This window comes from Ursus arctos, unplaced genomic scaffold (genome assembly GCF_023065955.2).
Source record: "Ursus arctos isolate Adak ecotype North America unplaced genomic scaffold, UrsArc2.0 scaffold_11, whole genome shotgun sequence".
Classification (NCBI taxonomy): Eukaryota; Metazoa; Chordata; class Mammalia; order Carnivora; family Ursidae; genus Ursus; species Ursus arctos.
This window is the reverse complement of record NW_026622775.1, coordinates 55,797,851-56,374,566: the sequence shown is the minus strand read 5'-3', so window position 1 is coordinate 56,374,566 and position 576,716 is coordinate 55,797,851. Positions and strand designations below refer to the sequence as shown.

General features: G+C 38.9%; 4 protein-coding genes, 3 long non-coding RNA genes and 1 pseudogene across 14 annotated transcripts; 5 read left to right on the top strand and 3 right to left on the bottom strand.

The window, feature by feature from the left end:
• Positions 1–71,879: 71,879 nt before the first annotated feature.
• LOC130543353 (uncharacterized) lies at positions 71,880–80,164 on the top strand. Its single transcript, XR_008958668.1, has 2 exons — positions 71,880–71,999; positions 76,371–80,164. It is a non-coding gene; the product is annotated as an uncharacterized LOC130543353 (long non-coding RNA).
• A 72,961-nt stretch (positions 80,165–153,125) lies between these two features.
• On the top strand, positions 153,126–173,981 carry AADAT (aminoadipate aminotransferase). The gene is made up of 13 exons (XM_026485608.4): positions 153,126–153,225; positions 153,928–154,096; positions 155,260–155,392; positions 158,644–158,718; positions 163,014–163,223; positions 165,046–165,111; positions 166,428–166,510; positions 166,963–167,059; positions 167,883–167,944; positions 168,210–168,274; positions 169,770–169,876; positions 172,356–172,457; positions 173,421–173,981. The coding sequence occupies exons 1-13, from the start codon at positions 153,159–153,161 to the stop codon at positions 173,460–173,462; spliced, it is 1,278 nt and encodes a 425-aa protein (XP_026341393.2). The 5' UTR covers positions 153,126–153,158; the 3' UTR covers positions 173,463–173,981.
• LOC113245527 (uncharacterized) lies at positions 153,161–200,948 on the bottom strand. Of its 3 annotated transcripts, XR_007187968.2 has the most exons (9): positions 199,846–200,908; positions 187,804–188,024; positions 187,535–187,696; positions 174,277–174,559; positions 171,384–171,525; positions 165,642–166,542; positions 165,337–165,527; positions 154,608–154,839; positions 153,161–153,366 (listed from the first exon to the last, which is right to left on the bottom strand). It is a non-coding gene; the product is annotated as an uncharacterized LOC113245527 (long non-coding RNA). The 3 variants fall into 3 exon arrangements; XR_008958666.1 differs by lacking the exons at positions 153,161–153,366; positions 174,277–174,559 and having other exon boundaries at positions 154,090–154,839; positions 171,411–171,525; positions 199,846–200,948; XR_008958667.1 differs by lacking the exons at positions 153,161–153,366; positions 174,277–174,559; positions 199,846–200,908 and having other exon boundaries at positions 154,090–154,839.
• A 101-nt stretch (positions 200,949–201,049) lies between these two features.
• Positions 201,050–240,001, top strand: MFAP3L (microfibril associated protein 3 like). Its single transcript, XM_026485617.4, has 3 exons — positions 201,050–201,302; positions 221,796–222,218; positions 234,145–240,001. The coding sequence occupies exons 2-3, from the start codon at positions 221,927–221,929 to the stop codon at positions 235,074–235,076; spliced, it is 1,224 nt and encodes a 407-aa protein (XP_026341402.1). The 5' UTR covers positions 201,050–201,302; positions 221,796–221,926; the 3' UTR covers positions 235,077–240,001.
• A 33,719-nt stretch (positions 240,002–273,720) lies between these two features.
• Positions 273,721–444,198, bottom strand: LOC130543352 (uncharacterized). Its single transcript, XR_008958665.1, has 3 exons — positions 444,045–444,198; positions 442,543–442,607; positions 273,721–274,808 (listed from the first exon to the last, which is right to left on the bottom strand). It is a non-coding gene; the product is annotated as an uncharacterized LOC130543352 (long non-coding RNA).
• Positions 444,199–444,292: 94 nt separating this feature from the next.
• Positions 444,293–473,066, top strand: LOC113245524 (histone PARylation factor 1). The gene is made up of 8 exons (XM_026485647.4): positions 444,293–444,429; positions 447,854–448,013; positions 450,047–450,236; positions 451,379–451,477; positions 462,079–462,229; positions 466,294–466,381; positions 470,231–470,403; positions 472,815–473,066. Exons 1-8 carry the CDS (start codon positions 444,379–444,381, stop codon positions 472,944–472,946), a joined length of 1,044 nt encoding a protein of 347 aa, XP_026341432.1. The 5' UTR covers positions 444,293–444,378; the 3' UTR covers positions 472,947–473,066.
• A 5,707-nt stretch (positions 473,067–478,773) lies between these two features.
• On the bottom strand, positions 478,774–571,811 carry CLCN3 (chloride voltage-gated channel 3). Of its 6 annotated transcripts, none has more exons than XM_026485625.4 (14): positions 571,199–571,756; positions 559,350–559,525; positions 515,751–515,908; positions 509,197–509,296; positions 507,595–507,782; positions 506,505–506,627; positions 505,162–505,368; positions 501,193–501,273; positions 499,751–500,296; positions 497,123–497,309; positions 494,066–494,464; positions 488,481–488,697; positions 483,450–483,525; positions 478,774–481,739 (listed from the first exon to the last, which is right to left on the bottom strand). In XM_026485625.4, the coding sequence occupies exons 2-14, from the start codon at positions 559,507–559,509 to the stop codon at positions 481,581–481,583; spliced, it is 2,601 nt and encodes an 866-aa protein (XP_026341410.1). In that variant the 5' UTR covers positions 559,510–559,525; positions 571,199–571,756; the 3' UTR covers positions 478,774–481,580. The 6 variants fall into 6 exon arrangements, with proteins under 6 accessions (XP_026341410.1, XP_057166161.1, XP_026341414.1 ...); XM_057310178.1 differs by having other exon boundaries at positions 571,350–571,754; XM_026485629.4 differs by lacking the exon at positions 483,450–483,525 and having other exon boundaries at positions 571,199–571,811.
• Positions 519,800–520,713, top strand: LOC123000321 (39S ribosomal protein L30, mitochondrial-like; annotated as a pseudogene).
• Positions 571,812–576,716: the final 4,905 nt, after the last annotated feature.

The following is a 576,716-nucleotide window of genomic DNA, read 5'->3' as shown; positions in this document are numbered from 1 at the left end:
AAAACAGGCGAAACTAACGGACGGGGTCGGAAGACAGGTGAGGTAGACAAGAGTAATGGGCAAAGGGACATTTCTGGGGTACAGATAATAATCTACTTCATAATCTGCGTGCTGGCTACACCGTTGTTTTTATTTTATTAAAATTCATCTAACTGTATTTTAATGACTTATGCACATTGCTATAAGTATGCCACATTTGAAAAAAAAAAAAAAAAAGGTTTGCTTTTTTTAAAGACTGAGAACACCGAACATGACAAAGCTTTGAAGCAACTGAAACTCTCATGTACTCCTGATGGCAATGGGAACGGGTACAATTACTTTGGAAAATCATCCAGCAGTAACTACTAACACTGAACATACAACACTCCAGCTCCGCAATTCCACTGTTAGCTATAGGACCAAAAGAAATATATTTGTAAACAAAAATAGATGTATAAGAATGTACGTAGTAACATTAAAAAAGAACCAACAGATACATGCAAAGGTGTTTCATCACTAACCAGCAGGGAATACAAATCAAAACCATGAGATATCACCTCACGCCGGTTAAAACGGTTATTATCGAAAAGACAAGAGATACAAGTATTGGTGAGGATGTGGCAAAAGGGGAACGCTTATTTACTGTTGGTGGGATTGTATATTTCTGCAGCCACTATAGAAAACAGTATGAAAGTCCCTTAAAAACTAAAAAATGGAACTACCATATGATCCAGCAATTCCACTTTGGAGTATTCTTCTGCAGGAAAGACCACTGATTCAAAAAGATTTATGCCCCATCATGTTCACAACCGCATTATTTACAAAAGCCAAGGCATGAAAATAACTTCAGTGTCCATCAAAAGATAAATGGGTAAAGACGTGGTATGTATATATGATGGAATATTATTTAGCCATAAAAAGAAGGAAATATTGCCATTTGTGACAAGATGGACAGACCTCGAAAGCATTATGTTAAGTGAAATAAGTCAGATAAAGAAAGACAAATCGTGTGTGATCTCACTTATATGTAGCATCTAAAAAACCCACAACTTACAGAAAACAGGTTGGTGGTTATCAGATGTGGGGTGTGGACGTTGCACAAAAAGAGTGAAGGTGGGCAAGAGGTACAGACTTCCAGTACAAAATAAGTAAATCGTGGCGGGTGTAACACACGGCATGGTAAATACAGTTAATAATACTGAATTGTACATTTGAAAGTTGCTAAGACAGCAGATCTTAAAAGTTCTCATAACAAGAAAAAATATTTTGTACCTTTGTGTGGTGATGGATGTTAACTAAACTTATTGTGGTGATTATTTCTCAATATATACCTTTATCAAGTCAATATGCTGTTTACCTAAAACTAATACGATGTTGTATGTCAATTACATCTCAATTTAAAAAAAAAGAAAAGGAAATAAAAAATTAAAAAAAAATAAGAAAGCAAAAAAAATAATAATAAAATAAATAAATAAAAGAAAAGGAGGAAATACATATAACGGATTCTAAGAGATGGAACAAAAAGGTGGGAATAACTAATTTTAGATTGGGCTATATTGGTCAATATGAGTGTACCTGTCAGGGTGTCTGGATTAATGTTTGAGAAATGACACAGGTATTGTTTGCCTGGGTGGCTGACTGAAACCTAGACGTAGCTGTGGCTGCTGTGAATGCCCACCAAGTGCTCCTCTGATGAATCCCTGCGGTGGGGAGATAAGATGATCCATCCCGAGGCTGTCAGACAACCTATTTCCTCTGCCAGCCCAGCGCTTACTCAATGGGCTTGTGAAAAACATAACTCAGTCAGATTCTGTCACTTGAAACTGACAAATCTCATATAACATGTATCTTTAATTTTAAAAATTAAACACCAAGTTTATTAGTCAGGGTTTTCCAGAAAAACAGAACAACTAGGATTATATCTATCTATCTATATAGAGAGAGATTTATTGTTTAAATTTGGCTTCTGTGATTATAAAGGCTAGCAAGTCCAAAATCTGCAGGGTGTGCCAAGAGGCCAGAGACCAAGGAAGAAGAGCAGCAGTCTAGCTGAAGGGGGAAAAAAGTCCACCAGAAAACCCAACCATTCAGTGGAATATGCTACAGCAAAGAAAATAAATGTACACTGTTACATTTGTGAAATTCTATACATTGTTCAGAACTGAAAATGAATGCATTACTGTTATATGCGACAAATCTCACAAACATAATTTTGAGCAAAGGAAGCCAGACACAAAGTAACTAAAAACAATACGATTCTATTAATATAGAGTTCAGAAACAAGCAAACTAATTTATGCTTTTAGAAGACAAGATGGTGGTTCAATCTGGAGACCGTGGCGTTGGGAGCATTTACAGGAGAGGTTTCTGAGACAGTGACAATGTTGTATTTCTTGACTCTGATGGTGTTTACTTAAGTATGGTAATTCAAGGTGTTTTTATATGAATCAAGAAACAGACTCTTAATCACACAGAACAATCTGATGGTTATCGGAGGGCAGGTGGGTGGGGGGATGGCGGGAGGTGATGGGATTAAGGAGTGCACCTGTGATGAGCACTGGGCGTTGTACGGAAGTTCTGAGTCACTATACTGTGCACCCGAGCTAATACAGCAATGTATGTGAGCTGGAATTTTAAAAACTTTTTAAAGAGGTGTTTACATCTGGTTTGTCTGTTTTTCTGTATGTATACTGCACTCTTATTTAAAGAATTTATTCAAATAAAACATACAAAGTTTTCTTAAATCTTTCTACCTAGCACTAAGTATCCATTTCCTTATTAGACAAAAATATGTTTCCCCCTTCCCCAAAAGGAAGCAACACAAGGCCACAATTACTGCCTCCAGATCTAAATCCAGCATCTCTGGGTTCATCTTCTCCTTCCGTACTTATTTCACAATCTTTCCTCTATATATTCTCTAACTTATACCAGTCTAACTGATAACGACTATGTCATGTAAAGTCATGCAGGAAAGAAGACAAAGGAAAACAAATTATATTTAAATTGTTTATAATAACTTATAAGCATATATATATATATGCTGAATATCAAAGAAAATAAGGCTAGATGCCACAGTTCTTATTTCAGCAACTGGTCATGACGCCATAGCGGGTGCTTATGACATTCTTCCGGCACCATCCATTCCACATCCCCTCTGCTTGCAGCTAGCACCCAACTTGTCAGGATTCTTACTCCAGTTGATTGACCCAAACCTTCCTTTCTGAGATATCTGAGCCCAGGGATGTTAGGTGTGTAAAGTCTTCTATTAAATTTTATCTCTGGACACAGCATTTTTAGAAGGCATTCCAGTGTATATCCTTAATTCCATCCCTATTCTGCCAGCCCCCATCGTGTGAAAGAAATCCACTTCTCTTTGGCAGTCAGAATTCATTATTCAACTCTACACCATACATCTTTTTATATCTGTTCGCTCACTGACATGAGAAGCCCCAAAAGACCAGATGTTCTTATGAGCTTCTAACTAAAGGGTTCTTTCTTACATCTCCTGATGGAAACATGTCTCCCTAGAGTACTAAGAGCTCTAAACCAGAAGAATTCAAAATCATGGAAGTAGGAAGCAAAATTTTTGTAACTGGGCTGTTTATTGTAATAGTGAGCAGTGTCATTTATATTTAACCCCCTTTGTCCCTGTATCCATATATCTCAATGAAGGGAGGAAACGCACCATTATTGGTCCTTGTTTGAGATCGCTAAACAAACCCTGTAGGGAAGAGGCCAATTCCTCATGGCTTTATCTCCTAACCTGGGCTTTACTAGGCTTTACCAATGCCTTCGAATACCTATTTCTTCTGAGGTGAAGTAAGTTCCGTGGCAGAGAAATGTTGTTTGAAATAACTTAATGAAAAATCCACGTCAGTTATGCCTTCAACTGCAATTAGCAGAGACTCAGCAAAAACATAGCATAAACAGAAAGACATTTAGCAATATTTAGTGGTAAGTTTGTTTCAAAATCAGTTAATTCAACAGCTCATGAATCTCTTAAGGTTCTTTCTCATTTTATTTTTCAGTTCTCCTCATAGCAAAAAGCAACATTCATATTCAGAAAAGAAAAATCTCATAGGATGAAATAAATTAGACCCTGTTAAGTACTTGGATTGGTACCAGGCATATAATAAGCACAGACCAAATGTTTGCCAATATTTTTATCATCACCATCATCATCATCATCATATTTTTCCTATTATTCCTAAACCACCCAAGGAAAATGGGATCATCATGATTGTTGTAGAGCCCTAAGACCAGGAAGAGGTCTAGACTTTTCCTAAGAACATGGCTGCCTGATACCCACATGAACCGTGGTGCCAACAGTAAGGGACAAACTCGTATCTGGCACGGTCCTTTTACTATTATTTGCACGGCCACTACGCTACTCCTATTATTTGGTTATATAATGTAGGTAAGTTAATTTTTCTCCAGTGTTAGAAGAGGAAGGTTAATGTTCACAATTTTAGGACAAAATGCCTGAAAAAACAAGCACTAAGCATACAACATAGTACCACACACTCAAGGGATGTGACATAAATAACCATAATATTGACTGGGCAAGAAACTCAGACCTCATTTCCTCCCCAAAGAAATCACTGACAGCTGTTTTTGGAGTTGTATAATATTTTGGAGTAGCACTAATTTCAAGTCTGTGTAAGATACTTTTCTAAAACACTATGAACCTATGCATCTCTCACTTAAAAATTTCTTTCCAGTTCTGACCATCAGTTAAAGAAGTATACTACACATTGCCTCGCAGTGGTTTCAGGACAGACAATTATTGACAGAACAAGTATTTATACTGCCTGAGGTCATGTATATGCAGTAAATAACAACAGGCTGATAAATGATCTGATGTTTTGGACCATTTTAAAGATCCACTTGGATCTTTGGGAAAAGTGATATTAATGATTGTGCAGATTTCACAAAAAGCAACAATCAAAAATTCAATTTACTGATCACACCCAGGGAAAGCACCTAAGTCAACATGAGAATGCTTCTGTGTTCTATTCCCTGCTTCTTTATGGACAATGTGCTTTATCCCCTGATTGCTTAGCTGCAGTATTATGTCAATAAATACGGTATAAAATAACAGTGTATGTCAAGAGCAATGCCCTAACATTAAAGTCTTGATATATGTCATTCCCTGTTTTAATAACCTGGTCAACAAACCATAAAGCAGATACTGTCAGCCCATTTTATAGATACATCAGAGCAAAATTCAGTGCCTTGCTCAAAATCACTCAGTATATTAGGGTTTAGAACCCAGGCAGAGCCTCCTTTTTTGACCATGTCTCCGAAATGAAGACGACTAGAGTCACATAAATTGATTTTGCTTACCGTACTTACAATCCTAACCCCAAGCTTAAGACTTATGGTTTTGAGGCCTTAATATTAGTAATATGACAATGGTCCACAAATTCTGAAACTAAAAGCTGTCATATTATTAATGAAAGAATCATTTTCAAACAATGATCAGTTTCCTATAGCTTATACATAATAAACGCAAACTGTACCATTCGTATAACAGCTCCTTGAAATCCCTTGTTAAAAATTACTTTATCCATATGTTTTATTAGGTTGATACATTTTCTGCATAGCGTTTTCAAATTCAAAAAGAACATGGTATTCCTGAAAATCTAACTTGAAATCACCTTTTATTTCACACTTCTGACAATGACCTCAAATCTCATGCTTTAAAACGTTTTTCTACTATTCATTTCAAAACATGGCAATGATTATTAAATGTTTACTAATTAGGTGCCAACAAATATCTGTTGAGTTCTTATTTTATGCTAAACACCGTACGGAGCACTGGGGAAAGAATAAGTAGAAAAGTCCTTACCCTCACGGAGCCTACACTTTAATAGAAAATGCAGACGCATAAAAGAAGCAAAAAAAATTTAATTAATTAATTAAATATGGTTAGTGCCAGAAAATTGGTTGGAGGAGAGCAGGGAACATAGGTTACATGGCCCGAGAAGACCATTCTGACTAAAATCACATTAAAGGATGAAGAGACACTGCTATGTGAAGAGGAAGGAAAAGAGAGTTCTAGGTAGAGAAAGAGTGTGCTCCAAGATCCCAAGGCAGGGAGAGATGCTTATTTTTAAAGGCAACCAGTATGCTCGGAATGTATAAGCATAACTGAGTTAACAACAGCAACAGATCCAATTATCCTAACTAGTCTTTTCTTCATTCTTTTCATTACTGTTTATCTGTGGTCTGCAGTCCTGAGCTGTTGATATGAGTCAGTCACTATACTCCAATGTCCTGAATGGAGGATAAGTTAGGAATATTATTGCTTATCCAAAATATCTTATAAATTGACCATAAACAAGACAATGTGTTCGCCACTCAGGATGCAAAGAAGAGTTTGATTTTGCACCAGCCCTTGTGAAGGTCAAATGGCATCTACACTAAAAAGCCAATAAACACAGGCTCGAGTGACGAGTGCTCTGGGCATACGTGATTGCTCAGAGTAAGGCCAGAAAATAACGGAATGCTGATGGGAGGCTCATCTTCCTTTCCAAGCACGGCATCAAGATTTTCAGTGTTTTTCTTTCTGACTCACTATAACCTAACTTAGGAGCACTGGATGGCTCTGCCTGCAGGTCCAACCCATTTCTCAAAGTGGAATCTGCAACACACGCGCCGCCTGTTTTTAGTGTGATCTCTGATCGCGTTGAAAATCTTCGAAACAAGTCTTGGCATCTCTTGCTCTCATCATTTCAGCAAGTTAATTACTCTTCCATAAGATGTGATTTCCTGGGATTCAGTGAGCTGACATTGCTTCGTGTTAATTTATTCAAGGCTGAACAGTTACATTGATTAGACAACTCCACAGCACCAGGTTTCAATGCTTCTGGAATTGCTCTCTTGGAATTTCAATGTAGTTAATGACAGAGGAGTGAGGCTGGTATGTCTTCTGTTATCACCTCTGTGGAAAGTTCAATAGACTTTTTTAGGGCTCGTGTTAGGAATAGGTATTGTCTTTGTGTGGAGGACTCTCTTAATAAGTTCCAGCAGTACCAAAGGTTAGGTGAAACAAGCTTGCTGGGTGATGCAGCTTATGACCTTTCAGGATAAGGGTTCTGAGTATAATGAAGAGTATCCCATTAAAAATGGCATTTTGAGGAGTGATAGTCGTGTGGTACGCACCCAGCTACTGACACGGGAAAAGTGCTAAGGTGAATTACTGACATTTCTACATGAGCTGCAAACACAGTGATATAATATACGGAGGCAAACTATAGAACAGAACAGGACACAGTAGAGATGGCGTTAAGGTTGTTGGCTGGTAAGCAGCCCACCTGCCACATTGCATAAGTGCTTTAGCAGAGTGACTACATTTTTAACTCTCCGCTTCTTTCATCTCAGATCATTCCCGAAAACAGTTTTGATCACTTTTAAATGTAACTTTAGAAAGTACAGAAAGCTTCAAAACCCCATTTCAGAAAAAATGCGCAGGATTTTTGACTCAGAGGGCTCTTGGTAGAACAGATAAGGTGCTTTAAAGATACTGAAAGAAACAATGACTTTTTAGGGTTCTCATATCTTATGTTCATTTCCAGTAATTGCTTGCAGTAATTTTTGATGTTATTCCCCTCCATTGCCTCAAACCTTCTTTAAAAATCTGCTACTCTCATCAACCTTGGTTAGTGATGCATTTGATGGTTAGAGGAAGTAGGAAATTGGTGTCCAGTGCACAAAAAAGAGAGAGCAGTTAGCAGATGGAAAAAAAGAAGAATTCGGTGGAAGAAATCCAGGCAAACTGTCCAGAAAATGTAATTCTCAAGAATACTCAGAGACATTAGCATGGCTAAATTTTCTATAATACAAGGGATGGAGCTTAGAGCCATTTTATCAGGATATTAAAAGGAAAGGGGACTCAGGAAAGTTGGAAGGCCTGCAGTCACTCAGATTAGAGACATCTGGTTTACATAAGCACACAGCGTACACATTTCAGTCCATCTATTAGAGTGTGCAATTGTTTTCTCATATAACTGAACTAAGTTTCTGTTGTCAGCTTCTGCTCTGTGGTGGACAGTGAATCATAACCACTTGTCAGGAGTTGTGTAGGAATTTCAGGTGAATATACGATACCCGTGAGAGAGAGGGAAACCACCTGGTCTTTTTCATCCTCTTTTCAAGCTGGCTGCAAATGAGGAAGCCCTTATTCTCTCCTGGCCTCTTCCACGGAGGGAACTCAATCCTGTTACAGTAGCGCTTCTGTCTGGTCCATCTGCCTTGGGAATTTAGTGCCCTCTGCAAATGTACAACTGCTCTCGTCCCTGCAGGTGGAATGTGCAGGACCTCTGTGAGGCCAGACGTATAACACAGTTACACGCATTCTGTGATTCTGTGACATTATGGAGTACATGGTCCTTCCTTTCCCCAACCCTGGATGGGGAGAAAAGAATGTGGACAGGAAGACTTACTCTTATATCATCCACTTTTTCTTTGGGCCCTAGGTTTTTGCCAATAAAAGCCAATACTTTAGAAACCCAAAAGCCTCTCTCTGCTTTTCTGCTGCGTCATGACTCCTCTGAGACAAGGGTTGATAACTGACTGAAAAAGGCAGAAGGACAGATGGGAAGAAACACAAGAAAAGAAGACATTTGACATTTTTTAAAAGATAGTATCCCTTGAGTAATGCCATCAGGATGGCAACATGGGTCATTCCCAATTTTGCCCCCCTTTACAAAAAGAACAACTAACAACCATTCATGGACAAGACACCACTAAGAAAATCCTAGAACATGGGGGAGAGGCTGAAGCACCCCTCTGCATCACAGACACAAGGGTATTAGAAGGGGAAGAGGAGTGGCTATGCACTGACCACAGGCTGGCACCAGGCTGGCACCCCCCTGAACCTACTGTTCCCAGTGGGACAGGAGCCCAGGGTGGACATCTAGCTCCCCCAGCACTGTGAGTTGCTTCTTAGAAGTCCCCACTCTGGCCTCATTTCATGAGGGATGTGGGAGAGTCCCTGGGGCTTGACCACCAGAAATCTCATGGTGACAAACAAGAGGGCGGAGCTTGCTACAAGTGCTCAAGTCTGGGCAGCAAGTTCCCACCTGCAGTGCCCACGTGGCAGCTCCAAGTGGCCGCTTCGCTCACCTGCAGAGCCAAGGCGATGGTGCAGTTGAAGAGCAACTAGGCAGAGCACAGTTCGGCCAGATTCAGGTCCTCAAATGAAGAGCCTTGCCAGTGCCAGACCCCGTCTGACCACCTCACCTCCCACCCCCAGGCAGGGGAGCTAAGTCATGGCGCAGCCCATTGCTGAGTGCCGCTCCTGGCTCTGCCCGAGCAGAAAGGCTGAACGAACACCGGCAGCCGCTTAGCTCGGCAACACTCAAGCAAAGCGTGCGGCAGGCAGAGTTAATCGTCCGCAGAGCAAAGCCGGCGGCGCCAGCTGGCCGGGGAATTCGGGGTGCGGGTTGGCTTGAGTCAAGACCACAGAGAGTCTTACCGGACGTGGAGCTATTACCCCGCTCCACGCAGGCAGGAGAGCTAATGCACAGCCCCCTCCCCTGCTGAGTGGAGCTCCCGGCCCATCTAACCAGAAAGCCTAACTGGAAATACCCTGAAGGCTGCTCGGAGCTGGCTTTCCGGCTTCGCCTCGTCGGAAGAGCTGCTTACTAGCCCTGCCTCTGTGAAGCGTGCCTCCCGCCGCACCTGAGCAGAAAGCCTGACCAGCGACACCTGAAGCTGACTGGAGCTAGCTTTCCTGCGCGGCCCAGTCAAGGGAGCTCATGACGAGCCCTGCGTCGGCCGAGCCCAGCACCTAGCCACACCCGAGCAGAAAGCCTGGCCGGAGCACCGAGGAGCCTACATGGCCTAGCAACGGCTGCGCATAGCGTCTACATCGGAGCTGGTCACCCACAGAGCAAAGTCAGCGGCACCGTTTGGTCAGGCAACTGAGGGGACAAATCAGCTTGAGTCAAGACCACAAGGAGCCTTGCCATTCTTGGAGTCCATTCTCCTGCTCTGCCCAAGCAGAAAAACTAATTCACAGCTTCACCCATTGCTGAACACAGCCTTCAGCCCCCCACCAGGGAACCTGATGAGAGCACACAGCAAGCTGCATGGCTTTTCCAACAGCCCTGCTTACAATGGCCTTAAACCCAGCACAAGCCAGACTTGCCCAGTCTCCAGAGCAAAACCAGCGGCCCTATCTGGCCAGGGAACTCAGTGCACAGTCTTCCTGATTCGGGTCCCCAAACAGTGAGCCACACAGGTCTTGGGGCCTGGTCTGCTACCCAACTAGGGCGGACAAGCTCATTCATAGCACCACGCACCTGTAAGTACACTACCCAGTCCTGACCGTCTAGGAAGCCTGATCGGAGAACCCGGGCAACCATGAAGTCCATTCTATAGCATCTCTTGGGCAGGGAACCAGGCCAGTAGTCCTAGTCAACTGTTCTTAGCCAGGGACGCCTGGGTGGCTCAGTGGCTTAAGCATCCGCCTTCAGCTTGGGTCACGATCCCGGGTTCCTGGGATCAAGTCCCTCATCCGGCTCCTTGCTCAGCAGGGAGCCTGCTTCTCCCTCCGCCTACTGCTCCCCCTGCTTGTGCGCTCTCTCTCTGACAAATGACGCCTGGGTGGCTCAGTCGGTTAAGCATCTGCCTTCAGCTCAGGTCGTGATCTCAGGGTTCTGGGATCGAGTCCTGCATCAGGCTCCTTGCTCAGTGGGGAGCCTGCTTCTTCCTCTGCCTGCCGCTCCCCCTGCTTGTGCTCTCTCTCTCTCTCTCTCTCTCTCTGACAAATAAATAAATAAAATCTTTAAAGAAGAAAAAAAAAAGAAACAATAGCTTTGAACATTATGACCAAGCAGACCTAACAGACATATACAGAATATTTTACCCCACGACAGCAGAACACACATTCTCCTCAAGCACACACGGAACATTTTCTCGGATAGAACAAGCCTTACCAAATTCAAGAAGACTGAAATCATACCAAGTATCTTCTCTAACCGTAAAGGAATGAAACTAGAGGCTAGTAACAGGAGGAAAACTGGAAAACTCATGGATACATGGAAATTAAACAATACTCTCCTGAACAACCAAAGGATTAAAGAAATTAAAGGAGGAATGTTAAAAAGTATCTTCAGACAAACACAAACAGAAACCAAAACTTATCGGACACAGCTAACCAGTTCTAAGAGAAATGCTTGTAACAGCAAATGCCTACGTTGAGAAATAAGAAAGACCACAAATAAACAACCTAACTCTGTACCTCAAGGAACTAGAAAGAAAAGAACAAACTCAGCCCAAAGTTAGCAGAAGGAAGAAAATGATAAAGATTAGAGCAAAAATATAGGAAATAAAGAACAGGAAAACAACACAAAAGATTAACAAAACCAAGAGTTTATTTGCTGAGAAGATAAACAAAATTGACAAACTTTAAGGTAATGAACCAAGAAAAAAAAGAGAGTGGGGAAACTTTAAAAAACAAAATTATAAATGAAAAAGAAGACATTAAAATTGATGCCACAGAAATACAAGGGATCACAAGAAGCTACTAAGAACAACTATACACCAGCAAACTATACAACCTAGAAAAAATGAAAAAACTCTTAGAAGCCTACATCCTACCAGCACTGAATTAGAAAGAAACAAAATCTGAACGAACCAATTACTAGTAATGAGATTGAACCAGTAATCAAAAATCTCCCAGTAAAGAAAATCCCAGGACCAGATAGTTTCACTGGTGAATTTTACCAAATGTTTAAAGAAAAATTAACATCAATCCTAATCAAAGTCTTCTAAAAAAACTGAAGAGGGAACACTTCAGAAGTTTGAAACTCCTTTTACAAGGTCAGCATTTCCCTGATATGGTGCCAGAGAAGGACGCTACCAGAAAAGAAAACTACAGGCCAATATCCCAAATGAATATCATTTCAAGGATCGTTCAACATGCACATGTGATATATCACATTAACAGAATGAAAGAAAATCATATGATGATCCTAAGAGATGCAGAAAACACAGTTGACAAAAATCAACATCCATTCATGATAAAAACTCTTAACAAATTAGGTCTAGAAGGAAAATACTTCAACACAGTAAAGGTGATGTATTATAAGCCCATGGCTAACATCACACTCAATGGTGCAGGACTGAAAGTTTTCCTCTAAGATCAGGAATAAGACAAGGGTACCCACTCTCACCACTCCAATTCAACACAGTACTAGAAGTTCTAGCTACAGAAATCAAGCAAGAAAAAGAAATAAAAGGTACTAGAATTGGAAAAAGAAGTAAAATTGGCTGTACTTATAAAAGATGATTTTACATAGAGAAAACCCTAAAGACTCACCAAGTATCTATTAGATGTCTTCAACAAATTCATTAAAGCTACAGGATACAACATTAGCATACAAAAATCAGTAGTGTGTCTATACACTAACTGTAAATTATCTGAAAAAGAAATAAAGAAAGTGATCCCAACTACAACAGCACCAAAACAATAAAATACTTAGGATAAATTTAACCAAGGAGGTAAAATATCTCTACATGGAAAACTACAAGACACTGATGAAAGAAATCAAAGACGACACAAAGAAATGAAAAGATATCCTGTGTTCATGGATTGGAAGAATTAACACGGTTGAAATGTTTATACCACCCAGAGCCATTTATGATTCATTGCAAACCCTGTCAATTTTATAATGGCACTTCTTACAGAACTAGAAAAAAACAATTCTAAAACTTATATGAAACCACAAAAACCCTGGAGAGCCAAAACAAACCTGAGCAAGGACAAGCAGAAGTCATCACATTTCCTGATTTCAAACTATACTATAAGCTATAGTAATTAAAACAGTGCGGCACCGGCATAAAAACAGACACATAGACAATGGAACAGAACTGAAAACCCAGAAATGAACCCATGCACATACAGTCAAGTAATATTTGACTGTAGTGCCAAGAGCACTCAATGGAGAAAAGACCGTCTCTTAAATAAATAGTGCTGGGAAAATTGATTTTTACATGGTAAGAGATTCTTATACCATTTTAAAAATTAAGTCACAATGGAAAACTAAATGTAAGACTATAAACCATAAAACTCTTAGACAAAAACAAAGGGAAAAAAAACAAACTCCTTGACCTGGGTCCTGGTAATGATGTTTTGAATCTGACATCTAATGCCCAGCAACAACATCAAAAACAAGTGGAATTACATGAAACAAAAAAGCTTTGCACAGCCAAAGAAACGACAAAACAGAAAGACAACCTACAGAATGGGAAAAATATTTGCAAACCACATATCTGATATCTAATATCCAAAATGTATTTAGAGCTCATACAACTCAATGTCCAAATCATCATCATCCTCATCATCTTCCAATTTTTAAAATGGTAAACGACCTGAATAGATGTTTTTCTAAAGATGATATACAAATGGCCAACAGGTACATGAAAATATGCTCAACATCACTAATTATTAGGGAAATGCAAATTAAAACTCCAATATGAACTCATACCTGTTGAAACGGCCATCATCAAAAAGGCAAAAGATAATAAATGCTAACAAGGATGTGGGGAAAAAAGAACCCTCATGCACTGTTGATGGCAGTGCAAGCTGGTGCAGCCACTATGGAAAATGCTGTGGAAGTTTCTCAAAAAGTCGAAAATAGATCTACCATATGATCTTCAATTCTACTCCCGGGAATATATCCAGAGGAAATGAAAACACTATGTTGAAGAAATATGCTCACCCCCATGTTTGTAGCAGCGTTATTTACGACAGCAGAGACATGGAAACAACCTAAGTGTCCCTCGATGGACAAATGGGTAAAGATGTCATGGTAGATATATAAATGGCATATTATTCAACCAATAAATAAAGAAGGAAATCCTGCCGTTTGTGACAACATGCGTGAACTTTGAGGGTGTTATGTTCATTCATAAGTGAAATAAGTCAGACAGAGAAAGACAAATGCTGTGTAATCTCACTTATATGTGCAATATTAAAAGAAAAAAAAACCAATGTCATAAAAAAAAAACCAGATTTGTAGTTACCAGAGGCAGGGGGTGAGGAGTGGGAAATTCGGATAAAAGTGGCCTGGAATTACACACTTCCGGGTACAAGACAAATAAGTACTGGGTATGTAACGTACACATGTGGACTAGTTCACACTGCTTTGGTATATATTTGAAAATAAGGAGAGTAGATGCTTAAAGTTCTCATCACAAGGAAAAGAAACATTTTTTTCTTTCTTTTCTTTTTTTTTTTTTTTTGTTTCTGTATGAGATGATGGCTGTTCACCAAACTTCCTGTGGTAATCCTTCCACAAAATTTGTGAGTCGGGTCATTATGCTTTACATCAACTTACACAGAATACATGTCAATTATAACTTAACAAAACTGGAAAAAACTTTTTAAATTCTAAAAGGAAAATGGTTTTTTGTCATTCATTGAATGGTTAGATTGCCTTGCAGTACAGGAAGTATTCTATCACCTCACTGAAGTCTCCCTGCATCTGTGAAATGTACCTTCCTGGATCATTGTTTTCCAAGTATTTAACAAGGTGCTTTACATATTATAATTCCTGAAGAAGCATTTGTTAAAAATGAAATTATTTTGCTAGTTTTGATACTCATTCAAGTGATTATTGAGCCCCTACTCTGTGCAATGCCTGAAGTGCGGAGGAAACAGTAGTGAACATAAGGAAGCTCTTGTCCATACAGGGCGTACATTACCGTGAAAGGAACAGGCAATATACAAATGAACAAGTAAACACGGAAGGCAATCAGATGGTGACACCTGCTATACAGAAAAGCAGAGACGGGGGCGCCTGGGTGGCACAGTCGTTAAGTGTCTGCCTTCGGCTCAGAGCGTGATCCCGGCGTTCTGGGATCGAGCCCCACATCAGGCTTCTCCACTGGGAGCCTGCTTCTTCCTCTCCCACTCCCCCTGCTTGTGTTCCCTCTCTCGCTGGCTGTCTCTCTCTGTCAAATAATCAATAAAATCTTAAAAAAAAAAAAAGAAAGAAAGAAAAGAAAAGCAGAGATGGTAAAGAGTCCAGGAGGGTGGAGGGAGAAGAGGGTTGCTCTTTTGTTTCAGGGGATCAGGAAAGGCCTCACTGAGAAGAGAACATGTGAACACAGGGAGATTGATCCAGCAAGAGATACAAGCAAGAGCTGAGCAGAGAAGCCAATGTGCCTGGAGCGGAGTGCACTAACGGGGAGCAAGAGGAAAAGAGGTCAAGGAGCCACCGAGGGCCGTGTGGGTCATTGTGCGACTGGCTGTTGTTTTCTGAGTGTATGGGAACCACTACCGGGTTTCGAGCAGAGAAGTGACATCATTTGACTTTGTACTAACAGGATTTCTCTGTTGTGTGGAGACTAGGTAGGGGGGCCACAGTAGGAGTGGGGAGACCGGTCAAGGGGCTCTGAGATCATCAAAGCGGCCAGATGGTGGTGTCTTGTTCCAGGGTGACAACAAGGGCAGTGGTGAGACCAGGCGGATTCTGATATGTTCTGAAGGTAGCACCCACAGGATCGGCTGTCCATACAAACAGGTGGGCATCATGGTCTCCCGGACATGTAATTGCACCGTCTCTTCATCCGGTAACTTCCCTACCCAAACACAGCGACGCTCTTAATCCACTAGGGGAATTTTCAATTAGCGTTAATTAGAGTCTGCTACATTTTAAGCAAGCTGACTTTAACTAACGAGAACAACCTTCCAGAATGTTCCTGACAGCAACTTGCCAAATATTTCCTCACCTCCTTTCCCATCTTCACCTTCTCCATTCTAATTGCTTCTCACTTTACATAGAAGCTTTGGGATGGTGTTTTGGGGATTAACTCACAGAATCCTCCAAAAGAGAACATCTTTTCCAGAAATTATATGGCTAGCTGTCTTTCTAAGAAAGGCAGGACCTGCAACTGACTCCTGATTCTTTTTCGTAATAAAATTCCTGATCTATGCAATGCATTTTTCCCATTCCTCAGAACTACATGTTAACAAAAGGTCACAAGTCGGCTCCAGTTCCCTGTGTACTTTGCAAGGTAATATAGTTCTGAAAAGAAAAGCTTAACTTAAAGGTCAAGATACAAAAATCTATTTTTTCTGACTATAAAATATTGAACATTTCCTTAGATTCACGCACCATGCTTTAAGTAGCCTGGATGGTATCAACATTCTTTTAAAGTAATGAGAATTTTTAAGTATCAAAAGATCGGAGGGAAACAGAAACCTAGCAAAATACACAGAGGGCACTAAAGCCCTTATCAACACAAGTCTTCAAAGCTTACTTACATTCCACTTTATAGAGACAGCCACACATGGAACGGAACACATTTTCATGGCTTTGCTCAATCACAGTAACAATTCTAACAAAGATTACTTTAAATTTGAATACCAAGTTCTAGTATCAAAATGAATTCCATTTTAAAATTTGGAAATGTTCCCTTTAAGGAGAAAAAAAAAAAGTCCCTGGGAAGGCTGGGGTGAAAGTTTTCAACAGGAGTGAAATAAGGTGATACTCCTTTGTCTTGAGAGCCCTGGACACCACAGCCAGCACTCCGGTGCCCCCTTCTGCCCTGCAGGCTTCACAACGCTTGAAGAATTCCGCCCACTGTCCCTCAGCCACAGACCTACAACTAAAAACTTTACTACTGCCTGGAAATTCCCTGACTCACCTTCCCAGCTTCTAGGATGTTCTTCCCTCTTTCTCTTTCATCGGGCTATTTCAACTGCTCCTGCCACCAGCTGCAGCAACGCATTTCTTCAATACTTCACTACTATTAAGCACTCAGCTAATACTTTCCTTTGAAAATTCTCTAAGTTAAAAATTAAGGATATTTCATTTGCTTCAAGTCTTAATTAATCATGAAAAGACATGGCCATAAGCAGCCTAAGGGATGGAACGTTTCATCTTCTTTCCTCACCTTTACCATTTGGGGCAGGAATCATGACAAAGGCACAGGAGTAGTATGAACTATGGAAACATGAAATAAAGACAATAAAACTGCTTAGATGTACCTGACATTTTCTCTCTAGGGAAGCAGAGCCCTCTCGTGTAGAAATACCTCACTTACAAATATACAGTTGATCCTCGAACGACATGGGTTTAATCTGCGTGGGTCCACTTATATGTGGATTTTTTTCAATAAATACAGTACAGTACTGTATTTTCTCTTATGATTTTCTTAATAACATCTTCCTTTCCTTAGTTTACTTTATTGTAAGGATAGAGCATATAATTACAGAACATACAACATATGTGGTTGACTGTTTATGTTATTGGTCAGGCTTCTGGTCAATAGCAGGCTATTATTACTTTAGGTTTTGGGGGGAGTCAAAAGTTATAGGCAGATTTACCACTGTGTGGGGTGGTTGGTGCCTGGATCCCCACATTGTCCAAGGGTCAACTGTAATTTCACAGGTTAAATGGTGGTTGTTGTTGTTGTGTCCTGTCTTGTTTTGTTTTGACAAATATTTGGAATGCTGTAAGCCTCCCTACTCCTCAGTTCTCACCACCTTTAAAAAATGCAAGAAAGAAGACTGTTGCTTGTTTTCTCAATTTTTCATCATTGTTATGACTCTTGGTTGTATTTGGTAATAGCCTAAATACTGTATGAGTCTAGTGGTGGGACCCTAAATATGGTCGATATTGTAACAAATATTACCTCTTTCTACTGGTTGATATGTAGGGTTATTAAGTTCTAAGAACTCGAAATATCCATGAAGGAGCAATAGACAGAAGCCGTTTTAACTTAAGTATAAATTTAAGAATTTACTAGTAAATCAGTCTAGGTGCTTCTGTGAGGCAGATATTAAACCCATATGGTTTTAAATTTTCCTTACTAATGAAATTTATCTTTCTTACAGGTAAATTTTTCCAGAAAGTATATATTTCATCAACAGATTTGAAAAACAGCAATTATTACTTTTATAAAAGACAAGTTTGGGGCTCCTGGATGGCCCAGTTGGTTAAGCGTCCAACTCTTGGCTTCAGCTCAGGTCATGATCTCATGGGTCATGAGATGGAACCTGGCGTCAGCTCTGTGCTCAGCGGAGACTCTGCTTGAGATTCTCTCCCTCCCCCACTGCCCCTCCTGTCCCCCATGCTCACTCGCTCTCTCCCTCTCTCTCATTCTCTAAAATAAATGAAGACAACTTTCTTTAAAAAGACAAGCTTAACCATGGAAGTATTCACTCTAACATTTCAGAAACGTAGTTACTTAAATTACTTATCCAGGAAATAGTAGCCTTAGAACTATTTCAGCAATAACCTAATGATGGCTAAATGTGTTCTACTATACAATTTAGATAGCTGTTTCCTATGCCCGTTGAAATTCTTTTAAGAGAAAGGTGGAGTACTGTAGAATAAAAGAACTTGAAGACCAAAGCAAGTATTGCTTTCAAAAAGCTGACAAAAATGCAATTGATTATGAAAAGAAGAAAACAATTTTATACCAGAAAAAAGAATGACTAGATATTGTTTCTTGCTTCTTTGAAATAGATAAAAGCAGTATAAATCAATGAGTTGGGGGATATGTTTTGCAAAATCAGTAAATAAATCAATCACTATTTTTGCTGTGAAGATGTATATACTTATTGTATAATGAAGGCTTGACTTTTAATAAACAACTATACATAATAACAAAATTGGATAAATAAATAAATAAATAAATATGCCCTTTGGGCAAAGGTGCATATGTGCCATATGGAGAGTAATGAATTGAAGATATATTCAACCATTTTGTTCAGGTGGGGAGGTCAAGATCTAAGTGCTTTAGATATGTTATCTCTTATGGTCAACACATTAGCAGCATAAAACAGGTAATGTTGTTTCCATGTTAAAATAAGGATATTTTTTCAAATAATGAATCATGCAACATTGCATCAAAAACTGGGGATGTACTGTATGGTGACTAATATAACAAAATAAAAATTATTTTTTAAAAAGGATATTTTTTGATGTTATACTTTTAAAATAACTTGGTAATTAAAGCATTCCTAAAAGGTAGTTTACTAAGACCAGGAAAAAAGGCAAATCACAGAGGGTTATTTATTTGTTAACTTCTACCCCTTCTCAAAAGTAATTTGAAACAACACACAAAATGCAGGTTAAGAAGGTTGGTAAGTTGCAGTCGTATTTCAGAACCATGAGAATAAAATGTAACCAGATAAATCACAGTAAGTTCCTGTATCAGAAAGAAAGGTATTTAGCAATGAGCTCCTCAGGGGAGATGTTTTTTTTCTCCCTTAGAACCAAATTCTAAAAGAATGTCTCATATGAGGATTTATATAGGGCACATTAAATAATGTAATAGACGGTGTCAGAGTAAATGAAAGAGCAAATTTCCTAGGCCTCTCTCCTGTTGCGACCTCCATAAAAACGGAGAACACCCCATTACACTGCAGCACGGGGAGCACGTGTGGAAAGGGCAAAGCTGATGGCCAAGTACATTGCCTTTCAGCCACTGAACCCGACTCAAGGACACAACTTAAAGCGTGTTGAGGAGCCGATGTCAATTATTTCCCTGAGATGGTCTTTCCTAATAGATGCTTCCTTCAAATGGGCATTTTTAAAAGGCTAGAATAGGGCAATTTGGGGTTATATTCTTGGACGAAAGCCTAGGAAGCTCCTCTGTCTGGACTTAAGGGTAGACCTGCATACTGTAGATACCACAAGAAGCTTTACCAATATTTTAACCCTGAAATAACCCTCCTCACGAGGGACACTGAGCACAGGTGAACCAGCTTTCCAGGATTGTTGTCACATGGTCGCTCTGGATTCACTCCTGGAGAGATTATATTTCGTGCCCGAATAGAAACCAATGCTTATAAGCACTAGCAATACAATTTTAGTTCAACAAAATGCTTCATTCTCAGAATTTCTTTGCATTCAAAAATATAAAGGTTAACTAAAACGTTTATAGTAACAAGAATCAGTCCTTTCTTAGAGATTATTGGGAGGATTATGGTTAGGGTTAGAAAAAGAATTAGGATCACTTCCAAGGGTAGTGTAGAAATTAAGGTTATCTTAAAGTCCTATTCCACTTCATTTCTATTCCTATTTTTATGTCTAAGATTGTATAGCCTATTTTGAATAAGCCATATCATTTTCAACCCTATATTGAAGAGTTTGCTAGCATATGGAAGTTTATAAATTCAAGCAAAAGGAGATTGGGATTTAAATAATTTAGAATGATGACATTACCCGGTGACCTCATTTTCTACCTTCTTGAGTAGAAAACAGACATTTCAACTCAACTGAAAGAATTTCTCAGGCTGAGAAAGATGCGGACAGCAAAACAATAGGCTCTTCGAAATCCCCAAAGCTGTAAAAGACTCCCCGCCAGAGGCTTAGCGGCTGCCCTAGCCGAGCCTCAAACAGGCAAAGTCCCTTTCGGAGAAGTAGGAAGAGGCGCGGCAGCAGCCCCAGCGCCACTGAACAAGTTTGTCTTCTGCCGCAAGACGCAATTTTGTAACATCTGATTCTTCTAAAACTACACACAGCCGTATCCGCTTCCTTCAGCGAAATCTTCCAAACACTCAGAAAGTCCTTTCTTCCACTTGTCTTTAAAGTAAATAAAGTCAAGATACGCTGGTGTGCCTACTATGTGTTGCTTGAATTTTTCTTTTTAACCAAGGCAGGTAACTGCTAAGCTGAACAATCAAGACCCTTACGACTCAATCAGAAAATAACCTTATTCTTTGCCCTAGTGCCATGTAAGCTCACTCTCTGAGCCTAGTTCTTTTCCTGCCCCTGTATGAAATCTCAAAGTCCACAACGTCTTCAATCACTATTAGAGAATAAGAGGACTTCCATTCACTTTCAAGCATAAGAATAGTCATAAATGTACCCAGCTAAGTGCAATTTTCTAAAAGTCTAAATTTAAAGTGAAAGCATCCCGCCCCTCCTGGGTCCGACAAGCTCAGAGGCTATAATGGGGCTATATTCAACTGCTTTTCTATTTCCCTCCCTCACTGCCTCTTCTCCCAGCTGCTTTTCTGACTCTGATTTGGGTCCCTCTAGGTTTGGAACAGAGAAAAGAAGAAAGGTAAAAGGCAGAACAAGTGTAACCTGGGGCTGGTTTCTAGAAGCCGGTGTCTACAGTTACTCCTGGCTGGGATGGAAGAACAAAGCGGATTCCTTTCCTTGGCTGACACGTGTGGTACTTCAGTCTAGCTTGAGAACAACTGTCTACACTTACAGAGACAGCAGCAATAAACTTTCCTCCGTCGGGCATGTTTGGTCCCTCTGTCCCTGTAAATTCAGGAATGCACCCCCTGTCGCAGAGTCCTCTTGAACAGGATTTAAAGCGGCCCCAGAACAGCTCTCTCCCCGGGGGGCTCACATCTGGCCCACCGCCCCCGCCCCTGGCACCCAATTCATCTGGTCGGCTCTTTCGCCTGTCCTGCCACAGACGGATCACAGCCGGCCTCTTGCCTGGGGAGTCCGCAGACGGGGCTGCCCCAGGTCCCCCCCCCCCCACCCCCCCACCCCCCCACCCAGGACTTCGGGAAGACCGAGTCATATTCTTTAGCTGATCCTCTAGCGCCCTCTCCTGGACCTTCACTTCCTTAACATCTCTGCTGTTGTGGAAGATACCTGAATCCAGAACTCTTGTAGAGGCTCTGCTTTTCTGGAATGATTGAACCCTCACTGGTTTCGGTGTTGCTGAACAGAGGCAAGGATGTATCTGTTATCAGGGACAAATTAATTTGTCCCTGAAGTTAGATGCAAAGGAAGTGAGATTCCTTATCCCGTGCCCCTTACCCACCCAAAAGTAGAGATGGATGGACCTCTAAGCTTTCTGCAATGACATCAAATTAAAGGAAGGTTCCAGTGGCATCTCTCCGAGTGTACTGGAAGTATGTAACTGGAATACTGCTTACTAGCTCCATCATCTCTTCTGTTGAAGGGGAAATATCCTCAGTTTCTTTGTTAGAGTTCAGTAAACCGATCAGGTGAGCAGTCTCCTTGGGGAGCACTCCAGGTACCTCTACAAAGACCAGGTGAACCACTTCCCAAAGCGGTTGGTTCCCACTGAAAGATCTCCTTCAGGGTGTATGACAACATAGCGCTATCCACCAACCCAAAGCATAAACCGGTGCATGACGGGGGACATTATTCATCACTACAAATGTATTTCCTAGATTCCATCTACTGAGTTCCAGTGATTTCCAGCAACTCCAGGCCATATGACCGTGTATGGTCTCTAGATTAGCTGGCTATTCCATTAGATTTAGAATGCACATGGATCACATTTGGAATGACATCTGCTGCTACCATGGGCCAAAAGACATTCATCACCAAGGGAAAGAAAATTGATATTTTGTACAGTATGCTCTGAGGGTAACCTGCTTCAAAATTGCCTGCAGTGTTTGGTAAATATGAAGATTTCCATACCCGCTCCAAAGATACTGAACCAGAATTTCTAGGGTTTGAACGCTAGAAACTACATATTGAAGAAATACTCTGGCTGATTCTTATACGCACACAGCGAAGTTTGAGAGCCCTGAGATAAATGATCAAAGAAGTAAAAGCCAGAGAAAATATACTAAAACGTCTAAAAAATCATATTTTCTTTAAACCTTTGTTCCTGACTTTTTTGCCTGATGACCTCCTCCTCTGCCCTTTTATATATGAGGTTGACTTCAACAACTAAGAAGTAGAAGAGGGAAAGAAGATACAAAAATAAGGTTAACAAAGGTAAAATTCCCATTTATAAGGCAGAGTATTGAAAGATGCCATCTATGGGTGATGAAACAATAAAGAAAAGCATAGGCATATTATTTTAAGTGATAAAGGTCATCTCAAAGATCTAAAAGAAAAAAAAAGTGTACATTGGCAGGACCGGCAACAGTATTAAGCTAAATCCACAGTGTGATTTTTTTAACACAGATACATATTATTTTATTTTAGTCTTTAAATATACTTTTCAAAATAAATTTTATTAAACATACTGATATACAATAAATTCTAACTTTTAGTGTGGCTCATGTGGACTCTTCCTCCCTCGGGGTCTGAGGGATTGCTTCAGGCGGGTCTTCTGAACATTCCAGGACTTTCTTTTCCTTTTAGGTCTGGAATGCTTTGAAATGTCTGCCTTTGTGCTCTTCTTAGCTATTTCATTGGTGAAATCAGCATCGTTCTGCTGTCAAAAAAGGAAGAGAAGAAAATTAAACTTTTTTTTAAGAAAGTGGATGAGAAGGAACTCCCTGTTTCCACAGAGCAACGACACTGCCCATGTAACACTATGAAACATCCCCTGTTAACAGTCGCACAGAACGTAACAGTTAAATCATTTCATGCCCAAGGTAGCAGCAGCTGGATGTCCCTAGAGCACTGGTAGGATGAAGGCAAGACCTGACCATTGATCATAAGCTTTTATTTCCACTGGATACTTTCCAGTGTTGCCAATGATACATACCCTAGGGGAGCTCTGTCCCGGAGAGGGCCGTGGTGAAGGTGGACAATTGCCTTAATATTAATGTAAAATGGGAAGAATGTAAGAAAAGAAACATGCGTTCAGTTCTGACAGTATGCTCAATATTTTAAATTACTTTATTTCACTTCATTTTTAGCCTGTGAAGTAGATTATTAATTTCACTAATTTATTAGATTGGGGAGACTGGTATTCAGGGAGGTTAAGTAGTTTGACCAAGATCCATTTAGAAAGCAGTGAAGTAAGATTCAACCCTCAGTCTGTCTAAAAATCTGTTCAGAGCCTCTGGCTACTGGTAGATATGCTGTGGGAACTCCATCCCAATACGGGATTCTTTCAAGGATTAAGTATCGTATAAGGAATAATAAAGGCTTCTAATCAAAATACAGCAAATGTTAGTTCCCTTCTCCTTCAAAAACAAGGCCTCCAGCTAGAGTCTCTGAGGGTTAAGTGAGATGAAATCATCTGTGTACAACCCCAGCTTGAATTCAGACTCCTTGCAGGCAGGAAATTTTCTGTCCATCGTGGTATACGTAATGCTGAGAATGGAGCACACGACAGATGTTCACTATTTATCTCCTGAATATTGAATGATTAAACAATGAGGTGAAAAAGACGGTATTAAAGATTCGATTCCTCATCCGAAAGACCAAAGAACTGACTGAAAAGTCTAGAAGACAGAAAAAGGGACAAAGATCGACATTTTGACATAATCACCTGAGGCATTCATGTTGACACTGTCTAGTCAAGACTCATGTCAAAATGAAAATCACTGATTTGTTTTGTTTTGTTTTAACCAAATAATGTATGACACACAAATCGCCAGCTTCCCTCTTCTCTTTTTCCTGGGGCTTGATCACAGATACGTTACTTCCCAACCCCTGCTTCCCTGTTCATGAATCTGGCATCATGTCTACAACCTACAGGGCTCCTTCCTGTGCGGGTGTGCAATACCCAGGCCACTCGTACACAACTGGTGAATTCCCAAGAGTCCTTGTAACTATTGGAGTCGCTATGATCAAGGTCATAAATAGTGTTTATGAATTTCAAGAGACGTTTGGGCTTTGAGTTGTGCATGTTTCAACTAGGATTCTGCATGAGGTATATAAGTAGCTCTGTGCTTAGCTCCATGGAGTCCCCCAAGAACTTGAGTAGATAACAGTAAAAACCCTCCAGACTGGTCAACATGTCCATTATACACCTCATAGCCCTGGTTAACTTGAAATTCACTTTCACAAATCCACATTTTCACTACACACACCACAACACACATATACAAATGCACGTACACAACTACAAATGAGTGTGGCTGGTCGGTGACAGAGAAAAGAAATATCAAAATATATTAAATCTAAGATTGCATGCAAAAAATCAGTTGTTTGAAATGGAACATTCACACTACGGTGAATATCACTTCTGTCCTTCAGTCTTTAATCAAATAAGACATTCTTCACCTCAGTTTTTAAAGGTATCAGTCAGCTATTTCTGATGCATCTTTAAAACTGAAAATTAATCCAAAGTCTGTGCTTTGACTAACAACTTCCATTATAAACGGCAGCATCTACCTATTGATTTATTATCTACTCCCACTTGCCATAATACACCTTGGGTCCTTTTTAAAAACCTTGTGAGATTCACCTCGGTCCCACATGGCTAAGTAATAGAATCAAATCCACTGTGGTCACAGCAGAATCCAGGTGCAATTTTACTTGTCATCTTGAAAAAAGCTCAGACCTTGCTTCCCGATTCAACTTTCTCTTGAACTTGGTGTCTGTTTTGCCTGGTTTGCTCTTCAGCAAGTTATCATTTCTCTTACTTTAATGCAAACCCTGCAAAATGCCAACATAGCTGGACTTTTTACTGACTACATTTGAACAGAGGTCTGTTTTACTACCCTTTCGACTAGCTCAATTTGTCTTCATGACAGCAAGTTAAATAAGAGCACTAATTTTATACAGAGAGGAGGGTTTTCCTAATGAAAAAGGAGCAATGTTAAATCTACAAAGGATTGTGGGAAACGAGTCCATTTTGTTTCTCTGAATTTCCAACACTGGGAACTTCACGCTTAAAATCAGTGGAGACCCATTTGAGTGTTTGGGGACCACTCACTGTACCCTCTAAAGTACATTAAACTATTAAAATTGTAGAAGATCTCCTGAACCATATAATCCACTCCCCGATAGGACAGATATCTTGAAGTAACAGATGTTGGACTGGTTTATGGTATCAGGATATTCATGCTAAAATAGATTCTATAACTTCCCTTGAGGAAATGATGATATAGACACCTTAATATCATTTTCCTTTAATTTCCATATGATATATTAATAAATATCATTGCACAAGAGATCTGATCTAAATGTCTGCCTAACCTCCATTCTTCACCTCCCATGTAATTTCTTTCTTATGACATAGAATGTGAATTTCTTGTTATCAAAGCATAAACAAAAATTACCTGCCTCCACAAGAGAAGAAATGCTTTGACTAAGGAAGAAAAAGAAGGCAAAGAGGAAGAGAACTCTGACTCCTTAACCATATCCACTCCAAGCTCCTCCCTCAAGAGCAGGCAGGACATTGTAAGACAGACCTGGCATGAGCCCCATATGTTTTGTGTATGAAAATGTGATCTATATTCATAAAAAAGACAATCCTTCCACTCCAAATTAGAGTGAAAAGGAAGAAAATGAATAGCTCCATCCTACATAACCACTCATTGCTCTACTACCATTCTAATGTGTCTTAACCCGGGACCTACAGATAGAAATGAGAGAGTCCATGAACTCGGACTGGGGAAAAAATACAGCTTTTATTATCTTAAGTGCCTTTAAGTGAAATTTAGCATTGCATTCAATTATAAATGTAGGAAAGAAGTATTAGTGATATCTGTCATTTTGTCGCAAATAGCAGAGATATTTTCGTATCACACTATGGTTGTCCCAGGTATCTCGAAATATTATTTATGCTCATGCCTAATTTGCAATCATGGCAGTTATTAAATCCACTTCCAGATTGCGACCAACGTGCCTGTTTAAAGATACTCGTGCACTGGCTGTGACAAGCACCAAGTGTTTTATGTAAATGTTGAATGACTACATCGTACACCTGAAACTAATACTACACTGTATGTTAACTAACTGGAATTTACATTAAAAACTTAAATAAGTAAATAAATAAATATGCTTGTGCAACAGAGCTGGCCAACTACTGAATAATTCCTCATCTCGGAGTTATTCAGTTACTAGTGAAATCAAGTTTTCGCATATCGATACCCAGACAACGACTTCGTTTTCCAACGTTCCACATCTACACTCATTTGTGGACCAAATGTAGAAGAAGATGAAAACCTGTATGTTAACGTTTTTCAAATCGAAATGGATCCAATTTCAATTCCTAATCCTCCATAGGACAGCGCAGTTTGTGAAACATGGATAGGTCACAGTCCACAAGTAGTTAGCCTTCACACTGATAAATATTTAAAAGATAACATTGAACTTTAACTTGTCTATGTTTTAAAATTGTTTCTTGTCGATTAATATATGAGACAGAAGCACATATATTACTACATCATAAACTTGTTTAATCCTATGGTAAAAGCATTTCAATACAATTGATTTCCTTTGTAATCCCATAGACTTTATTGTATGCATTTTAAAATATTATCCTGGGGAGGGATTCATTGGCTTCACCAGACAGCCCTAAGGTGTCTGTATTAGTTCCCTATCTGCTGTTTCAAATTACCACAAATTTAGAGGCTTAAAACAGCACAGATTTGTTATTTTACAGATTTAGAGGGCCGAAGTCCAAAATGGGGATCATGAAACTAAAATCAAGGTGTCAGCAGAGCTGTGCCCTTTCTGGAGGCTGCCAGGGGAACCTGTTTGCTCACCTGTTCCAGCTCCAGAGAGGCACACGTCTTGGCTGGTGGCTCTCAGCCAGCAAGTACAGCTTTCCAGTCTTCGCTTGCCTCCTGGTAGCTCCTCTCACAATCCAGCCTCCCTCTTTCACTTACAAGGAAACTTGTCATTACATTGGACCCACCCAGATTATCCAAGATGATCTTAATCACATCTGCAAAGTCCCCTTTGCCATGTAAGGTCACATAGTCACAGGTTCCAGGAATTAGGACATGGATATCTTTGAGAGACTACTGTTCTGCCCACTATAGTGTCCATAACACACACACACACACACACACACACACACACACACACACACACACGTTAAGAACCCCTCTTGTATTTCCTACCACCCTTTCTGATATTACAAAGATATCAGGGACACCTTCCACAACTCAAAATAATATACCATGGTCTTTAATTTTCTTCAACATCTTATTTAGCTAATAACTACCCTTGAGATTCAGGCCATGTTCTGGAGAATAGGGTAACATTGTAATCACAAAGTCTGTAACATAACTCCCAAAACTCAATGACAAAGGTTATATACACAGATATAACAAGCTGAAGTCTAGAATGTATACAAAATTGGTACAATGTATTGAATAAAGCAAAAGGATTTCAAGGAGAGCATTTATCTGTCCTGTATCCCTCTGATTTATCAAAAGCTTCAGTGAACAAATTCAGAAGTCTGTTTTTTTTCCCAACAAGAGAACACCTAGACAATCTGTTCTTAAATCGAGGTCAAAGTTGATTGATAATAGCAGCGTTACAAAAAGTAGTTAGAAGAGTTACGTTTTATTCCATTTTAATTTTATTAAATGTCTCTCAATTTGCCATGCAATGCTGGAAAAACTTAATGCAGACTGATTCTCTCCACACACGCATTCTCCCTCTCTCTTCTTTGCCAAATAAGTATTGATACATTTAGTTGGTATTCTTAGAGGTTTAAAAACCTAACACAGAATGTATAAGCCCGGTATCAAGTGTTGTAACTACTGAACAACTTAAGCTCTCCCATCTACCCTCCCCTTCCTACTTAACAAAAAAGGACATCCGTGATGTTCCAAGAGCCTGGTTTGACGACATGAAATCACCCTTCCTATTTCTTCACCGTTGAGCTGATGTGTCTGTTGTTTTCTTTTGTAAAGATCGGGTTCTGCAGTTGTTTAAAATTATAAGGTACTTTGCGTCTTCTTAGAGCTTACTGCTGACTACCTTCAACTACTAAGCATTACCATGAATTATTTTAACCATGTAATTTGTTTATATGATTCTGGAGCTCCAAAATATCTTTGTGAAGCAGATCATAATTTTGCTATTTTATAAGAATAATAAAAGGTTTTCTTTTTATTGCTACACGTGCAGGTAGAGACACACACACATCACATATGTAGACATCATGCCCAAAAGTCAGATTAAAAAAAAGAAGGAATTGCCAGAAATGTCTCTACCCCCTGACGTAGACGGTCATAATGCTCTGTACAGCTCAGGCAGGCAAAGTTTTCAGACACTTTTCACCTTCTTGCTTTTTTATTACAAAGCTGCTGCAGAACTCATTTTACTCTAGAATAAAAATCCACATTATTATTCTCAAAATAAAGTAATTTAATAGAAAAAAAATCTCCAGATATTCTTAAACACTTTTGTAAAGTCATGGTTTCTTAATCAAACTTGAAGCTTTCTAGAATCCAAAGGACTTTAATAGTCAATTTTTGCCCTTTCCCTCATTTACATACAAATTCTTTTCTCCTACTTAAATGCCATCAAGTTATCTTAAATTAGTGATGAGGTGGGAAAATAGGAAGAGCGGAATATTCTAGGAGGTAAAATAATTATTGTTTTTGCAGTCCAGCACAGCTAATTGTCTTTGGTGCTGTGCTATTTAACAAAGGGAGCTCAGGAGGGGCGCTCCGTCTACCCGTCTGTAGGCACAGGAGTGCTGTTGCCATCTCAAGTAATTCACCTGTAATTCTCTCCTGAGTAACTTTCTGCACTCAGCACCACCGCACGATTGTTACTTTGAACAATGTGTCTCCAGCAGATTAAAATGTGTGACATTTAGAGTTTGCTTATTTGTTTATTTGCTTTTATTATTCTTCACAAGAAAAAAAAAAGTTCTAAGAAACGTGGGGAGCTAGCGTGGTATAATGGGGGTCGGGAAACGTGCGTCCTGATGGTAAGTGAACAGCTACCATCATCCCCCAGGGGCCGGACCTTGAGCGAATCATTACCTCTCCAGGCCCCACCCTCACCTACCCTCCACCCCACACCCTGCTCCACGATTCTCTGCAAACTTAACATAGAGATATCAGTTTTTTACTCTCGTTATCAGCTATATTGTTTCTCAAATATTTTAATAAATCCTAAAGCAAAAAGTAAAGTAAAGCAGCTGATACACCATCAATGAGACGATGCTTTTTGTTTAAGGTCATTTTAAAAAAATGGACAGGAAGATGGGAAACGCAATTCTACGAACAGTTGGAAAGGTTTCCTCGTTGCAGGCCCTGAGAATGCTGGTGAGACTCCAAGAGAATGTGTTAGGTGAAACTGAGCTTTGTGAGATAGGGAGAGAAATTGGCCAGATACTCCAGACAGGGAGACGGTCAGGTGGAAAAGGGAAAATAAAGCACGAGGCGTGGATCCAAGAAAAAAGTAAAGGAGCGCGCCTCCAATGTAAATTCTCCCCAAATCATAATCATAATAATTCACTAAAGTTATTAAAACCTGGGTGGGAGTGAATTTCCTGTGGGAAAACTGAGAGACTGGTCTTTGCGTCTACACCAGAGATCAGCAAACTGTCAAGGGCAAGTAGTTCAGGCTTCGCGGGTCACATGGTCTGTGTTACAGCAACTCAATTCTGCCCTTACATCTTGCCATAAACAATACGTGAATGAAGGGGTGTGGCTCATATCCATCCTAGTAAAACTTTATTTTTGGATGCTGACATTTGAATCTCATAAAATTTGCATGTTTCACAACATACTGTACTTCTCATTTTTTCAATCATATAAAAACGTAATACCCACTCTTCCTTCAAGGGGGTTACAGAAATAGTAGGCCAAAGTTGACCTGCAGGTCATGGCCGTAGTTTGCCAATCCTTGCTCTAGATCAGAGTGAGAGGCAGAAGAGCCAAAACAGCATTTATCTGGGGAATGAGGAAGTGACCCCAGACATTCAGCAATTGTAGGGAAAGGTCTGGACTATCACTGGCTGGGGAAGTGGGTTTGACTGAATTGAATCAGATCCCTAAGAAGTAGGTTGGGCCCCAAATGACATTTAGATTACAGATTGAACAGATTGGGAGTGTTGGCCAGGCGTATTAATGGGAACTCTGCAAATAACTCAAAATAATTTTGACCAGTATAAGAAAAAAAAGTAGGAATGTAGAATTAGCATAAGGACTCAAGTGTGTCTCACTGAACATATGAGACATACGATTTACTTCATATGAAGTAAATCTCTAAATTTCCAAAAGAGACAAAAGTCTCTTGGACAGGTGACAAAAGCCATGAAAGAGATGAGTCAAATATGAAAATCTAAAAAGGATTCAAGGAAAGAGCTGCAGTTTGAGTGATGGCCCAGAGGCAAGAGTAAATCAGATGTGCTGTGAATTCCTGCAGAGAAACTAGGCGATGGGAAAGGAAATCCAGTGATGGCCCACCCATCCCATCTCCCGCCCATGGAAGACCAGTGCTCTGAACCCCCTCTCCTGCTTCAAGGCAGGACCACATCTGAGACCAGGATAGAGGAGCAGAAGGCAGGCATGCCCGGGAGCACTCAGCCACTCTCAGGGAATGCTGACACACAGAACCCACCCAGGAACCAAGAGCCTAGGGAAAGGCCTAAGGTTTGATCAGCTGAGGTCATGAAACTCCAAAAGGAGGAGGGGCCAGGCCTATGTCAAAGGCTGGTGTGTGCACCAAAATAGGGAAACGCTGAATTGTTTGAATTATATTGACTGGAATGACCGACTTCCAGGAATGGGTCAACGCTTTTCTTTCTCTCGACCCACCCACCTCATCCACCTCCAAGGAGAAAGAGAAGTTCTAACAGTAGTCAAGGTAGAAAGGGCCCCCAGGCCACAACGAGGGCCCTGCAAATGGGAGGGGGATGTTTTAGAATGCAGAGAAAAAAAAAGGAAGTTCTGAGGCTAAAAATCATTCCGCCTCTGGGCCCTCCGTACCCTTGTAGGTGGCTTCTCCCCCTGGGAGTGGTCTCAGAGTGGCAGAAGCAGGGAGACCAGCCCTGAGCTGCTCTTCGCAGGGGAGGAGCCCCCAGCTGGGAAGGCCTAACAGAACTTTTCACGGGTTTACCTTTCCATGCCCTTCTTCACCTTCACAGTGGTAGGACGGCACAGCGTCAGGATCAGAGGCCCAGAAGCTGAGGCTTGGGAGAGAGGCCGGAGGAACCCAGCCAGTCCTCGTGAGGTCTGCTCACCAGGACGACAGAGGTATGTAGCCAAAGTCCTGCTTCGTGGTAAAGAGGCCTCCCTTCCTGGAGTATCCTCAGATCATTTTGTCTCCTTCAGGGACCCACGGGGAGTGCCAGAGCTTTGGTTGGGTAACTGATGGAAAATTCAGGAATTCAGCATCTGAATCAAATCCCTTTCCATCAGAAACTAATTTGTTTCCATGCTGGGGGTCAGGTTGACTTTCTGTGCCTGAGCCAGGAAGAGGGTGTGGGCAGGGGGCCGGGCGCACAGCATGGCAGCAGGCTCAGGGGCAGGGCAGCAAAGGAGGGCTTTGTGTTCACCTGAGGGGAGGAAACACGATGGGGAAATGGAGCTCACTCTGTTCAAAAGAGGTTCTTTCCCTTTTAAAAGACTCAATAGGTAATCTTGGTGCTGTATCCGAAGGCCTGGGGAGGAAAGAAAAACTTCCCAGATTGGTCCTCAGGAAACAGTCCAAGTCTGTTTCTATCATGTGCCTTAGGGAGAGACCTCTCTGGACACCTACCAGGATGAACACAGCATCTGTGCTGGCACCAATAAGGAGAAAATAACCAGGACTATCAACCCTCCTCCCTTAGATCATAAACTGATCATTAGTTGGAGAGAGGGAGCAGTTTTTGCCCACCTGGGATTATGCAATTAGAAACAGTCTGGAAGGTTTTATGTTTTTCTCCGAGGCAGCCACAGGGATGAAGAGCCGAGAAATGAGAAAGACCGACAAGGGACGGCACTCTGCTAAATCTCACATCTTCGTGTCTGAAACATTTAGAGTGCAAGATGCTGCTGGGCCTTGTGGAATAGAACTCCCACAAGCGTGGTGCTTTCCTCGCTTATGTGGCAATGTATCTATCCTGAGGTGGTCAGAGCCCCCAGGGAATGTGACTAGTAGTCCTGGGGGGGCGGAGAATGCTGGTGCAGCTTATGCTCAAAGAGAGAGACTAGCAATGCTCAGATTTCCCTATTGTGTAACATTTGGCTCAGGATAGAAAAGAAAATGAAAAAGGAAAAGGCATCGCAAGTCTTCTGCCTCTTAGATTCACTCACTAGAGGCAACAAAGAACAGAGTTAATAAGTGTCTTCTAACTTTGGTCTGCCGATTTGGATATCCGTGTTATTCTCCGACTGAAATGATAGGAAACAAGCCATACCAGTGGCATCCTCCTGAACAACTTTGAAAGTCGTTGGTTTAAGAGCTATATTAAGAAATCATGATGCTTTCCGAAACCAATGCAATGTAGCATTTGTCTCTGAAAATAGGCTGCATACAATCACTATTCAACAACCACTCATTTTCTCACCTACTCTCAGCGTGTGTCTATTACGGATGTATTACATGAATATCCTCTGCTCGACATAAACCCTGTAACACACACACACATCAATACACACATACAAAGACTCAGCTCCTTTCTTCAAGTTCACAAGTGGTTGGGAATTCATATTATAATTGTTCAGTATCACATGATACCAGATGCCATTTCCAAAGTTGTTTTTGTGTTTTGTTTTGTTTTTTCAATCAAAGCTCTTAAAAGCTGATTTGGGAGATAAAAATTTTATTTCAGGAAAAAAAATATATCATTGGGAATTTCTAAAAAACACAGAGAGATAATATGCAAATAACAGAATCAAGAAGCAATGAAAGTTCTTAGACCTTCACTGCACCCCTTCTCATCACGGCTACAAAATTTCCAATGAGTAAATTTGGGCTATAGAACAATTAGGCTAAAACCCATGAGGAAGCCAAACTTTTCCACTATGTCATTTTAGTTATAAAAGAAAAATCCTAATTTCAAAGATGTTTCTTTACTAACAAAGACCTTGTTTTATATGTAACCTATCTTACTATCTTAAGCATTCTCTATTTTAGAAGGGCTACATGTTTTGTTGAAAACCAATCTTTTTCTAATATTATATAACTTAATATTTCTGGGTTTTTTCTTTTTCCTTTTTTTTTTTTTTTAAGATTTTATTTATTCATTTGAGAGAGAGAGGGAGAGCACAAGCAGGGGGAATGGCAGGCAGAAGGAGAAGCAGGCTCCCCTCTGAGCAAAGAGCCTGATGTGGGACTCCATCCCAGGGCCCTGCGATCATGACCTGAGCTGAAGGCAGATGCTTAACCGACTGAGCCACCCAGGAGCCCCTGCTTTTTTTTCAATGTGTTGCTATGGCATTTGACCAAACAATAAAATTAATTTTAGTTGAGGGACCTGTGATAAACTCTGAGATTTGAAGAAGTGATTAATCATAATATGAGGAAAAACAGAGCTAGCTTTAGACAGACTAAAAATCAGAGATCTGGAATACGCTCAACCATCACGTTGGAAATATCCAATCTCTTCTTCCTCCGGTATGCAAATGTATCTTCCAACTTAGGGAGAGGAAAATAATAGTGAAATATTTAAGGGTAGTACTTACTTTCTTTGGAGTAATTGGTAGAGAACTGGAAAAAAAGAAGTAAGAGGGGAGAATGGTAAAAATGACACATTTCACTCAACATTTATTCAGGGTAACGCTCCTGCCAATCACTGTGCCAGCGGCTGGGAACACAGAAGTGAACAAAGCTCCGGCCTGCCTTCCAAAGAGAGATCTGTTTGCTCACACTGGAGAACACATTTCCTAGTAAGATGACTGCCTCCTCTACGTCTTTCACCCCTGGCTACATCCCTAAATTCTCCCTGCTAGCCAAACGTTAATTAACAGAAAAATGACTCAATCGTCCTTCAAACTCAGTACATCCAAACCTCAGACATTTTCTGTAGCGCCTCACTTTATTATCGTTCCTGGCCCCACAAGCTAGAAGACTCTGGGCCAGCTTCAGCCCTTCACATTTTCTCTCTTACCTCTGTTGTGTTGTCAAGCCAGCCTATTCGACCACAGAGATTGTTCTTCAGCTCATCTTCTCATCCATCCTATGCCCTTTCCCTAATTTAAGAACTCCTGACCTTGGCGGGGAACTGATGAAAACATTCAGTGCCTCTTCCAAGCTCTTCCCTCCCCCTTAAGTCCTTTGCACTAACACAAAAGCTGTCTTCCTAGAACACACGAAGATCTGATCATGTCTCACTGTCCTACTTGAAAAGCTCAGCTGAGAAATATTTCCAAGCTCTTTCGAGGGGCATTTAAGCCCCCGGCAATATGGCACCGTCCACTGTGCTGGACGCATCCACACACCTCACGCCATGCTGAACTATATCCTGTTCTTCCAAAAACAATCCCGACGTCAATCCTTGCAAACCTTTCCCCCACTGGTCTACCTACGTGCAGAGAGTGCTTTCTTGCTCACCACCACATCCCCAGACCACGCGGGTCTGCAATCTCTGGTTGGAAGCCAGAAAAACAGAGTAGAGGCTTGTGGAAAACTAGTCCTTGAAGCCAACGCAGGCAGGTGGACATGATCTGGTCAGATACTGGCAAGGTTTAAGACTGAAATGACAAATCTGAATGTATAGGGACCTTCAAATCTGAGGGGGGCAAATCCAAGTGCAAAGCTGACAAAAATTAATAAGGAAAAAAGCATGCTTTCTCTACGAGGCATTTGGTGTATCAATAAAATGGTCATGGACAGTGACTGTTGGCCTGCAGCTTCCGTCGAGGACCCAGGACTCCACTCCTGCACTCTCGTGGGTGTTCTCATAAGCACAGACCTCTACAAGGCTGGAGCCTGACAGAATGTAACATCAAGCCGATTCCTAGCAGCCAAGCGTTAGGCAATGTTGCTTCGAGAATAAGGAACTATTTCTCTTAGGTTGACTAACAGGTGGCTTTCAAGTGTTTTTGGTAGCGTCTGCTTCATAATGTGCTCTCTTTGGCATACTTTCTAAGATTTTTTTTAATGAAAAAATTACTGCCTTGCAAAAGAAAGCTAAAAACAGCATATGCAATTTTATACAGCCAAGCTTATCCTAGCATGTCAGGTCACCTTGATCCCTCAGTGAATAGGCACTAGTTGAACTACTGAGATATTTCCATCCATTAAAGTCTCATTTCTTGAATGTCCAAGGCATCTGTAACCAAGAGCCAATTACCATTGTAGTTCATTAATCATCGGCTTTGCTTAATGCCAAGAATTGGAGTGAAGCTGCCTACATTGTTTTACTTAAGTTTCTCTACGAGATGCACATAAATGAATAGTCGGTCCTCTAAGAGGAGGCCGGTCCTGTGTAGGCTCCGGAGAAACTGCACACTAAGCCTCACAAAAAGTTTCTCCCAATAAAATATAGTATTTCGTGCAGTGTATGTGTAACTTTTCAAAGGTTTAGCAATAAACTTCATAAATTCAGGGGCACCTGGGTAGCGCAGTCGTTAAGCGTCTGCCTTCGGCTCAGGGCGTGATCCTGGCGTTCCGGGATCGAGTCCCACATCAGGCTCCTCGGCTGGGAGCCTGCTTCTTCCTCTCCCTCTCCCCCTGCTTGTGTTGCCTCTCTCGCTGGCTGTCTCTGTCTGTCACATAAATAAATAAAAAATCTTTAAAAAAATAAATAAACTTCATAAATTCAAATATCATGTATAATATTTTTGTATTCTGTAAAATGTATGTTGGACTATTCAAAACATATCCAAAGTTTTTGTTGTATCTAGAGATAAGTTACAGCAGTATTTTTAAAACTCGATGTTACCGAAAACTGCAGCCTGTGATGTGCCAATGAGCTTAAATTTGAAGCCTGATCCATCTAACGTATATTTTTTTTCCAAAACGAATACAACTTCCCATATGGAAGAATGCTTTTATTTTTAAGAAAATTATGTTTAGGTAAACACATACAGAATTTTAATACCCCCACAGAGCCCTAGAAGACAGAGAAGCAATGCAAAAGGGAGTGTTATTTGTTCTAAATGGACCCCACAGATTAGGAAAACTAATTTTATCCATAAGTGGTTAAAAATTCTATGAGATGGATTTTGGCTCAATAATGAAAGCATGTCCTGGGGCACCTGGGTGGCTTAGTCGGTTAAACATCTGCCTTCACTCAGGTTGTGATCTCAGGGTCCCAGGATGGAACCCCACATGGGGCTCCTTGCGCAGCAGGGAGTCTGCTTCTCCCTCTCCCTCTGCCTCTGCCTGCCATTCTGCCTACTTATGCACTCCCTCTGTGTGTGTGTGTGTGTGTGTGTGTGTGTGTGTGTGTGTGTGTCAAATAAATAAATAAAATATTAAATAAATAATAAATAAATAAATAAATATTAAATAAATTCAATTAAAAAAATAACGAAAGCATGTCCAGATAGTCGGATGGCCTAAAACAGAATGCAGTACCTCGGCATGGCCCCCAGGGGGCTCAGTCAGTTGAGTGTCTGACTCTTGATTTAGGTCCAGGTCATGATCCCAGGATCCTGGGATTGAGCCCAGCATCAGGCTCCAAGCCTGCTGAAGATTCTCTCCCTCTCTCTCTGTCCCTCCCGACCCCTGCTCTCTCTCTCTCTCTTCTTTGTCTCTTTCTCTCTCTCTTTAAAAAAAGAAAAGAAAAGAATGTAGTACCTTGGCAAAGAGAAAAAAGTAGGACCAAGGAAATGTAGGGAGGCTGAAGCTTGAGAACATGAAACCATCATAAATAACTTCCCAGTGCAGAAAATAATGACTTTTAAGAAAACAGATACTTAAAACTTAAATGTATGTGTTGTCCTGTAATTTAATTTTAGGTATTGTCATCTCCTCCACTATTCTGAATCTCTAACAAAGGTGCCTATACATGGAACTTCAGGGAGTGAAGGATCTGAACTAGACCCAACAGGCCAATAGGACGTAGAAAAAGGGAAAGCAGAATGCAGAATGGAAATGGGGCATTCAGAGGAATAGCAATTCAAAGCCAGTAGAAACTTAAAAGAAATGTAAGTCTCCCAGGACTCACAAGAGATATTAGGAGCTAAACACAAAATGGAAGATTTAAACCAATTTTGCTTTGGATTCCAGAAGACAATATGAGCCCAGAATATATCTGGGTTATTACCATTGATTTATCCAAATTGATTCAGCACCTACTATGTGCCAGCCTCTGATCTAGGCTTTGGAGACAAGGTGCAGCAAGTGGAGCAGAGAGAGTGGAGGAAAGTCGTGGGAGCTGAGGCTGGAGAGACAATAGGTGCAGACTATAGGGCCCGGTAGGCCTTGAGAAGGGCTTCTACAGTGAGTGGGAGTCTCTGAGCCAGATGGGAAGCCCACTGGAGAGTTCTGAATGGAGGAGTAATTCAAACTGCTTTATGTTCTGTCCAGGGTGTTTGAAATAGTCTACAACCGTGGAGCAAGAGAGGAAACAGAAGACCAGCCTGAAGGCCAGTAGTGTGAAGGTCCTCCAGGTGAGAGATGGTGGCAGGATGGATGGATGTTCTCAGAGGAGGTGGTGAGAAATGGAGAGCATGGATATATTTTGAAGGTAAAGAGGACAGGATTTGCTGACAAATTGGATGTGGGATGCAAGAGAAAGAAAATTCAAGTAAGAGTCTAAGGTTTTCAGGCTGAGCAGCTGCAAAAATGAAACTCAATTCAGATTTCCAAATCAGGGACTTTTTACCCTGCCTTTAAAGTCTAGGGAGAGACAGCCCTGGAAATGCTCAAGTGGCAATATTAGAAGACACACGGATTTTTCAGCTGCGTTAAGTTGGTTTCCTTCCTCGGTCTCATTCTGAAACGTAAAAAAAGCAAGGTTTCTCCATTTTGAACCCACTAAGAGTTTCAACAGTTTTTAATAGTATATTGCAAATGAGAACACTTCGTGACTGTTTTCATTAAGTATAACTAACATCTTATTTTTATTTTAAGTAACTTTCAAGCAGATTTTCATTACTTGCAATTTCCTCATTTGGAGGAAAACTGCCTTTACTCATGAGCAGTCTGTATAACTTTAGAGGTTCGGATGAATACTAAGGTGGCTCTGAAAACATGACCGTAAGTCTGACCCTGCATTAATTCTGGAGGGGTGTGGAAAAAAGGGCACGGAGCAAGTTGGAAACCAACTATTAGAGCTAGTTTGGACTATGTAAGGCTACCCAGGACACACTAATCTCTGGGCCTGGTTGCAATTTGCAAATGTAAAGTAAAAAATGTATCACAGGACTGACATAAGGCAATGTCTTATTTTTCAAATAAAAGCATTTAATGAAGTATGTTGATATTACCAATGTTTGGGGTACATTTTTACTAAGCAATAAAAGTAAAAGTTCTTCAGAAAAAAAAAAAATCATGACAGCTGTCCTGCTTCAATCTGACAAACACTAGGACTTGCTTCTTTTGGGGGAAACATGGCCATTTTTAGGCAGAACTAAATCCAACAGCTCTCAGAGTGTTGTTCCCAGAATCCCGTGGTGCTGTGCCCACGCTCCTTCATGAGGACAGGTGAGAGCTCCCACAAAAGCAGACTCAGCCAGGCTGTCCTTCCAGCTCCAGCCTCACCCCCTTGCACTGGGGAAGGATAGGACCGAGCAGCACTAAACCCAAACTATTATAGTTCTTGTTGCTCCTATTATTTTAATTACTGTATTCCTTTTGCCACTGTTTCACAAACTGCTTCATTTCCTTTCAGCAACTCGTAAACCTTCGCGGCTTACAGATCTGGCAGGCAGTCTGGGGAAGCCTATGGGCCCTTCTCAAAATCATGTTTTTAAATTCATTAACATAAAATACACGAGACTACAAAAGAAACCAGTTACACTAGCAGGCAGTTCTATCCTCTCTGCCCTTGGCAGTCCACGGACAAAGTAATGGTTCACAATGATTTCTCTTTAGTCATCTTGGAAACCCATTTCAAAATTACTCACATTTTAGCCCTCAGTCTTTGTGTCAAACAAATGTTGCCCAAAGTAAGATTGTTCATCCGAAGCTTTAAATAAATTGAGAATTAACACAGACTTTGACAATTTTGGCCATTAAAAGGAAGCAGTTAAATTGTTTGAGGCCCCCCTAACCACCCAAATCACACAGAGTGCTTGTCTATAACCCTCATGCCTGCATTTCGTAATCCACATGTCTCACACACTTACCACGGGGGTAGTGTGAGACACACTCATGCCTGCACAAAGGCCATCATTCTGGACTGCTTTTTCACACATCAATGCATGCATAATATAATCTGGAACAACAAAAGTATAGCCAGGGGAATGGTGGGATCTTCTGGACCATCTGCATTATTCACCAGGACCTAACACCTCCAAGGCCTTTACAGGTTGGAATGTAGAACAGCCTGAAACATAGGAGTTGTGCAATAATTCTTTTTTTGAATGATGAATGATGACAGCAGAGCCTTTACTTCATAAAAGGGATTCATATATTTTAGATTCATGTATTTTACTTTAATATACAGGTGCTCTCTATCAAACAAACTCAAATAATCAACTGTTAGAGTTTCTGGTACTTAGAATACTTATATATGTATTACATATATTATTACATATATTACATGTTATTATATGAGATTATATATGATTTATCATATATAAATATATATATATATATTAATTGCCTAAGCCGTGTTCCATTTCTCACTAATTTTTTTAAAGAACATGACAGAAAGCTTCTGTAGCTTTCAAGACAATGACAAAAGAATGTACACATTCCTGGTTGATACCACAGGGTCTAATAAAATCCAAAAAGGTTTCAGATTTCTAGGATTGGTATGCCCAGAAATTTTATATTTCTCTCAGCTTTGTGGTCTGTCAGATATAAGCAGAACAAAAGAAAGATCTCCAGATCAGGAATGAAAAGACAGCAGGAATACAGTGCGTGTTGCCTGTGTGAATAAAAGTGGAACTAAGAACGACCTTCTTTCGCGTAAATCACGAAAATAAAAGGTCAGTTATCATCCATGGTTGATCGAGGGTGAACCTATCCTCCTCCATCCATAGTTATTCACCCCACCACATAATGCGGTACATGAATCGAACCGACAGTTCGCTAGAAATTTCACTATTTTGTAGTTTTTTCAAAGATTCTAAAACCCCAGTTCTATTTCTTGAGATGGTTCTGATGTGCCCTCTAATTAGGGGAAAAGATGACCTAAACTTTAGACTCTAAAATACTTACTGAGTTCCCTTCCAGTGTATGATTATATACTTTCTGCTCTGTTTCTAAATGAAACGGATAACCATCAGCTAAATTTGATTATTAGACCTCCCCTGAAAGAAAAAATACATATACTTAAAATGTTTTAATCTCTCAATTTAAATTTCTCAGAAAAAAAAAAGGGCATTCTAGAATTACAGCTGGGATTAAGTTTGGGGATTATTTTCTATTAATTCCGTGAAAATCGTTTCTTCAATATCAATTTGCCTTTTGGAAATATACTGATTAATACATATCAGTAACAGTCTACTTCTTGAGTTGGATACTTTGGGCTACGAATAGAAAATCTGACTCAGAGTGGTTGAAACAGAGGCAATTTCTTGTTTATTAACAGAAGGCTGGGCAAAGCAGTCCCACACTTGGTCCCTGATGACACGATTGAGCTTGCTTCCTCAGTCTTGGTTTTTCGCACCCAGTTTCGTCACAGCCAGTTAGATGCTGCCAGACATAAGGAATTCCAACACCAGAGAGAACATTTCCTCCCACCCCTCTGCCCTTTCAGGGTGGACAGTCTCCCCTAGAAGCCCCAGAAGTCTTCCTCTTGCATGTCATCAGCTGGAATGGGATTCCACGCCCGCAAGCCAATCATGGCGCTGGAAACTGAGATTGCCATGACGGTGTCAGACAGTCAGGACTAATGCCCTGGCCCTGGGGAACACTGTTGCTCCAACAGCCTCAGGATCCTTTGGGCAAGGAAAGAGTAGGGAAACCCAACAATGTCTGCAACACACAATGTGTACATACTATACACCCAGTTTTTAAATCTTTATTTTTTTTCAATGTAGAGCATTTATTATTTTTTTTTATTATGTTATGTTAGTCACCATACGATACTTCATTAGTTTTTGATGTAAAGTTCCATGATTCATTGTTTGGTATAACACCCAGTGCTCCATGCCACATGTGCCCTCCTTAATACCCATCACTGGGCTAGCCCATCCCCCCACCCCCTTCCCTCTGAAACCCTCAGTTTTATTTTTTTTTAAGATTTTATGTATTTATTTGACAGAGAGAGAGACAGACAGTGAGAGAGGGAACACAAGCAGGGGGAGTGGGAGAGGAAGAAGAAGGCTCATAGCAGGGGAGCCTGATGCGGGGCTTGATCCCAGAACTCTGGGATCATGCCCTGAGCCAAAGACAGACGCTTAGCAACTGAGCCACCCAGGCGCCCCAATGAAACCCTCAGTTTTAAATCTTTAAAAGAACACTGTAGTGCATATACTTCTAATTCATAAATGGAGAAACTAAGGCATCAATAAATCTGATGATTTGACAAAGTCACACTGCTCGTAAGCAGGCAAGTCTGAACTGAGGACCGACTGCTCCAAAGCCTCCATCCAAACCCTGCAGTCGCTATGACAACCAAACCACAAAGAAAACAATGGGCCAAGTTACCGTGGCCTGAAAGCCAGCGACATGCCTCTGTGTGCCAAAATACGACTAGAACTTCAGACCGTTACGTGGAAAAAGATGTTCACGTGTATCTTCAAGATATCCTCCAAACACTACTATGTTTGGATTCTTCCAAAGAAAAACTCTCTCAGAGGTTGAGATGACGGGGACCATCCATTCAGGAGAAGAGAAAATACGACCCCTTCTATACTCTCCATAAACTGGTGCCGTGCGCCTTGAGACCAGGACAGGTCATATGTCATAGGTGGCATCTTTTTGATGATTTGAGAGCCTCATAATTGTTTATTGACTCAAGTCCAGCTTCACTTCACTTCTGCTTTGGGAGAAACTATTTTTCTAAAATTTAGTGGTAAATGATTTTTGAATAATGAGAACTTGAGGGAGGAAAGAGGAAGTTATATGAAGCGAGGCAAATAATTGAAGATGTTCATAATGCAAGTCATTTTTCTCCAGAAATAGCACCTGCTGAATTCCCTGTCTTTTTTTCCTGGGTGAGGAAAAAATAACAAAAAACAGGCTCTGTGTGTGTGTGTGTGTGTGTGTGTGTGTGTGTGTGTGTGTGTGTTAAGATATTGATGCTTGGCTATCACGTGGCAGAGCAGCTGCTATTCATAAAATTAGGCAGTAGCAAAATTGAATGTTCTCAACAAGATGCTAATTATTTATTCTTACTTGATAGATTCTTCCTAAAATTTCCTATTATTTGCCTCATGTTCTGTCTGTAATCTGCCATCAAGGAAAAGCATATCACCATCTTTCTGTGTTGTTAACATAATGTTTTAGGGTAAATGTTTACTTCAGAAATACTTCAATCCCAAATGCTAATGAAAATATAATTATATTGATAAGTGAGGAGAAGTGAAAACAAAATGACACCCTGGGTCCATATTCCCAGCATTGCTTCGAACTTGTTAATTGTCATTCAGTGGTAGTTCTTCATGTCACATTCTCTTTTCCTTAAAATGCAACTTGTAAAAACTGTTTTAAGAAAACAGTACTGGTGACACAAGAGGTCACCAAAGGAAATGTGTTACATATATTTTACTTAAAACAGCCACATCACTGATCTGTCCCAGATGTCTTCACGTCTACTTCTGCTGACAAAACTATACAAACAGTTCTAAGAGACAGAGATAGGAATATGATAGACTTCAGTTGTTTGTGGGAAATAAGAGAACAAAGCAATCTGCAATCTGAGATTATGCAAAATATAAATTCCATTTTTCCATAATTTCTGTGTTCCATGATTTTTCTAAGATATACCAAGAAAATCATTTTCATGTTTAATGTAATATCTAAGGAAATTTGTCAATTCTCCCCAGTATTTTTATTTGTGCCTGTTAACTTAGAAATTTCTAAGTGCTTTACATAGCACTGGTCATCAACCATAGGTATATATGGAAACAAAAATAAATACCAGTGCTCTCAGCATTTTAAACATCTCTTTGAACCTTTACAGTGAGCACACAGCTTTATTTGGCCTATATAAATGCTTTACCTTTTAGAGCCTGACAGTTTACAAAGCACCGCGTGCTACGTACTATCTCATTTGTTCTCACATAACCACCCAACCCTTGAAGTGGAGATAGGTGGGTAATAATTCCTATTCTACACATGAAGGTGGGTTCCAAGATAAAGAGTGATGTCCCACAGGTTGTGGCAGAGTCTGGAATAAAACACGGGTCTTGGCATTACTGCCATCATACATGGCATAAGGTTAGAAAAAAATGGCTGGCAAATGCTTCAATAGAAATGCAAATGAAAAATCTATTGGATTCATTCTGGTTTGTTTACTCATGGCCCTACAAACACTGCTCCAGACAAATGCTTTCATCAGTATGTGCACAATACTGATGCCAGAGTCTTCTTGAAGTTGGTGTTCAGAGAACCTTAGCATTAAAGCAAATCCTTCCTATTAACGGTACTCTTCTCTCTCGCTGATTTTTGTTTCAATTCTTTTTAAGTATCCTAACATCCTTATCAAAAACCTGTTGTCATTTCGTATGTCTAGAGATGAAAAACGGAAGAGTTCTGCAGTGACATTAACTTGGCCATATTTGTAGACCTGTAGATCAAAAGCCTATTATACGTGAGCTGGTTTAGATGTAACCCAAGCAAATTATTTGTGATGTGAAAACCATGATTTTTGTTTTATATAGGCATTTGTAGCTCTGAGAAAGTGCCTTTTCATAATTTTAACTGTGTACTAACATATACAGATGTGTGCAGATGTAGTCATAGATTTTTAAGTGGTCAAAAGTTGCCCTGGTTCACAGTGGTTGTTAACATAATATTTTGACTTTATTTGAAAAACAAACTAGTAGAAAACAGTTTGGCCTCAAAATATTAAGCCTAGAGTTACTATACAACCCAACAATTCCACTCCTAGCTATGCACCCATGAGAAATAAAAATAGAGATGCACACAAAGGCTTTGCTCTCAATGTTCACACAGCATTACTCATAATAGCCAACAAGTGCAAACAACCTAAATGACGCATGGCTACACAAACGTGGCGTGGCCCCCAGTGGAATAGTATGCAGCAATAAAAGGTGTAAAGTTCTGTTCCATGGAACAACATAGATGAACCCTGAACCTTATTCCAAGTGAAAGAAGCCAGGGACAAAAGACTGCACATTGTATTGATCGCACATGGAGAACAGGTAAATCCACAGGGACAGAGAGCAGACCAGTGGCTGTCTAGAGCTGGGAGGTGGGGGCAGTTGCAAGTGAACAGAGAACAAGTACTAATGCAGACAGGTTTTCTTTCTGGAGAACAGACATAGCTCAGAGCTACTGTGGGTTTGGTTCCAGACCGCCATAATAAAGCAAATATCACAAGATCAGGATTCAAATGAATTTTTTGGTTTCCCAGTGCATATTAAAGTTATGTTTACATTATATTGTGTTCCATTAAGTGCGCAAGAGCATTATGTCTAAAAAACAATGTGAATACCTTCATTAAAAAATACTTTATTGCTAAAAAATGCTGACCATCATCTGAGCTTTCATCAAGTCATAATCTTTTCGCTGGTGGGGGGTCTCGGCTCAATGTGAATGGCTGCTGAGTAGTCAGGGTGGTGGTTGCTGAAGGTCCATGTGGCCACAGCAGTAATTTCTTAAAAGACAATGAAGTCTGCCGCACCAAATGACTTCACCTTTCACTTCAACACTTAGAGGCCGTTGTAAGGTTGTTAATTGGCCTAATTTCAATATTGTTGGCCTCTGGGAATAAGAAGGCCCAAGGAGAAGGCAAGAGATAGGGGAATGCTGGTCAGCGGAGCAGTCAAAACCCATGAAACAGTTAAGTTCGTGGTCTTAGATGGGTGTGGTTCGTGGTGTCCCCAAAATAACCATAATAGTCACATCAGAGATCCCTGATCAAAGATCACCGTAACAAATATAATAATAATGAAAAAGTTTGAAATATTGCTATGAATTACTAATAGGTGACACAGAGACAGGAAGTGAACAAATGTGGTTGGAAAAATGGTACCAATAGACTTAATCAATGCAGGGATGCCACAAACCTTCCATCTGTTAAAAAAAACAAAAAACAAAACAAAACAAAAAAACAAAAAAACAAAAACCACACACACAAAAAGACATGGTATCTGCAAAGCTCAATAAAGCTAAGCACAATAAAAGGAGGTATGCCTGTATTGAAATGTTCTAAAATGTGGTGATGATTGCACAACTCTAAATACATTAAATTGATAAGAACAAAAATATTTATAAATGCAATACTGTACACTTTATTTAAATCAGTGCATTTTGTGGTATATGAAATATATCTCCATAACACTGTAAAAACAAAACAAAAACCAGTGTCTTCATTCAGGCTGCTGTGACAAACTACCACAGGCTGCGTGGCTTACACAACAGACCTTTATTGCTCACGGTCCTGGAGGCTGAAAACCCAAGGTCAAAGTCCTGGCAGATCCAGCATCAGGTGAGAATCCACTTTCTTTTCTGGCTGTGGTTGTGTACTCACGTGGCAGAAGGGGGCTAGCAAGCTCTCTGGGGTCTCTTTTATGAGGGCACTAATCCCTTCGTGAGGGTTCTACCCTCATGACCAAATCAACCCCCAGAGCTCCCACCTCCAAATACCTTGACATTGGGGGTTATGTTTAAGTGTATGGATTGGGGGGAACACACACTTTCAGTCTCTAGCACCTGGGACAGTCAAGTCGAGGTTTCTGATTTGATATTCAAGAGTAACTGAGTCAAAAGACCTGGGTTCAGATCCTGGCTTTGTTTAAGCCATGTGTGTGACCTGGACAATCACTTAATCTCTGCTGTTGCGGCCTCCTTTCATGGAAAGTAAGGTTTCATGAGGGACTGAAGATCGACTAACTCTACAAACTAGGAGTATGTCGATCTTCGTTTTCATAAAGGCAGACTAAGAAAAATGTTTTGTGATAGAGACAGACCAGGATGGCACACCTTGTGCCACTCCAGCTGCCTCTCACTGGGAGCCTCCGCCATGGTGAGAAAGGGTGCGCTGTCGCTGGGGCAGCTTGCCAGCGAAGGGAAGTTTGAGCCACGTAAGTCATGGCTGTGATGGAGCCAAGATGTATGTGCACCAACTGGCTTGCAAGACATTTAAAACTTCACTTTTTAAAAATCCACTCTATTACATGTCTGACACTTTTTACTATAATGTCATCAGACTTTCTAGAATCTGCAGACTTACGGAATTTGAATTGGAAATATTTTGTCCCATTTTACCTTTACGTGTTCCCTAGACTATGGAATCTGTCGTGTTTTTTGATATTTGCAAGAGTATAAAACTCATTGCTGGGGCACCTGGATGGCTCAGTCGGTTAAGCGGCTGACTCTTGATTTCAGCTCAGGTGATGAACTCAGGGTGTTGAGATCAAGTCTCATATTAGGCTCCATGCTCAGGGGGGAGTCTGCTGGAGATTCTTTCTCTCTGCCCCTCCCCTCATTCTCTCTTTCTCTCTCTTCCTAAAAAATAAGTAAATCTTTTTTAAAAAGTTTTTAAAAAGAATATAAAACTCATTTTTAGGTAGGTCAACTAATATTTCATTTTAGATGCCAGCTGCCTATTCTGACTATTTAAAAAGTAAAGGGAATGGGGCGCCTGGTGGCTCAGTGGGTTAAGCGTCTATCTTCGGCTCAAGTCATGATCCCAGGGGCCTGGAATCAAGCCCCACAACAGGCTCCCTGCTCAGTGGGGAGTCTGCTTCTCCCTCTCCCTGTGCCCTTCCCCCCACCTCCCTCATGCTGGCTCTCTCTCTCTCTCAAATAAATAAATAAAAGTAAAGGGAAAACACATCCCCTGGCTGTGCAACAATGAAGCTTTAGCTTGTTATAAATTTAGCAGTTCTGGGGCACCTGGGTGGCTCAGTTGGTTAAGCATCTGCCTTTGGCTCAGATCACGATCCCAGGGTCCTGGGACTGAGTCTTGCATCAGGCTCCTTGCTCAGTGGGGAGCCTGCTTCTCCCCCCACCTGCCACTCCCCCTGCTTGTGCTTGCTCTCTCTCTCTCTGACAAATAAATAAAATCTTTAAAAAAAGAATTAACAGTTCTTTTAGTTTCCTTCCACCCACTCCATCCCTACTTCTCTCCCCTCCCCCAAGGAAAAAAGTCTAAAAACCAAACACACAGAAAGGATTTGTTATGTGATCAACTCCCTAACCACCACCCCACCACAACACACACACACACACACACACACACACAATTAAGATGAGAAATAGTACCTGTGTAGCAATCCGGAAGACATACAGGTGTATTAATGACACTAATACTTGTTTTTGTTGGTGGTGGTGGTTTTAGAGAAGGAGAGAGAGAGTGGGGAGGGGCAGAGAGAGAGAGGGGGAGAGAATCTTAAGCAGGCTCCATGTCCAGTGCAAAGCCTGAAGAGGGGCTCAACCTCACGACCCTGGGATCATGACCTGAGCTGAAATCAAGAGTCAGATGCTTAATGGCCCAAGCCACTCAGGTGCCCCAATGACACTAATATTTGAAAATGTTCATAACAGGCATTTATCTTAATATGTAGGCGGCCCCACTCCACAGGTGGAAGAGTTAGAAAAGATACTGATATGCATACTTTCTCTAACCCTCTCAAAAGAATCAACTCACTTACTCTTGAGAGAGGATGACGGGACTGACTGGAAAAGAACCTGCCTTTCAATGGTCTGAAATCACAACACATGTCTCTCCTTCAATTCTTCACTCTCCAGGCGCCTGTAACGCGAAGCACAAAGCATACACAGGGAGCGCTTGAGATACTGTCCTGTAGGGCACACCTTACCTGAGAGGAAAAAAGGGCTATTAAGGTGAGTCCCAAGGATGCATCCATTTTGATATATAAAAGAAAAAAGAAAAAGAACCAGAGAACATAGCAGTTCCAAGAGCATGGTTTGATTTTCATCCCCTCTACTAAGCACGCTCTAACTCCTTGCTACAAGAGGTCATATCTTCAAGTGGCAAAGTGATGACTGAGGGTTTTCTATATTTAAAACTTCGTTGCCGGGACGATGCGCAGGTGTGCCCGCTGTAAATCACGGAACAAGACTGCAAACGAACACGGCACACCCTTTCTGCCGCACACAGTCAAGATTCCTTTCCTCAAGCTGCAGGAATCATTGTTGGCAAAGCATTTCAAGGCAAGCCAGGGAAGCATGTTTGGAAAACAAAGAACTTTTTAATTGCTGCTGACATGAATGAACTCCCCGAAACAACAGCTGTGTCTTGAGATTACATTACAAGGCATGTGAGCGGGATGCAAAACACCCTCGTAAAAAGACAAAGCCTGAGAAGCCTTTCGTTGTTTCTAAAAAAATTCCCAAGCCTGGGATGCTTCGTTTCAATTCCCACGGGATGCAGCAATCATATGTTTACAGAACAAAATTGAGAAACAACCTTTATATTTACCGTGGCTGGTAAAAAACAAAATCCTGGTAGACAGTTTGGGCAGGAGAAGGAAATCAGTTGTCAGTGAAAATATTGTCCCAGGAGATTATTTCCTTTCTGTCTTTCTTGTCACAGAATGTCTGCTGCTGGGTATAAATTATGGACAAAAGAACTCATTTGGAGAAATATTGACCCAGTCATACTTCATAGGTTTATTACTACCCTGAGAGAAATGAACCTTGTGAAATTAGAACTGCTGAAGTACAACCGAGAGTCGTTCAGAGACAAACCTCAAGGGGAATGGAAGAGAAGGTTAAGGGTGGGAGCAAGGGAAATCAAGAGCCTTTAAAGAGGGAAAAAAGGGCCACGGAGACAGGGATTTAATGAGCAGACCAATGGATCTGACATCGAGCCAATGATTATAATGCTATTTCTATAATTCCACTCATCAAGCGGCTTTATTTTAGACATTCAAGTCTTCAGGGTAAGTGTTTCAATCAAAACTCCATATACAATGTGGTGAGTACATTCCCATAACCTTTATTAGATTCTCAGAAGGCTCCAGAAACTAAAAAAATTAAGACCACTGTATTAAGGATGAAAGAAAGCTGCAAATGCTTTGATCCTCCTTCCATGGAGAAGTGGATTCTATTGCCACTCCTCCTGAATCTGAACTGGACTCTGGCAGCTTTCACCAATAGGGAGCATCAGGGGTGATATGACTCTGGTTCCAGACTCAGCCTATAGGAGAACAACCAGCTTCTGCAAGAGTGTTCTGGAGCCCCAAGCTGCTATCCTGAGATCACTGTAAGTGAGAAAGCCAAGCCCCTTGCAAAAGGTCCTGGAGGATGAGATGCTATGTGGAGAGAAAGAGGTCAAGGAGCATCAAGGGAGAGAGAGAATCTCAAGCAGACTCCCTGCTGAGCACAGAGCCCGAAGCAGAGCCCCATCTCAGGACCCTGAGATCTACCCTGAGATCATGACCTGAGCAGAAATCAAGAATCAGAGGTTAACTGACTGAAGCACCCAGGCACCCCCACAGGTTATCTGGTAATATTTTATCATTTGTAGTAGGTGGTTCCAAACATGTCTTTGGTATTTTCAAATCTCTCAGTTTAGTGCATCATTTCAATGATACAAAGGTATAATGAAAGACATCTGTCAATCTCATCTTTCCTTACCACCAGCTCTCTAAAGAAAGTTTAGGGGAAAAAAAAATCCTCTTTCACTCCTTGAAAGCACCAAGGAGGACAGATATCAAAAACTGTGCTCTATCTTTCTAATTCAAGCTTTGATTTTTAAACTGTAGAAATAAAAGTAAAAGCTATGTTCATTAACTACACCCCAGAACCAAAAAATACTCATTCTATTCTAATGCCCATGGAACATTCTCAAGAATAGACCATGTTCTGGGACACAAAACAGGTCTCAACCAATACCAAAAGATTGAAATTATCCCCTGCATATTCTCAGACCACATGCTCTGAAATTGGAACTCAACCACAAGGAAAAATTTGGAAGAAACTCAAACACTAGGAGACGAAGAACCATCCTGCTCAGGAATGACTCGATAAACCAGGAAATCAAAAATCAATTTAAACAATTAATGGAGACCAACGAGAATGAAAACACAACAGTCCAAAACCTATGGGATACTGCAAAGGCAGTCCTAAGGGGGAAATACGTAGCCATCCAAGCCTCACTCAAAAGAATAGAAAAATCTAAATTGCAGTTTTTATATTCTCACCTCAAGAAGCTGGAACAGCAACAGAGGGACAGGCCTAATCCACTCACGAGGAAGCAGTTGACCAAGACTAGAGCAGAAATCAATGAATTAGAAACCAGAAGTACAGTAGAGCAGATCAACAGGAGTAGAAGCTGGTTCTTTGATAGAATCAATAAAATTGACAGACCACTGGCAAGACTTATCCAAACGAAAAGAGAAAGGACCCAAATCAATAAAATTATGAATGAAAAAGGAGAGGTCACGACCAACACCAAGGAAATTGGAAGGATTATTAGAAACTTTTATCAACAGCCATATGCCAAAAAATTAAGCAATCTGGAAGAGATGGAGGCCTTCCTGGAAACCTATAAACTACCAAGACTGAAACAGGAAGAAATTGATTTCTTAAACAGGCCAATTAATTATGAAGAGATTGAGTCAGTGATAAACAACCTTCCAAATAACAAACTCCAGGCCCGGACGGTTTTCCTGGGGAATTCTACCAAACATTCAAAGAAGAAATAATACCTATTCTTCTAAAGCTATTTCAAAAAATAGAAACAGAAGGAAAGCTACCAAACTCATTCTATGAGGCCAATATTACCTTGATCCCCAAACCAGGCAAAGACCCCATCAAAAAGGAGAATTACAGACCAATTTCCCTAATGAATTTGAATGCCAAAATCCTCAACAAGATCCTGGCTAATAGAATCCAATAGTACATTAAAAAGATTATCCATCATGACCAAGTTGGATTCATACCTGGGATGCAAGCGTGGTTCAACATTTGCAAAACAATCAGCGTGATACATCATATCAACAAGAAAAGTCTCAGGAACCATATGATCTTCTCAATTGATGCACAAAAAGCATTTGACAAAATTCAGCATCCTTTCCTGATTAAAACCCTTCAGAGTGTAGGAATAGAGGGTACATTTCTCAATCTCATAAAAGCCATCTATGAAAAGCCTACAGCAAATATTATTCTCAATGGGGAAAAGCTAGAAGCCTTTCCCTTAAGATCAGGAACACGACAAGGATGCCCACTCTCGCCACTGTTATTCAACATAGTACTAGAAGTCCTTGCAACAGCAATCAGACAACAAAAAGGGATAAAAGGTATCCAAATCGGCAAGGAAGAAGTCAAAATGTCTCTCTTTGCAGATGACATGATACTCTATACGGAAAAACCAAAAGAATCCACTCCCAAACTATTAGAAGTTATAGAGCAGTTCAGTAACGTGGCGGGATACAAAATCAATGCTCAGAAATCAGTTGCATTTCTATACACGAATAATGAGACTGAAGAAAGAGAAATTAGGGAATCCATCCCATTTACAATAGCACCAAAAACCATACGTTACCTTGGAATTAACTTAACCAGAGACGTAAAGGACCTATATTCTAGAAACTATAAATCACTCTTGAAAGACATTGAGGAAGACATAAAAAGATGGAAAGATATTCCATGCTCATGGATCGGAAGAATTAACATAGTTAAAATGTCCATGCTACCCAGAGCAATCTACACTTTCAATGCTATCCCGATCAAAATACCGAGGACATTTTTCAAAAAACTGGAATAAATAGTCCTTAAATTTGTGTGGAACCAGAAAAGGTCCCGAATCGCCAAGGAACTGTTGAAAAGGAAAAACAAAGCTGGGGGCATCACAATGCCGGATTTCGAGCTGTACTACGAAGCTGTGATCACAAAGACAATATGCTACTGCCACAAAAACAGACACATAGACCAATGGAACAGAATAGAGAACCCAGAAATGGACCCTCAGCTCTTTGGGCAACTAATCTTTGATAAAGCAGGAAAAAACATACAGTGGAAAAAAGACAGTCTCTTCAATAAATGGTGCTGGGAAAATTGGGCAGCTACATGCAAAAGAATGAAACTTGACCACTCTCTCACACCATACACAAAGATAAACTCCAAATGGATGAAAGACCTCGATGTGAGACAGGAATCCATCAAAATTCTAGAGGAGAACATAGGCAGCAACCTCTACGACATCAGCCAAAGCAACATTTTTCATGACACATCTCCAAAGGCAAGAGAAGCAAAAGATAAAATGAACTTGTGGGACTTCAATCAAGATAAAAAGCTTCTGCACAGCCAAGGAAAACATCAAAAAAACTAAGAGGCAGCCCATGGAATGGGAGAATATATTTGCAAATGACACTACAGATAAAAGACTGGTATCCAAGATCTACAAAGAACTTCTCAAACTCAATACGCGAGAAACAAATAAACAAATCAAAAAATGGGCAGAAGATATGAACAGACACTTTTCCAATGAAGACACATAAATGGCTAACAGACACACGAAAAAATGTTCAAAATCATTAGCCATCAAGGAAATTCAAATCAAAACCACACTGAGATACCACCTTACGCCACTTAGAATGGCAAAAATTGACAAAGCAAGAAACAACAATTGTTGGAGAGGATGTGGAGAAAGGGGATCCCTCCTACATTGTTGGTGGGAATGGAACTTGGTACAGCCACTTTGGAAAACAGTGTGGAGGTCCCTTAAAAAGTTAAAAATTGAGCTACCCTGTGACCCAGCCATTGCACTACTGGGTGTTTACCCCAAAGATACAGACGTGGTGAAGACAAGGGCCATATGCACCCCAATGTTCATAGCACATTGTCCACAATAGCTAAATCGTGGAAGGAGCCAAGATGCCCTTCAACAGATGACTGGATTAAGAAGTTGTGGTCCTGGGGCGCCTGGGTGGCACAGCGGTTAAGCGTCTGCCTTCGGCTCAGGGTGTGATCCCGGTGTTATGGGATCGAGCCCCACATCAGGCTTTTCCGCTATGAGCCTGCTTCTTCCTCTCCCACTCCCCCTGCTTGTGTTCCCTCTCTCGCTGGCTGTCTCTATCTCTGTCAAATAAATAAATAAAATCTTTAAAAAAAAAAAAAAAAGAAGTTGTGGTCCATATATACAATGGAATATTACTCAGCTATCAGAAAGAACGAATTCTCAACATTGCTTCAACATGGACGGCACTGGAGGAGATAATGCTAAGTGAAATAAGTCAAGCAGAGAAAGACAACTATCATATGATTTCCTTCATCTATGGTACATAAGAAATAGGATGACCAGTAGGGGAAGAAAGGGATAAAGAAAGGGGGGGTAATCAGAAGGGGGAATGAAACATGAGAGACTATAGACTATGAGAAACAAACAGGGCCTCAGAGGGGAGGGGGGCGGGGAAATGGGATAGACCGTGACGGGTAGTAAGGAGGCACGTATTGCATGGTGCACTGGGTGTTATACGCAACTAATGAATCATTGAACTTTACATCAGAAACCGGGGATGTACTGTATGGTGACTAACATAATATAATAAAAAATCATTAAAAAAATAAAAAGAAAGAAAAAAAAAAGCTATGTTCATTAGCATTCATTTGGTGTTTCTCTTATTTGTATCAAAGATGGCAATTTATTTTCATCACCTGGAACATGACACCTGTATTAGCAGTTTGGAGTTTCTTGTTTGCCTTTTTTATTTTTCACAGAACTGCTAACCAACCCTATAACATTCCCCAAGGGAAAGTACTCACTGTTATTCAATTTCTTCTTCAAACTTTGTACTACTCTTCTTCATAAAGAAACTTGTAACTGGAATTTAAATAAAAACTCAGAAAAAAAGAAAAAATATATAAGAAACTTCCTCAATGTGAAATGACTATCTTTGTCAAAATGTTTAGAATTTGAGGCTTTTCATACCTCATCCCTTAATCTAAGTTGATACTTTCACAATACTACCTTAATTTGAAAATATAGTGATGAAAGAAAATATTATTTTGATGAAGGAAAATATTATTCCTTGTATATTCAAGTCAAAGGTACTGATCTTCGAGAGGGGGAAAAGATGGTGGAGGAGTAGGGGACCCCTTTTTCAGCTGGTCCCCTGAATCGAGCTGGATATCTACCCGACCATCCTGAACACCCATGAAATCAGCCCGAGACGCAGGAAGATACATCTGGATCTCTACAAACGAACATCTCCAGCGCTGAGTATTGAGGTACAAGGTGGGGAGCCGTGAATCTGTGCACAGATATCGGAAGATAAACGGAAGGGGGAGGGAGCCGACGCGTTTGGGAGCCGGGAAGCAGTAGCCACCTGCACTGGGGAGCGGGCGGACTCGCAGACCGGCACCTGCGAGAGAGCGGACTGAGACCGTGAGCCTGGGAACGCGCGCCACCAGACTGAAAACCGGAGCTCCAGAGCACTCCCGAACCAGACTGAAACAGGGAGCTCAGGAGCACGTGCAGGAACCAGGGGCGGCTGCCGGTGTTAGAAGCACAAAGGACGGAGATGCACCGGCCCTGGAAGCAAGGGCTGGGAGAGCGGCTGTGGGGCGCACAACCTGGGATGCTGCAGGGTTTTTAGCAGCACCCACAGAAACAGAGTTAAAATGGCCATGAGAGCTCAGTGGAGAACAGACTGCGATCTCTCTGTTCTCAGACAGAGGCTAGGATACGGCCACTGAGGCTCTGCCTCTAAGAAGAGTCACAGAAAACCGCCAGGGAAAGCCTCCAGAGAACAAAAGCCCAGAAATACTGGCTCACATTGTGCCCATCCCCACCCCCTTCGCACGGGACGGGGCAACTCTACCCAAACAGGGTTGCCTGAGTATCAGGTCGGCAGGTCCCTCCCCCAGAAGGCAGGCTGAAAAATCAAGAAGCCCACATCCCTAAGGTCCCTATAAAACAAGTGCACATTGCCTGGGTCCTGGTCAATAATTTGGGCTCCGGGCATCCCTGCAACCTCTCCTCATCAGAATGACGAGGAGGAGGAACCCTCAGCAAAGAAAGGACAAAGAGACGGTGGCCTCTGCCACAGAACTGATGGATATCAATATAACCAAATTGTCAGAAATGGAGTTCAAAGTAACAATGGTGAAGATGATGTGTAGACTTGAAAAAAATATTAACGAAAATATTAACGAGAATATAGAATCTCTAACGGTGGAAATAAGAGCGAATCTGGAAGAAATTAAAAATGCTTTGAATCAAATGCAGTCTAAACTAGATGCTCTGATGGCTGGGGTAAATGAGGCAGAAGAATGAATTAGTGAATTGGAAGATGGGAAGGTAGAAGAGAAAGTAAAAATGGAAACTTGGCTCAAAAAAATCCTATCTCAAGAATGTAAATTACGGGAGATTACTGACTCAATGAAACGTTCCAATGTCAGAATCATTGGCATCTGCAAGAGGGTGGAGAAAGAGAGAGGTCTAGAAGAGATATTTGAACAAATTGTAGCTGAGAACTTCCTCATTTGGCAAAGGAAACAAGCATTCATGTCCGAGAGGCAGAGAGGACCCCTCCCAAGATCAATGAGAACAGACCTACACTACATCACATCATAGTGCAATTCGCAAATATTAGACCCAAGGATATAGTCTTGAAAGCTGCCAGGGGGAAGAAAATCCTTACGTACAGAAGGAAGAATATCAGAATAATGTCAGACCTGTCTACAGACACCTGGCAAGCCAGGAAGGGTTGGCAAGGTATTTTCAAAGCTCTAACTGAGAAGAACATGCAGCCAAGGATCCTTTATCCAGCAAGGCTGTCATTCAGAATTGATGGAGAGATAAGGACCTTCCAAGACTGGCAGAAAATGAACGAATTTGTGACCACCAAGCCAGCCCTACAGGAGACATTAAGGGTCGTTCTATAAAAGTAAAAAGACCCCAAGAGTGATACAGAACAGAAATTTACAATCTATAGGAAAAAAGACTTTACAGGCAACATGACATCATTAAAATCATACCTCTCAATAACCACTCTCAATGTGAATGGCCTAAATGCTTCCATAATGACACAGGGTTGCTGATTGGATAAAAAGACATGACCCATCCATTTGCTGTCTACAAGAGACTCATTTTGAACCTAAAGATACATCCAGACTGAAAGTGAAGGGATGGAAAACCATTTTTCATGCCAGTGGACCTCAAAAGAAAGCTGGGTAGCAATTCTCATATCAGACAGATTAGATTTTAAACTAAAGACTGTAGTTAGAGATACAGAAGGACACTATATTATTCTTAAAGGATGTGTCCAACAAGGGGATATGACAATTATAAATATCTATGCCCCCAACAAGGGGAGCAGCTAGATACACAAGCCAACTCTTAACCAGAATAAAGAGACATATAGATAATAATATGTTAAGTGGGGACCTCAACACTCTGCTCTTAGCAATAGATAGATCACCTCAGCAGAAAATCAACAAAGAAACAAAAGCTTTGAATGACATACTGGACCAGATGGACCTCATAGATATATACAGAACACTACACCCGAGAACAACAGAATACTCATTCTTTTTGAATACACATGGAACTTTCTCCAGAATAGACCATATACTGGGTCACAAAACAGGTCTCAACTGATACCAAAAGACTGAAATTATTCCCTGCATATTCTCAGACCACAATGCTTTGAAACTGGAACTCAATCACAAGGAAAAATTTGGAAAAAACTCAGATACTTGGAAACTAAGAACCATCCCACTCAAGAATGATTGGGTAAACCAGGTAATTAAGAAGGAGATTAAACAATTTTTGGAGACCAATAAGAATGAAAACACAACGGTCCAAAAACTATGGGACACTGCAAAGGCAGTCCTAAGGGGAAAATACATAGCCATCCAAGCCTTACTCAAAAGAACAGAAAAATCTAAAATGCAGTTGTTATATTCTCACCTCAAGAAGCTGGAGCTGGAACAGAAGAACAGGCCTAACCCACGCACGAGAAGGCAGGTGATCAAGATTAGAGCAGAGATCAATGAATTAGAAACCAGGAGCACAGTAGAGCAGATCAACAGAACTAGAAGCTGGTTCTTTGAAAGAATAAATAAGATCGATAAGCCACTGCCCAGACTTATTCAAAAGAATAGAGAAAGGACCCAAATTAATAAAATTATCAATGAAAGGGGAGAGATCACGACTAACACCAATGAAATAGGAAGGATCATTAGAAACTTTTATCAACAGCTTTATGCTAATAAATTAACCTGGAAAAAATGGATGCCTTCCTGGAAACCTATAAACTACCAAGACTGAAACAGGAAGAAATTGATTATTTAAACAGACTGATTAATTATGAAGAGATTGAAGCAGTGATCAAAATCCTTCCCAAAAACAAGAGTCCAGGGCCTGACGGATTCCCCAGGGAATTCTACCAAACATTCAAAGAAGAAATAATACCTATTATACTGAAGCTGTTTCAAAAAATAGAAACAGAAGGAAAACTACCAAACTCATTCTATGAGGCCAGTATTTCCTTGATCCCCAAACCAGGTAAAGACCCCATCAAAACGGACAATTACAGACTGATATCCCTGATGAATATGGACGCAAAATCTCAACAAGATCCTAGCTAATAGGAACCAACAGTACATTAAAAGGATTATCCATCATGACCAAGTGGGATTCAAACCTGGGATGCAAGCGTGGTTCAACATTCTTAAATCGATCAGTGTGATAGATCATATCAACAAGAAAAGAGTCCAGAACCATATGATCCACTCAATACATGCAGAAAAAGCATTTGACAAAATACAGCATCCTTTCCTGATTAAAACCCTTCAGAGTGTAGGGATAGAGGGTACATTCTGCAATTTCATAAAAACCATCTATGAAAAGCCTACAGTGAATATCATTCTCAATGGGGAAAAGCTGAAAGCCTTTCCCTTAAGATCGGGAACACGACAAGGATGCCCACTCTCACCATTATTATTCAACATAGTACTAGAAGTCCTTGCAACAGCAATCAGACAACAAAAAGGGATAAAAGGTATCCAAATCGGCAAAGAAGAGGTCAAACTGTCTCTCTTCACAGATGACAGGATACTCTATATGGAAAACCCAAAAGAATCCACCCCAAAACTACTAGAATTTGTAGAGCAGTTCAGTAATGTGGCGGGATACAAAATCAATGCTCAGAAATCAGTTGCATTTCTATGCACGAACAATGAGACTGAAGAAAGAGAAATTAGGGAATCCATCCCATTTCCAATAGCACCAAAACTCATACATTATCCCAGAGTTAACCACAGACGTAAAGGACCTATATTCTAGAAACTACAAATCACTCTTGAAAGACATGGAAGAAGACACAAAAAGATGGAAAAATATTCCATGCTCATGGATCAGAAGAATAAACATAGTTAAAATGTCCATGCTACCCAGAGCAATCTACACTTTCAATGCCATCCCAATCAAAATACCAATGACATTTTTCAAAGAACTGGAACAAACAGCCCTTAAATTTGTGTGGAACCAGAAAAGTCCCCAAATCACCAAGGAAATGCTGAAAAGGAAAAACAAAGCTGGGGGCATCATGTTGCTGGATTTCAAACTATACTACAAAGCTGTGATCACAAAGACAGCATGCTACTGCCACAAAAACAGACACATAGACCAATGGAACAGAATAGAGAACCCAGAAATGGACCCTCGGCTCTTTGGGCAACTAATCTTTGACAAAGCAGGAAAAAACATCCAGTGAAAAAAAGACAGTCTCTTCAATAAATGGTGCTGGGAAAATTGGACAGCTACATGCAAAAGAAGGAAACTTGACCACTCTCTCACACCATACACAAAGATAAACTCCAAATGGATGAAAGACCTCGATGTGAGACAGGAATCCATCAAAATCCTAGAGGAGAACATAGGCAGCATTCTTTGACATCAGCCACAGCAACTTTTTTCATGACACATCTCCAAAGGCAAGGGAAACAAAAGAAAAAATGAACTTGTGGGACTTCATCAAGATAAAAAGCTTCTGCACAGCCAAGGAAAACATCAAAAAAACTAAGAGGCAGCCCACGGAATGTGAGAAGAAAACTGCAAATGACACTACAGATAAAAGACTGGTATCCAACATCTACAAAGAACTTCTCAAACTCAATACATGAGAAACAAGTAATCAAATCAAAAATGGGCAGAAGATATGAACACTTTCCCAATGAAGACATACAAATGGCTAACAGACACATGAAAAAATGTTCAAAATGATTAGCCAACAGAGAAATTCAAATCAAAACCACATTGAGATACCACCTTACATCAGTTAGAATGGCAAAAATTGACAAGGCAAGAAACAACAAATGTTGGAGAGGATGTGGAGAAAGGGGATCCCTCCTACATTGTTGGTGGGAATGGAACTTGGTACAGCCACTTTGGAAAACAGTGTGGTGGTCCCTTATATAGTTAAAAATAGAGCTACCCTGTGACCCAGCCATTGCACTACTGGGTATTTACCCCAAAGACGCAGATGTAGTGAAGAGAAGGACCATATGCACCCCAATGTTCATAGCATTGTCCACAATGGCTAAATCGTGGAAGGAGCTGAGATGCCCCTCAACAGATGACTGATATAAGAAGATGTCGTCCATATATACAATGGAATATTATTCAGCCATCAGAAAGAATGATTACCCAACATTTGCAGCAACATGGATGGGTCTGGAGGAGATTGTGCTAAGTGAAATAAGTGAAGCAGAGAAAGACAATTATCATATGGTTTCACTCATTTATGGAACATAAGAAATAGCAGGAAGATCGGTAGGAGAAGGAAGGGAAGAATGAAGGGGGGTAAACAGAAGGGGAAAAGAACCATGAGAGACTATAGACTCTGGGAAACAAACTGAGGGCTTCAGAGGTGAGGACAGTTGGGGACTGGGATAGGCCGGTGATGGGTATTAAGGAGGGCACATACTGCATGGTGCACTGGGTGTTATATGCAAATGATGAATCATGGAACATTACATCAAAAACTAAGGATATCCTGTATGGTGACTAACATAACATAATAAAAAATTATTAAAAAAAAAAGGTACTGATCTTCAAAATCTTTCTTCCAAACTCAATCAACCAAAATCCTACTTATTTCTTTTCAGTATAACATGGCAATTGAAGTGTCCAAATATATTGAAGTAGTTTGGTAAAATACAATACCACAACATGATGGAATACACATTTAAATTCTTTGTAGAAATCTGGAAAATGTTGATGTTTTGTTAAATTAAAAAACAGGATACAAAATAGTATATGCATAATTATTGAAACAGTTTAAACATGGAAAAAAATTGAAGGTAATACACAAAAATAAAAAACAATTGTGTCAAATGATTTTTGACAAGGGTACCAAGACCATTCAACGGGGAAAGAATAATCTTTTCCACAAATTATACTCGGACAACTGAATATCCACATGTAAGTGTATGAAAATGAATTCCTACTTCTCATGATACACAAAAATTAACTCAAAATGGATAACAGGTATAAAAGTAAGGGGCAAATCTATAAAGCTCTTAAAAGAAAGCATAGGAGTGAGTCTTTGTGACCTTGACTTACACCATGGTTTCTTGATTTCTTAGGCAAAGCACAAGTGACAAGAGAAAAAAATAGGCAAACTGGACTTCATCAAAATTTAAAACTTTATAAACAACCTAACATTACACCTAAAGGATCTAGAAAAAGAAGCAAACAAAACCCAAAGCCAGAAGGAAGGAAATAATAAAGAGCAGAAATTGACAAAATAGAAATTTAAAAAAATAACAGATCAGTGAAACTAGGAGTTGGTCCTTTGAAAACATCAAGAAAATTGATAAACCCTTAGCTGATCTCAACGAAAAAAAAAAGAGGACTCAAATAAACAAAATAAGAAATGAAAGAGGAGAAATAACAACCGACACCACAGAAATACAAAGGATAATCAGAGAATATTATGAAAAATTATATGACAACATATTGGACAACCTAGAAGAAATGGATAAATTTCTAGAAGCAAAATTAAATCAGGAAGAAATTGAAAATTTGAATGGACCAATTATCAGCAATGAAATGGAATCAGTAATCAAAAAACTCCCAACAAACAAAAGTCCAGGACCAGACAGCTTCACAGGTGAATTTCACCAAATATTTAAAGAAGAGTTAATACCTATTCTTCTCAAACTATTCCAAAAAATAGAAGAGGAAGGAACACTTCCAAATTCATTCTATGAGGCCTACATTTACCCTGGTACCAAAACCAGATAAAAACACTACGGGGCGGGGGGGTCGCCTGGGTGGTTCAGTCGTTAGGCGTCTGCCTTCGGCTCGGGGCGTGATCCTGGCGTTCTGGGATCGAGCCCCACATCAGGCTTCTCCGCTATGAGCCTGCTTCTTCCTCTCTCACTCCCCCTGCTTGTGTTCCCTCTCTCACTGGCTGTCTCTCTGTCACATAAATAAATAAAATCTTTAAAAAAAAAAAAAACTACAAAAAAGAACTACAGGCAAATATCTCTGATGAACATAGATGCAAAACTCCCTAACAAAATATTAGCAAACCAAATCCAACAGTACATTTAAAAAAGTCATTCACTACGATCAAGTGGATTTATTCCTGGGATGCAAGAGTGGTTCAATATTCACAAATCAAACAATGTGACATATCAGATCAACAGGAGAAAGAATAAAAACTATATGATCACTTCAATAGATGCAGAAAAAGCATTTTACAAAGTACAACACCATTCATGAAAAAACCCTCAACAGCGTAGGTTTAGAGGGAATATACCTCAACATAATAAAGGCCATATATGAAAAACTCACAGTCAACATCATACTCAATGGTGACGAACTGAGAGCTTTTCCTCTAAGATAAAGAACAGGACAAGGATGTCCACTCTCACCACTGTTACTAAACATAGTACTGGAAATCCTAGCCACAGCAATCAGACAACAAAAAGGAATAAAAAGCATCCAAATAAGTAAGAAGTAAAATTTTCACTATTTACAGATGACATAATAATATAGAGAGAAAACCCTAAGACTCCACAAAAAAAAATACTAGAACTGATCAATGAATTCAGTAAGGTCACAGGATACAAAATCAACATACAGAAATCCATTACATTTCTATACATTAATAATGAAGCAATAAGAAAGAGAAATTAACAAAGCAATCCCATTTATACTTGCCCCCCAAATAATAAAATACCTGGAAATAAACTTAACCAAGGAGGTGAGAGAACTGTACTCTGAAAACTATAAATCATTGATGAAAAAAATTGAAGATGACACAAACAAATGGAAAGATAGTCCATGAGTATGGATTGGAAGATCAAATATTGTTAAAATGCCCATTCTACCCAAAGCAGTCTACAGATTCAAGGCAATCCCTATCAAAATACCACTAGCATTTTTCACCAGAGCTAGAAAAATTATCCTAAAATTTATATGAAACCATAAAAGACCCCAAAGAGCCCAATCTTGAAAAAGAACAAAACTGGAAGTATCATAATTCCAGATTTCAATTTATACTACAAAGTTGTAGTAATCAAAACAGTATGGCTCCAGCACAAAAATAGACACATAGATCAATAGAACATGATAGAAAGCTGAAACTAATATAATACTGTATATTAACTATACTGAAATTAAAATAAAAAACTTAAAAAAATAAAAAACAGAATTTTTTTTAAATTTAAGACTTTTGTGTTACAAACAATAAGAAGAAAGTGAAAAGACAAAATGAGAAAAAGCATTTGCAAAACATATGTCTTATAAGGGACTGATGTCCAGAAAATATAAAGAACACTTACAACTCAATAACAAAAAGACGAATAATCCAACTTAAAAATGGGTAAAGGAGCTGAATATAGTCTTGCAAATGGCCAACAGGCATATGAAAAAAATGCTCAACATCGCTGGTCATTAGGGAAATGCTAATGAAAGCGTTATATAGTCAAAAAGACAAACAATAACAAGTGTACATGAAGATTAGAGAAACTGGAGCCCTCATACTCTGCTGATGAATTGTAGATGGTGCAGCACTCTGGAAAACAATTTGACAGTTTCTCCACGTGTCAGACATGGAGCTTGTGGAGTGCCTGGGTGGCTCAGTCGCTTAAGCCGCTGACTCTTAATTTCAGCTCAGGTCATGATCTCAGGGTTGTAAGTTCAAGCCACAGGTCAGGCTCCATACTCAGCACAGAGTCTGCTTGAGATACTCTCTCTCTGCCCTTCCCCCTGCTCACTCGCTCTCTCTCTCCCTTTCTCTAAAAATAGATAAATAAATCTTAAAAAAAAAAAAAAAAAAGAACCATAGAGCTTCCATAAGAACCAGTGATTCCACTCCTACATATATACCCAGGAGAAATGAAAACATTCAGCCACACAAAAAAATTACACCCAAATGTCCACAACTGCATTGTTCCTAACAGCTAAAAAGTGAAAACAATCCAGATGCCCATCAACTCGTGATGGATAAGTAAAATACGATACATCCATACAATGAAATATTATTCAGCAGTAGGAAGGAATGAAATAACTAATATATGCTACATGATAAACCTTTATATCGTTCTGTTAAATGAAGGAAGCCAGTTAGAAAAGACTACGTATTGTATGTTCCAGTTACGTGTAATGTTCAGAATATGAAAATCTATAGAGACAGAACACAGATTAGCAGTTGGCAAGGGCTGGGGGCGCTGGGAGGAATTGGGAGCGACTGCTAATGACCAGAGGATTTCTTCCAGAATTAATAAAATGCTCTAAAAAATTAGACTGTGATGATAGTTGACTAATGTGAATATAGTATGATATATACTGTGAATACTAATATGCTATCCTGTGAAAATATTAGAAGTCTTTGAATTATACAATTTAAATGGGCAAATTTTATGGTATATGAACTGTATCTCAGTAAAATTTTTTCTTTTTTTAAAGATGGTGGCTAGTTGCTTTTTTGGAATGTTCTTTACAGTTTGTTTGTATATATTTTAAATACATAATTGTTTGTGGAAATAAAAGCACACTGGTCACTAACATACTAAAATTCTATTGATTTATTCATTGCATAAGAATAATGAGGAATTTTCTAACAATTTAAATTCATGAAAACAAAAATAAAAGAGAAGCTTAAGCCAGGTTTGAAAATAAATGTGCCAAATTAAAGGAAAATAGAAAACAATAAAAATATGGGCTCAGAAAATTGGTCACTATTAAAATTCTTCTTAGTAAGACAGTTTAATTCATGCAAAATTAGAATGGGCTCATGAAAAGCGGCAGAAGAAAAAAATGTAATGGTATTAAAGTGGCTGCATCAGAACATTCCATTCTTAGAGCTACATAGGACAAATCTGCTTTTGCCTTCGTGACCCCCACGATTGTGAGAATTGTTTTCTTGCTTCCCCTCCATCTAGCCTTCCTCAGTTTAAATATACTCCCATCATCATTCTTGAGAGGCAATAATTTTCTGACTATTCAATATTCTGATTTCCCATCTCTGTTTTACCAATGACACTAGAAGACACAGCATCCAAATGTGGTCTGACCAGCACAGAATCTAGTGAGACTATCACCTCTTTCGATCTAAATAAGCAAGTTGGCAAATGTGTGGCATGTGTGTCACCATTCTCCTGTCTCACATCTGTGTCTATAGTATTCCTTCCACAGGAAGCCTTCAAACCGGTTATTGCTGGCATATGGAAAAGCAACTAACTATTGACTGTTCGTTTGTATCTGAGTATCTTACTAACAGTCAGCTGGCCCGGGCACAGGGCTGGGTTCAACCCCCAGCATGAGACCCAGGGAAATACAGAAGCTCTGGGCACCAGAAACCTGGTCATAGACTGGGTCCTTCATTTGAGCGACAGTGTTGATGATTCTGTGACACCTCACGTTATTACTCTTGAGCTCACATGCATAACACAGCAATTACCTAGAGAGCAGGGAGAGAGCCCCTGACATCCCCTGTGAGTGACTTGTCATCAGTAGGAGGAGTGACTGTGACAACAGAAGTGGCTGGGTGGTCACTGTGGGCAGGTGGGTTGCATCCATCCACACAGGGAATATCAGATGTTGAGAAAAAAATGACAGCACTTCTAACGGAAATAATCTACATTGAATTAAAGCCACTGGAAATATCATATATGAACTTAATGAGCTCTGAGCATGCTACTTAGATGATTGATCCTAAACACAACTGTTTCAGTGTAATGAAATAAGCCACTGGAGAAGCATGGTCACACGGCAGTCTGCATTTAGTACCTACACAATAATTTCGCTTGATCCATTCAGCCAGAAGTCAGGTTGGAGTCTATCACTGTTAACCTCTTGGAGCTTTGGTCCTTTTCCTTGTTTTTCCTTTTAGTTCTATGGTATCTTGTTTATATATCCGACTTTCCTTCCTTACACCTTTTTCTTTGGTGCTTCCTGGCATGCTGCAGAGCCAGAAAGCTCCACATAGAAGTAAAATTAATCAGATCTCGGATCCCAAGGATTCCCAAAGCTTAACAACTGACTGAAGAAAGAGATCAGGGTCAGGGGTAGGAAGGGAATTTCATCATGTCAAGCCTGGTGAGCCATAGCCTGTCCTAATAGAAATATCCATTGGCCAGAGGCTCATGACCGGAGTCCGTGCTCCCATTATCAACTAATACAACAGGACATAGAGGTCAAATTTTCTTTTTTCTTTTTTTAGAAAAGATTTATTTACTTATTTTGAAAGAAATAGAGAAAGAAAGAGCATGAGGGGAAGGGTAGAGGCAGAGGGAAAGAGAGAATCTCAAGCAGGCTCCACACTGCACGGAGCCTGATGCGGGTTTCAATCTCACAACCCTGAGATCATGACCTGTGTCAAAGAGATCAATGATCTGGGCTGAAATCAAGAGTCAGACCCTTTTTTTTTTTAAGATTTTATTTATTTATTTGACAGAGAGAGACAGCCAGTGAGAGAGGGAACACAAGCAGGGGGAGTGGGAGAGGAAGAATCAGGCTCTCCGCGGAGGAGCCTGATGTGGGGCTCGATCCCAGAATGCCAGGATCACACCCTGAGCCGAAGGCAGACGCTAAATGACTGAGCCACCCAGGCGTCCCAAGAGTCAGACCCTTAACTGACTGAACAACCCAGGTGCCCCTAGAGGTCAAATTCTCTAATGTCTAGATTTTACAGATGAGAAACTAAAGTCCAGGGAGATGTAAATGCTAGTTACACAGCTAGTGACAGAGTTAGCACTAGAATCTGCTTTGGGCTTAATGCTTAGCTTTGGGTTAAACTGTCTTTCCCCAAAAAAAGACATGTTGAATTTCCAACCTGCTGGTACCTCAGAAGATTATCTTATTTAGAAATAGGGTGATGACAGATGTAATTAGTTGAGGTCATACTAGAAAAAGGTGGGCCCCTAACCAGTATAATTGGTGTCCTTATAAGAAGACAGCCATGTGAGGGGCACCTGGCGGCTCAGTCAGTAGGGCATGCAACACTTGATCTAAGGGTTCTAAGTTCAAGCCCCACATTGGGTGTACAGATTACTCAAAAATAGTAAAAAAAAATCTTTTAAAAATAAAAAAGGAAGGAAGGAAGGAAGGAAGGAAGGAAGGAAGGAAGGAAGGAAGGAAGGAAGGAAGGAAGGAAGGAAGCCATGTGAAGATGCAGGGACATTAAGGGAGAATGCCCCAGAAGGATGGAGGCAGAGACTGAAGGTACTCGGCTGCAAGTCAAGGAATACCAAAGAGTGCTGGCAAACACCAGGAAGTTTTTCCAGAAGCTAGAAAGAGGCAAGAAAAGACTCTTGTAGGCTTCAGAGAGAAGGTGCTCCTGCCAACACTTTGATCTCAGACTTCTAGCCTCTAGAACTGTGACACAATAAAGTTCTGTTGTTTTAAGCCACCCAAGTGCGATACTTTGTTACCACATCCCTGAGAAACTGATACACACACCGTCAGAAAAATGTCTGTTCCCACCACCTCACTCATACTGAGCCCCGGGGATGATGAAGACACTTACCAGGGGGCTGCTTCTGAGTAGAATGATCTTGTCTTTATGATCACAGAAATTGCAGAAATACTACTCCACAGCCCCAATTATTGTCTCCATAACTTCACACTCACTTTCAGACACCAAAGTTCACAAGCCTACAAGTGCAAAAGGTATTTTTTCTTTTCCTTTTAAGTCACATCAGGACCAGGGGAGTAGGAATCATGGTAGCACTTGATTTAAAAGATAAGGAAAATAATCTTGATGCCAAAACATCTCCCTTCCTATTCTGTGATATTGTGTCATCAGACAAAAGTCCTTTAAATTCAGCACTGAGCTTTCCAGAGTCTCCCCAAATACAAATCGACCTAGGAAAGGCCATACACATTACCCCTGTGTGTAAATGAGTCCCTCTGAACACACACAACAGGGAAGCTGCAAATAAGGGGCAGCATGGTGTGGTGGGAAGAGCATAAGCCTCAGAGGTATCGAAATTCCAACTGGAGTCACGGTTGTGCACGTACCCCTGGGAAAGTCATTTTACCTCTCTGACTTTCATCACCCATAAATAAAGATGTGAATACCCACCTTGCCGGCTTCATGTAATGAGTATAAAGTTAAAACATATAGCTTATTTGGATATACAATAAATTAATATGGTTTTGTTGATATTTTCATTCATCTTTTGTTAAATCCCAGTCCTGGACAAAGATCTTGGTGGAAAATCTATGTCATCTCAGTTCTTCTCCATCCTATACTGGAAGCACGAAACAAAAAATAGGGGTTCCCATTTGATTCTAGCTTTATCTGTCTTACTGTAGTGCACATTCATGAGGCCATCGGAAGAGGGACCAACGCCTAACTAAATCCTTGGCATTAAGCACAGTGCTCAGTACGCAGTAAGCAGTCAAAAAATTTTGTTGCATGTTGAACATATGTTACATGATCAACTTCCTCAGGATTCGCAGTCATTTAAAATGGGCAAGTTAGGGGCACCTGGGTGGCTCAGTCGGTTAAGCGAATGACTCTTGGTTTTGGCTCAGGTCATGATCTCAGGGTCACGGGAAGAGTCTGGTTCTCCAGGAGGCTGCTTCTCAGCCAGGAGTCTGCTTCCCCCTCTCCCTCTGCCCCTCCCCTCACTCACACACTCTCTCTCCCTCTCCTAAATAAAGAAATAAAGAAATAAAGAAATAAAGAAATAAATAAAATCTTTAAAATAAATTGGGCAAGTTAAAGATTCTTGTCCTAACACTGATCACTTTGCTACTGAGGACCACCAGTACAAACTGCATCCAACTTTACCTGGACTCAGTCCTAAAATAAGTTGTGTTGTACTAGCGCTTTCCCAAACCAATGTTGTATTAATGATACTTTGCTTTAGTCATATTTTAAAATAAGTCAAAGTCTTTTGGATACAGAGGACTAAGAACAGAATAGTCACACTTTCTGGATTTTGTCTTGCCCCAAATTTGCATCCATAGACTTCCAAATAGACATTCTCTTTCACGGAAGAGAGAGGTCTCAGTGTCTCAACTGACTTCGGTTTTTAAAACTGAAATCTTCAAAGAGGACGCAATGCACAAAAGCAATGCACAAAAACGTGATACCTGGCAACACAGAATGGGATCAGATTTTAATCCATGGGTTTTGTTTCTCTTGATTCTCTAGAGATTCATGATGCCCCTTTCCTTCTTGTCTCAATGTAGTCTTAAGATGTGCATGATTCTCTATATTCAACCTACTGTACCCGGGTCTGTCTGTTTCCTGAGTTAACGCTCCCAACACCATTTCTTGAGCCCTCTGACAAACAAAACACCTTGCTGCAGAGGCATTTGAGCGTTCTTCATGTGCCTTTCAACAAGAGCAGTTTTTTCAACCTTATGACTTGACTGCCATCTAGAGAAGACTAAAGATACTGAAATTCACCAAGCTAACCTAGTATCTTGATGGGTTCACTTTTCTCTAACCCTTTGGCGAAGTAACCATAAGGAAAAGCATTTTAAATAAGAAATAGAAAATATTTAAATGTTGTATTGTGGCTCGGGATGGTGCCATTAATCTGTTTTTTACAAAACAATATGCAGCAATTGTATTATTTCTAAGGAGAAATGATACTATTAGTGATAGCAATCTGCTTGCCTTTGAATTTATTTTATGGATTCCTTGTGAAAATATACAACAAGGTAATGTAATTATTATATCTGCATAATTGTAATGCTGTAATTAAAACTGGGTGGTTGCTCTCATTAAATTCTCCAGATTGCTTGTGGTTTATTTTCTGCTGGTATGAGTTTTCATCTTAGAACAGATTTCAGAGCCTCTCTATGCTGTTCTTATTACAGTAATACAGATATTACTAGATAAGAAATTTCCCCAGTTTTATAAAATGCTTTTTATTTTTTAGCAATTGTTTTGTGAAGTGGCTTCAATAAAACTGAAAGACATGGACAATTTAGAAATGATTTCTCTCAGAAAATCACCCCAAACTTCCCTCTGTCTCTATACAACAAATATACTGGTTTTTCTACAGGCTTCTACTACCGAGAAATCTAAAAGCATCAGGGGCGTTCATCGTCTTTTACATCACCGCGGGAATTATCTGTTTCTCAAATGCCACAAGGTCAAAACTTGAGCTTCCTGAAATTCTCAACCATTTTCAGTAGGATTTTTATTTGTCACAGTTTGCAAATAATGGTGATGAGAGTGTTAAATTCGGGAAATTGGAAAAATTGAAATATAGCAGGATGAATTACAGTGAATGATGCACTTAAGGCTGTACATTGAGATAAGGAAAGGGACATGAAGACTTCACAGAGTATTAATTTAAAAACCACAGACTAAATTTTGATCCTATCCTTTGTTGCCAGATATCACATTTTTTTGTGTATTACATCCTCTTTGAAGATTTCAGATTTCAATACGAAATTGAGCTTCTATAAGAGAAAATGCTTGTTTTTGAAAGTCTATGGATGCAAACTGGGGACAAGACAAAATCCAGGAAGTATGACTATTTCATTCCTAGTTTTTTATATCCAAACGACTTTGGCTTATTTTAAAATACGATTAAAGCAAAGTATCATTGATGCAACATTGGTTTTGAAAAGCTCTCACGCAATACGATTTGAGCATTGTGCTCAGGCAAATATAAATGAAGGCTGGGTGCTGCTCCCAACACGGGTCAGCAAACATCTTCTTGAAGGTTCGGGTAGCAAAATTTTTTGCTTTCCCAAATATATGGTCACTACTAATCAACTGCCATGGTAGAATGAGAGCAGCCACAGACAATATGTCAACAAATGGGTGTAGATGTGTTCCGGTAAAGCTCTACCTATAAAAATAGGCAGCTGTAGTTTGCCAACCACTGTGTTAGCATAAAAATCTTCAATTTGCCCAATGTAAATGACTGTCAGATTGTGCAGCCTAGGAATTATCAGTTACTCAAGTATACAAGGAGTCGAAACTTAATGTAGGGGACCAAGCATAGCTTATACCAGCTCCAACCTACAGGAAACTAGTCTGGGTTTTTGTTTTTGTTTTTGTTTTGTTTTTTCCATGCATCTGGCACTTCTTCTAACTGTATCGAACTTAACATACCCTCAGGGAAAATAACTTTTTCTTAGATGGTGAAGAATTACACACACACAAATACTCTTCTCAGATTAGTAATAGAAGCAGAAAGTGAAAGACAAGTAATTTCGGGGTAGACAAACATTCATGTATTAAATGTGTATCTCCAAGCCTATTTTAGATTACTATTATTATCCTATGACTAACTCTATAGAGCTATCAGACACGTTTTCATTTTAAAACTTAGCTTCTATCTCACAATTGGTATTCTCCCATAAGTCATCCCTCTGAAAAGGACCACGGGAAAGAATCTTTCCCATAAAACTCTAAATACTGAAGTAACCGTACTGCACTAGGAATTTCCATAAAACCACTTGTCCTTGCAGCTCAAGAGCTGTAGATATTAGGTGGAGCACATATGAAGAGTCAGGCTGTGGAGAGAATAGAAATCAAGCATAGTCTGAAAAGTTCTGCTTTAATCAAGTACAGACATTGTTCCAAGTTTTTTGGTCTGTTTTATCATTTCAAGGATAAGAGAAAGTTTGATCTCCAGATTGACAGATTATCAGTTTCACCTGATAGATTATCAGTTTCACTTCCTCCTCCATGAAGGCATACTACTGCGAGCTCCCATAATCATTACTCACATGATACTTCTTCCTTTCTGCCTATTAATGGCCAGCGTAGCGTAGAGACAGAGCTCACACTGTAAGGAGGACAGAGCTGAGTTGAAATCCCTGCTGCTATTTATACTGGCCTGTGACCATCGGGGGCTGCATCACTGCCCTGAGACTCGGTTTTCTCTCCACAAAATAAAGGTAATACTAATACTCCATACTGATAAAGGTAATGGGTATATTGCAATATTGTCATTAAGATTAAATAAGAACATTTGTGAGGGATCTTGCCCAATGCTCAGTAAATGTTAGTTCCTCTCCTCTCTCCGCCACCCCTTCTCTAGGACATAGACTGGTGAAGTCTGGAGCTATTTATACTACATATCCTGCCTCCCAACATGCCTGCTGATGAATTGGACATACAGCAGGTGCTTAAGAAATATTTCTTGACTAGCAGTGGGTTCTCATTTTTTGCTTTGTTATTGAAGATCTTACCATTTTAAACTGCTATAAAGATAAACCAAAAGGTACTCTATGAGCTGTGAAAACAGGTTTTGGAAATTCAGAAACAAAAGAACCCACTCGTAATACTGGTGTGCTATACCAGAAGTAGGCACTCAAATAGCTGCTGAAAAATGATGATACGTAAGTCCGTGGACTGCATTAAAGAGCTACAGTCATGAGATTTTGCTCTGCTCTTGAGGGAGATGATCTGACCCACAGTATTATCAAACCTGTGGAATAGCAAAGTGCTTTCTCATGAGGTTTTATTACCTACTGTTAACTCTGGAATTCTCATCATGACTCATTGGTCAAATTTATACACTGCTTAACTGCTCAGGGAAGACTCTTTATGTTTATCCTTCCTGTCAAAACTGGCCTCACACTTAAATATTTTTTTAACCATACGGAGTACCACCTGCTGAAAAGTTTATGAAAATGTCATTCAAGGAATCACCAAGATGACATGTGACAAATTTGGAGTCATCCAGGCAAAGGAATTCTGAACAGAAGAGAAAATTAAAGTAAAGAATCATCTGTGGGGGATGAAAGTGGAAAGAGAATAGAACCCAGCAGTTATTTAAGGACAAGAGGAAAAGAAATAGAGCCAGAGTTATTGAGAATGTTTTTTTTAAAAAAATCACTAGCTGTGGGGCACATGAACAGAGGAGCTAAGTTGTCAATAAAAATAAAATGGGATTTGCGAAATACCAAAAGGGTATATAAAAAGAAACCAATTAAATAGAATATTCTTTGTTTTTCTGTATCTATTCAGGCTCTAAGGGATAAGAGCTACAAATTTGTTTCCTTCTCTTTGTTTTCTTAGCTCTATAAGACACAGAAGAAGTAGTTATGTTGACTCAGAATTAAATTTTTATTAGTAACTTTTAAAACTTGAATCTTTCCCATGAAACATACCTGCTGCCTACTCTGGCTATCATAGCATATATGATTTTCTAGAATATCAGTATGACAGTAAAGCAAATTGTCACACAAGTGTTCTGATTGTATTAATAGACTTACGGAATTTTTACAGTCCATGCTGTACAACATCCCTGATAAGTTATCCATCTGGCCATAAAAGTCAGAAGCTTTTTTTTTGCAAGAGTGATTTTACTTATCAATAACCAAATATCATTCAATCAGCTTTCAAGGATCAGTATGCTCTTAGGGATATTTACATATACAGAAACAAAAAGCATAATCTCCATTATAGCCTGGTAAAAATTCTAACTATTCACACCTCTCCCTACCTAACTATAAGTCACTGAACAGGTTATATCTGAACAGCTGTGAAATCCTGTCCTCTCCATCATTTTAAAACTGACTATACATTGTTTCTTTAATGAGTTCCCTCTGGCTTGGACAATAACTAGATATCTAAAAGGAAGAGAGGGCCTAGGAAAGAGGAAATTATAGCTTTATCCTCCAACAACTTTGCCTAGATACAGTGGTTTTTCAAGAGCAGTAAAATTTCATATATGCCAAAGACAGACATTCAATATTTGCTAATGGGACTAGATTCTTCAGGACAACTCTGATGTGTTCTCCCCAGTTTTCATCTAAAATGATAACAGCTGACCCTTATGGAGTGTGTACTGTGTGTCAGGCACTGCTGTAATACTTTTTATGTCATGGGGCAGCTGGGTGGCTCACTCAGTTAAGCATCAGACTCTTGCTTTTGGCTCAGGTCATGGTCTCAGCATCGTGAGATGGAGCCCCTGTTGTGTTGGGCTCCAGGCTCAGTGGGGAGTCTACTTGAGATTCTCTCTCTCTCTCTCTCTCCCTTTCCCCCCTCCCTCTCTCTCTCTCTCTAAAATAAATAAATAAAATTTTGTAAAAATACTTTGCATGTCATTAAGTTATCCAATCCTGTCAACAACCTCATTCCATAGGTTAGTCCTAGCCCCATTCTGCAGATACAGTAAGTGAGACAGAATGGTTATGTAGCTTACCCAACAGCACACAACTGAGAACAGAGCTAGATTCTCATCCAGGCAGTCAGACTCCAAAGTTCACACTTGTAACACCATGCTCCCAGGCAGACTACTGGGAATATCCAATACCACAGATTCTTAGAACCGAGTTTAGTATAAGCTACTCATTACTCTTTAAAACAAAACAAAACAAAAAAGAAGCACCTCTTAAAGAACAGCAAGTTAGCTAGATGGAACATCTTTCTAAGACGGTCCCATAAAGAAAGAACTGTGAGGGGATGGGAAGGGCAAGGCCTTTACCATTCACTCCCCAATAACACAGACACAAATCTTTTCCAAAGCCTGTGAGTATTTAAACCTAGAGAAACATAACCAAACTTCTGTGTTTCTTTAAGTCAATCCATGATTCAGCATAATAATGTACCACAACTCAGTGTCTTGAAAACATACAAAATAAATTATAAGCACAAAAAGTGGAAAATCCCACCTACAGCATAAGCAATACAAGAAACAATTCAGTTGAGCAGGTTAGAGTTAACCAAAGTCAGTTTAGAGTTAACTCAAATTGGTTAATCAACACCTGGAAATGTTCTTTAAATAAAGAATTATTTATATAAAGAGTAAGTAATGGAGAATGATCTATCTGCTCTTTTCAGCCAGGCATTTAACCAGCGTTACATAAATTTTCATCAACAACTTCACCAAGGGTTTAAAGAAAGAACTCAGGCAGGATAATAGAATTTATTTCCAAATCTAGTCATTTTTGAAGAATTACATCTTACCTATAGGTTTTTTTTCATTGATGCCCTCTTCTTGTAACAGGTAATATCTTTTTATAAAATAATTGCAAGCAATTTTCTGACAATAATGATCTTGAATGATCTTGAAACTCTAAATTATGGTTTTAGTCTTATTCACAGCCATATTTGGAGTGAATAATTCTGCATTATTATACAAGAAGGAAAAACAATTGCCCCACAGAAACCAAATAACTCCATGCTGGCCCTGATTTGGGCTTGCTGTCAGATTAAACTCAATAGTGGTATAAAGAAATCAATTTTTTGAGCAAAAAACTCTACTGGACTCCCTCTGCCTCCAGAATGAAGTCAAACTACTTACACCAGTCTTCATAGAATATGATGATTCCTCTTTCACATTTAATTCCCATCAGTCTCTTGTTCCCTTCATGCCAATCTAAGCAAACTATAATTTTCCACACTCACCCTGCTTTTTCTCATTTCCCTCCTTTTTTTCATGTTGTGCCTTCCATTTCAAATATTTTCCCTCAACTCTCTCTTCAAAGCTCAACTCAAATAAAATTTCTTACACACACACACACACACACACACACAGGTTTCTCTTAGCTATTTGTATGTGTGGTGGTTACTTTTATATGTCAACTTGGCTAAGCCATGGTACCCAATTTGAGATAACACACCAGTCTAAATGTTACTGTGAAGGTATTTTTTAGTTGAGATTAACATCTAAATCAGTAGACTTTGAGTAAAGCAGATTACCTACCATAACATAGGTGGGCCTTGTCCATCAGTTGAGGCGTTAAAAGAAAAGGCTGGGGTCTTCCAACTCAAGAGTACAACATCAGGTGCTCCCAGGTCTCCAGCCTGCTGACCTGCCCTGCAGATTTCAGACCTGCCAGTCCCCATAATTACATGAGTCAATTCCATAAATCACCCTCTATTGATAAATAGATATGTGTATACATCAAAAGAAATAGACCAGAAACACAAATATATATACACATACACAAATAGAACAGAAATACAAATATGTGTATGCATGTGTATACACATGTACGTACACACACACACACACACACACACACACATATATATATATATATATATATATATATATATATATATATACTATTGGTTCTCTTTCTATAGAGAACCCTAATTAATACAGTATGATGTCTGATTGCCCTACTGGAATGTAAGCCCCTCAAAAACTATCATCTTTCCATTACTCGAAGACCAATGCTTTAAAAATAGACTGTGTTTAAAAAATACAAATTGAATGATTAAGTGTTTAGTCAATAAATGAATAAATATTTGGTCAATTCCACCTGTGAAATAACTCAATTTAATTTTGTATTCTCTCTTTCCTTTGGCAGGACTGTAGTTCATACTCCTTCATCTACACTATTTGAGATTCTTCATGGATGTCTCTGCTTCCAGACTCTTTCAGTCCCTGCCCAAATGTATCCTTCATGTTGCCACCTAGCTTTCTCTCCAAATCATAGACACACACACACACACACACACACACACACACACACACTTCAGAGTCTTGCAATAAAATATGTAATGGCTTTCCATTGTCTAGAACCCCTTTACAGCTCTCATGAATACCACTTAGCCTTCATGGCAAGTATGATCTTCCGAATCTCTCATAAGAATGCTCTTAATAGGTTGCTTGGTTAAAAACAAGTTTTCTGTGTATATTATTTATCTTATAACTGTCAAAGATAACTGAAGAAAAAGTGATTTAAAAGTTTTAAGCTATATCCACTTCACAGGGAGTGACCTTTATTATATGGCCCCAAGAGGCCTGGGCATTTGGGCTGCATGCTCTACCATCTTGGGACCTCTGCCTGCCTGCCTGTCAATGACTTACTTATCTTTAGAGGTTACCTCTTCTGTGAAAGGTTCCTTTCCTTCCTCAATCAGGTAGTTGCTCTTCCATCTCCCATATATATTTTCCGTGTATTTGGGGGGATGTTTGTCTACCTCAAGCAGACAAACCTGAGTTCCTCCTAGACTTTATTCTTATCTCATCTACCTTATATACTCAGCCATGTAGCTCACTGCCTAGATAATCCCCTACCCTCACCCTAAAGTGCATTTGATATTTTCATAGGCATGCAGGAATGTGTGGAAGTCAGTAGCAATGCAGAAAGTTTCTTCCTGAAAAAATTCTGAGTGTTGCCTGTTTTGCATCTCCAAAGACTAGCTGCTATTAGTCCTATACAAAGTTCAAAGTGTTGTTTGCGGTGTCACCCAGCCAGTAGCCATGAGTTTGCTAGGTTCGATGGTAAATATCACCATTTGTTAAAAGTGCTACTATTCAATTCTGTTGTAACTTTTAAGATGGCTGACCACAAACAAAGCCAAGAACAAAGTTGAAATTTTTTGATAAATGTCGAGTTGCCATTATAAATGCTGTTCATAGACTTCAAGGTACAGTCGATATCATCGTTCTCACCAAAGAAGCAATTGCTTCCTCTCAATATCTTGACAGATCTGCATGAGTCCATAGATTATCACGGCCCTCAGAACCCTTTATCATGTTTTAAATCTGTGGAAGTATGAAAAAATGAAGTGTGCTTCACGAAACAGGATCATAAAAATGAACTTGGTCAGAGCAGTCTTTGATGGAAGATTCTGAATCATGCCCTAGACAAATCAAAAAGAAGATTGGGAAGTCGGCTGAGACAGCCGTGCAAAAATGCTAAATACAGCAGCAGGGCATTAAGTGCAAGAAGACGTGCTGCTCAGTTAAGGGCAGACAAAGCCCTGACACAACACAAAGCCAAACTCTTGAGAAAATTGTTGTCCAGTAACGTCTGTGTAACTTAATCCACATTTGGACACGTATACAGATTCTATGGATAATATACACATTAAAGGTAAATAAATGCTTTTAAAATTTCACTTACAAAGAGCCCTCTTAACTACCTTCTACTTTACCTACTTACTGAAATACCTGAAGCTTTATTTTCTTTTGTAAAATATACTGACTTCCCATGACACATCAATGCTTCCCACCTGCCTTCTCTACTTTTCTTTTCATCCACAACTGCTTACCAGTTCTGTCTATTCACAAAATTGTATGTGTCACTAGACTTTGTTATAACTAACATTTTATTAAACATTACGTAAGGGGTTGCTCTCTCAGTTTTTCTTAGAGCCAAGAAAAATCAATGAATCACTAAAAAAAAAAAATGCTACTATTTGATGTCTGGTTGAGACCACTGTAGCAGTAAAAAATAAAATAAAATTCAGCGGTTACATTGATTCCGAAAAAAAAAAAAAAAGGCAAAACAAAACATGTAGTGCTGCCAAGCTGCAGAGAGGGTGGGGATATGCCTCGGTAACTTCCTTTGTGCGTCCCAGTCCAGGTGCTGTAATGCTAGAGTATTAAATCTGCTGCAGTGCCTTATCTTTTCTGTCATATTCCAGGCTTGTTGAGCTGTTTGTGACTAATACTAATGAGAGACATGCCCTTTCAATTGTTACCTCAAAAATATGCAAAAACTGCTCTGATGTGCTCTCTAGCCTGGCCTAATTTCCCATCAAAGAAATAGAACTCCAGCTACTTGACTGACTTTTCATATTGACTCTTGAGAAATCAGAGATGCTTCATGCCTCTGCAACACTCAAGGAAATAAAATAGCTCACACTTGGTCTTATTTGATGTCTGGATTCACGCCTTTTCATTTTTAACATAATTCATTACTTTGCTTTCTATTTTATTTCCTCTGGTCTTCATTCAGAGACCAGAATTTCTATCTTTTTAACCTCAAAAATGGCCCAACTATGAAAATTCCAAATATATCAAAGTGTATAATTAATGATAACTTCATTTATTGGGGGGGTGTGTGTGTGTTATGTTTTGGTTTGGTTCAACTTGAATTTTGGTGGGTGCCATTTTGACAACTTTGGAATTGGTTTGTGGGGTTTTTCAATGAAATGATTTCTGTGTAATTACACTTATGAAAAAATTTTAAAAAACAGCTCAGATTAATAATCACAGATTCTGTTATTTCTGAAATAGGAGAAACTTGCTATTCTTTTTTTTATGTTTTTTTTTATTATATTATGTTAGTCCCATACAGTACATCCCTGGTTTTTGATGTAAAGTTCGATGATTCATTAGTCGCATATAACACCCAGCGTACCATGCAATACGTGCCCTCCTTACTACCCATCACCAGCCTATCCCATTCCCCCACGCCCCCTCCTTCTTATACTTAGGAAAAAGTGACCAAGTGGAACTTTGGTGAGTATACATGACAAAAGTGAACTTGGCCTTCCCTCCATCCCCTCGGGTTCACATAATAATAGATAGTAAAAAAGGAATACGGAGTAAGACTAAAAATGCTAATAACCTGTCACTGCCAAGCCAGCTGAGCAGCTAGGGGAAGAACTGTGCTAAATAGTTTAAAAGGCCCAACTTCCTGTGTTGCCTGTCATATAAAGAACAAGAAAACAGCCAGCAGCATGGAAATGGGAATAAGAAAGCCAAAAGGAGCTGAAGTTCAACCAAGAAAATGGGCACTGACAAAACCATGATGAAAAAACCATTGAGGGCATGTTTAAGATTGAGACCACTTATTTATTCTTTTAAACCACATTTAGGGATTACCCTGTTACTGTGTAGAAACTACAAGTAAGGCAAACTCTCTGCCTTCAAAGAGTTCATGGTCTATGAGGGAAGGAGAGGCACAAACCTGATCCCAGGAGCAGAAGGCTACAATATAACAGACACATTCAGGCATGGGCATGAGAGAAAGTTCAGTTGATCCCCCCACCCCAGTGTGGGATGTTTTTTCACATGTTCTTTTTGGAGGTGAGTGCCATGGACTGAATTGTGCCTCCTTAAAATTCCTATGTTAAAGCTCTAACACCCAATGTGATGATATTTGGAAACAGGGCCTTTGGAAGGTAATTAGGGTTGGATGAGGTCATGAGGGTGGGGCCCTTATAATGAGATTAGTGCCCCTATGAGAAGAGATACCAGAGTTCGCTCTTTCTTTCTCTTTCCCTACCTTATGGGGACAAGCAAGAAGGCAACCATCTATAAGCCAGGAAGAAAGCTCTCACCAGAAACCAGCCATGCTGGCACCTGAATCTTGGACTTGCAGCCACCAGAACCATGAGAAAATAAATGTCAATTGTTTAAACCACCCAGTCATGGTATTTTGTTATGGCAGTGAGAGCCGTCCAAAACAGTGAGCATTCTTTAAAAATTAGAAACAAAAACACTGGAAGGAGCTATAAAAGAATATTCTGAAGAGTGAGTAGAAATCATGATCAACTTAGTATGCAAGTGAAGAAATACTGTATAGTCAAGAAAGGGGAAACTCTGTATTATGAGGAAGAACTTCAGACTCCATAAGAGAAACCATCTAATGTCCATAGACACTAAGATGGTTCAGGAGAGAGAGAAGGACTTCATGTTTGTTGGCCACTCCCCACCAATAAGCATGAGCCTGCCTCAACTAGAATACTGGAGAAATGCAAAACAGTGCTGCTACTCAGAAAACAGTACAGAGTTTCCTCACAAAGTTAAAAACAGAGCTACCCTATAACCCAGCAATTGTGCTATTAGGTATTTAACCAAAGGATACATAGTGATTTGAAGGGACACCTGCAGTCCAATGATTATAGCAGCAATGTCCACAACAGCCAAAAGATAGAAAGAGCACAGATGTCCATAGACAGATGAATGGATAAAGAAGATGTGGTACACACAGACACACAGACACACAGACACACACACACACACACACACACACACACACACACAATGGAATATTATTCAGCCATCAAAAAGAATGAAACCTTGCCATTTGCAATGTGAACAGAACTAGAGGGTATTATGCTAAGCAAAATAAGTCAGTCAGAGAAAGACAAATACCATATGATTTCACTTATATGTGGAAGTTAAGAAACAAAACAAATGAACATAGGGGAAGGAAAGGAAAAATAAAATAAGATGAAAATTGAGAGGGAGGCAAACCATAAGAGATACTGAACTCTAAGAAAAAGCAGGGTTGCTGGAGGGGAGGGTCGTGGAGGGGAGGAATAATTGGGTGATGGGCATTAAAGAGGGCACTTGACGTAATGAGCACTGAGTGTTATATGCAATGATGAATCCCTAAATTCTACCTCTGAAACTAACAAGAACAACAACAACAACAAATAGAATACTGGAGAAAAAGGTAGGCTATCTTCCAAGAGGGAGAATGTAAGAACCAGACCTGCCATAGCAAAAGCCACCATGCTGTGCACTCGAGGAAGACAGCCTCTAGACTCATGCAGGCACAACCTTCCCAAACCCTGGCCACATCATCATCAGACTCACTGGTCACTGCACATCCACACCTACTGATGTGGAGAAGAAAGTAGACACTTTGAAGCTCAGAGTAGAACAGAAGACTCCTAAGCACAAGTAGGGGTTTTATCATTTCTGTCACTTGATGCCCATAACGACAGGGAAAAAGAAACATGGCAGGAAGAGAACAACAGTCTACATGCGTGACATGAAAGGAAAAGAGTTTAGCTTTCTGGACTTTGGTCTTTAAAACAATAACATATCCTGGCTAAAAAACTACGTACATCGTACATCAATTGAGAGAGTATATTTGTCCACAGACCCTATGACCTAATCAAAGATTTTAATGTGAAGGAGGAGAAACAAAGACTGGGAAGCTATGCTAGAATAATATTGCGGTTATCAAGCATGCAATGTAAAGTATCAAAATGCAAGTATTATCTAGCATATTTCACATGAAAACTAATTAAGAAAATGTGTTGGCTCATATTTGCCCCACAGAGAACAACTACAATGCGAACAGTTCTATCCTAATGTTAGACTGTACAGCCACCCCCGGGAAGACAAATTCAGAACTCAAACTCCCCAGACGGGAGTTCTGAGAGGCAGGTCTGTAATCACAACTCTGTAGATGCCCCATGCCACCTAAATCATGTGGGTCGCCAATGAGTACAAATAGGGATAGTTAAAACACAGAATGATGAATTCAGTGCAATTAAATTCTAGTTTAGTTAAAGAACCTAAATGTTTTCTCCACGGAAATGGTAGCGGGGTACAGGAAAGACACTCTGCCAGAAACTCCAAATGTAGTAAAATCTCAAGTATCAGCATCTAGTGATAAACAGTGTCTCTTAAAGCTTACTATTTGTTAAGTATGCATTCAAATATGAGACAAAAATAATCCTAAGATGAAAAAAATTTGGTGTGGTTAAACATAATGATACCATATGTAGAGAATGCAGTTGAAATAGAATAATATAAACTATTTAATTATAACTTAAAATGGGTCATTATTGTTTTCAAAATTAATCACTTTATTTTTTTATTTTTATTTTTTTAATGTTTTTTTATTATACTGTTAGTCACCATACAGTACATCCCTGGTTTCTGATGTAAAGTTCGATGATTCATTAGTTGCATATAACACACAGTGCACCATGCAATACGTGCCCTCCTTACTACCCATCACCAGTCTATCGCATTCCCCCAGCCCCCTCCCCTCTGAAGCCCGCAGTTTGTTTCTCATAGTCCATAGTCTCTCATTAATCACTTTAAATCTAATGTAAAGGTTTTGTACACGAGGACAATTTTTGTAGTTAAATTTAGAGGCAGCTTATGGGGCGCCTGGCTGGCTCAGTCACTACAGTGTGTGACTCCTGACCTCAGGGTCATGAGTTTGAGTCCCACACTGGGCACAGAGATTACTTAAAAAAATAAATAGGAACATTTTAAATAACACCAAAAAGATGCTAAATTTAAGAAGTAAAATAGTAAGAAAGGAAAAACTAACTAAAGTGCGACATGATGACATGTTTATTCCAGGTAAGTGATGGGAAAAAAAATCTGAAAATGATGGTATCATTTTAAGTCTGCCAGATAAAAGCAGAAGACACCATTGTTTATTTGCAAAATGACCCAATCTCAAATACATCCATGCAAGCAGGTGGGAAGAATATCATGTAATTCATTTAATCTCAGTAACTGTATAATTTAGATATAATTATCATCAGCATTTTACAGCTGAGGAAACCAATGATTAGCAAGGGAAAATTTATGCCAAAAATAAAAAAAGGAAGGAAGGAAGGAAGGAAGGAAGGAAGGAAGGAAAAGAAGGAAAGAAAGAAAGAAAGAAAGAAAGAAAGAAAGAAAGAAAGAAAGAAAAAGAGAAAAAAAGGGAGGGAGGGAGGGAGGGAAGGAGGAAGAAGGGAAGGGAAGAAGGAATCCATGGAGCAAAGCAGTTAGGATTTGTACTCAGACAATTCAGCTCCAGCGTCTGTACTCCTAACTACTACACTAAGCCGGCAAGAAATACAGAGCTTAGTAAGTAACACAATGGGACCATAAGGATTATATCAGCGATCAAAGAAAAAAGGTGTCAAGAATAATACCAGGAATCCATATAGTTTTTCCTTTTCAGAGAAATTACTACAGCCTATACTGTAGCCATGCATGGTATACCACAGAGTACTTATCTGGGTGTAGAAACGTGACGTAGCAGAACCTGTGATTAATTGCCATAGCTTGAGAAGGATGTTCAACACCATAAATCCTGTTCCCCAAATCTGGAGGGTTTTCAAATAACCGTCCTCAAGAATGTCGGTGTGCTGCCTCAAGGTCGTACATACGTACTCTGACATCGACAGACACTACATGGCAAGGCAGGCTCCCAGTCCGAACCTGCGGCTGAGCAGCCACTCCGGGAGGCGTTACATTATTAAAAGGCTAAGGGTCGAACTGGAAAGGCTCAGGAGCCTAAGTCTTTGCTCTTCCAGATTCAAGGAGAAGAGTGAGCGTCCACGGCCTGAGTCGCAGTTGCACGCGTATGTATTTCATGGCCAGCCCACTTAGCTTCCTCTACTTGCCGGTGTCATCATCTATCGTAAACTCCCTGTGGTCTGCAACACCCTCCCCCTTTCATTGGGATCCTTACCTCTGGGAATTTGCTCCTGGCACTCCTCATCTAAACCTCTTCCTACTTATAGTTGTTTATCCAATTCCAACCCAGCCCTCAAATATAGTTCCAAATTCTATCCCATCTTGAAGTCTTCTACGATGATTCTGGAAATGATATCTCCTTCCTTTGGATTTAATCAAATGAGTAGTTGAGCACATGTGAATCTATAGTTCACATTTGACCTTTAATTATGTATTTCATAGAGTAGTTGTAAAAATTAAATCTGATAGTGAAAATGATTAATGTAAAGTGTTCAGCACAGTTTGTGGCAGATAGTAAGTATTCAGTGTTAGCTATTGTGATTATTTCTGGTTTTTATTACATTATTTATGCTATTCTTAAATTATGATTTTTCTTTAATTTTATTATATGTATCCTTTGTCTTTTCGATAAGGATAAAGGCAATTTATATCCAGTTTTCCCAAAATTTCCAAAACTCCTAACTGAATGCAGAATGTATTGCCAGGAAAATACTTAGATGGTTAAAAACAGGACACTAAAATTGTTAACAAATACTACCTTTTTATGCTCTGCAATTTCTGAACCATGTTCAGGTAGTAAAACAGGTGGGACCATTCTTATCAAAAGATTTACAGTACAAAATAGTTGTTAAAATCTCTGTCAAGGCAATAAACTGTCATTCCAACAAATAACTAGGTGGTCTTGACCCTAAGATCTCATGCGAGCTGTAAATTCTAGGGACAAGATGGTTTATAGCCAACCATCAATCTGCAGACACGTCTCCACATAAATTTCCGAAGGCTAGTGCTGGCTCACAAATTTCCTTTGTCCAAAGTAGTCCACAAGATTCTAAAACCCTACGTAGGCAGACACATCGACAATGTGCCTATTTGTGTTCTAGAAATATCATTTGGAAGCAGCTTAGAGAAAATGAATTGTTTGTGGAGAGGTGAAAATAAGGAAAGCTCTGAAGACTCTTAGAAGAGGCCAGAAGAGATACACTGAAGACCTGATCTTACGTAATTCAAGTGAGGACCCAGATGTCTGAAATGCACCCTCTCATGTGCCTTTCCAAATACGCCTTCTCTGCACTCGAGTCCCCCTACTTGATAAAGCATTTCAGAATCTGGACTCTGTGAGTGTAGTGAATTCTACCATGGCTGAGGTCACATGTCTGCTATCACAGATCTCATATTTTTTCTCACAGCTTACAAATTAATTTATCATCCTTAGGGTTCATTGATATTACTCAAAGTATAATCCAGTACTCTGAGGATTTCTACCGGATCTTTTCTCTCTACATTTTCAACCCAGATTTCTCTTTACTTTTCACTTATTCTTCCCAGAAGGTAAGATGAAATTAGTTAAAAAATAAACATACAAGGATAATATTCCACTCTGTTAGTAATCAAACTATTTAAGGTATCATTATTTAGCTGTTTGGAAAAAGTTGATTATTTTTCAATAACAACCAATACTTCCAAAGGTGAAGTAGAACTGGTCAACTCATATCTGCTGAAGACAGTGCAAACTGTTTAGAAAACAAGTCATAAAAAGCTATGAGGAACCCCATCCCTCTCCCCAAACAAGGGTCATGCCCTTTAACTTTGTAATCTCACCTGTAGAAAATTATCAAGAGATTGTCAAAATGGAGGAAAAAACTTTGCTCACAGGATGTGCTCATTGCAACACTGTTTAAAATAGGCAAAAATTGGGAGCAGTTTTAATGATTTCTTGATTACCTATTGTACAATAATATAACACCTTGTGATTTTCCTTTCTTAGCACCTAATTCATTTCTAACAACACCTAGTAACTTTTTCTAAGTAAATGGAATCAAGACAAAGGAAAAATAAAGCAAAAACAGAAGTGAAGTTGGCGTACAAAATGCATGTGAACCCAATTACCCAAGGGTAATTGCTATTGCTGAAAATGACACGGCAAAAAGATAGAATAATAGCAAAGTGATAGAACCCAGAGACCTGACCCAGATAGTCCGCTCCAGAGACTGAGTGTTTAACCACATCTTTCTACTGCCTCCCCATTGTTTGGCCTTCAAACTGTTCACAATTCAAAAATATGATAGCTCAGTGAGATTCTGAATGCCAAACAGAAATCCCCATAAAGTGCTGTAGAAGTACAAATTTTAAAACTCTTCTAGAAAGTAATATTTATCAAGAGACTTACTGTTCAAGAAGTGATCGTTCACTTCTAAAAATCTACTACCTAAAACAAGTATGACATATTGAGGAATTATGGTGAATTTTTTAGGTGTAATACGGATAGAGTTGCTATAATTTGAAGGCTTTTTCTCTTTGAGATGCACATATTGACATGGTACTGATGCCCGGAATTTGCTTCAAAACAACCTGGGGCATAGAGTGTGTAAATAAAACAGATTTGGCCGTGAGTCTTTAATTGTTGAAGCTAGATGATGAGTAGATGGAAATTTTACTAGTCTCCTCTCTTTTGTATCTGACATTTTGCATGATAAGATGTTGAAAAGTCATCAAAGATACACATGATCTGTATGCAAGGATGAGTGTTAGAGGACGTGTGAAATAGGCATTATAGGTAGTAAATGAAATATTCAACAGTGGGGAAATCATTATAGTATATCTATATGTTCAAGTATATGTAACCACCAAGAATTCTTGTTTTCAATTGTTAATGACTTAACAGAAATATTCATAATACAATATTAATTGAGAAAAGATCTATATAAATATGAAAACCACATGTAATACAGCTTTTTGGAAGAGGACCTTTTTCCAGAGAAAAAGGTTAGAAACATATTGAAATATCAGAAATGGTTATCTCTATGTAGTCATAGGTGATATTTATGTGCTCTTTCAAAACATTTTCTACATTTTCCAATATTTATACAATGACAGTGAACTATTTTTATATTCAGCAAAAAAAATTAATGTTATTAAGGAATTTAAAGAGCAAAAGAGGGGTGCCTGGGTGACTCAGTCAGTTCAGTGTCCAGCTCTTGGTTTCAAATCAGGTCATGATCTCAGGCTTGTGAAACAGAGTCTTCTGTTGGGCTCTGTGCTCAGCAGGGAGTCTGCTTCCTCTCTCCCTCTCCCACTGCTCCTCCCCCTACTTGTGCGCTCTCTCTCTCTCTCTCTCTGAAATTAATTAATTACTTTAAAAAACAAATAAAGAACAAAGGAAAGCTGACTGTGCAGAGCAGAAGAATCTCAGGACACACTGAATTTTGGTGTCCTTACCATTAGAGCCCTAATGTTGGAGAGACTGGGGCACAGTCCCATCATCTCCCTAACCGACTGGGCTGGTAACTATCACCTGCTTGCACCCTGGAAGCAGGGCTCTTAGACCTGAATGAGACCTGCTTCACCAAATGTCTTCAATCCACATGCTTTGCATATTGGAAAGATAAGGAGAGTGGAATAAATATAAAAAGAAAAATTATAAAAAGAAATCAATGACTGATAAAGTCACAAAAATAGAGGTATATTATACATTATATACAAATGTAAATAGTGCTATTTCTAGGTATCTTAATAAAAGAGAAAAATTATTTGAAGTGTACTAAAAAAAGGCAACCTGGGTAGAAGACTTAGTAAAGGTCAAAGGAAAATGTGAATTTTCTATTAGTTTAAAAATTCTTGAAACAAATGAAGATGAAAATGCAACATTCTGATACTTATACGATGCAGCAAAAGCAGTTCTAAGTGGAATGTTTATAATGATAAACACCTACATTAAGAAAAAAGAAATATCTCAAATAAACAACTGAATTTTACAATTCAAGGAACTAGAAAAAGAAGAAAAAAACTAAGCCAAAAGTTAGCATAGGGAAGGAAATAAATATGAGACCAGAAATAAATGAAATGAAGAAGAGAAAAACAAAAGATCAATGAAACTAAGAGCTGGTTTCTTTAAAAGATAAATAAAATTAGCAAACCTTTAGCTGGACTCAGCAAGAGAAAAAAGAGATAGGCTTCAAATAAATAAAATAAGAAATGAAAGGGAGACATTACAACTGATATCATGGAAATAGAAAAAAATCATAATAGACTACTATAAATAATTATGCATCAATAAATTGGACAACTTAAAAAAATGGGTAAATTCCTATAAACATACAAACTACCAAGAATCATAAAGAAATAGAAAATCTAAATAGACTAATAACACATAAGGAGATTGAATCAGTAATCCAAAACATCCCAACAAAGAAAAGCCCAGGACCAGATGGTTTCCCTGGTGAATTCTACCAAACAGCTAAAGAATAAACACGAATCATTCTCAAGCCCTTCCAAAAAACTGAGGACAGAATATAAGTGAATAATTTTATGAGATTATCATTATTTTGATGCAAAACCAGATAAGGACACTACAAAAAAATAAAACTACAGGCCAATATCACTGATGAATATAGATGCCAAAATCCTCAACAAAATAATAGCAAACTGAATTCAAGAACACATTAAAAGATTATACACCTTGATCAAGTGATATTTATCCCTGGGAAGCAAGGATAGTTCAACATCCACAAATGAATAAATGTCATACATTACATTAATATAAAGAAAAATAAAAAACATATTAGCATATGAGTAGATGCAAGAAGCATTTGACAAAATTCAACACCTTTTCATGATAAAAATCTTTCTTTTAATTTTTTAAATGTATTTATTTATTCTAAAAAGAGAGTATGAGGAGAAGCAGAGGGAGAGGGACAAGCAGACTCTGCACTGAGTGTGGAGCCTAACTCGGTCTCGATCTCACAACCCCAAGATCATGACCTGAGCCGAAACCAAGAGTCAAAGCCTTAACCAAGTGAGTCACCCAGGTGCCCCGTGATGAAAACTTTCAGGAAATTGATACAGAAGGAATGTATCTCAACATAATGTAGGCCATATAGGAAAGCCCACAGCTAACCTTATACTCAATGGTGAAAAGTTTAAAGCTTTTCTTCTAGATGAGGAACAAGACAAGTGAGCCCACTCTCACCACTCCTATTCAACATAGTACTGGAATTCCTAGCCAGAGCAATAAGGCAAGAGAAAGAAATAAAAGGCATCCAAATCGGAAACAAGTGAAATTGCCTTGTTTTCAGATGACATGTTCTTATACCCTGAAAACCCTGAAGACTTCCCTTCAAAACTCTTAGACCTAATAAATGAATTCAGGAAATTTGCATGATGCAAAATCTACATACATAAATCAATTGTGTGTCTATACACTACCAATGAAATATATGACAAAGAAATTTTTTAAAATCCTATTGGCAATAGCACCAAAACAATAAAATACTTAGGAATAAATTTAACCAAGGAGGTGAAAGATCTCTCACTGAAAATGGTTAAGATTTTCATGAAAGAAATTGAAGAAAGATATCTCGTGTTCATGGATTGAAGGAATTAATATTATTAAAATGTCCATACTGTCCAAAGCCATCTACAGATTCAATGTAATTCCTATCAAAACTCCAATGGCATTTTTCACAGAAATACAAAAAACAGTCCTAAACTTTGTATGGCACCACAAAAGACATCAAATAGCCAAAGCAGTCTTGAGAAAGGAGAACAAAGTTAGAAGCATCATACTTCCTGATTTCAAACTACACTACAGAGCTATAGGAATAAAAATAGTATGATATTAGTACAAAGACAGACACAGAGACCAATGGAGCAGAACTGAGAGCCCAGAAATAAACTCCCGCATATAGAGTCAACTAATATTTGACAAGGGAGTCAAGAATACTCAATGGGGAAAAAAATAATCTCTTCAATAAATGGTGCTGGGAAAACCAGATAATCACATGCACAAGAATAAAGCTAGACCCCCACCTTACACCATTTACAAAAATTAACTCAAAATGGACTAAAAATTTAATGTAAGATCTGAAACTAAAACTTCTAGAAGAAAACATAGGGTGACAGCATCTTGACATTGATCCTGACAATAATTTTTTGAATATGACAACAAAAGCACAAGCAACAAAAGCAAAAGTAAACAAGTGGGACTGCATCAAATAAAAAAATTATGCACAGCAAAAGAAACAATCAACAAAATGAAAATGCAACCTATAGAAGAGAATATTTACACATCATCTGATAAGGAGTTGACATCCAAAATGTATGTGGAACTCACAGAACTCAATTGTAAAAACAAATAAACCAAATAAGCTGATTGAAATGGGCAAAGGATCTCAAAGGACTTTTCAAAGAAGAAACACAAATAACCAACAAGTACACGAAAATATGCTCGACATCACGCATCATCAGGGAAATGTAAATCAAAATCACAATGAGGTATCATCTCACATCCGTTAGAATGGCTATTACCAAAAAGACAGGAGGTAACTATTGGTAAAGATGTGGGAAAAAAAGAAATCCTTGTGCACTGTTGGTGGGAATGTAAGTGGTACAGCCATTATGAAAAACAGTATGGAGGTTCCTCAAAAAATTAAGAATAGGACTACTATATGATCCAGCAATCCCATTTCTGGATATATATCTGAAGGAAATGAAATCACTATCTTGAAGACATATCTGCATGCCCATGTTCACTGCAGCATTACTCTCAATAGCCGAGCCATGGAAACAACCTAAGTGTCTTTAATGGATTGATGGATAAAGATGTGGTTTATACGCATTCAATGGAATTATTCAACTACAAAAACAAAAGAAGGAAGTTCTACCATTTGTGATAATGTGGGGAAACCTGAGTGTATATGCCAAGTGAAATACATCAGAGAAAGACAAATACTGTAGGATTTCACTTATATGTGGAATCTAAAAACATTGAACTCAAAGAAACAGAGATTAGATTGGTGGTTGCCAGGGGCGAGATTGGGAAAAATGGGTTAAAGTAGTCAAAAATACATATTTCTAGTTATAAAGTGAGTAAGTCCTTAGGCTCTAATGCATAGCATAGCGACAATAGTTAACAATACTGCACTGTGTGTTTGAAAGTTGCTAAGAGAATACATCTTTTAACTTCTCACCACAAAAAGACAAAGGGCAGCTAGGTAAGGTGGCTAAGGTGTTAACTTCCCCCAGTGGTGATCATTTCACAATATACACGTTTATCAAATCACAACATTGTATACGTTAAACTTACACAATGTTATATGTCAATTTTATCTCAAAAACTCTGGGAAATATATACATTATAAATAAATAGGTCCCTAATGCTGGGAGGTGGGGGGGAAACAGCTTAGGCTGAAGACTTAATAATGAACAAAAGAACAAAGTGAATGTTGTCCTAGTTTAAAAACTCCCAGTCCAAAAACTTTGACCTTCATCCTCATTTATATTCATAACAATGTCAAAGGGAAGCTCCCTGCCAAGTCCTGGTGACTGGGCACATCTGATTGTCATGTTACTGGAAAGGACATCACGTAAAAGTTGTTCACCCAGAACATCCAGCGTGCTTGCCTGGGCATTAACTTTCAGACAGTCAGAATATTTTCTAAATGCTGGATTCATCCTTGGATTTAAAGTGGATAAAAAAGCCCTTGTCTCAAATGATTCTCTAGCCTTTGAACATATGAACTTCGTCAAAATTAAAAAAAAAATTTAAGTCTAATCTCCAACGAGTATCTTCAGTAAGAGTGTGAACTTATAGTACCTCTCTTGCTAGGTGTTAAAAAACTTCACGCTCTGTCTCTACCAAATTGAAACTGCTTCTTCTTATATTACAGTTCCTCAGCTCATTGGAACTTATATCTGAAAACCATTTAGAATCATTAAAGAGGTATGTAAAAATCATTCTAATCTTTATTGATTCCTCAGCTTATAATCTTATTTCTTTGGCCTCAGAATCGGTCAAAAAAATCTATAATATCTATAGGAATTTTTGTCACTTCCTTTACAAAAATCCTTGTTAAATAAATTCTGATCTTCAAAGGAAATTTCCATTTCTCTTTATCCTCTTCAGAAACCACTGTCCACTAATGCATATTACAATTACATAGTACATATTACAATTCTGCACAATTCTGAAGAATGAAGCTTTAACTCACCTAACGGCTGTCATCCATCAAAACTTTTATGCATCCGTGTATCAAATATAGCACAAAAATATAGTCATTTTACCAAAAGGCCTCAGGTTGAATGACCTCATTTTGTGGGTGATGTTTTCAAATACTATCTCAAAGCCTTTCTACAGGAAGGAGAAAGGACAAAACAAAAAAGCAAAAACAAACAAACAAACCCAACCATTTAATTACGGTTAATCTTTAAAGTAAAAATGAGAATTCCAGAATTCTAAAATAAACATCATTCTTTGTCACATGGTGTGAGTTATGGGGAAAAAAAAGAAAGAAACAGATATCTGAATCAGTAAATGAGTCAGAGAAGCTCAGAAACATGCTTGGCTTCATAAAGCCCAGGACGTTCAAAAACCGTATTAGTGAACACCCGTGCCATGAAAGATTTATATATTAAAGTTCATGCTGCAACCAGAGGTTCCCTGCAATATCAATTTCAAATGACAACCTGAGGTTTTTTGCAATAGCAATTGTCAGAAGAAGTCATTTCATTTCTTATTATTCATTTCACTTATACTATAGCATATTAGCTGGATACTGTATTGATCCCTGCTCCATCGAATTTTGGCATTCCCAACACAGACAAAAATTTGGTTTGAAAGATAAGTCAGGATTATAATCTACTCCCTGAGAACAGAGATGACATTGATGAAATTATGGCTGGGTAGGTTATGGAACTGAGGTGAGTGGAAAGGAATTCCTGTTGCAGAATAAAAATGCCTTTTATCTATACTCACACCTCCTTAGGGCATGGGTTTGGAGGTGACTTAAACTGCTCCACAAACCAGGATAAAGATATAGCCACATTTGTATTTTTCTAATTATTTAATGGCTGGAGCACCACTTGCCATATTAGCAGGAAATTCAGCATTCATTTAGTTAACAAATATTTATTGAGTGACCACTCCGTGCCAGTCACTGGTCTATGCTTGGGACACGTCAATAAACAGAGCACGCAGGAATCCCTGCCTTCCGTTAACTGGCATTCTACTGCAGCTTCCTTTGGAGGCCCACCGTCCCTAAGTTGCCCAAAACCTAACTGCTTTCTCAGTCCATGTGTGAGAATGTCAGTCCAACTTCTACACCCAAGCAAAGAGAATCTTTATTCTTCTGACGTTTCTATCATTGCCATTCTTCTTGCTGGCACACTGCGGCTGATACTCCTGATCCCAGTTCAATAGGAGATGCTGACACTAAATCTGATTTTGATGCTACTCAGCTGGGCTGATATTCATTGGATTACCACACAAGCCCCAAGCGGATCTTATGGAGAAGATAACCCAACTCCCTCTAAATGAGAACAAACCAGAGCAAGGCTGTCCATTGCCTGACTTCCCATGGTTGCCAGTTCTCAGTCTGTCCCAAGGGGCCAAGCCCAGGAGCACTGTGCTTAGGCACCACCCCTCTGTAGCTCTTGAGACACCAACCCTCTTCCCTTCTAAGAAACACACATTCTCAGATTTCAGGCAGTGGCTCCCCTTCCATCTGGGAAACCCAAAGAATCTGATTATGCCTCTTTTCTTAGAAAATGAAAGCATCCTCTTCTACCTGTAGAAAGCATTACACTATTCGTTTCTTCATTTACTCATATTCACTTACCAATACTTGTTGGCCACCTGCTCTCTGTCAGGTACCGCTCTTCACCCCGGATGCCTCAGGGAAGACCCTTTGTGGACGGTGCTGCCTCTGGAACTACAGGCATGACAAGATGACCTTCTGACAGTTCTCTCCCTAGAATAAAAGGGAAAAAACAAACAAACATAAATGGGACCCACCACTGGGCATCTTATTATAAATAACAACCAAAAAGAAGTTGTCTAAAATTTTTAAACATCCAGGTGATAGTGAAAACAGTGACCATGGAAATAATTATCAATTCCTTTACAAAAAAAACATATTATTAAAATTATTTTAGGAAGGAAACATACCTGAATTCTGAAATTACCCAGCTTTGCAGCTGTCTGGTTGGTTTGTTGTTGTTCTTCTTTTTTTTTTTCCAAAAGTTCTTGTGAATTATTTCTACCAACATGAAAAAAGAAACAAACAACAAAAAAATTATTTAATCAAGTATTCATTTTTTTTTAAGGTTTTATTTATCTGAGAGAGAGAGAGCACAAGCAGCGGGGAGGGGCAGAGGGAGAGGGAGCAGCAGACTCCCAGCTGAGCAGCGAGCCCGAGGCAGGACTCGATCCAGGACCCCGAGATCATGACCTGAGGCAAAGGCATATGCTTAACTGACTGAGCCACCCAGGCGCCCCTTACATATTAATTTTTAAAGAAAACTTTCTGCTTAGGACAACTCATTGACTCGGAAGGTTAGAAGAGTCCAATCCAGTCTTAGCTCCTGAATGCCCTGGACCACAGTTCTTGTGGCCTATGCATAATGCCTCCTAGTTCAGGCCCCCTCCCCTGTGAGCCCCTCTCCCACTCCCCCGTGTTTTAATAGTGCTGCCAGTAGCAACATCATACCATCTGTCTCCCTGTGGCTTCAAACCATTGGTACTAAATATTATGTTTTTGAGTCATATAATTCCTCTTCTCTGTGTAACAGGCCCTGAAATATGTGAAGAAGTTTGAATCCCCATTTTTCCTCTTGCAACTATTTTCAAATTATTGTCCCACAACTGTTCTCAAATGGTATCCTTTCTAGTCCCTTCATAAAATAAAATAGTCACTGTCTTTTGAACATACTTCATTTGTCCATATGCCTTTTAAAGAATAATGCCAATACCCTTTTTATCTGGATTTTGCAGCTTGAAGAATGTTCCTTAAGGAAATAATCTGGAATCTGAGCAAATATTTATCTATCTTAATGTTCATCACAGCATTATTTACAGTATTTAAGAATAACAGTACAATAGTATTATTGTACAACAGTACAATACGGTATCAATAGTACCTATATAATAAAACTTAAAAGCATGTTAAAGAAGTAACTGAATAGTATTTAAATGTTCACTATATGTTGCCAGGGAGGAGAAAAAAGAGATAACAAAAGAATACATAATAAAATATTTTGGGTGTATGTATCCCTGTGTGCATAAACCTGGAAGAATATATAACAGACGTTAACAATGGTTCTCTCCAACTGGTGGGATTATAGATGACTTTCCAGACTTTCCGGATTTTCAATAGTAAAAGTACATTACTCTGCAATGAAAACAAATAATAAATGCTATTTTTTCAATTGTATTGCCAGAAGCTGAAAGCAAAAACTGAAGGTGCTGGCCTGATCAGCTCCAGGCGAGGGAGTACCACGCCTTTACCTAATGCACTTGCACTAATACTGCATTAACGTATTGCTGGGTTTGCAGCCATGTTACACAGTTGATTCATGTTGAGAATATTCTTCTTTATTGCCTCTAAAACATTTCACCACTACTACCATTAAATCTCTCATCTTGTCCTTGAACATTAGCTGTTTTTTTTGTTTTGTTTTGTCATTCATAAAATTTTCATTCTTAAAATAAATGACTCCCACGATGGCCGCCTTGTGCCCCCCATCAGCCCCACTGAGCCTCCACCACAGCCAGTGTGGCACATTCAGCAACGGCTCATCCCAAGACCTTCCCAGAAACTGGCGGAGAGGTGGGCCTAGGTCTGAGCAAAGTGACCACCAAGAAGTTCAGCCATCAAGGCATCAGAGTGGAGACTGCTGAAAATGTGTGAGATGAAGCTGTCTATATCATACAGAGTGACTGTGAAGAAATTAATGATAATTAAATGGAATCCCTCATCACGATCAACACTTGCAAAATTTGCATCATCCATCTGCCCAACAAGATTTTTTTTTTTAATGAGCCATCCTCCAATTTCTGCAAAACTTATAACCAATACAATTTCAGTAACAGGGCAGGTATGCACCTCTCAGTTACAGATATTTTTTAAAATATTCTCTTAGAGGGGCACCTGGGTGGTTCAGTCAGTTAAGCATCTGCCTTTGGCTCAGGTCATGATCCCAGGGTCCTGGGCCCGGCGTCCAGAGTTGGGCTCCCTGCTCAGCGTGGAGTCTGCTTCTCCCTCTGCCTCTGCCTCTCCCTCCGCTCCCGCTCTCTCTCTCAAACAAATAAATAAAATCTTTGAAAAAAAATATTCTTGTAGATAGTTTATATGCAGAACCTATAGTCTGCAGAGAAGTCAAGAAAATACCACAGAGTGGAGGAACTGTTATTGTTTTCCCTAATTGCGGATAGACGGACCCAATGCTGAGTTTCCTTTGATTCACAAAGAATGAAAGCCATTGGGGTGAATAGGGTGGTTTTGTTTGATGCTATCCTTGTGAATGACAAGACTGACACTTGTTGTCAATATGTCACATTGCGGACAGCTACTCTTGGCTGAAACCGTGAAAGTCTAAGATATTCTTACTCATGAAATCTTCTCTGACCAGCTATTTCCAGAGTAAATAAGGCTGACTGTAAGGCTGTCATTGTCAAAACTACAGTTCCCAAGGAGGACAAAATGAAACTGTCCTCCAAAATTCAGGCTGTTGCAATTTTAACGATCTTGGTGAGGCAATCTAGAATACATAAAGGTGAATCTGTTTACCTATTTATTCATATCCCACTGTAAAATACTGTGTTTTGAACTATGGTACTAATAACATAATTATATGTGTCCTAACAGTACAATTATACATGTTTATAAATGTATGTGTTCTGAACTATTATACTTTGGCACATTTTTGCTTGTTTTTGTTTTGTTATGCTTCTAATGTTAGGACTCCCCAGTACTAAAACAAAAAAAAAATTACATAGTGCTTGATATTTATTCCTATCAAACTTCTTTTACTGTGTGGTTCATCTCTCTACCCATGTTAAGACCTCATTCATCTGATTCTGTCATTTGGTTTCTTTATTAATCCTCTTAACTCTGCATCACTCAGAAATTTGACAATTGTGTCTTTCATCTCTTTATCCAAATTCCTGATGAATGTATCAAACAGAATTTGGGCCAGGATAAAGCCATGACACTTCCATCAGCACACTGTCATCAGATAAACACCTTCTGGGTGAAGGTGTTCAAATAGAAACTCATCAAGCCGGCAGTATTATGATTTAGCCCATAATTTTCCCCTCTGTGTATATCATATGATACCAACAAAAGACTTTGCAGAGGATATTTGACTTTTTCAAGAAATTAAAATGAACTCTTTGTTTCACACTTAAACCAAGGAGGTCAAAAATTTATTAAACCAGGGGTGAGCCCAACCTGAAGAGTAAAAAGACCTATTCAAACTTGGTTGCAATTACTGTCTCAAGTAGAAAAATGCATCACCCAAAGCATTCACTCCCTGACCTGACATTTCACCACAGACCCATGGTATTTCTTCTGCCCTATAAATAGGAATCAGAGAGACCAAGTTTTATTCATCTCCATTTATTCCACAATGCCTAGAACACAGCTTTATACATGATACTGTGGAGTCTACTCCCTGCCTTTCTCAGGTCAGTATGCTCCTGCCAAAATAGAAGTGCCTGTCACCACCCACTAGAAGTCCAGGGGTCACTTGAGCTTACTATTTCGCAAGGCACTGCAGAGAGAAGCATATAAATAGATCAACCAAAATATGTGTCATGTTCAAGCAGGGGGCATAACACCGATTCCCTACTCAACAGATGATGAGGTAATTGGCTAAAAATATCTCTAGGTGTAGGTAGGGAGATGTTGCTACTAATATGCAGCCAACATTTTACTTGTTGATATTAGCTGTAGATGACTTTGAATGTAGCACAGCAATGCCTCCATTTAATGACAATAATGATCCCTTACTTCTGACAGCTGGTCGAGCACGGTCATCCCAGAGCCACAAGGCTTGGACACGTGAATGGTATATCCATTCCACGTAATTGATCACTAGCTATCAGACCACGCTTGGGTATGGATCCAGGCACTGCCTCGCCTTTTGCTTATTTGCTTATTCAATGTTCTCTTCCTGCTTCACCTAAACTTTCATTATCCCTCCCGCACAAAAGTCCCCGATCTGCTTCTTGTTCTGACAATAGAACTCAGTGTATCCCCTCTCCCTGAAGCATTAGCAACACAGAACCTATTTATTCTTTTCTAAGGTAGAAAATGCAAATTTTTTAGAAAAGTGTCCAGCCTACACCCTCTGGTGAATAAGATTCTTTATTATGTCTTAGGGAATATATTTGGGATGTAGTGAGTTCAGAGAACTACGGAGGGAGGTGTAGTCTTGTAACACTGCAGGACACTTCTTAGAAAAGAAGAGCCAAGACATTAGGACCTAGAAAACAGCAAGTTGATGAGATTCAGGAGTTCTCTCCATCAACAGTCCAGGGAGTTGAGGCAGGTGAAGGAGACTGAAGCAGAGATCGTGGATTAGCAGGAGACTGACACAAACATCAGGGAAGAATGTTCAAGTGCAGGGAAAGAATTAGAATAGTTATAAATCACTTGCGAGGTCTAAGCAGAAAACCACTAGCTGAATCCTACCGCTCAAAACAAGTGCGGGAGAGCCCCCTAGTGTTCCCGCGCATAAATGCGGCTCCACATCCGGCTCCACGTCCAGCTCCCAGGGCTCCTCCCGCCCCGCAGGGCAAAGACTTCCTCGCTCTCCCAGGTGAAATGCCCCTCTCTAAGGGCACCAAAGCCGATACAGTTGATGTGGTATGGCATTCAGAGATGCTTTTCACCCGTCCCATTTCATAGCCCACGCACGCTTTTTAGATACAGAAAAACTAAATTCAAAAGAATAAACAACTTGCAAGACAGTAGTATGAAGAGAAATCTGAGAAAACCCGCAGGACCAGAACCCAGAACGCCCTCCCTCACTCGCCCTAAGCTTTTCCTCTTTACTGGGCTACCTCCAGTCCCTAAGTTGGCTTTTCAAACTGGTCTGCGATGAAAAGTAATAATAACAATAAAAGGCTCATCTACCACATTTATACAAAATAAATTTCACTTTCCTCTCTTGAGCTCACCTTCTGCAGACAAACGTGCTATAGGCTCCCTCCGCCCCCCCAAAAAAGGGTATCAATTGCTATTCCATTACTAAATATGTTTCTGGGGAAGTTATTGCTGTACTTTCACTTGTACCACCATAAACTGGGGCTAGTTAACACCCCCCCCCTTAATAGGAGTTGCAATTTAAAAGATTTGAAGTTCCTGACGATTAAAAGGCTGCAGTGCAGGCAGACTGCTTTCTCAACAACTCCTAATCACGATATCTACCAATTATTGAAGCTCTTGTATGTGATATCCACTCTAAGGAAGACGTGAGAAGTATTACCTCAAATCCTTGCTGCCCTGAAATTCAGACATTAATTCTACATGGAATACTAAAATTTAGAGAATGTGGGGAATTTATCCACACACGTTATCTAAAGGGCAAATTTAAACCCAAGGGCGTCTCCCAAAACTCAGATGCTTCCCATTAATGCCCTACTGCATCTCTGAACCTATTCGGTGTGGGAAAATTGATGTAAAAGAAACATTTCACCATGAACATTTCATTATCTCTTTCTTAGAGTTGCGTTTCCCTCTTACAGTAAATCTTATTTCTTAACCTCCAAATCAGTATATATCAAACATCATTTTAACAAGTGTTAGAATTTTATTAGCATTTATTTTCATACTTATTTTCAAATAAAATAGTTAATATTTCCTCTCAAATAAGGCTCCCTAGTTTTCCAAAGAGGAATTAATTCATTTACATCACCGAAACTCACAAAGCCCTTTTAGTGGCACAAGTAGGCCAAAAATACATTCTTTTTAAGAGTTTATTTATTCATTTGAGAGAGAGAGACAGGGAGCACAAGCAGGGGGAGAGGGAGAGGGAGAGGGAGAAGCAGACTCCCCACTGAGGAGAGAGGATCCAGAGATCATGACCTGAGCCAAAGGCAGACACATAACCATCTGAGCCACCCAGGCGCCCCCAAAATACACTGTACTTCTCTGCCCACTCCTTTCTATATGCCATGACTCCTATGTGACTTTTCTATCTAGTCTCTAATTTATTCCATGATGTGGTTCCACTTACCTATGTAACCCAATTGCCAAATATAGTGTAAAATAATTATGCATTCATTCCAGAAATAGTTGTATATTACCTCAGATGTTCCAGGCACTAAGCAGAGCACCCAGTTCTGGAAACAAAAGAAAAAGAACACGAAAGAGCGACTGCCCTCAAGGGGTTTACCAGTTATGGGAGAAGGGCAGACCTATGCACGATGCTATGGCTGTTTCCATAAATCTGCCAAGGATAATGGCAGGAAGTAGTGAAATAAATCCAGGAAGGACAGTCTTGATAAGTTTCAAAGAAGCAGGTGAACTTTGAGATAAATTATTCGTGTATCCTTTATAAGTCATCTTTCTGGGTCACCTCCCCATGCACACTTCTTTTCCACTTCCTAATGCAATCATCACCTCTCCCTTCCTCCTACTCACTCAGTTCCTACCCAGCCATGTGCAACAAATTGCCTCAGTTATACTCCAGAGTATTTAAGATATTCCCTAGCAATGCTGATCTCAATTTATAACACCATACGATTTAAAGTGGACAGCTCTGTACCCGCTGTGATACTGCATGGGTTTCTAAGTAAACAGACTACCAAATCAAATCAGGTGCAAGGTGAAAACCTCATCCATCTCAGTCCCAAACAGAGTCCCAATCAGGGTCCCAAACAGGGTCACCCTGCTGACCACAGGAACGCCATCCATTACTAGCACATCACAAGTAAGACCCAGCCTCTCTTAGAAAGGTTCCGTATGCTTCTCTGAAGAAAAACAGACACACACACGTTCTCTTCACAAGAACACGGCGGCATAGCAACCAGCATGGAGCAGCTAGGAAAAAAAAGAATACCCAAATGCCCTGCCAGCCAAGCCCACCAAGTCAAACCTGGAACTAATATAACGTGTTGACAAAGCTATTCCTGCCAGCACCCACACACCCAACAACAGCCAAAACAAAACCCTAGAACCTGTCAAGTGAGCATATTTTTCTATTGTTCAATAAATCCCACTGTCATCTAGATGCTAGCTGTTTACATGGACTAATGCCACACTCATATGGCCAGTTTTAATTTCAATTATTGCCTATTTACAAACTCACTGAGGAACTGAATAAAATACAAATAGATCATCCTTCATTTTAAAAATTTTATAATAATAGAATTCACAATATGCATTTTTGTCCTCCTTCTCCCAGATGTTGTTAAAGCAACTTTTTCTTTTTTTAAACATCTTGTTCCAGGTTTTAACATTCCCCCAGCCCCCCAGCCCCATTAGCTCAGCAAGGTGTTTCTCAGAGTCGAACATAAAACTCAATCACTGTGAACCCACATGACTAAGTTGGATATCTCGTAAAATAACAGCACCGTAAATTGTTAACTCAGATGTTGGCCAACACTCTTCCAATCACCATATAGCATTTTCTTCTGCTTAAAAAAAAAACCTGTGTGCCTTATCAATACCTTGTGCACACATAATTCTATTTTTTCCCAGCTCTACTGAGATAAAATTGTACAATGTAGTGGTTTGATATTCACACGTATTGCAAAATGATTACCACAATAAAGCTAATTAACATATCTACCACCTCACATAGTTACCATTCATTTTTAGTGGTGAGAACTTTAAAAATCTATTCTTTTAGTAACTTTCAAGTACATAACAGTATTATTAACTATAGTCACTATGCCATATATCCCCAGAACTTACTCAAACTAGAAGTTTATACATTTTGACCACTTTCAACATTCCCCCCAACCCCGCCCCTGGCAATCACCAATGTAATGTCTGTTTCTAGAAGTATGTTTTTTAGTTTCCACATATGAGTGAGATCATTCAGTATTTGTCTCTCTCTGACTTATTTTACTTAGCATATGCCCTCAGGTTTATCTATGTTGTCACAAACAGTAGGATTTCCTTCTTTTTGCGGCTAAATAATTCCATTGCGTGTGTATAAACCACACCTTTATCCATTCATCCACTGACAGACACTTACGTTGTTTCCATGTCTTAGCTGTTGTGAGTAATGCTGCAGTGAACGTGGGGCTGCAGACATCTCTTCAACACAGTGATTTCATTTCCTTCAGATACACACCCAGAGGTGAGATTGTAGTTCTATTGGGAATTTTTTGAGGAGCTTCCACACTGTTTTTCATAATGGCTGTACCAATTGACATTCCCACCAGTAGTGCCCAAGGGTTCTTTTTCCTCCACATCCTTGCCAACACTTAGCTCTTGTCTTTTTGATAATAACCACTCTAACAGGTGTGAGATGGTATCTCATTGTGGTTTTGATTCACATTTCCTTGATGATGCATGATGCTGAACATGTTTTCATGGACCTGTTGGCCATCTAAATATCTTCTTTGGAAAAATGTCTTTTCAGGTCCTTTGCAAATTTTTCAACAGACTTGTTTTTTGGGGGAGGGGTTGTTTTCATTTTTGTTTCATTTTGTTTTGTGTTTTGCTATTGAGTATGAATTCCTTATATATCCTTTTGGATATCAACCTCTTAGATATATGGTTTGTAAATATTCTCTCCCATTCCATAAGGGTGCCTTTTCATCTTTTGATGGTTCCCTTTCCTGTGCACAAGCTTTTCAGTTGTGTAGTCCCACTTGTTTATTTTTGCTTTTGTCGTTTGTGCTTGTGTTGTCGTATCCAAAAAAAAAAAAAATCATCATTGCCAAGAGCCATGTCAAGGAGTTTTCACCTAGTTTTCTTCTAGAATTTTTACAGTTTCAGGTCTTACATTTAAGTCTTTAATCCATTTTGAGTTAATTTTGGTGAATGGGGTAACACAAAGTTTTAGCTTCATTCTTCTGTATATGATTATCCGGTTTTCTCAACCATTTATTGAGGAAACCATTCCTTCTCCCATTGCATATTTTTAGCTCTTTTGTCAAATACTAGTTGACTCAATATGCATGGGCTTATTTCTAGGTTCTTGACTCTGTTGCATTGGTCTATGTGTCTATTTTCATGCTAATACTATATTGGTTTAATTATTATAGCTCTGTAGTATAGTTTGAAATCAGAAAGTATGATGCTTCAAGCTTTGTTCTTCTTTCCCAAGATTGCTTTGGCTATTCAGTCTATTGTGGTTCCATATGAATTTTAGAATTTTTTTTTCCTATAAAAACATCACTGGAATTTTGATGGGAATTACATTGAATTTATAGATGGCTTTGGGTAGTATGGACATTTTAACAATATTAATTCTTCGAATCCATGAACACAAGATATCTCTCCATTTATTTGTGACTTCTTCAATTTCTTTCATTTGTCTTATAGTTTTTAATGTATACATCTTTCACCTCCCTGATTAAATTTATTTCTAAGTATTTGTTTTTGGTGTTATTGTCAATAGGATTTTTTTAAAATATCTTATTTATTCATTTGACAGAGATAGAGACAGCCAGCGAGTGAGGGAACACAAGCAGGGGGAGTGGGAGAGGAAGAAGCAGGCTTCCAGCGGAGGAGCCTGATGTGGGGCTCGATCCCAGAACTCCAGGATCACGCCCTGAGCCGAAGGCAGATGCCCAACGACTGAGCCATCCAGGCGCCCCTGTCAATAGGATTTTTAAAATTTCTTTGTCAGATCCTTCATTGATAGGGTATAGAAATGCAATTAATTTATGTATGTTGATTTTTGTATCATGCAAATTTGCTGAATTTGTTTGATCTAAGAGTTTTTTGGGGCAGAGTCTTAAGGATTTTCTAAATGTAAGATCACATCATCTACAAAGATAATTTTCTTTCTTTCTCTCTGATTTGGATGCCTTGTATTTCTTTTCATTGCCTGATTTCTCTGGGTAGAACTGTCAGTATTATGTTTAATAAAAGTGGCAAGAGTGGGGTCACTTGTCTTATTCCTGATCTTAGTGGAAAAGCTTTCAACCCTTCACTGTTGAGTATGTTTTCTGTGGGCTTGTTATATACGGCCTTTATCATGTTGATCATGTGGTTTTTATTGTGTGTCACATTTGTTGATTTGCATATGTTGAACCATCTTTCTATATCGATAATGAATCCTACCTAACCATTGTGTATTATCCTTTAATGGGCTGTTGGATTTGGTTTGCTAGTATTTGAGAATTTTTGCATCTGTATTTATTAGGAATATTTGCCTGTAGTTCTCCTTTTGTAATGTCCTTATCTGGCTTTGTAGTACAGTAAGCCTGGCCTTGTGAAATGAGTTTCGTAGTACTCCCTCCTCTTCAGATATTTTGGAAGAGTTTGAGAAGTTTGGGTACTAAATCTTCTTTAAATATTTCATAGAATTCACCAGGGAACCATTCAGTTCTGGGCTTTTCTTTTCTTTTTTCAATCTCTTTAGTCGTTATTGATCAATTCAGATTTTCTGTTTCTTCATGATTCAGCCTTTGTAGGCTGTATGTTTTTAGGAATTTATCCATTTCTCTTGGTTGTCCAATTTGTTGGTGTATAATTATAGAAGTCTGTTATGACCCTTTGCATTTTGGTGATGTCAGGTATAGTGTCTCCTCTTTTATTTCTGGTTTTTTATGAGTCCTTGTTGTTTTTTCTTGGTTAGTCAAGTTAAAGGTTTGTCAGTTTTGTTCAGCTTTTCAAAGAGTTAACTCTTAGTTTTGTTGAAAGGTTCTATTGTTTTCTTATTCTCTATCTCATTTACCTCTGCTCTAATCTTTATTATTTTCTTCCTTCTGCTAACTTTGGGCTTAATTTGTTCTTCTTTTTCTAGTTCCTTAAAGTGTAATGTTAGGTTGCTTATTTGAGATCCTTTTTTTTCTTGAGATATGCATTTAGAACTATAAATGCTCTTCTTAGAACTGCTTTTGCTGCATCTTCTAAGTTTTGGTATATCCTGTTTCCAATTTCATTTGTCTCAAGATTTTTTTTATTTCCCTTTTAATTTCTTCTTTGATTCGTTGATTGCTCAATAGTGAACACATATTTGTGAATTCCATATATTTGTGAATTTTCCAGCTCTCCTCCTGTTATTGATTTCTAGTTTCATTACCATTATGGTCAGAAAAGATACTTGGTATAATTTTCATCTTCTTGAATTGTTGAGACTTGTTTTCTGACCTAACATAAGGTCTATTCTAGAAAATGTTTCATGCGCACTGGAGAAAAATGTGCATTCTGCTCGTATTGGATAAAATGTTCTGTATGTATCTGTTAGGTCCACTTGATCTGCAGTGTTTTTCAAATCTGCTGTTTCCTTATTGATTCTCTCTGGATGATATATCCATTGTTGAGAATGGGATATTAAAGTCCCTCACTCTTATTGTATTGCTGTTTATTTCTCCTTTGTTTTATTTAGTATTTGCCTTATATATTTTGATGCTTTAATGTTGGCTGCATAAATATTTGCATTTGTTATATCCTTAATGAATTGACCCCTTTTTTCATTATATAATGGAAATCATTGTCTCTTGGACCATTTTTAGCTTGAAGTCTATTTTGTCTGATGTAAGTATAGTTACCCGTGATTTCTTTTGTTTACCATTTGCTTAAAATATCTTTTTCCATTCCTTCACTCTCAGTCTATGTGTGTCCTTAAAAGTGAATATTTGAGGTCAGCATGTCATTGGCTTTTGTTTTTTAACCCATTCTATGTCTCTTTATTGGAGGAAAAAATCCATTTATATTTAAAGTAGTTATTGTAAATAAATAAGAACTTACTAATGCCATATAACTCATTGTTTTCCGACTGTTTGTAGACATTTTGTTTCTTGCTTCCTCTTTTCTGTCTTCCTTTGTGATTTGATGGCTTTTTGTGATGTTATAGTCTGAATCCTTTATCATAATCTTTTGTGCATCTACTACAGGTTTTTCCTTTATGGTTACCATGAGCCTTGCATAAATTATCTTTTAGTTATAAGGTACTATTTTAAGCTGCCAACATCTTAATTCAATAGCATGCAAAAAACTTTATGCCTTTCTTCTCTCCCATTCACATTTTAGGTTATTGATGTTACATTTCACATCTTTTTATATGATGTATCTGTAATAAATTATTGTCATCATGGTTATTTTTAATACATTTGTTTTTTAACTTTTAAATTGGAGTTGTAAGTGAATTATGTACCATTAAAATATTAGAAAATCTGACTTTGGTTATATTTTATTATTACCAGTGAGAAACAAATTCATATGTTTTTTCTATGTTAATTAGCATCCTTTCATTTCCACCTGAAGAACACTTTAGCATTTCCTGTAAGGTAGGTCTAGTTGTGATGAACTTCCTCAGTTTTTGTTTGTTCAGAAAAGTCTTTATTTCTCATTCTTTTCTCGAGGACAGCTTTTCTGGGTATAGTATTCTCTGTTAATGATGGTTACTCAATAGCCCTCAGTAAGTTTCTGTCTTTACCAGAGCCCAAGGGCTATTTTTGTGCTTCTCCTATAAATTCCAAGATGCACTCAAATTAAGTACTGAGATCTCCAATATCTGCACTTCATCTAGTATATATTGGTCACAAGGCAGGGCTGTCCACCCTAACTCAAAGAAGTGTTCCTGGAGCAGGTGCCATTTAAAGATAGCAATTTTTCAAGTTCCCATGTATGTGATCTCACAATTATTCCCAGATGAGGCATGGGCTAGTACAAGAACCCAATTAGCCTGAATAGCAATTGGGATTTATTTCTACTGGTTAGTGGGAAAAGGCTAAAGTGTCCATTATGAAGAACTTCAGTAGGAATGCCTTGATATGTTCCCATCCATCACCCCATCAAGAAACTTAATGCTGATTGTAGAATCTTTAATTTTATCTGGGTTTATGACCCCACTACCACTCTTTTTAGTTACTCATCAAAGCTGAAAGTTTATTATTAACAGAGGTTTCGTCACTACCCAGCCATCTATCCACTCAAAGCACATCATCATATCAATATGTTATGCTAGATAAGACTTGATGGCAGCACTGATTGATATTTTTGTGAAAGTTTATATATTGGAAAGTTTGCATTTGCCTAGAGGAACACAGCAAATAATATGATAAGAAATACTCCACCAGCGTGGTTAAGCCCATGGACTCTGAATCAGACTGTCTGAGTTCAAATCTTAGCTCTGTTACATACATACATATGAACTTCTATGTCTCAATTTCCCAATTTATAAAACAAGACTAATAACAGTAGCTACCTCACAGAGGTGAGCTTTGCTTTGAACCCTAATTTTTAGCCAACTGGATCTCAATATTTCCACACATGCAAAACAAGCCCCTATCCTAAAAATAAAACTTCCAATTAAAAGAAGATTAGATACATGTTCACAAAAATATCTTTTACAGTTGCAAACTCTGATTCTTACCTTTTGGGTTTAATCTTTTTCTTGCAAAGTTACTTATTTGAGAGACTCTTATCTTGCTTAAATTGCTTCTTCCTTAGATTGAGGGGAAAAAGCCAATTCACTGAATAACTTGAAGGTTCCATTAACCCCAGTATTCCAGTGAAGTTATTTTATGATTGTATAATTTTTCTGACCCAACACAGCCAAACTATCTGCATTCTACTGAAGATAATAATCACTGGCCACCTCACCCCAATCTTTTATTTTTAACTTGTTTTCATTATCATATTGCCACTGGCACCATTTGCCCCACTCCCATTTACTACTTGGTAATAATCTACTCACAAGAAGTGATGAGCATGGAAAAACAAATGTTATTCCTGTTGAAAGTCATGGGTACATGATTCTCTACCAAATGCTATACACTTTCATTGTCTCTGTTATCTTAACAGCACCCTATCAGTATTTCTCTGTTCAGGTAGTCTTTACTAGGCCAGTCCCCGTTTTGGCTCCATTTGATTTGATGGAACATTGATTCCTCTGTTAAAAATTGCACCCATCATGGAATGTGTTTTCCTCCCTAGAGGGATATGAATATAGACCTGTAAATCAAGGTTTGTGGTCAAAGCTATGCCAATCAGACTCATCCTGGGTTTTTGCATCTTAATTGGAGTGATGTAAGAAAAAAAAATCAGAATTTATTTATTCCAGTGATGATTCATAGACAAGGCCACTGAATAGTTTTGCTCCTGAAGCCAACCTCTCTCAGACATATTCTTCAGCATTTCTGCATATACTTCTAATAAATTCCTTTTTTTTTTTTTTGCTTTTAATCAATACTAATTTCTGCACCTTGAAACAAAAGGATTCTAACTGTTAGAATTTGCACCCGTTCATGGCAAAAATCAAAATCCCTCTTGATGATGTCAGCTTGTTCTTCCCTTATGGGTTTCCCAAAATGAAAGCAACCATCCCAATTATGCTCTGCTTACAAGAAATTTACTACTTTTCATTAAAAAGGCATTTTAAGTGAAAGAATTATGATAAGAATCTGAAAATGTGCTGGTTATTTTCCATTTCCCTTTCCAGATCCACTCTCCCCTTACTTCCCTACTCTGCCTGAGGCCACGGAGGCTCATCTGTTTGGACTCATCAACAGGCTCCTTTGCACCGCTGCTTCCAGTTGGGCTCAGTCAATGGAAAGCCCCTAGAAAAAGATCAAGGAAATAAGAGAGGGAGTTTGGTGTGTTGGTCCTTGGGCTTCCTCCTTTCAGGTTGGCCTTAGGTTGGCTGCCTGGCTGCCTCTACCCCATGTAGCAGTGCTTTCCAGACAGCTCTTTCCATACAAACCCCCCTCTTCTCACTTATGTAGGCCAAGGAATGGTATAGCCGCAGAGTGCAGAATTATCTCAGTAGCTCCTCCACATGCAACCTACACTTCTAGAAGTACTGCTGATATCTTTGTGTTTCATCTACTTCCTGACAGAAGCCCACCTAATACAACAAAGATCGGTTCCAATTATGTATATAGTTGTTAATATCCTTTGACCACATCCAAGAAAGGAAAAACAAAGACTGGTGATCTGATGAAGAAGTGACCCAGGCGGCAGCTACAGTTTCCTCATTTAGCTCAGTTTTCAAGTCTCTGCAGGACTGAGGCCAATCATAGGCACTGGTCACTTTTTAATGATTCATCCCAAGTTTATGATAGAATTCTCTTATTCTTGCTGCAAGGGGTATAAAGGTGAAATAGTATAGGCAGCTCTAATCAAGACTTTAGGCAGCAGGGGAAATTTAGCACTGGCTACTGCTATTTGCAAAATTGAGTCATATTACAAAGAGGCATGCTAGACAGGGAGCTGACATTATACATACAAAAACAGTTTGTGGAATAGTGTGTTCCTGTTTGTTTTTGTTGTTTGTTTGTTTGTTAATCTAATGCTGATATATTTCCCTGACATCTCTTTAGGCCAAGAAGCTGAGCAATTTCTCCTGTTACAAAAGTAGGGTGTATGTGTCAACTCAGTCACTAAGAGCAGCTGCCCAGTTCTTGGAATGTGTACAGGTGTGTGTCAGTATGTGCCAAGCATTAGGAAGAGGATACACTGGTCATTTGCATGTAGTTGTAGGCATGTGGTTTTATTCCCACATATATGTTATCTCTTCCAGAAGTGATCAGAAATCAAAATAAGTGGACTTGCAGCCCAAATAGTAAAGAAGCAATTTCTTTAGAGACTGAAGCAGATCTATGGTCAACAATCACTAGGCTTTCTATAGCACAGAGATTTAGTATCACTGGCACAGTGAGGAACTGCTGTCTATGGTAATAAGATGAAACGTTTCTTGGAGGATGATGTGGCCCTGCAGCAAAACTGTACCTCTGGGCTCCTCTGAATAGTCTACATTGACCTCTGGTTTCTGAGGGCCTCACTTTATGTTATACATATCTGATATATATCCTCTATACTGTTCACTATTTTTATACTAAATCAGCGTGAGAGTAACCTTGCACTGAGTAAATCATTTGTCCAGTTTTCAAATCCAGAACAAATTTTTTTGGCCTAGTTTAACTCAGTAACTAAAGTGGACTGAGTATGAAGCCATCAGGTTCTCACATGAAATAGATTTAGATTCTAATTCCAACTCTGTTATGTACAAGCTGTGTGTTTCAGGTCAAAGGATTCCACTTTACTAAGCCTTAGTTTTCCCATCTATGAGAACATCTATATCATAAAATAAAATGTATTTAAAGCACTAAGCACAGTGCCTGGCACATTATAAGCACTTCATAAATATCAGCAATTATCATTACATTATAATGTCCAGCAAGAACTGTAAACCCAAAGATCAAGACAAAAGGAGTCATTTTCACATTATAAATGCAGTGGATAACAAGAAGTACCCTGAAAAAAATCCTTTTATACTTTTAACCTGTCCCAGATAAGTAAGGATCATGAGTTCAATTTCATATAGATTCTACCACAAAATTCCCTAGCAAGGCAGCGAAGTTCATCTTATGCACTAGAATTTAGTATTTGTGCTGACTGCATTGGACAAGTCAGATAATGGATTTCATAAAATAGAGAGAAAAGTCAGAACCCAAAGAAAAAGTCCTCAGCAGAGAAGTTTATTTTAACCATTAGGTGGAAACAATAAAAAATTAAAACTGTACTATCTATAAAAGTATGAAAACTTGAGTAAAAGGGACTGAAATCTTTGCTAAACTTTTCTTAGTCTCAAATGGGTAATTCATGGTGTCAACTTGACTGCATATTTAAAAAAAAAAAAGGTAATGGAGCAGATTGCATTTTCCAAAGACTGCTTCAACTATATTTCCCATTCTACGCGCTCTTTTATGATCTGGCTTTGCACTCCTCCATCAAGAAGTATCTATTTCTCCACCCTGTTGAATCTAAATGTTTTCTATGACTGCTCGGACTAAGTAAAATCAGAAGTCATTCCGTGCCAGTCTCAGATGTAACCATTAACTGGCCTGGCAGACGCTATACATGCAAAGCCTGAGCCACATGGAATGGCTCTTCTTTCCAGTGGGGCTTTCAGCTTACAGTCAGCATCTACTGCCAGCCATACCAGAGAGCTATCCTAGACATCCAGCACAGTCCCACTTTCAATGACTCCATCCCCAGCCTCCGTAGACTACAACCCAAGAGATCAGTAAACCCAAAGAACTGTGTGAGATAATCATAAACTGCATTTAAAGTCACTATGTTTTGAGTTTGTATGTTAAATAGCAATAACCAGAGCAATTTCTTATATTTTACTTAAGCACCTGTTTGTTTGGTTCCCCCTCGCCCCCATCTGGCTCTCTTCTGTTCTAATAGGCAATAAATACTTTTAGGACTCCTTTCCTAGATACTTGGTTCAAAGCATGGCTGTTTATTTAAAAGTCCCAATTATCTGAATGTCTTTCAGTCAATAATGCTATCTACATTAACTAACATATCAGCAACTTGAAAAAAGTTTGATTTTATTAGTTTTCCAACATCATTTGATTGAACAAACTAAGAGAACAACAGCAGATGAAACTAATCTCTAGCTGTATCAGCACAAGTAGAAACACAAGTAAATCAAATCAGAGGATTTATGGTAATTTTTGCTACAGCTAGAAATTCTTAACAACATTAGAAATATCTCCTCTCGTGCTAAGGTCTAGTCATAATCACACAAGCAAATATGATATCATTTTCTTAATGTATAATTATTTATGAGATTTGAATAATATACTTTAGAGTAAGTACTAATTCACGGAAAAGCAAGTAAATGGTAGAATTTTTTTCTGTAAGAAGCAAAGATTCCTTTCAAATTTTCAACTCAAATATTTAAATGCAAATGAAGGTATATAAATACATTCTTAAAGTGCTTTTTTGAACTATTTGCAAGTGTTCCAGAGATACAGGCATAGCAATTATGGTTTTATGAAAATTAAAAATAAAAATTCACTTAAGACTGATCAGTTAAAATACCAAATTTAAAATATTATGTAATTTGTTTTGTAAAATTATTCTGTGTGTACAAAAAAATGGGAATCATAACTCTCCACAATGCATATAAGAAGAAAATTAAAACACTGATGTTCAGAACTATAATTTCCTAACTATATAAGAATCTCAGTAGAACCATGCTGTTAATTCCACAGTTTTGATTATCATGTGGGTTAATTTAGGGCTCACCTTCATTGTTTTCATATAATAACATCATGCCTCTCTCTTTCAGTATCACAAGAAGCTAGTAATATTATACACTGATATTTAAAAGAGAAATGCAAATGAGAACTACAAGAAGATAGAATTTTTCACACATTTAGATTGTAAATTTCCAAAACTTTATCAAGGTATCTCTTTGGCAGAGTTGTGGGGAAACAGCACTTTCATACTTTGTTGGTAGTAATGCAAATTGGCATGACTTCTGTGGAGGGAAATTTAGGAATGTCTAGCAGAACTACTTAGGCATTTGCCTTTGCACCAACAATTCCACTTCCAGGAACCTATCTCAAAAATAAGTTAGCAAAAATATATAAAATCTTTTTTAAAAATTTAAAAAAAAATAAGTTAGCAAAAATATAAAATGATTTAAACATCAGGTTAATCAACATAGGTTTTGACTTTGAAGTCATATACCTGTTTTACATACTTTAAAAAAAAAAAAAACTTAAAGAGAATCCCTAAAATTTGAACATGGAAATGAATTCATATCAAGTTAGTGGCCTAACTTAGTATTTTGATTGTACAACCTTACTAAGGGCAAATAAACTACAAAGATATCTTAAACTATATCCAACAGCCTTCTTGGAACTATTTTATACGTAATAGGGCAAAGCAAATGAGTAATTATGCTAATACTATTAGGAACCAAAATTTTCCATGTAGAAAGAAAAGTTACAAATATAAAATCAAAGAATTTAAGTAAAGGCCAGATAATAGTAAATTAGACATGGAAATACCAATATTAACTCATTTCAAAAAGATGTGTTTCCAATAATAACCAAATATTATTGGTGATTTTTCGATTCCTGATACATATCTGTATTGCCTAAGTTTCCTTCAAAAAGCATATATATTCAATAATAAACCATGAAGAACATTATTTGCTGAAAACAAAATTCCAATTCCATACTCTGTACCCTGAACAAGTCTGGAAGCCATGATAACACAGCAGCAATAAGTACAAGTTTCCAAACTCTAGTTTCTTAATACTACTTCCCCGTAAAAGTAATTAGGGCTCTTCAAAAAAGTACTCATTCCAGTTCTGGGGCAGGGACAGTCAAGATGAGCAGAGGACCTCTATAGTACCAGAAAGCACAGATGTTCTCAAAATAGGGCCATGTCAAAAGGTCACAGAAGACATCTGGAAAGGCTTCCCATTGACCAAAGTAGAACAATGACATCAAGCATAGTGATTAAAATAATCAAGCAACTGATTAGAAACATTGCATATGGGGGCGCCTGGGTGGCACAGCGGTTAAGTGTCTGCCTTCGGCTCAGGGCGTGATCCCGGCGTTATGGGATCGAGCCCCACATCAGGCTCCTCCGCTATGAGCCTGCTTCTTCCTCTCCCACTCCCCCTGCTTGTGTTCCCTCTCTCGCTGGCTGTCTCTATCTCTGTCAAATAAATAAATAAAATCTTTAAAAAAAAAAAAGAAAGAAAGAAACATTGCATATGGACTAATTTTACTGGTTTCCTATTACAGCTGAATTATGACAAATTACCACAAATTCTGTGGCTTAAAACAATACAAATTTATTATCTTACAGGTAAGTCCTAAAATCAAGATGTCAGCAAGGCTATGTACCTTCTGATGACTATAAGGAATAATCCATTTCCTTGCCTTTTGCAGCTTTGAGAAGCTGCCTGTGGTTCTTTGGCTCGTGTTTCCTTGCTTCATCTTTAAAGGCAGGAGAGTAGTATCTCCATATTTCTCTGTCTCTGACTCCTGCTTCCATCATCATGTCTCCTTCTCTGCCTCTAACACTCTTGCCTCCCTCTTATACGGACCATTGTGACTACACTGCACTCACCCAGATAATCCAGCATAGTCTTCCCACCTCAAGATTCTTAATTTAGTCACATCTGCAAAGTCTCCTTTTGTCATATAAGGTAACATTGTCACAAGTTCTGGGGATTAGAACATGGACATCTTTATGGGGTCATTATTCTGCTCACCATGATACTCAACACAAAGAGAAGGGGGGAAAGTCCTTCACTGAGACATCAACTCCTTCGTTTGAAAACTGGCAATGAAAGGGAAAGAATAAATTGTCATTTCTTTGCAAACTGTATTTCAGAGTAACCAATTATCTCTAGTTGATAAAGTCAACTTCTTCATTACAGAATAATTTCATCTAATAAATGGAAAGAAATGATGGAATTAGAAAAATCAGCATTTTGCAACCTCTAATGTAATCCTTATTTCAGACAACAGACAAAAATGGATGAAACCATTAGTTGGAAGTTTGATGGCAATTTCACAGTGGGAGAATAAAACTATCACCAGCTGAACCCATCAACTGGAGAGTCACTAAAATCAGGACAATCAGACAGTATGTGCCTGATGCAAAGCCACGTGTGGTGTTATTGCCAAAGAAAGGGAACCTAAGTATAATCAAATGTTTGAAACTAATTTCCAGTCTGCAGGAAATATGAAAAAGAACAAATTAAACTACCTTGTGAAAAAACAAAGAGATACATTCACACTGTGGGGCTTGCTGCAGTACAAACTGACCCACTTTTTTTTTTTTAACAAGCCAGTGATATGAAAAACAAAGAAGAAAAGGAAAGGTAAACTGCTCCATACTGAAGAGATGTAACAGACAACAATCAAGGGCAATGTGTAAAACTTGTTTGGATGCTATTAAAAAAAAAAAAAAAAAAAAAAAAAAAAACCTGTCCTGTAATTGGGAGATGGTATAATTGGAAAAACTTGAATATAAGCTGAGTATTAGATAACATCAAGTAATAATCATTAATTTTGAAGGTGTGATAATTAATGATCACAAGTCTAAGATAATATATTTGTCCCTCTTTTTAGAGATGTGTAATAAAGTGTGTAATGGTGAAATGACATTGACTCTGCTTTCAAATACTTCAGCAAAAGAAAATAAAAAAGTCAAACTATACAAACCAACCCGGGAAAATTGTCCATGACATATCGTTAAGTATAAAAAATGCAAGTTACTGGGGATAGATTGGGGGAGTAGGAGGATTCAAGGCTCACCTCATTCTATGGAAACACCTAGCGAAAACCCACATCAGTGTAAAAAAAACCCAGAAAATGACCCAAAGTCTGGCAGAACACTTCCTCCATAGTTAACCATAGAGAGAAGGCCACATCAAGAATGGTAGAAAGGCTAGAGACATGGTCAGAAACCAAACTGACCCAGGAGACTGACCTCAGAAGGAAGGTCCACTACTGGTATGGAAAAGAGAGAGGAGCAGACCCCGCACCAGGCACCCCAGGCATGGGGAACCCACACTGGGAAGAAGAATTCCCATAATATTTGGCTTTGAAAACTAAAGGGGCTTAACCTTGTAAGTTTTTATAATCTGTGGGACTTAACACCAGTAACATTAAAAATCAGTAGGCTCAGCTCTGGGAAAGTCAAAGGGCAATAGGAAACTGAGTTTCTGCCCCTAAAGAGATAGCATAACAAAAAATCCCACCAAGACACAGCATAGAAGCAGCAGTTTGAGAGGCACGTGGGGTATACAGGAAGGAGATTTATTTGCTGGTCTTGGAGCACATGCAGGAGGGGCAGGGATCTTTGCAAGACCTCTCCAAGAACAAAGGAGCTGGCTGGTGCCATTTCTCTCTCCTTGCACTCAGCCTACATACCCAAACACCTGCAGGAACCTGTGGGAACCAGACTAACCATTTACCACCTAGCTTGCTAATAGCCTGTGGATCCACCCCATCCAACCCCTCCTTGGCAGGAGTCCAGCCAAAGCCAGCCCAAGTGTCTCATTGTGCAAGCAACCCCCTCAGTGTCCAGCACCATTCTGAAGGCACTCCTGACCTGGAGAGAAGGGAAGATAACCACAAACACCAGTTTGACTGCAGCCCTTGTAATGGACTGGCGACAGACATCTGATCTGACTGCTGGACCCACCCATCAACAAAAACTTCACAAGACACAGCACAAAGAGAGCACAGTATCTCAGGGTCACTGCAACCCCAACAGACAGTCTGAGGGCAGACCTCTTGTCTAACTGCAGGCTCTGCCAACCAACAAAAGCCTCTCAGAGGAGAACACTGGGATAGTACCCTGTACTTCTGTGTAATGTAGTGCCAGCAAACAAGCTGAGGGCAGGCATCTGGTGTGACCCAACTCAAGCCCAAGGTGGCCCCAGACTGACCACTTAACAGCACAGGGACCAAACCCTGCACATAAGAGGCAAAGAAGGCTATTACAGATGACTGGACTGAAGGCAAATGTGGCTCAACCATAACTGTAGGGTGCATGCAACACTCTTAGGAGACACCCCTGAAGCACCATGTTCTAGTGCACAGGGGTCATTGCACTGCAGGGCACTAAAGGACCTCTTCTTCATAAGGCCACTACTTTCAAGATCAGGAGACATAACTGACTCTCCTAACACACAGAAACAAACACAGAGAGTTAGGCAAAATGCAGAGACAGAAGAATATGTCCCAAATGAAAGAACAGGATAAAAATCACAGTAAAAGAGCTAAATGAAATGGAGATAAGCAATATGCCAGATAGAGAATTCAAAATAATGGTCATAAAGATACTCACTGGACTTGGGAAAAGAATGAAGGATCTCAGTAAGACTCTTAACAAAGAAAGAGAAAATATAAAAAGAACCAATCAAAGATAAAGAACTCAATAACTGAAATTAAAAATACACTACAGAGAATAAATAGAAGACTAGAGGAAACAGAAGAACAGATCAGTGAGCTGAAAGACAGAGTAATGGAAAGCAACCAAATTGAACAAGAAAAAGAAAAACAAGTAATAGAAAATGAGAATAGGTTAAGGGAACTCAGTAACACAATCAAGCATAATAACATTTGCTTTATATGGATCCCAGAAGAGAGAGAAAAGGGGGCAGAAAGTTTATTTGAAGAAGTAATAGTTGAAAACATTCCAAATCAGGAAAAGGAAACAGGAATTCAAATCCAGGAGACATAGACTCCCTAACATTTCAACCCATGGAGGTCCATACAAAAACGCATAATAATTAAAATGGCAAAATGTAGTGATAAAGAGAGAATTTTAAAAACAGAAAGAGAAAACAGTTACATACAAGGGAAACCCCCATAGGGCTATCAGCTGATTTTTCAGCAGAAACTTTGCAGGCCAAAAGAGGACAGCATGATATATTCAATGTGCGCGGGGGGGGGGGGGGGGGGGGGGGGCGGGTGGACAAAAACAAACAAACAAAAAACTACAACCAGGAATACTCTATCCAGATCGCCTGGGTGGCTCAGTCAGTTAAGCGTCTGCCTTCAGCTCAGGTCATAATCCCAGGGTCCTGGGATCGAGTTCTACTTTGGGCTCCCTGTTCAGAAGGTAGTCTGCTCCACCCTCTCCCTCTCCCTCTGCCTCTTCCCCAGCTTGTGCTCTCTCTCTCTCTCTCTCTCTCTCTCTCTCTCAAATAAATAAATAAATAAAATCTTAAAAAAAAAAAAAAAAAAAAAAAGGAATATTCTATCCGGCAAGGCTATCACTCAGAATAGGAGAGATAGATTTTCCCAGACAAACAAAAGTTAAAGGAATTGATCACCACTAAATAAGCCTTATAAGAAATGTTAAAGGGTATTTTTTGAGTAGAAAGGAAAGACCATAATCATGAGTAAAATATTAAGAAAGGAAAAAATTTCAGAGGCACAAATAAAAACAATAAAAGTTGTAGATTAAACACTTATAAAACCAGTGCAGGTCAAAGCACAAAAGCAATAAAATCAAGTATATCTATAAAAATCAGTCAAGGGATTCACAAAATAAAAGGACGTAAAATATGACATCATGTACCTAAAACATGGAGGTGGTAAGGAGAGTAAAAATTGAGTATTTTTAGAATGGGTTCAAACTTAAGTGACCATCAACTTAACATAGACTGCTGTATGCACAAGATTTTACATATAAACCTAATGGTAACCACAAATCAAAAACCTATAATAGATATGCCAAAAATAAAGAGAAAGGAATCTAAGCATATTACTAAAGAAAGTTATCAAACCACAAGAGCAGAGAGTGGAGAAGAAAGGAACAGTGAAGAACTATAAAAACAATTGTAAAACAAGTAACAAAATGGCCATAAGTATATCCCTATCAATTACTTTGAATGTAAATGAACTAAATGCCCCAATCAAAAAAACACAAGGTGACTGAATGGACAAAAGAACAAAACAAAACAAACAAACAAACAAAAAACCACAAGACTCATCTATATGCTGCCTACAAGACACTCATTTCAGACCTAAAGATACATGCAGATTGGAAGTGAAGGGATGGAAAAGCATTTATCATGCAAGTGGAAGTGAAAAGAAAGCTGGGGTAGCAATACCTATATCAGACAAAATAGACTTTAAAACAAAGACTAACAAGAGACAAAGAAGGACACTGTATAATCATAAAGGGAACAATCCAACAAGAGTATACAACAATTGTAATGATTTATGCACTCAACATGGAAGCACCCAAATACATAAAGCAATGATTAACAAAATTAAAGAAGAAATCAATAGTAACGAAATAATAGTAGGAGACATTAACACTCCGCTTACATCAATGGATAGATCATCCAAACAAAATAAAAAAGGAAACAGTAGCTTTGAATGACAAATTGGACCAAATGAATCTAATAGATATATTCAGAACATTTCTTCCTAAAACACCAAAATACACCACTCTTTTCAAGTGCACATGGAACATTCTCCAGACTGAAATTATATCAAACATCTTTTCTGACCACAATGCTATGAAACTAGAATTAACCACAAGAAGAATCTGGAAAGAGCATAAATACATAGAGGTTAAATAATATGCTGCTAAACAATGAATGGATCAACCAAGAAATCAAAGAGGAAATTTAAAAAATACATGGAGACAAATGAAAATGCAAACACAATATTGCAAAATCTTTGGGATGCAGCAAAAGCTGTTTTAAGAGTGAAGATTATAGCAACACAGTCATACTTTAAGAAGCAAGAAAAATCTCAAATAAACAACCTAAACTTACAGCTAAAGGAGCTTGAAAAAGAACAATACACAAAGCCCAAAAATGGGTGCCTAGCTGGCTCAGTCAGTTAAGCATCTGCCCTTCAGCTCAGGTTGTGATTCCTGGGTCCTGGGATTGAGTTCCATGTCCGGCTTCTTGCTCTACAGGGAGTCTGCTTCTCCCCCCTGCCCCTCCTCCCACTCATTCTCTCAATCTCTCTGTGTCTCTCAAATAAATAAAAATATTTTAAAAAACAAAACAGAACAAAAAACAAAACTGTAGAAGAGAATTCTACCAAACATTTGAAGAAGAGGTGATACCTATCCTTCCAAAAATAGAAGATGAAGGAAAGCTTCAAATTCATTCTATGAGGCCTACATTACTCTGATACTAAAACCAGACAAAGACATTACACAAAAAGGAAACTGCAGCCAATATCTCTAATGAATAAAGACATAAAAATCTTCAACAAAATACTAGCAAACTGAACCCAAAAATACATTCTAAAAAATCATTCACCATAATCAAGTGGGATTTATTCCTGGGAAGCAAGCACGTTTAATATTTGCATATCAATCAACATGATACATCACATGAACAAGAGAAAGGATAAAAACCATATGATCATTTTAGATGCAGAAAAAGCATTTAACAAAGGACAAACATCCATTCATGATAAAAAAAAAAAAAAACCCTCAACAAGTAGGCTTAAAGGGAATATACCTCAACATAATAAAGGCCATATATAAAAAACCCACAGCTAACATTATACTCATTGATAAAAAAAAAAAAAAACTGAGAGCTTTTTCTCTAACATCGGAAATAGGACATGTCTACTCTCACCACTTTTATTCAACATAGTACAGGAAGTCCTAGCCACAGCAATCAAACAAGAAAAAGAAATAAAAGGCATCCAAACTGGTAAGGAAGAAGTGAAACTTTCCCTATTTGTAAATGTCTAATACTATAAAACTCTAAAGCTCCACCAAAAAACTACTAGAAATGATCAATGAATTCAGAAGGTTTCAGGATATAAAATCAAGATACAGAAATCTGTTGCATTTCTATACACTAATAATGAAGCAGCAGAAAGAGAAATTTAAAAAACAATCCCATTTACAATTGCATCCAAAATAATAAGATATCTAGGAACAAACTTAACCAAAGCAGTAAAAGACCTATACTCAGAAAACTACAAAACATTGATGAAAGAATCGACACCACCAACAAATGGAAAAATATGCTTATGGACTGAAAGAACAAATATTGTTAAAATGGCCATACTACACAAAGCAATCGACAGATTCAACACAATCCTAACATAATACCAATAGTTTTTACAGAAATAAAATAAATAGTCCTAAAATTGTATGGAACCACAATAAACCATGGATAGCCAAAGCAATCTTGGGGGAAAAGAAAAAAAAAAAAGAAAGAAAAAACTGGAGGTACCACAATCCCAGATTTCAAAATATATTACAAAGCTACAGTAATCAAAACGGTATGGTACTGCCACAAAAATAGACACCTAGATCAATGGAACATAATAAAGAGCCCAGAAATAAACCCATGCTTATATGGTTCATTAATCTATGGCAAAGGAGGCAAGAATATGCAGTGGGGAAAAAATAGTCTCTTCAACAACTGGTGTTGGGAAAACTGGACAGCTACATGCAAAAGAATGAAACTGAACTTTCATATACCATACACAAAAGTAAACTCAAAATAGATAAATACCTAAAAGTGATACCTGAAACCATAAAATTCCCAGAATGAAATAGGCAGTAATCTCTGTGACATCAGCCATAGACATATTTTTCTAGATATGTCTCCTTTGGCAAGGGAAACAAAAGCAAAAATAAACTATTGGGACTACATCAAAATAAAAAGTTTTACACAGCAAAAGAAACCATCAACAAAACAAAAAGGCAACCCATGGAATGGGAGAAGATATTTGCAAATGATATATCTGATAAGAGGTTAATATCTAAAATATATAAAGAATATATACAATTCAACACCAAAAAAAAAAATCCAATTTAAAAATGGGCAGGGGGCACCTGAGTGGCTCAGTCATTGAGCGTCTGCCTTGGGCTCAGGGCGTGATCCCAGAGTTCTGGGATCGAGCCCTGCCATCAGGTTCCTCCACTGGAAGCCTGCTTCTTCCTCTCCCACTCCCCTTTGCTTGTGTTCCCTCTCTCACTGGCTGTCTCTCTGTCAAATAAGTAAAATCTTTAAAAAAAAAATCGGCAGAAACATGAATAGACATTTCTCAAAGAAGACATATAATGGGCAACAGGCACATGAAAAGATGCTCAACGTCACTCATCATCATGGAAATGCAAATCAAAACCAATTAGATATCACTTCACACCTCCCAGAATGGTTAAAATCAAAAACACAAGAAATAATATGTGCTGACAAGGATGTAGAGAAAAAAGAACCCTCATGCACTGTTGGTAGGAATGCAAACTGGTGCAGCCACTGTAGAAACAGTCTTTAAAAAATTAAAAATAGAATTATAACTTTAGCCAATAATTCCACTACTGTGTATTTACCCAAAGAAAACAAAAACACTAATTCAAAAAGATATGTGCACCCCCTATATTTATTGCAGCATTATTTACAATAGCCAAGATATGGAAGCAACTCAATTGTCCATAAATAGATGAATGGATAAAGAAGTGGCATATATATGCAATGAAGAATTACTCATCTATAAAAAAGAATGAAATATTGCCATTTGCAACAACATAGCAGGATCTTGAAGGTATAAGTGCTAAGTGAAATAAGTCAGAGAAAGACAAATACCATGTTTCACTCATATGTGGAATTTAAGAAACAAAAGAAATGAATAAAATAAAAATGAGACAAACCAAAAAAAACCAGACTCTTAAATACAGAGAATGAACTGGTGGTTGCTAGAAGGGAGGTGGGTGGGAGGGTGGGTGAAATAGGTGAAGGGAATTAAGAGTGCACTTATCATGATAAGCATGGAGTAAAGTACAGAATTGTTGAATCACTATATTGTACACATGAAACTAATATAACACTGTGGTTTAATTATACTGGAATTAAAAATGCTTAGACACACAGTCTCAATAAAGAAATATTCCTGCTTAAAAATTTAACAAATAAGGGGCGCCTGGGTGGCACAGCGGTTAAGCGTCTGCCTTCGGCTCAGGGCGTGATCCTGGCGTTATGGAATCGAGCCCCACATCAGGCTCCTCCACTATGAGCCTGCTTCTTCCTCTCCCATTCCCCCTGATTGTGTTCCCTCTCTCGCTGGCTGTCTCTATCTCTGTCAAATAAATAAATAAAATCTTTAAAAAAAATTTAACAAATAAATAAAAATAAATTTAAAATGCAAGTTACTGACCAAATTCCATGAATATATTGATAAATTTAGACAGAGGGAGAGAGAGGGAATAAATAGATGTATAAATGACTCTAAAAGAATAATCCGGAATATTCCAGATACCCATTTACTTCCTTATCACAGCCCCCCAGCATGTGCTCTGAACTGCAGAAGGATAATAGATTAAGGTAAATTTCTTAATTTCCCTCAACCTGATCACTGGCTCAGGCTATTAGTAAAATACCCCACCCTGCTTTCCAGTGGCCTATAAAGCTCTGTTAGGAATTCCAGATGTTTGGAGAGCTCCTTTTCCAGCTGCCAGGGCCTTGGCTGGTCCCAAAGCAAGTCTTTGTTCAGGAAGTGCATCCCTGGCCCACAAGGCTGACCTTTAATTCCCCCTCGTTCCTTTGCCTGGCCAGCTTCACTAGCTAGCATTACACTAAACCACAGGCCGAGTGTAGTTGGAGAATTTCATGGCCCATACTTGATCTGAATAAGACTGATGTATGTTTTCTTAATATATGGTCTCCTAGCCAAAGACCCCCGCACCAAAATCTTTAGCCTCAGTGCACAGCTTTTAGCCCATCTTTTTGTTGCATACTCAAGAAGTTGACCTGCACTGTCCCAACTCTCTGTTCACCCTGATCACAGATAAATATGCATATTTTCACCATTACTTAAGGATTGTTTACTTTGAGAACAAAAGTGATCACAAAAGCTAGACAACCTGACATCCCAACAACCTCTGATGTTTCTCACACACTAACACCTGCCATCCTAGAAACATCCTCATTACATTTGCTAACTAGGGTCCAAAGGCAAACTTTCACTACACTGTAGAAGAAGTTCCAGAAAACAGACTTAACGTTTTTGGTTTGTTTTTTTTTTTTAAGTGATCACATTAGGATTTTTTTTATTTAAATTCAATTAGCCAACATATAGTACATCATTAGTTTCAGATGTACTCTTCAATAATTCATCAGTTGTGTATAACACCAAGTGCTCATCACTATCACATGCCCTCCTTAATGCCCATCACACAGTTACTCCATCCCCTCACTCACCTCCCCTTCAACAACCCTCAGTTTGTTTCCCAGAGTTAAGAGTTTCTCATGGTTTGTCTCCCTCTCTGATTTCTTCCCATTCAGTTTTCTCCCCCTTCTCTTATGATCCTCTGAACTATTTCTTATATTACACATTTGAATGAAACCATATGATAATTGTCTTTCTCTGATTGACTTATTTCACTTAGCATAATACCCTCCAGTTCCATCCACATTGATGTAAATGGTAGTTAGTCATCCTTTTGGATGGCTGAGTAATATTCCATTGTATATATAAACTACACCTTCTTTTTCCATTCATCTGTTGGAGAACATCTCAGCTTCTTCCACAGTTTGGCTACTGTGGACATTGCTGCTATGAACATTAGGGTGCATATGCCCCTTCTTTTTCACTACATCTGTATCTTTGGATGAATACCCAGTGGTGCAATTGCTGGGTCATAGGGTAGCTATATTTTTAACTTCTTGGGGAACCTCCATACTGTTTTCCAAGGTGGCTGTATCAAATTGCATTCCCACCAACAGTGTAAGAGGCTTCCCCTTTCTCCACATCCTTGTCAACATTTGTTGTTTTCTGTCTTGTTAATTTTAGCCATCTAACTGGTGTAAAGTGGTATCCCATTGGGTTTCGATTCATATTTCCCTGATGCCACGTGATGTTGAACATTTTTTCATGTGTCTATTGGCCATTTGTATGTCTTCTTTGGAAAAGATGTCTGTTCATGTCTTCTGCCCATTTTTTACTGGATTATTTGTTTTTTGATTGTTGAGTTTGATAAGTTCTTTATAGATCTTGGATACAGCCCTTTATCTGATATGTCATTTGCAAATATCTTCTCCCATTCCAGAGGTTGCCTTTTAGTTTTGCTGACAGTTTCCTCAAGCAATCTGGAAGAAACGGATGCATTCTTGGAAACTTATAAACTATCAAAACTGAAACAGGAAGAAATATAAAATCTGAAAGAAGAAGAAGAAGAAGAAGAACAACAACAACAACAACAACAACTTCTATTCCACTGAAGCTGTTTCAAAAAATAGAAATGGAAGGAAAACTTCCAAAGTCTATGAGGCCAGCATTACCTTGATCCCAAAACCAGAAAAAGACCACATCAAAAAGGAGAATTACAGACCAATATCCCTGATGAACGTCGATGCAAAAATACTCACCAAGATACTAGCCAATAGGATCCAACAGTACATTAAAAGGATTATTCACCAGGACCAAGTGGGATTTATTGCTGGGCTGCAAGGGTGGTTCAAAATTTGCAAGTCAATCAATGTGACAGATCACATTAACAAAAGAAAAGACAAGAACTATATGATCCTCTCAATAGGTGCAGAAAAAGCACTTGACAAAATACAGCATCCTTTCTTTATTAAAACTCTTCATAGGGGCGCCTGGGTGGCACAGCGGTTAAGCGTCTGCCTTCGGCTCAGGGTGTGATCCCGGTGTTATGGGATCGAGCCCCACATCAGGCTCCTCCGCTATGAGCCTGCTTCTTCCTCTCCCACTCCCCCTGCTTGTGTTCCCTCTCTCGCTGGCTGTCTCTATCTCTGTAGAATAAATAAATAAAATCTTTAAAAAAAAAAAAACTCTTCATAGTGCAGGGACAGAAGGAACATACCCCAATGTCATAAAAGCCATCTATGAAAAGCCCACAGCAAATATCATTCTCAATGGGAAAAAACTTAGAGCTTTTTCCCTATGGTCAGGAACACAACAGGAATGCCCACTCTCACCACTATTGTTCAACATAGTACAGAAGTCCTAGTCTCAGCAGTCAGACAACAGAAAGAAATAAATGCATTCACATTGGCAAAGAAGTCAAACTCTCTCTCCTCACAGATGACATGATACTTTATGTAGAAAACCCAAAAGACTCCACCCCCAATTTATTAGAACTTATACAGCAATTGAGCAACATAGCAGGATACAAAATGAATGCACAGAAATCAGTTGCATTTCTATACACTAACAATGATACTGAAGAAAGAGAAATTAAGGAATCAATCCCACTTATAATTGCACCAAAAACCGTATGACACCTAGGAATAAACCTAACCAAAGAGGTAAAGGACCTGTACTCTAAAAACTACAGAACACTTTTGAAAGAAATTGGGAAGACAAAAAGATGCAAAAACATTCCATGTTCATGGATTGGAAGAACAAATACGGTTAAAATGTCTATGCTATCCAGAGCGATCTGCACATTCAATGCAATTCCTATCAAAATACGATTGGAAAAATAAAAAAATAAAGCCCAGATTCTAGGTCCCCTAAAAAAAAAAAAAATACAATCGGCATTTTTCACAGAGGTGGGACAAATAATCCTAAAGTTTGGATGGAACCAGAAAAAGCCCTGAATAGCCAGAGGAGTGTTGAAAACAAAAACCAAAGCTGGGGGCATCACGATGCCTGACTTCAAGCTATATTACAAAGCTGTGATCAGCCTTAACTTTCAATAATCTTTTCCTTCTAAGAAACTGTCTACTATGGCGGTCAGTTTCTTTTTACAGTACAAATGCCCACCCCACCCACCCCCTGCCAATTCTCACTCATTCCACAAATGACCAGCCACAGAAATCCCTCTGCCCCCAATATTGAAAAACCCTTCCTCTTTTGAAATGTTCTAAAATTCCTCATTTGTCCCCTTGTGACCAACCAAGGACTGTCAAACACAACCAACGAATTATAATTACAATTTGTAAGTATTCTCTGGTTCTAGAATCTCACCTCAGAAAGCTTACCAATCAGACACTTAACAATTTCTCTCTATGACACAAAAATTACTTTCCTTTCTAACATTTCTGAACCCCTGCCAAAACAAAAGTGACAGTAGATGGGTTTCCTTGTCACAAGTTTATGAATAAACAGTCTTTTTAAATTTTGTCTTAGACTTAGTTTTGTCCTTAACACTTCATTTATCATTTATAAGAAGCATCGTTTTCTCAGAGGTGTATCATAGGCTTGAAACTTCTCTAAGATGACACCGTAACTGCTCAGGTGTCTCCTAGAGACAACTTGAAGAGTCTACTGTAAGTTTAAATTGGATGTTCAATTTATTAACACTTTGTAGTAGTTGATAGAGAGGGACCCTCAAAGGATGGTAGCTGAAATCTTTCGTTCTCTGCACCCAGTTCCAACATCCCCCATTCAAACGCTCTGCTTTTGACTCTTAATTTACTGTCAAACAAGCTGGGGCCAGTTCCATCTAGATTTCAAAACACTCATCCTTCACCTCTCTCTTCCTTCATCTATCAGTGGAAAAATGTAAGGTTGGAATAAATTTGGTGCTTGGATTTTTCAGAGAAGAATGAGAGAATTAGGCATTTATGGTCCTTGGACATGTTCCTATAATAAGCAACAGCAAAACATTTTAAAGAACCACATCGTGAGAGTTCCCACAATAGCATCCTGGTGTTGAGAGCCACTTCTGGAGCTAATCAGAGAAGATCTCTCATGATCAGGGAATAAATAAATTCAATGAATAAACTTCCTCATTTAGATAGGGAATAGCCTTCCTCCTCCCAGAGAAAAGGCATTCTTTTTAAGGCTTCTGCATAAAAAGCATCAGGTATTTTTATCCCTTTCAAAGTTCTCCTATATAATTTAGGGCAAAGGCTAATCTACAGTAATAACAGCTTTAAGAAGAAAAACAAGACAATAGACATTCACCTTTCTCTCATGTAATGGTTCAGCCAGTCTAGGTTGGTGGTGTAGCTCTGCTCTGTAGGTCATTCAGGGACCTGAGTTCTTTCCTAGCTGCTCTGACAAACTCCAAGAGTTGTCCTCATCTGTAGGGTTGAACCTGGGTCATAGCCCCTTCCATTCCAAAATCAGTGGAAAGAGAGAAAGGAGTCCAGGACCAGTTATTTGTTCCTTGTTCACATTTCATCTGTTCACATTTCATTTATGAGAATTTAATCACCAAGCCACACCTAGCTGCAAAGAAGACTAGGTAGTGAAGTTTCTAGATGGGCAGCTGTGTGTCCATGATGAAGGAAAGAACAGAACTGAGGTGAAAACCAGGAGCTTGCCACTGTCTCTTTCTCTAGCCACCTAATTCCTGTTGGTACCCACAATCTAGACAGAACATCTACCCTTGGGGCACAACCCAGGATCCCAGCTGTACATATAGTTCAAAGTCCAGAATTTGCAGGGGATATGCAGTTCAATGACCTACAAACTAAAAGAAAAGTAATCTGCCCTCCACACACTCAAATGGTGGAGCTAGATGAGAAACACCACAACAAAACTCCCATTTAGAAAATGACAGATTAAGAAACACACAAAAGTCAGAATTCTATAGTGTCAGGAAAATCTGTCAAAAATTTAGAAATGGACAAAGATTACTGGGTGTCCTTTCAGTGGGAGTGGTCTAGTGTGCCCTCCTGTGATCATCAGATTCTATAAGCGTGTGCATCTTGGACTACCTTTGACTAAGCTTTTTACAACCCTGTAGAGACAGAACTTAAATTATACAAAGCTGAGAACGATGCAAATCCATATCAATGAAAATTATCACTGTCCATGGCAATTCAAATGAATTTTGTCCCTGTATAAAATATAAATTTGTGCCAGACAAATTATCAATTTGACCCATTTTAATGTTTTACAGGTTCTCTCATAATGAATTAAACACATCTTTGATGTGTGCTTATTTTACATGTGTATGAGTGTCATGACTTTAATCTTTCTGAAAGTTATACTTTAGCAATAGTGAAATCTTATGCTTATCCTGGAATATGTTCTTTGCTTTGACCTGTTGTCTGTGTTGGAAGGAGCAGTTGGAGGACATATTTGCAGTGTCCTCCCTGGTCCTAGTTTGGCCATGGGAGATCCTTCCTGTTCTCATACTCAGTACCTACATTGGAAGTGAGTGTTAAAGTGTATACTCTCCTCAGCACCATAGGTTTTCATGTACTCACTGCTGGTTCACATTAGGGGAGCCCCAGGGCTTATCTAAGTGGGTATTTTGGTTTCTTTGGCAGTAATATTCCCTTGGGAATTTTGATGCTTTCTCTGTTGGCTTCTAATCAGCTCTCTGTCTTGGTAACCTTTACCAAGGTTACATTCTGAAGCTAATGTTTACAGCTGTCTTTTATTTACTGGCTTGCTTGCTCTCCGCAAGTATTTCTCCTTCATTTTACTGGGGGTTACACTGAAGCCTCCAGTATTTCTGGGACAATGGGCTTGAGTTAGGCAGCTGGGATCTTTTATTTAGCTAATAATGACACTGAGTAAATTTTGCCTCCAAATGTTTGAATTTGGAAGAATTTGTCTTTCCCACAGAAAGTCTGTTTACTTCCACCTCTGACTGCAAATTGTCAGTGCTTGCCTGAGTTCATGCCATTTTTATAGTATCTTATTTCAAGCAGCAAGGAAAAGGGGCACCTGGGTGGCTCAGTCAGTTAAGAGTCCAACTCTTGATTTCAGCTCAGATCATGATCTTGTGGTCGTGAGACCAAGCCCCACGTAGAGCTCCATATAGAGCCTCCTGTAGAGCCCCATGTAGAGCCCCAGAGGTAGGCTCCCCACTCAGCTCCCTCTCCTGCCCCACCCCCCTCAAATTAAATAAATAAATATTTTTTAAAATAATAAAAGTAAAAGCAGCAAGGAATAGCCAACACTATGACTCTTGGCAGAGGAGCAGAGGGGTTTCACCAGATGATCTGCCACAGCATGACAAATGTCACCTGTTTCCAGTTTTCCAAAAATAATCTATTCTTCACCACCCACTGCTCAACTGTTACGCCAATGTCATATATCTTAGATTTCTGTTCTAACAACCCCACTTCCAGTATTAATTTCTGTATTAGAGAAAAGAATAGGCTGACATAATTTTTTTAATGTAGTATCTTAAAGAACTAATGGTCTGGCCATTCATATGGTATGGTAGCTTTGCTCCCTCAGGACATTTAGAGTCTCAGATTCATTTTATTTTGTCTTCAGCCACATGCTACAGCAGAAGTGGTCAAGCTTTTTCTGTAAAGGGCCAGATAGCAAATATTTCAGGCTTTGCAGGCCATACAGTCTCTGTTGCAACTATCCAATCCCGCTGCAAAAGCAACCACAAAGTAAGTTTTTAAAAAAATGAGCATGGCTATGTTCCAACAAAACTTATTTATGGACACTGGAACTTTGAATTTCATATAATTTTTTCATGTCACGAAATATTATTCTTTTGAGTTTTTTCAACCATTTAAAAATATAAAAATAATTTTAAAACAGGGTCAGATTTGTCCTATGGGCTGCGGTTTGCAGACTCTTGTGTGAGAGGGCTGTTCTCATCTGCATGGTTGAAAGTGAGTCACAGGCATGTCTATGACCCAGCGCATACAATAGCAGAAGAAGGAGCCCAGACAGCCATCAAAAAAAATGAGATCTTGCCATTTGCAACAACATGGATGGAACAAGAGGGTATGATGCTAAGCGGAATAAGTCAATCAGAGAAAGACAATTATCATATGATCTCACTCATATGTGGAACTTAAGAAACAAAACAGAGGCTCACAGGAGACGGGAAGGAAAAGTAAAACAAGATGAAACCAGAGAGGGAGATAGACCATAAGAGACTCTTAGTCATAGGAAACAAACTGAAGGCTGCTGGAAGGGAGACAGGTGGGGAGATGGGGTAACTGGGTGATGGACATTAAAGAGGGCATGTGATGTAATGAGCTCTAGGTATTAAATAAGACTGATGAATCACTGAACTCTATCTCTGAAACTAATAATACACTAGATGTTAATTAATTGAATTTAAATTTTTTTAAAAAGGGAGTCCAGAGCAAAAAAACCTTTGTTTTAAGCAATATCTGTTTTAATCTTTTTGTTCACCTTCCATTGTTAAGAACTTGGTCACATGGCCATATCTCATTGCAAAGGAAGCTGGAAAATACAGTTAAAACTGGCTCATCATATGCTCCCAGAAGTAGGGGAGAACATACAACAAACAGCTATCTGTTACAAGACTAGGTTTTAGGAACCTCATTTGGGTCAATAGCCTGATGTACTTCATATAAAGTTGCCTGAGCCACTACTTTAATTCTACAGCTTCCTGGGTCTACCTTTGCTTTAATATCTCTTCCATACAGCTGCATGAGATGAAATGTTCTCCACTTCTGTATATACCATTCTTCTCACAATCTATGTCCACCTAGAGAGAAACTAGAGAAATGTTCTTGGCTCTAGTCTGAGTCTACCATACACATGATGCAATGTTAATACTATGAAGGCTGACAAACTTTTAGTATGCTAGATGAGCTCTCACATGTAACACTTCCAACTATATAGTCATTATATTGTAACCATAGAATAGTTACATAATAGTAAGTGACTCCTGTGTGTCCCACTCCAGTAAACTGCTTTAGTATCTCAAGTACAGCTGGATTTTTTCCAACCTACCACCCACTAGAGGTCTTGTCCCCTCTGCAACCTTTGGGTATCCTGGGATTTAGCATCCTGGAATACTAAAGGGATAGGTTTCCATACACAACCATAGAAAAGTGTCACACTAGCCGGTCAATGGCTGAGATAGTGGTGAAGATGGAGCAAAATCCTCTAAAGCTTCAACCAAAATATCCATTGTTGATGCCCTGAGTTCAGGTAATGGGAAGTTGCCAGAACTCACAAACACAGTATCTGGGGCAGATCCTAAAAGTTGTTGGTCAATTACAGCTTTAAGAACAGCTTTAAGATCATTTTCAACTATTGAAAGTTTACTGTAGTATAACTAAAATTCCAGTATTGTCCAATCCAATGAGAGCAGGCCTGATGCATGGCCATTTAATATCAGGGCTGATGCCATGCACTCCCTGGCTCACCACTTAGGACTACACTGCTCCACTCCATCATCCAGTGGTCCAAGCACAGTCTCATGAATTATGTGCCCACTGTCTCCCAGAGCCCTGGTTTTCTTACTTCCTTTGTAAAAGGTAGCTTAGAAAATACAGATCCCCAAGCATCTTCCCATCACACTACCAACTCCCCCAACCTTTCTCACCCCACTCCTCCTGTCAGATTCTAATTTGTTTGAAAGTGGCAGAGCCCAGAATTCTGAATTTTCTTTTTTTTTTTAAAGATTTTATTTATTTATTTGACAGAGAGAGAGAGACAGCCAGTGAGAGAAGGAACACAGGCAGGGGGAGTGGGAGAGGAAGAAGCAGTCTCCCAGTGGAGGAGCCTGATGTGGGGCTTGATCACAGAACTCTGGGATCACGCCCTGAGCTGAAGGCAGATGCTTAATGACTGAGCCACCCAGGCGCCCCAGAATTCTGAATTTTCAATAAGCCCCTAAGTGATTCTAATGAAAGTGGCCCACAGACTGTTTGGAAAAACATTGCTTCAGGGTATCTCTAAATAATACCTAACCAGAAAACACATCCTTTATTCCTTGGTTCCTGTACAAAATTATTTACATTCTCCAACACCCTCATTATTCAGATATCCTATATGACTTCTTCCTTGATTAAACACCCTCTCCTTCCCTCTCTCAAGCTTCTGGAATGACTGGGTCATCATTAACTCTTTTAGACCTCTAAACCCTGGTCCACACTTTGTGGCTTTACCAAACTTTGACTTTACCGAAACCTGGCTACCCACTGAAGATACTAGTTTCCCTATGGCTCTCTCAAGTAAAAACTGCTCATCTTCCTATATCCCACTTACCTTGCAATTGGAAAATGAGGTTGGTATCCTCCTTTCTCCCAAATCCATGTCCACACCATTATTCCAGCATCTTCATACAAAAGTCCCTGTCTCCTTGAGACTCATGCAATTTGGCTGTACATTTTATCTTCAAGCATACTCTACCTCCACCTTTCCTGCCACTGGCATGTGCCAACCTCCCTCAGTGCCAACTGCACCCAGCTCAAAGTATTCCTTTAATTCCAAGCCCTGCTGTCATCCTGGATGACTTCAGTGTCCATGTGGATGGATGATTTATCTCCCTGACTTATCATGTTCTTGACTTCATCTCTTCCATCACTTCAGCTACCACTCTACAGAAACTCCCTGAAACTTGTCACCACCTGGAAGCACTCTATCTCTGATACACTAACTCTGACATCTCACTCTCGGCCCACAAGCTCCCATCTTTCTAGCTCACTCACTCATAACTCTAACTACATGGGTTCTTCAACTTCCAGGGCAACTCCAGTCCATAAAACCTGGACTTCATCTATCAGCTGCTTCATTTCATTACTTCCACCTTTATCCCTCTTAGGTACAATCTCAACTCCACTCTTTTTGGTGTTCTAAACTCTCTTGCTCCACAGATCTCTCACTGCATCCACATCCATCCTGGATGAACCAAACAATCCTTCTCCTTTGTCTTTGCACTCTAAGTGCTACATGTTGATAGAGACAAATCTCATTAACAGTGTAGATTGGTCCCAATCTGCAGTTACCAACCTCAAAGGGGCCTAAATCACTGATCAGCAAGGCTACAATGTTTCTCTATCCTCCGTAACAAATATATTTAAGTATACTTCCTTCTCATCAAACTCCCAATCCTTCCACATCCCCCTCTTCTCAGCATAGGACCTCCTACTTCTCTAGAAAAACAAATAGATAAGCCCTCCTATACCTGCATCAATATTTTCCTGTTGCCACACCCATTTGCAAAGGAAAACGTGTTTCACTGTTCACATGGTGGCAAGGCTGTGCAGCCAAAGTTAAAAGGTGGATAAGTGTCACTCAGGGAAGAGATAAAGTGTAACTTGACATTGCTGAAAATAGACAATGTGCACATCAGGCTCAAGTGGTACAGCATTTCCTTATAGCAAGAGGAGAGAGGGCACAAGATCTGGCCCCTTGCAATGTGTTGGTCCCTGATGGCCAGCATATCCAACCTGCAGCCAATATGGGCAGCATGACTGCATATAACCCACTTTGTGCTACAGTAGAAGGACCCTGAGTCCTCCTTTCTGGCGTCTGAAATACAGATCACTGTGGGCATGCCTGAGGGCTATTAATGCACAAATGTAAGCAGAACAAAGGAGTATATTTCTGGATCAGAACATGGGAAGATATTTCCTCACAAGGCAATAAGCCCAGCACAGGCTGTGAGACAGCTCTATCTCTTTGCAAGGAAATATTCCCGGGAAAAGGCCACTCCTACATCTAGCCCATGCATGGGGTTACAAATTGTGCATGACTGCCCTTCCCAACAAAAAGCATCCTACCTTCCATCCAAGGCCAATCATCTTATTCTGAATCAAAAACCTCTTGCAACCCCCACATTAACCTATAGATACTGCTCAATCTCCTCCCCTTCAGTTAACTACTGTCATTTCTTAATATTCTATTCATCTTCACCCCCCTTCAATCTTGCTTCTACAACAAACACCATAAAATTATCCTGGTCAGTTTCAGCAAGGACTTCTCATCACTAAAATCAAAGAAGACATCTCTGTTTTATCTTGATTGAACACTGTGCACATTTGACATTCTTGACCACTCTCTCCCTCCTCTGAGTTCTTTCTTCCTTTAGTGTCTGTGCCACCACACTGTCCTGATTTTCTTCACTGGAAATACCCTTTTTTCTCTGCTCGCATTCTCAACTCCACATGCCCCTTACATTTAGAGCACCTCAAGCGTCTGTCCTTTCCTCCCTGGAGAGTTCAGGTAATTCTATCGCTTCTAGTATCCTCTCATTGATAGTCATTCCAAAAATATTTTATGAGCATCCTCTATGGGACAGCAATATAGAAGCTGGCAGAATTCAATGGGAGGGCCACTTCACTGCATGACTCCAGAAGGCACCTTTCACCTAGAATGCTGTGCAAGGCAGTGGCAACGTTTAGTGGTTCTCAGAGAGACAAACGAGATACCTACCCTCATAGGCTTTACTGGTTTGCAGGAGAAATATAAACATAACAAATAATTTCAAAAGCAATTACTCAATTACAGGTGGGAATAGCATTCTAAGAGAAAAGCAGGGAAGGGGAGGCTCAGCAAACAGCGGAGTTTCCAGCAGAGAAACAGCATGTGTCAAGCACTGAGGGAAGAAGGAGAATGGTGTATTAGAAGGTCTGATAGAAGGCCACTGTACTGGAGTGAAGGAGTGCGAGAGAAAGCAGTGTGACGTGAACCTGGAGGGGCAGGCACGGGCTATATCACACAGACTCTCAAAGGCCACATGAAGCACTTTACTCTTGACCTTGAGCTTTACTCTGGATTCCTAGGGAAATCACTGAAAGACTTTAAGTGGACAGAAATACAATCAAATCTGCATTTTAAAAAGTTTATTTTGGCTTTCGTGTATTATAGTAGCTATCGGGAGGCTGGTTTCAAGGCTACAAAAGTGACTTACAGTGACTTATAGGCTATTGGCAGTAGCTAAAGAGAAGTAGACATTTTCAAGATATAATTTTAAAGGGCTCTTGTAAGAATGTTCTGGTCTAACCAACTGGTTACATAATGGTACCGTTTCCTAAGAGGAGGAACCGTGGGAGAAACGTGTTTAGGGAAAGCAGCACAGTTCATGTTTGGACATGCTGAATTTGAGAGGCCTGAAGAACATCCCCGGGGAGAGAAGCTGAGTGGCAGTTAGCTGTATGTTGTTCTCAGTTTGGAAAACATGTTATTCCTCTCAGCAGTGATTAGTCCTTCTCCAAACACTCTCTTCCTCTGTTGCCCTCACCGTTGCCTGTCCTCCGGTTGGCCTCTTATCTCTATATCTTAGGCCCCTTTAGTCACTAGCTGTGGTGGGTTGAACAGTATCCCCTAAAATCTGTTCCACACAGAACCTATGAAATGACCTTATTTGTAAACAGGGTCTTTGCAGATGTAATCAAGTTAAGAAAAATTCCTACTGAATTAGGGTAGGTTTTAAATCCAATAACCAATGTCCATATACACAAAATGAGACACAGAGGAAAGAAGACCACGTGAAGACAGAGGCAAAAATCGGATCCTTACAAGTTATAAGCCATGGAATGCCACATATTGCAAGCAACCAGCAGAAGCTAGAAAGAGCAAGGAAAGATTCTTCCCTAAAGCCTTTAGAGGAAGTGTGGTTCTGCTGACATCTTGATTTTTGAACTCCAGCCTCCAGAACTGGGAGAAAATAATCTTCTGTTCTTTTCAGCCACCCTCTTGGTGGTAATTTGTTATGGCAGTACCAGGAAATCAATACCTTGACTCACCCTTGGCTCCTCCCTCTCCACAGGAATCCATCACAGATCTCTGTTCTATCCATCCAGTGCCTCTCAGATCCATTTGTTTCCTCCATTCCCACTCCCACCATCTCACACAAGCCTCTATCATCTCTCATCTTGTTACTATTTAAAAAAAAAAAAAAAAAAAAAAAACACCTAACTGGCTCAATGGGTTTATTTTTGCCCTTCTTCAAACCTACTTAGTAGCCAGAGTGAACTTAAAAAAAAACAAATATGGACACACCACCCTCTTGAATAAAACACATCTGTTATAATTAGGATAAAGTTCACCATCTTCAATATGGAAAACAAACCCTTCTGTGATCTCACAGAAAACCAAAGCTGGAGGCATCACAATTCCGCACTTCAAGCTCTATTACAAAGCTGTGATCATCAAGACAGTGTGGTACTGGCACAAACACAGACACATAGGTCAATGAAACAGAATAGAGAACTCAGAAATGGACTCTCAACTCTACGGTCAACTAATCTTTGACAAAGCATGAAAGAATATCCAATGTAAAAAAGACAAGTCTCTTCAACAAATGGTGTTGGGAAAATTGGACAGCCACATGCAGAAGAACGAAACTGGACCATTTCCCTTATAGTATACACAAAAATAGACTCAAAATGGATGAAAGACCTAAATCTGAGACAGGAATCCATCAAAATCCTTGATGTATTTCTTTGGTATTGGTTGTGATCTCTCCTCTTTCATTCATGATTTTATTTATTTGGATCCTTTCTGTTTTCTTTTTGATAAGTCTGGCCAGGGGTTTATCGATCTTATTCATTCTTTCGAAGAACCAGCTCCTAGTTTCGCTGATCTGTTCTGTTGTTCTTTTGGTTTCTATTTCAGTGATTTCTGCTCTGATCTTTATTATTTCTCTTCTCCTGATGGGTTTAGGCTTTATTTGCTGTTCTTTCTCCAGCTCCTTTAGGTGTAGGGTTAAGCTGTGTATTTGAGACCTTTCCTGTTTCTTGAGCAAGTCTTGTATTGCTATATATTTCCCTCTTAGGACTGCCTTTGCTGCATCCCAAAGATTTTGAACAACTGTGTTTTCATTTTCATTTGCTTCCATGGATTTTTTTAATTCTTCTTTAATTTCCTGATTGACCCATTCGTTCTTTAGTAGAATGCTCTTTAGCCTCCATGTATCTGAGTTCTTTCCAACTTTCCTCTTGCAGATTGAGTTCAAGTTTCAAATCAGTGTGGTCTGAAAATATGCAGGAAATGATCCCAAACTTTTTTGTAAAAGATTTTATTTATTTATTTGACAGAGAGAGACAGTGAGAGAAGGAACACAAGCAAGGGGAGTGGGAGAGGGAGAAGCAGGCTTCCCACTGAGCAGGGAGCCCAATGCGGGGCTCGATACCAGGACCCTGGGATCATGACCTGAGCCAAAGGCAGACGCCTAATGACTGAGCCACCCAGGCGCCCCAGGGAATGATCCCAATCTTTTGGTATCAGTTGAGACCTGATTTGTGACCCAGGATGTGATCTCTCCTGGAGAATGTTCCATGTGCACTAGAAAAGAATGTGTATTCTGTAGCTTTGGGATGGAATGTTTTGTGAAGTCCACCTGGTCCAGCATGTCATTTAGAGCCCTTATTTCCTTGTTGATCTTTTGCTTAGATGATCTGTCCATTGCAGTGAAGGGGGTGTTAAAGTTCCCTACTATTATTGTATTCTTGTCGATGTGTTTTTGTTATTAATTAGCTTATATAATTGGCTGTTCCCATGTTAGGGGCATAAATATTTACAATTGTTAGATCTTCTTGTTGGATAGACCCTTTAAGTATGACACAGTGTCCTTCTTCATCTCTTAATTACAGTCTTTGGTTTAAAATCTAATTTTTCTGATATAAGAATTGCCACCCCATTTTTCTTTTGATGTCCATTAGCATAATAAATTGTTTTTCACCTCCTCATTTTAAATCTGGAGGTGTCTTTGCATCTAAAGTGAGTCTCTTGCAGATGATGGGTCTTGCTTTTTTATCCAGTCTGATACCCTGTGTCTTTTGATTGGGGCATTTAGCCCATTTACATCCAGGGTAACTAGTGAAAGATATGAATTTAGTGCCATTGTATTGCCTGTGGTAGGTGACTGTTACTGTATATTGCCTCTGTTCCTTTCTGGTCTATGTTACTTTTGGGCTCTCTCTTTCCTTAGAGGACCCCTTTCAATATTTTTTGTAGGGTTGGTTTGGTGATCACAGATTCTTTTAGTTTCTGTTTGTCTGGAAGCTTTTTATCACTCCTTCTATTTTCAATGACAGCCTAGCTGGATAAAGTATTCTTGGCTGCGTATATTTCTCGTTTAGTACCCTGAATATATCATGCCAGTCCTTTCTGGCCTGCCAGGTGTCTGTGGATAGGGCTGCTGCCTGTCTATTATTTCTACCCTTGTAGGTTACAGACCTCTTGTCCTGAGGTGCTTTCAGGATTTTCTCTTTGTCTCTGAGATTTGTAAGTTATACTCTATTAGAGGTCAGGGTGTTGACCTATTTTTATTGATTTTGAAGGGAGTTCTCTGTGCCTCCTGGATTTTGATGCCTGTTTCCTTCACCAAATTAGGGAAGTTCTCCACTGTAATTTTCTCCAATATACCTTCTGCCCCTCTCTCTCTTTCTTCTTCTTCTGGGATCCCAATTATTCTAATATTATTTCGCTTTATGGTATCACTTATCTCTCAGATTCTCCCCTCATGATCCAGTAGTTGTTTATCTCTCTTTTTCTCAGCTTCTTTATTCTCCATCATTTGGTCTTCTATGTCACTAATTCTATCTTCTGCCTCATATATCCTAGCAGTTAGAGCCTCCATTTTTTATTACACCTCATTAATAGCCTTCTTGATTTTGACTTGGTTAGATTTTATTTCTCCAGAAAGGGATTCTCTAGTGTCTTCTGTGCTTTTTTTCAAGCCCAGCTAATATCTTTATAATAGTTATTCTGAACTCTAGTTCTGACATCTTACTAATGTCCATATTGATTAGGTCCCTGGCAGTCGGTACTCCCTATATTGTTCTATATTTGAGGTGAGTTTTTCCATTTTGTCATTTTGTTGAGAGAATAGATGAATGAGAGAACAAAATGCTAAAAGAGTAACAAGGATCCTAGAGAAATATGCATTAAACAAATCGGTGGAGACCTGAACCGGGAGTGGGGGGGGGATATGATCAGGCTGATGAATAGAACACAGCCATTCACTAGATTTTAGGGGTATTTTGGTCTGTTAGAAGAAACTAGATCCCAAAATTTTAAAGAAAGAAAAACATATACATACAAAAATAAGGTTAAATACAATGAAGTGATGGAATATGACTGTAAAAATGAAAATTTAAAAAGATTTTTAAAAGGAGTTGATAAAATAAGAAACTTGTTGAAAAATGAAAGAAAAATAATTTTTAAAGAAAAAAATAAGGAAAATTTTAAAAAATTAAAGTTGAAAGACTAAAGAATCATGGGGGGAAAGCCATGAGTTCTATGTGCTGTATTCCCCTAGCGCTGCAGTTCTGCAGTTCTCATTGATTGGTAAACTCCGTCTTGGCTGAAATTCCTGTTGATCTTCTGTGGGAGGGGCCTGTTGCATTGATTCTCAAATGTCTTTGCCCCAGGTGGAATTGCACCGCCCTTGCCAGGGGCCAGGCGAAGTCACCTGCTCTGGTTTGCTCTGTGTGGCTCTTGTTCCCTGAAGGCTTTTCATGCAGCTTTAGAGGATGAGAATAAAAATGGCGGCCTCCCGATCCCTGGCCCTGGAGCCAAGAGCTCAGAGCCCCACTCCTCAGTGCGCCCTCAGAGAAAAGCAGTCAATCACTCCTGTGTCCCTGGTCTCTGTCCGCACTCCGTGCTCACCTGGCCTTTGACAAGTGTTTCTATCTCTGGCACACAGCCCTGTTTGGAGTCTCTAAACCTAGCAGATTCCTGTGGCACGCTCCCGCCCTGCTCCTCCTGGGGGAGGAAGGAGAGTCTCCCTGGATCTGCCGCTTATTGGGTCCCCGCTCAAAGAGCAGGGGCCTGACTGTGCTGCAGGTCACAGTTTATGGGCACCCTGGGCTGAGAGCCCACTCCTCGGCTCACTCTTTGCAGCCGGCTTCCCCACTCCGATACTTGGGAGCTCTGCTGCACTTGGGCACCCCAGTCTTTCTGTGACCCCGAGAGTCCTGAGACCACACCGTCCCAGCGAGAGTTCCACCACCCCACCCCACCCCCACCCCGGCTTAGTACCAGAGCAACGCCCGCACCAGAGCCAACTTCTAAAAGTTCCAATTTTACACTCCGCTGCTCTACCACTTGCCGGTAGCCGGCGGACGGATGTTCCCTCCACCCCATGGTCTATCTTCCCATATATCGCCTCAGATTCACATCTCCGCACCTCCTACCTTGCAGAAAGTGGTCGCTTTTCTGTTCATACAGTTGCTGTTATTCTTTTCTTCATTCTCCAGTTGAGTTTGTAGGTATTCAGAATGGTTTGATAGCTCTCTAGCTGAATTCCTGGGACCAGACGAAAACTAGGTCTTCTGCTCCTCCGCCATCTTGGACTCTCAATCTGCTCACGTGCTTTTAGTTACATGTTCAATGCATAAACTCCATGAGAGCATGGACTACATCTGCCGTGTTCACTAGTATATCCTCTGTGCCTAACATGTGCCTAAGAAATACAAAGTGTTCAGTAAATACTTTTTGAAATAATGGCACAGAATGCAATCAAATTTCTCTAAGTTACATTAGAATAAACCTGATCAGATCTATTTTTCTGGAAATCCAAGTTTTAAGTCGGAATATATTTTAACAGACATAATGTATGAAAAACTCAATCACCATTTATAACAGTGTTTCTGGGGGATAAATATCAAGTTTCATTCAACCAGGCCAAAAAAAAAAAAAAAAACTTTGGAGACTTAGGAACTCTCTCTACTCCAAACATGCTCAGTCATTACCACCTGACCTTGTCATTCAAGCCAAGTCCTCAAGCTCAGCGTGTACTGAAGCATGCCCTGAGAATGCCAAGTAGACACGTAAGTCTTAACTCTTTCTAAGGGAGGGTGCCACTACCCTGGAGACTTTGAAGACAGGAAAAAAGGACAAGGGAAACAAAGTCAATATTTCTCAGCCTGACTGGGGATTGCACTGCTCCATTTCCCCTTCCTTCCATTTGGTCAACTGCTTCACACAAACACTAATATCAGCTGGTAGCTTGGAGAAGTTCATCTCTACCAATAAACATGGTTGTGGTTCTTCTCTTCTCTTTCTCTGCCACCATCCTATTATTTGCCCCAATCACCAAGAAAAAGTAATGCAACTCCTGTTCTACATTCACACCCAACCCATTCAATACCTTGTGATTACAAAGTCCAACATTCTGTACTCTGGTATCATGATATATGTAAAACTAATAGGAACACTGTCATTCCTTCTAAACTCAAACAGTACCACCCAAATCTAACCTCCTCCTATGATCGCTCACTCAGTACAGTCTGCCTCATTTCATTACACTTCAGTTTATTGCACTTCACAGATACTGCATTTTTTATAAATTGAAGGTCTATCACAACTCTGCATCAAGCAAGTCTATTGGCATCATTTTTCCAACAGCATTTGCTCACTTCATGCCTCTGTGTCACGTTTTGGTAATTCTCACAGTATTTCAAACTTTTTCATCATTTTTGTATTTGTTATGGTGATCTGTGAGCAGAGATCTTTGATGTTACTATTGTAGTTGTTTTTGAGGTGTTACAAACTGCACCCATACAAGACAGCAACCGTAATATATGTTATATGTTCTGGCTGATCACCTGACCCACTGTTATCCACCTCTCCTCCTGCCCTCAAGCCTCCCTATTTTCTGAGACACAACAATATTGAAATTAGGCCAATTAATAACCCTGCGATGGCCCCTAAGTGTTCAAGTAAAAGGAAGGGTCACATGTCTCCACTTTAAATCAAAAGCTAAAAATGATTAAGCTTAGTGAGGAAGGCCTGTTAAAAGCTGAGATAGCCGGAAAGCTAGGCCTCTTTTGTCAAACGGTTAGCAGAGTTTTGAATGCAAAGAAAAAGTTCTTGAAGAAAATCAAAAGTGTTACTCCAGTGAGCACACAAATAAGAAATCAAAACAGCCTTATTGCTGAAGTGGAGAAAGTTTGAGTGGTCTGGATACAAGATCGAACCAGCCACAGTATTCCCTGAAGCCAAAGCCCAATCCAGAGGGAGACACACTGCTCTTCAATTCTGTGAATGCTGAGAGAGGTGAAGAGGCTGCAAAAGAAAAGCTGGAAGCTGGCAGAGGTTGGTTCATGAGGTTTGAGAAAAGAAGCTGTTTCCATAATAGCAAAGTGCAAGGTGAAGCAGCAAGTGCTGCCGTAGAAGCTGCAGCAGGTTCTCCAGCAGATCTAGTCGATACTTCACGAGGGTGGCTACACTAAGCAACAGACTTCCCATGTAGATGGAACAGCCTTCTATTGGGAAAAGATGCCATCTAGGACTTTCATAACTGGAGAGAAGTCAATGCCTGGCTTCAAAGCTTCAAAGGACAGGCTGACTCCCCTGTTAGGGGCTAATGCAGCTGGTGACTTTAAGTTGAAGCCAATGCTCATTTATCACTCAAAAATCCTACAGCCTTTAAGAATTACGTTAAAGCCACTCTGTCTAAGCTATATAAACGTAATAACAGGGCCTGGACGACAGCACATCTGTTTAGGACATGGTTTACTGAATATTTTAAACTCACTGTTGAGACTGACTGCTTAGAAAAAAAGATTTCCTTCAGAATATAACAGCTCATTGACAGTGCACCTGGTCACCCAAGAGCCCTGATGGAGATGGACAATGAGAATCATGTTGTTTGCATGCCTGTGAACACAACATCCACTCTGCAGACCATAGATCAAGGAGTCATTTTGACTTCCAGTCTTACTATTTAAGAAATACATTTTCCAAGGCTACAGCTGCCACCGATAGTGATTCCTCTGATGGATCTAAGGGAGTCAACTGAAACCATCTGGAAAGGATTCACCATTCTAGATGTACACTCATAGCTCATGAGAAGAGGTCAAAATATTAACATTAACAGCAGTTTGGAAAAAGTGGATTCGAACCTTCATGGATGACTTTGAGGGATTCAAGACTTCAGTGGGGGAAATAACTGCAGATGTGGTGGAAATAGCAAAAGAACTAGAGTTAGAAGTGGAGACTGTAAAATCAACAACATGAGAAACAACAGGGGTTGGTGGGGGGAGGGGGTGTGGAGAAAAAGGAACGCTCATACACTGTTGGTGGGAATGCAAACTGGTGCAGCCACTTGGAAAATAGTATGGAGGTTCCTAAAAAGTTAAAAATAGAACTACCTTATGCTCCAGCAATTGTACTACTTGGATATTTGTCCAAAGAATACAAGAACACTAATTCAAAGGGATACATGCACCCTTATGTTTATACAGCATTATTTACAATAGCCAAGATAAGGAAGCAGCCCAAGTGTCCATCTACCGATGAATGGACAAAGAAGATGTGGTGTGTATATCCAATGGAATACTATTTGGCCATAAAAAAGAATGAAATCTTGCCGCTTACAGTGACCCTGATAGAGCTAGAGAGTAAAATGCTAATTGAAATAAATCAGTCACTTGGCACCTGGGCAGCTCAGTCGGTTAATCGTCTGCCTTCAGCTCAGGTCATGATCCCAGGGTCCTGGGATTGAGCCCAACATCAGGCTCCCTGCTCAGTGGGGAGCCTGCTTCTCCCTCTCCTTCTGCCACTTCTTCTGTTTGTACTCTCTCATGCTCTGTCAACTAAATAAAAATAAAATCTTTTTTAAAAAAAAAAGAAAGAAAGAAATCAGAGAAAGACAAATACCATATGATTTCATTCATTTGTGGAATTTAAGAAACAAAACAAACAAGCAAAGAGGAAAAAATAAGAGAGAGAGAGACAAAGCAAGAAACTGACTTTTTTTTTTTTTAATTATAGAGAACTGATAGTTCCCAGAGGGGAAGTGGGTGGGGGGATGGGGGAAATAGGTGATGGAAATGAAGGGGGGCACTCGTCGTGACAAGCACTGGGTGACGTATAGAATTGTGAATTACTATATTGTACTCCTGGAACTAATATAACACTGCATGTTAACTAACTGGAATTAAGATAAAAACTTGAAAAAAAGAAATGGAGGCTGAATTGTTGCAATCTCGTGATAAAGCTAATGGATGAGAAGTCACTCATGGACAAGCAAAGAAAGTGGTTTCTTGAGATGGAATCTACTCCTGGTGAAGATGCTGTGAAGCCTGTTGAAATAACAACAAAGGATTGAGGATACGATACAAACTTAGTTGATAAAGTAGCATCAGGGTTTGAGTGGATTGACTCCAATTCTGAAAGTTCTACTGTGGGTAAAATGCTATCCAACAGTATCACATGTTACAGAGAAATCCTCACAAAAGAAAGAGTCAATCAATGCAGCAAACTTCACTGTTGTCTTATTTTAAGAAGTTGCCAGAGTCACTCCAACCTTCAGCAACCACGATCCTGTCACTTAGCCATTGTCCATATCAAGGCAAGACCCTCCACCAGCAAAAAAGATTAGGACTCACTGAAAGCTCGGATGATGGTTAGAATTTTTTAACAATAAAGTATTTTTTTAATTAAAGGATGTACATTGTTATATATATATATAATTATGCATATAATTATGTAATTATACAATATATAATTATAAATATATACAAATATATAATTATACAATGTAATACGTTATTGTATAATATTATGTTATATATTATTATATATAATATATAATGATATATATGCTATGTTATATAATTTATATTATATAATTATACAATATAACACGTTATATTACATATAATATAGAATTAAATATGTAATGCCATCACACACTTCATAAACTACAGCATAGTGTAAGCATCACTTTTATATGCCCTGGGGAACCAAAAAATTCGTTCGAGTCACTTTGCTGTGGTATTTATCCACCCAACTCAGCCATTTTCCCTTACTGTTGGGATAAGAACTAAAATCTTGACTACAGCCTACAAAAACCAGTGTGATTTGACCTGTCTCCCTAGCTGCGTCTCTTCCCACTCAACTCTTCAATTTCTAGCCTCCTTTCACTTCCTTGAATATATCATGTTTCCTGATCTAGGAAACCACTGCACATTCTGTTTCTGCTGCTGGGAGTGCTCTCTCTTTCATCTACTCTACATTTGCCCACTTCTACTCAGCCTGGTGTTTTTTTTTGTTTTTTTGTTTTTTTTTTTTTGGTAAGATTTATTTGAGAGAGAGAGCAGGAAAGGGTAGGAGCAGAGGGAGAGGGAGGGAGAAACTCAAGCAGACTCCACATTGAGTGCAGAGCCCAACCTGGGACTCGATCTTACAACCCTGAGATCAGACCTGAAACAAAACCAAGAGTCAGACACTTAACTGACTGCCCCACCCAGACATCCCTCTACTCAACCTTTAGATCTCAGTGGAAACGTCACGTCCTCAGAAGACTGTCTCCCTTCATCCCTGAGACTACATCACTGCACCATTATACACTATCACAGCACTGTGTGCCGTTCTTCTCCGCCCTTCCCAGGGCACTGGATATAGAAAATGCCAAACAAATATTTTTCAGATCAGCCCTTCCTCTGGGGGCTTCAACTCGCCACAAAGATTAATACCTTGCTGCCTATTTTGAATCTTGCTTCAGCTGCCACCTGCGTACTTCTTTTTGGAAAAAAAAGTCAACTGTCCAAATATTTCTATTTGTTCTCTGAGTTTATGTTCATATTGTAGTTCTAATAGTTGGGAAGGTAAGATAATATTATATACCCTTCTTTACTACAGATTTTAAGCCCAGAATACTCACCTATAAACTTGATTGTCTAAAACTAACCTCTCTCAGATCATGGACAGATTCTGTGGTAAATATGTTGAATGAGGGAAAAGTCTCTCCTTTTGAATTAATCATTGCCATCTGTGTGCTTTATATAAGTACTTTGCTCAGATACTTTGTAGTTTTTACATTGTTCTATTATTATTTGTTGACTTATAGGACCTGCTGAATATACTACCCATTTATGTACTTGCTCATCAATAATAGGAACTTTGTGTTGTCTTAGTAAACTCAGCCCAAGTTTGCACTTAGTAAACGTCTAGTAATTCTTTTTAATATAATAGATTTAGTCCCCTTAGGCTACTGAGAATCCTTAAGGTAAATCCTTTCTAGGGATGCTTTCTAAGTTAAGCATCTGCCTTCAACTCAGGTCATGATCCTAAGGTCCTGAGATCAAGTCCCGCATGGGCTCCTTGCTCAGTGGGGAGCCTGCTTCTCCCTCTGCCTGCAGCTCCCCCTGCTTGTGCACACTTGCTTGTGCATTCTCTCTCTGACACATAAATAAATCTTTAAAAAATAAATAAATTTTTAAAAATCCTTTCTAAGTAAGATTTCTCAGAATATTCTGAGTTGCCTCTATCATTAATATTGCTGATTATCATTAATATTTCTAATTTAATATTGCTGATAATAAGAATGAAAACAGCTGATAATTATTAGGCACTTATATGTCAGATACTGCAAAGCAAATTATATGCATTTAACACTCATAATAATCCTCTCAGAGGGGGCGCCTGGGTGGCTCAGATGGTTAAGTGTCTGCCTTCAGGTCATGATCCCAGGGTCCTGAGATTGAACCCCGAACCCCAGGTCAGGCTCCCTACTCAGTGGGAAGCCTGCTTCCCCCTCTGCTTCTGCCACCCCTCCTGCTTGTGCTCTCTCACACACTCTCTCTCTCTCTCAAATAAATAAATAAAATCTTTAAAAAAAAAAAATCCTCTGAGAGGGGTAACTTTTTTTTTTTTAAGTAGGCTCCACACCCAGCATGGAGCTGAACATAGGGCTTGAACTCACAGCCCTGAGATCAAGACTTGACCTGGGATCAAGAGTCGGTCGCTTAACCAACTGAGCCACCCAGGTGCCCCTGGATAACATTTTAATGCTATTTTACAAGCTAGGTGATTTAGAAATAAAGAGGTTAAGTAATTTATGCAAGAACACACAGAATGTAAGTGGTAAAGCTGAGATTTGAAACCAAGCAGTCTGATTCCAAGGCTGAAATCACACACTGCACTGTTTTATATCCCCCTCCTTTTAAAAAGCCTGCAGCCATAGGTTTCTACTTTGAATATAAATAAGTATGCTCCTACTGGACCCAATCCTCCTGAAGATAACAAACGTAAGTTCTACACAAAATGCAAGAAGGGAGGGAGGGAGGGAGGGAAAGAGGGAAAAAAAGAAAACCTGGAGTCTTGAGAGTGATACGTGAAAGAAGAGATTCCTATTTTTACAACTTCCAGTGTAAGAACTGGTCAAAATCAACACCCCATGCGGCAGTTAGCTCCAGGGGAAAAACCGAAGTCTCTGGTCTAAAGAACAAAAGGATAGATTTCAGGGCAAGCACGGGCACTCAAAAGTGAAGGGCAAAATCCCAGGAAAGACAGAGCCTGAGAGGGCATCCTAAATCCTGCGTAGAAGTCTGTGTATTCCCTGCCCTAAGCCCCTAACTGATCCTTGAACTATGCACCGCACGTGCATGCGCAGAAAAAACTCAAAACAGCCCAGTTAAAGATTAAAGAGCTGAACTGAGATTTGAACCGCTGCCCAAGAGATAGAAATTCTACTTTGATTTGAACTAAGTTAATTGCCTGCTGAAAGAAAAACCTCCATACTTTTAGAGGAATTTAACAGAGTTCAGAGTCTTTACAGCATAATGCCAAGGTGAATTCAAAAATATTCAATATATTAAGGACCAGAGGAATGTGAATTCATCTCAGGAAAAAAGACAAAGGAAATTAACTCTGAGATGACCCGGATGTTTCAGTTAGCAGACAAGGATTTGAGAGCAACAAGTATAACAATGCTAAACCAACTATTAGTGTTCTCCTTGGCCTTAGAATGTTCCAGGAAAACATGTTTACAATGATGAACAATATAGTAGATCTCAACAGAAAAATAAGAACTTTATAAAGGGCCAAATGGAAATTATAAAGATGAAAAATACAGTATCTGAAATCAAAAAGGCAGTTTTGCAGGTACGACTTTCTTCCTCAAAAAAATTCTCTCTCTTTATATGTAATAATCTCTTTAGTTTCTCTGATGCCTGTCTTAGCGCACTACTCCGTTCCTCCTTCTTTGAGTGTTCAGTGGCTGACTCTAGTATTTATGACAGGCATGATCTCTCTGACTTGATCCCTGCCTTAATTTTATTCCACTACCTTAAATTTTTGTCTAATTTGACCCAACCCCGCATCCCATCTACAGTAGTTTTAAAAAATGTCCATGGGGCACCTGGCTGGCTCAGTCAGTACAGCCTGTGACTCTTGGTCTTGGTGTTGTAAGTTTGAGCCCCATGTAGAGATTACTTAAAAATAAAATATTTTTTTACAAAATTCCAACTTCATGACATTCCCTCCTTCAAAAAGTAGACCATGATTCCCCTCCCCTTGAGAGTGGGTGGACTCAAAGAATCACTTCTAATAAACAGAATATGGCAAAAGTGACGGCGTGATTTCCCAGACTAGGTCATGGAAGGCACTGAAGCCTCTTCCTTTCTCTCTTGGGTCACTCAGCCTGAGGGAAGCCAGCTGTCCCTGTCACGAAGACATTCAAGCAGCTCTAGGGACAGGTACATGTGGAAAGCAACTGAGTTCTACCGCTACGTGGGAATTCACAGTGCCTGGATAGACAAAATCTGATTCGTAGGTGCCTCCCTGGAGGAGACTAATTGAAAAGCAAAGGAGGAGTGCCTACAACACTGGGCCTCCTTTGAAGCTTCTTGGCTGAAGACAGCCAAATTCTTACCGCGGCTCAAGGGTCTCATCTAGAGAGTAAATGTTTAAATCTTGAAGAAAAACAGGCACCTGTGGTGGTCACGTACGTCACGGACTCCTTGCCTCCTCGGCCTTCTCTCACGCCGCCCCATATATTATCCTGACCATTACGGTTACGCCCTCCTCCTTGCTTTGCGCTTGCGCATGATAATGTTGCTAAGACCCTAATAAAAGTGGAGACAAAGCTGGCTCAGGGCCTTTCGCCACTAGAGCTTCTGGTCCCCAGGCCTCTCCTTTCTCCTACTAAGGTGTTTGCAGTCATCTTTTCATTCGCCGTCTCTGGGTTTGCTCGCCAAACGCGACACTGATAACCAGCAAGAGGTCTTCAGCCAAGAGTCATGTGTTATGGGTTAAATTGTGTCCCCCCCAAAAGATAAGCTGGAGTCTTAACTTAGGTACCGCAGTACCTAAAAATAGGACCTTATCTAAAATAGAGTTCTTGCAGAGGGAATCAAGTTACAATAAAGTCATCAAGATGAGCCCCAATCCAGTATGACTGATGTCCTTATGAAAAAGGGAAGAGGCATGCACCCCGGGAGAATGCCATGTGGAGGTGAAGACAGAGATCAGGACAATGCAAGGACAAGCCACGGAGCATCGAAGACTGCCCGCAAACCACCCAAAGCTAGGAGAGAGGCATGGTGTGCATTCTCCCTCCCAGGCCTCTGCCAACACCTTGATCCTTCACTTCTAGCGCCCAGAACAGAGATGGTACCTTTCTGTTGCTCTAAGCCACCCAGTGTGGGGTACTTTGTTACAGCCCCAGGAAACTAACACACCATGTGAATGAACCACTTTGGAAGCAGATCATCTAATTCCAGACAAGCTTTCAGATGACTGCAGTCCTAACCATTATCTTGACCTCCACTTCCTGAGACAACCCAGCCCAGAACTGACCGCGAAGTGGCTACTGAAATCCTGACCCGTGGAAATTATGAGATAAGTGTTTGATGTTTTAACTGTCATGGACTGAACTGTGTCCCCACCCTATATTCATCTGTTGAAGCCCTAACCCCTCAAGTGACTATATTTGGAGACAGAGCCTATAAAGAGGTAATTAAGGTTATATGAAACTATTAGGATGGGGCCCTAACCCAATATGACTAGTGTCCTTAAAAGAAGAGGAAGAAACACCAGGGATGGGCATACACAAAGAAAAGGCCCTGTGAGGACACAGGGAGAAGGCAGCCATCTGCAAGCTAAGGAGAGGGGCCCCAAGGGGCGCCTGGGTAGCGCAGTCGTTAAGCGTCTGCCTTTGGCTCAGGGAGTGATCCCGGCGTTCCGGGATCGAGTCCCACATCAGGCTCCCTCCGCTGGGAGCCTGCTTCTTCCTCTCCCACTCCCCTGCTGTGTTCCCTCTCTCACTGGCTGTCTCTCTGTCATATAAATAAATAAAATCTTAAAAAAAAAAAAAAAAAAGGAGAGGGGCCCCAAGAGAAACCCACCCTGCTGACATCTTGACCTTGGACTTCCAGCTTCCGGAACTGTGAGAAAATAACGTTCTGTTGTTTAAGCCACTCAATCTGTGGTATTTTGTTAAGGGAACCCCAGAAGAATAATAGAGCTGGTAAGTTTGGGGATAACTTATCACACAACAATAGATAACAATATACTTTCCCACACCAGCCCCCCAAATACACCCATTTTCCATCTCCACTTACAACCCAAAATTGTCTCAAAAGTCTAGACCCAAAGTATTCAAATTAGAAATGTCAGCAACATTTTTTTTAACAGATTTGGTGTTTTGAAACTTGATTCCCTCACAGGTTATGGAAAAGGCTCTTCGATAAATCTGTCAAGTGAGGAAAAAGTCTTCCAATAACAACCTCAAACCTTTACATGAAAGTAGTAAAAGATGACAATTAGCCTATGTGTGACCCTGTTTGATTTTAGACTATGAGCAGGACCAAGAGCATAATAGGAAGCTTATACTTCTAAGCCAAGGGGGAACTTGTGTCCGTTGGAAATACCTTCTCTCTGCTTTCCTTAGCAGCTTGGAGCTCTGCTGAGGCTGTTGAATAATATGAAATTATTAACCCCTCAACCAACAAACACTTGCTCCTCCAGACTTGTCTCAGTTATATTTTTAAATGTTTAAAGAATGACTAAATCCAGAAGAACTGTCCCCTTTGATTCCATCTGCAGGCAGTCCTACGCCAAGCCTTTAAAAAGGCAACCCTGAGCTGTGAACCTTGCCCATTCACCTTACTCCTGCGGGAGAATTCCTTCTGCTGTCGCTCCTGACAATTTCCAAGTGTGGTCTGTTTGATTTCTCTGGCAATCAATTTTCAGTTTCTGATTGTCAGGTAAGCTCTCTCTCACTTAACTCTTGCCTGTCCCTTTCCCATCACAGTGACCATTTTCTGCCTTGTGTTTTCTGACCATAACCCTAAGGTCCCGTGTATTTCGTTTAGCCCTCCCTCAAGGGCCAGTTTTCTGCCCCTGTACCTGGCCTCCATCCTCACCCACTTATAACTGATTAGCACCCTCAGCCACCTCACCTATTCAACGCCAGCGCAGGCCCAAAAGAAAATTCAGCAAAGTATTTAAGGTTGAGAACCTGCATCTTATGACTTGATGGGCCTTAAATCTCTTTAGTTTGCGTTCCTGGAATTGTATTCTACTGATTGGTGGGGGGGGGAACGGGAGAGGGGCTAGTTCTGCACTATTTTTAATGTCTGTATGATAGATACTATAAGAATCATAAGAATCACAGAACTGTGCATGAATGTGGTTGCAAAAGCTCGTCTTGAGTGTTTTCTAGGCCCAAAACTCCAAACTGCTTTCATCCCTTCTTACTACCAAAGGGAAGTTTAGGTTTCTGTTAAGTATCTGAGGGAACCACACTTATTAGAGCCAAAAAGAACCTGCAGTCTCCAATAACACCAATATTTCTAGCTACCGTTCATAGTCAGGCCTGGTCTATACCTTATTTAGATGTATTTAGAGCTTCTCAAGCCAATTTCTAGACACACTCAGGGGCAACCCTTTTTAAAATAGACAATCTCAAAAAGATCCTTACTGCATTCATGAATTTACCAAGGACACAACTTGCCTTAAGAGTTGCCAAGTAGTTTCTCCAGCCAAAAACTTTTGGAGGCTGAGTATTTATATAAAAACATTGCAACTGCTCATAATAAGATCTAACATTTATTGAGAGCTTTTACAATGTTCGGGCTGCTGTGCTCATGTGCTTAATGTAGATTCTCTCATTTAATCCTGCCAACAGCTCTGCGAGAAAACTCATGCGCAAAAAAGTAACTTGTCCAAAGACATCCAGCTGGTAAATCATCAGTTGGGATTTAAACCACTTGAAGTCTCTGAATCCAGAACCCCACTGCCTCTTGGGTTTCTAGCAGCTTTACTAATGAAATTCCCTCTGGTATCCAGCTGCTGGCATGAAGATTTCACTGGGTTATCTCATCCTTTTGTTGCCAGGACCTGAATAAGGGTAGAAGTGTCTCCTGGACTAATCTATTTCTGTCTAGAAGAGAGCCCTTTGACAGTAAGTCAATACTCATTCAGGAAGTATTCAATAAATGTTTACTGAATGAAATGAAGCCAGTTTGGAATTTGTTTAAAAATAAATGACTCTTTTATATCTACCTAGGATTAAAAAAAGGGGGGACTATATCAAAATCTTCTATCATTAAGTGCTCACACGGAAATCTGTGCATTCCATTTTGGTGACTCAGGGAGGTGAAATCACAGAGAAAGCTGGGGGTGGAGGGAGGTGCAAGTGGAAGGTGGAAGATGGCGAGAATTATTCTGTAAGAAAAGAGGGCTGGATGCTAGACCCAAAGAGGTGAATCTAAGTCCTAGGTCTAACCGAAGTCCATAATGAATGGTCAGAAAAGCCAAGGGGAGGGAAGACAGTAAAATTTGAGGAGACCCTCAGAGTGATTATTCCAAAATTTGTTTCAACACTCCACCCTCACTCTAAAACGCTCAGATCTTGGAGAAACTGACATTGCAAATCATCTGGGTCGCCTGGGGGACTACCTGGGATAGTGCCTATAGCTATATTACCAAAGGTCAGTATGAAACACAACAGTGTCTGAGGGGATGAAACGCGCCAGCCGCTTGGCCAGAGGAGGCCAGGTAATCCAGCCTCTCGGAATTGTGCGTACAAGACCAGAAGCAGTTTAGGAAACCCGCTGCAATGGACCAAAGCAGCCACCAGATGGCACTCAGGGATTAGGATCGCGGGGACTTCCGGAGGCCCTCCCCCAGCCCACTGCCCCTCAACTAGCCCCTTGGCAAGGTCCCAGGCGGGCGGACCGGCCAACCCGGTCTCTTGCAGCAACTCCCAACTGCGAGGTCAAGAGTCAGGCTCGCTTTGAATGGACTCAGGCACTGGCCCAGGACTGCAAGTGCTCCGCGGCCGGCCGTCACCCCGCTCGCCCCGCGCCAAGGGCGCTAACCCGGGGCTGGGAGGCGCGCGCCGCGGGCGGCCATAGGCTGCGGGGCGGGGCGGGAGGGGGCGAGGCGGGACCTGCCCTGGCCCCTGCGGCGGCCGGAGCGCGCGGGGCAGGGGCCGGGAGTGGGAGCGACCGTGTGTCTGCGGGGCACTGGGTAGGTCTGCCACCCGCCCCGGGCTCGTTCGGGACCCAGACGCTGAGCGCAGCCTCTAGCCGGGGAGTTTTCAGCGGCGGGGGTACAACCGAGGTGGCGATTCCGGAGTTCGGAGGCACTACTGGACGCGACTATTCGGTTTTTCTAGTTTTCAACTACCGAAGACGGTGCTTGGGTATCAGAGACATGAATTACGCACGGTTCCTCACCGCCACGAGCGCAGCGAGAAAGCCTTCCGCCATCCGAGTCATGAGTGAGTTCTGGGCCGGCGCCCCTCCTCCAGGGGTGGGGGTTTCTCGCGGAGCCTCCAAAGGCCGTGCCTACGGTCCGCGCTGGGTTGCGTTCATTCATTCAACTGCAAAAGCTCCCGGTGAGCCAAGCTCTGCGTGCAAACCTGAAACGGGGACAGACTCCAGAGGACTTGGGCTGGAACGGAAGGCGGGGAATTGGGTATCTCTGCTCGAGTGTAGCAGGAGCATCGAGAGAGAGAGAGGGAGGGAGAGAGAGAGAGAGAGAGAGAGAGAGAGACCGGCTGTTGTGGAACACGTTCTTGAAGAGAGAGGGTGTGCTAAGAAAGGGTCTTCCCTGCAGGATTAGATGGCAGGCACGTGTGCAGATGTGTGCGGAGTGGGGAGGGCCTGATAAATTGGAGAGAAAAGGAGGGAGCCTGAAGCCTGAGGGGCAGGTAGGCGCTAAATGGAGATGAGGGTTTTCTGTTACTGTGGCCTTTTGCTTAACTTGATTGCTCTGCCTTAGTTGGACTTCATTCTTTAGTTCCTCCACCAGTAAGGTAGGTTCAGAAAAAGTAATTGTACCTGTTTATTTTAGACTAGTATTCTATCACTAGAAATTGTTCAGCTTTATAGTTTCATTGACCGTAATGCAATATAGTGAGCTATCTCTGTTCATGAAAGTCTTCAATAGAAGTGTTTCTTCTCTCCCGTATGTATTGCAGCTGAGACATGGAGCAAGGCACAGCCATCAGTCATCTCCTTGGCTACTGGATCACCAAACCCCAACACATTCCCTTTTAAGACTGCGGTGATCACCATAAAAAATGGAAAGCCCATCCAATTTGGTGAAGAGACGATGAAGAGAGCACTTCAGTATTCTCAAAGTGCTGGGTAGTTGTCAACAGATAACATACTTTTGTTGGTTCATTTTCATAAGCAATATTCTAAGGCCCACTGATAAAGTAACGTGTCTTTTTTAACCGGGTATTCCACAGGTAGGAAGGTCGGGGGAAGAGTTTTCAAAGAATAATTAAGAGCAACAAGTTTATTAAATGCTTAACCCTCCTCAGTGACTGCTCCTTGACCTTAAATAATAGGGAGACTCCGAGTAGGCGTCTACAAGGAAATACCATTGGAGCTGAGACTGGGGGGGAAAAAATGAGATAGCTAGGGGAAGAGAAGAAGGTTAGGAGGAAGAGGACAATCCAGGAGCAGCAATTTTAAGTTGGGGGGAGGGGGCTTTTGTCATAATTGTGTTCCCTTAATAGCTGCAGACAGCTGTGCAAATACTTTGCCTTTTGTTCAGATGTCTTTAACTTTTTCAAAGATTTTATTTATTTGAGAGAGAGCGCGTGCGTGCAAGTGGACGGAGGGGCAGAGGGAGAGGGAGAAGCAGACTCACCACTGAGCAGAGAGCCCAACCAGGTCTGGATCACAGGACACCAGGATCATGACTTGAGCTGAAGGCAGATGCTTAGCCAACTGAGCCATCCAGGCGCCCCCAGATGTCTTTAATTTCTTAAAAGCAAGCTGGAACACATGCTTTATGACTTTCCTTAGCTGGTCTTCTTCCAATGATAAAGGGTAATTTATGGAGTGTCTACAAATTATATTTTATTAAAGTCTTCTTTGTCCTGTGATTGAAAAGTATATTGAAATATAACACGTTATGTATATATGAATTCTATGTAATATATACAATAGGCTTTTATTTCCATGATACAAATATCTTGAGACTGAACTTCTAGGTAGCTTAGGGAAATTTTCCTAGGAGAACAAAGAATCGATTATGCAGTGAGTGCTCTAGTGTAAAAGAAAGAGAATAGGCTTTGGACTAAGAAAAATGTAGATTCATATCTCAGTTCATTTAATCTGAGCTGATTGACCTTATGTGAATTTCTTAATCTCTAAGTCTGTTGCCTTGTCTTTTAAATAGGGTTATTAATATTGGCAAAAAGCGTTTGAGGATTTTTAAATTGAATGAATAAAGTGCCTGGCATAAAGCTACTATTTAATTCTTGTCTATAAATTTGAAAATACGTTTTATGCTTTAGAATCCCAGAGCTGTTGTCCTGGCTAAAACAGTTACAAGTAAAATTGCATAATCCTCCCACCATCAGTTATCCAACCAGCCAAGGACAGATGGACATATGCATAACATCTGGCAGCCAAGACGGTCTTTGCAAGGTAAGGCTGAAAGGAAAGGGAACCCCATGTTAAGAATCAAATATGTTCATAAATATAGTCATCTCTCACCTGACCACAAGAGGGTCATGTTTTATGAGTTACTGGTAGTCTATTTTGTCTTTACCTAGAATTTTAAACAGGGAACTTAAAGACATTCACCAACCGAATATTTCTTAAATGTAGATCATGTGGCTAATGTCCCAGAGCAATGTGTCATTAAAACAAGATTTCCATTAAGGAAGTACTCAACTCCTACCAGACACTTAATGAGCACTACTTAATTTCATCTGGCTCAGAGATTCAGGTTACATTTTGATTTATGTAGTTATGAAGTTTCACCAGGATTTTTAAATTCTTTAGAAGGCATGTCCTAATACTTCTGAGATGAAATGTTATTCCTTTGCCTGCCTTTTTAGGCCATCATCTGTGCTCACCACTGCTCACATCTGGTCTCCTCGGATGTGCTTCTGTAGAGCTAGGTCTGTGTCTGTCCCTGACTTCTCTCTAGGTTAGTTCTCCTGTTATCTGCCCCTCTCTCTCTCAGTTCTCTTTCTCATTTATTCCATCTATCTCTTTCCTGGGTTCCAGCAAGTCCACTGAAGTAACCACGACTGGGGAGTTCTCACAAGAGACCGCACCAATGGTTCTCAGTCTCATCTGTTTCTTTTTTCTTTTCTCTTTCATGAATAATTAGTCCTAGATAAAGATTCTCTATATTTGATCTTCACATCTAGACTACAAAGGACTCTTATTTATCTTAAACCAGAGTAGCTTTGTTTTTCTTTTGGGGAAAATGTGAAAGCTGCAATCTAGTTAGCTTTAATGAATTTTAAATTATTATTACAGAATAATGTATTGAAGTAATAAGAATATGATTTTCCTCCCTCTTTTTGTATTTAATTGGGAAAAAGGGGGAATTAGCTACTGTTTGAGTGTTTGCTTGAAGAGAAACATCTGTGATTCTATAGACTAATATGAAAAAAGTTCTTTTTAATTCTTTTTTTAGGAAGGTATACTATGAAATTTTCTCCCAGAACGATGCTCAAGACAATTTCTTCATTATCTGTCACAACATTAGTCATAACAAAGGAAGATAGCATAGATCGCCAGATATACCAATAACTCGCTTACTTACAGACATGCTTATTACAGAGGCCTTCATGGGAATCTGGTTTACTATTCCTTCCGCTTTGTTCTCCAAGACAGATGTTATGTTAGGCACCTGTGTCTCTGTCTACCTCTATTAAACAGTGCTACCAGATAATAAACAGACCTTCTTTTCATTTAGGATATTTGACATTTTCATGTCCCCTAATTGACATGGAAAATGTATGTGATTAGGTTTTCATTCAATTTATTGACAGTACACATGCCACCTAAGTAATTTGTTTGGTCCTAGGATGTCCTCTAAAGCCTGAATCACTTAGAAACTTTTCAGAGGAGGATACTGTTTGTCATAAAATGCCAAAAGCTCATAAGGAAAAGGTGAAGGGAACATTCTAGGTCAAACCGGGAAAGAAAAACCAGAACGTCTGTCTCAATAATGGCCATACTGTTTGTCATGAGATACAGGTTGTTAAAATGATAGGAAGGAGAGGCTCGAACTGAACATTGTGACACACCACAAGGAAAGAAAAGATGATTCCATGAACTATCTAAGATTTCATTATAATAAACCCCTTTGATTTAGGATAGCAATATCCATTGTCTAGATCATATTGTCTGCAAAATCTCTTAAGATTTGTCAAGCCTGTCTTATCTAACCTTTAAATATCCTTTAACATTGTTGATCTTCCCGTCCTTTCTGAAACACTCTTCTACCTCATTGGCCCAATTGCCTTTGCAGTGTCCTCCTCCTCTACACATCCACCATTTATCAGAGTTCCTCAAAGCTCAGTCCTCGAAACTCTTCTCCCCTTCATCCATATGCTCTCCCTCCTGGGTACCTCCATGCACATCCATGTGCTTGATCATATGCTGGTAACTTCCAAGCTCCTTCCAAATCCATGTGTTCCATTTGTCTCCCTGGCGCCATGACAGGATGTTTCAAAGGCATCTCAAACCAAAACACACTCATCACCTTGGCCCTCTCCAGAGTTTGTGGTTCTGTTTTTCAGTGAACAGCGTTATTCCCTCCATCTGTCGGGCTCCGTAGCCAGAAATCTAGGAGTCATTCTTCATGCCTCCTCTTTCTCACTCCCCTATAATCCATAATTGTGTTCTATTGGTTTGGATTTCCTAAATACTTCTCAGTTTTTCTTCTCTATTCCATCACCACTGTCTGTCAGGCTGCACCCATAGTTCTCCCCAGAACTGCAACAAAAACGTTCCAGAGAATCCTCAAACTCCCCAGCCTTTCCACATATACTTGCACTCATCTTTCATTCTTTCATATTGAAGCCAGAATGATCTTTCCAGCATGAATATCTGATAATGTGACTCCCCCTTCCCAGCCTCTACCTGAAATTCTTACTGGCCTCATGTGGCTTGAATGTCTACATGGTATTTCTCTACCTATTTCTGTCTGATCTCACTCCACTCTCCTCTTTACATTTCCTCTTCAAGCCACAGAATTCTTTCAGTTTCTCAAAACGTATCTGTTGGTATCCTCTATACCAACTCAGCACTTCCTCAAGGATGCCTTCCCTGATGCCCCAAATTCCCTGAATGCCCAAGGCCTCCTACAATGAGCCCTTATAACATTGTGCATCTGTACTTAATAATACTCACCATTGTTTTTAAATATACATTTATTTGAGTGATTATTTGATTAGTGTCTAGCTTTCCCATTGGACTAGTAGCTCCATGAGGATAAGAACCATGTTGCTATGTTCATCATTTTGTCTCCATACCTTACATAGGCTTGGCTTATAGTAAATATTTAATGAATTTTCAAAGAAGGAATAAATGAATTTTAGGAACCAAACCAGTTATCTTATCCTAGAACAGGGTTTGGGAAACTATGGCTTAAGAGCCAAATCCAGCCCTCATCTGACTTTGTAAATAGAGTTTTATAGGAACTCAGCCACACCCATTGGTTTATATCATGTGTTTGGCAGCTTTCTCACTATCGCCAGTGAGAGAGATGAATAGTTACAATGGAGATATTATGGCCGACAAAATATGCACCATCTGGTACTTCACAGAAAATTTGCCAATTCCTACTCTAGAATCCTAGTAGGCTCAAACTAAAAAGGTGTTCTAAGAATGGAAACAGTACTATCCAAACTAACCTATGCTTCTTTTGTTAGGTGTTTGAAATGATCATTAATCCTGGAGATAATGTCCTCCTAAATGAACCTGTTTATTCAGGAACACTTCAAGCTGTGAGTACACATTTTTATAAAAGGCAACTCTCTTTCTTTTAATAAATAAGAAGAAAACATTGTCTTGAGAATTACCTGTCTACAGAAAAATAAAATAGTGCCTTCCATCTGTAAACAGGAGCATCTTAAATGATAATATGCAAAATACGTTAAATGTACCCTCTGCTTTATACATTTCTTTTTACAAAATCTAAATGTATAGGTGCTAAAATTAAGCTGTGCAAAATCACGTCCCTGTCACGTTAATATTTCACTTGAAATGCAACTTCATTTATAAAAACTTATTTTTTCATTACTATCTTTTATTACCATATGTCTAAGTATAGTCATGTTGTATGTCAGTTTAATATAACTGTAAACTGATACGGTATAATTAGGACTTTCCACTCCAGTGTTCAGTTAATGGGACTATAATGTCCAGACTGAGGAAGCTGAGTGTCTGGCCCTCCTGGGTCCTAGTCAGAACACATCACTGAGAGGTAGGCTTGTTGGGGGCATGATACTTTAGGATGGCCATGGACTGATTTATGCAGGTCCTTAGGTTAACAGACCTGGAACCAAAGGGAAACTACAGGGAAACTATTTCAACTCAATAGAAGAACTTCCTAGCCATGAGTTTTACCTGCCTCCTGACTCCCTAAGGAGGTAAAGCGCTGCCCATCACTCCAGGTGCTCAAAGTTACTCTCAATTGTCATCCAACACATTCTAGCTTAAGACAGGGGAATTAATGAGGTGACCTTTATGCTCTGTTGATTCTAACTTCACAGATGCTCTTTTTTTTTCAAGTTTAATATTATGTTAAACAATTAATGTATAAAGCTATTAGCTAGTCTTATTGAAAGGCATGTTTTCTCAAAACTTAAGTAGAGATGAAATTGATATTATGAAAAATGCATTTCCGATGAACAATCTGAAAAGGAAATTAAGACAGCAATTCCATTTATAATAACAGCCAGAAGAATAAAATATCTGAGATTAAACCTGAGAAAGGAGGTAAAAGAGTTCTGCATTAAAAACTATAAAATGCTGCTGAAAGAAATTTAAAAAGACCCAAATAAATGGGAAAACATCACCTATCCATCAACTGGAAGACTTAATATTGTTTAGATGTCAGTAGTACTAAAGCAAACTACAAATTCAACACAATCCCTATCAAATTCCAGTAGCCTTTTTTGCAGCAATAGAAAAGCCAGTTGTCAAATTCATATGGGTTTGGAAGGAATCCAAATGGCTGAAACAATCTTGAAAAAGAAGAACAAAGTTAGAAGACTCCCACTTTTTCAAAACCAACTTCAAAGCTATTACAGTAATCAAAACAGTGTGGTACTGGTATAGGGATAGACATATAGACCAGTGGAATAGAATCGAAGAGTCCAGAAATAAACCCACCCATCTGTGGTCATTTTATTTTGACAAGGATACCAAAACCAGTTAATAGAGAAAGAATAATCTCTTCAACATAAGGTTCTGGGACAACTGGATTTTCACGTGCAAAAGAAAGAAATTGGACCCTTGGACCATATAAAAGTTTAATTCAAAATGGATCAAAGACCTAAATGTAAGAGCTAAAACGATAAAATCTTAGAAGAAAACATAAAGGCAAATCTTCGTGACCTTGGGTATGGCACTAAATTCTTAGATATGACACCAAAACACAGGCGAAAAGAACAAAAAATAGATAAATTGGACTTCATCAAAAATTAAAAACTTGTGTGCCTTGAAGGACATTATGATGTGAAAAGACAGCCTACAGAATGGGAGGAAATATTTGCAAATCATTTATCTGATAAGGACTTAAAGCCAGAATATATAGACCTCCTACAACTCAGTAACACAACAACAAAAGCAACCTAATTTAAAAGTGGACAAAGGACTTGGAATAACTATTTCTCCAAAGAAGATATACAAGTAGCCAATAAGCACATGAAAAGATGCTCAGCATCATCATTAGTCACTAGAGAAATGCAAATCAAAACCACAGTGAGATACCCCCTTATACCTACTAGTATAGCTATTTTTTTTCATGTAAAATAACAAGTGTTACTGAATCTTATGCATTGTTGGTAGAAATGTAAAATGGTACAGCCACTGTGGAAAACAGTTTGTCAGTTTCTCAAAATATTAAACATAGAATTACCATGTGACTCTTTAATTCAACTCGAAGTATATACCCAAAAAGAACAGATAACTGTACACAAATGTTCATTGCAGCATTTTTCATAATAGCCAAAAGGTAGCAGCAACTCAAGTGTACATCAGCAGGTGAATGGATAAGCAAAATGTGGCATATACATATGATGGAATATTATTCAGCCATAAAAAGGAACAAAGTTTTAACATATGCTACAACATGGTAAACTATGAAAACATTACACCAACTGAAAGCAGCCAGACACAACAGGACAAATATTGCATTTCTCCACTTATTTGTTTCATATATCTAAAATAGGCAGATTCACAGAGACAGAAAGTAATTTAGAGATTACCAGGGTCCGGGTATGGGGGGAATGGAGAGTTATTGCTTAATGGGTGCAGAGTTTCTGTTTGGGGTGATGGAAAGTTTTGGAAATCAATAGCAATGATGGATATACACATTGTGAAAGTGATTAATGCCATGAATTGTACACTTAAAATGGCAAATTTTGGTGGGGGCGCGCCTGGGTGGCTCAGTTGATTAAGCATCTACTTTTGACTCAGGTCATGATCCTGGGGTCCTGGGATCAAGCCCTGTGTGGGGCTCCCTGCTCAGTTCCCAGCGGGGAGTCTGCTTCTCCCTCCACGCCCCCTCTTGTGCTCTCTCTTGCTCTCTCTCCCTCTCAAATAAATAAAATTTTTTAAGAAAAAGCAAAATTTTTGTTATATATCTATTTACCACAATAAAAAACTAAAGTAAAATAATTGCTTTTTCTTAATGATTGGATACTAATTAGTAATTATTTTACTAATCTTATATAATGCCTACGAATCTAAAACCAGTTTCGACGTAATCAGCATCACGCACACACGCACAGATGTTTCCACACACCCAAACAGAAGCCTGTGCCAGGCTTTGAGGAGATGTGATAGTAAGCAATATGTGTTTATTTCATGGCCCAATATTAATTTGTTTATTCATGGTAGATGTGCTTTTTCAGCCTAAGAACTTTTAAGTTTGTCAAAAGTTTGTCTGGATTATTCCCACTTAGTACATAATTCCACATTTGACTGCTAAAAGAGTGTCTGCTTATGTTTGAAAAATTTTTCTTCTGACAAATTCACTCAAATTATTATTTCTAAAGTTCTAATTTTTTTCTTTATGTTCATCCAAGAGTAAGATTCCACAAGACTTTTATAAAATTATGTCTATAAGCAAGGCCATTCCTTGTGATTTCAGGCTTAGCCTTTGGTAAATACGGGATACTTCCATACTCCTTGGTAACCTGCTGCCCTGTTCCCCTCCATGCCCATCACCACCCTGGCTTCCCTGGCCCCTCTCCTAAGACCACCCTGAACTTCCCACAATATGGAATTAATGCAGGGAGTCCTCAGGACTCTATTCCAGTCAGATACTGTTTCTAATGTGTCTGTGCTATACCACCTATTAAATATTTTGAATATCACCTCTGCTGGTAACAGTTTTGGGTATTGGCATAAAAGATGCTTTCTATGGTTAACTCTGTCAAAAAAAAGCATTTGTTAATAAACATCTACTTTTTGAACCGATTCTAATTATAATTCTAAAGATAATTCAGTCAGAAGAGGCTAGGTTATGTGGTATCACAAACCACCCCAATTTCCGTGGTTTATGGCTATAAAGGTTTCTTTCTCTCACATTCTATACATGCACCAAAAGGCAGCTGCTGCCCTGTGCCATGTCTTCTCCATCCCAAGCCCCGAGCTGACAGAAGCAGCCTCTCTTGGAGCATTGCCAGTCTCAGGGCAAAGGGAAAAGGGAAATAGAGAGCCACGAGCTGGATTTTAAAGCTTCTGCTTGGAAGAAACACACGTCACTTCTGCTCACAATTTATTGGCCAAAGCAAGACGTATGGCCAATCCTGACATATGTGCGCAAGGAAGGATACTCCTTCCTCTGGGAACTGACGGGGGTTATTTTTGAACAATAATGGAATCTACCCCAGGGCAACAATAAAATGAGAATATACAACCTCAACCCTTTGAGCGTAGAGATGAGTGCGGGTTTATATGTTTATAAGAGAATAAATGGTAGCGTTCTTGGTTAGTAGAAGAAGAACCAATGACACATTTTGTAATTATGCCTGTATCTTGGGCTTTTCTTTTTATTTGTGCTCAACAGCTGAAGCCACTGGGCTGCAACATCATTAATGTAGCCAGCGATGAATATGGGATTATTCCGGACTCCCTCAAAGAAGTACTTTCCAAATGGAAACCGGAAGACTCAAAGAACCCTAAGAAAAACACCCCCAAATTTCTTTACACTGTCCCAAATGGCAACAACCCTACTGGAAACTCATTGACAAGTAACCGCAAGAAGGAAATCTATGAGGTATTTTAAAAGAATGTGTTCTGTGGCTGTGTTCTTTTTTAGTTTTGACTTTTGAGAAGAGTACTGTGCAAGCTCCCTTTCTTATTTCTTATTATTACAAGGAAGATAATTTTTTAATAAAAGGAAGTCATCTATGCCCGAGGGTCCTAATAAGTTGAAACGTAAGAAATTACTCCATCTTTGGTTAGCTGTGAGATTTTTCTTTTCCTTTAATTGATATTTTCATAAAAAAGAAATAGCATTTTTGACCCAATGTTAAATTTTATGAGGTTATTTAATCAAACCCCCAGTTTGATTTTCATTATTTTATATTTATATTTTCAACTTCTTTCTTCTCTTTCCTACTCCTTAGCAAATTTCAGGTTACAAAGAAATTCTTTAAAAATAAGAGGCATGTTCCTTTTGTCAAGTCTCTTTTAAGTACCTGACTATGATGGCTAAACTTTTCACTATAAACATTTTTTTTAAATATCAAACACATACCTCGTAGTCCAAAAATCTTTGAAATATAAGAGAAATATGCCTTTCATAAAGTCTCTTTATGTTCCTGACTGTGCTCCCTAGACTTTTGCTACAAATAGCTTTTTAATATAAGCACCAAGGCCATATTAAACTATATAGAATGTGCTGTGGAATCATAAAGATTTCAAACAGTTTCTTTTGTGTGTGTGTGTGTGTGTGTGTGTGTGTGTGTCAAAATATTGTTGTATTTTTCACATACTCCAGAGTTCTGTCCTGAGTTCTCCTCTTATTTACATACTACCCCCAGATAGTCTCAGCCAGTTCTATGGCCATAAATTCCATTCTAAATAATAGAAATGCTTTTCCCCTGAACTCTGGATTTCTGTATCCAACTTCCCCATCCAACTTCTGTTTCCATCATCCACCATGAATGTCTAATGGGCATTTCCAACCTACCATGGCCAAATAGAACTCTTGATTTAATCCAGCCACACCCAACCTCCAATCCATAACCCCCCACAATCTCCATCTCTGTAAATAGTGCCACCATCTTTTCCTTCTCCCCCTCCCCCTACATCCAATCCATCCTGTGGACTCCATGACCAAATGGATCCAAATCCACCTGTTTCTCTCCTCTGCCCTTACTACCACCAACTTCCCAGCCACCACCTTCCTTCACTGGTCTACTAGGATAGTTGCCTTGCTGGACCCCTGCTGCATTCCACTCTCGATCTCTAACCAATCATTATTCACACAGCAGCCAGTCATGTCCTTCCCTCCCTCCCCCAAAATATAAATATAAAGCCAGTCTCATGGTCCTCCTGTTTACAGTCCTCTAGTGGCTTCCCTTTGCAATTAAAATAAAATCCAAATTCCTTCATCTGCCTCACAAAGCTATGTGACCTGGTAGTCTAGTCTCAGGCCTTATCGTCTTTTGTCGTCCTTCTTGCTGCAGCCCGCTGTGTCATTCTGAGCTCTTGTGTTATCTTGTCAGGAAGGGCTTCCCAGTGATTCAGCCTGAAACAGCTACCCTATCCCCCTCTCTCTCTCAAATATCACCCTGTTTATCACCCTGCCTACCCCCTAAAACCTCCCGTCTAATATTTCTTCTCTTCATTATTCATTGGCTTACGTATATTATCTTTCCCAGAACCTAGAATGTAAGTTCCATGAGAACAGGAGCCTTCAGTGAGAGCCTCGTTCATCTCTTTATCCTCATTGTCTAGGACAAGAGGTACTCAGTAGCTTCTTGAATGAATGAATGAATGAATGAATGAATGAATACAAAGAATATGATTCCAAGTGATTTTCAGCTTAGACAGTTCTTAAGAATTAAATATACTACTTTAACCTTTTTTAGCTCGCAAGAAAATATGATTTCCTCATCATAGAAGATGATCCTTACTATTTTCTCCAGTTCAGCAAGGTAAGTGATGATGTGAATTTATTTCACGATTAGAAGATAAATTGTCAGTTATTACACTGACTTGACTTTAGCCTGGCTGCTGAGTCAGAGCTAATCTACCTTTACATTGAAATTAAATAAAATTATTAGCAATTTGCTACCACTTCAATCTTTAGTCTTTCAGTTTTATCATGGAATTAATTCTTCTCATGTCTGGAATGACTGCTCTTTCCAGAAATGACTTACCTTTAAAATAGTAGCTAGTGCTCTATACCATTTGGGCAAACAGAGTGAGTCGGGGCTGATGGTCTTCTCGAACTCCAGATCCTAGTGCGTAGTTTTTTAAACATCATACCAGGGATCTGAAGTAGGTTTCATTTTGGGTGTGAACTATAGTTTCGTGGCAGTGGCTGACTGGAATGATGTCTGAGAAGGATCTGAAAGAGAAAGATGGTGCTCAATTAGCCATGTCCATTATGGACCTAGGAGAAGGCATTACTAGCAGATTGCCACAGATTTACCATGCCTGTCACTGAAGGCCTGGATCTTACCTGCGGAATCATGGATTTTAAGGTTCTTATTCCCTACATGCGCATGCCACTTCTCATGGTCTCAGTCTCCTGATAGACAGCAGTAGTGGTAAAGACGTCCAATGCCTGCTTCTTCTAAATCAAACACTGTCTTTATTTTCTGTCAGAGCTGCAGAGAACATCTACTTGGATTCAATGCTCCCTTTAAATCTACTGAAAAGAAACAAAAACTCTTGATTTTTCTGTAGAGTTGGCTGAATACCATATCTATTCACCTATTACCTTCCCCCCACATGACCCGGCCTCTTTTTTTGTATGCATCTACTTTTGAAGTCCGTATTGCAGATTGACCACATTTCTCATCTTGTTTTATCTTTCTAGCGGTTCTAAGGATCACCATTCTCTCTCAAAACAATCCTGAATGCTGCTGGCCCTCTTCATTTTGATCTAACCCAAATGAGTTTTTCTTGAATCCTTCCTCTAAATGTGTGCATCCTGGATCTCAACCTTTGAGCCTAGGAGGGCCTATCTGAGGTTTCCCTAAATTCATAATAATAACATCTTAAGCAAATAAGTAAACTCTTCTGTGTGTTTTTGGTAGAAAAGCTGTGAAGCGAGGCAGGTACTCATGAAGGAACATGCATCTCGGTTTCTTATTCCATTTTAAGTGTTGAGAGTAAGGCACAGAAAAGACGGTTGTGTTACTGCTGTCAGAATCTACACCCTCTTCATTCCCTACACAAACTCATTATACAGTCACTACACAGAGTTCTCAAATCAACAATATGTATTGTTTTCCATTTCAAGTCCTGGATACCAACATTTCTTTCCATGGATGTTGATGGTCGTGTCATCAGAGCTGACTCTTTTTCAAAAGTCCTCTCCTCTGGGTAAGGCTTTGTGTCTTAATTTATGGCCAGATCTAAAAAAGATAGACTGTACCTGAGTGTCTTTTCATCCAAATATTTCTCATTTAAGATGCTAGTATTCCTACTTACCTTAAGACCTCAGTTCGATTATTTAATATATGCCTTTTCTTTCTTTATTCATCTCCAGTAATCAAAGGTATTTGGGCATTAATCTAAAGTTGTAGTGGGACTGGTCAGGTTTTGGGTTTCATATATGAAAGAACACATTTCAAAATACTTGGTTAAACTTGCATTCTATATTAAAAGTACACTGAAATTTGGATTTTAATAAGTAGTTAGTTTTATTAGAGTGTTTTAATCGTCTAGGCCCATTTGTCCCCAGGTCACAACTGTCTTCCTAATGAAATCAGTAAAGTGACATGTATTAATGGTTAGCACAAGGCTCATCTTGTGCCTTTTCTCTTTTTGTGTAGGTTGAGAATAGGATTTATAACTGGTCCGAAACCCTTAATAGAGAGAGTTGTCTTACACACACAAGTTTCAAACTTGCACACCAGCACTTTTACACAGGTAAGGACAATGTCAGAAATAGGGTTTGGGGCTTTTTTAAGCAATCAGAATAGAATATAGATGTTAGCAAGCAAGACTGAGTGAAGGTGTCAGGGAGGGAAATCACTGATACGGAATCTCGAGTTCCGGTATGGACTGAATTAGAACATCAGATACCACAGATGTTTACTTGAAAAGGCAGATGAGAATTGAATTAACCTAGCGTTAGTTTGCAGCATACAGATGTCCCCGTGTTTTATCAATTTGGGAGTTTTTTCTCATATTTTTTGTGTCTGTTATCAACAAAACTTACCTATCCATTTATAACATTAAGAACTTCCATTTTATATAGAAAAATCACTGAAAATATTACATAATATATCTAGTATATATTTTTAAATACATTTAGAGGAGCGATATAGTATGGTAACTAGTGGCATGGATCTGGAGCTGAACAGTCTAGCTTGAATCCAGGGTCTGTCTGTCACTAACTGTGTGGCCTTGAGAAAGTTCATTTAACCCTTGTGCCTTGGTTTCCTCATCAGTAAAATAGAAGTAAGAGCCTAAGAAAGTTATTACAAAGATTAAATTATCTAAAATGTATTAATATATTACAATAGTTTCTGGCACATAGCAAGTACTATATAAATATTTGTTCTTTTATTGTCATTGTTATTAACATTTATTATAAATCACTGTGTAAATCGTGGTTCAGCTTGTTATATTTTCTTGTGGTTTACAGGTAATCGATAGTGATTTGCTTTTAATGTTTGGCAAAAAAAAAAAAAAAAACCACATTTTAGAGGGTGAACCATGACGTTTGTTATTGTCTTATCTCTTTTAGCTGCTGGTATCACAGCTTCTACACCAATGGGGAGAAGAGGGTTTCCTGGCTCATATAGAGAGGTATTGCATGTTAGCTTCCATATCTGACATAGAAATAGGCTTCCCTTTATTAATTTTCATTAGAATTATTCCAAAACAAAGGGAAAAACATAATGGTAAAAAGTTTGTCACCAGACAGGTCAAATAAACAAGCTCTATTCCTTTTTCAAGCATTCAACATTTTAATCAAGAGAGAAAGCAGATTCTTATAGACTGGACTCCAGAGCCTTCTGGGTTCTTCAGTCAATGAACTAAACACATGCTCTTCACTGTTCTCTTCTTCTAGGGTTACTGACTTCTATAGGAACCAGAAGGACGCATTACTGGCAGCTGCAAACAAATGGTTAAGTGGTGAGTGGAACACCCATCCTGTCCTGTGATAGACACCAGCACTTTTATGAGTGGGGGATAAACACCGCGTAGTTATTATTAATAAGCTTGGGAGATGAGAAACAAGAGTCCAGGAGTATTCTTGTCAAGTAATGTTACCCTGTAAGTAATCTCAGAACTAACAGTCTGTAAACCCTGGCACTCTTCTACCTGTCTCCACTTTATCTGTCTGCTGTAAAGAATTTGTGGCTTAAAGGGGGTGGGGGGAGGACCTTTTAGTCTAAAAATCAGCTAGCAATAACTTAAAGCCAAATGATGGCTATACTCAAAAGGTTTTAGTGTTACTTTAAAATTTCCCCCAAACAGCAGAGGAATTGTCAAACAGTATGCTGCTTTTCTAATTACACTATATCAAAACAAAATAGTACAATCTAAGGTAGTTCTGTCATTACAGATTATTTGCATTCTAATCATTAGTGCCATTTATCTAATAGTATTTATTGCTAATTTGATTGCAGGATGATTTAGATTTAATTTTCTATTAATGAATTATGTGGTTTTAATTATATCATTAAAAAAGCTTTTGGGGTGAATAATAGTAAACAAAAAAATCAGTTCCTTATTTTTATGTCATATCTTGTTCCCTATAAATTCCTGGTAAATATAGAATTGCCTTTTTTTTTTTTAAAGATTTTATTTATTTATTTGACAGAGACAGCCAGCGAGAGAGGGAACACAAGCAGGGGTAGTGGGAGAGGAAGAAGCAGGCTCCCAGCGGAGGAGCCTGATGTGGGGCTCGATCCCAGAACGCCGGGATCACGCCCTGAGCCAAAGGCAGACGCCTAATGACTGCGCCACCCAGGCGCCCCTAGAATCACCTTTTTAATAGGAGTACTATTCTACCATTTTGTACAGTGGAATTAAAGAACAGGTTCTAATCAAAAGGAAGTTTTAAAAGATAATTAAAATCAAAATAATTGTCCTTCCTTCTTGGTTTCTCTATGCTAATACTCAACGAAACATAAAATCCACAAATACATCTGGAATTCTTGAATTTTAAATACTTCTTTTTATAATCAGTTACATTCTGATAAAAGCTCTAATCCATCGGACTTCAAAACTGTTGTATAAATGACAGAATTTATTGAAGCACTGAAAGAACCTGGAAGGAGTCGAAGAATCTTCTCCTATAATTGAAAGAGCCATAGTTGGCTTCGGTATGGTTCTAACTAAGGGAGGTAGTCAGAGGCCGTGGATTCCTTGCACTACCCTAAGACTGACTAAGATTGGAAATACATACATGAGTCTCCCTCTCTCCCTTCACCCCACTCTCTTATTTCTGAAATAAACTCATAACCTCAATCTTCAGGACTCATTAAATTCTATGTTTTAAAAATGCTATCCCTAAAGGAACTTTTTTGGATGGTTGGCAGTCATTGCCATTATGTCATTAATTGATATATTTGATATCATCAAAAATGGCTTTAGCAGATATGTATTCTCTTTTGGTTTGTAGGTTTGGCAGAATGGCATGATCCTATTGCTGGAATGTTTTTATGGGTTAAAATTAAGGGCATTTCTGATGTAAAACAACTGATTGAAGAAAAAGCCATTAAGAAAGAGGTAAAAGGGGGAGAGTTATACTTTTTCTTTAAAATGATTTTTCACTTAAAAATGAAGAGAGATGTTTATCATTGCCGTCCATCCCAACCCATAATATTTTAATATCAGATGTTATCTCATATTTCTATATCATATTTCTACAAATATATTATTGTTAAAATCATAATAGATTTTTGAGTTACATAATTCTTCTTCTGGTCTACATTAATGGAAATACAGTCATTCATCTTAGCTTCTGGTTAGTTTAGTGGCTAAGAGCAGAGGGTTTTTCCCTCTGATTTCAGAAAGCAAAGCATGCTAGCAAACTTGGAAAATTCATAACAGTATAATGAAAAATGTTTAAGTGGCCCATCATTTCACCACCCCGATTTTGTGGCCATTTGTGGTATATTTTCTTGAAGAGCTTGTCTATATGTAGTATTCTGGCCATGCAGTTGTTTTCCATGGTTAAAATGACACAGGAAAGTTTGTATCCTATTATTTTCACTTAAAATTGGTCTGTAAGGATTTCTTCTAGGATTTTCTTTTTCTCCTTTTGTCCTTAAATCTACTTAGTTCTCATATGGGGGCATTGATTAAGGTGGAAAATCTAAATATTTTCCTGGGTAGCTGTCCAATTTACCTAATAAAGTATCCTTTCTCCATGACTTAATGCTTTTATCACGTTTGCCAGTCTTTTGTAGACACTAAGGTCTGCTTCTAGATCGCTTTTGTTCTGAAGCAATAAATAGGAGCGAACAGACTGTGTTGATGCTGGCGCAGGGCCATACTAGTGCATAAGGGACGAGGTAGTGTAGACGCCAGAAAATCGATGTCTAGCGGTTAGACCTGGCTGCTCACTGCCTGTACTGCAAGTCATGCATCCTCTCTAACCATCTTGCTTGAGGGCAGGACTCGTGCTTCATCCATTGTTGTAATCCTACTAATTCTACATAGTAGGTACTTAGTAAATACTGACTTATTTCAAAGAAATACCTTTTAGTATAATAAATCAATGTTGTGTTTTCTTTGCTTTCCTGTCCATGCCATTATCATCAGGATCATTTGATAAGTGGCTATTTGTATGTATCTCTGAGGTAGGTGCTAACGACATGGACCTCAGACTTTCTCGTCGTTTTTTCGGTGCTCTCCATCTATCCCATATATCCTTGCTGCATGTAACCTTTACTTTTTCTAAATAATCTCCAACTTACAACTACAACCTTAGCCCAGTTCAGGTCATCTTATAAAGAGATTATCACTACTCCCTCCTTCCCTCACAGCTCCTTGCTTATAGTATACACCCCCAGCATTTTCCACTATATTGCGAGAAATGAGGGTTTTCATTTTATTGTTAATCAGGACAGAAACCCATCTTCTGCCTTGAAATCTCTTCCCCAGAATGCCCCAAACCATTTCACTCCCAACTCACCTAACTTTAGCAGACAGTGCCCAGACATATACCACATAACAACAATGAATGCTTTGCACTGCATGATTGCACTACGTAACAATCTCAAAGGCCTACCGCAGTTGAGGTTTATCTCCGACTCACATAAAACTTTCAAAGATGTAATCTGTAGGCCCCTCTGCTCCAACCAGCGAGTCAGGGACTCTAGTTCCTTCCTTCTTGTTGCTCTTCAGTCTTCAATGCATGGATTGCACAATGGCTACAGAATGGAAAGAGCATGATGGATCACACGTGGGGCGATTTTTATGGGCGAGGCCTAGAAGTGGCATGCATCACTTCACATCCCCTGGCTAGAATTCGATCACGTGGCCACACATAACAAGAAAGAAGCTGGGCACGGAATATATTTGTACACCCAGGAAACAGAGGAAGGGGAGTTGAAATTAGTGAGCCGTCTGCCACGGGGCTCACAGCAGAACAGCAGTTGTTCCCGCTGCTCGGTCTCAACATACTTACCCAACATTTTTATTCATTCACTTTATGTATTAAAATGCTTACCTCCTTTCAGTTTTTCGACTGCACCAATTTTCTTCCCATCTCAAGGCCTTTACACTGTCTTCCCCCTAAAATACTCTTCACCCACTTTTTGCTCGGCCAACACCTACTTATTGCATCCAAGTCCCAGCTTACAAGCCACTTCCAAATTTGGTAACTTAACAATGGTCTCTCGTTTGAATTTATATTACTTTCCTGGTTGGTTAACCATGTGTTCATGCTTATTACCATTTCTGTTTCTTCTATAAGCTGTCCGTTGCCCATCAGAGCTAGAATTTTAGTGTTTCTCTTCTCAGTTTCTGTGTATCTTTAGATGGAGAAGAGGGAGCATTTGCCGTATTTACTATAAACACTATTCCGGATTCTGCGCTTTTAGTTTTGTTTATTGTAGGACACACAGACTTTTTACATAAAGCGATTTTTCTCATGATTTTTTAAATTGTTTTTAAATATAAAAAGTCTTTCCTCTCTCTGAGATTGGATCTACCTATGTTTTCTTTGAATAATTCACTTATTTTCCCTACACTCCCTTAGATATTAATGCTTCCCGGGAATGTTTTCTACATTGATAGCTCAGCTCCCAGCCCTTACTTCAGAGCGTCCTTCTCTTTAGCGTCTCCAGAACAGATGGATGTGGTGAGTACAGTCTTCTCTTCAGAGTAACACTAGCTAGCAGTTCTGTTTTGTGGTGCATGTGTTCGTTTTGTGAGTTATAACATTTTTTAATGTCCTCTGGGGTTTCTGAAAAACAGGTATCATCTGTTGCTAAGTCTTGAATTACTATTAAGAGACACACTTTAATGGCAGCAAATAGACAAAGGCATGAAACCAAGTTGGAATTAAATTTCATCGTCTTCGTGAACTGTTTTCAGACTTGCTGAACCATGCTGGCAGATTACTAACATGTTATGAAGAAAACTTTTTCCCTTCCTTCATGGAATTAGTATGAGCTAAATTCAGTACAAATTCATGAAAGCCTTCAGTCTCTTTCTCTGAAGAAAAATATATCAGCAGGGGTCAAATACAGTAATATTCTTAAATTAATTACAAGTCTGGGTTTAGCCAATATAACAAGATGCAAAGAAACGAGCTCCTAAGGACTGCATGTCTAGGAGTCCAAATTGAAGAGTCGTAAATCGAACAGTGCCATTAACCTTGAAGAGTCTGTACTTGCCCTTGCAGATGGATTAGTTCTTGGGGTTCTTTATTTAGTTGCTTTCTCGTATCATTAAATATGCTTCTCATAAGTTACCTCTGCTTTTACATATGAATAGACAATTGATATAGAATGCATATGCAGGTGAGAGATTATATGAACAAATCATTCGTGTTGTGGGGACAATGGAAAATAATGATCTTGAGGGTTGTAAGAACAAAAAAAATCCTGGGAACGTGATACGCTTATGTCTATGTATATTAGTGGACATTGATGGCATCCTACCCAGATAAAACATCAGATAAAGCTGATGTTAAATTTGACTTTTTACTGCCTTATCTCAACCTAAGATGAATACTCTTTGTTTGAATTTTTTAAATTATCACAGACTTTTCCTAAGTTGCATCCTAATTTCATTAATTCTTATCTCTTTTCTATTTTAGGCCTTCCAAAGATTAGCCCAACTTATTAAAGAATCCTTATGAAGAAATCAAACTCTTTATAACGAAATCAAAATCTTCCATGGGTTTTTCACATAAATTATTTTTAGCTTTTAGCAGGAAGAAATGATCATTGGTATTAGACTTACAGATTGGATTTCAACAAGCAAGTCATATTTGCAGTAATTTAACTAGACAACTTTTAAAGTGCCCTTGAATTCATCACATTGAAATATATTTATAATCCACTTCTACCTTTTGATAAATTTTCACCCTGCAAAAATTATTTTTATCCTGGATTTTACTATAAAGAGCTCTAGTTGCTTTATGGTTTTGCATAAATTTTCCTTGAAACTAACATTTTACAATAAATTATGTTGAAAATGTAAGAAAATAAATTCAAAATGGTATATAATGTGAACTTTTTCTATTTTTAGGAAAATTTAATGAAAGCTTATTGCAAAATTTGTTATAATCATTATAAATGATTTTCAGTAATAGTACCAAAGACATTATGTTGTGCCACAGAAATCCCTTTAAAATAAAATTCTGAAACTAAGCATACCTAAAGGCGTCAGGCCTATTAATTCTAAATAAGGAAGAGAGATCAGAGATGTAGAAAAATTTGCTACACTGAATTTTCATAATACTACGCAATTTATAAAAACACATTCTTATCAGTTATGTCATTTAAATCTACACCCCTTTGAGGTACTTAGGCTATACTTTTTAACGATTTCTTTCTCACCTTTTCGGATCTTTATTTTTCCCATCTGATTATTAAGGTAATATAGGCTCATTAAATATTTTTCAAACAACAGAGTATAAGCGATAAAGTAAAAGCCTCTTGTTATCTCACCTCCAGTGAAAACTGCTATCGGCATTTAGCATCCACCCTTTTAGATGTTTTTCTATGCACATGCCAGTTCCATGTAAAAGAATGGGAATTCCTCACGACAGTATTATCCTAAATACCCCGTGTTTGCTTTCTATTGCTGTGTAACAAACTACTGCAGTGTTCCAGGGTCCAGTAATTGCAAAGCTGTAAGTTCCTTTAAGGAGTTAGGGAGTCACTGTCGTTTATGACATCCTTTGTGTACCCAGGCACACCTCAGAGACACTGTGGGTTTGGTTCCAGACCACTGCAAAAAAGCAAATATCGCTATAAAGCAAGTCAAATGAAGTTTTTCATTTCCCAATGCATATACAATGCATAGTTATGTTTACACTATACTGTAGTCTCTTTTTTTAATTTTATTTTTTTATTATGTTCAGTTAGCCAGCATATAGTACATCATTAATTTTTGATGCAGTGTTCAATGATTCATTAGTTGTGTGTAACACCAGTGCTCATCACATCACATGCCCTCCTTAATACCTCTTAAATGTGATAGCATTATGTCTAAAAAACAATGTACATGCCTTAATTTAAGAATACTTTATTTCGCAACTGATGAATTAACTCTACATCGGAAACTAAGGGTGCACTACATATTGGCTAATTGAATTTAAAGTAAAAAACAACAACAAAAAATATTTCTAAAAAAAATGCTAACCACCATCTGAGCTTTCAGCGAGTAGTAATCACTAATCACAGATATTAACAAACATAATAATGAAAAGTTTAAAATATTGCAAGAATGACCAAAACGTGACACAGAGATACGAAGTGAGCAAATGCTATTGGAAAAACAGCAGATTTTTGGTGTGGATAGATTTGCTTGACGCAGGGTTGCCTGCTATAAGCCTTCGATTAGTAAAAAATGCATTATTTGCAAAGCACAGTAAAGCAAGGCACAATAAAATACAGCATCCCTGTATAAACATACCCAGCATAGTTACTATTTTTTTGACATCTGAATGAGATCTCACATCTTCCAACTGCTAAAGTTCTTGAGCAAAAATCTCACCTCAAAGCTCACATGAGCTGGCTCCAAGCTCAAGTCCTGATTTTTAAGACAACCAGTGGGAGCTATTTAGGAGAGACTGGGAAGCCATGGAGCCCCGAGGAACACTGAGGTGAACCTGACAATTCCACTACCATGAGAAGAAAGAGGAAAGTATACATTAGATTTATAAAGGTAAAAATAAAATAAGCCTCTGCTTACTTTATTCAGTAGTTCAAAAATAATCAAAATTTCTTAGCCAGCACTATATAAATTCTGCTTTGCATTTGTCGTTTAAGTCACCAACACAGAGTAGTTGATTTAGAGACTGATTTATAATCCCCAGCTTTCAAGGAAGGGATTACCCCTGACCACAATCTATAGGAATCTGTTTCTTCCAAGAAAAACAATGAGAGAAAAGTAGAGAAAGAGAGCACCGGAAATGATTAGGCTGCCCCCTACTACTCAATGTTTACTTCCATCCAGCGAGATTACCTTCCCCTCGTACTGTAAAGCACTAGAAAGCTTGTTGCTGGAGCCACTGTCAATTTTTCCAACCTCTTGGGAAAGTCATTTGACAGTGTAGATCAAGAAACATTAAACGTTTATATCCTTTAACACAAGATGTTAGATACTGTGGATCGGCTCACTGGGCATAAATGCTAACGTCCGTCTTGTGTCTCAGAGCACTGTGCAAGGGAAATCCTGCATTGCCAGATGTCCTTGCGGCTCGGGTCCGAGGTATGAGTTAAGCTCTATCGCTCAGATGCCTGGATTCAGAACGGAGTTAAGAGAGCAGCAAGGCAGGATACACGGCACCCACTCTGCTGGCATAGCTCAGGCAGCAGGATTTTATTGCAAGCAGCTGCTTGGCTTGGGGGTTTCTGATTCTGGCAGAAGAAGTGGAATCCTGGGACTAGAAGTTGTTTCTGGAAGCCCCACTTACTTTTACACCCATTCCAACAATGTTGGAGACCACAGAATACATAATTAAGACCTTTTGCTTCAACCAGCTAGAGGAGTTCCTGTTATCTGCAACTGAATGCCAACCAGGCCAGGTGTCAGGGCCTCCAAGAGCACCCTTAAGCTTGATGCTTCCCTAAAAGGACCAAGAGGATCCAGAAGTTGTATTCACAGTTGCCATTTATTGCAGCAAAAAGGATAGAGTAAAATCTCCCAGGGAAAGGTACATGGGACAAAGTCTGGAGGAAGGCAGGCACGAGCCTCTCTGAGTCCTCTCCTCTCAGAGTCACACTGGATATGCTTAATTCATTCAGCAATGATGTGTGACAAGTGCAAAGTGTGGTCAACGAGGGAAGCTCCCCTGAGCCTGCTTGCCCAAGGTTTTTATGGGGGGTCAGTCACATAGACATACTGTGCCTCATGATGGACCTCAGTTACTGAAACCACACACCCACAGGGGAAAATCAGGTGTTTGCTGTAAATCACATTGTTAGTATAAACCATCTAGAAAAACAATTACCGCGTGGCTCAAGCCCCCAGACGTGCAAAACACTCATCAGTGAGAATACTCCAAGAGCTAAGTTCCCATGAGCCAGTCAGGGGCCAGTCACAAAAATGCCCCTTTCTTGGGAATGTGCCTTGTTTGAATGACCCAGAGCTGCTGAGTTAACCCTTTCCCACCCACCACAAACACCATATGGACATTTATAGTAAAGAATTACCCAAAATATGGAAGAAAGGAAAAAAAAATGAAGATAGTCATTGTAATTTAAAATGGCAAAAAGCCCGGGGCAGAGGGAGAGGTTTTGTGACTGAAGGTCTCAGGATAAGAAAACAGTTATTTCAGTTATGGTTCATCTGCTTAACTAAGTTTTAGGCAACCACTAAAACACCGTTATGAAGCAGTATCATTCATTTTACAAAGCATTATGATAAAATAATTATATATAATATGGAATGAAAATTCAGGGTATGAAAGTGTATACTCTAATTACAACTATGTAAAAACTAAGAAGATATCTACCTAAAAAGTAACAATTGGGTAATTTTTTTCTTATATTCTGTAACACGGCTCTACCTTTAAAATTTTTTTAAATTAATTCATTTTTAATACCTCAAGCAAACTAGTCACAGCTTTTTTTCAGTTGGATAAGCAGAGGTTTCTAAAGGCAATGGTAGAAAGATCTAGGAACAGCCAGGGGAGGAAATCAAAATGAAAGTCATATCCACACCATCACAGTCAATTTGGAGCTGGTAAAAAATTACATAGGTTAATTTCCAAGTATTAGTCAATGGAGCTTCTGTGTGGAAACCATGGTGTCACCAAACATGGTCCACAATGAACAGAAGCAGCTGGAACATTGGGTCTTCGTGGTAATCAATACAGGTATTGCAAATTGGCCTAAAATGGAAGTTGTCACTTGGTATGGTTTCCTTTTGATTTAAATTTGAATATTTGTCAACTTTAGCAATTTCCTCTCCTCGATGTAAGAAAGTCTTTAGTGTTTTCCATATAATACTTGTACAGCATGGTATATCTTCAAATTCCTTTTCAAATGCCAATTAAATCTCTAGTGGGTGGAAATTACTAACTTTATCAAAAGTAGGTTTAATTACATTTTTTGAGAATCTAGAAGTCTTAATAAAAATCAAATATCAATGAAATTTTAACTGGTGAGGTGTGTTTATTAAGGTTTTAAGTTATCTGAAATAATAAACTACAACTCCTTTCTCCAGAACCCAATGGTAATTATGAAAATGCCATTTTAAAGAAAGGTATGTCTTGATGAGTATGTATTTAGTTACCCTACTTTTATGCTTTAGGATTTAAAATTTCATCTATTCATTTTTTTCATTCAGTGAGCAAATATTTATTGAGTGTCTACTTATTCCAGGCATTCAACATACAGCAGTGAACAAAACACAGAGCCTACAACAAGAGTTGGGAGGGAAGACAGACAGACAACAAAGAAATTTAGTAATAAAGTATTTTACATAGTGATAAGTACTTACAGGGTGGAAGGATAGATAATGATAGAGTTGGGGTTCTATTTTTAAAAGAGGGCTCAGTGAAGCCCCTGGAACATGTCACAGTTGAGCAGAAAGCAGACTGCAATGAGGGAATGGGCCAGGTAGCTATCTGTGAGAAGCACTCCATGCAAGAGGGAACTGGAGGGAGGGGTCAATGGCCCTGAGAAGGGACAGCACTTAATTTGTTTGAGAAACTATAAAGACTTCAGAGAGGTTAAAGAGTAAACCAAGATGTATTAGACTCTCGGCTGCCATGACAAAGTAATGCAGACCAGTGGCTGAAGAGAAATTTATAGTCTCACAGTTTTGGAGGCTCAATGTCCAAGACTGAGGTGTGGCAGGGTTGGTTTCTTCTGAGGCTTCTCTCCTTGGCATACAGATGGTCACCTTCTCCCTGTGTTTTCATCTGGCCTTTGCTCTGTATGTGGCTGTGTCCTTATTTCTTCTTATAAGGACATCTGTCACACCAGTCGTATTGAATCAGGGCCCATCCTATGACCTCATTTTAACATAATTCCCTCTATCTCCAAATACAGTCTCATTCTGAGGTACTGGGGGTTGGGATGTCAACACATGAATTTTAGAAGAACACAATTCAGCCCATAACATACGTGGTAGAAGATAAAAACTCAGAGAGGGGGCACTTGGGTAGCTCATTCAGTTGGGCGGCCAACTCTTGGTTTTGGCTCAGGTCATGATCTTGGGGTCCTGGGATTGAGCCCTGCATCAGACTCCGTGCTCGGAGGGGAGTCTGCTTGGCATTCTTTCTCCTTCACCCTCTGCCCCTCCCCCTGCTCACACTTTCTCTCTCTCTATGTAAAATAAATAAATAAATCTTAAAAAAAAAAAAAAGTCAGAGGGATGGGAGGGTGAGGGGAGCAGACTAGGTAGGGTCTTGAGTTTGAATTATTCTGATGGGAATGGGAAGCCACTGGGGGGTTTTACTCAGGAGAACAGCATGAGCTGTTCTTGGTTTTCTAAAGGTCACTCTGACCCCAGCATGGAAAATGGATGGGAATGGAGCAAGGGTAGAAGCCAGGAGAGCACTTAGTAGTCTTGAGACAAGACCTTCTCTTTCGATTAGGACAGTCAAGAACGCACTCTCTGACGACGCAGCATTGAGGGGAGTAAAGGAATAAAGTAAAGGGAAATTCATGGAGGTACCTGAGGAAAGAGAAGCAAAACAATTTCTCAAATGAAATTGAATGTAAAGAGGCTACTTAATGAATTTAAGGTGAAATAAGTATTAGAGGACTCCTACTGTCACATGATTTGAATATGTAACCCATTTATTCATCTTATTAGCCTGACTTGGCTAATTTGCTTTTCTTTCCTATTCCTGCTTTCAGATTTTTTTATTCCCAGTTTATTTCACTAATTTTGCAAAATGTTTTGTGTCCTCTTTTATTTGGAATTTATAACTGAAATTGAAAATTTAAGTACTAACTTGAAATATGGTCATAATTTCAATAACACTTGCGATTGAAATAGCTAGATTATCCAGATACTGCAACCAAGTATTCATTAGAGTCGTTGAAAAAGCAACCCAAATTAGAACTTAATGAAGCTCTTGGGGCGCCTGGGTGGCACAGCGGTTAAGCGTCTGCCTTCGGCTCAGGGCGTGATCCCAGCGTTATGGGATCAAGCCCCACATCAGGCTCCTCCGCTATGAGCCTGCTTCTTCCTCTCCCACTCCCCCTGCTTGTGTTCCCTCTCTCGCTGTCTCTATCTCTGTTGAATACATAAATAAAATCTTTAAAAAAAAAAAAAGAACTTAATGAAGCTCTTAATAATTTTATGTGTAAGGAAGAAACTACATAAAGAGAAAGTAAAAACATTTCTTACTACACTTCAGACATATTGGAAACTGCTTTGAAAGTTCAGATCATTTGAGGCTCTTCATGCTTGTGGCATTTCAAGCGTCTGCCAACCTCAGCTTGCAGACCTGCTACAGGGTCTTCTTTTCCAAGACTCCTTGAGCCCCATCTGAATCCCATCTTGGGAAGGAAGTAGCAAAATAACAGGGGTCCTGAAATTCCCTAGACACCTAAACTTCCATCCTTCCAGCAACATAATACATGGAAAATTTTAAGAAAGGAGAGGAAGAAGGAAGGAGGGGTGGGAAGAAGAGACAGCAAACCTGCATACATTTTGACCTAGCAATTTTAGTTCTAAGAATTTACCATAAGGAAGTATTTTAAAGACCCTCATCACCACATATATTCATGAAAGAATGAAACAGCCCAGAGATCTAGTCATAACAACCTTCCTTCTAGTGCCCCACTTGGCCCTACTTCACTTGCCTAATTCCTACTCATCCTATAGGCTCAGCTTAAATTCCACTTTCTGACAAAAACACTGCCCTGACCCCCAAGATGAGATCAGGGCATTCTGCTAGTGACTCATATAGCACCCTCTTTGTCTTTGTAGCACTCACCACAATAGTAAGTAATTATTTGTGCAGTGCTTAATGTTTGCCAGTCCTCTTCTCTTCCCAGACCATAATCTCTGTGAGGACAGAAACTATGTCCATTTTCTTCACAGCTATATCCTTAGAGGGTATCACTGTTGGGCAGATAGCATGCTCTCAAAAAATATGTATTGGGGGGCGCCTGGGTGGCTCAGGCAGTTAAGCGGCTGCCTTTGGCTCAGATCATGATCCCAGGGTCCTGGGATCGATCTCCATGTCAGGCTCCCTGCTCAGCCAGGAGTCTACTTCTCCCTCTCCCTCTGCCCCCAGCCTGTCCATCCCCCACTCATGCTCTCTTGCTCTCTCTCAAATAAATAAATAAAATCTTTAAAAAAAAAGAAATAATATTAGATAAATAAATAAATAAATAAATAAATAAATAAATAAATAAATGTGTTGGCATTGGATCCGCTTTAAATGGATACATTTTATGGTATGTGAATTACATCTCAATAAAGCTTTTTTAAAAAGATGTTACCATTAATACATTAATTAAGGGGTGCCTGGGTGACTCAGTTGGTTAAATGTCCAACTCTGATTTTGGCTCAGGTCATGATCTCAGGGTCATGAGATCGACTCCCATTGGGCTCTGTGCTCCATGGGGAGTCTGCCTGAGTTTCTCTCTCTCCCTCTCCCTTTACTCCTCCATCCTGCATGCTCTCTCTCTCTAAAATAAATAAATAAATCTTTTTTTAAAAAAATAATTAATTAATTAAACATACTAATGAAAATTGCCAGATAGTGTCATACAATGTAATTAGAAAAAAGTATTTGAGCTATATGTCTATTGACATGGAAAAATATTTTAAAAATATTATGCAAGAGTCTTATAAAATGGTTTATTCAACATGATCTAATTGTTTTGCTTGACAAAGGATATACCCATACATGTCACTAATATTTATTGAATGTCCATATTTCTAGACACAGTTCTAAGGGTTTGTGATACCAGTGAATAAAGATCCCCATTATTGTGGAGCTTACATTCTAGCATGGGAGATTGGCCGTAAGTAATAAACATAAAAAATAAGAACATTTTACAGTACGTTAGAAGGTAAAAAGGGCCATGGGTAGGGGGTGCAAGGGTTTTGTAGATGAGAATATGAGAGTGCTGGGGAGAGGCATGCTGCAGTTGTTGTTTGTTTTTAACATTTATTTATTTGAGAGGGAGAGAGAGAGAATGCAAGTGGGAGGAGGGGCAGAGGGTGAGAGAGAATCCTAAGCAGACACCCTGCTGAGCAGAGCCCCACGCATGGCTCCTACTGTGAGATTGTTACCCCAGCCAAAACCAAGAGTTAATGCTCAACCGACTGTGCCACCTAGGCGCCCCCATGCTGCTTAATCCTTTGAGAAGGTGAACAAAGACTCAAGAAAGAGAATTAGCCAAGTGGGTATCTGACAGAACAGCAAGCCCCCAAAGCATGTTGTAGCCACCTCCTGCTCAAGGAGCAGTGAGGACACTAGCGTGGCAGCAGCAAAGCAAGCAAGAGGGAATGTGTTAGGAGAGGTGGGTGCGGCAGCAGCTGTCCCTGTTGACCAGTGTCAGAACTTCAGCTTTCACTCCGCGAGGGGTGGAGGCCATTGTGGGAATGTGACCAAAGAGAGAGATGATCTCCTGTTCCAGAGGGTGGCTCTGGCTGCTGAACTGGGGCAGGGGTGGGGAGTGGTGGTGGTGGTGGTGGGGGAATAGTGAGGCTGTTTAAAGGTTAGCACAGTAATCCAGGCAAGAGAGGACAGTGGCTCAGACCCAAGAAACAGCAGAATAGGTGGCTAGGAGAAGTTAGTGTCCAGATTTCCAAAGATAGAGCCAACAGGATTTCCTAATGGATTGAATGTGAGGTGTGAAGAGAGGAATCAAAAACCTAAGTTTGGGGTCTAAGCAACTGGGGGATGGAGTTGACAATAAGAAAAATGAAGGCAGCAGGTGAAGGCTGGTTTGAAAGAAAGAACTGGAATTTAGCTTTGGATGTGTTATTTTTGAGCCGTTTACCACACCTGTGCTAGATCATTTTCAAATTATCATCACTGGCACCCTTGGCTAAAGTATCTGCCCAGAAGAGGCCAGGACTACATTTCCCAGAATCCCCTTCTCCATTAGTTAGCCAATGAGAGTGATGTTCTAAGTGGCTTTGGTTTGAGCTTTTTGAAAAATGCTCACCTGGGGATAGGTGCTTGTTATTCACAGTAGCTTCAGGGCTTAACTATTCCAGGAAGGAGTAGGTGGGAGGATCCTGAAATCTGCCATAGCTTCCAGACCTGTGCTTGCTGCAGGCTGAAACACAAGTGACAATTTTTTGTCCTTTCTTCTAACCAATGGCCTTCTAACCATTGTTTGAACTTCCAATTCATAATCAGCATGCATAGTCTTCTGTTTCCTGACTGATAAAACATGCAAATGGAGATGTGCAGTGGGCACTTGGAAATGTCAGTCTGGAATTTGGTGGGGAATTTGGGGCTGGAGATGAGATTTGGAGGTCATCAGCAAATGACAGCATTTAAACCTTGAGCATGAATGATCACCAAATGTAGAGAGAGAAAAGGTCAAGAACCAAGCCTGAAGCAAACCAACGTGCACAGGCTGCAGGAAAGAAGATGCCATGTTGGCTGAGGAGGAACCAATGAGGCAGAAACATCCAAGCCAGCCCGGCACCCCAGAAGCCAGAGGGGAAAGAGCAGCAAGGAGGAGAGAATGGCCGCCTATGCCAAGTGCCCCTGATCAGTCGATTAGCTGACGGCTGAGGATTGACCCACTGGATCACACACATGACAGGGGAGAATTGAAACCCACTGGATCACGTAGCGTGGAGGTCATTGGTGACCTGGACAAAGGCAGTTCTGTGAGGTGGAGGCAGTTCTTTAAGCCTGACTGGCGTGGGTTTTAGAAAGAATGAGAGGAAAAGAATTGCACACAGCTGTGTTCAGTATAGAAAGCCTGGTGACTTACATGAAAATGTGGACAAGCAATATCTCTGGGTCATGTAATTACAGGTGAGGTTTTGTCCCTTGTATCTTTTTACTGATTAGCTGAAATGAACATGCACTCCTTCTCTAATAAGTAAAAATAAAATTATTATCAACAACTCTAAATGCTTCAGCTACCAACCTGCCGCAGCCTGGGGCTGACTCTGAGCTCCAAGGGGCTCAGGTCTAAGAAAAACAAATGGTAGACAGATACAAGTTCTTGGATGTCGGTCTCAGTTCCCAGACATTGCTCCACCTTCTCTTTCCCCCAACAACACCAAATGATACACACGCTGTCTGCTGTTCCCACACTTCAATTGCTGAGCATTTTCAAATTAAATAGTATCCTGACAACTTCAAAATTCTTTTCAATAATTAAAATAAACGTTTATGGAACACTTCCCATGTAGCAGGAACTTGCTAAACACTGGATTGAAAAAGATGAATGTGATTGCCAAGTGCGTAATTTACACTGGGAGCACTGTTTATGCAGGATAGCCAAAGACCCATCTAGCAGATACACCTGTCAACTCTACCGAGGAGAGAAGGGAAATATGAGAAATTTCAGGCACTGGAAGCCTGTAAGACCTAAAAAAGGTAAAAAAGAATCCTTGGGAAATCCAAATGTGACATTTTATAAGGAGTGTTAACCTGTTATTGGAATTAAAACGTTCAGAGATTTTTGTGAACTGCTTCGGAACAAAGGCTCTTTTCCTGATCTTCTGTACCCAGCACCTCTCCCTGTAGCGCATATGGTTAGCACTTAATTAACATTTATTGGACTAATTACACCACTTGCTCTCCTTTACTGAAATAGTCATAATGATTATCCCCTCTTTTTAGCAAATACAAAGTTAGGTTTAATGAGTGCGGACTAATTAACATACAAGTAGAGCTAGAAAATCTTCAAAGGTTTGGAGTACCCATGGGGGCATTTCTCTCCAGCCTCCAGATGATTTCTGTCATGGTAATGGTGATATGCTCAATTCCTAGTCCCTGGGGTTGCAAAGTCCAGCTACAAAGAAGGGGGTCTTCAAAGTACAAAAGGGAAGAAAACAAGGATTAAAAAATGGATACAACAGTATAGCTGAGGTGAAAAGTCACAGTGTTAAATCTTGGTGAGTCTCCTAAGTACTGATAATAGACATGCAGTAAAAAATCTTATCAGGTTAATGATAATAATAATGAAGCTAAGTCTTTTTACTAATTGAATGCTTTCACCTACTTTAATGCTCAAAACAACTGGAAGCAGAATTATTAGCCCTATTTTACAACTGAGAAAACTGAGTTTTCGGATGGCCTGAGCGATGAATGACCCCAAGGCTGGGCTCAGGGCCAGCCAGATGAATGGGGGCAGCTGCAGACTGGGTTCCCACAAGGCGACACAGAAGCATTACCAGTATGTTTGAGCAAGAGTGATCAGAGAAAGAAGGGGCAGAGGAATGCAAATTTGCAGGAGGTTTAGCAGCATTTAGGGACCTCTCACCCATTCTTGGCACACAATGGCTCAAGAGAAAGAAGCCAAAATCAAACTTAGACTTATCAAAGACTCAGAAATACACTGCTATGGATCTATTATCAGTGGTCATCAAGAAGGAAGAATCAACATGAAAGCCTTGTGGGTATGACAATGGTCAGAAAATTGTATTACATTCCTAGGCTGTAATGAAAAATGCCAAATTTATTTGAAATGTAAAATTGTATTACATTCCTAGGGTGTAATGAAAAATGCCAAATTTATTTGAAATGTAAAATGAAGTGACAAATCATGACCAGCAGGTGGCAGGCGTACCTCATGATGATTTCTTAAAAACCTTGCAGGATTACAGTAAACTTTTAAATCTAAGTAATATCATTACAAAAATTCCAATATATCTCATATATCTCATGAGATATATCATATAGCTCATATTTAGCAGGAATTAGGAATACAGCATTATTTAATCATACTATGTCCTGTAACTTCATGGCAAATGTTGACTAAATTTGTTTATTCAATTAACTGCAAGAACATAGGATAATACATGTAGGTATTAAGTGAATTCATCATCAAGACATTTCTGCATTGCAGACACAAAGTACAATGTCTAGACCATTCCAAATTATAATGGGGGAAATAATATATTTAAATATTGATTTCCCATTAAGATATTTAATATATTCTGTCTTCCTATGTGAGACTTGTATAATTTTATATTGCATACTCCTGTTTCACTTAATTTTTTAAAAAATGCTTAAAGTTTTCACTCATTCTACATTTAAAAGTATATTTCACATACTATTCAAAATTAAAATGGCAAACCCCATCAGATAACCATGTCAAATATATGTTTACTCTTAAAATATATGTTGAGTCTAGCAGAGTAAGATAACACATTTTGCTTTATTGAAAATAATATTTCTCTCTTTACCTTACTTACATTACGACGACTTCCGGCTTCACTAACCAAGGTAATAAATTAAGAATGCCATCCCCTAGCAGTTTCTTGGGCATTAAGAAGGAAAAGAGAAGGTTCCTGCCTTCGAGGAGCGTATAACCATATTACAGAGACAAGACCAATAGAATCTTATGTTTCTGGGAACCTTCTACAATTCCTAAATTCATGATTGCATATACGTTCCCTTCGAAAGGCTTACATTATCAAAGCGCAACACAGCAGCTAGTTTGACTTTTGAGTAAGGAATGGTCAGCTAGGCACTGCGTAACTCAGTTACTCATTACCACCTCACACCACAGCCCAACCCCCACACATTCACACATCCACTCTTCAAAATTCAGGTGATTAAATTTGCATCTCAGAAAAGTTTCATGGGCCTAGGTATCCGAGTTCCTTTTACTTACAGAACCAGAAAGTGTTAATCTACAAATGCCAGGCAGCTAATAAATGCATGACATGATAAAAACATTAGGGGGTATGTACATTTCAAAAGTCAGGTAAGAAAAGTCAGGAGACAGAATGGACCAAGTCACAGAAGGCTGGGGGTGCCGGCGACAAGTGCGGAGCTAGCCGTGCACGGGTGAGAACAGCTAGGAAGATTTCCTGACGGCGATAAAGGTGAACTGGAGCTAGCATGATGGCAGAGATTCAGAGAAAGAAGGGCCATTTGGGTTCGGAGAGAGATATTAGAAAATATAAAAGATCTTTAATTATTGCACAACATTTGGAAGACACTTCACCTAATTTAATTTTAAAAATCATGTGCTCTTTGCTGCCCGTGAATCTCCTTAGAGGGTTGTATCTAATAATTAATCTTCTAGGATTCTACTGGTGCTAACCCTCCCTAAGCTGATTTTCTTCATGCCAACTGCATTGTTATGGATCAAATTGTGTCCCCCCCCACCCCCCCACCCCCCCGGTGCCCAAATCCCTATGTTGAAGTCCTAACTTCAGTAACCTCAGAATGTGATCTTACTTGGAAACTGGGTGGTTGCAGATGGAATTACTTGGGATGAGGTCACAATGGAGTAGCGTGGCCACAATATGACTGGTGTCCTTATAAAAAGGAGACATTTGGACACAGACACACACCCAGGGAGAACACCATGGGAAGACTGGAGTGAGGCTGCCTCAAGCCAGTGAACCACCGGAAGCCAGGACAGAGGCCTGGAACAGATCCCTCCCTAAGGCCTTCAGAGGGAGCATGGCTTGCGGACACCTTGATCTGGGACTTCTCGCCTCCAGAACTATGACACTAGTTTCTGTTAAGCCACTCGATCTGTGGTACTTCATTACAGCAACCTTAGAGCTAACTAACCACACACATCAACCAGAGCTCACTACCTTGACCCAGTATTGGACACGTACAAACGGGTACAGTGAGATCCAGCAGGAGTTTCCAGATGTAGTGGTGTATTCGAATTGCAGATCAGGGGACAAACTGGTTCATGCCCAGGCTGTATACATCCAAAGACTCTGGGTAAATCTTCTTTTGCCAAGTTGAAATGAAGTGTGGCTGCTGGTGGAGGCCTGTGAAACAGCAAGAGGGGCCAGATGAGGCTGCTCTCTGGGTTCCCACACGGGGGGGGGGGGGGCGGGGAAGGGGGGGGGGGCTGTGTCCCTGCTCTATCAACTACCCGGTTGTTTGCAGCATCAGCCTGGTGCGAGGCGTTCACAGTGCGCTCCTTGAGTTCCTCTTGTTCTTGCTCTAATGGCGGATCGGTCAGCAGATGGACTTCCTTGCATGGCAGGACTGGGCTTCCGGCTCTGACTGCCAACCCAAAAAATGATCCAGAATACTCCTGACCCTGATCCACACAACTATGACTCTACCTTTGGTGGCAGTACTGTGCTGATCCTGAAAAACAAAACAAAACAAAAAACTGTCCATATCGCTCTGTTTATTTGGTGACTTACTTATTAACTGACATCCCCATTTCTGAAAAGGACGTGAGGTGCCTTAAAACAAAAACACCTGGCCAACAGGTACCTTATGAACTCTATGATGGGAAATGGACAGGGTAGCAGCTACCCATTCCATAAAGTCTATTTTTATGGACTTGTCAGGTCTTCCCAGATACCCAGTGGAAACATATGCCCGACTGTGCTATTAGAATGACATGTGCTTTCAAACTCTGAAATAAGCTTTATCAGCTATCATGTTACATTTTACACATAGCAGACAACCAAAGGTAAACTGATCAGTGTAAATGGTAGAGAGAAAGGGGGGAATGTTCCCATTTCTCATTCTTATTATCTGCTGATTACATTTCCCTATAACAGGCTCAGTAACACAATAAACTCCTCATGCAGGAAATTTCACTTTGTGGAAAATGTTTTGTGTGTGTTTCTAAGTTGTTCTTGTATATACTCTAAAGGTGACAGAACTCCTAAAAGAGACAGAAAAAACTCTAAGAGCCAAATATATAACGGAAGAACAAGGAGTGCAAAAAATAGAAGAAATAAAAATGAATGGAGCGAATCGTTTTTACTAGAGAAATAAGCATACAAGCACTACAACTCCTTACAAATTTTTTACACAGAGAACTGCAGCTCCAGCAAAGAGGCAGGGGTGGGGGAATGACTGACAACATTTAAAATTTGTAACAAATTGATTTTTTAGGAAATTTTTAAAGAAAAAAACAGAATCTAAGAATTTCAGTGAGAGCAAGTGATCATAGACTTTTTCTGTAAGAGATGTTTTGAATTATCTTAGAGTCTCAAAATAAACAAAAAACCAGAACCATTTCTTCAAGAAAGGTACATGTGGTACAGTTGCATTCAAAACCCAGTCCCATGCATACCACGTTCAAACTGCATGGCAACACAGCCACTCTCTCCCAAAAGATTCATTTAATTGCATCCTTACAAAAAAGAAAACATCTCAGGCCCTCATGCTAGCAGCACATTGCATTAACGTGACACTAATGTTGGCCCTGTCTGAAATTGTCACTCATTTGTCCTGCTGTAAACTGATTCTTCCATATAAGGGCATGGGTCAGCGTTGAGACTATTACCCTGAAGGATGACACTATGTTCTAGACAAACGTTTTCTGGAAACACATGGTCTTAGTCAGCTCTGGCTACTATAACAAAATACGATAGGCTGGGCGATTTAAACAACAGACATTTATTGCTCACAGTCTGGCAGCTAGGAGTCTGAGACCAGGGTGCCAACGCGGTCAGGTTCTGGTTAAGAGTTCCTTCCTGGCTACAGAAGGCTGCCTTCTGGCTGTGTCCTCCCATGGCAGGGAGAAAGATCTTCTTGTGTCTCTTGTAAAAAAGCGCTAATCCCAGCAGGGTCCTACCCTTAGGACCCGACTACTTTCAAACCCACTCCTCATGCCATCACGCTGGAGGGGGTTAGGGTTTCAACATAGGAATTTGGGGAGGACGTTACTCAGTCCATAGCACACACACAGGATCTATCCAGTTTTGCTCCCCTTTTGAAGTCCTCTCTCACGTAAATTATTCATCTGTGCACAGTACACAAACTCAGCAGAACCCACGCCAGTGGGTTTTGAGCCTGCACTTCGGGCTAAGACGGGAGGGCACCTGCCACCTCAATAGTGATGGGATGCTGTGCACATTTGTGTATAGGGCTTCTCGGCAACAGGCAAACACCATACACAGTCAGCACATTCACACACCAGATCTCAAGCACTCAGAGGAAGGGTCAGTGCACACATTTTGTAAATGAAGTGGAACTCGCGTGGTGGGCTACACGGCTGGGAGGAAAGTAGCATTCATGGCAGGCTGGCCAGAGGAGGCTGGCTGGAGAGGCAGTATAGAGGACACTTACTCCCGAGCAATTCAGTCTGTGGAGGTCCAGCTACTCTGCCCCCAGCAAATACCAGGCCTGTTGGAAAGGGCCTCATTATATTCCACTCTGGCTGGAAATATTAGGTGGAATTAAATGAGAAGAGCACAAAGATTCGTGGAGTTCATGGACTCCATGCTCTCAATCATTCAGTTTTTATCAACAATATGGCTAGTAGCAGTGCTCTTGTGATCATCTTAAAACACTGCACAGACTCCTCCAAGAACCAGAACAAGGTGAAATCAAATTCCAAACATAAATGATATCCTGGTTTTCCTGGCACGCTGTAGTATGTTGTGATCGGAGACCAGTAATCAACCAAACAGACCTTCATCGAACAGTTCGAACTGCATCAAAACCTCTCTGTGCAACCCCTCTCCAGTGGGGCCACAGCAACTCTCAAGTAATCTGACTGAATCAAAGAACTGCCACCAACTCCCAGTGTCCCTTCACATCACAAAACCCCTCCTTATGGGACAAAAGGCAGTGGAGCCCCTGACTTCAGCATCCGATCCCTGTAAGACACAGAATATATGAATCCTTGTTATGTTTAATCCTCAGAGTATCAGGCATTTCTTAGGCACTACAGTTACAGAGATTTAATATTAAGCCAGAATGGAGTCAACCCCGTGGACAAGATGGAACATCTGCTTGTCTCCCGGTAGGCTCCATTCACCTGGAAATTTGATAGGTTCTTCAAAACAGATGGATCTGACGCCCAGATATTTACATAGAGAATTTCCTTTCATCCCTCCCTTTGGAAATAGGTTATATACTCAAACAGGTATGTTAAATTTTATGGTTAATGGAAGGGATTTTCTTTTTTCTTATTTAAATTAATTAGCCAACATAGAGTACATCATTAGTTTCAGATGTAGTGTTCAATAATTTATAAGTTGCATATAACACCCAGTGTCCATCACATCACGTCCAATAATTTATCAGTTGCGTATAATACCTAGTGCTTATCACATCACGTCCTGGAAGGCATTTTCTAGGTTAAGTTTTATTATACACTAATTTTAGAACCCAACCTGACATGAGAGCCCTCCCCAAATACCAACTTGCTTCTAACCAAATAATCATTCTTCTTTTTTTAAGGCAAACAACTATTCAAAATGCAGTCATTGCCTATTTTCTGTATACCTCCTTTCCTAATATAGACTAGTTTTTTTAAAAACTGTATAAATCACTATTAAGCTCATATTTTAATCAACAGACACTTAGCAAACACCTACTATGTGCAGGATAATACCGTGGGCACAGAGCTTGCAAGAACATGAGCTGTGGCCTCTATTCTCAGGAGTTTTAACTAGTTTGATGAGCAATGCATGTTAAATGTAGCTTGCACAATAAAACAGTTTTAATGTTGTACCAGATAAAAATAAAAATCACTTCATTTGACGTTTAGGAAAATTCTTTATACTGATTAAAAATGTAAAATTCATTATATTTTTATTGTTGCTGATATTTATTCTTGCTGTAGGCCTGTCACTGAAAATTCATTCATCATGCTTAATGGTTTTATTAATCTTCCACTATAAATAACTCACGGGATAAGAGTCACTCTCCAATTTGTTTTATAGCTGACAAAAAAAAGGCACCCTAGTTCTTTTGTAAAGGAACTGTCACTATAAATTATGCCATGTTCCCAAATTGTAGACAAATCTGGCATATTTGTTTTCTATAAATTAAAATGTATGCATTAGACTTGATTTTCCCTCTTATTGAAATTTTAGTTTCACTGATCCAAAATATTACATCTAATTCATTCTAAAACTCATGAATTATATGGCTAATTTATTGTGATGACCTTAAAAGCCAATCATACTGAAACCCATAAAACATTACTCAATTTACCACACCCTCACAGGTGTGCTAGTGAGCCACAGTCACCTTAATGTTTAGGATGACACAGCTTGACAGTTAATGCCACAAATAAAAAATAATCTCACTCTAAAATTATCAATATGCATTTACCGATATTAAAGATAATTATTGCATTAAAAAGTTGCATGCAGTTGATAAAGAGTATGAAGTGGAGCTATACATACCCCCTTCTTAAATTCCTATTTCCTATCACTCCATGGCCTCACCTCTAGACCTTCTACGGAACTCACAGCTCTAATCACAACTCCAGATGGAGCTGTGGCTCTGAGAGTCCTACTGGCATTTGAGGAGCTCTGAGGAAATCCCCGGGGTGATCCACAGGATGCCAGATAGCTTTACTAGGACTGGGGCAGGTATACGAGTGCCCCCGCATTAAAAACCAGCAGGTCATCAGCCCGGGCTTGGTGAAGCAGAGATGGTAAGAGCACAGGGGGAGAGTCATCTCAGCCCCAACACCAGGCCTCCAGGTGGTGCCGCCATAAGGGATTGGGAGGTGGGGGCAAGGGGGAGTTAAGGGCAGTAGCAGAAGACCACTAAATACATTCTTTCGTCACCCTTAACCCTGATGACAGAAGACAGGGGCCAAGAAAGAGCTAGAGTGTGAAGCAGGACACAACACTCCTGGTCCAGGGTAACCCTGAGCACCCAGCTCCCTGTGTTTGGACTTCAGCCTCTTGGCCCCTTACCACTGCCTGATGAGAGTGCCACATAGACTGGGACCCTCTCCTACAGCAAGTGAGACCCTGTGGAGCCAAGGGCAGGCGGGGCTTTGGGGGAAGCTGGAGAAGTTGAGCTAGGGAAGCCCAAGAAGGGGCCTGGGAACAGAGCAGCCTCTCTGAAGCTGCCAATACTATTTCTCAATGTGGTTTCTTAACAATTTAAATGCATTTGTAAGTAGATCTCACAAACTGAAAAAGGTGTGTTTTTGTACTAAACTCTGACATTGAAGAGCCAGTGATCCTTGAATTGTGTAACTTCTATGTTCCTGATTTGCCGGTCGTATCACATTTTTAATACTTTAGGTTAGATAACAACTACTATTTAAAGGAAACCTATGCCTGAGCCTGCATTGTGTAAGAAATAAATTGACCCAACCATTTACGCATGTGGTCTTTGGAAACTGTCCTGGAAGTCGGGCGACAGGAATGGGATCTGGAGGACTGCAGCCTGGCTTGCGTCGGAGAAGTCTCTCAGACTCTTCCCATAATGGCTTCGGTTCCTCATTTCCCCATTAGTCTTCTCATGAGTCTTCCCATAATATTATGAAAAGAAGGCAAATAACACTCTCAAGAAAAATAGTGTGAGGGTAAATGCAAGCAAAGATAATAGAGACAGAAATCCAGATTAAGACCCTCATAAGAAAATCAGCCTAGTTCCAAAAAGAGCACGCAGTGACTTCAAAATACTGAACTTCAAGCTTTAAATGAGTGTGAGACGGGGGGGGGGGGGGGGGGGGGGCTGTGATTTTCCTATGGATGCCTATTTGGGGGCTCTTTTGTAATACTACCATCTCCAGAAATCTCTTTGGTTCTCCTGCTCTTCAGGTGCCCTTAGGAATGGGGGCCCCGTGCCAGATGAATTACAGGCTGGTAAAAGGCTACAGAGTGACAGGTGGTTCTGCTCTGAGTGAACTCATTACCTACCATGTCTCTTACGGGCAATAAGCAATAGTGGACTTTTAATGTAATTAAATGTAATATTCATGTAACAGTAGAAGATACCTAAAGACGGGCTGGGTACGCCCCTTTCAAGCTTAGTCCATTTTCAATAATTAGTCCTACAGGCCAAAGCAGACACACAGAATTATAAATCACTGAAATCAATCACATCAAGACAGATGTGCAGAGTCCTTTTGTACTCCACTCTGTGTTCTCCCTGTCATTGCGAGCCAATGCCATTACGCTTATTAATGATTCTTAGGTATACCTCTGAGCCACCTCACCCTACATTCTATACTTGTGAGCACCAAATCGTAATTTCTGCTCAGTTTAAGGAAACCGGCCCATTTAGTTCATAAATAGAATCACAGAATTCCTCAAGTTTTAGGGATGGTTAATTTCAAAATTAAGCCACCTTTAAAATTCCTACAGAAGCAAAAAGGAAGACTCGTTGAAATTAATAGCAGAAAATGCTGTTATATATATAATTAACAGCTGAAATTATAAGAGAGAACCCATAAACCATAATGCTGAAAAAATAGCCACTATTTCTTAGGAACCTTCTTCAAAATATTTCACGCTCTCAGCCCTACACTGATCCACAATGTTTTAGCAGCCTTTTGTGCCAGCTGACCCAAATCAGGGAGAAACCTGCTGGTAAGAGATCCGAAACACCTCATCAAAAAGAAAAGCAGAATCAATGTCATACAGACTGAGGCCAAAGTCTCAATGGCGTTTCTGCCCAGTCAAGCGACTGATGGCATTTGTATTTTAAAATGCCTGCCTCCAAGATACTCCAATGTGTAGTTCTAGCACCAGTATCCAGCATGTAATTGACTAAAATTTATTGGCATCTATTATATGTCAGAAAATATACTAGATTGGATTGAAAAGACTACTAAAGAGAAGCTGTGAAACTTATACATGCCTGAAAAGCGGGTATAGTCCAAATGGAGAGACCCTATTCCCTTAGCCTGATAACCACAGCTCTATCATAACCCCCACACTGTCCCTAAGTGACAACAACGATCCGTAAGCACACTCATCCGTGGTGGAGAATGAATCAAACACTATGGTTCCCATAATTACATGTAGAAATTGTATTTATTATTTGGGAAAGGGAGGGCGGAGATCACACAGAAGGGGTGAGTTTCAATCTCTTAGAAAACTTCATTCCTAGGGTTGGCTTAAACCACCACTGTAACAGCATCAAAAGTAAATTTCAGTACCCTCTCAGCCCTCACCCATGGTGACAATTCACTTGCAAATGTCCAGAGTGTTCGAGCTCCCCACTATGAAGCCTCGTGGGGAAGGGCCTGGGCTTTGGACCACAGCTTTATGGAAACCTGGCCTAGCAGAGGGGGAGGCCCTGAGAAAGGAAACCAGATCTCCACATAATGAAGACCTTCCAGCCTTCCATTGTCCTTCAAATCCTACCAAATGAAAACCAGTTCTTTCTACCTACCACCGGGCCAGCATCTTATTCTCCCCATTCTTGCCTCCGTAAGTCCCCGAAGCCCCCAAAAGAGCTTGTGCTCCCCCATCACCCACCTCATTCTCCCCTCCCTGCCCCAGCCACACCTTGGGACTCCTTCCCAGCCTCTGCTCTCACAGAAGCCTGTGTCCAAACAGAGATTTCTGGTGTTACATTAAACTGTATGCTAAAAAGAAAAAAAATCCAGATTTCCCTTCCCTTCCCTCTCAACTCTAGTGTATTTACTACTCAAGAGAGAGAGGCATGAAAATCATCAGCACGGAAATGGAAATTCACCTTTCCGAGTTTATTTTGGGTCTCTCATTGTGCAGATTTATCAGGTTATTCCAGCTGAGGTCACAGTGATGCTGCGGACGTTCTCGGGCCTGAGCAGCATTCTGAAGTTGGTACTGTGACCTCCCTGTCAAGTGTCAGGGACAAAGGACTGTCCTTGTGGGACTCCTGGAGAATATGCTGGCTTCCTTTGGATGTTCGCTTTCCCACTTATTGGACAGTGATTTGTTTGTTTGATTGCTTGGGTCTCTCAACATTGACCTCTTCTACCCTATGGCAGGAAAGTGGATGTCTGGCCTTTCCTCTTTCCCAAGGAAATTATAAACTAAAACAAAACTTCAAGCTATGTGCAAAACATAACTTTTCTAGAATCCAAAAAAGAAGCACCTGTGAAGTCATTTTTTACAAAGGGGTCCCTGCAGGGCTCACCCTATCTCCCCGGTTAGCCTTTCTTGGGCCCTTTTCACACCTCTCTTACCAAGGGGTCCCCTCTTCTCAACTTCCTGTGCAAATATCCACATTCAGAAAGCCCCTACACACTTGAAAGGATTCCTGGATTCATCCCTTTTCCTGCCAAAAATTCATCCCGAAATGTGACTCACTGTGTGCATGCAAGCCCTGACGACTGGGAGGCTTGGCTGCAATGGCCATTAATGTCCCAGACTGGCAAAGTGTCCAGGAGGGCAGGGCTTTGGTGCCGTCTCACAGGAAGGTCCAGGAAGGGCGTGACCCTTTGAGCTGGAGCTTCTGTCCCATGTGAGTTGTGGGCATGTCATCTGCTCTCCTGATTGTTGCCTCTGGCTAACTGGTTAGACCACACACACATGAACACACACAACTCCAAAGAACCAACACAAATGCTCAGGTAAACCCATAATGAGGAAGGGAATATTTTTCTAATATTGACTCATACTTCTCAAGATGCTTCACTCTCCTTGGCCAGCAAATCACAAGATCGTGGAGAGAAGTATTTGTTTTCTTTTATTCTTCCCCCATGTGCCTTCCTAATTGTGTCCTTTTAGACACCCAGGAACAAGGAAAAAGCCTAATGTAGGGTCATAGAGCCTCACTGTCCTCTGATAAAGGGGGTAAGGTCAGAACTCCCACTGTCTGACTCACCGTTTGTCAAAGGAGGCTGAACTGAGTGAGGACAGAGGTGCTGGCAAATAACATGGGGCCTATATGGTCACTGAGTAAAAATCCCTGTGTGCTTCAATACAGAGAAAAACAAGAAGCTCCCTTACTATGGGCTCTTTCATATTCTCCAGGATCTAAAATAAGTGAAGGCTATTTAATAAGCACAAACATGGATGACACTTTTCGAAATGGATTGATAGCCTCTCCACTCACATATATCTCTCCGGCAAAGAAAACAAAAAAAAATTATTGGGGCTACTTGAAGTTGTGGACTAACAGTTATTATTTTTCCTATTATCCATATGATGTAGAGCTATATTTCTCAAACACAGTGTGTGAAATCCCCTTGAGGGCTTGTTAAAATTGCTGCCCCCAAGACCACTCTATCCAGGAGGTCTGGAAGGTGTTCCTCATCCTCTGGGGTGGTTCTAAAGCAGCTGGTCAGTCCCCTCCATAGCTAGCTCTAGGGGCTCTGGGCAGACAATGGGAGCTAGAAGAACCGAAAAAATTATGTTCATTCCTAAAGGGTTAATCTGCTTTCCAGAGGTGCCATACTTTCAACAGAAAAAATAAACAAAATCTATTCTACAGACTCACTATATAATTAGAGGACAATAACAACCCCATGGAAGAAAACACAGTGATAAACAACAATGGAATTTGTGGATTAATTAGCAATACAATGTTTAGCTTTGTGCAGCTAGAGACTGATAATACAAGGACATCAGACTTGCTCACAACACACTTCCTGGATTTCTGAAGCTAAAGAAAATTCACTGGGTTTAAGGTCAAATCTGAGATCTTGCCTCTATTACTCAAAAAAGCAAACCATTCAGCAGGTTGTATGTGACATGACTTTGTTCTGGTATTTTTTTCTTTGCATTCTATTTACAATACTCAGGAAGCATTTTAAAAATTAACAAACTTTAAATATTATATGGGTACAAATGTCGATTATTCATTTATTAAGTAAATGTTACTGAAAACTGAAAAACAAAGATACAAAGATGATTGAGACAAGCCCTTGCTGTCACATTGCCTACAATATAATGGAGGAGTTGAAAAAAAAACAAACAAACAAGGTTAGGTGTCAAAATGAAGACAAAATATATGGTATATAGGTGAAGTGTTCATGAGGAAGTCGTCTTGAGGAGGTCACAGGGCACCAAGCCTGAACTGGACCTTGAAGCCTTAACAGTTGCCAAGGGATGAACAAGTGGAAAGAAGAAACAAAAGAACTAAAGGAACATGGAGGCATGAATTTGCATAGCAAGTAGTTCGGACTGGCTAGGATATGGGACTGACTGGAGACTAATCTGGAGAGGGAGACAGGGGCCAGTTCATGCTTAAAACTTGAACTTTATCCTGAAGGCACTATGAATCCAGACACTAAGGGCTTAGCAAATATACTAACATATAATTTGCTTAGAAAGTAAAGTCTGAGGAGGCGTGGAGACTGGACTGGAGGAAACACAGGGAGAGGGAGGACTCATTTGGAAGGGATGATGGGCCTGAGAGGGCAGTGCAGGTGGAGGGTCCATACGCAGAGATGTCTAAGGGTAGGGTGGACGTGCTGGTGGCTAGCTGGATGACAGAGGAAAGGCAGATGGGTGAATCAAGGATAACACCCATATCTGTGGTGTGCAGAGCTGAGAAGATGGGGGGACCAGTAACCAAGTTAGGACACATAAGTAGGAGAGCAACTACAGCTCTTGAGTTGTGTTTGGGACATATAGAGCTCAAATCTCCTGAGGGTCACAGCAATTAAGGTATTGGTAAGATTACATATAAGAGTTCAAACTCAGGGAGATTTGGAGAGGAATATGATGTTTGTGGCAAAGATAATACTCAAAATATTAAAACCAGTAGAGACAAATGGTCAGGCATAGACAATGACCAATCAGAATAGGCGCCTGATGGACCAGAAAGAATTGGCAGCAATTAACAGCTATTATGAACTTATGTGCACACACCAACTGAACCCCACCTTGGTACTGACTGGTCATCAGATTGGAAGAGCAGAAGGGAAAGCAGAAGGGAAGAGGCCACAGGACAGAACATCTACAATGGGGTAGTGCAAAGGAAAAGAATCCAGAGAACGAAGATGAGAAAGAACCATCAGAGAGACAGAAAAACTAAGAAAGTTTTGTGTCATGGAAGACTGGTGACGAGGAAGCTTCAGATGGGAAGGAATGCAGTATGGACTATTAAAGTGATGTCTTACCCATCTTTTCCCCAGCCAGACTATTTGCGGTATAGATATCTGTAGGGAACAAGAGCAGCGCTCAGGAGGTACCAGGAACAACGGAGTCTCAAAGCTGAGGGATGAGGATGACCAGCACAAGTTAGAGTCTGGGGGGAAACACTTAAGTTCTTCCCAGGAGTGACCTTCCTTTAAAGATGGTGTCTCCAATCATGCTGACGCTGAACCGGGGCTGGATGAGAGGGAGGGGCTTAAATGAAGCCAACCCTTAGTGAAGGTATCTCCCCCTATCACACCGACCGACACTGGGCAGCTGATCCATCTGCCCGTTTTCCTCCTCAGACAGAAAACAGAATATGCCATTGACCTGCCTGGTCTCACTGCAAGGCTCTCTCTGGGTTCTTGAGTATATTACCTCAAGCCTGTAAAATCTCTTCCCTGTAATCTTTTCCACTTCAGTCTTCTCTTCTGTGACAGAGCATTAAAAGCAAATTTCCCACACCTGCTTCAAGCCTATTTAAGATAGCATGAGAGCGGGGCGCCTGGGTGGCGCAGTCGTTGGGCGTCTGCCTTCGGCTCAGGGCGTAATCCCGGTGCTCTGGGATCCAGCCCCACATCAGGCTCCTCTGCTGGGAGCCTGCTTCTTCCTCTCCCACTCCCCTGCTTGTGTTCCCTCTCTTGCTGGCTTTCTCTATCTCTGTCAAATAAATAAATAAAATCTTTAAAAAAAAAAAAAAGATAGCATGAGGGCATTCTGCCCATTCTCTGAGAATTTGAAAAGAGATGGACAGAAGTCTCAGTGAACACAGAATTGTCGGAAGGAAAAAAAAAAAAGGAATATACTACTCTGGAATTATCTGAAAGTGAGGACAAACATTTAATCTTTGATAAAACAAGAGAAAATTTAGGATTCTGGTGCAAATGTAAAGAACACTCGAAAAAAGATTTAGGTTTCTTTAAAGGAAGATGGGCCGAGAAGTTCTTAGAGCTAAAATGTGTTATTATTGGAGATGTCATAAAGCCAATGTTAAAACATTATTTCTAATTTTAATCTTTTAGGGAAAAATCAGGGTTTGAGTCACTTATAAGTCAGATCCCACGCATCCACACCACACCCCCAACACGAGCCTGGGTAGAAGCGACCTGTCCACGTGTCGAAGCTATAGCGCAACTCGAGGGCCCTGCTTCCACCCGCCTCCTGACCTTCGATGTCGTGACGAGCGAGCGCAGCTACATCAACCTTGGGCAACGAGATGCAGCCAGCCGCGTGCGGCATTCTGGCACTGTCCGGAGCATGCTCAGTCGAGTCCTGACCCACTTTGCAGGTCCGAGCTCCGGGCAGGGGGTCGGAGGTGCTACTTTGTTCCGTTTGCCAAGGACGGAGAGAAGGAGGAGAGAGACTGGGAGTTGCTTAAAGACGCCTCTCCCCCTTGTCAGCAGTCCCTGACCCGGCGGCGGAACATGCCCATTCTGGCACAGGAGCCACCGGGAACGTCAATGTTGAAAATCCACCTTTCCGGATTTTTTCAGCAACCAAAGGAGAAGTGGGCGGTACTGGAGTAAAAGGGTAGGGCTGGGGCGTGGCCAAAGGACGGCCCGAAAGGAGGCTGGGAGGAAGAGCCTGGTCGGGTCCCCAGAAATTGTCTCCCGCAAGTCTTAAAACAACAAAAACAATGGGGGTGGGGGGGGGGGTTGCTGCTTACATTGCAGGACTGTGCCGCCGAAGTTCTGCAGGCGTTTTTAAAAAGCGATTTTAGAATAACATATAAAAAGCACCAGATTTCCATTATAGAAAACTCAGAAACTGTAATCAAAAAAGAAAAAATTTAAAAATCCTTGGAACCCCACCACTCAGAAGTCACCAGTGAACATCCTATTGTACTTTCTTCCAGCCGCTTCTGTGTGAGCTTTAGAAGTGACAGCAGAGTCACCCGGGAAGGCCCGCGAAGATTTGATGGCCAGGTGGCTTCACAGGTGGCCTTGGAGATAGGGTTAAGTCCAGAGGCTGAACGGTTGGTTCTCTCCCGTGTCCCAGGATGGGATCCTAGGAAACCTGTTCCTGGGTGTCCCTGAACAACAATGCGACGCGACGCTCAGAAAAGTTGCGCTGGAAGCCCTGGGAGCGCCCTGCCCCCCGACAATTATCAGTCACGCTGCCCAAGCACCACAGCGTCGGAAATAAGTGCCCTCGGCTCCAGCAACACCCTAGGCGTGCTTGAGCGGAGCCCGGGGGACGAATCCCGCCCCAGAGCTTGCGCCCGCTGAATGAGAGACTCCCCAACACACTTAACCCGCCCCCCTCCTCCGCCGGCGGATCCCGCTGCTCTCACAGGTTCGCCCGGCCGGCCAGCTCCGCCCCGCGCCCGTGGCTGCTGCGAAAACCCGGCGGCAACACCCCTCCCGGCCCCGCGCCTCCGCGCCGCTCGGCGAGCCGCACTGGGCATGCTCGGCACCGGCCGGCTCCGGCTGCTGTAGGTGGGAAGCTCCGCACTCTTGGCCGCCCGCGGTGCATCCCGCATCGCTGCCCGGCTCCGGCGGAGGCAGCTCGCCCGCAGTAGGCGCTGCCGGGCGTCGGGCGCGGAGCGTGGAGCGGCGACAGCTCGCAGGCTGGCCATGGCGAGGGGCGCAAGGCGGCCACCTGAGTGGCGCGGCGGCGTCAGGTTAGCAGGGGCGCCCGGACAGCAGGGGCGGCTGGGAGCGGGTGGCAGGGAGCCCCGCACGGGGTAGGCGGCCGGGTCGCTGCGGCCGCTGGGGCCGAAGAACTTTCGGGTGCTTAGGCTGGCGGAGCCCAAGGAGGAGGCTGCTCGCTGGAGGCGCCGTGAGGTCCCAGTAGCGGGCTCCTGGGGGTCGCAGGATGCTTCGAGATCCCTGCGGGGCGGGACCCGGGACCCGGGGGGCTGGTGGGTTGGGGACAGCCACCTCTCAGGCTTGTGCCATAATCTTCCTACGGCGAAGAGCGCGGTGTCTACAGTGTGCTGCCGTGCAGCCTCCCAGACCTCCGGGGGGCAAGGGAACGCCAAGCAGCGGCGGGGGCCTTCGCCGGACTCCAGATCGCTCGGCTCACCGTGCCTCAGTTTCCCGAGGACGGGGGTAGAGTGTACTGTCCCGTGGCCCGGAGGCCTTGGGTTCGGGTTCTGCACCCAGAGCCAGGAGAGTGCAGCGTCCTAATGCTGCAGGAGTGCGGGAAGCTGTGGGTGCAGCAAGCCGCCGCCTCGCGACTGGAGCTCTCCGAGTTTGTCGCATTTGACTCCATAGCAAGTTGACATCGAATTGCTTCATGGCGTGGAATGGGGAAACGTGCTTCATCAAAAAAAAAAAAAAAAAGTAATTGCAAAGCCGATTTATTTTAAGCTCGACTATTAACTTGCCTTCGCCTCCAAAAAAAAACTTGGGCTTGCAAGTTGCAAGATTTATAAAAGCAAGTTAGCAAAAAAAAAAAAAAAAAAAAAAAAAGAATGTAGGTCCATTATCTGCTCATACTGTAGAAAACAATCTATTATGGTTGAATTGTCATTGTTTTTAAGGATACTTGTTAGCAGAAAAGTTTGGTTACTGTAGCAGTCTTTATTTTGTGTTAGCTTATATTAAGAATTTGGAAATCTAGCTTTGGAGAAGCTCAGTGTTTTTTGTAAAGGTTTCTCACTTTTGCTTCTAGATGAAACACATTTTTTTTCAGTTGCTACTATGCTGAACATAGTAAAATTGTTCAGGATGGAATGCAAGATGGAAGAAGATTTATATTCAGAAGGGAGAATGTTAGAACGATGTAGTTCCTACTGGCATTTTACTTTTACGGAAAAATGCAGTTTGTAGATCCCACTGGGGTTTGTACTGTTGGTTCTTCCTAAAACATTTAGTACCATTACCACTCTTAGGATTATTGTATTTAATCGGAGCAAGGTAAACAATCCTTGTTCTAGCGGGAACCTGTTCTACCTCTCAGGCTATATTCTCAAGCCTGTTTCTGTAAGTACCAGTTAGTAGGTTCAGTTGTTTTATTTATTAAGCTTATTACAAAACTTCTTGTTTGCATTCTTGACAGACCTTAATAGACTTTGGAAGTGCATTGACTTTTCATTGGTTTGTGAATAGCCTTCAATGTTTGTTCTGGCCCGAGATGGCTCCAGCTCTAATTCCAGATCCCCTGAGTGATTTCCCCAGTGAGCTTTATGCTTTGCCTATACATAACCGAGATTTAAGAACAGGAAAGGCTTGAAATGTCCACACAACAATAGCAACAACATGATCAGTATTTCTGCAAATTAGGCCGTTAGTCCTGTGTTAGCCCAATTGGTTGGTTGGTGGTGTTCATTGCTCCTAAATGTACTTCTAAATACATTCACAGAAAAATTTAGAAGTTTGAAAAAACCAACACAAACACTGAGAAATTGCACTTCCCTTTTCTATAACAATGCATCAACTTTAAAGTCTGCCTTGCAGTACCGCATACGAGCGCAACTAATCCTGTAGACCCCGTCTTGTGCTCTCAGGCTGCATCCCAAGTGGCAGTCGGTAATGTCTCCCCTTAGCCTTGGCTGCTTCTTGACCTAGAGGGGGAACCAAGGCCTAAGATTCCCTCTTTGTGAATGTGAGGTTTAATACGGATCAGGAGACCCCCTTTTGGATCTAAAACATCTCATTTTTTCAAGATTAGGAAAAGCAGTGAAATTTAACAAAAGGCATGTTTAAACACTGCTTATTGCCTCGGGAATTCCACAAGAGAACGGAGTTTCCCAAACTAAAATGATGAAACCTGACAGGATTTAGGTTGGAGAGGGGTTTTTATTATTGCTAATGAAGAAAAAATAGCAAAGTAGACTTTGTATTCAAATTAGGAAACAGGTGATCATTCCTTCTTTTTTATGCCTGTTGGGTTCTTTCAACTCAACTGCTAGGCGCGTAATTTTTCATTTTATTTCCGTGTCTTCAGATTTCTGTACTGTATGGTGTTGTGAGTGACATTAGATATTCATAGTAAACTACTGGCCTTTAAAAATAGATATTCCTGCGTTGGTGTGGCCATAATTTATTCAACCTCTCATTTGGCTTGTAATTTAGATAGTGGAGCAGTTGGGGCTATTTATTTGAACTTTTGTTCTTTTTTTTTTTTTTTAATGAAAAACTTCCAGATACTGAAATACCACATAAATATTGTGGCAAAGTGGCTTTAACCTCCATTGTAGTATAGTCAGATTTGTTAGATGAGTGTCATTTTTCGAAATTCAGAAATCATTCAGATAGTACCACTTCCCTCACCCAACCAAGTGCTTGGGCTGCAGCTTGCCCTTTTCCAGCCATGCCCAGGAGGACACTTAAAACTGACATGTTGTGATCCATGACAACTTACATTAAAGTTAGAAATGTCCTTAAAAAAAGAAAAGAAAAGAAAAAAAAGAAATATCCTTAGATGTGAATGGTTTAAGTTGGCTCTAATGCCTCCCTGGAATGGTTAAAGGATTAAGGAGTTTGATTGGTATTGTGTTAAGACCTAGTTAAGAGCTGTCAGAACTAGTTTCTAAGCTGTACTCAAAACAGAAGCCCTGTAAATTTACTGTCTTGCCTCTGCCTCCACCTGAGGTCTTCACTCATTAAAATACCACATTCATTTTTCTTCCCCACAGTCTTTAATAGTTAGGCCCCAGGGGCTGCAGAAATGAATAAGACTTAGTGACTCAGAATCTAGTCAGAGAGACATACTTGAGGACAAGTAAACTATAATGTAAGGTAAGTGCTCCAGGAGAGGCATTGTACATGGAACTGAGGAGACAAGAGAAATGAGCCCTTTGGGTTGGAAGAAGGGGGTGATGAAAATAGTGACATTTCCATAGGATCTTAAGGAATACCTAAGGAATTTAGGTAGAAGTCTTCTAAGCAGAGAAGTGAACTCTCCAAGCAGAAGGAACATCACTATGGTTGTTAGAATAATGGCCCCCTGAAGATGTCCACTCTGGGCCATTGCAGATGTGATTAAGTTGAAGATTTGGAGATGGAGAGATTATCAGGATCATTCAGTGGGCCCAGTGTAATCACAAGAGTCCGTACAGGTGAAAGAGGAAAGCAGAAGTCAGTGTCAGAGTGAGGCCATGTGACAAAGATTCGACTGGCCATTGCTGGCTTTGAAGATGGAAGGGGGCCACGACTCAAGAATGTGGGCAGCCTCTAGAAGCTGGCAAAGACAAGGGAACAGATGCTGTTCTAGAGCTTCCAGAAGGAAGGCAGCACTGCCAACTCTCCGATTAGCCTAGTAAGATCCCTTTTGAACTTTTAACCCACAGAACTGAAAGACGATACATTTGTATGTTGAAGTCACTAAGTTTATGACTTAGTGCACAGAAAGGAGCAATAGAAAGCTAATACAATCATTATGCAAAGAAAGACTTGGTATGATGGAATAAAGGGCAGAGGCAGGAGAAGGAGAATGAAACGGTCCTTTCGTTGTGATGAACTTGATGCCATGCAAAGGAGTTCGGATTTTATCTTATTACGTATAGAGAAACGATGGGAAACCAGCTAAGCATTTTAAAACAGGAACATGCAATAAACAGACTGCTGCCAGATTTATCCTTCTAAAAAAGCAATCAATGGCTAAACCCTAAGGTTCATACAGCTGTTTGACAAAGGGTGTCTAGCCAGAGGTGGTCAGTGACAGAAATCTGGAACCCACATGGTATAGAATTCTGTTCTCTGAATTGATCAGAGATGGCACTTGTATACATCTTTGAAATTAATAGCTTAAGAGACTCTTATTCACAATTTGTAATAGAAGAAGGTCATAAAAAGTAAAGCAGAAGGACCACGTCACATTTTGACTGCTTTGTTTCTGCCCATTGTCCTCTTAGCAGACAGCCTCTCTGCTGGCTGTATACCATGCAGACATGACCAGAGAGCCATGAAAGCTCAAATCTAATGCAGTTAACTTGAGATGATGTAATGTCACCTGGGCCAGCTCTGACCAGTTGCTCATAGCTTGTGGGGTGTTGTGGGCTTGTCTGTACAAGCTGGGAAATGGCCAAAATCAATTAGCATGCTTGCTATAGGCTCCGTATTTGCCAGGGTATGGATGAAAGCTGTGGTACTAGATGACCCAACTTCTGTAAGAAATTCAGTCATTCTTTCCAGACATATTTATTCACTCTCTCTTAAGTACAAGGGCTTAATTTCTGTCTTATAAAAACTTGTAGTCTGGTCGAGTTGCCATCTCTGTGTCTGGAAAACCTCAACTGAAGAAATCTATCTTAGTGTTACAAGAGTAGCTCTGAATTGAAGCTAAACTATATGTTAGAAAAAATTGGTGAGAGAAAAATACACTTTTCAGACAACATGGTAAAGGAAGCCTTCGGCTGGCAGAATCTGAAACTGGAAACAGTAAGACTTGACTAAGAATCATCTTAATAAAAACAAAACTGTGTATCTATATTGTCTAGCTCCCATTTATATAACTTTATAAGATTTTTACCCAAATGTCCTTATAAAAGGATGTAATAATTATTGTTCGCCACTGTAAAGGACTAGCTTAGTGCAAACCATTCCTCTTTCTTGAATCTTCTCTGCCTTGGTCTACTGGGATACAGGCCCCTAGTTCTCTCCATGCTTCTTTTCTTTTCTTTTTTTATTGCTCTTTCACAAAAGAGAGGGTTTGTCTCTCTTTTCTCTGAGTTCCAACCTTGGTTTTCTCATCTTGTGGTCTACTGTGTTCCTTCTGGGTGATTTCTTTTTCCTGATGACTGCATCACTAGCCCACACACCAGTGTCTCCAAATCTGTATTGTCAGGTAAGTTTCTCTCATCCCTTCATTAATTAATTCATCAATACATTCAACAAATACTGATGACCTGAGAGCTTAATGGTGGGGCAGACGTGCACAAAAATCATTGCAGGGGGGAAAAATGAAGGTATGGGTTAAGATCAGTGAGAAGAGCAGTGTCCAGGGCTACCTGGGGGCGTCCTGGAGGGCTTTTGAAGCAAGACTTGAAAGCCAAGTAGGGGTTTGCCAGCCGCGCAAGGTTATGAAAGGCAGCGTGGCCAGCTGGAGACACGGAGGGGCTGTGGGGAATTCGAGGCAGCCAGGAAAGGAGAGGGGCAGGGGAAGCTGCAGAGATGAGGTTAAAGAGCTGGATAGGAGTCGGATCATGAAGGATCATGTATGTCCTGCCAAGGACTTCAGTTTCATACTACTGACAAAGACATGGAGTATGTCTTAAGTCAGATCTTTGGGAGTCAGCTGATTTCGGCAACAACCTGGTATGTGAATTGGAGGCAGGCAAGACTAGAGGCAGGTCAGTGAGGAAGGAGTCTAGTAGAGAGGTGCCAGTCAGAGATGGTGAGCACATAAAGTTGGGAAAAACCAGGAATGTGGTGGCCATGTGAGCAGGGAGGGAAAGGAGGCATCAGAAGCGACTCCCATGTGATTGGATTGTCTGTGTCGGGTGCTGCAGAGTGTGGAAGGCACAGTCTCTTGAGGGTTCTGTGAGCACAAGGCTTTGCAGGACCAGAGACACCGACTTCCACTGCAGGTGCTTAACCAGAGGCACCTAAAGCAGCAGAGGAGCAGGGAAGCCCAAACCCACAGCTGTGTGTGGAGGAGGAAATCAGAATTTCCTTGCTGGGCACGTACTTTGCAAGGGAGGCATCAAAGAAAGAAAGAAGAAATTGATTCCCTGATGGTTCATCAGCTTCTGGGCAGAAGTATTTGGGGATGCTAGTGAGGCTGAACGATATTGATATGAGGTAGACTTCCCTAATTCTGGACTAGAAGGTAACTGTCTTAGAGGCTGGGCTGAAGTTGACTCTTTGTAATCTGTGGAAGAGAGAAAGTTTGCTGAGCAGGTATTTAAATATAATTCAAAATCTTTCCTTCCATTGAGGATTAGAGTTGGCTGATGATGCCAGGAAGAGTGGAAGAGAAGGCTTTGCTCCTTAAGGAAGTAAATGGGTTGGAATAAAATGTTCCAGAATTGCCCATTGATGGGTCCCACCCAGTTCAGGACTGGAGGGCCCCAGCTGAGGCTAATTCACTTCATTTGCATCGGTTTATTAAAGCACTACCTCTCCTAGACAAGATGGGCTGCATCTGTTCCAGGGTCTGTACCATTCTGTACTCTCTGGGAACTAGCAAGGACAATATAATATTTGTGAAAGTGGGAGCTATTCCAAGTTGACCAGTTAATTCCTTTCTTCCTAGTGGCCAAGCTGCCCTGTAAAGAATTAAGTAGATGTATATATAGGCATTGTGTTTTCTTACTGAGGCAAAACCCACTTTCCTTGGTCCTCAGCATGGGGAGGTATTTGAGTGAAGACTGCATCAGTATTTGGCTCCAAGCTTTACCCAGGACTTTTTTTCTGGGTCTTCACACCCCAGGATGGCCATGGGATGGTTTGAACATCTAGTAACCTTGAGATTTCTTGCTTTCCAGCTGCTAGTGCTAACTTCACTTTGTAAATGTCTGCTTCATTACCAAAGCCAGGCCCTGGGCTGCATTGCCCTTACTAATTGCCTGTGCTTCTGCTCTTGCCCTCTCCCCACCCACCCTTTTGCCATTCCTGTTGTCAGTCCTAAGTTGGAGGGAAGGTTTTTTTTTTTTTTTTTTCCTTCAGGGTTTGGACAACCCTGGATTATTTGGTGTCTGACTGAGTCTTGCTCTTATTAGACTTCCCAAAGGTCACTTGGTTTTCTGCATCTTAAAACACTTTTGAGGAACTTGAAATTAATTTCTAGAAAACATTTGAGTATTACCAATACTTTGCTTCACTGCAGGCACATCATTTCTCCCTGTGCGGCTGGGCCCAGCACCTATAGTGGACTTTTGCTTCCCTCCTGCCTTCCTCGGGCATCTCATCTCTACCTCTGGGTTACGGCTATCTCCCCTTCATTCACTGGTGTTTTAGTTTTTACTTCCTAAGTAATGGATCATCTGTCCCAGAATCCTCCTTACCATTTCTCCTAAGGAGCTCTAGAGGCCCCCTTATTAAATAGAGTTTCTGGAGGAGTGCTCTAATATCCCAGAGTTCTTGAGATGAGGATGCACATCAGATCCATTGCAGAAGCCTAGCAAAAACATACTATAACACAGATTTTTATTTGTAATTGGCATGCCGTGTTTATTTCCATCCCTACTTGTCTAAACTAAGCCATTACTCCTGCTGAGAAAACTATCATGTCTCCTTTATTCATCCTTCAGGATTTGACCAACCCCAGGGAACATTCTGTGACCTTTCCAGCTGGCCCTCCTCTGAATGTCTGTGGTATTTGCCCAGTTTACTGCTTAATTGTATATTGTTTGGTGTGCAGTTATCACCAAGATTCTAAGCACCAGTAGGGTAAAGAACTGGTCTTAAAATTTTTTTTAAGCCCACACCAATTGGTACTAAGCTGATAATAGTGGCCTCATAAATACTTGGGAGTTCAGCTTAACTGATACAACTGGCTCCTAATTTTTTAATCACTTAGCTGAATCTGACTGCACAGGTGAGAAATCATTAAGATATCTGGCAATTGTGCTCAGGGCCTTTTCCCATCAAAGCTGAGAGAATAGCAAAGCTTCCTTCAAAATTCTGTGTGGCAATCACTGAACCCATATTTTCAACTTTTTTCTGGTTTTTTGTTTAGTTAAGGTAATTTTCCATGTTGTCGCACTGAAAAACACTTAATTTGGGGGAAAGATTGATCTTAGGATATGCACTAAAGTCAAGCTAGAAGATTATTTGGATTCAACCAAATTTTGAAAGATAATTGATTTTATGTCCAAAATTTTTAAATGGTTTTTAAAATAATATCAGTATTTTGAAATCGTTAATTTTAAATAACAATTCTGACAGCTTGGGTGCTTATAACATTTAGACAGTTTGGCCAAGCTGTGGTGTTCACTCAGTGATAACTGTACAGGGGTTACAAGAGCAAGAGAGTGCGAGAAGACAAGGTTCTGTGAGGGGCTTCTCCTTGTGGGTTGGTGCCTTGGCCTCTGCTGCTTTCACCATTCAGTGTGGACAGAAAGAACCACTGGACCTTGTCCTAAGGTAGGGCCATGTCCTAGGGTAGTGTGAGACTCAAATGGGATACCATCCGTGGGAGTGTTTCATAAACCGTAAGTGCTTAGGTAATCATAAGGGACATTGTTATTGAGCTCTTAATAACAAATCAAACAGGGTTTGAATTACAGGCTCTCTTCTAATCTGTTTTTCACTAAGATCCAGTTCCTAGTGTCTATGAAAAACACTTGGCATATGCGATTCAGAGAAATATTCATTATGCAATTCCACTTTGTGATAATAAGCTGGTAAAGGAGGAAGGAGGAAAGGCTTTTTTAACTACCCTCTTCAGTTATTGAGCATATTTTTTCAAATAGATGAAATTTTACTCTGCTGAAAGAAGAAACCCCAGGTAATCCAGTTCCTACACCGTGAATTTGAATGGCCTTAATCAAACAAGCAGAGAGATAAGAAGTAAGGGATGGTTTCGACATTTGATGTATAAATTAAGTAGGCGGTTGCTTTTCATCTCAACAATAAAAAGAATGTATATTTCGGGCATAGAAAATAGTCCCCAGACACATTACTCATGCCAGACAGCAGCCCCAAGTCCTCTGACGGACCCTCTCCCTCAGCCTCTGCTCCCGGGCTGTGTTGGGAGTAGCTCACCTCTCAGGGCTCCCTGTAAGGAAGGATGTGTTTCTAAAGACTGACTTTTAAAGAAATCTTGGTTTATATTTTAAAGTTAGTTTCGTGGTAAGGAATAGACCTAGTTACCCAGAATTTCTAAGAAATGGGTAGAATTTGCGGGAAATGTAGGGCGAATGTAGATGCCCCATAAGTTAGTAATGTGTCCAAATGAGAGGGCATAGAACTAGTATAAATTCACTCAACAGATATCCAAGCCCTTGCAATGAGCAAAGTATGTTTCTAGACATGGGGATACGACAGCGAACAGTGTCAACAACAGAAGTCCATCTGTCCAGGAGCTCATATCTTAGTAGGAACAGGATAGTTCACGGTATGAAGGCACGGTAAAGGTGACAAGGACTGATGGGGATTGGAGGATGCTATTTTTTGTAAGATGACCAGGGAGGGCCTTGCTGATGAGGTGACATTTGAGAAAGGAAATGTAGGCAGTGCGCCTTGCAGGCATCCCGGGGACTTATTTCAGATGGAAGGAATAGTAAGTGCAAGGGTTCTAATATATCTGGCACATTCCAGGATTGGCAGGGCCCAGTGTGGCTGGCAGGGAGTAAGAGATGGGTAGTGAGGTCAGAAATGAAGATTGAGAGGCTGCTAGGGGCCAAATTGTAGAGGCCATGGGAAGGCCTTCTCTGGCTTTTACTCTTGAGCAAAGGACCCCTGGAAATATTACATTGAAATAATTTAAAAGTTTTTGTGTTTTATTTTCATTTTCTTGAAGCATCCCCATGCCTAGATTGTTACTAGTCATTAAAAAAGGGAAAAAAGAAAAAAAAGTAACGCATGCCTGGTTCCTAGGACAGTCAATAAATATTTGAACACCAACCACATTTTATCATAGTGGAATTTCATGATAAAAATTATACCCCCCAAATGGCAAGAGCAGACCCAAGACCTCTCTGTAGTGAATTATCAAGTGAAATGAAGGTTTCAAGGCCCCAGCTGGGGACTGTGTTATGCCTTGGCCAGCCCCTCAGTGGTCTAGCCCTGCAGGAATCTGATTCATCTCAGTAGTGTGGTGAGGGTGTCTGGAGGGTGTAGATGGAGGGTCCAAAGGCCTTGGGAGCTTGAGGCAGTTTTCTTTTTCATTATATCGCTTAGGATGTGAGGAACACTCAAGAAGTTGCCTTCCCTACGGAAAACAAGTTACCATGTGCCGTATGATGCCCAAGCTGGTTCCTGGGCCATCACCAAGTCCTGAAAGGCTTGACAACCACAGTTCTTTGTGCTGATTGAATTTCCTGCAGTGAGATCTTCACTGTACATAAGAAACTCCTTGCTCGTTCCCTCTTCTTCTCCTCTTCTTTGCCACTTGCCATTCCATCCCTCAGCCAGCCCCAGCCACACTCCTGGTTGTTGTGGTCATTGAATGGTAGCTCAAAAGGAGCCTAAGAGATGGGCCTGCAGCTCAGAGGGATCAGCTGACTCCCAGAAGTTATCTCCTAGTAAACGGCAAAACTGAGGAAAGGAGTTTGTGGGTTTTAACCCTAAAATGCTAAACTAGTGCCCTCTTCCCAGCTCACCCCAAAATTTCTGTTCTTGACTTTAACCTCAGGGTCCATCCCATTTCTTATCCCAGGAACCTAATTCCAACCCTTTGTTGTATTATGAGCTCAGTTCTCTGGCTGCAGGGAGTCCTGTAGCAAGTTCCTCTTCACGTTGGCTATCCCGTGGCACACTGGATACATTCCTATTAGACATTGCTCTGTATCTTGTTTGGGTATTATTAATACTGTCCTTCTTACTCATGATAAGTGAAATAGCTTTATCACGGGCTGTCCAAGCACAAAATAATCAACCACCCTCATAATATCACATCAATAGAAAACTGCCCACAAGTGCATTACATCTGGCCAGTTGGGAAGCTGTCTGTGTCAAGTGGGGAACTGAGAAAGGCACTTTCACTATGAAGGCCTTAGGAGTTTACGAAGTACACCAGAATCCACAAGAAAATGTAATTGTTGGCAATTGCCTTGGGCCATATATCCGATTTAGGAAAGCATGTTAAGAACATTGCTTCTGATTTATAGAGCAGTATACCCTGCTGCACGGCGGACATGCGTCGGCCTCTTCTGTCTGGGCAGAGAGCTGGCCAGCCTGGATCTGCAGGCAGGCAGCTAGGGGTCAGCACCTCAATAAAACCTCTCCTTGATACCATGGGATCCCCTGGCCATTTTTCCAGGCCGGAGAAGAGTTCTTACTCATTGATGTGTCCAGCCTTCCAGATGCCCATCAGCCCCTGCCTGACTTCACTCTGGACATAGGGGCTTATATACTAAGTACATCAAGAACTTCTGAGGAAATGGGCTTGAGATGAAATCAAAATAAGAACTGAAAGTTGGCAGAAGTAGTACGATAGATTAGCAGATGATATAAATTAACTGTACTAGAAAGAAAATGTGAATCTCCCTATACACACACTCCAAGTGAGTAGGGAAAATATTTTGAAAGGACACAATTAGTTTTTAAAATGGAGGAGATACTGGAAAAATATCTTGTGATAGGGACAGGAAGAGAAAGACATACACAGAGGTGCTTCTGAGCTGGCTTTAGGTTTTATAGGTGTATAGACTCTGATAAGTGATGGTGTCAGAGATTCAAGAAAAATGCCAAGCCAGCATCTTAACCCTTTTATCTGCATTGTAACGTGTTCTGGGTATTGAGCTGGTAGCATAAAGGCACCGTGCACCAGTGCGTCTATCCCATTTGTGTTCATTTCCCAGATTTGGCTTATTCCCTGGACCATCAGATTCTGGAGGAGACATCTCTGTGATCAGTTAAGGATTTGCATTAATTGGGCCCCAAACTATTTTAGCCTATTCATTTAGAATGAGGATTGGAAGAAGCTGAGTACACACTGAAACATCAGTAAACTCTTCTAAAAGATATACGTATGATTAGAATAGCCCTCAATGCGTGTTTCAGCTGCTGGCACAACTCAAAAATTGCCTCTGTTTAACCAAGAGATTGTAGTTTAATTCAGGCCCAGTCTGGGTGTGAGCTTTTTATCCTGGTTCTAAGCCACTAAACTGTGTGTTGCTGGGAAATTGCTCATCTTCTGTGGGTCTCCCTTTCTCATCCTGTATAAAGGGGGACCTTTACGAAAACACATGTGAGTTTTTCCAGATCTAATACTCTAGTTATGTGAACAGATAGGTATGATAGACCTGTTTTTATCTTACCTAATGATACTTGTACCTGTAGAGGAAAACCTTTACTGTGATTCTTTTTCTCTTCCTCCTTTTTAAAATATTACATTTTCGAGAGCTTTATTTTTTATCAGCCTTACTTTTAATCAGAAAAGCGTACCGTGTGGGAAAATTGTGATGAAGAGCCAAGAATGGTTTCTTAATATTATGCACCACCAAAAATAAAGTATTACAAAGATGGCATCTCTGGGCCTAGCGTTCCTTTTCAGGTTTGAAAAACAGTGATTTAAAACAGATCCGTTTTTGAAAAGTATGTGCCTTTTGTGTATAGAAAAAACAAAGCATAGAATTCTGTAGAGGCCTGAACATTAGTACAGTTGATAAAGTAGGATTGAGACCTTTTGTTCTAGCTCCTTCTAAATTGTTGGGTGAGCTTAAAAGAGCTCATCTGGTGGCCATTCACCACAGTCCAGCAAGTCAGGGTATATACTTTGTTCTACCCATTAAGTAGCTATAAATTATCCCAGTATCATGCAGGTAATAGACAAAGGGGGTGCCAAGAATGCCACAAGGCTCTTAGTCTCTTTTTCCTCCTAGGGACTAACTACTTCCATAAGAGAGCTCTGCTTCTTCCCATGATACACTGCTGTGTTAAACAGCTCTCAGTTTGTGACAGTTTTTAAATGTAAGTGTCACTGCGGTGGCTTGTCCTCACAAACCTTTCATCAGCCAGGACTTGCAGAGCAAGGAGAGTGTGAAGCCAGGAGGAGAGGCTCGTGCAACAGGCAGGAGCCACCATGGGCTCTGCTCAGCCACATGGCCAGCAGACAGGCCTTCTTCCAAGTATAGCAGCAACTGGGCAGTGCAGCCCCAGGGAATTGTTGGTTGAAATTCCTAACTCATGTGTTCATGTGTATTCCACACACAGTGCCAGGCGTTGGTTCTTAGCGAATGAAACCCTCCTTTCCTCAGGGAGCTGTTGGTATGACCAGAGGCACTGCCGTTCAAGAAGTCTGGAGTCCCTTTCACCCGCGGTATAGTCAGGCACTCATTAAATCCAGTACATTCTAATTCCTGTACTTCTTTTGGATCTGCCCACGTCTTGGTTTCCCCACTGCTTTTAGTTCACGCCCGTTCTTTCTTTCCTTCCTGCATAGTGTAGTAAGCCTCTAGCCACCTGTACATCATCAGCCACACTCTGAGCAAGGTGATCTTTCTAAACATGAAACTGGCCATGTCACTTCCCCCTTCCAGAACCTGTGAGTGCGCCCCATCCTTGGTGTTACACATCTTTCCCTTTGTTATTTGGACCAGCCTACTTTTCCATCCTTCTTCCCCCTCCTTTCTTCTCCATACCACTAGTTGGTGCCTAATTCCATGCAGCTCCCTAAATGTGCCAGGTTCCCTCCAATCAGCATTTTCTTGAATATGCTCTTTCTCCTTTTGGGTCAGTTTCACTCCCTTGGTCTATTTGAACTCCTTCATAATTAAACTAAAGGGCCACTTCTTATAGAATGTTCTTCTTGGCCCTTCCAGATGACTTGGGTCTCCTCTCCTGTATCCCCAGTGGATCTTTGACTCTTTCTGATGGATCAGTTTTTCACATTGGCTTTAAATGTTGCCTTACTTTTCTTTCTCCCCCTATTAGATTTGTGGATGACAGGGGGTTAGGACTAGGTCTTACCTTTGTACTCCTCATCCCTGGCAGTATGCCTGGCACAGAAAAATTTCTCTGTTAATGTGTATTGATTTGGATTGAACCGACTTTTTATCTGGGTGCTTCTAAAAGTAACCTAAAAACAATGTTCTTCCATTCTTTCTTGTAATGATCCCATTTGCCATCTGAGTGAGCAATTACCTTTGTGTTATTAGAGGCATTAAGAATCTCTACACATATAGATTCTAAAACATCTATAGGGAAGAAACAAAGACAGTATGAATCTTTGTGCAATACAAGTGGACATTGAGATAAAACTTATTAGACTTAGCACTTAAATGATTTGATTCTGGACTGTAGTAATTACTACAGGAATATTCTTGTTCTACAAGTTTTTTGGACTTTGACTTTGGATTCTCATAATTCATATTCAGACACTACCTGTATACGTTGATCCTAAAATTGATCTTAAAAGAAGTTAGGGGAGTCCAAATTGAGGCCACAACCAAAATGGCCTTAGTTGCCTACCAATTTTAAAAAGTTAGTGTTTATGATGTAATGAGTATTTCAGTGTCTCTCTTCATTTCCCATGAAGTTGGGATTTCTTCTCCTTGCTGCATGAGGAGAAACCTATCAAGAACATAATAAAAAAGAAAGAAAGAAAGAAAGAAAGAAAGAAAGAAAGAAAGAAAGAAAGAAAGAAAGAAAGAAAGAAAGAAAGAAAGAAAGAGTTCTAAACTAAAAGGCAGCCTTTGTGTCTATGGCATCATTTATGCACAAATGAAAATAGTGGTGACTCTCAGTAGATGTTGTGACAAAATCTAGTTATGTAACTATAAAATTACTCATCATAGTTGATGGGGAAATGCCAGCATGAACTGTGCCAAGAAAAAACAATGTATATTCATTTAGTCCAAAGCACCCTTAAACAAGGGGCCCTTTCCTCCCAACTCCAGAAATATATGGTCAACAGTCATGTCTTATTATGGGTGAAGGAACAAAAATAAGATACAACAAAGCATTTTATTACATGTTTTTCAGATAAAGTACAATCATTGGGAAATAGGGAAGAGGCTGAGGAAAGAAAGGACATTTGATGTTTGCTAAATATTTTCTCTTTTATTTATAGAAAATATTCTATGAAAGTTTTCCCAAAGGCCATGAGCAAACACATGAAGCTTAACAATTTGTCCATTGTAGCTTTTGTTAAACCCTGGTTTTGGAATCTGTGGCCTTTGTTCTTGTATTTTGAAGGACTGCATTTTAAGCTACTGGATTATAGTACTCGTGGTTTAGTCTTTGGTAGCTAAAATGTCTTTCACAATGTCATAGTGTTATTAACTGAACTTTTCACGATGATGTCTGTAATATCTGACAAGCTACGCAAAGTGCATTTGTAGAATATTTCCTCAGTGCCCGAAGTGACATGATGTCTATATGTTTTTCTGGCAACACATTGTGAATTTACTCCAGTTGCCATTGGATCCCACGTAAGTGTGGCTTCATACAGCACATGTGTAAGCATTACTTTGGGTGCCCAGTACTAAGGAAACTCTACAGAGCTATTTGCCAGAGCTTCTTCCATCAAGGAGCTCTGCTTGTAATTGTGAAAGGAAGTTTCCTCAACACAAAGCTAAGGAAAATGCAAGATCATATGCCAGGGAAGAGTGTCACAAGTTCGGTAAAAGCTGCAGGCTCATTGGAAGATTAGAAGGACCGGGATGGCTGTGAGCTGTGGGGCTGTGGGAAGGGGAAGGTGGAATTGGGATTGGGTCCTGGCTAGGCAGTCAACAAGCATCTCTTCCAGGTGTCACCCAGACCAGCCAGTGCTCCTTCTGCATACCCACCGCTAAGCTCATTGCACCTGGAGAACATACTCGAATTAGCTATATCTCTCCTTAGTAGATTATAAGTGGACTGGCCTGTGGCTTATTGAGCTTTGTAGCACTCCCACACCCCACTGCCTGCCCCAGACCCCTAGCAGTGTGGCCAGCACAGAAGCCATACTTAAAAAAATAAACAAACTAAAAGGGCATGGCATGAGATCTGGTGAATTCCTACTAAAAACTTTGAATTCATTAGTGTTGGTCAGTTAAATGCATTATTTTTGAAAATATTTTGAAAATATTTGAAAATGTTCACAGAGAGTTTTGAGTAAATGCATTGACACAAACAACCTACAAATTACACATTATGATTTCTGTACTTCGGTAACTTTTCAAAATGGGAAAGGATGGGAGTGAGATGGGGGAGGGAGGAATGAGTTTGCTAACTGAAATCCCTGCATTAAGATAAAAATCTCTGCCTCTGTACCTGTGAAGGTCTCTAAGGGAACTAGTTACAGTTTTGGAACAGTTGCTGTGTTTCTAGCCCAAAGAACCTACCGACATTATTAAAATATAATAGAACAGCAGTGTCCCATTCTCTTTATTCTCGCTAGCACAAGGTGTTTGCAAGTAAAAAACCAAAATAGCCAGCCTTTGTTTGAAAACAGTTTTAGAGTTTGATCAAAACCCAGTTTGATCTCCCATTTGTTACATTCTCCCTCATGAAAAAAGAAATATAGTATATTTACTACGCACACTTACCGGAACTTACCCCATACTCTGTCCTGTCTCTCATTCTCCCCCAAGCTATTTAGTCAGGCATCGGCTCTGGTACAGGCATCAGGGAGTCAGAGAGGAGTGACCCCAGATACTGTCCTCAGGATGCTCAGTGCAGTGTCTGCCCAGAGGGGTAGCTCGTGTATTTTCAGACTCAAGTCCCTGCAAAAGGACCCAGTGCTGAAAATCCCTTGTAATTATTTCCGGTGGTGGGAGGGCAGTCAATAATGTCTTAAACAAAACCAAAAACAAGGTAGGTCTTTTAAATGCTATAATAAAAATCAACTTGAGAAGCATAATTTCAGCAAAGGATGCTTTATACATTATGCTGACAATTCTTGTTTATCAAGCTGAGTGTTATGTAAGTGTGTTATGTACATTTGATCATGAATCCTTATCATTGTCCTGTACTTGGTGTTCTTGGCCAAAAACACACAGCCAATGAGGGTGGCTAGATCCCGGATCCTGGGCCAGTCTACCTACAACCTGAGGCCATACTCTTAACAACCATTCTGTATTGAATAGGTCAGCTTTACAACTTCCCTGTTCAAAGGAAACCACAAGTTAGCCAAGTAAAGAAAACATTTACAAAGTCATAACAGGGTATGTGTCATGCTGTTGCAGCCCGTGCTATCTCCCTTAGACCACAATTCCTGCTGGTGGAAAAATGTGTTGGCCTTCCTGGAGCAGGAAGGCACTCGAGTCCACGGGGGAGAATGGAAGTCTACAGCACTAAGAAAACTCTTTGTCTTTCCCACTGAAGCTACGTATGGTCTGAAGCTAATTTATCACCTCTGAATTATTTACCTCTTCAGTTTCATTGTCTACAGAATTGGAATAATTATTTCTGCCTTTGGAGAGAGATTCATTTATTCAGTAACTTATTGCCGGGGACAACTTCAGACACTGCAGATGCCAAGATGAATGAGGCAGACAGAACGGTTAGTGTGGTACACATCCCAAGGATAGACATAAACACTAGTGGAACAGAATAGAGTTTAGAAGTAGACTCACTGCTTTTGACAAGAAGGAAAAATAATCCATTGACAAAATGAGAGTCTTTTTTAGAAATGGTACTGAAACAACTGGATATCCATGTGGGGGAAAAATGAACCTCAGACCTTACCTCATGCGGTACATATACACACAGCAAATACCGGAATGGATCAGTGTAAACATGGCGCACAAGGGAACTTTTGGTGATGATGGAAACGTTCCATATTTTGTTTATTGTGGTAGTTACATAGTTATATGCATTTGTGAGTACCCACTAAAATGTATACCTAAAATTGGTACATTTTATTGTTTGTAAATTATACCACAGTAAAGTTGATCTTAAAAAAGAAATCCTATCCTGTCACTCCTTTGCTTAAAATTTTCTAGTGAACGTTAGGTAAAATCCAAACTCCTTACTCTCCTGCGAAGTCCTAGGTGATCTGGACGTGTCTACTCCTCTGACCATCTTACAGTGCCCCATCTGCTTTTGTTGTTCTTTCTGGAATGCTCTTCTCCCAGATCTAGGTGGCTGATTCTTAAAGAGCCTGCAGCTCAGGGGCCTTGGTGAAGTTCCCACCTCCTCAGTGAAGTTCTCCCTGATTGCCTAACTCAGCACTTGAGTACATCATGGTGTGTTTTCCGCAGCATGCATCATTAGCTGAAGTTCTTATTTACGTGGTATTTATTTATTGTCTGTTTTTCCCCATGAGAATATAATATCCACATAACAGGGAAGGTCTGTCTTGTCTACTCTTCTATCTCTACAATATGCAGGCAGACCTACAGTAATGTCTGCCTAATAGTTGACATCCAGTAATTATTAAAAAATTAATATAATAAAGTAATAAAAAGGGTAAGGAATTCAGATTCTCTAATGGAGACAGTGCAGAAACACTGAAGGTTGCTAAGTAAAGAAATGGCACCACAGACTTCGGGTTGCAGAATGGTTGTAGGGACTGGATTGGGATCCGGGGTAAGACTGAAGGCAGGCAGGTCATACAGAAGGCGACCGCACCATTTCTGGTAAGGAAAAGATAGGGAGGCTAAACTGAGGCTTACTCAGAGGACGCAAGGGATGGAACAGTCCAAGCAATATTTAAGAGATGGAATCAGCAACCTGTAGCTACGTTCTGAGGGGCCAAGGGTCATAGTGGAAATGAGGATTCTATCCATGCATACCTGAGCTAATGGTGGTGCCCTGAACTGATAGAAGGGATGTGGGAAATGTAGCATAGTTAGCAGATGACTTTGGCTTGGGAATGTTAATTTTGAGTTACCTGCAAAACATCCTGCTAAAGCTGTTCAGTGGACAGTTGGTAATACCAGTCAGAAATGCAGGAAGGAGTCAGGACTGAGGACATGGACTTGAGAGTTATTAAATAAAGGCATGGAAATGGAACTTCAGTAAGAGCTGAGGGTAAAAAGAGAAGAGGGCCAGTGATGAAACTCTAGGGGTTAACTGCCGTAAGGACTGGAAAGAAGAAGAGGAACCAGTAAAGAATAATGAGAGCAGTTAGGAGGAGCAGAGTGTGGAAGCCAGGGAAGGAGCTTTGCTCACAAGTTAATAGTGGCAATTGCCACAGAGATCTGGCAAGAGAAAGACTGAAAACTTGGCAACTTGGAGTGACTGGTGACTTGAGCAAGAGCGGTTTCAGTAAAGAGCAGGCAAAATACAGAATGTAGTCATTTGAGGAGTGAGTGGCGGGGGTGGGGGAGGGAGTTAGGATAAGACAGAGAATTCTTTCCAAAAGGTGGGAAAGTAGGAATTCATGCCTGCACAACCTAGTAGGAGAAAGCTGTCTTTTGAGAAAGGTAAGGATACCACTGGGTTGAAGTGCTTGATTCAAAAGCTTAAGGCATCTTGGGAAAAGGATAGTGAACGGACTCAGCACTGATACACAGATTGCCAGATGTCCCCGAGGGCCTGGCTGGGATCTGAGATGGTTCCTTTAGTTTGGCAGTAATGCCATGGTTGTATGATTTTCTCCAGTAGGTGCTCCAGCCTCCTGGGTGCAGAGCCAGGATGACAAGTGATCGGCTTGATCCCAGTTGTATACTGGCAGAGTAGTTGTGGCAGAAGGACAGGGGGTGAGGATATCGGGGATTGTGGTCCACGTGATTCGACTGAGACAGGTGTGGAGCATGCGGGTCAGGGTGGGGAGGGGCGCGGAGATAGAGACTGAGGAAACTAGAAGGACTACAAAGTTCAGTGAGGGGAGTAAGAAATCTGGAAGGTTGGTTGGGTGCAGTTAAAGATGGCAGAACTTCAGAACTACTTAGAACTTCAGAATTTAGAATGTGGAGAGATGAAAGGTCCAGGGTGTGGTGACGTAATTCATGGATGAAATGGAGGCTAAAGATATAGGTGAAGGTTAGATCTTTGGACATAAGCAGCGCAGCCACCATAATGTCACCCAATTCATACTGATGTTCCCCTGCCTCCAGGAGATGGATGAAGACTGAAACCAGGGAATTCAGTGAGTGATCACAAGTTGGTAGATAACAATTAAATGGAGCAGAGAGAACTAGATGGTATGAAGCTCAAAGGAGCACGGGCAGTTGCCTGAATGTGGGCAAGGCATATCTAGAAGCCGTAATGGGGAGTGAGGAGGATGCCGGACGGATTCCGGTGGAGCCCTTCCAAATGCTGGCAGCACCCAAGCTGGGACCACTGAAATCAACTGGAAGGAAAGAGAAGAGGATAAGAAGGACCCCAGGTGAACAGTCAGGTCATCCACCATAGAAACAGGTGATGTGGTAGAAGGAGACCTTATCATGCTAAATGAAGGAAGCCTGAATTGGTTTGGGAACTCTCTGAAGTCATGTGATATAAATTTAACATGCAAAATATATATTTGTTCCTACTAAGAGCTGTATGTTTCAATAGCAAAAATAACAAAATTACACTGTTACGATTTCTGTGAAAAATATAATTTAACATTCGGAACATCTTCTAATTTGTGTGTTTAAAAATTATATAGGTGTGTATTTTAGCTGGGTTTCTAACATTTTATAAATCTTGTTGTTAAAGTATGAATGCTAATATTTATGTGTGTGTGGATTTTTTATTTTTAACAGGTTCTTAATCAAGAATCAGCTCTATGGATCCAGGACAGGTTTGTCCCATGGCCTGCTCTAAACAGCGTGTTTTCCGATAGAAGATTCCATTGGCAAACCATCTCTGTTGCCTTATAGAGCAAGCAAAGAAGATGGATCGATTGAAGAACCATCTGCCTGTGTGCTTTCTACCTACTGTGCCCTTTTTAATTCTAGTATCCACTCTAGCGACTGCTAAGAGTGTGACTAATAGCACTTTAAATGGCACTGACGTGGTCTTGGGCTCTGTGCCTGTAATCATTGCCAGAACTGACCATATCATAGTCAAGGAAGGGAACAGTGCCTTGATTAATTGTAGTGTTTATGGCATCCCTGATCCACAATTCAAGTGGTATAATTCCATTGGCAAGCTGCTGAAAGAAGACGAGAAGGAGCGAGGAGGAGGTAGGCTTTCAAGTTGTGTCAAATGTCATAAAATATAAACACAGACTCTGGAAGCCACACTGGGAATGTTAGTTGCTCTTATTCAAGTCATTTAAAGATCTCATTCTGTCTTCTTTGCTAGGGCAAGAGAGAGAAATATATATCCGTAAGATTCGAAGCAGTAATTAATTCATAGTTTTCACTCTTTCGACTCAGAAGACAAAGGGCAAACATAAAAGTCTCTTAAAAGGCCTCTTAGAATGTTGTAGTATAATGCATATAAAATGTTACAGGGACGAATGTAAAGTGGATTTTCCATTAGTATACATTCCATTTATAAGGGAGTTTTATTTTGTTTCATGGAGCTGGCTCCAGTGAACAATATAGCAGTTGTTTATAGTTAAATGTCAGTTTAATTCATTGACTGTGGATTTAAGGACCGCACTTCTTAAAGGAAGTCTCTGTGCAAGGTTGCCAGCCACCGACTAGAGATGGTTCTGTGCTCCTGAAGACCTGGCTGAAGTTTCTAGATTGTCTGTTGCAGCTGAGGCCAAGAGAGGGAGGATTCAATAGCAAGAAATAACATGTGGCAATAGGGGAATGTTTGGTTTTTAATGAGTGCATTTCTGGCCAGAAAAATGTGAATCATCTACCTAAGCACCAAGCTTGCTTCAGGAAATTCTCCAGCCAGAGAGAGGATTGGCTGGGTCATTGTGAATCAGTACATTTCTCGTTTTAGATGGGAGAGGTACTTGTCTGGAAACCCAAGCCTGCTCTCGTTGGCCTGAAGGAGTTAACGTGCTTTCTGAAGCCTTTACTGTGTGAAGTAGGGCGCTGGGGGTGGGGGGGTAAAAAGACCATTGTTCCTGAAGTAGCAGCTTATTAGTTTCTGTCACCTTTCATTCATATTGTGCTTCCTATCCCATAGCCCTTTGACCATGAGTAATCTCCAGACAGTTTCTGCTCCAAGAAAACCTACATTTTTAATCTCTTTCCCTCATTTCATCTTACGTACTCTGAAAAAGAGTAGAGGCTAATGCCTTATGTTTCCTCAGGAGCTGAGTGAATGGAGTTTTCTTGCAATTACATACTTCTGGTTCCCAGCTGTGTTCCTCATGGTTGAGGCCATTAACAGTCCAGCTACCTGGGATGTCGGGTTTCCTTGTAGTGCTCTTATTACATTGCTTTTGGTTAGCCATTCAAGGATGTACAATATGACAAAGCTTCTTCCCTTAATGAAAATACCGTATGTTACATATCACATGTGTGTCTGTCGGCTTAACCTGGGAGAGTGGAACTCTTTCCCCACCAAGTAAAATTATGGGGCCATAGAATTTTTATTTTTTTTTTTATTTTTATTTTTTTTATAAAGATTTTATTTATTTATTTAACAGAGAGACAGCCGGCGAGAGAGGGAACACAGCAGGGGGAGTGGGAGAGGAAGAAGCAGGCTCATAGCGGAGGAGCCCGATGTGGGACTCGATCCCGGTACGCCGGGATCACGCCCTGAGCCGAAGGCAGACGCTTTAACGACTGCGCTACCCAGGCGCCCCTCATAGAATTTTTAAATTGGAAGGGACTTAGAGACAGTGTCATCCAGATCCCTCTTTTACCCACATTTCCCCCAAGGTCCTACTGTTACTAAGTGGCTGTGACTAGAGCCTTCACTACTGATGCTAAGAAGAGGAGATACCACCTCCCCTTAGCCCAGAATTGGTTTCCATTCCTCCTGTTCCTTCCTCCCAGACCATAAGTCAAAAGGAAGTGATATCATACTTGTAAAGGGGGCAGTAACCATGGCAACATATACACTCTCAAGTCCCTGTGCTTCATCAGATCTCTCCACAGGCTGGGCCACTGACAGGAATAGCAAGGTCACTGAAGTGAGGGGAGCAAAGACTCCAGACCTGAATCTACCTTTCACGTGGACACTGAAGCACAGGTTATGCCCGGTGCCCTGGGGCTGGGGCACTGAACCCCTGAGTCTTAGGGAGGAGGAAGACTGTGGGAACCTTATAGTGCTGGGGCCTGAATTTCAGGTGCGGCATTTTGTGTGCAGTCCTGAAGTAGTACCTTTCGGCTTCAAAGAGATCACCTGTTGCCTCCATTGAAAAGTCCTTCTAGCTATTCACTCTGTTGGGCCAGCACATGCTGCACCTTGCCTTCTCTGTGTCCTGGGAGGCTGGGCTAGAGGGAAGCCACACGGCTCGGTTTCCCTTTGTCCTGCAGGTGCTCAGGTGGCCCTATGGTAGCAGCCCGTCCCGGGACCCCGGAAGCAGGCGTAGCCACCAAAAGCCTTTGGTGCAGACGGCTCCTCCATCAGAAGGCCGTGCTCGAGTCATGGTGCAGCCAGCAGATAAGCCAGTTCACTGTTTTTAAATCTCATAAGGAGGATAAACTGCCAATTTTTAAAAAGAACTCATGATACTAGTACCTGATGTTCCAGCTCAGCTTTTGTGTTACGATGTATAATAATAGTAACCTCGGAACATAAGTAACACAGGGTAATAAACAAAACACTGCACCTAACAATGAAGCAAGACATAAGAAATAGTAGAAATGAGACTCCTCATCATGAAATAGAACTTTAGCACTCAAGTGGCCTATTAGAGGACCCATAAGTCTTTAACTCCTCCTTTCTGACGGGGAAAATGCCCATATTATAACGATGGACAAAAATTTCAGTTTTCAGGCTGATAGTCTACAAGTTTAAATGGAGCAGTGTTTCATTTATAACTCAACAAAGAGGTAATTGAATATAGTATGAAAAATGATGCTAATATCCCAGAGTGTTACCTAGATAAAATAGACTACTGTTAAAATCAAACTAACAAAATTAATGCAGTTTTCATTAACAATCCCTACCATTGATTGAGCTCCCATACCAACTTACAGATATTATTTCTAATCCTTACAATAAGTGTGACGGGTGGATGTTACTAAGCCTTGTGCATACAGATGAGGAACCAGGTGAATAGAGAGGATATTACACAACCAGAGTGTGGCCAAGCAAGTGTGTATTCTCCCTCTCCCTGACCAGCATCTGCTCACCCTTCAGGTCTTGGTAGGTGAAAACCACTGAAGAGCATCAAACCCAGATGGGGCGAATGAGAGCAGCCTTCCTGGATGGAAAGTGCGTGGTGATCACCCACATGACAGTCACAGACGGTGTTAGGATGTGTGCTGCCTCGTGTACCACGGCACGTGCACACGTGCACACGCACACACATTACCAGAATCCAGGAGCACACCACCATTAGCATGGAAAGGAACAATTTCATTTCTCGGCAACGCTGAAGAAGTGAGATCGCTATTATTCATGCCACCGCTGCCAGTCCCAGAAAGAGTGGGGCTATTTCCTGTCACTGGCAGGAGCGGCAGCGCTTTGCTTTGCTTCCCTGGTGCTTGTAACTTCTAGTCCGCAGGATCAGGGGAGGCTAATGTGTCATCTATTTCTGGAGGAGGACAGGGTTTTTTTTTTTTTATTGGTAGTTCACCAAAGGACGTGTTGGGGGTGGTCCACCAACCACATGACAGAAATAACTCAGAATTTGAGTAACATGCATAACCACAAATGGCCACAGACTGCACTGTTTTCAATTTTTCTTCTGCTAGAGGTAAATAGAAATAGATAGTTTTCAGAAGGTATTATGAAAAAAGTCCCAGTTATTTCAGGTACGAATTACCCACGGTATTTTTTGCCGTGCCTTCTTGCTGTGACGTTAAGCCAGGTAAATGCACGTTAGCACCTTTATCAGATGATAAGTAACAAGAATTTCCAGAAAGTCAGCTGGCATAGGCCTTGGTAAACACGTCTGGCTTGTTAGCGATCACGTTTGAAATTCTTCCTTCAAGTTAGGTTTGAGACTGTCCTGTGGGTTTGTCTCTATACCCTTGCCTCATTCTTTCACCAAAAATAATTAAGAACGATAGAACGATCTTTGAAAGTAAATATGCACAGAGTAAACTGAGCTGAACTGCACAGAGTTCACAATTGTCACAGCTGGAATTCATGGTTATAAATTCTGCATTTACTTCACGTCACTCTACTGTTTTTATTTCCACTTTTTAAATTTTTTGAATAGACTATGAAATGCTTATTAACTGCTTCTGCAAGGGACAACACGCTGTGCCAGCCCGGTTTGCGTATGACCTCTCTACTTCCTACATGGAGAAGGAGGTCCATTCCCACCTTAAAGGTAAATTATCCTTTGCCTCTAAGATCAGCAAGAAGTAGTGCATTAACTTCTGAAAATATGACGCTGAATTCTTCTTTTAGTAGATTGAATATTTGAGATGAAAAATCAGTTTATCGAAGGCCTAAAACAGATTGATGTAATTACACATATATTGTGGGAAATTCAGAAGCATCACACAAGAGCCTTTCTTTGAGCAAGTGCCTCAACTTCCCTGAGCCACAGTTTTTGTATCTATAAAAGAGAGACAATCCTTTTTCACTAGCAGGTGGGGCTGAGAGTCTTGAATAAACTATTGTGTATGAAATGTTTTGGGTAGTTATCTGGAACGCACCAAGCTGTCCGTCAAGGGCAGCTGCTGTCACTGTTATTGGTAATACTGTCCTCTGTTGTCACAGTTGTAGATTCCAAGTGCTTAAATCTCAGTGTCATAATCCAGTGTGTTTTGAAAAGACAGGAAATAATTTTCTGGGTAATTTCTTATTCTCTAGCCCGCTTTCATTTATGTCCCTTAAAAGTTATTGGAAATTTCAAAACAATGTTGTGACTGCTATGATAGTAGGTTTGGAACCCTCTCCTCCATCAGAGGCTTCCTCTTGCCCCAACATCACGCGTGGATACAAAGGGCCCATTGATATCCAATAACGCTTCTATCTCTGAGAAGGCAGTAGATGTGGATGTTACTAAGCATATTGTGCACAAGATAAACTTTACTTTTGCCTAACCCAGTGGGGGGTTGTTTTCCACCCAGAGGCCATTTGGCAAAGTCTAGAGATATTTTTTTGGTTGTCATAACTTGGGGGAGGAGGGAAAGGAAGGGAGCATGATGCTACTGGCATCTGGTGGGCAGAAGGAAGGAATGCTGCTAAGTGGCCTAGAATGCACAGGTAGACCCCTACAGAGAATTATTGGGCACAAAATGTCAGTGGTGTCAAAGTTGAGAAACCCCGATCTAACCTAAAGATGCCCTCCTCAGCGATCTAAAGGATCATTCCAAAGTAGGTCTTCAGATCAGCTGTTTGAACTCATTATATATTTTTCCATAAAAGTGGTTTAATTTATTTTGGTTCACTGAGCCATATCAAGGGCCAACCTGATAACTAACAACCATTGATAGTTTTTCTTTAATGAGGTGTGCTCTGTTTGGGAGATGAGTTCAGAATGCTCTAGTCTTAGCTGTGAAAAGACCACCCTTCCAGATCCATATCAGATAAGGATGACAGCTGAGATTCCCCACATGGAAGTTATTTATATGAACCCAGTGTAGGGTGCTCTTGTCTTGGAAAACCACCTGCAGCTCTTCTCAGAAAAGACCATTGCTAGCCTCCATGGAATTACATGCTTGGCACTTTTTTTTAAAAATTAAGATCACCAGATCAAATTAGCTAGAGGGTCAGATGTTTCCTTTGCCAGGAAATGCAAAGACAGGAGGTCCTCTTCAGATATTATTTATACCTTTAAGCAGAGCTTAACTGCAGGCTCTGAACAGCATAGCCTTCCACCCCCACCTTCCTGCGCTGAAAGCTGAGCTAAGCCCGTATTATCCCAGGCCACCTTTGCTCCTCATGATGTAGGGAATAGCTTATTAGAGCTGCCCTAGTACACTCTGAAGAGGTCTCCTGGGAGGATTGGGGTGGGGTGGGGGGGTGCACAAGAACGCTTGCAGCCTGCAGTGTTGATAACCAGAGTCTTTGCAGTGGCTTCAAGGAGCTGTCATCTACTGCAGAAGCCCTGTAACAGGCGCAGCCATGCAGTGCTAAATTTGTTTTCAATTATGTTTTGTAAAAAGACGTGGATCCTTTCTCTTCAGTGGTCTATATTTCCCATATTGGACAAGAAGTGCCACGTTTATAGGCACCTACCTACATGTGCATTTTGGTCTTATTTAAAGAGTGTCGATTCAACGTGATACTCATTCGAGTGAACCTGGTACTCCATTTATGTGCGCATAAACATTTCTTAACGTTTCTTCATAAAAATGTTTAAAAATGGTCTCAAGAAAGTGACCTACTTATTTTGGCCAGTTGAACCCTCCTCCTTAAAAAGCATGGGCATGGAAGGCTCAAGAACCTCAGTATCTAAATGGGATTGTGAACAGAGCTTTAATCTTTTCATACCACTTAGTGGGGGACAGACAAACCGTACATCAGCTTGTTTCCACATTCACAGAAAGATATCGCCAAAGAAAAAGAAATCCTTATCGTCTAATAAGTAATTCGGGGGAAATTCTAAGAGCTTAGTATTTGGGCAGAATTGTTAATGTCTAATGCTCCATGATCCTCAGGAAAAGCTGGAGAAATTTAGGATTGTAGTGGACATGGTGTTTGAAGGAAGCTGTAACCACAGTATCTTTGTAGTTGTGCTCTCACTTGATTTGTAATTCTTTAGTTCCAGAGGTGTATCGATGCTGCTCGCTTCTCTACAGCAATAATTTCGTCAGAAGTCGTATGAGCCATAGCTCTGATCTGGTACCATACAGTGGCTAGACACTGAGCCACAGTAACTTCTAGAGGTTTGACCACAGCCATGTGATGCCGTTGATCTGCTTCTCTCGTTACTGGACGGTCTACCTGACACTGTCCTAGTAACATGATATTGTATTTTCTGCAGCGACTTCCCCCTGCATGTGTGTGTGCCCCACAGTGAGCACAGTGGTACCAGGTCAGCCGCCTTCCTGGCTTGGGACCAAAGTTACGGCTTCTCCCAGGGAATGTTGGCAGGGGAGGAAAGCTCTGGAACTATGTCCCTAGGAGAAAAACTATCTTGAAAAGGAGATTTTTTTGTTGTTGTTGTTACCTTGATTTTCTTACATTCATTAATATTTTTCCAGTCAATTTAGGCTTGTCTGATTTGAAGAATTTCAAGAAATCTAAAAGTGGGTCATAGATTGCATTCATTCTGAATTTTGACAGTTGCCTCTGTATCAGCCTCCCAAAGGTTTTACCAGCCCGACTCCCACCTGCAGTGTGTGCGAGCATCCCTTTCCCCATTCTCACAGCAGCGTGTCTACTCAGCGCCTCCCTGCTTTTCCTGGCACTCTGAAAGCTTAAAAAGTTACCTTTTTAAAAATTACTTTAATCTCTTTGAATTCTACTGTAATGTAATCATTAGTGATTTTTATAGTTAGACACTATTTCTGTTTCTTTTTTCTGTGACCTATCTGTTCGTATCTTTTCCCCATTTTTTTTCTTTTGGGTTTTTTGTTTTGATTTATAGGAGTTCTTTATGTTTTACACTTATTAAGCATTGTCAGATATTCTAGAGTTTTCCCCCACTCTGTCATTTGCATTTAATTTTACTTACTATGACATATTTTATAGTGTAAAAACTTCTAATTGCAGAGAAATCTGATCCATCAATGTTTTCCTTTAGTTTCTGGAATTCCTGAGATGCTTAAAAAGGCCTTCCTATCCCCAGTTTGTAAAAATGTTTTTATAGCCTCTATTAATTTTATACTTTTAATTTACATTTTATACTTTTAATTTACATATTCAGAATACTTGGAATTTATTTTTATGTATTACGTAAAATAGGAGTGTAACTTTATTTTCTTTTAAATGAATAGTCGATTATCCCAATATTTTTTCCCTGCTGATTTGAAATATCTTCCTTATTTAAAATTCCCATGCTTACTGGCATCTGCTTCTGGGCTTTCTGATTTTCTTCACTGGTTTAATTGGGGGTCAGAGAAGGCTTTCTCGGGGAGCGTGATGAGACATGAAGTGGTGTCTAACCTGAGCTAAGAATGTGTAAAGTAAAGGGCTTGGAGTGGGAAGGGAAAAGAGCTTTCCACGCAGAGAGGAAGCATGTGGGAAGATCCTGTGGCAGCTCTAAGAAATGAAATAAGGCTGGCTTGTCAGGGGGAAGTCCTGAAAGGTGAGGGGTTCCTGTTCTCCCACAGAATAAATACGAAGCTTTTAAACATTTGACCCTGCATTCCTCTCAGCCCTGTCTCCACCCTAGCCCTTCTCTTGGTGTTAGATACCGTTTGCTGCTTCGTCGCCTGCAGCAGCACTGTCTGGCTTCCCTCTTTTGCTCAGATGCTCCAGGCATCCCCTTCCTGCCTGCACCACCCAGCCTGCCCTCACCCTGGCCCAGTACCCCACACCTCCCTAAGGAGCTGGTGCTCCACCCCATTGCCTTCGGCCAGCGCCTTTGCCAAGTGATCCACAGTTGTTTGTAGCAGTCTGTGTCCCTCCTTGGGCTGGATGGTTTTCTCAGTCGACGATCTTGTCTTACTCATCTCTGTATTTGCATAGTCTAGCATGGAACCTGATGCAAAGGCAATTTACTCAATAATATTTGTTGACTAAATGCGTGAACAAGATTAAAAAAAGATCACTGCCCTTCTAAAAATGTCAGCTTTTTTTTTTTTTTGTGCCGCATAATATACACACCGCAGTACAGCTAAGAAATAACATCTGTTAGCTTTTCTCTTTGCAAAGGAGAGAGTGTCACCACTACTTCTGTTCGCACGTGGCAGATTTTCACATGTGGTTCTTGTGCCTGGAGTTTCTTGGGGAGACTGTGACAGATTCCTGGGCAAACTCTGGTCACCAGTAGAGCAGACTTCAGCAGCCCTTTTACTGCATGTGGCAATATTTTAGCGTGAAGCCTTCAGGGGAGGGTCCCCTTACAGGACCACAGCCTGACGAGAGGAGGTGGGGGAAGGGCTTTCCCAGGGATGAGCTCCCATCTGAGCACAGCGCAGGACATGAATAAGTGAACCACCCTCAAGGGCGTTAGAGAAACATTTTGCACATCATCTTTGGTAATATATTCAGAAAGTCATGGTTAAACATCCGCCTCTTTCTTTCCTCCAAAGTCATTGCATGTAGAACTGACTTGGCATCAACTGCTGACATTTTAAGTTTTTATTTGTGCTGAAGTGTTGCAGCTTAATGAAAATTCAACACATAACTTTGACATTCCCACTCAATTACCATCTTAAATACACGAGAACACCACTCCATGTATAGCCCTGATGGTTTCCTGTGACAGGCATTGTGGGTTACTTTTGTTTTTTTAACTAAAGTTAAAGCTAGAGTCAGGACCCTTCCAGAGTGAGTCTCAGGGCAAGTATTTATAGACTGAGGGGAATGGCAGTGTGCAGCAGAGAGAATGTTCTCAGGATGATCCGAGCTGCTGGGTTCCATATGGAGATTCTTTGTGAGCCCGGGCCCAACGATGTGGGAGGACCCTCAAAGTGCAATTTGTGCCATCTTCCTAGTTTTCAGGGGTGCAAATGGTGGGAGAACATGCAGAAATCTTTATTTCCCACTAATCAAAGGTCAAGCTGAGACTGAGAGGAAATCTGTAGAGTCTTAGTATCAGTCTTTACAAAAAAAATGATACAGACGTACATCACCTTTGAGGTTGGAATCTTCGCTTTTCTGACACTGTAGTCTGTGTGTGTGTGTGTGTGTGTGTGTGTGTGTGTGTGTGTGTGTGTGTTGGCTACCATCGTGTGTGTTGCCTTGTGACCCATAACAATTACAATACAATTATCACTGAAATTACTACATAGGTATGAGAATAAAGCTGTTTATGGTGCCATCAGATGCCTGCCTTCTTAGTTTAGTGTTCTTGTCTGCTTTTCTTCTCCTACACCCAGCTTCCGACTACTTTGAAGGTAATTCCTCCATAAAAGCAGTGGTCATGGGTGGTTCGGAGGTGACAGTTTGACCCTAACCATTCCCCATACAAATAACCTCACCTCACCTTCTTCCATCCTATTCACTGGTATATTTTCCAACAAAAGAAGGAAGGTAAATTTGAGGAACTACTACAAGTATAGTCTGTAATTCTCTGGACCCAAATACCTTGCATATCCACAATTAGCTTTCAATCAACTAGAGCTTTTTTTTCCTGTGCCTGCTGTCGTCCACTTTTATGAAATAAGTAAATGTTAAGAAAGTAAATGAATAATTTCCCTTGCCTCGGATCATTTCCATATTTGGATAGATCTCCGGCCGAAGTATCAGAATCCATGTTCAGGGAACAAAGGGGTGGAAGGTTTGCCCCAGCCCAATCTGAACAAGAGGTTTCACAGACTGAGTGTTTAGGTTTGTCTGTGAAGACACAGTCACAAGAAACTAAAATTCACTAGATTTTCCAAACCAGTGTTTTCTACTCTTGGGGAAAATACAGTGGCTGAATTGTTAGAAAAGGGTTACTCAGGGACACCAGGAACCACTCTCCACAGATGTTCTTTCAGAAAGCAAAGTAATAGGACAGCATCGACGAGAGGCATCCTGCCAGATTCAGCATGGCTAGCAGGGAAGAGGAACCATAGGCCCTCAGAAGGTACTACACTGCTCTGTCTAGCTTTCTTAAGAATGTTCCTTGGAGCACAAGATCCTGGAAAAAAGAAGGCCCTCTGTTGCCTCATTCCATAGTCCCTTGAGACCATAGTCACTTAGGTGCTCACAAGTTTAAAAAAAGGTGGGAGGCGAACATGTTGCTTGTTGCTTTTGGAAAATATCAGACTTTTAAATAGAATGAAAAGTCACTGCCAGAAGAGGAAGAAACAAGAAAAAAAATACAAGTCAATAAGAGGTACTTAAAAGGGAAACTACATGTTAAATTACCCCATCTCTCAGGAGAGGTTCCCCCAGTTGGCTTAGGGAACTGAAGTGCTTTTATGGAGAAATATCTGCCTGCCTGCTCCTTGGAACTCTCGTGGGGTCTGATCTGGACCCTCCTTTCTCTGTAGGACAATATAGGGAGGTAGCAGGATTTCAGAAAGGCTCAGACCCAAGACCTGGAAGCCAAACGTCTTATCATGTTTCCCAGGGGTCTTCTGATATGTGGGTACACAGGCAGACTAAGAATCAATCCCAACTAAAGAGTGTCTCTTGATTCAGAACCTCATTGCCAGGGCAACACTAGATCCTTTCCAGGCCAGAGAAGGAAATAAGAATTGCATTTATCAACATGCATTCTCCATTATGTGAGGCTTCTTTTCAACTTGATGGGTCTATAATTTATTTGCAAGGCTAAAACAAATGGATAGTAATTCATAGCCAGCCTCTGAATGTTCACATTGTTAGCTTGTAACTTCTAAGTACTATAAACAATTCATTGTAAATTCTCCAAATTAATGACATGTTATGTTTTAATTAACTGAGGTCATACAAGGATAACTCCAACCTCAAATATGAGAAGCCCAGGTAAACAATTATAATTTAATTGACTTACTCCAGATTTTATGTTGATCCTAAAATACTTTATATTCTGAGAAGCATTAAACTCCCCAATGAACATATATGCAACAGAGTCATGCTCACAGGCAGGTTAGAAAACCAGATGGTATGTGTACGGAATTCTTTAACAAGAGCACAAGATTTTCCAGATGGTTTATTTTTCCTATTTTTCACAAGGCTGTGGAACTACATAGTACAGTTTTGGGGCTAAGGGTATAGCCTTTTGAGCTTGAGTTCATCTGCTAGCTCTACTCCTTCCAAACTGGTGACCTTGGGAAGGTGGTCTAATCTAACTGTGCCTTAGTTTCTTCATCCTGTGAAATGGAGCTAGTATTAGTACCTACCTCACAGAGTTGTTGTGAAGATGAAATGAGTTAGTACGTGTCACTGTCCGGCACACAGTAAATGTCCACTGTCATTATCTTTCGTAGTAGTAGAAGCAGTGGTAGCAGTAGTAAGAGATGTTCTTAGGAACATGAGAGTTTGTAGACACTTTGATGGGACCCATATGTCCTTGGTTGAATTCTCCACTCTTCCTTCCAACAGGAAAATGGCAGATGCACGACAGCGGCCTCCTGAACATCACCAAGGTGTCTTTTTCAGACCGAGGTAAATACACATGTGTTGCTTCTAACGTCCATGGCACTGTGAACAACACGGTGACCCTGAGAGTCATCTTTACCTCTGGAGACATGGGCGTCTACTACATGGTCGTCTGCCTTGTGGCCTTCACCGTCGTCATGATCCTCAACATCACCCGCCTGTGCATGATGAGCAGCCACCTGAAGAAGACCGAGAAGGCCATCAACGAGTTCTTTCGGACAGAAGGTGCAGAGAAGCTGCAAAAGGCATTTGAGATTGCCAAGCGGATCCCCATCATCACCTCAGCCAAAACTCTAGAGCTTGCCAAAGTCACCCAGTTCAAAACCATGGAGTTTGCCCGCTATATTGAAGAGCTTGCCAGGAGTGTGCCTCTGCCTCCCCTCATTATGAACTGTAGGACTATCATGGAGGAAATCATGGAAGTGGTTGGCCTTGAGGAGCAGGGGCAGAATTTTGTGCGGCATACTCCAGAAGGCCAGGAGGCCTCAGACAGGGATGAGGTTTACACGATCCCAAACTCCCTGAAGAGAAGTGACTCGCCCACCGCGGACTCGGATGCCTCGTCGCTGCACGAGCAGCCCCAGCAAATTGCCATCAAGGTGTCTGTGCACCCGCAGTCCAAAAAAGATCATGTGGATGACCCCGAGGGTGTACAATTCGAAGTCAAAGATGAAGAGGAGACAGAACCGTCCGCTGAACATTCCCCAGAAACTGCAGAGCCTTCTACAGATATAACATCCACGGAGCTGACATCTGAAGAGCCGACGCCTGTTGAGGTATTAGATAGAGTCCTGCCACCAGGTCACCTGGAAACCACAGAGCCAGCGGTGGCACATGACAGAAACACCTGCATTATTTATGAAAGCCATGTCTAATATCGACTATGAAAAGCTATGCATATCAAGAAAATCAGGGGCTGCTCCTTGTAGTGCAGATGTAGTACGCACTTGCCGCTAAGCCTTACCAGGAGACTCTCATCCCTTAGGTAGGAGTGATGCCATTTTCAAAGGGGAAACACCTGAGTGCAGTTTATTATGTGACTGGAATTTCCCCAGTAGAAAAGGATGTGAGAAACATCAGGGTGCAGAATTGATAATACTGGACAGAAGGCGTCTGTCCACGTGATAAGAATTTTAGAGGCTCTTCTCTGCCAAATACCTTAATGGGTGATGCCCTTTTGGCAAAGAGAATATTACTGTAAGATATTCTGAGCTCAAGAGCCCTGTCCAATGCACACTGCATTGCTTTTCCTTTAAAAAAAAAATTATAGGTCTGCTACAATAGCAAATGCACGTACATGGGTTTGTTGCACTTTCTTCTCAGTTTTTAATTCCTGTCACTGTTCCTTTATAATGGAGTGGTTGTTGTTGTTATAGTAATACTAATTGCCCTTTCCCATTTAGTCCTCTTAGCCACTTTGTCCTTATTTTCCCCTGAAACACGTACCTCAGAGGCTTTGGTATCAGTCGCTAGTACCAGGGCTGATTTCTACAAGTCAGTTGTAATGTTCCAGAGTAGTTACTAGGCTCATTATTTTTGTCACTTCCCGGGCCTCTTTTCATACATCACTTTTGTTTGTTTGTTTGTTTGTTTCCAGTGAAGCTGCTATTGTGAAACTGAGAAAACCTTTGCCCAGGAATAGCACTTTAATAGCCAAATAAAAATGTGTTTACCTGTCCAATTCTGAGAGCCTTTTGGTGAGCTCAAGTGAAGTATGGAGGGAGATTGTAAAAGGTTGAATATATCCATATTACCTGTGAAAACTGCTCTTTCTATGGTTAAGTAACATCATCCTACAAACAAAAACTGATTCTTATCTGGAAAATGCAATGCTTCCAAAGACAGAGGCATTGATGAATCCCTGAGCCAGTTGTAGAGTACTGGCTTCCAGAAGGGCTTGCAGGGACATATGCCATTGGGTGACTCAAACACTGGATTTGGGGCAGCAAAAGAAAGATCTGTGAAGCTGTGTAGCCAGGTCCACTTCTGTGAACCACAGAGCTAAGTCGTTGGTCTTGAAGGGGAGAGTGAAAAGTTAGAACAATAGCATAGGGAACTGTGTCATCAAATTTCATGCCAGATTGTGGAATTATTTTTGTCTCACAAAGAAAGCAGTTATATGTGAAACTGAATGATGTTACGGAAAGAAGTAGTCAGTCTATGCAAAGGCCAGCACCTTACCTGACCGTGCCAATAACAAGCTGCCTGGCTTTGGGCAGGTCTGGGTCTCAGTTTCCTTACCTGTCAGAAGAGGCAGACCAGATGGGCTCTGAGCACCATCTAAATGGTCTCACTCTCTCACAGAACCAAACCAATATCATCATGCTTGCTCTCTTTCCAGTTACTTAAGAGATTTTCACTTTCCTCTCTGGGTTCAGCTCACATTGTTTACGCTGCATGACTTACTCAAAGAGGATCGATTTCAAATAATCAGCATTTTAAGCAAGTTGTGGATCTTCTCTCCCAAAACATCATTAGGACCACTTCTGTAGTTGAAATTTAATCGTGATGAGATGAATGGTATTTCATTTTCACTTAGAAGCAGGGGAAGTAACCTTAAGGTTGTTTTAAGGTCATGGCCACATCAAGTAATACGTCATGACGAGGTTACACAGGCATCGTTGGTACTGAGAGAGCAGACCCGGATGTTTAGTCCTCACTCTGTGACTATGTGGATAAGTGACCTTGGACAACTCCCTTCCCCTCTCTAGGGTTTAATCTTTTTCATCTGTAGAATATGGGGGTTGTGCTTGATGAGACACAGGATCCCTTCTAGCTCAGACATTTATTGCTTTCTAGAAAGTCTGTAATCTCCCAAGATGGTAGGTATGGTTCCCACTGCAAGAGACAAAACAACATTGGGAGCAAAAATGGATACAGGAGAAGGTTGCTTTTGTGTTCCAGATTTAACAAAAAATGTGTCTGTCTCTGCAGCCTGAGGGTGGTGGGTTTGGTTTTAGGGGTGGCCTGACAGGCTTCTTTATTCATAGTGGAATAAATTGTGGAAGGCAATCTGATAAGACATGGAGTTTGGTCAGACATCACTTGGCCAGGAATGAACTGCTGGCATCTAGTTACAAAATGTCTTGGGTGGTCATGGGAAGCAACTAGTAGTCCAGCAGTCAGGAGAAACCATGACTCCCAATGGGCTCTCTGGACTAGGATTTTATGTATTTGGGTTGCAGAACAACTTTATCTCCAACTCTCAGAATATAAATATTGTCTACTTGATAGCAAGTGGAGGTCAGCAAATTGTCAGTATGGATCTGTATGCCCAAAACGGTAACAGAGATTTAAGCTCATTTTGTGATACTGTGTGAACTTTTCCCCATTCTGTTCAGTTCTCATTCCACCCAAACCCATGTGCAGATTTCCACATGGAAATTACAGGAGAAGGCATCAATTCTAAGAGACATTGATTAGGAATTAAAAATGTAAAATCAGCAGATTTTTTGTGAAGCAGGAGCAGAAATGTGTGACCAAAGAATGTTCCAGATTGGTTTTAGCTTCTTAAGACTGGGGAGATTATTATAGAGATTTTCCAAACTTTCCCCTTCTGAGGCATCAAAAAGCTCTTGATATATAATTATAGCCAACCTGAAAGGAAGTTGGCTTACAATGGAGATTTCTCCTTCCAGAAATTCTGCGCTCTTCCTATCCATCTTACAGCTTCTTTATGAAATGAGAAAGGCTCTCCTTCTAGAATACAAAATGCAGAAAGACCTTGTGATTTTCAGCTGATTTTTCAAGGATAAACTGTTCAGCTTCATAGAATTGCATAGAAGTATGGCTATAGGTGTGTGTGCTTGTGTGCACACGTGCACATCAGGCTCATTTGGGAGGTTTTAAAAGCTTAACACTAAATCCCAAGCCATGTCCTTTGGGTCTTATGTAGTCATTCTCAATATCAAACAGTTTCTGGGTTCTGCGACATATCTCTAACAACTTTTTTTCTTGAAATTCTGACAATGATTCAGATATGTGTGCATATTTAATTCACTTAGATTGACCTGTAAATGTGGACGGTATTTATTCTAAATGGAAAAAAAAACCAATTTTATACTGAAAATCTATGTAATTTATAATGGTTTTGTTTTATATATTATATTTTCATATCTTTAGGGCACATCTACTGTTCTCATCTTTTTGTATATCATACTCGGCAAAAAGAAATACTAATACTTGACTAAAATCTCTAGGAACCAAATGTGACATATAACGTATAGAAATTGCTCTAAAAATATCTGAATGTTCTCACCCATCCCAAGCATTATTGTGCCATTACATCCGGAATGATTTGTCTCAGATGCTTGTGAGCATTCCTTTTTTTTTTTTTTTTTCAAAAGTAAGGCTAAAAGGCCCCACATCCCACACAACGGATTCTGGAATCCCCTTCCTTCCTTTACCTTTTTTATTGTTTGTTTCATTTTTAACTGTAGAGGTCTGTGTTGTTTACGTTTCCCTTTGAAGGGCGAGGTGAGATAAGAAAGCAATTTGACGAAAAGACTGAATTGAACTATGGCTATGTAAATTATTTAATGGACTGATGACATGTTTGAAGTCTAATGCTCAGATTGTTATTTATCGGTGATCTAGTATCTGCTCAACTCTTCAGCACACGAAGAAAATGTAAGGCACAAAGAGTATTTGCATGTTGTGAACAGGCACCCTCTCAGTGTAGTGCAGCCAACACAAATCAGCTTAACTATAGAAACAGCCATCCCGGCCACTGGAGACATGGTTTTAGAAAGGCAAATCAGACACCTTTTATTCACAGATTGAAATACAGTGTTGTATCTGTGCTAAAACTCCTTTAATGGCGGACCCTATGGTTGTTTTAACAGGGGATTTCCTCTCAGTGTTTCATTTGGGAAGAAAATGGGACATTTAACTTATCTTTCAGATACTCTATTTTATACTCAGCACAGTCCAGTTACTATTCTGTACCTATCTTCACAGATCCTTTTGACATTCCCTTAATATTATAATCCCTGTTTCTGTTTTTCTTTTTTAAACTAATTTACTGGTACTCTTTCAACCTACCAAATCTCATTGTATATTCGCACACATATTTTGAGTACCTGATACCTTCAAGACACTAGTCATTTTTACATTCAGCTATTCATTTAAAAATCCCTCAGCAGATAACAAAGTTCATTTTCCTAATGACTTTTTTAGGGTTTCTACAATGATTAATCAGGTTTGGATTAAACAAATCATGGTGGGGAAAAAAATCAAAACATAATTGCTTAACATGTTTTCCAAAGGACTGAGTGTGTGTCTGTTATACAAGAAAGTATCATCTGAGGGTGATAACGATCTTTGAGATTTTTTAGAGATACCAATTTCAAGGGAGCTAATACTTAGAATACCACAATTAAAACTGAATCTGTTAGAGAATGTAAAAATAGAAAACGAATAGTTCTAAGAATATTCTGGCATAAATTGATTTTATTTAACCAGTAATAAAAGCCTTCAAATGTATCTGTCAGACACCATAAAGCTGCTTACAGTGAGTTAGGGTCAAAGAAGATGCTTGCTTGCATTTATGTTTGGCTTGCTATATCTCTAGTTCTGGATGTCCTTTGTTAAAATTGGAATATAAGATGAAAAACTTTATCTGGGCAGAAATGTCAAGCTGTTGATTTTGTGAACTATAAATGTTCATTTTTTAAAAATAATTTAAAGATATAAACAAAGAACTTTTAAGTTGATGTTATAGTAGCAAAACAGAAAAAACATGTGCTCCATCCTGTATTTTGATTGTTGCTTTAATAAAGGATTTGCGCAGGTGTGTGGATTATGTGTCATGTCCCACCTGAAGGGCATTTGATTGTGGCCTGATTTACTCTTTCCAGTGGTAAGACATCTGTCCCCAATTCTGTTCCTTACCTTTTGCGTCCATGACATATCTTGGGAGAAAAAAAGGAAAAATAAAATAATTCTTATGTAAATCTACAAAATTTATCCAAATTCAGAAACCTTAACTCCATCCTAACAAACTATATAGCAGTGTATTTTTATCTGTATCAAGGAATCATTTTTAACATGTAACATCAAGCATTCTGTAGAGAATCCAAAAAGGCCAGGAAACACATACTCAGAACATTCCACAGAAGGTATGAGTAATAGATCTGCCTAGACACCACCTAGACAACAACCAAACAACAGATTCTGGAATCTCCTTCCTTCCAACAACCAAATCCAGGCCAAATCTGAGAACATGCTAAGGAGGTTCCTTTGACAATCACTAAGCTTCAAAAGCTGAATCCCTCTCAAATAAGATGAGATGTGGGACATGTAAGCAAAACAAGAAAGGGGACCACCAAATGGGAAAGCAAGACAAAAAGGGCAGAAAGGCAGTAATTTACTGTAGATTAAAGAGGCAAATAAAATAGCTGAGTTATCCAATAAACTATGCATATAACTAACCATCCCCAGGTTCTCCCAAGCAAAAAAAGAAAAAACAAAAACAAAAACAGTCTAAGAGAACTATGCTGGCATTCATGGAAAAATTAACAATTTTGTCATCATGAACGAGAAAAAGTAGGAAAGTTTTGTGCTAACCAGGTAATTTTGACTGGCATGTATTTTCAGACCCAGAGCAAAGAGTTGTTCGATTTTTTGCAGGTTTTGGAATGCCATAGACCTTAATCAAAGGAGCTAGGTAAGGATTAATGTCAATCTGAGTGATTTTCAAATAAGCATATAGTCACCGACTGGGAAAATAAATGTGAAGTTATCTCATTTACATATCTTTTTTCCCAATGTGCCTACAAATAGTCATTCAGATTGGCTTGAAAATCTCTGATAAATGGGGAGCTCATTACCTCCTGCGGTAGCATATTCCACTGTGGTTGGGTTTTGAGTGCTGAGTCATAAATTGTTAAAGTGGTACCACACTGGTGCTTGAGCTACCTGAAGCTGAAGGTGTGAATTAGTCTTGCCACAATAAAATTGCCTTTTTATTGTTGACACAAAACTAAAATTGTAAATGTATTCATGTAAAAGACAGGATTACAAAAATTGGGGGTGCTCTTGATGCTGCTACATTAATTAACATGCCATGTGGCAAACACCCTTTTGAGTGAATGGTTTCTGCCAATGGGTGGTAGAGGCAGAAGTCAGGTGAATCAGGTGCTCCCCCTCCCAGCCCCTGAGATGTTCTAAGGCGGCAGTTCGCTAAATAAAGGATGGTTCAGCAGCCAGAAGAAAGAAGTGAATCAAGCAGCAGATTAATTGCCTCAGTATATTCGTATACTTTTGAAGGACTATTAGAACTGACTACTGAGAGAAGTGTATGTATGTGTTAGGTGGCCTACTGAGGTATTTTTAAATCGCAATTGAATTAGAGCTGGCCCCAACTGCATTTATGCTATTAGGTAAAATAAAAATACCAAGGGTAAAATAACAACTTGGCTAAGCTATTAAATAACTAATGAGTAGGCTAATAATATGAAGATTGATAAAGCAATATGAATTTTTCAAAAAACAAATTTCTCACTACCAGTGGAGTGGGTTTCCTTACAATTACTCACGTTTTAAAGTCCATTATGGAATAGGAGTCCCAGTGAACGATGCAGAAAAGTCAGTTGCACATAGAACTCTAACAACATTAGGGGACTTTTTGTTCAGTGCAAATTCTGTACAGCACCTACTTCCTGAAACTTTTCATGATTCACAGGAAGCTGATGTGTACTGGAGACCTCTGAAGTGTTCGGTGCCTCTGGTTTTAAGTCTGATTGACTACTGTGTCTGCTAGGGCTGCACTTCTTCCAACTAGGCAAATGGTGAGGTAAACAAAGTTGTTCCAAAGCTGTAAGAAGCTTCCTAATTCTAACCATCAAGGGAAAAAATGACAAGTGTGTGTGAAGTGGTACAACTCTCTGTCCACGCCGTACAGAGCTCCCCCCAATGTCGGATGATGTTTCCCACTCGTCCCCGCTAGCATTACCTCAGCTGTTCTGCCAGAGGACCAAGGTATGATGTGTGAAGTAAAACGCTTGATTACAGAATAGTCTCTATGAAAAAAATTCATCTACCACATAATAGACACTTCATCGGTTTAACATAAAAGCAGCAAATTTTAATGCTGGTTATGTTTGAAATTATTTTAAAACTGAAACATTACAAAAATTATGACTTGGCATCATCTTTGTAGAAATGTCTTCATCTAAAGAAGAAGAAATTTGAAAGTGTTAAGACCTTAGAAATTGCAGATGATTTAAATACATTCTGTTTGTAGGGGAGGGAAATGACAGCTGATGTAGAGCATCTGTGATCATTAAAATTTTTAATGTGCAGAATGTAACTTTCCTAATTTTTTGGTCATCACAGTAATTACTGTGATTAATAAATTTCTGAAACCCTGCCAGATCATGAAAAAAATTTAACCCCCCAATTAAAAATATATATGTGCTATTCTTGTATCATGTTAACTATTTTGTTACTTTATCTCATTCCACAATGAGCTTTATATGATTGAGTTAAATATATTGCACTTTCTGTGAGTTCTTTGAAATTGGAAATTGCTTTGTTTCATACAAGCTCACTAACTCTCAGTAACAAGACTACTTTATTAATCAAACATCTTAGTCCCAATCATTTTGAGTCAATGAGAGACATTTACAGTATGATTAAAAAAGCAGAACAGCTGGATGATCTATAAATGCTTTTCTTTATCTGAAGCTAAAAATGGAAGGCTTTCTGCTATAACACAAGAATAAGACATTATAATGCTTTGCTTACATATAGACCAAACGTTTGTGTCCACCTAACATTCTATGTTGAAATCCTAATCCCCACTGTGATGGTATTTGGAGGTTGGGCCTTTGATAGGGGATTAAGTCATGAAGGATGAAGCCCTCATGAATGGGATTAGTGCCCTTATAAAAAAGATCCCACACAACTCCCTCACCCCTTCTGCCATGTGAGGACGCAGCAAGAGTTGGGCTCCCAACAGACACTGAGTTTCCACTCCCTTGATCTTGTACTTCCAGTCTTCAGGATTAAAAAATAAATCTTTGTTGTTTAAGCCACCCAGTCCATGGTCTTTTTGTTGTAGCAGCCTACAAGGACTAAGACAGGATGAATAGTGTAAAACAATGTAGGAACACATAAAGCATGCAACTTATTTCCTCCAAGTCCTTATATATGGATTTAGATGGCCTTTTTAAACATATTTTTAACACTTCGATATAAAAATCAATACAAATATAGAATTATGAACCTTCAATTATTTTTCTTTATTAAACATATACATTCACCAGGATAGGAAAATTATAGTCATGATTGTCCTCTTCGTATGAGATCTAAAGAGGATGGCTATGCCTTATGACACCAAATTTAGATTCAATCCTTTACCTAAACAAAAATTGTCTCCAATTGGTAGCAAAAATATATATGTACCTATTGTTTGTGAACATGTGTGTTTGCTTCTGTGTTGCATGTACAAATTTTATCTTCCTAAATACTCTGAGCCTAGAACATTAAACATTTTAATTAGAGCTTATTTTGAGATAATTGTAGATTCACTTGCAGTTGTAAGAAATAATACGGAGAGGGGCGCCTGGGTGGCACAGCGGTTGAGCGTCTGCCTTCGGCTCAGGGCGTGATCCCGGTGTTATGGGATCGAGCCCCACATTGGGCTCCTCTGCTATGAGCCTGCTTCTTCCTCTCCCACTCCCGCTGCTTGTGTTCCCTCTCTCGCTGGCTGTCTCTATCTCTGTCAAATAAATAAATAAATAAATAAATAAATAAATAAATAAATAAAATCTTAAAAAAAAAATAATACGGAGAGATCCCAGGTACCCTTTACCCAGGGCTCCTTAATGGTAACATTTCACAAAACTACAGTACATTATCACAATTAGGGTATCAACACTGATACAATTCCCAGTCTTAATCAGATTTTCCCAGGTTTACATGTACTCATTTGGATGTGTATATTTTGTGTATCTGCCACCAACCATTCCATCACCACAAGGATCCCTTGTGTGGCTCTCTTACAACTACATCTACCCCCACCCCACCCCAGAACACATTGATTGTAAATCAGTAAACTCAATTAGATAACTAAAATGTGTCTGGGGAACAAATTGTAAGAAGTGTGTTTTTCCATGTTCAAATTTATCAATTTCTTGATATCTGGTTTCCTGTCCCTTTTGAAGGACTTACATGAAGGACTTACAGAGAGGTGGTTTCTGAAACACAAAGAATGGACAGTCATATATTTGAAATTCTAGAAAACTCTTAAGAAGTAAGGGGATCTGAAGTAGCAATAGGTCACAGTGTGTTGGTGGGGGAACTCTTGGACATCCCATCCACACCCTACACTGTTCCTGTAGCCAAAAGACACTGAACATTGAACAAAGGCATGATTTTTATATGTCTTTGCAAGTCTCAAGGGAAGAAAAAGTAGTCCCTCCAGTATCTAAAATGTCCAGTACTCCAGAAATTCCAAAACTAAGGGTGATAGCAACTCACGAGTAAAGATTCAAGCAACCTCTGTGATACTGGTGGTCTTGTTAGCCTTGTATTCTTTTCTCTTAGATAAGACAGGACTTAGAATTTAAATGCCCAGCTCCTAGGCCATAATGAGATATTGATTCTGATGTTACATTAAGCATCAAGGGCTTTAGTAAAACCCCAGTAATGCTAGTTACCATCTCAAGTATTGAAATCAAAACAACTGGCCACACTGTTAAAGGAAAAGATCCTCTGCCCACCGAACTCAAGGGAACGTGCAGGAGGCAGATTCCTAAGCAGAGTCACTTGAGTCTTAAAAAGTCCTTATTCAAAGCCACTGAAATGGAATCATGAAAAATTCATTCCTTCAGAGTAACATTTTCTCTTATTACACAAATACCCTAGGCTTGTAATCACTTTTAGCCTCTGTCAGGCATCATGAATACAGAGTAGGAATTGGTTTAACCCTATAATTCTACCTAACAACCAGCTGAGATCTGAGCACTTAGGGGGCGAGGAGCGTTGAAAGGGTAGAGAAGAATGATGTTGACTTCCAGAATGGCAGACCTAGATAGAGGTCCAGAGCAGCCAAAATGCTGAATGCTGACCTCTTGGAAGTATGAGAGGAGTTGCCTAAGGGAAGTATGAGAAAACTAAAAATAACTAAAAATAAGTATGAGAAAAATAAAAATTTCACACCGTTCCCCAGGACGAGCCATGCCCAGATAGATGATCAGTGAATTTTTAAAATATGGCAAATAGTATATGTACTAGCTTATACAAATTGGTCATTAAAATCATGGGAAATAATACTCATCTAATTTCTAGTTAAACAAAAAAATCCCTTAGTTTTAATCCTTGTTCTCTCCTCAATGACACAAATCTCAGTGCTTAAAGCATTTTGTTCTAAGCTAATCAGCAGTGTCCTGTTATAAAAAATCAAGTTATCGGGGCGCCTGGGTGGCACAGCGGTTAAGCGTCTGCCTTCGGCTCAGGGCGTGATCCCGGCGTTCTGGGATCGAGCCCCACATCAGGCTCCTCCGCTATGAGCCTGCTTCTTCCTCTCCCACTCCCCCTGCTTGTGTTCCCTCTCTCGCTGGCTGTCTCTATCTCTGTCGAATAAATAAATAAAATCTTTAAAAAAAAAAAATCAAGTTATTAAATCATTTCTAAGAAAATATTCCCAGTGATAGTGGAGGGCAGACTTTCAGCTGAGTAGCAACATTAAACCATCTTTAAAATACTTGTTTATTTTGAGTGTGATACATTAATTAGGATGCTTTATTTCAATCACATTCAAAAACGATCTTTACAATTGCCAGTTCAATAACACTACTGTTCTGTATTTTCCACTTAAAGCCCAGGATTAAACACAAAATCTACACACCATACTCTAACCATAATGCTCAATTTTATCCTGTTCTACCTGAATTTTGCTCTGTTTTCTCTTACAAAATTGTTTCTAGTCATTTATCATGGTGGTATGTAACATTTCTTGTCTTTTTTTCTTTTTTTTTTTTTTTTCCCAGAGTAGTTAGATAAAGCAGGGTAAAAACCCTTACGGCTTTTCTTTGGTCTCCCCTCTGTAACAATACATACCCTTCCTCCATCTTACAGGTGGATTAGCTTAATAGATGCTCCTGTGTTCCAAAAAAGCAAAATAGTAATTTTCCCAAGACCTTATGAGATTCTTCAGCCTGTGAGCGCTATACAAACAGGAATCACGCCCATATCGCCATAGTGCCAGTGCTTCCTATAGAATCTTGAGGATGACTGGCCTTTAGTAAATGTCAATTAAATAAAACTCATATGTCCTCTAGCCAATTAGGATTTATTAGGATTGGATTGAATGTCCTCATTTATAGGGCCCAGTGAAGGGTAAAAAGTACATTTTGAAGAACCTCTTTGAACCTAAAACCATACTTATACAGACTCCACTGTTCTCAGGACAGTTTTGCTGGATAGATTTCTTTTTTTGTGAACAGAATAGAGCTGTAAATTTCTTCCCATGTTCTCTTCTTTCACACTTTAACCTACTATTTAAAAGGGCTGTTTAAAAGTCTTTGGTCCACTCTCGTGGTGTCATGGTGAGACAATTTTCTCCAATTAAAAATCTGCAGCAAATCCAAGAGAAATGAACTGTGACATTGAAATTACTTCTATGCCATCACATGTCATGTTCTCTGCAAGAACTTTATAGTCACTGGAAGAAGGAGCAGAATCAAACCATGTCCCTTCTGCAGTGCAGATATTGGCAGAGACAATCCATGCTTCCCAACAGGTTAATACATTACCTGTTCAGATGGCCCTGGTTTTGTTCTAGGTTTCTTTTACCTCAAAAGGACCAAAACAAAATTTAGTGAATCCAGTTCCTAGAGCTTGTGCTACCTCCTCCTTAAATCTTCACCAAGGCAGACTAGCTCCGATGGAAAAATAATCCCCAAACAGCTGATGAGTTTAAATTTACCTTACCTAAATGATAAGGTGTTTGTCTTCCCTGATTTGCTTTCAAGGCACAAACAGGGCAGCATGGCACATGGACCTCATTGTAGGAGCAAGAAAATGGGGCACATTAGGTGAGGGGATTATTTCAAGATTGAGAAGGCAGACAGTATAGACATAGCCAGCACAATATATCAACTGATATATATATTGACTCCGAAATCCCGAGCCTGTACATTCTGGTGTTGCTCACATGCATTTCGCTTTACACAAATGCCAGAGTGTCTACATGAAGAGCCACCGTTGGACCGCACCACTCATGGGGAGGCCTTCTGCAGCTTGCTGCTGCTTCATTTTCTCAAGGACTCACCACTGTCTCCCTCCCTCCTCCTCTTTCCCCAGAGAAATCCAGTTTCTCCTTATCTTTTTATGCCCCTTCATCTTGGTCTTTTTATACAGCAGGTTGGACCAGTTATCCAGCTCTGGCCTCAGCCCCAGTGGGTAATGAACACTTTTGTTTTCCTCCTGTCTTGAAGTTAGCCAGCTGCTTCACAGGTAGCCTGGTGCTCAAATTTACACAGACAACTTCTGAATAAACTCCAAGAGATATTGGCATTTACTCATATTTCTGCCTTAATTATCTCTGGTCCCTACACCCATTCTTGGTCACCATATGTCTCCACTAAGACAAAAGTCCAAACATGAATTGCTTTCAGTGCTGTGGGTTAACTCTTCCTCCATATTTTACAAAGGCCTTTGAAAGATAAGCTGCATATTTTCTTAATTCCACCACTCTTTCCAAACTTCATAACTGATTAGGCTCAATTTATCTCCGCTCGCCTGACTCCACCTTACTGTCCTGATCCCTGGACCTCACAAACTCATTCTCATTCTCTCCTTCTTGAGCCTACCCTCCACTGACCCACACCCTGAACATCATTAACGACTTAGAACATTATCATCATTGTTCATCCTTGTTCTCTGGGACACTGCACAAACTTGTCTTAGAGGCCTCGCGTTATTAGGCCCTGAACTGCTTCCCTATGTGATAAACTGCTTGTGTACCTATGTGCCCCACATCCCCCATCACACCTGCATGTGTGTTCATGGGCGCACACACACGCATACGTACAACCCAGCACCCTGCTGGCCATTAGAGGCAAGCAAGGAAGAAAAAGAAGTGCTAACAGGGATGTGAGCCATTCTGGTCATTCTCAGAAACAGTAAATATAGATCATCAAAAGGATAGGTCTTAGAATGGCAGAACCACATCACAGTACAATACACATGTGATCTTGCAACAGTGGGACTGATAACTGCAACCATGAAAATCTACGTATTCCCTCTCACATCTTCCCTGACGCCCCATCCAGACAGAAACACACTTATAACCAAATAAGCCAGTTCTTTGTCCTGGTTCTAATACTACCCTCCATCCTGGAGTTTAATAACATTCTAGAGGCAGTAGTGAAGGCGGAATTCACAGCCAGATTCCAAACTTGTTTCTGCTAGGGTCCATTTGCGGCCACTCTTCACGCTCCCCTGAATGGCCTAGTTCCATAATCGCTGCTGCATGAATGTGAGAAAGTTCTGGGATCCCAGAGTGCTCCACTGACCTGGCATCTGGCAGGGTGGCTCAGCTGCTGCCTTCTTATGTAACATCAGTCTGCCCAATCTCACTGTAAATCCTCTTTTCTAGCATTTGCAGAGTCACGAGAGGCTGGACCCTTGGTATTATTTAATGACAGAGTAGAAATCCTTTTGAACTTTCTTTGTAAATCACTTCTCTCTACCTATTTTCTCTGAGCTCCACTTGACCTCTTTATCACCACTTGATAAAGGAACTGTCAGATACAGCTACGGATTGAAGGTGGGCCCAGTTGTTTTTTACTTTTATGAGAATATTGTACAAATAAAATCTTAATTGTTCTTGCTAAATACTCAGGAATTTAATTTTACCAATTATCAAGTGATTTCTTTGTAATGTGTCCTTAAACTAAGTAAGTCAGAACAAATCCTACTGTGGTATTGGGTTACATTATCTTCTTATCCAATAAGCAATACTGGAAATGAATGGAGTGCATTTACCATATAGTTTCTCTGATCTGATAACCTCTAGGTCTACTTGTTTTACACTGTGTATTAAATTTAAGCTAAACAGCAGGAAAAAATTGAGGGAGAGAAAATGTGGAGAATTATCCTAAATATTTCTCAGAATTCCCCCCATGCATGGGTACGCATTGCATTGTTTTTCTACAGGCCAGCAGATTAGAGATTCCAGAAGCTCAATAGAATCTCCCTTGTGTTAATTGTTAACTAGGTAATTATGCATCTCATCATGATACCTACAAGTGAAATGCAGTACACTAACCTTGATAAGCAAAAAGTCTGCTTAGGGAAGAACTAGGAACTTTTTTTTTAAATTTTACTTTATTTGTCAGAGAGAGCACAAGCAGGGAGAGCAGCAGGCAGAGGGAGAGGGAGAAGCAGACATCCGGCTGAGCAGGAAGCCTGATGTGGGGGCTTGATCCCAGCACCCTGGGATCATGACCCGAGTTGAAGGCAGATGTTTAACTGACTGAGCCACCCAGGTGCCCCCATTTTTTTTTAAATAAAAGTATCCTTCATCTTGATATTGATGCATATGACTCTTGACTCACTGAAAAGTGGTGTTTTCCAGTAAAACAAAACAACTACCTTTTTGTAAAATTCAAGTAATAATCTTCAGATGAAAGACCAAAAAGTACTCATAAATTTGGAGAATAGTGCTAAAGCATATGTGTTATTCAAACTCTCTTCCAGATTAAGAATATTTCTGAAATAAAAAACTAAGTTATCTATCCTGTTTGTAGTTAATATAATTCTGAATTCATTGCTCTTTTTTTTTTTAAAGATTTTATTTATTTATTTGACAGAGAGAGAGAGAGACAGCCAGCGAGAGAGGGAACACAAGCAGGGGGAGAGGGAGAGGAAGAAGCAGGCTCCAGTGGAGGAGCCTGATGTGGGGCTCAATCCCAGAGCGCTGGGATCACGCCCTGAGCTGAAGGCAGATGCTTAACGACTGAGCCACCCAGGCGCCCCTGAATTCATTGCTCTTAAAGAATTCTCCCTCATGTGGTCCATTACTGACCGTCTGAACCAAATAATTTCCCTTTTTTCCAAAATTTTATTACATTTTAATTGATCAGATGGTGATATGAAAAGGATTAAACAGGAAACTGGTCACTCTTTAGTAATTCAACTCTATTTATTGGGTATTTGTTACAATCAAGGAAACACCAGGCTCCAAGATGAACACAAAAATGAACAAGATCTGGTTCCTGTCCTCAAGAACTTTACCTTTTTAGAAAGGATATAAGATATATAATAAATAATTATAATAGATGGTTAAAAAGTAATAAATACCTTCATTAATAGAGAGATGAAATCCCAGTAAAATCCAAAGGATGAAGAGCATAATAGTTTTGACTGGGAGAAATCAAGAGATCTTTATAAAGAAAAAGGTAGTTTCTTTTTTTTTTTTTAAAGATTTTATTTATTTATTTGACAGAGACAGAGACAGCCAGCGAGAGAGGGAACACAAGCAGGGGGAGTGGGAGAGGAAGAAGCAGGCTCATAGCGGAGGAGCCTGATGTGGGGCTCGAACCCAGAACGCTGGGATCACGCCCTGAGCCGAAGGCAGACGCTTAACCGCTGCGCTACCCAGGCGCCCCAGAAAAAGGTAGTTTCAGATAACCTGTGACGGGAAGTTAGGATTTGAACAGATGAAGATAAGAAACTCAATGTGAGATGAGGGGTCAAGTCAATAAAGGGCAATAAAGGACCTTGTCTTAGACTAGAACACAGAATGTGAAGAGGACAGCGGTGACAAGGAAAGTTGAGAGGTCAGTTGGAACCAGCTCTTTGGACCTTGAATGCCAGCATGTAGAGCTCAAACTTTATTCTTGGGCAATGTGGACACACTAGGGAGAAAGTAAGCATGACAGATCTCTGCTTTAGAAAGAAGAATGAGGGGTGCCTGGGTGGCTCAGTGAGTTGAGCCTCTGGCTCTGGATTTTGGCTCAGGTCATGATCTCAGGTTGGTGGGATCAAGTCCCGCATCGGGCTCTGCTTTCAGCATGGAGTCTGAGAGAGAGATTCTCTCTCTCCCTCTCTCTTGGCCCTTCCCCTGCTCCCCCACTTTCTCTCTAAATACATAAACAATATTAAAAAAAAAAAAAGAAAGAAGAATAGAGAGAACATGGAGACTCTGCAAAGCAGTTCAGAAGGCTTTTGATGAACTAAGTTAGTGGCAATGAGAGTAGAGCACATGGAAGAGATATAAGAGTATTTCTAAGACGGCATTTATTGAGGGCTTGGCAACAGATTGTTTCTGGGGTAAGAGAGTAGGAGGAGCCAAAAATAAACTGGAAATTTTAAGTCTGGATGACTAAGAGAATTATAGTGTCATTAGCAGAAATAGCGGGAGAACATAAAGAAAATAGAACATTTGGAACAATTATGATTATTAATATCATTTTAAAAAGTCCTTTTAGTACCTCGAAATTGACATATATGAGCAAATAAACATGCAATTTGACAGAAATGTTTTCTCTCAGTACATTTGGAATTACTAAATATCTTCTTGTCCTTGGACTGCTAGAGTAGGTAGTTAGTTAGACACAAGCTAGGGGCAAAAGCAGTGATAAACAGCTGACACATTAGAAGACCGGAGGCACAACATTCTGACTTTGTGGCTTCCAAGACCCCTCAAGGTCCTGGCCTTGTGGCTCCCAAGACCCTGGGGGCTAACAGACCAAGAGGCACAGGTACAGAGCCTGTGCTCTCCTCTTCCACCTCTGCCCCTGGGTAACCCCTAGACTCATTATAATGCATTTGTATTGTGATTTGAGCTCCTACTCCCCTGAGGGAAGACTGCCATGACGTTCCAGTACAAACCTTGTAGGGTCAAAAACTCCCCCTCCCGACCTCTGGGAGGAGTCCCGCAAGAGATTGGAAGCAGCCTCCATTAGAGACCACCCCTGTCCATGACCCAAGATCCTGCTCACATAAAAAGAAAAGACCCCTGTAGCCTCAGGGCAGTTGCCACCCCTGGGCCTGGCTGCTCTCCCTTCCTGAGAGTGTACTGTCCTTAATAAACTGCTTTGTTTTTGCCACCTTCTTCTGGCTGTCTTTATCTGAGCATAAATCTTTTGTGGGGAATTCAAGAACCAAGACCTCCATTCACACAACACAATCTCTCCCACCAGTAACAGGACTCCCTCACACAGTAGGACTTTAATAGCCTGCTGTGATATGAGAATATGCAATGGCATTTTTGTATATTGAAAATAAAATACAAATAACACTGAATTTTCTAGCACTTAAAAATAGAATCAATAATTTGTCTTCTGTTGAAAATAGAGACTCATCATATTTAGTATCTTGACCTATTAATTCCTAGGAAGTCTTATTGTTGTTCAAAAGTCCCCCAACCAACGAAGAGAGGGGAATTATAAAAACATGTTGAGCAAACAACCAGAAGTGAAATGGCTCAGTTAGGATGCTTTTGGCTGCCCTAGGAGAAAACCCAACTCCAAATGATTTAAACAGCATTAGGATTTTTTTTTTTTTAATCTCACATAACAAGAACTCTGGAGAGTTTCCCAGATTGATTAAATCATCAGCATAATTGAGTACTAAGATTTCTCCAGGCTTCAACAGTCCCATTTTCTCCTTAGTCCTTCGGCTGGGTTCCCTCATGATTATCCAGGTAGCAAAAGCAACTGCAGATATGGTCTGTTCATACTTGCCTTTTGGAAACGGAAAATAAGAAAGGAGCATTTCTTCTTATTCCTGTTATTTTGTTTTATTTAAAGGAAGGAAAATCTTTCTCGTAAGTGCACCCAGCAGACTTTCTCTCACATCTGATTTCTGGCACGGAGTGAAATGCCCATCCTTAAATCAGTCACCAGCCTACAGCAACCATAATATATACCCTGTGATAGGGCCAACCTCCCCCTAAAATCCACAACTATTAAGAGGGGTGAGCAAAATCGGGGTTCTATTAAAAAGGAAGACAATACAGATGAATGGTACTTGGGTGACAACCAGTGGTATTTGCTGTAATCTCAATGGCAGAAGAGAGACAGAAAGAGGAGGAAGGAAGGGGGAAAGAAAGAAAGAGAATAATCAACTTGAGAATGGATTCAGAGGGTGGATTTTTTTTTAACACTTTATATCAGTGAATTCAGAAATTGAGAACAATCTGCCCTTATTTTCTGTCACTCTTTCAGGGGACTTTCGTAGCCATAGAAACTAGAACTGATTGGGATAAAGTTCTTGGCCTCTCCAGCCACAGCCAGCGTTTGGAAGGGAATTCAAAGTCACCGGAGAGCTAGTGTTGATTCTTGGGAGAATGTGAGAGCGAACCCTCTTCAGGCTGCCAAACTGGCACGGGATACTGTGGCCACTCTGCAAATGAACAGTACACAATAAACAAGCCAAAGGAAAGAGCTTCAAGTTCTAAATGCCCTCTTGAGAGAAGAGAGAAGGCAGTTCCTAGGAACAGCAAGCAAACACTGTCAGAAAAGTGGAATCATTGATTTCTATCATAAATGACTAATGATCATTATGGTGTGGTTTAGAATAGAAATACAAGTTCTGCAGCCCATAGAACTACCGGCCCTATCTCCCGTGATGTTCCCGTTACCCTCACTTGATAAAAGCATCCCGACAAATTAGACTGTCTCGGGTTTGTTTAAATCCGTCCATCTCAAATTCATGAAAGTATTTACCCATGAATCCAATTTTCATTTCCATTTGTGGTGCCTCCGGGAATTTTCTTACTTGATTAGGGATGGCTGATACATGTCTGAGGTTTGGATAAGATAAATTCTGCTAACACAGCTGAGTTCTTGGTATCTTCATGTCAATGCACATGGTACTCTGAGTCTGTCAGTTTGATAGATTTGTGCATTTGCCATCTCTAGGCAATATGAAAACCTTGCAAAGTTCATGCCCATGTATCTAAACCCAAGTAACCGCACACCTATCCTTACCAGCAAGTTAACAGATGCAAGACACCTATAACTTACCAGCAAGTTATCAACTCACTGGGTCATATACAAACACTACCAGAGCCAAGTGATCAAGGACACCCTGGCCTGTTTGTTGGCTGTACTGTTCTCCATTCTCCTCTATTCATGTTCTTTTAAAACAATATAAAGAATATATATTAATACACCAAAATCAAATATGATACCATGGAATAATGGTGACAATTATGACAGTAATCATTCATTTACCAAATGTTATTAAATGCCTGCTAATGTATATGCTAGGTACCATTCTGGGTGTTGGAAGCACAGCAGTGAACAAGGCAAAGTCCTAGCTCTTATGTTATTTATTTATTTATTTTTGCTAAGGCAAAAAAATAATAATAATGTGGGGTAAAGAGAAAATGAAGTGTAGGTGGGGATAGATCCCTGGTCCAAATGTAGTGGTCTTTATGTGAAGGCCTCAATAATAGGGTAATATCGGAGCAGAACCCTGAGGAAATAGAGCAAGCCAAAGTGGTATCTGAACAAGGAATTTCTAGGTAGGGGGAGGAATGAGTACAAAATGCCTAGAGAGAAGAGCACCCGATGTGTTCCAGGAGCAGCAAGGATCCAGTGTGAGCTAGTGATGGGGAGCAGCAGGAGGTAAGACAGGGAGGAAGAGGCACATTTCCCAGTCCCTGGTCAGCAATTTAAAGATCTGTGACTTTAATTTGAGATGGGATACCACAGGAGGACTTGGGTCACGGTAATGATAGGATCCACGGAATCTGCAAAATGAGGAAGTTCAGTACTAACTTAAAGTCCCAGGATCCAAATGAAATTGTGTGGTGTAATGACCCTAAAGTCATGCCTTCAGTAGAGCAAAGCACCTCCTTTCCAACCTTGGTTCTTTCTCACCGCTCTTTGGTGGTACAGAGCCTGTGCTCTTGGCAGAGTCCGGCAGAAAGCAGCTTGTTCTGCCGTCTCCACTCTGGCGTTGGCAGCTCAGGCTGTGGTGGTCTTCTGCCATTCCCCTAGGCAGCTTACTATCTAAACCCCTTCTTGTGCTTGAAGAATCCTCCACCTCATGAGACAGAGGGTGGTAGCTCTCACTCTAGAAGCTTAAAATGCCCAATATTTTACCAGCTTCCTTGCAGCTAGGACATGGCTCCACAAAGAAGACATAGCATATTTAGAGGTCCAGTAGGAAGGTCATGGCCTGTGGAAGCAGGGGCCATGCACTTGGCATCCTTCCTTCCTCTAGGCCCAGCAGTGGCAGAGTTTTTGTCATACCACTCGTGCTAGCCCAGGTGATCGTAATGGTACGAGATGGAGTGTCTATACCCAATCTGAGGTAGTGCATTGTTCTGGTTATGTATTGCTGCACGAAAAACCACTCCTACAACTATTTGACTATATGCACACTATCAAATACCCATACAGTATTGCTAACTATAGACACCATCTCCAGGACCTATTTATTTTGTAACTGGAAGTTTGTACCTTTTGTCCACCTTCGCCCTTATATCCCCCAATCCTGGCAACCACCAATTTGTTCTTTATTTCTACAATTTTTTAATAGATTCCATATATATGTATCCCTGCCTGATTTATTTCACTTAGCATAATGCTTTTAAGGTTCATCCATGTTGTCACAAATGGCAGGATTTCCTTCTTTATTATGGCTGAATAATATGCTACTTCTCACATTTCTCCTCCTCCTTCCCCTCCCCTCCTCCTCCTTCTTCTTCTCCTTTTTTTTTTTTTTTTTTGGAAAGCTTTCTATTTTTTGGTGGTTTAAAACAACAGAAATTTATTTCTTCTTTCACAGTTCTAGAGGCCAGAAGTCTGAAATCAACTGCAAAACAGTCCGGCAGTTTCTACACTTACCACATGACTAGTAATTCCACTCCAAGTATAACTCAGTAGAAATGAAAACAAATATCCACATAACAATTTGTATACAAAATGTTTAAAAATGCATAGAAACCAGTGTCTGTTCTTTCACATTTCTGGGGGCCAGAAGTCTGAAGTCAATTTCACTGGATCAAAATCAAGGTGTCAGCACGGCCAGGCTCCTCTGGAACTTCTAGAGGAGAATCCGTTCCTTATACCTTTCAGCTTCTGGAGGCTAATGGCATTCCTTGGCTTCTGGTGCATCAGTCCAATCTTGGTCTCAATGCCTTCTGTATCAAATCTCCCTCTGTCTCTTTATTTTTTTAAAGTTATTATTTTAGTCACCCGGTGCTCATCACAAGGGCACTCCTTAATCCCCATCACCTATTTCACCCATCCCCCCCACCCCCGCTCTGGTAACCACCAGTTTGTTGTCTATAGTTTAGAGTCTGTTTCTTGTGGGACTTCATCAAGATAAAAAGCTTCTGCACAGCCAAGGAAACAGTCAGAAAAACTAAGAGGCAGCCCACGGAATGGGAGAATATATTTGCAAATGATACTACAGATAAAAGACTGGTATCCAAGATCTACAAAGAACCCCTCAAACTCAATACACGAGAAACAAATAAACAAATCATAAAATGGGCAGAAGATATGAACAGACACTTTTCCAATGATGACATACAAATGGCTAACAGACACATGAAAAAATGTTCAAAATCATTAGCCATCAGGGAAATTCAAATCCAAACCACACTGAGATACCACCTTACGCCAGTTAGAATGGCAAAAATTGACAAGGCAAGAAACAACAATTGTTGGAGAGGATGTGGAGAAAGGGGATCCCTCCTACATTGTTGGTGGGAATGCAAGTTGGTACAGCCACTCTGGAAAACAGTGTGGAGGTCCCTTAAAAAGTTAAAAATTGAGCTACCCTATGATCCAGCCATTGCACTACTGGGTGTTTACCCCAAAGATACAGACGTAGTGAAGAGAAGGGCCATATGCACCCCAATGTTCATAGCAGCAATGTCCACAATAGCTAAATCATGGAAGGAGCCGAGATGCCCTTCAACAGATGACTGGATTAAGAAGTTGTGGTCCATATATACAATGGAATATTACTCAGCTATCAGAAAGAACGAGTTCTCAACATTTGCTACAACATGGACGGCACTGGAGGAGATAATGCTAAGTGAAATAAGTCAAGCAGAGAAAGACAACTATCATATGATTTCTCTCATCTATGGAACATAAGAACTAGGATGATCGGTAGGGGAAGAAAGGGATAAAGAAAGGGGGGGTAATCAGAAGGGGGAATGAAACATGAGAGACTATGGACTATGAGAAACAAACTGAGGACCTCAGAGGGGAGGGGGGTGGGGGAATGGGATAGACTGGTGATGGGTAGTAAGGAGGGCACGTATTGCATGGTGCACTGGGTGTCATACAGAGCTAATGAATCATCGAGCCTTACATCGGAAACCAGGGATGTACTGTATGGTGACTAACATAATATAATAAAAAATCATTAAAAAAAAAAAAGAAGTTGTGGTCCATATATACAATGGAATATTACTCAGCTATCAAAAAGAACGATTTCTCAACATTTGCTGCAACACGGACGGCACTGGAGGAGATAATGCTAAGTGAAATAAGTCAAGCAGAGAAAGACAATTATCATGTGGTTTCTCTCATCTATGGAACATAAGAACTAGGAAGATCGGTAGGAGAAGTAAGAGATAAAGAAAGGGGGGTAATCAGAAGGAGGAATGAAGCATGAGAGACTATGAACTTTGAGAAACAAACTGAGGGCTTCAGAGGGGAGGGGGGTGGGGGAATGGGATAGGCTGGTGATGGGTAGTAAGGAGGGCACGTATTGCATGGTGCACTGGGTGTTATACGCAAGTAATGAATCGTGGAACTTTACATCAAAAACCAGGGATGTACTGTATGGTGACTAACATAATATAATAAAATATTATTATAATTTAAAAAAATGAAAAAAAAAGAGTCTGTTTCTTGGTTTGCCTTCCTCTCTCTCACTTCCCCCCTTCACTTATTTCTTTAGTTCCTTAAATTCCACATATGAGTGAAATCAAGGTATTTCTCTTTCTCTGACTGACTTATTTCAATTAGCATAAAGCTCTCTAGTTCCATCCATGTCATTGCAAATGGCAAGATTTCATTCTTTTTTTATGGCTGAGTAAATATTCAAATATATATATTTTCTTTATCCATTCATCTGTTGATGGACACTTGGGCTGCTTCTGTATCTTGGCTATTGTAAATAATGCTGCTATAAACATAGGGGTGCATGCATCCCTTTGAATTAATTAGTGTTTTGTATTCTTTTGGTAAATACCTAGTAGTGCAATTTTAATGGGGGGTGCAGAGGGAGAGGAAGAGAGAGAAACTTAAGCAGGCTCCACACCCAGCGCAGAGCCCCATGTGGGGCTTGATATTACAACCTTGAGATCATGACCTGAGCTGAAATCAAGAGTTGGGTGCTTAACTGACTGAGCCACCCAAGTGCCCTATTTTGAATTTTTTGAGGAACCTCCATACTGTTTTCCATAGTAGCTATACCAGATTGCATTCCCACCAAGAGTGCAAGAGTGGTCCCCTTTCACCATATTCTCGCTAATACCTGTTGTTTCTTGTGCTGTTGATTTTAGACATACTGACAGGTGTGATGTGATATCTCATTATTTGTATTTCCCTTATGGTGAGTGATGATGAGCATCTTTTCATGTGCCTGTTGGCCATCTGTATGTCTTATTTGGAGAAATGTCTATTCATGCCTTCTGCCCATTTTAGATTATTCATTATGGGGGTGTTGAGTTCTATAAGTTCCTTGTATATTTTGGATACTAACCCTTTATTGGACATGCCATTTGCAATTGTCTTCTCCAACATTCTCTGTAGGTTGCCTTTTAGTTTTAATTTTGTTGATTGGTTCCTTCACTGTGCAGAAGGGTTTTTTTTTTTTTAAGAAACTTTTTATTTTGATGTCACCCCAATAGTTTATTTTTGCTTTTGTTTCCCTTGCCTCAGGAGACATATCTAGAAAGAAGCCACTACAGCCACTGTCAAAGAAATTACAGCCTGTGCTCTCTTCCAGGATTTTTATGGTTTTAGGTCTCACATTTAGGTCTTTAATCCACTCTGAATTTATTTTTGTGTATTCCATCCCCTCACTTTCAATCTTCAGGTTTTTGGGGTCTAAAATGAGTCTCTTGTAGGCAGCACATAGATGGTCTTGTTTTGTTTTGTTTTTAATCTATTCTGTCACCCTATGGCTTTTGATTAGAACATTTAGCCCATTTACATTCAAAGTAATTATTGATAGATATGCATTTATTGCCATTTTATAACTGGTTTTATGGTTGTTTCTGAAGATTTTCTCTGATCCTTTCTTGTCTTTCTCTCTTTCATGGTTTGCTGGTTTTCTTTAGTGACATATTTGGATTTCTTTCTCTATATTCTTTGCACATTTATTAGTGGCTTTTGCTTTGTGGTTACCATTAGGTTTGTATATATCTTCTGCATATTGCAGTCTATATTAAGTTGATGGTCATTTAAGTTTGAACCCATTCCTTACTCCTCTCCTCCCCACATTTTAGGTACATAGTGTCATATTTTACATCCTTTTATTTTGTGAGTTCCTTGAAGGATTTTTTTATGGAAATATTAATTTTTACTTCTTTTGTGTTTTCTACTTCTATACTGTGATTTTTGATATTTCCTTTCCACCCAAAGTGTCCTCTTTAATATTTCTGGCAGGGCTAATTTAGTGGTCGCAGACTCCTTTAGTTTTTGTTTGTCTAGGAAACTCTTTATCCTTCCTTCTATTCTGAATGTTAGCCTTGCTGGATAAGTAACCTTGGTTGCGGATTTTTTCCAGTCAGCTCTTTGACTATATCATGCCACTCATTTCTGGCTTGGAAAGTTTCCGCTGCAAAATATGCTGATAGCCTTATAGGGTTTCCTTTGTATGTAACTGTCTTCTTTTCTCTGGCTGTTTTCAATATTTTTCCTTTAACACTATATTTTGTCATTTTAATTATAACATGTCTCAGTGTGGATGTGCTTTTATTGATTTTCTTGGGGGTTCTCTGTCCCTCCTAATCTACATATGATTCCTCCCCAGATTAGGGAAGTTTTCAGCTATCATTTCTTCAAATATGTTCTCTGCCCCCTTTTCTTGCTCTTCTTCTGGGACTCTTATAATATGAATGTTATTACATTTGATGGGGTTGCTAAGTTCCCTAAGTCTATTCTCATTTTGTGAAATTATTTCTCCTCTCTTTCATGCAGCTTGATTACTTTCCATTAGTCTGACTTCTAGGTCATTAATTCATCCCCCTGCTTCTTCCAGCCTGCTGCTCATTCCATCAAGTGAGTTTCTCATATCATTTAGTGAGCCCTTTATCTCTGCTATGTTATTCCTTATGTCTGTATTAATGGTGTCACAGATATTCTCTCCTCTCTTCTCAAGTCCAGAGAGTACCTTTATGATCTTTACTTTAAGTTCTCCATCAGGCATGTTTCTTATATCTGTTTCACTTAGATCTCCAGCCATGGCCTTGTATTGTTCTTTCAATCAGGACAAATTCTTTTGTCTTCTCATTTTGTCTTAGTTTCTGTGCCTATTTCTCTGTGTTAGGAAAGTCAGCTATGTCTCCTGTTCTGGAGGGAATTTTTAAGAAGAAGAGGTCCTGTAGTGCCCTGCAGTGTTCCTCTGTTCCCCAGAACTCCCAAGGCTCCCAGGAGTGTCTCCAATGTGGCTGCCTGTTTTCTGGTGGTGTGCCCTGGCTGCTTTATTCTTTAGGCCAATATACTGCAGATGCTTTCTTTGCCTGTTGTGGGCAGTGTTTGGTCCCTGGCCTGAATGTGGCATGTTTTAACTAGGTGTTCTCTGGTCTGCTTGTGGAATTAGACCTGCTGCTGCCACTAGAACCATGGCCTCACAAAACTCCCAGGTCAGGAGATGTGGTGTTGGGAGGGGTTTGGGCCAGTCTTCTGTGGGAGGGGGCCCACTACACTGGGACTGAGGTAAGTGTGACTAGGAAAGGTGGTTCCACTGGAGCATGGAGGGGCAGGGTTTAATGTAAGCAAGTCAGGTAGTGAGTATTGGTGCTGCACTGGCTTCCACAGGTGGCCCTGTGTTTATTCTGGGGTGCAGGGCCGGGAAATGGTGCCTTCCAGTTCCTTTGTTCCCGGAGGGGTCTCTCCATGCATGCTTCCTTTCTAGAACACACTCAAAGATGAACAACTAATCTCCCCACTGTGTGCCCAAGGCACTCTAAGGATTGTTGTTTCCACACCGTATGTCTTTGGGCTGTTTGCCCTTCCTTCTCTCCAAGAGCAGCCCCAATGTCTTCCAAGCTCTCCCAGAGCCAAGCATGCTGACCTTTAAAACTTTAGGCTTTGAGCCCCACTAGTTGCAAGAGCTCACAAAATTCAGGCCCTCTCACTTTCCAAGCCAATTGCTATGGGGGACTGTTTTCCCTGTGTGTTCCTCTGTGTGTCAGTCTGTCTCTCTCCCTTCTCTGAGACTGTGGCTCCCTCCTCACCACAGTGGCCACAATCCACTTCTCTCCCAAATGGTGGCTCTGCATTTCCTACCTTCTTTGATGTGGCCTCCTCTCTATCTTAGTTGTGGAGCTTGTTCTGCCAGTATTCAGATCAATTTCTGGGGTATTTAGGATGATTTGATAGTTACCTGGTTGTATTCATGAGATGAAGCAAGCCTAGGGTCCTCCTACTCTGCTGCCATTTTTCCCTCCTCCTACTTCTCACATTTCTTCATCCATTTATAGGTTGATAAACACTTAGGTTGTTTCCATGTCTTGGCTATTACAAATAATGCTGAAATGAATTTGAGGGTGTAGATATTTCTTTGAGATAGTGATTTTATTTCCTGTGGATAATACCCAGTAGTGGAATTGCTGGATCATATGGTAGTTCAATTTTTAAATTTTTAAGGAACCTCCATGTTGTTTTCCATAGTGGCTGCACCAATTTACATTCCCACCAATAGTGCACAAGGGTTTCCCTTTCTCCACATCCTTGCCAACACTTATTATCTCTTGTTTTTTGGATGATAGCCATTCTAACAGGTATGAGCTGATATCTCAATGTGGTTTTGATTTGCATTTCCCTGACAATTAGTGATGTTCATGTACATGTTGGCCATTTGTATGTCTTGTATGGAAAAATGTCTATTCAGATCCTCTCCCTATTTTTAAACTGGATTATTTTTTTTAATTGAGTTGTATGAGTTCTTTATATATTTTCGATATTAACCTTATCAGAGATATGTTTCATAAATACTTTCTTCCATTCCATAGGTTGTCTTTTCATTTTGTTGATGTTTCCTTTGCAGTACAGAAGCTTTTTAATTTGATGGAAGTCCCAACTGTTTATTCTTTCTTTTGTTGCCTTTACTTCTGGTGTCAAATTCAAAAAAATCATTGCCAAGATTGATATCAAGAAGCTTATTCCTTATGTCTTCTATGAGTTTCCTGGTTTTAGGTCTTATGTTCAAGTCATTAATCCATATTAATCTATTTTAATTGATTTTTGTATATGATATAAGATAGGGATCCACTTTCATTCTTATGCATATGGCTGTCCAGTTTTCCCAGCACCATTTATTAAACAGGCTATCCTTTTCACCATTTTATATTCTTGGCCCTTTTGTCATAAATTAATTGACTATATATACATGGAAAAGAGTTGAATTCGCTAAACCTAAAGCATTCCTATTACTGTTATCATCCCTGAAATCAGTTCATGGTTTTTTTAACCATAGAATCTTGGGTCTATGACAATTACATTCATACATATTTTTTCTTTTTTCTGATCCAGCATTTTGACTGCCTCAGTCACTACTAGAGTGGAAGAAATGTCCAGAAGCCCCAAACAAATTTGAAACCTCCATCCATCTTTAGTATGTCAGGCTACATAAGCAGTATCTCACTAAAGTTATCTGGCAATCAGTTGAAACAACAACAATAATAACAACAGGAGGAGGAGGAGGAGGAGGAGGAGGAGGAGGAGGAGGAGGAGGAGAAGGAGAAGGAGGAGGAGAAGGAGAAGGAGAAGAAGAAGAAGAAGAAGAAGAAGAAGAAGAAGAAAAAGGAGGAGGAGGGGGAGAAGAGGAGGAGAAAGAGGAGGAGGAGGGGGGAGGAGGAGGAGAAAAAGAAGATAAAAAGAAAGAGTACATGCTGTACATTTTGACTATTCATGAACTTTAAAAGTTGAGAATTATCATATACAAAGAGAAACATTTAACAGGGACACTCCAGTTTTTAAATCCCACGTATATACAGATTTATTATTTATGAATTGCTTTCCACTTAGATGGCCCACGTTTTGTCTAGAAATATCTTGACATTCTTTACCTTTGTGTTTCCCAGGTGTCTTAAGGATCAGGGCCAAATATAACTGTCAAACTCATGAGCTCCCCAGAATATTAGAGTTGTATAATATTATCAATCATGATTATGGCCATTAGTATAAAATGCTAAAAAACATGGGTTGGTTGTTTTGTTTTGTATTGTTTTTGGTTTCTTCGTGTGTTTGTTTGTCAATGAAGTATGAACATCAAATATCAGGGGGAAAAATGTACTGATTCACCAGGTTGAAATCTCTCAGAGGCTGAGACACATTTCCAATGGTTTTCCACATACCTATTTTAGAGCATAGTATTTCTCCAGCTTGGACTCGTGCCTAATCATACAATCAGATTGCTTCAACCACCCAGATATATATAGGCAAAAATAGTAGTTCCACACGAAGTTATTATTAGCTTTTGCTGCCTGAATTATGGCTTGAGATGTATTTGTTTTTAGAAATGATATTGACATAATCAGATTACAATTAATTTGAATATTTTCTCCCTTAGCAGCTCTCAGAAATCTTTTCATAAATGGATAAAGTATTCTTTCTTAAGCATTATCAGTTTACCCATAACACTTGATCCTTTAAGGAAGCTGGACCTGAGTGTATGTTATAGTAAAAAAAAAAAGTGTATGCTATATAGCAAAACATTGGTTTTAGATGTAACTACTAATTATTATTTTAGGTCGAGGGCTCTAAAGTTGAAGCCAATCAGCCAGCAAGCTAAGAGATTCTGAAATAGTGAGAATTAAGTATTACACACAGTATTATAATCAGAACAGTCAAGTCCACGGTATAACATAACAATGCCCTTTCTCTAATAAGGACCATGAAGGTCAGGGATCACTATACAAATGTGAAATGCATGTGTATTAATTGGAGTGGCTATTTGGGAAGTTTTATTTCATTTGTTTTTTTTTTTAAGATTATTTATTTATTTATTTGACAGAGAGAGACAGCCAGCGAGAGAGGGAACACAAGCAGGGGGAGTGGGAGAGGAAGAAGCAGGCTCCTAGAGGAGGAGCCCGATGTGGGACTCGATCCCAGAACGCTGGGATCACGCCCTGAGCTGAAGGCAGACACTTAACGACTGCGCCACCCAGGTGCCCCTATTTCATTTGGTTTTAAACAAGCTTCAAGTGTTAAGGTAACAATTCTAAACCACCTAAAATCCTTTCTAATGGTAGACAATATAAGTACATTAATTTGAAATGTAGCTGTTAATAACAAACGACGTTTCATTATTGAGAGGGTGTAAGTTGGGTGTTACTTTTAAAGACAGCACTTAGAGTTTTTCCAGGCTAGCAGTTCAGATTTAACATGATTTACTGGTCCAATTAACCCTTTTATAATGCAGCAATTTGAGGAAATTAGGCCAAATTAAATGTGGGGCAGGGAAGGTTGAATATGTAATCTTGGTTTTTTCAGTTCTCCAAATTCTCTTTCATTTTTTCCTCCTCATTCCTGATGCCCCTGCTTTCACCAGCTTCCTATCTTATACACTGCTTCTCCTAGGTCTTATGCCCATCCAGCTATTCAACAAATGTCTTCAAGGAAGTTTGAACCTGATAAAATTTTAAACAAGAACAAAGTAATATCACTAACAGTAAAATTTCAGGTAGATGGTGACAGGGCAGGATAGTAATTGAGTCTAGTAGGGGTGGTTGGAAGGACTTTGAAATGGGAATTTTGAATCCCTCATCTGCCTCCCCTTAGGTTCTAAAGGTCAGAGATGAAGAATGTTAAGAACACCCCATCATTACTATTTTTGCCTATCACAAACTTTTGCCAGACCAACCCCCATTCGATGCCCTTAAAATAGATATGCCAGAGATATTGGCTTACCCTGACCTATCATTCTTCTGTCAATAAAACAATAACTATAAATAGCTCAGAATACAATTACTGGAAAAAAATGGCAAAGCAAAAGTTCACTCTACATTGACAGATAAAAGCAACATTTTAAATCAGATCAGATTGAAGCACTGACAATATTTAATAAAATGTTTCTAAGCAACAGGGTAGAAGAATCAAAGAGCTTCAACAGAGCTGACATTAATAGAATGAAAAGGGATCCAAAAATAGCCTCATTTTCTTATAAGCAATTCAGTCTGCAAGGTAAAACAAACTCCTTCCCAAAACTCAGCCTATTAAATAATAATCTCTTTCCAAACATCCTGCATTTGGCCTCAGCATAGAATAACCATCCTAGCAGCCAAGTTTTAATATGTATGAAAACTTGGGGTGTACATGCCAGGGAACAGCAGTGATTTTGATGACCTGGCCATGTGATGGACCCTTCTTCAACTTTTGGTTACCAAGATAACCACAAATAAATAAGAATGTTCGACTTCTCTTTTATATATGTTCAAGCCCATCTAAGTGCAAGTTTTGAAATCCCATTGCTAGTGGCACCTAGCTTTGTCAGCAAGAAAGATTTCTGAAAGAGAAATTCAAATCTCTGTAATAGGCCAAAATGAGTACTTAATAGATTTGAGTTGAGGGAAATACGTGATCTTTCCCTATCACCTTCATGCCACAAGACCAAGAACACTTTAATACTTGTAGATCAATTTTCCCACCATTCCATCTTTGAAATTACAGCTTAGGAATCAGTAAACATTCTCATTAGCTTTTTCAAAAGATGAGTACAGTGTGTGTGTGAATGTCCTTTTTAAATAACAGTCTGTAGAGAAGGCCTGTGGCATACAAATGTGTATTCTCAGCTCTCTTTCACTCTGCATTAAAAAAAAAATGTATAATGGGCTCAAGAAAGAAAAAAAAGGAAACCCCTGTGCAGGCTACTGGTCTGATTGACAAACCAGTGCTGGATACTTTGATTTCCCCATTTCTGCTGCCAGCTGGAGATGGGCATAGAGTCAAGGAAGGAAACTGTATAGTTCATTTCATTGGAGAAAAAGATGTTTAGTGAAATACATACATACGCACATACATTCAAGGAGCCATAGTCTTTAGGGTTGTTTTTTTGATGGTTAACCACTCAGAAAACTCACCAAAAATATATAGTGTGTATGTCCATTTAAGCCCACCAGAGATGATTTGTAAGATCAGGGCCCATAACTTTGGTCCCACAAAGCTCCAGCCCAGTGGCTGCTCACCTCCTGCCAAAATGAGCCTGACTTTTCTCCGTGTTGTGTCTTTCTACAATCTATACACAAATTCCAGAACTATTGCTTTGCTCTTTTAAACCACCTTCAATTTCAAAATTAACTTAACCTTGTCCAGTCTTTATTCATGAGTTTCCTTGGCGGATATTTTTGAGACAGGGGTTTGATGTTATGGTTTTCATTGTTTTTATTATTCCTAGCACCTTTTAATATATCTTAGTGAAAGCGTAAAGTCATCCAAAAGTAAAATGTTTAAATGTTTTATAGAAAATGATAACCACAACGTCCATTTTAAATCATTTCCACACAGCCTGAAATTAAGCTGCCAACTGCTCCTACCATTTTTCTAAGGTAGCCATTATAGTGTGCCTCCCCTGACTTTTTAAACTATTATGCATCTTAGGTTCTATAATAACTACATGAGGGAGTCAGAGATGTGAGACTAAAATTGAGTGCAAGGTTAATGTTCTTTTACTCAGCCTCCATCACTAATACTCTGCTGATATAGCCATTTTTCATTGTAATAATATAATGGCATTTTCATTCAGACATATTGCCTGCATTAATGCTGTCTGTCCTGATGTCAGCATGTATATTTATTTATTTATTTATTTTTTTAAAGATTTTATTTATTTATTTGACAGAGAGAGAGACAGCCAGCGAGAGAGGGTACACAAGCAGGGGGAGTGGGAGAGGAAGAAGCAGGCTCATAGCGGAGGAGCCTGATGTGGGACTCGATCCCGGAACGCCGGGATCACGCCCTGAGCCGAAGGCAGGCGCTTAACCGCTGTGCCACCCAGGCGCCCCAATCAGCATGTATATTTAAATTGCACCATACCATGTAGGAAAATATTAGGTCAGCCATAGCTCATGGCAGCAAAAAGCAGTGCCGAATTGATGGAGAAATTAAACTTCTAATTATATATTGCGTTTTATCTTTGAGAGTCAAACTACAGACTATGCTTTGCATTATTGTAGATTAGCCTTAAAACGACCCATGTAGGTAAATCAACTGATTTGACTTAACCTGGAGAGTACCTTGCAGATAAATCCTGAGTGGCAAGGCATGAATTACGCCCATTGCTTGCTTCTTCTTCAAGAGCCCAAGCTCTTAAATCACGATTGAAAAGATTGAGAAGTGGTGCTGAACCATGAAATACTCTCTCCAGGCACAAGAGCTTTGGGGAAGAGCAAAGAACACTGAACTAAGAAGCAAAAGACTTGTTTTCTTAGCTGGCTCAGCCAATAACTAGCTATGTGAACACAATTTAGACCACATTTATTGCCGCTATAGATGCTCTAAGTGGCTCCCAGTTACCATGCAGACCAAATTCAAGCTCCCAGTGTGGCCTTCAACTTCAGCCACTGATCTGCTCCAACTGTCTGAGGAGACAGTTTAGTGGTAAGCTGTCCAGACTCTGTTGTGAATCCTCAGTCCGCCACTGGCCAGCTATGTGACCTTGGGCAAATTACTTAATCTCTCTGGGACTCAATTTCCTAATTTGTAAATGAGAGATAATAACCATAGTTGCGTTGTCAGGCTGTGGTTAGGATTAAATGAGTTGAAATCACCATGTCCTTAGTATAGTACCTGTAAAAAGTAAGTACTCTGTGTTTGTTATGAAAAAGGAGTCTCTTCACAGCCCCCACTTTAAACCCATCTTCTGTGCAATGCTTTCCCAAATGAATGTATATGCTTTCAGAATCGATGGACAATTGTCAAGTTGCATTAGCGGCTCAGACATGTTGATGTGTTCAAGTCAAGGTGTTTGAAAGCAATGAGACTTATTTTCCTTTGATGCTTGATTCACTTCATAGTCACCCTTCACGTTTCTTCTTACGTTTCTTTGTTCCCTGTATATGTATAAGCCTGAGAGACGTTGTTCCCTCTGAAGAATCACTTCTCACCCATGCCACTTCCCCTGGCAAATTTCCATTCCTCTTTCAATACCAACTCTCCTGTGAAGCCTTCCCTGACTCCCCCAGCTCGTAAGGCACTGTCTTTCCACAGCAGTTTTTAAATGGCCACAAGTTCTTTGACATTCCTCTCATTGAGAGTTAGGATCCATGTTCCCTCCTCTTGCTTCTGGTGGACTTGTAGCTGCTTCATCTGAGAGGGTATGTGGCAGAAGTGAAACTTGTGTCTTATGAAGCCGGGTCATGAAAGGTGATAAGAATTCCACCTTGTTTGCTGGGACACCTGCACTTGGAGCCTGAGGCTGCCATGCAGGAGGTAAACCAGCTGTATGGAGAGGTCATGAGTGCATACCCCGGTCAGTAGTCATAGTCATCATGCCTTCCCAGTTGGGGTCCCAGATATTGTGGAACCCACAAGCCATCTCTTTCCTATCTTTTCTGTGCCCTTTCCAAATTCCTAACCCACCAAATCTGTGAGAAATGAAAAAAGGTTGCTTTAAGCCACTAAGTCCTGGGCTAATTTATTACACAGCAAAGTAAGTGGAACAATTTTCTCTGATTGCAAAAGACTTTGTTTATATCACTCACTAATACTGCAGAATTTTATTTGTCCTACTCACTGGATTGTGAGCTCCACAAACACAGGAATTCTGCTTTGTTCATCTTTGTATGTTAGCACTGAATATGGTGCCTGGCACCTAAGAGATGCTCAATATATGTTTGTTGAGTAAATTATTTCTTAGAGAGTACAGATGTCAAATAATGTTAAATTATGATAAATTAAATTAAGATATAATTTTAGTTTACAATCACCAGAGTTTTTGTTCAGTGCCCCAAGCTCTATGAATTCTTGAAAGTGCACAAAATGGATAGCAGTGCTTGTATATCTGTATATACATTTAATGCATACGAATGTACATACCTATTTTGTGTTCATTAATTCACCCCAGACTCCCTGCCCCCACCTCACCAGCACCTACATCTATTGGGCTATTCACTTAAAGGGATCACCCACTTTGGACTAGCTTAGAGAAAATTCTTTCTTCCTGCCCTTAAATCATGCCTAAGTACAAAAGCACTGTTTGAAGTCAATCTTGTTAAATTAGTACAGAACATGATGAGAAGCTGGCCTCTGATTTCCAAACCAAGAGGCAGTCAGACTGCAAGATTCTTAACAGATTCCTTCATGGGAAATGCACACACCCTTTAACTAGCAGTGGCTTGCATATTGTTCTCTATTTTTACTCAGTTTAAGTAAGCCAAGAAAGTACAGTTTTTGTTTTCATTGCCAGCTTTAGCTGACTATATATAGATACGATATTATATGCTCACGTAGACATGTAACATATATATGTATATTCACGCCAAGTTTTTTTCCCATCGGGTTAGCAGCCTGATTTGGCTCAACTCTGTAGCTTAGAGCTCCTGGTAAGACTTCAGGGAATGCTGTTCACTTGCTCCTCCATGTGCTATGCTGGGGAAATCTGTGCCATCCCCGCTAAATGCCAAGCAGAAGCCTCATTCTGGCTTCATTTATTTTGTTGGGTTTGAGGTAAATCTTTGATTCAGTGTCTACATGCAAACCAATTTTGCCACTTCTCAAATGTCTAATTCTCTAAATAGAATTTAAGAAACCATGTGAGTCAACAAGCATGTACAAGGGCTGAGATTGAAGTAAACATGAAATTGACTCAAAAGTGACATCACAGACACTGAGATTGGGATTTACGGGGAGGATGCCAGCCTGTGAACCATGAAAGTGGAAGGTGGGATTTTCTGGGATGTGGCAGAGCCTGCAAGACCATACAATGAAAAGTGTGGGTCAGGGAGAAGGAATACACTGGCAGAGTAGTCACTGACCTGTTGGTGGATTGAAAAAAGCGCATATTCAGGGACGTGGTAAGTTACGTAATGAAAAATAAAAGAGGGGTCAAACATTTACTGAGCACCAATTAGGCGCGTGCCAGGAATTTTTCTATAGGTACTTTACATGTTGGCCCAGGCACTTTGTACCACCCTCATGGCAAGTCATGTGATCCCTGGGTCTATTTCCTCATCTCAGGCAATGGTTCCCAAGGCTGTTTTACCCCAGTCCCACCATCACTTTCAATAATCTTCCCACACTTCACTGAGATCAGGGCATCTGGTGTGAAGTCACCGTGCTTTCGAATTTCTCATTATCTTCACTTATGCTTGTTATTGTTTTTCTTTCCTGACTTTAGAAAAACTTTTCCAAGCATTCCTCTTTGATCCCAATTTTCCTCTCTCTTGTATCTTCAAATATTACTTCTGAACCGGCCCTTTCCCCTTAGCCTCTAAATGTTTTCAGACAAGAGACATCCTCTTGACTGCTATCTCTTCCAGAGACTCTCTTAAATGTCTACTTCAAGAAATTTTGAAGCCCTGAACCCCTGAGGTTCAAGTCCCTCTAAATGTGGTTGAAAGATTTTCCCAACTTTAGCTCTACTTCTCTTCATTCATACCATATTTTCTAGATCTATCGGCTTATTTGTTACTCTCTACCCTATGCCCCAGACTGCCTGAATTTTTCCACATCTGTAGCCTTGCATATATACATATATTCTTTCTTCTGCCTTCTCTGTCCATTGAAATCTTACTTATGTCTCAGAGTAAATCTTACATTGCACCTCTTCCTCCCAGAATACTTACTCAAGATCTGCTACAAAATGAAATTTCTGTCTTCCATGGGTATCAACCTATTTCTATGCAAGAGCAAACAACCCCCAAATCTCAGTGGCTTAAAATAAAGGTTTCTTACTCTCATTACATATATATTGTGTATCCTTTCATTCTGAGACCCAGCCTAAAGGATCAACCCAATCTGGGTTACTCTTTAGGCTGAGAGAAAGAACAAGTGAGCTGGTAGAAACTCACAATGACTCTTGCATCTTTTACTTGGAGGTAACACGCATCTGGTTCTCTCACATTCCATTGGCCAAAGCATATTGAATGGCCAAGTCCAAAGTCTATGGGGGTGAAGATGTCTAATACTCTTCCAGAGAGAGGAGAAGTAAATAAGTGCAAATCTGATCTCATGGTACTTGACTTGTATCTTTATGAGAGCATGAAGCACAGTATCTCTTGTATCACTTTTATTTAAGGTAAGAAATAAATTTTGATCATTATTTTATCTCTCATATTTGTTTTATATATTGAGATACTAGAATACTTAGAGACTTTAAAATTCTGTAATTTGCTTAATGTAGAACACATAATATGATTTTTCAATAAAACTTCTTTGTATTGGGCAACTACTGCATTCAATAAATATTTATTGAGCACTTACTATGCGCTAAGCTTCCTCAAAAAAAAAAAAAAAAAAAAAAGAGAGTCCAAAGCAGTCATATAGAGTGAATCTGACTGACTCCCTTTTACCAAGGGAATAGCAGCAGTCAGGGTTTTTAAGCACAATGAAACTTCATACAGGATATCAAGCATCTATAAAATCATAGCCTAGTGCAAGCAGTTGGTAAGCCACCACCAGACTTCTGATTTCAAAGATACATCACCATAGGTGAAAATCAGTATCAGAAGGCTGATACTGTTGTTGCCTCTGCTGCTAAAACAAATGCCTCCCATACTCACTGGGCTGAGTACTACATACTGGAATGCTGAGTCCAACTGTAAACTTCAGGCCTTAGCAGCACAGAATGACTTCTGCTCCCCTTCCACCTTCCACAAGTGGTATCTCATTGCAGAAATATGTTCAGTTCCAGAACCCTAGCTACAAGGGAGTCAACATAAATGCTGCTTTCGGTTTTTCAGCTATGTGTGTTTTAGAAGATAGATCAGGGATGGAAGCATTATGCTGAGTGCCTTATGTCCTAGGTAGCACCCACATGGGGCTAGCTGAACCCTCTAGCACAGGAGTCATGGAACTCTATCTTCCACCCACACTCTGCTGTTTGGGACAACTGCTTAATATTTCATCATGAACATGGAGACTGACTTCACAGAATTGCTGTATGAAATAGTTGGTCATATTAAAGTACATAAAATAGGTGGTAACTAGTGTCATTTATTAAAATGCAGCTTAAGGTGAGTGCTGCTAGACCTGTTTAGGGACTTGGACTAAATTCTAAAGTTAAGATGGGACTCTGAAAATAGCCCCCACCTACCAGCATGAATCAGGGATGGTGTGATGGTAGAAGACAAGAAGATAAAAGAGGGGACATGCTGGGGATGTACTGTATGGTGACTAATGTAACAAAAAAAAAAAAAAGAGGGGACATGAAGAGCAAGAGATTGGGTATTAACTGAAGTACATGACAAGCTTCAACCACTCTGAGAAGACATGATGCTGAGACTTGTCTGGCTGTATAAGAAAACAGAAGTCTATGAAGGAAGGTCTTTGATTTCCAGACTTCCTCTCTAAAAGATAGAACCTGGGGTGAGAACTAGAGTTTGCAAGCTGAATAACATAGATAGAAAGCAGCCTGTCAGGTCTTTCCTTTGGAATATGCCTCTGAAATTACAATTCACTTTAAAAAATATTTTTCATATTGAGATACTAAGCCAATATTGAAGGAAGTTCTATATCGAAAAATACTCCTTCTTATCACACAACTACCTTTATTTTTTCATGTCCTACTTTGGTCTTGTCATGTGTATATTCATTCACTCAATATTGTGCTCCTTCTAGGAGCCAGACACTGTTCTGAGTGCTAGGATACCATGGTGAGCAGGAAGGACACAGCATGTATCCTCATGGAAGTTATATTCCAGTGGGAGGGTGAGATCATGAACAAGTAATACATAAAATAAGAGCAGGATGTATCAAGGTGTTCTGCAGAAACGAAAGGATGCAGGGAGCCACTTAATATAGGAAGGTCTGGGAAGGCCTCTCTGAGGATGGTTACAATCTCAATGTGTATATGTGATTAGGTATTGGGAACCCAAGCTTCTCTATTGAATTAGATAATGCTCTGGATATTGGTTAAAATTTATTTCTTTCTCCTAACACAGTAATAATATATGTTCTAGCTGTTTATGACTTTAGGCTTAACTTCAGTTTTAGGTAACAGGCAAGAAAATATATATTTATGCTTTATTACAATTTGTCATACATTGAATTAACTTGTATTTTATCTACTTAAAATATGGATGCTTCGATGTAGCATTCATGTGACATAAATAAAAATATATACAAAATAATGTTAAACTGTGTATTGTACGATTTTACTGGAAGAACTTAATACCATGTAAAATATCATGCATGCCAAGAACCACACATCCCATTAGTGTGACACACCATCAGACACTCCTCATCTAGTTTTCTGTATTTTATACACATCCGTATTATAACACCTATCATATTGTCTTTTAGCTATTTATATACATCTCTTCTTTTCTCCTTACATAGCACACAAAACGATAATGATTAATATTTGTTGAATTCGTGCCTTCCAGTTTCTCTCGGAGTGAAAGTAACTGTCACCATTTTTTATCCATTACTCCCTCATACCCAATCTCAACAGGGAAACTAAATGTAAGCCCAGGAGCATGCACGGAGACATTTCTTAATCTCTAGTCATGTGGAGGCAAGAATGCCAGGAGAAAAGCTTCTCTGCCACTTGGAGGAAACCCAGACACTTCATAGCAAACTGAGATTTATTTATGTTGCAAGTGATTGTGATGAATGTAAAAAGGAAGTGGGATGATTTTCATAGCTTGTACTAGAAAAACGACAGAACTCAAGACATGGGATGGTCAAAGTGAAAGTTAGAGAGGTAGGCTTTGCTTCAAGTACTCTCTGGAATTTCACAAACTGAACTGTTCCACAAAAAAATCCTAGTTAGCAACCATTGTGTTTTCTCAGGCTACTATTCAGTGTTCTGCAGATATGTTTTTCATCGTCATCACTTAAAGAATCTAACTCCCAAAGACATCACAGTAGTAAGCACTTTGAGGAGAGAAAAAATCTTAAGCACCTATTACTTGTGGTTACTAAATGACTCATGGCAAAAACCCAGCCCAGTCTGATTTTCAAAATTTCACAGGTAACAGGATCACCTGAGGAGCTTATGAAAGCACAGATTGCTTGCCCCATCCCTCAAGAATCTGACTTAGTAGATCTTAATTGGGGCCCAAGAATTCACATTCCTAGTACACATCATCCCAAGTGATGCTAATGCTCCTTGACTGGGTACCTTATTATGAGAACCACTGCGCTTACTCATCTCCCATGCTGGTCTCCAGGCAGGATCACATAGGTCTGCATGCCTTCTCATAAGCTCTTCTTACCATTCCGGTCTAATGGGATGGGATGCCAGGTGATGACTGTCAACAATGTCCAGGCATGCTACATCTAAAATAACAAAGAGATGAAGTTATGAAAAAAGGCAAGTGAGGAAAGATATACATTTAGTTGGAAAGAAAGCAAAAAACAGATACCCCATGCATTCTACAATACCAAAATTTATACTTTGTCAAGGGCAGGGCATGCCTTCTTTTGAGCTCCTCTACAAGAACTTAAAACTAAAGTTCTCTTTCACAAAAGTTCTCTTTATTTTTTTTTTTGTTTTTTTAATATTCTTTTTTTTATTTAAATTCAATTAGCCAAGGTATACTACATCATTAGTTTTTGATATAATGTTCAATGACTCATTAGTTGAATATAACACCCAGTGCTCATCATATCACATGCCCTACAAAGTTCCTTTTGAATCTACTCAAAAATACACTGTCTTTACCCAAATGTATTGATAATCCTTCCTTCCCATTCCTTCTATTGTTCCATGTAGCTAAAGACAAAGCTGAATGGTTTGCAGTCATAACATTAATGATAAAGATAACCATAGACATACATTTGATTTTCACAACTCAGTGTCAATTGGGCACACTTTGTGTTTTGAGATTAAAATAAAATTGGCTCAAATCTCTACCTCATACAGTCTGGGAAATACTCTGCGCCTCCCAATGTCCTCATGGATTTTATGGGGTTATGTTTTTGCCTAGTCAACTCTAGCTACCATTTTCTCTTCAACTCAATTCTAGACCTCATTCATTCCTTTATTTCTTGAATTTGACCCTTTAGCTGCATGGTGGTTTTGTTTTTTGTTTTTTTTTATATATAATTTTTATTTTGTTATATTAGTCACCATACAGTACATCCCCAGTTTTTGATGCAATGTTCCATGATTCATTATTTGCGTATAACACCCAGTGCACCATGCAATATGTGCCCTCCTTAATACCCATCACTGGCCTATCCCAATCCCCCACACCTCTCCCCTCTGAAGCCCTCAGTTTGTTTCTTAGAGTCCACAGTCTCTCATGGTTCATTCCCCCTTCTGTTTACCCCCCTTCATTCTTCCTTCCTTCTCCTACCGATCTTCCTATTTCTTATGTTCCATAAATGAATGAAACCATATGATAATTGTCTTTCTCTGCTTGACTTATTTCACTTAGCATAATCTCCTCCAGTCCCATCCATGTTGCTGCAAATGTTGTGTAATCATTCTTTCTGATGGCTGAGTAATATTCCATTGTATATATGGACCACATCTTCTTAATCCAGTCATCTGTTGAATGATTTAATCACTCAAACAGGAAATACAATTATCATATGGTTTCACTCATACGAGGAACATAAGGAATAGTACCAAGGACCACGGGGGAAGGGAGGGAAAATTGACTGGGAAGAAATCAGAGAGGGAGACAAATCATGAGAGACTCTGGACTCCAGGAAACAAACTGAGGATTACAGAAGGGAGGGGGGCAATGGGCATTAAGGAGGGCATGTGTGGTGATGAGCACTGGGTGTTATACACAACTAATGAATTGTTGAACACTACATCAAAAACTAATGATGTACTATATGTTGGCTAATTGAACTTAACAATATTAATTAATTAGTTAAAATAAAATAAAGGAAATATAGCTGTTGAACCCATATTTCCTCCCAAACGTTTTTTTATTCAAAGCTTTTTTGCATTGTGGACTCTACTGAAGATTTGTGGATAATAGTAGGAGATTTCATAACTTCTTAACATAAACTCAAAGTTGAATATTAGATATCTATTTTTTAGGTGTGAAAAAATGGCCATTAACATGGAAAAAGATAAGGGAAGGTGTGGAGCCACACACAAATAGAGCCACTCCTTTGAACTCTATCAATGCTTGGAATTGTTTTAACTCTTAGATTCATTCATTCTTTCAACAAATATTTATTGAGCAACCACTATGATCCAGGTACCATGAAAAACATTGCAGGTATAATAACTAATAAGAATAGTGTTGGAGATAGACAAATGAGAAGGTTAATACTGTAGAAAGTACTAGGTTCATATTCCATAAGACAAGTGGAACCCAGGAAACGGGAGGCTTCCTGGAGGTAGTAACCTCCAAGCTGTTATCTGAAGGATAAGTTGGAATGAGCCAGGTGAAGAGGGAAGTATAGACAGAGATGTGACTGGAGAGTTACATAAGGACCAGATAATGAAAGTCCTGAAAGATCATGCTAAGGATTTGTTCTTTAACATGTATAGTGTGAATCCTGGTGCCTAGTATATAATAAGTTCTCAGTAAATCTTATCCTGTATTATTTATTCTAGGGGCAATAGGAAGTCAATGAAGGATTTCTTTTTTTCAGCAAAGGATTTTAAGTGATGTATATGTGTCAGGATGGGGTATATTGACATAGTAGTTGCATTTTGCAAGCTCCCTTGACTACAGGAGGAAAACAGATTGTAGAGAATTTACATTAGAACTAGTGAGGCAGTGTAGGAACCTGATGGAGTAATCTGACAAAATATGATGGCAGCAGGAGTGGAAGAATGGCAACATAGAAAGGGGGAGTTACAGATGGCTATGGGGTGAAGAAAAGAGTAGTGTCAGGGATGACGCTGAGTTTCCTAGTGGAGCAAATAAGTGAGTGTTGGTGCCATTCTCCAAAATAGGGAATACTGGAGGAAAGGAAGGGCAAGGAGAGAGGGAAAAATGATGCTTTCTATTTTTGAAATGTCCAGCTTCAGTGCCCATGGGACATGCAGGCAGTTGGGCATAGGCTGAAACTAATGAGAAAATCTGAACCAGAAATGTAACTTTTGGAAGTTGGCAGCCTTAAGAAAGTAATTAAATCCATGAGAGTGGATGAAATCACCCTGAGAGGATAGAAAGAGAAGCAGGCCTAGGGGAAAACCCTGAGGATGAAGAGAGGAACAAGAGTTGCTGAACAAAACCAACACTCCAGAGAAGTAGGAAACAACCCAGAGAGTGCATGTTATGGAAGCCAAGGGAGGAGAATATTTCAAGAACAGAGTGTTTCCAATTTTGTTGGAAATTCAAATAAGATTAAGAATTTTTAAAATTCTCTTTGCTTCACTTTCTTAGCCTTATTTAACCTACTATTTACCTTCTTGGAAATCTCACGCCCTTCAAACTCTCTGTTCTTAGCATTTTTATCTTATTCTTGACCTCATTTGCCTCCTTACACAGTTTAAATCTCATCATCAACCATTTTAACATCACTTTTATTGTTGGTCAATAGTTTTAAATCAATTCATGATAAACAACTTAATATAGCCCTGCCTTCTGTTTATTATCTTTTTCTCTCCCTATTTTCACTTCTAATCAACATCTATAACATTCTCCACAGTACCTATTTCAAATATTTTCCACTTTCCTCAAAGCATGAATCCCTCCTCAACACTCAAACCTAGGAAATAATATCACCTCCTATATACCAGGAAGATCCACTGATGAGAACTCTCTTGGAAACTTCCATTCACACTTTAAAACTTCTCTTACTTTCTCCAGTTACTTTCCTCTTCCTATAGATTGAAAATGAAAAGTCCTCCTTTCCAAATCTAACTTACATGTGACCTTAACCCCTGCCCACCAGTCATTCCTGACCTGTCTCTAAAGACTGATTTTTCTCTACTCTGGCCATTGCCTTCCAGACTATAAATAAATCCAAATCTTCTGTGGCAAACCAACTCTAGGATGGTCCCTATAATCCCCACCTCCTGGTATTCATGACCTTGTGTATTTCCTGCTGTTGAGTGTGGGTGGGACCTGTGACTTGCTTTCTAACAATCAGAATATGGTGACTGTGACAGGATGTGCATGATTATGTATATGTGATTAAAATACATAATGCCTGTCTTGTAAGGACACTCATTCCCTCTTTCTAGCTTTGAGAAAGCTAGCGCACGTAGGGAAGTCTCATGTGGCAAGGAACTGAGGGTGGCCTCCAGCCAATAGCCACCAAAACTGTGGTCCTTGGTCCAATAGCCCACAAGGAACTGAGTGCTGCTAAAAGCCATGAAAGCCTGGAAGTGGCTCTCCCCCAGCTGAGCATTAGATGAGACTGCAGCCCCAAATGACACTTTGATTGTAGCTTTGTGAGATCTTCATGACAGAGGATCAACTTGGCCTTGGTCAACTGGACTCCTGATCCATGGAAACTGTGAAATCATAATGGTTGTGGTTTCAGGCTGCAAGTTTGAGGTCATATTTGTACATAGCACTACATAATCTATATTCTCATCTGTATCCTAAGAAAGCCCTTCCCTAAAACCTCTGTGCTCTCAAACGACCACCATCGTTCTCTTTTCCCCTTTAATATAATATTACTTGAAAGGTAAATAGTATATAATAACTACATCTAACTTCTCATCACCCACCCTGTGGCAAATTAAAAATGGTTTCAAATTCTTGGCCACTTCTCCCATTGAGAAGTAGAGTCTATTTCTCCAACCCCTGAATCTGGACTTCGAATCCAGCTGGCCTTATGACTTGTTTTTACTATAAGTATATGGTTGAAATAATGTTAAATTCAGAGACTGGGGCTTAAGAGATCTACAGCTCTGACTTTTATGTACTTGCAATATATCTCCTTATAATCCCTCTGCCATGCTGTTAGAAACCCAGTTCTCATGGATAAACTCTACACCTGTGTTGGATAACCAGTACTCTTTGGCCAACAGCCAGCACTCACTGCCACTCACTGTCATGTGAGTGAGCCACTTTGGATATTTTTGGCCAATCAAACCTCTGATAACTACATCCTCCCAGGCCCCCAGTGGACACCAGGTGGAGCTGAAGAACCAGCCAGCTGAGCCAAATCAACTCACAGAAATGTGAGAAACTATAAAGGATGCTATTATTTTAAGCCACTATGTCTGGAGTTGTTTGTTAATCAGCAACAGATCAACACAGAGCTTTTCATCTTTACTTCTCCGGTGAAGTAGTTCCTTTAAAGATCAACAATGACCTTTAGTCTCAAAGTTCAGTGGCCTTTCCTTCATCTTTTCATTTTTTGACAGCTCCAAGGTATATGTCACTAATGAAATTCTTTATTTAGATGCCTTCTTCTCTTTTCATTTCTGTGATATACCCTAGGACTCACTTTCTTTTCCATATGCCCTAAACATAGATGCTCCCCAAGGTACTATACTTGAACATTTCTCTCTAAACCCTCTTCCCTGGTAGTTTCATCCAATCTCATTGTTTCAAATATCACCTCTATCCAGATTATGTTCAAATCCTTTAAAAGGCGTAATGATTAGAAGCTCAAGGTTTGGAAATGGGCCAGATGAGGCTTTAATCCTGAATCTGCCAATGACTAGCCATGTGACATTGAAGTGAACCACTGAAGTGGTTTAACCTCTCTAAACCTCCATTTTCTCCTCTCTTAAATCTGGATAATAATAGCATCTTGCTCATAGGGATATCACTTGAGCCTGCCACAGAATAAGCACTCAGCAAATCAGTACTTCCCAATATTTTACAGTTTTTCACACCACTGCTTACATACGCAAAATGATAATGTTTGTATGCACTCTGGGGTAAATGGAGACAGCTGCTCAGGTCAAAGACAATTGGCTCAAGGGCTCTGGCTCTCTGTCCCCCCTCAACCCCTCCCTACCCTGCAGCCCTTCCCCAGGGGATGATCAATACTTAGGCCCATTATTGGCAGTAAATCGGAGCAATTATTATCCTTCTGTCTGGGCATGATCTCTCTCCAGGCCGTCTCTACTGGATACCTCCCACTACCTCCACCCCAAAAACCAGATGGTGATTCTCCAAGTGAGGTCCCCTGGTCAGCAGCATAGCATCACCTGGGAACTTGTTAAAAATGCAAATTTCTAACCCAACCCGCACCTACTGAATCAGCAACTCTGGGGACGGACCCAGCAATGTGTATTTTAACAAATTCTACAGTGATTCTGATACAGACTGAAGTTTGAGAACCAATGACTAGTAGTGATTTCAACTTGGAGTAGCCAAATCTGCTCCCCTCCCTTGGCTCCCAATTTGGGTTAATTAGTTCCACTACCCTCTCAGTGACCTGGGTCCAAAACCTCAGAATCATTCTTGAGTCCTCCATCTCACCTGCCTTCTGTATTTAGTTGGTCACCAATCCTGTCTTTGCCTTTAGTAACATTATTCGAATCTCTTTCTCCTCTCTGTTCCTACCACCATGCCCCTCTGAGGTGGAGCTGGCCAATATCTCCCAAACCAATTCCTTAAAATCCAATTTGCCTATGACCAATTTAATGAACAGCCAGTTAGGATAAAGTAAATTTAATTTTAAAATTACGTTAAGATTAAATTAATATTTAATTAAATATTAATGGAAAATAACTAAAATATAACTAATTATAATTATATATTAACATTTTAAAATCATTTTTAAATATTAGGTAAAAATTAAATTAATTTTAATTTAAAAATTAATTTCATACAATCAAATCTGCCCATTCTTTTTTTTAAAGATTTTATTTATTTGTTTATCAGAGAGAGAGAACAAGCAGGGTGAGGGGCAGAGGGAGAAGCTTAGCTTCTCTTAGCTAACCAAGGAGCCTGATGCAGGACTAGATCCCAGGACCCTGAGATCATGACCTGAGCCAAAGGCAGATGCTTAATTAACTGAGCCACCCAGGCATCCCTGCCTGTTCTTTCTTCATGACTTCTACTGCCACTTCTAAGTTTACTGTGTCCTTGCCTCTTCCAATGTTTGATAAATATTTAATTCTATTTTTCTAGTTCTTCTACACTTTAATTTTCTCACATGTAACTCGAATTGTCTAGGGTTTGTTTTGGGTTTTGGTATAAAGTGAAGGTCAAATTACTTGCCCACTTACTGCACAAAAGGGAAACGCTCCTCATTTACAAGTTTAAGTTCTTAGCCACTTATATTTTATTCCCCTCCAGGCCAAGCATAAAGATTAAAGAAGATAACCAGGATGTGTAAAGTGCTGTGGTTGCTGTTTCACAAGTGAGTGGTTGTTACACTTTCTACATTTGACTGACTTTCCCTGCAGGGCTTTCCTTTCTTATTAATAGCTTAGAATGGGCTTATTTACTAGAAACTAAGGCAGAAGTGTCCTTGGACAAAGTAGCTTGAAAATCCTTAAATGCTCAAAAATTAGTGTTAGGAACTTAAAAACTTTTACATCTTCCCTTTCTCTGAGGCAGGTTCTCTCCCTGGCCCAGGGAAGGATGTAGGAAGAAGGAGGGGGTGGAGTAGAAGTCACTGCAAGATAAGAGGAAATGCCAGACCCACCCCTTCTGCCCTGATGGAATGCATAAAGGAGGAAGCAGGGATTGGGGAGACAAGGGTCAGACAAATGTGGGATGACTGCTCCCTTCCAGGCGATTCCCTGAAGGGGAGCAGTATCACACAAACAGAGGGGAAAGCTAAAACCAGAGAAGTGCAGGGTGGTCCCAGGCAACATGCACAGCTGCACCCAAATGAAAGGAGCAGGGCCACCTGGTTTGATGAGGAGAGCCTGAGTTAACCACCCCCGAGCTGCCCTCAGCTCCTGTGTGATTTGAGGGAAAGTTCTTTCATACCCCAGGATTGAGAGGAAGGCCACTGAATTGAGAGCAGTGGGCCTGAGCTGGGGGCTCTCATGGCAAGGGGAAAGGTGATCCTGCTGAGGAGGCTTCAGACGGCTTGCTGGAGATGCAGCTGAGACTCAGAGCAGCCACTAGTGCTCACAGAATCAGAAGGGGAAGGATTGGCAGGATTGCCAGGACCTGATGGAGGCAAAAGGAAACCAGAAGTTCCTCCCTTTGCCTCATGGGCCCTGGCAGAAGGCCCTGGAGCAGGCAAGGCCAGTAGTCCCCCATGAATACCAGCAAGGCTCCAGAGGACAACACGAGGGTCTATACTAGAAATCCCTTCCCCCTGGCCACCACGTCACACCCCAGGGCCCTATATATCCAGGGAGGATAAGAGGAAGAAAGAAGACTGAAAGACTGAACATTTCCCAAGAGAGTGAGTCACCTGAAAAAGACCACTGAGCCTACAGACACAGAGGGACCTATCAAAAGGTCTGACTGTGCTCCCTGCTTCTCCTGCCTATCACCACCCAGCAGCGTGAGGGTGGATGAGGAAAATTAGATTATAGAAAATAAAGAACTATATTTTCTTTGCACATCTGAGTAGTAGGTATGTGTTAATTAGCAACTACTTTTACATAATAAATGTAGAAAATGCATCTAAAAGCTTGTAAAAATGGAGAAAGGCCTGGAAACTTCCTACCATAAAGAACTGTCCATTTTCCCCCCACAATATAGTGCCAACTTGCTTAAATTAGTTTTTAATTTATTAAATAATTAATAAATAAAAACTAATACTTATAAAATATGTGTAATGTATGGAAAATAGTGATTCAACAAAAACCCATATACCCACGGGCCTATTTTTTATTAGTTTCAGAGGCAGAATTTAGTGATTCATCGGTTGCATATAACACCCAGTATTCATTACATCAAGTGCCCTCCTTAATGCCCATCACCCAATTATCCCTCCCCCCCCCCACATATTTTCCCTCCAGCAACCCTCAGTTTGTTTCCTAGAGTTTAGCATCTCTTATGGTTTGCCTCCCTCTCAATTTTCATCTTACTGTTTTTCCTTGCTTTCCCTATGTTCGTCTGTTTTGTTTCTTAAATTCCACCTATAAGTGAAATCATATGCTATTTGTCTTTCTCTGACTGACTTATTTCACTTATAGTTCTATTTTGCGGTTTTTTAAAACTTTATATAGATACAGGGTTGTATGTATTTTTGGGGGGACTTTTTTTAGGTCAGCATTTTGTTCAAATGCTTCCATGAGGTTTTAAGTGTTGAGGAGGAAAAAGTTTTCCTTACCCTATTAGGGTCCCTGCCTAGGTCTGAAAATTACATTGACAAAGACAGATTGACAGGAAAAATGCATACATTTATCTAATATAAGTTTTATGTCACATAGGAACCTTCATAAGAGAATGAAGACCCATAACCCAGTCAAAATTGGGCAGAAGACATGAAAGACACTTCTCCAAAGAAGACATACAAATGGCTAACAGTCACATGAAAAAATGCTCAACATCATTAGCCACCAGGGAAATACAAATCAAAACCACAATGAGATAGCAACTTACACCAGTCAGAATGGCAAAAATTAACGAAACATGAAATAACAAATGTTGGCAAGTATGTGGAGAACGGGGAACACTCTTACACTGTTGGTGGGAACGCAAGCTGGTACAGCCACTCTGGAAAACAGTATGGAGATTCCTCAAGATGTTAAAAATAGAGCTACCCTACGACCCAGCAATTGCACTACTGGGTATTTACCCCAAAGATACAGATGTAGTGAAAAGAAGGGGCACATGCACCCCAATGTTCATAGCAGCAATGTCCACAATAGCCCAACTGTGGAAGGAGCTGAGATGTCCTTCAACAGATGAATGGATAAAGAAGTTGTGCTACATACATACAATGGAATATTATTCAGCCATCAGAGAGAATGAATAACCACCATTTGCATCAACATGGATGGAACTGAAGGAGATGATGCTAAGTGAAAAAGTCAAGCAGAGAAAGGCAATTATCATATGGCTTCACTCATATGTGGAACACAAGCAATAGCAGCACGGAGGACCATAGGCGAAGGGAGGGAAATCTGAAGGGGGAGAAATCAGAGAGGGAGATGAACCATGGGAGAATGTGGACCCCGGGAAATGAACTGAGGGTCTCATAGGGGAGAGGTTGGGGTGGAGGGGGTAACAGGGTGATGGGTATTAAGGAGGGTATGTGTTGTGATGTGCACTTGGTGTTATATGTAAAATGAATCATTGAACACTACATTAAAAAATAATGATGTACTATACAGTGGCTAACTGAACATAATAAAAAGAAGGAAGGAAGGAAGGAAGGAAGGAAGGAAGGAAGGAAGGAAGGAAGGAAGGAAGGAAGGAAGGAAGGAAGGAAGGAAGGAGGAAAGAAGGAAAGAAAGAAAGAAAGAAAGAAAGAAAGAAAGAAAGAAAGAAAGAAAGAAAGAAAGAAAGAAAGAAAGAAAAAGAAAATGGAGACCCAAAGGAACAGACTTGTGTATTTTTATGTTTGGTTTGATGAAGAGTGGGTAGTCATGGAGGAATAAGACAGGTTGATGAATATGAGGTCAATGTAGCAAACTGGGGGAAACTTAGTAAGGCCTGTATTTTTGGATTCTTCTTGGCAAACCTGTATCTTCAGAGATAAGATGTGACTTTCCTCCAGGTATAGGTAGGCAGGGCACCTCTCAAATAGGGGTTTTATAACCTGTTTAAGGGAAGAAAGGGGAGGCAGGAAGAGGTCAGAGTGACCTTCCTGCTTCTGCTGTTTTCTCAAACTCCTTCAGCCTAAAATAGTCAACATGTCAAGGTGCCATATTTGGAGGTAGCAGTCCTAAACTTCATCATAAGTAACTGAAAATCATTCATTTTCCCTGCTGATTAGTCTCTCTGTGCATCTGTACCACAATTTATTCATCTACATTTGGGCTGTTACAGTCATTTGCTATTACCAACAGTACTGCTCTGAACATTCTTGTATATATGTCTTGGGGTTCATGACCCAAGAGATTCTCTAATGTGTATACCTAGGCAGGGACAGCTTATGGTATGAAACCTGTACAGTCATATAGGGCCCTAGGCACAGAAGGACCCCGCACTTGGTTTAAAGCTCTACCATCTCCATCTTGAATTCTTAATTTCTGAATAAGGGGCTCTGCATTTTCATTTTGCACCAAGCCTCACAAAAATGTTGTTGGTCCTATACCTAGAGTGGACTTTCCCGGTCACAGCGCCAAGTTTAGTAGACTATTGGCACTGTTGTTAAACATTTCCACATTTACATTCCCATCAGCAGTGGAGGAAAGTTCACATTTCCTTGCCCACACTTACTGTCCAATATTTTAATTTTTGTTAGTGTGATGGATATGAAATGCATTCCATTGTATTATTTTTAATTAGATTTTTTATTTTGAGATAATTGTAGATTCACATGCAGTTGTTAGAAACAATATAGAGAAATTGCTTGAGCCCTCCACTCAGGCTTCCCAAGGCAACATTCTGAAAAATTTCAGTACAATATCACAACCAGGACACAACCAGTACAATATCACAACCAGGACACAATCCATTGATCCTATTCAGATTTCCCCACTTTTACTTGTTCTCATTTGTGTGTATGTGTGTGTGCATTTAGATCTGTGCAATTTTTTCACGTGTGTAAGTTTGTATATCCACTACCACAGAAAAATTAAAGAACATTTCCATCATCACAAGGATCCCATGCTGCCATTTTTAGCCATACTCACCTACCTCACGCCTCCCAACTTCTTTACCATTCCCACTCCCATCCCTAACTCCTGACAGCTGCCAATCTGTTATCCATTTCCATCATTGTTTTACATTTCAAGAATGTTATATAAATGGAATCACACAGTACACCATCTTTTGGGATTTGCTATATTTTGCTCAGCATAATTCCCTTGACATCCACCCAGGTTATTGCATGTATCAACAGTTCGTCCATTTTATGGCTGAGTAGTAGTCCGTAGTATGGATGTACCATGGTTTGTTTAACCATTTACCCATTTTAGGAGATTTGGGTTGTTTCCAGTTTGGGGTTAATACAAATAGAGCCGCTATGAATATTGATGCACAGGTTTTTGTATAAACTCTCATTGTACTTTTAAGATGAAGTGCCCTGAAAACTCAAGTTATACATCTTTTCATTTGTTTATAGGCTATCGAGGTTTTCTCTTCTCTGAAATGTCCTTTTCCTGTTGATCTTTTTGGTTACTTACTTTTTTTCATTTTGATTCATGGGAATTCTTCATAAATTCGGAATATTATTCTTTTGTCAGTAATATGGGTTATGAATATCTCCCAGATTATAGTTTGTCTTTTTTCTCTCTGGTGTCTTTGAGTGAACATAAATTTTAAATTTTAACTTGGTCAGATATATCACTCTTACCTTTTAATTTGTATTTTTCGTATTCCTTTTAAGAAATTATTCCTTACCCCAAAGTCTTAAAGATGACTAACACAACTTCCTAAAATTTTACTTTTGCCTTTCATAGCTAAGTCTTTCATCCACCTAGAATTTGATTTGTGTGGCTGATGTCAGGTAGGGGTCCAATATCCTTTTTTGAATTGTCCTAATACTATTTATTGAAAATTCTATTCTTCTCCACAATGATCTGCAAAGCCATCTCATTCATATATTAAGTGTCTATATATTTTTGGGTCTGTTTCTGTATTTTCTTCACTCCACAGCAAAAAAGGAGAAAGTTTCCTCTGCACTCCCCTAGGGCCAGGAGTAGGGGAAGGACAGGGCAGGTTTATTTCTAGTACCCTCTTAAACTAAGACTGTGGTCCTTCAGGATCTTAGTTTTGTGCAAAGGATAGAATTTTCTCTTTATGGAACCCCTGCCTTTAGAGGACCCTGGGTTGTGCTCTTGTCTTCTATACCTCAGGAGGCTCCTGCAGTTTTGTGAATGTTCTTCACATGAAAGTCAACTTCAGTGGTCTGCTTACCCATCCAGGTACCTGCGTTAGTCTACATTCTTGCCAGTTTAATTTTTTATAAATTTTTTTCCCTTCTCTACTGGCTATTTTCACAGAGGTGTCAGTCAGGGTTATCTACTCTGCCATATCTAAATAGAAATAGAGTGTATTAATGTCAAGAAAATTCACAGGTCAATTGACTTTGAGAGAACTGGATTTTTGGCAAATTGATTTAGAGGCCCCACATCAATTCCTTGTTACTCTCATTTGGGATAGTTTGAAAGCCTCCAAACTCATCTCCCAATCTCTAATCTCACCAGTCCAACTCATTTTACCCACTGCTACCAGATTAACCTCTTCAGAACAGATTTCTTAACAAGCTCCAGCCCTCTCCTCTACCCTGTCCTCTCCCTCGGCTGTCCAGCTGCCAAACAATTCTAATAGGTCTTCATTACTTTCAAAAGAAAGTCTACATGCCTCAGCCCAGCCCCTGGAATTCCATTCTCTAGTGATGTCATCCTTCCCACCAGTGCTGTGGTAGGTAGAACAGCCATGCCCACGCCCCAACCTCTGGAGCCCGTGAATATATTACCTTCCATGGCATATGGGACTCTGCAGATAGGATTTGAAGTATGAACCTTAATTAAGGAGATTATTACAGATTATCTGATAGCCCCAAACTAATTAAATGACCCTTAAAAACAGAACTTTATCCAGCTCGAGGTAGGAGAGGTAAGTGGAAAGGGAGGTAAGAGATACAGGAAGTATGACAAGGACTCAACCTGCCACTGCTGGCTTTGCCCAATAAAAAAGACCACAAACAGGGAATGTGAGCAGCCCCTAGAAGCCGGAACTGACCTTCGGCTCAGGAAGAGTCAGCCAGGAAACAGGGACCTCAGTCATATAAATACATGGAGCCAGATTCTACCAATGACCTGAATAAGGCTGGAAGCAGATTCTCCCCCAGAGCCTCCAGATTAGGGCGCAGGCCAGCCAGCACCTTGATTTCAGCCTTGTGAGACCCAGAGCTGAAAAATTCATCAAACACACCCAGATTTCTGACCTAATAAACTGTGAGGTAATAAATTGTGGTTGTTTAAAATAAGGTTTGTGCTAATTTTTTACAGCAACAATAGAAAATAAATACACATGCCTCTTAGTGGGAAGACCTCTGAAGTCAGACAGGTGTGTTCAATCCTGTCTCTCTTACTTAGTAGCTATTCAACCTCTCTGAGCTTTTGTTTCCTCCTTGTTGAAAAAGACTGTGAATTCTTGTTTAGCTTAGCTCACAGGGGTTCTGGGGGGAATTCAATGTAATAACTTACTTAAATTGCCTCAAGATTTGCAAGGAATAACGTCCTTACACATACACTCTCCCACAAGACAAGGCCTCTGTCTTGCCTCTTACACTCTGATTTCTTCACATCTAATGGCTGCCCATTCTCCAAGGCCCTGCTGGAATGTCACCTCTCACACAAAGCTGTCATTCACCAACTACAAGTAACGTCCTTCTTCTTGAATGAAATCTTGCAGCATACCATCTTATCTCTCTAGGTCAGAACAAAATTAGTACTTGGTCCTCTTCTTTCTGTAGAATCTCAGGACGTAACAGAAAGGAAATGCAGAACTTTAAGAGTTCCTATCAGCACTCTGTCGTTTCATGACTGAGCTCTGAGAGCATGGGTGAAATGCCACCCACTCCCCCGAAGAAAGTATTCTACCAATTCTCTGAATCCTACTCATTGCCACTCAGATCAAAACTGTATATTAGGATTGGGAAGTGTTGTGGGCTGAACTGTGTTTCCTCAAAATTCAAATGTTGAAGCCCTAACCTCCAGTACCTCAGAATGTGGCTGTATTTGAAGACAGGGTCTTTAAAGTGATGACTAATTAAAATAAGGCCATTAGGGTTGGCCCTAATCCAATCTGCACGATGCTTTTATAAGAAGAGGTAATTTGGACACACAAAGAATGTGACACCAGGATGCATGCACAGAGGAGATCATGTCCTCACAGGGAGAAGACAGCCACCTGCAAGGAGAGAGGCCTCAGAAGAACGCAAATCTGCCAACTCCTTGATCTTGGCCTTTTAGCCTCCAGAACCATGAGAAATACATTTCTGTTGTTTATTTTTTTTTTTAATGATTTTTTATTATATTATGTTAGTCACCATACAGTACATCCCCGGTTTCCGATGTAAGGCTCGATGATTCATTAGTTGTGTATAACACCCAGTGCACCATGCAATACGTGCCCTCCTTACTACCCATCACCGGTCTATCCCATTCCCCCACCCCCCTACCCTCTGAAGTCCTCAGTTTGTTTCTCATAGTCCATAGTCTCTCATGTTTCATTCCCCCTTCTGATTACCCCCCCTTTCTTTATCCCTTTCTTCCCCTACCGATCATCCTAGTTCTTATGTTCCATAGATGAGAGAAATCATATGATAGTTGTCTTTCTCTGCTTGACTTATTTCACTTAGCATTATCCCCTCCAGTGCCGTCCATGTTGCAGCAAATGTTGAGAACTCGTTCTTTCTGATAGCTGAGTAATATTCCATTGTATATATGGACCACAACTTCTTAATCCAGTCATCTGTTGAAGGGCATCTCGGCTCCTTCCACGATTTAGCTATTGTGGACATTGCTGCTATGAACATTGGGGTGCATATAGCCCTTCTCTTCACTCCGTCTGTATCTTTGGGGTAAATACCCAGTAGTGCAATGGCTGGATCATAGGGTAGCTCAATTTTTAACTTTTTAAGGGACCTCCACACTGTTTTCCAGAGTAGCTGTACCAACTTGCATTCCCACCAACAGCGTAGGAGGGATCCCCTTTCTCCACATCCTCTCCAACAATTGTTGTTTCTTGCCTTGTCTATTTTTGCCATTCTAACTGGCGTAAGGTGGTATCTCAGTGTGGTTTTGATTTGAATTTCCTTGATGGCTAATGATTTTGAACATTTTTTCATGTGTCTGTTAGCCATTTGTATGTCTTCATTGGAAAAGTGTCTGTTCATATCTTCTGCCCATTTTTTGATTTGTTTATTTGTTTCTCGTGTATTGAGTTTGAGAAGTTCTTTGTAGATCTTGGATACCAGTCCTTTATCTGTAGTGTCATTTGCAAATATCTTCTCCCATTCCGTGGGCTGCCTCTTAGTTTTTCTGACTGTTAGCTTGGCTGTGCAGAAACTTTTAGTCTTGATGAAGTCCCATAAATTCATTTTATCTTTTGTTTCTCTTGCCTTTGGGGATGTATCATGAAAAAGGTTGCTTTGGCTGATGTCATAGAGGTTGTTGCCTATGTTCTCCTCTAGAATTTTGATGGATTCCTGTCTCACATCGAGGTCTTTCATCCATTTGGAGTTTATTTTTGTGTATGGTGTGAGATAGTGGTCAAGTTTCATTCTCTTGCATGTAGCTGTCCAATTTTCCCAGCACCATTTATTGAAGAGACTATCTTTTTCCCACCGGATGTTTTTTCCTGCTTTATCAAATATTAGTTGCCCAAAGAGCCGAGGGTCCATTTCTGGGCTCTCTATTCTGTTCCATTGGTCTATGTGTCTGTTTTTGTGCCAGTACCATGCTGTCTTTGTGATCACAGCTTTGTAGTACAGCTTGAAATCTGGCATTGTGATGCCCCCGGCTTTGTTTTTCCTTTTCAACAGTTCCTTGGAGATTCGGGGCCTTTTCTGTTTCCATACAAATTTAAGGACTGTTTGTTCCAGTTCTTTGAAAAATGTCCTTGGTATTTTGATCGGGATAGCATTGAAAGTGTAGATTGCTCTGGGTAGCATGGACATTTTAACTATGTTAATTCTTCCGATCCATGAGCATGGAATATCTTTCCATCTTTTAAACCACCTGGTCTGTGATAATTTTGTTATGGCAGCCCTAACAGACTAACACAGGAAGAATAAAACTGTGCAACAGACATCTGATACTTGGTAATTATTCAATCATGGTAAAGTGTATTGGCTTTGTTTAGAGTTGGTTTTACATTTGAGAACTTACATTTTTAATATACTACGTATATTATGAAAATAGATCTTCAAGGACCAACATGAAGATTTTAGAGTAATACTCCAGGATAAAACATGAATCTACTTAACCAAGGACTGTTTAAATCACTCCCTTTGCAGAACTGAATTCTAGTCCAAAATACAAGAGAAAGGACTAAGTTAAAGCTGAGATATTCCACAATTCTCTAAAAAAAAAACAAAAACAAAAAAAAACCCTTTCTATCAGAACCAGATTGTTGATCATTTAGTAATTGCCCATGACTGGCAATGTCTTGGAGGAGGCTATGGGTGTTCCTGTGAGGAGAGCTCTATTATTCTAACAATGAAAATTAGTGAATAGTCCCTCCTACCTCTCCACATTGTGAATGAGGAGCTCCCACTGACATTTGCCTTCCAACATGTTTACAGTCATGTTCACCAGTTTCTTCTTAATAGCATGCATTGCTATTAGGCATATGTTTATCATGCATCGTTCATAGTTTTTGTACTTTTTACACCACTTGATTAAATTGACAGCAATGTCTAAAGGTGGGAGGGAAGAAATGAAAGAGAAAAAGAGTGAAGAGACTTCACCTGGAACCATTGTCATTGTGCTTCCACAGCTGCAGTTTTATGAGATTTTTAAAAAGATCTTATTTATTTATTTATTTATTTATTTATTTATTTGTTTGTTTGTTTATGAGACAGCAAACACGCTAGCTGGGAAGGAGCAGATGGTGAGGCAGGGGGAGGGGGAAAGAATCTCACGCAGACTCAGTGCTGAGCACAGAGCCTGACACAGGGCTTGATCTCACCCTGAGATCATGACCCTGAGATCATAACCTGAGATGAAAGCAAGAGTCAGACATTTAACCAACTAAGCCACCCAGGTGCCCCTGCTGTTTTATGTTTTATCACAAACCACCAAAGGGGGCAGCCATATTGCTGTCCTTTCTAACATACTGGTACAAACAGCCTTGCAAATGACCTATTAATAGCATACGTTCCTCTCCAAACCATTCTCTTTCTCTATCTCTTCCCACATTATTAGTATAAAAGAATTTGCCTGAAATGTACAATTTCTAAATTATGCTCAAATCATTATTCTGAATTTATTCACATATTATTTACCTCCTTGGAGAGATTATAAGCTCCTGGGAACAAGGACTGTGATCTCTTGTTTACTGTTGAACCCCAGTGACAAGCACAGTGCCTGGTACAGAGGAGGTGGGTAATAAATACTTGCTTAATGAATGAAATCCAGTTCCCAAAAAAAATACCACCAGAGCCTTAGAGAGCAAAGGAATGCTCTAAGAAATCATCTTCCTACCCACTTACTTGTTTCTATAGGCCCAGTCTGAATTCTTTTGGACTCTATAAATATTTGAGCATTCTAAATATGCATAGTTTGAGCAAAATCAAATCCCAGTCTCTCCTGGCTCTCTAACAGCAAAGTCTGGCCCAAACCAATATTTGTTTTCTCCTTTTTTCCTTCATTTATGACCCATCCTCTTCCTGGGAAGACCTTCTCCTCTTCCCTGCCTTTTCAGATTCTCTGCCTCCATGTGTCACAGAACGATCCTCTTTTTTTCATCAAGCCTAGCCCGACTACTGCATTTCACACTGATCTTTCCCTCTAAATTCCTATTGTATTTATTAGCATATAATTCTCCTTTCGTTGATTTGTGTTGCTCACACACACATCCCACTACAAAATATGCTCAGTAACTCACATGTCGGTAACAGCACCTAACACATGCTACTTAACACACAGCCGGAACTCAATACTTGCTTATTAACTGCTTTATCTAAAGTGAAAGGAAAATATTCACCCATGTACTCACATCTCTCTCACCTTCCTTCTTGATTCTTCCCAAAAGGCAGAGATGCCACTGATCCTATTGCAGAACATTGATTGGGCAACATTGGCTTTGGGGGGATGACTTCTTAAAATTACTCATTTATAAACCATTATTTACTGAAAACCTCAATAAATAATGCTTGCTTTATTGAGCAAGCCAGACACTGTTTTAGTCCCAGGGGATGTGGCAATGAATAGACTTAGAACTTCCATTGCAGAGGGAGGTAATAATAAGTACATCTCAACAAACGATATTATCTTAGATTCAAGATTCTAAGAATAAAATAGAATGGAGTAATGGGCCTGGGGTAGAGGTGGCTTATTTAGTCTAAGGTGTCAGTAAAGGCCTCTTTAAGGAGGTGTCAATTTAGCCCAAGTAAAAAGGAATCAGTTACACAAAGATCAGATAAAGCAAGGCCAAGGAAACTGGAGCAAAGTCAGAGATAGGGTGGGGAGTGGTCAAGAACAGGTGCAAGAAGCAGACAGCCACTATGAAGAACTGTGAGGACCATGATGGCCAAGTTGGCCAGGATGCTGAGATTTTATTCTAAATGCAGTGGGAAGCCCCAAGAAGATTTTTCACAGGAAAGAATATGAATCGATTTACATTTTATTTTATTTTTTTTAAAGATTTTATTTATTTATTTGCCAGAGAGAGAAATAGCCAGCGAGAGAAAGAACACAACCAGGGGGAGTGGGAGAGGAGAAGCAGGCTTCTGGTGGAGGAGCCTGATGTGGGGCTCGATCCCAGAATGCCAGGATCACGCCCTGAGCTGAAGGCACATGCTTAACGACTGAGCCACCCAGGTGCCCCCGATTTACATTTTAAACCCCAACTCTTCTTTTGGGGCTGAGAGTGACTGCAGTAAAGCAAGAATGGAAGCAGGACCAAAGTTACAACACTATCCCAGTAATCCAGGCAGAAACCGTAGAGGCCTGGACTAGTGTAGTAGCATAAGAACAGCAAGAAGGGTATGGATTCAGAAGACATTTTGGCGGTAAAATCAAGAGGCGTTCTTGATAGACCAGATATTGTGGATGGGAGTAGGAAAAAGGAGGAATTTAGGGTGAATCAGGTTTTTAGCATAAGCAATTGGGTACTATTAACCAATATAGGAAAGACTTGAGGATGTGGACATTTAAAATAGGGGTTGGAGGGGCACCTGGGCGGCTCAGTCAATTTAGCTCAGTCATGGTCTAAGGGTTGTGAGATCAAGCCTCAGGTCCAGCTACATGCTCGGCACAGAGTCTCCTTGAGATTCTCTGCCTCTCCCTCTTCCTCTGCCCCTCCCCTCCAGCTCTCTTTCTCTCTCAAATAAATAAATCTTTAAAAAAATAAATAGGGATGCCTGGGTGGCTTAGCCAGTTAGATGTCTGCCTTCGGTTAAGCGTCTACCTTCGGATCAGGTCATGATCCTAGGGTCTGAGAATCGAGTCCTGCATCAGGCTCCTTGCTCAGCGGGGAGCCTGCTTTTCTGTCTGCAGGCCCTTCCCCCTGCTTGTTCTCTCTCCCTCTCTCTCCCTCTCTCTGTCTCTCTGACAAATAAATACATAAAAATCTTTAAGAAATTAAATAAATAAATAAATAAATAAATAATAAATAAATAAAATGGGGGTTGGATAGGGAGACCCCTGTTTTGGACATGTTAATTTTAAGGTTACTTTTAGACATTCAGTTAAGCCCATGGAGAACGATCAGTTAAGTCACCATGACTTGTCTTAGAAACCAGCACCCATTTCTTTCTTTTTGCATGCTACCTAGGCTGGGCGATCATTACTTCACTGATGCAATGGGAGTTCCTGTATCACATAGCTATCCAGAGGTGAAGAGGGCAGAACTTCAATTTTTAGGATTCTGCAGAAGTAAAAGCTCCACAGTGGCCTCTAGTGTAAGCCACATACTTACTCCATCTTAGCAGCATGGACATCTCATAACAAGGAATGTTACTTTGATTAGGACCAAAAGCATACAATCCTAGAGTCTAGGTTTTTATCCCTCTATCATAGCCATTTACTATACAATTTATTGTATGTATTTTTGCATCCTTACCTATACACAGCGTACATAGGAAGAAGCTGGAAAGTATCCATTAGTCACACAACTCTATCTTGAGGCTTGTTTTAATATTGTCTCACTCTCTGAGACCATGACCTTGGGAACTGTCAGTAATAACTATTTCTTTTATTAGAGTCTCTGAAGTTACCTGAATCCTTTGTACTTCATTGCCAAACCTCTTTTTCATGGGGTGAAACTATTCATGTTGAGAAGAATAGATGGTGGTATCATGCTTAGATCAGACTCAAAAAGTTTTTTAAAAAGCAAATATGCTATTTCTTATTTAATGTTATTCTTTTTGTAAATGAGTCCCTTGAGACCCACACAGGAGGGGGCATCCTCTAGCTAAATACCATCAAATAATACCCAGTTCCTAACCCCATCCTAGAAAAGAGCTGATACTACTTTCATATAAAATTGCACTATTTTCATTAATATATATAGTAACTAAAAGCCATCAGAAAACGAGGTATTAAATCCTGCTTATAGTGGAACTATTTGCAAAATAATTTTAAAAGATCTTTATGATTTTTAAATAACATAGCAATTAATCTAGGGTGTGGAAAATAACCATAAGCATAACTGTCATTGTGAGATATCCTAAAAACCCTTTGTAAAAATATCAACCATTAATTCACTAAGACAAAAACAAAAAACAAAAAAACTGAGAATAGAAAATGCCAAAGCAAGCGCATGCAATATTTTCTTGGTTATTTATGGACATTAGGTGTTAGCAGGCATTCTCATGGATCCCATACATGTATATCCTTAAATAAGCACCTATATCAATATTTTTCATATTCACTTTATCTTTCCCCAGGCTCTACCAGATGATTTAATGAGCACAGTATCCAGAAAAGAAAAGGAAAAAAAAAAAAAAAGGCAAGGATCTCCTTCTCCCTCCATGAGAAATGGATCAAAACTGAAGCCTTCCCCAAAGGAGGTGCAATGCCTTCCTCAACAAGAATTCCATTCTTTTCCTCACATTGGCAGTTGTGCAGGAACTCTGTGGTGTATCCCAAGAAACTAGAGTGTTTTCTATTTAAAAGCCTGAGGAAAATATATTTGCCATGAACCCTTATAGGAGTGAGAAGTTGTCCTTCTGCTTGGCCTTCCTTATCTGGTTCCCCTCCTCCTGACATCACAGACCTGCTCAGAACACAAGGCTGCACTTTTTTTGTGACCTGGATGCTGGTACTCCAACCTGGTACCCTGAGGCTCTGCAAATATTTAAGGGACTGAAGGCTAGTCTTTGTGCTTAGTCTTAACCCAGCCTGATTTTGAACTACCTTTCCCAGTTCACTGAGATTTTTCTCCTTTTTCTATTATCAGTCATTGGTCAAAATGTGTCATAGCCTTTATTTCTTGGTAAACATGGCACTTCCCCCTCAGTATTTAAATTGTTGAGGAATTCACTCGATAGCATCAAAGTTTAAGGTATGGATACAAGAAGATACACCTTGCTCCCTCCCAGCTTCCCCAAAGGTCACTGAAGTGCTTCTCTCTGCATTAAGTTAATTTTTTAAAGAGATAATTTCTGAGATCATAGGTGACTTTCAAACTAAAGCCTACTTCAGTGGAAGGAAGACAATTAAGAACTTCTCTGTGTTTGTAGTTTTAATATTTACATCTCAGCTGTGCAAGATGAAGGGGTGGGTGTAAGAGAGCAAAGCAATGCTCACCCCTTCTTTTCCCTGGTGTTTTACAGCTTGTCGGGAGGCAGTGCGTGTGCCAAGCCCATCTCTTTTACTTTCCACCCTCTTAACTACAAATAACTTCCCTAAAACCCAGTCTAGACTTGCAGGTGTTACACAATGTTGTTTTTAATGTAATTTATGTGGAAGGATAATTATGCAGTGGCCATCAACTTTGCCTCACGATCATTCATCATCACTGAGTGTTTGTTGGTGATAATGTGCCACTGGAGACATGTGGGGTTTCTGTTCCAATAAAGAAGAAGGATTTATGAAAGTTTGTCCCTGACTTTGATGAAGCAGAGTTCTAAATGCCATCATAACAGAAATGCAGGCCACATTTTTTAAAGCTACCCCAGGGGAAAGCAAAACAAACATATAACAGCAACTCTTAAAAAATCTCTGAGCATTTAGGCTATAAATATTAATAGTATCTTCTACTTGTATAAACACTTTAGGGTTACAAAGAGATCTTATTCATTGTCTCATTTATTCTCCACAACACCCTTGTAATAAAGGAGGAAAGCTATTTTTTTTTTCTATTTTCCAGATGGAACAATGATGGTTCAAGGGCCTGAGGTCACATGGCTGGTAAGTGGCCTGGGCTTGAACCTAGGTCTAGCACTTTCTCGGTATATTGTTAATAATGTGCTGTCCTTCAAATAAAAGGCCAAGGTCTTTGCTTTTGCCAGTAACTGTGACAGGCAAATATGGCATAAACATTCTGTAGCCCAGTCACCACATGTCTAGTGATGCGCATTGCTTAAAAGGCCAGTCCCAGTTGGGGGCTCAGTGTATAAATGTGAACTACACTGTTTTATTCAATTGGCCTATCTGAAATCAAAATTGTGATCTTGATTACACTAGAACCATGCTTAAACCAGAATATTTTTTCCAATTGCCAAAGAGCTTTATAGGTAATCTATCCACACTCTTGCCATGATGCAAACTTTAACAAAACAAAAATACGAGCTCTGACCAGAATGGAGACACATGGCACTCCACTGATCACAGTAATTATTAAATATTTGTTATATTTTGTGGATATTGGGGCCCTAATGGTACTACACCCTCCTCTTGTCACCATCCATATTAGCCAAAGAAATATTTTACAACCATTCTGCCCATTTGATTCACCCACAGAGGAGGATATACTGATTTGGAGTGCGCTTAAAAGGATGGTAATTAATGGAATTGGAACTATTTATGCTCACCCAGATTACAGACCAGAGATTTACCACCCAGGATGGTGCTTTTATACTTTCCTAGTGTTATGCATTTCTTCTCACCAGATAGTGCAACAGGTTACCGTGTGCATTGCATTTTAACTTTAAATATTGGTCTTCAACTCTTCCCTATTTTATACGTAAGAGCTACATGATTTGGGTATTCTTTTCCCAAACTGGGGCTGACCATTAGAGAGGAAACACATGGATTCTAATGATAACCTTTCAGTTGTTGTTTTCAACAAACTAAGGGTTGCTGGAGGGAATGGGCAAAATGGGTGAAGGGGGTGAGGGAGATATGGGTTTCCGGTCATGAAATAAATAAGTCCCAGAGATGAAAGGTACAGCATACGGAATACAGTCAATGGTATTGTAACAGCATCGTATGGTGACAGATGGTAGCTACGCTTGTGGTAAGGATAGCATAACATATAAACTTGAATTACTATGTTATAAACTGTACTTAAACTAATGTAACATTGTGTGTCAACTTTACTTTTAAAAGCGGTTCTTTACGAAGACCAATTTTTTGAATCTAGAAGGGGTTACTCTTATATATCTTTGTGGTTCATATAACTTATTTTAGACAAATAGATAATGTGGACAACCCTGTCCAATAACCTTGAAATTTAAAACCTATAGCAGTTCTCTGAGCAGCAGCTGTTTCATCCCTAGGGGAATCAAGCATTGCAAATAGTTATATTGAAGAAAAAGGTACAATTGTTTCTATCCCATTTTTCTAATGTTGATACAAACATGACTCAGTCATTCATAAACTGAAAATAAACACAAAAATGCCCCAGTGTTTCAAGACCAAAAGCCAAAGTTTAAAGTTTCTCAAGACTGTTCTACCAGTTTTTTTTCTCTGACAATGTGACAACGCTTGAAAACGTCCAATTTGACTCCTTCCTTCCTTCCTTCCTTCCTTCCTTTCTTCCTTCCTTCCTTCCTTCCTTCCTTCCTTCCTTCCTTCCTTCCTTTCTTCCTTCCTTCCTTTCTTCCATCCCTCCTTCCCCCTTCTCCCTTTTTCTCTCCCTCCCTCTCTTCTTGCCTCCCTTCCTCCTTTTTTTCCTCCTTCTCTCCCTTAATTTTTTTTTTTAAAGATTTTTATTTATTTGACAGAGATAGAGACAGCCAGCAAGAGAGGGAACACAAGCAGGGGGAGTGGGAGAGGAAGAAGCAGGCTCATAGCAGAGGAGCCTGATGTGGGGCTCGATCCCATAACGCCGGGATCACGCCCTGAGCCGAAGGCAGATGCTTAACTGCTGTGCCACCCAGGCGCCCCTCCCTTAATTTTTTAATCTTAGAGTGGATTAGGTATATTTGTTTATTCTCCCTATGTTCTATGTTTTCAAAAATGATTATATACACAATGATACCACATTCTGGAAAGCCTGGGAAATTGAAGATGATGGGGAAGGGAGCATCTGTAATTCCACTACTGCTTCAAATAGCTACTAGCACTTTGCTCTATTTCCTCTTAAATCTTCTAACATAAATACTTGTTTTTATTTTTACTTTATTGGTATAATTATAATACGTGAATGTATTTACTTTTTTAAAAATAACATTTCTATTTTTTACATTTACCAACATAAGATTAGTGCTTTTAAATACGGCACTTTTTTACTCATTCCTTCTAAAAACAGTCCTGATGGTTAGGAAAGGAAAGAGGAAGTTCTGTCCCTTTAAAAGTGGTATTTAGCCAGACAAGCTTGGTCAAGTCTAATGATGCCAAACCATGAGATGAGCTTTCCATGGGGTCTGTGAAAAGAACCTTCTGCACATGGGAAAGTTTTATGTAGCTGGGAGTGGCAAAAGGAAGAACAGTTATTCCCTATCCACCTCTAAAAAATCACAAGATTGGTCATAAATTATTATTTATTCAGATTCCCACTGGGTTAGTCGAAATCCCACGACTTCATAATGCATATGAGGGCGGCAACTCTCAATCTGAAGAATCCTTAAACTTTTCCATGGATTTAACATAGAGCGCAACACAAGATAATCCACTTCCCTGACCCCAAACACTTATATAACTAAAGTTCTTTGGGTTGCAAATAACAGAACCCACTTCTGCTTAGCTCAAGAAAATTTAAAAAGGTAGGGAGTTATTGGGAAGATATTGGAGTAGCCCATGGAACTGAAGGATGAGTTAAAGTCCATGACCTCTTCTTTAGAAAGCTGCCATCAATGTGACTCAGCTCTGTGTCTCTCCCAGGTCCAAATTTTAAATTTCTAGGTAAAAAAATTAAAACAATTTACTTGGGGTCACACATGCACCTTGTACTGACCTGCTTGTGGTAGGGGACAGTGTCACATTGGAACATCCAGGAATGCTGGAAGGTTCTCGGTGTGAGATAGACAATGACCCCAAGGAATCTACTACTCTTAGCCTCTGGGAAAGAGTTCCATGACATCCTAAGCAATACATTTTATACTGGGTTCTTTTTACTAGACCTTTCTCGCAGGCTAAATATGAATATGATGGGGGCAGGAGGTCCTGCTTTAAAGAATAGGAAGCCAATATTGGGTGCAAATTCTGTTTAGAAAAAGATTAGTATAAGCATTCCAGAGTTCCAGAGGGAGAAATTCCTCTAGTCACTCAAATTCCAATGCCAGCTAAAGTCGCATTTGGCTGGTAGAACAGCCATCCTTTTCCCAAAAGCCACCATAGAGAGAGTGGCAACAGCTTCTAGATCCGGCTCAGCAATCTGACAACATGACATGTTCAGCTACATTCTCATGGTACAAAGTTTAGAAACAGGGAGGACTGACAGCATGATGTTCAAACACAGCCTTACCAATGAAGTCTTCCCCAGGCACCCAGCTAAACGTACTCTCTGCCTCAAAACCCTGCAGTGGTCACCCCTGGGGCCTGACATTACTGTAAAGTGGTCTGTGAATATACATGCTCCCCGATCTGATCATTAAGCCAAGTCAATGATATGTCTCATCCATATATTCTCTACTACTTTCAAATATATGTCACTGTTGTGATCAAGAAAAGCATTCTGATTTCACAATGGCTTTATATAAATATAAATATATATTTCCTCAGTCAACAAATAAGTCAAGTAAGTATGACATGATTCCCCCAAATGTTTAATGTTAAAAAGGAGCCACTCAAGATATCACATGACAGGGAATAAGACAGAAGATCAGCAAAGGTCATGGTGCCAGGTGGACACAAAGCATAGAGGACCCAAAGATGGGCCGTGACAGATGTGATTTTCTCAGCAGCACCTGGCTAGGGCTGTGGTAAGGATTAATTTGAAGCTAAATCCAGAACTATTTTTCACAATAATTGCACTCTGTGATATATGAAATGATATCACATAAAAGCTAGTTCAAATTAATGGCTTGTTAAAAAAATATATATATAAATATATATTTATTTACATAGAGAATTTAACTTTATTAATTAAAATGAATTAATTCAATAAAGTTACACTTAATAGAAATCAAACAGAGTGGCTCAGCTCAAAAAAGTTGGGAATCACGTTAGTCCCATTCCTGTCACAAACACAACCTTCTAAGTGGTCATTGTCATTATGTACATATTTCCTCTCTTATTTTTGTGGCCTCTCTTTGTCTCTCTATTTTGCACACAGGAAGTGCTCAATAAATATCTGTTTCTGAAAGTTTGTACTTCCCCAAGGCAAAATGAAACTGTTAGGAGGAACCATTGGGGAGTTTCAAAGTCTGGCTGGGTTCTTCCTTCCCACGCCTCTGCTTTGGAGTTTAGGCAATCTGGCTGCCCCAACCGAGCCACATCCTTCTCATCACTCATCCCTCCCGCTCTCCCCACCCCACCCCCCGTGAGGCTGGCCTCCTCCTCCCCCTCACAAGCACTTAGTTTTTCCAGTCTAGGACTAACAAAACAGTGGTTTTCTGAATCCAGCTGTGGGAAACATTTAAACCAGTAACTCACCTCTATTTACAAGAATTTAATCTGTAAGGAAAGAAAAATTGAACAAGCCAAGATCTTTTGTTAACCACTTAACTTCAGATTTAATGAGACATAAAGGAGATTATTAAACTTCCATTGAATTAGAGGTTACAATTGGCCTAAGGTACAATATTTAGCTTTGAAGGTGAATTTCAGTTTTGCTTTCCCTTTTGCTGCATTTGTGGTTTTCTAATGGTGAATGATGCTGACTTGAAATTTGATTTTGCTAAGTAATTTTTTTTTCTAGTAGATCTCTTGATGGCTAGACAACTGCTGAACCATAAAGCAGGTACAGTTCTAAAGCTATTTTTTTCAGACAAATGACCGTGCAGAGCAATATTTAGTTGTCACTGTCTGGAGCCTGGGTGGCAGGAGAAAGTCTGAGGTAGAGGCAGGAGCTTTGCCAACCGAAATACCAGCACCTAGACTGTACTATTCTGTAAGTACACCACGTCCTCAGGGGATGTCACAGTTACATTTCAGGAACCACTTGAGGCCCCAACAGCAGCAAGAGCATCTTGTCTCCTGTTTCCTAACTCATAGCCTCACAATGCTGTTAAAGACTTCATTTCTTTTTGTGCTTTAAAAGAGAAATTATAGGGGCGCCTGGGTGGCTCGGTCATTAAGCGTCTGCCTTTGGCTCAGGGCGTGATCCCAGCATTCTGGGATCGAGCCTCACATCAGGCTCCTCCGTTGGGAGCCTGCTTCTTCCTCTCCCACTCCCCCTGTTTGTGTTCCCTCTCTCGCTGGCTGTCTCTGTCAAATAAATAAATAAAATCTTAAAAATAAATAAATAAATAAATAAATAAATAAATAAATTATAGTATGTGCCAGCATGATGATCACCCGGCCAAAGTAGAATCATGCTATAGACTGGTAAAGCTGTAAGTTCTGATTCCAGGCAATGATTTCAGTTCCTTCTCTACTTTCCTTCCCATCATCCTACACTCTCTGCAGTCTCTCCCTCCCTCCTCTCTCTCTCCCTCTCTTCATTGCTCTCCATTGCTCTCCATCTCCATCTCTATCTCTTCTCTCTTCCTACTGCAATTCACGACAGGGCTTCAGGCCCACTGGACCTCAAGAATACAAGTAAATAGCTAGAAGAGTTTGAAAGCACCACTAAAAGTCAACCAGAGTTATTTGTATGCAGCACCACCATTTCCCACCAAAGAAAAAGAATGAATTCAGGAACATTCGGAGGGAAAATTAAAGGATTTTGTTTTTGTTTTTAACCTAGGGTTCTGAATAGTACTTAAATCATAACCTTCTTAAGTGCTTGATATTTTAGGTCTAAGATGTCTTTCCTGTCCTATTGAAATATTAAGTCACCAGATCAATGACAATACAATTAAGACACATTATAATAAATAATAATGATGGTAGATCAGTGTTTTTTGAGCTTGGGAGGATGGTGGAGTAGGAGAACCCTGAGCTTACCCTGTACCACATTTTCAACTAGATATCATCCACATCCAAGTCAATAAACCAGAGAGCAATCCAAAGACTGGCAGAACAAACTCCACAACTAAATATAGAGAAGAAGCTGCAGCTGAAAGGTTAGGAAGGTCAGAAATGCTGAGGGAGGCTGCCCAGAGGAGGGAGGAAGATGCATGGGCAGAGAGGGCAGAGAAATGGGCCCTTCTACCAGGGAGTTCACAAGAAGAAGACAAATCCCCATAACGTTTGGCTTTAAAATCCAGAGGTGCTAAATTCCCTGAGTTTGTAAAACCAGTGGGACTTGGACCTGGAGCTGTAAAGGTCAGCTGACTCAGCACTAGGTGAGCCTGGAGGGTGAGTTAAAGCTGGGTCTCTGCCCTTAAAGAGACAGCAGCCTGCAGAGAAGCAATGTAAAAAATGGCAGTTTGCACAATGTAGGCATGGGGATGGCAAATGGAAGACAAATCTGTTCATACTGATTTCAGAGTGAATTGGGAGACCTCTTTGAAAATGAAGGAGCTGACAGTCTTCATTTTCCTCTCCCACCCCCCACAAACACAGAGCCACCTGTGGGAAGTGGGGCTGCACAGACACTTGAAGTCTCAGCCCAGGCCTCAGGGCAAATTTTGTTAAAGCTGCACACAAACCCTGCCCAGACACAGTGCAGAGCCCAGCCACATGCTCCCAGCCACCATCATGCATGGCGCCCAGCCACTGGGTGCACAGCTCCCAGCCTCCACACTGCGCCCAGCCACAGCAGTGCTTCGGGAGATCTGGCATAGGCTAGTGGCCCAAAGCAAATTTTCTAACACCGCTGCTCCACTCCCAAGTTCCTGGAGGGCATGCCTCCTCAAAGCTTCCCTGCCTGGGTCCCATTAACCAGACAGAGTGTGAGCACAGCCCACAACAGGCTGAAAGTCAGTACAGAAGACTGCACTGAAAGGAAAAGTGACTCAGACACAACAGCAGGACACAAGCAACACAGCTAGTTTACTCTCCTGAAGTGCAAGGTTCTGGTGAACCGGGGACACCACACTACAGGGCACTACAGGACCTCTTCTTCAAAAAGTCACTACATGCAAGAGCAGAAGACATAGCTGACTTTCTTAACACAGAGAAGCAGACACAGAGAGGCAGACAAAATGAGAAGACAGAGCAATTTGTCCCAAATGAAAAACAGGACAAGGCCATAGCCAGAGATGTAAGCGAAACAGATAAAAGTAACATGAATGACAGAGAATTTAAATGATCATAAGGATACTCACTGGACTTGAGAAAAGAGTGGAAGACATGAGTGAGACCCTTAACACAGAGATAAGGAATAACATAGCAGAGATAAAGGGCTCAATAAATGAAATGAGAAACACATTTGATGGAATAAATAAAAGGATGGAAGAAGTAGAGGAATGAATTAGTGGCCAAGAAGACAGAGAAATGGAAAGCGATCAAACTGAACAAAAGAGAGAAAAAAGAATTACACAAAATAAGAATAGACTTAGGGAACTCAGTGACTCCATCAAACACAATAACATTCATATTATAGAAGTCCCAGAAGAAGAAGAGAGAGACTATATGTGGCAGAGAATATATCTGAAGAAATAATAGCTGAAAACTTCACTAATCTGGGGAAGGAAACAGTTATCCAGATCTAGGAGGCACAGAGAATTTCCACCAAAATCAACAAAAGCAGACCCACATCAAGACACATTGTAATTAAATTTGCAAAATATAGTGATAAAGGAAAAATCTTAAAAGCAACAAGACAAAAGAAGTCAGTAACTTACAAGGGAAAACTCTTAAGGCTAGCAGATTTTTCAACAGAAACTTTACAAGCCAGAAGAGAATGGTATGATATATTCAAAGTACTGACCAGGAGAAATCTGCATCCAAGAATACTCTATCCAGCAAAGCTAACATTCAAAATAGAAGGAGAAATAAAGGGTTTCCCTGACAAAAAAAACTAAAGGAGTCTGTGACCACTAAACTAGTCCTGGAAGAAATACTAAAAGGGACTCTTTGAGTGGAATGGAAAAACCAAAAATCACAGTATAAAAGTAGAAAATACAAAAGCAGTAAAAATGAATATTTCTGTGAAAAATCAGTAAAGAAACTAACCAAAAAAAAAAAAAAAAAGGACATGAAGTATAAAAACATACCTAAAATGGGGATTTGAGGAGAAAAGAGATGGGTTCAAATTTGAATGACCATCAACTTAATATAGACTGTGATATGCAGAAGAGATTATATACAAACCTATTGGTAACCACAAAGCAAAAACAACTAATACACACACAAAAAATAAAGAGAAAGAAATCCAAATATATCACTAAAGAATTTCAACAAACCATGAGAGACAGACAAGAAAGGATCAGAGAAAATCTTCAGAAACAACCACAAGACAAGTAATAAAATGGCAATAAATACATATCTATCAATAATTACTTTGAATGTAAGTGGACTAAATGTTCCAATCAAAAGCCATAGGGTGACAGAATGGATAAAAAAAAAAAAAAAAAAAAAAACCCAAAACAAGATCCATCTATATGCTGCCTACAAGAGATTCATTCTAGACCTAAAGACACCTGCAGATTGAAAGTGAGGGGATGGAGACACATCTATCATGCAAATGTATGTCAAAAGAAAGCCAGAGTAGCAATCAGACAAATTAACTTTAAAGCAAAAGTAGCAATAAAGTAGCAATCAGACAAATTAACTTTATTTTATTTTTTTTAACATTTTTATTTTTATTTTTTATAATGATTTTTTATTATATTATGTTAGTCACCATACAGTACATCCCCGGTTTTCGATGTAAGGCTCGATGATTCATTAGTTGTGTATAACACCCAGTGCACCATGCAATAGACAAATTAACTTTAAAGCAAAGACCGCAACAAGAGCAAAGAAGGCTATATAATAGGTAAACAGAAGGGGGAATGAACCATGAGACACTGTGGACTCTGGGAAACAAACTGAGGGCTTCAGAGGGGAGGGGGGTGGGGGACTGGGATAAGCCGGTGATGGGTATTAAGGAGGGCACATATTGCATGGTGCACTATCCAGTGCATATATGCAAATAATGAATCATGGAACATTACATCAAAAACTAAGGATATATTGCGTGGTGACTAACATACATAATAAAAAATTACTATAAAAAAAGAAGGCTATATAATAATAAAGGGAACAATCCAGCAAGAAGATCAAACAATTCTAAATATTTATGCACCCAACATGGGACCACCCAAATACAAAACAGTTAATAATGAACAGAAAGGAAGCCATCAATAATAATACATCAATAATAATAGTAGGGGATATTAATACCCCACTTACAGCAATGGATCATGTAAACAGAAAATTGATAAGGAAATAATGACTTTGAATGACACACTGGACCAGATGGACTTAACAGATATATTCAGAACATTCCATCCTAAAACAGCAGAACACACATTCTTTTCAATCCACGTGGAATATTCTCCAGAATAGATCACATTTTAGGTCGCAAAACCAGCCACAACAAATTCAGTAAGATGGAAGTCATATCATTCATCTTTTTTGACCACAACACTATGAAAGTAGAAGTCAACCACAGGAAAGAATCTGGAATGACCACAAATACATGGCAATTAAATAACATGCTACTAAACAATGACTGGGTCAACCAGGAAATAAAAGATGAAATTTTAAAAATGCATAGAAACAAATGAAAATGAGAACATAGTAGTCCAAAATCTTTAGGATGCAGCAAAAGTAGTTCTAAGAGAGATGTTTATAGCAATACAGACTTACCTCAAGAAGCAAAAAAAAAAAAAAAAAAAAAAAAAAAAAAAAATCTGAAACAACCTAAATTACACGTAAAGGAGCTAGAAAAAGAACAACAAACAAAACCTAAAACCAGCAGAAAGAAGGAAATAATAAAGATTAGAGCAAAAATAAATGATATAGAAACTAAAAAAAACAACAGATCATTGAAACCAGGAGCTGGTTTTTTGAAAAAAAAATCAATAAAATTAATAAACCTCTAGCCAGACTTACAAAAAACAAAAAGAAAGAAAAGAAAAGAAAAGAAAAGAAAAGAAAAGAAAAGAAAAGAAAAGAAAAGAAAAGAAAAAGAAAAAAAGGACTCAAAAAAATAAAATCATAAATGAGAAAGAAGAAATAACAACAAGCACCACAGAAACACAAACAATTATAAAAGAATATTATGGAAAACTGTATGTCAAAAATTGGACAACCTATAAGAAAGAAATTCCTAGAAACATATAAACTACCAAACTGAAAGAGGAAGAGATAGAAAATTTGATACCTAGGAATAAACTGACAACCTGCAAAGAAATACAATCAGTAATCAAAAAACTCCCAACAGGGGTGCCTGGGTGGCTCAGTCATTATTAAACGTCTGCCTTCGGCTCAGGTCATGATCCCAGGATCCTGGGATCAAGCCCTGCATCGGGCTCCCAGCTCAGCAGGAAGCTTGCTTCTCCCTCTCCTGCTCCCCCTGCTTGTGTTCCCCCTCTCACTCTTTCTCTCTGTGTGTCAAATAAATAAATAAATAAATATCTTTAAAAAACTCCCAACAAATAAAAGTCCAGGACCAGATGGTTTCACACTCGATTCTACCAAACATTTAAAGATGAGTTAGTACCTATTCTTTGCAAACTATTCCAAAAAACATAGAACAGGAAGGAAAGCTTCCAAATTCATTCTATGAGCCAGCATTATCTTGATACCAAAATCAGATAAAGACACCACTACAAAAGAGAACTACAGGTCAATATTCCTTAAAGATATAGATGTGAAAATCCTCAATAAAATACTAGCAAATTGAATCCAACAATGCATTAAAAAAAACCATTCATCAAGATCAAGTGGGATTTATTCCTGGGTTCCAAGTGTGCTTCAGTATTCACAAATTGATCAATGTGATACATCATATCAATAAGAGAAAGGATAAGAACCATATGATTATTTCAATAGACACAGAAAAGCATTTGACGAAGAACAGCATCCATTCATGATAAAAAAAAAAAAAAACCCTCAACAAAGTAGGTTTAGAGAGAACATACCTCAACATAAAAAAGGGCATATACGAAAAACCCACAACTAACATCATCCTCAATGGGGAAAAACTGAGAGCTTTTCCCTTAAGGTTAGGAACAAGATAAGGATGTCCACTCTTGCCACTTTTATTCAATATAGTATTGGAAGTCCAAGCCACAAACATCAGAAACAAAAAGAAGTAGAAGGTAGTCAAATGGTAAGGAAGAAGTAAAACTTTCAGTACTTGCAGATAACATGATACTACATATAGAAAACCTGAAAGACTCCAAAAATAAGTAATCTTAAAAAAAAGTTAATCTTTTAAAAAAATTTTTTTAAAAAAGAAGTCTTTAAAATTAAAAAAAAAAAGAATATTATTCAGTCATAAAAAAAGAATGGAGTCTTGCCATTTGCAATGACATGAATGGAGCTAGAGAGTATTATGCTAAACAAAATAAGTCAGTCAAAAAAAGACAAATACCACATGATTTCACTCATGTGTGGAAATTTAAGAAACAACAACAAAAAATGAGCAAAGGGAAAGAAAGAGAAAGAGACAAACCAAGAAACAGACTCTTAACTAGAGTCTTAACAAACTGATGGTTGGGGGGTGTTGGGGGATGGGTTAAACAGGTGATGGGGATTAAGGAGTGCACTTGTCATGATGAGCACAGAGTGATATATAGAATTGTTGAATCACTATTTTGTATACCTGAAACTAATATAACACTGTATGTTAACTAACTGGAATTAAAATAAAAACTTAATAATGGTAGTTAAATTTTCCTGTTTATTCTTAGTACAGTGCAGTGTGTACTATAGCTCTCTTCCCTGATCCTGCAGCACATCTGCTGTTTCCTATACGGCCTGCAGAGCAAACCCAAATTCACTCCATCCTGTAATATGGTTATGGGGTATTGGAGAAAGGGACAAGAGAGGGCGAGAAACATATACGAAAGATAGAAAGGAGCAGAGTAGCAGAGAAATGTGTGTTTACAGATATAGCCTGGACCTCAGGAAGAAGACAGACACTGCCTAACCAGGCTCTCCCTTGCACATTCTCTAAAGTGCCAAGGCACACAAGCAGCTTCCATGGTCTTCACATTGTGTCACTTCAAGTGGCTCCCAAATCTGTTCCTGTTCATCCAGGAAGGAAGACAATCCCACCAAGACTGAGAGATCAAGGAGTGTACTTCCAAAGAACATGTAAGAATATACTTTCATCCAGGCCCTTTTCACACTGTCTGTCTGAGCTCTGGAATGGAATGTATTCTGGGACTTTAACATCCAACACAAATTCCATTTGAAGCCATGGTGGGAGGAGAGGGGAGAGCACAGGATACAGAGGGTCCCACCAGACAGATATCTTGCTAACTAGTACACCCTGCAAATGCATTGCATTATAATAAATGTGAGCTGTGGGATCCAAACTCATTCTTTTGATTAATAAGTCCTCAGGTTAGGAGCCTGAGCAGTATGTGATGGACCAGGAATATAATAAAAACAATGGGTAAGTGTTTCTGTCCCCATTGGTTAATTTCTATTCTACTCAGGTAACAGACTGACCAAATTGGTCATCATGGCTGTCTACTTCATTATCATACCATTTACCATTAAATATACCCAAGCAAGAAGAAGTGTGTCTTTGTATTTGCTGTTAAATGTAATCAGAGACTATCTTTATGACCATTCTGGATCATTATCATCAGTATAATGATTACTTTAGAGAACTATAATCATATATACGTATAGTACAGATATGCAGAGTCAAATGCAGAAATGTAGAAGAGCAAGAAGAGACCATGAAGATTTTACAGAAGCTGTAATAAATGTTGAAAATTAACTAATTTACATAAAGGAACAATTCTATATAGAATATCATTAGCTCGGTAGACTCTGCAAAGAAAAAAAATTGATTAAAAAAATTTAAAAACTACCTAGTACATTGATGCTTGAAATTCCATACTTATAGTAACCTATATTATGGAGGTTTACTTTTTTTTAAGATTGTATTTATTTATTTGAGACAGAGAGAGAGCACAAGGAAGGGCAGAGGGAGAAGCAGACTCCCCGCTAAGCAGGGAGCCCAATGTGGCACTCGATCCCAGGACCCTGAGATCATGACCTGAGCTGAAGGCAGACGCTTAACCAACTGAGCCACCCAGGGGCCCCTAATATGGAGGTTTAGGAATTATCTCCAGTTAAAATATAAATATCTTTATTTTTTTTAAAGATTTTATTTATTTATTTGACAGAGAGAGACAGCCAGAGAGAGAGGGAACACAAGAAGGGGGAGTGGAAGAGGAAGAAGCAGGCTCCTAGCAGAGAAGCCTGATGTGGGGCTCGATCCCAGAACGCCAGGATCACGCCCGGAGCCGAAGGCAGACGCTTAATGACTGTGACACCCAGGTGCCCCAAAATATAAATATCTTTAGATGAAGATGTGTATTGAATTCTGGAGTCAATAACTATCTACGTAGCTATGTGTGTACATTTAAATTATAAGAGAGACATGAAACATTGTAACCTGTTCTTGTTCCTTTTTCTTCCTCACTCTCTTGCATAGGACATTTCACCTCTTCAACTAGAAGATTCCATCTGCCTTGGGAGATTAGAATTGTTTCTATACAAGTGCAAAGAGAAAGAAAGTTTGACTCTCAGAGCAGGATTTTGAAACTCACAGAAACATAATAGTCTTGAAAGTCTAAAAGTAGGAGAGAGAGAGAAAAAAAATTTCTAAAGCCTGAAGTACCTCCTTTATATTTCACAAGACGTAAAACCTGCAGGACTGATCATAAATTCACACTAAGCCATCAGCAGGAAGAACTTAAGATGTGCCATAAAGAAGGCTCCAGCCAGAGAGTAAAGTTAGCACTTAAAGTGTTGTTTTACAATTATAAGTTTATGATGCAGTAGTTGTGAGAATGAATGCGTTGAACTGCCTCCAGCATTTAGCACAATTCCCGACATGTGATATACCCACATGTTTATAATAAATATGACTGCACTTGTCACACCACCTAGTAAATATTACCTATCTCTTTGTCTGCTCCCCTCCCAGCAGACTGCACATGGTTTAAGGGCAGGGATCCCATTTTTCTCACTGTTGCATCTTCAGCTCCTGGCACAGAGCTTCGTGCTCAATAAATATCTGTTGAGGGAATGAACCTCTCTGCTTCTCCTAGATAAAGAACATGCACAGTAAGAGGAGAAAAGTTGGGCTTGCTTTTTGTCATCCACCTACATGACACCATAACTGCAAGCATCAGTCTGTGGTTGTTTGCGGAAAAGAAAATACAAATACTAATTAAGCATCCATTTAAGTTGGATAAGGATGAGATTTTTTTTTTACTCTCAGGGTGATGAAATAATCATATGGGTTACCAAAATAAGTGGAGGCCTCTCTATCCTTAGTGAGCAATTTGAGGTGTGAATAAGCTCTGTCCTGGATGATTTAGACATTCCTTTGCTTGAAGACAGAGCCTTGGCCAGATCATCTCTGGAAGTGCCTTTAGCTCTACTATCCTATGATTCTATTAACCAGCTCATATTTTCCTGTAATTTGCTCTTAGCAACTGCTTAACAGCATTACCGTTTCTTTCATACGATGCACTGATGTGACATTAATCTAATACCATGTAACCCTTCTGCCTGCTTCACCAATGTCACTTACTCTGCATCCCTGAAGAATTATTCAAGGACACCTCCTTTCCTTTTCTTCAACTAAACGAAGACCATCCTTAGGACTTTAAGCCAATTTCTATCATCTCCTCGATACTTACTAAAAATCTACGTGTAGTAAATTTCAGATATTTCATTCACCAGGTCTTAAGTCCCACCCAAATTATATTCTCTTTGCTGTGATGAACTAAACCAATTGCTAACCATATAATCTGGATCAAGAATCGGAGTGTCATCACATTCCAAATGTCTGAAAATGCCCATATCTCCCTGTCAGCCTTTGCCTATCTTTCCTCAGTAGCACAGGCTGATAAGCACCAAACCTATGAGGACAGACTAGAGAAGAGATCACGCATGGCCGGAGGATCAGGGTGACTCAGTAGTTCCTTTCTCCTCCGTCTCCCAACCTCATATAACATGAAAGAGAGATACAACTGATTATCTACAGGGAATGTACTGAGACAATAAGTACTTCAGCTTCACAGAACAGCCAATTTATCCCTCAGCAGAATTAACATCTGTATGGAGCCCTGAAGCCTGAGCCAAAGGTAGCTCTTTCACTGCCAACTTACACACTGTTCAACTTCGCCTCTGTTGGGCTTGTCTTCTCTATACTTTAAAAATCAAGGGAATGGTGGGGCACTTGGTGGCTCAGTCAGTTCCGTCTGCCTTTGGCTCAGGTCCTGATCTCTGAGTCTGCTTCCCCTCTCCTTCTGCCTCTCCTCCCAGCACGCGCACGCGCGCGCTCTCTCTCTCTCTCTCAAATAAATAAATAAAATCTTAAAAAAAAACAGGTGAATGGGATTTAGTGATAGCAATAATAACTGGCATGTGTTGGGTGTCTAATATGTATTAGGCGCACTAACCAGGCAGTGCCGTGGACATCACAGTCCATATGGACGGCAGCCCTGGAGCGTGCAACACTGCGGCCTGGCCCATCATGCAATCAACCAATCCCACCCAATTAATAACCACACAAGGTGGTATTATTATTGCCATTTACAGATGACAAAACTGGCTCATCAAGGTAACAGGATTGACCAGAGTCACACAAGTAATAAAGAGCTGGGTTTAAAGCTCAGCTCAGGTCAGACACCAAATGGTATGCTATTGTTAGGTATTCTGCTCCACACTGTGGGATTCAAAAATAAGCAAGTGGATCTGGCCTTTAAGGACTCTGAAATGCAATTAGAGAAAATAAGACTGAGCCATGTAAAATTAAGTAGCAATGAAATAATGGTTTAAGTTAGAAAAGAAAATCTGTCACAAGCAGTACATGATTAATTGCTAAATGGACCATCAGGCAATAATTGGTACAACCATTTAGAGGAAAGAGGGATCTATAAATATTTACAAGCTTTGGTAAACATAATCCATGTATTGGGAGTTTCTAAACAAGCCTTGAAAACTAGAGGCAGGACAAACGCAGTTATTTAAGAGAAAAATATATCCTTGTATCTACTGCAAAAGGATGTTGGGGAAGAAAAGCCAGAGTTGTAAAAAAGGGAGAAGATGAAGGATTGATGAAAAATTTCAGAACTCTGTGAGAATGACTGGATGTGATTCGTTTTCCTTTTGAAAGTTTTTTTTTTTTAAGATTTTATTTATTTATGTGACAGAGACAGCCAGCGAGAGAGGGAACACAGCAGGGGGAGTGGGAGAGGAAGAAGCAGGCTCCTAGCAGAGGAGTCCGATGTGGGACTCAATCCCGGAATGCCAGGATCACGCCCTGAGCCAAAGGCAGACGCTTTAACGACTCCCCCTTTTGAAAGTTTTTATTTCATATTTAGCTTATGGCCATGGGAGCTCAGTATTTAAAATGTGTGAAAGACTTGAAGTGAAAATGTGGTATATTCTTTGGATTTTATTTTACAATTTAATATAAGATTACCTGAAAGAGCTGTGGTTTTAAAAAGGAATCTTGAAGAATTTTAAGTTTAAAACTGATAAAAAGGAGCTACACTGGAAAAAATCTAAATTAAATAATAACTTCCAAAGTAATTCTAATGTTAATCAGTGAGACAATTAAAGCATAATGTTCTTCCAAGTTCCAGTATGTGGGCAAAGGAGATGCTAATTAATAATACTACATTTTTCTCTTTTAAATCTGCACCACAGATAGTAGCCATGTGCACTTTCAACTAAGATCAAATAAATTTGGGTTTATAAAAAGCCTAGAAACAGAATGCCAAATTTAGACCTGCGCTCTGATTCTTTCTTATGCCAGAATGGTTCTTCTTCCTTCAAATAGTTACCTCGGTGGTTTGTTAAGCAAAACACTTTACAGCCAAAATTCTGACAGCAGAAAAAGTATATCCCTACACAGTTATATATGGCTAAAGAGAAAGGACTAATTATTTTATTGACCTTAGTATACAATCATTTCCACACGCATTTAATCCTTGGAACTACCTCTGAGGTAAATATTATTATCAGCCCCAATTTATAGATGAGAAATTAACTCATAAAAGTTAAATGATTTATCTAGTAAACTGCAGAATCATACTTAAATTCACGCATCTGAATTCTCACTTAAAGAGCTCACAACAAACCATTAAGGGTGACCTCTCCTATTAGAAATATACATGCCTCTTCTTCATATCTACTGACTGCTGTGGGAAACTTGATTAATCCTTCTGAGCCAATATTCAGGGCATAAAGTGTTCAAAAACGTGACTGCAAACCACAGGCTTCAGACAGGCAGCTAAACTTGACTTCTACCTTTTATTAGCACCTAAGACCTTCAGGAAATTGTTCAACCTCTCTGGGCTTCAATTTCGTCTTTTGTAAAATATGGGTAACAGGACCTAGGTCATAGGGTAGTTGTGATCATTAAAGAAGATATTGTATACCAAGAGCTTAGTTAATGCCTAGAATTTAATATGTGCTCAATAAATGGTAAGTCTGCTGTCATCATTCTTTCAAAAAATGTATTATGTATTAGATGATGGGAATATGGAAGAAGAGAATGTGATTTTGTCCTCATAAACAATTTATTTTAGTATTAGCTGCATCTACAATTTTTATCATAAGCCCATTATGAAAAAATTTCTGAGCAACAGCCCAAATATATAAAGATATATATTAATTTATAAATTATATGCATATACTACTATACTAAAAATTATGCACTTTATAAAATATACACTATAAATAACTTAAAAAGAACAAAAGAATGAACAATTAAGGTCCCACTGGATCGGGGTGCCTGGGTGGTTCAGTCAGTTAAGCGTCCAACTCTTGGTTTTGGCTCATGTCATGATCTCAGGGTCCTTAGATCGAGCCCCATTTTGGGCTCTGTGCTCAGTGAGGATTCTCTCTCCCTCTCCCTCTACCCCCTCCCCACGCTTATATGCTCTTCCCCTTTCTCTCTCTCTCTCAAATAAATCTTTACAAAGAAAAAGATCTCACTAGATTATCTTGTACATTCCTTGGAATGTATATAGTTCATTTTGGAAACCATTGTTTTAGACCAAGAGTCAGCAAACTTTTCTGTAAAGGGACAGATAGTAAAGATTTAAGATTTTGCACACCATGCAAATCCTCCATTGCTTTAAAAAAAAAATAGACAATGCTTTAAAAATGTAAAGCACTTCTTAGCTCCAGGGACTGTAGTTTGCCCATTCTGTTTCAGACCATAGACTATTCTAGAATAGATGATTCCAGACAACTAGTAAATAAACAAGTACCATGCTAATTATTAGGAATGACATAAATCACCAAATGCAATGGAGAGTAAAGGAGAAGAGGTCAATTTGGGCTAAGATGGTCCAAGAAAGCCATGTTTAAGCTGAGATCTGAAGAATAGGAAGGAGTCAGTCACAGAGGAGCAGAAGAAAACCTTCCCTGCAAAGGGAAGAGCCTGTAAGTACAAGGTACTGAGGTGGTAAGGGCCTGCTTACTCAAAGACTGAAGAAGTCTGTGCCTGGAACTTGTGAGTGAGAAAACAGCAAGGTATGAGATATGGTTTGGGAGTCTGGCAGGAGCCAGCTTTGGAGACTTTTGAAAATGATTTCTATAAAGTAAACCATTTGAAGCAGAAATGCAGTTAGAAAAGATAGAATCAGCAAATTATGTCTCGGGAATATAGACAAAGTGAAATAATAACCAGAAAGCCATGGGTCAAGGATTGGTTCCTGGGGCAAAACTAAAAGTTATAAGAGAAATAGACTGCTTTGATTATGTCCTCAAGCTATTTAAGACAATTATTAAACTTGTAAATTCTTTATTGCTATTCAACCCTGAAATAAAGTCATCACTGAGGCATATGCTGTTCTTTCATTAACCAAAACAAGTTTAGAACAAAATTCTTATATTCCCACGTACCTGTTTTTAAGTTTATTCTTTTCAAATTAAAATTGCATTAAAATGCCCTCCTTGGAAGGCTACATAAGAAATAAATAACACTGTTGCCTCCAGGGAGGGAAACTAGTAGTCTGTAGCACAGAGGTAGGAGGGAGATGATACACCACCTCCAGACTTTTGAACCATGTGGTGCTAGTACCCATTCAAAAGGCAAGGAAATAAAACTAAATTCAAACGGAAAATTTTTAACTGCATTAATTGTGTGCAGAAAGTGAAACAGTACTCTAAAAACTCATTTGACTGGAAAAACAGGGCAATTTGCCATTCCAATATTTTCTTTTTTTTTTTTAAGATTTTTTTTTAATTTATTTATTCGACAGAGATAGAGACAGCCAGCGAGAGAGGGAACACAAGCAGGGGGAGTGGGAGAGGAAGAAGCAGGCTCATAGCGGAGGAGCCTGATGTGGGGCTCGATCCCATAACGCCGGGATCACGCCCTGAGCCGAAGGCAGACGCTTAACCGCTGTGCCACCCAGGCGCCCCCCATTCCAATATTTTCAAAACATGATTGAGGTGACAACTTTGCAAAGTATGTTTATACATGTAACAACAATATGATACCTAGAAAATGTATAAATTAATGAAAAAATTTAGTCTACAGAGAATGGAAGTATGGGCAGCATTTTTAAAGTCAAGCTATACTTCAGAAAACGATTTGGCAGTACCTCAAAAAGTCAGTGACCATATGATCCAGTAATTCTACTGCTAGGTATACACCCAAGGGAAATGAAAATACGCATCCACGTAAAACTTGTACACAAATGTTTATAGTAACGTTACTCATAGTAGCCAAAAATTGAAAACAACCCTATTGTCCCTCAATGATGAAGAGATAAATAAGATGTGGTATACTGATGCAACGGACTATTTTTAGGCAATACAAGGATATAAAGTACTGAGAAATGCTACAACATGGATGAAACTTGAAAACACTATGCTAAGTGAAAAAAGCTAGTGACAACAGACCACATATTGTATGGTTTCATTTTATAAAATGTCCATAGTAGACAAATTCATAGAAACAGAGAAAGGAGACCAGTGGTGGCCTAGGCCTGATTGGAGAAAGGCAGATGGGGAGTGACTGCTAATGGGTATTGAGTTTCCTTTAGGAGGGATAAAAATATTCTAAAATTAAATTGTGGTGATAGTTGCATAACCCTCTGAATATACTAAAAACCATTTAATTTTACACCTTAACCATTGAATTTTTTAAACTGTGGACTTACAAAGGGCTACTTAAATACCATATTGTAATTTAAGTTAGATTAACTGCCACTTAAAATCAAGGACTAACAATGTCAATGTATGAACACTTGGATTTATAAAAATGGAAACCAACAGGACATCTTTTGCTGCAAAAATTTTAGTTTGGATTTCTTACTTATTAAGTCAAAAGTATGACCTCCATGGAGTTAGTTATTTTGGAACACAGCAAGTTGCCTGCAGTCGTCTTCTCCCCTAACTGCCCTTGATTGTACAAGGTGGTGGACTAGAGGTGAAAACATTACCAAACTATAAATAGTCCTGAAATCAATAAGAATGGCCTCTAGGAAGCACTCCGATACACACAGATACTCAATGTGTGTATGCCATGACTACAATTCCCTTCTGCCCATAGACACAAGTCACAGGTCATGGAACTGCAGAAAATCTGCAAATAGATAATCTACTCGGGGATAGTGGAAAGTTTTGGCAGCATGCATATTTATAGCTGATTCCTATAAATTGCCCTCCACTCCTCACAAATTGTTTTACTGACACAGATGAGCAATTTCCTTTGTGGTGTAAAATATTCCTGCTTTTTTTACTTTATATAGTCTTGTTTTGCCAATTTTATAAGCTCCTAAAATCAGGGTAACTGCTAATCATAGCATATACTGACCACAGTGACTTTTACTCTTGCCACATAAAATAATTCCAAATGAATTCTCACATATGGTCACATTCAAATTCCCTATAAGAAATTTCAGTGGCTAGCTACTCCTCTAAAACTAAATTTTTAAAAACTTGACTCAGTCTTAATCTCACAATTTTATAAAAGCACATACTTCCAATAATAATTTGTTCAAAGCTTTTCAGAGGCAGAATTGCAAACTAAAACGAATATATTTATTCCGTTCATATTAAAAGGTAGAGAAGTATGAAATAAGGAGGAACATGTTACAAATGTTAGGTAGAAGTTATATACTTACTAACAACATAAACCATTAAAAGGCAAATAATGATTCACAGTAACTCTCATAAAAACATAATTTATAATTTATACCTTTAGTCTGGGCCTCTTTCTTGTACTCCAGCCCCATCTTGTACCCATCTGCTCAACTGTCTATGTGACATGATGTCTAACAGACATCCCAGCCTTCACGTGTCCAAAGCACAGTTGCTGGTCTTTGCACCCAAACCAGCTCCTCTTGAAGTTGCCCCACCTCAATTAAGGACAACTTAATTCTTCCAGTGGCTTAAATCAAAAACCCTGGTGGCAATATTAACTCTACTTTTTCCTTCAATCTATAGCATTCCTTTCAATTCAATCTATAGAAAATCCTTTCAGCTCTACTTTCAAAATATTTACAGAATTTGACTACACAATTTTTACCACATCTACTGGCACCTTCCTAATTCATGCCACCATCAAATCTTACCTGAATGTCTACAAAAGCCTCCTAACATGCTCTCTATTACTAATAGAGCTACCACTAGCCCATACGGTACCTTTGTGTAAATTAGAAAAAAAATGTCCTTCTCCAAGACACATATTCCATTTGCCAGAACACTGTAGAAATAAATATATAAAGCCATGATGTATACAATGTCATGGCCCTCCCTTAGATGTGGCACACTTGTGCTGCACTTAACCTACATAATTGTACAAGATTCCTTGGTTCTTGGCATATTGTGCTTTCATTCATTTATCTTGTTTATTGTCTGGTCCCCCATTAAAGTTCAATATTTGTAAGGGCAGGGATTTTTGTGTCTTGTTCATTGTTGTATCCCCATCACCTAAACAATGCCTGGTACATAATAAGTAATCAATGAATGTTGATTTAAAAAATGTCCAAAGAACAAAACAATCACATCCCTACAACCCCTGGGAATGAGTTACCGGCAAGATAAGTATTCTTCTGAAATCACTTGATTAGATGCATACTCTTTATGTGGAAACGCTGTTTGAAAACAGAATTTTAGTTCCATTGTAATGAACACAGCATCATTCTTTACACTTTTGGTGATTTGTAAGCCCCAACTAATGGAAACAAGGTATAATGGAAAGAGAACTGGATTGGGAGCTGGATGGAAGGGCGTCTGTATTAGTCAGGGTTCTCCAAAGAAACTGAACCAGGAGAATGCATGTATATAGAAAGATTTATTTTAAGAAATTGCCTCATGGGGCTTCAGAGGGGAGGGGGGTGGGGGAATGGGATAGGCTGGTAATGGGTAGTAAGGAGGGCACATATTGCATGGTGCACTGGGTGTTATACGCAACTAATGAATCATTGAACTTGACATCAAAAACCAGGGATGTACTGTATGGTGAATAACATAATAAAAAAAAAAACATTAAAAAAATAAAAAATAAAAATAAATAAAATAAAATTAACAGAGCTAACCAAAAAAAAAAAGAAAAGAAAAGAAAAGAAAAGAAAAGAAAAGAAAAGAAAAGAAAAGAAAAGAAAAGAAATTGCCTCATGTTATTGTAGAGTTGATAGGTCAGAAATTTGCGGAGAAGACTGGCAGGCTGGAGACCCAGGGAAGAGTTGGTATTGCAGCTCTGGTTTAAAGGCAGTCTGAAGGCAGAATTCCCATTTCCTCATGGGACCTTAGTCTTTTCTCTTAAGGGCTTCAACTGATTAGATGAGGCCCACCTGCTTTACTCAAGGTATAAAGGTAATCTATTTATTCAAAGTATACTCACTTAAATGTTAACATCATTTTTAAAAATACCATCACAGCAACATCTAGACTGGTGTTTGACCAAATATCTGGGTACTGTGACCTAGGAAAGTTGACACACAAAATTTACCATTACAGCCTCCAAGTCTAGCATGAAAACAAGCATGAAGGCCTGAAAGAATGTGTGGTGTTGGGTAAAAATTCAATTGTTCCATATGGAGAACAGGAAAAGAGTAGGATGGACAGATGGGGCCTTTGCCATCTCTTCCCTGGCCTTGAAAAGAGTTACCATACCTAAATATGACCTTTACCAAAAATTTAATGAAAGTTTGTAAGTTAAGAAAAAAAAAGTATAACAAACAGATTTATCTACAACTGCTAATAGAAGGGACTGATCTTAGAGCCCAGAGGTCCAACCAATCCTTAAATCTCTGTTGAGTTCTCAGGCTAGTTCAATCTCCACATGAGGGATACCCACCCAAATTCCCACATATCGGGAGTGCCTGGGTGGTGCAGTCAGTTGTACCAAATTCCTGCATATCAATCTAGGTCCAATTCTGTGAGAACTTCAAAAATAAAAATGTTCTCAACTGCCTATCTTTGGTTTATCTTCCCCAGAATGATTGACAGTAGGAAGAGTCAATCTTTCCAAATGAAATACCACCTTTTACTCTCAGAAGTGTAAAGTAAGATGGATCAAATAAGATAAAAACAACTGTCCATAGGATACTTCTCAATATCTGAGTGATTCATTCTTAAGTAACACCAACATGGGACACTGATAACTTGGTTCTGGCTGCACTGTACTTTTCCAGTCCTTTCTCCAAAGTGCCTTGAAGAAATTAAAGCAGCATATTTTTCCAGCCATGATCTAGCTGCAGATCTTACTTCCCTTACACAAATGTTTAGAAAAATAATTCACCAGATAGCCAGACTGGTGGGTAGGAAGAATGTCTTGAACTCTACAGGAGCCTAGCCCTGCTAACGTAATGGAAGCTACAGAGCATAGTGCTTTAGATGTGGGCCTTGGAATTAGACAAGTTGGATTGAAATCTTAATTTTACCAGTTACTTATCTATGTGTCCTTGGGCATGTTATTAAACCTTTCTGTGTCTCTGTTTTGTTAATAGTAATGGATTGTAAAAGAGTTATTATGAGTGTTAAATCAATTAATACACAGAAAAAGCATAGACAAGTATCTGGCACATAGGATCTGGCTCAATAAACTTTCACTATATTATTACATAGGGTATACAATATCTCATTCTGCAACACTTTCACTTGGAATATCTCATCAATTTAAGCCATTCAGAAGAATAATATTTAAGTCCTTATTACTTCTATTATTCTGCATAACTAAAAGTGACTATTGGAATGGTCTCTCTGAACAAAGGGGATCTCCCAAAGACAAATTCCAATCTCTATCCCCAGAAGGCAAACACACACACACACACACACACACACACACACACACACACACACGCTCAAACTGCTGGTAAGCCTCCCAATAACATTTTCCTAATTCAAACAAATTTTTAAAAATCAGATCTCACTGAACACCTTGTTAAAGAATTTTGGACATCAGTCTAATAGCGATGAGGAGCCAGTGCAGAATTTTAAATGAATTATGATTTGATCGAGCTTGTGTTTTGAGAAGTTCACCCTGGCAGCAGTATGGAGGACAGATGAGAGTGGCTGTTGAGAAAGAGGCCCAAGTGCAAGGCTAATTCAATTACCCAAACAAGAAATAAAAATAACAAAACCAAAGGCAACAACTGCAGAAATTGTGCCAAAAGATCTTCAATGGTCATCACACCTCTAAAATACTACAGTCAGCAACTACCTGCTTTTTAGTTTATTCTATCAACATGTGACTTGTGTAGTATCAAAAAGTGATGTTTGTTGCATGGGCATAAACACTTGGTTTCACATGTCAGAAAGAAACATATGAGCAAACATCATCTATTAATTTATCTTGTTTTATGATCATGAACTGCTTTGACTTTCCACAATAACAATTACCCTAGAATAAAGTTCAGCATTGAAAATTGAAAATTATTACATCATGGCACCTTCCTCTATCCCAAAACTCCCAGGACCTGGGCCTGAGGCTCTGAGAATCAGGTATACCTCCACAGGACCAACACAGTGAGGGACTAGGGGAGCCAAAGACCTCTGTCAGAAAGAACCGTTGTTGCTGGCACCCCATTTTTATTTTCTGAGGTCACCAGGGATTAGCCTGACAGCTGTCCCCTATATTACAGAACACAATCCAATTGCCAAGTCTTCTTTTCCCTAAAGCAAGTACAAAATCAAGGAATTATCTCTTCAGAAATATGTTGCATAAACATTATTTCTTTTTTGGGCTATTAAAATGCTTTTTAATGAATAATATATTAGCTAAAATGTTATTCCTATAGGATAAATAGGGAAGCATGGAGAAGAACAGAAGCTTATCCAAAGTCACTCAGTTAATCAGCATCCCAGTTGACCTTATACCCAACATTACAGCTAGTACAATTAATTAGTAGACGCTCAGCAAGACCTTGAATTTCAATCCAGGACTCCACAAGATATTGTTTTCATAAACAAAAGATAAGCCAATCCTATTTTTTATGAGATAGGAAAGTAGAAGAAAAAAGAAAAGAAATGTTAAAATTAAATAATCTGAGAAGTGAGAAGTAAAATAAGTAAAAATTTTAACCATCAACACCAGAAACATTATCATTTTATGCTCACTTTTAGCAAATAATGTTCTCACTGATGTTTCATAAAACATGAAATTCCATGTACAATGTTTTTCTAGTTTCAAGAAATTTTGTACATCAATTATTTATGAAGCAATGTCTTCTACATCACGCCCACCCCTCTTTACCTTATTTTTCCTAGGACCATATCTCCAAGATTTTCTTTTTATCTTTTATGCTAAAAGAAAGTAGCAACTCTTGTGACTAATGTCTCAAGATATAAACTCTCAAATAAACAAACACAAACTGTGCAACACTGCACGATATAAAACATTTTTCTGGAAACAAAATATTAATCTTATCTGGCACATCCTAATATATTTGGGGCCATAAATTCTGCTGTACTCATCCATTAGACTTTCTTCATGAGTCTCTTTTTTTAAAATAGACACACAGTGGTTAAATAAATAAACCAGGTCTTCACAACCACAATTTCAAATATCATCTGTCTCTTTAGAAAGAGTGTGCTGACAAAGACTGATCTAGTTCTATTGTTAGATTTCTTTTTTTATATACTTCCCAACTGTCACCATCCTTCAACACAACCAAGAATCAAATAAAACAAATAAATACATGTTCCAAGGGCATTTACCTGGGAAGGGTTTTGTTCTCAGAAAGACAAAGTGTTTCAGAGATCCAGCATTTCCCAGGGACTGATTAGAAATGAGCTTACAAGACACATATGCAAGCACTCTCACTCACATGGTCTTCCCATAAACAGAAACAATAAAGAAGAAGGTCAAGACATCTCTCCACCACTGGGAAAAGATGCTGTGTTATTTTTAAGAAAAATTGAAGTTTGTGATTTTTTTTCCTTTGAGCATCCCACTAAAACTGGCATTTCCATTACACTTATAAATAGGAGATTCAGCACCACTCTGCGCTCCTAGTTCAAGAAAAGTTACAGAACAGGATTTAGGTTAGAAGACACTTCTGAGCTGTAGATAGGAAAGTGCAGATTATTTAAAATCCTAAACCAAGCTGACAAACATATTCATCATTTATTGGGCATCTGCTATGTACCAGGCACTGTAGTAGAGGCTTGTCTGTGGGGCTTACCACAATTTAGTAAAATAGGTATAATCCACATGGTTTACAGATAATAAAAGTCAGGTTAAAGGAGTAATTTTCCCAAGATAATACAACCAATAAATATCCAGACCTGAATTCAAAGCCATACCCTCTTTAGTCATTTATTCCACAAACATTTGATAAGCACCTGCTATGAGCCAGGTGCTGCTCTCAGACCTGGTAATACAGCAGGGAGCTTACATTCAGGTAGGGGAAAAAGACAATAGACAAATAAGTATGTATGTATGTATATATAAATAGATATAGATACACCCAGTCAGGGAATAAGGATTATCACAAAGGAAAATGAAAATGAAGCAGACTGAGAAGACAGTGACAGATCAAGGGATGCCATTTTGGATGAGGTGCACTGGGAAGGCTTCTCAGGGAAGGTAATACCTGAGCAGGCCAGAATGGCATAAGTTAAAAAAGGCCTTCATGGGAAGGAGCCTTCCAAACAGAGGGAAGAGTGAGAGTGAAGGCTGTGACGTGGTTGTGGTGGGTGTAGCATGTTGGAGCAACAATAGCAGAGATGTGGGGTGAAACAGTTGAGCAAGAGGGAGCAGGACAAGAGATGAGGCCAGAGGTTCAGCCATTGGAAAGAACTCTGGATCCTATTATAAAGAAATGAGAAGAAGCTCAGGAGTTTTGAGCAGTGGATGAGATCTTCTGTTTTACTCCAAAGCCACTGTCCCCTCTGCTTCACTTCCATTCCCCGAGGAGGCAATTTCCCTTCTCACTTGCCCAGAACCTGCTTCTGTCCTAGGACCCAAAGTGTCCTAGCCTGTTTCCCTGACAACAATCTTATAGCTACATGGCCACTGATGGCTTATTACTATTATCCTTCCTTTTCTCATATCGAAACGTATGAGCCTTATACCTCCTCTGCTAAGGGCAGCTTTCTGAGTCCTCCCTGGAAATCACTACCTGAATTGACTAAAGAAGACAGAATAGACTTTCCAAGACACATCCTCATGGCTCCCGCTTCTCTGTAAATACAATAACCCCACCGATACTGTGCCTTGATCTTTGTCATCATGGAGCATGATTAATTCAGTTCCACAATCCCAGCCACATCTTTCAGGACACACGACAAATAGGAACCCCTGTTGTGCTCTGGATACTTCTAAGTACTTCTAGGAGCTGGAGAAACAGTAGCAAATACAAAGTCCATCTACGCACAGAGCTTACAGTCTCTGTGCATCCATACAGTGATTATCAGTCAAGGAAAGGGTGAGAGGACCTTCATAGTTTGAAGAAGTAATTGAAATAAAATATTTGTTTTTAGTCACACTATTTTGTTTATTTTAAAATATGAAATAACTTTAAAGGAGGGCATGCTTTGCTTATGCCAAGAGAAAATAGCCTTTAAAAGGCTAAAAATAGTAGAACAAAGGACTTCAGTAGAAATACCCTTATTTTTGTTATGTAAACTGAAATAGTAACTCTAAAGCAGGAATTTCAAGTGATAGAACAGGGGAACTGCCATAAAACCCCCTAGGGGAAATGACTTGAGGGCAAGCAGAATCTCCTCAGATCACTCACTAACTACTACTCGTATGCATGGGCTGGCCCCATTCAAACACAGGACTCTGTAAGCCCCAACTCAGTGGTTTACATCTTCCATTCTTACTGGTGTTGCTTTGAGTTACTTCCCTAGCCAAGACCATTAGACATTCCTATGAAGCTATATTTTGCCTCTTCTCTTTATTAAAAACTAATTCTAAGGGTAGGGCAATCTAGACATCTGGCTCTTTTATACTACTCCTTCAAAGCATACTGCACAGTGCAGGTCACACACCAGAGCCTCAAAATTATTGATCAATTCATTTTCTTATCTCCTACTTTTCACCTGCCTATAGGCCTGTGTGTGTAATATATCATATCACATACATATATATCAATTATACATGTATATATAAATATGTATATATTATGTATGTATGTGCACATCTATATAAATATATCTTATATTTGGTAACTGCTTATTTTTGTCAGTGTAAGATTCTTTTCCATCAGAGCTAAAATTCTCCTTTAGGTTCTAACATTGCTCATGGCCATTTCCCAACAGATTTTCTGCCTTGATTTTTTTTTTTTTTTAATCTCAGAGCAAGATTTACTCAGAATCACAGTCATAGCTACACCTTCCAAGACAAAGGACAATGCTCAGACCATTGTTTCTCTAGGGTGACAGGGTGTTTTCTGGACATTGACTCCCAATGTTTCTTTCTTTCATCCTTTCAGAAATAAAACATTGTCAAGGAAAACTTCCCAGTCTCTAAAATCCCTGGAAGGAGTTGAGGTGGAGGTGGTGAAGAGGGGAAACTCTGACCCACCTTCAGATGGGTAGTTGTGGAGAACCACCCTCTCTGTGCTGACATTCACACTGTCTTCTCAATGCTTTCCCCCGCTGGGGTTCCCTGGGCCCAGGAACACAAGTGTCCCCCAGCCTACTCCATGGAGAACTAAGCCCAAGAGGAAAGCAATCCAAAAAATTAAAGATCAGATTGATGCCTGAGAAAGAGATTTAAACTGCGACATTTTTATCTTTCAGCTGTTGGATATGGAAAACAAATATACATTCCACTCTCTCCAAGAATAGGTGAAAGCATTTCATAAGCAAATGGTCAGCTGGGTGACTTTAAGTGAGTTTCCCACCCTTTTTATCCCTTCTTATCCCTCCCCATTTTTCTGGCAGTAAATTCCTAGCCCTAATTGTTCTCTACAACTCACACTTTCCATCAGTGTTTATTGAGGAATCAACAATGTGCTCTGTGCTTGCTGCTGTATGACTATAAAAGACAATTGACAAGGCAAGAAACAACAAATGTTGGAGAGGATGTGGAGAAAGGGGATCCCTCTTACACTGTTGGTGGGAATGCAAGTTGGTACAGCCACTTTGGAAAATAGTGTGGAGGTCCCTCAAAAAGTTAAAAATAGAGCTACACTACGACCCAGCAATTGCACTACTGAGTATTTACCCCAAAGATACAGACGTAGTGAAGAGAAGGGCCATATGTACCCCAATGTTCATAGCATTGTCCACAATGGCTAAACTCTGGAAGGAGCCGAGATGCCCCTCAACAGACGAATGGATAAAGAAGATGTGGTCCATATATACATTGGAATATTACTCAGCCATCAGAAAGAATGATTACCCAACATTTGCAGCAACATGGACAGGACTGGAGGAGATTATGCTAAGTGAAATAAGTCAAGCAGAGAAAGACAATTATCATATGGTTTCACTCATTTGTGGAACAAAAAGATTAGCAGGGAGATCTGTAGGAGAAGGAAGGGAAGAATGAAGGGGGGGTAAACAGAAGGGGGAATGAACCACGAGAGACTATAGACTCTGGGAAACAAACTGAGGGTTTCAGAGGGGAGGAGGGTGGGAGATTGGGCTAGGCCGGTGATGGGTATTAAGGAAGGCACGTATTGCATGGAGCACTAAGTGTTATACGCAAACAATGAATCATGAAACACTACGTCAAAAGCTAATGATGTACTGTATGGTGAATAACATAATATAATTTTTTTAAAAAGACATTTACCAATGACATGGTCCCAGAATTGCTTACATTCTAGATGGAAAACAAAAACAAGAAATATATACAGAATCTGTATAATAATGATTCAAAAGAGCCCAGGAGTGTTGGTTGGAAGGCATCGTGGATGATAGAGACCTAAGCTGATTTGGAAGGGTCAATGGCATTTGTGAATGGGAATGCTCAAAGGCCATTCCCAGTGAGGTAAGAGCGGGGCATGAGCAAGATGATTGGGGAAGTCAGTGAACAGACTTGTCTGATTCCATCAGAAGTTATAGCATCAACGTTCGTGTGTGTATGTGTGCCCAATTTGTATTGCCTGTATATTCTTCTTCTTTACTTCTCTCTCTCAAGGGTAGGTGAATGGAAGCACACAATGCAGAATGATTCATAACTTGTCAAGGAGTACTTGGCATAATTCAATATAGGAAGATATCCCAAACCAGTACTATCACTGCCCCAGTGAAAAATCATAGATACTCCTCAAAATGAGAGATAAATGGAACCAGAAGTGGTTGTCACTCTACCCAAAAAACAACAAGAGGATAATCTCAAGATGCTATTATTTCGTCTTCTCTCCTCTCTTTTCCCTACCTTCACTGGAGATGTTTGCTCATTCAGCTCTTGGTTTCTGCTTTTGTATACCATCTATTCCTATAGCATTTCAATGAATATGCATAAACTCTGAATCATAAGACTAAAATGAGCACCATTCCAAGAACCCTGAATGTGCCATGGAGATTCACAGCCAGGATATGTAGGCTGGCTGAAAGTGAGGACTGGGGTTCTTTTGTGATCCTGTTTAACACCTACAGCTTCTCACCCTAATAATGGACTATTGTGCTTCTCTGGGCTCCATGACTCACCAGTCCTTGCATACAGATATGTGGAGTTTTTTCATTTGAAAGGGATTTTTTTTAACAGGGTGGGGGGGTGGATCTGGAAATGAAACAATAAGGAGCTTCTAAAGCTATATAGTTTTCTGAAGGAGAAAGCAGTTGCCCCTTAAATATTTTATTCTAAAATTTGGCTGATGGCAGCAACACATTGATTTTAGCCACTTTGTTTTGCTAGTAAATGATGGCAGGATCAGCTGTGGCTTATGCCTCCCTCACTATAATCAGTTCTAGGGTGAGAGAGGAGGAATTATGCTTGACAGGTAATTAAGAAAACTGACAGGAAATAGCATTTGGCCTCTTTGAAGGTGAACTACAGTTTGTAAAAGATAATCTAAATCTAATTTACCAAAACCCCAGATGGCAAAGCTATGAGCAGTATTGCCTCTGTGTTAGGTTTATATTAAATTAATCTTTCCTTACCATTTACTGTTTTTTAAAATTTAACTTTAACATGGAAAGGAAGGACTAAAACTTCGCACAGGCTGAATTTGGAATACAGCAGTTTCTGGGTCACTGCTGAATATAAGATGTAGAAACATTGATTGGGAATGCAGACTGCCCGGGGTTGGAATTGAGACTGCACTGACCAATGTCAAAAGAATGACTGTTCACTCATGATGCTGAAGAATGAAGGATGAAAGCAACATATGCTAAGATTTCAGCAGTAAGGAATAAAATTGATTTAGAAAATTACCTTCTTGTCAAGTAAGGGGAAAAGAAACAAACTATTGATCATATTTGCAAACCCCTACAGGAAGTTGTTTATGCCTTTTTATGACTTTACCACCGTTGGGTGAAAGAAAGGTACCTCATTCTCCTATGTGTGGAGAGAGATACTTCTCAAAAGTTTGGTCTCCATATAAGTGCTGGGACAATATGGCTCAGATCTTCTGGGAAGGTATCAATTTCAAATATTTCAATTGGGTCCAGGCTAGGAGTGGAAGGAGTTGTCCAGTAAGCATGCTCATTGATAACCAGTCTTCCCTACTCTCCTCAGGCACAACCTAGATCTCCCTTTTCTTATGACCTGTTTTCCTTCTATAGAAATGGCTTTTTGCCTCATGCAATGTCCAGTAGCACCTCATAGTTTAAGGTTCTTGGAAGCTAAGGACAGAAATCATCTCTGCACTGCCTTTGTTTGCTTGGGTCTGAAAAGATAGGAGAAGAGAATTACCATCATTATTCCTACAAACTTTGGGTGCTATTCCTAACAAATAAGGAAGAAAAGAAAACCTAACATATCAAACTTTTTCTCTGTCCATTCCACGAAAAACCAATGACTAAACCCAATGACTCAACATTATGCTCCTAACCTAGAAGAAATTACCTGTTGTAACCAAGAGGACAGCTACACGTTATAAAAGACATGCTTTACAAAATCCAAATTTTCTTCCTTATGACAGTTTTGTGGGAGAGCCAGATACCAGCAGGATTTTGGAGGTGGCTTTCCAGGTTTTCACTTATACATCACTCTTTGGGAACAGTAAGTAGAGTAACTGTTATCCATCTTAATGATCTGATGATGGGAGCCATCCATTTGTCACCTTTCTTGTTGTTCTGTTAAGAAGATAAAGGAGTACAAAATGCTAAGACCAAGCCTATCACACAACCTGCCTCAAGGGACCACCTCTCCAAATCCCTTATATCCTCACAAAAAAGCAAACAGGTCTGCAGGAAAAAGAAAGAAGCAAACCCAAAGCATCTCCTCTCCATCTTCTCTACCTCATGAAAGGTCTATGCCACATTCTCTGTACTTCTGATGGCCGTGCTTTTAACTCTATGGAGGCAAGATGCTGTGTAAATCTAAGTACTTATGGTTTATACAGTCAAATGAATAATCATAGAACATGATCCTTTGGACTAAATCTTAATCTAATTGTTATCAACTTGGGATATATGATGATAAAACATTTAACTATTTCTCATCTAAACATTTTCTTTTTCTAATTAAATGGCTGGGAAAATGGTGGATTGTTTTATGCAGAATATTTTCACCAACTAGCAGAAAACAGAATTCAACTCAGATCTCAAAAAATGAAGAATCTTCAACAAAGGACTACTTTTAGAGATACTTTTAAGAGAACCAACGAGGTATGCTGAGGCACTACCAATCCTGGGCTGAGAGGGCAAGTCGAGCTGGAGGAGAGCAGGAGCTATGGTCATTGAGGGGTGTAAGCTATTGCCAAAGATATGCAGCTAAAGCAAAGCAGTGAAGGTTCCAGGGTAATAAATTCCTTGATCCCATACTTTGATCTCCTGTTGGCATTCCCCATAGGTTGACTCTGTTCAGAAGCCAGAAGCAGAGGAGCCCAGGTGATGTAGTCCCTGGGAATCAGCCTCCAGGGTATGGAGAAGAGCAATAAAGGGGAAAGAATGAATATAGGATGGAGACAAATAGAGAATAACTAGGATAGGGCCACCTTCAACTTGTGAGTCCAAGAGTCTCAGAAGTTATCATTTTGCCTCACATCACAGAATAAAAGGTAGAATTTCAAAAGACTAGTCAACATTAGAACAATCCAACATCGCATATGCCTCCTGACATGCTGCATGAAGGAAGACACAGCATCACATCTCTGATATCCCCACCAAAAATCATAATGTAAATCTGACCACACAAACTCAACTTTAGGGGCATTCTATGAAATGTTCTTCAAAAAATTTAGGGTCATGAAAGAAGAAGAATGACAGAGAAAGTGTTCTGCATTCAAGCAGACAAAAGAGACATGAAAACTACATGTAATATGCCTTCCTGGATTGGATCCTAGGTCAGAAAACTCTAAAGGACATTAGTCAGAAAACTGACAAAATTTGAGTAAGATCCATAGATTAGGTAAGTGTAATATCATTGTTAATTTTTCTGATTTATTTTGATAATTATACTGATTTGCATAAAAGAATGTCGTCTTTTTTTTTTAAGATTTTATTTATTTATTTGACAGAGATAGAGACAGCAAGCAAGAGAGGGAACACAAGCAGGGGGAGTGGGAGAGGAAGAAGCAGGCTCATAGCAGAGGAGCCCGATGTGGGGCTCGATCCCATAACGCCAGGATCATGCCCTGAGCCGAAGGCAGACGCTTAACCACTGTGCCACCCAGGCGCCCCAAGAATGTCGTCTTCTTAACTGAAGGAAATGCAACACTGAAGTATTTCATGTTAAAGGGCATGATGTCTCAAACTTACTCTCAAATAGTTTCCCACAAGGGGTGTGTGTGTGTGTGTGTGCGCGTGTGACAGAGAGAGAGACAGAGAGAGTAAGAGAGAATGATCAAGCAAGGAAGCAGGGGAGAATGTAAACAATTTGATAGATTTTAATAAAAGGTATTCAGTTTTTGTTCTACTCTGTCAACTGTTCTGTAAGTGCAAAGTTAAATTTTAAAAGAAAGAGAGAGGGATAGCCAATGATTGAGGATGATGCTGACAGAACTGCTCATTTACACTGAGGGAATGGGTACTTCCCCACAGTTTCACCAGAGCCTCATTAAATGCATAATACTCAGACTGTTTCTGGGCCCCAATGACTTCTTTCATTATAGAACTCCTACAGGGAATTTCTATTCCTTTCATTAGGATTTGTACTGTTTTTATTTTTAATGGTCTGGTCTCAATGTTTCAATATTGGAAGCTGCTGGTAATTCTTTTTGGAAGTATACATTTTCACTTTAAAATAGGAAGAAACCAAGTAAATCAAAAAGCCATGCTGTGTCTTTGTTGAAGGGCTTGGCATGAAATCGCAGAATTTTCTGCCATCTATGTAAGGAAGTGAGTGAGTGATGAACCTAAGACTTATGCCAGCCTTGAAATTGGATTATTTTCCTCCTTCAAAATAGAACTGCTAATATAACATTGGCTTTCTGGGAGAATGGTAGCAATTTGCTTATTTCCCCACTGCCTCATCCTATCCCCTGAATAGTTGTTTGAAAAGACTAAAATTACATATATGGTACACACATGCATCTTTCTGGATGTCTTCAAGAAAACCAATAACTTCACTAGTTTTTAGGGTGGGAAAGGCACAACTAAACCTATACAACTTCAAGGAAAGTTAGAATATGATTCCAGATTTTACAAAATTCTAATATGAATTAGGATGTTTTATTTGTTTTGGTGGTGACTGTTTTTTATTTGGGAAGTTTGAAGATGGGGACATGTCCATGTTTTTCAGCATGTTATCTATTTTAGCCTAAATAATGTTACCACAAGACTAAAAAAAAAAAAAAAATGGAGAAATTCTATGATGTCACAACAGAGGTTTGAAAAAAGGGAAACAGTGGCACCAAGTATCAGTATGATTGCTTTTAAGATTTAGACTGCCAGGAAAGTATCATTAGCTTAAGTGTCATCTTCTATGGCACAAGAATTTCAATGTGTCATTAAGTCAACAGCATGTATTAAGCACCTACTGTGTGCCAGGCACCATGGAGAAACAGTCAAACAAGACTTGATTCTGCCCTAATGTTGCTTTCATCATCTATGATTTCCTTTTGCCAACAAAATTGATGGCTAATGTAAACACAGTATTATACTTTGGCAGATGTAAGTTTATATAAATATAAATACTATAAATATAGTACTTATTCCAAGAACTACACTGAAGGAAAAAAATGTTCAGGATATTTACTGGGCAAGTGGCTATACATGGAGGTTAAGGTCAGGGAGCAGGGCACATTCAGGGCCCACAGAGCTGAAATCTTTGAATCAACAATGTTCTTCCCATATATAATTCATTCATATGGTGACTTATTTGCAAAGAAAGATGATAATCTTGTTAAGCTGCAGTTAAGTGTCAAAAACACATTTTTTTACTAATACATCTGGTTCAGTATTGCAACTGAACAGCAGAAGAACCAGAATAAATTCAACATATGTTCTCCTTGTTAACATAACCGCCTCATATCACCTTTGAGTTTATTGAAAGTAATATGCAGCAAGATTCCAACTGTAATTTCAAAAGAATCCTAGGCATGTTTGTGACAACAGCTAAACACATTTGAAATATGTTCAAAGGTTCCCAAGGTGAGCACTTTAAAGGACAGCACTGATTTGGATAGATGAATAAATTCTGGTGTAATTTTTTTAAATTAACAGCTTCTTAACTTTATAATGTTCCTTTATACATGAGTTTGAAGGCCTACCGCAATATAATACAATTAAATATTATTATTTTTTAAAGATTTTATTTATTTATTTGCCAGAGAGAGAGCACAAGCAGGGGGAGTGGCAGGCAGAGGGAGTAGCAGACTCCCTGCTGAGCAAGGAGCCCGATGTAGGACTCCATCCCAAGACCTTGGGATCATGACCTGAGCTGAAGGCAGATGCTTAACCAATTGGGCCACCCAGGTATCCCCACAATTAAATATTATTAATTGGCTGTTATTTGTACAGTAATTTGATTAAATCATTAATAAATTAAATATTATTTTCCATTAAAAGAATATCATAGGAAGTATTCCAGAATATGGCAAAATGCTTGTGATAGAATGTTGTATGGTAGTAAATCTCCAAGATGGCCCATCACTGTTTCACACCTCCCGGTATTCACACCCTTGCACAGTTGTATCCCACAGTGTACTAGGGTTAGCTTGTATGACCAGGAGAATATAGCCGAAATGATGTCACTCTCCAAATTAGGTTATAAAAGACTGCTGCTTCTGTCTTGCTCTCTATCTCTCTCTTTCTCAGAACTCACTGCGGGAGGCCAGCTTCCATGCCTTGTCAGTAGCTCTATGGAGAGGCCTACCTGGCGAGAAACTAAAGCCTCTTTGCCAATAGCCATGTGTATGTAGTTGGGAGCCAGTGGGTTCTCTAGCCCTGTAAGTGACTACAACCCCAGCTGACATGGACTACACAACCTCATAAGAGACTCTGATCCAAAACCATTCAGCTAAGATTCTTGTGAGATACTGTTTATTGTTTTAAGCAGCTAAGTTTTAGGATAATTTGCTACACACAACAGATAGTTAATACTGCTAAATGAAAACCAAAAACATATGATAGGAAATTTGCCAAAATGTTAATGGTAATTATCAATGACTGATTAGTCATGAGTAATTTTCATTTTTTATTAGGTTTCCTGTATCTTTTCCAATTTTCTGTATTTATTATACATCACTTTTTAAAAAGGGGGGAAAGGTTTTTGTTTTAACAGAAAGTGCAATTTAAAATGGATTTTCTTTCATTTTATTACCATGAGTTTTCTATAGTGTTTTGCAGGGATGATGATTAGCACAGATTCAGAAAGAGGGACTGCAATTATAAAGAGTATAATTTGGCCAAGCATTTGAATCAAATACTAATCTGAGATTACCAACCCAGATGATTCTGGCCGTAAAGGTACATACTACCACACCAATTAGTGCCCTAAAAAAGCCTTTTTAATTTTGATAAAATTTCATTCTTACAGAAAAGTTGTAGAAATAGTACAAAATTTTCTGTATACCATCATTCTGATATACCAACATGATCTAATGATGAACATTTTACCTCATTTACTTTCATCATTATCAATAGATAGATGATAGATAATGTGTATATCTCTTCTTCATAACACTTATCACTGATGTAATTTTACATTTATCTGTATAATTATTTAATTAATTTTTATCATTCCAAATAGAATGTAATTTCTATGACTTTTTTGTTTGCCATTTATCCCGGTGGTTAAAACTGGCTCATAGCAAATGCTCAATACTTTGTTTTATGAATGAAGAAATGAATAAATGATAGGAATGGAAGATGAAGAGAATACATGCCTCAACTATTAAAGTTGTAAGAAAGTTATATGTGTTTTATTTGTGCCCATCAGTGGGACAAGTCAGTAAAATTCAAAATTGAATGCTAATGTAAAAATCCAAAAGCTGCTTGTTGGAGGGTCATAAGAAACAAAGCAGAGAACTGGGAGTGAAAGAGTTGGGCTCAGAAATAGAATTTAAAGGAAGAGATTAAGTAAAGTTTCCCCTTGGAGCAGGCTATTTAAATTCTGTGTATTGGTCAGATGAGCCAGATTATGCTGCACTAACAAACTACCCCAATGCAAAGGGTCATAAACAAGAAAGATTTATTTCTAATTCACAATACAGGTCAATACATGATCAATGATTCTTGGTAGTCAGCTGAGAACTCTTTATCACCCTCACTCCAGGACCCAGGCTAACAGAATAGCAACTATCAGGACCCCTGCTAGAAATCATGCCAGAAGAAAAGGGAGTTCTAGAAGGTCTCACTTCACTAATGAAATGCTCTGACTTAACCATGACATTTGTCATTGTCATTTCTGCTTTGAACTCATGGTCCACAAGTAGTCTCAAAGTCTACACAATCACAAGGGCACCAGGAATATGATTCTACCACATGCCTGGCAGACAGAGAACTGGTAACATTTGGTGAATAGCACTCATGATTACTAGCTTTGATGTAGCTATTACATTTCCTGCTCAGCAATCTCTACAACAAATTGGTTTTATAGAGTAACAACAAATCATGAGAATTTTACAGAAATTCAACATAACGTCATTGTTCATATTTATCCAAGCACAAGAATTTTCCCCTCTTCCCATCCTGCTCATCTTTCTTCCTTCTACTTCTTCAGTGAAATCCCTAATCATCCCAGAAAGATTTAATAACAAAGAGGAAGAATAATCATTTGTGTGAATCCTTTTTAGTATGTATTTATATTTATACATTCAACATACTTACTGCACATCTACTATTTACCAATAGAGCTTTCTCATTGTAAAAAATTACTGAAAACAGCTCATAATTTCAACTTAATTTCAATTTAAACAAGAAAATGATAATGTGGTAAACCAAAAACATTAATGTGAGGAATCCAAATTTCTAGTTATAACCACTTGTTTCAGATACAATAGCTGAAAAAAATGGCTTTAATATTAATATTACATTTCTGAGAGTAACTGCCATTGCCAAAGTCTAATAATGTTGATCAAACCAAATCATATTAAGCTAAATCTCTAACAAACAGATCAGTTAGCATTATAATCCTGATATCTGTTGAATCATAGTGGCAAGACACAACAAAAGCATCATCCAATACTCTGGCTATTACTAGGCAGTAAACAGAAATAAGAACTGGATCATATTTTAGATAAATAATGTGAAACAGAGGACAGTTCTACCGTATACTCTAGAGATTTTGTGAACTTTATTAAACAACCGAATAATTCATTTTTCCCATATACTAGAGTTTCTTTAACTTCATTCTGTGTGCATGTATTTACCCTCTTGCAAGTATGTGAGAGAGTGTGTTTGTGCACATGTGCACACATGTAGTTTGGAGTAGACCAGAACAATGATGGCAGCTTTAGAAGGTCAGAAAATTAAACAGAGGAAAGAGGATTGATTACATGGAAAATCTTTTGGAAAATCCTAGAAAGAGGAAAATCAGTTTCTGCTATTTCATATTTTTCTCTGTCATTCATCCAGCACCTCCTCTGTGTGAGGCACTACTAGGGGAACCAAAGAGACACAGTAAATAAAATAAGAAAGGTCTCTGCTCTCATGGAGTTTATATTCTGGTTGGTGGAGTGGGGGGCAATCAGCATATATAAATAAATACAGGAATATCAGACCATGACAAACACTATGAAGAAAATAAAACAGAACAATAAATATGACCAAGAATGACTATGATTAGATGTTTTAGATATGGGTGATCAGTGAAGGATTTGAGGGGTTTGAATTGAGGCCTAATGGGAGGGAGGCAGCTTTGCAATGTCTGAAGATCACTCTGACAGGAAGAAGAGTTGGTGTAAAGCCTCTAAAGCAGGGATGAGCTTGGCATATTAAAGGAAATTCTGATGGAAGAAAACACATACCTACTCACATCCTGATGAAAAATGTGAATTCAAAGGATAAACAGAAAATCTTATAAGCCTCAGAATAAACAGGTATCTCATAGGAAAGATACCGGGGCTGACACAGAAGTTCTCATTTCCTACATAAATGCTAAGAGATAGTGGGGTGACACTGATGGCATTCTGAAGTAAAAGGATCACTCCTCTGTGAAGACAAAGGAAAGTCAGATTCAGCACAGGAAGACCCAGAAACCTTCTCCTCTATACCTCCTTTGTTAAAAAAAATTTACTCAAAGAAGTAGTCTGGTGAAATAATAATGAATCAGAATAAAAACCTCAAGAAATAGAAAGATGTGGTATAAAAGAAAAAGCAATGAGCTGTGAACCCAGTAAAACTTACTGTTGAGTATAAGTGATAAAGTACTTGTAATATTTAAAGCAATTATTAAGGAAAGATTCTTAACTAGAACAGACCATGTTTAAATATTTTAATTTCAAACTGGAATTAAAAATACAGATTATTTCAACTAATCTGGACATTGGTTTAGTCAGAAAAACAGAAAACAGAAAAAGAAGAAATAAGTAAGGAATGTTTACCTTTTCATCTTTACAGTTATGGGGGAGGTTTCAGATACGGTTTAAATTTTTATTTTGCTTGAGAAACATAGTTATAAAATCATTCCTAAAATATTGGCATATCCACTAGTAGAACAGATTCAGGATATATAATTTTCAGACATCTAGAGAGGGGAAAAGAGGAATAAAGAAAGCATAATAAAAAAATAGATAGTCTTAATTTTTTAATGGAAGAAAAAATAAATCTTTCAAAAAGAAAGCATAATATATGATTCCAATTATACAACAATGTGGAAAAGGCAAACTATAGAGACAATAAAAAGATCAGTGGTTGTTGGGGGTTTGAGGGTGAGGGGGGTGGGTGGAGAGGGAGGGAAGAACAGATGAAGCATAGTAGATTTTTAGGTCAGCAAAACCATTCTGTAGGGTACTATAATGGAGAATACATGACATCACACATTGGCCAAAACCTATAGAACCATACAACACAGAGTGAACTCTAATGTAAACTATGGGCTTTAGTTAATAATAATGTATTGACATTCACTCATGAATTACAACAAATGTACCACACTTGTATAAGATGTTAAAATTAGGGAAACTGTGGGGAGTGGAGAGGTGGAGAGAAGGGGTAAATGGAAGCTCTCTGTATTTTCTGCTCAATTTTCCTATAAACCTAAGAATGCTCTAAAAAAGTAAAGTCTACTAATAAGTAAGGAAAGAAAGAAAGAAAGAAAGAAAGAAAGAAAGAAAGAAAGGGAGAAAGAAAGAGTGATAAATCCATGAAGAGTCAAAGGGAAAAATGAAGAAAGCATTATAAACACAAAACAAAAAGCCTAAAATACAACAGCAGAAACAAGACCAATCATACCAGCAGTCAAAACAAATATGGATCAGTTAAAGGCCTATATAATAGAAGCAACAAAGTCCAGCTATATGTTTATAAGAGATACCTAATTCAAATGAGATAAATCCATTAACATAAGGGAATAGATTAGAATCTAACCAAACTAATACAGGGGAAAGAAAAAAGTGACTTCAAGAAAAAAAAATTAACTGGATTGAAAGGACAATTATTAATAAGAGTTACAACCCACCAAAAGTAGCCTAACAATCACAAACATTTTTGCACCAAGTGACATTGCATTAAATTGAAAAGCTGGAAGAATGATGAAGTGTGATACATCCACTCATATTTGGAGATTTTAACATACCTCAGAATTCAAATGAGTTTTCAGGGAAAAAAAAGACACAAATAAGAATACAGAAGACAGAAACAATCCAGTTATCATTCTTTACCTCAAAGCTATACATGAAAATTTTCATCGGCAAACATACTTTTTTTTAACTACTTATGTAACATTTATAAAAATGTACTAGGTTTTAAGCCACAAAGATAATCACAGTAATTAGAAAGAAAAATAGTATAAAATCATAATGAAATGAAGTAGAAATAAACATAATAATAAAGTCAGGATCATAAACCAGTAGAAAATAAAGATATTCAAATGTATTATAAATCTAGAGAAATTAAAAGTATTTGATACTGGCAATGACAAGACAGATCAATAGGACAGAGTAGAGAGTCAACACATAGATCAAAATAAAAATGGAAAGAAAAAGCAGTATTTCAAATCAGTTGAGATAAAAGATTCATTAAATCATGTTTTACAATTTATCATAGCCATCTCAGGGAAATAACTGGATTATTTCCTCATCCTTTACTTCAAAATAAATTCTAATTAGACCACCAGTTTAAACATCAAAAAATGAAATGACAAAAGAGGAAAAATATGGCAATTTAAAAAATAATCTTATGGGTCGGGAGGGAGTTAAGATGATGGAGTAGTAGGGACCCTGTGTTTGCCTTGTCCCTTGAACACAGGTAGATAAATATTAAATTATTCTGAATACCCAAGAAATCAATCTTAGGACTGAGAAAACAAACTGTACAACTAGAGGTAGAAAAATGGACACATCGTGGAAGGGAGGAGGTACTTTCTTCCTCTGAAAGTAGGAATCAGAGACATGATTTGAGGGAGAAAAGAATCATGGGTGCTCAGAGGAGAAGGAGCCCTGATCATGGAGACAGGAGAGAGAGAGAGCAGTGCATAGGGATTGCACAAGAAATACACTTCCCCAAAACCACTGACTGGGAAAATGAGAGGGACTGATTAACCTGAGGTTTTTCAAGCAGCAGAGTTCAAAGAACGAAGTTTTAGAAGTTCATGCTGTGGTCGTTGTGGAGCCCGGCAGGTGAAAAGGTGCTCTTGTGGAGGAGGCAGAGGCCTGGGAGTGGAGAGCATGCTCTGAGGATGCCCTGGGTCATGTTGGGAGAGATGGTTCCCCTTCTTGGAGTGCACTTGGGAGAGCCAGTGGGCGCTATTGCAATGTGCGATTCCTTAGCATAGGGGCAGAGACACCTCCTGAGGGCAGCTAACCTAGACACTGGCTTTTTGCTGTGCTTTACTATAAACTCCAGCAGCAGCACACGTTTGTATGACTACCCTTCCAGGACAAACCAGAACCAGCCCCAACATGGAGAGACCATCTTCCAGAGGATCAGCCCAGTCCAGGCTGTGCCAGGTCCCCAAAATTTAGAGTTTTGAAACCCAGGCACATGCCTGAAATAAAACACAGGTGTGCTGCACTGCTGTTTGGGCAGATGGCCCAGACACAGATAGGGTGAAGGCAGGGATCTGAGGGATGCCTGGGACACATGAGGGGAGATTATTCACTCTTCTGTGAGGACTTCCTGGACAGTGGCAGGCATGAACTCCCCTCTCTGGGGGAGAGAGCTGACTGATGCTATTCTTACTCCCACCCATCAGCATGGTCAGACTTCAGTGAGCAGCAAGTCATCCCACAAGGGAGGCTTGAGCTCTTCACCAAGCCCTGCCCTCCTGTGCCCTGCAGGTGCTTCTGTGTGAGGGTGAGTGTGCCTGAGAGTCAGAGCAACAGTGGGCCCCTCCCCCAGAAGACCAGCACAAACTCCCTCATTCATACCAACTCTAATGACCAGGGAATCCTTCAAAGCTTCAGCTTTAGTGGAAATGGGATCAGGCCTATTTTAACAAGCAGACCAGAGCACAACTATTTAAAATTCACCACACACTGGACAAGGTCCAAACATTCCCCACTGTAGGCAAGAAGAAACATTGCAAAGGACTGACCTGAGGGAAAAAGCAACCAAAACAGAACAGCAGAGTACACACAGCATACACTAGAAACACTTCCTGAAGCACCAGGCTCTGGAGAGTATATGACCTCTTCTTAATAAAACCATTACTCTCAGGAGCAGGAAACATAACGGGCTTTCCTAACACAAAGAAGAAGACAGAGACCTACACAAAATGCCAAGACAGAGGAATTCATCCCAAAGAAAGAACAAGAAAAGGTCACGGCCAGGGATCTAATTGAAACAGATATTAGCAAATTCCTGATCCAGAATTTAAAACAACAATCATAAGGATACTAGCAAGACTTGAGAAAAGCAGAGAGGGCACGAGGGAGCCCCTTACAAAGACCTAAAAACTACTCAGATCAAAATGAAAAATGCTATAATGAAGATGTGAAACCAACTGGATGTAACGACCACAAGGATCGAAGAATTAGAGGGATGAGTAAGTGATATAGAAGATAAAATCATGGAAAATAATGAAGCTAAAAAGAAGAGGGAAAGAAAATGTAGACTTAGGGAACTCAGCAACTCCATAAGGCATAATAACATTCATATCATAGGAATCCCAGAAGACAAGAGAGGGAAAATGGGGCAGAAGGTTTCTTTGAGCAAATTATAAATGAAAACTTCCCTAACCTGGGGAAGGAAACAGACATTCAAGTTCAAGGGGCACAGAGAACTCCCATCAAAATCAACAAAAGCAGGCCAACACCAAGACACATCTACAGCAAAATTTGCAAAATATAGCGATAAGGAAAAAATCCTGAAAGCAACAGGGGAAAAGAAATACCTAACTTACAAGAGAAGACCAAAAAGGTTAACAAAGACCTCTTCACAGAAAACTGGCAGACCAGAAGAGAGTGCCATGATATATTTAACATGCTAAATGGGAAAAATATGCAGCCAAGAATATTCTATCCAGCAAGGCTGTCATCCGGAATAAGAGAGATAAAGAGTTTCCCAGACAAACAAAATCTAAAGGAGTTCATGAACACTAAACCAACCCTGCAAGAAATATTAAAGGGAACTGTTTGAGTGGAAAAGAAAGACCAAAAGTGACAAAGACTAGAAATGAACAGAGAAAATCTTCAGAAACCATGACTTAACAGGTAACACAATGACATTAAATTCATATCTATCAATAATCATTCTGAATGCAAATGGACTAAATGCTCCAATCTAAAGACATAGGTTATCAGAAAGGATAAAAAAACAAGACCAATCTATATGCTGCTTACAAGAGACTCATTTCAGACCTAAAGACACTTCCAGATTGAAAGTGAGGGGCGGAGAACAATTTATCATGCTAATGGACATCAAAAGAAAGCCCAAGTAACCATACTTATATCAGACATATTAGATTTTAAACCAAAGACTGTAACAAGAGATGAAGCAGCACACTATATCATAATAAAGGGGTCTATCCAACAAGATCTAACAATTGTAAATATTTATGCCCCCAACTTGGGAGTACCCAAATATATAAACCAATTAATAACAATCATAAAGAAACTCATTGATAATAACACAATAATAGTGGGGGACTTGAACATCCCATTTACAGCAATGGATACATGATCTAAGCAGAAGATCAACATGGATGGACCAGATGGACTCAATGGACTTAACAGATATATTCAGAACATTTCCTCCTAAAACAGCAGAATACACATTCTTTTCAAGTGCACATGGAACATTCTCCAGAATAGATCACATACTGGTCACAAATCAGACCTCAACAGGTAAAAAAAGATTGAGATCATACCATGCAAATTTTCAGGCAATAACACTATGAAACTTGTAGTCAACCAGAAGAAAAAATTTGGAAAGATCATAAACACATGGAGGTTAAAGAATATTCTACTCAAGAATGAATGGGTTAACTAGGAACTTAAAGAAAAAATTGAAAAAAAAAATAGATGGAAGCAAATGCAAATGAGAACACAATGATCCAAAACCTTTCGGATGCAGCAAAAGTAGTCACAAGAGGGAAGCATATAGCAATACAGGCCTACCCCAAGAAGCAAGAAAAATCTAAAACACACAACCTCACTTTACACCTAAAGGAGCTAGTAAAGGAACAGCAAATAAATCCTAAAGCCAGCAGAAGAAGGGAAATAATAAAAATTAGAGCAGAAATAAATGATACAGAAACTAACAAAACAACCCAGTAGAACAGATCAATGAAACTAGGAGCAAGTTTTTTTAAGAAATTAATAAAATTGATAAATCCCTAGCCAGATTTATTGAAAAGTGAAAGGAGCCAAATAAATAAAATCATGAATAAGCAAGAGATTACAACCAACATCCCAGAAATACAAATAATTATGAGATTATGAAAAATTATATGCCAACAAATTGGGCAATCTGGAAGAAATGGATAAATTCCTGGAAACATACAAACTACCAAAAGTGAAACAGGAAGAAATAGAAAATTTTAACAGACCCATAACCAGCAAAGAAATTGAATCAGTAATCAAAAATCTCCTGACAAACAAAAGTCCAGGGCCAGATGGTTTCATGGGGGAATTCTACCAAATATTTAAAGAAGAGTTAATACCTATTCTTCTCAAACTATTCCTAAAATTAGAACAGGAAGGAAAACTTCCAAACTCATTCTACGAGGCCAGCATTACCTTGATTCCAAAACCAGACAAAGACCCCACTGAAAAGAAGAATTATAGACCAATATCCCTGATGAACATAAATGCAAAAATTCTCAACAAGATACTAGCAAATTGAATCCAACACTATATTAAAAGAATTATTCACCACAATCAAATGGGATTTATTCCTGGGCTGCAAGAGTGGTTCAATATTTGCAAATCAATCAACATGATATACCGCATTAACAAAAGAAAGGACAAGAACCCTATGATCCTCTTAATAGATGCAGATAAAGCATTTGACAAAGTACAGCATCCATTCTTGATTAAAAAAACCCCAACAAAGTAGGGATAGCAGGAACATACCTCAACATCATAAAGGCCATAAAGAAAGACCCACAGAGAATATCTTCCTCAATGGGGGAAAAACTGAGAGTTTTTCCCCTAAGGTTAGGAGCAAGACAGGGTGTCCATTCTCACCAATGTTGTTCAATGTACTACTAGAAGTCCTAGCCTCAGTAATCAGACAACAAAAAGAAATAAAAGGCATCCAAATCAGGATGGGAGAAGTCAAACTTTCACTATTTGCAGAATATATGATACTCTATACAGAAAACCTGAAAGATTCCACCAAAAAATTACTAGGACTGACAGATGAATTTAGTAAAGTTGCAAAATACAAAATCAAGGTACATAATCTGTTGCATTTCTATATACCAATAATGAAGGAGCAAAAAAGAGAAATCAAGGAATCAATCCCATTTACAATTGGGATACCTAGCAATAAACCATAACCATAAGGTACCATAAGATACGTAGCAATAAACCTAACTAAAGAGGGAAGAGATCTGTACTCTGAAAACTATAAGAACACTTATGAAAGAAATTGAGGAAGACACAAAGAAATGGAAAAACATTCCATGATCATGGATTGGAAGAACAAATATTATTAAATGGCTATGCTACCCAAAGCAATCTAAATATTCAATGCAATCCCTATCAAAATACCACCAGCATTTTTCACAGAGCTGGGACAAACAATCCTAAAATTTGTATGGAACCAGAAAAGACCCCAAATAGCCCAACGAATGTTGAAAAAGAAAACCAAAGCTGGGGACATCACAATTCCAGAATTCAAGCTGTATTACAAAGCTGTAATCATCAAGACTGGTACTGGCACAAAACCAGACACATAGATCAACAGAACAGAATAGAGAACCCAGAAATGGACTCTCAACTCTATGGTCAACTAATCTTCAACAATGCAGGAAAGAATATCCAATAGGAAAAAGACAGGCTCTTCAACAAATGGTGTTGGGAAAACAGGACGGCCACATGCAGAAGAATGAAACTGGACCACTTTCTTACACCATACACAAAAATAAATTCAAATGGATAAAAGACCTAAATGTGAGACAGGAAACCATCAAAATCCTAGAGAAGAACACAGGCAGCAACTTCCTTGTCCTCAGCCAGAGCAACTTCTTACTAGACGTGTCACAGGAGGAAAGGGAAACAAAAGCAAAAATGAACTACTGGGACTTCATCAAGATAAATAGCTTCTGCACAGTGAAGGAAACAATCAACAAAACTAAAAGGCAACCTACGGAATGGGAGAAGATATTTGCAAATGACATATCTGATAAAGGGTTAGTATCCAAAATCTATAAAGAACTTATCAAACTCAATACCCAAAAAACAAATAATCCAATTAAGAAATGGGCAGAACACATGAACAGACATTTTTCCAAAGGAGGTGTCCAGATGGCTAATAGATACATGAAAAGATGCTCAACATCACTCATCATCAGGAAAATACAAATCAAAACTACAATGAGATACCACCTCACAGCTGTCAGAATGGCTTAAAATTAACACCCCAGGAAACAACAGATGTTGGTGAGGATTTGGAAAAAGGTGAACCCCTTACACTGTTGGTGGGAATGCAAGCTGGTACAGCCACTCTGGAAAACAGTATGGAGACTCCTCAAAAAGTTAAAAATAGAACTGCCCTATGACCCAGCAATTTCAGTACTAGGTATTTGCCCAAAGGATACAAAATACCTGATTCAAAGGGGCACACACACCCCAATGTATAAGGCAGCATTATCAACAATAGCCAAAATATGGAAAAAGCCCAAATTTCTATCAACTCATGAATGAAAGAAGTTGTGGTGTGTATATATATATATAGAGAGAGAGAGAGAGAGAGAGTAATATTGTATAATGTATAATGTAATGTGGTATGTGTATATATATATACACACACATATATATAATATAATATAATATATAATATATATTATATTATAATATTACCCAGCCATTAAAAAAGAATGAAATCTCACCATTTACAACAATGTGGATGGATCTAGAGTGTATAATGCTAAGCAAAATAAGTCAGTCAGAGAAAGACAAATACTATATGATTTCACTGATTTGGAATTTAAGAAATGAAACAGATAAACACGGGGAGGAAAGAGAGAGGCAAAACATAAAACAGAGTCTTAACTATTAGAGAAGAAACTGACAGTTGCTGGAGAGGAGGTGGGTGGTGAGAATGGTAATGGGTGATGTGTATTGAGGAGGGCACTCGTGATAAGCACCGGGTATTGTGTGTAAGTGATGAATCACTAAATTCTACTCCTGAAACCAATATGACACTATATGTTAACTAACTAGAATTTAAGTAAAAACTTGAAATATGAAAAAGAAATAATCTTAGAATGAGAAAGATCTTCCTAAGCAAAACATAAAATACAGAAGAGATCAAATTAATTGATAAAGTTGATTTAAAACTATAAATTTCTGGGGCGCCTGGGTGGCTCAGTCAGTTAAGTGTCTGCTTTCGGCTCAGGTCATGATCCCAGGGTCTGGCTCTGTGCTCCACAGGAAGTCTGCTTCTCCTTCTCCCTCAGCCTGCTGCTCTCCCTGCTTGTGCTCTCTATCAAATAAATAAATAAATTTTTTAAAAATAAATAAATAATAAAAGGCAGGTACCATTCACACTTATGAATATAAATTTAAGAATATTAACAAATAAAATCAGAAGTATATATTTTCAAGCACATTCACACCAATTAGGATTTATTTTCGTAATGCAATAATGGTTTAATGTTAGGAAATCCACAAATTTTATGACAAAAGTCACAATCAAACCATATATACTGAAAAAAGGCCTTTATGATTTAACATGCATTGCTGATTTTCTAAAATCTCAATAAATTAAGGGGGGGGGGGAAGTAGTCTATCTTTATGAGTGGCATTTGTAGGAAACCAGGAAGAAATGTTATGATTAATAGAGAGACACAAAAATAATTTTCTTCCAAAGCATGAAAAAAATAAGGAGTTTCTCTATCACTCTGTGCCTGATAATTTCATTATCTGGCATCTTTGTAAATTTGTTTCTGTGTTAGTTATTATCTCTTGCACATAGAGTCTTATCACTTGTGGGTCTCTTCCTGGTTATTTTACTTGAAAAAGTATTTGTACAAATAATTCAAGACTAAAATGATGTACTCTTCCTCCAAAGAGAATTTTTAAAGCCTTGCTCATTCCAAGTACCTGGGGCACTAGCAATCTGGGTCACCTCACCCCAAGTAAGGATTTAGAATTTTGCTAGCCACTAAGAATGCTGAATCTGGGTCAAAATCTGTGCAAGGACTGGATTCTGATTCTCTTTACTCCAACAGGCCAATGTTTGAGAAGTGAGCCCCAACTGAAGAATGAGTTACCAGACATCCACCCTTGGTAGGCCCCGGATGGGGGGCCTGAAAATCCAGCTGTCTCTTCCTGATCAGGAAACACTCCCTGGGCAAAAGTGGACCTGAACATTTGGCACAAATTCTGGGTTCTTTTCCTCTAATTCCTTACCATCTTCTTAACTGTTTGGAGTTTTTAAGATGTTTTTTTACATTATACACAAATTTTGTTATTTGGCTCCCAAAAACGGATTGATCTAAATGACCTAGTCTGAAACTCCTAGAAGCCGAAGTCTTTTTTTTTCATTGTTCTATGGTCAGACCTTTTTATTGACCGTAAGGATTTAAATATATTTAATAATACTGTCCCTTGGTTCATTCTATTAGGAACAACAGTCACTAGTCATTTTTCTTCTTTTCCCCTAGTATTACTGATATATATAGACCCTTTCTCGGCTTACAATGGAGTTGCATCCCAATAAACCCTTAGTAAATTGAAAACAATCTTAAATCAAAATGCATTTAATACCCTAACCTACTGAACATCATAGCCTAATGTTAGCCTATCTTAGTAGCTCACAATACTTACATTAGCCTACAATTGGGCAAAATCATCTGACACAAATACTATTTTATAATAAAGTGGTGAATATCTCATGTAATATATTGAATCCTGCACTGAAAGTGAAAAACAGGGGGCGCCTGGGTGGCACAGCGGTTAAGCGTCTGCCTTTGGCTCAGGGCGTGATCCCGGCATTATGGCATCGAGCCCCACATCAGGCTCCTCTGCTAGGAGCCTGCCTCTTCCTCTCCCACTCCCCCTGCTTGTGTTCCCCCTCTCGCTGGCTGTCTCTCTCTCTGTCAAATAAATAAATAAAATCTTAAAAAAAAAAAAAAAAGAAAGTGAAAAACAGGATGATTGTATAGGTACAGAATGGTTGTGAGTATATCAGGTGTTTACCTTCATGACCCATGGCTGACTGGGAGCTGCGGCTTGCTGCCACTGCCCAGCATCATGATATCACACTACACATTGCTAGCCTAGGGAAAAGATCAAAATTCTAAATTTAAAGTACAGTTTCTACTAAATCCATATTGCTTTTGCACCATGGCAAAATAAAATCATAGGTCAGACCCTTGTAAGTCAGGGACTGTCTATAATTGACATGCCATAACTTTAAGGTAAACAGCATAATGACTTGACTTACACATATTGTGAAATGATTATTGCAAGAAGTTTAGTTAACATCCATCATCTCATACAGATACAAAAAAAATGCTTTTTCTCTTGTGCTGAAAACTCTTAGATCTTCTTTCAATTATACCACATAGCGATGTTAACTACAGTCATCATGTTGTACATTGCATTACCAGAACTTAAAACTGGAAGTTTGTAACTTTGACTATCTTCATCCAGTTTCCCCACCCCCGAGCCCCCACCTCTGATAACCACAAATCTGATCTCTTTTTCTATGAATTTGGTTTTGTTTGTTTTTTAGATTCCACATATAAGTGAGATCATACAGTTATTTGTCTTTCTCTGCCTGATTATTCCACTTAGTATAATACCTTCAAGGTCCAAAGAAGCAGAAGTCTTATTATTTGATTCTTCAAGACTTTTCTCAGAGTTCTGGCCAATAAAATAAAGAAAAGATTGTAAAAACAAAAATATTGTAAGTGAAAATACTATTATTTTTGTTTGAAAACAAAAAAACTTTTAAACACAAAATCATATAGGTACAAGGTACAAGAAAAGTATTTTTTAAATCACTTGGTTTTTTGTTGAAAATGAACAGAAAATATAATGAAAAACCTAAAATGAGAAAACACAAAATATAAATGTTACGGTGTTTTTTATGTGTCAACTTGTCTACATTAATATCCCTAATATTGAATCAAACACTAATCTAGATGTTACTCTGGAGGCATTTGTAAGCAGGACTAAAAGTCCACATTCAGTTGACTTTTAAGTAAAGGAGTTTATTTTCGATAACCTGAGTGGGCCTCTTTTGATCCATTTAGGGCCTTAAAAGCAGAACTGAGTCTTCCCAGAAAAAGGCACTCCAACTGTGGCCAGGCGTTTAGCCCAGGCCCCAGAGTTCCAGCCTGTCCTTCTTGATGGTCTGACAGATTTCCATTGGACTAGCTAGGGTTCACAATTGTATAAACCAATTTTTTTGCAACAAATATTTTAATATATATTCTCTACTGGTTCTACTACTCTGGTTCATCCCTGACTGATAAAATAGGTAATAAATGTAACAAGAATTTGTGTGGGGCCTTTATGAAGAAAAATGTTAAATGTTGCTAGAGAACTTAAAAGTAGAAAAAGTAGATAAGAGACTTCACAAACTTCACTGAAATTCAAAATATTCCAAAAAATCAATGTGATTAAAAATAAAATCCTAACAAGACCTTTTTTAGAGAATTTGACACATTTCCTCTAAATAAAAAGAATAATCACAGTGGTGGGGAAGAAATGAACCTATCAAATAGTAAAACATGCCATCAAGCTACAATAATTTTTAAAGTGTGAAGTTACCAGAGAAAGAAGCAAATAGATCAAAGAAACAGAATAGGAGTCCAGAAATAAACATATATCTAAATAGGAATTTAGTGCACAGAAAGTGTGATATTCAAATTAGTATGGGAAAGATGTTTGTACCAGTTACCTTTTACCTTTTACTGAGAAACAAACCATCCAAAAATGAAATAGATTAAAATAAGAACCATTTACTTAATTCACAATTTGGTGTTTTGGCAGTTTGTGCTGGAGTAAGCAGGGTAGTTCTTTAGGTCTAGGTCAGGCTTGGCTGATCTTGGCTGATCTTGCTCTTGGGTCTATGGTCAGCTGATAGGCCAGCTGGAGATGACCGGTTTTGAATGGTCTCATTCATATATCTTATGATCATTGAGAGTAACAGGGGAGACCAGGCCACATGTCTCTTATCATCCAGCAAACTAAACGGGGCTGCTTTATATAACATCAAAGCTCTGAGAATAGCAAACAGGTAAGCCTCAATACACATACATTTTTCAAATCTCTGCTTGCATTATGTTTACCACTGTCTCATTGGCCAAAGCAAGTCATATGTCTGAGCTCAGAGTCAGAAGAGGAGGGCACTACCAATGGGCTTAGATACAGGGAGGAATGGGTCAATTGGGGTCATTACCATAATTAATCCACTATAATAAAGTATTCAATAAACGATGCTGGGAAATTGAATCACTTGGGGAGAAAATAGGTTAGATTCTTTTATTGCACCCAAATAAATTCCAGATACATTAACAATTAGATGTAAAAATGTATATATTTTCAAACAAAAGTTGGCAAATGACAATATAGAGAAAATATTTGCAACATATACGGCAATAATTAGCAAGAGATCTTAGAAATAAATAAGAAAAAGGTAAACACTTCTGTTAAAGCAGTGCGGGGAAATGTAGATATATAATTCATAAAAGAAATATAAATGGACTTCAATTGAAAGAAATATGCCCAACATCAGTAATAAGCAAATATAAATGAAAACAAAACTGAGGTATCAATTTTTGCCAATGATTTTGACAAAATTTAATGTCAAAATTTGATGTCAAGTGCTAAAGACTGTTTGGAAATAGATACACTCACATAATGTTTGTTAGAATATAAATTGGCAGAAAATTCCTAGAAAGCAAATTAGCACTATCAAAATGTTAATTTGCATACCCTTTAATCCATAAATTCAATTTCTGGGAATTTATCCAAAAGATAAGTATAAAGAGATAGATGAAATATATGTATATAAAATAATTATGACATCCTTTTTTAAAAAAGTGAAAACTTAGAAACAACCAATTTTTCTGTCAATAGGATTAAATCATGACACATACAATGAAATATTATGCAGCACTCAAATGCATAAAATAAATCACTATGTATTGCTACAGAAACATGTCCATGATGGCTTATTGAGAGATGCATGCAAATTAAAGAAAATATGATCCTATTTATGTGTACATTTTTGTTATTTGCATGAAAAATTATGAAAGAATTTTCACCAGATTGCAGGGTCTTTTTTGCTTTCTCTATCCACAATTTTTTATAGTAATAAATTGTCAACAACAACAAAAAATTTGCAATGAAATTATTTTACTGTTCTTTAAATATATCACTTCAAAGAATTCTTTGACAACAAAGATTTTTATGCCACAGTGATGAGGGAACAGAAGGCAAGCTGAGGACAAAGCAGAATCTGACACCCCGCAACCCCCCGCCCCCACAGATGGGATATATGTGACATTCCTCATGCACTCCTGGCTGCCCTAAAGCTAAGGAAAGGAAAAATAGCTAACTTATAACTTATCCTGCAAGACCTGAGTCTCCCTCAATTTGCAAATGTCTTAGCAATTTATAAGAACAAAGCATTTCTATCAATAACCTAGCTTCAAGAAGGAAATGTAGATGTAATTAAATGTCCCTTTAATCTGCACCCCACTGACAAATACTTAAAGCTGGCAGAGTATAATGTTCCTCCAAGAAGCTCCCAACTATCTTACTGTTAATGCCTTACTAGTGGGGTAAACAACGTAACTTAACAATGGCAAGGCCTCCGGTATCCTGTGAGTCTTCTTTATTTTTTATTTTATTTTTTTTATAATAATATTTTTTTATTATATTATGTTAGTCACCATACAGTACATCCCTGGTTTTTGATGTAAAGTTCTATGATTCATTAGTTGTGTATAACACCCAGTGCACCATGCAATATGTGCCCTCCTTACTACCCATCACCAGCCTATCCCATTCCCCCACCCCCCTCCCCTCTGAAGCCCTCAGTTTTTTCTCAGAGTCCATAGTCTCTCATGCTTCATTCCCCCTTCTGATTACCACTTTCTTCATCCTTTCTTCTCCTACCGATCTTCCTACTTCTTATGCTCCATAGATGAGAGAAACCATATGATAATTGTCTTTCCCTGCTTGACTTATTTCACTTAGCATTATCTCCTCCAGTGCCGTCCATGTTGCAGCAAATGTTGAGAAATCGTTCTTTTTGATAGCTGAGTAATATTCTATTGTATATATGGACCACATCTTCTTAATCCAGTCATCTGTTGAAGGGCATCTCGGCTCCTTCCACGATTTAGCTATTGTGGACAATGCTGCTATGAACATTGGGGTGCATATGGCCCTTCTCTTCACTACATCTGTATCTTTGGGGTAAATACCCAGTAGTGCAATGGCTGGATCATAGGGTAGCTCAATTTTTAACTTTTTAAGGGACCTCCACACGGTTTTCCAGAGTGGCTGTACCAACTTGCATTCCCACCAACAATGTAGGAGGGATCCCCTTTCTCCACATCCTCTCCAACAATTGTTGTTTCTTGCCTTGTCAATTTTTGCCATTCTAACTGGCGTAAGGTGGTATCTCAGTGTGGTTTTGATTTGAATTTCCTTGATGGCTAATGATTTTGAACATTTTTTCATGTGTCTGTTAGCCATTTGTATGTCTTCATTGGAAAAGTGTCTGTTCATATCTTCTGCCCATTTTTTGATTTGTTTATTTGTTTCTCATGTATTGAGTTTGAGAAGTTCTTTGTAGATCTTGGATACCAGTCTTTTATCTGTAGTGTCATTTGCAGATATCTTCTCCCATTCCGTGGGCTGCCTCTTAGTTTTTTTGACTGTTTCCTTGGCTGTGCAGAAGCTTTTTATCTTGATGAAGTCCCACAAGTTCATTGTATCTTTTGTTTCTCTTGCCTTTGGAGATGTGTCATGAAAAAGGTTGCTTTGGCTGATGTCGTAGAGGTTGCTGCCTATGCTCTCCTCTAGGATTTTGATGGATTCCTGTCTCACATCGAGGTCTTTCATCCATTTGGAGTTTATCTTTGTGTATGGTGTGAGAGAGTGGTCAAGTTTCATTCTTTTGCATGTAGCTGTCCAATTTTCCCAGCACCATTTATTGAAGAGACTGTCTTTTTCCCACCGGATGTTTTTTCCTGCTTTATCAAATATTAGTTGCCCAAAGAGCTGAGGGTCCATTTCTGGGCTCTCTATTCTGTTCCATTGGTCTATGTGTCTGTTTTTGTGCCAGTACCATGCTGTCTTTGTGATCACAGCTTTGTAGTACAGCTCGAAATCCAGCATTGTGATGCCCCCAGCTTTGTTTTTCCTTTTCAACAGTTCCTTGGAGATTCGGGGTCTTTTCTGGTTCCATACAAATTTAAGGACTATTTGTTCCAGTTCTTTGAAAAACGTTCTCGGTATTTTGATTGGGATAGCATTGAAAGTGTAGATTGCTCTGGGTAGCATGGACATTTTAACTATGTTAATTCTTCCGATCCATGAGCATGGAATATTTTTCCATCTTTTTGTGTCTTCTTCAATGTCTTTCAAGAGTGATTTATAGTTTCTATAATATAGATCCTTTACGTCTCTGGTTAAGTTAATTCCAAGATAACGTATGATTTTTGGTGCTATTGTGAGTCTTCTTTAATATATGAAAGTACTTTCTTGAAACCTCCCTTTTTCCTTACCTCCTCCAACCCCACAGTATATAATCAGCCACCCCTCACAACCTCGATGCAGCAGCTCTTTCTGCCCATGGGTCCTGTCCCTGTGCTTTAATAAACCACCACTTTGCACCAAAGACGTCTCAAGAATCTTTCTTGGTCATCAACCCCAGACTCCACACCACCGAACCTCACCTATATTCCAAAACTACATCAACAGCATTATGGTGATTTTTTTTAATGCAGCTATAAGTTTATGAACTCTGAAGGTGGACAAATAATCATGGACTAATGCAGAATGCGGCTCCTGGTAACAATGAAGATGAATTTTTGAAGGTCTCAAAGAGAGGTCATTAAAAGAAAAGAAATTTAGAGCAGAGTATAACCTGAAGTCCCATTAGAGGCATTGGTTCCCACAGCAGGAGTCATCAAGTAAGTTTGAAACAAAACAAACGTGGTTCAGATTAAGACAGTAAAGAAAGGACATGAGGAATCTAGCTTCTCAGTGAAGTTTGCCTATATCCTGTAAATTTCTGTGGCATCCACTCTATATAATATAGCTAATTAAGAGTTATATATGTGAGCTAAACAAAAATTTATGGACCTAACTAATTACTTAAAGCTATTCTGTGCTTCCATTAATGCCACAGCTGATTTGAGCAATGGTGAAATATCTGTTTTTTCAGGAAGAGGGAATGTGCCAAGTCACAGGAAGGTAAGGGTTTCCAGCAGAGGCCAAAAACCACATTTTTGTAATTATTTAGGCACAGGTCCACATTGACCAGATTGTTCATTCATAAATTTGGAAATAATTGCCATGAGGAAACCAAGACTTCATAAGTCAAGTTAACAAAGGGCCAAACTCAATGACATTTATTAAATATGAAAAAGATTTATATAGATGAAAAAGGTATGCTACTTAGCAAATAGGATGAACTGATAGTGACCCAAAATGGCTATTTCATTTTGAAGATGCATTTGAATTTCTTTTACTTTTATCATTTCTCAAGTAAGGACATGGTTCCTGCGAGAGTGCTATCTCACCTTCAAGGGTTTTACAGAGGCAATGTGCAGTGGAAAAAGCACAGATTTTGGAATCGGAATCTGCACCCCAATATCCTCTTCTAAGAAATGGGCAAAACATTATCCACTTCATAGGCTGCTGTGAGGATTAAATGAGACAATAAACAGAGAGTGTCCAGAATATTACAAATATTAATGACTCTTTCTTTCTCTTCTTTTCTTCTGGCCATTCCCACTTCCTTGCTAGGACTTCCAGAGTCTTCTCTAGCTGTTGCTATCCTCCCCATCCTTCAAAGCCCTGCTCAAAACTCACCTCCTACACAAACTTATTTTCCTTCTCATTTAATGTCTGCACCACACTGAAGGAAGGGGAAAAATTCTTTGGTTTGATTAACAATTATGTAATGAGTTCCCAACTTTTTTGCCAGTCATGGCCTTTTCTCTTCAACTAGATTAGATGTTGCCCATACTCTAGGATATCACCTTAAGTGTCTTTCTTCCCCCACAGTACCCAGGATAGTTACATTTAATAATGAATCATGGGCTTACATTGTTTGACTGAGAGATTTTATGTAAGGAACCCAAAATGTTTCAGTAGATATGGTACACCAGTAATGTCAATGCCAGTCACAAGCACTACAGCTATATGGAGAGCTTGTGAAAGAAGGAAGATGCCAGTTTTCAATCTGTTCTAATGAAATGATATCCATATCATGATCTTCCAACATTCTTTTTTGCAGTATAATTAAATGTTTCTCAAAAAATCTCCTATATGTTTCTGAGGTTTAACTTTAGTTCCATGAAGTTTACACAAAAGTTCAACATATTAACACTTCTTTTTTTTTAAGATTTTATTTATTTATTCGACAGAAACAGAGACAGCCAGCGAGAGAGGGAACACAAGCAGGGGGAGTGGGAGAGGAAGAAGCAGGCTCATAGCAGAAGAGCCTGATGTGGGGCTCGATCCCATAACGCCGGGATCACGCCCTGAGCTGAAGGCAGATGCTAACACTTCTTTTAGGTGATGTTTTGGATAATATGTTTTTGTACAATTGAAGGACAAATATGTCTGTTTAGAAAATATATTGTAAACTTTGACTTAAAAAATATAAATCGTTCATCCAGGACAATAAAAGAAATATTTTTTAATCTGCTTTCAGAAGTTATATTTTGTTTGAAAATTTTATGGACCATAAATTTGTATATTTTCCATTTACCTAATAAAAAAGGCAATCTTGGGATTGTATCAACATTTTAATAATCATTTTATAAGAGCAATTTCTTGTAGAGAAACAGGTTTTTTCTACTAGCAATAGAATGTTTTTAAATTACTCTTCACTACCTAGGTATTTAATTTTTAGTGTTATATTTTCTGTGTATACCCTGAATATGAGCGGATACCACTAAAGACCACTCCAGAAATTTAATGCTGACTACTCTTAGCTAGCAGGATACAGAAAAATAGGCATTCAGTCACCTCAAATAAGTAATTGAGTGATTTTTTTTTGTTAAGTGATGGGGATGATTTCTGGAAGCAAGATCTGGGACAATGGACAGCAGCAACTCCCAGTCAGAGGGCCAAAGAGCTGAGACCAGGTTGGAGTGGAAGAATAAATTAGAAAAGTAGATTTGGATCCAGTTGTCAGTAATCAGTTCATCATTTACATTAAAAAAAAAAAGAAGAAGAAGGAGAAGAAGAATGTGTCGAGGAAGTGAGTAATCAGAAATCAGATTAGCTCTAATGGAATGAACAGAATTGTTACCTGGCATATTCTGGGGAGCGGCAAAGACTCAGACAATAGAGCTGGGAGGCATTTGGTAATCAGAAAGGAATGCTTAAAATACACATATACAAACATGATGGAAGTATAGTTGAAAAAATCTAGACTTGGCATCAAAGGAAGTAAGATCAAAAGCTAGCTCTGGCCAAAGCTCATTTCTTTATCTGTAAAACGAAGGAAATAATATCTGCAGCACTGAATTGAGAGAAGTAAGAGATAACCCTTTTAAACTAAAATGTCTCTATATAGTATTGCTTGGGGTTTCTAAGTTGTCTGCAGGCTCCTATCTGTTCTTTCTGCCCCATTCTTTCCTTCTCCAAGGATGAGTCAGGGTTAAAGGTAATTATTGGCTCTTGATGCTAAGGTGGAGCCTTCCCTATGAGACGCTGAAGGACCAAACCTGGATCAACAGGAGTATCATTACCTTGGCTAATCTGAACACCATAATTCCAGTTATGCACCTTAAATTTTCACTAGCTTTTTAAGCAGCCAAATCAACTTTATAGCTTATATTGAACCTGCATTCATATACAATCGTAAAGACTTTCCTTTTTTTAAAAATCATTAATCCTTACTTTATACTTGTGCTGCTGATATTTGAAACCAGTGTTGGCGGCACCTCTGGGGTCCAGTCAGCTAAGATTTGGCATCTTAAGTATTAGCCTAACCTCCTAGATTTGCATCATCCATGACAGGCAAGCTCTACCGTGAGGAAGTCTGAAATCAAATAAAGTGGCAAACTAAGTTTGGTAAATACTTCATCCTGAATAAGCCCTCTCGGAGATTTACAAAACACATTACCATACTGAAGGTTCTGATAGCCGATAGTAAAGAACTCTAGTTAGCTGCATTTAATCTTGTACTTCCCTTTTTTTTTTTTTCCTGACCATGGAACACACCTTAGGAAATTCTGGTATTAATAAGGAAAGGGATACTAAGTTGCCATTAAGAAGAATGAGGTAGCTCTATTTGAACTGACATGTAAATACCTTCAAGATATATTACTAACTGAAAAAATTCAAATCCAAAACAATAAGCATACTCTAACTTCACCTTAAAAAATGAATAAATAAATTTGGTATATATGTGTGTCTGTGTATACAAACACCTAAGCAAGTATATAGAAAGGGCTGGAACAATAAATACTTTACTGCTTTCAGTGGCTACATCTGGAAATAGGCATAAAACCTAATTTGATGATGATAAATGCAGACTTTTATACTTTACTCCAAGTGTCTCCTATTGTCTCAATTCTTTACGCTGAAAATGTATGATAAATCATTTGTTTATTAGACACTTTTTAAAATTATTATAGGACTCTAGGATGAAATGAGCCAATATTTTAGTCAGTGGTTATATATAACTGCATTTTTATATTGTAACTGCCCAAATAGGATTATACAAACCAAATAAACATCAATCTGTCCTTTTGGCACAATCAAAACCAGAAATTGTCCTTCCTCTTCAGATTCTGAAAGTCAGTAAACAAGGCTTTGTGAGATGAGTTGAACAGACTTGAAATTAAGTGGGAAATATCTCCTATTCAGCTTATTCAGATAAAAGTATGGGTATTATGTAGTATAATTCTTACAACTTGTTTTGACTGACACAATGTTAAGGTAAAAAGAGACCCAACCTCGAAAAATCTAAGAGATTAAAATAAGAGGGCATCGTAGAGCAGTGCAGAGAACTGGCTTTGGTGTTGGATAGTTCTAGATTCAAATCCAGACTCCTCAACTTTTTTTAAGCCTCAAGTTGCCTCATCTGTAAAATAAGGGTGTTTAAGACTTAGCTGAGAACTATCGAGTAATATGTCTCAAAATTTACACTTAACATTTTCCCCTACAACAACTTCCTATACGGCTTTAGGGAGAAGGCCAGAAGTCTGAGAAAAACTAGAGCTCTATCAGAAATGAAACCAAAAGAAGGGCTTGGAATCCAAGAAAAGCCATTTCAGTTTCCTTGTAAACAGGTATTAATACTTACAACTCAGTGTTTACTACTGAGCATGAGGGAAAGAGATCCTGATGGAGGGACTCAACGCCTGTGCTCTGTGGTCCTGATTTGCAACCACTGAATTCTTACACAGGCAGCTGAGCTGTTTTGGTCCCAGAAATACTAATCCCAGTTTGAGTGAAATTAGAGCCAAAGGCTTCAGATCCACAGCAGCTACACTGTGTGTTAAAGGATTCTTGATAGGTACATAGCATCTTTCACAGGTAGGAACATAATGAGGTGAGTCACTAAATGAGAAAGATGAGAATCTGTAAGAGGAGAAAGGGACTGAAGTTTATGAAGGACCTAAGGCAAGGGGGCAGTAAGAAGTAGTTAAAAGTGGTCACAGATTTGTGACATAAAGGAGTATAAGCCAAAAATCATGAGGAAAATATAAGATTTCAGGAAAGTGAGTAAGAATAAACTTTTTAAATTAATAAATTTTAGAAAGCAATGGATTCACCTCACTTAGCATCCAACTAAAAGGGCAATGTATTAAGAGAGACAGGTTTGACCTTTTTGTGATTTTTATTAGCCCCTGGAATCCTACTGTAAACTCCTTAAAAATGTAACCTTGGGAATAAAGAGTATCACTTCAAGGTATTTCAGTAAATTGCACGTGATTTCTCCTCATAAGGACAAGGGACTTGGGAAACTTGTGCTCTGAGCTGTGGAGGTAGAGCGTGTTGCCAAGGAGACAAAGTGGCATCAGGGATAAGTCCTTCATAATAAGCCTCCATACATGCTTCTTGGGATGAGGAGCTGCACTGCCAGCACCATCAATTTTAGGGAGGCAATCGGGGGTATAAATCACCCCCACTGAGAGTTTTCCATAGCAAATTTGTAAGCTGTCTAGTCCCTCTTATATACACATTAGCACCTCTCATCCACCACAGCGCTGCTGAGAGGAAATATTTTGCCATCTCCTGGTCTCTACCTGGAGGGATTTTTCCCAAGCCTCTCTCTAGCATTTATTTTCTCTGTCATTGATAAATTTGGAAAACAGATCTGATCTATAGCTGAGCTATACTCCTTTCCTCCTCTCAGGCCCAGACTAGTCTTCTGATCTTCCCTGCCTTCCTACTTATTAGTACTTACCTGCCTTCATATTCACCCTAAGTACTTGGTACTTAATATTTCTCCAGGCAGAGACATTGGCCCTGTCCAGACTTCCAGGGTCCAGGTGGGTAAATCAGGCTAATCCTTGCGTTCACTTAGGAGAAACACTTGGCTCCCTATTATCCATATCCTCTAAATTGACTTTTATTCGAAATAGGATTTTTTTAGACTTTACACATTTTAAAAAAATGTATGAAATTGTCGGGAAACTGGGTGGAGAATATGGATGCCCTGAGTGGAAGCCCTTCAAAATCTCTAAGAACGGTGCTCAAATATGATGAATTTATTTTAAATGTAGCCCAAACACCATATGATTCAAAGAGTCTTAACCTGATGTCTTTGGGTAGGCCCCAAGAGGTCCATGGACTCCCTGAAAATTTATAAAAATCTTTGCATGTAAGTGCACTTTTCTGTCCCTAAGAAAGTTTAAGAAACATCCACCTTATTATTGACAGCAATAAAAGAAAATTCTAAATAAATCCCAATGCCAGGTATTTTCAGCAAACCTATAATTTTAGATTATTCTCACTACCTCAGAGCTCCAAATATATATAAAATAAAAATTTGACTCTATTTTCACTGTTAATGAATGTAAGGCTTACCTAAATATCTCATATAAGAAAGTCTCTATTATACATATCAGCCCTATAGCAGTCAGTTTGTGTTTTGTTTTGTTTTGTTTTCATTTTTGCTTTTTCTGATAGCTCCTTGGCTAATTCATTACCATCCTCAGGATAATAAAATAAGGATTTTTTTTCTTACATTTTCAAAATTTGTTGAGTTTTGTTCATCTGTATTGTGAGGGAAGGCCAAATATTGAACAGCTGACTGTGAACTAAAAATTTACCATGCAGGCATAGGGAGTAAAGGACTCCAAATTCCACAAAATCTTTAATTCTGGGTAAACAACACACACACACACACACACACACACACACACACACACAAATGCAAAAAAAGTACAAAAAGTGTCCCACAAAAAAACTGCAGGTTTGTACCATGGGCACATCTAGATCCCACAGTTGAAAAATTAATGTAAAAATTTACCTCAAACAAGTGATAACTACTAAGCAGAACCAATAGAAATGAACCCCAAAAAGCCTGAGTTCTCCACTTTAAAAACAAATGGCTAAAAATGAGCCAAACAGTAAAAAATCACAAACTTCACAAAAAAGCAATCCATCCGAAGGGGGAGTCAGCAGATGTGACCACAGGAAATGAACACCTTCAAGAATTCAAGATATTAGAACAATCTGACTATACAATAAGTATGTTAGAAGTTATTAAAGGAAGGATAATAATAGCTAACATTTATTTAGTGTTTGATTTGTAAAAATATAATCAGTTAAGCAGCTTGGATAGATCTGAAGAAACACTAGAATTTGCACAGAAAAATGAAATTATAAAAAGTATGAAGAGAGTTTAATAATTGTAGGCTATAGAATTGAAAGATATATATATATAGAGAGAGAGAGAGAGAGAGATCTTTTTACCTTTGAGTTTCAGAAGAAAAGGACTCAGAATTGAAGAAAGACCTAAGTCCTCAGATTTAAAGGGCTCTCTGAGTACAAAACAGGATAAATAAAAGTAAGCCCGCACTTAGAAAAATGGCAGTGAAACTGCAGTACATCATAGATAGAGAAAACCTTAAAAGTAACAAAAACAAAGAATGAAAGACAGATTACCTGCAAAGCTATGATATTTAGTTCCCAATAGCAACATTCCTAATGTCTTCAAAGTCCTAAAATTCTAGATCCAGCTAAGCTCTCATTGAAGAATTACAGTGCAATAATAAATATTTTTAGAAAAACAAAGTTGAAAAAATTTATCATTTGCAGATCTTTATGGAAAGAATTGAAAGACAAAGAAAATTGGACCAAGAAGGAAGGAATAAGCTGAAGGAAAAGTAAGCCAGGTCATTGGTAAACATAAGGTAAATGTACCAAGTATATTCTTAAAAAAAAAACCAAAATAAATTTTAAAAAAACATTAAGGGAGGGTTACAAATGAGGTAGACCTAAAATACTGGGAGAAAAAAACTATTAAAAATGGTTTGAGGAAAGTAGAATTAAACCATTGTAAGTTTTCAAGAAAGGTAGAGATAGCACTTTGGTCTTTTTTAAGTCAATCATGCATGTTAAAATTTTAAAGGTTACCACAAAAATAGAAATAACATGTATAATATCAAAACTGTACTAGGGAGAAGAAGGAATAAAGAGAAGTAAGCAAGGAGAAATAAAAAGCAGCCAAAAAAAGGGAATGGTAAAATAAAGACACACAGAAGGAAGAACAAATAAAATCATATGCATTAATAATCATAATAAGTATGAATGCATAAGTTTGATAGTTCACAGGATACTTTTTAATCAAATTTTTCCAAATCAGCTATGAGCTGAAAGTGACATATTGAAAACATATGACACAGAAAGGTGAAAATAAATTAATGGAAAAGGTACACTATGGCTTCTCCAAGAAATCAGCAAGGGCTAAAGACTGTAGATGATACTGGTTCTTAGGACAGGCAGAGAGGACAAGGATAGGAACAGATGCTGATCTTGGACACCAAGCTGAGCCATCTGGTCAAAGACATGATGAAGTTCCTGGGGGAGATCTTTTTTTTTCTTCCTTGACTTCCTTCTGGGGCCATTTCTTGAGAATGAGATATTAAAGAAGGCAGTCTTTCAGAGACATAAAAGGGGTCATTTGGAACCATAATGACTCATTAATCTAGATGTCAAATGCTCCAAGGAAGTAGTAACTGCCATTCATGGTGTCATCATCTAGGCAAAGCATCCATTATCTCAGGAAGACTCCTGGGGAAACAAACCAGCAAACCCTATTCTCTGCTTGCAAGGTGGCTGGGCGCTGTGATTCTGATCCCTTCTTTCCATAGTGGCAGTGTTTCTGTTCCTCCACCCAACAGGCTGCTGCTGATCAATGGTATTTTGCTGCCACCCTGGGTAACTTCGCTAAAGCACCATCTCTCACTCCGACCTCTGCAAGATTAGTCTTCTTCTTTTTTTTTTTTTTTAAAGATTTTTTATTTATTTATTCGACAGAGAGAGACAGCCAGCGAGAGAGGGAACACAAGCAGGGGGAGTGGGAGAGGAAGAAGCAGGCTCATAGCAGAAGAGCCTGATGTGAGGCTCGATCCCGTAACGCCGGGATCACGCCCTGAGCCGAAGGCAGACGCTTAACCACTGTGCCACCCAGATTAGTCTTCTGATCTGGAGTTCCCGGATCATCTTAAAGAGCCACACTTAGTGACATTGCAGAGAACTCAGAATTCTGCTGTGACCATGCCCATGAATTTTTTTTTACCAGCAAAGTAAAGTGAATTAAATCTAAGGGGAAAAAAACTAGATATACCAAGCAAGTGTTAAAACAACATAGACTTTTTGACAAAAAAAAAAATTCGTAGGAAAGGAAAGATTAATAAAAAGGAAAATTGCACTAGGAGATATAACAATCCCAAACCTGTGTGCATCTAAGTTGTACTTCAATTTTTTCAAAGCAAAAATTGACAGAATTACAAAGAGAAATTGACAAATCTAGATTTCATAGAAATTCTATATACCTCCTTCAGCAACAGATAATATAAGAGGCCAATAAAGTCTCTGATACATAAGAACTGAAAAACATTAAACTAGCAACTCCCAAATAATCCCTTATGGAAAATACACTAAGTTCTCTCCCAGCCATATGAAGAATTGTCCTAAGAGAAAACTGAAAACCCACCAGACTTCACCAGGACTAGCCAAATGAGGCCGGTTTCCCCTTGTGCCTAAGAAAAAATCAGGACTAGAAACACTGTTGGGGGTTAAGAAAACAACCCTAAAAGGAAAGCTGAGAGCCCAGCTCAACACTAGAGAGACAGAACAGTGACCACAGCACTTAAGAAGGGGCTTCTCAAGCTAGGTATCCACAGACTCCAGGGAATTAAGCTTCTAAACTCATTGGAGCAGGCAGCTTACATGTAAAGGCCGGCAGTGTCAGGGTGGCCAGTTATATGTGGTAGAAATTGGACTAGGCCATAGTGGGTGATTTGGACACTCAAGCCAAGCTGATTGGTCAACTGAAAAGAGCAGACACTTCTGGAAATGGAGAGTTCAACCAGGCTTACAGGGAACAATAAACTTACACAAGGTGAAGAGTTTAGTTCTTAACACACCATGGCCTCCCTCTTTCCTGGTTCAGCCCAACCAGCCTCCTAAAATACCCCCACTTTAGAGCCAGGAAGAGGCCAACAGTCTTTTAGAACAGTCTCTAAACAGATACTGAAATTACTAACTCAAGTGGGTTCATTCTGCTGTTGAAGATCCCAAGGATATGGGGAGGTACAATAGGTTTTCAGGCAGAAGGTAGTTAGGAATAAAATTTGGAGGCCCTGCTCCCACACACGCAAGCTGTGTGTCTCACATGCAGGTTACAGGAAATGAGGGCAGAGAGAGATTAAATGTCTGGTTTAGCCAGTGAGCTGCAAAGCCAAGATTAGAACTCCAGGCTCCCTGAGCCACTTCCTCTGTGTCACACTGTTGCCTTATTTCCTGTTTTCCACTCTGGCTAATCATTACATGAAATATGAAAACCAGTCATCAGGCTAAAGAATGTAAAGTCTTCAGGTAGTTAAGGATGTTGTTGATAAAGAGCCAAGAGAATGCAATCTATATGTAAAATATTATCCCATATGTAAAGTAAATAGATGTGAACTCCAGCTATTAGGGATAATATCCTGCTTCATTTTGCATTTGGCTATTGGTTTCATCAAAATTAGACATGTTAAGAGTGAGGCATGCTGAAGTTTCTCCTGTTCATTTTTGGTTTTAGTTTTTCAACAAAACTTACTACTTGAAACAGCAAGAAATGAGTCGATCCAATTAATAAACCAATCTAGAACCTATATAATTTTGCCAGAGTCTTCAAATATATATTTATTGATCATTTTGATAACAAGTAATAGAAATAATGTATTTTGCAAGAATACAAAGTAAGGCAATGAATTCTTCCTGTAAAGGGGTAAACTAAAGACATTCGTGAAAGCAGATGGCTTGTTCTGCTATATTCATTCGTTATGTGTTCATTACTGCTATTTGTTCATTTTTATACTTTACACCAGAGACTGGTAAACTTTTTCTATAGTGGGCCAGATAGTAAATATTTTCAGCTTTATGAGCCATACGACCTTGGTTGCAATTACTCACCCCTGCCACTGTAACAAGAAAGCAGTCATGGATGGTATGTAAACAGATGAGCATGACTAGATTTGGCCCCAGGCTGTCGTCTGCCAGTTCTCTGCTCTCCAGTACAAACCATATTGTGTGGCAGGACAGGGTAGCTTGCCAACTGAAGTATATAGTCTAAACAAGTCGACTGACATTTTTGTATGCAATTAAACTTACTTAATCTCTTCTCTTTATGACTTATTTATAAGTCTTATTTCACCGAGAGTATAAGCTTTTTTGATGATGGAGACAATAATTTCTTAATTTAGTCTTTTCCCTGAACTTCACACAGATGACATTTCCCAGAGGAAAGAGCACGGGCTTCACTGTCAAACTGATCTGAATTCAAATTCTGGTCCTGCCACTGATTAGCTGTGTGACACTGGCTGGGTTATGGATTCTCTGCCTCCATTTCTTCATCTGTGAAACAGGATAATACCTACTTAATACTGACTATGCAATGACATGTAATGGAAATAATATACCTTCTGTAAGAACAAAGGCATTGAATTCTTCATGTAAAGGGCTGAAGATATATTCATGATAGCAGATGGCTTATTCTACGTAAAGCACATAGTAACTGACTGAGTCTGAGTCCAGGTCAAAATCCTATGTGTGACCTTTCGGGTCTGACCACGGGCCATTAACGAGGCTCTTCCTGGCAGGCTTCATGGGGCAGAGCTGTCCTCCTCACGCTTTAACAACAAGATAGTTTACAAATAGGGCATCTGTATTTAAAACAGGATATACTCATTTTCTAAACTCACTTTAAAAACCAGACTTTTCTTTATAGGTAACTACTATAAAATAGAGGAAGTGGCCTCATCCCAAGGAAAATTCAAAGACTCGATCAATTCATGGCCTTACATTTTTGTCCTCAAGGCTCTTTTGAGGACAATGCTTGAGAAGGAATACCAGTATCTGGCCACAGGGAGGGTGGCAGTACCATCGCCCCTGGCTCCCTTCAGCTTAAGGTACGTTACCATATACGGTGGTGGTAATTGTTCCCACTCACATCCACAAAAGCCACTTGTTTGTATCCTAAGATGATGTAATGGCTAAGGCTTGTGATTTTTTGTGTGAATTACTTATTCAACATGAGCTTGAAGGGCTAACACAAACTCAAAACCAATTTATTTGCGGTGTAGCTGTTTACCAATCCAGTGATAGAGGAAGGCTCATTCTATGGTAATTACTGTGGTTTATACAATGTCTCAAGTGTATTGTACAGAATTTACAACCCCAGTATTACAAGGTAGGAAGCAAGCAATGGGTGATGAAGGCAACATTCCAGGCTCTATTTGTTTGTTTGCTGCTTATTAAGATGAAAGGGCATCATGTAGCTAGTATTTCTTCCAACTAGAATGGAAACAAATGAGGTGCCTTTCAATTTCCAAAGCACTGGAAGTGTGTTACTTTGGTTAGGACAATGCTGATCTAAACCCTAAAGGTCACAGAGCCCAGATAAGAGGTCACACTGCCAAGAAGCAAAAGAGAAGACATTAAAAGGATTGATAAATGAGAACACTCTGCTGTTGTTTCATTTTTCTCCTGGATGTTATAGAAGAGATAAAGTGAAATCTCAGAAAACAGAATCTCCTGGTGCCTATGGGAGAGGATACAACATGCTATATAACACCAAAGAGACAAAATCGTATTGCAATTTGTGAGCAGTCAGGGGAAGAAAACTTGTTTTGGTTCTGCCAAGATTACAGAGCACATGAGAAGTGAGAAAAACACTAAGAGTTAGCAATGAACACCTTAGGGAAGAAAAAAAAAACTTCCAAGGATTTATTCTTTATAGATAATTAATTTGGGGATCACTCTTACTGTAGCTGAATTCCCTGAACACATTTATTCGCAAACTACTCAGAATGCTTCCAGGCCACCATCTTACCAAACAAGCCATCTTCAGTGGCTGAGAAAGAAGCTAATTCCCTATTATCCAGAGTAGCGGGTAATTAGCAAGGTAAATCGGCTTGAGGAAAGATGTACGATGCATTCTACAATAAATATAAATGATTGTTAGAATATCTGTGTGCTGTTTCCTTTTGCTAGCTCTAAGTTAGAGCTTCCAATCTGTATCTAAATATTGCTTCTGTCAGAGATCTGCTCACTGATACCAACACCCATGGGTTACTGAACACCTTGGCACTTCTATTCATCTTGTTTCATCTCCATGCCAATCGCTCAAGGTAGATTTTATGTCCATTTACAAAATGCGGAAAGTGAGGCTCTGAGAGATTTGGAAAGTGACTGAAGACAAAGAAGTAGTAACTTGTGGAGCCAGGATTCGAGCCCCAGGCTGCTGATGCCAAAGTTTATGCACTTTCAACTCTGTCATAAGCCACCGGAATTTGTCTCAGTATTGTTTTATGGTCACAGAGTGATGCTGACTTCCTGACAGGACACATGCAACAGGTCAGTGCCTATCAGCTTCACACTGACTCCTACTCAAAAGAGATTTCAGTCTTAAGTTATAAAAATTGCACAAGAAGTACCTAAATAGACTTTATTTGTGAAATTCATAAAGCTTGGAAAGAATGGAAACTGAGGAACTGGTCTTCTCGTGCTGGTCTTTCGTTAGCAGAATCAGGACAATAACTTGATTTCCTTCCCAGTCATCTTCCATCCCTTCCTCCCTCTCTGGCCATAGAAAAGTATCCAGCTCATGTTGACCAGCTACTTTCATACATCCCATTCTACTAAGCTTCTGTTAGACCTTAGTTTCCCCCAGGATTTTCTCCACCCATGTTTGGGTTAGAATTTCCATTCCTAAAGGGCTCAGGAGCACCAATTTTTTTTTATGTTCAATTAGCCAATATATAGTACATCATTAGTTGTTGATGTAGTGTTCAACGATTCCTTAGTTGCATATAACACCCAGTGCTCATCACATCACGTGCCCTCCTTAATACCCATCACCCGGTTACCCCACCTCCCACCTCTCTCCCTGCTGTACTCCTCAGTTTGTTTCCAGGAGTCCATAGTCTCTCATGGTTTTGTTGCCCTCTCTGATTTCTTCCCATTCAGTTTTCCCTCCCTTCCCCTATGGTCCTCTGCACTATTCCTTATGTTCCACATACGAGTGAAACCATATGATAATTCTTTCTCTGCTTGACTTATTTCACTTAGCATAATACCCTCCAATTCCATCCATATCCATGCAAATTGTAGGTATTTATCCTTTCTGATGGCTGAGTAATATTCCATCATATATATATATATATATATATATATATATATATATATATATATATATATATGCATGCCACATCTTCTTTATCCATTCATCTGTTGAAGGACATCTCGGCTCCTTCCACAGTTTGGCTATCGTGGACATGGCTGCTATGAACATTGGGGTGCAGGTGCCCCTTTTTGTCACTACATCTGCATCTTTGGGGTAAATACCTAGTAGTGCAATTGCTGGGTCGTAGGGTAGCTCTATTTTTAACATCTTGAGGAAACTCCATACTGTTTTCCAGAGTGCAAGTACCAGCTTGCATTCTCACTAACAGTGAAAACAGGTTCCCTTTTCTCCACATCCTTGCCAACATCTGTAGTTTCCTGTCTCAAGAGCAGCAGTCTTAACTGAAAGAGACAATTGAACCTCCAGTATTACAGCACTTTATATAAAACAGAAAAAGTATAATTGTCTGTACCCATAAGGAGAGTCAAGAGCCCACAGACCTCCTTCCTGGGAGGACCTCAGCTCTCACCTCTGCTCCACTTCCTTCACTTGCTCCTTCCTATCTCGCTTGGACCTGGATCCTGCTTTTCTTGTTCAACTATTCACATTCTCAAACTTGTTAAGATGTGGAAAGAAAACAATGTCAGAGTCTATGTGGCAGACTTCAGGCCCCACCCTAGCCCCAGCTTTCTGTTTTGTCTAGAAAACAAGTAACTCAGCCTCCAGTGATCAACAAAACCTAAAGAAAGGTCATCCATTCCCTTTGTTGCTCTCTGCACTCTGCAGGATTATTTAAAATTTTTGCTTTCACTGATCTGTGCATTTTTGTCAGACAGTTGTTTACACAGACTAAGAACATAGAGACTGTCCTCCCAGCTCAATGTGTCAAAAGACCAAAGTCATCTTCTCTTTCAGCTGCCACTACCCCCTGCCCTCTTCAACTGGCACACAATCAGGTGAAAGGCTATGATTCAGAGCTCTCTTCCACCACACACACTACAGGGCTGAGACTAGGGCTCTGGGTGACAGCCTGCCTGTCCCCCACTGGGCAGCCAGGTGACCTTGTAGGAGCTACGGAACTTCTCTTGGCTTCAGTGGCCCCGTAAGTCCAATGAGCGATATTAATAGTCCCCCTCTCACAGAAGCATTGTAAGGATGAGATTAAAGAATCCATGTGAGCTGCTTAGCTCAGTACTTGGCATTGTTGTGCTCAATAAATGACTGCTGCTCTCATTACTCCCGAAGGGCCTTTTTCTAAAGTCTCTGCTTGTAAGAGGCCTGGGAGTCGTGGTGCTCAGATTTTAATAAGTGCCCAATAATAACAGACACCTTCTAGAAAGAGTTTGAGTACGAACTTGTTTCCAGTGCAATGACACTTTCTACTGCTGGCTCTTGCTGGGACCCCACAGAGATATGCTCCCCTCAAGGGCCAGCCTCACACATACATGCACGTCTTTGGTTGTATCAAGATCACCCAACCCTACGAAAGTCAATCATCCACCTATTTTGACCCCTGAAATCCATATATGAGGGCAAAGCCCTTCATCCCTTAATTGGAGATAATGCTTAAATTCTAAAAGTTCCCTTTCTGTACATGCTTTATGCCCTAACACTCTGAAGACAGATTATCCTTTCTTTCCTCCTAAAAGTAGTCTCAGGACCATCATAGCAAATTAAGAGGTTGAAGAGCAAGCCAAAGGGTAGAGGTTGGGGGAAAGGATAAATTGTATGCTGTCATTCTTTTCTGTATGAATATTTAGACAAAGATGGTAGTATCTCTTTTCCCTGTTGCCCCTTCTAAGTGTAAGTATGGTGGGAAAAGTTCCTTCTCTTCCCCTTGCCATGGTTAACCCCATATGAACATAAACAAGGAGATTCAGCTGTCTGGTCTTAAGAAAAACCTCAGAAGAGAGAATAACAATTCCATGCAGATGGTGAAAGGAGGAAAATACTGTTTTGGTAAAAGACCCAAGATATTCTCCAGGCCAATCCTGAAGGTCTCAGTTAATGAACCATTATTGATCAAAGCACAGACTAAATGCAGAAAGAGCATGAGGTCGACAGGATGGAGTGAGCAGGCCAGGGCAGGCAACACAGAGTGGGGTGACCAGGGACAGAGAAAACAAGGACAAGAGGAAATGGGAGGAAGAGACTGCAGAGACCCAAAGAACTCTGTACCATTAGACTGTCACATAATCCTAATCCATGTGAGGATGCAAGATTTACATGTATCTCAAGCTCCTCTCTGTGAAACTTTTTTTTTTTTAAGATTTTATTTATTTATTCGACAGAGATAGAGACAGCCAGCAAGAGAGGGAATACAAGCAGGGGGAGTGGGAGAGGAAGAAGCAGGCTCATAGCGGAGGAGCCTGATGTGGGGCTCGATCCCATAATGCCGGGATCACGCCCTGAACCGAAGGCAGACGCTTAACCGCTGTGCCACTCAGGCGCCCCCTCTCTGTGAAACTTTTAACAGGATACCTTGGTAAGGTCTGAAGAAGCTCCTCAAAAAAGTAGCTCAACTACAGAATCTTCATTTCCCCACAACAGCCAAGAGAGTTGGAGACTAGGGATGAACAGTTTAAAGAGTTTTAGAAACTAGGGGCACCTTGGTGCCTCAGTTGGTTAAAGTGTCTGACTCTTGATTTGGCTCAGGTCATGATCTCATGGTCATGAGATGGAGCTCTGCCTCAGGCTCTGTGCTGGGTGTGGAATCTGCTTAAGATTCTCTCTCTCCCTCTCCCTCTGCCCCTCCCTTCCCACTCTTTCTCTCTCTCTCTCTCAATCTCTCTCTCTCTCAAAAAGAAAAAAAAGAGAGAGAGAGAGAGAGAGAGAAAGAGAGTTTTAGAAACCAGAACAATTGAGGAAATATGAGGTATTCTTTGTAATAGCTTTTAATGAGGGTTTCGCCTAGTAATATGACACTAGACACCACCTGGACGGGGACAATGAGGTTTAAATTTTTTGAGAAGATATTGTTCTCTGCCGTATACACAGTGTAGTTGCTCCTTGTATCAGCTTTTTTTTTTTTTTTTTTTTTGCTGTGAGAAAATGGACCCTGCATAGATCAAGGAATGTCCAGTGTTAAATGACAGGAAAAAGTAATAATGGTGGAGCATTCACAGGTACAGTGCAAATTTAATTACCAGACCTCGGAAGAGTACAATCTCTAATTGTAGCTACTTCCTTTTTTTCCTTTACAGCTGCCCCCTTGCCCTGCCCTTCACCGATTTTTTTCCCATAATAAAGACGCAAGAAGCAGCTGCTCTGGAATTAGAAACCCTCTATCCTACTAATTAGATCTACTTCGCTACTGGCTAAGAATAACACATGGGATATCAAGGTTTATCTTTTAATAAAAAGTACATTTAAATTCATTGTTTCTTTGGATTTTAATAATATTCCTTGAGATGACTTTTATTTGATAAACCATATTGGGAATCACTGATAGAGTATATATTTGTTGGATATTTTTCTAAATTTCTTCTTCTGAAGGAATATTTTTTCAGAGGAACATTGTTACAGTTCTACAATCCCTCATCCACAATTCCAAAACCCAAAAAGCTCTGAAAATGGAAAGTGTTTCATAACACAGTTGGCATCAAAAACTGATCTGACCTGCTCATTTGAAGTCAAAACCTGACCTGAACTGGCATAAGCCTATTTACAGTTTTCATTTATCCCACAATGTACTGTAAATGTAAATACACTTTTCTGCAGAACTATTAATGGGCTTTATTACACAGGGCTGCCCTAGACCCCATTTTACATGCTAAATGGTACATTACTATTATAAAATCTGAAAAAATCTGAATTCTTGTACACAGCTGGCCTAATAAGCTTCAGATTAGAATTCATGGTTCCATAAATATTTGTTAAATAAATAAACAAATGAACTAAGGACTTCATGAGTGCATGTTTTACTGTCTAACCCCAGGGCTAGTTTTTGAGCAATGGCTCTGATTCCCTTTGTTATCACATTAGACATTCATCTAAAGAGAGAGGAGCTCTAAGTCTTCGGCATTGCCAACAGCTTCCAGGTTTCTCTTGTCAAATACAGTGATAAATGGAGGTTGAGCCCTGGGCATCCATTGGATCATTATACCACATAATTTAACCACTCATTCCTCCATTCATCCACCAAATATTTATTAAATGTTACCACCAGGCACTATGTTAGTATAAGAAATACAACAATGAATGAGACATTCTCTCTATGCTCTAAAAACTCCTATTTGTATACAGAGAACAGACTGGTGGTTGCCAGAGGTGGGCATGGGGGGCCAAAATGGGTGAAGTGAATCAAAGATACAAACTTCCAGCTATAAAATAAATAAGTCATGGGATGGAATGTGTAGCATGGTGACTATAGTTAATAATACTGTATTCCATACTTGAAAGTTGCTAAAAAAGTAGATCTTTAAAAAGTTCTCATAACAAGAAAAAAATTTTTGTAAATTTGTATGATGATAAATATTAACTTACTGTGATCATTTCACAATCTATACAAATATTGAATCATTATGTTAGACATCTAAAGAATTATATGTTACATGTCAATTATGCCTCAATAAAAAATAAAATTTTAAAGTGAAACTAAAAATCATGAAAAAAATGAAAAAACCCTATTTGTAATATCAATATTATGAAGCAGTATGTTAGAAATCTAAAATTATCTTCTCCTATATAAAATAGTCACTCATGTTTTCTAACACATATATTAAATTCTACACCATATCAGGCATTAAGGATACAAAAGTGAACAGACCTTGCCAAGGGGGCACTAACTCTAGTGGAAGAGGAAAATGTATCATTTTGCAGGCATCCTTACATAGTGGAAAGAAAATTCCTATCTTTGGCTAAGAAAGTCAAAAAGCTTTCCCAAAGGTGGGGATGTCTGAGCCAGAGCACTTGCTTATTTACCGAGACGCATAGAGAAATGTGATTCTAGGGAGAAGTCACAGCATGGGCAAAGGCACGGAGGCTGGAACTAGTTTGGCACGTAGAGCGAGAATCCACTTGGAATGGCTGCAGTTCAAGATGCACGTGGAAACAGAACATAATGAAAGTTGAGGAGAGCCAGATCATGAAAAGATGATGTTCCAAGCTAAGGGTATATACCTTTTCTTCTAGGCAGTAAGGAATGCTTGATGCATTTTTTTTTCTTTTCCTTTTCCTTTTTTTTTTTTTTTTTAAGTAGGCTCCATGCCCAGCTTGACTCACAACCCTGAGATCAAGACCTGAGCTGAGATCAAGAGTCTGACGTTTAACCAACTGAGATATCCAGGTGCCCCCTGAAGGATTTTAAAACAGCTGAGGGACATGATCAGATTTATGCATAAGGAAGATTCCTCAGATGGGGAATAGTTTGGAGGAGAACAAAGATAGTGAATGTGTTTCCCGCAAGATGCCCTCAGAAGATGCAGATGAGGAATATTGGTGTCTTGCAGGGCTGGCCCTAACTGAAAGTTATGAGGCCCTAAATGAACTCATGAAGAAAGAAGATTTTCATCACTCCTTTGCCACCCTACTTTCCTATGTCTCACTTCTCCACGGAGGTCCTCGGTGACTCTGTGATGTTCAAACTGGCCAAGCTTCTTCAAAGAAAAAAATGGTATTGCATTTCTTTTAAAATGAAGGACAGTGTAATAGCAAGTACTTTTCCCTTAAAATATATTTGCTGCAAGAAAAGAGTAGATAATTTACACAACAAAACATCATTTTCGCCTTCCTTTTTCCTGGATACCTATTCTACACTTTACATCTTCTGAAAGGTTAGAAGCATCCCAAGAACAAAGTAGTAACAATGACCTATGCACATGCAGCCCCTGGAGTCAGCATAGTGTGGAATACATTTTTTGTGAATTACGGTTTAATTAATAAAATCTAAATAAAAGCAATAAGGCAACAATTCAAACAACTGCCTGTCAGTTCTTTTATATATGTATGGAACAAATTAGTGTCTATTAACTCTTGGGTAGAGCTCAGAAGAACTGAGGGGAAGGATATATGTATTCGCATCCTTTGATAGAGTATTTAACAATGACTAATTTTATCTCTTGATCTGAAAACACAATCTCTTTAGCCTGTTACTGGCTTAAGAAGGATGGAATGTGATTGACAGGGACTTTCACATCACTTGGTGTGGTTATAGTCACATGGACATCTTAATTAACAAGGTAAAGATAGTGATACAGTTTGATCTGAGATGCTTTTCTGAATTGTCTCCTTTATCTGCGAACCATTTGGCTCCATTAAATTAAGTGAGAATGCTGTCTCCTTTTGGCAGCCTCTTTTAAAATTTAGATACCTAGGAAGAAGTCCTACATGAAGCTTCCTCCAAAGTGGCTAAGTGGCTTAGAGTTACACAGCTAGCTTGGAAAAGACCAGAATCTAAGCTTGGATTTCTGATTTGCTATTTATCCACAAATTTCCTATTGGCTGATTATAACCTCATCTAGAAGCCTGATAGGAAGGTGCTTCAAGACCTGAAGTTATACAACACTGCTCAAGTAAGAAAATATTTCTTGAACATAAAAAATTGAATGCTAAGCATTACCTGACATGCCCCTCACTATATGGGCCTTAAAACACAACTACAGAATGTCAGTGGCATGAATATAATTTTTCAACTGAACTCTAGTTGGAAATCACTCACTACTCCATGAAAAACCCAGCAAGCTCATGCAATTCGCCAAGACTCGGTCTCCTTATTTGCAAAAACAAAACAAAAAAAGATGAAATAATCTCTTCCCTGTCAATTTTTTAGAATGATTGCAATTTTTCAGGAGGACCAGGTGCTGGTCCACCTAATCTGGCTCATAGGTCAAATCTAGCCCTCCACCTGATTTTGTAAATAAGGTTTTATTGGAACACAGCCACATTCGTTTATTTATGTACTGTCTATGGCTGCTTTCACAAAAAGTTAAGACCATATGGTCCACAAAGCATAAAATATTGACTATCTGGCGCTATAAAGAAAAAGTTCGCCAAACTCTGGTTTAGATGATTGCTATCTATATACTATCTATATGCAGAACTTTGCAATATAGCATATATATTTTATATCTGGTAGAGAAATAGACCCAGGGGCAGAGGGTTCATCCTACTAGAAGATGGGACATCTAAAGCACCAACCTTGGATTGACCTAGCCGTGTGGTAAACACTCAGGAATATAGGAGGTGAGCACCCTACACTTGAGGGGTCTCTTAAACCACTTACATCAGCTGAGTCTCCAGAGCAGCCAAAAGGGACTAAGAATGCATCAAATATAAATAAATAAAAATTTAAAAATAAACGTGGAAATGATAAGATATTATAGAATCTCACAAGATCTTTCCCCCAATAGGCTGTATATCATATGAGAATTAAGGAACCAAAAAAAGCAAATACTTTAGACTGATCATGCTGCTAAGTTCTCACTGAGAAGTCTTCCACATGCATTTATATCCAGATAAGTTCTTTTTTTTAAACCGAGATATAATAAAGTACACAACTTTCAAGTACATGCTTCAATCAATTCTTATCTGTGTATGCAACTGAATAACCAATACTTAGATCAAGGTATTGAACATTTTCAACACCCCAGAAAGCTCCTCTGAGCCCCCATTCAGTTGATAACCCCCTAAAGAAACCAGGTATTCTGGTATCTGTCATCATAAATCAGTTATGCCTGGCTTTTGAACATCCTATCAATAGAATCAGACAGTATATACTCTTTTGTGCCTGGCTTCCTTTGCTGTGAACAAACCTCATGAATTCAGGATTGGTCACTTCCTCTCTTGGCTGTGAAGTCAGTCAAAACAACCCAAGAAAAGAACAGAAATTAGGGCAGCTGATCCACACTGCCTACCCAGATCTGGCATGTTAGCTAAAGGTAGAATCTCACTATTAAGTTTTGCCCATGCAAAAACCAGCTGCACTGCAGTTTCCAAAGGGTAAATATTGTCCTGCTCCCTAACAGCTAAAAGCCATAGGGGGAAGACTCTTCTATGTAATCAAATGCTTGCCTCAGCCTTGCCTGCTTAGAATAAAACCTGCACCTTCAGTCTGCCTTTTAAGGTCCCCACATATTTGCCAAAGGCCCATGCCTCAGCCCTGGCGCCTGCACCCCTGCATCTAGAGAAACGTGATCACCTGTATAAGTGGCCTCTTGACGGTGGACAAAGCTGCCACAAGTTTCAGCGACCCACCATGGTGAAAATCAAAACTGTTCAGCACTTACTACAGAATCACTAATGCTAAAGGCACACACCGCGCTAGAAACCTCCCTCCTCACACAATAGTTTGTTCTCACAAACTGCATTTCTTGTTAATGTCCTAAGACTCGGTCCACTGACACAGAGATGTCTGGGTCTGTGAGGTGGTCTGACAACTGAGACCTCTCTTCCACCCTGAGTTCTGAACCAACTGAGAAATAAAACAAAAGAGTCAGCTGATGGAGAGCCAAAATATTCCATGTTTTACTGATAAAGCCTAGGTTGATGGACATGGATTACATCCGCAAGCACACAGACTTCCTAATACCAAACCCTAGAATGAGAAACTCAGCAGTCTGATCACAGACAAAACTACATCACCTCAAGCCTGTCCTGACAGCATGGAAAAGCTGAGAATGTTGGCTCCCAAGGGCAGTTCTCCCCTGAGGAAGGAGCTGGGTTACATGTGCTCAATTTCTCCTTCCAAACTCACCAAGCAGATTAAATCATTCATTCTCCCTGGGGAGACACAAATGAGTGAAGCTTCCTCCACATAGAAGAAAATATCAGAAAAGTAAGAATCCTTCAACAGAAATGTAAACTATCAATAAACTATTAGCTAATACACTATTAGTATTGTTAACAGAAATATTAAACCATATTTAAAACGTGGAGTAAATATTAATCAGAATATGTTATTAACTGATCAAAAACCCTTTTCACTGACCATAAGAGACTATGTTTATAATTTTTTTAATGGCTTTAGATGTCAGAAAAACAATATAACTTACAAGTAGGGAATCTATTTTTTTCTCATTTATGACAGGGAATTCTTTACTCAAACTCATCAAAGAAATGGACAGCTTGGGTCTGTAACAAAGCATTGTATTTAAAGCATAGGTCAGTAAATGTATGTGAGCGTATACACTGCTACATACAAATCAGCCAGTCAGAACAACACTTTTCAATGTTTAACGCAGAATAAGCTTCCCTGTAAAAGCAGCACCTTTATGACATGTTAACTTTAGTACTCCTCTCCTTCTTCCTCACACTCTATTCAACAGAATCTATACCAACCTCCTCATAAGCCTTCTCAAAGGCAGCTATGTCCTCAGAGGCCTCAAAAAAACTCTCCTCTGTGCCCTCATGCATGTACCGGTGAACAAAGGCACATTTGACATACATCAGGTCAAACTTATGGTCCAGGTGAGCCCAGGCCTCAGCAATGGCTGAGGTGGTGTTCAGCATGCACCCAGCTCGCTGCACTTTGGCCAGGTCTCCACCAGATACCACAGTGGGAGGCTGGTAATTAATGCCAACTTTGAAGCCAGTGGGGTACCAGTCCACAAACTGGATGGTACACTTATCTTGATGGTAGCAATGGCAGCACTGACGTATTTAGGAACCACATAACATGGTACAACAGGCAGCAAGCCACGTATTTACCATGGCGAGAGTCACATTTCACCATCTGGTTGACTGGCTCAAAGCATGCATTGGTGATCTCTGCTACAGAAAGCTGTTCATGGTAGGCTTTCTCAGCAGAGATGACAAGGGCATACGTGGCCAGAGGGAAGTGGATGTGGGGATAAGGCACGAGGTTGGTTTGGAATTCTGTCAGATCAACATTCAGGGCTCCACCAACTCTGAGGGAAGCAGTGATGGAGGACACAGTATGACCGATCAACCTATTCAGGTTAGTGTAGGTTGGGTGGTCAAAATCAAAGTTTCTACAACAGATGTCATTGACGGCTGCATTGTCTACCATGAAGGCACAACCAGAAAGCTCCAGGGTGGTGTGGGTGTGGGAAGGGAGGATGGAGTTGCAGGACTCAGCTACAGCTGTGGAGACCTGGAGGGCTGGGTAAATGGGAAACTCCAGCTTGGATATTACTTTACAACTGAGATACTAATTATTCAAATGATAATTATAAGTCATGAATTACCTTTGTGCAAGAGCAATCTCAGAAAGCTTAAGGTTTAAGAACAGAAGAAAGAAAAAATGCCAGAGTATCTAAAATGATGGACAAAATGTTTTTTTTTCCAAACTAAAAATTAGAAAAATACCTTCCTTATGTGAAATACAACATAAATGATATAATGATTATACCAAAAACCTCACAGCTAAGTTAATAAAGTCAACTAAATCTTGCATGTTATAAAATACATTTTCTAAACTAAGAACAAAAATATAAATAGTTGTTTTAGTGAAGTCTTATTCCACCACCATGCTCATATAATATTAAAACATATTATATCTCATTACCAATAAAGACACTGAAAATGGATCTATGCCTCTCCTCAAATAAACTCTATAGGCTTCCTCATGGCTGATGTCTTCCTCACGTGCCATCAGTTCTATGAATGCTCGAAGTCAGTGAAGCACCCTCTAGCTAGCTGCAAGAATTATTGTTGGATCCTAAGACACTTACTAAATTAACATGACACCTTTCTGGTGCTCTACATACCATTGTTTCACAAATGCTCTTTGGTTTAATTCATCAAAGAGTTCCCGGGAGATAGAAAATAACAGTGTTTCAGAACCTTAGAACTCTAATAACACCAGCCTATCCTGGTCCAACCCTGCCTTGACTCTAACAAATAGTGTGTTTCAGGAAAGCGATCTAACTTATCTTTCCATCAGTCTTTTTTTTTTTTCCTTAATCTGCAATAGGCAGGTGATACCAACTTTATTAGGGCTCTTGTAAGCACTAAATGGGATACTACACATTCATTGCACAGAATGGTACCAAGCACATAGTGATAGCCAACTATTCTGCCTATAAAAGACATTCACGCATCCTCACCCATATGGGCAGTTTTAATTTATTCACTTTAGAGATTTCCAAGTCCTTGTTATGATTCAGCTTTTGTTAATGGTAACTCTGTGATATAATCATAATATAGTCAGCTCTCAATTATTCATGTTCCTGGACAGGAGCATTGGTCTGAGTTACACACAAATACGTATTCTCAGACACAAATACACTCACACATGCAGATTCACACATGTCCTTCTCCCTTATGGGAGTGACACAGACTGAATGTTTGAATCCCCTCAAAATTCGTATGTTGAAACCTACTCCCAGTATAATAGTATTTGTCAGTGGAACCTTTGGGAGATGCCTGGGTCATGAAGTAGAGCCCTCATGAATGAGATTAGTGCTCTTATAAAAGAGGCCCCAGAGACTTCCCTACCGCCCTCTGCCAAGTTAGAACACAGGCAGCTCTCACCAAATACCAAATCTACTGGTGCTTTGATCTTGAATTTCCCAGCTTCCAAAATTGTGAGAAATAAGTTTCTGTTGTTTATAAGTCACCCAGTGTATGACACTGTTATAGCAGCCCAAATGGCCTAAGACAGAGAGGTACCATGGTAAAGCCTGAGGCTACCCTATACTTTAGCCATGTAATCTCTAACTGGCTTGTATAATCCCCTCAGTTTTATTTAAACTGAAAACACTGTGGAAACAAAGCAATCTTTTCCCTTTTAAGTCTTTAAACATAGTGTTGGAACCCTTCAGTCTGAGATGGTACAGATGCAGTCAGTCTACATAATGTTAGGGACATAAAGTAGATTTCCTAATCCTATACTTAACATTCTTCTGATTCATTATAGTATATTTATATTACTTTTACTGCTCTTTGTAATGTTTCAAAAAATAAAACATACCTGTTTTGCCTTGAATCCAAGAGATATAATAAATTTTCTGTAATACCTACAATTTCTAAAATACTTTTGAGCATATAATAAGGAACAATTAAATTATAATAAATGTGCAAATAACAACATTTTCCCAAGATCAATTTAAGTATCTAACCCATTAGAAAATAAGAAGTTTGCTAGTAGTCCAAATTATCAGCTAGTTGCTCAGTTCAAATGCCATCTTTTTTATTATTATTATTCAAGGGAAAAACCTTTTATTTGCAACACTTTCTCTTTGATCAATATTTCTTGCTCTTTCCCTTATTTTCATCTGGTAAATTATTTTTGCCAGCATCATTTGATCTGTTTTCAGAGCACAGATTTCATAATAGCAAAAAATATACTCCAGATCAGAACCTGTTAATATTGTATCTGAGAATAAGGACGATTTCTTCCTCTATACTTCTTTTACATTGCCCAGAATTGCTGAAAACTTTCTGAAACCTAAAGGTTTTAACTCTCTGCTTCTTAAAATTATTCTAAAAATAAGGCTTAAATCTGCAGGCTGCAAAAACATTTCTTTACATCTTTCATGACTAGTGGAATTATACGACACCCCATTGTTAACTGGGAGGTTGGCAATAGTCTTGGTGAAGTGGCATTATCTTGATTATCTGACAAATATAGCAGCTTGCTACTCTCAAGGATCTAACCACCCAAGAAAATTAAAGTAACCAAACAACTGGATATATAAGAATCATCAAGGAAAAGAAAACGTACAGTCATCATACTGTTTATGACACTGAATCTGAATAATATATTTTTAGATGCTATCAAGTTGAAGGATAAAGCTTTGACACTAAAGAGTTAAATATCCATTAAGACACTGCCTCATTCCTGAAACATCTCACATTGAAATATTCACTTAATTCATTAACAGTCTTTAAGTGCTCACTATGTGTTAAGCATTGTGTTAAACACAAAAGCTATAACAAGATAGAGAGAGCTTCCAGTCCATCTGAGAAGACAAAATTAAAGAACACACAGGGGCGCCTGGGTGGCACAGCGGTTAAGCATCTGCCTTCGGCTCAGGGCGTGATCCCAGCGTTATGGGATCGAGCCCCACATCAGGCTCCTCTGCTGGGAGCTTGCTTCTTCCTCGCCCACTCTCCCTGCTTGTGTTCCCTCTCTCGCTGGCTGTCTCTATCTCTGTCGAATAAATAAATAAAATCTTTAAAAAAAAAAAAATAAAGAACACACAGCAGTAATGTGTAAAAAGTGCCACTGAAAATGCCGCTACTCACAGGCTAGGAAAATCCAATTTTTAATCCCAGGTCTGCCTTAGGCCGCCAACTCTGTTCTCTACTCATTGAAAGAATATATTAAAATATCTCATTAGTCCATCCCTTTTACCTTTTACCTTTACCCCCATATTACCATCTTAGGACATGCCCTATCATTTCTCACCTGTTTGCTCCTTTCCATTTATGCTATGCCAGAGAGATATTTCTAAAATGCAAATTTAAAAAATAAAAGAAAATCCAAATCTGACTGCAACTCCTTTGCTGCTCATATTGCTAATAAATAAAGTACAGACTATTTTCCCACATCATTTCTGGGCACTGCATTCCCATTTCCTTAGTTCTGGCCCCATTCAGTTTCATGAGGCCTTAATGCTCCATGGTCAGGAAACTGCCAACTCGGGCTCCAATTCTGCCACTAACAAGCCATGTGTGACTGAGAGCTGTGTCACTGTCTCTCTAGCCTCAGGGTCCTCATCAGTAACCTCTCTGTACCATTAGTTTTGTCACAAATAATACACTGGTATATAACCATGTTATAGATAATATGGAGATATATAATGGAGGCCTACATATATAGAATAAGGAGATATAACAATACCTTCCAAACTGAATTATTTAGAAGATGAAATGAATTATATGATAACAATTATTTACAGTCTGATTTCTCTTTTCAGTCAAACATTTTTTATAAAATTGATTTTCTGCTCTGTAGATTATCTGAGGAAATTTAGGAATATTCTTACTGTACAATTAAGCAGGAGTCACCAACAGAAATACTAAGTTAGTAACATAGTATAGGAAATGTGAAGTTCTGTGAGAAAGTATATAGTTATATTGGACTCCCACTAATTCCCCAAACCTGATGAAACCATTTTTAATTGCCTGTTATTTTAGTTATCTATGACTTTACCCATTTATTTTCTTGTAAACAATTAAGGGTTGACAAGCTTGTCTAATTACTGAAGTTATTATATTAGGAATGATTCATTCTTTAAGTGTTTATTGTGAGTACCATGCCAGATACTGAGCATATAAAATAAATGAGACAGTCCCTGCCCTCACAGAGCTCACACTCTACAGTGTTGGTGGACATGGCATATAATTATGCAAAGTATAATTCTTTCTTTCCAAGACTTGAAAATGGTATTAAAAATTGACAGTATAATTTTTATGTCTATGAGAAAGATGCACAAGGGAGTTTGAACTAAATTATATCAAGATCCTTTGCAACTTATTTTGTGATTCTAATTCTGTGATTCAACTTACCTATCAAATGCTAAAAAACAAAACAAAACCCTCAAAATCTGGAGTGGAATAAACTGATCTGAAAAGTCACTAACAGGCTTTCCTGAAAGCTACTGCTGGAGAAATACATCTCATTAGCTCTTCTGGGAGAAAAGGGAGAAAAAGATACTGCAAATGTATAACAGGCTTCTAAATGAAAATGGCCTTCATTTGGAGGATTCCATTGATTGACTGACATTTGAGGGACTGAAGAATACTTTGAAAGGGTCCCTCCATGCCTTTCTCCTTGACCTGTTTGTTAATCACAAACTTCAGGAACTTCTTGAACAACAAGCTTGTTGGTTCTTATCCCCCAGGGTTAAAACTCTAAGAGGAGCTAATTTCTTTTTTAATGTGGGTTCTGTAAATTTACCCTGTTAATACCAGTTAATATCAATTAAATAAAGCTGTTAAGGACTCTGTTTCATGCTAGAAACTTATCCCTCATAGAATTAAGGAATTAATCATTATTTTGAGCAATAATATGCATATATACACATAGACAGATAAATAAGTATAGAGATAGAGATACAGAACCAAGTCTCAGAACTCAGGACTGTCATCCGGAGCTCCTGTCGTCTCCACTCTACCAAACTGCTCGTCCCACAGGGGTACCCATGGCATAAATTATCCTTCTATCCATTTGTGTAAAAAGCTGGGCCCTGCTGCAAAGGTCATGCATAGGATACGCACATCATTCATTTATTCATTCACTCATTCATTCATTCATTAAACAAATAATTTTAATGAGAGCTTAGCATGAGGCAGACACTATTGCAGGCACTGGGTATAAAAAGGTAAATAACAGGCAAAGATTTTATCCTCTGTAGCTTAAATTTGGTGGGGATTGTTAGGCACTGAACTAGGAAACAAATAAATGAACATAATTTCAATTAGTGGTAAGTACTTGAAGAAAACAAAAAAAGATAATATGATTGAAATTCCTTAGGTTGGTCGGGAAAGACCTTTCTGAGATGGTGGCATTCATTTCATTCTCACTACTTATTAAAGAATAAGAGGGAGCCAAATATTTGAAGATGAGGAGGAGAGAAAACTGCAAATACAAAAGCCCTAAGACCGGAGATGGCTTGGTGTGACTCATGTGGCAGGAATGTGGTGGGAAAAGGCGGGGGAGAGAGGAAGGAGATGTAGTCAGAGAGGTGGACAAGGGCCAGTTAATGTAAGGTCTCACAGGCCAGGGTAAGGGGTTTGTGATGGGAAGCCACTGGAGAGTTTTAAGCACAAGAGGAAGAGATATGATCTGATTTACAATTTTAAAAGATTACTCTGTGGTCAGCTATTCTTCGACAAAGCAGGAAAGAATATCCAATGGGAAAGAGTCTCTTCAACAAATGCTGTTGGGAAACATGGACAGCAACATGCAGAAGAATGAAACTGGACCACTTTCTTACACCACACACAACAGTAAATCCAAACGGATGACAGACCTAAATGTGAGACAGGAAACCATCAAAATCCTAGAGGAGAACACAGGCAGCAACCTCTTCAACCTCAGCCACAGCAACTTCTTGCTAGACGCGTCTCCAAAGGCAAAGGAAACAAAAAGCAAAAATGAACTATTGGGACTTCATCAAGATAAAAAGCTTCTGCACAGTGAAAGAAACAATTAGCAAAACTAAAAGGCAACCTACGGAATGGGGGAAGATATTTGCAAATGATATATCTGATAAAGGGCTGGTATCTAAAATCTGTAAAGACTTTATCAAACTCAACACTCAAAAAACAAATAATCCAGTTAAGAAATGGGCAGAAGACATGAACTGACATCTTTCCAAAGAAGACATGCAGATGGCCAACAGACACATGAAAAGATGCTCAACATCACTCATCATCAGGGAAATATAAATCAAAACTACTAGGATACCATTTCATACCTCTCAGAATGGCTAAAATTAACAACACAGGAAATAACAGATGTTGGTGAGGATGTTGGCGAGGATGTGTCCCCCGAGAAAGGGGAGCCCTCTTACACTGTTGGTGGGAATGCAAACCGGTGCAGCCACTCTGGAAAACAGTATGGAGGCTCCTCAAAAAGTTAAAAATAGAAAAATGACCCAGCAATTGCACTACTAGGTATTTACCCAAAAGATACAAAAGTACCGATTCGAAGGGGCACATGCACCTTGTTTATAGCAGCAACATCCACAATAGCCAAATTATGGAAAAAGCCCAAATGTCCATTATCTCATGAATGGACAAAGGGGCTGTGGTATATATCCACAATGGAATATTACTCAGCCATCAAAGAGAATGAAATCTTGCCATTTGCAATGACATGGGTAGAGCTAAAGTGTATTATGTTAAGCCAAATAAGTCAGTCAGAGAAAGATGGTGCCATATGATTTCACTCACCTGTGGAGTTTAAGAAATGAAACAGATAAACAAGGGGCAGGGGGAGAGAGAGGCAAACCGTAAAAGAGACTCTTAACCACAGAGAACAAACTAAGGGTTGCTGGAGGGGCAGGGGGTAGGGGGAATGGTTAAATAGGTGATGGTATTAGGGAGGGCACTTGTTGTGATGAGCACTGGGTGTTATATGGAAGTAATGAATTATTAGATTCCACTCCTGAAACTAATATTACACTATACATTAACTAACTGGAATTTATATAACATCAAAAAAAAAAAGCTAAATATTAAGGTAAAAAAAAAAGATTACTCTGAATAAATTGATGGTTTCCAGAGGGAAAAGGGATAGGGAGATGAACAAAATCAGTGAAGGGGAGTGGAAGGTACAGGCTTCCATTTATGAAATGAATAAATCACAGGGATTAAAGGTACAGCATAGGGAATATAGTCAATGTGTTGTATGGTGACACATAGTAGCTACACTTGTGGCTAATAGAGCATAACATATAACATATTGAATTACTATGTTGTATACCTGAAACTAATATAACATTGTGTGTCAACTATACTTCAATTTTAAAAAAAGATTACTCTGCTATATAGGTAACGAATTATAGGGGCAAGAGTAAAAAAACATGAGAGCAGGTAGTAGGTTGTTGCCAAAATCTAAGCAGGAATTTCTGGTGTACTGATATGAAATATATTTTGAAGACAAAACTAATAGAACCTGATGATGGGTTGACTGTGGGGAATGGGAGAAAGAGAGAAACAGAGGATCCTTTCTTTGATTTGGAGCCAGAGTAACTGGATGAAAGTGGTGCCATCTTCTGAAAAGGGGTAGAGTGAGGGGAAATCAGAGATTTTGTATAGGACCTATTAAGTTTGAAATGCCTCTTATTTATCCAAGTGGACATGTTAAATAGGCAGTTGGGTATCCATGTCTAAAGCTCAGTAAAGAATTCAGGCCAAGAAGTATTAGTATGTGAATTGTTAGCATATTAATGAATTTTAAAACCATGAGCTTTCTTGAGAGTATGTATATAGAGAAGAGATGAGAGAATTAGCTCAATATCCCCAGGTTTTATTAGGTTTACTAACTTCCCCAAAGAATTTCTAATAATTCCTGATTTATAAAATGCACTTCATATCTGAAAGCCACAGAGCACGCCATTTGTCATTTGACGTTAGAGACATTTCTTGATCCAATAATATACAGTATATAATTTAATTATAATTGCAATGCCTCAGTGTTTTTGGCATTCACATTTAAATAATTTTATAATGTCATATTAGTTGAGAAAAAGTAAGACTCATAGCTGAAAGTTTATTTCTCTTAGCTTTCTCTTTTCAACTCAGTCAGTTTATCATCTGTCAAGTACATTGTCTTTGTCTTTTAATATAGCTACATTTACGTTTTGCTATCAGGTCTCCTGACCAGATGCTAGCACTTCTCACCTCTTTCTCCATATTCAGATGCAACCATGAAAAAGCATAATGTTATTTGGAGTATATTGGTGCAATAAAATAAATTACACTTATAGAAACTATAGCATTTTCTTGAAGGTCTGTTGTAATCAAAAGGAAACTTAGAATGTGTGTTCAATACACTTTGAGAATTAATAGGCAAAGGATTTTATAATAGGCAAAGGATTTTATATCAAACTCCGAACAACTATGTATAATAGAACTTGTCTCCTTGATACTGTCCTTCACTTCACTACTGCATTATAAACAACTTGAAGTCAAGGCAGGATTCTACTTATCTTTGTATAACTTGCATGCATCATTGACCCTTCCACTTACTGTACTAATGATTATTAAAGACCTATTGTGTGCTGGGCACTATAGTCATTCTTGAGGAATTTACAGTCTAACGTGGAGTACAGAGAAATGAACAGACCATGTATTCAATGCTGTCTGTTAGGAGTTGTGATGGTGACATGCCCAGGCTCTTGAGAACATATAGGTGAAGCCCTTAGCAGGAGAGGTAAACACAATATAGTCATTGGTAATATATGCACGTGGTCATCACACATCTTTGTAAATTTTGAAAAGAAAAAAGGAGATATTTTTGTATTCTTGACAATAAAGAAGAATCCTGACATTGTATAAGTTTTATGCCCCACAAAACCTGGATCTGCCCCTGAGAGTCCATGGAATTATTCCAGAAGACAACAGAAGGCTGGATCTTGATGAGAATGGATACCAGAGATGGGAGTGGGAGTGGGTAGAGGCAAATTAGAGAGGGGCACTGGCATATGGAGGAAGGTATTCCTGGAACAGAAGGCAGCATGTGCAAAGGCCTAGTTGTGACAGCACAAGGTATAGTGGAGAGATCTGAGATCTGCCCATATTTCACTACGGCTGTAGTGTGGGCTGCAAGATGAAAACTTGAAGTAAGTTACTTACAAAAGTAAGCAGGGGATGGATGGGGATGGGCCTTGAATGCCATGCTAAGGAGTTTGAAGTTTATTCTGAGGCTTCATTGGAAATTTTAAATATGGGAGGAACTTAATCATATTATGTGTTAGAAAGAGGACTCTGGCAGCAGATTGAAGAATAGGTTTCAAGGAGCAAGAATGGACAGCAGTGTTGAGTTCAAAGGGGAAGTTGTTAAATTAGACTAAGAAGAAATGATGGATAACTCACAGGTCTCTGTTTGGACTAGCTGGTGACAGAATGATTCATTGCGATTCTGAATTCAGGAAAAAAAAATACATTGTTTCATTGAGGAGTGTGAGGGAGACACGTATGTGTTCCAAACTGGAAATAAGAGTTTCCAGATTCAGGTGTCTACTTAAGAGGTAGTACATAGCATTCTGAGGTTTAGGAAATAAATTTGTGCTAAAGAAATATAATATGGGAGTCATTACCATATGGATGGTATTTGAAGTCATGGGAATTGATATCTTACCAAGAGGACAGTATAAATTTGGGGTCATCAAACTTAGATTCTTGGATCAAATCTGGCCCACTGCCTGTTTTGTGAATAAAGTTTTATAGGAATACAGCCATGCCCATTTGTTTACATAGTGTCTATGGCTGCTTTCACACTACAACAGCAAAGCTGAGTTATTGCAACACAGACCATATGGCCCACAAAGCCTAAAATATTTACAATCTGGCCCTTACAAAAGAATAAAAAATGCCAACCCCCTGTGGGATGGAATAATAAAAAATGGACCGAAGTCCAAATCTGGGAAAACACCCACAGTTAAATGAGAGTCAGAGAAAGAAGAATCTTTGAAGGATGTTGAGCAGGGGAAGATTAAAAAACAAAACAGAAAAGAGTGTTATCAAAAGAGAATTGAGATAGAGAGAGCATGTAAATTTTGCCCAAAGATTTCAAATAGTGTCCAATAGTTTAAGTAGGTTAAATTTGCTTAAATTTAATTTGGTTATATTTAACCAAAAAGAGAACTTGGTTAGCTCCGCTGAAGCAGTCTGAGTGGAGTAGATGCTAAAAATATCTATTTTACTGTATATATACCATTAAAACTGCAGCTACCAACACTCCTTCAAATTCCAACCTAAAACAATGGTGTCATCTTTGACTTACTTATATAAGATGCCACTCACTCTTCCATTTTTTCTTGGGAATAGACACGAATTCACTCCATTTCCTTCTCCATTCCTACCACCACCACTCTATCTGCCCCTATTATCTAACCCTCTGGATACTACATTTACTCCATCTTACTTTCCAACTTCGTTTTTTATTCTACTCTTTTTTATTTATTTTTAAATGATTTTATCTTACCATATCCTTTGAGTTTTTGTGAGCTTCTTCAAAGAAAGAGGAATAATTCTCCTTTAACAAACTTCTAGCTCATTATCTTGCCTGTGGTTTCCTATTCTATTTGTGAACATGGTTTAAAAAAAACAAACATATTTTCATAGATTTAACACAATAGAAGTTTATTTTTCAGCCGACACTACCCTCATCCCAAAACCAGACAAGGACACCACAGGAAAAGAAAATTACAAGCCAACATTCTTGCACCTGATAAACATAGGTGCAAGAATGTTCAACAAAATATTAGCTAGCCAAATCCAACACTACATTAAAAGGATAATACACCATGAACAAGTGGGATTTATACCAGAGATGCAAGAATACTTCAACATCCATAAATCAATCAATGTGATACACCACATTAACAAAATAAAGGATAAAAATAAAATAATCATCTCACTAGATGCAGAAAATGCATTTGACAAAACTCAACATCCATTTGTCCTAAAAATTCTCAACTAAGTGGTATAGAGGGAATGTACTTCAACGTCATAAAGTCCATCTATGACAAGCCCAAAGCTAACAACATACTTAATGGTGAAAAACTAAAAGCTTTTTCTCTAAGATCAGGAACAAGACATGGATGCCCACTCTGGCCACTTTTATTCAACACAGTATCAGAAATCCCTAGCCAGAGCAATTAGGCAAGAAAAAGAAATAAAAGGCATCCAAATTGGAAAGGAAGAAGTAAAACTCTATTTGCAGATGACATGATATTATACCCAGAAAATGCTAAAGACTCCACCAAAAAACTGTTAGGACTAATAAATCTAGTAAAATCGCAGGATACAAAATATACAAAAATCTGTTGCATCTCTTTACAGTAATAACAAACTAACAGAAAGAGAAATTAAGAAAATTTACAATTGCATTAAAAAGAATAAAATGCTTAGGAACAACTTTAACCAAGGAAGTGAAAGGCCTGTACACTGGAAACTATAAGACATTAATAAAATAAATCAAAGAAGACACAAATAAATAAAAAGATATTCCATGCTAACGGACAGGAAGAATTGGTACTGTTAAAATATCCATACTGCAAAGCAATCTACAGATTCAAAGCAAACCCTATCAAAATTTCAGTGGCATTTTCACAGAAGTAGAACAGACAATCCTAGCATTTGTAGGAAACCACAAAAGATCCCGAAAAGTCAAATGGAGGCATCATGTTCCCTGATTTCAAACAATATTACAAAGCTATAGTAATCAAAAGAGTATGGTATTGGCATTAAAAACAGGCACACAGGGGCGTCTGGGTGGCTCAGTCGTTAAGCATCTGCCTTCGGCTCAGGTCATGATCCCAACATTCTGGGATCCAGCCCCGCATCGGGCTCCCTCCTCAGTGGGAGGCCTGCTTCTCCTTCTCCACTCCCCCTGCTTGTATTCCCTCTCTCACTGCCTCTCTCTCTGTCAAATAAATTTTAAAAACTGTTAAAAAAAAAACAAAAAACAAAAAACAGGTACATAGATCAATGGAACAGAACAGGGAACCAAGAAATAAACCTACATATTATGGTCAATTAACTTATGACCAAGAAGCCACTAATATCCAATGGGGAAAGAACAGTCTCTTCAATAAATAGTGCTGCAAAAATTGAACATACATAAGCAAAAGAAAGAAACTATGCACTATCTTACACTACCCACAAAATTTAACTCAAAAGGATTAACAACTTAAATGTAAGACCTGACCATAAACTCCTACAAGAAATAAGGGGTAAACTCTTTGACTTCGGTCTTGGTAATAATTCATTGGATTTGCAAAAAAAAAAAGCAAAGTCTACAAAAGCAAAAACAAACAAGTGGGACTACATCAAACTAAAAAGCTTCTGCACAGGAAAGGAAATCATCAACAATATGAAAAGGCAAACTACTGAGGAAGAAAATACTTGCAAATCATGTAACTGATAAGGGGCTAATATCCAAAATATATAAAGAACTCATAAACTCAACAGTAAAAATACAATCCAATTAAAAAATGGGCAGAGGATCTGAAGAGACTTTTTCCTAAGAAGACATACAAATGACCAACAGGTACATGAAAAAGTGCTCAACATCATTAGTCATCAGGGAAATGCAAATCAAAATGACAAATCACCTCACACCTGTCAGAATGGCTATTATCAAAAAGACAAGAAGTATGTTGGCAAAGATGTGGAGAAAAGGGAATCTTTGTGCACTATTGGTGAGAATGTACACTAGTGCAGCCATTACAGAAAATTGTATGGAGGCTCCTCAAAAAATTAAAAATAGAAATACCATATGATCTAGCAATTCTAATTCTAGGAATTTATCTGAAGGAAATGAAAACAATAATTCAAATAGATATATGTACTCCATGTTCATTGCAGCATTATTTATAACAACCAAGACATGGAAGCAACCTAAGTATCCATTAGAGGATGAATGGATAAAGAAAATACAGTGTATACATATACAATGAAATATTATTTGATCATAAAAAAGGTGATCTTGCCATTCGAGACAATATGGATGGACCTTGAGGGCATTATGCTAAGTGAAATAAATCAGATAGAGAAAGATAAATACCATATGATCCCAAAACAAACAAACAAACAAAGAAAATGCTAAAAAACGAACTCATAGCTACAGAGAACAGATTGGTGGTTGCCTGAGGTGGGGAGTGTGGAATGGAAAAAATGGGTGAAGGGGGTCAAAAGGTATAAACTTTCAGTCAAAAAATAAATAAGTTCCAGGGATATAATGTACAGCATGATGACTGTTAATAAAAAGAAAAAAGTGTATTTTTCAATCACACACCAACTGTCTTAAGTAAAGTGTTCTACAGGTGGCCTTCCATGTGGAGTATCAGGGACTCACAATTTCTTCATCTTGTAGCTCTGCCTATCATCAATGTACTATCTCCAGAGTTGCTGCAGAAAGAAAGAGAGAGAGAGGAGTGCACATGGTTGTCTCTGTAGGCCAGGCCTGGAAATAACTCATATCACTGTACTTGCATTCCATTGGCCTGAACTTAGCCACTCAAAGGAGTCAGGGAAATGAAATTTATCTGTGTACTCCAGAATAAAAAGAGAACAGATATTAGTGACCACTAGAAATTTCTGTCTTCCCTCTTTTCTAATCTGTCCTGCACCCTACAGCCCAACAAATCTTCCCAAAACATGACTTTCAGGTATAAGTGCTGTCTTACTTCCTGTTGCTTCAATACACCAGCACATTTTTGCCTCAAGGCCTTTGTACTTGCTGTTCCTTCAGCCTAGAAGAGTCTTTGCCCAGACAACTACACAGTTTGCTCCCTCAAAACATAAAGGAAGCTTGAAGGCTTTACTCAAGCATTATCTTTTTAGGAAAGACTTCCCTGATTGCTGTGTATAACACTGTGAGCCCTCTATGCTAACTTTCCTATCATCCCCTCACTGCTTTCTTTTTCTCATAGCATCTGTCACCATCGAAGGTACTATATGTTAATTTTTTTATTGCTTCCCTCCCTCTCTCCACTAAAATGTAAGCAGCATAAAGCAGAGATTTTTGTTGCTTTGTTTGCTGTGGTTTTCCCCCAGCCTAGAACAGTATATGGCACATAATAAGCATGCAATAAAAATCTATTGGCTGAAGGAAAGATTTTCAATACACCAAACGGTATAATCTTGCAAAGGCTGATGTCAATGAAAAGCAAAAGTAGAGTGATGGGAAAAGAGTGGAAGAGAACCATTCAAGAGGGGCAGGCTGTGCAGGAAGCCAGGAGAACTACTCTACTGATAAGGGGAGAGTTCTGCAGGACCCTGGACAGAAGGAAAGCCAAGAAGTAGAACCAAGTCAGATGCACAAACACGCAGAGCCTAGCTTTACTGAAGGCTTGGATCAAAACAACCAAACCTCTCTAATATCAAAGACAACTGAATTAAAACAAAATATGATTTTTCACTTAAAAATTGCTAGAGGGGCACCTGGGTGGCTCAGTCAGTTAAGCATCCGACTCTTAGTTTCAGTTCAGGTCATGATCACAGAGTTGTGGGATCGAGCCCCATATAGGGTTCCAGGCTCAGCTGGGAGTCTCCTTGAGATTCTCTCCTTCTCCCTCTCCCTCCCCCTCTGTGCCACCCCTTCTCACGCTCTCTCTCTAAAATAAATAAATTTTTTTAAATGTTGAAAAAAAAGAAAAAAATTGCTAGAAATTTTTAATAACAAACTTCAGTGCAGTTGAGGTTACAATGAACTTTTCATACAAATTGATAGCATTTTTGAAAGCAAGTAGGTACTATTTAGAGCTATACTGACATCAATATTCTTTGTTCCAATTAGCACATGTCTAGGAATTTATCCTAGGCAAATAATAATAAGGAATGGAAATAAAAATTTATGACCATGGTTATTAATTATGCCAATATGTGTAATATATACAAAAACAGAAACAAATGGTATTAGGAACAGATAAATTCAGCAGAGCAATACAGATTAAACAAATTGTGGCATGACCATATGTAGAATAACATGCAGCCATTAGATAGTTACACTTAAACAGAAATATTTTAAGATATGGGGAAATGCTCACAATATAATACTAAATGAAAAAGTAGCCTTATGATTAAAAATCTGGATTTTGGAGCCAAACCAACATAGGTTTAAAATCTTTATTCTACCACTCACAAGCTTCATGACCTTAGGCAAATCACTTAGTTTCTAAATCTCCGTTTCCTTATCTGTAAACCTGGAATAATAATATTAATCCTCAGTATTGTTGTAAATATTAAAAAAAGATTATGATTGTGAAGTATTAACACAATGCTTGACATATAGAATGCACATTGTAAATAGCACTATTATAAGAAAATATGACTTATTTTTCTTTACTTCTTTGCACTTAATACTTTAAAGTATTTCCCAAATTTTCTGCATGTAAGAGCACAAATGTTTTTATAGTGAGAGAAGAAAATATTTCAGAAGACAATAAATATTTTTTAAGCTATTTTCAAGTCTGTGGAGGTAACAGAGATTTTGCTAAGACTCTGGGAACCTCTTGCAAAGAGGATGGTAGACTACATTATTTTGCATGTAGTCTACCATCCTCGTTGAAAGCCTTTCAGCTTTCTTTCATTTTATCAAATCAGGATCTAGAAGGGAAACACCCCTATGTTTGCCCCAAGCAAATTTTAGATAATCAACAATCAACAGATAAGAGAATTAAAATACCCAGGAAAGATTTACAAGAAATACTTGGTAAACAAAAAAGACACATAAGTGTTCAAAGCCCCTCATCTCATCTCATTCTCTTAAATCTATTCATCTCAGCCTAGGACACAAATTGAAAGGTTTGATGTGGAAAAAAAATAATAACTTCTCATCCCTTAAATATATGTCCTAAGAGGGGTGGAGGATGGAGTCATAGCTGGCTAATGATAAAATACTTGGTGATGCTGACATCTAAGGTTGAGATAAAAATAAATTTCTCCCAGACTTATCCCAGATTCCACCATGAAGTATTTCCAAGTTATATCTACAAGTACATTTAATAAGAACATTTTAACTCAAGAACAACTTTCCCTAGGAGAATGGTAATAGTTAAGCAATCCTCTCTTTGCCTGACAGAAACAGATGTCCAGACATCCATAGATATGTGCCAAGCAGTTGGAAGACCCAGCCAAGCTTGGAAATGAGGAAAGAAATGTAGAAATCACAACTCTTGGAATCAGACATGCAGGGTTTGAACGGGCCTGAAATAAGGAGCAATAAGAGTTGACTAGATTTATCAAGGGTGTACATGGCTCTGGGAAATTTGGGCAATAACTTATGTTAACAGGTAATTGGATGCACTTTTTCTTGATTTGACAGCCAGTGGTCATCAATCCTGCTCCACTTGAGTTTAGAATGTGTATATGCCTAAATGCTAGTTCTTCTACCACTAGCATTCTCTGATTGTACTTGAACAGAAGCCTGACACTGTCACAAGTTCTTTGAGTAAATGTTCAAATAACTTGGTTTTCTCTTCATCTTAGAGATGGTATCACTCAGGTTATATCCCCAGAGCTATTTATCTAACAACTCAGGAGTTGCAAAATCAAAGTTCATATGAATTGTAAGGTAGGCTTAGTGGAGAAGGGGTCAAATCTAGTCAAGAATATATGAACTTCTCCAGACACCCCAAAGGGAAATTTAGATCAGTATTTAGAGCAGTTGTTGCAAAAATAGTTTTTCCCATCACATTCACTTACATGCTAAATGCTAGTGGTTAATAGTGACCCAATGAACTTTATTTTCTGCTGCTCTTTCAACTCTATAGCTTTCCAGCAGTTAGGCCGGGAACTAAATATGCTTCAATGAAACCAAATAGTATCAACAAAATTTAAATGAATTAAATTCAAAATGTGACCCAGAGGGGCATCTGGGTGGCTCTTTTGGTTAGGTGTCTGCCTTCAGCTCAGGTTGTGATCTCCAGCTCCTGGATCAAGCCCCATGTCCAGCTCCCAGCTCGGTGGGGAGTCTGCTTCTTCCTCTTCCTCTGCCTCTCCCCATGCTTGCGCTCTCTCTGCCTCTCTCTCTCTCAAATGAATAAATAAAATCTTCTTTAAAAATGTGACCCAGAGAAAGCATTCCTCTAGTATTCCCTAAGGTCTGTCACAAGTTACAGGTAACCATTTCTAGACTATCCTTCCCTATAAAGCCGCCACACTCAAACAGAGATACTACCAGTAGATTTGTTAAATTATATTCTGCTGGCAAGAATGGGAAATAGTGTGGTAATCCTATGAAATCTAAGATAACTAGAACCTAGTAAATACACGGATCCACTTACCAATCAATTTATTCATTTCTATCTTGAACTGAATTATCCCAGAATATAATTTTTCTCAGAGTATAGAGGGTTCTTTTACTTTTTTATTTTTTTAATATGGCAAAGAAACATATACAATTTACCATCTTAACATTTTTTTTTAATTTGACGGAGAGAGAGACAGCCAGCGAGAGAGGGAACACAGGCAGGGGGAGTGGGAGAGGAAGAAGCAGGCTCCCAGAGGAGGAGCCTGATGTGGGGCTCGATCCCAGGACTCTGGGATCATGCCCTGAGCTGAAGGCAGACGCTTAACGACTAAGCCACCCAGGCACCCCCCATCTTAACATTTAAGTGTTCAGCCGTGTTAACTATATTCACACTGTTCTATAATATTCTCTAGAACTTTTTCATCTTGCAAAACTGAAACTCAATAGCCATTAAAAAATTCCCCATTTCTCCCTCCCACTATGCGCTGACAATCACCACTCTAATTTCTATTTCTTTGAGTTTGACTATGTTAGGTAGCTCATATAAGTGGAACTGTAAAGTACTTGTCTTTTTGTAACTGGCTTATTTCATATACCATAATGTCCTCAAGTTTCATTCATGATAGAGCATATGTCAGAATTTCCCTTTTTTAAAGGCCAAACAATATTGAATTGTATGTATATATACCACATTTTCTTTATTCATTCATCCTTTGGTGGACTTTTAGGTTGTTTCCATATCCTGGCTATTGTGAATAGCACCACAGTGAACATGGGAGTGCTACTCTCTTTTTAAGATCCTGACTTCAATTATTTTGGATAAATACCCATAAGCGGTATTCAGTAGTTCTATTTTTAACCTCTTGAGGGTCTTCCATACTGTCTTCTATAGGGTATGGGTTTTTTAATACACTTTTCTCTAATCACCCCTCTGAAAAAACTTAGATACTACAATATATTTGCCATTCAGTGAAAGAGAAAAGTAAAAGGAATTAGACCCATCTTTGAAAGGAAATATGGGAAGATAACCAAGAAATTAATCTAGCATAGTGATCCTCAAATTCTCAGAACCCATTCCCAGAGATTCTGATTCACGTTACTCATGACGATGATGCACAGCCAGGTTTGGGAACCACTGACTTAGGGTATAACAAGGGCATTTGTCACAGCTATAATAGGCAAAGATCAGGTAAGGCAGAGGTTAGACAAGGCCAGGTCATGCCTAGGTCAGACCAGGTCAAGCAGGACAGAACTTGGTTCGGCAGTAGGTGTTGGCACACCTGACAAAAAGGCAAGTGTCAGGGCTAGTAGAGCAACAAAACAGCTACAGAGGGTCAGATCTAAATGGTCAGCAAGCGCTGATGCAAGAGTCCAGCACCCTGGATAGCTCCTCATCGGCAAAACTGATACAAGCAAGCCTGAGATCTTTTTTCTCAGAAACTCAAATTTATGAAATAAGCTCTACCCCCCGCCCCAGGAGGCCTGTTTGCTGGTAAAAGAATCACACACATATGCCAGCTATAGTTCTTGTATGCTTATTCCCAGCACCACTACCACTGCCCCAACTTTTGATCTCTATCAAATGAGAAGGACTCAGGATTCCAATAGGATGGCCATGCCCCCTGAAGATTAAAGAGGTTAGTTTGGATAGAAAATTACACGTGAAATTTATCTTCCCAGGGTTGTATCTTTCCTAGTGAGCACCAGATCCTGCCAGATTGTGCCTCTAGTGACTTTTTTTTAAGATTTTATTTATTTATTTGAGAGAGAAAATGCATGTGTGTGTGCGCATCTGTGCAAGTGGGGGGAGGGGCAGAGGGAGCGAATCTCAAGCAGACTTCTTACTTAGTAGAGACTCCATCGGGACTCCATCCCAGGACTCTGAGATCATGACCTGAGACAAAGACAGACACTTAGCTGACTGAGCCACCCAGGTGCTCCACTCCAATGACTTTTAACAGTCAGTAATATTGAAAACACCTGCTAACTGAAAGATTATTATGGATAAATTTAACTAATTATAATAATTGATCATGTCCAATGAAACCTTCATTTCAGAGGCAGACCTCCAACTAAATGAAAGAGATCATGGTACTGAAAAGACTTAATGAAATACAAAGGCTATTTTCACTATCTTTTCTCCCTCTCTCTCTCTCTCTCTCACACACACATACACACATATTACTGTTCTAGAGAGGCACTGACATATAACTCCAAGAAGAAACAATGGTTTTCTAAACAAATGTGTTATCTCAGGATCCAAAGCCTTAAATACAAATGCACTGAAGAACAGAGATATTCACAGTGACAGTTCAAACATGATCTTTGATGTCATCTTTGTTCTTCTAACACAACCTGCAACCAGCAGGCTATGTGATACAAATTGGATGCCAAGTCCTGGAATCAGATCATTAGTACTAAGCACTGACAAACCTGGGAGCGCTCATGAAATCTCTCAGGCAATAATAGCTACATGGAATTTAACTTGGAGACAGTGAATTGATCTCTTTAAGGATGCTTAATTTAAATAGGATGGTAATTTGCCAAGATAGTTAGAACATTAAAAGTCCTTGAAAACACATGACAGAAAATGTTATTTTGGGGACCTCTAACAAAACATGTAATGAAGAAACAGACCCATAGAAGCAGCATGCTCCCCTTGTTTTACTCTTCATATTCTTCCCCTTCCATTATCCCATTAAAGCAAAAGCCCAGGAGATCCAATCAGCCCTGGGTTTGGCCCCAAGTGGAACAACCTTAAATAAAGAGTGAAAATCATAATCTTTTGCCTCTGGATCTTTTTCTCTTTCCACTGATACTTGAATCACCATCACATAGTGCGGAAATGGGTGCTGATATTAGAAGAGCTATAAAACCATCCCCACCCTGCCTAAAATACACACTGGTGTATGTGCCAGAGATGAGAGTAGAGACACTGGGCTGATAGTTGCCAAGGAGAACTAGGTATCTGCTGTTGCAGGGAAGGGAAGGAAAGGACTTGGGTTTTCTGTAAAGGATTAATTTGGAAAGATTAGTCTTTTATCATAACTGATCCATATTTTCTAGTATAGGTATCAACATTCATTGGTTTACTAATTTGAACAGCATCAGGACCTTTGGTTTATTACTTACATAAAGCATTCTAACCCAATTTTATAATGAATAACTTTCAACTATCTCCACTTCTTAATTACTACTCGATTACAAGAGGTTTATTTTTAAATTTTCTGTAATGTTGCAAACCTGTTTCCAAGGTGGCTATACTGAATTTGATCACCATATCCAACCCCTTGGGCTGGTTTTATGTGAAAATCATTATCTCACAGCAGTGCTTCTCAAAGAGCGGTTCTCAAACACCTGCATCAAAATCACCCATGATGCTCATTACACATGCACACTCCTGGCTGCTGCACCAAATGTAGAAATCAGTGTTTCTGAGGGTGGAGTCTAAGAAGCTACATGTTTAGAAAGGTTCCCAGGTGATGTGTATACACAGTTATGTTTGAGACCCACAGGACACACAGGCTGGAATCAAATTGTGCCACTTCTCATTTCACCACTTGATTCATTCAATAGCACTAACTAAAAAAAATTTTTTAATTATGCTTAAAGTTACAGTTGTCTTGGTTTTTCATTTATTTCCTCAACAAATATTCATTGCATAAACATTATGAACAAGGCACTTGATTGGGCTCTGGAGAAACACCAGTACACAGAAGACAGAAATGTTCCCTAGAGGGGCGCCTGGGTGGCACAGCGGTTAAGCGTTTGCCTTCGGCTCAGGGCGTGATCCCAGCGTTATGGGATCGAGCCCCACATCAGGCTCCTCCGCTATGAGCCTGCTTCTTCCTCTCCCACTCCCCCTGCTTGTGTTCCCTCTCTCGCTGGCTGTCTCTATCTCTGTCGAATAAATAAATAAAATCTTTAAAAAAAAAAAAAAAAGAAATGTTCCCTAGAAGTGTGGGGCTAATTCTATTAGGGAAGACAATCAACAAATAATTTCATAAGTAGTTGCTCAATTACAATTTTGACAGGTGCTAATAAGGAGAAAGAAAAGATACTAATACCAAGGCAACTGACTCAGCCTGGAAGTTCAGGGAGGTTGCCTCTGGGAAGGGACATTCAAACAAGGATATGAAGACTGGATGGGAAAGAGCAGTCCAGAAAGAGCATTCCAGTGGAGGCAAGCGTGCCAAGGCTCTAAGGAAGGAAGAACTGTGGTGAAGAATTAAAGCAGTAAGAAGGCAACTGCTAGAGTAGCCAACGACCAGATCATTCCAGCCTTCTGAGTCCTGTTGAAGATTTTGGATTTTATCCAGAAAACAGTAAGAATCCATTGGAGAATTTTAAATACACACGCTTTTTCAGTGAGTTCTGCAGCTGTGTATATGAAGGAATGAACAGGGGCAATCTGAATACAATGAAGGTGCAGGCAGGGTTTTGCCCAATGACAATGGGGAGGAAACAGAACCTATGACGTAGAAGTCAAGCTTACAAGTGAAGATGCTCAACTTGTCCGATGAAGGCAGTGCCCTGGAACATTGTAAGGAACTTAGAATCTCGACAACCTAATTTTACTAATTTTGAAATAGCTCTAACAACATATATTTGCCCTTTATAATCAGTGGCAGTCATTCATGAGAACAAAACTAAAAACGTCAATAGACATTCAAACTGTTCATTTCCATCCCATGCCATGGGACTTTCTGCGGTTTGTGGCTACAACCCTGTGCCTCTCAAAGAAGTTAGATTTGGTCGGGGCACCTCTCTGGCTGGGAGCGCCACCCCTATTAACATGCAAACTGTAATCACAGTGGAGTTGAAGAGCACAGCAATTGGATTCTAAAACCTATTATTCTACAAAGTAAATACAGGTTTAAGTCAAAAGGCAATGTGTTATTTTAAAAGAGTCATCAACCACTATTTTAGTCAAAAACACATAGTGAGTTTGAGTAACTAGAAAGAAGCTTCAAAGGAAACAGAGTGAAATCATTTTGGAACTTCTAATCTATAATAGGTCAGTCCTTCTTTTTATCCTGGTCTATAATAAACAACAAAGCCCTTTACTTTCCATCCTCAGCACATTGATAATGTGGCTTGAAACTTTGATTTGGATTACATGCTATAGTCATTATACCTTGAAAACATGGTCAACTATCATTGAGATTCCCTACTGATAGAAAAGAACTTACAACAACCAGATTTCAAAAACAAACTTCACTTATTGGAATACCATTAAATCAAACTCTGTGAGGCTTACATTTAACATGAATACAATCAAAAAGTTTATTAAACAAATTTCTAACATAAACAAGATGGAAGAAGAATGTGTTAAAAATATTAAAATGCAAGAGTTCAAGAATAATCACCATAAAAACAATTACTATGCTATTCATGAGTATCATCTATTTAATACAACAGGGCCAATGTGATCTCTAATTAAGTTCCTGAACATTTGAGAACATGTAGCAAGTTTTTTCTTTAAGCCATTGTTAGATAATATTCTCATTAGATATGTATTAATATATAATTATATATTACTATGTAATTATTTATATACTAATTAAATTCATATATATAGAACTTGCCATGTATACTACAAATTACCAGTTCTTGAAAAACTGGACAACAAAAATATTATTTCTGTTAAACTGTCTAAACATAATTAAACCTTCTTTTTACTGTTTATTTATGCTTTACATTTAAATACAGTAAAATTTTTGATGTTCAGTTCTATGAGCTGTAACACATGCAGAGATTGTTATAACCACCATCACACACAGGATACAGAACAACTCCAACACACTAAAGAATTCCTTCATGCTGACCCTTTGTATGCAGACCCTCTCCCCACCTCTAACTCCTGGTGACGACCAATCTGTTCCACACCTCTATAGTCTTGCCCTTTTCAGAATATCATATAAATGGATTCATGCAGCATATCTTTTGTATCTGACTTTCACTTAGCACAATTCCTTTGAGATTCACCTATCTTGGTGCATCTTCTTTCAACGATTCCCTAAGTACTACTTTATAGCCTTCATGCCATTTTTATGAACAAGATTTATATATAAAGTTACAAACACATAGAAAGTATAGGAGATATGGCATAGTTAGTTCTGTAAAACAAATTAGTTGTTCTTTAAGTAAGATCTCCCTATCAGCTAACTTGTTTGTCATTTGTTTGCTTCTAATAAAAGTAATACGTAAAAAAGCAATGGTAATTATTTCACTGCATATCACTCCTCTGCTCAAGGATTTTCAAGGCTTTGCTATTGCCTATCAACTCAAGTCCAAACTCCTCCTCAACCAAAGTACTCTCAGAGCGTGTTTTCAATCCTATCTCCACCAACTCCCTCAAATAACCCACTTTTCAGCCAGACTGGGCTATTCATTTGTCCCTGATCCACTTCTCACTTTGCAACATTGTGCCTACTCATTCAAGGGCAAGTGCAAATGCCACTTTCGACACACAGTCTTTCCTCATTCCTCTTTCTTTCCTCAAGGTTGCCCCAAAGTGGATTTAATCTCCAGTTCACATGGCATGTTTGGATACCTTTCCTATGGCATTATTTACACCCTCCCTTGAGGTAAAGGAATCTAAGTACCCCTCCTTCTTCCTTCATCTCTGCTCTTCCCTTCCCCACTGCATTGTGAGCCATCAGGGAAATGTGTGACCTTCTCATCTTTTAAAACATACAGCCCCCAGCATAGCATCTTCAACTATCATTAAAGTGACACTAAAGGACCCTATTACAAACAATGTCTGGCCCTAAAAGACACAAGAGAGACAAGAGTAGATATCTAAAAACAGACTGAAAAGGAGGGGGGGAATGGTACTGGTGACTATAATGTCAATGGGAAACTATTTTACAGCATATTCCTGATATAACCATACGAAAACATTTTACAAACAAAACTTGTAAACCTGTAAAAATTTGTAGTCTACTGGTGTTTTATTTTCTGTTAAATAGGAGCCCTATATATTTAGACTCCTAGCCTCCTTGTAAGTCACACATGCCATCTTACTGAGACAAAATAGCTTTCCTCACTGGAGTGACTCACTGAAGCTGGTTCACCTGAGGATCAGAAAAATGGGCTACACTTCAGCTTTTCAAACATCACTTAAGAGTTGGTTGCCTATAACACAGTGAGTCATCACCCTCTCATGGTTCCATGTGTGATTGTTCTGCCTTCCTCAAGCAGTTTATAAAGGCTGTATAGGCAGGAATCACATCTTAGGCTCCTTTTTTTTTAAGTTTTTATTTAAATTCCAGTTAGTTAACATACAGTGTAATATTAGTTTCAGGGTACAATGTAGTGATTCAGCACTGCCATAAAACACCTGATGCTCATCACAAGTGCCCTCTTTAATTCCACCCCCCCTTCCCCTCTGGTAACAGTTTGTTCTCTTGTATGATGTCCACTGAAACTCCCCCTATCCCAACCTCCTCCTACTATGCCCATCACCCACACATGCACACATCATAGAAGAGATAAACCGGATGTAAAAACCACCCTGACTCTTAAAATATTTGGCCATCTCCCTATTTCCTAAAGATACAGTCAGCGCTGCAAGGGTGCTACATCCTTCCTCCAGCTCCTCTTGTCTAGCAGGGTTTAAAATGCTCAGCAAATATCAGCTTGGCATTTGTGGAGGAAGGCAACAGTCACAATATCAACAACTGCCAGAGAGAGAACAGAACAAGGTTCTAACTCTAGTTCTACCATTAACTGGATATATGACCTTGTGGAAGACTCCAGACTGCCCTGGGCTATAAGCCAACAGGTGGTGTTAGGTTAGTAGAGCTCTGCCTCACTCAAGTTCTGGTATCTTCTAGTTCTAACCTTGGGGCACTCTTACATGTCTAAGGGGCAGATAAACTTTCATATCTGGCCTTGATTTTCACCCCCATCTTCCTCTCTAGAGAAAGCTAAGCCCAAAGTCTAGGCTCTGAGCTTTCTTTTCTCTTCTCTAGCCTTTGTTTGAAATAGAATAGCACTCTATTCTGATGGCCCCACAGAACAATCTTTAGTGTAAACAATAGGATGGAAAAAAAAGTTCTATTTCTTTTTGTCCTGTTTTTAATGATTTCCAAGTTAGAAAACTGATGACAGCATGAAAGCCTCATCAATATTGCAGGCACATAGTTCTCAGTAGCTGCAGATCCAGTGTTCACAAACCTTCAATATCTCAGCTGTTAATAGACAATAAAAATTATTAGACCTTGAATTTATATTCAACAGTCCCTCTGACATATCTGGGGCTCTACATGAATAACTATTCTCTCTGGTACTCAAATCTCTCCCTGGGGGTGAATGAAACTCTTGGGAAGATTCATTAACTCCTGCAGGTACCTCGGGGAGTGGGGGCTGTTTAGCCTGTTGCCATGCTCAGGCCCCACTGAGGGAGCTCCTCATTCTTCCCCTGACACCACCTGTGAGTAAGTGAGAGCTTCCAGCCTCTTAGAGAGGAGTGGGGGGCACTCAAATGGCCACAGCCTCCTTACCTCCATACTTCACAAGCTCCCAGGCCTCACCTACCCAAGAAGTAGGTCCTACATTTTGATATACACTGAGGCTTGACCTTGGCCAAGTCACTTACTCTCCCCAGGCTAGGAATCTTTGAATAAATTTATGAGGTCAAGCAAAAGTGTACGTGATCAGGGTGTTAAAGAAACCTATCTGCTAAACATCCCTGCCCCCTTTTTCTGGGGACCTTTCAAAGACCCATCCTCAGTAGTTACAGGACAAAATGCTATATCTTCAATCATCTACAATCCTTTAAAATAAATGAAAGAAAGAGTACTGATGACATAGAAAGAGAAGTTTAACTATTTTGGTAAAGAAGTTGTGTTCTGTGAAAAGTGTTTTCAATATACTATCTAGTTTAGTACTCATAATAACTACCACAATACCATGAGGAATTACTATTATTCCCAATTTTAGAGATAAGGAACATCTCTAAAAGTAATAATGATAGTAATAATGGTAATAATAATAGCTTGTTTATTAAGTATTTTAATGCATTAATTCACTTAGTCTTGACAGAACTCTGAGGTGGAGGGATTCTATTCTTATCCCCATTTTACAGATGAGAAAAACTAAGCACAGAGAAGCTAAGTAATCTGTTGAAGATCACACAGCTAGCAAGCCATCCCAGCAGTCTGGTTCCAGGGCCTGTACTCTGAACCACTAAGATCTACTGACCAGTGAGGCAGGGAGAGGAAAAGTAGAACTGCCAGATAAAGCAAATAAAAATATAAGACACCCAGTTAAATATGGGTTTCAAGTAAATAATGAATAATTTTAAATAAAAATATCTTCTATGTAGTACTTGGGAATTATTGATTGCTTATCCAAATTTCAAATTTAACTGAACAGCCTGTATTAAACTGGCAACCCTGTGGGAAGGGATGCCTAAGATATGAACCTCAGCCTATTCCCAGAGAACTTTCTCACATCTGCTACCATATTTAACACATGTTTCTAAGGTCTAAATTATGTCCTAGTCTCAGTCCTGGTGCCAGCTTTGGTTAACCATTGAAATTAAAAAGCAAGCAGGCTTGACCCTACATTGACAACAGAAAATATAGAGTAAGGCACTATTATTTTCAGTCCTTCTTAAAAATTCATTCAAATTCTGTACCTGGTTCATAAGAAAAATTTAAATAGACACCTAAGAAGACATTACAAAAAATTAAAGGATAAGAAGGGGTCATTTATTTTTATGTTCACGAATTCCATTCTTTCATAAATACTCTTATAAGAAAAACCAGCAATGTTTTCTAAGTGTTTAAAGAGCCCAGTTACAAATAGGGTTGAAGATAGAGGTAAAGAGAAAACGCAGGCAAACAATAGACAATCATCAGCAAGAGGATTCAGACCTTCCAATTCCCCCCATAATTTATGGGCCATAGCCCCACCTTGAGCCAGGAAGATGATATTTAGATTTCTACTGATAGGACATGTTTTAATATTTCTTAAAACACACTCAGATTCTAGATAACTACAGTAAAATATAGGATTTTTTTAAAAGTCATCTGCTTAGAACACTTTTGATGTCTTCTCTTTTGGCATTACATGGTGTGTGTTCTTCATGATTCAGATAAGTTTGTGTTTCCACATGGCTTGACATCACATGGGTGAATCAGCAGAAAACCAGCATCTTTATCACATTTCCTATTTACTGACAATCATCCCAAATATAGCTGCCCTTTATACAACTATAAAAGCTTTCTTTTCCCCTCTTAGGACAAAACATTTTAGAGGAACAAGAGAATCTTGGCAGAATCCTGGTGTTCAAAAGGATAATGATGAACAGTTTTAACCATTATAGGGAAAGAAGCATTTTACCCAGAGGACCAATGATTTGACCCACAGTCAGATTTGCCAATTGAGTAGCATTCACTTAGGGAAACTAACCCTGGAAAGGGATTTGGATCATGGGCCCCCCACTCAATAGCTTTGTGATCTTATATGTCACTCTCTAAGCCTCAAGGCTTCTTATCTCTAAAATAAAAACAGTAACAGTGGCTACCTTACAGGCTTGTGAGGAATTAATGAGCTAGCCTATACAAAGGGCTTAGCACAGTGCCTGGCAGCCTATATAAACACCCAATGAATGTTACTAGTACTATTAATACTGTTGTCATTTGACACCAAACAGTACACCTCTCACTAGCCCTCTCATTAGCATCTCACTAGAAAAAGCTACTTCTGCCCACAGGTCATGTCCCTTCTGACAGTTCAGCTGCATTCTCTGGGTGACGGGAGTGTTGTTAGGTGTAGCTACTATATAACTGAATCCATGATACGTAAATATGTCTATTATTAGACTTTCCTGTTGTTAAGAAATAAGTTCTCAAGCCACAATTTGTACATTCTTTTAAAAATCCGATGATTTGCATAGATATTTACACAGTTAAACTCTCTAGACTTAATTATCAAAAGAAACCGAATTTTTTTTAAAGAAAAAGATATTTCCTTCCTAAGGCTGTTTATTAAGTATTTAGAAAGTAAGATTTAGAAAGTAAGATTTGATGGGTAGTAAGGAGGGCACATATTTCATGGTGCACTGGGTGTTATACGCAACTAATGAATCATCGATCTTTACATCAGAAACCAGGGATGTACTGTATGGTGACTAACATAATATAATAAAAAAACATTAAAATAAAAAAAATTAAAAAAAAGAAAGTAAGATTAATTTTGAAAGGTATTTTCATCTCTTTGTCACTTAGTTGAATACTGCTACTTTTTCGCACTAGGTAATTGGACTTAAAATTAGATTTTAAAAGCAAAAACAATTCTCTGCCTTTAACAACACTATTTAAAATGTAAATTACATTGCAGATGAAAAGAATTGAAATTTTTGTAGCTTAAAAATAAGTGGAATTCCAGAGTCAATATCATATAAATAGGTGTCCATCTGGCCAACCTCATGATTGCCAAATTTCTTCTTTCAATTGTTTATGTTTAACAAGAATTTAAACAGCCCCCTCTTGTGGCCTAAAAAGCCATCAGCAATCCAGAGTTCGGCCAACTTACCTGTCATTTTATTCACTGCACATTCACTTAATAAATTATGTATTGTCTATCTGCTATAGTAGTGGAGAAGGAGAACATAAACAGGGGGCTGGGATGGATGTTGTTGCCTTGGATGTGATTTATGTGGATGTAGTCAGCTTTAAAGTTTCAAACTGGAACTCTGGCTTAGTGTGCATGCTGCTTCTAATTTAAGGGCTGTATTTCTCTCAAATGAAAGGTGGAGTTTTGGCCAGCGCAGTTCATTAAGCGAATGGTTGCCTACATTGGCCAGTTGAGCTGCAAGGTGCTCAGAAATCCTGATCCCAAATTTACCTATCTTCGGGTGAAAAGCTTCAGATCAAAAAGTGTAAATGAAAAGTCCCCCGGAAGACATTTCCTGGTAAACTTTGTCATAGTCTCTGAAACTTCATATTAACCAGCTGTAAACTCCAAAAATAGTTGGGAGCTGTCATTATGTACCAGGCACTGTACACTAGCAGATACCAGAGTAAACAGAACAGATATGCCTCCATAATGCCCACAGCCTAGTGGGAAGAGAAGTATTAAGCAATCACACTGTAATATGTCAGATGCGGCAGTCACTGTCTGTGAAAATGACAGGGATACTTAATGGAATCAGGTACATCAGGGAAGGCAGCTCTCTGAGAAATGACTGAGTAGGAATTTGCCAGATTAAGGGAGAGTGGGAATCTATTTCAAGTAGGAAAAATAACATACACACACACACACACACACACACACACAAAGCCTATGCCAAACTTGAGAATGGGAAGGTGCTTGACTCTCGAGGAACTGGAAGCACATAACAGGACTGGAGAAAGTGGCAGGAGAGGGCAGAGGGGCAGTGTTAGGCAGAAGCCAGTCATGCAGGGCCCTGCAGACTAGGTATGGGTTTTGAGCAGTAACCTCACTGGGATATGCACTGGGAATCTATGAAATATTTCAAGTTTCAAGTTTGTGACTAACATGCCACAATCTGCTTTTTTTTTCCTTTTTTTTTTTTTTTAAGGGTCCCACTGGCTGCATGTAAAGAAAGGACTGGAGGGAAGCAAGAGTGGAAGTGAGGATACTCCTCAAAATACAACTGCAGCTGTCAAGCAAGTACTGCTGGCTGGAGCCTGGGTGAGGTCTGAGGAGATGGCAGGAGGGAGCAAGATTTTAGGAATATATTAGAAGATTGCATTGACAGGATTTGATGATGAAATAAGAGTAAGAGGTGGGAGAAAGGAAGGTTGAAAGATGACCCCCAACACAGCATGATCAACACCTATACACAAAAATCTGGATGCATCTCACAAATGATGTTGAATTGGAGAGCCAGAGGAAGAGCCAAATGGAAGAACAGCTGCCTGCAGCTTCCACCACCTCGTCTCTCCAAAACTGCTGGGACCTATTTTGTGTCATCTTACAACCCTAATGTTGTCTGCCTTCCAAAGTCCCACTAAGAGAACCAACATGGAAAAAGCAAAGCCTGAGGTCTGAATAGTAAGACACAACCAACCAGTAAAGACATTTCTGTTTAACACCTTGGGTATTCAAGAAACTGCTTAAACTTTGAGAGGGACACAAATGGGACGTGCCTTTTTTAGCATTTTTAATGTAACAGAATCTGAACATTCTGGTCTACAGATTAAGGGAAGTGAAAAAAAGAGAACTCGTAAGTTTTTCTGTAAAGATGGAAATGCTTAGTGTGAGTATATGATGAAAGACCCTCTATACCAAACGAAACCATGAGAAATATTACTTTGAATTTCCTGCTTATTTTATCCCCATTGTATCACAAATTTTTCAGCTGCTGGTATTGAAATAAAAATAGATTTTCTGGCCCCAAAGCAGAAAGCTTCTAGTCAGGAAAACAAATGCCAGCCTTTTAAATTATCTGAGAGCTAGAATTAGTTTGAATAAGTAGCCTAAAACTTTCAGCTGAAGAAAACATATCTGAATGTGGAAGATCATCTCAGGACATCATTTGAGAATTTCCTATAGAAGTATCTGACAAGAAGTGGGGAGAAAACAAAATTTCCAGTTGAAACAGGAAACAAAATATGAAGAGAACAAAGAGTTGAACATGAGCTTTGGTGGCTTAGTTTGCTAATTCATTTCAAAGGCGGATGGGACTGTTTTTGTGCCAGTACCACGCAATGGAACAGAATAGAGAGCCCACATATGGACCCTCAACTCTATGGTGAACTAATCTTCGACAACGCAGGAAAAAATATCCAATGGAAAACAGACAGTCTCTTCAATAAATGATGCTGGGAAAATAGGACAGCTACATACAGAAGAATGAAACTCGGCCATTCTTTTACACCATACACAAAGATAAACTCTAAATGGATGAAAGACCTCAATGTGAGACAGGAATCCATCAAAATCCTAGAGGAGAACTTAAGAGTAACCTCTTCAATATCGGCCACAGCAACTTCTTTCAAGACACATCTCCAAAGGCAAGGGAAACAAAAGCAAAAACGAACTTTTGGGACTTCATCAAGATAAAAAACTTCCGCACAGCAAAGGAAACAGTCAACAAAACAAAGAGGCAACCCATGGAATGGGAGATATTTGCAAATGACATTACAGATAAAGGGCTAGTGTCCAAGATCTATAAAGAACTTCTCAAACTCAACACCCAAAAAACAAATAACCGAGTCAAAAAATGGGCAGAAGACAAGAACAGACACTTCTCCAAAGAAGACATATGAATGGCTAACAGACACAGGAAAAAATGTTCAACATCATTAGCCATCAGGGAAATTCAAATCAAAACCACATCGAGATACCAGTTGGAATGGCAAAAATTAACAAGGCAGGAAACAACAAATGTTGGAGAGGATGTGAAGAAAAGGGAATCCGCTTACACTGTTGGTGGGAAAGCAAGTTGGTACAGCCACTTTGGAAAACAGAGTGGAGGTTCCTCAAAAAGTTAAAAATAGAGCTACCCTATGACCCAGCAATTGCACTGCTGGGTATTTACCCCAAAGATACAGATGTAGTGAAAAGAAGGGGCACATGCACCCCTATGTTCATAGTAGCAACGTCCACAATAGCCAAACTGTGGAAGGAGCTGAGATGCCCTTCAACAGATGAATAGATAAAGAAGATGTGGTCCATATATACAATGGAATATTACTCAGCCATCAGAAAGGATGAATACCCACCATTTGCATCGACATGGATGGAACTGGAGGGGATTATGCTAAATGAAGTAAGTCAAACAAAGAAAGACAATTATCATATGGTTTCACTTTTATGTAGAACATAAGGAATAGCATAGAGGACATCAAGAGAAGGAAGGGAAAAATGAAGGAGGGGAAATCAGAGTGGGAAATGAACCATGAGAGACTATGGACTCTGGGAAACAAACTGAGGGTGTCAGAGGGGAGGGGCGTGGAGGGATAGGTTAGCAGGGTGATGGGTATTAAGAGGTATGGGTATTGCATGGAGCACTGGGTGTTACACGCAAACAATGAAGCATGGAACACTACATTGAAAACTAATGAAGTACTGTGTGGTAACTAACATAACATAATAAAAGAAAAAAAACAAAGGTGGATGGGAGGAAAGCATTTAAGCAAAATTGTTTTATTGCTCTGACAGTTCCCACACTGAATCAGAAATTTTTATCACCTCAGTTCTATAAAGGAGAAAAATTATCTTTATTAGGACAGGAAAGAAATGTTCTTCCATTTGCTTTAGAAGAGGTATTAAGTTGACCATTTTTAGATTTGGGTACATTTGTATCATTCTTCATATTGGTCTTCAAGAAAAAAAAAAGAAAAAGAAAAGAAAACCAAGACTATAAATCCTCAAAGAGGAGATAGGAAGATTTCACAAGCCAGAGAGACTAACCATATCACAACCCCATTTTACTTATAATATTAAACATCTTAAGCTTGAATCTCTTGTGCACTTGCTGGTTTTAAGCAGAATCCCAAGAAAGCAGATCTGAGGTGAAATGGACATTGTGAGGAGCCTGCCTAATGTCCCTTCAGGACTGCAGCCCCCATGCCCTCGGCTGCTGGGAATGCCCGTGGCTCAGCGTTCTCATTTGAGTCTCTCTTTGCAGATTATTCTCTGCTGAGAAAAGCCAGCTCACTCAAGGTCATGCACTCTTCCTGGGACGGCCTGCACCCAGTGACTGGTCAAGGTGGCATATAAATACAACCCCTACCCCTGAAATTTAGAAAAATTAAAGAAGGCTTCAGTTTCAGTGCTCCCCACAGGGTCAACTGAGACCTTCGCCAAGATTACATTACAGTTCAACTTCTTCCTTGGCACAGTCCTGTTGCCTTTCCTTCTCATCTACAGGTGTAAAGCTTGAGAGTACTCTCTGATCAAATTTCTACCTGCTGAACTCAGAGTCGGCTTCCCAGGGAACATTACCGCGACATTGCAATTACCAAACTGGTGTTTTTATTTGTTTCTTGTCCTACATATAGGAGTGAGGAATTTGAGGATCTTAAGCTTGAATCCATCTTTCATCTTTACTTCGGAGAATTCGAAGGATTGGGATTACAGGAGGTTCCACTTAGGGAAACATTCAGAATCAACTTCATTTAATTATAAACTAAGGCAATTCTCAGTCTATAAATTAATCTCTACAAAAACAAGGAATTGAGTCATACGATACTGCCCTCCCTCCTGAAATTCTCTCTTCCTCTGGCTACCAAGACATGAAATTTTCTGTCTCACCTCCTGCCTCAGTGACCAATCAATCTCATGTGACTTTTATTCTCATTTATTAATGAATAGTAAATTACCTAAAGGAATGCAGAAATCAGTGAAAACATTAATTGTGATACACAGCTATTAAAATGTCTCCTTTCTCAACATTTCCACAAGGGTAAAAACAAAAGAATATCTAAGTAAAGCATTCACTTAGTTACCAACTACACATTGAACACCTCCTATGTACCACAGGTGGTTTAGAGTTTGGGAAAGAAAAATGAATAAGAGATATCCCTGCCCTTAAGAAATTTAACAACCAGTACCAAGTCTCAACCCTATCAAACCCAACATCTCTTTTTTAAAACAAATATTTTGTAATGCCACCATTATGATTCTGATATAAAATTCATAGGTAACTTACCTACAAATTAAAAAAACCAATATAATGCCCTAATTGTAATATAAATTATAAAATACAACTATAATTTATTTTACAATTATAAAATATAAACAAAAAGAAAGCAAGTTGTAGTTTTTTTAAACGTAGTTTGATATGTAGCTTCTACAAAAATTGTTAGATGCTCTGCCTTACATAGTAGCACCTTCCAATCATTGTGACAACCAAAAACTTCCCCAAAATTTCTAAAACGCTACCAGGAGTGGTTCTGCCTTCATTGAAAAATACTAGTTTAATCATTTAAGAAAAGAGAAAGAAATTATTTCTATGTATTTGAAAGATGGCATCTAATTCTAATATTTCAAAAATAATGCATGGAGTTTATGCATCTTTATTCTAAATAGAGTAAGACTAGACAGGCTCGACTTTCAAATAACACCTTGTTATGGGCTGAATGCATCCCTGAAAAATTCAAATGTTGAAGCCCAGTACCTTAGAATATGACTGTATTTGGAGCTCATGCCTTTAAAGAGGTGATTCAGTTAAAGTGAGGTCATTCTGGTCGGCCCTAATCCAATATAACCAGTGTCCTTACAGAAGAGAAGATCAGGACACAGAAAACAAAAGCAGAAGGAAAACCATGTAAGGAATAGTGAGAAGGCAGCCAAGTGCAAGCCAAGAGGGGGGCCTCAGGAGAAACTAACCTTATGGGCACCTGATCTTGGATTTCCAGCCTCCAGAGCTGTGAGAAAATACATTTCTGTTGTTTAAGCCACTCAGTCTGTGGCATTTTGTTGTGGCAGCCTGAACAAACTAATACACACCCCTAGATGAGAGTTGAGATGAGAGAGATTCCTGCCCTTAGGGCCTAGCTCTCCTGCCCAGAAGTGGCAAAAGTCCAAACGAAAAAGAAGGAAAAGGATTGAAAAGGAACTCTGGGATGGAAGTCGAGGAGGAGAAGGGCTGAATAGCTTTTGTGTTTAAGGAATTGCATCGCCAGCTCATTTAATTTAGCATTGTGTTCAACACTTGGAAAGAAAGACATAATCCTCATAGAGAAGTCTATTAACAATAATTTCTGTGTCAAAGCAGTAAAAAGAGAGCTATTGTGAGCAAAAATCCAATTTCTCAATTGCATTTTCAAAGTGTAATGTATGTAAAAATACACAAGGGAAATTATGGAATAAATGTCTAATATTTGCATGGTTAGCAAAAGTTTGCTCCAACAAAATGAGGATAAAATGAGATAGACTTATTGTATAAATTAATAAGGATCCATCTGTAAAGGCCTGTTTCTCATTTATGCATTCTGTTCTACCACATGCTCATTTTATGCATTAGTGTGATGTTACTCAGACCAGTGGACTGCCATTGCATTCTGTGGATTTTCACATCACTGCTGATTCATAATAGATCTGAGTTTAACAAAGAAAAGATTTCTTTCTTACAATCAACTTTCCTATAAATCCTCACTCCTTGTTTCAGTGTTATTGACATGGCAGCATTGTCTTCCCTAGTGTGTAAAATGTCCGTATCAGCCACATACCAATGGAAGGTGTGGAGAAGTAGGGAAGTAGATGGGACTAATCCCTTCTTACGGGGGAAATAACATATGAGTACGAAGAATATAAATGCTATGTGAGCTGAAAGAAGAAAATGTTTGCTTCGTTGCACTCTTTTTCTCTTCACTGCACTATTTTTTTTTTACAGAAGAAATTAAATATTTATTAAGCCTTTATTATGTTCTAGACTCTGCTAAATACTGCAAATATAACCATGATGTATAAAAGGACCATTGCTTCCAAGAAATGATCATCTATTTGGAAAGACAACACTAGAATATATGAAGCAATTGTTTATAGAGAGCAATTAAGTGCTAAACTCAAAGATACGATCACAGATCTTCCCTGACTGGGACAGCAGAGGCAGAGATCAGTCCTCAAGCACCAAGAGCCAGGTCCTTCATTCAACAAGGAACACATGACAGAAGCACACCCAGCTTCATGCTTATACCAGCTTCGTGTTTACCCAGCACTGAGATGACACCTGGTGAAGTAAATTACATCATCAGCAAGCACAGTTGCTCTAATGTTATCTTGGCTTTGCTAACAATATTTGTGTCAGCATTTCCAATGACTTTATTAATTGAGTAATATTAAATATGGAGGGCAAGGATGGTAGATTTGAGGCAGCATACACAAGAAAGAACCCTAAACCCTGAGTAGAGGCAATAAGTAAATACCTTCTTAGCTCAGTTTCTGGTTCCCACAGATGGAACCAATAATATGTTTAAAATCCAGACACTGAGGGAACAACACTGTGGTCTGGGACGCAGGTAAAGATAAGATAGCAAGAGATCACGTTTGATAGAAAAAAATGCTATTTTCATATGACACTTCACATGAACCATTAAAAAGGAGGGGCGCGTGGCTGGCTCAGTCGGTTGAGCACCCGATTCTTGATTTTGACTCAGGTCGTGATCTCATGGGTCATGAGATCAAGTCCCATGTCGGGCTCCCCAGTCAGGAGGAAGTCTGCTTGAGATTCTCTCTCTCTCTCCCTCTTCCCCTCCCCTTGCTCATGCACTCTCTCTTTAATAAATCTAAAACAAAAAGGAGACAATTTTCAATCACTTTTACTTATAACTTAAAAAAAAAAGAATAAGATAGCAAGAAAGGAAGAAGTCTCCAAGAGACTTTTGCTGAGAGTTAGTAGATTTCATCTCTTTTATTTGTGTAATTGGAGTTTCCCAAGACTTTGCCAGCTTTTGCATACCGATGGGTCTTATCAAGTTATAGTTCAGGTTAAACTGCTTTGTATCCCTACCTTTATAATCCAGGACTTTAGCCACCTGGAAAGTTCCCCTTAAGTATCTCTGAGAGCACAGGGGCATGGCTTCTGTATGCACAAACAGGCCTCTCAAGTTCTTCCATCTCGGCTGCTCTCACCAACACTGGCTGCCTTACCAACAACATCGGTGCTGGTCCCTCCATGAAAGCTGTACTGTCTCTTGACATTCCCAGAGAGAGGAAACCCTGGAGGTTCTAAAGCCTAGAGCTGTCACTACACCAAAAATCATGTTACGTTCCTCAAGGTAATAGGCAGAGAGTTCTTTTTCCCTCTTTAGGGTTCACTTTTTGAATTGGGAATAAACACAGCACTGAGCCAGTGTCCCTGGGTCTCACAGAGTCCCTCCTGCAGCCCCTCTCCTCACCTGGCTCAGAAAGGAGTCTACCAAAGAGGGCTGAAGAAACATCGAATAATATTATTAGCTGGCACTTACAAAGCACATTATATGTGTCATGCACTGCTTGAAGTTGTTTACACAGCTTAACTCAAAACACCCCTGAGAGGCACTAACTACTAACATCCCCATTCTACAAATAAAGTATAGGAGATCAAGCACCTTGTTGAAGATTGTCACCAGCTGCTAAGTGCTAGAACTGGGACCTGACCCCAGGCCTTCTGTCTGTAGAATCTGTGCTCTGAAATGCTATTGCTTGACGAACATCAAGCTGTCCTTGGCATTCCTATCTTTCCCTCATCACAGATACCACTCTCCTCCAGCCAAATCCCCAGTGAGAACAAATTCCTTAGGCGCTGGCTCAAGCTGAGACCCATGCCACACTATTACTTTCCAAAGTTTATTTTTCCCATCGCAGTTCAAAAACAGTTCTCTCAAGCCCCAAATGTCATGCATTTGGCCATTGACATTATTAGCCCGAGCTATTTCGTAGCTGCACTTTTGGCATTGGTAAGTTACCATAGAAGGACAGAAAAATCTGGAATAGGGGCCACTACCCGGAAATTACAAACTCTATCAAGGCTCTAAAGTGGGAAATAATAGGAGGCAGTGGGGAACTAGAGCGGCAATAATAAGGCACAAATAAAAAGGAAGTTGGAGGGATGACAAAACACATAACCTCAACTTAGTTTGTACCTTTGGCCACTAAACCACAGGTTATTGTCAGAAACAATCAAACCTTGTTTCTGTAATTATAACTCAAATCCCTAGGCATTAAAAGAAAACAAGTTTACCTACTTCCTATCTTTGCCTACCTAGTTCTCCAAAATGTATCTTCTCCTTCCCAAGCCCATCCCAATGAACACTTAAGTGAGAGTTTACAATGTCACATGTGATAATTTGGGAGCCCTGGTCTCAAACAGATCTCAGGTGCAGCTAATATAAATGATAAAATCTCGAGGGCTTGCCAGCTAGAGGTGTAACCTGTAAATAAACTGGTTTTAATAGCAATTCATTCTGTGACAGACACGATGTGATGACTTCTCTGAAAGCATCCCACAGAATAAAAGAGCTTGTGTTTGCACAGAATACCATGGCAACTGACAATTACATCCCAACAGAAACATTTTTTTTTTTTTTAACAAACAATCTAATGAAGATTTGGGAGAATCAGAACTTTCCTGAGAGTCTGGTAAATTGGAGTGCCTGCTCCTGGCTTGTGCTGTAGGGCCCAAGAAGCAAAGGCTGGGCAATGTCTCAGGGTAGTGGCTGCAGGAGGAGATGAGAAAGATCTATCCCTCGGTGTGGGGTGGAGAGAGAGAAGTAAAAGATGAGGATCTGTATAACAATCTCACACCCTCTACAGCAATCAAGGCCATTGGGTGGAATTCAGGTGATGGCCATGCAGCAGCACTTCTTTCTCTTTCTGCAAGGAGCAGGTCATCCTTTCATGACCTCTGCTTCCCTCTGATGGCTTTTATTCCCTTCCCTGCAAACACTTCTACCTCTAGTTGATGTTCTACAAAGCACACGTGACACAAAGTCCACCCCTTGAAACCATCCGATTAGCAGTGGGACTCCTAGAATGAAATCAGAAAAGAACTTTGTTTTCCCACTTGACCATTCAAATCTACTCTTTGGGGAAAGCTCTTCCCCTTACATTTGGATAAAAATTCTTACAGTCACTCTCAAATTACAAAACGTCTTCTAGCAAAGTCAAGTCATTAAAAATTATTCTTAATTCAGTGATGAATATGTCCAGGCTGGTGCAATAAGTTAAAATTTCAATCTTCATTAAAGTCTTGCATTTTGGCTAAGGCCTGCCATGGAAAAGTGGGGCTTGTTACTTCTCTCTCCTTTCTGGACTCCCACTACCACATCTGAGCACCCACTTACTCGGGTATCTCTGGGTCCCCAGGAGCTGAATTCTCCAAAAATCCTTTTAACTCCTCTGACACATTTATGCCTTCCATGCAAGTAATGGATAAAGAGCTGCAAAACTGGTTTTTGACCACCTAATCATGATTCACTCAACCAATTCATTAAAATATGTTTGGCTTTTTGATTTAATTATAATTCATGGGATGTCTGCTATTTGCAGAGCACTGTGCTAAAGATACTGCATAAGACACATTCCCTGCCATTCAGAAATTTTCTGTCTAGTTCAGATGAGAGAACATGTACACAAATAACTAGACCACAAAGTTGTGTATACTATGACTCTATGGTCATGAGGACAGTAAATGCTCCCGGAAATTAATAAAGGAAACTACCTTTTCCAACATGGATTATCAGAGAAGACTTTAGGAGGAAGTGGAATGTGAATTTGAAACTTGAAGGTCGTATAGTAATAATAGCTCAATATGGTATGTTATACACATATTACTACTTAAACCCTACAACAACCTTACAAAATAGGTACTATTATTATCTGCAGTTACATATGAGAAAACTAAAGCCTAGTGATACCAAGTAATTTGTCCAAGTTCACATAGCTGGGAAGTGAAGGATCAGGAATTTAAACCAACACTTTCTACTTCAGAACCTTGGGGAGAACTTTCCAAAATGGGACGTGGAGTTGGAGAATAACATAGCTAAGGGAACAAAGTTACGAAAGGTAAAAGGTGGTCAAAGTATGGGCTAATATGACATCCCATTCTGACAGGAGGGAATAATCTCAGTAGGAGATACTGGAAGATGACAGAAGTATTAGATGGAGCAGTGGACTCAATTATCTCCAAATCTAAGTAGCCTTAAGAAAAATCTCTAACAGAAGAGCATGTCTGGCAGCTACTTGTCCCCTTTGTGTTCTCCCACCTACCTGGTGCTAACCACATGACAAGTTTGTCTTGAGATCAAGCCTGTGTTTATTTTACCTCTTTCTTTCTTATGGCAGCAGGATTTGATCTGACAACTCCAATATGAGGAGGGTTTCTTTTCTTTTTTCTTTCTTTCTTTTTTTTTTTTTTTTTTTTTGAGAGAGAGAGAGAGCACAGGGGTAGGGACAAAGGTAGATGGAGAGAGAGAAACCCAAGGAGACTCCCCTCTGAGCACAGAGCCCATCTCAGGGCTCGATCCCATGACGCAGAGATCATGATCTGAGCTGAAACCAAGAGTACGATGCTCAAGGACTGAGCCACCCAGGCGCCCCACAGGAGGGCTTCTATTTGTACAGTCCTGTGTTCAGGTATCTGGGTAGTTCATCCTCATTACTCTACTTTTCCACAACCCGGATAAATAAAAATGTCAATCAAAAGTCTTCAGTAGGGACGGCTACTTTGGTTTAATCTTCATGTGTTTAGAGGGTGAGAGTGAGCAGGGAGACATGTGAGAGAAGGGAAAGAATGGTCAATACAATCATACTAAGGCCTAAAACAGTGGGGTGACCTAGAGGATAGATCCATCAAAACTAAGAAAAATTTATTTAACTGCTCCAAGAAAGAATGGATTATGATTTTCTGTGAGTTCTTAGGAAGTATGATATAAACTACCATTTAGCCACAAAAATGTCCTTTTATTTTTTTAAGTGTATATTGTTTATTGTTACATTTGGTGATTTATAGAGTGATATCCTTGTGAAAAGATCTAGTGATTTTTCTTCAAAATACAATTCATTGTGCTGCTCCATCATCTCTCCTACATGACTGTTTCTCCCCCTAGACCTAATGTCTCTGCTCATGTACTTTCAATCCTTAAACATAGTCAGATTCATCACTGAGATTTTGCTTTTACTAGGCCCCCTAGCTACTACTTTTTTTCCCCCCAAATAAAAAGAAACAAATGAAATGTTAAGTGCAGCCATTAACAACTGCAGGAGACTGAGTTAGAACTTCAAAACTCAGGGGACACCTGGGTGGCTCAGTCAGTTAAGTGTCTGCCTTTGGCTCAGGTCATGATCTCAGGGTCCTGGGATCAAGCCCCACTTTGGGTTTTCTGCTCAGCAAGGAGTCTGCTTCTCCCTCTCCCTATGTTGTTCCCCCTGCTTGTGCTCTCTCACTTGCTCTATCAAACACATAAATAAAATCTTTAAAAAATTTTTCAAAAAGAACTTCAAAACTCAGAATGTCCAGATTGTTGCCCTATATTGTAACTCATAGAGGGGTTGCTATGTCTTTTCCTGTGAATGAGGTACAGGAAGAAATTTCAAAAGCATTGGGCATAGAATAATTTATATTTCCCATATGGTTTTCACCATTTCTCTAGATATGGTCTCAGATTTGGGGTTCTATTTTCAGGCTTTTTCTTTTCTTTTCTTTTTTTTTTTTTTTGATACAGTAACTTTTGAATCCTTGCTTTTAGTCCCTAAAGAAGAGCCGCAAATATACATGAAATGCCTCTCTAGGTGATTCAGAGGTGCTGGGAAGTTCTGCATTAAGGAATTGCATTCAATTTCAATTCACCTGGAAGTCCTCATACTCTTGTTGTAATAGCTATTATCATCCTGTAGACACATGTTAGGAAGCAATGTTATAGAAGAAAATAAAGACATGCAGCATCTGGCCTGTCAGACTGGATTATAATAAAAGTCTTTTGGGTTGACAGGAAGAAAAATAGTGGATAATGCATGACTGCAAGTATATTTTTCATGCATTAGACACCTACAAATTGCATATCCTGAATATGAATTGTTGCTGTGAATTTTAAATGCCCAAGATAAAAATAAAATAAATCAATCACAGCTTATCATTTCAAGTCTCATTTTTATGCTATTTTCCATAGAAATATACCCTCATTTTCCGGAAATTTCCCTGGAATTTTTTAATGAACATTCTAAATGTACCTGGGCTACATGCCCTGGCTTCTCCACCTTTATAAATAGGTCTAACCTGTTCAAAACTGCAGAGATACAATTATGTGCCAGGAAGATACAACTGCAGACTTCTTTTTCCCCCAGAAACTGCAATGGAGCCCTCCTGTGGCTAATTTAATCCAACGAATTTTCCCTGATCTAAGCAGAAAAGCATATAAAGAAGCACTTTTACTGCAGCTATAGCCATGACAATGTGCTTTGAGTCTAAGAGCCTTGGGAACAAACAGCTCGACGACAAATATATATTCCCTTAGAAAGAGAAAATAAAGCCTAAGGATAGAAGGAACAGAGTTTACCTCTTTATTTTGCAGACAACATCTGAAGTCATTTTTATCGATTTCATGGCAGTAGTTTACCAAAAGCAAGGCCTGGAATTCAGGAGCTATTGCAGCATTGAGAAAATATAGGTATGTTAAAAAAGGAAAACCACCTATTTCCATGACTCAAATTTCCCAGAAGTTAAATAAGAACAGAAATTTCCATTTATCCAGAAATAATTTATCTGGCAGATGCTGTAGATTGAATGTTGGTGTCCCCCTAAAATTCATATGTTGAAAACCTAATATGCAGTGTGATGGTATAAGCAGGTGGGGGTCTTTGGAAGGTGACTGAATGAGTGCCTTAAAAAAGAGGCCTAAGAAAGCTCCCTTGCCTCTTCTCCCATGTGACATTAGAGTGGGAGATGGCTATAAGTGAGGAAGCGGATCCTTACCAGACATCAAATCTAGCAGTGATTTTGGACTTCCCAGCCTCCAGAAGTATGAGAAATTAATTTATGTTGTTTATAAGCCATCCGCTCTGTGGTATTTGATTATAGCAGCCCGAATGGATTAAGACAGAAATTGGCAACAAGAGCGGAATGCTCCTTGACAAACACACAAAAAAAATGTGGAAGCAGCTTTGGAACTGAGTAATGGGTAGAAGCTGGAAGAATTTTGGGGTATGTGCTAGAAAAAGCCTATACTGCCATGAACAGACCATTAAGAGTGATTCGGGTAAGAGCACAGAAAGAAAAGAAGAAAACTATAAAGAAAGCTGCAGTCTTCTAAGAGAATACCTACATAACCCTGAACAAAATATTGGTAGATAAATGGACAAGGAAAGCCATTCTGATGAGATCACAGATAGAAATGAGGAACATATTAAATAGTGCAGCAAATGCCACCCTTGTTTTAAAGTGGCAAAGGACTTGGCTGAATTGTGTTTATGTGTTTTGCAAAAAGTAGAACTTGCAAGTGATGAAATAGGATATTTGGCTAAGGAAATATCTAAACAAAGTATAGAAGGAATGGCCTGATTCCTCGTGACTGCCTCATGGAAAATGTGAGAGAAATGGCTTAAAGATGGAATTATGAATTAAAAGTGAAGCAGAACTTAAAGATTTGGAAAATGATCAGCCCATCTATATTGGAAAAATACATAGGGTCTGGCCAAATATTATAAGGAGATTAATATGGATCAATTATCTCAATGGAAGTCTGAAGCTACTCTTCAATTTGACGGGGAGATGAGTCAGCCATCTAAACACAAGCCATATAGGAAAACACCTAGTCTTCCTTCCTGTGTGTCTTCCTTACTCTTAACACTACTAGCACACTCACAACACTTCTGACGCCGGGTATATGGGGGAATTTCCCCCACCGAGCAGTTCTCCAGACACCAGTCCTACAATTTAACTCAATTCTGACACTGCCTGGACATAGAATCTGACCCCACAGATTAAAGACTCATTCCCACAAGACTCTCCCACCCCACTTCAGATGCCAATCACAAGTCCCCACTGTCACCCTTGCTTCCGACCAACCAGCTATAAATCTAAGGTTCCTACAATCCCCTTCTCAGGTTCAATTAATCTGACAGAACATCTCACAGAACTCAGGGAAGCACTTATTTACCACTGCCAGTTTACTAAAGGGTATGATAAAAGATACAGAAGAACAGCCAGATAAAGAGATGCATTGGTTGGGGTCTGGGAGGGTCCTGAGTGCAGAAGCTTCTGTCCCTGTGGAGTTGGGGTGTGTCACCCTCCCAGTGTGTACTTACTCACCAACCTGGAAGCTCTCTGAAGCCCCTACTATTAGAATTTTATGGAGGCCTCCTTACATATTGTTAAAAAGAAAATCACAGGCCCCAAATGGCATCATTAGGCCAAGTCACCAACCCAGAGCTTAATACCTAAGCTAACTGCAGTTTCAACCTCCCCCAGAAATGAAAATCTTAACTGATTAGTCAGGAATTTTCTGATAAGCACCAACCAGGTAATCTGTCACATGGGCCCTCTCTTGATCCCTCCCCTCCTTCTAAAGGAAGATAAGGTAATCTGCATAAGGCCCCCTGTCCTTACCCCTAAGGGAAAATGACCTTACCTGGAACAACCCTTTCTTTTCTTTTAATAACTTTCTTGCCCCACCCTCCTTCCTAAAAAACTCTTCCTGTTCTGTTCAAATCCTCAGAGTTTCCCTCTACTTGCTAAAAGGAATTCTACCCTGATTCATGAATCACTTAGTAAAGCCAATTGGAGCTTCACATTTACTCAGTTGAATTTCTGTTCTTTTAACACGAGGCATGATCAATTATTAACTCCATTTCCAGCTCTCCTCTCTGGAAGATGGGGGTAGGGCTCAAAGTTCTAAGCTTCTAGTCATGGTTTAGTCCTTCTAGTTACCAGCTCACATCCAGGGGCCCACCCAGAGTCACTTCATTAGAACAAAAGATGCTCCTGGTGATCTTATCACTTAGGAATTTGCAGGAGTTTCAGGAGCCCTACTTAGAAACCAGGGTGAAGACCTAACATTTATTTTTCTTTTACCTCTGTTATCTGTTACCTTTCTGTTACTCTGTGAGTTACAAGACCAATTGTCCAAGACAATGGAAGAATGACTCCAAAGGCATAGGTCAGAGCTGCCCCTCCCTGACAGGCCCAGAGTGCAAGGGGGCAGAACAATTTCAAAGGAGAGGCCACTACTGCCTGGTGCCATCTTACACCACAGGCTCTGCTTCCCTCCACTCCCACACCCCATTCCTCTGCCAACCCAGGCTGGGCTCTAGCAGGGCCTGGTGAAGCATATGCTGTACCCAGCAAAGCTGTGGGGGCATGGCTGCCTCCTCCTAGATTTCTAAGGATGCTTCCAAGAGCCTTAGGGTCCAGGCAGAGAACCACAATGGGAGTGGGGCCACCACAGAGAGCCCTAGCTAGGGCAATGCCCAGCAGAACCATGAGGGTGATACTACCTCCATTACCCCAGACCAGTAGTAGAGTCACAGCTGTGCAATCCCCAACGGGAGAGCCAACAGATGGGAGCCACAACATAAGCCATGTCCAGCAAACCCATGGAGGCAGGGTCAGCCAGAGCTTTGGGGGCTCAAATCCCACCCGGCAAAGGTGGAATCCCCACTCCAATGTTTCTGGAAGGCAGGACCTCCACCCCAAAGGGCCTAAAGGTCAGAACATCAAGTCAAAACTTAATCTCAAACCTTAAGGTATAACAATTTCCCTGCTGTTCAGACTTAACTTAAGCCCTTTCTTTCCTACTTCTCCCTTTAGGAATGTGAGTGTTTATCCTATTCCTGGCCTGTAATTGTATTTTGGAAGTACATAATATGTTTGATTTTACAGGTTCACAGCTGGAGAGGAAGTTGCCTCAGGATGAATCATATCTTGAGTGTACCTATCTGATTTAGACGATGTTTAGATTAGACTTTGGACTTAGATTTTTGGAGTTGATGACACATGAGAAGGACATGAATTTGGGAGGTAGGGGGAAGGAGGCAAGGGCAAAATTTTGTTATAGCAACCCAAACAGACTAAGACAGCAGGCCTCAGCTTACCAAAATACAGAGTCAAAACGAGAATGCAATAACAGAAAAAATATATTTATATATATTATATATATACATATAATATATATAAAATATATATATTCAAAACTTGACTTATTTACTGGCGCCCCTTGCTAAGAACCAGAGAAGGCTTCTTCTATCTTGCCTATTAAGGAGTATTTGAAGATCTGCTCTTACACCGGCAGCACACCTGCAATCACCTACTTCTCACCTAATTTTCCACACATCTCAGTCTTGGCTAACTTTCTAATGATGCTTTCTTATCTCTCTTGTCTCAAAGCTTCCATGGACCACTCTGATAACCAGTGTATTACTGGTATTACAGACTCATTCCTGTCTATGGAACTCTCTTCCCATAAACTGCCCTCATGTGCAATGGCCACCCTCTCCAACCCTGATGTAACCTCTACAAAAGTACATGAATTGAATACTTACGAAAGCTCACATTCCTCCTGAGGAAAGAGCTCCTGGTAAGTCTACTTGGGGTGAACTGCCACTGATTCCAAGTAGGGTGGTATATAGTGGCTAAATCTTCCTTGGGGTCATGTGGCTATGTTGAGAAACTTACAGAGACCAATTCACAGTGTCTCACACATAAGTGACCCCCAATGAATATTTGTTAAATTATTGGCTGGTTGGATAGATGGGTAGACAAAAATGAGATAGGTGTTAGACATCGATTCTATTCTTAATTTTTAAGTAAAACATTGTGAATGTTCAGGCTTCTACAGCTAAAAAGTGAAAAAGGAGAGCTTGGTGACTTCTATATCTGATAATCTTTTACGTGGATACCTATTTGGAGAGGACAATGCTAGCTACCATAACAAATTTATGCCAACATTTCAATGGGTCAATATAATAAAAGTTTATTTCATGCTTGTGAAGCAGGACAATCAATTCAGCTGTCTCTGTCAGGTGGATTTCTTCCATGTGGTGATCGGGAAACACAGGTTTATTCTACAATGTGGCTCTGTTATATCCCCTGGGGCCTCAGAGCCTTCTTATCCAGCTAGCAGAGGAGGAAGAAAAAGTGGAGAAGGCATTCATGCTTCTTGAGAAAACCTGGCTTGGATGTGACATACATCTATTTACATTCCATCAGCAACAGTTCAACATCTGGCCACATCCAGATGCAGGGTGGGCTGGGAAATGAAGTCCCTGGTTGGATTTCTGCCACCTACCTCCGACAGATTAATGGTAGGGAAAGGTGGGCACAAAGTACTGGTGAATATCTAGCTATCTCTGGTCAACTTCAAAATAAATACAAAACTATTAGCAAAGATTATTTTTAATGAGAATACCCAATGCTATTTCCAAAAGAGCACTCTCATAGACTGTTTCTAACTGATAAAACACGTTTTGTTCCAATTTCAAACTGCTTTTTTTGGAAAGCAATTTGGCAGTGTGCATTACAACACTAAGTCTTTCCTGTCTTCATATACAGAGGTAATTCAAAGAATCTATATTAAGATAATATTCCAAAATATTTTTAAAGCTTTATGTATTAAGATGTTGACATAGACTTATTTACAGTAATGAAAAATTAGGAAAAATAGCGAAAACATATTACTAAGAGAATAGTTACGTTATCAAACTTTGTCCGATGGCATATTTATGTAGCCATTGAAATTTTTATGAATCATTTTAACAGTGTTTGTTAGAAAGCTTAATTTTTAAAAAAATTTTTATTTATTTTTGCAAGGAGGGGGAGACAGCACAAGCAGGAGTGGGGGAGGGGCAGAGGGAGAAGCAGACTCCCTGCTGAGCAGGGAGCCTGATGCAGGGCTCCATGCCAGGACCTTGAGATCATGACCTGAGCCAAAGGCAAACGCTTACCCAACTGAGCCACCCAGGCACCCAAAAAGCTTAATTTTTTAAAGCGAGTTACAGAATTGTATGTGCAGTATATCTCAGTTACGTAAAAAATATAAGAAACATAGAAAAACACTGAATATACTAAACATTTGCCAAGTTTGCTCCTAGGTGGTAGGTAGGATATGGTAATTGGTTATCTTTGCATTTTTTCATACTATTCAAACTTTCTAAAATTAATGTATAACTTTATATTCAGAAGAAAATTAACTTAGAGGGTGAGGAGTATAGCCTTATATAACATAAACATTATTGGCAGAATTTGGTTGGATCGTTCTAGTAACTGCTCCATTCCTGTTTCTCAGCTATTCTCCCCATTCTTGATCTTGGCCACTGCTTTTGAAAATGCTCCTTGCAACATTGACTAGTAAACTTGTATCAACTGATGGGGCGCCTGGGTGGCACAGCGGTTAAGCGTCTGCCTTCGGCTCAGGGCGTGATCCCGGCGTTATGGGATCGAGCCCCACATTAGGCTCCTCTGCTGTGAGCCTGCTTCTTCCTCTCCCACTCCCCCTGCTTGTGTTCCCTCTCTCGCTGGCTGTCTCTATCTCTGTCAAATAAATAAATAAAATCTTTAAAAAAAAAAAACTTGTATCAACTGAGCTTGCTTCTCACAACAATGCCCTTTGTTATTGTATCACTGTCTATGTTAGGTCTGATCAACTCTGTGGTATTCAAAGAATAAAATGATTACAGCAGTTCTTTTAAGGAGACTGATCTGGAGCAGTGTGTCTGGAAGACTGAAGTATGATAATGACTTACATCATGTTTATACCTCTTTTATGTGAATAACAGGAATGCTGACTACATGATGTCTACAGGACAGTTCAGTAGACTGTGAGCTCCTGGAGCATAGCAATTGCATCATCTTCGTTTCTCCAGTGCCTAACATAGTTCTGATACATAATTGATACTTAATAAATGTTTCAAATGAATAAATGACTAAAGGATGGAAGGAAGGATGAGTAGCTATTTAATGATGGTGATTGCTATTCACTAATGCAGATGAGCCACTCAATTAATATTTTTTGTGCACATATTATGTGCCAGTTTGTGCTAGGAACTAGATTCCAAGAAACTGTGGTAGAAAGAAATGGGGTTGGCGAATCAGCTGGACTTTCATCCAGTGTAAATGTGAAGATTCGGGACCCTTTGAAGCTTTTTAAAAATGAATTTGTATCATCCACATAGTGCTAACTAAAGGCTACATATTCCCAGGGCTACTGATCTGGATTAAGCATGGGTGAGCAGACCAGAGTTTGGTTACTGATTAGTGGGGTAGTTTCCCAGGGTCAAGTGGTCACAGAGAGGATAAGCATGTGGTGTCAAAGGTTAATGAGACAGCTCATCTGCAGCCCATCAGCGTAGCAACCACCTGGGATCAGCTCTGCATGATGCTTCTGCTGCCCTTTAATCTGGCAATTTAGACAGAAATTGTCCTTTCCCATCTCTCCACTTCCTCCGGACTTAACACAGTCACCTGGATCTCCCTAATTGGTCCCCAGTGATCAATAGTTCCCAAAAGGAGTCTTTTTTGTACGATAGGCTGGGTATCTGAATGTCCCATGGGGTCTGGGCCTTCTCCAAGCTGATGTTATCCTCCAGGGGTGGGCAATGGCCTTAGTCACGAGGATTCATTTCATTCTTGATGGCTAGGATGATTTCTACCATTCAAAGCCTTATGAATTCACTTGTCTAAGGATGTAATTCTTACATATGGGCCACTTTACGTGGCTATCATGCCTTGAATCCTGCTTCAATGCCAAGTATGGCTATATCCCAAGACCAGGAATGCCTAAATGGCATCTGTCTTGTCTTTAATTTGCAGCAACTCTCATAACAAATGCAGCAAGAAGTGTTTATTTAAGAAGCTAGATGTGATATCTGTGGTCTTGAAAGCATGCGAAAAACTGGAAATAAATAATCCTTTTTAAAAATTTCTTTGATCAGCAGCTTAAAGTTCGCTGAATAATAGCATCAGTCACTCTTTTAAAGAGTACTTGGGAATGCATGATTCCATTTTCTGTCTTTTATTAATGAATGTTTCACTAACAGCCTACAACCTAAATAGTAAATCCAGCAACTTTTAGCTCTAAAAGAGTTACATATTTCATTGCTACTATTGCTGCACTGTGTGTGTGTTTTCTCAATCTGTATTGTAGGTAGAATCCTTTTTTAGCATTTTATTTGGCTTTAGAACCTTAAACTATGCCATCTTAACATTTCATTTATTTTACTTGTCACTCTATAGTTCTGCTAGCTCATATCTGAATTCTCATTCCTTAGAATTCTACAGAACCACATCCATGTACCTTCTGTTAAATACATTTCTAATTAAAAACATATATCTTAAAATATCATAATTCTTTGAGGGAAAATCAAAAGTTCTGGCAATCACCAATCACTTCTGTTTTCATACAGAGGATTTTTCTATATATGTCCACCAGTACCAACACCAACAAAAATATCTATTTTAAAGTCTGTTGGTGATAATTACATTACCTCCAATTTGGCAAAAAAGGAAAAATAATCCAAATAAATATAATTTTCTCCCCTGGCAAGGTCAGCAATCTTATACAAATCTATGGACATATTGTAGCTTAATTTGAGGGCAACTTTGTTTTGTCTCACTAATACACTTTTATTTAAAAAAAAAAAAAAAAAAGAGGCGGACCACTGGAGAGGCAACAGGCTGGTGCAATGGAAACTTGAGCAAGTCAAAAGGGCCCACAGTGATCACCAAGCTGAATTCAATCAGGTTCATTAAGCAACTCATTTGGAAATAGCCATAGGCCCTAACTAACCAATCAGCTACTTAAAACCAGGCACAGTTTCTAAGATTACTAAAAAAAGGGAAAATTCCACAGGTTCCAATACTTCCTCAACTCCACCCTATAACTATAGCCCCTCACCACCACCTTGTGGCAATCTCTCCTTTGCTGGCCCACCCACTGCTCCCTTGTGCTGTGTTCAATAGAATTCAATCTCTTGTTCTGCCCAGGGTGAATTCTTTCACTGCCCACGCCCCCTGGCCCCCATCCAGTTGGAATGCACCACAACCACTGCAAATCGGTAGGCGGCAGGTTTAATAAGCAAGGGTACTTGCACATGAAGCTTGTCTTGGGTGGCTGCAAGACAAGTAGATCTCTGCAATTGCCTTCCAGAATCTTGAAGTTTATAGAGGCCTTAAATGGGCTTAGTCACATATATACCATATGGTCTCAACACCGCATTACTATCTTAAGGCTATGTCCTTGGTTCAGCTTCTAGTGTGGGAAGGCAAGCATAATGCACATGCCAGAGACAGAGGAGGGGATGGGGAGCCTCTGATTGCCCAGGTCCAGCTCAAGAGTCAAATAGAGATCAGATCCTTGCAATGACCTTCTCCAACACCCTAGGAGGCAAGAAAGTAAGTTATTTTCTCCAAAGTAGTGACAAAGAAATGTGCCAACCAACTTAAAGAAGGCAGCTGAAAATAATTAATTGTTGCATCTCCTCACTTCTTCTTTTACTAGCCGTTTGGAAAACAAGGGACCCAAAGCTCCTGATTAAGAGGATGTTCAGAGGATATAGCCAAAAAGATGTATCCTTTAGATATAAATGTCCTATGTTAATTCAAACAGGATTTAAAAGTGCAAGTGTTTCTCTGGACTACAGACCAATGACATAGTACAGCGCAATTACATAACCCTGTAAATCCCACTGACTGAAAAGAGGCAGTATTACATAGTGTTGAGAGCATTCTGGTCTGTCAAACTATTTGGATATGAATGCCACCTCCCATGCTTGCTGTGTGACCTTGAACAACCCATTTGACCTCTGTGAGTCTTAGCTGCCTTATCTGTAAAATGGGGACAAAAATAGTAATTTCCCCAAGGATTGATATGAAGATTAAATGAGTCAATATCTGTAAAGCACAGAGAACAGTACTGTTGCATGGTAAATACTATATTATTACATAACAATACTGATGTGCTAAATTTCACCGAATTCTGTCAAAAATTGCTGTATCTGTGCCTATATAAATAAAACAATGATGGGGCGCCTGGGTTGCTCAGTCGTTAAGCGTCTGCCTTCGGCTCAGGGCGTGATACCAGCGTTCTGGGATCGAGTCCCACATCAGGCTCCTCCGCTGGGAGCCTGCTTCTTCCTCTCCCACTCCCCCTGCTTGTGTTCCCTCTCTTGCTGGCTGTCTCTCTCTCTGTCAAATAAATAAATAAAATCTTTAAAAAATAAAAAAATAAATAAAAAAAATAAAACAATGATAAATGAAAACATATATCAATAATTGCTTTGTTTCAGGATGGTGGACACTGATACTCTGAAGGAGTACACCAAATTTGGTAAAATCTATCAGTTCCATAAAATTATTGTGGAATAAATATGCAAACTGAATGAAAGACATTAAACATCAAATGTGGAATTAAAATAGAAATTTCATTTACATTCTATCAAAAATCGTTACAAAATCATCTGAACTAATGGGACACCTGGGTGGCTCAGTTGGTTAAGCATCTGCCTTCGGCTCAGGTCATGATCCCAGAGTTCTGGGATCAAGTCCAATATCAGGCTCCTTGCTTGGCAGGGGGTCTGCTTCTCCCTCTGCCTGCTACTCCCCCCTGCTTGTGCTTGTGCCCTCTCTCTCTGACAAAAAATAAATTTAAAAAATATTAAAAAAAAATTACCTGAACTATTATTCAAAGCAAAGTTTTAGTTATGAACCTGAAAGTATCCATACTAATGGAGTTTTATGGGTTTCAGTTGCCAATCTAGTACAATTCAACTAAAAATAACAATAATAAACCCTCCAGTTAACAGAGCATATTGAAAATATCCACTTTCCCGGAAAGTGTGTCCTGGAAAGGAGACAACAGAAAAATGCCCATAGACATTTAGAAACTGTCTGACACGTGTTGAGTTGTGTCCCCTCAAAAGACACATTGAAGGTGACCTTATTTGGAAATAGGGTCTGTGCAGATATGATCAAGATAAAATGAGGTGAATTGGATCAGAGCAGACCCTAATGTAATAACAGGTGTCCTTATAAAAAGAGGGAAATTTGGGCACAGAGAGAACGCCATGTGATGGAGGCAGAGACGGGAGTGATGCATATACAAACCAAGGAATGCCAGGTACTGCCAGCAACCACCAGAAGCTAAGAGAGAGTCACAGAGCCCTCAGAGACCCTAGAAGGAACCAATATTCTGATACCTTGATTTCAGATTTCTAGCATCCAAAACTATGAGAGAATAAATTTTCATTGTTTTAAGCGACTCAGTTTGTGGTAATTTATTATGACAGTCCTAGGAAATTAATACAGTGCTAAACAGATGGACTAGTGAACACTCACACAGCCCAGAGGAAAATGAAACCCAAGTGTTTTCAGAGGCAAGGCCTGGAAGCAACCTAATTGACATTGCAAAATCTCACAAAGGCTCGGGAATTGAAAGCAATTAATAGCCCAGATGGTGTGAGCTGAAAAGAGAAGGTTAAAAGTCTTGGAGGCAGTTAGATTCCTAGATTCCCCACCACACCAGACAAGGTCAGGGGAACATTCTCTAATAGCTCATTCCCATCCTAGGACCTGCAGAATCATTTCTTTTTTGGAGATAACCACGCCTGAAGGACCATGGATTCAGAGATACCAGCCACAGCTGAAGGCAAAGATACCATACTGGAATAGTGGTTTCGTGAAGGTGTATATATTGAAATTATTTCAATTTCCAGCCTCCTTTCCCCATGGTGCTCCAAAAAACTGGTTGATTCCGAAAGCAAGTAACTAGAAGGTTACTTCTTGGAAGAAAACAAATAGCTGGGCCTTTGCCCCATTGTCTTCCAATTTGCTCAGCAGTTGATAAGCCCTGCTCTTGTCCGAAAGCACCTTTTTAGAGCATGGCTTTTGTATATGAATTGACAGCAAGGATCACCACACAGTCGAGGAATGCCACTAATATAAAGGACAGAGACCAGATATAAACAACCAACCAGGGGCACCTGGGTGGCTCAGTCAGTTAAGCATCTGCCTTCGGCTTAGGTCATAATCTTAGGGTCCTGGGATCAAGTCCCTTATCAGGCTCCCTGCTCAGCGGGAAGCCTGCTTCTCCCTCTGATCCCCTCCCCACACATGCTCTCTCTGTCTAATAAATAAATAAAATCTTTTAAAATAAATAAAATAAATAAGCAACCAGAAAAGACTGAAAAGAATCAACACCAACGCAGGGGTATGCAGAAAACATTTTAAAAACCTTGTAATTTATGTCTTCAGATGTTAGAGGCACTATATCCATTAAAAAAAAAAAGAACATAATGCTATAAAAAGAACGGAAAATAAAAAGGGCACTTAGAAATTACAGGCATACCTCATTTTATTGCCCTTTGCTTTATTGCACTTTGCAGATATTGCAGGTTTTTTTTTTTTTTTAACAAATTGAAAGTTTGTGGCAACCCTGCATCAAGCAAGCCTATCAGCGCCATTTTTCCGACAGCATTGTCTGATATTCCCAAGCCGTGTCTATTTCTGCAAAATCTGTTTCTTAGGCATGGGACACTCGGACCTAATGCCCCCCCCCACCTCCCACCCATTCCCATTTCGACAATCTCCTTTGTTGGAGATGGGGCACGAGGACCTGTGAGATATCTCGCCATCTATTGCAAAGGTCCTGCAAGATTGCCAGTTCATACCATTGTATGTGTGCAGGCTACCATAAAATAGACTATAATGGTTTTACTCCCTGGCAAAGGACCCCAACTATTGAGATTTCTCCCTGTGGGTCTGCCTTATTCACCACTTAATTAAATATGACTCAACCCAAACAATTCAAGGATACAAAGAGAATTGAAAAAAAGAGGTTAGTTTCACTGGACTGACAGCAAAGTGGGAGAGATCAACAGATACTTATGGGTCAGACAATAAATATTTAAACAATCAAAGGGACCTCTGGCCCTGTTGGCCATTGTTTGTCACCAACTGTAAGAGGCCTATCAGAACAAAGACAATGGGACATTCAGAGATCTTGGAGTGAAGAGGATGCCCAGTTCTGAGGGATGCACGCCAGGGCATCAGAGCTAATTATAGGCATTGTCTATAAATGGGGTCTTCAGGAAGGCTTCCTCTTCCAAGAGTGCAGACACCAGGATGAAGCACGGCGCTCTAGGACACCAAGGCCAGCAGGGTCATCACACAACATGCTGGCCATAGCCACGATGACAGGGTGACAAGGGGACAGCAGGTTGGGGATGCCCAAGGTCTGCTCACCATCAGAACTCTCCGGGAGAGTTCCCACCTGAGATCCTATCAGTTTCCCTAGAAGGAGGGTGCTAACTCTCCGCAGGAAAATAGGACACCAGGTTTCTAATAACGGAAACCCTTATTTAGTTGCTCCTTTTTCGGTTACAGGAATCAACTCTCTCCCTAAAGACAATGAGAAGTTCCACCTCCATCCCCAAAGACTCCCCTCTGGAATGCACTTTGAGACACTGGGATCAACTCTCATTAAAAAGCCTAAAAAAGGAAAAGGTTTACCTTCTTTCGTAGCACTGTTTGGCCTCAATATAAGCTAGAGGATGGACAAGTCTGGCCAGAAAATAGTAGTCTTAACTGTTAATACTATATTGCAACTTGATCTCTTCTGTGAGAGACTAGAAAAATGGGCAGAGATCCTTTTCTCCAGGTCTTTAGAGCCCTCAGGGATGACCCTAACAAATATAAAACATGCACAGCAGGGAAGGGCCATTTAGACTTTGGCCTTTCCGAGAACAACCCAAGACCGAGATCAGCACTCTAAAGCTGTGGGCTCCGGCCAAAGGAAATACCTCCCCACCCCCACCTCCAACCAATCTATCTTCCTGTACCAGAGTCAGGCCAAGAGAAAGAGCTCCTCTGCCCCCTACAGGAAGTGGAGGGTAGGCCTCAGGGGACCACAGGAGTACCTGTTTCCTTTTCAATGTCAGATCTCAGGTAGTGCCCTGAGCACTTAGGCAGTTTTTTGAGGATCCCAGCAAATTTACAGAGGACTTCAGGAGCCTGACTCAATCTTTTGATCTAAGCTGGAAGAACCTTACAGTCGGTCTCTCTCATTGCTGCAACACAAAGGAGCGATTCTACATCTGTGTGGAAGTGCAAACCCATGCAGATGCCCTTGATGCTGCCCAGCCTAACAAATATCTGGTAGGATGACAGCAGTACCTCGGATAGACCCCACTTGGGATTATCAGCTCAGGCAGCAGGGACCAGCCTTTAGGGACCACATGGTACCATGCTTTTTGGAGGGCATGAAGAGACATATCATCAAGCCAGTGAATTATGACAAGATTCGGGAAATCGCCTAAGAGCCAGGCAAAAATGCTGCCCTCTTCCAGTCTCGTTTGGTGGAAGGGCTGTGAAAATTCACTAGTGTAGACTCAGACACTCCAGAAGGGCAATTAATCCCTGGGGGACTCACTTCATAAGCCAATCAGCCCCAGATAGTCATAGAAAGCTCCAAAAGATGACTTTAGGGCCCCAAACTCCTTTCAACCAGCTTATAGATGTGGCCTTCTCTGTCTTCAACAACTGAGATCAGGCTGAGGAGGAAAGGAAGGAAAAACAGGACAAAGATAGGCTAGACTTTTAGCTGCCACCATTAGGGCACCTAATCCACCTCTGGGCCATCCAAACCAACCCCCTAAAAGACCACGAGATAAAGAAGCTTGTTTCTCCTGTGAGAGTCTGGACCAGTGGAAACAAGAATGCCCCCCAAATCATCTGTCACCAAAATGCTCTGCCCCCCTATGTGGGTGTAATGGGCACCAAAAGAGGGACTGCCCTCGGGTCCAAACTCACCAGTTATGGCCTTGAGTGACTGATGGGTCCTGAGATTCCTAGAGGTTCCCACAAAGACCATCAACACTTTGCAGGGCAAACCATGGGTGACTCCTGACATGGCAGGTAAGCCTGTCAGATTTCTGATGGACTCGGGAGCTACATATTCAGTCCTTACTTCCTATTTCAGACCCATGACCTCTAAAGCGCGCTCTATTGTTGGGGTAGAGGGAAAACCAAAAGCAAAATATTTGACCCAACTCTTACCTTGCTTATGGGGAAATTACCTTGTAACTCATAAATTCCCGGTCATGCTAGAATGCCCAACCCCTCTATTGGGAAGGGATTTCTTTCTTTTCTTTTTTCAAGTTTTTATTTAAATTCCAGTTAACATACAGTGTAATATTAGTTTCAGGTGTACAATATAGTGATTCAACACTTCCATACAACACCCAATGCTCATCACAACATTTGCCCTCCTTAATCCCTATCACCTATTCAATCTAATCGCCCCTTACCTCCCCTCTGGTAACCATCAGTTTGTTCTCTATGTTAAGAATCTGTTTCTTGGTTTGCCTCTCTTCTTTTTCCCCCCTACATCCATTTGTTTTGTTTCTTAAATTCCACATATGAATGAAATCATATGGTATTTGTCTTTCTCTGACTGATTTATTTCACTTAGCATAATACTCTAGCTCCATCCAAGTCGTTGCAAATGGCAAGATAGCATTCTTTTTTATGGTGAGTAATATTCCATTGTACATATACACCACATCTTCTTAACATGTTAATTTTTTAAAGATTTTATTATTTGACACAGAGATAGAGCAAAAGCAGGAGGAGCAACAGGCAGAGGGAGAGGGAGAAGCACGCTCCCCACTGAGCAGGGAGCCTGACATGGGGCTCAACCCCAGGGCCCTGGGATCATGACCTGAGCTGAAGGCAGACACTTAACCGACTGAGCCACCCAGGCACCCCTACACCACACCTCTTCTTTATCCATTCGTCAGTGGGTGGACATTTGGGCTCTTTCCATATTTTGGCTATTGTTGATAATGCTGCTATAAACACTGGGGTGCATGTATAAGGGATTTCTTATACCCTTGGAGCTACTCTCAACCTCCCAGAAACAAGGGGTCTCTTCCCTGCTAGCTTGCACCCTTCCCTGCCCCCACTCAAGGAGGACCCTCCTGATATTTTTCCCCAAATCTGGGACCAAGTTAATCCCCAGGTGTGGGACAAAGGAATTTCAAGAAAACAACATTTACAATATCTGCAAAAATTACCTTATAGGATTAAAATAACCCTACAAATGCCAGTATTCCATTAATCCTGAAGTCCAGTGAGGTCTCCAGCCCTTACCAGACGAGTTCCTAAAACGTGGCCTCCTAGTCCCATGCCAGTCTCCCTGCAATTCTCCCATCCTACCAGTTTTAAAACCAAATGGGGAATACTGGATGGTCCAGGACCTCCAGGCTATAAACAAGGCAGTCATTCCTCTCTACCCCATTGGGCCTAAACTCTACACTATCTTAATCCAGATACCTAAAGGCACCACTTGGTTCACAGTCCAGGATCTTAAAGATGCTTTCTTTTGCATACCCTTACATCCAAAATTTCAGTATTTGTTTGCTTTTAAATAGACTGGTCTACCAATGTAACTTGGCAGTATACCTGGACAGTCCCGCAACAAGGCTTTAGGGACAGTCTCCACCTATTTGGCAATGCTCTTCTCAGAGCACTCAGAAAGCTCACCTTAGCCACCAAACCCCTTGCAATATGCAGATGATATACTCATCTGTAGCCCCTGTAAGGATGAATCAGATAAAAACACCATCTGAGTTCTAAACTGCCTGGGACAACGAGGGTATAAAGTTACCCTAACAAAGGCCCAAATTTCCAAACAGGAAATAACTTATTTGGGGCACGTTCTGATGCTGGGAAGGCGGGCACTTTCCATGAAGTGCAAAGAAGTTATACTGCATGTGGGCCCACCACAAACAAAAAAAGCAGCTTAGAATGTCTCTAGGGTTACCAGGCTTTTGCCAAATATGGATTACAGGGTTTGGACTGATAGCTAAGCCCCTGTATGAGGTTTTAAGAGGCCAAACACTGACACCCCCTCCACCAAATGGACAAGAACATACAAGAGCTTTTCAAAAAATAAGAGTGGCGGGGTGGGGGAGGAAGCCTCCTCACAACAGCCCCTGTGCTGAGAATTCCTAACCTGAAAATGCCCTTCCCATTGTTTGGGGCTGAAAGGCAAGAGGTGGCCCTGGGGGTACTTACTCAAAATTTAGGACCAGCCTGACAGCCAGGGGCCTATTTTTCTAAATAACTGGACACAGTGGCAGCCAGATGGCTGGAATGCCTGAGGGCGGTCGCTGTCGCTGTACTTCTGGTGGAGGAAGCCACCAAGTTAACCCTCGGTCAGTCGCTGGAAGTACAAACTCCACACCAGGTACAGGGAGTCCTAGAGATTAAAGAACACATTGGCTAACAGGAGGGCACCTTACTAAATATCAGGCTCTACTCCAGAGGTGATCCTTAAGCTATGCCAAATCCCTAATCTGGCTACTCTGCCAAATGAAGGAGATGAAAACTTATTCACTCCCGTGTGGAAACCACAGAACAGATCTATTCCAGTAAGACAGATTTAAAAGACCAACCTTTGATAACCCAGACAACGTATGGCTTACCAATGGCAGCAGTTTTATAAAACGGAGGATTAAAAGGGCCAGCCAGGCTGTTGTAGACCTTCACCAGGTCACAGAAGCAGGTCTGTCCCCCATACAGTGGCACAAAAGACTGAGCATATAGCATTAACTAGAGCCTTAGAAATAGGAAAGGACAAAAGAGTTAACATCTACACTGACTCTAAGTATGCCTTTCTTGTTCTCCATGCTCATACTGCCATTTGGAAAGAAAAGGGCTTTTAATTGTCAAAACCTTCCCCATACAACATCACCAAAAGATCCTTGATCTCTTACAAGCAGTACCGGAGCCTACAGAAGTGGCTGTAATCTAATGCAGAGGCCATCAGAAGGGAAAGACTGATATTATTGCAGGAAAAAACTGAGCAGACAATGTGGCTCAAACTGAAGCCCTGGAAGCACTCCCAATACAGGCAGCCTTACTTCCTCATGGTCCAATCTTCTGACAAAGGCCCAGTATACGGAAAGAAAAATAAACTGGGCTCAGCACAAAGGATACCAATTAGATTCTGAGGGATGGTGGACATAAGACCAAAAGGTGATGCTTCCCCAGGCATCTCAGTGGAAACTCATCAAGGGAATACACAACTCCTCTCATCTGGGAAAAGACCCATTAATCTCCTTATTTCTTAGAGACTTTTTAGGAATTGGCCTGTCACAGGTTACAAAGGAAAGTCACCAGGGCCTGTGATCTTTGTTACAAGAACACCTCTGAGAGAAGGCTTAGACCACCTCCACTTCTCCATCCCATCCAAAGGTGAGGCACACACCCTGGAGAGGACTGACACATAGACTTCATACAAATACCCCATCTGAGGGTTATAAATACCTCCTGTTCTCTGTGGACACATTCGCTGGTTGGACAGAGGCTTATCCTGCTAGACAGAAAAAGCTCAAGAGGTAGTAAAAGCCCTACTAAAAGAAATTATGCTGAGCTTTGGGTTTCCCAAGTCTCTGCTGAGTGATAATGGCCCAACCTTTACTGCAAAGCTTACTCAACATCTGTCTTCTGTCTTGAGAATTCATTACCACCTCCACAGCTGCTTGGAGACTCCAATCCTTAGGAAAGGTTGGGCTAATCAAAATGCTTTAAAAAATCTTGGCCAAACTTTGCCAGGAAACCTTGGAATCCTGGACAAAATTCATGCCCATAGCCCTCTTGAGAATGAGATTGGCCCCAAAAAGAGACCTCCAACTCAGCCTTTTTGAAATGCTATATGGGAGAGCTTTCTTAACAGCAGATCTTGCTGCTTGATTCAGAAACCTGTGAACTTATAAAACATTTAATTAATCAAGGACAGGTATAGCACGCTATCATAGACTATGGCAACAAAGTTTTACCTGTGCCTAAGAAAGAGCCGGGACATGATTTTATTGAAAACCTGGAAGGAGGGGGGCGCCTGGGTAGCGCCTGGGTAGCGCAGTCGTTAAGCGTCTGCCTTCGGCTCAGGGCGTGATCCCGGCGTTCTGGGATCGAGTCCCACATCAGGCTCCTCTGCTAGGAGCCTGCTTCTTCCTCTCCCACTCCCCCTGCTTGTGTTCCCTCTCTCGCTGGCTGTCTCTCTCTGTCAAATAAATAAATAAAATCTTTAAAAAAAAAAAAAAAAAACCTGGAAGGAGGGCTCACTTTCAGATCTATTAGATCTTGGGATGGGACTCTACCAGGTTCTTCTTAGCACCCCAATGGCAATTAAGCTTCAAGGCATAACTAGCTGGGTTAATTTGTCTAGAATAAAGCCAGTCCAGACTCCCTACAACCCAAGACTAAAGACATTTCATCCTATTCTATAAGCCTGTGGAAGATCTATGTTATATCTTCAAAAAGATAAGTGGTTAACATTTTACTAAGAATATTTGCTTTATACTGTTAGCTATTGTCTGGATTTTTCTTATACTACTTCTCCTCCTTGCAAAACACTGCCTACTTGGACCTTTAAATTAATTTTCTTATTAATTCTCAGACATGGTCCTAAAAATCACTTTTTTAATCTTGTTTTCATCACTGCTCTAACTTACGCAGGTCCACAGGGGTAGAGGGAAAACTATCGCTCGTAAGTCTTTCCAACATAATCTCCCAGGGGAATAAACTTTCCAGCTGTTGGATCTGTCATTTACATCCTAAAAAGACCCTTCCTACCCTTGTTTTATCCCACTCATTCTCAGTATAACTCTCCTCCAAAAAAACTATACTGGACCAAGTTCCTCTCCACCTATAAGGTATGCTTGTTGGCCCAAATTGGACATGTATGGACTTAATCCACTCCCACTTGAGACATCTCAAGAATTAACTTTTACTTAAGTTCTGAGTCCATGCTGCCAAGTAACACCAAAGACAAATCCAAAAGATGGGTCAGCTGCCAAATAATGGCATTTCCTCACAGAGTAACTCAAAATTCTTGGACCATCAAACAATTTTCCAATGTCTGAGTTCAATGAGCTAAATACAAAATGTGGTATAATTGCTTAGAAAATAAAAATAGGGATGCCTGGGTGGCTCAGTCGGTTATGTGTCTGCCTTCAGCTCAGGTCATGATTCCAGGGTCCTGAGATCAAGTTCCACAGCAGGCTCCTTGCTCAGCAGGGAGCCCGCTTCTCCCTCTGCCTGCCGTTTCCCTGCTTGTGTGCTCTCTCTCTCCCTCTGAAAATAAATAAAACCTTTAAAAAAGAAAGAAAAAGAATGAAGATTGTGATGTCACCCATTGGGCTTGTGCCAGATACACAAAAATATTATATGCATGTTTTGGATCATGGCCCAGGTAGACACCACAGCACATCAATGATCACTCTAATTTTTACCCTCCTCAACTATGCTCATAAGTTCCAAAGAATAAAAGGAGGACCTCAACACCCCAATTGCACACACTTCCAGGTGGGCCCAGCAGCTCCAGAAACCGGAAACAGTGAGTTATCCCATAATCGTATGTGCCCCTCCCAGTTATCTCCTTCTCACAACCTACAGAAACCAATCTTTTTTTTTTTTTTTTTTTTTTGAGAGAGAGACAGAGAGAGCACAAGCGGGGCTTGGGGCAAAGGGAGAGAGTGAAGCAGGCTCCCCGCCAAGCACAGAGCCTGACCCCAGGACCCTGATATCACGACCAGAGCCCAAGTCAGACGCTTAACCAACTGAGCCACCCAGGAGCGCCCTACAGGAACCAAACTTTACCCAACCCATATGGCTCCAGGATTTCTTTGCACTGATAACCTCGAACATCAGGGCAGTTACACCCTGGGGTATGTGGTACTCCCAGGAGTCTCAATACATAATTCTACCCAACCCCACACTAGAGCCTGACCGGCAAGAGGCCTTATATCGGCTGAAATAGTAGGTACCCTTGGTGCTAGCCCCTTTAGGGAGATTTGCACATCATGAAACCACGCTGTGAAATCTGACAGCAGTATTGAATAAACTAGCTTTTATCACCACATCCACTTTCTCAGATCTCTCCAACGCCACACCACTCTTTGGCCAATGTGGTTATGGACAACAGGCTGGCTTTGGATTACTTACTGGCTGAACAAGGTGGAGTATGTGCTGTCATTAACAGAACATGAGGCATTTATATCAACAGCACTGGACAGGTAGAAGAAAACATCCAAAAATTATATGACCAAGCCAAATGGCTCCATCAAATGACCAAAGGGGCTGATATCACTAATGATATTTAGAATGCTGTATGTGAGGTGCTTCCATCTATAACCTGGTTCTTGACCCTTTTAGGTCCACTAGCGGCTATATTGTTACTTGTACTTTTTGGACCTTTGTTTAACTTTTTAATTTGTCTCTTCCAGACTCCAACAACTTCATCTCCAGATGATGATGTGCTAGGGATTCCAAACCCACCTCCCATGAAGATGAAACCTCCCAACACCCCCTGGAAACAATCCACAGCTTCCTTCTACTCCCCACTGTCCATCCAGGTTTCCTAAAACTTAGATAGCAAGAACTTCTGGAGCCCTCAGGCAGGGTCAATGTCCCATACCAGCATGAAGTAGTTACAGAAGAACTGTCACCCATGTTCCCATAAAAGATTTTAAGGGCCCAGAGTCCTTGGGGGGGGGGGGAATGTTAGAGTAGGCAGTCAGTTAGGCTTTATCAGGATGCCTGGAGGCCAGCAAAAGGGAAGTCAAGGCCCATTATCAGAAAAGATAGCAACCCATCCTGGCAGCATTCCACAAACAAAGCCACAAGAAGCCAGATCAAACCAAACAGGCCCAAGATAAAGAAGGTCAGAGACCCTGACCAAGTAAGGGAGAAAGGTATGAAACCCTGCTCCCCCAAAAATCCCCTCCCCAAATAATAAATATTCCGCCCCCTAGTTAACAACTGTCAATGAAGGATAGAGACCAAACCCCAGGGGGTGGGGGAGCAGCCTTGGGCTTGCCCACCCTCACATCTTGAGAGTGTATTCTCTCTTTAATATACTCTTCACACGTACCACTCAACCAGTGTGCCTGGTCCATCCTTGAATTCTTTTCTTGTGATGAGACCAGGAGCCTCCAGCAACATCCTGGGCATGGGCTGGGAGGAGGCCTCGGGACCCAGAGGTCTCCCCAGTTCACCCAGCAACGTAACAATGTGGCAAACTTCATTGTCTTATTTTAAGAAATTGCCACAGATACCCAAACCTTCAGTAACTACCACCCTGATCAGTCAGTAGCTATCAACATCAAGGAAAGACCCTCCACCAGCAAAAAGATTCCACTCAAAGTTCAGATGATAAATAGCATTTGTTAGTAATAAATTATCATTAAATTAAGGGATGTAAGTTTTTTGACATAATGCTATTTCAGTTAACAGACTACATTATAGTGTAAACATAACTTTATATGCACTGGAAAACCAAAAAATTCGTTTGACTCACTTTGCTGCCACATTTGCTTTATTGCCATGGTCTGGAACTAAACCCAAAGTATCTCCAAGGCATGCCTATATAATAAAAAAAATAATAATTTGATATAATATTTGTGTAATTAAATTGAGAAAATTATCCAGAAAAGTGGAACAGAAGACCAAAGAGATAGAAAACAGAACAGACAAATAAAAAACATCATTCAAGATCAAACATCTGAATAACAAATTTCCAGAAAAGAAGAGATACAGTGAGGGAGGGGAAAGAAAGGAAATTACCAACTAAATATTACCAGCAAAAACTCCAGAACTTAAGAACATAACATAGAAGAAAGAAAATTATTAAATAAATAATACCAGAAAAACTTCCAGAACTGAAAGACATGTGTTTCAATATGAAAAAAAAAAAAAAAAAAAGCCAACCAAATACCACCAGCTCAATAAAAATAAGAAAAAACCCATAACCAAGATACAAGATTATGTCTGAGAATACTGGGAATAAAGAGAAAAACCTAAAACTTCTTGAGACAAAACAAAACAGAAAGCGCTTATACGCATAAAGAAATTAGTCACCCAAGAATGAAGTAGGTAAACGTCTCCCTATTCCTTGACTTCAGCCCAGTGAGACGAATTTTGTACTCTGGGCTCCAGAATTGTAAGATAATAAATTTCTGTTGTTTAAAAAACAAAAGGAAGGAAGGAAGGAAGGAAGGAAGGAAGGAAGGAAGGAAGGAAGGAAGGAGAAAATGTCAGTCACCTATTAAGAACAGGAATCATGAGGTAGGATTTCTCAGTGGCAGCTAAAACACCGTAAAGCTGGAAGCTAAACTGGAAGCTAAAACACTGTAAAGCCAACCCTATAATATTCTGATTAAAACTTATTTTCAACGGAGAATTCTATACTCAGAATAAAGACAGTTGCAGACATGCAAGTTCTAATGAAAGGAGAAAAAAACAAAAAAAAAGACACCTGCCAGCAACATTCCTCAAAAAACTCTTGGAGCATATGTTCCACAAAATGATGGTATAAAATCAAGAAAATGGAAGATACAGATTCAGGAAATAGAGATTTTCTCAGGAATGAAGCAGAGGACTTTCCAGGATGGCAGTGCAGGAGACCCCAGGAGACCATCTGAATGCAGTGCCTCTGGAACTTTTATGTGCAGAGGAATCAATGGGAGATCTTGCTAAAATGCAGATTCTGAAACAGTAAGTCTGGATAGGGCTTGAGATTTTTAACAAGCTCTCCTCAGAGTGCTGTTGTTGATGGTTCTGGTGTAGAAAACACAATCCAAATTGTAGCAAGATTTACAAAGAAACAATGAGAGAAACTGGTTTCCTTCTGAGAGATAATTAAGGATGAATTCGTGTCAGGCAATAACAGTATAGTGGAGGAAGGAGAGAGACGGAAAAGGGGAAGACAACGTTTAATCTTTTAAATATATACAAATCAAGGAAAAACGAGGATTTGGGTGAGGGCACTGCCAGACATCCAGCCTTGCCACTAGTAAACACCTGAGGAGGAAGGCCGGACCACCCTAACGAATCCAAATTCGGGACTCTGGAGTCTCAGGAGCATCCCCGGCGTTAGGCAGCGCGAAGGTAGCCGACGCCGGAGGGAGCGAAACTGCGTGCCGGCTGCAGCGCCCTCAAAGCCTTGCGCGCGAGTGGGCGGAGCTTCGGCCGGTCCCCTCCTCGGATCTTGGAGGGCGGGGCACAGGCGAAGCTTTTCCCCTATACTGGCGCGGCCGCGCAGAGATTCAGATTCGTGTCTCTTGAACCGGAAGCAGTCGGCGGCGCTCGGAAGCAACGGCGGGACGCGGGATTCCGCTGGCACTGTAGCTGCAGAATGATTGCTGGCGGTGGTGGCAAGCGCAGGCCCGGCGGGGAGGGGCAGCAGGTACTGCTACAGAGGATGTGTGGGATCCGCAAGGCTCTTTGGGTGATAAGGCACCAAGGGGCAGCACATTGCATGTATCCAGTAATCATTGAGTGGCTGCTGCGTGCCCGGGAACGGCGGTCTGCGCCAGCACCGCTATTTCCCGTTCTGCTGGGGTTTGGAGCAAAGAACTAGCGCCTTTGCATCTTCTGCCCTCTTCCCGGTGCGGTTCCTGGGGAAGCCGATTAGGATAACCAATGGTTCATTCGTTCAACCAGCAACAAATTGATTGGAAACCGATTATACGCCAGGAACTGTGCCGGGCGCCGCGGTTTCAAGATGCATCATGCTGCCACTGCCCCACGTACGGCCCCCAGCCTGCGGAAGCTGGGCGCCGTGAATATGTATTTTACTGTAAATTTTTTTGTTTGGCATTGTAACGCTGTTGTGTAAAAAGTGTTGTGGAAACATTGAAGGAGGATCTAAGTCCCAAGGGGTTGCTAAGGAAATCTTTTAGGGCAATTCAAATTGGACATGGCTCTTGAAGGCACAAAAGAGAAATAAGAGATAAGAAATAGAAATAAGTGTAGAGGATGTTTGGGTACAGCGGAGCTGGACCTGGCTGGACTCGGAGATGGGAAAGGCACTAATGAGGGGGAGGAGGGCATAAGGATGTGCACGTTCTCATACTTCTGTACGATTTCAGAAGCTCTATACTGCTGTAGCGATGAGGAGAGTCAGGCAGGAAAGAATTGGCATTGTGGTAAGGACGGTTTTCAGAATTACTCCGTCTGTATTATAAACCAGATAGAGCAGGACAGTGTAGAGAGCTTAATTAACTGGTTGAGGTTAGTGTTCTGGGTATTACTTATATTGGGTTATGCTTTCTAGGTAAAGAGTAAAGGATTAGCGTAGCCTATGAAGGGGACAGCTGCCCTAAATTCTAGTTAATTGGGCTTTGAGGAGGCTGAAGTAACGTGTGAGGTAAGACAAAGCTGAAAAAAAATCTATTTCCCATTGAAGATGCAATAAACTGCTTTGACTGAATGATACTATTAGAAATAAAATACCAAAGATGAAAATGAGTCTGTAGAGACAATAGCATTTAAATATTATGTACTGCAACTATTCTGTGTATTTTTACAATTTACTCCTCCTAACAACCCTGTGATATAGGTACTACGTGTCCTTTTTGTAGATGAGAAAATAAGGTACAGGTTAAGTAACTTCCCCAAGGTGACAGCTGGAAAGCAGAAGGGTCAAGAGTCAACCCAGACAGCCTAACCATTAGGAAAAACTGCCTTTCAGTAAGGTAGATTAAGGCTTTTCCTTCTAACATCTTAAGTTTGAGCCAGTCTTTGAAAGCCTAACAAAAGACCTCTATAAAAACATAAGGGAGGTTAGGTCATCACTTGGTATGTTCCTACTGTTCTGTAAGTAATTGGAGAAAGCAGTGTAAAGTGAATGAATCTGTGCTGTGGAGCCAACCCACCTGGATTTAACTGCTCCTTCACTTTCTAGTTAGGGACCTAAGGGAACTTACTTCAGTTTTCTCATCTGTAAAATGTGGTTAATAGAAATCTAGCTCACAAGGGAGTTATGAGTTATGAGTTAATTCACAGAAAGTGCTTAGAACAGTGACCTGGCAGATGGTAAGTGTGTAATAACTATTATTTAGTATTATTTATTATCATTTTTACTGTTATGTATTATCAGCATCCGTTTTTGGATCCATATTTCAACAGCATATAATTTTTTTATGACCTCAGACACACAATCCTTGGCATAATAAACTGTTATTGGTCAATGCATGGTCCTCTTTTACCTTATTTAATAATATAAAAAACACCTGTGACTCCATTGTCCTACCCCGGAACTGAAACCCTGACAATAGCTCTACATGTGTTCCTCGCCTATCTTTTCTGCCCAACTTCCTGTCGCCCCATTTATGTAGCTACCATCCTTGTCCTTATGTTTTCCCTTGCCTTCGTTTTATAACTTTATCACAAACAGTATTTGTTTGTTGTTTTTGAATTTAAGAAGGCTATCATGCTGCGTATGAACTTCAAGGACTTTTTTCCTTCATTCGACATTATATTATTAAGACTGATCTATATTGTTGCGTGTGGCTTTATTTTCCTTTTCGCTAAGTGGAATATTCCATTATTTGAAATCCTGTAACTTTGTATCCTCCTGTCAGTAGGCATTTTCATTTGTTCTCTTTTCTGCTCTTAGAAACAGCGTTATCAAGAACATTCTTGTATGTCATCTAATTCATAAATATATTGTGTTGACTTTAATACGTAAAGTAACATCAATAACCTTGAACCTCCTGGGAGAATGGAAGAATATAAATATGAGAAACATCTAGAATTTTTCAGCCTCACACCTTGGACATTTTGAGGCTGATTAAGTGCTTGTTGAGGAAGCTAATCCCGTGCATTGCAGAATGCTTAGCATCACTGACCTCTACTCCACTAAATGTCAGCACCCTCCTAAATTTGTGAGAGCTAAAAAGTTCTAACATTACTACATGTGTCCCCTGGGAGGCAAAATCACTCCTGGTTGAGAAGCACTGATACAGGTGGAAAGGAAGAATAAAAAGGAAGGAACTTAATCCAAAAAAAAAAAAAAGATCTAGTTTCCTAGAAAGAAAAAAACTGATTGCTAAAGATATGTAACCTCTAACATAGAATTTTATCTTTTTTTTTTTTTTAAGATTTCTTCCTTCCTTCCTTTCTTCCTTTCTTTCTTGGAGAAGGAGGAGAGGGATAGGGAGAAGCAGACCCCCCCCCTCCGCCAGCTGAGCAGGAGCCCAACGGAGGACTTGAACCTGGGGCAGGATCATGACCCAAGCCAAAGGCAGATGCTTAACTGACTGAGCCACCCAGGCACCCATCAACATTTTATCTTAAGAGAAATTTATCAAATAGGCATTATAAAACCTATCGTACTTCACAATGAACATTTTGCAGAGATATTAGAGATTGAGTTTTATAACCTAGTGCTGACATGAAAGGCCCTTTTCTGAAATAATTGTTTTAGCTGGTAAATCCCTTTTTATCCAGTTATTTCTGACAGTCGGCTTCTGGTGTGATCACTGAATCCATTTTAACAAAAAGTATGATGACCTATTTATCCAAAGAAGGCAAAACCTTCCTATTCCTTATTCTTCCTGCTCTTCACCTTTTCTTTTATACTTTTTTTTTAAATTTTGTTTCCATTATCTTGGAGAAATATATTTAAAGATGTGTTGTGTGCATCCTTCTTGACCGCTATGTATTATACTGTTTTCCTTTTATCTTTGCCCAGAAGAATCCCCAGATTTTATTCAGAAATACCATTTGTAGAGTTTTAAGGAAAACATGTTTCTCAGAGTTGGGTGAACAAAAATGGGCAGTATTGTTACTTTTGGAGAAACAAAGTTTTGTATGCTGATTTTCAGTGTGAAAAAACAGTTGATGTGAAGAAGAGTAAATCCTGTGAAGCTGATGTCTCCAGTGACCTTCGAAAAGAAGTAGAAAATCATTATAAGCTTTCTCTGCCTGAAGATTTCTATCACTTCTGGAAGTTCTGTGAAGAGCTTGATCCTGAAAAGCCAGCTGGTGAGTTGCTCCAGAATCATTCTCCTGCTTCTACCAATGGAAAAGACAGTAGGAAACTGGATCAAGGATCTAAACAGTTCACAGAAAAGGAACTTTTTCAAAGATGTTTCTAAGAGAAGTATAAAATAATCCTATAATAATATGTGACTATCACCTGTTATACTGGCAAAGGTAAATAATTTCACAATGTGCTTTGATGAGGGTTTGAAAGAAAACCAGTGCTTTGCTATGTGGCAGGAGTTTTAGTATGACTTAGCAGTTCTACTTCTAGGAACTTAGGGATTAGGTGAACTAAAAATTATGTTCAGTGATATTTATTGAAACAAAAATGGGAAATGGCCTAAAGCCCATCACTAATACATCTATCAATGGATATTCATAATTTTAAAAGAACAAGGTAGATGTTAGATAATGATAAAGTGTTGCACCTGAAATATTTCAAGTGAGAAAGAAAATGCGTATAGAGTATGCTACCATTTGTATTTTTTAAAAAGTCAAGGATGCACATACTCCCGTCTACTTTCTGTGTGCTTATACTGTCCGAAAGGATGGACAAAGAACTGATAATGGTTGTGACAAAGTTACTTTTCACATGTTTTCACAGGTGGGAGAGAAGTACTCCCATATACTACTGATGGAAATGTGGATTAGTAGATAACAATGAATTTTGGCGTATAGCAAAACACTTAAACTGTGCAGCAACTTGTCTAAAAATATTCATGACTGCACAAACATGTATTAGCAAAGGGGCGCCTGGGTGGCTCAGTTGGTTAAGCATCCAACTCTTGATTTTGGCTCAGGTCTTGATCTCAGGGTTGTGAATTCAGGCCCCGCATTGGCCCCACACTGTGTGTGGAGCCTATTTAAAACAAAAACAAACAAAAAACCCGTGTATTAGTAAAGATGTTCACTGAAGCATTGTTCAGAAGAGAAAAAAATTAGAAGCAGTAAATGTCTATCAATGGAATATCATGCAGCTATTAAAAATTATGAAAAAATATTTAATAGCAGGGAAAAATATTCAGAAAATTTAAGTGAAGACAGACTGGAAAACAAAAGAAAACATTGCAAAACAGTATGATTTCCTTTAAAATATCTCTATATTTATATACATACAGGGAGGAATACATTGTTATTATATACCAGACTATTAACCTTGTTATCTCTATGGGCTAATGAGATAGATGACTTTAGTTTTTTTGTTGCTTTAAAAATTAGTATATGCTGTTCCGGCTAAGCGGAACTATTTTTCCTCCCTCTAAATAAACTGTTTCTAGGCCTTTATTCATGTTGTTTCTCTTAGAAGAATTTTCTTCCTCTCTTCATTCCCATCTCCTTACATATCCAGGTCCTCCCTGGAGTGCTTATTCTCTTAAAGAAGGAACAAGGACCCATCTGATGTTATAAAAGCATATTTTGAACACATACAGTTGAAGTTTACATTCCGTGACTCTGGTTTTATTTAGCAATCTCCCTGTGATCTGTGGAGGGAGAAAGAAGATGGAATCATCTAGGATTAGGCCAGAGGCAAGGGAATTGAGAGTGATAGTTAGCTGAGATAGAGGGAAGGGCAAGAAAATATTTTCGCTAAATACATTTTTTATTAAATAAACTGTTTACCCTCCTTAACGCACATTCACTTACGTCTGTCTTGTCTCTCCCTTAATATGGGTGTGCTACAAATATTTGAGGCTAACAACAACTAGTAATGAGACAAGGTAAGTGTTCAAAGCTTTAATATGCCCATAAGAATACTGAACAGTCTTGCTTTGGCCAAAATAAGAAATCGCAGTATGTAAGAAATGCAGTAAATTTAAGAGAAAATCTTAAATGTAGGTGCCACATTTTCATTGCTCTGATTTTTCATCGAGTATTTATAACTAATGTCTTCAAATGTAACTGAAGCTCTTTTACTTTGGAAGCTTTTTTTTTTTTTTTAAGAAAATTGCTTAGAAATAGTTTACAAATAAAAAACATTATTTTCTATCTGCCTTCAGAAAGTTATTGTCTAAATAAACTTACTTAATTTACAGATTCACTTTCCACAAGCCTTGGCCTTCGATTAGTGGGTCCTTATGATATCCTTGCCGGAAAACATAAAATGAAGAAAAAATCAGCAAGCCTGAATTTTAACCTTCACTGGAGATTTTACTATGATCCTCCTGAGTTCCAGACGATTATTATTGGAGATAATAAAACTCAGTTCCACATGGGGTATTTCAGGTAAAGGATCTTTTCTTCTCTAGAATGCAGCTATAAGTATAAGTAGGCATTCACTGGACTCACCAACAATGAAGGCCATATTTTCCTCTTATTGGTGGATCCCTAGGCATTGATGGTCTTGATCTTGCCCTTCTAACCCACCCTAGGATGAGTGGACTCTTGAGGTTGAACGTCACTGGTTTTTCCTTTGTGGTTATAAACTTTTCATTACCTTTTGGGTTCAGGAGGGCTCTTTTAGCCAAAGAAAAATAATTTAGAGAGTTACCATGTCTTAAATTAGCCATGTGTTTCCAGGGGCCATAGAATTAAGAATGTGCTTTGGGGTCAGACTGGTTCTATTATCTGAGTGACTGTGTGCCAGTCACCTTTAGTGATTGTGACTTTCTATGCCTCAGTTTCCTCTCATGAAAATGAGGATAATAATTGTACATACCTGATAGGAATATTTAAGAGGATTAAGTGGATACATGCAAGATGCTTGGAATATTAAGAAATCGAAGTAGCTTGAGGGATAAAAACACCTTGTGCACTTCTACTAGTAGAAATGCTGTTGTTTAAAGATTAACCGTAGGATAATAGAGGAAGTAGAAGAAACATGCCTTGTGAGAAGTATTGTGGTACCATGGAATGCACACAGGGCTGAGGATTGAGTTACATGAATTCTGCTTTTGGTTTTGCCATTAACTTACTAGGACCTTGGCTGAGTCACTTTATCTCTGTTTCCTTGATTGTAAAATAAAAGGATTTGGTTGTACATATATATATATATGAATTGCATCCTTTCACCTCTCAGGTTTTACAGTCCTATGTGTCCTGTTTCTTCTTGTTTCTCCACCTTTTTTCCCCCCCAGACTGTAAAACAGAGAGGATCGCATATAATTTTCCCTCCTTTTGACGGGACTTATTCCCCCTTCCTTTGTATTTAGGTATAAAAGTAACTAGGTCTAAGAATTTTAATTTGAGTATCTATTATATAAGTGAAATGTGTTGTGATAGTCCTAAGAAACTTAGCACTTAAACCTGGCAAATTTGTCCCAATTTCTTAAAAACCTACAAACATAAATTCTTGTCTATAGGCCTAAAATTCTACTTGCCTGATAAATTATGGGCAGCTAAATTTTTAATATCTTTTACTTAAACAGGGATTCTCCTGATGAACTTCCTGTATATGTTGGTACAAACGAAGCAAAGAAAAACTGCATAATTGTTCAAAATGGAGATAATGTGTTTGCCGCAATCAAGTAAGAAAATCTTTTAATCCCTCTCCTATTTATAATATTTGTTTACAATTTTTGTACTCTCTACCAGTCCCTCACTGAGGGACATTGAGGTAACTCCAAAATTTAGATTCCTAAAGATCATTTCCATGATTTTTGCAGATATTCTTATCCACACTTCTACTTTTCACCAAAAAAATACCTCTTATATAACTCATTATTTTATTTAAGGAATAAATTTATTTACTTATTATTTAATCTTGACTTCATTAGTCCCATAGCAAAACCAAAAGATTTTTTTAGACATTTTAAACACCATCATTGGGACACCTGGGTAGCGCAGTCGTTAGGCGGCTGCCTTCGGTTCGGGGCGTGATCCCGGTGTTCTGGGATCGAGTCCCACATCGGGCTCCTCCGCTGGGAGCCTGCTTCTTCCTCTCCCACTCCCCCTGCTTGTGTTCCCTCTCTCGCTGGCTGTCTATCTCTGTCAAATAAATAAATAAATAATCTTTAAAAAAATAATAAACACCATCATTAAGAGTTCATTACAAGAACTCATTGTGTACAGTTCTAACAAAGACTTAATACAGTAAAAGCAGGTGCTCGTAAATTGTTGAATCACTATATTGTACAGCTGAAACTAATATAACACTGGGTTGACTCTACTAGAATTAAAAAAAAAAAAAAAAAGGCAGGTGCTTACGAAAATCTTGGAAGGGCCAGTGGAGCAGACGGAGTCTCCAGGAATGCCGGTCGTGTGGCAGCACTGGCTCACTCTGCCACCACCAAGAAGCTGGGCAGTCAGGATCCGCTGCCACGAGTGGCTGTAGGACCGCGTTGTCTTTGACTTAACCTGTGGCAGTAAAAGGAATGCCCTGCCTCTGTCCCTTAGCTGCGACGGAAGCTAACGGCCCAGGCACTGAAATGTCAGCCGCGCTGCTGCAGCACAATCCAATGCCTCTAACTGGACTCACTCTAGAAACAGACACACAGTCTCCACCTAGTATCTCTCCCAGCCTTGCCGTTTTCCAGGAATTGTTTGCTTGAGAGAAGCTAAGCACCACGTGGAGCCTGAGCGCAGAGTAGTCTGGGAAAGGTAGCAAGCTCCTACTTCACGTAAGGGTTTGAAATGGAGCCTCCTGAGCCAGTCGACACTCTACCAGCCACAGACATGACTGAAGCGAGTTCACGTTGTCACAAAATGGAGAAAGCCATCTTTGTCAACTTAGATATAAATAGATCGTGTTTTGTGACCTTTTTATACCCTATTTAAAAAAAGACCTAAATTCTCTGTGACTTAATAGTGCAAATTTGCAGTAAACAGAATTTAAACTAAGTCAACCTGTGCCCCCTCCAGACTGCTGCCTGCCTACTGATGGAGCCAAAAGAGCAGCTGTATGGTGGATGTTCAAAAAAAGTTCTTTGCCTCCTGATACCGCTGAGTTTTTTATAAAGCGTTTCTTGCTATCTATAATTTATATATACTTTTAAGCTGTTTAGATTTATTCAGTCTAAATTGGTGGTATCTTTATTAGAAACTATAGTTGTTTACTTATTGCCTGTCTCTTACATTAACATACGTGTTCCATGAGGGCAGAGGCTTTTCCTTGTGCACAGTACCTGGCCTGTAATAGATGCTCCCTGATAATTTATTCATTCTACAAATACTTGGGCATGCAAAAATGCCTGATTTTTCATAAGTCTATTAGGCTTACTAAAAATCTTTTTTAAAAAGAAAGATGTAATAGTTGTCTAAAATAATCCAAGACTGTTCTGGGTTTTTTTGTTTGTTTTGTTTTTTAGCTTATTGGAGAACACACACAAACAAAAAACAAAACACTGGTGATTACTTTATAATTAGGTGAAGACCAGGAAGTATTTGAGTACCTAATGTTAGTTGCTTCCTTTTTCTGTATCAACCTGAATAAGGTCTTTTTTTTTTTTTTTTTTTAAGATTCTATTTGACAGAGACACAACGAGAGAGAGAACACAAGCAGGGAGAGTGGGAGAGGGAGAAGCAGGTTTCCCGCTGATCAAGGAGCCCGATGCAGGGCTTGATCCTAGTTCCCTGGGATCATGACCTGAGCCGAAGGCAGACGCTTAACGACTGAGCCACCCAGGCGCCCCTGAATAAGGTCTTCTTAAGACCATTTGTAATAAATTATTTTTATGCCCAGAGAAACTAGTTCTCTTTGTGCAAGATTTAATAATAGCCAAAGAAAGGGGTGCTGGGCTGAGTCAGTTAAGCATCTGTCTTTGGCTCAGGTCATGATCTTAGGGTCCTGGGATAGAGCCCCACATCAGGCTCCCTGCTCAGTGTGGAGTCTGCTTCTCCCTCTCCCTCTGCCCCTACCCCCTGCTCATGCTCTTTTCTCTCTCTCAAATAAATAAATAAAATCTTTAAAAATAGTAATAGCCAAAGAAATACAAATTCAGCCAGCAAAAATTAGTAAAGATTAAATAATGGTAATACTTATTGATGGTTAGAGTGTAAGGAATCTTACTGATTGAAGTGTTAATTGATAAAACCTTTATAGAGAGCAGTTGGAATAAGGTTATTTAAATATTTTTCCAAGATTTCTTGACAGATAATTAACATTGCCAGGTATTGAGCTAAGTAAACATTTATACCCTTAAATCAGCAATTCCATTTCTACCTATTTATCCTTTTTTTTTAAGATTTTATTTATTTATTTATTTATTTGAGAGAGAGAGTGCACGCTCACACACAAGTGGCGGAGGAACAGAGAGAGAGGACAAGCAGACTCCACGCTGAGCACTGAGCCCGATGTGGGGCTCGATCCCACAACCCCGAGATCTTTACTTGAGCCAAAATCAAGAATCAGTGACTTAGCTGACTGAGCCACCCAGGCGCCCTAGCTGTTCATCTAAAGAAATTTTAGGTACACAAATATGTGTTTATATTAGAGATTATTTAAAAAACGAAAAACTGGAGAAAACACCCCTATTCAGCAACAGGGAAAATTAGGTAAATAAATATGGAATGTCAATACACTTTAATACCAGGTTATTGATTTGTTGATTTGGAAAGATGTTTAATACATTATATGAAGAGGTCAAATAAAAGAGTAACATGGGATGATTCCATTTTCATATGGTCTATAAAATATTTGTCTTTGGACCACAAAATTAAGAGTAGTTTTTTTCTCTTCGCTTTTTTTTCCCTCTAAATTAATTGTAGCAATAGTTTTGACCTCACGAACTTCCTGCAAGGTTTCAGGGACCCCACAGGGTCCCCAGACCATTCTTTGATAACTGCTATTTAATGGTTTCAAACCTGTGTATCAGAACCCCATGAGTTACTGGTTAAAAGTGCTTTACCTTGAACTCTGCAGGTCTTACTTTTAGAGATGCCACTTTAATATATCTAGCATAGGACTCAGGAATATCTTCTTAAAATACATGTTACGAGTATATCTAAATGTAGCCCAAAATTATACTTCTGTAATTTTAATTAAGTTTAATTGAATATTTGAAATGAATGAACAGTCATTTAATGAATGCTCAGTTTGTGCAGGCCCAAATACAATGTAAAACATTTGGTACTTAGTAAAAGAATAAATGGGCCAATACATCAGAGCATGGGTCAACTTATTAAATAATCAATAAGTTATTGATAATATGCATTCATACATTTTTTTAAATTAACATATAATGTATTATTGTTTTCAGAGGTGGAGGTCAGTGATTCATCAGTCTTATATAACACCCAGTGCTCATTACATCACATGCCCTCCTTAATGTCCATCACCCAGTTACCCCATCCCTCCATGCCACTCCCCTCCAGCAACCCTCAGTTTGTTTCCTATGATTAAGAGTATCTTATGGTTTGTCTCCCTCTCTGGTTTCATCTTGTTTCATTTTTTCCTCTCTTCCCCTGTGATCTTCTATTTTGTTTCTTAAATTCCACATATCAGTGAGATTATATGATAATTGTCTTTCTCTGATTGACTGATTTTGCTTAGCATTATACCCTCTAGTTCCATCCACGTTGTTGCAAATGGCAAGATTTCATTTTTTTTTTAAGATTTTATTTATTTATTCAACAGAGATAGAGACAGCCAGCAAGAGAGGGAACACAAGCAGGGGGAGTGGGAGAGGAAGAAGCAGGCTCATAGCGGAGGAGCCTGATGTGGGGCTCGCTCCCATAATGCCGGGATCACGCCCTGAGCCGAAGGCAGACACTTAACTGCTGTGCCACCCAAGCTCCCAAGATTTCATTTTTTAATGGTTACGTAATATTCCATTGTATATATACCACATCTTCTTTATCCATTCATCTGTCGATGGACATCTGGGCTCTTTCCATAGTTTGGCTATTGTGGACATTGCTGTTATAAACATTGGGGTGCAAATGCCCTTTCAGATCACTACGTTTTCATCTTTGGGGTAAATACCCAGTAGTGCAATTGCTAGGTCATAGGGTAGCTCTATTTTCAACGTTTTGAGGAACCTCCATACTGTTTTCCAGAGTGGCTGTACCAGCTTGCATTCCCACCAACAGTGTAAGAGGGTTCCCTTTCTCCCCTCATCCTCATCATTTCCTGACTTGTTAATTTTAGCCATTATGACTGGTGTGAGGTGGTATCTCATTGTGGTTTTGATTTGTATTTCCCTGATGCCAAGTGATGCTGAGCATTTTTTCCTGTGTCTGTTGGCCATTTGTGTGTCTTCTTTGGAGAAATGTCTGTTTGTGTCTTCTGCCCATTTCTTGATTGGATTATTTGTTCTTTGGGTGTTGAGTTTAAGTTCTTTATAGATTTTGGGTACTAGCCCTTTATCTGATATGTCATTTGCAAATATTTTCTCCCATTCTGTCAGTCGTCTTTCGGTTTTGTTGACTGTTTCCTTTGCTGTGCAAAAGCTTTTTACCCTGATGAAGTCCAAATAGTTCATTTTTGCCTTTGTTTCCCTTGCCTTTGGACACGTGTCAAGCTCAGAGTACTTTTAACCAATAATCCAGGAGGTTCTGATATATATTCAGGTTTGAAACTATAACCTAAACAGCAGTTATCAAACAGTGGTGTGTGGACTTCCAGAGTTGCCTAACACTTTTTTAGCAGAACTGTGAGTTCAAAACTATTTCTGATAATATGTCATTTATGCACCAATGACACAAAGGTAATGGTGGGTAATGCTGATGATACCTTGACAGAAATCAAGGCAGTGGCACCGGATTTGCAGTTGTCATTGTATTATTCATAGCAGTAATTTTATGTGAATGTCATTTAAGAAGGTCAGTGGTGAAGCAGTAAAGATATTAGATCTCTACCATTGAGCGAGTACACACATCTGTTTAACATTTGATGAAATGGGAAGTATGTGGAAAGCACATCTGCATACTCAAATGTTAAGGTTTGTCTCAAGAAACATGGTCTTGTGAGATTGACTTGGGAGCTGAACTTTTCTCTCGTTTACTTACTTGAGAGAGTGACTGACAAATTTTGGGTATTCTCACATGGGTATTTGGCAGACATCTTCTCAAATGAGCCTAAGAAAACAACTGTGACTATATTTGTTGTCAGTGATAAAATTTAAGATTTCAAAAGCAAAAATTAGAGTTAAGGAAACTCGTAATCACCATTGTGAGCTTAATCACTTCTCACTACCTAAAGACTTTTTAATGAGATTGATGGTAGTATTAAGTAATATAATTTTTTTCACATTGTGATATAATGGAGAGAATTTTTATTTTTTAATTTTAATTCCAGTGTAGTTAACATACAGTGTTATATTAGTGTCAAGTGTACAAGAGTCATTCAGCAATTCCATATATTACTCAGTGTTCGTCAAGATAAGTATACTCTTAATTCCCTTTACATATTCCCCCACCAGCACCTCCCTTCTAGTGACCATCCATTCTCTATAGTTAAGGATTTTTTTGGTTTGTCTTTTTTTTTTAACCCCTTTGTTCATTTATTTCTTAAATTCCATATATGAGTGAAATCATAGGGTATTTGTCTTTCTCTGACTGGCTTATTTCACTTAGCATTATACTCTCTAGATCTATCCATGTTGTTGGCAAGCATTTCATTTTTTAGGGCTGAATCATATTCCATTGTATATATTTACCACATGTTCTTTATCCATTCTTCTATTGATGGACACTTGGACTGCTTCCATAATTTGCCTATTATAAATAATGCTGCAGTAAACATAGGGGTGCATATATCCCTTCAAATTAGTGTTCTTTGGATAAATACCCAGTAGTGTGATTACTAGATCATACGGTAATTCTATTTTTAATTTTTTGAGGACCCTCCATACTGTTTTTCACAGTGGCTGCACCAGTTTGCATTCCCACCAACAGTGCATGAGGGTTCCTGTTTATCCATGTCCTCACCAACACTTGTTGTTTCTTGTGTGTTGATTTTAGCCAATCTGATTGGTATGAGGTGGTTATCTCATTGTAGTTAGTTAGTTAGTTAAGAAATCTCTACACCCAGCATGGGGCTCAAACTCACAACCCCAAGATCAAGAGTCACAAGCCCTTCTGACTGAGCTAGCCAGCTACCCTTCGTTGTACTTTTGATTTGCATTTCCTTGATGAGTGATGTTGAGCATCTTTTCATGTGTCTGTTGGCCATCTGTATGTCTTCTTTTGAGAAAGGTCTGTCTGTGTCTTCTGCTTATTTTTTAATTGGATTATTTGTGTTTTGGGTGTTGACTTGTATAAGTTCTTTATGTATCTTTATGTATTTCGGATACCAACCCTTTATCAGATATGTCATTGCAAATATCTTCTCCCATTCAATAGGTTGTCTTTTAGTTTTGTTGGTTGTTTCCTTTCCTATGTGGAAGCTTTCATTTTGATGTAGTCCCAGTAGTTCATTTTTGCTTTTTTGCCCCTTGCCTTCGGAGACCTATCTAGAAAGCTGTTGTTACAGCCTATGTCAGAAAAATTATTACCTGTGCTCTTTTCTAGGAATTTTATGGTTTGAGGCCTCACATTTAGATCCTTAAGCCATTTTGAGTTTATTTTTGTGTATGGTATAAAAAAGTGGTCTGGTTAGTTTCATTCTTTTGCATATAGCTGTCTAGTTTTCCCATCACCATTTGTTGAAGAGACTTTTTCCCACTGCATATTCTTGCCTTGTTTGTTGAAGATTAATTGACCATATAATTTTGGGTCTATTTCTGGGATTTCTACTCTGTTCCACTGATCTGCGTCTGTTCTTGTGCCAGTACCATACTATTTCGATTACTACAGTTTTGTAGTATAACTTGAAATCGGAATTGTGATACCTCCAGCTTTGTTTTTCTTTTTCAAGATTGCTTTGGGTATCTGTGGTCATTTATGGTTCTATAACAAATTTTAGGACTGTTTGTTCTAGTTCTATGAAAAATGCTGTTGTTATTTTTTTTTTTTTAAATGATTTTTTATTATATTATGTTAGTCACCATACAGTACATCCCCGGTTTCCGATGTAAGGCTCGATGGTTCATTAGTTGTGTATAACACCCAGTGCACCATGCAATACGTGCCCTCCTTACTACCCATCACCGGTCTATCCCATTCCTCCACCCGCCTCCCCTCTGAAGCCCTCAGTTTGTTTCTCATAGTCCATAGTCTCTCATGTTTCATTCCCCCTTCTGATTACCCCCCTTTCTTTATCCCTTTCTTCCCCTACCGATCATCCTAGTTCTTATGTTCCATAGATGAGAGAAATCATATGATAGTTGTCTTTCTCTGCTTGACTTATTTCACTAAGCATTATCTCCTCCAGTGCTGTCCATGTTGTAGCAAATGTTGAGAACTCGTTCTTTCTGATAGCTGAGTAATATTCCATTGTATATATGGACCACAACTTCTTAATCCAGTCATCTGTTGAAGGGCATCTCGGCTCCTTCCACAATTTAGCTATTGTGGACATTGCTGCTATGAACATTGGGGTGCATATGGCCCTTCTCTTCACTACGTCTGTATCTTTGGGGTAAATACCCAGTAGTGCAATGGCTGGATCATAGGGTAGCTCAATTTTTAACTTTTTAAGGGACCTCCACACTGTTTTCCAGAGTGGCTGTACCAACTTGCATTCCCACCAACAATGTAGGAGAGATCCCCTTTCTCCACATCCTCTCCAACAATTGTTGTTTCTTGCCTTGTCTATTTTTGCCATTCTAACTGGCGTAAGGTGGTATCTCAGTGTGGTTTTGATTTGAATTTCCTTGATGGCTAATGATTTTGAACATTTTTTCATGTGTCTGTTAGCCATTTGTATGTCTTCATTGGAAAAGTGTCTGTTCATATCTTCTGCCCATTTTTTGATTTGTTTATTTGTTTCTCGTGTGTTGAGTTTGAGAAGTTCTTTGTAGATCTTGGATACCAGTCCTTTATCTGTAGTGTCATTTGCAAATATATTCTCCCATTCCGTGGGCTGCCTCTTAGTTTTTCTGACTGTTTCCTTGGATGTGCAGAAACTTTTAATCTTGATGAAGTCCCATAAATTCATTTTATCTTTTGTTTCTCTTGCCTTTGGGGATGTGTCATGAAAAAGGTTACTTTGGCCGATGTCGTAGAGGTTGTTGCCTATGTTCTCCTCTAGAATTTTGATGGATTCCTGTCTCACATCGAGGTCTTTCATCCATTTGGAGTTTATTTTTGTGTATGGTGTGAGATGGTGGTCAAGTTTCATTCTCTTGCATGTAGCTGTCCAATTTTCCCAGCACCAGAAAAATGCTGTTGTTATTTTGATAGAGACTGCACTAAATCTGTAGATTGCTTTGGATAGTATGGACATTTTAACAATATTTGTTCTTCTAATCCATGAGCATGGAATGTCTTTCCATTTGTTTGTGTCATCTTTAATTTCTGTAATGGAGAGAATTTGATAAAATGAAAATTTTCAATATTTGTCAGATCTACATAACTTACTGAACCAGTATTTTCCAAATGACTACTGCAGGATTCATTCAAGGTTCAAGGTATATCCCAGCAGATTTAATGTAACAGAGTACAAATTGTTCATGGTGGTTATTTCAGTTTGCATATTTCAACTTTAAGCATCACAAAGCAGAGTATTGGAGAGTAGGTTTGAAGCCAAGAGACCAAAGCTTAATAAACTGATACAGAAGTAGTCATAATAATATGATAAGTACAAGAAGACAGCTACTAGGTGCCTTAAATAGTGGTGGAAGTCTTCATAAAGAGGATATTTTACCTAGATCTTGATGAATGTGTAAGAACTTACTACAAAGAATGGGAAGAAGAGTGTTCTAGGCAAGGGAATAGTGTGTGCATGGAAGTATTAAAACACGTGGCGCAGAGTACTTGAGGGCCTGTCTGCCCATATGCCAGACAGGATGAGGAAGCCTATAAAGATTGATTCACCTAGGCCTGACATGATCAGTTTGCTTTTTTTTTTCCTGGTTAATGTAAATACATTCTTTTGATATACAGCTGGTTAAGATTGAAGGTAACAGATGTAATATATGTACTGTAATCCAAAGACAATGATTTTAGTGGTCTTGGTTTCTGTGCACGTTAATCTACTCATACTCATTCTATGAATTGGGTAAGTTGATTATCCTGTGTGCCTCAGTTTCCTTATTTGTAAAATGAGGGTAAGAATAGCACCCAGTCTCAATGTTCTAAGCTCTTTACAGTGCCCAGCCTGTAGCAAACTGTCAAATGTTAGTAGTGAATAGAGGCAAGTTTCTTCCTGGATGTCTAGAGGTGGCTATAGAGAAAGGGGGTCGAGTTCTGTGTCCAACTGAGTGCTGCTTCCAGCTTTCCATTTTACACTTGACCTTCTGCTCTGCTGGCAGAGTCTTAACCTGCTTATGATAAAACATGAAATTATTTCTGTAACTGGCATTAATGTATTGTACTAGTCACGTACTTTAAAATTATTTCAGGGGCGCCTGGGTAGCTCAGTTGGTTAAGCATCCAAGTCTTGATTTCGGCTTGGATCATGATCTCAGCATTGTCAGAAGAGCCCCACAACAAGCTCTGCGTTGGGCATGGAGCCTGCTTGGGATTCTCTTTCTCCCTCTGTCCCTCCCCCTGCTTGCTCATGTGCTCTCTGTCATCTAAATCAGTCAATAAATAAATACAAATTATTTTGGTTTGTGCTTTTGTATAAGCTTATAAAGTAGCTTTGATTTCCTTTTATAGTTTCTAAATTTATCTTAACACAAATTTGTAGATAACATTTGAAAAAATCTGCTGATCTTAAGTATTGTAAGTATCCTCTGGCTCTTTTTTGAAAAAAAATCCTTTTTGGTATCTACATACTGTTTTCCTCTGTTATGCCACACTTCTCCAAAGCAGTATGCCATTGTTAATGTTAAGTGATACGGCTTAAAATTGGTTTGAATCAGCTTTTTAAATACCTTTTATATCCTTATTACAGACATTATAGAGACCATACAAACTTGAATCATGTTTGCTGTTTCTGTGACTGGTAGCTCTTTTATTAATAATTGCTTTTCTCTTGTTTGAAGAAGTCTGTTAGGGGTTTTGAGAGAACTGTTGGTAATTATTCTGCGGTCTTTCTCTTGCATGGAATTTGACGTCTGTAACGTACTCCCTTAACTTCCCAAGGCCTGTGTCCTTAGTACAGGGGCCTGCATAATAATGAAGGCTTTTACTTGTTTTTCAGATTATTTCTGATGAAAAAACTTAAGGAAGTAACAGATAAAAAGAAAACTAGTCTCTTGAAAAACATAGATGAAAAACTCACAGAAGCAGCCAGAGAACTGGGGTACTCACTGGAACAGAGAACCATGAAGATGAAACAGAGAGATAAGAAAGTATGGTTTAAATCTGTTAGTCTCAGACCGTTTTGCTATTTAATAGGATTTTTTCCTCTTTTGATTCCTTCCCACCTATACCTTATCCTTCTCTTCTCCTGCCCCATCCTGAGGAGAGCTAGATGTCACCCCTCAGGGGCCCCCTCCAGGGCTGCCGAGCCCCTGGATCGCTAGAAGGATGGCCCTGGAGCAGGGCTTGGGTGGCTCTCACAGGTTGATAGGCAGGCTGAGTCACGCGAGCAGATCGCGCTGCTCTGGTTACTAGCTCATGCCGGGATTTCCCACTCTTTTCATCTTGTTTTACCAGATGCTCATCTCAGAGAATTGGGTGAAAGCAGCTTTGTGCATAGTATTTACCTAAATTTCTTGCTTAATAGCTAAGGATGGTTGATTTAGTGCAAGGTGTTTTGGGGGAGTAGTTTCGTGAAGGTATGCCTTAGAGTAGTTCAGTTAAAGGGTTTGGAAGACAATGTGTATTGAGATTTGCTCGTTTTCTGCAGCAGATGTGTGTCTAAGCAGTCGTGTCCCCTTTTCCCTTAGTGAACCCATTAGCGTTTCCTTTTGCATCTCTCCTAACACCTGCATTGTGAGTGGAGTGTTTTGTAAACAGCAAAGACTTCTGGGTATTGGATCCTTTGGTTTTTCACTTAGAAATTTCAGAATAAGTTAACAGACAACCTAGAAGAATTCTGCTTTGGGGTAAATGAGAATTCGATAGGATTTAACTTCCGGTGGAGAAGGATATTTATCACTGCGGAATGAGGGCGCTCCCGTTTCCCACCATTATCTGCTCTGGCTGGTTCATCTGAAAGTTCTAGGCCAAGTTAAGTACTAGTTACTCCTGGATAAACTAACGCTGGTAACTAAGTAGTTTGGTGTATTCGGTTATTGAAAATCCTGCTTCAGCAGCAGGCATGATACATAGTTATAGTCACTCAATTGCAGTCTCAGCAAGACTGCCTTTAGTCCTTGAGGCCAGAAATACTTTCTAAAACTGTGCATTTGAATGAAAGTCACTTCAGTGGGGACATTTGTAAGTTACTTCAAGATGTTATGTTGCCATTTACCTTCCTAGTTTCCATAGGGAGCCTCTCCCACCTAATGAGCATTTCTTGCCTCAGACTTTTGTATTCCTCATCTATCTTGACGAAATATGGTACCTCTGTAGACAAAATAGCTGATAGCAAATTCTTTCATCAGAACCTTATTTTCTACCATCAGTTATAATTTATTTCCGATGAGATTTCCATAATTCTTCCCCATAACCATAAGATGACATTGGAGTTTAAATTTCATAGGTATGTTTGTCCTGGCTTCCTTCCCCATGAGGTTTCTTTTTAGTATATATTTTTTCTGTCCACAAAATTAACTGGTAAAAACATAAATATGAAGGGAAAAAAAAGGAACTTAAAAGACAACCATGATTTTATCCTCCAAAGACAACAAGGTGGTGATTTTGCTTTTTGTTCCTTTTCTATTAAAAAGGAAGTTTGTTCTTTTAATGTCAGATATTCATTTAATTCCTATTTTTCTAGTTCCGAAAAATTCAGTTCCATTCGTATACGTGAGTTAGTGGCTTTGTCCTTATGTGGGAGAGTAACATAGCCATCGTAGTATAATAGGGCACTATACAGCACGCGAGAAGCAATTGCTTCTCTACCGATGATACCTTACGATGCTTCGGAACGCAGAACCCTTGCGAGTTACCCCATTCAACCTCTACAGCAAATCTGCAAACAGGAGGAATTCTCATCCTGTGTCATAGACCAGTAAGTCAGGGTTTACAGAGAGACGCTTTGTTCCCTTATTTAAAATCATAAGTGACCTGAGACCTAAATTCATATGTTTGACATTTAGCTTTCTTTCCACTCCGTCTTACTGATTGGCCATGTGCCACTTTACCTTTTTTATACCTAGATTTCACTTTTAAAAATGAATACGGATTTAATGTTGCTATAAAATGAGGATACATCCTTCCATCATTCTATCCTCTGACTCTGATGCCCCAGAATGTCCCCCACCCTTGCACAGGGTTTTCCTAAATTTGTAATCCTATTCTTGATAATAAAATTAGGATTCTGGTGCTTTGCTAATAATTGCTACCTCTTTATGGAAAATTAGTGCAGTTAATCATCTGTGAAAAAATATGAAAATATATACATCCCGGGGTTTTGCTGTGTGTCAGCCTGAGTGGAAGAGAAGCCAGTAACTATATGGCTGTTTTCTTTTTCTGTCATTATCAATGCTGTTTTATGACCTGCTTTTTTATGCTTGTGATTATAATTATCATTTCGTATTGCTAAATTGAAGACCCACCTCATAAGTTTTAGAATGGCTGCGGAGCACTGTGCTGCAGCTTAGGTTGCTTAACAGTTTTCACAAATAAAGACAAATCCTGCCATATATAGCCTTCTGTGACTTTCTTTGCACACTTACTTGATTATTTCCTTAGAAGAAATTGTAGTATTGCCAGCTCCAGAGTGATTTAGAGTGGCTGTACGTGTAGTTTTTCTTTGCTGGTTTTTCATTTTGTGGAGTTTATTTTCTTTGTTTGCAAAACTTCCCCGTGTGAGTGACGCTGGTTTACTTTTCCGTCAGCAACGTCGGAGTGCCTGTTCTCCCCATACCCTTGCCGTTACTAGATATTAGCAGTCCCTTTTGGTCTTTTCCACGTGCATAAATATAAAATGATATGTCATTGTTTCCATTAGCATTTCTTTGATTATAAAGGACATGAAATATTTTTCACTGACCTACTGGCCATTTGTATTTCTTTGGTGAACTGCCTGAAGTTTGGCCATTTTTGTCAGGGTTAGAATTCACCTTTTCTCACTTGTGTTTTAAGCTGGATGTTTTTTCCTTGTAAGATTCTTTTATAGTTTAAAGACATTAATCTCACTTTTATTGTTATATATATTGCAGATATTTTTATCAGTATCTTTTGTTCTTGATTTTTGATTTTTTTAAATTTTATGTAGTCAAGTCTGTCTTTTCCTTCTCCAATCTAAAATTATTAAAAATATTTGCCTTCTAGTAATTTCATTGGCTTTATTTTTACACTTAATCCTGACATCCAACTGCAAATTATTTTGGTACAAAGAGTAAGATGTAACTATGACTTTGTTTTTTCCAAATGGTGAGCTGTTGTCTGAGAACTTATTTTGAATAATCTGTCCCTTCTGTTACTTAAGAAAGAATGAAAGAAGCAAAAGATTGGGGTCATCTGAGTGAAATAGATTTTAAGATCTAGAGACTTAGGGGAGAAGATTTTAAAATGAATAGCTAATTTTGAGCTTGTGTCCTTCTGCTGTCTTGGCAGTTTTCACTGGGCTGCACAAATAAGTGTAATATTTGAAGTAGTTGTTTTGTTAAGGAAAGACCTAAGAATAATGCCACTGTTGTGAATAAAAAGAAGAATGTAGACTGGAAGGGTTATGGTGGTAGTTGTGGTTGGGCCTGTTCTTGTCTTTGAAGATTACCACTTAAGATCACTGGTTATTGTTATTTTGCTTCTATAAAGGGCACCACAAAACTGGAAATTGCCCTACTTCGGGGGAAGTTTGCAAAAACAAGCCTGAATTTTTCAGGTAAAAATGGGGGCCCTAAACTTGGCAAGATGGACGAGAAGAATTCTGCCCCAACACATTTTCCTGCTAACAGAAAGTATTCCTTGACCCTTTAGGCTCAGTTCCTTATGCTTCCTGCCTAGCAAATACAGTGATCTAAGAGGAAACTTATATTCTGGCTTGCCTCTTATAATAGGATGCGTTGGCATTCTTCCCTCCCAAATCAGGGTGCAGACTTCTGCCTGAGTGCAATTAGTAAAAACCAGTTTCACTGTTCTATCATTTCTTCACATGCTTAACTTTTACTAATTTTGAAGAAATAATATTAAACTTTGGCGGTAGACTCCAAATTGAATGAAATGTCATTAAATGTTACATTTTGACAGAAGTGTTGAGGGTTTGTGTACATTTATTTTGGAAAGTTTGTCGTCGTCGTTTTTATCTATGTACCATGTCTATTTTGTCTGTTTACCAGTAGTCTTATTTGTTTTTATTTAGGTCGTGACGAAGACCTTTCATGGTGCAGGCTTGGTTGTCCCAGTAGATAAAAATGATGTTGGGTACAGAGAGCTCCCTGAAACCGATGGTAATGTATTTCTTATGTAAATGTGTGAGGAAGGTTTTCCTTGTATTGAGAAGTAGGTAAGTATGCCTTTTGTGGGACAGTCGCTAGACTTTAGGGGTGAAGAGCAGGCTCAAGGTCTAGGGTCAGTCAGACCTGAATTAAAACTAGGTTTATAGCTGTGTAACCTTAAGCAAATTACTTAACCTCACTAAACCTTGTTTTTTCCATCTCTGAAATGGTTAATAATGGTGACTACCATTCATATATGGGGATGTTTGCCATATAAAGAGTATGTAAGGTTCTTAGCACAGTGCTTGCCTAATAGGGCTCAAAATGTGGTAGTTAATTTTAAGAGTTTGAAGAATTTTAACCTATTGCCTGGGTTACTTTTCCTTGAACTACTTCGGAACATTTGACGTTATAGTCAACTTACAAAACAATTACTGAAGTAGTGTGTGGTTGTAGAATTCTTTGTGAAAATTTTTTCATCTGTATGTAAGACCGTTTAGCTTTCAGAAGCCCAAGACCCTGAACTACCTCATTTACAAGTACGAAAGCTCCGCAAATGGACTCTTTAGATACAAAATCTCATTGTTGCTATTTGGAAAAAAGAGGGGAAAAATCACTTCTCAACTCTTTCCCCTCTCCTCCATTTCCTTCTTACTGTGAACATCCCTATTGACATTCCCTTATATATTACAAGAAGGATAAAATTTAGAAGGAAATCAAAATCAGCACTGCCTCAAGAACCAAGTATTCCTGCCTAAACACATGTAATATTGGTCATCCGTTTTTCAGAACAGAACTAACCAGGCCTGGTTGTTAGTCTCTGAGGTTGGAACCTAGAAGTCTGCATGTTTAACCAGTTTTCTAAAAAGACTGTTCTCAAACATTGTTGTGCAGAGTCTCCAGCCCAGATTGGTGTCTTAAATCACAACTGTTTTTGCTGTACCCCTACCACTTTAGAGGAATTCCATGGGGAAAATAAATATGGCCACGCACGGCTACAGAGTGCTTTGTATGTGGCTAGTGCAATTGAGCTGAATTTGTAATTTTGATTTTAATTCATTTAACTTTAAAAACTGAAACTTAATTTTTTTAATACTGATTATATGTTGAAATGCTACTGTTTGGATATAACGGGTTAAGCTAAATATCTTAAAATTAGTTTTGCATATTTCTTTAATACAGCTACCAGAAAAAACTTAATTACACAGGTAGCCTGCATTTTCTTTGTTGGACAGGCTACTCTGTCCTGTGTCTCCTCTCTGAAGTCCGAGGTGATCAGTCTAATGGGGAAGGAGTGTAGGCTCCAGCTACGTACTGTTCAGTCTTCTGCTTATACTCCCATCTTCTGCCTACCTGTGGGCCTAGTGCACTCAAAGCTTTATAAAGCAGAGTGACTGGCTTGTTTGGGGAAGTCTGAGAACATTCGTTGTAGATCTAGGAGCCACTAAAACTTCGGGGGTGGTAGGTGTTAAATTGTAGTACCCTGGAGTAAACCGTATTACCCTCCCCTGGTTGTGGTTCTGTATTTTTATGTCCAAAATCATTTTTATTTATCTCTACTTTTTGCTGACCTTCTAGATACTAGCTTCTCCTGTGGTTTAATTACTTTTGATTGGGAAGTGCAACAAGGCATAAAGTTAGGGACCTAATATCATCTTGCTTTTACCTAGTGCTGTTTGCCAGGAAGTACAGTTGACCGGCAGTTTGTTAATGTGCAACAGTGTTCAGCAAATCCCAGTGTAGTTTGTCCGTAACCAGTTTCCCCTTTGAAGCTGCTTAAGCATAACATTCTAACTGGCAAATAAGACACCATTTATTGAGCAATTCATAAATGTCATAATAGATTATATCAAGTGATATATATGCAGTAATCCTCCCCTCACTCTTTAAAGTCGGTCTTATTCCCATTTTTGGGTGGAATGTGGACCTCAAACTTAGGTCTTTCTGACTGTAGGGTGCTTATTACCGCTAAATAAAGAATAATTGCTCAGCTAGTTGCTCAGCTTTAACTTTGGCACAACCACTGTGGCTTAGCTTAAGTATTCCAGTTGGTGGTTCAAGAGGGATAATATAAGAACCAAGTATTGAAGCTCCTAAGTCATTGTTTTGAATAGTAACATTTAAGGCAGCATTTTTGAGTGGTTCGTTTAAGGCTTCACTTAGGTATTAAGTCTAGGTAGGCTTCTGTTAAGTGAATTTTTGTGTAAGTTTTTATTGGTGGGAGAACATATTTTTCCTCACACTGGTGGTGAGCTGAATATTTTCATCTCTGTTTAGTATTTTGATAGCTTAAAAATTGTTATAAATTGCTTATTCTTTTGTAGTCCACATATGACTTGCCTGGAGTGAAAGTAGAAGACATCAGAAAGTGATAGACTTTAAATTACTTTCTAACAGGAGACAACTAGGTCTTCACTTCCATGCCAACTCTAATTGAGTTGTAGGGGCTGCCTGGAGCACTGTGGTGAGAGAGATTCTAAGGGTCTCAACTGATAAGTTATATCTTCTCTGGGTGCAGGAAGGAACCCCTTATTTTCCATTACCTTAAGAAGGTTTTTGATGGAGGCCGATCAGTTTCCTTGAAATGATTGGCACTGATTTTCTTCTGAAGTAAAGGAAGCTTATGAAGTTTGTATAAAACTCCTGAAAAAAGTTTCAGACCAATAAATGTGTCACAGCTGTTTATAGTCAGGAACATAGGAGATGAGTGTACTTTGTTCAGTGTGGTACTTATCCACCAAAGGAGGGAAAAGGAACAAAAGACATTCTGTGACCTCACATAGAGTATGCATTCTGTGCAGTCGTCCCAACTGAATCAAATATATTTGGAGGTTAAAAACCCTAGTATTTCTTTACCACTCTTGATAATCCTGTATAACTATAGTTATTATCAATAGAATATTGTGCCTTATATATAAAACTTAAAATCATGTATCATTCTTAGGTGTAATTGTTGATATGTTAACGGATCTTCCTCTCCCCCCAATATAGCAGCCACTTGGTTTAGAAATGTATTTTTGTTGGTTTGTTTGAATAATATCCATTATTTTTATTACTGGATTATCCTCAGGCAAGTAGTTTGTCAAAAAGGAGGTATGATTTGTCAAAAAGGAAGTCTGATTAGATACTGTTAAGTACCTTCATATGCATCCTGAGATCTGATGCACACCGGCATCCAGAAAGTAGTGGGGGAAAAAAATGTTGAAAGCCAAAACAAAAATGTTAAACCACTAGCTTTTTAAATTTAGGTTAGAAATTTTCTCTATGTTCTTACCTCAAATTACACTTTTGCTATGGCCACATTTTGGTAAAGATTTAATTAGGCAAGGATTTTTTATTTCTTATATTGTCTTTTTCTCTCTATATATGTTTTTGGTAGGACAGGGCAATAAAGAATAAACGTTATGGTCTGTTTGGTGTTTTTTTTTTTTTTTTTTTTTAATCCAGCTCCTAATATGGACTAGCCCAGAGGTGGGCTACATATGGTCTCTGTTGCCATATTTTTTGGGTTTTTTTCCAACCAGTTAAAATGGAAAAACATTCTTAGTGTGAGGGTAGTTAAAAACAAAGGGTGGTCACATATGGCCACAGTTTGTTGATCCGTGAACTGGCCTGCTAAAAATCTTTACAAGCTCATGTATAATCATGATTGCAACTAGATCCATGGTAAAATAGTCACACTTTGCTGATATAGCTTTTTTGTTAAGCCATTTTTCTTAAATTATAAAATTGCCATTCTGAATGATCAAGGTGGCATTTGTTGTACTAGTATAAAAATTGATGAGGCAAAACCCAGCTTAATATCTTTTTACCTTAGATGATGGGTGTAGATCATCTTTTTATATCCTTGGTTTCTTACAGCCAACCTCAAGAGAATTTGCAGAACAATTGTTGAGGCACCAAGTGACGAGGACAGACTACAAGCTTTTGCTCCCATTCAGGAAATGATGACTTTCGTGCAGTTTGCTAATGATGAATGTGATTATGGTATGGGGCTTGAGCTGGGAATGGATCTCTTTTGTTACGGCTCACACGTGAGTAAAAGCAAACAAACAAAAACCCTCTGCCTGCCAGCCATCACCAAACCTGTCTCCTCCCCACTGCACTCCGCACACAGGCATACTAGAGCTTGCACATTTATGTCCCCACTAGCATGGTTAGGATGTACATTCAGCTTGTGTGTCAAAGTGAATTTTTTTTTCCAAAGTGAACTTTTTGATAAGCAGATGCCTGGAAATATTTATTTGAAATTCATCTTGTATTCTGCCAAAGGCGGATAACCAAGATTATTTTCTTCAGGTTCACATTAAAATGAATTTACTCATTGGACATATTATAGCCCTTTAGTTAGATATGTGTATGGATACGTACACACACCTTTCGTAGTGGTCCATTTGGTTTTCTGTTGTGGTGGGAGTATTTGTTCTTATGTTTGACTTCCTAGATGAAACATAAATGCTACAGTAGTCCCAACCCCCTACCCTGCTTTATCCATGGTTTTGCTTCCTGTGGTTTCGGTTACCTGTGGTCAGCCGTGGACCGGAAGCAGATGGTCGTCCTTCTGAGATACCGTCAGAAGGGCAGTAGTAGCCTAACACCGTATCACAGTGCCTACGTCTCACCTCACTTCATCTTACTATGTAGGCATTTTACCATGTCACATCATCCTAAGAAGGGTTAGTACAGTATGTTGAAAGCCACCACATTCATGTAGAACACTTACAACAAAATACTGTAATGAAGCTATCTTATTATTCTTGTTAATCTTATTGTGCCTAATTTATAAATTGAACTTTATCATACCTATGTATGTATAGGAAAACATAGCATATAGAGGGTACTGTCCATGGTTTTAGGCATCCACTGGGGGTCTTGAAACCTATCCCTTGTGAATAAGGTGGGGGCTACTGTATCTTCAAATAGGCTTTTGTTGAAATTATTTAAAACACAGGAATTTTGGGGTTGTTTTTAATCATGACCTTTGCTTATTAAATAGGAAAGACCTACCTAACAGTTAAATCAGTGCTTATTCGCTGTAGTTGCCTCAAGGTATACAGTCTATAACATGTTTCTGGAGCTAAACTGTTTGGTTTTAAGTCATATCTTCCCCACTTAGTAGCTGCATAAGATGGCATTTTGTAGCTAAGGGACACCATTGTACCTCTGTCCCTTAGCTATAAAATGTCCGTGCGCGCGCGCACACACACACACCTTTCTCATTTAACCTATTCACCTACCAGGCATAAAGAGGTAAACCATCTGGCTCAGATTCGTAGGCAGTCCGGTTCCAGAGTTAGGGTCTAAATCAGTAATTCCCAAACTGTAAAGTGCATACAAATCTCCAAGAAGAAAGTTAAATGCAGACTGTTTGAGTGCATCTGGGCTGAGGCCTGAGACTGCATTTGACGTGCTCGTGGATACTGGTAACACTGCTGCTCTGTAGACTAGCGTGAACAGCAAGACTAAACCGGCGGCTCTCTAACTTCAGCATGTATCACAACCATGTGGAGGGCTGTTCAAACACAGATCCGTGTACTTACCCCACACCCCCCACCCTCCGAGTTTCGAGTTCTTGGGTGAGTCTTAGGAATTTGGATTTCTGACCCATTACCAGGTTAGGCTGATGCCACTGGTCAGGGGAGTCTATTTTGAGAACTCCGCTCCAAACCATATCACTGTGTTTCTCTGCCTACCTTATGTATGGTTATTAGTAAAAATAAAATGTTTAACAGCCAGAATAACAGTCATTGACCAATCAGAATAATGCTGGGCCTGCCCAAAAAATGTGAATCAACTTAATTGAAAATGATTGGTATGAGTACTAAACAACACATGAAAAGGTTTAGCACAGTGCTGAGCATCTCGTAAGTGCTAAATGCCATCAACAGAAGCATTGCCAGATTCTCTTCGAGTGTGTGTGTGTGTGTGTAATAGCAGTTGTCTAAGTCACTTGATAAACCCAAGGCAGTGACTTAAGGGATAGAGCAGGGTTACATGGTGGGATCAGGGAGAGAGAAAGGGGAATAAATGTGATTTGAAAACTCCAATTCAGCCTACCACTTCATATAGTATCAACTAAGGAAGGTAATGATTCAAATCTTAACTGGTGGCGATACACTAGAGGAGGAAAAAGCCTTTGACCATACAGTTTGGAGCAGGTAAAAAGGATGATGATCCTTATCTAAGGGAGTAAGGAAGCTTAAAATTGTAACTTAGTTTTCTTCTGAATTTTCTTCAAGATGTACCATTAGTCTTTTAGAACTACAAGACTGCCTCTTGAACAGAATGCTAAGTGTGAATTCACTGTTTCTAACCAACTGAGAACGTAGCTGAACTGATTTGGAGAGTATGCTTTGTTAAACAAGAGCTTTTTCAGTGTATTTTTGCTACTTACTAGGGCATCTGCTACATTCTCTGCTTAATGTTATATTCTTTTATTTTTCAGTATTTTCACAAAGTTGCTGGCCAGCTTTTACCTCTTGCATATAATCTGTTGAAGAGGAATCTCTTTGCAGAAATTATTGAAGATCATTTGGCAAACAGAAGTAAAGAGAACATAGACCAACTTGCAGCATGAATGAGAGTTCGCTTTCTTTCGGTGTATAATATTTTAAAGCAGTAGTATTAAACTTGTGATCTTTTTTTGTTTTTAAGGAATACAGCAAATAAATAGATGGAAATATTTACTAAAAACTTTTATAAAGCTCTTCTAGCCCTTTTCTTTCATGTGCAGATAAACGGCAGTCAGTCATCTACATGGTGATGCCCTAATCACATCTGAAAGACAGCCCAAGTCCTCCTCTGACACGTCACAGGAAGTCACGGTTGGTCTACTGCCCGTGGATAGACTGTCCTCTCATCACGGAGTCCTGTTTCTATACTGACCATATGGACAACTAAAAATTCATTTCTCAGACTTGAGTTAATAATAGCTGTAGCTTTAAGGACTGAATTTATGGGCAGTGGGGAGGGCAGAGGGGAAGTAAACTTGAGAGGTGCCTGACCCGAGAGGTACCAAAGCTGCATTTTCACAATATCTCCAGGTGATACATATGTAGTCCGGGTACTTATTAGGTATATTCTCGAAAACAGTTATTTGACTCGCTGTATTTACTAATCAATATAGCACAGAATATTCATACACAGTATAGTATGCTAATCAAACCATTAATTTAGATTTTAAAGTTTACTACTGCAAATTAGATCATTGGATTTCTAGTGCAAATCCGTGATTACAGCTCTTTTACCAGATTCACATCCTCCGTAAGCCTGACAAATGTCCTTCACCTTAAAAATAGAGCGCAAACCACGAAATGTAAAATCGCCAACTCTGCAGATTGGGCTGAAGAGCTATAAGCTTTTCCCCCTCTGTATAAAGTTCAAGGTAAAAAGGCCCTTAGGTCGTCTTGTAACCCCCACATTTTGCAGAAGATTGACTTGACTTACCCAGAGAACTTTAGTTGTATTGTCAGTCTCCAGAGTCGCTTATCCTGTCAGCTGTCTCCCCTAAAATAGTTTGAGATACTCTTTTTGATACAAGGTATGAGTACACTATTAGCAAACACTTCCAGTCAGGATTTTTAATACGCGCAGCTTGTCCCATCTCCCCAGTTAAGCCGCAGACTTTTTAAGAACATGTATTTTATCAGTATATATCCCTTCAGTAACACACACCTTTGCATATGTGTTTGTTGAACAAAACAACCCTAGTCCATGCTGCTTACCAAGTGCCAGATAACATCACACTAGCAAGATTTGGGGAACTATTTTGAGATGCCCTTAAGATAAGAATTCTTGATTTCTCAGACAATATAATGTCTTCTGAGGTCGAAAATCCCCTCTGCTACTACAGCCTATACCTAGCATCTGTTCTCCTTCCCGCGGCCCAGGCTGCCTCTGTATGCCATTAAGAGGCTTTCTTCAAGAGAGACATTTTATATAGTAGCTTAGCCAAACTAAACTGAAAACATCCTTTTACCTTCCCTTTCATTCCGGTACCAGAACTTTCATAGTTCCGATGGGGAGGTCTCAGAGGTTTTAGGGAACTGCCACATTTCAGTGTGTAAGCATCTGCAGGTCCTGGCCCTATCTGAACTAAGCTGTAAGATTACAGGAACATGAGCTCACACATACTTTGATTAGAAAAGGTGACCAAATCACACTGGATCTTAAATAATGGAACATTTTAGAAGCTTCTAAGCTTTTTTCCTCAGATTTCCTTAGTTTCTAAGGTACTTAATATTGGCGGCAATATTCATAAATAGTTAACATATATCTTTTTAAATATTGATTATTCAAATAAATTCATCTATCTTACATGAAACCAATCTGTTTAGCTAGAAATATTAGCCATTTAATAAATTCTGCCATTCCTTGATCCAACAGTTTCAAATATAGTTTGTAGCTTTTTTAAAATATGCCTTCTTGTGATCAGTAATATGGATTCTAACAGGATTTCTTAACCAAGGAACAAATTAAAATGAAGGGGGACCAAAAAAAGATCAGCTTTTCATCCATTCCTTACACAAACCTAACATGAATGTGTACTCTGAGAAAGCTAGGCGTCGTGTAACAGCCAAGACTGACTTGGATACCGACGCCAAGAATATGGCCATTATAATCTGGATACTGCAGCTGTGGATTTCCTGTCTCAAACTCCAAGTTGTGTCAGAGGGCTGGAAACAGGTTTCAGGAGATACTGACCTTCCACCTACTGAACGTTTTTCATTAAAGAGCAAGCTCCTTACGATACCAAGCTTCTCTTTTTCCTTCCCTGAAGCACAGTCTGCTGAAACCTAGTTTGCTGAATATTTTTATCTACCTACAATATTTTTATCTATCTATCCAATGGCTATAGTCGCTTCCAAACACCACCTATCTACTTCTGTTCTCAGAACATGTTCTAAGTGCCTAGATTCACAATGAAGTACCTTATCCCGGTAAGAATTTAACAGAACATCACTACTCAAATTTAGCTAACTCATTCCTGGAGCTCAATAACAGAGTTTCTACATGACCTCTCAAACACTTACGTAGAAAGATACACCCAAGGGAAAAAATGAAAGCTATAAAACTCAATCCAAGTGCTATAAACTACGTTGCCACAATGACAGATACCATCTATGCCGATGATCCTTCTGATACCCTAAACCTCACAGTTTATTCAGTATCTAGACCAGGGGTCAACAAACGAGGGCTGAGGCCAAATCTGGCCCACTCCTTGTTTTTGTAGATAAAATTTTATGGAGAAACAGCTACCATTCATTTGCATGTTATGTGTGCCTACAATGGCAGAATCGTTGCAGATCGTTATGGCCCCCAAAACCTAAAATATTTGTCTGGCACTTCACAGAAGAAAATTTGCTGACCCCTGATCTAGATGGTCCCCCTCTTTAGCCATCAATGCCAAAGTCACACCCTAGACCTTGTCAAGCACCAATAATGCAAATCCTCCCTAATCTGTTTCAAGCATCCTGTCCAAAATATCACCACCCATCTTTTCCTCTCTCTTCCTCTAGTCTCTAGCTCCAGTTCTCAACCCCACCATAGCCTACACCAACTCACCGATCTAACAGCCTTTTTCACTATTCTTTATTCCCTCTTCACTCAGCCGTTACATTCCACTCTCCATCATTATAATCACTCCCACATCTCCTCCACTGCCCCTCTCTCCATTAGTTTTACTTACGTTAGAACCTTAAATTTGATAAAAAGCTGCCTACTCCTACTTCTGCTCAGTATCAGGTGGCTGGAGAAGAAAATACAACCATGAAAACTGGTTTCATTTCAACCTCAAGGTGGTCATACTACTACCCATTAATCCTACTACTTTCACATCTTTCCTCAAATACGCAACAATACCTCCCAGCCCTCAGTTTATTTCACTAAGAAAAAACAAGCAAAGTAACAAAAATCTCACCCCACACTACCAACCTACCCAATATACTCTGCCTCTTCCACATTGCTATGAATGTTGCTTAATGTCCCACTGTGTGCCCAAGATGCCATCCCCTCTTGCCTATTCAAAGACCTCTCTTTCCTCTCTTTAAATCAATTTTCCCTCTCAAATATTCCTATCAACACCAAAAGCTGTAATAGCCTGCATCCTAAAACAAAACACTCTCTTTCACACATCTAGTTTCTGGAAAACTCAGCAAGAGTTGAAATAGCTGCCTTTTGCGGGCACCTGGGTGGCTCAGTTGGTTAAGCATCTGCCTTCAGCTTAGGTCATGATCCCAGGGTTCTGGAACAGGGCTCCCTGCTCAGCAGGAAGTCTGCTTCTCTCTCTCCCTTTGCTCCCTCCCCAGCCCTGCTCATGCTCTCTCTCAAATAAAATCTTCAAAACAAAACAAAACAAAAAACAACAGCTGCCTTCACTTCCTTTCATCAATCTCTGTCAAACCCACTCCAATCAGACTTTTGCCTGATCTCACTAAACCTGCTTTGGTCAAAGTTATCCATTATCTTCCAATGGGTAATTTTCAGTCCCCATTTTACTTTACTGATCAGCAACACCTGAAAAGTTGATCCTCCCTGAAACTATCATCCACTTGCCTTAGAGGCCTACCTTTCTCTTAAAGGCACCAATATTCACCCTACCTCACTGGTTGCTCCCTCTTCTGCTGGCCCCTCATCACCTCAAATCTAAATATACATCTATGTCAATGCTCAGCCCTCCTCTGTCCACTTAATCCCATGGTGATCCCCTCCTGGCTCAGGATGACACCACCCATGTTTTTTAGGGCTCTTAGGCTGGACCTTCCTCCTGAACTTGAGTCTCGGTAGATACAACTGCCTACTTGACAGCCCCACTTTGAAGTTGAAAAGTCATTTAAAATTTGTCTAAAACCAAAATTCCTCTGTACACAACCTCAAGTCTAGTCTTCCTGAAGTCATTCCCAATTCAGTCAGTGGCCACTGGAAACATCCTTTACTCCTCTTGTATCACTCCACATTCAATCCATTAGCAAATCCTGCCTATGCCACCTCCAAAATGTCTAGAATTCAGCCACTTGCACAACCTCCACCAGCCCCAGTCAGGTTCAAGCCTCTAACATATCTTACCTTGATTATTCCGAGAGCCTTCTAATTGGTCTCTCTGCTTCCACCCCTTCCCCATTACAGTCTATCCCCAAGAAAGCAGCCAGAGATCAGATTAAGTCAGAACATGTCACTTTTCTGCCTCACTGGCTTCCCATTTTATTCAGAATAAAAGTCAAACGACAATATCCCTAACTTCTTTTCTCCTCTTACACCCTACTCCCCACTCTAGCCACAGTGACCTATTTGGTATTCCTTGTAACTGTCAGGTGTATCATACCTCAGGATGTTTGCATATACTAGTTCTTCTTCTTGGAACATTCTTCTCACAGATAACTGTATCATTCCCTTTTTTTTTTTTTTTTTTTTTTTTAGGATCCTACTCAAATGTCACCTTATCCCTGAGGCCGTTTTTCATCACCCTCCATAAAAAATAGCATCCTCCCCATTACTGATTTTTCTCCATTAGAATGGGAATTTTTGCCTGATTTATGTATGCCTATAACAGTGTGTGGCACACAGGAATAAAAAATCTGCTGAACTAATTAACCTGTGATACGTATCACCATCTGACATACCACATATGTCTGTCTCTACTACAATATAAGCTTCAGGAACACAGCACTGGGACTACCACACAGTAAGTATTCAATAAAAACTCAGTGAATGAGTGAATGAAATGAATGATAAAAAAAATCTATTCCAGACTTTTTAGTCAAGTGCTTTACTTTTATACTAAGAGTTTAATATTAGACTACTGAAATCTTTTAACAATTCAAATGTTACCACCTTCTTTTAGACAGTTCTATTAGCAAATGTACAAACTAATATTTTAAAAAACATGTAGGGGCACCTGGGTGGCATAGTCGGTTAAGCATCTGACCCTTGGTTTCGGCTCAGGTTGTGATCTTAGGGTACTGAGATTGAGCCCCAGGTCAGACTCCACGCTCAGTGCAGAGTCGGCTTGAGATTCTCTCTCCCTCTCCCTCTGCCCCTCCCGCTCCCTAAAATAAATACATAAATCTTAAAAAAAAAAAATGTAAATCATTTGCATGCTTAATCTTCATGCCAACAGCGTAATTTTTCTTTTTGAAAGTAAACTGAAGTGAAATCTTTCTGTAAACCTGCAACTTGCACTGACAAATGGTGACTCTCTACTATTGCTGGTAGTGTTCGATCCAGCATCTACTCCTTTGTTGCCCCTCGCCTGTGAAGTATAGAAATAAATGGCTTTGTAACCTGAGAGAAACATTACATTTATCACCCCTTTGAGGCTGCGTGTGCCAGGCATACTGGCCTACACTGCACAGAGCAGCAGCAGAAGTGGGAGGATTGTTACAGATATAATTAAAGGCCAAACCACACATTGTCATATAGATTTTAATAGATTTTCTGATTAACTCATCACAGTAACCATTTTTACTGTAATGATATGCAGCTTTACTACACTAGTATAAATAAAAACAGATAAATACAGCTCTAGGCAACATCACAGATTAACAAACTAAGCATTCTTCATGAACCAAAACTAAAAACAATTATTAATAAGAGATGCTGACACCCTTGCCCATTCTCATCATACCTTCTCAAAAAGGGTACTCCAATAAGGCGCTCCACTTATTATATTGGTCAATTAATTTGCCAATTAGCCAGGCACATATATTTCATGGTCTCCACTATTTCACCGTTTGGTTGAAAAGCAGACACACCTCAACATATCAAAAAGAAAAGTGGAACAGGTTGTATTACTGAAGAAAACCACTGAATGCATTAGAAATACAACACTTCTCCTGTATTTTAGCAGTAAGACACATCAAGGGATAGAAATATACCAGGAAGAAAATTAATATCCACCTTGAATATCCACCCTGAAATGTCCGTCTGTGAAGCAGGATGAGCAATGAAGGGAGGACGTGAAATCAAAAGGGAAACATGGAAAATAAAATCCATGTGATGTTTAATGTTATGAAGGTATCTGCAAAGAAGCTGGTTTCTCCTTTGAAGGCGTGTAACTCAAGACGAACAAGCTATTCAATAGCCAATGCTGAGGAGTTCACCCTGCAGATACGCTCAGGACAAGATGAAAACAAGATATACAGAAGTATCATTTAGAAAAGATGTTACTCTGGATGGCCAAATGAAATCTGAAGGGGTTATTAAGAAAGCTTGAAGTCTGCCAAAGGGAGGAAGCAAACTAGGACAAAATACTAATTTTAGGCAGATAGCAACATGAAGAAATGTTTCATGAAATCCCTCAAATGTTGTTCAACTTTCAATTGTCATTCTAATATGGCTTCATGATCTAATAAAGCTTCAAGATCTTATGGGTATATTATTTTTAAGAACTAGGAAGTGAAGAATCACTTCCAAAATGTAAAAACGGCTCATTGCCAGTTATGTTTCAGGAAATGTCTGTCTGCAAAATTCATTCCCTACCAAAAATGCATAAGCCTAGATTATTTAAGCCAATCCTTCAAGTAAACTGCCTTTGCTGATAGTGAATTAAGACCACGATTAAGACAGACATTTCCAAAAACAAAAATTCCAAACACACCCCAGTACATTTTCAACTCATCCAGCAAAAATGTGCACTGTGGATATTCAAAACATTAGCTGAACACTTACGGATGTGATGTACCCAAAGATTCAAAGGTTATGCTCAGATTAAAATTTTAACTGCTACCTATGCAACTGTTTTCATTTGTTTGATTTTTTTTTAAAGGTTAACACTATTTAACTTTTGGTTTTAATTGCAAAGTGATTTGTCATGTTTTAACTTTCTAGTTAATGAGCCAAAATGTACAGGTCAGAAGACATAATCCAGAGGGTGGCAGTGAAAGATCAGAAAAAGGTTTATGTACACATTGGATCATAGACAAATAACCACAACCTCTTTTTAAACCCTTGTTCCCAGTGTAAACTTTGTTCATATCTCCATATTTGTAAGTCTGAATTAGTCTATAAAAATCACATTAAAAAGGTAAAATTATTTAAGCGCGATATTAACTGATCTGTATTTTATAAATTTTAATCCATAAAAATATAAATAAGAATGGTAAATTTTTAAGAAAAGAAATATACATTTAGTGCAAGTTATGAATTACATTTCTTCTTCAGTGTCAGCAATAAAATATCTTGAGGAAAGAAAAAAAATGATCTAATTTCAAGAAAAAAAATTCCAGTGTTTAAACATGCAATTAATACCAGATACAGCTAAACAGAATACTTCCTTCTCTTTACTGTCAAAGCAGCAGCATTTTGTTTCCTTACGCTGAACAGTACTTGTAGATTATAGTAGTTTTAGAATAGAAAATTTGCATAAGACCAGGTCACATTATCCATAAAGTCTGAGAGGAAAAAAACCAAAAGAAAACTCTGTTTATCCTTACAAGTCAAGTTTCATTGTTGTTGATTCTGAACCACAATGCACACAAGCTGAGAGATTCTGTTCACGCTTCATTCGAGATTTTACCTGTTTGATTCGCCTTTGTGGTGGTGCACGTGACTGCTCCAAGCATTTAGTGATGGTACCAACTACATGGTCAATGGCACAAGAAACACTCCCTTCTTGTGATGAAACTTCGGTAAAATCACAGTACATCTCAATATGAGAAAGGACTGTTTCAAAAGGGTACACCAATTTTAAGAGGCTTTGTCACAGCTCGAGAGGGAAAGAATAAGAGAGGGAGGGAGGGAGAGAAAGAAAAGCTCTTCTGGAATGTAGAAAGATAATGCTTACGTATATAATTCATGAATTAAACAGAACAGTTTTGATACAAAAGGGCAAGACCTTGCAGTCTTAGAGATGGCTCAATTCAAAGTAATCCCTCCAGAAACAGGGACTGCTAATGTGTCTTTGCGATGCTGGAGTAACAGGCCAGGTGCTCCAGGTGCTCCGAGTGCTCCCAGGCTGCGGTGCCCTCTCCGCGGACGCGCCAGCCTGCACTACCGCGGCACATCCTCAGCTGAATGCATCCAGTGCAGAACAACAGGAGATGGTTTGCTGCTCTCAGTTAGATGGGGAAATACCTCACTCATTTCCTTCTTGCTCCTTTCCCTCCCCAAACAACTCCTCCATTCCACCAGCAGTATTTGCAAACCATGTTGCAAAAGCCTGGCTTTCAGATTTTTTTTTTTTAAAGGAGAAAAAAAAGTAGATGACTCCCTCAGGTTAAAGAGTTGTGCTATTCAACAAATGAACTTCCTCTTCTGTTTCCTCTCTCTCCTCATCTATAGGATTCAGTTGAACATTATTGAAGCGGGGTCTTGGTTTGCCGTCTGGGCCATATGACGGAGGATATCTTTTTTTGTTATAATGCCAAGGAGGCGCCTGAAAGGAATAAACAGAAGATTGCTATTAAAATAAAAGGGAAAAGAAAAGAAAAGCTAACTCTATAGCTAAACCCTTTTTGTTGACAGGAATAGAGCAAAGCAAGCACCGTGATTTTTTATGTTCAAGAAGTACTTTATTGGTAAAGATAATTAAATAATCCAGCAACCATCCTTTGATATGAAAGTATCATGGTCACTAATAGTACGATGTCCTTTCCACCAAGACTCTGAGGACTGCATGCCTCAATGAAGTAGAGGTACTTTGATTTCATGTATGCCAACAAAAACGTAAAAAAAATGGGAGGATGTGTGAACAAGAAATGATATTGATCCCATTTGAGAAGGAAAATTCATTGCCATGATATCAAGAAAGCAGTAAAATGTCTGATGACCAAATCTCCTCAATATTCCATTTTTTTCAAACCAAACTTAACCAACTTTAAAAAAATAACTTAAGGATTGCCCAGTTGTATGCAGAATCTTCATGAAAGCACATACAATTGAGATAAAATGGTCAACAAAGAACTCCAATCCTAAACCTCAGAGCCCCGAGAATAAATCTATAAGACAACCCAAGTTTCTAGTACACTCATCAATGTTTTCCTCTTTTGATTTTGGCCGAAAAAGTTAAGATACAGTGCTTTTATGAAAGTCTTGGTTGTTAATGCTTACAGTAAAAGAGAGGTGAAAAATCAAGAAGCAGTCCTAAAAGATTATTATAGGTGAAGCAGAAAGCAGAATGAATGAGTAGCTACTTATTATTCCGGTTAGTAGTTTTTTAAAAAAGGATGCATGAAACACTTGTGAAATATTAGCATACAACAGGAATACATAATCAGTTGTGTACTTAAGCAAACTGGGACAGGTTTTATATAGCTATGACAATTGCAGGGCAAAATAATTTCAGGCATTAATTGCTAAAGCCAGACAATTTTTAGGTTATAAGGTAAGATAATTCAAAATTTATCTTTAGTCATGAAACCACTAGGACATAAAGCCAGTTAAAACAAATGCATTTGACCCCAAAAGCTGCTCACAGCATTCCGGAAACATCATACAAAAGGGGCACACACGTTATCTGGGTACAGTTCACTAATGAAATGGCAGGACACACATTCTTGACTGTGAAGGTATGCAAGGTGTAGCAGAGAAAGAACTAATGCTATGATCACAAATATATACACATTACGCTCTAGTTAGTGTGCCCATCAGAAATCTCTTCAACATTCGGCAATTCTAACATTGCTAAGCTCGGTTAAAACCATTTATGAGCTTAGATTTACCACAAGACTACCACAAGATTAGGAAACACAAAAAAGATAAAGGGTTTGGGGGGGGGGGCAGACATTTTTAACCAGTCAGGCATCTTCTGAGACCGGTGCAGCCACTAAGGTAGACAGACTTGTGTTTACTTTCAGAACGTCCAATAATATTTACTCATTTAACTACCAAACTGTTTACAGTTCTTAAATTGCAACCAATGATTTTGATGAGAGACGTTAACTTTTGCTAACTTGCTGTGAATGGAATCTTACAAATACCTAAGTTTATCTTACAGACGGAGTTTATAAGATATAAATGTAATTGGCAGCATGTAGGATTTTTTTATTCAGCAGATATCTGGGACTGACAGAACCAAACAGTTCACAAGTTTCATGCTTCCTGACTTCTAAGGTGTCTAAATGAGAGATCTGATATATCTAATCACCAAGGGTTCGACGTGCTGCTTTAGTTGCTCGAGATGCTCTAATATGTTCTTCTTTGTGATGATCCCCAAGACAATCCTGAAACAGATCACGTTATGCTAATAACTGTGTGAGAAATTAAATTAAAAGAGGTTCCAATCATAATGATAAAGAATGAGAGAAAAAAATAAAAATATGAACCATAAGAAGGCTTTTAATGAACTTTAGAAAAACAAAAACAAAAATGATTTGAAATCCCAGGTCCCATTTGCATAACTTCTGACTTTCATGAGAGACATGATACTATTTTTAAATATTGGTGAGTTCTTTTCCTTTTTAAATTAAAAATCAAAATTATAGAAGTTTGCAATGAAAATGACTATAAAGAAAAGTACAAAAGAAACAATATTAATACACAGCTATAAACCTCCAAAATTTAGTTTCATTTTCAGTGTTCCTTCGTTGGGGGAAAGTATTTTTCTAATTTCTAAAATGTCACAGTGCGGCTGCTATTATTTGGGTCTACCTCAGTAGCGAAAAGGTAGAAGGCTTAGCCTCAACTGTCCATGAGGAGACTTAAGAAATCCTGTGAGTTTTACTACTATTTGGGATTAAAATTAAAGGCAATGTACACTTAAATAAATAACGCCAACCAATACACACACTCCCTAATTTTCAGTAGCTGAAAGCTACTTCTTAAAATAAGCTAATAAGATGTATTTATGATTAGAGGTCAAAATGACTTTTACATTATGCATATTTTTTTCTAAATGATTATTTCTCAGTTAACCTATCACTATTATAATATCAAGCAAAATAAGGGACATAAATTCTCACAAGGATACTTGAAAATAATTAGATTGGAACAAAATCCTGGTTGCTGGTTTTATAATGGAAGAATTCAACTACAATATATGGCAACAAAAATAATGAATGTCAAACGCCTTAAAAAGCCTTCATCTTCAAATTCTGGAAGCCCATCCAGAATGCCCTTCAGGGTACTGGACATCTCCCTGGTGATCTAGTTAAGTCAACTTTACTACTCAACTGCCTTTGAACATTCTGACTTCTTAAAGAATGTCACCAGGGGACTTCACTTAAAGTAGTCAAGGCCTACAGATATGTCAGTTACGAAACAGTTATTAAGGATGATGCCTGGGTGCGGGGGTGGGAAAGCAGGGACGGCAGGCATTGGGAAAGACAGAAATAGGTTCTCTGCTAATGTTTTCTCATTATTTAAAATAATGTACTGATCCTTAAGAACAAAGATAAATTGAAAAGTTGTCAGAGGATACGAACAAGTTCTCCCTCCAAAAAGGCTCAGAAAATGCACTCATGAAATAAAAAATGCATACATAAAACAAGCACTTAATCCCTCAATGGATGTTCTTCTCTAAGTATGTGAGGGAAAACCAACAACAAAAAACCATCAATTCAATTTAATTTATAGCTGGAGGCAGGAAATGTGAAAAACCTTGACAATAAAATAATTCCAGTTTAATTCTTACTCATTCTTTTCTTTCCAATTATATACAATGATTACTTTCAGTTAGTATATTAATAAGCTCTGCCAAATCACAAAGTACAAAATGAGGAGAGTTACAAATTGATTAAGGACCAAATGGCAAATTTGGAGATTTACAAACTAATATCTATATTACAAAGTAATGATCCTAAAAAGGAGGAAATACATATATTTCCTCTCTAATGGAGACAAGTGATTTGAGAATAATAAGACCGGGTTCAGTGCTACTTTATCAATTTCAGGAAGTGCAAAGAAAATCAATGCAAAATGTAACTTATATAAAGAATAATTTGCTAATTCCCTGTGTGGAGCTAACAAGCAATGATGTTAACAGCTGACAGAGCATGAACCAACGTTTTCCCAAAATATGTTCCAAAAACACCAGTCTCAAAAGTTCTTCCGTCCTCTTTCCTCCATCAAAAAAATAAATAAATAAAATAAAATAAAATAAAAAACTGCATGTTCAAACAAGTTTGGAAAACTATTTTTCCTATTGTCCCTGAAACTCAAATAATATCAACATTTTGTAAGTTCTGAGACATTCTACAATAGAGAAACCTCAACTGTATTTAATCCAATACTTCCCAAACTTATATGGTCCCCAAACTCTTTTTCAGCAATGCGTATTAACATCCTGCTAGATCCACCAAGACTAGAAAGATTTTGGGATGCCAGGGGTGGCTCAGTCGGTTAAGTGTCTGCCTTCACCTCAGGTCATGATCTCAGGGTCCTGGGATTGAGCCCCGCATCAGGCTCCGTGCTCAGCAGGGAGCCTGCTTCTTCCTCTGCCTGCCGCTCCCCCTGCTTGTGCACAAGTGCTCTCTCTCTCTGACAAATTAATAAAACCTTTCAAAAAAAAAGACTAAAAAGATTTTGAGAATTCTAATTAAAATATAAAAGATGGGAAAACTATAACTGACATCTTTAGAATTTAGACACACTTCTCCCTCACCTCCCTATTCTCATTTTCTCCTTGCACCTAACAATCTGGACTTGTTGTGTCTCTTCCCCCAAATAGTTATTTTCCACCTCTAAGGACCCACTATGAACTAGAGGTGGCTGACAGTTATCCAGAACTTCACACTCTCCACTAAAAACTAGTAGATATGGTTTCTTTTTTAACTTTAAATCATTTAATTTCAAGTGAAAATAAAACACTCTGGGGTGCCTGGGTGGCACAGCTGTTAAGCGTCTGCCTTCGGCTCAGGGCGTGATCCCGGCGTTGTGGGATCGAGCCCCATATCAGGCTCCTCTGCTGTGAGCCTGCTTCTTCCTCTCCCACTCCCCCTGCTTGTGTTCTCTCTCTCGCTGGCTGTCTCTGTCTCTGTCGAATAAATAATAAATAAAAATCTAAAAAAAAAAAAAAAAACCACTCTATTTCCTTACATACCTCCAAGAAAATAAAGACCCAAGAGCTACCACCCCAAATGATCTCTTTTCTTTCTATATATATCAACTTATTTTCCTTGAAGGACAGAAATAGGAACAATTTAATAATCAAGGCAATTAAACATACTCCTTTAGAAAAAGCCCCCCCCCCAAGCTTTCTTATAAACGGGTAGTATAAGGTAAGATTTTAGTTAGCTATCCTCCCCCTCTCCCACAGTTTGTTATTTTTACACTTTCTTTTAAACATTTTCCTTTCTAACATCTGTGCTGCCGAAAATCTGGGAATTAATCAGCAAAGTGAAATATGTTAACTGACCCATCCAGCTTTGTGATCATAGGTAATCATAACTAGAGAGTGACATTTATATTTACTAGCACACAAAAGGACAAACCATGCCAGGCACAAGGAATAACTCAAAGCAAGTAAAAATTGTAACAACTCAGCTTAGCTTCTAATTGAGCCATTTATAATTAAAAGGGCCCTAAAACCCATATAACTTCATAAAAACTTACTCCATTTAACATGTACTGATAAAGTTTTCAAACAATGAAGTTTGGTAACTATTATTTTTTTAATTAAACAACACTGAAAGAAAATAGTTATTTTATTACATGTATCTCTTCGCCAAATAGTATCTGTGATACTTAATAATTCCAAACTTCCTGCCTTGCATCAAGGATTTTATACCTTTAATAATTTATTCCACATTATTTAGATTTAATTGGTTAGCACAGTGAAAACACTAAACATGGATCTATTTCTCTTAACTTTATATTTCTATTCTTAACACAATATAGCACAATAAATTATTCAAGAAAATGGTGTAGTTTAAGAAATCACAAAGAAAGAAAATATATTCCATTAGTCAATAACAGCATAAAACACTAGAGCAAGAGACTGGGCTCTAAAACTGGAAAGATATTTGATTCCCTGATCGGTGACATACTAACCACACAACTGGGCATATTATTACACCCCTCTGAGCTTCAATTATTACACCTGTCAAGTAGGGATCTACAACCTACTCTGCAAAGGTGCTACAAAGTTAAGTGAGAAACCTGAAGAAGGCGCTCCATAAACAAATTCCTTCCCTTTTTTTCTTTCTTCCCCCATTCTTTAGACAGGGGTCATGTGTTTTGTCCCTCACATGTCTTGAACAAAATGCTTTAAAAAAAAAAAAATCCCCACTGTGATCTCTAAGTGTTTAGCATTTCAACCAGCTTTATGCTGGGCAGGGTTAAACCATTTAATTTATGCACAATCAAGAGTACCCTTTGTTTCTCATTTCCAGCCTTTCTGTCCTCAGCCTTCAGATAAAACAATGTTCTTAAGTATTTCAACTAGGAACAGTAGTATAATGGAAATAAAAGGCACTAGAGAAAGAATGGGTGGGGCAACAGATCCCGGGTGCAGGGACGGGGGGAGTAGCGGCAATGAAGCAGGAGTACGTTTGCTGAGGCCTACTGCGTATCACATCTGCACTTTGTCCCTCTGACATCTGCCAAACAAAATTTTTCTACAGTCCTATCCTGGAGAAACACTTCAGTTCATGTGTGAAGGGCAGAAAAATAAATTAACCAATTTATACATTTTAAATACATGAGTTTTTGTCATTAGCAGTTTATATGAAAGATTTGTGGATGGAAAAGGGAGAAAAGGAAACAAAAAGCATTTGCTAAAGGAGAATTTTAGCTAATTTACAAATTTCATTTAATTATACATTATTTCCCTCATTACACAAATAAGTAAAATAATGGCTGAAATAGTAAACAGCAAAATATCTAGAGAGTTATTATTGAACTAGAAAGTTATATTCAAAAAATGAAATACTTAAAAAAGAAAATGGGTTTTTTCCTCTACTCTGTACAGGTTAGGTCCACTACTCTTTGCCAACTCTGAAGTGTTCCTGACAAATGCTACTTTATGTTTTGGCAAAGATCTGCCAGTTGACTTTTTTTTTTTTTATTCTTGGTAAGTATCAATCTGACCAATACTGATCCTGTATTTATAATCACACTAAAAAGACAGTCTTTCCCACTTCAAAGCCGACTTAGACTCTACCCTAAGAACTCGATATGAATTCCACTAGACAGTATCATAAATTCTGTGAAGCGAACTGATTTCTTTCACCAGACTTACCCATTGTGAGTTACAAGGCACTGCCTCAGACCCAGCTTTCGGAAAATATCCACTACGATCTCCATCGGGGTATGATCGGTCACGGTAAAAGGGCTCATGTCAAGGATGCTCCGAAGTTTCAGTGGCCGAGGGCTTTCCGCTGGAAGAGACGGGGTGTGCTGTGCAAAACACACACGAGAACTGCCCACAATACCTTCTTGTTTTTTTCTGGCACTTTCTGAAAAGAGATAGAAAAGACCAAAAGTTAATTTGTGTTAAGGGGAATCTGTTTATTTGGAGACTCTAAAAAATAAACAAATGTATCCCATGACCATTTTTTCCTACCTTCTTAACCAAGAAAGGAATCAAATGAAAATTGATTTAGTAATTTCTTGTATTTGATTTAGTAATTTAGTAATTTCTTGTATTTGACAGGATTAGAATATAACAACAACAAATCATCTTCATGTAAATAAAATATTTTTGGTCTTTCAATTTCTTAACTGGGGCTGAAGCTGTTTTCTAACTTTGGGGGAGACAAGGAAGCATGTGTGAAATATGTTTTTTTAAAACCTGCACAAATTAGAGCATGGTTTCTTATAGGAAGCCATCACCAACTGACACCTGCCCATGCAAAATATCACTTATCCTGCAGAGGTGGGACTGAAGAGAGTTTCGTTCCTGTTTTGACTATGCTATATATACTCCACCCCTGTGACTTAGCTAGTTCTTTCTCTTTTCTGATGTTGAAGTTTAATTTTCTAGGTGAGTCATGAGCTTTAACAGGTGGGCTGAAACTACAACTATGCACATGACGGACAAAGACTTGTATTTCAGGTAGCATTTGTAAAGGCTCTGTTAATTTCCCCTCTCCAGTGTGCTCTGCTTCAAGTGCTTCTGTCTGCTGCCAAGTTCCACGCCAGCCTTTGACAGTGCTAGACAAGAAGTGGTAAAGATGCAAAAAACTGCAGAACAAAGACCACAGGAGGAGAAAGGAAACCCATGAAATGGAGAGAATACAAAAATAAATAGCTTTATGTTTGTATTTTGAGTTAGTATGTATTCAAAACTCTGTTCACAAATATGTTTTTGCTATATTGAACATATTTTAAACATGAATTTTGCTACAAATATAATTAAGCCAAAATAATAAGCACCAGTCCCAGACAGAAGCAGATAAACATATACAGCTCATATACTGCAATTCTTTTTGCTCCTTCTGACCTCTAAGGCCTTATTTAACTGTGCCAGAACACACATAGGTAGGAACGCACTAAGTGAAGTTCTAATGACTAGTACTTACTAAACCACTTTAAAAGCATGATAAAAGCACAGAAAAGAAGAAAGCCCATTAGCAAGTGACATAAATGATTCTTGAAAGATGTTCCTTAAGTTCTCTTAACTCACAGAAGCATCTGGCTAATGACCTACGAATGTAAAGTGTAAATACTGTTAGCATGACAGATATTCTGAGTTAAAACTAACCTCACTCATCGAACTTTAATACCTTAAAATAACAAATATTATACCATCAATGAAAATATGCTGAGATTGCTTAAACATTAATAATAAAAGTTGCAGAAAATTTTGGAAAAAGTTATTAACCTTATTTATTTGCTTACTGTAATGTTCCTTTGATATAAAAGGCACAAGGCTAGTGAACACCCAGCCTGACTTAAATTTGTCCTGTATATGAATACAGTAACTATTTTAACAAGCATCATTGACTGAGTACTTACAAAGTGCAGGACATCTGCTAGGTTTGTTTTGCTTTGTTTGAAAAACAATTTTTTTTAATGTCATTCATTCAAAAGCTTTTGAAGTAGAAAATATCATCATAGTTTTTATTTTCTGATACGATTCAGGCATTTTTTTTTTTTAAAGTATGGATGCAAAATAGAGTTATACTTCCAGGAGAATGGAAATGGATTTTTTCTAACATAAAATGTCTGAACATAAATAATCACCTTTCTCCCCCTAAATTTTATTTTATGCTTTATTTTTCCTGTTCATGTTAATATATTCTCAAGGGCTTGACTTCTCACAACTTATCAAAAAAGAAAGGTACACATATGGCTGTCCCCTTCATTTTTCACTAAGTGAAACCTGGTAGAGACAGACTACAAAAAAAACATTCCCCAGGGATGTAGAACTCTTTCGTCACTTGTATTAATCTTAGAAAGCAAAAAAGTCTCTAAATCCACAAAATGGTATTTGAACTAACCAAGCAGGTATACGGTTTATTTTAACTGCTACAAAGAGATAAACAAAAGACGAGTCCACTTACTTGCAATGCATCTTACTGAGTAAACTCTATTTTAAGGTTTCTAAATATTGCTATGGAAGGGGGACCCTTTAACAAATTAGCTCTCCTAAGTATGCAAACTAAAGCTTTACTCTGAACAAAAGATCTTTAGAGGATAGGAGAAAAGTACAATTAAGGGAGCAGCCTGTCACTGTGCCATGTACCTTACTACTGTGTGTTCAGTATGTCAGTGATATTTAGGTTTTCATTCACTAAGAGTCTCCCTGTAAAACTAATAGCTATCACATAAATAGAAACGAACAAGTATACTTTTATACCTTAAGTCAGAAAATAGGAAAGACAATTCAATTCACACTATAAATGTTAAATATGCTTCATTTTAAACAAATCTATAAAACATTGAGCCTCACTTTTAATCTTGACATAAAAATGCAGGAAGAAATGTCTCTCCATTTGGACTAAACTTTAACATAGTAAACTGTCATTCACTGCCGTTGGAAGTACAGGGTATAATCACTACCTGGTGTGATGTGAAAATACCTTATAATATTACAAATGCACCTACTCTCTGATCCAACGATTCCACTTCTAGTAATTTTGGTACATTTGCACATAGGCAGAATGTCGAATATGTGAGATCATCAAATATATGAGGGAGCAATTTTTATAACAGCAGAAAATTGGAAACATCTTAAATGTCCATCAATGAGGAGCTGATTTTAGAAATCATTAGGTATCCCATGGTATGTCTACTTTTGTGTAGCTTTAGAAGAATAGAATGAAGAAATTCACCGGGAAGATGTCCAAGAAAACATCGTTTAGTGAAAAAACAAAGTACAGAACAACACATATTAGATAGCATGATACAATTTGTTTAAAAAGAAAAAACATATATACTTACTTATATAATTATAGAATAATATCTACAGAATACATAGGAAACCAAAGTGATGGCTGTCTATAGAGAGTTAAACTGGTAACTATGAGGTCATGGGTGAGAGACATTTTTCACTGTATACTTTCAATCTTCTTGATTTGAACTATGTGAACGTACCATCTATAAGTAAACTAAAATTTTTAAATAATGAAATGACATACAAATACAGAATTTATAAATTATGGGAAAACTGTGCTTTTAAAATCTTGAGTTTTCCCATCCGTGGATATGATACATAGTTTACCAGTTACTCAAGCATTTTATTTTGTCTTTCATAAAATATTTTAACGTGTTTTATATATTATGCAAATATATAAAATCTCACGTACAGGTCTATTTTTCTCATTCAAAAATGTCAACTTTATAAAAATATATGTAGGTAAATATTTAAGGCATGTCCTAAGTCATCATGTGAAACATTTTTGATGACATGACTGGATATTTCAAATATCTAAAGTATACCTATTCCCTTAAACTGACATTATCTGCTATCACAATATTCTGTTTCAAGATACTAATAAAACTTTGAAAAATATGTCCACAGAATCAGGAGGATTATGAATAATTAACTTCTACTACTTTCTTCATCTTTTAAAAAAACTTGCTTTTGGGGCGCCTGGGTGGCGCAGTTGTTAAGCGTCTGCCTTCGGCTCAGGGCGTGATCCCAGGGTCCTGGGATCGAGCCCCACATGGGGCTCCCTGCTCTTCTGGGAGCCTGCTTCTTCCTCTCCCACTCCCCCTGCTTGTGTTCCCTCTCTCGCTGGCTGTCTCTCTCTCTAATAAATAAATAAAATCTTTATAAAAAAATTAAAAAAATTAAAAAATAAAAAACCTTGTTTTCCTTTAAATTTCTATGTAAATTCTAAAATTCTGACCTTTTTCTTTTCTTTGGCTGGCTACTATTAAAACCTAAAGAAGAGGAATCTAAGCAATGAAATTCTTCTCTGACTGTAGGTGTGGCCATGGTAACAGCTTAGAAGCTGAAACACTTCAACACAAGAGCCAAGTCTGACCACATATGTTGCCCACTCTCGGAAACTATTCTATTACCTACAGCAAAACCTGGAATGATAGGTTTGCTAGCCTTTAAAAAGCTCTTCCAAAGCTGGAGCCTTTTCCTTCTCTGTAGACGCTTTTGTTTTGTTTTGATAGCTCTTGTAAACTGAGCATTTCCATTCCGATTTGAGAAATACTCCCCTAAGCCTTCCCTCTTCAAATGGCACAAGAATTGAAATATTGTATAATCCTTTTGCAGTGGCCACACAGAGAGAAGTTGCAGAGGATGGGTTCACAGGACCAAATGCTTAACATATTCAGCTCCTGGTCCTCCACTAAAAACTTGGGAGTATGAAAGCAACAGCTTGATGAAAATATCCTTTATCACCTTTGGGAGTTGGGGGGAGAGAGGGAAAGGAATCAGATTGTATAGAAAATGCCTTACTAGCCTCCTCATCAATACTTTACGACTCTAAGGAGAAAAATAAACTTTGGAGGAATGCAATTGTTTCTTCCTCATAAGAAGTTTAATTTACCTCCAAGAAATAATACAACTAATGCCTTCAATCTATACTTGCAGGAATATCAGCTCAAAATACAATATGACTTTTCAACCTAGCATTTGACCAAAATAAAATCTCAATTATTTTTTTCACTTTAAAGTAGATATTATATGTTAATATTGTAAGCCTAAATCCAAAAGCTGAAAAAGGAAAACCTGTGAGTCTGATATGAAACAGACCAATGAAGATGATATTTTCAATAATTTGCATTCAAATAAGCCAATATTAAATATAAGAATGTATTTATTTAGTGGGATGCCCTGGCACTTGCTAAAGCCTTATCTTACATGCTATTATGAACAATATCAACTTCACAAGCCTTTTCTTAGTGGAAAATAAAGAATCTAACTTTGATCTCTGATAACAATGCCAAATCAAAAGATAAAATTGTATTTAGTGGGGAGCCTGGGTGGCTCAGTCGGTTAAGCATCTGCCTTCAGCTCAGGTCATGATCCCAGGGTGCTGGGAGAGAGTGCCGCATCAGGCTCCCTGCTCCCTCTCCCTCTGAACCCCCCTTTCGTGCTCTTTCTCGCATGCTGTATCTCAAATAAAAATCTTTAAAAATAAATAAATAAAATAATAAAAAGATTTCTTTTAAAAAAAACTGTATTTAGTGGGGAAACAATTCACAGATGTGTAATTCCTTTCCTAAAGAACAAAAGACTTTCAGGAACATAAATATAATACAGCTCTCGCCCCCACAAACCCAACCAATTAAATATTATTGCTTTCCTTTCCTTGAGAAGTCTATTATATGTCTATATCTATCTAAATATATAGAGATTCCAACAGATACAGATATAGATAGATTTATGTGTGTGTCTGTATTTTTTAAAAAGGGTACCTATTGCAATTGTCAGGTCTCTTCTGAGGGCAAATCCCACTAATCTTTGAGATTCTTTTGACATTATGACAGGAAAGCCATTGTAGCTGGTTTCATTAATCATGTTTTCTATATCATCCACTGTCATATTGTCCTGTGTCAGGACGGCTAAGGGAGGATCGTTCCTTCGCGGTCTCATGACATCAGCAGCCAGGGTGGTATGAGTGAATTCTTCTTTTGCATCCAAGAAAGGGTATCCATTTAACCGGATGTGCGCTTCATAAATGCCTTCCCTACCAAAAGCATCACCAACCCATTTACTGGTCATAACTGCAGCCATAAGGGGAACAATGTATTCCAAGCCTCCGGTAAGCTCAAAAACAATAACCACCAGGGAGACAGTCATCCTTGTCACACCACCTGAAAAAAAAAAAAAAAGCAGCACCACTGGTCAAGGAGGACAGGACATGTTGGTGGAATTTTTGTACTAGGCAGGTGAACATGAATTGTAAACAGAACTTAGTGAAAAGGATTATCATCAAAAACTGCTACTCCTCTCTTAGGACAATTACCACTATTTTAATAAGATGTAGAGAAACACTGATCTTCTTTGTGTAACACAAAAGATTATTAAAATAACATTTCAAAACCTGTTTACTTCACAGTACGCAGCTGACCAACTAAAGCAAGCTTGCCATTTTGGTTTATTGCTATAGCAAAGATATAATTTCACTCTTATAAAAGCTGATTATTAAGTAAAGAATTTGGTGAAGCACATCAGAGCTACTTTTGCATCATGGTTACCAATTTACAAATTAAGCTCATATGTGGGTAGAATATTAACTTAAGACACTTAACTCCTCTTTATCTTTTCAAAATGAGTAAAATATTTTGATGCCTTGTGATTTATGTTAACAGGTTAATATCCCCTCCCTTAGAAAACTATCTATTCATTTACCCAAATCATCATTCTGAACTACCATCTGTATGCTGATGCCTCGTAATCCACATCTCTCCACTCACTGTTGCATTTGTCCCACATCTCCAACTCTGCATACCTTATTGCTTATCTTGTTTTCCAACTGTAAAAAGACTCTGGATGACCTACTGTCACAAAAAACAGCACACACTTAACACCAAAGTCCTCTTCTTCCCCCAAAGAGCTACCCATTCCAACTTCCCTGACTCCAGCACCAGCACTACATTCTTCCTGGCAACCTACATAGTCACTCCAGGTCCATCCCTTTACTTTACCCCAACACCTAGACCCTCACCCGGTCCTGATTTGTTTTGCAAAATAACTATCTATGGGTCCCTTTCTCAATACTGTCACTATTACCAAACTAGACCAGGCTCTCAAGACTTTGTTCTTTAATTTTAATACTATTTTATCTTACCTCCTTGACTCCAGGCCCCATTACTTTCAATCCACTTTATAAGCCATGTTCCCAGGTTAATCTTTCCTAAGTACTACTTTTACCATGTTGCTCCTTTGCTCAAAAACCTACCAGGGCTCGCCAATTCATACTGCATTAAGCTTAAACTCTTCCTTTTTGTTTTTTAACCTAAAAATAGAAGGGAGAAAGAACCTACTATGTATTACGTATCTACACTATGCCATGCATGTCTCTAATCAGTTCACTAAGACTTTTTTTTTTTTTTTTTAAACTAAGCGACTTACTTCACCTGGTACTGTGCTAATAGCTTTACATGCATCTGATCTCATATAACCTCAAAACAACGGTAGGAGATAAGTAGTTATTATTTCTATTTTAAAGATAAGAAAATAAAAAATCAAAAGCAAAGGAACATTTCCAAGTCATTAAGCTACAAATGCCAAAGCCACAACTCTGCCACAGATCCGACCAATTCCAAATACAAACTAATCCCAACGCAAATCAGTGCCTTTTCATCATCTGGCTCCTTCTCACTAATCCACTTCATTTCCCGAAAAGTATCCAAACGCACTCTCTACTTCAATATTGTCAGCATCCTCAAAGCTCCATGAATACTAAATTAATCCCTCTCCCAATTCCTTTGCCTTCACAGGATATTCCTCAAAAAAGTCCTCTTCTTTAAATTCTACTATTCTTAAATAAAGCTCATGTTCTACTCTACCTGAACTACGTCAATCCTTTTTCTCTAGATTCCTACAATTTTCATAGACTCAGTACTATATATAATCATTATATAGTGCTCACTATTGTTTTCTCAGTTTTGGTCTTGTCTCCCCAACTTGAGTGTAGTTGAGGTTGGGCCCATGTTTTATACTTCTTTTTGTATCACTCACTGCACCTACCACAGTGCTAAAGAGAAAGCAACTACTAAATAATTGCTACTTTGGTGAATATGATTCTGTCCCTCACTTTCACTTGATATTATACTTTTGAAGATCAATAATTATATAATTTTGATTCCCTTAACAAAAATAAGTCAAAATACAAACTTTGAAATATCATAACCAAAATTCAGCTGACATTTTAAATATAAAAAGCAATAACTATTTTTCATAGCCAAGAGGACAATAGACTCTTAAGTATTTAATGCAGATTTTTTTTCGTTAAAACAGTAGTTACCTTTCTTCATTTTGCTATAAATGCACCTTAAATGGAGGAGGGCTGGTAAAGAAATATTCCACTACAGCTAACTATAAGTCACCGCAGAGCCAAAGCTAGTCTGACGCTTTGCTGGAATGCTAATCTCAGGAACCATATAGTCACCATAGGTGGGCCAAGATCCTCGACAATGAAAAGAACAAAAATCTCCCTGGACAAAATTCAAATTAAGCCTATGTTGTCCTGAGATGTTTTCTGTCACAAAGCATTACGCTATATTTAAAAGATGCTAACCGCCATTAAATTTTTGCATTAAGAAATGTTTAGAGACAGGCAAAATGAAAACCAGTACTACATAAACACCATATAACAGCAATACTGCTTCATTTTAGTTAAAACATTCTCTTCCTCTGTCCTGTACCACCCGCACCCACCTCACCAGCTAAGCATAAACATGCTCTCACACTTGCTCTTTTACTCTCTCAGGTTCACAAACATCCATCCATAGACGCAGTTACATTACCTAAGCACGCAGCAGCACCAACCATGGCATAAAGGCCAGGTGTAATGCAATCAGCTCCAACCTCACACCACTCCTTAAAGATAAACCAGTCGTGGTGATAATACGCGAGCTGTTCTACTGCAATCCCCACAATCCTTCCGGCAATAGCTCCAATGGCCATGCTGGGAATGAACAAGCCTGATGGAACCTGTAACAAAAACATAATGCTTAACTGGGCAGAGATCCTCTACTTGGATGCTTGGAACCCACATTCTACAGACTTCTAACACTTTTGATTCTTTTCACATTATATTTACATAGCAAAATCCTACTACAAATAAAACTACAGCAAAATATTGTTCTACTGGTATCTTAATAATTTCACGAATTCAGTTACAAAGTACCAAGTGACCTTCTCTAGGCCAAAGAGAAAATAACCCAAGGGTTATTTATCCTTTAGCTCAAGGGTTCCTTAATGCCAAGTCCCTAACAAAATTTTCATTAGTCTAAGCTGAAATGGGGAAAGAAGAAAAAGGACAATATGGAGCATTTTTCATAAAATGAAATCAATTCACTGTGAAGAACTGTCCTTTACTCCACCAGTACACCCTTGCTACATATTTTTTGTTTATCAAATGATAAAAATATTAGATGTGATTCCTCTTAAGTGGTACCATGGGAAGTGGACAACCTAATCAGGTCCTTCAATATTTTTTAGCGATACATACAAGGAGAAAAATATTTATTGATCAATTAAATTTAATGAAGAAAATAGGAATAGTAAACACCTTAAGCAAGATCATTTAAAGATTAAAATACTAATAGCTCTAAAATGTTCTGGATATGAAATAAATTTGCTGAACACAAAATAATGGCATGTTGAACACAGTATCAGGATCATTAAAAGGTTATCCAAATAAAAGAGATCAAAATATGTTTTACTCTACTGCCAGTTAGGATTCTTCAGGCAGAGGACAGGGCAAGGAGGGACTTAACAAAGACCTGCCAATGGTCTCCAGTGTCCTGTAGCTCAACTAAAAATGAGAAAATTGGGATTTACCGAAAATCAACTTACATAGAAACAGGAGCTTCAATAGTTGCGCTAACTTGATTCACTATGAAAAAAATTTTTAACTTCAAGGTTTTTCTATTATTTAACTCTTATAACCAGTGGACTAAATAGAAAACAACAGAAAAGAAAGAGACCATATTTCAAAAACTATCATTATGATTTTGTTGAAATTAAGGTGTTATTCCACATAATTTACATCTTTGAAAGCATATTCTCACTGGTGAATATTAATTTAAAAAACAACGATTAGCTGACATTTGATCCCCACCCACATCACTGACCGTCATATAAGAGAATAACATTCACTGGCAAACCACTAATTAATTAATGTTATTCTCACTTCTCTAAATTCAAATGAAGCAATATGCCAGGGCATTAGGCCTAGCTCCCTTAAATTCTTGATGAAAAAAGACATGGTATTCATAGGCTAGTAATTTAACAGTCTGCAGTGTCCTTTCAAGCTAACACCCGATAGTATTATGATAGGCAGAGTAATGCCTCCCCAAAGTTTCTATATCTTAATTCCTGTGAATTCCTTATGTTATACAGTAAGGAGGAATTAAGGTTGCAGATAGAATTAAGGTTGTCAAACAGCTGACTTTAAAACAGAAGATTACCCTAGATTAAGTGGGTGGGCAAAAAGTAATCACAAAGGTTATTTTAAATGTGCAACAAGGATTTAGAAGAGTTAGTGTCAGGACAATGAGATAAAAGACTTAACTACCCATTGCTGGCTTTGAAATGGGAGAAGGGGGCCATGAGCCAAGGAATATGGGCAGCCTCTAGAAGGCTGGAAAAGGGAAGAAAGGGACTCTCCCCTAGAACCTCCATAAATCCCTACAAATACCTTGATTTTAGCCCAGTGAGACCCATTTTGGACTTCTGATCTCCAAAACCATAATAAATTTGTGTGACGTTTAAGCCACTAAGTTTGTGGTAGTTTATTATAGCAGCAAAAGGAAACTAATGTAAGTGCTTTTAAAACATGATCATGAATTCTCTGACACTGCTCCAATTACGAGGTAGGCCTCTATTACTGGCCAAACAAATAGAAAGCAACATGAGGCATGGTGCATGACTTCCTTGGCCAGGTTAAAAACGATCCTCTTGGGACACTGAGCTACCATGTAAGAAATGTAAATGCCCTGAAGGCACCGTGCTAGAAAAATCAGAGAGAGAGACAGAGAGAGAGAGATGTTCCAAGAGCCCAGATGTTCCAGACCCAGTTGCCTGAACTTTCCCAGACTAGGTGGTAGATGACCGGCCTTAGCCATGTCTGATGACTTGTATGACAGACCATAAACAAAACATGCCCAGTTGAGTCCTCCCCAAATTATTGACTCAATATCAAGAGCAACATAAATAGTTATCTTAAATTGCTAGGTTTTGGGGTCATGTGTTACACAGTAAGAGATAACCATGTTCAACAATATATCCGAAGGAATTCTTTTATTCGCTATTTTTTCAGCCTACATTTATGAAATAACCACCTTTAGATAAACATTTCACTGCTCATTTTACATACAAGTTTTAAACATGCCAAAATTATTTAAATAGCACCTCACATTAGCACTTACCTTGATACCAAAAGTGAATACTGTCATGATAATTTTAAATATGAGTGCTAAGCACAACTGCCATATAGCCGAATATACCCCAAGGCCTGCTGGACGGTCAGGAATATCATCCACAATTTTACTGGCATTCATGTCATTCCTGTAGTCACAAAGAGAAGACGATTCCAGAGGACCACAGTCTGTAAAAAGCTCCTTGATCAGCTCACTGGTGTTGAGCCTGGTATATGGATTAGGGAAGGCTATCACCGCAGTAATGGCAGCAACAACAATGACTTCAAGAACAGGATACTTTCCGAATCTGGTGGATTTGCGTCGACGACACCAGGCGATATTTGCCCTAATGAAAAAGGCTCCCCAAAGCCCTCCAAATACCCCGAGGAGAATAAAAGGGAACAGTTCAAAAAGGTACCATGGTGTGTGATACTCCACATAAAAAAGGACCAGACGGCTGTTACCAAATGGATTGATGGATCTCAAAACAAATGCAGCCACTAAAGCAGCAAAAAATGATCTCCATAAAGTTTTAAGAGGAAAATAATAGCTAACCTAAAAAAAAAAGAAAAAGAAAAATTAATGCTATAATTTTATAAGAAGTTTCTGATATGTTATAACTTGAGTCTAATTTTTGCTGCAGCTAGAGTTTACATATAATAGATTTTACTGTGGTAAAAAAAAAATAAACGTTTTATTAACTTTGGCTATCACATCATTACAAATTCCCAATATTAACTGATCAAAAATGTCTAATAATTATTTCAGATACTCAGCATTGTTTTATTTTCAAAATGAGTTTCACCTCCAATTCAATCATGTAGTGATTGATCACCAACTCCTATGAGCTCATAAAGAAGTATTTAATTTGCCTCTACTATATTATAGAAAAAAAGAGGAAAAGAACACAAACTGGAAAAACAAATTTTAAACCATTCCTTCTCACATTTTTGTGTAAACATGTAAAAAGTCTGAAGCACCAATGAGAAAACAAAAGCAAAATATGCCAGTGACACAACTAAAATCATTTTCTTAAACACCAATAACTACCCTAGAAATAAGCATACAAGACAAACTCACAATTTAGGAACTGATTAAAACTTTTAAATAAAAACATGGGCGATAATTTAGCAAACAGTGGTTAAATAATTTCTACTACGCCAAATCCATTTCTGCTTACTTTTAAATACATCAACAAAGTTAAATTTTAAATAATCACTAATATTTATACATGATTAATATTTTTAAGGCTTTTCTCAAGGTACAGAACATATGTAACATATTACTCCGTAGGTAAGAATAAATGAAAAATAACTTTATGAAGTTAAATCTGAAAACTTAAATACACAGTCTGTATCTATTATACTAGCTATAAAACTGAAAAGCGTGCCAAAATAATATTTGTAATGTTAATTATGCATAATGTTATAGTTGCTGTTTTCTTTACTCACCTCTTCCAGGCTAAAAAGAACTCCTCCAATTGGTGCACCGAAAGCTACAGAAACCCCTGCAGCCGAGGCAGCTGAGAGCACCTAAAAAGAAGATTTGGCTTATTTCATATATTCTTATAAATTCAAATACACCAAATAAAAATTCTTCACATTGCTTGAATTTTTGAAATGCCTCTTCTGAAGTTAACTCACACATCTTCTCCCCAAACAGAGGCAAATATTTCCTCTAGAAACATATTCTCTTCTGCTTTAACTGAAAGACTATTCACATATTCAATACTCGGTTAAAAAACATTGTGTGAGGGGCGCCTGGGTAGTGCAGTCGTTAAAGCGTCTGCCTTCGGCTCAGGGCGTGATCCCGGCGTGCCGGGATCGAGTCCCACATCAGGCTCCTCCGCTACGAGCCTGCTTCTTCCTCTCCCACTCCCCCTGCTTGTGTTCCCTCTCTCGCTGGCTGTCTCTCTGTCACATAAATAAATAAAATCTTTAAAAAAAAAAAAAAAAAACATTGTGTGAGATACCCTAATGTAAATAGGATGCAAAGAAGAAAAGGCAAATACAGAAAAGTCTCAAGATGTTCGGGAAGACCAGTGACAGCACAGTAACTGGGGTTTAGGGGGAGAGTAGTTTATTTTTAAATAGGATATAATTTCTTCAGATTTTAGAGCTAACTGCTTCATATTAATAATTAATGTTTTCTAAGTAAGCTCTATGCCCAACGTGGGGCTTCAACTCATGACCCTGAGATCAAGAGCTGCATGCTCTACTGACTGAGCAGCCAGGCACCCCTAATAATTACTGTTTTCTAAATTGTTTAAAGGGAACTTAAAACCTATTGAGTTGCCTTGTTTTCACTACTATAAATCCTCTGAAAATACCATTACTGCCAACATGGAAAGCCTCATTCTAAAGCACAATGGCTACCCCTTACGACATGGTCTTTCCAAACTGGAACCCTACAATAAGGTTAAAGAAGACAACAATATCCACAAAAGCTCTTACAGATCCGCTCGCCAACTCCCTAGTCTGTCACTTGGACATTGCCCACTTCCCACTAGTGTGAAGCCAACTAAGCATATACATTCATTGGACATTGTAATTACTTTCCTACGAGTCTTTATTCCTTTCACTATTTCATTCCAGTAAATATGAGGGTACCAAAGCATTTTCCCAAATGGTCAAGTTTTACATTTATGAAAAAGAAACTGGAAATAATAAAAATTAAATTATATATAATTAAGACCATGATCTCCATTATCAGGCTGCTATTTGGCAAATTAAAAATAAATACTTATTTTAATTAAATTGTACCCAGCTAGGCACACCTGGGTGGTGCAGCTGGTTAAGCATCTGATTCTTGGTTTCGGCTCAGGTCTGATCTCAGGGTTTTGAGATGGAGCCCCAAGCTGGGTTCCACTCGCAGCAAGAAGCCTGCTTGGGTTTCTCTCTCCCTCTCCCTCTCCCTCTGCCCTGACCCCTGTTCTCGTACTCTCTCTCTTTCTCAAATAAATAAAAATTTTTTTAAAAAAATAAGTAAATCGTACCTGGCTTTAAGAATGCAGATTCTGCTTATTTGGGGAAAGACAGCAATTTAAACGATTTTGTTTTTTCCCACTAATAGGACTGTAGAGAACACATTTAACTGAATTCTCTGATTGTACATTTAATATAATAGAATTTTACAATCAAGTTAACACCCAGTACCCATAAATCACACACATTTTAATGTTTTATAAGTACCAAGGCATCATTTAATTAAAAATGTCAAGGAAGTATACAAAGGAAGAAAACCAAAATATGAGGCCTTTATGTTTTCATCTAACAAGTAAACTCTAGACATTTATATACTAAGGTGAACAAAGTTAAAGTCATAAACATTATTAATCATCACAGTGTATATCTTAAAATTAAAGTATAATTTATTAGAAAATGCCACAGAAATTAAATTCATTTTGCACTTAAAATGAATAAATACAAATAAAAATCTTATCCCCAAAATGTCAAGGTACAATAGCAAGTAAAGGAATTGCACGGGAGAGACAAATGCTATAGCTCATTTTTGGCCTAATTTGCTATGCTACAACATAGTTTTAGGTTACATTTTGTTTTGTTTTTAATATACACACATATCCACAGTCATAGTAGAAGAAGTAGTAGTAGTAGTAGTAGTAGTAGTAGTAGTAGTAGTAGTAATAATAGTAATAGTAATAGTAGTAGTAAGGAGTACAGATTCTGGAGTCAAGAGAAAAATAAATTTGAATCCATACTCTGATACTCTGCTACATAATCTTAGACAAGTTAGCAGCTTTATGCCCTAATCTCCTATCTACAAATGGGGATAATAGTGCCAAGTTAATACGGTTATTGTAGATTTGAATTTGAAAATGCAAGGACTTGTCACAGTACCAGATACATAATAAGTAATCAATAATGTCAGCTATTTGTGTTAGAGCATAATACTAGAATCACAATTATCATTCAGAGATGGAACCATGATGGTCTTAAGTGTTCCTCTTTCAGACTACTGCCAATGCACGAATAGTGTTTCAGTACTAACACTAAAAGGAACGAGGAGTCATTTCAATTGAAGAATCAAACAGTTTGATAAAATATTCTACTTTTTTGTTGTATTATTAAAAACAAAGGATGAAAGATCCTGTGCTAGGGTCAGAGACCTCTGAGTTCTCAATATTTAATGATACAAAAATATGGTATCTTAAAAACCCAAAGTGCTCTGTACCACCTTGGCTTACAGATTAGATTGGGAAAACAAGGGATTGGGCTCCCAGAGTGTAGAGCTAATACAAAAGGTCTCAGGAGCCCATTTTTCTTCCAGAAAATATCCACAGCAATGTGCAAACATTAGGGAACTCTATAATTTATAAATTTTAAAGCCCTCCTAGATCTCGGGCTGGCCTAAAAAAAAAAAAAAAAAAAAAAAAAAAAAAAAAAAGTAAAGGAAATAAATGCTCCTAAAAGCTGAATAAAGAGGAATTCCTATATTCCCTGTACTGTGAATCTCTTGAGTTAAACCTCAGAAGGTCCTAAAGGCCCTCAGAACATCTTCATGGTACCAAAAAGCTCTCTGCAGATGACACACCTCTCTCAGGGGCATTAGACACTTCCTCCAGAGGAAAACACAGCTGTTAAGACTTCCCAACCCTGGAAAAATACTGATGGTGAGAAATCAGAGGAAAAATATTGTTACATTTGGGAAAAACTTCAGAGGAAGAAAGGTGAAGGGGCAAAGCAAAAACAAATGGAAAGAGCTTTGTGAAATTCAACTGAAACCAATGGACATCAGGTAGTCTATCAAAACTTCTCTAAAATACCGGAGTAACTGAGCAGCACTGGGGATGGACTCTAGAAAGACATCAGAAATACTCAAAAAGGGCAATGGCTGGGTCATAGGGTAGCTCAATTTTTAACTTTCTAAGGGACCTCCACACTGTTTTCCAGAGTGGCTGTACCAACTTGCATTCCAATATCATATGATTTCTCTCATCTATGGAACATAAGAACTAGGAAGATCGGTAGGGGAAGAAAGGGATAAAGAAGGGGGGTAATCAGAAGGGGGAATGAAGCATGAGAGACTAGGGACTATGAGAAACAAACTGAGGGCCTCAGAAGGGAGGGGGTGGGGGAATGGGATAGGCTGGTGATGGGTAGTAAGGAGGGCACGTATTGCATGGTGCACTGGGTGTTATACGCAACTAATGAATCATCGAACTTTACACGGAAACTGGGGATGTACTATATGGTGATTAACATAATATAATAAAAAAACATTAAAAAAAAAAAGAAATACTCAAAAAGGGAGAAGAAGCAAACGATTCTCACATTTGAATCTGAATACAGAATTTATCCTAAAAGAGTTAAAACGTGATCTTTTTACACTAGAAAATTCTCACCAATATAAGTCTATGTAATAGGTATTTATCTGTCAAATAAACCACAAAAGACACTTACCTCCCTTTTTTTAGCTTCATTTGTGCTATACTTTGGAAAGAGGTAGGAAAAAATATTTCCACAGCAACAGGCAACATGTACCAGAGGACCTTCTTTTCCTAAACTCAAACCTGATGCCACAGCCAGTACTAACGTGATGGTTTTAATCATTAAAGTCCATTTTCCCAAGTAACCTCTGATAATGAATCCACTTAAAATAGTTTTAATCTACAAAGAAAAGATTAAGACAGCTTAATTTCCTTTAAGAAACAGGAAAATTTAACTAACTTAAGTCACTCTCTTGTTTTACTCACAAAACCACCTTGCAAATTTTTCTGGTGAACCATGGAACAATTCACAATTTTTCAAAAGCTTTAACTATCATCCTACATATAATCAATCTACATCATATTCTAATTCTCTTCTCAAGCAAGGATCGAAGTCAACCCTATCTCATGAACAAAACTAGAATATAAGGCCATGTTAAAGGGAATACAGACCTTAATACAAGGGTTGTAATTACATAATAAGGAAAAGGTAAATTTGAATATTTCTGTTGTAGAAATATAGTTAGATACATTTAGATATTCTGTGTCAGAAATTAGGATATTTGGTCTTCTCAGAGTGCTGTCATTATGTGTATTATTTTCCTATATATTAAGAAGTGACAACAGCTAAATGCTTCATGATATGCCCCTTATTACAGACATTCTTAATTAACAAAACTTTAAAAATCACTAAAATTAAGTTTCAAAAGGAAATGCATTAGAAAAAGTGATCTTACGACAGAAAAATTAAGACAGAAAAATTAAAAATTAAAAGAAACGCATTCCCATGACACCATTCAATTCTAAGTATATTCTTTAAATTACACCATTCAATCCTGAGTATATTCTTTAAATTACTGTTGATAAAAAATAAATCCCAAAAGTTTATACTATTGCCTCACTATGGTCAAATGTTTAAAGTATAAAATGGTTATAAATATTATCTGCCAAATTAAAGAATTATTTAATTAAAAGATAGTCATAAAAAGAGAGTGAATATATTCAAATCAGCTTCACAGCAGCAAAACATCACCTAATCCATCAAAGAACTTTAGGTCACATAATACTTTTCCAGCTTTATAACTAAATCTTCTCTAAATTAGAGGTGGAAAAAAAAAATCAACCTCCACAGTTAATGATGATATGACTATGGGGAAGAATTTCTTGTGATGTCTACAATCAGCTTACATTTTTTAAATTTTCTTTTTCATATTACAAACAATTTCCCCAGAAACTGTTTTTCCCCATACAGGCAAAAAGATCAACATCATAACAATTACCAAATATTTAATGATACTAAAATATTGCATGGCTTACCTCTGGAATTCCAGAGCCACAGGCATATGGAGCAAATACTTTTACCAGGGAAACGGCAAGAAAGGCAAAACTCAAGGCCCAAAAGATGTACATTATGTAATTCATGATGTAAGAACCAGGACCCTAAAAGGCAAATGGTTTAATAGCATGAATTTAATATAGAGTGTACCCTGAATGCAAGTGCTTGCCACATAAGAAACTTGTATGAAACTCATAAAAGTTTCCTGGTTTACTTCCACAATAGTTAAAGCTTTATATGAACAAAATATTTTAGAATCAAAACACATGTTCATATATACAAGGAGGCTTAATCTGTTTAACATTTTCCTAGCTTTTTCTTGATACCTAAAGTCTTGTTGCCAAAAATCTGCTGCACTTTAACCTCTGCCTATCCACAAACCACATTTTGGAAATAGTTGAAGACAAAAGTGCATTTGCACTTAGATCTCATTCTGCTGCAATTCTCCTGAAGATCAAGTGAAAAACAGCATCCTGACCAGTTATCAGCAAATATATTCTTTCTAGCTCAAAAATTCAGCTATAACAAAATTTTCAAAATATATCCCTATATGACCATGTAACTATATATATAACATTCTAACTTTTACAATGTTCTTCATTACAGAACGTCAAGAACAGTAATCATTTAAATACTATAATGCCACAAAGAAAAATTTATGGATTTCTTCAAGATATCTCCAGTTAGGAGGCTTATTTTACTAAACTTTTTGATAATTTATACTTCCCAACAATCATGATATGTTAAGCAGTTTTAATAACTTGACTTCATATTAACTTTCTGTGATTATACAGATCCTACTGCACTTCTTTTCTACAATAAGAAATATATTTGTTGTCATAATTGAATAGACTTGAATGTGACTATGTAGTTAATAAAAAGCTTCTTGAAACTTCACATTTTACTTGCTGCAATGTATTCTCCTGTTTTCCAATCTATCCTATTACATTTCTTTTTTTCTTTTAATGCAGTTGCAATCATCTGTATGTGATTAATTTTATGATTAAATGAACTGGAGACTCATTTAGCTATATCAATTACTAATTCACCTTCAAACCCAGCAAGACTTACTTCCGCTTGACCTATGATTAATTCTGCCCATGTTTTCCACTGTGGACATTTATCCCTCTCTTCAAATGTTGTTTCATTAGATCCCCAACAACACTGTTCATGGTTGTACCACAATGCACTAAGGCAAATGCCCTCCTTTAGATCAGTCATCCAATCAGCAGCAATGTCTATTAATCCAGCCAATGCCCCTGTAAAAACATGTTGAAGGTAGGTGTAAAACAAAACAAAACAAAACAAAAAAAAAAACGTAAATCCATTTTTGGAGTATTAAGAACTATCAAGTTAAGAGAGTCAAAGAAAGCTGGGGACTCCCTATACATAAAGGGTCATATAGGGAATATTACATAAATTTAATATTTTTAAGTCTTAGGTATAAATAAGTTTATATTAGTTCTAAAAAAATACAGATAGCCCCTTTTTAATATAAAATGGTTGTTCTTTGTTTGAAATTAAAACTAGTTACATTATTTAAGTTAATTGTGATCTGTAATAAAGGTGTTTAAAAGATACTAAAACATCTTTAAAAGACAGCTATCTAGCAGGAGGTTCACAAATCAGGTTATTAAAGCCAGAGGTTTTTTTACTATTATGTTTCAATCTGAAATTTAATAAATTTACAAACAATCTCAATATCATTAAAATTTAAAGTCCATTAGAAATAATTAGTGAAACTCATAACATTAATGACTTACTGTGACAGATTTTCAGTTTTTTCCTTAAACAACAGAAAATTAAATGTGCCAAGATCATTTTAATGACAGAATACAAAAAACATACAAATTTATGGTCAAAATGTAGGACCTTCTCATCATATAAAAAGATCAATAGGTCACATACACAGGGGTCACAAAATTCTTGTGCATGTTAATTAGAGGTATCAGTACTTCCCTGTATTCTCCACATAAATTTTAATTTTCCTCATGTTCTTCTAGACATAATCTTCCATGGTGGAAACGGAAAGTCATTAAAACAGTCCTTAATGTTTGTTTTCAGATCTCCAACTCCTATTTCTTAAAATCTCACACGTAGGCACTTTGTGGATACTCAACTGCATGATAGTTAAAATTCAGACTCTCGAGCTAAACTGCCTAAATGTAAATCTTTGCTTGGCCACTTACTAGCTACATGAACTTAGTCAAGTTACTAAACCTCTCTTTGTGCTTCAGGCACCACATCTGTAAAACAGTGGTAACAACAGCACTTACACCATAGGACTGCGATGCACTTTACATACATGCAAAGATTTTAAGGCAGTGCATGACATATAGGAAGCACTCAATAAATTAGCTACTTACTATGATGTTAATATTAAAAGATACTTTATTATCTGGACCAAACCACGTATTTTATAGACACAGAAACAGAACCCAAAAGGATCAACCAAACTGCATAGACACTTAAAGTGACAGAGCCAAGACTAGACTCTGAAGCTTCCTGCCTCCTAGTCTTATATTTAACAAGATTTCTTGAAAGAAACAAAGTAAATACTTTTAAAAATCCAACAGGACCTGGAAAAAAAAAAAAACAACACTGTGGGAAAGAGGGGAGAACGATTTATTTTTCTGTTAACCAAAAAAAGATTACATTAAAATTTTTCTTTACCTGATGCCAATCCTGTTAGTGTTACTACTAGCCATCCTGACCATGCATCATATAAACTTTTTGTCATTTCCCATGCTGATTCTTTCTTTTTGCTGTTGATCTGAAATTAGAAATGTTTATGCTTCATTTTTCAAACTATGAAGAGAAGCCACAATTCTAGAATCTAACAGTTTTTTTCAGTTACTATACATAAAACGGCAATCCATAAACTTAAATCATGGGAAAGGTGAGTTGGGGCAGAATCACTGTCAGACAGTTGTTATACCTGTAAACCAGATGAAAAACATTTACCCAGAGATCTGCATTTTTAACAAAAACGTCAGGATTTGAGAGCAAGGGGTCCACAAACTACACAGAGTCTGGCCTATGGTGTTTTCAACTGAATCAAATTTAGCTGATACATAACTTTTATATTGACAGAAATAAGACATTATGGCTTGAAATGTCTGTCATTCCCTGACCATTTTCTGGTCCCAGCAATTAAGTGGATTATAATACTCTTTAAAAGGTAAGGCCAGTTAATAACAGTACCACAGAATAGTATAGAATAGTCATGTGAATAAAGGGCCTGCCAAAACTTGTAGGCCTGTAAATATGCAGGTATGGTGAGCTCTATTCCTATTTGTAGGGTCCAGAGGCTCTCTTCTATCACTGTGTAAGGCAGATGTGTCCTCTACTGAATACAGTGGAGGAAGTGAGATTAGCAGGATAGGAATAGATTTGATTGCCAGATCTCACTTGACTAAGACACAATAAGGCAACTCTTTCTCTCTTAGGAAGCATGTACTTTTAAACCTATCCCTAACTAGCCCAAACCTCTTCCATTCAATTAGGATTGTTGCTTTAAAAAGCCATATTCTTGGGGTGCCTGGGTGGCTCAGTCGGTTAAGCATCTTCTTTCGGCTCTGGTCATGATCCCAGGGTCCTGGGATGGAGCCCCGCATTGGGTTCCCTGCTCCGCAGGAGGCCTGTTTCTTCCTCTCCCTTTGCCTGCCGCTCCCCCTGCTTGTGCTCTCTCTCTCTCTAATAAATAAATAAAATCTTGAAAAAATAAAAAAATTTAAAAATAAATAAAAATAAAAAGCCATATTCTCAGTCTAGGACTTACGTGCTCAAACTGTCCCACAGTATGGCTACAGCTGGAATTCAAATATCTGGTCTATTTTAAGCCATAAGGCCTCACTAAAAAGACTCAGTTAAGTTCTGGGTTGAATAAGGCAATTTTATACCTTCTATACTATAAGCAACCAATCACAGATACCAAGTATTCTTTAGACTCTGAAGGTAGGTTCATTTCTTTCAAAAATAATCATTAAATCCCATGTTGCTTTTTCTCAGTAACTGTAATGTTTCATATAATAAGAGGTAAAAATTTGGAAATCATCTAAGTGTTCATCAATACTGTACTGGTTAAGTAAACTGCAATATATGTAATAAATTCTGCACTCACTAAAAAAGAAAGAGATAGATGCAGTGTTATGGAGAGGAGAGAAGCAAGGTGGACAGAAGTGTGTACAGTATGCTACCATTTATCTAAGAAAAAGCATATAAGTATACATGCTTGTATTTTTTAAAAATAAAGGGATAAACCATACAGTTTTAAAAGTAAATCATTATTTTAAGAGGAGGGAGGCAACAGGTTAGAAGGGACAGGGACTTTTTTTTTTTTAAGATTTTATTTATTTGACAGAGATAGAGACAGCCAGCGAGAGAGGGAACACAAGCGGGGGGAGTAGCAGAAGAAGAAGCAGACTCCCAGCAGGAGCCTGACGTGGGGCTCGATCCCAGAATGCCGGGATCACACCCTGAGCCGAAGGCAGATACTTAACAACTGCGCCACCCAGGCGCCCCGGGACAGGGACTTTAGGACAATTTGTATGTGTGACCCTAATGGGATAAACGCTAAGGACAAAAACTATTGTTAAAAAAAAAAAAGAGAGAGAGAGAGAGAGAGAGAGAGAGAAAGAAAACACTAAAACTTTCCAGTAAGCACATCGATGGTGATAGTGTTGGTAATATTTTGAAACTGTTGTGTGTGTATCGTGAAGTAAATCATATGACTATATATGTGATGATGAGATTTTTAGCATGACTGAAAGTACAGATTTAAGAACTAGAGGTTAAATAAAAGCCCTTTAGTACTGAATTTAAATTAGAAAGTTCCCATAAACTTATGAGGCTAGAAAATAATGGCCAACCCAGATGCAAGAAGTACCTCTAGTGCCCACATCGCCTACAAGCCACCTTCCTTCCAAGGAATCAGGGTTCCTTGGAGAAGTGGCTGACTCCAGGTATGGTCCAGGAAATGTATGAGATGAGCTAGGATCATCTTGTTTTCTAGAATACACCAAATTCTACTAAGGATTGTCAAAGGACACAGGCACCAACCTAAGTCCCCGCTAGTCAAAAATGGAATACCATAGGCAGCAATAAGGATAATAATGGGGATGATTAAAATACATCGAATACGTTTAAATCTGAGTGCATGAAGATACAGAAAAAGAAGCCAAACAAGCAAACCAAACTCTCACTGGTCAACTTTGAGGATACTAGGGAACCATTTAATTTCAAACTTTCCCTTTTCTGTACGATCTGAACTTCAGGGAACCCAAATAATCGAAGGCTCTCTTCACAGAAATTTTCATGCTAATAAATAAAAAAGGAATGACAATTAGATTACTGACATTTTGCAAAATACTGAAATAGTAACATCTGAAATGATATAATGTTGATTTACTTCAAAATTGGAGGTAGGAGGGGTACAAGTATAATAAAAAGTTTAGGGGGAAAAGAATTAGGTAGGTATATGCACTGACATATAAAGTTTTCTTTTAATGTAATGTTTTAAAAAACCATAAAGGGGTGCCTGGGTGACTCAGTCAGTTAAGCATCTGCTTTGGCTCATGATCTCAGGGTCCTGGGATGGAATCCCCCATTGGGCTCCCTGCTCAGAGGAAGACTGCTTCTCCCTCTCTGTCTGCCTGCCCCTCCCCCCTGCTTGTGCATGCACTCTGTCAAATAAATAAATTAAATCTTTAAAATAAATAAATAAATACAGTAAGAATATCTATGAGTAGAATTTCCCAGGTTTAAAAAAATTTTATGTTTATATAAGCATAGATCAAAGTACAGAAAATGGTATTTGACCTATCTAGAAAGAAATGATTAAGAAGATTAGCTAAGACACTGACTACTTCATATTATTTTAAATGTTGTATTATTTTAAATGTTTTCAAGATCTATGGACGACCTTCGAAATCAGAGGGAAAGAAGTATATTGTGGTTTCTTTTAGTTTTAACTCACTTAAAATTTTATGAACATGATGTCTTATGGATACTTTCATACTCACTTTGAAACACATTTAAAATCCAATCTGCGTATGTTAATGAGTTGTAAATGTATACACTTCTAACTACAAGAGATCATACAAGATGCAGGAGTTACAGTGTGCCTGCAATAGGCATATGGGAATTGAACACTGGTTCTAATAATGTGGCCACACATACCCTGAGGGTCCCCGAGACCTTCTCAAAGGGTTCTTCAAAGTCAAAACTATTTTCATCATAATATTAAAACAAGATGTGCCTTTTTCACTGTGTGGACATTTTCAATGATAATGCAAAACAAATGCAAAACAGCTGCTCCCCAGAACAAATCAAGGCGGTAGCATTCAAACATACTGGTAGTGATTCTACTCTTCACTGCCATGTATCTCAGTTAAAAAAAAAAAAAAGTAAATGCCAGTTTCACTTAAGAATGTCTTTGATGAAGTGGTAAAAATTATTATGCCTCAATCATTGAGTCTTACTTAGGTATACATAAAGCCTTCTGATGCATACTGAAGTACGAGGCTACGCCTTGAGGATAAGCATTTAGGTGATTTACAAAATAAAGTTGACACCAACACATGGTACACCATTTTTACATGAAAGAAAGACACCAAACTACGTTTTTTTCAGACTTGGGAATCTGACACGCATCTTCCCAAAAACAAACCAAGGAAGTCTGTCATTTCAAGTGAAATAAATGTGTATTTGTTTCTAATGATAGAATTTGAGCTTTCAAGTAAAAACAAGAATTTTGGAAAACTTGTATCTATCACTATAAGGATGACAAATTCTCAATAATAAAAGACTTTTCTAAAGACATCAGGGTTGATATTAACAAATGTGATTTTTTTATATTGTATAATGAAGTGTCAACACTTGAAAGAACTGCATAAATCAGTGAATATTTTCCAAATGATCATTGCATGATGTTACAAAATTATTCATTAGAGTTGAAGGTGAACTAACAGATTTTACTGTAACAAAAGACAAAGTTCACTGATACAGTTTCAGATTACCCACTGGCAACTAATCTTTAAGAAATTACCACCTGTCAGTTTGGTACAGTATCAAAGAATATCCACAATGATATAAAAGGTTATTAAAATATTCCTAGCTTTTCCAACTACCCATCTATATGAGGTTGGATTTTCTTCATATATTTCAACCCAAATAACATATCACAACAGACTGAATGCAGAAGCAGATATTAGAATCCAGCAGTCTTTTATTAAGCCAACAATGAGATTTATAAAAATGTAACATACATCATTGTAATGATGATAGATTCCTTATAAGGATCCTTATAAGGATGACACTTTTCATTATATAATATTAAGAAATCACTTGTTAATATCAACCTTGATCTCTTTAGAAAAGTCTTTACTGGGAATCTGTCACTAAATATTTTTTATTTTGGGAAACACAGTTATTTTTCATAAAAATATGTTTTGTTTTATCTTCATAAAACTATGTTTTGATGTTAATGTGTAATGGGGTTTTGTTACTTTTAAATAAATCAGCATTTGTTAAATTTCTCAGTTTTTGCTTCTAATATGGTAAATATCAATTTAATATAACCACATAAACTAAGTTCCCTAGGCATCCTCAATAACTGTTTAGAGTTTAATAGTGTTCTCAATGAATGGATAAAGAAGATGTGGTATATATATACCACCATATAGCCATCAAAAAATGAAATCTTGCCATTTTCAACGATGTGGATGGAACTAGAGGGTATTATGCTAAGCGAAAAAGTCAATCAGAGAAAGACAGTTATCATATGATTTCACTCACGTGGAATTTAAGAAATAAAACAGAGGGAGCACAGAGGAAGGGAGGGAAAAATAAAACAAGATGTAATCAGGGAGGGAGACAAACCATAAGAGACTCTTAACCACAGGAAACAAACTGAGGGTTGCTGGAGGGTAACTGGGTGATGGACATGAAGGAGGGCACATGATGTAATGAGCACTGAGCGTTATATACAACTGATGAATCACTGAACTCTACCTCTGAAACTAATACTACACTATATGTTGATTGAATTTAAACTAAAAAAATAATAATTGTAAAAAAAAGTTGTTCTCAGATGATAAAATAAAATAAAATAAAATAAAATATAAAATGAAATAAAATGTGTTCTAAGATGAAAAAGTTTGAAAATCACCACTGGATTGTATCATGTCTTCCAAAAAAGGTAAACACTAACTGATGAATCTCAGGGGTTATACTTGTCATGAACAAAATAATCTAATTCTAATTTTAACTTTACTATACCTGTATACATTAATATGAAAGGTTTTAACTAATTTGTACAAGCAGTTATTTTCATTTATAAGTAAATTTCAGACCTCAAAGTTATAAAGAGCCTTTTAGAATTTGGCATTTTATTTTTCAAAGAGAGTTTTTTCTTTTTTAAAAAATTTATTTTTGGATTACATCATTAAGTCCCAATCCACAAGTTGTACTTGTTATTAAAAGCCATTCTTTTTTTAAACATTTTTTATTTAATGGATAAAATACTGATATAACTTTAAAATTTTTATTTTTTATTTTTTTAATTTAGCAGAAATTTATCTATTTATTTCTCTTTTTTTGATGTTACAAATGGAATAGTTGATTTTAGAAAGAAAGTTTAGCCCAACTCTTCAGCCCAAGATGTATCTGAAATATACATTTGTATAAAAACCACTGGAAATATTATTACAAGTTTTTTTTTATTAGTGATTCGTTACAACACTTAATATACCCTTTATAGGACTCAATTTGAGAAGTCTCAGCATTTAAAACTGAGAAAGGAGAAAAAAGAAAACAGTAAAATCCCACGAAACTATCTCTCCAATATGCTTTTTCCTTTGTAATAATAAGAATTATCTAACAAGTTTCCTCTTTTACTGTAGCTGCTTGCTGCTCAAAGACAAAAATCATGCTGACTTCTATACCTCAATCTTCCTCCCCAACTCATGTGTTGTGTTTTCCTCCTGGTCCTTCCTTTTTTGTCTTATTATACTTCCTTGACTTTAAGCTACCCAGGGGTATAAGTAAACTTTTTAAAAAAATTATATACAGAGAGAAAAAACATGTATTACTTATAAAATGTAGAAATTTACCTGAATGTACTTTAATGCATAATATATATTTTGGCAGTTTAAGGTCATTGGCAAAAATATGTTATTAAATGATCTAGTTATGCACTACATTAAAAAATTACTGAAAACACTTACCCGTCTATGCCTTTCTCTGTCTTTACATTTCTCTCGCACCCAATCAATAGTATGGAAATCATCATATGTACCAACACCTGGAATTGGTTCATCCAAAAGATCCAGTAAGTGTGTAGAACTGTTAATGCTGCCTCCATTTGTCATTGTATAATGAGTTCCTACAAAGCAAAAAAGAACAGTATGTTTCATGAGAGACAATCGTGAACTCGGTAACCTTCTTAATAGTTCACTAGTAATTCATAAAGAAATAGTATCACTTGAAATGTAATGAAACGAAGGAAGGAAAACATTAAGTTATTCAAGGGGCGCCTGGGTGGCTCAGTCATTAAGCGTCTGCCTTTGGCCCAGGGCGTGATCCCAGAGTCCTGGGATCGAGTCCGCATCGGGCTCCTCTGCTGGGAGCCTGCTTCTTCCTCTCCCACTCCCCCTGCCCATGTTCCCTCTCTCGCTGGCTGTCTCTCTCTCTGTCAAATAAATAAACAAAATCTTTAAAAAAAAAAAAAAAAGAAAAGGAAAGGAAAGAAAAGAAAGTTATTCAAAACTTGGAAATAAGGCAAAAGATCATGGCATGTCCTTTCAAATGTATACTACAGTAGCAAAAATAAGCTTGCCTAGTAGTCACCTTTTGCTCTGAGGAAGAGGACTTTGATTTACTATTTTCTATTGATTAGGACATAGACTCTATAAAGTTAGATAATGACTTACAGAAGATGGATAAATTGAAAATTATTCCTTTCATCTGGCAAAAATGTAATTCAATTTCATCTAGTAGAAAAGATAATACTTAGAGTTGTAGTGTTGGGGTTTTTTGTGTTTGCCTGTAAGAAAATTTTTCACTGATATTTCATCTCACACATCCTCCTCTAAGTCATCTTTGTCATCAAGCTAGTTTCCTCCCTAGTACTAAAAAAATCTTTGACATGTGTTCACTATATACCTAGAAGAGACTTAAAAATACCAGGAAGGACACTGAAAGACAATTCACAAAAAACACTTAAATCTAAAAAGTTCAATCCAACACAAATGGCACTTATATTTAAAAAGTTCAATCCAACACAAAAAAGAGAAATACAAATCAAACCTACAATATCATTTTCCTCTATCAGACTGGTAAAGATTAAACAGCTGACTAATGCACTGAGTTGGCAAAGTCATGGGGAAGGCGGGCTTGCCACAAAATTATTAGTTTAAGTATAAACTGGTATAACCCCTCTGGGAAGTCAAAGCTACCAAAATTTAAATACACAGATACTCTCTAACCCAGCAAAGTCCACTTCCAAAAATTTTTTTTGCAGTTACACTTGCATAAATCCATAAGTTATGCACAGTGTGGTAAAACATGTGCTCTAGAAGGAAAAAAACAAATTAATGCCAAAGTGCTTATAATCCAAAAGAAGGGTCAGCAAAAGAGCCAGAAGTAAATACTTCAGGCGTTGGAGGCCACACAGTCACAACAACACAACTCTGCCGTTGTAGCACAAAAGAAATCATAAATATATAACGAATGGGTATGGCTGTGTTTCAATAATACTTTATTTACAAAACAGGTGAAGAGCAGCATTTGGCTCAACCACTGATCTAAAGTCTCCACGGCACAAACCAAACTCAACTGAAGACGTTTACTAGGAATTTTCTACTTAATGACACTCTTTTAGATAGTATAGGAGATACAAAGGTAACAAAAACTTTGTCCCTGACTCAATGTAATACTGAATATTGTAACAATAAACTTACTATTTACTTCTACCAGGTAGAACAAGGTTCTCTCTTCCCTTCCTATTTGATACATTTGAATATTTGCCTTGGAAAGTATAAAATTTCTAAAAGAATAGTATATTGATCTCAGTGTTTTGGCAGATGTACTCCTGGAATGAATAATTTATCATTCTTGGCTGAGGGCTTAAAAGCCCAATCCCTGCAACAGCCCATGTTGATTTACATAAAACAACCTTACACTTTTTACACTAGCTCTTTCTTCCTCTCTCTACCCTGATTTTACTCAGCAATTTCCACTTGGTAAAAGCTGGCTGAAAGGCCACAAATTCTCTTAAGGAAAAAACTACTAGAGAATAAACATAATGAGTATTTATAATGTCTTGACAAATTTGAGAATCTGACTCTGCTTTCCATATGATAATATTAAAATTGGCAATTTAAAAAATGTTTTTAGAGGGACATATCAAAAGCCTCTATGGCCTTCTGATATGATAACATCACTTCTAGCCAAAAATGCATAAACTGAATCTTAAAAGGAAAAACACACAAATTGAAGAAAATTATACAAAATAAATGGCTTACATTCTTCAAAAAATGTCAAAGTCATGAAAGACAAAGAATGACTGAGGAACTATTCTAGATTAAAGGAGATTCAAAAAACATGACAACTAAATGTAACACATGTTCCTGGATTATTAGAATGTGGACCAGGAAAAAAATGGGGTGTTTTTTGTTGTTGTTGTTGGTGGTGGTGGTGGTGGTAGTGGTGGTGGTTTACATTAAAGGACAGAGTAAAATAACTGGAAAATTTGTAAACAGTTCTGTAGATCAGATAATGGTATATCAGTATCAATTTTCTGGTTCTGAAAACTGTACTATGGCTATATATAAGGGAATATTCGTAAGGAAATACAAACGGAAGTATTTACATATATACACACATTTTATGTATTATATATATACACACACACAAAATAGTATATGTTATATACTGAATAGCATATAGAACAGTGAGAGAAAGAATAAGAGACTAAACAATTGTGCTAAAATGTTAACATTTCAGAAATCTGGGTGAGAGGTATAGAGGATTCTTTTCACTATTTTTCAATGTCTCTAAGGCTGAAATTACAAGAAAATGTTTTTTTAGAAGTCTACTATGATATATTTTGAAAACTTCCAACTCCCCCCACCCCATGTTGTCTTTATTTGGGTAGAGTTAAAGAAACATGCTGATCTTAATTATTACTCTTCTATTCAAAAAATAAAAAGCAAAATTTCCATACCACTTAACATATATCTACACAATACATGACCAACCCCATGATAAGAATTGTCAAGATGTTTGCACCACAAAGATGATAAGCAAAGAAGCATGTATTATTCCAACAGACATAAACCAGGAAGTAGAAAAGTAGACACTCGTTTTTATAGGGTAGCAAAACGTACAGCAACACGATAACAATATTTACATTAACTATAGGTCTTATCTTTAATGATTTTCAAAAAGTTACTCTGCAGAAACTACTCTGACACCTAACTGACAAAACTATGCAGCAATTCAACATATCTGAAAACCAGAAATTAAAGTATTCAAACTTTTTAAACCAGAGGACCCTGTGAACCAATGTCATGTGCTTTGGGGCTTTTAGGTTGTGTCCCTTACAACTTCTGGGGCTGTTGCTACAGGGCATGTTAGCATGGGATTTAGCTAGAGCAGTTTGTGTCCCCAACAGACAGTTTGTAGGTCAGTCTGTCCCTTTACCCTCATTTGCTTCTACATACAGAGCAATGGTGTTTGAAAAAAGCACATTATAGGGAGAAATACTGATTGGTGTTTTTGGTTTTGGGCAAGCCCATAGAAACACAGAGTCAATTATTTCTAAAAGAAATCTGGGTCATTCTTGTGACTTCTGCTATCAAATTGGCTTGGATAGTAACCAAGGAAGATTTTGGTATGAAACTAAATAAAAATTTTTGCTGAGACAGAAATGATTAGACTATTTCTTTGGCTCCAATATAAAGTGGAATTCCCATGAAGAGAAAGGCAGACATTTCAATCTGGCTTTAATTTCTCTTTTATCCTGTTTCTTACTCATTGTAGGGACTATTACCGAAAACTGAAAGACATCATACTGAATGTGAAATCAATTAACATATTTTTTTAATTTAAAGTTTGTATCTGAGGAGTGTCGCACTTGGTGGTCTGTCCTCTGCTCTGCCTCCCCTCGTTTTTTAATAATACAGAAGTGGAACTGCCCATTTCCAAGACAACTTTGACCCACAGATCTATTTTCTATTTATCACAGCCTCTGAAGACAACAATCACCACACTCATGACAGGGATTTGGGGCTCCACATTTCCGAGGCCCCCAGGCAGACTACAAACTGTGACAAAAGGTGTGGAGTCTCTCATTTGTACAGACTGCATTAGTCACAAATCTACCAAGAATTCCGGATAAAGTGTTTCAGCCTTCACCTGCAGATCATTGAAAATATGGTGGGGGATCCACAATACCCTCATAAACTGTATATTGTTACCAGAATAAAAAGTACAAAAAGATGCCCAAATTGCTGGGGCATCTGGGTGGCTCAGTTGGGTAAGCATCTGACTTGGGCTCAGGTCATGATCTCAGGGTCCTGAGATCAAGTCTGGTATTGGGCTCCCTTTCTCAGCCAGGAATCGGGCTCCCCGCTCAGCCAGGAGTCTCCTTGTCTCTCTCTGCCACCGCCCCTGCCCCCCGCTTGTGCTCTCTATCAAACGAATGAATAAAATCTTAAAAAAAAAAAAAAAAAAAGATGTCCGTATTGGGAAAAAGATTTAATAAAGATGCTTGTATTAGAAAAAGCACATACTCAAGTTCACACAAATATCCCTTCAGTGAATGCAAAACTGAAAGTGGTTCAACATTTGATAAGAATCAGGCCCCTGAAGTTGCCACAAGGACCTCCAGCAGAGGAGGACATGTCTAACACGTGCCTTAAGAGTACTGGGGAAGGACGCCTGGGTGGCTCAGTTGGTTAAGCATCTGCCTTCAGCTCAGGTCATGATCCCAGGATCTTATGATCCAGTCCCGCATGGGCTCCTTGCTCAGTGGGGAGCCTGCTTCTCCCTCTGCCTGCCACTCCCCCTGCTTGTGCTCTCTCTGACAAATAAATAAATAAAATCTTAAAAAAAAAAAAAAGTACTGGGGAATTAATGGTGAAGTGGCATCTAAACCCTATAGATCAGGAACCAGTTAAGTCCTAATGCCGGAGCAATTTCATATTAAAAAATTTCAAATTAAAAAATAAAGATAGTGAGAAAGCATTCTCATTAAAATATATTTAAATCCTAAAACAATAAAGTTTGTAATTGCAAAAGGACTGCTAATAAAATCCAAGAAGAGTTAAAGAACAGTTTAAAGAAGAGTTAATACCTACCTTCTCAAACTATTCCAAAATATAGAAAAGGAAGAAAAGCTTTCAGTGTTTCCATTCTATGAGGCCTACATTATCCTGCTATCAAAGCCAGATCAAAGCACTAAGAAACAAAATTATAGACCAATATCCCTGGTGACCACAGAATCAAAAACTCCTCAACAAAATATTAGTAAACCAAATTCAAAAATACATCAAAAGCATGATCCACCATGATCAAGCAGACTTTATTCCAGGGATGCAAAGATGGATCAATATCCACAAATCAATGTTATGTACATTAACAAAACAGATAAAAATCATATGATCATCTCAAGAGATGCAGAAAAAGCATTTGACAAAATTCAACATTTGTTTATGATAAAAACTCTCAACAAAGTGGGTACAGAGGGAACATACTATAATATACTGAAGACTAGATAGGACAAAACCACAGCTAGCATCATACTTAATTCTCCATTAAGTATGATCAGAAACAAGACCACCCTCACCATTTTTATTCAACACAGTACTGGAAGACCTAACAATAGCAATCAGACAAGAACAAGAAAAGGCATTCAGATCAGTAAGGAAGATGTAAAATCTCATTATCTGCAGGTGACATAATACTGTATATAGAAAACCCTAAAGACTCCACAAAGAAACTATTAGAAGTAATAAAAGAATTCAGTAAAGTTTCAGGATAAAAAATCAATAGAGAGAAATCTGTTGCATTTCTATGCACTAATAAAAAAAAACTAGCAGAAAAAAAATTAAGAAAGCAATCCCATGCACAACTGCATCTAAAAAAAAAAAAAAAAAAGATACCTAGGAATAAATTTAACCAAGGAAGTAAAAGACCCATATTCTGAAAACCAAAAGACACTGTAAATATATGGAAAGATATACCATCATGGATTGAAAGACTTAATATTGTCAAAATCCATACTACCCAAAGCAATCTACAGATTGAAAAGGAATCCCTACCAAAAATACCAATAGTATTTTTCACAGAAGTAGAACAAACAATCCTAAAATTTGTATGGAACGACAAAAGACCAAAAACAGCCAAAGCAATCTTAAGAAACAACAAAGTTGGAAGTATTATAATTCCAGATTTTAAATTATCCTACAAAGCTATAGATTATAAATTAAAATAGTAACATACTGGCACAAAAAATAGATAAGAGATCAATGGAACAATATAGAGACCCCAAAAACAAACCCACATATACATGATCAAATAATCTACAACAAAGGAGGCAAGAATACATGATGGAGAAAGGAGGTCTCCCAATAAATGATGTTGGGGAAACTGGAAAGCTACATGCAAAACAATGAAACTGGACCACTTTCATGCACCATACACAAAAATAAACTCAAAATGGATTAAGGATCGAAACGTGAGACAGGAAACCATAAAACTCCTAAAACAACAAAAAAGAAACAAACAAATTCCTAGGGAGTAAACTCTTAGACATCAGCCTTAGCAAGATTTTTTGAGATCTGCCTCCCCAAGCAAGAGAAACCAAAGCAAAAGTAAACAACTGGGACTACAACATACTGAAAAGCTTTTCCACCATGAAGGAAACCATCAACAAAAGGAAAAGGCAACCAACTTACTGAATGGGAGAAGATATTTGCAAATGATATATCTCATAAGGTGTTAATATCCAAATTATATAAAGAACTCAACACCAAAAAAAAAAAAAAAAAATCCAATTAAAACATGGGCAGAGGGGCGCCTGGGTGGCACAGCGGTTAAACGTCTGCCTTTGGCTCAGGGCGTGATCCCAGCTTTATGGGATCGAGCCCCACATCAGGCTCCTCCACTATGAGCCTGCTTCTTCCTCTCCCACTCCCCCTGCTTGTGTTCCCTCTCTTGCTGGCTGTCTCTATCTCTGTCGAATAAATAAATAAAATCTTTAAAAAAAAAAAAATGGGCAGAGGACCTAAATCAACATTTTTCCAAAGAAGACATCCAGATGGCCAACAGACACATGAAAGGAAACTCAACATCACTCATCATCAGGGAAACACAAATCAAAACCACAATGAGGTATCACCTCATATCAGTCAGAATGACTAGTATCAAGGAGACAAAATATAACAAGTGTTGGTGAGAATGTGGAAAAAAGGGAATCTTCATGCACTGTTGGAATGCAATTGGTGCAGCCACTGGAAAACAGTATGAAGGATCCTCAAAACCTTAAAAACAGAAAAATTATATGACCCAATAATTTCAATTCTGGGTATTTACATAAAGAAAATGAAAACGGTACTCAGAAAAAATAAAGGCACCCTTATGTTTATTGCTACATTATGTATAACAGCCAAGACATGGAAGCAACCTAAGTGTCCAAGAAGAGATGAATGGATAAAGAAATTTTAGTATCTATACATAATGGAATATTACTCATCTGTTATGAAAAAGGATGAGAGCTTCTCATTTGCAACAACATGGATGGACCTAGAAGGTATTATATTTACTGAAATAAGTCAGGGAAAGGAAAGGAAAGGAAAGGAAAGGAAAGGAAAGGAAATGAAAGGAAAGGAAAGGAAAGGAAAGGAAAGGAGGGAGAGAGGGAGGGAGGGAGAGAGGAAGGAGAAAGAAAGAAAGAAAGAAAGAAAGAAAGAAAGAAAGAAAGAAAGAAAGAGAAGAAAAAAAGAAAGAAAAGAAAGAAGGAAAGGGGGAAGGGGGGAGGAAGGGAAGAAAAGAAAAGAGAGAAAAAGAAATAACACATGATTTCATTTATATGTAGAATTTAAATCCCAAAGCAAACAAAAAACAGAAAACAAACTCATAAATATACAGAACTGGTCACTGCCAGAGGAGAAGGGGGTGTGGGGGATGGATAAAATAGTGAAGGGGATTAAGAGAAACAAACCACCAGTTATAAAATAAGTAAGTCACAGGGATGGAAAGTACAGCATAGGGAACAGAGTCAATACTACTGTAATAACAAAAAATAAAATACTGCAGCAGGATAGTATAACTTTTCATGTATGTGCTTTTCTGTATGATCTTTTATTGCATATTGTCTTTAACTGTGTATTTGAAAACTTATAAAGAAATTCTATGAAAGAATTAAAATGTGAAAGGAGTTCATACTCAATGACATTTATAGAAAAATAAATTGATCAATACTGGAATATTGAAATAACTAATAAAAATCTGTTATTACAAAAGGACTGCTAAATAAAATTCAAGAATCAGCTGGCTATTTTAAAAAAATTCAAACTTGTACGTCAGTATGTATGACATTTCATATATTTCGTTTATAGGTTTGTTCTGCCAAACATGGAAATCTGAGTAGTATGAAGGAGAAAAAGGATTTCTATCTTACTCTAAACTGGGTAGGGGACATTCATTTCTGACAAGATCATCGAAGTGTCTACATATCCCACATCAGGAGTGATTTTAAAAGTATAATGTGTCCTAACAGTAACAATATTTATAAAATATTCCTAATGTATCATTTCTTTGCGTATAGTTCACTGCAACCAAGATTTGCATAAATTTAACTTAGATATATTAAAATGAGATAAATACAAATAAATTATTTATGTGTGTTAATAAAATGTTTATAAGAAACAGTACAAGTTATCCAGCTTCACGTCTCAACTTTATCTTATGCATGAATGAAGCATATATCTTGTAGGTAATGCCACAAGCACAAATTACATACATACATGAATTTGTACATAAAGTACATCTCTCTTTCCTAAAATAATACTTCAAGGGTTAGTTAATTAGAAAATTGTAATACGGCTTTCCTAAAGCTGATATCTGGAAGGGAAATCTATAAGACAAAGACGTTAATGGGATGAAATAAAGGTGGTCAGGCCACATTTCTCTCAGTGTGCCTTTCTTTGTCCTCAGTAAATGCTCTCCTTATAGTTGCACTCTATTAACACAAAATGACATGATTTAGCCTGGCCTTCCCATTTCTCAAGGCACATACAGCTTGTGTTTACTTATCTGTGAAGACAGCAGTGGAGGTGCACCAGAATACCTTTTGAAAATATTAATCAAGGTTCCTTACCCAGCACTATTTCCTTGTCCTCTCCACACATTTTTCTCCTACCAATTCAGTGAGGCCTCTATTGCCAGAGGAAAAGAAATACACAACAGAGCACAGAAAACAAGAGTCATTATTGTGGCTTCGTGTCAAATTTAGGCTTTTAAAATCAACAGAAAAGGCAAAATTTTAAAAGCCAGTATCTTTGAGTTGTAAGTAACAGGTTACTAGGTTTCAAAAGGCTTTAAGTAAAAAGGCTTCGAGTTTCTGCAATAAGACACGGGTTGAAAAAAAATAGATGAAGAACCAATCCTTACATGACTACATAAGGTTTGCTAGGGAGGTAAGGAGACGGAATTGAGTAAACAAAAGTTGTAACAGTTACACTGGCAACTGGCTTCAGCCTTTAATGTCTTTCTATAACGAAAAAATATAGATGAGATCATACTAGCTACTTATTTACAAGCTCTTCATTACTAAGCATACTTTCTAAAAACTATCTCATATCATTAAGCGCACAGGCATATCATTTTCAATGTACTTCAGATTACTTTAATTGCTGTGACATACTGTAATTTAAACCTCCGGGTTAGTTTGCATTACAAATGGTACACACAATAAACCTATGTGAGCCTAACTAGTCATCCTCTTTCCCAATTTTTAAATTTTTAACTTTTTTCTTAACATTTTTTCTCAGTCACATACCCAAATATTGAATATCAATAACCAGGTATATCTCCAAACATAAAATAACCACATTAACCAGTAGCTGTCTTCCGATTAGGACTTTTCTTTGTATAATGGTCCCTTATTGTTTCTACCCACCTAGAAACCCCTTTCCTTTCTTTCTGTAATAGAACCCAATTATTTTCAGGAAACTTCTATCCCTTATTGCATGCATTCTCAGGAAGAGCCTCGATCAAGGTGTCCTCCCCTCCACAGCTAAGAAAAAGGCACATGACCCAAGTTAGACTGATAAAACTCTCTTAGAAATGTAAATCTTCTGTGGACTCTGGGAAACAAACTGAAGGCTTCAGAGGGCAGGGGGGTGGGGGATTGGGATAGGCCAGTGATGGGTATTAAGGAGGGCACATATTGCATGGTGTACTGGGTGTTATACGCAAATAATGAATCATGGAACACTGCATCAAAAACTGGGGATGTACTGTATGGTAACTAATATAACAAAATAAAAATTATTTAAAAAAAAAGAAATGTAAATCTTGAGCACTGTGATACAAAGACACTGGGGGTCTGTTAATTTCAACGACTTAACTTCAAAAGGATATAGGATAGTTGTTGCTAATTGGATTGTAAGAAAGTATAATCCAAAAGTAGTAGTTGCCAAATTTAAGAAAAACATGAAAAACTTTTCTGGAGGTCTGACTACCAGATGCCAGTGATTACCCTTCTATTACATAATGTCTGCGGAGGGAGGACTGGAAAAAAGATTGTCTTCTTTTCAGAGTGACCTAGTAGAGAAATTCCATTACCTTAATGTACTTGGAGATCAGAAAGGCCTGAAGTCATATTCCAGCTCTGCCACCTATTAGCTATATAACTATATCCTGCACAAGTTACTTACTAACCTCTTGGAGGTACCTGGATTTTTCTGCCCACTTTCAGAGTATGATGTGTAAACTGGAGATAAATCATGTAAGATATCTAATAATACATCCAACAAACAGGAAATCAACAAACACAAGTTATTGTTTCTGCTCAAATATTCTGGTATTTAAAACTTCACCAGGCTGCATTATATTATTCATATGGTATTACTTTTAACGTGAAGATTGACAAAATACAAAGAGGAGGGGGGAATGTCTTACAAATTTGAACAATGAGCTCTTCTACAATTGTATATTAAGCTAAAATTCTGTAGATTTTTCAATAGATAATTTAATTCATTATGTCCAGCTGGTATGGACACAGAAACACATTTCTAAAATCTATGGTCAATAACCAATCTTTCTATGAAATGGACATTTTGTAATTCAAATATCACCAACAATACTTCAGTAGCTCAAGTATCACCAACACTAGAACGGCTCAGTAAGCAGGAAAAAATTATCTAATCAATGAGCTGTTAACTGAGTTGCAGTTTTCTTGCAAAAATAACTTCATTGATAAGAGAATTTTGTCTTATTTTTTCCCAGATGTAAAACTTTATATCTCTTCTACCCCCTCATTCCCTAGCAACTACTAATCTACTTTCTGCCTACATGAATTTGCCTATTTGCCATTTTATATAAATGGAATCGTATAATATGTAATTTTTTGTATTAACCCCAATACAAAAAATTTATTTTTTTTATTTTATTCATTCATGAATATTTTATTCATCCACAGATGGACAGATTGTTTCCTCCTTTTTGCTATTATGGAAAATGATTATCTATAAACAATTATGTACAAAAATGCATACATACCTATGTAAACAAAAATTCATTTACCAATATCTGTAACCTAAACAAAAAAGAGTTGGTCTTTTCAACAAATGGTGCTGGGACAACTGGCTATCCACATGCAAAAGAATAAAGCTGGACCTGTACCTCACACTAACATAAAAATTAACTCAAAATGGATCACAGACGTACACGTAAGGGGCTAACTAAAACTATAAAACTCTTAAAAGAAAACAGAGTAAATACTTATGACCTTGGGTTAGGCAGTGGTTTTGCAAATAAAACACCAAAGCACAAGTGACAAAAGAAAACAGCAGATAAACTAGACTACATCAGAATTTTTAAAAAATCTTTCATACCTAAAAGTCAGACACTGTTATCTATCTGGTATCTAACAACAATAAAACAATATCTACAGGGGCACCTGGGTGGCTCAGTTAAGCGTCTGCCTTAGGCTCAGGTCATGATCCCAGGCTCCTAGGATTGAGCCCCCGCATCAGGCTCCCCCCCTCAGCGGGAAGCCTGCTTCTCCTGTTCCCACTCCCCCAGCTTGTGTTCCCTCTCTCACTCTCTCTCTCTGTCAAATAAATAAATAAAATCTTAAAAAAAAAAAAAAAAACCACAATATCTACACTGTTCTTGGCACTTGACCCACAGGATATTGTTCTTGGCACTTTACATATATTAGCTCATTTAATCCTCACAACAACCCCATGAAATAAGTATTACTCCATTTCATAAATTAAAAAAAACAAAACACAGAGAGTTAAGGTCATACATCTATGAAGTAGTTAACAGGGATTCAAATTCAAGCAGTGTGATTCCAAAGGCATTTCTTACCACTATGGAATACTGACTAAAAAATAATTTCATGGTTAATTTGCCTGCATATGTATACTATATGTGGACACTCTTCTCCCCTAGTTAAGAACACTGGGGTAGTGCCTTCTCCCAAAACACTTGTGCATGTGCACTTAACTTTCAGACGATTAATGCAATCCTACCCTTCATTATCATCCCTCTTTGCCTTTGGTTTCAGACCACTTGTCCTATATTATTTAAAATGCTATACTGACAAACTGTTGCAATAGTAGTCACGGGCACTGCTTTGCTACCAGCACTCACGTCTCTATGTTTTAGCAGGGGTCCATGACAATAACACATCCCATTCTCATTGTCAGGTTGTTCCAGATTCATTTTGGGCCATAAGAAGCCTACCTTTACCCCAGGGAAAGCTAACTGCCCCTCCAGGTGTATACTTAGAAACTGCTTTTCAAACTTTTGTGACTGTGGCCCATAGCAAGAAACATTTCTCACCGACATAGTGAGAAAAGTATACAGATATGGACCTAAGTAAAACCAAAGCTTAGCATACTTACTTTTTGGCAAATACAGTCATATTTCACTATTTTCTTTCTCTTTTTTTAATACTAGTCACAACCCAGTTGATTTCATGGTCATTAACATGACCAACAAGTTAAAATTTTGCAATTTGACAAACACTGAACTAAAATACAAACATTAATAAAACTGTCTGCTTTTCCACAAAAAAACCTTTCTATTCCCACCCACTAGCCTTCAATATATATTTGCTAAACTGAACTGGAAAACAAAAAAGTACCTAATTGTTACCCCTTAAACTAAGCTTATTAGTAAATTTCAAAGTCACGCATGCTCAGCAGCCTACATCTTTTCTCCAAGGGGAGCAGCCAAATAGTAGGCTAGGATGAAAAAGTAGGTATACATTTATTTACTAAGACTAGTACTCATTATGTCTAGAGTCCATCTCAAAAGATGTGGGAGCTGTGATCCTTGGCATTTAAAGTCTGATCACACACACGCACACACACCCATACACACAACATATACACTTCTTAATTATGAAGGAAGACAGGCAGAAATCCAAAATTCTAATATTCTTTTTTTTTTTTTAAAGAGTTTATTTATTTATTTGACAGAGAGAGACAGCCAGCGAGAGAGGGAACACAAGCAGGGGGAGTGGGAGAGGAAGAAGCAGGCTCCTAGCAGAGAAGCCTGATGTGGGGCTCGATCCCATAACGCCGGGATCACGCCCTGAGCCGAAGGCAGACGCTTAACCGCTGTGCCACCCAGGCGCCCCCAAAATTCTAATATTCTGACTACCCAGTTTCTTCTGTATATTAAGAACAGGAAGTATAGTCCCTGTTGTGTTTTTTTTTCTTCCCTCTGTGACCTTACTGATAAGAAATGGTCATCCTAGTGAGGGAAGAGAAAGTAAATGGAAGGTGATAGTGAAGTTCCAGAATGTTAGCAGACTCCCAAATGAAAGATTAAAAAGGTAACGGCAAGCACAGTACTAAGTTCTTAGTAGGTGGTCAATTAAATATCCACTGGATAAATGAATAAACTATATGCTCTTGAAATTTGTTCTGCCATCCACAGTCATATTTAACTAGTATTTAAACTGTAAAGACTTGAACATTAAAACCAAATTTCCAAAGAAACTGACCAAAGATACACAACCAGTCAGTAGCAATGCCGAGTCCATTACTCAAATCACTGTTTTCTTCTCTGTTCTATTGCAATCCCAAAATAAAAAGCCTACGTCCTTAGGTAGAGATGATAAAGTCGGTATTAAGACACCTGTATAATTGGAAACAAATTCCATTTTCATTTATTACCTCTGAATGTAAGTAACTTGTATATTACATGAATAAAAGACTTAACGAAACTTGCTTTAAGTGGCAAGAGGCCTAAACTGACAGAAACAATATCTTTTTGATTTAATTAAGGTTGTAATGGACTCCAAAAAATTATTAATTAAACATGTTTATTTAAAAACAAAACCAAAACTTTAAAATATAATTTAAGCCACCAGTCTCCTGTGGCTTTGTGTAGGCACAAAGCAGAGACCTCAATGCCACAAAAATAACCAAAATTACAAACCTACTCTACATAGCAGGCGATCTGCTCACATTTTGAAATCTTGATACACAAAGCATTTCTGACTTAATAACAAGCCGTGAGATAAATTAATCATAGTAAAATGTCAGTTATTTTTAGAAAATAGAGCTAGACATAGTAATGTAATATGAACCAGATTTTATTGAAGGTTTTAAATTCAGATACTATGAGCAAAATAAATTTAAACAAAGGCTTTGTTTTTATACTACTGTTTTAGAATACAAAGAGTTTCTGACATCAAATAAAGAATATTTGTTCTTTTAATTTACAGACGTTTAGATGAATAAATCTGTAAGAAGAGATTTAATTTTTTAGTTGCCTAAAAGAGGTAATGGAAGTACAGTAGGGATGTGGATCCTAAAATCATTTACAAAGAGCCTACAGAATGACCCTCTGGCAGTAAAAATATCATCTAACACATGATTTCCAAATAATGTGCGAAAAAAATGCTAACTAATAATACTTTTTGGAGGAAATAAAAATGAAAAAACTCATCTATTTAACAGTAACAAAAAAGCTTTACTCAAATACATGTTTGAGCTAATGAGTATCAAGAAATGACTTCAGGCAGAAACTTAATAAGACCCCAAACATTTATTTCAATAGGAAGTCCCCACATTTTGTGTTTTAAGGCCATCATTAGTCTGGCATTCAAGCTCCTCTAGGATCCGGCACTCTTCTGCCTAGCTATACTGCCCCACTGATAAAACTAATCAGGAAACAACATACTAGGCATTCACTCCCATCAGAGCATTTACTCATTCTATCCTCTCTACCAGGAATGTCCTATCAAATGCCCTTGTGTACTTGAAAACTTGGCCTACTTTGATAGCACTTGTCAAAAGGCCACTGTTCTCTTCCTCCCCTAAATTCCATAGACCATGCACTCTATACCATTTACTAGAAATTTATTAACTTCCTTGGGCTTTGGGTCTTTGTTTTTGAACTTGGGATGATTTCTTATGCCCCTGCCAGGCTCCAAACGCCCAAGTATTACAGGGATATACATAGTGAGAAGCAGTATTTCACCATAATTGGAGTATGAGCCGTATCATCTGGATTGAATCCTGACTTCTCTTTATGATTTCTTTACTTCAGTTTTGTCAACAGGAAAATGGGGATTATAACAGTACCGAAGTCACAAGTCTATGAGGAGGAATTAAATGATTTGTTACACATGAATGAATATACCTAAAACACTTACAAAAGTATCTGGCAAACAGTAAATTCTACTAAGTATTAGCTATTACTAATTTTACTATAATACCACCATCATTCTCCACAGCACCTAATAGTACCTTACATATACAAGAACTCAATAAATACTTGAATGAAACATTTAATATTCAAATAATTTTTAAAGATTCTCTCATGGAGTAAAAGGAGGCTCAAAGTCCAAATGATCAAATACAAAGGAAAGGCCTGGTAGAAGAAAAGAATTCAACTCCCCAAACTACTTAAACTTCATTAACAAATTAAGAAAAAGTCAAAGTATGGGACGCCTGGGTGGCACAGCGGTTAAGCGTCTGCCTTCGGCTCAGGGCGGGATCCCGGCGTTACGGGATCGAGCCCCACATCAGGCTCCTCCGGTGGGAGCCTGCTTCTTCCTCTCCCACTCCCCCTGCTTGTGTTCCCTCTCTCGCTGGCTGTCTCCCTCTGTCAAATAAATAAATAAAATCTTAAAAAAAAAAAAAGTCAAAGTATTAAAATTAACAATCCAAACGAACCAAGTTTTAATTTTTTTTTCTTTATAATAATGGAAGCGACATTTTATGAAAAAACTTGATCGTTTCTGCATAGGAAATTTATCTCAAAAATGGCTATTTCTAAAATGCCATCTTAATTTCTAATCTATCAACAACATATTAATTAATTCTATGTTTAATCTGCTTACATTTCCAATCTCTATATTACCCACTTAAGTAGGAAGCTTCATCATTTACCATCTCACCTTGAAAAATAGAACTGAATTTTACTTACTCCACGAAGGCAATCTCTAACTCTAGCACTCAGAGATTCAGTAACAGATTCATGTTTACTCCACTGATATCCTTTATAATTTTACATTTTGATTATCTGCCTCTTCTTTCTTCATCAGCCTAAAGAGCTATTTCTAGTCATTGTAATTTTGTCCTCATAGGAAAGCTGATTCAGTTTTCTTGATTTATGCTAGCTGCGTGTTTCTACATCTCCAGTTCTTTTGTGTTGACCCATGGTTACAATAGGTCATAAATTATGGAAAACAAATAACCTCTTATCCATAGATATCGGGATACCACAGTACAGTCCAGTGAGCCTAATAACTGACTGATCTGTATTACAATGACACAATGTTACTTTCAAATAACACTGGTTTATATTACGGTAAGTCTCATCAAGGGATAAGGAACCTATTTGGGCTGCCAAGAATGTGCCTGATTTAGACCTTCAGCAAGATTCCTAAAAGACTATTTATGAAAATTCAAGGGAAACAAAAAGCTTATGTTTTAGTAATAACCACATCAATAACCATGCCTTACTCTCACATAAGCTTTGGCTTATTTCTTATTATTTGCATATGTCCTATAGAGATGGAGTCCATATAAGTTCTGTCAAAGACTGTCAAGCTTAACACTGGGAATTTAAATTTCCCAAGCCCAGGTTTTCTGGTTTATCACCATCAACAAACAGATGTTGTAATAGCTCAGAGAAAAACACAGTTTGTCGTGTTTTACAGTTTAATTACTGATTAGCAAATACTGTGACATTTTAACAGTCACCATTCATTCACGTTGCTTCCTGTTTAAAGAAATCCTTACCAGAAAAGGAATGATGAAAACATAGGAAAAAGGAGTTTATGAACATATTAAGAACTGAAAAATTAAAAAAACAAAACAAAACAAAAAAAACCTCTGGGTGGTAAGACTATGAGAAATTTTTATTTTCTTCTCTATGCTTTTAGATATTTCCCCAATGTTTAAAGTATGTATACATACTTATATAGAGAAATTTTATTGACAGCAACTCTGTAAGAGAAAGTACACCATATGTTAACATGATCTTCATATAGTTCTCAAAATCTGAAAAGTAAGCTTTTACTAACAACAGAATACTATAGGATATTCAATGTTACAACTGTTCACAGCCTAAAATACTGTCCAGCAGACACAAAGCAATCAATAAATATTTGCTGAATACCTTAACATTTTCTAATCCTAATGGAACTTAATACTAAAAAAAAAAAAGGTGTTATCAGAATACAAACTATATTTTAAATAAAGCAGGCTAAATATGCTCAGGAATATCATGACTTCCTTATTTGCTTCATAAACAAAAGTTTGCATTAAACCATAAAATGGATTTATAATATCATGCAGTAATTCAAATTAACATGGCTCATAAATGAAATCATCTAGCTAAGAGATTTTTCTTAAGGTTCAATTTTTTTTCTAGAACAACTACCAACCAGTCTATTTTTAGATTAGTTTAAGAAAAATTTTAAAAGGGCAGCTTTATTAACACGTAATCAGTTTTATGAAGACCCAGGCAGTACCTTCCAAAAGATTTACATGAATGCTGGGTGCTTTTCCGGTTTTTACAAACTATTGACTATTATTTTTTCTGGTGTGTAAAAATTACCCTCATTGTTTTTATCATATCAATTTTTATGAAATACCTGTAGGAGACAATGTAGTAAATGTTAATCAGCTGAAATACATATTAAATGAAAAATATTAGTATAAAAATGTGTTCGTCTTTATTACCATCTTAAAGTGTTCTAAAATGTAAGCAGAGCTTTTACTATAAATTTACTTTGTGGTGGCGAAAGCTACATGGTAACTGGCAGCAGCTGAAACACACAGGTGCACAGACACATACTTGATTTCTCTGTGTAAATTAAAGGAAACACATAAGTTTTCCAAAGGAAGAAAAACATTACTTTTTAGGAGCTAACGTGACTCTAGGTAGCTGTAAGCTTTAAAAGCGGATTAATTCATTTTCGCAGTTAAACAGAAAAAGGATTTTCACATAGAAGATGGAGTCAGAGTCCGAGTCTGAGTCCGATGTGATCTGAAGCAGGACTAATCTGCACAGAGAAAACAATCGGGGACGACTACAGAGCCATTCAGAAGGCTCCATTTGCCCCTCACTAACATTCCAGGGCAACGAAACAACATCGTGCAACACTTAAAGGACAATCCAGGATCTGTTTAAACTAGAGAACCGCCCAGCCACATGCAAAACATACCAACAGAGGATTCACAGCAAGGGGATGGTATTACCTCTTTTATGTAATTCCCTCAAGGGAATACAGTCTCCTCCCCCGTCATAAGGCAAATAGGGATCGGAAGAAGCATCCATGATTAGAATTTTTTAAAAGAAGAAGAAAAAGAAAAAGAAAAAGCTCGCTAGCTTAAAAAAACACCGGCATTTCTTCCACCCCTGCTGCAGCAGGCGAGGGAGATGCCATATTTGATGAGGGTTAGAACTGTATGTAGTTCGACTCGCTGAAGCAACTGGGTTCTTCCACAGTGGATGATGTCATCAAAGGGAAATTATTGCAGCCTGGTTGCTAGTGGCTACAATCTAGGAAGGCTTAGAGGCGGAACAGCCTTCTTAATCAGGTCCTGCTACGTATGATGATGACTAAGCTCCAAGTATAACAGACAAAACTGGTTTGAGAATTTTAAAGCACTCACAATACAGCTTCTATAACATCAGTGGCAACTACAGCAAAACAATAAAAACATTCTTTCTTTTCCATTTTAAGATAAATATAAGGGACACAAAGTATTTAATACGGAAATGTGAAAAGGAAATACTGGATGTAGACAATGCCCCCTTTCATTTCTGATGTAGAAAAATGGGAGGAACATACTAGTAAGATTGTATGCTTTTATAATAGAAATGTACTAATTTTTATATATATACCAAAGGCTTCAAGGGATTTGGTTTTAAGAGTCTATTTTTGTAATTATCTGAAAGGTACTACAGACTTCTGTGGATTAAAAAATTTAGTAACTGAACAGTTGCGTAGTGTTTTATCTCGCTAATCCCCTCCAGAAGCCTCTTGTTTCCTTCCTTCAAGGAACTAGCTAGTAAGACATTCTAGTTTTTGAAAATAAAACTTATTAACATACCAAGTGACTTAGCTATTATTTGTGAAACTATGCAAAAGGATTTACTAGATAGGAGATTTTTCTCTCTCTCCTATCTTCCTACTTTTCCTACCTCACAAAGATTTTGTGCTTCAAGAAAAAAAAAAGCTTTTAGTAAAATGTGTCTCAAAGTGTACTCCAACTGACTCTTTGCTAAACATTTTTACGAAATTCAGAAATAAAGTAACTTTTTGTTTCAATCTATCATGGGGAGGGGGGGAGCTGATGCTCATTTGAGTTCACATTTTTACAGTTCCTCTGAGGTGATTTCTCCAGACTAGATTCTCCTGAAATAGCTATGTTGCTGCAGTGCCACTAAATTAAGATGTGTTACTGGTTAGAAGCAATGCCATAGGACTAAGAGTTTCTGTAAAACTTGTTTTCCTAAGTATTGAATGAACCGACCCTAAGGTCCACTCCAAGTCAAGGCATTTGTATGAGAACTGGGGTAGGAGAGGGAAAGAAAGCACTCAAGTGGCAGTAGAGAGTAATTCTATTTGTCTAATACATTATAGTTATTTGGGGTCCTTTTTAAAATCAGGTTAAAGTTTTCTATTTAAAAAAGTTTGAACCTCAGGAGCGCCTGGGTGGCTCGGCCGTTAAGCGTCTGCCTTCGGCTCAGGGAGCGATCCCCGCATTCTGGGATCAAGCCCCACATCAGGCTCCTCCGCTGGGAGCCTGCTTCTTCCTCTCCCACTGCCCCTATTGTGTTCCCTCTCTCACTGGCTGTCTCTCTCTCTGTCAAATAAATAAAATTAAATTAAAAAAAAGAGTTTGAACCTCAGAGAAAGCTAGCCCTTATAAAAGCTCAACTTAGATTTGGGAAAAGGGAATCTAGGAAAGAAATATAGGCTAGATAGAAGACTACAATAGGAATATTCTACCTAATTCTGATTTTGGCTATTAACATTTACTATAAGGCTGTGGGTGGGGTTTTTTTTTTCCCATTTTCTGTATTTTTCAAATTTTGATTTTTTTTTTAAACAAGCAAAGTTTTGACAATGAGCTAACTTTACCAAATTAACTAAATGTAAATGTTTTCCTTTGTGGTCCTTTGGTAATTTCTACTATTATAAGACTTTTAAAAAATATATGCCATATAGCATTCTGAATAACTTAGTTTTTATTATACTATTGTTCCATATTTTTATGTAAAATGAAAATCTATCTAAGTTTCCTTGGTATTTGTAGGCACTCTCTTAACTTGTTTTTCCTGATTTACAACTTAGTCTTAAAGGAAAAAAAAATTAGAGCAGGCTAGCATTAACTAGAGGAGGAAGAATACCTTCCCTATAAAATATACTGACCATATTGCATAAGTAACTTTTGCAACGTAAGTACAAAATTTTGAATTATTTTTAAAGAACAAAACTTCTGTATATGTATATGAGAATATATAATATATAAATTGTATTTGTATAAAGTCTAGAATGAGATACACCAAAGTCTTAATAATCGTTATCACTGAGGAAGAAAAGAGGTAGAAGTGGGGAGGATCATGGTACATTTGGTTTTTACTTTATGTAGTTCCACACTGTTTTAATTTTTAAACAAATAATTACTATTAAAATTTTTAATAATTATTCTCATTCTGTAAAAATAAATCTAAAAGTTAAAAAATTTTTCAAAAGTAAACAAATCTCTCATGCTTAAGGGGTCCATGGCTGCACTTTTGCTTAAAGTAAAAGAATTATTACTCAGGCTAAAGGACTTTAGAATAGGACAAGGTAGATTGGAAGGTGTGGCAAAAGAGGACTTTGACACAGATTAGGTATTATCAGATTAATAAACTGAATTACAGTCAGCACAGGGCTCAAGTGGAAAGAGAACAAAAGACAAATTTAAGAATTTATAGGCACAGGTAGGGGGTTCTGTAGGGGGATGATACTCTGAATAGAACATCTGAAGAACAAAAACACCGAAGTGGCAACACAAGAAAGGACTTAAAAATTCAGAAGGGAAAGATATTTCTATTTCCAAATGCACCCTCGATTCTAACCTCAACTTGATGTGGGATTTCAGATAAACCACAACCTCTTTGAGGTGTATAAATCACGGAGGTGGAATAGATGACTACAGTATTCTAACTACACATATATAACTACAGTATTACAATCTTCAATCTTTAAGTCCCTTCTAACACATATGATCCAAGGAATCTACAACATTAGAAGTACTTAAAAAAAAAAAAAAAAAAGAAATGGGGGCACCTGGATGGCTCAGTTGGTTAAGTGTCTACCTTTAGCTCAGGTCATAGTCTCAGGGTTCTGGGATGGAGCCCCCCTTGAGCCCCATGTGGGGCTCTCTGCTCAGCGGAGAGTCTGCTTCTTCCTCTCCCTCTATCGTGCTCTCTCAAATAAAAATAAATAAAATCTCTAAAAAAAAAAAAAAATGTTTTTTGCCTTTAGACCTAACTACCAATTTACAGGAAGTACAGAAAACAGAGAAATATGTTAAATGACAGCTTAGGAACATAATCAGGAAAACCCAAACTGGGAAACAAATGACCTAATTTCTTCAACAAATACATAGTAAGAAAAAAAAAAGGTAAGGGGGAAACCTATAGAATTAAAGCAAAACAAAAGCCCTAAAAGATATATCAATCTCAAAGTACAAGTTTTTAATGAAACAATTAGAGAAACGTAAAATAAACAAGATATGTGATTTTAAGCAATCATATATTTTAGATGTGATAATAGCCTTTAAAAGAATTCTTATCTTTTAGAGCTACATAATGAAATATATAAATGTACAAGAGCTAAAAAGGGTAAAAACAGATTTTATTCAGGACTATTACAAAAGGGGAAAAGAGATCTCAATACAGAATGTGGTTCAATTCCCGATACAACAAGAAGCAGTGGGAATTTATAGCTAAGGAGAATGGGCTGGGGGTGTTCAGTGGATGGAAAATTACTAAGAGGAAATATGTGGGCTAAGGGGGATTCTGGCTAAACAGATCTAACAGAATTCTTGCTGAAGGCAGCCCAAGGTGATAGGATATCACCAGGAGGATGGTGGGGGCTAAGGAACTCAAGGGTGTTAAGGGTACAGGATTCTGTCTAAACCAACTTGACCAAGATTATTGGCCAAAACTGAGCAATATAAAAACAGACTCCTAAGACCAAAGTTGAGACCCAGTTGGGAAAAGAATCCAGATGAGCCTGACTAAAGTTTGATCAAGGTGAGACTCTATCAGTATAATATCTATCTATCTAAAATGATACGATGCTTCAGATTATTTCAAAATAATAGAAAGAGGTGGAGATGAAACAAAATTAGCCACAAACTGATAATTATTTAAGTGTTGAGAACAAAAAGGTACATAATCTCTTCCCTGTTTGTACATGTTCTAAATTTTCTATAAAAGATATTTTTAAAGAAATGCTTATAAATAAAATCACTTATATGAGATAAACATTAACAAAAAATTACATCCTTTACTCCTCAAACTGAATATATTACTACTAGAAGTGTCAGATTAACTTTAGTTTACATTCCATTAAGTATGGCTGTTTTACATTTGACACACTATGTGACATTAAACTTTAAGTTGCATTGTCAATTCTCCTCCCTGAGCAAAAGCATCAGAGGGGAAAAAAAAGAGGTAGCAAAGCTTTCAAGAAAGACAATCAATTCAAGCTATGCAGTTAGGTGCAAAGTTACTGCAGCATAAAAGAAAGAGGATGTGGAAATTCTTCAGAAATGACAAGCCAGAAAATAAACTGAAAAAACACAGAATGCTTTTGCAATATTCATACCTCACAAACATAAAATGTTTTAGTTCTCAACATGGCTGTCTGGTTACCCAAATAATGTATCTTAAGATTAAAAACATGAAGATAAGTTTCTTTCATAAATATCATACAATGATCATTTTTCAAAATCAGAACCAAAAAACAGCAAAAAAAAAAAAAAAAAAAAAAAAAAAAAAAAAAAAAGAACCAAAATGGCCAGTATTTTTAATACTTTCTAAGCAATTCCTATGCAAGAAAGTTGTCAAGGAGCTGGGTATCAGAGTTGATTAAGCATCCAATTCTTGGTTTCAGCTTAGGTCCTGACCTCAGTGTTGTGGGATCAAGCCCCATGTCAGGCTCCACAGTCAGTACAGTGTCTGCTTGAGATTCTGTCTCCCTTTCCCTCTGCCTCTTCCCCACTCATGTTTCCTCTAAAATGAAAAAATCTTTAAAAAAAATAAATTTGTTGGGGCGCGTGGGTAGCTCAGTCATTAAGTGTCTGCCTTCAGCTCAGGTCATGATCCCAAAGTCCTGGGATTGAGCCCTGCATCAGGCTCCCTGCTCAGCAGGAAGCCTGCTTCTCCCTCTCCCACTCCCCTTGCTTGTGTTCCCTCTCTCTCACTCTCTCTCTCTGTCAAATAAAGAAAAATAAATAATACAAATAAATAAATAAAATTTTTTAAAAAATTTGTCAAATATCCTCATGCATGTACACAAACTGGTACAAAGACTGAGTAAAAGACTATTTTAAGAGTTCTAAGTTTTAGAAATATTGAAATGCAAATATAATATTTATATTAAGTGTAAATACACTAAAATATTCCATTTAAAAGACAAACACTATCTCATTGGATTTTTAAAAGCCAACTATGTAATTATGAGAATATCAGCTAAAAACATACCAATGCAAAAAGGCTGAGAGTAAAAAGATTTAAAAAAATAGAGCATGCAATCCCTAATCCAGAGAAAACTGGGGAGCTATAATGATATCAAAGGGCATTTTAAAGAAAACAGTATAACTGGAAATAAAGAGTCACTTCAAAATAAAAGTAAGGTGGTTCAATTCACCAGGAAGAGGTGAGAGAATGACATGAAATCAAAGTATAAGCAACAATTTACAGAATGACAAGAAGTGGTAGTAGACAAATCTACAAATACAGTGAAAATTGTTAATGCATCACTATCACCTGACAGAAACAAACGGGGAGAAAAATCAGTAGGAAAACTAGAGATTTCAACAGTAGAGTAACACACTTTACATGATGGACATAGAGAAAAGCACTAACCAAAAATTTCACATTGCATACTCGTCTATAGCATAGGTGGAACACTGACAAAAAAAGACTTTTTCCTGGGCCACAGTGCAAGTCTCAAAAAATTTCAACATGTCAATATTACATGATGTCTATTCTTTGACAACAATGCAATAATGTTCTAAATCAACTTAACAACCAGAAATTCCTTATATGTTTGGAAATTATTTTTGAATTATTTTTAATTATTTTAAATCAACTTGAAACAAACAGAAATTCCTCATATGTTTGGATATCTGTAAGTCAAAACAGATACTATTATGGAAGTTAGAAAGTATTTTTAATTTGTGATAACAATAATAAAGGCATATGACATGAAGATAAAAACAATATTGGGAGGGATATTCACAGCTTTAAATGTGTTCACCTGAAAAGAAGCTTAAAATTAAGAAGCTAACCTATTTCTATTTCAATTAGTTATGGGGAAAAAATAGAGCAAAATAAACCCAAAGAAAGTAGAACAAAATATGATCGGAAATTAATTAAGCAGAAAACAAATACAAATTAAAAAAAAAAAAAGGCAACGCTAGTCCACTGAAAGATTGATAAATCACAGTGACACTGATTAATAAGGTGACCCAAAGAGAAGATAAGGAAGGGGAAAAGGAGGGAAGGAGAAGACAATGAGAGCACAAATAACCAGTATCAAGAAGAAAAAGAAGACAAGACTATGGAAACTGCAGGCATTCAAATGACTTTATACCAATAAAATTTTTAAGTAAAGAAGTAAATTTTGAAAAAATACAATTTATCAAATCAATCTAGAAAGAAATAGAAAATCAGAATAGTGCTATAACTACTAAAGATTTTGAAATATAATTTATTTTTTCTTTTTTTTTTTTTTGTTATGTTAGTCACCATACAGTACATCATTAGTTTTTGATGTAGTGTCCCATGATTCATTGTTTACGTATAACACCCAGTGCACCATGGAATATGTGCCCTCCTTAATACCCATCACAGGGCTAGCCCAATCCACCACCCCCCTCCCCTCTGAAACCCTCAGTTTGTTTCCCAGAGTCCACAGTCTCTCATGGTTCATTTCCCCTTCTGATCCCCTCCCCTTCATTTTTCCCTTCTTTCTCCTAATGTCCCCCATGCTATTCCTTATGTTCTACATAAAAGTGAAACCATATGATAATTGTCTTTCTCTGCTTGACTTATTTCACTTAGCATAAAACCCTCCAGTTCCATCCATGTCGATGCAAATGGTGGGTATTCATCCTTTCTGATGGCTGAGTAATATTCCATTATATATATGGACCACATCTCCTTTACCTATTTGTCTGTTGAAGGGCATCTGGGCTCCTTCCACAGTTTGGCTATTGTGGACATTGCTTGTGAAGATTGGGGTGCATGTGCCCCTTCTTTTCACTACCTCTGTATCTTTGGGGTAAATACCCAGTAGTGCAATTGCTGGGTCATAGGGTAGCTCTATTTTTAACTTTTTGAAGAACCTCCACTCTGTTTTCCAAAGTAGCTGTATCAACTTGCTTTCCCACCAACAGTGTAAGTGGGTTCCCCTTTCTCCACATCCTCTCTAACATTTGTTGTTTCCTGCCTTATTAATTTTTGCCATTCTAACTGGTATAAGGTGGTATCTCAATGTGGTTTTGATTTGAATTTCTCTGATGGCTATGATGTTGAATATCTGTTGGCCATTCATATGTCTTCTTTGGAGAAGTGTCTGTTCTTGTCTTCTGCCCATTTTTTGATTTGGTTATTTGTTTTTTGGGTGTTGAGTTTGAGAAGTTCTTTATAGATCTTGGCTACCAGCCCTTTATCTGTAGTGTCATTTGCAAATATCTTCTCCCATTCTGTGGGTTGCCTCTTTGTTTTGTTAACTGTTTCCCTTGTTGTGCAGAAGCTTTTTATCATGATGAAGTCCCAAAAGTTCAATTTCGCTTTTGTTTCCCTTGCCTTTGGAGATGTGTTTTGAAAAGAAGTTGCTGTGGCTGTTGTAGAAGAGGTTACTGCTTAAGTTCTCCTCTAGGATTTGGATGGATTCCTGTCTCACATTGAGGTCTTTCATCCTGGAGTCCATAGAGTTTATCTTTCATCGATTTAGAGTTTATCTTTGTGTAGGGTGTAAGAGAATGGTTGAGGTTCATTCTTCCGTATATAGCTGTCCAATTCTCCCAGGACCATTTATTGAAGAGACTGTGAAATATAATTTAAAACCTTCCTACAAAGAAAATTCTAAGCCTGGAGTTTCAATGGCAAATTCTACCAAAATTTAAGAAGAAATAAAAATGCCAGCCTTTCATAAACCACTCCAGAGACTAGAAAAAGAAGGCATCATCTACAACTCACCTTATGAGGGGAATATAACCTTGATACCAAAATGAGAACAGAATGACAAAGGAAAGCTACCAGCAATCTGTTATGAACAGATGCAAAAATCCTAAATAAAAGTAAACCAAACCCAGCAATTTATATATAAAAGAAAAACCTAAAAAATTACACTACTACTACATCAATGATCAAATTGAGTTTATACAAGGAATGCAAGTTGGTTTAAGCATCTGAAAATCAACTGTTTATTAATAGAAAAAAAGGAGATATAAATCAAATGGTCATCTCAAAAAATGGAAGGAAAATGATAAATTCAATGATGATTCATGACTTTAAATTGTATATTCTTAAATCAACTAGGAATGGATGTAAACCTGTTTAATATGATAAAAGGTAACACAAAAGTCCAGATTAACATCATACTTAATTTTGAAGGTGAATACATAATGGTGAAACTTCAGGATCAGAACAAGACAAAAGACGCTGGCAATCACCATTTCCATTCAACTCTTTACTAGAGGACCTAGCCAGTGCAGTTAAGCAAGAGGGGAAAGGGCAGGGAAAACTATAAAGACTAGGAAGAAACAAAATGGTCACTATTTGCCAATGATATGACTATATTCTTAAAAGACATCACAAATAGGTCATTATAATTAGAGTTATGCAAGGCTGACGAACTTTTAAAAAACAGTATTCAAAAGCTGCATTTCAAAATATGCCAGCAGACAGAATATTAAATTTAAAAATAAAAATAGCATTAAGTACCAACAGCATTATAAAAAATACCTAGAAATGAATGTAACAAATAATGAAGCCAAAGGGCACTAGGAATGACTAAAACTTTATTGGAAGACATTTAAAAAGACTCAAGTACACAGAGAAGTATACCATGTTCAAGAATTAGATTCAAACAGAACTATAGACTCTATTAAATGCCAATCAAAAACCTGAAAGAAGACTTTCTGTTTTGACCTTAGTCTGTACTTTCTGATTAAGTTCTTCTTTCCAGCTTAAGAAAACGACCCAATGGGCAAAGCATCCTGTAATGTGAACTGAAACTACCCCTCAAGCAATAATAACTGCCCTGACACCAGCAAGACCTCACATTTTTTACACCAAGACAATGATCAACCTGACTGACTTTTACAGCCCGAGTTGCATGTACCCATCAACCTCTGTCCCATATTCTCCTTATATAAACCTAGAAGTATTCCCTGCACTTTGGAGACAGTCTGAAACGTTACTCCACTATCTTCCTGGCACTGGCCTCATTGAAATAAACTCCTTTCTTGTTGAACCATCACTTGTCTAGAGGCCTTTGATTCTGTCCGCGGTAAGTGGCCAAACCTGGTCTGTTTGGGACCCCTGGAGCCAGGTGCTCTTGCATCCTTGGGCCCTAGTTACAAACCCAACAGGGTTTTTTATGACAAATTACACTAAAATTTACATAGAAATAAAAAGGCCCAACAATAATCAAGACAATCTTAAAGATAAAGCAGGAGGACTTGCTTTTACCAGATACTGAGGCTGTTTTAATCACAGTAACGTTATAAACAGAATGCTTTTGGCGTACAGCTAAAATAAATAAAACAATCACACAGAATAAAGAGTCAAGAAATAGATCCTTCTACATATGAGCCTTCATATATAGCAGAGGTTGCACTATAGAAAAATGAATAAAATATTATTTTCTTAGTAATTGGCATTAGGACAACTGGCTATCTATATGGAAAAAATTAAATACACCCTAATCCATTCACACACACACACACACACACACACACACACACTCATACACATACCACTAAGGTAATTATAGATAGAATTGTGAAAAGCAAATATAGGTCTTACAAAATAATACAGAAAATATTACATGATCCCAGGGTAGGGAAATTTTTCTTAAGACACAAAGAGCATTAGCCATAAAACTAAAGATTATTACAGAGGACCAAATTACAAGTAAGAATATTTGTTCATAATTTGTCCATTAGGAGAATGCTACAGACTGAATGTTTGTTTGTATCCCACCAAATTTTTATGATGAAAGTTAATCCCCAATGTGATGATATTTGGAGGTGGGACCTTTGGGAGGTGATTAGGTCATGAGGGTGGTCAGGAATGGGATTAGTGCCCTTACAAAGAGACTCCAGAGAGTTATCTCAAGGACACAGCAAAAAAATGGCAGACTATGAACCAGAAGCAACCCCTCCACACCAGACACCGAGTCTGCCAGTGTCTTGCTCTTGGACTTCCCAGCCCCCAAAACTGTAAGAAATAAACTGTGAGCAATACATAAAAATAAAACTGAAAGCCAAGTTTGTCATTTAAGCCACCCAGTCTATAGTATTTTTGTTTTATCAGACCAAATAGACTACAACAGAAAATGAAACAAGACCCACAGAACAGAAAATATTTTTAACAATATGTCCAACAAAAAGCTTGTACATAGAAAATAAAGAACTTTTACAAATGTCTCAGACACATGAACAGAAAAACGGGCAAGTGACTTAAATAGGTACTTCAAAAAAATTTTTTTTAATAGCCAATTAGCATGAAAAAATGCTCAACTCCTTGGTGACCAAGGAAATGCAAATCAAAACCACAATCTGAATCTATTACATAGCCAACAGACGGACAAAATTAAAACTGTGACAATATCAAGAGGTTGGTGAACGTGGAGCAAAGGAAGCTCTCAAACATAGCTCACACGAGTGTAAATGGGAACACCACTAGGGAAAACATAACCTATGCTGCAACAAATTCACTCCAAATGAAATTCATGTGCATATCGACCAGAACGAACGCAAAATAATCAAAGTAGCACTGTTTGTAACCACCAAAAACTGCTGCTAATTCAAAGATCCATCTGTATTAAAACAAACAGGTAAACTATGGTATATTCATAAAAAAGAATAAGATAGTCTAGAGCAACATGGCAACAAACACCTACTGCCTGCAATATAAAAGTTTCTTGAAAATTACATTGCATAAACACAAGCAAGAAATACATACCATATAATTCAATTCATTTAATAATCTGTAATTTTCCAAAACAGGCAGTGCTAAATTATAATTTTAAGGATGTATACTTAGATCACCAAGACATAAAGTAAAGCAAAAAACAAAACGTGACTAGACGAAAAGAAAATGATATTTACCTCCAGGGAAAGGAAAAGGGTTACGATTGTTAAGGTACACACACTCCTGTGTGTACTTCCTACTGAAGTATGATAATGCTTTCTTTTCCTTTCTTTTTAAAGACTTATTTATTTATTTGAGAGAGAGAGGGATAGAGCCAGAGAGCACATGTGTGCACACACATGCCCATGACGGGGAGGAGGGGCAGAGGGAGAGAATCAAGCAGATTCTGCCCTCCCCCCCCTGCAAACCCGAGGCATGCTGGATCTTGCGATCCATGAGATCATGTCCTGAGGTGAAACTAAGAGTAGGATGCTCAACCAGGGGTGCCTGGGTGGCGCAGTCGTTAAGCATCTGCCTTCGGCTCAGGGCGTGATCCCGGCGTTCTGGGATCGAGCCCCACATCGGGCTCCTCTGCTATGAGCCTGCTTCTTCCTCTCCCACTCCCCCTGCCTGTGTTCCCTCTCTTGCTGGCTCTCTCTCTCTCTGTCAAATAAATAAATAAAATCTTTAAAAAAAAAAAAAAAAAAAGGATGTTCAACCAACTGAGCCACCCAGGAACCCCAGTGCTTTTTTTTCTTAACATGGTTATACTGCAAAAGTGCCTGCTTTGTGATAACTTATTAGGCTATATAATTATGCTTTATGCATCTTCCTGGTATATGTTACATTTCACAATTCAAAAGTTTTTGAGTTAGAAATTAATCCTATCTTTAATTCTATTAACACCTAATGTGGATTTATTTATTTTTTTGTTTCCCTACCCTAAACCACTCTAGTCTAATCTTTAGAGTCTCAATCAGTTACAAAACACAAGTTTGTAATTATCTCCATTGACTTTTCTTTGTTCTAAGCACAGCTTCTCCCAAGGAATTTCCTCTAAATGACAGTATTTTGGAACTTATGAATTTACTTCAGCATATGATTTTACAGGCTTAGCTCATAACTCCTGAAAGCTTTTTCAAATAGAATTCTTAATTGAGGGGCGCCTGGGTGGCACAGTGGTTAAGCGTCTGCCTTCGGCTAAGGGCATGATCCCAGCGTTATGGGATCGAGCCCCACATCAGGCTCCTCTGCTATGAGCCTGCTTCTTCCTCTCCCACTCCCCCTGCTTGTGTTCCCTCTCTCGCTGGCTGTCTCTATCCCTGTTGAATAAATAAATAAAATCTTAAAAAAAAAAAAAAAAAAAAGACCTGTTTAACAGGTCTTAACATAAAAAAAAAAAAAAGAATTCTTAATTGGAACCACAACACAAAACATGATTTAACCAACTATTTTCTTGATTCTCCCAAGAACAGTTCATGGGTAATGTTCTACATGCTCAGGAGAAATGTTAATTTATTACTTCATGACATTATGGTGAGAGAGGTAGCATACACACACAAAAATTATTCCTTAATTCAATTTCAGTTAACTTTCTGCAGACTTTTAAAAAAAATTTAATTTTTTGTAGATCAATGACAATAACTGTAGTTGATATGTGAGGTATGAATCATCAGGTTCAATATACTGCAATCAAAACTAAGCCCACTTCTTTCCAATGATTTTTTTAAAAGATTTATTTATTTATTATTTTACAGGGAGAGAGCACATGCATGTGCATGTGTGGGGGTACGGGCAGAGGGAGAGAATCTCAAGCAAACTCCCCCGAGCGCAGACCCCATTGCTGGGCTCAATCCTGCAATCCTGGGGTCATGACCGGAGCCGAAACCAAGAGTCGGACAGTTAACCGACTGAGCCACCCAGGCACCATTTTGTGATGACAGTCAGTATTTGACTGGCTTTCCATTGGTATTTTAGGCTATTTTTATCAAGGTATCACTTTATAATACCAAGTTCTTTTTCTTTGTTCATTAGTAACATCTTCAATTACAAGCACTTCATAAACTTAGTATGGGTTCAGTTTTCCCTAAATGTATTACCTTGCTCTTACACAAATACACAAATTAGGGAAGTCCCTTACTCCACACATATTAGGTAGGTGAAATAGGCTGCTCTGACTGAGTGACCTGGAGATGCAGGTGCAGAAAATGTTTACAAGGCAGTTGCCAACAGAATATAAGGAGTGTCAACTTTATTAAGAACATGACACTGCTTAGAATTATCACATGAACCTTAGAACTATTTATTTCTAAAAATAATTCTGAGTAGACCACTTGAAAGAGTTCTGACCTTTTTCCAATAGATAGCCATTAAATGGTAGTGGTAGTATTTAATTAATTTTAAGAATTTCTAAAAAACTCTTTACCGAGAAGATTCATGATATAACAAATTTGAACATTTTATTTATCTATTTATCCTGGGGAGGGAGGGGGAGGAGCAGAGGGAGAGGGACAACCTGACTCCTCACTGAGCCTGACGTGGGGCTCAATCTCATGACCCTGAGAACACGACCTGAGCTGAAACCAAGAGTTGTACGCTCAACCAACTGAGCCACCAAGGTGCCCCAACAAGTCAAATTTAGAGCCAAGTGCCTCATTACTATAACAATGGCATCGATGTTATCTGTACATGCCAGATAAAACGGTAAGACTAAAATCAACCTGTCATCTACTAAGGACAACATGCACAAACGTAACCTTTAAAATGTTGTGGCAAAGTCAGATCATCCTAACTCAGAATACGTTTCTTGGATTTCTCAGTTCTACCATAACTTTACACTCAGTAATTTCTTTTTGCCTATAAATCCAAATGCAAGGATACTATATTTACTAAAAAAATTACTCCTGGATTACTTTATTAATTTTTTCTACCTGCAGTTGATATCAAAGAACTTCATTATTCTTAGTCATAGAAAACAACCAACTCAACTATCTTAGCAGCATTCAAACTTTTTACCTTAGCAACCTTCAACCATCAAGCACCTAGCATGGTGTCTGGCCCAAAAGGAGACTAATAATTATTTGCTGAAGGGAATATACACAGAATTGAGTCTTGAATAAAATACCAAAATTATCAGTTATCTATGGGTAGTAGGATTATGAAAGATTTTCTTTTACTACCTTATATTTTTATCATTCACATTTCCTACAATAAACACATTTTGCTTTTATTATTTAAAAGTTAACTCTCCCCAACTCATTTTTTTAAATAAACTTTATTTTGGATTAATTTTAGATTTACAAAAAGTTGCAAAGACAGTACAAAGAGGTCCCAAATACCTCCCACTCAGTTTCCTCAACTGTTAACATCTTTTTTTTTTTTTTAAAGATTTTATTTATTTATGTGACAGAGAGACAGCCAGTGAGAGAGGGAACACAGCAGGGGAGTGGGAGAGGCAGAAGCAGGCTCCCAGCGGAGGAGCCCAATGTGGGACTCGATCCCGAAACGCCGGGATCACGCCCTGAGCCGAAGGCAGACGCTTAACGACTGCGCTACCCAGGCGCCCCTCAACTGTTAACATCTTATATTTCCATGGTACATTTGTCTAAACTAAGAAACTGACAATGGTACGTTACTATTAAGTAAACTCCAGACCTTACCTAAATTTTACCAGTATTTCTATTAATGTCCTCTTCCCATTCCAGGTTTCAATCCAGGATACCACAATGTGTTTGTTAACATGTCTCCCTAAACTCCTCTGGCCTATGACAATTTCTCAGTCTTTCCTGATTTTTCATGACCATGACTGGTTAAGTATCCTGCAAAATGTTCCCCCAGTGCAGGTCTGTCTATTGTTTCTCTTGTGGTTAGAGTGGAATTACGGGTCTTTGAAAAGAATTATCACAAAGGTGAAGTGCCCTTCCTGTCATATTTTAGGGGTATGTAATATCCATATGACATCACTGGTGATATTAACCTTCATTACTTGGTTACAGTAGTGTTTGCCAGGTTTCTCCACTGCAAAGTTACCATTTTCCCCTTCTTTTCCTACTCTATTCTTTTGAAGTAAATCACTAGGTCTAGCCTACCCTTAAGGGAGAAGAAGGTAGAAAGTAATCTTCCCCTCCGTGAGGGTGGAATATTTACATAAATTATTTGGAATTCTTCTACAAGGGAGACCAGTCTCTTTTCCTCCATTTATTTATTCATTCAATCATTTACATCAATTTATGTCATTTACATCATATATATGTGTTCATTTATATTTATTTTATACTTTGGTTACAGTCCAATTGTGCACTATTTATTTTGTTGCTCAAATTGTTTCAGTTTTGGCTATTTGGAGCTCTTTCAGGTTAGTTCCTTGGACAATCCCTCATCCTTTTGTGTGTGTGTGTTTTTTTTTTTTTTGACACTTCCTTACTTCCGGTACTACACATAATCTGGTCTCATCTTATGTATTCACTGCCCAGTTCCAGAATCAGCATCTCTCTAAGGCAATCCATTATTAAGTCCTGGAGTTAACCATTTAAGATTTTTGTGAACCCAGGATAATCTATCTGAATGCCATGATGTACTCTGAAAGCTGCACAAAGTGTAAAAAAGTTTAAACTTTGAGCACCCAAGCCAAAATTACCACAAATGACCCTCATACATAATAGCAACACTTCCACCATTTCTTGTACTATATTCTTTTTTTTTTTTTTCCAAAAATGAGCTGAGTTGGGTGGGTAGAACAGATATTTTGCATTCATTTTTCAGATAAGAAAATTGAGATAGAAGTGATGACAATGAGTAATGTCAGGGAGCCAGACATCGATATAGCCAATATCTCCTATTCTGTGCCTCTCAGACAACACCACCACTGTGGTGGGCCCCTGTGCAATTCAGCTGTAACAATATGGGTATACTCATAGTTCCTGCTACTCCACTGAAAATCCTATTGTAGGCTTCCTAGGTGTCCAGTTAAACCAAAACTTTTCTCTATATAGCCATATTAGTTCAATAAATAAAAAGGAAAAAATACTCCTAAAAATCATAAAAGATGATTGGCAAATATGTTATAATAGATTTTTTTTATAAAACAGCAACCTTCTAATAAGCTTCTGCTGTGTGCATGCCAATATATTAAGCATTGTAAGAAGGAAGGATAAAATAAACAGCATATGTGGCTGTCCATGATATACTAATATCCTGTCCTCACAAAGTTTAGATATAAGGAAATTAAGATTGCTCATCAAGAGCTAAAATATGTAATCAGTACATAATTGATCAGCTCTAAAACTACGTAGACAGAAAAATAAATGACATACAAGCCAACAAGATTTACTGGGATAGTTACACTGACAGAAAGTACAGCTTAATCTAGGAGGAGGGCAAGCTATAAAGAAAAAGACAAGTAAGGGAAGTCAAGAAAGCAAACACAGTAATACAATTAACTACACAGGAGGGGCCCTTAGCCCCAACCTGAGAAGTCTGGTAAGGCTTTCCAGAGGAAGTGAGGTCTAATGTGAGAAGCAAAGTACAAGTAATAATCAGTATATGGGCAAAGGAAACATGTTCAAAGACCTGGAAATGTGACAGCCGGGCACAAGCCCAACCCTAACAACATTTACAAGGCCTACACCAAGAGTACAAAGGAAGACCCATTTGCCATGTGATTAAATATTTAAAAGTTATAAAGCAAGTCAACAAACTATTAAACATATTCTATCCTCCTACATTGGCAAATACACCTTACAATGACTTGCAAGTTTCAGCTCAGTTCTGCAGATCTGTAGCCAAGCTGGTGACAATTTGGAAAACACTGCAAAGCATGAAGAAAATTAAAAGCACCCAAATTACATCACCAAGAGAAAAATCATTATTCTGGTGTATTTTCCTCCAAAGGTGTGTGTGTGTGTGTGTGTGTGTGTGTGTGTGTGTGCGTGTATATTATTTTAAGAGAAATGATATCACATTATATATAAAGATTTTACCCTTTTACTATAGGCCCTTCCACTCCTATAGCTTATAATACAAATCACCTTATTCAGTTACCCAATGTGCATTTTGTAGCTGGCTTATCTTAAAATAGAATTCACAATGTGGGGTTAAGTGTGTTCTACAGACCCCTGGAGATCCCCAAGATCTTTTTCACGGGATTTATAAGGTTGAAACTTTTCATAATAATACATATATTATTATTATTTAAATGATACATATGTATCAGTTTCCTACTGCTAATGTAACAAATTACCACAAACTTTGTGGTTTAAAACAATACAAATTTATTCTCTTACAGTTCTGGAAGTCGGAAGTCTAAAATCAAGGTGTTTGCTTTTGGAGGCATCATTAGTATATAGTAGAGACAATTATTTATGATATTCTCGCAGGATTCATAGATGTATTTGGAGTATTTTGGATAGATGGATTGTACAGAAGGTTTCAGAAGTCACCAATGTGTGTGTATTTATTTTTAATTTATTTTTATCTATTTATTTTTATGCTGAGGGTTTGTTATACATTAGATAGCAGTGATTTTAGAATTATCTTTTCAAATTATAACAGAGCTATTTACTTACATTTAGCCAGTTTTCCTTAGGAAATTGAAAAGCCTAATAATGCCTAAGACTGAATAGAAGCCACCAGAAGGCCTCTTAATGAAAAATGGAGCTTAGATGTCTTTCATGAAAATATTTTGTATCTGCCAGAAGATAAGAGTCCAATATATCCAACAGGAAAGGAACACAGAAGAAAATAGAAATAGCTACTATACACTGAGTCCTTACCATGAGTTAGTTACTGTGCTAAAGATTCTATATACATTATTTATATATTAAGGTCTCTACACACACTTAATTCTCAGAGCAATCACTTAAAAAGTACTATAAGGCTCTTTAATGAGGAAAAAACAAAGGCATAGATAGAGAAGCTAAGTGACTCGCAGAAATAGTAACTGGCAGAGCCAGGATGTAAATTCAGGCCTACGACTTAAAAGTCACTAAACATAACAAATCTTCATTCAACACATATGCCAAAAAACTATCAGTACTTTGCAGTGATTAACTCATTTTTTTGGTATGCTAAAAAGGTACGGAGTCATGAAAGAATATTTAATACCCAACTGCTTGTCCTACTGTCCACTTCCATGTTCCCCAGATACTTAGCAGACACAGAACAAGCTCTTCCCTCTGACATCTGCATCTGCCCTAGCCCATGAGGGCAGATCTAATCTGAGGCCCCCATTTCTTCTAGGATGTTACCCTTCCAATTGCTGTTAACAGGACCGTATCAGCTATACTGTAAGAAAGGATATCACTATCTTACAAAACATTCACCATCTCACAACATACTACGTTTTCCTACTGCTGGGACTTCATGTGTTATCTCCTCTTCTAGAATACTCTTCGCAATTCTAAAGGGATATCAAAATAATATTCTTTTCCTTCAAAGTGTAACATCTAAAATCTGTACCACCCAGTTTAACACTTACATAGTTACTGTCAACTGCTGTTCCACATCTTGTACCTTCAACTAGACTACCTTCAAGGACAGAACCTATATGGAAAACACCAATGGCTGCTTACCCTACAGTACTGCAATTTCTTCCTAGCTAACAGAATTTTAATTTTGTTTGGTTGGTATTGTGCCTAACTCCAAGGAACAAATTATGATTGTTCTAACCAGTCAGTAATCCCATTCTTCGTCAGTGATCAGTCTAGGTTTGGGCATATGACCCAATTCTAGCCAGTGATATAAGAAGAAGTCTACTGATATAGTTCTAGGAAAAGTATCTTCTCTGATAAGAAAAAGAGCACCAAAAAATCCTTTTTTGTACCCTTGCCCATTCCTTCTTAATTGGTACTCTCTCCTATTGAAAACCACAAACAAAGACATTATCAACATTGATGGCAGTGTGGAAAGATGGAAATAGTCAGATCCTCCTAGGGGTTTTACTTTCTTGAGTTAATCTTGTATCCCATGTAAAGGGCGAAAAAGCTACTTAAACACAGAAAAATGGGTACACTATTAAATGTCACCTGATTTTCCAAATTATGAATACATGTGTTTATCTGGTTTATAACTTTGTAATTAAAATTAGGAAAAAACACACTAGTGATGAAGAGAGCAAATGACTAATAGAGCAAAATACTGTATTTATTTTCTTTCTGTATTTATTTATTTATTTTAATCAAAGAACACCCAAAACTGCCGGGGAGCATTCAAGGCAGTGAGTACTTAAAGTGTCAAGATTCTGAAAAAAAGCGAAGCAAGTAAACTCAACAGTCTGAACCACTTTGTGCCCCTGGGCCTTTTCCTGATTCATAAGTATAGAGACTGAGAACCCCCGCAGAAAGTGAAAGTGGAGAGCTTTTGGCAGTCTTATGGGGTTGAGGAGACGAGATTTGACGTTCAGCAATATGGACTTGAATGGCCTAATATTCTGGAGAAAAGATACAGCTAGATCATTCTATGATACTTTTCCCCCCAAAATATTTCTGGTTCCTAGATTTTATGAGCAAGAGGCTGAGAAACTAAGTAAAAAGTGGTTAAGAAACTAAGTTGATAAGCAAAGCAGTCAGTAGTCTCAAAATGCAGGGAGATAAAAACTAAATTTCAGCACTCAACAAAGAGGAGTCCTAGTAAACACATAGCTTTCTACCAAAATCCTCAAAGGCTATGCCCTAAAAATAAAGTAAGTCAAAATATAGACTACCTCTTAGAAAGTCTGAAATCATGCTGCAAATTCTCTTGATCTTTAATGGGATCAATGTAATTTGCTCCTAGACTACCTGTCTACCAAGAAAAAAATTAAATACACTATGGTGAAGATATCAACATCCAGAGCATCTATAATTTTTGTATACAACATCCAGCATTCAATCCAAAATTACAAAGCATACCTGAAGTCAAGGTCAAAAGACTGCAAAAACAAGAGAAAAAAAACAGGCAACACAAACAGACCCACAGGTCTGTGTAAAATATTTAGGTATGGATTTTACACAAGTGATTAATATGTTAAAAAAAAAACAGAGAATTTCTCCCAGAGTATAGCAATTTATAGGAAATTAATCAAATGGAAATTTGATGGCTGAAAAATAACTGAAATTCAAAACTTGATAGAAAATAATGAGATACCATTACACACCTGTTGTAACTGCTAAAATCCAAACTACTGACAACACCAAATGTGATATGTATGTGGAGCAATAGGAACTCTCTCATTCACTGTTGGTGGGAATGCAAATGGTACAACCACTTTAAAAGACAATTTGGCAGTTTCTCATAAAACTAAACATACTCTTACCACACGATCCAGCTACTACATTCCTTGGTATTTACCCAAATAAGCTAAAATAGCCAAATAAAAAGAAAAAAAAGATTAAAAAACAAAAACAAAAAAACAGAAGAGCATAAGAAACACGAGGATCTCAGAGAAAAGATCTAACACATGTAGTTGGATTCCTAAAAGGAGAGGGGAGAGAGAATGACGAAACAACACTTGAGGATTCACTGGTCAAAATTATCCCAAGAAGGGAGGGAGGGAGGGAAAGAAAGGGAGAGAAAGGAAAAAAGAAAAAGAAAACAAAAGAAAAAGGAACAAGAAAAATCAAGTCACAGTTCAGGAGGCTCTAATAACCCTAGCCAGGATAAATACAAAGAAAACCACACTTAGGCAACCCTGGTTAAGTTTCTGAAAACCAAATCAAAAACAAAGAAAAAATTCTTAAAAGAGTCCAAAAGGGGAAAAAATAAGACTCATAGCTGACTTTTCAACAGAAATAATGGAAGGCAAATTATACAAGAATTATATCTTTAAAGTGTTCAAGGGGGGGCGCCTGGGTGGCACAGCGGTTAAGCATCTGCCTTTTGGCTCAGGGCATGATCCCAGCATTATGGGATCGAGCCCCACATCAGGCTCCTCTGCTGTGAGCCTGCTTCTTCCTCTCCCACTCCCCCTGCTTGTGTTCCCTCTCTCACTGGCTGTCTCTATCTCTGTCAAATAAATAAATAAAATCTTTTTAAAAAAAAATAAATAGTGTTCAAGGGGGGCGCCTGGGTGGCACAGCGGTTAAGTGTCTGCCTTCAGCTCAGGGCGTGATCCCGGCATTATGGGATCGAGCCCCACATCAGGCTCCTCCGCCATGAGCCTGCTTCTTCCTCTCCCACTCCCCCTGCTTGTGTTCCCTCTCTCACTGGCTGTCTCTATCTCTGTCGAATAAATAAATAAAATCTTTAAAAAAAAAAAAAAGTGTTCAAGGAAAATGACTACAGGGGACCCCTAGGTAGCTCAGTTGGTTAAGCAACTGCCTTTGGCTTAGGTCGTGATCCCAGAGTCCTGCTCAGCAGGGAGCCTACTTCTTCCTCTCCCTTTACCCCTCCCCCCTGCTCCTGCTCTCTCTCTCTCTCTCCCTCTTGTGTGTGCTCGCTCCCTCTCTTCCTCTCTCTCTCAAATAAATAAAATCATAAGAGAAAGAAAGAAAGAAAGAAAGAAAGAAAGAAAGAAAGAAAGAAAGAAAGAAAGAAGGAAAGAAAGAAAGAAAGAAAGAAAGATGACTAGGGATGCCTGGGCAGCTCAGAAGATTAAACATCTGCCTTTGGCTCAGGTCATGATCCCAGGATCCTGGGATCAAGCCCCACATCAGGCTTCCTGCTCCGGGAGCCTGCTTCTCCCCCTCCCTCTGCCGGCCGCTCTTCCTGCTTGTATCGCACACGCACTCTCTCTGTTTCACATAAATAAAATCTTAAAAAAAAGAAAAGGAAAGAAATGAAAATGACTATAGATCTGGAAATATGTAACTGCAAATATATCCTATAAAAATAAAGGGGAAACAAAAATTTTTACAAACACTGAGTGAACTTATTGTTAGTAGTCAGTAATGAAAGGAAATACTAATGAGAGTTGTTCAGGCAGAAAGATAACTAACCCAGACAGAAACATGAAAATGCAGTATAGAATGAAAAGCAATAGAAAAAGTAAAGATGCAGCTAAATCTAAATAGACATTGACAGGGGTGCCTGGGTGGCTGTCAGTAGAGCATCTGCCTTTGGCTCAGGGTATGATCCCAGGGTCCTGGGATGGGACCCTCTGTGTTGGGCTCCCTGCTCAGTGGGGAGTCTGCTTCTCCCTCTCTCTGTCCCTCCCCCTGCTCATGTGCACACTGTCTCTCTCAAATAAAATCTTAAAAAATAAATAAATAGACACTGACATAAAACAACAATAATGTCTTGTGAAATATAAAATATATGCAGAATTAAAACAGACAACAACAACAGCACAAAAAGTAGAAGGGGGATAAAATGAGGTAAAATATCCTAAGGTCCTTGCATTTTCCATGAAGTTGTAGAAGTACAATTTATAGAACTAAAAGGTCAAGTATATGTGTTATAATCTCTAGAGTAATGCACCAAACAAAATATAAGACAGTGTGCAACTAATAAAGTACTGAGAATAGAAATAGAGAAAAAGAACAGCCATGACAAACAGAAAACAGATATAAAAACAGCAGATTTGAACTCAGATATATCAGTGATTACATTAAATGTAAATGGACTACATTACATGGTCTACAAGTCAATAAAAGACCAATGTGAAAAACAAAACTCATATATATGGTGGCTTTTGGCATAAAGAAAGAAATATATTTCAATATAACCGAGTAGAAAGTCCAGAAACAGATCTACAGAAATATATCCATTTGACAGATGATAAAGATGTCACTGCAGTACACAGGAGAATGGAAGGTTTTTCAGTAAATGATGCTGGATCAACTAGGCATCCATCCATATGGGGAAAAAATGGATCTAAATCTTTAACTTACATCACATATAAAAATTAGCTGCAAGGTAAATTATAAATCTAAATATGAAAGACACAAAAAATAAAAATTCTAGAAGGAAATCAGCTAGTTTCTTCATGACCTTGAGGTACAGGAAGAGATCTTAAACAGAACACAAAAAAGACAAAAAATAAATGAGAAGATTAACTGGATTTCATCAGAACTGATGGCATCTTCATCAAAAGATTCCATTAAGAAAGTGAAAAGGCAAACCAGAGCAAGAAAAGACATTTTCAATACATACGTCTGGTAAAGGACTCTTAAGCAGAATGCATAAAGAACTCATAAAATAGGCAAAAAGCCTGAACAGGCAATTCAGAATAGACAATCCAAAAAGCCAATAAACATGCAAAAAGGTATTTAAACTCATAAGCCTTCAGACAAATGTAAAATAAAACCAAAATGTGAGAATACTGCATACACACCAGAATAGCCAAAATTTTTAAAAATGAAAATATCAAGTATTGGTGAAGGTGCAGAGAAACTAGAACTCTCACACACTGCTGCCATAATGAACATGCTATAACCACTTTGAAACTATCTTTGACAGGAGTTGGTACTACTGAGATCCACTTACCCTATCATCTAAGAATTCCATTCCAAGGTATAAAACCTACAGAATTGCATATATAATGCGAGCTAAAATATAGGTACATGTAAATTCATAACAGTATTATTAGTGATAGCCAAAATCTGAAAGAAAAAAAAAACATCAAACATCCACCAACAATATATGATGAATAGAACAGAAAAACTGCAGCATATTTACACAATGAAACTACATGGCAATGAAAAGAATTACTGCTATATTCAGCAACACAGATAAATCTCAAAACATAAATGACACCAGACACAAAGAGTATAAATAGTATAATTCCATTTATATGAAGTTTAGATATCTGTAAAACTAATCGAAAGAAGTCAAAATAATAGTTACCTTTGAAACTGGAAGGGGGAATAAGGGAGAATTCTGAAAGAACAGGTAATGTTTTATTTTTCGAATGAGGGATAATTATGTGTGTGTTCACTTTGTAGAATTTCTACACATATGATCTGCTGATTGTTATGATGGCTAATTTTTTATGTCAATTTCACTGAGCTAAGAGACACCCGGATAGCTGTTAAAACATTATTTATACATGTGTCTGTGAGGGTCTTTCCAAAAGAGATTAGCATTTGACTCAGTAGACTTAAAAAAGGTGACCTAACCAATGGCAAGTGGGCATCATCCAATCAGCTGAGGATCTGAATAAAACAAAGGGCAGAGGAAAGGTGAAATTGCTCTTTGCTGCACATGGAACATCTACCTTCTTCTGCCCTCAGACATTAGCACTTCCAGATCTGGAGCCTTGAGACTTACACCACTGGCTACCCTGATTCTCAGGCCTCTGGGTTTCGACTAAAACTATACCACCAGCTTTCCTGTGCTTCCAATTTGCAGACAACAGATTGTAGGACTCAGCCTCCACAACCATGTGAGGAAATCCTTCATAATAAATCTCTTTCTGGATATCTATCTATCTATCTATCTATCTATTATTAGATTCTATTTCTCTGAGGATCCCAATTATAGTTGTATACATCCCCATATTATGTTATATTTAAATTTTTAAGCTTACCCATATACAAGGTTTTCTTTTGGGATAATGAAAATGTTTTGGAACTAGATAAAAGTGGTAGTTGCAAAACATTGTGAATGTGCTAAATGCCACTGAACTGAACACCTTAAAATGGTTATGTTATATGCATCAACGCAATTAAAAAATAAAGTTACCCAAAAACTCAATTTCAACAATGTATAATTTATTAGACATTAATTACCACAAATATTAAAAGCTGTAATGCTAAACTTACCAACTGCTGTGTCACCATCTAACAAATTGTCATCTTCAGAAGTTTGAAAGTCCATAATAACACCTGCTCCATCTAAAAGCTCCTCATCACTACTTGCACTTGTTATACTGTTGTAGCTGTTTCTATAGTATCCTCTATGGAACAGCTGCTCAGACTCCATTTAGCTGTCTGATTATCTGAAAAAAAGAGGGAAAAAATGGCTTTAACATTTTCCAACATCTAATAAAAATCACCTAGTTTAACAGGACAAAATGAAACTTCTGATTTCTATATTTAAAAAAAATACTAAGGTCATTCACTGTAACAATAGCTAACTATGTCTTTTGGGATGATTTAATAATTCTATTCTCACTATGCAGCTACAAAAAAGAATGAAGAACTTCTTTAGGTAGTGGTATAAAAGAATCTGCAAGATCAATTGTTAAGTTAAAAAAGCACAAAGAAGGGATACCTGGGTGGCTCAATCGCTTAAGCATCTGCCTTCGGCTCAGGTCATGATCCCAGGGTTCTGGGATCGAGCCAGCATCAGGCTCCCTGCTCAGAGGGAAGTCTGCTTCTCCCTCTCCCTCTGCCCCTCCCCATGCTCCTGCTCTCTCTTTCTCTGTCTCAAATAAATAAAGTCTTTTTTAAAAATAAAAATTTAAAAAAATTAAAAAGTACAAAGAAGTGGGGCACATGCGTGGCTCAGTCATTAAGTGTCCAACGCATGACTTTGGCTCAGGTCATGATCTCACGGATCCTGATATGGAGCAGGCATTGGGCTCTGTGCACAGCAGGGAGTCTGCCTGGGATTCTCTCTACCTCTCCCTATGCCTCTCCCCCTACTTGCATGACCTCGAGCACACCCACGCGCACTCTCCCTAATAATAAATCTTTTTTTTTTTTTAAGTACAAAGAAGTGTTTAAGGTATACTATATGTTGGGGCTTCTTACCCCAAAAAGGCAGGGGAGTGGGGGGAAGGAGAGTAAGAAATACAGTGTATAATTGCTTGCGTACATATAGACTATGTCTGGAGGGATTTCTAAGAAAGTTGCTTACAGGAGAAAGGAACAAAATGGCTAAAGTACCAGGTCCAAAAGGGAGACACTTTTGTCCCTGTTGGGTGTTTTACAAGATGCAAGCACTAATTTTAAGATGCTGTGCTTTAAAATTTTTTAATATTAATTTTTCTCCTTTCATTATTTTAAAATTTAAATTTTCAGAGTCCATTGTCATATACCAAGCATGGAAAATACGATAAGTAACAATTTTCATTTTTTCAAAGCAGGTAATACCAAAAATGCTTATTTTCATTATTCTTACTCTCTATGCTTTAAAAACAATATTATTCCTAAATAGTTTGATTTTTTCAATACATCTTACTTGCTCAACATCTAAATGAGAGTTCAACATATTAGCAATAGACTTGAAAGGTTCATGTGAGGGACTTGAAAGACACAGTCATAAAAGCAGTCAAACCAGTAAGCCTTGTAAAACAAGAATTTAATATGTCATAATAAGTACATATGAAAATAAAAGATAATGGCACTAAGCATACTCCAATTCTAGCGCTGAGTTCTATACTGAAGACTTGAAGTGTTTAAGACAATCTCCTGTCCTCAGTAAACTGTCCTTCTGCACAGGGAAAAATAAACTCAAAGAGCTATAACAATTAAAAATTATTTGCAAAGATTTTACATATCTTTTTAGAAAAATAAAATATTGCCAAAAACTATTTTTAACAGATTTATTACTACAAACTTCCTAACTTAAAGACTACGTTAGAGAAGGTGAAGTTTCGAATACTCCTTGAGAGGATGTCTCTATTCTCAACACCTGGCACAGTGAGTGGTACATAATGTATGAGTAGTAAATGTCAAAATGTCAAATTGTTATTCAGTCAATGAGGTAAAAAAGAGAAATGTATTCAATTTTCAATAAACAAATGCTCTCTACAACAGTACAAATATGGTCTTGGGAGAATAACCAAAAACTAGCACATGGATTACAAAGCAGAACTTAACTGCTTTGCAACTTCATTAATGTTTTATGGTTATCTCTACCAAAGACAGCCTATGATAACTTATGGAGATCTGCTAGAACGTACTAACTAAGGCAAGAGCTCTATATTTAAGGTAAATGTTAGAATAGTATGAAAATAACTGTTCATGCTAAGAACTTCACAGTGTCCACAGAGGCAATAAAATTAAATATTATGGCTCTTGAATAAATACCCAAAAGCCTTTTAAAAAATAAGCATGTATAGGGGCACCTGGGTGGCTCGGTTGGCAAGCGTCTACCTTTGGCTCAGGACCTGATCCCAGGGTCCTGGAATCAAGCCCCACATCAAGCCTGCTTCTCCCTCTCCCTCTGCCTGCCATTCCCCTTGCCTGTGTGCGCGCGCGCTCTCTCTCTGTCAAATAAATAAATAAAATCTTAAAAAAAAATAAGCATGAACAATTCCAAGAATCATTTTAATTTTGATGTATCAAAGCACATATGCTAAGATTTTGGAAAGAACACAAATATTCTATTCTTCACTTCTTTACCTCATGATCAGACTAGCAGGGCTTAAGACATGTGATAACACACATCAATGAACGTCAGTTGGAAGCTACATATCACTAAGAAGTCTCTCTAAAATAATTACAAATGTCTGTGTACTGGGACCTCAATCAGGAAGTTCCAAGATATCCCCTCCATTTATTCCTAAAAGTGCCTCAAAAACCATTAGTGACAACTGGCAACTTAATTCTTTCAAAATGTTTAAAAAGCTTAATTTTGGGGCGCCTGGGTGGCTCAGTGGGTTAAGCATCGGACTCCCGATTTCAGCTCAGGTCATGATCTCAGGGTCCTGAGACTGAGGTGGGCATGGAGCCTGCTTAAGAGTCGATCTCTGCCCCGCCCCATGTGTGCCCCTCTACCTCTCCCTCTCTCCTCTTTAAAAACAAAAAAACTGAATTTCACCAATACCTCTGAGACATCTAGCCTCCACACCTTTATAACAAGAGCAACTCAACTCTGTTTCAAAAGTCTATTAAACTCAGGCCTGCATGGTTTATTATTTCTATAAATCTGTTAATTTATAAAAAATTACCCTTCTTATTAACCTAGGAACCTATAGAGCTGTATGCTGACCACTGTCAATAGCCTTGGAACATGGCTAGTTCAAACTGAGATGTGCTCAAAGGTAAAATACCTACCAGATTTTTAAGTCTTAATACGAAAAGAGAAAAAAAAAGAATGTCAAATATTCTGCTAATAATTTTATGTTGACTCCATGTTGAAATAATACTTTAGATATATTGAGTTAAATAAATTAAAATTAATCTATTTTATTTTTACCTTTTTAATATGGCTAAAAAATTTTAAATTACATGTGGCTCCCATGTGCAGCACAAATATTTGTATTGAACAGCACTGCTACACAATATCCAAAATTCTATGGGAGCATAAAGGAAATGTACAGAAGAACGCCAGATACCAGTGACAAACTTTTTTAAGCTCTAAACTCAATTCCCAGGCTTGCTCACAAAAGGTTATTTAAACCACAATACAGCAGCTGAAATTTTGCATATTAAAAAAATGAAAATACTACAAAGTTAGTCATCTTTTCCTTTTTAATGGTCAAACAATATATTTGAAATCCTTTCAAAACATAACAGACACACATTAGCCTGTGAATATATTCTTGCAGTTATAAAGATTAGAAATAACCTATGAAAATCTCCAGGAATAAAGCCTGGTCTACCGCAGTAAATTCCTAAATGATCTATGTACAATCACCTTGACCCCCTCTAATCTGATCTCCATACTGCAACCACCAACGTCTTTTCTAAAAGCAAGTCCGATGAGTAATCTCTCCCCACTCCATGGATAAAAGTCCTAATCACTTCTCACGGACCTTAGCACACCAACTCTTGAACATAGCAGACAAGACGCTATACAGCCTGGCCTCTGCCTAGTTCTCCAGCTTCATTTTGAAATGTGTAGTTCTCACGGTACTCTAGACTCATTGATCTTCCTCTCAGTCCTACTAGGCTGTTTCCTGTCTTTTTTTTTTTTTTTTTTTTAATTTATGTCAGGAGAGAGAGCGCACACAGGCAGGGGGAGCGGCAGGCAGAGGAGGCAGAGCAGGCAGAGGGAGAAGCAGGCTCCCCGCTGGGCAAGGAGCTGATGCGGGACTCAATCCCAAGACCCTGAGATCGAAGGCAGGCACTTAACTAACTGAGCCACCCAGGAGTCCCATGGGCTATTTCCTGATTTATAGCTGCCTTAGCTTAGAACATACCCTCCCCTCTCCATCCAATTAACTTTCCTATGCATTCTTCAGATCTCACATGAATTGCCTCCTTATTTAACAAACTCTTTTTTTTTAAGATTTTATTTATTTATTTGACAGAGAAAGACAGCCAGCGAGAGAGGGAACACAAGCAGGGGGAGTGGGAGAGGAAGAAGCAGGCTCCTAGCAGAGGAGCCTGATATGGGGCTCGATCCCAGAATGCTGGGATCACACCCTGAGCCGAAGGCAGACGCTTAATGACTGAGCCACCCAGGCGCCCCATATTTAACAAAATCTTAAACAGAGTTTACTATAGGTTTGACACCATCCTAAACATGGCACAAATTAACTTGTTTATACTTGGATTAAATATAATCACAATCCTAAAGCTTAGGTACTATCATTATACTCATTTGCCAGATGAGGAAACTGATGCACAGAGTTTAAATAACTTATCCAAAGTCATGGAACTAGTAAGGAAAGCTTCCCTGACCTACTTACTCCCGGGGCAAATTTTCACTGACTAGGTCAAATTTTCATTGTTAGTTCTTAGATCTCTCCTTTATATCACTTATTACAGCTATAATGTTATATTTAATTTATGTGATTATTTAATTAACATCTTTCCAACTACAATATATATCAGGAGGTCTGGCACAGTGTCAATTTTTGTTCAACATTGCATATTTGATGGTCATTAGCACAATACCTGGCATATATCGGGTGTTCAATTTTTTTTATTAAATTTTTTGAAGTAATTGTGATTTCACATGCAGTGGTAATAAATCATACAGAGATATTCTGTGTACCCTTTACTCAGTTTCCACCAATGGTGATATCTTGCAAAACTACAGAACAATATCACAATCCAAATACTGACACTGATAGTACACTCAAGATACAGAACATACCCATCACCACAAGGATGGCTCATGTTGCCCTTTTATAGCCACATGTACTTTCTTCCAACCCTACCACCACCCCATCCTTAACCCCCTTCCAACCCATAATCTATTTTCTATTCCTAGAATTTTGCCATTTCAAGTCTGTTATATAAATGGAATCATACAGTATGTTACTTTTGGTGATTAGCTCTTTGCACTCAGCACAATTCTCTGGAGATTCACCCAGGTTATTGTATGTATCAACAGCTCTTCCCCTTTTATTGCTGAGTAGTATTCTACGGTATGGATGTACCATCGTTTAACCACTCACCCACTTTAGACTATCCGGCTCTTTTCTAGGTTTGGGGTATTATGACTCAAGCTGTTATAAATATCCATGCACAGGTTTTTGTGTGAACTTAAGTCTTCATTTCTTTGAAACAGAAGTCAAGGAGAGCAATAACTGGGTCATATGGTAAATGCATGTTTAGTTTTTTAAGGAATTGCCAGTTTTACATTCCCACCAACAATAAATATATGGGTGATCCACTTTCTTCACATCCTTATCAGCACTTCCTATTGTCACCATTTTTTTTTAAAGATTTTATTTATCTGAGAGGGAGATAGAGAGCATGTGCAGGAGGAAGCAGGAGGCAGGCAGGGGGGTGGGGGGGGCAAAGGGAGAGGGAGAAGCAGACTCCCCACTGAGCAAGGAGTCTGACTTGGGGCTCAATTCACGAGCTGAGCCAAAGGCAGATGCTTAACTGACTGAGCCACCCAGGCACCCCATCACCATTTTTTATTTTAGCCATTCTGATAGGTGTGTAGTGATAATTCACTGTAGTTTTAGTTTGCATTTCCCCAATGGCTAATCATGTTGAACATCTTTTTACGTGCTTATTTGCTATCTCCCTATCCTCTTCAGTGAAATGACTGTTCATATATTTTTCCCATTTTCCAATTGGGTTGCTTTTTTACTGCTAAGTTTTATACTTTAGAATATATATTCTAGATGCTAGTCCTTTGTCAGATATGCTGTTTGCAAATATTTTCCCCCACTCTGTAGCCTTTTTTTTTTTTTTAAAGTAATCTCTACACCCAACGTGAGGCTCAAACTCACAACCCAGAGATCAAGAATCACATGCTCCACCAACTGAGCCAACCAGGTGCCCTTGACTTCCTTCTCTTTGATAGGGTCTATCACAGAGCAAAAATATTTAATTTTGATGAAGTTCAATTTATCAATTTTCCTTTATGGATTATGCTTTTGGTGTTATCTAAAAAATCTACCTCCCAAAGATTTTCTTCTCACAGTTTTTTAGTTTTATATTTTATTTGTAAGTCCATGATCCATTTGACATGAGTTTTTGTATAAGGTGTTAAGACACAGGTTGAAGGTTTTTTTTTCTTTTTTTCTTTCTTTCCTTCTTTAATTCTCTCTTTCTTTCTTTTTCTTTTTTTAATTGTTTGGATGTCCAATTGTTCCAGCTGCATTTGCTGAAAAAGGTTATCTTTCTCTGAGTTTTTTTTTTTTTGCCTTTGTCAAAAATTAGCTGGGCATATTTGTGTATGTCTATTTCACCGTTCTGTGTTCTGTTTCACTGATCTACATATCTATACCTACAGCAATACCACAGTCTCAATTACTCTAGCCCTGAAATAAGCCTTGAAATTGGATAGATTAACTTGTCACACTTTATTCTTATTTTTCAAAATTGCTTTGGCTGTTCTAGTTTTTTTGTCTTTCCATACAAATTTTATCTTACCTATATCTACAAAAGCTTGCTGGAGCAGTTAATATTTATGCTATGAATAAATAAGAAATGCATAACAAATGAATGGCACATCTTTACTTGGATGCTATATGCAAACTCTAATTCAACAAAACTGAAGCTGAGTAAGTATTTGCCACAAACTTGCTTGTCCTCCTACACTCCCTATCTCAGCTTACAGGACCATCATCTCCTCGTGGGCAAAATTAGTTTTCAGAATCACTTATTAATTTATTTGACAACCATTTACTGAGTACCCATCATGTTTCAGGCACAAAGCCAGGTACTAGGGTAATGAGTAAAATATGGTCCCTACTCCCAAAGCAGTGAAGGTAAAAGACATACAAGTAACTACAGTATGGTATGACAAATATCACAGGAGAGGTATATACAAGGTATTTGATAACACTGAAAAGGAATAAGCATGCTACCTGGAAAAGTCTGTTGACATTTAATAAAGGGAATGTTTAAGCTGAGTATTGAAGCATGAGTGAACTGGGCTAACTATGAGGTGAAAAGTCAGTAGAGACACACAAAAAAAAGTACATGCAAAAACACAGCAGAATAACAAAACCTGCTTAGGTAGCTTAAGTAAGAGGGGAACAAAAGAGTAGCTGGAGAGGTGGACATAGGCCAGATCAGAAAGGGAGGAGGTTATACGTTGTGCTAAGGAACTTATTTACTCATTTATATACATGAGAAACCACTAAGAGTTTTTAAGACAAACCATATGACCAAATAGGAATTTCAGCAAGCCAACAGTAGCAGCAGTATGGAAGACAGAAGAGCAAGAGACTGAATGGGGAGTTAGGTAACCCTAATTCCAGTAGAAGCATGTACAATCCTAAATATGAGATACTGAAGGCATAAATAACCTAAGACATCACAATATGGATTAAAAAGAATTCTGAGAAATATTTAAGAGGACATGGTATCTAATAAATTGTGAGGAACAGTGAAGAAAAAATTTAAGGTATCTGCTAGGTTTCTGACTTGACTAATTGATTCAAAACAGTTGAAAGAAACAAATTTCAGTCTCCTGCATCTTATGGGACTTAAGATCAGAGTGTTCTTTCCAACTATAGAATTACGCATCTAGGCTTTAGTTCTATTGGGCCAGACTACAATGAAGGGAATGGTTACCTTCATTCAGTAGACCAACCTCACACCCAAACTGCAGACACTAAGCAGAACACCACCAGAATTGGGGGGTGGGAGCAGAAATAGGAAGACCCTGTAAATTTGTGGCTAAGGGACTCACACAGCCTGACGTAGGTACGCCAATTTTCTATAGCTCCCAACAAAGTTTTGCCTCTCTTGTAAAGGAGACTAGGTAGGGCTAAGGACCATGGCTAAGTTTCAAAGATGTATCAGTCATTTATCTGGCTGGCCAGTAAGCTAAATAGAAAAAAAGGCACAATCTCAGTGAAAAAAGGAAAGAAAATCCCAAATATTAGCAACTAGAGAGATGGACAGAAGTTTCACAAACAATGATGGCAGAGAAGTAAAATTCTGACTGATCTAACCATTTGTGTGTAAGGAGCATTTTCATGTTAATACTTTCCTTAAGCATCTCATATAAACATTCTAACTATTGCTAAGTACTGGTCAACAATCAAAATGTGACAATGAATTTCAATATATCACTCATTCATTTACTCATGTTTATGGAATAGCTACTAATGTATCAGAAATTGTAAAAAATATAAACACAATTTTTATTTCTTTTAAGACTTTATCTTTTTTTCAAGTAATTTCTACACCCAACATAAGACTCAAACTCACAACCCCAAGATCAAGAGTCACATTCTCTCCTGAAAGAGCCAGCCGGGTGCCCTTAGACACAATTTTCCTTACAGCTTTCAATAAAGTTCAGCATAAACTGCATTACATACCATCCTCAAAAGGGATGCTGTAGAAGGTGATGTATACAGCCACACAATAAGAAGCAATACATGAGAGATGTCACAGAAGACATCAGTAGTGTTTTAAGAGCTCAGAAAAAAGAGATCTGATCCCAGTGTGACTGATGGTGGGAAGCCTTCTTTGGAAAAGACACACTTGAGTTTGACCTTAAAAGATAAGTGGGATTTTATGGGACAGACATGGGAGAAGTTAACTGAAGCAAACTACTGACATGAATCAAGCTAAGGACCAAGAAGGCAACAAAAACATTTGAAGATGAGTATGTGTACAGAATACAAGTCCAGTAAAAGGCTTCACGGTCAAATAAGTTTGGGTAATAGAGCATACCCTATTCTAGAATTGTAATGGCTAAGAGCATAGGAAAAGCTCTTGAGAAAACCTGTGGTAAACACTAACTTCATGAACAAAATTTATGAAAAGCTTCTCAAATTTATTTTACCAAAGAATGACCCCTCCACCCCATACATCATGAAACTTAGGTCAGAACATCACAGTAGTAAGAAAGAATTTATTCTGATACAAATTGTCACCACATACAAGATATGACAATAATGAAACTGATTTCTCCCAAAAGCAATATTACTCAATATTCTATCTCTACTATTAAGTTAGCTCCCTGTCCAAATTGCTGTGCTTATGTTTTTCTTCAAATAAAGTATTAAATGAATAACCCACTAAAAGAAGTAGCTGTCTTCTCTGAAGAAAGTTTCCTAGACTCATAAATTTTTTTGGAGTCATTCAAAAGTTAAATACTAGATAGTTTTAAAAGTAAAACACACAAAAAGGCTTAGACTATAAGAAAAAAAAGATAGGTAAGCAATAATCCAACAAAAAGATGATGTGGAAAACATACACTTTGAAAACTAAATAATTTCCATGATTGTACAAGACAGAAACTGTTCCACTACTTCTCAAAAGGGCAAAAAATATATTTAACTGATTCCAGTCAAAGATGCAGATCAAATCTCTCTGTATTTCAGCAATGCAAATGGGCAGTTTCCCCACATGGGTTGATCTTACATTTTACTTAACTGAAGTAACTAAACTACATTTAACTTAACTGAAGAACATTCATCTTTAAAAATCAAAATGAATCATAACCACAATGTTTATATACACGTGAATGTGCATATGAGAAAACACACACACAAAAGTTTATTACAGTAGAATGAAGGTTTCAAAAATTATTTTCCAGAGTTTCTGTAATTTTACATTACTTTTATACTTGAAAAATAAATGAACATGATACTATATCTCTCATCCTAACTTTTCTTCTAACATTTTGACTAGTCTTACATGAAACATTTTGCAGCCATTGAGAGCAAGAGCTCTCAAGTGATACTGCCAGTTGTGACACTTACTGAGACCTTGGACAAGTTAATTAAATCCTCTGTGCCTCAGTTTCCACATCTGTATAACAGGAAAACAAAATACAATTTCCTGGGTTTGGTGTGATAATTGAGATAATCCACAAAAAAACACTTAGAAATGATCCAAAACCACAGAAATCACTCAATAAATATTAACACTTATTTTATCATATGTTTTAGATCGCTGCTGACAAGTCTGACTAGAAACTCAGATGAAAGTTCTACAAAGCAGTGAGTGGCCAAATGCCACAGGATACTGCTTTGATATTTGACCCACCACAGAGATCAAATCTGGCTTCCTGAGAGGTCTGAAAAATATTACCAACATGTCACAGGACAGGAAATGTAAAGCCTATCACCAACACAACCTGGAAAAAGGCCAATTTATTAATATAAAATCATAACCTCAGGAAATCTGTTCCCCTGAACGTACATACCCAGTACCAAGTTGGACTTTTACATTCTTAATGAACTATATATAATTGAAAACACATGCTTAAAACACAATTTCCAAGATATAAGTACTATATAGTTATATTGACCTCTTAAAATCATTTGACCCATTTTCCAAGCAAAGAATCAGTCTTTGAAAAGTGTGGGAGGTAGGGTGTGGGAGGGTGATAGCATGGATTCTGCCAATAGCAGCTGTTTCTATCAACCAGAGGTCATAAAAGCATACTCAATTTAAGAAAATATCTGTAGGTCACACACCTAATTTTTAAGCCACACTATGTAACAACAATAAGCAGTACCTTTTAAGATGAAAATCAACAATATATACATTAGCATTCTTATATGTACTCTTGAGCTGCACAGATAGTATTTTCTAGTGACTCACGAAGGCACATAAAATTGACTGACATCAGTTAAACTATTTCCATACCGATCTCCTCAAGAAAAGAATCTTGTAAATTAAATTAAACTGTTCAGAGATGAAAAGCAAAGCATTTCTGGAAAGATTCAACAATCAAGGACACAAGCCACAACGATGCTGCAGTAACTACATTGCATGGCTCAAAAAAGTTTATAGTTTGCAGAACTGAACTTTCGAATTATCAAAAAAAAAAAAAAGAGGGGAGCTGATTCAATTCTTATAAACAAGGGGTTTTTTCCCTACAAAAAAGAAAGAAATCTCAGAAATCTTATACGTGTTTATAATGTCTAGGTAATTATCCTTCTGTGCTCCAGTTTTAAATACTACACAAATAAAGCCTAGTATATGCAAAATTAATATGAGATTCTAAGGTAGTTCCTGATCCAAGTTTAAGATCAAAACACAAATGTTACATACATACACAAACTATGTCTTGATATACACATAAATTTAGACTAAAGATAGAAAAACTGAATATTAACTTAAATGTGGGCAATTTTAGCAAAAGTAAAACCCACTCTCTGAGTTCAATATTAATCTTTTCCTGGGACCTACTTTCACTCTATTAAAAGGTCTTTTCGACGGTTCCTAAAGGAAACAGGAGAAATCTTAAAGAATGTCCAAGGGTATATACCTAATCAGTGTAGGTCTGATCATGTAGGTATCTAAGACAAACCAAGACGAGAGCCCTGGCATCACAGTTGACCCCAAATCCGTGAACATGACAGCTAACGAATCTTCACTCATACAATGCAACTCACCTTGCAGCTCAGAGGCATAGCAAAATCGGTGGCTGTTTTTTGCGCTGCCTTTGGATTCTGCATCTGTTTCAAACCTAAAAACCTAGCTGCCCTGGGAGCTCCACCTGAAGAAAGCTTAACACAACAAAAACTACTCCAATTTAAAAGATACCTTGGGTTTTCTACTGAAGAGGTTATGGAAATTTTGCCAGGTGGGACGTTTTTTGTCCTCCTTCAAACACGGGAGCAGCATTAAGTTAAATCCGTTTCCTTTGGAGGGCCCTAAAGTCAACTGCTTCCACCCAAAATTAAAAATAAAAATCTCCAACCTCAATTCCCTCTTAAAAGACTAAAACTGAATCCATGCTCCAACTCGGAAATGAGGTAGAACGCCTTTCAACCCACCACACCCTCCTTCCTCGTTACGCAGCCCAATTCCCATCCGCGGGCGAACTGGGACTGTGAAAAAGGGGCTGTGGGTTCCGGACCAGACCGGCCCCGAGCCACGGAAGGGGAAGAGAAACAGCGGCAGAAGGGAGCCCGACAGGTGCGTCTACGCGTGACGCCACCGCGTTGACGTGAACGGCCGCTCAGCGTCTGGCCGCCGACTACCTCCTCCACCGGCCGCAATTGGAGCCGCGTCCGCGCCTATTGGGCAATGTGGGAACGGTGGGCGGGCCGGGGCTGGGGCGGCAGGAGGAGGAGCCAGGCGAGCTAGCCAGCCCTGAAGGGCCGCGCTGGGTGTGAAAACCTTCCCTGGCTGTTAGCTCGCGTCACTCATGCTTTGCTGTTTGCCCCTCTGGTGACCTCGCGAAAGGACGGGAGGCGGCCGCCTTTGGGGAAACATTCTCCGAAGGCCGCAGGCGCGCGCCGTCCCAGCGTCCTCGGGAACTCCGATTCCACCTCTGCAGAAGACCCGGAGCAGCGCGTGAAATCGCGGCTAGCTTCGACCCCGAAAGCGAAAGGCAAAAGCAACCGTCCACGAGCGCTACTTCTAAAACAGATTGAGAGAAATGTCCTTCAGCACCAAATGATGTCTGTGTTTCTAAGTCGCGAGCAGGAATGCAGCGGGGCTCACGGCGCCTTTTATGTCGTTGCGAGTTATGTGCCCAACATACATGCAGAGAGAACGGATAACCCAATTTTAGCTATTACGCAGTTTCAGAAAATAATGCTTGGAAATTGTTTGGGGGGGAAATATGTAATTTGAGGATTCTACACGGCCGAATTGAATCTATTTACTTTTAGCAAACGTTTATTAACGTGTGCCAGCCAAAATTCAGTAAGCCCGACCCGCGTGCTCAAAGGGTTTATATTCCAGTACAATAATGAATGACTGCTCAAGAAAAGGAGCACTCTTCTGAAAGAGTAGTGTGGGAAGAAAACTTTGCAGGGGAGTTGACATCTGATCTGGAGTTAGAAAAAAGTTGAGGCGCGGGAGGTGGGGGGGGCGGGGAGCTAACAGTATCTGGTAGAAACCTCAGGCAAGGGAGGAAGAAATCTGAAGTTAGTTATATGTTACCCTTACTTGAATATAATGTGCAAATTGTAGTATGGAGATAATGAATTGAGGTGATGAACTGAGGCGCCTGGGTGGCTCAGTTGATTAAGCATCTGCCTTCTGCTCAGGTCATGAACTCAGGTTCCTGGGATCCAGCCTGCCTTGAGCCCCGTGTGGGGCTCTCTGCTGCTGGGATTTGGCTTCTCCCTCTCCCTCTGTGCTCTCTTCCTATCTCTCAAGTAAATAAAATCTTTTAAAAAAAAAAAAAAAAAGGAAAAAAATATCCAAACGTCCAGAAAACTTGAAAGAATAGTACATTGCATACCCATATGCCATGGTTTTTCATTTAAGGTAGATGATAAATACTAAAAACTTATGTTTGTGATGTTTCAATTCAACTTAAAATAGCTGAATACGATATTGATATCATGGCCATGACAGGATCAGTCACCTACATTCAAAAATTCTGCTATATTTGCTTCATCTATATTTGGATTTTATTTTCCCTGAAGCATGTGAAAAGTAGGATGCAGACATCATACTTTACCCTTAGATACTTCAACATGCATCTCCTAAGAATAACAGCTTCCCCAACACAAGAACAATACCATTATCACAACTAGGAAAATTAGCAATAAGTCCCTGATAGCTAATAACCAGTCCATATTTAAATTTTGCCAGTTGTGAAACAAATCTTTGCAGCTTTTTTGTTTCAGACCAGGATCCAATCAGGTTTCAAGCATTGCATTTTGTGTATGTTTCTTAAATTTCTTTTAATCTTCAACAGTTCCTTCCCCAATTTTTCACGATATTGATGTTTTTATTAAGGAGACCAAGGTTGCGGTCTTACAGAATGTTGCACATTAGTTTTTTTTTTTTTTTTTAATTAAGAGTAAGCCATGGCTATTCTGGCTGACTATGTCCCCTCAAAAAATCCCCCCCACCCCATAAATATGACTTCATTTGGAAATATGTTCTTTACAGAAGTGATCAAGGTAAGATCTTTAGGATGAGCTAATTCAATACAATTAGTGGCCTTAAGAGAAGAGACACAAAGACAGATGGCTACATGAAGATGGAGGCAGAAATTGGACTTAGGCTGTCAAAAGCGAAAGAACAATTGGGGCTACCAGAAGCTGGAAGAAACAAGGAAGGATTCTTCCCTGGAGCCTTTGAAGAGAGTATAACCTTATTGACACCTTAATTTTCAGACTTATAGACTCCAACACTGAGAAAATAAATTTCTGTTGTTTTAAGCTCCTCAGTTTGTGTTACTTTGTTACAGCAGCCTTAGGAAGGTAATATAATGACTTCAAACATTTTGAAACAGTACAGAAAATACAAATCAATGTTCTGCACAACCTTAGTGTCACTGTCCACAAAAAAATACTATTCAGTATGTCTTGGGTAAATTTCCAGGAACTTTCTAGGCATATACAAAGATATTATGCATATAAAAAGATGGAGGAAACTTTATTCACCAGAAGCCCTGTTGAGATACATGCTTTGGGTTGGCCAAACATTTTGATAACTGTTTAGGGTAGAAGACCCTAGATATGTATCAGCTGGTTCCTAGAATTCAGGGAAGTACATGAAGCTGCTTGGCATGAAGTAAGAAGACTTTGTTCTCCTTTTGAGAGGGGAAAGGGAAGAAAAAGAGCCAGGATGCCCCAGGGAAGGGTTGGAGTAAAGTCTTGGAGAAGAGTTTGCCATCAAGTGTTTTACAGGGGGGGTGTGCAAGAGAACTGTGTTCTTTGCTTCCCTACCAAATTTTTATTAAACTGCATATTACACACCAGTGCTTTTGACTATGTACACTTCTTGGGCCCTCCAGTATAAGAGAGTAATGAATATCTGACTTATAAATATCTTGAATCTTCAAGGCACATAGCACTCAGCAAGCATTAGTAACAACATTCATCTCCTTTTTAATAGCTACATATAACAGAAAAGGGTTTTAATCAGGGTCCTGGGACAATATATTTGTGGTTGCAGGACTGAGGTCCCTGCTTTCTTACTAGATATTGGCCAGGATTGCTTTTAGCTCCTAGATACCATCCTTGATTCCTACTAATTCTATGGCCCTCTCACCACATAGCAGCTTACCCGTCTTCAAAGCCAGCAGGAGAATTTCTCTTGAATCTCTGACTTCTTTTTAGGGATCACCTAATTAGGTCAAGCCCACCCATCATAATCTAATTTTTTTATTAATTCGAAGTAAATTGATTAATAACCTTATAATGGAAGTGAAATCCTTATATTCACAGGGCCCACACTGAAGGAGAGGCAATTATACCAGGTGTGTATATCAGGGCATGGGAAGCTTGAGGCCATCTCAGAATTCTGCCTACCACGATCCACCCTCTACCCCCTGATGATTTACAGGTGAAATACATTCTCCCTTTTCCAAGGTTCTGATTGGTCTCATCCCAATACAGCATCCGCTTGAAGTACAAAACCTCATCTTAATCTAAATATCATCAGCTCAAACTCCAAAATCTCTTCCAAATCAGATGAAGATGAGGCTCCTGGTTATAGTCTATTAATTCTTCATCGGTGGACCTGTGAAACTAAAGAGCCAAGTTACCTGGTTCCAACACTCCCAAAATACAGTGGTGGGACAGGTAGAAGATAACAGTTGCAGGCATTCCAGTTCAAAAAGAATAAAGGAATATAGGAGTCACTGTTCTCAAATGCACAGCCACCTACCAAAAGTGATGAAAGAGTGCTCCTTTCTTTCCTGATAGAGTAGTTGGTTTGGGGTTATTTTGTTTTGTTTTATGTTTTGTTGTTGTTGTTTTGAGAAAAGGAAATCCCTTTTATTACCCTCACCTGAGAGGGTTTTATGCCTTACTGCACTTAAGCACTACGTTTTTTGGCTCATTTATCTGTTTCTACTGGCTGACAACATCACAGATTCAAATCACTATACTCACTTCCTGATTCTGCGCTGGACCAACCCACAAATCACGTTTCTCTCCGTGTAGCTTTATATCTGAACCCCCTTTGCTCTTTCCTGTCACTAGGTCTTGTATAAAATTATAGCTAGGAGTTCACACATATTTCCATAAGTCTGACTCTCAGGCTACGCCACTTAAAAAGGCAAAACACTCCAAAAGTTCTTGTTATCTAATCCTGGAACAATGAGGTCTAGTCACCCAACATAAACAGTAATCAGTGGGCCACTCAAGTGACCCTTGTAGGATCAAGAAATTTAGCTTCTTATAATGAAAATAAACTGTACTCTATTATAACGAATATTCCACAAATTGCTAATCGGGTTTATATGGAAAACCTGAAGATTAAAAATTCTTCTAAGGACATATCTTAGGACCTGCCAAAATTAGGGATTGTCCCCCTTGTTGCCAGGAAAGTCTACACTGGTTTTGTTTTGTTTGTTTGTTTGTTGTTGTTGTTTTGAGTATAGAGTTAAAAATTATAGGATATCAGGCAAAAGAGGTCCACTGTTTTAAAGTTCTTTATAACGTACAGTCCCAGTAATATCCAAATATTACTTGCTTGGTGTTGTGTGGGGAATCACATTAATAAAATGATATCCCCCAAATATACTACCAGACAAGCTCTCCCAAAGGTCAGAGAAAGACTAACGTTCCATAAGAAGCAAGGAGGAAAAGAAAATTAACACACTTAAGATAGGGTACAAGTGGAGAGGAAAGACCCATGATTTGAAACATGCGGTAATGCAATGCTCATAGGTCCTGTCTCTCTTTTTGGCATATTAGCCTTCCTGTTGATGGTGAGGTAATTAGGACCAGAGTTGTTGTTTGAGCAAAGGTTCAGAGATGGAAGATGCTTAAGCCAATGACACTCTCACTCTACCAAACAGATGCAGGGACAAGAGTGCCTGGGCTTGCCAATTAAGCTGGTGAGCAGGTTTTGCACTTTTGGAGCAGGTCATGAGGGACACAGTATGAGTGTCACCACTTGGGGGCAGAATTAAGACCCATGAATGTTGAATGTCTCATGTATATCGAGTGTATCATGAATATATAATGCTCAATGAACATTAGATGCCTT

Coding starts and splice junctions, on each gene's coding strand:
- AADAT (XM_026485608.4), top strand. CDS start 153,159: ATGAATTACGCACGGTTCCTCACCGCCACGAGCGCAGCGAGAAAGCCT. Junction 155,393..158,643: donor GCCAAGACGGTCTTTGCAAG/GTAAGGCTGAAA, acceptor TTCTTTTGTTAG/GTGTTTGAAATGATCATTAA. Junction 163,224..165,045: donor GCAAGAAGGAAATCTATGAG/GTATTTTAAAAG, acceptor AACCTTTTTTAG/CTCGCAAGAAAATATGATTT.
- LOC113245524 (XM_026485647.4), top strand. CDS start 444,379: ATGATTGCTGGCGGTGGTGGCAAGCGCAGGCCCGGCGGGGAGGGGCAG. Junction 444,430..447,853: donor CCGGCGGGGAGGGGCAGCAG/GTACTGCTACAG, acceptor GCTGATTTTCAG/TGTGAAAAAACAGTTGATGT. Junction 462,230..466,293: donor TGAAACAGAGAGATAAGAAA/GTATGGTTTAAA, acceptor GTTTTTATTTAG/GTCGTGACGAAGACCTTTCA.
- MFAP3L (XM_026485617.4), top strand. CDS start 221,927: ATGGATCGATTGAAGAACCATCTGCCTGTGTGCTTTCTACCTACTGTG. Junction 222,219..234,144: donor CGAGAAGGAGCGAGGAGGAG/GTAGGCTTTCAA, acceptor TCCTTCCAACAG/GAAAATGGCAGATGCACGAC.
- CLCN3 (XM_026485625.4), bottom strand. CDS start 559,509: ATGGAGTCTGAGCAGCTGTTCCATAGAGGATACTATAGAAACAGCTAC. Junction 497,310..499,750: donor TATTCACTTTTGGTATCAAG/GTAAGTGCTAAT, acceptor TTTTTGTTACAG/GTTCCATCAGGCTTGTTCAT. Junction 494,465..497,122: donor TGGTGCTGCTGCGTGCTTAG/GTAATGTAACTG, acceptor TTTTTTTTTCAG/GTGGTGTGACAAGGATGACT.